At 38.2% G+C, this 502,662-nt stretch overlaps 2 protein-coding genes across 2 annotated transcripts; one reads left to right on the top strand and one right to left on the bottom strand.

Annotated features, from left to right (window-relative positions):
* Positions 1–51,720: 51,720 nt before the first annotated feature.
* ADAMTS2 (ADAM metallopeptidase with thrombospondin type 1 motif 2) lies at positions 51,721–334,059 on the top strand. Its single transcript, XM_070933879.1, has 22 exons — positions 51,721–51,811; positions 52,726–53,087; positions 165,215–165,368; positions 242,178–242,377; positions 257,579–257,662; positions 271,187–271,343; positions 276,323–276,428; positions 281,461–281,604; positions 283,293–283,425; positions 284,996–285,109; positions 305,333–305,478; positions 309,429–309,604; positions 310,589–310,722; positions 312,569–312,692; positions 315,337–315,417; positions 317,631–317,794; positions 318,164–318,320; positions 320,308–320,440; positions 323,655–323,862; positions 324,185–324,314; positions 325,623–325,712; positions 333,614–334,059. Exons 1-22 carry the CDS (start codon positions 51,721–51,723, stop codon positions 334,057–334,059), a joined length of 3,534 nt encoding a protein of 1,177 aa, XP_070789980.1.
* A 54,474-nt stretch (positions 334,060–388,533) lies between these two features.
* On the bottom strand, positions 388,534–443,503 carry CNOT6 (CCR4-NOT transcription complex subunit 6). Its single transcript, XM_070937260.1, has 12 exons — positions 443,354–443,503; positions 423,860–423,973; positions 418,952–419,138; positions 417,016–417,101; positions 416,483–416,587; positions 416,327–416,395; positions 413,239–413,396; positions 404,397–404,551; positions 401,619–401,773; positions 399,751–399,981; positions 395,931–396,133; positions 388,534–392,494 (listed from the first exon to the last, which is right to left on the bottom strand). The coding sequence occupies exons 2-12, from the start codon at positions 423,969–423,971 to the stop codon at positions 392,282–392,284; spliced, it is 1,674 nt and encodes a 557-aa protein (XP_070793361.1). The 5' UTR covers positions 423,972–423,973; positions 443,354–443,503; the 3' UTR covers positions 388,534–392,281.
* Between the last annotated feature and the right edge of the window lie 59,159 nt (positions 443,504–502,662).

A 502,662-nucleotide genomic window follows, 5' to 3' on the forward strand; every position in this document is an offset into this window, starting at 1 on the left:
ACTATCCACCCAGACTAGACTTCAGCCATATACCCTTAGTGTCACTAGAACCCTATTATTACTCACTATTCATGCATATTCATAAACTACCATCCATCTGCCCCACCTGCCAGCCCCTTATAAGTAAGGGCAAATCAACCTCCCTGCTCAAAATGGATGTCTATGAGCCAGCTGGAGTTCATCAAATTGATAAAATTAAGCGGAGTCTCAAATTCAGGAGGAATTATACTTTGAGCTATACGGGTCCTCATATTACAACCACAATTGAGTCCAAAATTTCTGTTGCTAAGTGAGATAGTAGTTCGGTGAATTTTGCCCCATTTTACAACCTTTCTTGGCACAGTTGTTATGTGAATCACTGCATTTGTTAAATTAGTAACATGGTTGTTAAGTGAATCCAGCTTCCCTATTGACTTTGTTTATTAGAAGGTCGCAAAAGGTGATCAGATAACCCTGGGACAGTGCAACTGTCATAAATATGAACCTATTTCAAGCTTCCGAATTTTGATCATTTGACCCTGGGGATGCCGCAATGGTCATAAGTGTTAAAAAACAGTCATGTCACTTTTTCAGTGCCCTTGTAACTTTGAACAGTCACTAAACGAATGGTTGTAAGTCAAGGACTAGTTGTACTAGGAGAGGTCCTAACTCAGAGCATTAGGTAAACTGCTCGTATGGTGTTGCTAGTAGACACTTTCTATATTCAGGTTTAATGTATTCCTCTCTATGCTCCAAGAAGAGGAAATGTAAAGAAGAAACAACATAAAATTCATGGTGTCTTCTGCTATGCATGATGAATAGAGGTCAAGGATAAACATCTTAAAGGCCACCACTTATATTAGTTGAATCAACCAGAGCAAGGAAATGTCAGTGGAAAAATAAAGATTTTTAAACATTAATAATGGATTCTAAATGATCCATTTAAAGATTAACCTCATTCTGAAACAGCAGAAAACAGCTATATGTATGTGAAGGCTGTCTTCATTTGATGAGTTTTCTCAGTATTTGCTCTTTATTATCAGCAAATCTATAATGTATGTTAATTACCATAGGTGATTTCAGCTTGGTAGCTAATCACTACTTTATGTATAAAGCTGTTATAAACATCAGGAGTGAAATGTACATGAATATTCTGAGTCTTTCAGACATTCTCCTAAACAAGACAAAGAAAGTCAAAGAAAAACTGTACTGAGGTACTTTTAGGTGACCCACATTCATATGGAATATGATTCCAGCATATTGTATTTTTCAGAAAAAAAAAACCCACAAGAAAAAAAAAATCACTTTGGAGCATACTAAGTTGGATGCAAGTAATCTCATCAGTTGGAACAAATTGTTGTGATAAAGAAAAATGATAAAATATGCCTTATGTTATCAGTTGCAAGAACCGTTGTGTACTGGTTAAGTGTAGAATTAGGAGTGGGGAAACAGAGTTCCAGTCCAATCTCTGCAACAAAAACCCTCTCCTTAATTGATGGCTGATCGCTTTTTCTTAGCCTAACTTACCACATAAGAAGGTAGTTATTATGGGAAAAAATAGAAAAAAAATAGGAAGACAGAGCAGTATGTAGGCCGGTTCGAGTTCCTGTAAAAGATATGCATCAATAAAATAAAATAAAAATATGCAATCAATAATAAAAAAATTAACCTAATTTTCCGAAGCTTTTTCTCTGGTAACACTGTACTGCTAACTAGGGCATAGAAAACCTTTGCCAGACCAATCCTTGAATACAGTTCATCTGCTTGGAATCCACACTGTATATCGGACATTAATACAATCGAGTGGGTCCAGAGGTATTTCATGAGAAGAGTCCTCTACTCCTCTGCTCACAATAGAATCCCTTATGCCACCAGGCTTGAAATTTTGGGCTTGGACAACCTTGCACTATACCACCTACGGTCTGACCTAAGCATAGTACACAAAATTGTCTGCTACAACTTTCTTTTTTTTTTTTTTTTTTTAAATACTTTATTGAATTTTCCAATTTTTAAAAAGACAATATACAATCACAGTCTTAATCCGAGGTGCAATGTTACACATTTCATTAGATCAAACAATAAATGAAATCCATCCATAGCTATACAATATACAGTTCTATACAGTTCTCTACATTTCTATACAATTAAGTCCATTTCGGGTGTCTAACAGATCGTAGCCTATTATCATATTTTTATTCTATTCTTTAACCAGTTATACCAAATTCCCCATACTTCGTAGTACTTAAAGTTCTCTTCGTTTTTTAGCTCGCTCGTCAATTTGGCCATCTCTGCGCACTCTAGAATTTTATTTATTAATGTTTCTTCAGAGGGGGTAGAGTTGGATTTCCAGAGTTTCGCAAAGGCTAATCTAGCCGCAGTAATAATTTGAATTGCCAGTTGGGTTTTATTGTTGTCGAGACCATCTTCAATCATACCTAAGAGGAAGTATTCCGGGGCCAGGGCTATCTCTTGTCCCATTATTTCCGAGAGCCAGAGTCGGATCTTTAACCAAAACTTTTTGGTCTCAGGGCAAGTCCACCACAGATGATAAAAGGTGCCGACCGTCTTTCCACATTTCCAACATAAAGCAGAAGAATTTGGAAATATTTTGGCCAGCCTGTCCGGGGCTAGGTACCACCTATGCAACATTTTGTAGTGATTTTCCCTGAATGTTACGGATTTCGTTATTTTGAGATTTCTGTTCCAAGCTATCTCCCAATCATTAAAATTAAGGCCATATCCTAAATTTTTCTCCCAAATGCTTAGCTGATTTTTAGCTATCTTCTCGGCTCTATCCTCATCTAATATAAAGTTATAGATTTTCGATAGCATTTTCTTATCTGGTCCCCAAATAATTTTGTCAAAATATCCATATTTCATTTCAATACCACATTTATCTCTATCTTCTTGAAATCTAGACTTAATCTGAAGATATTTCCACCAATCCAGAATATACCCCTGGTCCCTCAGCACTTCCAAGGGTTTGAGCTTCCCTCCTTCATCCAAGATATCCTTATATGTACCCATTTTATAATTCCCTCTTCTATTTGGGGCCACTAGAGCATCCATAATCGACAACCAGCTAGGAACCTTGGTATATATCTTCTGTCTAATTTCCAGCCACGTACGAATCAATGTCTCTCTAATTTTATGTTTATGGAAATGAGTTTTCTTCCTATCCTTTATGTCCCAGAGGTAGGCGTGCCATCCTTCAAGGAGATCGTGTCCTTCTAGTGTCAAAAGTCTACCTTCTTGTAATTTGATCCACTCCTTTATCCAGATTATTTTTGCCGCCTTTTGATATAATTCCCAGTCAGGGAGCCCGAACCCTCCCAAATTTCTTTTCCCTTGAAGTGTCTTGAGAGAAATCCTCGATTTCTTACCCTCCCACAAAAAATTCCTGATATGTTTATTCAAATCCGAAAAAAATTTTTTATCTAGTGATATCGGTATATTTTGAAATAGAAATAAAAATTTCGGTAAAATATTCATTTTGATCGCCGCAATTTTACCAGTCAGGGACAATTTAAGCCTCCTCCACCTATCAAGGTCTTGATTAGTTTTCTGCAATAAAGGGATATAGTTATCATCTTTTAATGAAGAGAGTCTCGCCGTAATCCATATTCCCAGATATTTTATCTTCTTAACTACCTGGAGGCCTAATATATCTTCTAATTCTTTCGTTTGTAGATTTGTCATATTTTTCACAATTATTTTGGTTTTGTTCTTATTAAGTTTAAGGCCCGCGACTTCTCCATAATTCTGAACTTCCTGCATTAATTTTGAGCCTGTATCTAATGGGTCTTCTAATATGAAGGCAACATCGTCCGCGAAAGCCTGCGTTTTAAATATTTCCTTCCTAATCTTCAAGCCTTTGATACTTTCATTAGTTCTAATCCTTCTGAGTAAGACCTCTAATGCTAGGATGTAAAGTAAGGGGGATAGGGGACATCCCTGCCTGACTCCTCTTTGGATCTGAAATGTCTGGGTTCTGCCTCCGTTAACTAATATATTTGCCCTCTGATTTTGGTAAATATTCTCTATCATCCTCCTAAAGTTAGTCCCGAATCCCATTAGATCTATTTGGTTTATCATGAAGGTCCAATTCAGATTGTCGAATGCCTTTTGGGCATCGACAAACATTAAAGCCATCTGTTTTCCAGGGTGTTGTTCATAATATTCAATGGTATTTAAGACTGTTCTCAAATTGTCTCTAATCTGTCTCCCTGGGAGAAAACCATTTTGATCCTTATGTATCCATCGGTTTAAAATTTTCTTGAATCTCTCCGCTATTATAGTCATAAATATTTTGTAGTCTGCGTTAAGCAGTGAGATAGGTCTATAGTTGGAGATCTGTTTCGGGTCGGCACCTTCTTTCAGAATGATCGTCAGGTACGCTTCCCTCCAGGAGTCTGGGATTGTTATGCCAGCAATAGCATCATTTAGAATTTCTAGCAATTCCAGTTTCAGAGCATCATCAAATTTTTGATATAATTCTCCGGGGAGGCCATCCGGGCCTGGGGTTTTATTCTTCTTTATTTTGGATAAGGCGGTTCTTAACTCCCCTATGGTGATCTTTTCATTTAACATTTCCTTTTCTTCTTCCGGAATTTGAGGAAGGTTGGCTTCCAACAAATACTGTTCTACCTTGTTTATCTCAATTCCTTCATTTTTGTACAGACATTCATAAAATTTTCTTATGCTTTCTAATTTGTCTTCTTCTTTCGTCAACAGGGTGCCCTGAGGATCTTCTAAAGCTAGTATTTGGTTTTTTTCCTTCTCTTTTTTTAATTTATATGCCAGCCATCTCCCCGACTTGTTAGCGTTCTCGAAACAATAGTGCTTAGATCTTCTTATTTTTTGAGCTATCTCCTCCTGGTCCAATAGATTCAGTCTATGCCTCGTCATCAACCACTGTTGTTTCGTCACCTCATCTCCCGGTCGTTGCTGTAATTCAGCCTCAGTTTGTAATAATTTTTGAGTAAGTTCTTCTCTACTCTTTCTTTTTTCCTTATTTTTAAAGGCAGTATATGAGATGGCTACTCCTCTGACATAGGCCTTCATAGTGTCCCACACAATTTCTTTGGCTGTCCCTCGATTTCCATTTTCTAAGAAGAAGCGTTTGATTTCTTCATTCAATTTGAGTGTGAACTCTTTTTCATTTAGGAGATTGGTCCTTAAGCTCCATCTCTGTTGTATTTTCTTCATACCATGGGACCAACTGATTTCAAGGAGCTTATGATCTGCCCAAGTATTGATGCCCATGTTAACTTTCTTAATTTCTAATGCCAATTTTCTAGTAACCCAAACCATATCAATTCTGGACCAGGAGTTCTGTGGGATGGAGTAAAATGTATATTGTCTGTCCTGGGGGTGTAAGGTACGCCACATGTCAATTAAATTTATCTCATCCACCAAATCAAAAAAAACCTTTGGTAAGGGGGATCTTTTATTCTTTTTGGTTATATTGCACTTATAATCAAGCTTTGGATCTACAATTCCATTAAAATCCCCTAGCATACATATTTCAAGATGTGCCCAATTTGCCAACTGCTCCTGCAGTTTCCTATAGAATTTCCCTTGTTTTTTATTCGGTGCATAAACCCCTACTAATAGCAGTCTAGAATTACCTCTCATTATTTCAACTATGAGTATTCTCCCTTTTTCATCTTTATATTTACATTCTGCCATTATTCCTTTCTTAACATAGATAGCAACCCCCCTTTTCCTTTTCTCAGCTAGTGAGGAGAATACTTTACCAAATTTACAGTAATTTAAATATTCAGCTTCATCTTTTTTTATATGGACCTCTTGGATGCAGATAATATCGGGATTTTGTTTCACCAATTTCGACAATATTATCCTTCTTTTTTTGTAATCGTTTAATCCATTCACATTTACCGATATGATCTTGGTATCGTTCATTCCTGAAATTAGTTTCTAGTCTCTTGTTCTTATTTACCTTTTAAAGTTACTGCTCTCACTGGTCTTGATTTTTTCCCTCTTTCCTCAGTATCCTCCTTTTTCTTCTCCTCTTCTATGTCTTCCCTAGTAATTTGCTCTTGGGATATCTCTTCTTCCGTATTTACTATCTCGTTATCCTCCTTGCTGGTTTGCTCCTCCTCTCCTCCCCTTAGTTGTTCTAAAAAGTCTTGAGCATCACTTAGACAATCAATTCTTATTTTCCTCCCTTGCCAAGAAATTTGCAGTCCTTCTGGCAAAAGCCACCTAAAAATTATATTTCTCCTGTTTAGATAATTTGTCAAAAACCTATAGTTTCTCCTCCTTTCCCTCACTCTTCTCGGAATTTGTTTCAGAATATTAATTTCTTTTCCCCCATAGGTAATTTTTTCCTCCCGAGCTATGTTATACAGGATATCCCTAACTTTTTTTCTAGCAAAGCGCACATGGACCTCTCTGGGGAGTCTGTTTCTTCTTACGTAATTTGTCTGGACCCTGTACACCTCATCAATCTCACGAATTATTTCCTGCTTGTCTTGCTGCAGAGTTTCTGCAATCAGCTCCGCTATCTTATCACCTAAATCCTCATCTTTATCTTCCAGGATGTTCTGGAAACGCAAGAAAAACGAGGCCTTGTCCATCTCAAGTTGGATCAGCGCGTCTTCCGTTTCTTTATTTTGTGCCGACAAAGTTTGGTCTACTGTGTCCAGTTTTTTCTCGTTTTTTTCAATTCTTTGTTCTGCTTTTAAAATTCTATTTTCGTTACTAGCAATAGCCGTTTGAATCTCATTCATTTTAAAATCAAGAGCATGGATGTCTGATTTTAATTCGGAGTGACTATTCAAAAGTTTTTCTTGCATCGCAAGCATTGTTTCTTGGATTGACTGAAGGGATGTTTGTACCGTTTGCAATGTAGGAGTTATAGGGGGTTTGTCTAGTTTCTGGAGACCTTCTACTGATTTCTGGGTGGCTGGGGAAGACATCGCTAAGGTAGGTATAGATGTCGCTTTTTTAGCAGTTTTTGCAATTGTGGAGGTCAGACTTGCCATTTCTTTCAGAACCGATTTTTGGTCTCTTATTATCTCCTCTATCTTTCTCCAAATTCTCATCCAGTGGCACTTGCCACGTTTTCTCTGAGGAGCTTTCTTAGACCTTTATTTCGCTCCTTTATTGGTCCTCTCTACACTCTCAGTAAGTTAGTTCTCCTCCAAATAGGTAGACAAAATCTCAATACAAATCAATTAATCGCTTAATATAATCTAAATTCAATCTTAGAAAAAGTAAGTAATATATATAAATTGTTAAAGGTTAACAATACAGGTAATTATTTTAAGTTAATAAATTCTAAGTTCAGTTCCTAATAGGTAGTATTGATATAGATAAATACAGCTATATATTCTAAATTGTATAAGTTGACCACAATAAGTTAATGAACTAATAAATTCTAAGTTCAGCTCTTAATAAAGGTTGGATATAAATAGATATAATAGATATAAGTAACTATAAATAGGCATAGATAAATTACAATAAGTATAAATAGATATAATAAATATAAAATCTTATATAATGATTTAATTAGTAAGATACAAATCCAACCCTCTTTTCCCTAAACTAGTACTAATTATAGAAATCTAAATTCTCATATATAATCAACCCCTTTTTTTATATATATATATATATATTTATAAAATGACTTAAGAGATCTAAATAATATTAGTTGTAAAATTATAAAGTTAGAGAGGAAAACAGAGTTCACTTATTAATATCACAGATGCTCAAGAGAAGGATAGGAAAGATATAAACATATAAATATATGAGTATAAGTATATTGTTTTATAGTGTTTATAGTATTTACGGAATTTTAGAGTACAAATAGGAGATCTTCAATTTCCCACTTGCTGGGCTCCAACCAAACTCGATGGTAATAGTCTCTGCCAGAGCGTCTTCTTGTTCAACCGCTGCTGTTCCACTCTTCCGATTCAATGGAAGCACTTCCTGTTTGCTGAAAGCCTCAAACAGCTAGTCACTGTATTTCTTCTGTTTTCTTCCACTCAATCCCAATACCAAAAGCCAGCCACACCGATGGTCTTTCCTTTTTCTTTTACTCTCTCACCACACCGCACTCTCCAAAGCTCCTTACAGACGCAATCCACTCTCCTCGTTTTCTCGCCTGCTCTTCGGCTTGTCGGATCGCCGGGAGTACAAGCTGCTCCACCTTCTCCGTCTCTGCCCCTCGCCGCTCCGAGCACTCCTCTCCCGACACCACCGATCCCCTCTCTGCCGCACGATCGTAGGTATAGGGGAATAGGCTTGAATCTGTCACCGCACCTCCGATCTTCTTCTTAGCTTCCCGTCTTTGTTGGCTATTGCTGCTTCGCGCCCGCCATCAATGGCCGGCTCACCGCGTTGGCTAGGCAGAGCCGCCTGGTCAAGCGAGAGGTGATCGCACCCACTTCCCGCTTGCCTGGCTTCCTCTTTTGCCTGCAGGGCTCTCCGGGTCCCGCGTCCCCCGAGGGGATCCCCAAAACGCGATGTTAAAAGGTGTTGAGGAGCAGCGAGCTCTCACTCAACACCCTGTCGCTGCAAATCACCAACCGGAAGTCGTCTGCTACAACTTTCTACCTCTCAACAACTACTTCAGCTTCAACCGCAATAATACACAAGCAAACAATTGATACAAACTTAAGGTAAAACTCTCCAAATTCAATTGCAGAAAATACGACTTCAGCAATAGAGTGGTCAAAGCCTGGAATGCTCTACCCAACTCCATTGTTACTTCCTCAAACCCCCACAGCTTCAATGTTAAACTGACTACCTTGGACCTCACACCATTCCTAAGAGGTCTGTAAGGGAGTGTGCACCAGCGTGCCTACAGTCCCTGTCCTACTGTCCCCATTTATTTGTACTCATTTCTGTGCTCATGTCCATGTTTATACTTATACCTGTTATCTTGTACACGTTTGACAAACTAAATAAAACAAAATAAACAAAATAAATACATAAATAAAATAGCTGCAAGTTCAAAAGTTATGTGGTTTGACTTAAGACCTGAATGTCTTAGTAGCTCTTAAGATCTTCAGGAATTGTGTTATTGCTGGAAGATTTTTCATTTGAAGGTTATCAGATGTTGTGAAAAGATGTCCTGGTTTTGCAATAAAATCAGAACTGAAGCACATGTTCTGAACTGCCAGGGTGGCAGGTCAAAAGAAAACTGGGAGGCTGAATTGCGGTCAACAACCCCTCAGAAATTGCCCAATTTTGCACTAATCCAAAGACAAATGGTTGCCTTACAGGAATATTATAGTGTGGAATGCAGCTTTTGTGGTTTTGGGGGTCACAGGAGCCCTTGAAATTCATTCTGGTAGTTTCAGTGCAAGTTAATTTAATGTGGAGGGAGACGAAGAAGATGATCATTTGGTCCAGGTAGATGGTGAGAGAAAGAGAATGATGTTGTACCACTAGCCACCTACCTGTCTGCTTTTTACCCATTGAAAACAGCTACCTTGCAGGACCAAGCTTTTGACTGTGTGTTCACAGCAAAGGCCATCAGTTAGGGAAGAGAAAACTAAGTGCTGGAGAACAGTAGGGTTGGAGGCTCAATGCTTTTCAGATTAACCTTCAGCATTGCCAAAAAGGCATTAAGAGTTGTTAACCTAATCTCGCGAAGCTTCTTCTCTGGTAATACTGTACTGCAAACTAGGGCATACAAAACCTTTGCTAAACCAATTCTTGAATACAGCTCATCTGTCTGGTACCCGCACTGCATATCGGACGTTAATGCAATTGAGCGAGTCCAGAGATATTTCACGAGAAGAGTCCTCTACTCCTCTGCTCACAACAGAATACCTTATGCCACCAGGCTTGAAATTTTGGGCTTAGACGACTTAGAACTACGCCGCCCTCTGACCTACAACGTCCTACCTGTCAATGACTACTTCAACTTCAACTGAAATAATACACGATTACACAATAGATACAAAATTAAGGGAAATCGCTCCAAACTTGATTGCAGAAAATATGACTTCAGCAACAGAGTGGTCAATGCCTGGAATGCACTACCTGACTCTGTGGTTTCATCCCATAACTTTAACCTTAGACTGTCTATTGTTGACCTCACCCCATTCCTAAGAGGTCTGTAAGGGGCTTGCATAAGTCCACCAACATGCCTATTGTCCCTGTCCTGCTGTCCCCATTTTTTCGTATCCATTTCCTGTATTCATAACCATGTTTATACTTATATCTGTTATCTTATACATCCTTGACAAACAAACAAACAAACAAACAAACAAACAAACAAACAAACAAACAATAAACCTGACTTCAACAAATAGCACTGGCAGATGAGGTGGAATATTCTCAAAGAATATTCAAAGAGCCTTGGTGGTGCAGCAGACTAAAGCACTGTTAAAGTAACACCAGCTGCCTGCAATTACTGCAAGTTCAAATCTCACCAGGTTCAAGGTTGACTCAGCCTTCTATCCTTTCGAGGTAGGTAAAATGAGGACCCGGTTTGTGGGGGCAATAAGATGACTTTGTATAAAGCCCTACTAAGCAGGTATATACAAAAGTATGAAGGCTATTGCTTAACGCATTGTAAGCTGCCCTGAGTCTCCGGAAAAGGGCGGCATATAAATCGAACCAATAAATAAAGCAAATTCAGGAAATCAGAGTACCCAATGTAGGTTGTCAACCACATCAATAAAGACTAATATTAGTTTTAACTATTAGTCTGCACACTCACATTTATAATGTTCTTTGCCTTTCATCTCTTGGCAGATTCCCAAATTAAAAATAATTTCAAAGGTAGGTGATTAAAATGAAAACCCTCTTATATACATATTTGCATATGTAGATGTGTCTCATACACATGAAAACAGCAGAATCAGCCTGTGAAGAGAGAGCACTGGGGAATATTTTCCTGCTGAGCAGCCAAATCTAGGGAAAGGTTGAGAGTATAAAGCTTTGCCAGTTGAAATCTACAAATTAAAGTAATGTTTTAAACCCAGACTTGATTTCAGTAACCCTCAGAATTTTTTCAAACTTGGCATTCTCATATTACAAAAGAAGGGTAAAAAGATGGAATAGTTTATTTTGCCCACCCAATATATTAATATCTGAGCCAAGATTTGAACTGTTGCATTGCTATCTTCTGAGACTTCATTTTTAAAAAAATATTTCCAGTCATCTATTATTCTGTTGTTAAACAAGGAATATTATTACAGTACTTGGTTAGCTTCAAATATTTTCCCTGCAGAAATATATTATTATTATTTTTTAAAAAAACAATTGTTAAGTGACTTCTTGATGCGAACAAACTAAATGAGCTAGAAGATGTCATCTGCTATATTCATCTGTTGCCATCAGTTAATTTTTAGCAAGAAAATCCATACCTTGCTTGCTTTGGGTGCTGATTGAACCCTTGGTCTCTTGTTTTATGCAAGAATTTCCATTCTTTTCAAAAGAGACTTACTTCTCAAAGCAGCTGTGACTAAAATGTGCACATAGCGATTCTCTGCAGACCCTGGAAATCCCATTGTTTTATTGGCTGTCCCTGGAGAGCCTTCTTGATAACCCAAAACTTCCTCTGCGAACACTTGGAGACAGATTTTGCTTAGTTAGCAGCATCAAGCAAGAATATGCTTCACACACAAGAAAAATAAACTGCACTCTGGCTCTCTCCAGATGAAACGTTTAGGTAATTAATTGAATGTAATCTGCCGAATATGCAGAGGTAAATTAAGGGCTATTTCTTAATTGAGATGTTACTCTTAATTTGCATACATAGAGTTGCTTTTCTCTGGGGTGAATTTTGAGGAAGCCGGAAGATTTTTATGGCCTTTGGAATCTTGCAAATGTTTGGGGAGTTGTGGTACAATCGTTGCCCAAAATTGCAAAATTAAAAGTTCATGAAAAATTAAGTCAGGAAAACTTTTAATCCAGTATTTGCTTCATAGCAAAAGTGTTGCCCTGTTCCTGATTTTAAGGGGATGCATCAGGGGTGAAATGCTCCCGGTTCGGACCGGATCGCCCGATCTGGTAGCGATGGAAGTGGGTGATTCGGAGAACCAGTAACAAAAATCCCTGCCCCCTCCCATGCCCAGCTGAGTCGCACAATCATCAGAGGCTTTTTTTTTTTACTTTTAAAAGCATTTTTTCTACAACCTCTTCGGCCAAAAAAATACTTTTAAAAGTAAAAAAAAAAAAAAAGCTTCTGATGATTGTGCGGCTCAGCTGGGATCGTCAAAGGCTTTTAAAAGAAAAAAACCCTTTTTTTCTTTTAAATGCCTCTGATGATCCCAGATTAGGTCCCTGATCAGCAGAGGCTTTTTTAAAAAGCCTCTGCCGATCAGGCAACTCAGCTGGGATCATCAGAGCCTTTTGAAAGCATTTTTTTACAACCTCTTCGCTGAAAAATATGGTTATTTACTTTTAAAAAATGGTTTTAAAAGTAAAAAAAAAATGGCCACGCCCACCCAGTTCCCCCCCCCACAAGCCACACCCACAGAACCGGTATAACAAATTTTAGATTTCACCACTGGGATGCATTAGGTTGACAGTGGAAAGGGAAAATCCAAAGACTTCTTTTCTGTTCTGCTTGTTTCATAACTTGAGATCTACATATTTAGCATGAAAATTGCAGTGGGGGTTGTATCCTAAGTGTTTTTACTTTAAGGCCCTTAGATCTGCTCTCCAGACTTCCTTATTTAACATAGGGAGGCAAAAACTGACATGGAATGGGGTTTGACCAGCATGTATGAACCTACGTAGAGATGGGGGCTCTCATGGGTGATCTTTGTACTTTAGCCCCTTATTTGTTCACTTGAACAAATATAGACGGGTTTTTGTCATTTTGTAATAAATGATTTGAATATAACAAAGCTTCCTTGATCAGCTCTACTGGCAAAATATTTTGAAGCCACTTTTTCACCTTGCTGAATGATTTGCTGATGATATGAAGAATAGCAACATATTCAGGAAAAAGTTTTAGTACCTTTGGTCAGCCTTGCAATAGGAAGTTCAAATAATTTAAGTGAAAAGAAGAGAATAATAACTTAAGAATAGAAATTAATTTATTTCTTTAGTAACAGGAAGTTCTCCATTACATCTGCCTAATAATCTAAAAACTAAGGAAAATCAAAACATGCCACAAAACAAGATCTGACAAATTTATCATGGAACGGAATATAAAATAAATGATTTAATATATTTAGTTTTTGTTGTTGCTATCATCTCAGAATTCCATATTTTTTCCAATTTATTATTAGTCCAATTTTATAGCACTGGACATGATGTCAGTTCATCAAACAACTCTACGGGTATTCCTCGTCTTATAATCATTCATTTAGTGACTGTTCAAAGTTACAATGAAAAAAAGTGAATTATGACCATTTTTCATACTTATGACCGTTGCAGCATCTCAGTGGTCACATGATCAAAATTTGGATACTTAGCAAGTTGCATGTACCATGTTTTCCCCAAAATAAGACCCTGTCTTATATTTTTTTGAACCCTGAAATAAGCGCTTGGCCTTATTGCCTTGCGCTCAAAAGCCCGATTGGGCTTATTATCAGGGGATGTCTTATTTTGGGGAAAACAGGTACTTATAATGGTTGCAGTGTCCCAGGGACATGTGACCACCTTTTGCAACTTTCTGACAAGCAAAGTGAATGCCAGATTCATTTAAGAATTATGTCACCAACTGAACGACTGCAATGATTCACTTAATATGGTAAGAAAGATCATAAAACAGGACAAAACTGACTTAACAACTGTCTTGTTTAGTGATGGAAATTTTGGGCTGAATTGTGGTTGAAAGTTGAGGACTACTTATATCGACTTTTTTAGATTATTGCTCTGGTTCTTCCTATCCCAAGTTACAGTTACATTTCTGTGTTATAAATGAAGACTCAAGGAGTTTTGCTTGATTGTTATTGGATATATGTAGTTCTTGAGTCTTCATACAGTTCTACATATGTATATGTAGAGCTGTAGTATAAGCATACAGTTTTATTTTGTATTGATATTTATTTGTGGTTTTTTAAATTGTTTTCTTTTTTTGCTGTTGTTAGAAGAGTTCTACAATACAGTAAAATGAAAGGGAAAAAAGTAGGGTTGCCTTGGCTCTTGCTTTTTCCTAAAGGAAGCTGCCATTTAGAAGTCAATACATATTTACATTTCTCAAAGTGATCAACAAAATTGGGAAGATCAAAATTTAATACATACATTGAAGTTGATAGATCTACTTGAGCTGTTAAATAGACTTCTCAGCACCCAGAAGGAGAAATGCAGATGGAAGCTTGGGAGCTTTATTGTATTTAATCAAATTGCACAATGTTATTTGTAGGGTTTCTTATAGGCATATATTCTATCAGAGTTGATCATTGTGGAAAAGGTTCTAAAGGACTTTCCTAAATCCATGGTTAGCTTGAAACATATTTTAGATGTTTAAACTAGTAAATAAGTAAGTAAGTAAGTAAGTAAGTAAGTAAGTAAGTAAGTAAATAAATAAGTAAACACATTCTCAAAGTCCATTAAGAGTTACCAGAAATAATATATATTTTAACCTTAATCAAATAAACCAACTTTATATTTCTCCCCTATTAACTATTGACAATCTTGATCTTTAATCCATTTTATAGTGTCTCAGAACTTGATTTCTTGTAATTTTTTCTTTGTCTCTTCTCAGAAAATCCTTCAAATCTGTAACATGTCTCTTTTGTAAATCCAAAATAATAAAGTGATCCAAATCACTCTTTTGATTTGTTGTTTGTATATTCTTCTTACTTACTAAGACTGTTTTACTAACCAGCCGTTTTCATTTGTACAACTAATGTAACATCTTTCTTCATATCATTCTTCTAACCTAATATTTTTAAACCCACTATTGAATCAACCCCAGCGAAACTTCAGTGGTGGCAATCCATTGGTTCCCAGATCTCTAAACCCACCAGAGACCACTGTTTCTCATGGGAAAGTAGTATTGTCTGGAGTATATGTGGCTGATCCAAAGTCCTGTCCAGAGAAGAATTCTGAGTAACAGGTCCATTTGCTGTCTGCTCGTTCTGCCACAATTGTCAGCTCCGCTCTCAGCAGAACCATCTTCAGTTCAGTTGTTTTCCTGGAAGTCCCCACAAGGACAGGTTCTCACTATATAGGATCCTGCCAGCCTTGTCCACCTTCTAAGAAGGAACTAGCAGACCTTTTGAGCCATTTCCATCATTTTACCATTTGCTCAGCTGCCATAGTTTACTGAATTTTATTTTACTTGGAATGCTGACTAGTAGATTAAAACAGAATATTATAATCCCCTGTGCATGTGCTGTGAACCATTTTCATCTGTTAAGATCATTTTGTTGTCTATCATTATTGTTTTTAATGAAAATGGCAGGATGTAAATTATGCAACCTTACAAGATGGGCTTAAGGGACTAAAACACTGAACATCTGTTGTAAAGGCAAACAGAATGGAAGCTAATCTTGCATTGGCAACAGGATGCTGTGTGTTTGTGTATTCTTAAACTTTTAAATTTGGTACTGTTGTCTAATGCAAGCAACAGAAGTACAGGAATTAATTATCATTCATCTTTTCTACAGCTTATATATGGCATCTGCAAAAATCAGTTGAAGGTGAACTAAGAAGTTAGTAGCATCTAAATATAAAGGGATGAGGAATAAAGCATTCTGGCCCTCTTCTAATCTCTGATGTCAGGCCCAGACATGGAAGAAGGAAAACCAGTTTTTCTACAAATGGTATGGAAACATGGAAGGAGGAAGACCGAGTAACTTTAGCTTCATAGAATATCTAATTGTCTATAGTGACCAGATGAGTGATTTTATTCAAGGTTGAATGTGGTGCTGATTGTGATTTTTATAGATGATCACCTAAGAAAACCCCATTCAACCAATTGTCCAAGAGAATATGTATGGGGCTTGCTAAAGGTAAAGGTAAAGGTTCCCCTTGCACATATGTGTTAGTCGTTCCCGACTCTAGGGGTGGTGCTCATCTCCATTTCAAAGCCAAACAGCCAGTGCTGTCCGAAGACGTCTTCGTGGTCATGTGGCTGGCAAGACTAAATGCCAAAGGCCCTCGGAACGCTGTACCTTCCCACCAAAGGTGGTTCCTATTTTTCTACTTGCATTTCTAATGTGCTTTCGAACTACTAGGTTGGCAGAAGTTGGGACAAGTAATGGGAGCTCACCCCATTACGCGGCACTAGAGATTCGAACCACTGAACTGCTGACCTTTCGATCGACAAGCTCAACATCTTAGCTACTGAGCCACCGCATCCCTTTTGCTTGCTTGCTACCAGACTTGAAATCCATGATGTTTTTCTCCATAATTTGAAGATCTAGACAGTCTTTCTTAACAAGACAATTCTAGACAAAATATGAAAACCAAGGAAATTGCAGCATATGAAAAGTCAATCTCACTAAATTTAATGGTCCTAATTCTGAGCAAACATTCATAGGATTGCACTATAAAGTGCCAGCCTCACTTCTATGGACCTGTGAGACTTGTTAGCACAAAAGAAGTGTGTGATGCCTTAGCAAGCTGAAATAGTCACAAAAGGGATATTGCAAAGGCTCTTCTTCTGAAAAGAATTGGTGCGAATGTTTTATCCATTTATGTAAATCCATGCTTTGTTCTCATTAATCTCTGAATTTGATCCAAAATGCTTTCAATACCTTTGGGGAAATGACGTTCTCTGATTACTAGGGGGAGACTAACTTGGGTCTGTCACTTGCTGAATTAATTTTGCCTTTAACCTCTGGATAAAATCTATCCAGAGAATATTCTGTGATTAATACTCTTAAATAAATGGCTCCATAAACAGGTTATGTGGCTTGGCTGGCCTTTTAACAAACAGAGAAATAGGAATTCCCATACAGCCAATCTTTCTCAAATTTCCTATATGTTTGCGAGTTTCAGAAGTAAAGGTAGGATAATGTTTAAAATTCCGATGGTAGAATTCCTTGTGATTTCAGAACAATATTGCCATGAACCCCCACTTGTTTTCATTTCATGCTAGCATTTATTATTATTGTTACAAAGATGGCTAGTGTTATGAGTAATGCATTCTTTTCATACTGGTGATTGATTATTTTTCCTATGGAATATTTTAAAAGTGCCTCATACTTACTGTTGTTTGTTCTTTCTTTTATTTCAAGAATTTGAATAGCGGCCAGAATAAAGGCATCTCCAGGAAATAAGAATCCAGTCCAGTGACAGGGAAAAAGAAGCGATGCAGCCTCTGTTCAATACAGGAAATGGCACTTTAATGGAACAGAACAATCTTATCTTCAGTTGTGAAGTTTTCTGTCTTCAGAAACTGTGTGCTCTCCAGAGGGTCATTTGTGATAGATTTTGCAGAGATAAACAGTGCCCTGGTTATTTCTATGGAGAACTTTATGTCCTAAATATTGTGCTGTCAGTGACCTCGTATTTTTCAATTTCAGAGTTCACTGACAAAATGCCCTAGCTAGCCTTACACTGTACGGTCTACCCAGGAGGAAGCAGGTTGTAGATGGCCACTGTGATTCTTAGTTTCTCACCTGCTACCATCTCTCTGTCCAGAATAATGGGGGTCATCTGGAGAAGTGTCTTTATATCTCTCCCCTGAGTCATTTTATTGCACTGTGTTATGAGCTTTAAGCACCAATCAGGCAAAATCCAGTACTCTTATGAACCCTATCTACTTTCCCCTTTATTCTTAGCATCATAGTAATAGAGAATACTCATCTGTTTTATTGAAAGGTTGACTTTTCTAATCAGATAACTAATCAAGGAGAATTGAGCTGAAGCTTACAAAGGAGCTACAGGTCTTCCTCTTTGCCTGCCTAAGGTGGATGCCTGCAGAGAAGAATGCAATGTAGCTTGTTCTTCTTCATGGCTTAGCCCAGGGGTCTGCAACCTTAAACATTCAAAGACCCATTTGGACCTGTTTCCCAAAGAAAAGAAAATACAGGGAGCCACAAAACCCTTCCTATCCCTGACTATTTCTTGAGCGGCCACAGAACTAGCATATGTAGTTGAATTAAATATTCTGTTTTCTTCTGAAACTTTTCTTTTCTTGGATTTATCCATGGTTGGCCTACCAGGATTGAAAAGCTCAATAAATTGCATGCCAGTGGCTATCGCACATTGGTGGTTGTGACGCATATTTTGAGTGACAGGGAGCTGCAGCAGAGGGGCGAAAGAGCCACATGCGGCTCCAAGCTACTAAACTCTCCAAAGAGTTAATCATGAGCTTCATTTAAAACTTGGCTGGCTACCTCTTAACAACTAACAAAATCTAGATCTTCTTTTTGTGTCCTCTCCCTTTGCAGGATGATGGATCCCACACTGTGTTGCCTTCCTTGCATAGTGACCTTTATTCTGTTTGGTAGCCTTCAGTCACCTTGGAATTTACATCTGTCCAGAAGCCCAAGATTGCCTAATTCCCATTCTGCATGCTGATCATCCACCTTCTCCAACTTCCTCAATTCCATGAGACCCACTCTCTGCGGAAAACCCTTTTATCTGGTTCTTTTCCCAGATTCAGACTAAGACCTACTGGTACAGTTTGTATATCTGGAGGGTCAGTTAACAGGATGGCAGAAAGTATTTACCTTCTCCATTACATGAATACACTCGTTGCATATGTGGATGAAGCTGGTGCTTCAAAGTGTCAGTTATCAGAGATTTAGAAGGAACTCATCTTCATGCCTGAGATGTGCGTCAGAAAACACAATCGCACAAGGACATTTTTGTCAGATGTAGTTATCCTGAAAATACTCATGCATTGACCAGTGTTCAGGGAGAAAGGGTCATTCTAGCAGTTTTATAGACTGACAAGTGGGAATGCAGCTGGTACCCAGGTTGACTGAAGGGCACAGAACCTGAACATCTGGGCTTGTGCCCAGGACAAATCAGAAAACATCAGTTTTGAAGCCAACAAGGAAAACTCAACCACTAGTTGCCTCCTTGCAAGGGGCAAGATGAGAATGACTTCATCCTTTCAAGCCCGCTCAATTAAACTGCTAAAGTGCCCAGTTGCCATTAATGTGTACAATGGGAAGCAGGAATAACCTTGAGTAAGAGCCATGATCCAGACAATGGTTAGATAAAAGAAAGTTGACTCTGGGGCAGAAATGTAAATTAAAAAAGCATCTCAAACATGACTGTTCCTAGTTCTCATAAAGATAAAGGGAGTGGGGAAGCGCATTTAAGATTTTGCTCTATAATCCTATACTAAAAATAGTAAGATCAAACTTCATATCTTTGGTTTCCTAGTCAGGTCTACCATGATAGACTGACAGTGGATCAAGAGGAAAATCTCATAGAGAGTGAAAGCTCCATATTATCCATGTCTCCAAAGACAGTGTTTCAAATGGCACAGGATTGCAGTGAGAATCTAGAACTGGATTTCTTTCACTGTATCATAACCACATAGAGCAGTGATTGCTAGCCTTTTTGCCATCGTATGCCAGGAGGGGGGGTGTCCTGCACATTCCCACACCCATAATTCTATGCGCCCTGCCCCCGCGCATGTGCATGTGACCCCCCCCGCTCTCCCCGCTCCTAGCACACAATGGTCCAGTAGGCCCGTTTTTCTTTCTCACCTGGCTCCAGGGCCTCTCTAGGAGTCTGGGGAGGGTGGAAACTGCCTTCCCCACTCCCCTGAAGGTCCTCCGGAGGCCAAAAATGGTCTGTTTGACCACTTCTGGTCCCACCAAAAATCAGGTGGCCGGCACGCGCTTGCATGCTGGAGTTGAGCTCGCGTGCCCACTGATATGGCTATGCCATATTCCTCTGAACCTACCTCCTCAGTTCATCCTTTGTCATCATTTTTTCCTCCGTTGGCTTTTGCCTGTTGGTCAAACAAGTGGAAGTATGTGTGGAAATGAAAAATACTCAAATAGAAATATAATAGGAACGATTATGTGAGGATTAGTTATTTATTTATACAATTTATAAAATGCAAACCCAAAGGATCCTGTATGGTATACAAAACTATTTAATGAATGAAGGTGAATATATGTGTCCCAGGATAATGTTGCAGGATCCAATCTGGTCACCAGGACTAGATTAGATTCTTCAAAACAGTTTAAATTGCTGATATCATTGCTTTGAACAAATGCATCTGTTATTTCAGTTTCAATACTGAATACTTTGACAGGGACCCTCAGTATGTATTGGACTATGGATGATTGCCCTGTAGAATGAAAAAGCTTGACTTAAGTGCAAAAGAATAACTCAGCTAAGGATGATTAAAGTGGTGGACTCTCTGAGACAATGGGTGGACAACCTAGCTGAAAGGACTAATCTATACTTGAGTTTTGTTCAGATTAAGTTTTTTGAAAGCACAATTTTTGCTGGGAACCTATTTCTCTTTGTTTTTCAAAGCTGGAATTACTTGTTGATCTCCTGAAAAGAATTCAAGAGTCCACCAGACAATCCCTGCTTGTTTTGGCTCCATCTCTGTTTTATTTGCATGGTTCTAGATCAGGGGTGTCAAACTGGCGGCCCGCAGGCCGGATGCGTCAGGCGCAGGCCATGCCCACCCCAGCTCCCTGAAGAGGGAAATGTCATGAAACATCACGTGACAGCAACATACGCTGCGAGTTTAACCCCTGTGTTCTAGATGGTTCTGTGTTAATTGCAGGATCTTATCAACACCATGTGAAGAGGCTGAGTATTTAATTTTAGCGCAAAAGCCTGGTGTTGATGGTAAACGCTGATTAGGATGGTGAGTTAAAAATGCTCAGGAAAACCTCACATACAGTATAATTGTAGCTAAAAATAGGTTTCCTCAAAGAAGTTATTTGTTTTTGAACTTCTAATTCTCCATAACAATTTATCAGAGAGAGAATGTTTGTGTTCTCAAAGAGTTTTCTTTACTTATCTAACAGCTCAGTATCACATTGTGTTGCAAGCCTTTAGAAATAGCACATCAGCTTACATATTGTCCTGTGGATGTTTTGAGAAAAATCAAGTGCTGTCTTTCTATTGTCACACAAATTCTATATGGCTACTATATATTCAGGACAATAATTATGCTTGAATCCTCACTGAATTGAAGATCATCCTAGCAATTTCATGAACTAGTTCACAATGCTAATGGAAAATCTATAATGATTTATTTATTTATTCGTCAAGAACATATTAGGTAATAAGTATAAACATAGATTGGATACATAAAATAGATACAAATAGAGGAAACATTAGGACAGGGATGGTAGGCACACCGATGCTCTTATGCATGCCCCTTAGTGGTAACAAAACCAGCAAACCACAGCTAGCAGAAACCAGTTTAAGTCAGATACCGGGACCAAAAGAGGGAGGATCTCAGTGGTGGGTTGCCTGCAGTTAAGACCAGTTCACAAGAACCGGTAGTAAAACTGGCGGGAGGCTCCGCCCACTGAACCAGACGTCATCATAGGTGATCTGCGCATGCACAGAAGTTTCTGCGCATGTGCAGAATAGCGTGCGTGCGTGCTCGCTTCGCTCTCATGCGCATGCAGGCACAATGCAAACCGGTAGTAAAGGTAAGTAGAACCCACCCCTGGAGGATATGTGCTGAAATGTCCAATAGGAAGTGGGCAGATTCCAATCCTTGACTTCTGCAGCTGTCATCATTGGTGGAACATGCTGGAATGTGTATCCATATTTAAATTGTAAATTTTGTTGGGAGAAAAGGGGTAATACTGCTTTAAAACTTTAACATTGCCTCAGCTCTGAGTGGGAATGAGGCAAAGGTTATATATCATGAAGCAGTTTTTCTTCTTCTCCTTTAAATGGAGAAACCAAATAGAGCTGCAACAAAAACCCAACAGAAAAAGAAAAAAAGAAAAAAAAAACAACCCAAAACTAGAGCCACAACCCAATTTTTATACACACACAAACACACACAGTTCTCATTCTTTTACATACAATTTCACATTAGGAAAGAATTACCATATTTTATTGTAATAATCCATGCAATTGCTTCCAGATGTGGAATAGGTATGGAAGATTACATCATGACGACAGAAGAAACAATTCATTATGGGGATAGGAAGAATGGCTCTTCCAGGGTGGGTTTCCCCAGGGTGGGAATAATCCCCCCCATTTCCCAATCTTGTCGACAGTCCAGGGATTTCCTACAGCCTCCTCACAAGTGCTATCGCTGTCTTAGATAACTTTGTCAAGATTGGCTAGCTGCTGCCACCCATTCTGAACAGCAAGTTTTACATAGTCTCTCATTATGCTTCCGAGTATACATTAGATTTGTTGAAATCCATATTGAGTATTGTTAGGAAGATACCTCTAGCTTGGTAAAGAAAGTATCCAAATCCAAGAAAAAGGTATAATTTTTCCTTATCCATTCATGTGAAAAGGAGAAAGCTGTGGTTCGAAGATCTATATGTTGTGGCTCCGTTGCCTGAGCCTGGGCTATCGACAGATGCAGACTTTGAGAGTGAGGGAGAGGAGTTGGCAAGGCCTCCCTCTCCAGGATCCTCCTCTCTGGCAATGCCTCCAGAGGACACTGAAGGCCAAACGATAGGCTCAGAGCCAAGCACGTCCTTGCAGCCAGAGGTGGACAGTGATGAAAAAGATAAGTGCTGGCTGGACCCGCGACAGAGGCGCAGGGAGAAGCGTGCACAGCAGAGGGGAAGGCATGCCAGAGATTAGCTGAGTCACTGGACCACACCCCACAGGGTATAAATGTGGGTGTGGTGGCCGGTTCAGTTTGTGACGAGCAAAAACTGGAAATACTCCATGATCTCTGCGTTACTGGACTTTGCCTGCTTTATTGGACTGCATTTGGATTAATCCTTGTATTGTTGACACTCTGCCTGCTTTATCGGAATGCTTGCAGTCTAATCTTTATTTTGTGTGAGTAAAGTCTGAATTGGCAGCTAGCCACTGGGTTGTTGCCAGCTTTATCTTCAGAGTTTTGTCGTGTGGCTTATTAACTCCGGGCCGTCTGTGGGGGTGCGTGTGGGGTACGGGGACAGAACACTATACAATATTCCAGGACAAAGGCATGAATGATCAAGATGAGCAGTTACTTCCATTGGACCCTTCATAAGGCTGTTCCTATAACATTTTTAGTAGGTAGGTCTCTCCAATATAACAGAATAATAGAGTTGGAAGGGACCCCTGCTCAGGTAGGAAACCCTGTATCATTTCAAACAAATGGTTGTCCAATCTCTTCTTAAAAACCTCCCGTGTTGGAGCACCTACAATTTCTGGAAATTCCACAGCCGTTCCACTGATTGATTGTTCTAACTGTCAGGAAATTTCTCCTCAGTTCTAGGTTGGATCTCTCCTTGATTAGTTCACATCCATTGCTTTTTGTCTTGCCTTCAAAGCTTCAGGTGCTTTGGAGAATAGCTTGACCCCCACTTCTTTGTGGCAGCCCTTTAGATATTGGAATTCTGCTATCATATCAGTGGTGGGATTCAATTTTTTTTACTACTGGTTTTGTGGACATGGCTTGGTGGGAATGGCATGGTTTAGTGAGTGTGGCTTGGTGGGCATGGCAGGGGAAGGATACTATAAAATCTTCATTCCCACCCCATTCCAAGGGAAGGATACTGCAAAATTCCCATTTCCTCCCGATCAGCTGGGACTCGGGAGGCAGAGAACAGATGGGGGTGGGGCCAGTCAGAGGTGGTATTTACTGATTCTCTGAACTACTCAAAATTTCCACTACCAGTTTTCCAGAACTGGTCAGGACCTGCTGAATACCACCTCTGTATCATATGTCCGGACTGAACAAGGCTATGCCATGCATGATAAAGAATTCCACTGAATACTGAATACAATGCAATTTACTTCTTAGTAAACACACAAAGAGCTGAGCACTCACAATAGGTGAGTTTTTTTAACCATATTATTTGATCAAATTGGCCAACTATTGGCCAGAGAGACAGAAGAGGCTGGGAGATGGAGATCTGCCTGTACAGATCTCCAATAATATTCCTGTTATGTTTCTATGTCAGGAGTGTCAAACACAATGCCTGTGGGCTGCATCCGACCCGCAGGACTGTCATGGAAAATGTAAGGGGCCAGCCCACATCGTTTCGGCCCAGTCTACCCAATGCAAAGAGGAAACATGCCAGCAGTTTGGGGAGTGGTGTCAAGCTGGTCATGCCCACCCAGTCAGCCATGCCGGTCCAGCCCCCCAAGGTCAACCACAGCCCTCATGTGGCCCTCAATGAAATTGAGTTTGATACCCCTGTTCTATATGCTTATGATGGGAATGGAAAAGAACCAGGGCTCCTGCATGGATATTTCACAATGCTTGAATCTATTGTTATACTAATACTAAGCAGGGATAAGATCTGCTGTTTTTTCAAAGGGCCTCATGGAGATTCCGAAGGTTTTGAAGTATTCAACTATGATAGCAACCCAGGGCAGATTTGGCTCAAACAAGCCCATTTTTCTTTTTCCTTTCTCTTCCCCACCCTGAATTTTTAATCAACTGGTCTTATGAAGTGTTCACAGCAGCTGAACATATATGCAAGTCAGTATTTTGTTTTTAATTGGCCCAATAGTGATATAGCTTTAATACACATTTTGGAAATATTTTCTCATGATCAGTTAGGTTGCCTTTGCTTTTCATACATCCTTTAAAAGTTTCTAACAGTCATTCAATATCATCCACATTTTGAAGATGTCAGGCACAGATCTGAGAGATAATGACTTGCTGGAGAAATTCACCACATGAGGAACTGGAGTAAAGTTCATGGCAAAATGAAAGATCTGACTCAAACAAGGTATGATTGCATTTTTCTCATTATTTGTCCTGCAGGGAAGAAAAGCTTTCCCTCATATATTACCATTTTCATATAGGAGTGGAAAATGGTACCCTGAAAAATACAGAACCATGATAGTACAAGCGAAAGGGGTAGTTTGGAGAAAGGACTGCATTTTATATATTGATTATGACTGTACCTCACCTTATTATGTGATAATCAGCAAGGGTTACTGCTATTTCAGAAGTCCTGCCTACTGCTAATATTGAAATAATAGATGTATGAAGAAGGAGGACAATCAGGTAAAGAGGAAACAGGTAATTTTATTTCTTGAAATAATTTTATGGTACCCATAATGAAGTCACATCACTGAAAAATGGTATTTGCACCTTTTGTCTGAAATAGTATAGGGCTGTGATGGCAAACCTATGGCATGTGTGCCACAGGTGGCACGCATAGCCATATCAGTGGGCATGCCAGCTCAGCTCTGGCGTGCATGCCCGGGCCGGCCAGCTGATTGTTTGCTGTCCCCAGCCTCCAGAGACTCTTAGAGAGGCTCTGGAGGCTGATGACAGCAAAAAACATTATTTCCTGTCCCACCGGGAGTTGGGAAATGGGCCGTTTCAGGCCTCCAGAGGGCCTCCAAGGGAGTGGGAAAGGCTGTTTTCGCCCTTCCCAGATGCATAGAGAGGACCTGAGCCAGGTGAGAAAAACGAGCCTACTGGGCCAGGAGCAGGGGAAAGGGATGGGGGGGGGTTGTGCGTGCAGGTGCAGGGCAGGGCGCATAGAATTATGGGTGTGGGCACATGTGCGTGTGAACCTCCCCCCCTCCTGGCACGCGATGGCAAAAAGGTTAGCCATCACTGGTATAGGGTTTCCTGCTTGAGCAGGCGGTTGGACTAGAAAACCTCCAAGGACCTTTCAACTCTGTTATTCTGATTAATCCACTTTCTGTTCAGGGCAGGTATCCAGATAAAGCATCTCCAAGAGAAAGTTATCCAGCTGGAACACATCTAGTGAAAGTTGTTACCACCTTTCTTGATAACTGATCCCAGGGGTTTTTCTTAACATTTATGTGGTCTGTAATGGCAACATATAAAATGTATTTTTTTAAGAATAGACATTGTTATACATATAAAACGTCAGATAAAAGAACAAGATACAAACTAGCCTTTCCCAAATTAATATTCTCTAAGTATGTGGTGATCCAAACCATCATGGCCAATGTGATTTAAGAACAGCAGTCATACCAGGAATCATCATAGCATTTTGTTCCTCATAATGGCCAAATTGATTTAAGTTAGATCCTTTTTTCTAACTTATTTCCCCTAATATTCTCTTTATTTTATTTCTAGAATAAAAAGATTAAATATTCTAGTCTTTTAGTGTTAAATTCCCTTGATCAATTTGGTTGGCCACTTCTGCTTTATTACTCAATATCCTTTTTCAAATAGGAAACTCAGAGCAATGCCTAGTCTTTTAGATGCAGATACATCAGACACTTGTATGTGGATAATGTAATGTAAATTTCCGTTCCAGTCGGGCTTCAGGCCTGGGTACAGCACGGAAACGGCATTGGTCGCGTTGGTGGATGATCTCTGGAGGGCTCGGGACAGAGGTTGTTCCTCTGTCCTGGTCCTATTAGATCTCTCAGCGGCTTTTGATACCATCGACCATGGTATCATGCTGCACCGGTTGGAAGGGTTGGGGGTGGGAGGCACCGTACTGCGGTGGTTCTCCTCCTTTCTCTCTGACCGGTCGCAGTCTGTGTTGACAGGGGGGCAGAGGTCGACCCCGAGGCCCCTTATATGTGGGGTGCCACAAGGATCGGTCCTCTCGCCCCTTTTGTTCAACATTTATGTGAAGCCGCTGGGCGAGATCATCCGTGGTTTTGGGGTGGAGTACCATCAGTACGCTGACGACACCCAGCTGTACATCTCCACCCCAGACCACCCCAACGATGCCCTTGAAGTAATGTCTCGGTGCCTGGAGGCCGTACGGATCTGGATGGGGAGAAACAGGCTCAGACTCAACCCATCCAAGACCGAGTGGCTGTGGTTTCCGACGTCCCGATATAGTCAGCTGGTGCCATCGCTGACTATTGGGGGCGAAGCATTGGCCCCCACGGAGAGGGCTCGCAACTTGGGTGTCCTCCTGGATTCACGGCTGTCTTTAGAAGAGCATTTGACGGCCGTGACCGGGAGGATTTTTCATCAGGTTCGCCTGATCCGCCAGTTGCGTCCCTTTCTGGATCGGGACTCGTTACGCACGGTCACTCATGCCCTCGTCACCTCCCGTCTGGACTACTGTAACGCTCTCTACATGGGGCTCCCCTTGAGGAGCACTCGGAGGCTCCAACTGGCGCAGAGTGCAGCTGCACGGGTGGTGATGGGAGCGACGTGGCGCTCCCGTGTAACGCCCCTCCTGCGCGAGCTGCACTGGCTCCCGGTGGTCTTCCGAGTGCGCTTCAAGGTTTTGGTTATCACCTTTAGAGCGCTCCATGGCTTAGGACCTGGTTATCTACGGGACCGCCTGCTACCACCAATAGCCTCCCACCGACCAGTACGCTCCCATAGAGAGGGGCTCCTCCGGGTGCCGTCGGCCAAACAATGTCGACTGGCGGCCCCCAGGGGGAGAGCCTTCTCTGTGGGGGCACCTACTATCTGGAACGAGCTCCCCCCCGAGATACGGAGGATTCCGGATCTGCGTACCTTCCGTCGCACGCTTAAAACGTTCCTATTCCAGCAAGCCGGCCTGACCTAAACTTCTCCGCTTTTAAATGGGAATTTTAAATTTGGTTTTAAATTATTGGGGTTTTAAATATGGTTCAGCCAAATTTATTTAATTTGTTTTATCTCTATTTTAAATTTTGTATTTCCATGTTTTATTTTTATGGCTGTTCACCGCCCTGAGTCCTTCGGGAGTAGGGCGGTATATAAATTTAATAAATAAATAAAATAAATAAATAAATAAATAAATGGTTTTATTTTCAATCCACGTTAGTATGCATTTGACTTTTTTTTAGTAGCTGGGACACATTGAATTCATATCTTTATTGAGTATCCTTTATGATGGGTCCCTAACCCTTGGGCCACGGCCCTTTGCTAGGCCACAGCCGGTTTGGAACCAGGCTGCGGAAGTGGTGGGCATGCATGTATGTAGCTGCAATTGTGAAAGCTGTGCGCACATGTGCATGAAACTGTCCTCTTCCCTCCTCCCACTGCTGTCCTCTCTGCCTGTCCTCCAAACTAGAAAGGTTGGGGAACGCTGATTCATGAGACCAAGATCATTTTCTTGGCTAGTTACATACAGTCCATATCAGTGGTGGGTTGCCACCGGTTTGCACCAGTTCTATAGAACCGGTATTAAAACCGGCAAGAGGCTCCGCCCACCGACCCCGACGTCATCAAAATGCTTCTGTGCATGCCCCATTGCAAACCAGTAGTAAAGGTAAGTAGAATCCACCCCTGGTCCATATGTGACGTCATGGTTTTTCATCTAAATGTACATTCCTTTACAACGAACTGCACCTATTTGGTTGAATATCCACCAGTTTAAAGAGATTCTTCAGAAGCTCATTATAATCACTTTTGCTTTTCATTATCTTTTGTATCATCCATAAACCTGGCCAGTTTCCTGCTTACTCCTAAAATCATCTATGAACAGCTTAAGAAGGGCTGGTCCCATCACTCACGCTTAAAAGACTCCTCCACTGAGGAAATTGTCTATTTGTACCTAGTCTCAACCTTCTGCATTTTAAACAGTTAGCATTCCATAAAAGGATGGATCTTCTTATTCCATGACTGTTAATTTTATCCAAGGGCTTTTCCTTGATGAAAAGCTTTTTGAACAGCCAGATATACAGTGTCAAGAGAGTCAACTCTATATGCTTGTTAGTATTGTTAGAAAACCCTAGAAATTTGATGGTGATTTCCTTGGCAAACCCATATGATTTTTCTGTCAGCAAGGCTTATTTCTCTATTTGCTTAGCTATAATTTCTAAAGTCTCCTCTGGGTCCTTTTTAAAATATTGGTATCACTTTGGCTACCTCCCAGTCCTCTGCTACTAAGGCCAACCTGAGGGACAAATCAGATGTCTTTGCTAATTCGTTAGCAATTTAATACCACAAGAACTCTCAGGACTGATCATGGACTAATGATTTGTTTGTGTATAAATATTTGCTTTAGTTGGTTAGATTTGCTCCCCGAGAAGGTCATTTCAGGCCCAAATATCTCTCCTAATTGTTTGCGGCAAGGGCAGATGTACTCAGTTCATCTCAGTTCCTTTGAAATCCTCATGTATTTCTTTTACTTGTCATTTAATGGCTGAACTCTTCTCCTGATTAGTTGTCTGCTTCAGACATATTTGTCTTATATTCCTCAGGTTCTTCTACTATTTGTTTTGCTTTTGCATTCCTTATTATGATTTCTTCTGCCAAAGTTCATTCTTGTTATAAAAGACTTTCCATTTCTTAAATTTATCAGCTTTCTGGATGCTGCAAGAAAGTTATCCTGGCCCCTTCCTGGACTTGGATGACCTTTACTTGCATTGTGGAATGCATTTCAACTGAGCCTCAATTATTGTGATTTTTAAAAAAACCAAAAACCTCCCGGTATTACGAAAATATCATTTTTTGAGGTTTTTCCTTTTGAAGTCAAATGTGGTAGTGTTAGGCCCTGCTGGCTTTGTGTACCCCAATTTTGCAAAATCATGGGCAGCTTTGTCTCAAAGCTGAAGGGCTATTTGAGGGTGATTCTTTTCCCCCAACCAGATCAAAAAGGGTAAATCACATCAGAATACACTGAATATGTTCCAAGTATTAAATAAGTCTGGGTTTGAATGTATATTGTTTCCAAAATTTGAAAAGAGGATTTTTTTTAGATCATAGCATTTTTGGATAGATTATCTTGACTTCTTAAAAAGAATGGTTGACCCATAAATATTTTCTCTTTCTCTTGGTTTCTCAGATAAGCAGAATGGTTGTGCCACTGCAGTGTGTATTATTTTGTGTTGCAGAGACCAAGCATATCAGAATGGCACACAATAAAGCCTATATTGTGATGTCCCAGTGTCTGGAGGCCGTGCGGGTCTGGATGGGGAGGAACAGGCTTCGACTCAACCCTTCCAAGATCGAGTGGCTGTGGATGCTGGCATCCCGATATAGCCAGGTGGTGCCATCGCTGGCTATTGGGGGCGAGTCATTGACCCCTACATAGGGGGCTCGCAACTTGGGCATCCTCCTGGACACACGGCTGTCTTTAGAAGAGCACATGACGGCCGTGGCCAGGGGGGCTTTTTATCAGTTTCGCCTGATATGCCAGTTGTGCCCCTTTCTGAGTTGGGATTCCTTATGCACAGTCACTCATGCTCTCGTCACTTCTTGCCTGGACTACTGCAACGCTCTCTACATGGGGCTCCCCTTGAGGAGCACCCAGAGGCTCCAGCTGGTCCAGAATGCGGCCACGTGGGTGATTATGGGAGCGACATGGCGCTCCCATATAACACCTCTCCTGCATGAGCTGCACTGGCTCCCGGTGGTCTTCCGGGTGCACTTCAAGATGTTGGTTCTCACCTTTAAAGCGCTCCATGGCTTAGGGCCAGGGTATTTACGAGACCGCCTTCTGCTACCGATAACCTCCCACCGGCCAATATGCTCTCACAGAGAGGGCCTCCTCAGGGTGCCATCGGTCAAGCAATGTTGGCTGGCGGCCCCCAGGGGGAGAGCCTTCTCTGTGGGAGCACCCACCCTCTGGAACGAGCTACCTCCCGGAATACAGCTGATCCCGGATCTCCGCACTTTCCGTAAGGCCCTGAAGACGTTTTTATTTCAGCAAGCCGGCCTGGCCTGAATAGGTTTTATGGAATCGTTTTTTAATTGTATAGCTTGGGGTTTTAAATTGGGAGGCCGATTAATTTAATTTAGTTTTAGTTATCTTAACTTTTATATTGTATGTTATTTTAATTTTTGGCTGTTCACCGCCCTGAGTCCCTTCGGGGAGAAGGGCGGGATATAAATTCAATAAATAATAATAATAATAATAATAATAATAATAATAATAATAATAATAATAATATTGAAAAGAGCTTTTTCCCTCTAATGAGAGCATCTGACACCAGCAGCAACAAAGCTTGCAAATTTGACAGCTCTCAGTTAGGTATCCTGTCCCTTTCTATATAGTTTTTTTTTTTACATCACCTTGCAAAATGCACAATGTACAATTTCACCTGTGGGCATGCTTTAGAGAATTGGCACGGAGATAAATCTGTTTCTGTATGTTTCGCGTTTCTTTGTAATTTGATAATCCAAGATGAAAAACAGAGAAGTATAAGGGTTAGAGTCTAATGCACTGCATAGGAAGGATCTTGGTTTTCCTAGTGTAAATAGTAACTAGGAGGACATGTGACTCAGAATGAGCGTTCAACTAGACCAGTGGTTCTCAACCTTCCTAATGCCGCGACCCTTTAATACAGTTCCTCATGTTGTGGTGACCCCCAACCAGGGGTGGGTTCTAAAAAATTTTTACTACCAGTTCTGTGGGCATGGCTTATTTTGTGGGCGTGGCTTGGAGGTCATGTGACTGGGTGGGCATGGCTAGCTGGTCATGTGACTGGGTGGCGATTACTATGTGTATAGGGACTACTCACAGGGCTGAAAAAAGTCATTTCTGACAGGTCCTCATACTTTTGACTGCTCCTCACACTTATGACCATCCTCACATTTATGCCCGTGCAGCATTCTTAACAACCATGTCACTCATTTCACAACTGCTTCTCTTCACCATGGTGATAAGATAGGGCAAAAAACGTAAAATGTGAGGACAGTCGTAAATTTGAGGACTGGTCAAAAGTGCAAGAACCAGTCAAAAATAACTTTTTCAGCCCTCTGAGTAGTCCATGTGCACAAAAGGACTACCCAGAGGGCTGAAAAAAGTGATTTCTGACAGGTCCTTGCACTTTTGACCGGTCTTTGCACTTATGACTGGTCATTATTTATGCCCATTGTAGCATTCTTTTTTTTTTTTTTTTTTTATTGAAAAAGTTTTCAAATACAAATTTTTCCCCCTTTTTCCCCCCCCTCCCCCCCCCTCCCTAACCCCCCCTCCCCACCCTTCCCCCCCTGTGACTTCTTCGTAAAAAAAAAAAAAACCCTAATTCATAACAGATTACTTACTCCCTCCTCAAAATACTGACCTTTACTTACTAAAAGTATTATAAATCCCCCTTTATCCATACATTTCAGAAAAGAAGAAGAGAAAAAAACAAAACAAAAAACAAACACATTATACTATAACTATTATAAAATAACTTCTAATTTAGCATAATAGTATTTTATATCTATACATTATCGCAACAATTCAAAACCACCTTCCACTTTAAAACTATGCGATAAGTCCTACTTTAATAACATTTCAAAGCGGGCTCCCCATAAAATCTAATTTAACATTTATTCCATTCTATCCATTTCCTCCACTCCCCTAAATGTATCACTTAAAAATCCCTTTTCTTAAACTAATCAATCTGTAGCTAGCTTATTCACCCACTGTCTTACAAATTTACCATACACAACAATTCTTGATATCTTTAATTCACTGCCCACACTACTTAAAAATATATATATATATATATTCCATTATATCTAAATAAAGAAAGAAAAGACAATAACTTTAAATTTATAGTCCATATAATATCTTCTTGAAGTCTTTCCACTGGATTGTTAGAACCAACATCCATAATAGGGTAACATAGCTTGCTGATGCAACAGTTTATTCAAGGTCTCCAATCATATCTGCCCCCATCAGTAGTAAACATCTTCTTATATATATAAAAGTAAAAACAACCACCCGAGTGACATTATAATTATATTCCATATAATAATAATTGTGGGTTTCATCAGGATTATTAATTTCCATCATCGTATTGGGTAACAACCCGATCTTCTGCATGTCCCAATGTGATTCTCTTGCCTTATAATTCAAAATAATTATAATATATTTATCAACACAAAAAGAAGTTTCAAAGTAGATAATTCAAAACCATCAATTTGAGGCTCTTTCCATGTCCCAAAATTACGGCAATGCAGAGATCTGCCACTATCCTCAGGATGATATTGACCAATGTGTCGCCTCCTCTATGTTTTCACATAATCATTCATATTTTAATATCACTGGCTTCACTGTTGCTTGGGTTAGAAATTTCTATTTTTGTACAACCTATTTCTTTTTTGTTTTCTTTTTGTGGGTTTGACTTCCATCCTAATTTTTTGTGTCTCGCGTTTCTTTTTTATCCCTTGTATATCCTCTAATTGGTTTCCATGCTTGTCCTTGCCTTGATAAGTCATCACATTAAAATCAGATGGCACTTCTCTCGAATTTGTAGATAATCCAGCTGGGGTATCCGATAAATCCAAAGGCAATTTATCTGGTACAGTCTCTGTCTTTAGTTCCAGCTCCTTCTGCTTATCCTGTATTATATCTGAAGACGTTAAATTCATTTTCAACCTATTTTGATAAAATTCTTCCGCTCTTTCAACAGTATTTAACTGGTATCTTTCTCCTTGATATCTCAATATAATACCAACTGGGACATCCCACCGGAATTGAATATTTCTCCTTTTTAACTCAGACACCAGAAAACCAAATTTCTTCCTTTCCATTAATATCTTAGGTGGGAGTTCCTTGTAAATCCAAATCTTTCTTCCATACAATTGCAAATTAGAATTGAAGGAATTTTGCACAATTTTATTCCTAATTTCTTTATCTGAAAAATAGATTACCACATCTCTAGGCAATTGCCTTTGCTTGGCAGTCCAGGAGTTTATTCGATAAGCTCTGTCAATCCTACAAAACACTTCCTCAGGTTGAATCTTTAAAATCCCAGCTAGAAATTCAGAAGATATTTTCCTTAAGTCATCTCTGTTATTTTCCTGCAAACCTCTAAGTCTTATTGCATATTCTGTAAAATTATATTGTATCTTTAGAACCTCTTTTTCAATCCTCTGTTGCAGAGTTTCTACATTACCAGACTTTTGATCAGCATCCATTTTGAATTTTTCTTCTGAACTATAATCCTGAATATTTAACAAATCATTTTCAGTTTTTTGAATTCTATTGTCCAATTTGTCTTGAATTTCATCCATTTTTGACTCTAGTAAATTAGCATTTATTTCCAACCGAATCATGAATTCTGACATTTTTAAAATTTTTTGCTGCAAAAAGTCAAACTTGGATTTCACCAATTCCTTAGTTTCCTGCTTAAATTTTTCAAGTTGCTGATTCACAATCTCATCCCTTCTTTCAATCTCCTCTAAGAGAAATTCTATTATATTAAAATCAGGTTTCTGGGACTGAAGAGTTAAAACTTGTTCCTTTAAATTCTTAGTGGGGGAATCCCCCCCACCTATTTTTTTGTCTGACTTCACAAGCCTCAGTGCCATGTTTCCGCCTAAGCAGGCTTTGTTAGAAGAAAAAAAAAACAAGACAAAAGACTTCCAGCCAGCAACAATCAGGCCTCCAGGGGAAAAAGAGAAAAGCAAAAACAGGAGCGGAGTTTTGTCTACAAATGTAGCCAGTGGTATTTATTCCGCTACATTGTAATAATAAAAAACGGAAGAACTTTCCCTCTCAAACTCTTCTCCAGCCGCGGCAAACGCCATTTTAAAAAAAACCTTTTTTCCTCTTTCTCTTCCTCTATTCTCTTAAGTAATTTTTAAAAGATAAGTAAAATACTTGCGCTTCAGTATTACAGGTCCAGCTCACATTTTCTTTGAGTAATCTGTCAAGTTCGCAGGCTTGCTTTTGACGCCTAGCTCTGCATTAGCAGAGGTCTCCCAAAGCCCGGAGCAGCGGCTGGGGATATGGGGCATCTCATCCGCTCCATCCCAAAAGTAAAAGAAAAACTTCTGGGACTCTGCAGAGAGTTCTACCCACCCCTGCCGGCTCTATCTCCGTTTCCTCATGGGAACGGAGTTTTTTCGAGCCGCCGTTCCGTTGTGAAGGCGGCTCTGACAGGCTATGGAAGCTGACGATCCCAAAGGAACGTCTGGCGGCGGCCAGCAGCAAACAGGAAGTCCCCATTGTAGCATTCTTAACAACCGTGTCATTCATTTCACAACTGCTTCTCTTCACCATGGTGACAAGATAGGGCAAAAACGTAAAATGTGAGGACAGTCGTAAGTTCAAGGACTGGTCAAAAGTGCGAGGACCAGTCAAAAATAACTTTTTCAGCCCTCTGAGTAGTCCATATGCATAAAAGGATACAGCAATATAGAGGGATGAAGGAAGGGAAGGGAAATTAGAGTAGGAGTGAGGGTAAGAGAGGGAGGAAGAGAGGAGGAGAAGGAGAAAGGAAGAGGAAGTAGGGAGGAGAAGAAGAGAGGGGGAGAGAAAGTAAGAAGGAAAGAAAAGAGAGAGGTGGTAGGTTTGAGGAGAAAGATTGCTGTACAATAAAAAAGATGAAAGGGAAGAAAACCAACCCCAAACAAATATAAAGATATTAAGATAAAGAATGAATTGTTAAACTTTAAAGAATAAAAGAGAACAAATATGAATAAATAACAATAATTAGAAACACACATACAAACATACAATGTATTTTCTTTGAACAGAGTATTTGGCTGGTTCACAAATTTAAACAGTGTTTAGTCATTTCAATTAAATTTACAATTTCTATATTTCCTTTTTGCCATATTTATTCCTCATCTATTTTTTTAAAAAACCAATATTACCCTTCATCCTCATCTCTAATCTTAATCAAATTCAATTTTTCCCTTCTATTCTATATTATAGCCCTTCGCATTGTCATCTATTTTTATAGCCATCCTCACATTGGTTAATTATGTAATTATGTAATACAGTTGTTTAAGACAAATTCAACATTTTAATATAAATCAATTAGTTATATAACTATCTTTTTTGTATATTAATCAATATGAACATGAATTTTCCAATTATTTCCATGCAATCCAATTTCTTACAAATCAATTAATTATATTTACCAATAATAATAAACCAAATAATTTCCCCCATATATTCCTCCAAACCACAAATTAACCATTTCTGCTTTCAACACAATATACAATTAATAGTATCTCAATTATTACAATTCCCTAGTTAAATAGAGCTTTTTTTCTTTTGTATTTTAAAATCTTGAACCTCCTCTTTTGCCCTAAATTTCCCATTGTTTGCAGTTTTGCACCTACCTTTTTTGAGGAAAAAGAAAAAGAAATCTCTCTCTGCCTCATTTTGTCATGTTGTAGCAAAGACCCTGCTTTACTTTCAGTTTCGCTTTTTCAGCATAGCTAGGGGAAAAAAAATCTGCTCCAGCAATTTACCTCTTTGCAGCTACCTAGCAACAGAGCCCTCCCCAAAACAGCTGAGAGCAAATCAGCTGAGAGTCAGGAGGCTGATCAAATCAACTTATGGTAATTAACCTACGCTGAAGCTGAAAGGGGCTGTTTTTTCTATTTTTGCAGGCACCGGTCTACTCATTTGTTTTCTTTTAACACTGATCAGCTGTAGGGCGGCCCTTTGAAGCCCTGCGGCAAGAATTTAAACAGTTTTTTTCCCTCTAGCCATCAGCTGGGACTCAGGAAGCAGCAATAGATTGGGAGTCGGTGGGGTAAGCGACTGGCGACTGGCGATCCAACAGAGGCAGAGGGTGAGGGTGAGTGAAGGCGTAGGGAGGGGGGGCGAGAGAGGGCTTTGGTGACCCCAGTGAAATGGCCGTTTGACCCCCAAAGGGGTTGTGACCCCAGGTTGAGAACCGCTGAACTAGATCCACCATCCAGAGATACCTGCTATTTATGTAAATCAAACAGAGATATGTATCTTTATGCAAGGGTATGCTGCAGTGGTGGGTTTCAAAATTTTTTACTACCGGTTCTGTGGGTATGGCTTGGCGGGCATGGCAGGGGAAGGATACTGTAAAATCTCCATTCTGTCCCCAATCCAGGGGAAGGTTACTGCAAAATCCCCACTTCCTCCCGATCAGCTGGGACTTGGGAGGCAGAGAATAGATGGGGGCAGGGCCAGTCAGAATTTTTACTACCGGTTCTCCAACTACTCAAAATTTCTGCTACCGGTTCTCCAGAACTGGTCAGAACCTGCTGAAACTCACTTCTGGTATGCTGCCCCGGTCACCTGTTCCTGACTTAAAGATTTCACTTCCGAAGTAGAATATTAGAGATCTATTCAACAGCAATGTAGTGCAACATGAGTAATGCTATATTCTACATAATAAAAGTTATTAGAAATTAAACTGGGTGATATGATCCAATTCTGATCTATTTGCTCTCTCCCTTAAAAAAAAACAACAAAGTGCCATTTAAGGACACCGAATCTCTTTTCACTCTGAGAAGTTGTTTGCAGTTAAACTGTGGTTGTCTTCACTTCCACCAACTTATTATTTATTTACTTATGTGCATTTATATGGCTGTCATTGTTCATAAAGCAATCTCCTGGGGGTGGGTGGGTGAACCCAGTTAAAAACACTGATATAACAATGCAAAATGAAAATATAATAAGGGTATTATATATAACAACCAGAATACAATGAAAAAGTAACAGCTGAGAATAGCTATCAAGAATTATTTGCAAACAACTCAGAGTTACCTAACCCCCAGACCTCCTTGCCTGGGAGAATAGCCAAGTTTAAAGGGCTCTCTAAAAAGCTAGAAACGTTGGGCCAATCTAATCTTGGGGAAAATGATATTTCAGAGAGCAGCGGAAAAGGCAAACTTCAGGGTGCCGTCGGCCAAGCAATGTCGACTGATGACCCCCAGGGGGAGAGCCTTCTCTGTGGGGGCACCTGCCCTCTGGAACGAGCTACCCCCAGGAATACTACTGATCCCGGACCTCCGTACTTTCCGTCGAGCTTTGAAGACCTTCCTATTTCAGCAAGCCGGGTTGGCTTAAAATTTTAATGGGTTATTTATGGGCAAAGGGTTTTAAATTTTGGGAAGCCAATTTGATTTAATTCTGTTTTAATTCATCTTAATTTTTATATTGTATGTATTTTAATCTTGGCTGTTCACCGCCCTGAGTCCTTCGCGAGAAGGGCAGTATACAAATTTAATAAACCTAAACCTAAACCTAAACCTGGACCCCACTATATAACATTATTCAATCTGTGACCCTCCTGCCATGCCTGATGTGGCAGGGAGAGACAAAGGCCATTCCTCAAGCAATAGCACTTATATACTGCTTCACAGTGCTTTACAGTCCCCTCCAAGTGGTTTACAGAGTCAGCATATTGCCCCCAACAATCTGGGGGCAATTTTACCGACCTCAGAAGGATGGAAGGCTGAGTCAACCTTGAGCTGGTCAGAATTGATCTGCTGGCAGTGGGAGCCTGCAATACTGCATTCTAACCACTGCACCAACAGGGCTCAAGGTTGACTCAGGATCAAGGATCCTGGCCCCACTGCTATATAGGCTTGAAGGATGACAACCGGAACCTTAAATTGCTCCCAGTAAGATATTTGGATCCAGGGCAGCGAATTTAAAATGAGAAATCACTTCTGTTACATACAGAAAGTAAAGAAAAAGAAAACAGCAGTGTGCCTTTTCCCCTCTCAAGGCAGCTGCTTCTTCTTTGTTAAAGAGAAGGACTAACTGAGCCATTCCATGTTGCACTTTGGAGCAACCATGCTTTTGCCTTTGGAGAATTGATATTTTCTTCTGTCTTAGCTGCTCAGACCCTGAAATATCAAGATTTGGGTTCTGTAATTTGAGACACTCAAACTCTGGGAGGCAGCATTTGCATCCTTCTTTGGCTTGATGTCTCTAGGGCACCTTTTTTCCTTTTGTTTCTTCACCATTTGAGAATTTACCACAGGAATCCAGGCCAAGGCTAGATTGTGGGTTGGAGGGTTAGGGTTAGGTTAGTGAGCTCAGAACAGATCTGACAGTTCTTGCAGTAATGATAGTGAGGATAATTGTGGGCCATCTGAAGAACAGTGCTGAGCACTGGAAGAATATTTGTAAAGTGGTTGTGTGGGAAGCGTCCTGACAAAATTATAACCTGCACTCCTTACTTTGTTGGGGCTATGAGGTGATGTCCAGAGTCACCTTGAACCATGAGGTGGGCGGCATATAAATTTAGTAGGTAAACAAATTGAGGGAGATGCAGAACCATCACGTTAGCATTTCCTTTACAGCAGGGGCCTCCAACCTTGGCAACTTTAAGACTTGTGGACTTCAATTCCCAGAATTCTGGGAGTTGAAGTCTACAAGTCTTAAAGTTGCCAAGTCTGGAGATCCCTGCTTTACAGGACTTGAAATTCAGGAACTGGGAAGAAGAGTTATTCCCTTGATAGAGGAAATGAAGCCACAATGTCTTTGTGTGTGTGTGTGTGTGTGTGTGTGTGTGTGTGCGCGTGTGTGCGTATAATGCTTAGTTTGGGAACAGTTTCAGCTATGCTCCAGTCTGAAGTAAATCAGCTCAGCTCCCAACATCATTAACACTATAGGAACACAATACAAATACTCATCTGGAAGTGTTCTCAAGTTTTCATTATGAGGAGATTTCAGCAAGGTTTTGCAAGATCAGTTAAGGTTTTTAGATATATAAGAATTTGGGCTGGTTATCCAGCAACTTGACCAAAATAATTTTTTCCCATTTATCACCTAGGGAAGCAGTAGGGTTCCAATACTTAGTGCTGCAGCAGATGGAGAAGTGGGCGGTAGGTAACAAGGCTGGATATATTGCAGCGGCAGAAGTTGGAACTCTCAAACATCTTCTCAGTCATGAAAATGACTATTCACAAGTAGAAATTTGGAAAAAGTCCTCTTGAATTTTTAAAATCAGAAATAAAGATATGTTTGAACAGGTGATAGTTTAAACAAATGATGATATTGCGTAATAGGTGTATAAAATCATGTTTGTACAGTAATGAAAAAATACAGGGGGATCTGTGAGATACAGCCGTATCTTATAAAACAGTTTTCTTTACAAATCCCATCAAAAGATACTGAATTTTCCTCAAGGAAAACAGTTTCTAAAATAAATGGAAAGTTACTCCATGAAGTACTGCATTTTATGTTATTATATCTAATGTTCATAAAGTACTTCATTAACCAGCAAGGAGATTAACATCCTTTAAAACTGGGGACATGAAAATAAAGATCGGATACTCCTTTGGTACATATCTGATTTGGACAAAGTGGAGCACAAGGACTGAAAACAGCTCTATAGTCCCCATTTTAATTAGATAAAAAATGAAAGAAGATTTGACAATCAGGTGGATCTCCAGATATCCTGCTCCTGCATTATTTAGAACTTCAAGACTAAAATAAAATCTCTCCCTCCCTCCCTCTCTGTCTCTGTCTCTGTCTCTGTCTCTGTCTCTGTCTCTGTCTCTGTCTCTGTCTCTGTCTCTGTCTCTCTCTCTCTCTCTCTTTCTCCTTTTCTTTCTTTTTTTCCTGGAATGTCCAGCCTTTGGAGGCAAAAATAAAAAGTCCCAGGCATCTCTCTGTGTCAAACATTCGCTTATTCTTCAAGAACAAAAGAGGCTTTTGAAAATGATAATCTGTCTCTGTACCTGGGAGCAATTTATGCATTTCATCTTCCAGATCAGAAAATCAGCTGCTGAAAGACTTTAATAAGCGTCCAGCTCTAGTTGAAGAGATACTTTGATTGTACGGACAGAGAAGCCATTCAACAAAATTAGATCAGGCTTAAATAACTACTAAAATCTTTATTGCACAATTTTATTCTACTCTAAAATTATTTGTTTGGACAGAGTCATATATCTTGTGGTTCAGGTGCTATGGGTGTTAAGTTAAGAGCCAGAGTTTTTCAAGACAGAGATGTCAGTTACATCAACAGTCACTCAGTTTAGAATAGAATAGAAGAATAGAATAGAATAGAATAGAATAGAATAGAATAGAATAGAATAGAATAGAATAGAATAGAATAGAATAGAATAGCAGCTGGAAGGGACCTTGAAGGTCTTCTAGTCCAGCCCCCAGCTCAAGCAGTAGACACTATACCAAGGGTCCTCAAACTTTTAAAACGGGGCCAATTCACGGTCCCTCAGACTGTTGGGGGACCGGATCAGCTGGGTGGCCATGGCTAAGTGGTCATGTGACTGGGTGGCCGTCCTAGGTGGTCATGTGACTGGGTGGTCGTGGCCTATTTAGCAATCTATTTTGCCTATTTAGCAGTCCATTAAACTGGCTCCTGAGAGTGTTTTATTTGCTTTTGTTTGTAGAGTCTAGTGGTCCACTTCAGGAAACTCTGTTTTGCAGCAATTCTCAGCTCCAAGGAGCTTACAATCAATAAGTCTCTCTCTCTCTCTCTCTCTCTTTCCCTCCCTCTCTCTTCCTGGGGGGTGAAGGAACCTCCGAACTGGTGCTGGGTGGTTGGAATCTGATGTCCGGAGGCTGATGAGCAGCATGCTGAAAACCAGCTGGCCAGTGGGGAGGCGGGGCAATCCTGCAGTGTCCCCAAAAGTAACACATCTCTTGATGCTTGAAACTTGAAAACTCAAGGCAGCCCTTGCCTCCTGCTGCTCAGGCTCAGAGCTGTAAGCCACATCTGGAAAGCACTGCAATGGAGAGAAGTGGCTGGGGTCAAGCCCAGCTTTGCTGTCCATTGCAGCTAGGAATCAGCCAGCTAGACCTCCGTGCTGCGCCGGATTGGCAAGGTTGCCTCTCCATTAAAGCACGCCTAGCCAGTCGCCAGCCTCCCCCTTCCCGCTGGGCGTGCGAGCACTTCTGGCGAGGAGGAGGAAGAGAGGAGATTATTAATTATTATACCTGCCAATAATAATTGGAAGGCATAAATAACTGCCATACAAGGTGACTAGATTTCAATCGGCAAAGTGGAGCCAAAGCATACCCCTTTGTCTCCTGATATGCTTTCTTTTAAAGCTGAAAGTAGTCTGAAAAAACACAGCAATTTCTGTATCTATTATTCTTATTATTAAATTAAATTTATTTGCTACCCATCTCGCCATGGGGCTATTCTAGGGGGCTTACAACAATTTTTAAAAAAACCCTAAAACAATAAAATGTAAGTTTAAACCAGGGGTAAAATGTAAAATTTGTTACTACCAGTTCTGTGGGCGTAGCTTGGTGGGGGGCTAATGTGACTGGGTGGGCGGGACCAACTTTTTCTTTTTTTTTAACTTTTCAAAGCATTTTTTCTAATGCTTTGAAAAGCCTCTGCCGATCAGGCAACTCAGTTGGGATCGTCAGAGAGGCTTTAAAAAAAATGCCTCTCTGCCAATCAGGCAACTCAGCTGGGATCGTCAGAGACTTTTCAAAGTATTTTTTTTACCACCTCTTCAGCCAAGAGGTTGCAGAAAAAAATACTTTGAAAAGCCTCTGACAATCCCAGAGCAATCATCAGAGGCTTTTTTTTTTTTTACTTTTAAAAACATTTTTTCATTGGAAGAGGTTGTAGAAAAAATGCTTTTAAAAGTTAAAAAAAAAAGCCTCTGATGATCATGTGGCTCAGCTGGGCAAGGGGGGGGCGCACAGGGATTTTTGCTACCGGCTCTCCGAACCACCCGCCGCCATCGCTACCAGATCGGGTGATCCAGTCTGAACTGGGAGCATTTCACCCCTGGTTTAAACTAAGAGAAAATAAAATAAAAAAATAAAATAGAACGATAAAATAAAAAGAAAATGAAAACAAAGAAAATACATTAATAGGACTAGTTAAAAATAGATGAGTGTGGGGGAGGGGCAGTCTGCTGTCAATCTAGCAGCTGCCTCCAGAGTAGAATCAGACCATTGGTCCCTTTAAGAGTTTAGGCTCTTACCAAAGGATAAGAACTCGGGGGTAGATCTTACCCTGGAATGAAGTGAGCTTGTCAGTGAGAAAAAAGGGTGCCACCAGGCTTAACGATTACTTCAGATTATTTTTTGTCAGTTTTGTAGCCAACACATCTTCCCTGGGCCTTATGGAAATTATACCAGTTTCCAGAGGCAGAAGCTGATCTGGAATACAATTAACAAAAGGGGCTAAATATCCCAAGAAGGAGACTGCTGCTAACTGGTTCTTTGGGCAGAAAGAGAATTATTTGATAACATATTAAGGTTATGGGTGGTGGGGGGGGGGGGGGAGAAGCAGAATTGCTTGGAACTGAATAGCTGCATGTAAGGCATTTTATTAGTTTTTGGAAATAAGAAAAGGTAATTAGAAAGATTCAGCTATTTCCTTTGGCTCCCCAGGGACCCAAAATGTTTTCTGCATATTTTTGCATCCTTCAAGAAGAAAATGCTGAGTCTGGGATGCTGCCTGGGTGTCAATTACTTACGATGCATCTTTGTATATCTTTCCTTAAATTTTAGCTTCCCAACAGCTTGTCTCATCATTCTGGAGAATGCCCCATCTTTCATTTTGCAATGGTTTGCCCATTCAGGGAAGAGCTATTTATTAAAATCCTTAAGTTAAATTCCTTTTAATGTAATCTTTAAATCTTTACTTTTTTTTTTTTAAGAAAATGAAGCATTTCTTCAGTAACATTTTATTAATTTATGAAATTTACTGGGGGATGCGTAGAGATAACCCCAGACTGAGAAGTTTTTAGAAGCAAATTATTGGACCAAATTTCCCATCTTAGTTCTCTCCAGGTGTTCTGGACTATGATTCCTACAGTCCTTGGTGGCTTGACTGGAGAAGATAGGAATGGTTGGATGAGGTTGGATTAGACAAATTCTCAGGGAGAGACCACATCTTGTCTAGGAGCCTTGGTGGAGCAGCGGACTGCTGTTAAGTAGCACTTAGCTGCCAGCTGCCTGCAATTACTGTGAGTTCAAATCTCACCAGGCTCAAGGTTGACTCAGCCTTCCATCCTTCTGAGGTAGGTAAAATGAGGACCCGGATTGTGGGGGCAATAAGCTGATTTTGTATAAAAAAGAACACCGCTTGGGGGGGCCGAAAGCCCTACTAAGCAGGTATATACAAAAGTATGAAGGCTATTGCTTAATGCATTGTAAGCCGCCCTGAGTCTCCGGAGAAAGGGCAGCATATAAATCGAACCAATAAATAAATAAATAGATAAATAAATGAACCAGGATACAGGATTAAAGTTGTATGCCAAGGGTAAAGTAGAAGGGCTGGTGCTTTCAGACAGATTTCTGAGATACAATGTGGATGTGGTTTGCTATTACCTTCTTCCAAGATTTTTTTCTTGAGTTTCTAGTTCAACATACCATCTTGACCTTTCTGCCTGGTTTCCTATCCAATCACTAAAAAGGTTCAATTCATCTTAGGTTTTTGAAATCAGCTGAAGACAGCACTGTACACCAGTGGTGGGTTTCAAATTTTTTTATTACCGGTTCTGTGGGCGTGGCTTGGTGGGTGTGGCATGGCTTGGTGGGCATGGCAGGGGAAGGTTACTGTAAAATCTCCATTCCCACCCCACTCCAGGGGAAGGATACTGTAAAATCTCTATTCTCTTCCCACTCCAGGGGAAGGTTACTGCAAACTTCCCATTTCCTCCCGATCAGCTGGGACTCAGGAGGCAGAGAATAGATGGGGGAGGGGCCAGTCAGAATTTTTACTACTGGCTCTTTGAACTACTCAAAATTTCTGCTACCAGTTCTCTAGAACTGGTCAGAACCTGCTGAAACCCACTTCTGCTATAGACTCCTTGGGTTTTCATTAGGATAGTAGTCTATGGGAAGGAAGTTTGCTATAATTCTTCTATGTCTTGCTGCCATAATGCCTCTTAAAATCGCTCCATCCTCCTCCTTGTGCAGCAATTAGCATACAAACCTAAGCTTCTATTGGCACAAGATCAAAATGATATGTGAAATCTTTAATAACCTATTTTTAGAACTACGCCTAGTTCTCAAACTCTCATCGATCAAATGAAGATATAATTACAAACACAGCGGTACCAAACAGCAGTACCAAACCGATATTGAGGATGATAAGAAAATGTTCCACTGATAATTAGTTAAATTAATCTAACTAGTCACACAAGGAAAACAGGTATTTCTAGAAAATTTCTAAGTTACACCTCGGAATGTATATACCTCATAGCAATAAATCTGATATATAGGTGATACTTTGTGGAAATATACATGTTTGGAAGCTAAACCAGTCACTAAAAAACAATTACACTTATCATTAAACACAGACGGCTAATGAAGAATGAGTAGTCATAACTGTTTTATGAGCTATGATGGGAGAGGAAACCTGGAGGGAGAATTAAGATTAAAGATTTGCCATGGATTGACAAACAGTTTCCAAGCCAGTTATTTTGGAAACAGAAGAGGAAGTGTTTCAAGAGATGATCTTTTGGGAGAGGTGTTGGGAGACAAATAAAGCACTCAAGGAATGTCAACATGTTATAGATTAAGGAAACTGATTAGAGCATAAGCGATTTAGGGATTTATAGTGACAAGCTAGAAGGGTGAAAACAGACACAGAGCAGCTATCATAAGACTAGCAGAGTTAAAACATATGAGCCCACCAGGGCACCTTTGGCCTAATCAATGAGAACTGCTTAAGAACATGCGACAGACCAAATTGTAGCCGGGGATGCTAAAAGTTGCAATTCTTTTATTCTTTTGCAGAATATTCTGAAGATTTAGGGAAGAAACATGAATATGGAGCCCTTGGAAGCATAATGTACATTGATTTGGCTGTGGGTACATATATATCCTTTGAATTTTAAATTGAAATCCAGTGCTGTTTTTCTGCAGAGGTAATACTTGCATCATTGGAAATATTTATTCAGTTCCCCAATAAACTCCTGAGTCAGCTCTGGGGCCGAACAAGAAATCCCATTGCACAAGGGTTGAAGTACCTTAATTTGCAGTTGAAGTTTATTTACCTGTTTTCAGAATGCTGGAAAGCAAAGAGCTTGAATGAGTGTTGTGAAAATTATTCGAATCGACAATAATTGCCAGATGAGATTCATTGACAAATTGGATTAATTGTAAATACAATTAAATACAAAGTACAAGCTGGAACAAAGTGTGTGTCAGGTTTCGTTGCTATCTTAAATAAACTTCATTCTCAAACGCAAGGTCTCTGATGAATCTTTTCTTCATTTAAGAATAGAAAGAACGACATCCCTGAACTCTTTGTGCAGCCAAAACTGGCACCTCCTTCCAAAACCCTCCCTTTCCGTTCTTCAACCCCAATGTCTCATTGGCCATCGTGCAGATCCATCTCTCCGTCCCAAGCACTTTCTGTTCACAGGAATTCCCCCCTCCCTCTATCACCCAGGTAACACTATCTACTAAAGAGCAGGAAACTAGGTAAAAGTTCATCTCAGCATTAAAGCAAAGCTTCTCCCTCTCTCATTCATGTCAGCGCTGGAGGAGATCATAAATTGGAACGCTGACAGTGTGTTAGCTTTACTCACATTCACAAATGGTGCCTGAACTGGCAATGACTAATTAAGCTATAATAAGCACCAGTGACCAGGGACATGGTGGCTCAGTGGCTAAGACACTGAGCTTGTCGATCGAAAGGTCAGCAGTTCAGCAGTTCGAATCCCTAGTGCCACTTAATGGGGTGAGCTCTTGTTACTTGTCCCAGCTTCTGCCAATCTAGCAGTTTGAAAGCACGTAAAAAATGCAAGTAGAAAAATAGGGACCACCTTTGGTGGGAAGGTAACAATGTTCCGTGTGCCTTTGGCGTTTAGTCATGCCAGCCACATGACCACAAAGACGTCTTCGGACAGCGCTGGCTCTTCGGCTTTGAAATGGAGATGAGCACCACCCACTAGAGTCAGGAATGACTAGCACATATGTGCGAGGGGAACCTTTACCTTTAAGCACCAGTGAACTACTGTATATGTGCAGGTGTGCAGGTGTAAGAGAAATTAGGAAATGATTAAAACCCCAAGCAAAGCAAGTGATTTGAAGTGATTGTTTTCTATTTAAAAAAAAAGAATAGGATCTAACTGTAGAAGGCATTTGTACATAAGACATATGTTAAGTACTGAAAGGAGCTGGAACAATAAAGCATAGCAACAGCACCGAAAACTACCACTGCAGCATAGCCATGATATGGCATGATTATTGTTTGAATATTTCTGTGTGTTTCTCTGAGCCTCAACAGTTGTACAGAATAGATATTAGGACAGAAAACTGCAGAGTTGAAGGAAACTGGTCAGGATTATTTAAACACTGACGACCCCTCTAAGCTGAAACCAGATGGAGTAATATATATATAAGGTAATATAATGATGTAAATATTGTTATTTACTTCCTCCCCCTTAGAGGTTTTGTGAAGCAATAGGAATACCAAGCCTTGCCTGTCAGGTTGTCTTTGAGGTATTGTAAAATATCGTCTAGAATGCAGTCTGGATATACTGTATTAATTTCATATGAAACTATTTGAAAACTCTCTATAACAGAGTATGTCCCTCTGAAATTCACTAGGGCGATAGGGCTGGACTTACTGTGCTTTCATTGTTCCTTTAGGACTGGAAGTTTTGCAGAATCACCTCAACCATGCATATTTTTCATTGATGTTGTGCATTGCTCATATAAAAGGGGAAACAGGAGATTCAAAGGGCAAAGGGCTTGGAAATACTAAGGGTAAAGAGAATAGCAAATAATTTATTTTTTTCTTTTTAGTTTTCCAATATTCAATTTTTAAAATTATTTCTAGTAGTAGAAAGCTGCATAAAAAGGAGGTGGATAATTCCAGTTTATATGGATCCATGGTAAGCTTCTTGGTGCCATAAGTGATATTTAAAGAGTGCTGATAAGAGTGCAGATGGAGTTTATTAACTTAAAGAGATTATTATCTACTCACACTTAATGTTTATGGCTCTTTATAACGTGTTTCACTTTTAGGCATGCTGATCTCTGAACTGTTTCCTGCTTGATGTTATTCTTCTTACCCATCTACTCTCTTTCTCTACATTTGTCTTTTTCTTTACAGAGATATTTGTAAAAAACCTTGTCCTTCTCTGGGTTATTAAACTGACTTGTAAATTTACAGTTTTTCTTAATACTCCAAAATATTGCACCACTACTTTCAATGCTTGCTTGCTTGTTTGTGGGATTGAGATGTACAATTGGGTATCATCCACACACTGCTATTTGATCCCAAATGATGGATTACTGCATCATGTAGATGCTAAACGGAAGGGGAGAGAATGCTGAATGCTTCAGATTTGATCGCTTCCTTCCTGTCAATTTTGGCTACACCTGACCGCAGAGAAAGGTGTAGAATCACCACAACATTATGCCTCCCACTCCTAATTCCAGCACACGGGTCAGAAAGATATTATTTTTGATGGAATTGAAAGATTTTGAGAGACCAAGAAGAACCAAGATATTTATATTACCTCTGTTCCAAGACTCCGAACTCTGATAGTCCATCAACATATTGCAGCATCTGTCCTCTGGAACATCTTACCCTCTGAGGTTAAATGACTGTTGGAATGGGCAGCTAGAATAAATTTAATGAAATGAATAAATAGGCCTGGCCCCGATGGCCTTTTGCAAAGGATTGAAGATCTGAATGTGCTCCAGGGATTGAGAATTGGTAGGTTAGATTGTTCTTGAAATGTTATTGTTACTTGTAATAGTATGTGGGAATGACCTTGGGAGACAGCAGGAAGAATTGCAGACCAGACAACTATCATGCAAAAGGTATCTCAGTCCACAGAAGAAAAAGGGCATGGGAAGCTTCTCAGAAGAGACCTTCCCTAATTTTCTGAAAGGTGAAACTAAAGGAGGGGAATAATGCTTTCAAGAGTCTTGTCTGTACTCAATGTATACTGAACTTGTGAGTGTGATATAGGTTTATTGGATATGGATATAGTTGTTTAGGAGGAATTATGTAGTATGTTTGACATGTAATGAAGTAAGATATATGTAAATTTGTATATAGATTAAGGAATATATTATTTATTCATTTGAATTAGATGGAAATGTTAGAAACCAGAGATGTCAAACCATGTCCATTGTTTTAAAATTTGAATTATTAATAAAATTATTTTTTAAAAAGTGTTTGTCTCTACTACCTCAAAGATCTGACATTGCTGTTGAGTGTTTATTGGATTTGTTCCCAGTGACCATTCCAATTTTTTTTTACATATTTGTTGATATTGTTTATGTGTTGTTTCTAAGATTAGCTGTCCAGAATTGCATCTGTAAGATGGGCAGCCATATAAATTGATTAAACAAACCAATAGTATGATTGATGCTGTTTGAGAAATATATCTTGGCTTGAAGTCAGTCTAAAAGGGGTCTAGATAATCAGATATTATTTTGCTAATTTAATTACCAATGATAATATGAGCTTTTGGTCATGTTTGGTTAGATTCCCTCTTTGTCTTTCTCCAACTGTGTTCTAGGTAACTCCCTGGTGTTTCATTTCCTGACTTTCTTCAAAGAGCTAACAGAGATCATAGTAGGAGGCCATCTAGGAGAAATTTGATCTAAAGCCCTCATCTGCCCATTCCAGTCAGCCAACAAGGCTACAGCTGAACTACCCACCAGATCTTCAGGATAACTTCCAGGTGAGCAGTGAGATGTGAGGTGGGCAAGTGGATTCAGGGGATGGTTAATGCTGCTAGAATGTGGGTCAGGAGAGGAGCTGATACAAACACATTCAACCAATAGTTAAACATTGAGAGGTCTTATTCCGGACACCATGATATCTACAATACACTAGTAAAGTAATATGATTTAATATTATATACTTACAAGCTAAAGTACTGTTGTACTATTTGTACTATTTGATAAAGTACTATTTATCAAATCAGAGTATTTTTCTATGTATGTTGTGTAAGAAATATAAGAGATCAAGTTTTACCCTACTTAACTCTCTAGCCTCTTGTGTCCTTTTCCTTTACTTTCTGCTTGTAATTTATTATGGCTTCTTCTCCCCCTCCCCCACTTATCTCAGTTATTGATACTGATATGGCTGTGCTGCCAAACAAACTTTTTCATTCACAAAGTTCCTCTGTCCAGCTGGAGAAGGTAATTAGATTGCAGTTGAGGATTCTGGAGAAAATGGATCATCGGTAATTAGAATTCTGGGTCAGGATGTGGAATGAAAACTGCATTGGTCATTGTTGTTGATTATTTCCACTGGAACCTGCTAGGAAGGAGCGAGACCCTCCTGGTCCTTTTGGATTTCTCAGCAGTGTTTGATACCATCAACCGTGGTATTTACTTATTCATTTATTTCCCACCTTTATTATTTTCATAAATGACTCAAGGAAGCAAATGTACCTAATGCTCCTTTCTTGTACCATTTGCCCCACAGCAATAATCCTGTAAAATTGGTTGGGCTGAAAGAAAGTGACTGGCCCAAAGTCACCCAGCCAGCTTTCATGTTTATGGTGGGACTAGAACTCACAGTTCCCTAGTTCTAGACTAGTGCCTTAATCATCAGACTCTCTGCAAGTACTCTACTGCATCATGCCCACTTTATCCTATTTTCAATTAATATTAGCACGAGAGGTGTTTGAGCCCTATGATTCTCCATTACAGGGCAGTGCAAGTCTTGATGCTCTCCCCCCATGTTATTTAACAATTTTATGACATGCTGGAAGAGTCCATTCATCCATTTGGTGGAAATCGGTTTCTTCCCAGAACTCTTACCCGTCTCAATTCCCATCTCAATTCATACGGATAAGAAGATCTAGTACTTCAGTAGTGTCATGTGTCTGTCACTTTTTCCACTTAAAAGATTTTAATGGCTGTTATTTACATTTTAATGATCTGCTTGTGCTTTATAATTTTATTGTATTTGTATAAACCATTTGGAATGTGGGGGATCAAGGTAGATTTATTTAAAAGATTTATACCTCACCTTTTGTCTACTTAGAAGCAAAAGTGGAATACACATACATATATAGGATTCCTTCCTCCAATTTCTCTCACAACAATACTGTGAAGTAATTTAGATAAGTCACCCGGACTATCCCTGGAGCTGGGGATAAATTTGAACCTGAATCTATCCCGGGGGTTGGATTTGAACCTGTATCTTCCCAATCGTAGTCCAATTCCTTAACCACCTTAACCATCCTTAACCCCCATTAAGAATTACATATAATTGTTAGATGTAACAATATCATATTAAAAATTAATAGGGTCAGGCTGGAAGTGAATTTTTTTTTTTAATAAAAAGTTGTGTTTTGTGGAGTCAAATACAGGGCTGGGATGCAAAAGTCGTTAGTATATGATAACATTTCCATCTAGATTTTATGATAACCAAGATGAGAAAAATCCAGGAATTTTTAGTGCAGCCAGAGGGGAGGCTTAAATATAATCTAGCAATTACATTTTGATCCGGAAGGATCCGATTCTACCTTTCTGGAGTGGATACCATGATATCGGAAAGTGCTACGTGGATATACCACACACAGAAAGCAAAAGCCGTCTCTAATTAGACTTCGGGAGTGTGTGTGTGGGGGGAATAAAATCAGACGACCACTCCCCTTCCTAAGTTAGGAGAGTTCAAGATACGGTACGAGATCTTTTTTTTTTTTGCAGAAGATCCTCGACCGATTCCAAACCAAGGATCTGGAGTGGGGGGGGGGGGCTTCTGTCTGGTGCGATCTTCCCTTCTGGTTCTCTTTCTAAGAAGAGGAGGATTTTGAGCGTTGGGTGGAGGGAAATGGTCAGAATCCCTCAGGAACCGCCTCTTAGCTGGGCTGGGGAAAAGTGTCCCGTAACCGGAGGAGGCTGCAGAGTTTTTTCTCTCGGCCGGCAGCAGGAGGAGGCTGCGAGAGTTCCAGGGAGAGCCGCCGCCAAGCCAAGCCAAGCCAAGCCAAGCCAAGCCGGGCCGGGTGAGGCGAGGCCGTGGCCGTGGCAGGCTCGCAGGCAGCGGCGGCAGCAGCAGCAGCAGCAGCGGCGGCGGCGGCGGCAGTTCTGTCAATCAGGCGGACTTCCCTCCTTGCACGCCCCGTGCTTTCCAGCAAGCCGCCTGCTGGTGTCTCTGCTGCCTTCGTCGAGGCTGAGCGCTGGAGAGGAGCGGATGAGCCAGGGCAAGGAGCCGCGGGGCTGAGGTTGCCTGGTGGTGGGCTAGAGGGCGGTGCCGGCTGCCTTCAATGTGGCCGGAGCCCCCTGGCACCGAAGTTGAAGGCTGGGGTCGGGCTGAGCTACGCCTGCCATGGCTCCTCTGGCCGGGATCGCCTTGCTTCTTCTCGCCTGCTGGATGCTCCTTTTGGCCCCGGGGGCCCCGCAGAGTCCCGGGCAGAAAGGTAAGTGGGCTGCCGGGTTCTTTCGGCTTCAATTGCCCCTAGCCGGCCGGCTGGGATTAGCCAGACGCCCCTTCTTTGCCCGCCTCCCCTTGAGGCTGCCTATCTTAACTTCACCCACGAGCGGAGGACTTTTTGCCCGCTAGACTTCTCCGCGCCACGCTTGGTCCAAGGGGCCGAGGCGTCCTCCCCGCCGCCACGTGTGGCGTTGTTTTCCGGAGGGGTGGGTGCGTGGGTGTACTTTCTTCGATCCTGCTGAGCTGGCGGGGCGCCTTTCAGCTGCAAATTAGGGAAGCTGGGACCTCGGTTGAACTCGGACGCGCGGGGCAAGAGACGCCTGTCGAATCGCCTGCGTCCAACAAAACCACCTGGCAGGGACCAAGTTTTCCTTCCGTCTGTGTTGCTGGAAGGAAGGAAGCGAAGCCAACAGCTCTTTTCATTTTTCTTTTTTTTTCCTTTTTTAAAAAAAAACAAAAAACTTTTCCATCGACATCCCCATCCTTCACGTTCGGGAATGATCGAAAGTTTGAGGAGTATGGCTGGTGGCAGAGTTTGAAAGTTGATGCGAGGTGTTTGCCACGCACACACACCCACACCCAATATCCTCAAGTTGATGGCTTTCAGAAGCTTCATCGCTTAAAATGGATTTATTCAGCTGTGGGATGTTTCTAGTCCCTCTTGCTCAGTTGCAGAGGGGGCAGCATCTTGACCCCTCTTCATCCCTAAATACTTGCCGTCCTTGCCAACTGGGCTTTCTTAATAAAACAACTGGAAAAATAAGGCATGATGCATCTGCCTTAGTATTTTCCCTTCCTTAACCTCACGGACCAATGAAATAGATGACCGGGGCCAGTGGTAGTCTTAGGAGCGAGGTGTTCAGCCCGAGTCTTATTACTCATGATTTTCTCTCTCTCTAGATTCTATTTTGGGAAATCTAGAGGAATACAGGCTGGTCGTCCCAACTAGCACAGACTCAAAAGGCAGGTTCGTCTCCAAAGTCGTGTCGGGAGCATCAAAGAGGCGTTTCCCAAGAGACACCAGGGATCTTCCTCAGGATGCTGCAGGCAAGGAAATTTTTTACAATGTCACTGTTTTTGGACAAGAATTCCACTTCAGTTTAAGACCAAATTCCCGGCTGGTGGCTCCTGGAGCAACTGTCGAATGGCAGGAGGATTCAAACATCACTTACACTGAACCGCTTCATGGGGATTGCCTCTATGTGGGGCATATCACGGACTTGCCTAATGCTTCTGTTGCGATCAGCAATTGTGATGGGCTGGTAAGTCTGTTTCTCTTTCTTTCTTTCTTTCTTTCTTTCTTTCTTTCTTTCTTTCTTTCTTTCTTTCTCTCTCTCTCTCTCTCTCTCTCCCTTTCTCTCTCTCTCTGTCTCTCTCTTTCTTTCTCCTTCCTTCCTTCCTTCCTTCCTTCCTTCCTTCCTTCCTTCCTTTCTGTTTTTTTTCTCTCTCTCTCTCCTCCTCTCCCCTCCTCTTTCTCTCTCTTTTATATTATCATTTCCCCATGGGGAAAGTTTGCATTTTCAGCATTTAAAAAGGACAGCAGCAAATCACACCTAATTTGCTATGTTAATTGTGAAATCAAATAAGGAAACGTTCCCTTACATGATGCCAAGTGTGATGAACCAGTGAGCCTCTTGTATAAAGAGTGGAGAAGCAGATTCACCCTGAACTGGCATATAACCGCTGTGACAAATCACTAATTATCAACATGAAAGTCTCGATCGCCCTCTGGAAGCTTTTCAGCGCATTGAAAAATAGTGACCTACATCAAAAACAGTGACCTAATGCTATCACCTGCATGTTTCCTTTCTTCATAGGATCTTAGCCATCTTCTGGTTAGGAGAGCATCTGGAGACCTAGATGGGTTTTCAAAAAGAGATGGTATTCAAAACTACCATCCCATTGCTGGGAATTAAATGTGCTCAGAATTTTGGGAGAAATTTTTGAGAAAATGTGTCTCACTTATGATGCTCCGCTTCTCGTATCTATGCCAACTTCCTTAACTCTGAATGCACTCCCATCACCCCAGCCACACAGGGATGATGGGAATGATAGGATCTGTAGTCCAACACTTTGGAAATGAGCTCCAGGCAAGGAAAGCTCATTTTAATAGGATAATCTGAATGATAGAAGAGTCATTGTGATTTTCAGGGTAAATACCTAACAAGGTGCTTATTTTAAGAGTTCTTCATCTGGAGATATTTATTATTCTATATCATCCATCCACCTATCTATCTATCTATCTATCTATCTATCTATCTATCTATCTACCTACCTACCTACCTACCTACCTACCTACCTACCTACCTACCTACCTATCCATCCATCCATCCATCCATCCATCCATCCATCCATCCATCCATCATCTATCTATCTATCTATCTATCTATCTATCTATCTATCTATCTATCTATCCTATCAACCATCTATCGTCTATCTCTAATTCAGTATTTCACTCCAGACCATAGCAAGAAAAGTCAAACTATGTCTCTTAAATACTATATTTTAAAGTCTAATTGCTTTGTTGAAGTAAGTTCTCCTTTAGGGGATGAACATCTAATTATATCCAGCATCATCTTATTTATATTGTTTGAGAGAGAAAACAGCTTGCTAACATACAGCTGGTAGCACTTATAAGATAAATGGATTTCAGCTTAGATCGTGACCTTTCTGTTGTCTGAATTCTGTCCAGATTCTGATTAAAAAATAAGAGGCAAGATGTAGTTGCCAACTTTCTCTTTTTTTGGGAAATATTCCAATACCTTTAATAGTAGCTTGGCTTACAAGTATTTAATAGGCAAAATTTTGGATACCATTTCATCTATTGCTATTTTTCTGTATTTTGTGTAGCTATTAACCCAATTTCTGGCAAGCATCTGCAATATTAACTATCCTAGATGGAGATCTTGGTCTTGGTGACGTCCAACAAGATGGCTCTACTTGGACTTGAACTCATTCCTCTATTCTTTCTATGTGCTGGTGGCATTAATCAACCATGTCAAGTTGGTTCGTTATCCAATCATGGGGGAGGGGGAGGTGTTTGGTGCGTGTGTAGGTGCAGAGTACAGACTTATAAGACAACAGAGAAATATTGGGGGCTTTATCCTTTAGAGAAATTCGTCTCTGGTGTTTTTGACTATAATTATCATCCTCCTCAGGCAGTATTATGGAAGTTTTCATCCAAAAGTTCCATCAGAGCACCGAGCTGAGGAAAACTGATATCAAGAATGCACGCACAAGTATTGTATTCTCAAGGGACACTTGGTTCTCTTGACAATGTCCTTGAGGCTGGAAGTTCATTTTGCTATACTCTATGGCTGTGCAGCATTTCAGATTCAAAGACAAAATAGGTGCTCTGGAGTGCCTGGTGTGTGTGTGTTTGCATGTGTGCGGGTGCGTGCATGCGCCTGCATGCATTCATAGCGACTGTCTGCAACCCCTTAAATCAAAACACATCTTTTTCCTAGACTTGTGATTCAGCCAGGGAAGGAAGATGTGTGAGTCCAGAAAAAAATGCAGCTACTTTAAGGAATTTCAGATGGGCTATGGGAGCAGCTTGGCAGGTTCTAAAGCACTTTTTGTCTTTTAAATCCGAAGTATCACAAAAGCACTGGGACCAAAGGTGGTGCCGTGTAGCATGTAATTGTGGATCATGTGACGTGTAACAACCATTCAGGGTTGTTAGGGCCTAGAAACTCTGGGTTGGGCTCTGAAGTTGGTCCTCTTTTGTGAAGGAGTTTTGTGTTTTCCCAAGACACGGGAAAACACTGTCTTTGTAAGCTGCCTTAGGAAGAAAATTTTCTTGAAAGAAGACTAAGAATTTGATTTGGCTGAATAATAAAATAAGTAAATAATGCAATTTTATGGAGTCATAAAGAATTAAAAAAGATTTCCAAGACTATCATATATCAAAAAAAGCTGCAGATAGACAGACGGACAGACAGACAGACAGACAGACAGACAGGGAAAGTTATTGGACATAAGAGGTTGTAGAGCCGTGGTGGTGCAGTGGTTAGAATGCAGTATTGCAGGCTAATGGTGCCGACTGCCAGCAGTTTGATTCTCACCAGCTGAAGGTTGACTCATTCTTCCATCCTTCCAAGGTTGGTAAAAATGAGGACCCAGATTGTTGGGGGCAATATGCTGATTCTGTAAATCACTTGGAGAGGGCTGTAATGCACTATGAAGTGGTATATAAGTCTAAGTGCTATTGCTATGTAGCTTTGAGGTTTTTTTTTTCCCCTCTTAAAAATGCAAAATACCTCCTTCTGGTTTGGTTTAGTGATTAAGGTATCAGGCTAGAAACCAGGAGACTGTGAATTCTAGTCCCATTTTAGGCACAAAACCTGCTGGGCAAGGTTACTCTCTCTGAGCCTTTGGAAGAAGGCAATGGCAAACCACTTCTGAAAACCGTTGAGAAGAAAACTGTATCGACTTCTCATGCATTCTCCAAGAATTAAACAACAATTCAATGGGGAAAAAAATTAGGCTACCCTCCTTATGATGCTCTTCCGGAAGTTACAAGAGCATATGGGGAATGACATTGGCATGGGAAGTTTATTTATTTACTTATTGTGTCTTAATTGCTGATTTGACCTTGATTAAAAAAACTGTACTTGGTAAGTCACCAAGAATTGGCAGGATATCCATTTTAACAACAACAACCAAATCCTTCTGTTTTACCAGCTGTTTGATCCATATTCATTTGTCCTATGTATTTAGTCTCTGCCACTTTCCATGACTTTGGAGCCATTTATTGCTTCATTATATTTGTTTACAAGAAATAAAAGGGAAATGTTTGCACCCTATTTTTTTAAAAAAAACCTCAAGTAACTAAACTGAAGTAAAATCTGAATCTTAGAGATGAAATTGATTTGAAATTCAAAGCAAGTTCTACTTTTCCTACTTTCTCCTCATTTCTATCAATAAAACTTTGAACAAACTAAAGCATCTTCTTATCTGAAATTTGGTGTATTTAATCCCCTCACATAGTAATCTTGAAAACAACAAACAAAAACAGATTTAGTTTGATGATTTGAATATACTATACTTCATATAGCATATATGGATACTCAGTGTATTGAACTAAGCTTTAGACTTTGCTGCCACTCAGATGAGTGGCCTTTAAATCAATTCAAAGTGAAGTGGCTTATGTTTTAAATTGATGAATGTTGCTTGTTTATGTCTGGTATAAATTGGATTTGAGAAACATTCTATTCAAATACAAATAGAATGAAACATGGAGAAAGCATCTTGTGATGCTCACCTAATAGTTAAATAGCACCAGTGCTATAAGTGAACTTAATTGGAATGTATCCCATTGATTTTCCTTTAAATAAAGGAAGTTAATCAAGTATGGGGCTGAAAGCTTGCTGGTTGCCTTTCCTATTCAGGTTGCTTTGCAGATAATCTTGCTTCGCTCCTATCAGCTTGTGAGAGTAAGTCTTCTTTGAATAATAGTAATATTATTAAAGTTTATACTTACAGTGATAAAAAGTAATGCCAACTAAAAGTATTAACAAATGAAAAGAACAGGTAGAAAGTGCAGAAAAGAATATAAAAAAAAATAGAAAAGAAGGAAAAATAGAAATATAATAAAGAAAACTAAGAGAAATATACAAAGAAATGAGTTCCCCTTTTAACAAGCAACAATAAGTTCAGTAACTTATTACCTTTGAGCATGCATCAAAATATCTCTTCTTCCCATATCTCATCTCTTATCTATAAACTACTTCTTTAAACTTCATGTTGATTCTGGTCAGCAAAAGTCCATTAAAGATTACCAGAAATAACAATATATACATTTTAACCTTGATCAAATAAGCAAACTTTATATTCTTTCCCTTTGCTTTTAACAATCTTGATCTTTAATCCCCATAAATAATGTCCTAGATTTCTTTTTCTCTTTCAGAAAATCCTTCAAAACTTTGGCAAGTCTTTTTTTGTAAATCCCAAATTATAAAGTTATCCAACTAACTCTTCTAGTTTGTTATTTGTATATCCTTTTTAATTATTAGGACATCAACCAGTTTCATTTTTATATCCAAAGTAACATCTTTTTCTATATCATTTTATTGCTTATTTTTACATTCAAATCAGCCTCAGTCTCAATCTTGTCCAGTAAATCTTGTTCCTCTTCTATAATGTCTTTTAAATCCAGTTTGTCTATAATAATAGAAGATAATTGTAAGATTAATTTTTGAATGCATTGTCCCTAAATAGCCTTCAATTCTTCCAAAGCTACAGTATTTTGTTTCATTCTATTTTAGTCTGTCAACTTTACTTGTTCTTCTTCTTTAATTATAATATTTGGTCTTTCTGCTTCCCTTTAGTGTTCAACCTTCAAAGTTCTATCTTACTATGGTTTTCCCCTAAACAATAGCATTTTCCCATAAGAAGTTTCCTTTATAATTAATTTCAAAAACTTCATTTTTAAAAATAAAATTCAGAACAATGACATTTTCCCATAGGACGGATTCTTGTAATTAATTTCCTAATCGTCTTTCAAATCCATCTGGATCTTTAGTCTATTTTTTCTCCAGAATCAATCTTCTAATTGCCCTTTTGCCATTTATTTAAACATGTATAAACTGTCATTTTCGAGGGATTGAAGAAGATTCATTTGATGTGATAAAATTGATCAAGAAAGGAAATATGCAAACCTTTTATCTATAAATGTGCAAATTGCAGTTTGGGCAAAGATGGTGATCCGTTGTCTTCCAGAGCTCTAAATCCACTCGAAACCACTGTTTTATTGTCTATTTGTAAAGAGCTACTATCTGGAGAACTTGTTAGTGATCCCAGGTCCTTTTCTTGTCCAAAGAGGAATTCTGAGGAGCCAGTTTCTCATTTGTTGCATTCTCAGCGAAGCTGTCTTCTCCATTGCTTCCCTGAAAGTCCCATGGGAGTAAGTCTGATTATTAATATGCATATCTACAAGTGGTTTGCAATCATGCAGAAAGCCTTCCAAAACCAGCACCACAAGACAGCATTGGTTGTCTTTGGTTTCATTCCAACCAAAGAAAATTTCATGGGATCCATCCAATGAGTCAATAAGGACAGGCCTTGAAGGATCATTCTGGAAACCTTCCTAAATTCCCTCCTCCCCCAGGTTAGGGTTTATGAGAAGTAATGTGCCAGACATCTTGTTCAAGCTGTAGTATCTAGCCGACCATAGCTAATCGTGGGGATCAGGCAGGAGGGAAGCAGATCTTTTTAAAGAACATAATGCAATATAAAATATAAACATTTTAAGCGAACAGTTTATTCTTGGCTAGATTAGGAAGTTGAAAAATATTCTGGAAGAAGGTTTTGGCAAACTACTTTGTAACATTGCCAAAACTCCACATGGCTATACAGTGAGCATATATTAAAACAACTTACCCAGAGCAATTGGACAGCATGACACTTTCTTGGATGTTGGTTGTAGTGAGAAGAGTAATGTAGGAGTGATAGTAATGAGAAGTAATGGTGGCTGTGATTAGGAAAAAGGCCAAGATGTGAGGTTCCAGGACAATTAGATGAGCAATTTGAATATGATGATGACAGACACAAAAAGATATCTGTCCTTCTATATTTTCTGGCCCGAGTCCCCTCAAATCTAGTAGTATCTCTCTCTTTCTGTAATGGACAGAAGGAATAATCTTGAGATAATAAGAAAGGCAATGGTTAGATAAAAGAAATCTGAGTCCGGAGAAGAAATACAATTTGAGAAAGCATCTCTGACATGGCCCTCCTCAGCTCTCATGAAGATAAAGGGAGGGTGGGGGAAACACACTCAGGCCTGCAAGATTCTGTTATCATAACCTTGTAATAAAGTAGTACTAGCATTCATAACTTTGGTCTCCTAGTCTGGTCTTCCTTGAAGGGCTAACACTTTCCATCTCTTTCTTTACGTTCCACAGCTGGTAATGAACACTTTCACCTTTCACATGATCATTTTTTAAATCTAATAATAATGATCTTTGTGCCTGTGACTATAATGAAGTGAAAAGAGCTTGCTAGGTTCTTGTACAGAATGCCCCGCCTTTGTAGCTGAAGAAGTTGAGCAGGAAATAAAGAAGTATATGGATTTAAAAGTATACATGTCTGCCTTTTTTATTCTTTCAGTCTCCATAGCTATTAGTTTTGTGGTTACCACTTATACGTTTTTGGCACCTCCATAAAATGGAATAGATCAGATTTCCATAGCTTAATGAGAGTGGTAAGATTAATCACTACATTAAAAGCTTACAAGGAAGGACAAGAGGAAATTATAGGATGGATTTAATAGATCTCATTAAGGTCCTTCTACATGTGGATGTCCCCTTGTCGCAAGGGAGGGGCTTAATGTAGGTTAGTTTGCTCTATTGTGTTCTCCATAACTACCTATGACTGTGAAAGTTGGATCTTAAAAAAACAAGGCAGGAAAAAAATTGACTGTTTGAGCTGTAGTGCTGAAGAAGGGACCTGCATATTCCTTGGAAAGCAAAGGTGACTAACAAGCAACTACTGGAGTAGATAACACCAGACATGTCACTAAAAGGCAAAATCAGGAAACTGCGTCTTAACTTATTTTGGCCATATCACGTGGGGGAATTCACTGGAGAAAGCAATTATGTTCAAAAGAGTTAATGGTAAAGGAAACCAGGCCATCAGAGAACATGGTGGCTGAACACTTATCAAAGCTGACACTATCAAACCTGGTCCATAGAATTGTCAAGAGTCAGGCTCAACTGAACAGATATCATCATCATCATCATCATCATCATCATCGTCTGTCCTCTGCTAATTTATATTGAGCCAACACATTTTAGGAATGTTCCCAGGGCCTGTTTGGGAACGGAATTTTCTTCAGGAATGACTCTGTCATTTAAGGTTGTTGAAGAAAGCAAGCAGATTGCATCAAATCAGGTAGGGGGGCAATTCATTCTGTAGCAATTGTTGCGCAGCCTCTGACCTTCTTCTTACATGTCTCACATTAGTAGGGCAGGTGGGCAGCAGAGATTTGAAAGCTCCTCTCCAGCATTGTTCCAAATTCAGGGACTATCCAGTAGCAACAATGATCTTAAACAGCTGAAATTTCACAGCAGGAATTACTGTTGCCTGTTTCACTAGCAAGTTGAAGTAGATGGGAAATACTTGATACTTGTCTGGAACAGAAACCAGTATAGTAGTTGCCCTCCTTCACCATAAAATGCATCGCCATAAATTAAAGTAGAAGATGTACACCTGTATATAATTTACATATGCTGTTTTGCAGATACTCCATCTAGTCTTAGACATCTAGTCTTAGACATATCTACTCATGCATTTATTGACTGATTGTGTGCCATTGAGTTGGTATCAACTCTTATTTGATCAGATAGATACCGTATTTTTTGGAGTATAAAATGCACCGGAGTATAAGACGCACCTTAGTTTTTGGGGAGGAAAATAAGAAAAAAGCTGATTGGTGGATGGATTGGCCTCCTGGAATACCCCCAACCAGCTGTTCCCAGAGATGAATTTTAGCAACAGGTTCGTTGGTTGTGAGCTCTGTGCCTTGTTTTTTTTTTCCAGCCTCTGAAACTTCTGAAACTCCCTTTTAGAAAAAACCTTTTTTTTTCTGCCTCTGAAAGCCTCTGAAATAGAGCTTCAGAAAAAAAAGCCTCTGAAACTTCATTTCAGAGGGTTTTTTTCCTGAAGCTCTGTTTCGGAGGCTTTTTTTCTGAAGCTTCATTTCTGAGGCTTTTTTCAGCCTCTGAAACCTCCATTTGAGAGGCTGGGTGGGGCTACATTTGGAATATAAGACACACACAGATTTTCACCCTCTTTTTGGGGAGAAAAGGTGCGTCTTATACTCCGAAAAATACGGTAGTTACTGTAATTTAAATAGGACTAAAAACCTCATATCAAGTAATACTATGCCTCAGTATCTTGTCTGTTTGATCCATCTGTTTGATAGGTACTAATGGTTAATGCTGTTAATAACAATGATTTTCTTTATATGCCTGGCTCTTCTACTTAAGTTAATACAGTAGCCAAAGCTGCTAATAGAAACACATCTCTTAACAATAACATTTGACTGGGCTGTCATTCAGATCAATTTAGTTGAGAAACCTGTGATCTTACAGAGGTTGCTGATAGTAATTTCCATTCCGGATACAAAGGTTCGAATTTGGTGAAATTCACCCAATAATATCCCAGCGCAGATGGAAGATCTTCTGACGCATAGCCCCCAAATAGGCCAAAATTTATTAATGTATTAATGTATTAATGTATTAATTAATTAATTAATTAATTAATTAATGTAATTAATGTACGCCGATGACTTAGTGCTGTTTTCTAGAACCCAAATAGGGATGAGGAGACTTCTCGCCAAGCTCTCATGTTATTGTACTACAAACCATTTGACTATAAATGTAGCTAAATCAAAAGTTTTAGTCTTTGGCAATAAGAATAAAAAGCATAATTGGCATATTAATGTCACAAAGATTGAGCAAGTTACCCAATATACCTATCTTGGAATTGTTTTTTCCAGTGCAGGTGGTTGGACTCCGCACCATCAATACCTTTCTCAAAAGGTCAGAGCTGGGGCAAGCCTTGTATCCAAATTAAGTAAACGTATTCAACCAACCTCGATTTTACCAATTCGTAAAGTCTTTCAGGCTAAACTTGTTCCGATTATGCTCTACGATGCCAAAATCTGGGGTCTTACAGAGGCCCCCATATTGGAGAGAACTCAAAATAATTTGTTAAGGAGGATGCTGGGGGTAAACAATTCCACTTTGGCGGCAGCCATCAGAGCTGAATAGGGACATTTTTCACTGCACACCTACACAATTACTAGGGCAATAGCCTACTGGCTAAAAATGACTCAGATGGAAGCCAGCAGACTTCCCAAAATCTGCCTAGAGGAACAGCAGATTTCAAATCCTCAAAGGTATTCCTGGCTAACTTGGCTGTCAGAAATATTGAATCGATATGGTGTAGGGTTCCCGTTGTGTGACACACTGAAGCAAGTTAAACAACGGATTAAAGATATACATGGGCAAATGGACATGGCAACTCTCTCAACTAATCACTCCCTTAAGCTTCTGACAGCAGTTAAAACAACTTTCACCCTGGAAAAATAGTTACATCTAGAAATGCCATCAGTAGAGAGAGAGCTATTTGTCAAATTTAGATTTGAACTTTTAGATACCAACGTCAAATTCGGCCATTACTGGAAAATCTCGTATGACGAAAGAACATGTATATGTGGTGCAAACATCGTGGAGGATACGGCACATATAATATTTGAATGTAGGTTGTATGAGGAAGTAAGAAAACAATATCTGTCCCCAATTATAAATAAATTTCCCCACTGAAATGTAAGGCATAAATTATCATTTCTATTGAAGGCAGACTCTCCTCCCCTGGTAAGGGCTATCACTCACTATCTTAAAAGGATGACAGCAATATGAGCCAGTTATATCAAAAAGAATTTCATTGATTGTGAGAAAGATGAGCTGAGTTAGAGAGGAGCTATCTTATTTGGGTTATCTAGTTTTGGAAATCTAGTTATTGAACTTCGATATTGTTAAATTTTAAATGTCATATGTATTTTTAGACTGTTATTTCTGTAACTTTGTTACAAGCCTCAGAAATGAAGCTTCAGAAAAAAAGCCTCTGAAATAGAGCTTCAGAAAAAAAAGCCTCTGAAACTTCATTTCAGAGGGTTTTTTTCCTGAAGCTCTGTTTCGGAGGCTTTTTTTCTGAAGCTTCATTTCTGAGGCTTTTTTCAGCCTCTGAAACCTCCATTTGAGAGGCTGGGTGGGGCTACATTTGGAATATAAGACACACACAGATTTTCACCCTCTTTTTGGGGAGAAAAGGTGCGTCTTATACTCTGAAAAATACGGTAGTTACTGTAATTTAAATAGGACTAAAAACCTCATATCAAGTAATACTATGCCTCAGTATCTTGTCTGTTTGATCCATCTGTTTGATAGGTACTAATGGTTAATGCTGTTAATAACAATGATTTTCTTTATATGCCTGGCTCTTCTACTTAAGTTAATACAGTAGTCAAAGCTGCTAATAGAAACACATCTCTTAACAATAACATTTGACTGGGCTGTCATTCAGATCAATTTAGTTGAGAAACCTGTGATCTTACAGAGGTTGCTGATAGTAATTTCCATTCCGGATACAAAGGTTCGAATTTGGTGAAATTCACCCAATAATATCCCAGCGCAGATGGAAGATCTTCTGACGCATAGCCCCCAAATAGGCCAAAATTTATTAATGTATTAATGTATTAATTAAGGGCTATCACTCGCTATCTTAAAAGGATGACAGCAATATGAGCCAGTTATATCGAAAATAATTTCATTGATTGTAAGAAAGATGAGCTGAGTTAGAGAGGAGCTATCTTATTTGGGTTATCTAGTTTTGGAAATCTAGTTATTGAACTTCGATATTGTTAAATTTTAAATGTCATATATATTTTTAGACTGTTATTTCTGTAACTGTTTGTTTTATCTTTTTTTTTTTTTTGAAAAGGCCTTCGGGCTATTCAATAAAAGAACTTACACCCAATAATACTAGTTTGCATTGTGATATTTTAGAAGTTAGAATAAATGTGCCTTGTGCTGTTTTGTATCAGCACCCTTAGATTTTTCCTTTACTTTAAGGGAGTATTTGTCAAAGGCTGTCTGATGATTCTAGTGGGTGTGGGTATTTTATTTCGTACAAACATGTGGTATAAAGAGTACATAGTTGTATCAGTTGACAATCATAAAGTGAATGTATTTCAGCTTGTCAGAACTTCATACATCTCTACTTTCCTCTGTTTGCTCACAACAGTCACTGGAAAGAAGTGGGAGCCTGACTTTTGTTGTCACTCTGGTATAAAGCTTTGAGTCAAGCTGAACTTTGGTAATTCTGTCCATGCAGTTTTCTTGGCAGCATTGTGAAAGTGCTTTGTCACTGGCTTCTTCTGGGGTGGGTTTTTTTCTTTCTTTCCAACTTTCCATTCTAGCCTGAATTAGTAATGGAAAAGCACTGATCTGGAACAGAATTGCGGATGAGGCTTCCCCCCTTCAGGTAGCTCTGTGGTGGATATATTGGTGACATGTGCATGCTTATGTATCTGCTTGGTCTCTGGACATTGATCTGGAAGAAATACAGCTGTCATGCCCCAGATGTCCTGTGACGCAGGATTTAGAGTCTAACTAGGTGGAATAACAATGAACTCAATGCTAGAATGCAACTTACGCAGAATAGATGAAAACTGGAGAAAGTTTTAGGGGTGTGAATGGTGCACTGGACTTCCCTCCTGTCTATAATCAACTCTCCAACTCCTTATTTTTCTTCTTGTACATTTCTTTCTGATCTTTGAGCCTGTCCAGGAGAAAATCCTGTGCCTGTGTGGAGAGATATAGATAGATAGATAGATAGATAGATAGATAGATAGATAGCAATAGCACTTAGACTTATATACCGCGTCACAGTGTTTTACAGCCTTCTCTAAGTGGTTTTACAGAGACAGCATATGGGTCCTCATTTTACTGACCTCAGAAGGATGGAAGGCTGAGTCAACCTTGAGCCTGGTGAGATTTGATCTGCCAAACTGCTGGCAGCCAGTGATCAGCAGAAGTAGCCTGCAGTTCTGCATGCTAACCACTGCGCTACTGCGGCTCATGATAGATAGATAGATAGATAGATAGAAAGATAGATAGATAGATAGATGATTAGATGATAGATAGATAGATGGATAGATAGATAGATAGATAGATAGATGATTAAATGATAGATGATTAGATGATAGATAGATAGATAGATAGATGATTAGATGATAGATAGATGGATAGATAGATAGATAGATAGATAGATAGACAGACAGACAGACGGATGGATAGATGGATAAATGAGAGAGAGAAAGAGAGAGAGAAAAAGAGAGAGAGAGGGAGAGAAAGAGAGAGAAAGGGAGGGAGGGAGGGAGAGAGGGAGATGATGTGAGTTTCCAATTAAAACACTGGGGATGGAACCTTTTAAGAAATCAGGCTTAGCTGTCACAATTTTTTTTGGCAGTGATATAAGTTTCCCCAAAGATATGCCGTTATCACAAGAAATTTGATTTACAGATGTAAAAACAGTTTTAATATTCTGTCAAACATGCTGCTAATGTGATCATTGCTTTTTAAATTAATAAATGATAATTTAGACATAAAACCAAATGTTCAACATAAATTGATGTAAAATAAAAAAGGTGAACAGTTTCTGTTTTCATTCAAGATATTCATTTTTTCTTGGTGTTGGAGATTTTGGAGTTAGCCAAGAAATAAAAAATGTTAAGGTTGAAGTACTGAAAACTTGTTGTTTGAATTAATTCAGCATCACTGCAGATTCTAAAATGTAGCTTATGATTTAAAATCAGCCACTTCTTTATGTTAAATTAACTTAATAGACTCTGTAATTACTATGCTTGATCACGATCATAATTTTTACTTCAGTGCAGAATTGTATGTTGGTATTCCAAAGATGTGCAATTAGATTTGTTACAGGAGACCTGCTTTTCAAATTCATATTACCAGGTATTTCAGGGTGTCAAATCTTCGCTTTAGTCTCTGATTCTGTCAATGAAATATTAAGCATGTTTACTCAGAGGTTAATCCCATTGAATCAATAATCCTTACCCTATTGCAAGAGTAGCTAGGGTAGCATTTTAGAACCAGAAATCTCAGTATTTGTGTTATGCATTTATTAGTAGTAATGCAAGTAGGAAGGAAGCATGTCGACATATAAATAAAATAAAAGCCACATCGAACAATGTAAGTTTGACAACTACATTCTGGCCTTTTGTGTGAAAATAGCTTTGACAGTTAGGGCTTCCTCTGTCTCTAACCAATCTAAACTGCTGAAATGGTCAAGATAGAAGTCATGTGATAGCACAGAAACAGAACCATTTATTCCCATGCTCCATCTATGTTTAAATGGCAAAGGTCTCCAACAGATAAGATTGTTCAACTGAAGAGCAAGGGCAACGCTATTAGATACAGTGTTAGTTTCTTACCTTTCAATATTGGAATTCACCATCCTGGGGCATTTACCAGAAATAGTTGCCGTAATTGGAGTCTCCATGAAATGCTAACTCTCCCTTGGCATCAATGGAGAAGGTGAAGCTGATGGATGAAGCAGGCATCTAAAAGACAATGAACATTGGGAGATTTGCTGAAGGTGCTTCCACAGTTCTCTCTGCCAAAGTAGCGGGAGACTTCCTGGTAACTATTAATGAGAAATCATTCTTACCGTGATTCGTATTGATTAGAAGTGATGGCAGGATATTGCTCCTCCTTCCTTATCCAGCATGATGTTCAGTTTGGAAAAATCTCCTTTTATTGTCTCAGGTTGTGGACAAATTGCTAACAAAAGTGCTTTTCGTGTGGGACTACTGAATGCTTGCTTCTATTTTTAAAGCACAATTGGGTTTGTGCTTTAATTTCAATTTTAGACTGAATTGTAAGATTGGTTCTCAACATGGATAAAGAATCAAATGACTGCTAGATAAGCGACCAGCTGCAGTCTTCCTCAGTTTCATTGAGAAGAGCCTCTTCCTCTTCAGTGCACATAGGATTATGAGAAAAAGATTCAGAAAGTCAAATGTACACAAAGATAGATAGATAGTTCTTCCATTGTTATTCCTTTCATGTTAAGAAATCTTGCTAAAGAGAACTTTAAGAGAATTGTGCTCAGAGGGAAAAAAACATTTTCAGTCCAGGTAGGTAGTTGCCCGCAATCTAATGTGGATTCTCTTCTTGTGACAACATGTTTATATATTGCTTGACACCTGGTGCTTTGATTTATGATGTTTAACCATTTCCCCTGCAACTAACATGAAAAGAATGACGAGCAGATCTACCGGCAGACCTTCTTATACTAGCAATAAGCAGTGAATGGGTAGTAGGACCCATTCCCTTGTTTAGGGAATGTGCATCAGGCCTGAAATTTTAATATTCCATTAATTTGGTAACTCAGCATCCATAGCCATAGGGATTAGTGTTCAGACTGGCTAGAATCCTAGGGATTGTAGTTCTCCCAAAGTTCTCCCAAAGGCAACTGGATTTTCTAGTTTTTCTTTCAAGACGTTTCGCTTCTCATGCAAGAAGCTTCTTCAGCTCTGAAAATCTGAAAATCAAAGCGAAGTGAAGTGAAACGTCTTCAAAGTGAAACGTCTTCAAAGAAAAACCAGAAGTTCAGTTGCCTCTTGAAAAAGCACCTTTGGGACAACCGTGATATGGATGACTGAGAATCTCCATAGACATTTAGGGATTGTAGTGCTATTCCATGTAGAGGGCACCAGATTCTAGAAAGTAAATCTGCATGTTTGCTGAAGGGAGTGGTTGATGCAGCATCACTTTAGCTGTGGTAAATAGCCACATAAACTATCAAGGTATTGTGAATAAAACCTAGAAGGGTTTTATCTAACAGATCCCTAAAAGATATTTGAGGAAAACTAAAGATTTGGCTGCTTTCCCAGATTCTAATTTGCCTAAAAATGCCAGTAACAGTAGTGCTGTTTCAACTTCTCGAATAGGAGAAGTGACTGAATTTCAAGGCACATTGTGCCAATTTAATGACAATCAGTGTTTGCAGCCACTCATTAATCTTTAGAATCTGGGGTGTGGTTCCACTTGCTTTAAGTTTGTATGTCCAGATTCCTAACAAAGCCATTTTCATATGTGGTGCATTTGAGTGCATCTTCCTCTTAGAGAGAAATAATACAGAAATTGAGAAATCAAGAAAAAAGGAAGAAACAACTTTAAGTTGTTTCTGAATGTTTTGAGAAATATCAATGGCATTTTAGTGAGGTCATTGGGGAACTGAATTTGAAATACGCCTTTCCCACTGATGAATTGTGGTCATTGTGTACAATGTTTTGGGGAGACTGTTCTGCTTGCCATCTTGGAGTGATGATGTCCATTCACAACAGTAGATATAGAGCGACATACCTGAGTCAGCCATTGCAATGCAATGATGTAGAAGGCAGCATTTGTGTGATGATATCATTATTTACTTATCATTGTTTTAGTCTGTGTCATCCAGGTCATGGTTATCCCAAAGGTGCTTTTTCAGCAGCTAACTGGACTTTCTTGTTTTTTTCTTTGAAGATGTTTCGCTTCTCATCCAAGAAGCTTCCTCAACTCTGACAGGATAGTAGGGAATCCTTCCATTCCCCACTATCCTGTCAAAGCTGAAGAAGCTTCTTGGATGAGAAGCGAAATATCTTCAAAGAAAAAACAAGAAAGTCCAGTTGCCTCCTGAAAAAGCACCTTTGGGATTGTCATTGTTTTGGTGTCATTGAGGTGTTCTGTAGACCATTGTTTCTCAACCATGGCCACTTTAAGCTTTGTGGACTTCAGTTCTCAGAATTCCTCAGCAAGCCATGCTGGCTGGTGAATTCTGGGAACTGATGTCCACAGAGCTTAAAGCAGCCAAGATTGAGAAACACTATGTTGTAGACTTAAAACTGAACTGAATTCAAGCTGACAAGAATACTCCTAAGATATTAAATAATTTCCTCTTTCAGTCATAGTTCAATGACATGTTGCTATGCTTGGATAGGAATTTACCGTAATTAAGGCTTTTGGAAATGGTCTCAGTTTGTATATGGTTGAGTTATTTCCCAAAAATTAATAGAAATCTTCTAATAAAGAAGAAGCTGGTGTCCTTCTGAAATGGAAATAATCTTTTGTTGCCTTACTTAGAATTCTTGTTGATTTTCAACTTTGCTGCCCTGGGCTGAATCAAGCCAGATTGTAGCCATATTAGTAAACTGCTACCATTTGCTGTTTATATTGTCATCATTTTAATTCGATAGAAAGTCTTTATGGATTATTTTATTAATTTTGTCTTCATTTGTGTAGCTAGCACATACCCATTTCAAGACTTCAACTAAGCTGTTAAAATTTGCATCCGCTTGATGTTTCCCTTGTTCAGCAATGCATCTTTCATGACGTTTATTCATGAAAAAAAAAAGATGACTTTTCTTTTCAGGGTTGCTGTGTTGCATGAAAAAACAACACCGATTGTCTTGATGTTTTAGTTAGCACAAAGAGTCTAAGATGAGCATGGAAACATTGTTTTGAAAATGCATGTCATTGCTTTGTAAAACGCTATAGGTTATTTGAAGGTGGGGATCACATCCTAGGTTTATGACTCGCAGAATGCTAATAAATTGAATTTATGGCTAAAGGAGGAAGTGGGCCTTTAGGATTCTGGAAAAAAATCCTAAATTATTTTGTCTGCATGCATATGTGAGTAGAATAACTAGAGATTATTAAATATTTATTTCTTGATTATGTCTCTTGGAGTATACAGAGAGGTTTTGCTATTGTTATGGATATTTCAAACACCATATCTAAGAATATAAAATATAGAGAAGAATATAAAATATAGAGAAGATGATTTAAGAGCTGTGGTGGCTCAGTGGTTAGAATGCAGCACTGCAGGGCTAACTCACTGCTCACTCCAGGAGTTCGACTCTGAGAGGCTCAAGGTTGACTCAGCCTTCCATCCTTCTGAGGTTGGTAAAATGAGGACCCATGTTCTTGGGGGCAATATGCTGACTCTGGAAACTGCTTAGAGAGGGCTGTAAAGCACTGTGAAGCGGTATATAAGTCTAACTGCATTGCTATTGTATAGCAGCTTCAGAGGACCTTGGTGGAAGTGAATTATCTGGATCCCTTTGATACAGGGTTCAAGCCTGGGAATGGGATGGAAATGGCATTGGTTACACTTTTGGATGACTTCTGGCAAGAATGGGAATAGGTTTCCTTATTATGCCATCTTTGGTGCTGGATGAGTTACATTGCCCCAGACCAGGGGTGGGTTCTAAAATTTTTTAGTACTGGTTTTGTGGGCGTGGCTTATTTTGTGGGCAAAGTTTGGTGGGGGATAATGTCACTGGGTGGACGTGGCCAACTTTTTTTTTTAACTTTTAAAAGCATTTTTTCTACAACCTTAAGAGGTTGCATTAAAAAATGCTTTTAAAAGCCTCTGACGATCAGGCAACTCAGCTGGGATCGCCAGAGGCTTTTAAAGCCTTTTTTTCCCTATAACCTCTTCGGCCGAAGAGGTTGCAGAAAAAAAGGCTTTTAGGAGCCTCTGATGATCAGGCAATTCAGCTGGGATCGCCAGAGGCTTTTAAAGGCATTTTTAAATCTGCCGCACGATCATCAGAGGCTTTTTTTTTTACTTTTAAAAGCATTTTTTCAGCCGAAGAGGTTGTAGAAAAAATGCTTTTAAAAGTAAAAAAAAAAAGCCTCTGATGAGGTGGGTGAGGTAAGCGAGCGGCAACTGGGCCGGGGACCAGTTCGGGGGCATGGCCAGCCAATGTTATTACCGGTTCTCTGAACTACTACAAATTTTTACTACCGGTTCTTGCGAACCGGTGCGAACTGGGAGCAACCCACCACTGCCCCAGACTGACCCAGTGTAATGGGATGTTTCGTGTCTAGTTTATCTAGGAGGGCTGACACCTTGTATGGAACCTGGGAGTCCTCCTAGATGCATGACTCCAGCTAGATGAGCAGGTGACAGATATGGCTAGGAGGACTATTGCACAGTTTCGTCTGTCTGCCAATTGGACCCATTCCTGGATTGGCAGGCCTGCTCATAGTCACTCGTGCCCAATGGACTATTGCAATGTGCTCTGCATGGGACTGTCCTTGAAGAGTATAGAGAAGCTTCAGCTGCTACAGAATATAGCAATGTGGGGAGTTATGGGTGCTCCTACAACAGTGCATTTATATCTCTGCTCGGTGAGCTTCATTGGTTACCATTTTGCTTCTGAGTCTAATTCAAGATGCTGTTTTTTGACCTATAAAGCCCTTCATGGCATGGGACCAGACTATTTGAGGGACTGTCTCCCTAGCTACATCAGCTCACTCCATTACACTTGTCACAAAAGACATGCTATGGGGGGTTTTAGGACAACTAGCTGTGGCCAACTCGCCATGGCCAACTCACCACAGGACAATTCAAAGCTGTATTAATCATTTCATTCAATTTTTTTTTATTCATTGGTGACCACGTTTTTGTTGAAATTATTGCAACTCTTGTAGTTCTGGATTGACTTCCTTTATTTTATTATTATTATTGGTCCTGGTTCCATCAAAATTAATTTAACTTTTGTATTTGTTGAATTGTCCCTGTGGCGAGGTGTCCTGAGATGAGTTGGCTGTGGTGAGTTGTCCCATGGCAAATTGCCTGTGGTTGGTTGGCTGCAGCAAGTTAGTTGTGGCAAGTTGGTTGTGACATGTTGGCTGTGGCAAGTTGTCACATTCCATGCTATGGGTACCATCAGCTAGAGACCTATATTTGGTGAATCCCAGGAGATGTCTTTCTCAGCTGTGGCATGCACCTTACGGAACGTTCTTCTCCCACAAATTAGATTGTCTCCATTCCTTTTGATATTCCAGTTGACCCTTAAAACCTGGTTATGTCATCAGAATATTATGAGATATGGAACAAATTTTATCAGTGGTTGGAATGGAAAGGAGGGACGAAAAATAATGAACTGATTAGAATTCATAGAATGGAGAATTAAGGTTATGTATGTAATTACAATAGAATGAAAGTGGATGTATAAGTAATATAGAAAGAAGAAGAATCTTTATATATGTAAATACCGAATATACCAAAATGCATATAAGTAGTAAGGTACATATGATATTTATCTTTTATTTTAGGATGTATGGCAAAGATAATGCCAGGACAGTTTCACCGTGTCCAAAGTTTTAATAAAATTTTTCAAAAAAAAAAAAAAAAAGGTATAGGGCTCCCAAGGAACAAGAGATATGTTTGGATGGCTATTTTGATTCCAGGGTTTCTCTCTCTTTTTTTATAATTTTATTATTATTTATTTATTATTCAAACTTCTATACCGCCCTTCTCCTTTCGGACTCAGGGCGGTGAACAGCCAAAATAAAAACATTTATACATAACATTGCAATAATACCCACTTTTATTTTTATATCTGTGGTATTTATATGTGGTTTTACCCGTTTGTGGTACGCTGCCTAGATGGGATGGATGACTATGTAAATTTGATAAATAAATGTTATAAACTGCTGTTAGATAAATCATAACTTAATGTAATATGCAAATTCAATCATATTTTAGCATGATACCTGAAAGCCTGGTTAAGGTAATGTGTATGCTACTTAAAATCAGCTGAGATTTGGATGAGGCCCAGGTTTAACTTTCTTAAAGCAAATGTTTATGAAATATGGCAGTAATGGTATATGAGAGAGAGGGGTGGGGGAAGGAGTGGGGGGTGGGAGAGCGAGCGAGCAATGTTCTCAGAACCCAATAAGCTGGCACATGGAATTTCAATTTTATTAAATTAATCTGGTTTAATATCATCCTGTATGAATACACGTTCAGGTTATTAGGCTAACGGTCCCAATATTCTGATCCATCAGATATTCTGAAGTTGTTACCTGCCCGGCATAAACACACAATAATAATTACAGTAGCTATTTAGTTAAGGTTCTGGCTAAAGCATTTTATTCATTGTATAAAAAAAAAATAATAAGTCAACTGCATCTTGTTATTTCTGCCAAGTCGTAGGTTTTTTGTGAGTATGTTCTGAACATATCATATTCCCACTGGCTTTTCATCAGAGAATGGGATGGAATAATTTCCTACATCAAACAGGTGGACACCATCTGGACAGGCTGTTCTTATGCAATCACACTGGATATCTTAGCATTATGCAGCAAGCCTTTGGATAAAACAGTAGGTATTTGCTACTTTGATGTCCTTCTCTTGTGTTATATCACTATGGTATCACGAATTGGCCTCTAAGCTATAGCTATACATTGCAAGAAGTACTTCTCTATAAAATGTTTTGACAATTATCACTGTTTTAAGGGCTCTCCTTATAGCCTACTCATTATCAAACTAGATTCAAGGTCTCCCTAATTCAAATACTTCTAAAGATAAATATTTGTCCTCAGTCAGAAATACCTCAGTAGGTAAACAAAATATTGGCTCCAATCTTCAAACAGCTCCTGCTTTAAATTTTGTTGCATTTATTTTGCTTTGTAGGTTGTATTTTTTGTGTAGCGAATGCATTTATATACTGCTTCACATGCTGGAACACCCTTAAATAGTTAAAATATATGATAAAACAGTATAAATATAAACAATATAAATATAAACAATATAAATATATTGCTTTATAAAAATAGAAAAACAATACCCAAATATCCAGTTTATGTATCTCTATCATGAATAAATTTTTAAAAGGTAAGGCTATAGAAAAAAGAATTAGTATTCCTACCAGGAAGGAAAACCAAGGTGAATAAATTCTTTTTTTAACAGCGATCTAAAAGGTAGTATAGCAGATGCCTCCCAAATTTCAGAGGAAAGAGAATTCTAGAGTTTTCAGAAAGCATTTGGCAGCAGTATCTCTCCAGATGTTCTCTGTGATCAACTATGTGAAAATCATCTGATAGGTATTATTGTTCTCAAGTTGTTTAGTTTCTTATAGGGGTGGGCTTCAAAAATTTTAGCAAGGGGTTTTCTGTCCGGTTGCTGGGTGGGTGTGGCCATGGTGGGCATGGCCTAGTTGGCCTCCTGCATCACGGGGGGGGGGGGCGTTTTTGCCCTCCCTGCGCTCTGGAGGCTTTACTCGAGCCTCTGGGAGGGCGAAAAAAGCTTCTCCAGGCTCCGGAGGCCCTCTCCCGAACTTCTGGTAGACCCATTTTTCGCCCTCCTTGAGCCTCTGCATGCGGCCTGCACTTACCTGCAGCCAAAACGGGCTGCATGGGGACTTCTGGGAGGGGCGGGTCAGGGTGGGCAGGGCCAGCCATGAGTGGGATTTGGGGGTTCTCTGAACTGCACAGAATCTTAGCTAGAGGTTCTCCCGAATCCCTGCAAACCCCCAGCAGCCCACCCCTGGGTTCTTGTATATTATAAGAAAACCCTGAATCTGCTTTAGTAGTTTGTTCACCAATGCAATTACTTTATCAGAGGTATAACCATGTGTGCATGGCCTAAATATTCTGTACCAACTACACCTTTTTGGACCAAGTGCAGGGGTGGCCCCATGGCAGAAGACTAAATGTGGAGACTAAACAGACAGTTGTAATTAGACTGTTCTTGTCTAGGAAAAGGTGTAGCTGAGATACCAACTGAAGCTGGCAATAGGTATTCCCAACCATGAAGGTTATTTGGGTCTTCGGTGACAATAATGAGCTGGAAACAGTTTCAAACCATGTATAGTTCTTTTTAAGGAACTGCAACGCCACTTAGAATGGTGACATTTCTAATTCCTGAACCTGGGATCTATTATCCATAAACTGTATTGGGAACAAGATAAATCCTCAAGGATACAAGAAATTAGCACACAAAAGATTTAGGCAACAGATGGTACAGACTTGACTCTCAGCCATACTTAGGAAGCTGGACTATATGAATAAGATCCTCCTTACCAGGGGTGGGTTCTACTTATCTTTACTACTGGTTCGCATCGTAACTACCTGACCACTGCTCCTTACCAATCACTGTTTTTGATTGTTTGCAAGTAAGCTTTAAACCAGGATTGAAGAATTCTTTTGGTTTCAGGTGCCTTTTTTTCTCTTGCTATGTTTGACTCTTAAGTTTGCAGGTCATCATTTCTTCTGAATTGGTGCAGCTTTCTCTAAAGCAGGACAAGGCTAGATTTTTGGGGCTACTGTCTCTGCACTGTCAAGGTATAGAAGGTAATTGGACGTTTAAAAATTAAACAAGACCCCGTGTTGTGCTCAGAAATGGACTAAGAACCAGCATAACTGTTTTAGTATCTTTGAGATGTAGTCCGACTACCTACTCCAGTTTATACAGGTAGTCCTTGACTTACGACCACAATTGAGCCCATAATTTATGTTGTTAAGTGAGAAATTTGTTAAGTGAGTTTTACCCCATTTTACGAATTTCCTTCCTACATTTGTTAAGTGAATCGCTGCAGTTGTTAAATTAGTATCACAGTTGTTACGTGAAACTGGCTTCTCCATTGACTTTGCTTGTCAGAAGGTCGCAAAAGATGATCATATGACCCTAGGACACTGTAAGTATCAGAAATGTGAACCAGTTGTCAAGCATCCGAATGGTAATCATGTGACCACGGGGATGCTGCAGTGGTCATAAGTATGAAAATTGGTCATAAGTCACTTTTTTTCAGTGCCGTTGTAACTTCAAATGGTCGCTAAAAGAACTGTTGTAAGTTGAGGAATACCTGTAATCTTTCCTACTGTATTCAATCATCATTTATAAATGGCCTTGAAAGGCAATCCTGCATGTACAGCAGTCTAGATAAGAATGCTGACACTGAACACCCTTAAGTAGCTGTGATCCCACATGCTATATTTTAGAAGAGAAAGTGTGGAAATTACTTTCCAGAAAAGACATATAGAATTGGATTTTCCAACCATTCCTGCTATGTAGTTGGCAGATCAATCCAGCTAGCAGGAAAAAAGAAAACTTTAAAGTACTGCCAGTGCCATGAAACCCATTCATCATGATTGCATTTACAGCTATTCAGATGTAAGCCCGCCAAATGTCCAGAAGTTTCCATCTATCCATTTTGACAACCCACTTTTTGTCTTAGTTTGACTATGCATTATAAAGAAGGATACAACTTGTGAATCTTTAGAAGTTGCATACTGCAGTGGTTTACAGATGTTCCTCAGGGGCCGTTTTCCATATCAACTTGTTTAAATCAACACGAATTTCAAGTTAAGTGCTGGCTATTAGATCATTCTCTGTATAAACCAAATGTGCGTTAGAGTATTTCCTTGTAAAATTGGAGGTGTTTTATATTATCAGACCAGGGGTGGCTTCTACTATCTTTACTACCAGTTTGCAATGGGGCCCCCGTGAGTTCTCGCTTTGCTCGTGCGCACGCACGCTCTTCTGCACATGCGCAGAAGCATTCTGATGACATCAGGGTTGGTGGGTGGAGCCTCCCGCCGGTTTTACTACCGGTTCTATAGAACTGGTCCGAACCGGGGCAACCCCCCACTATATCAGACTATTGATAGCAGTTTCTTGCATAGAGATGGAGGTAGCTAAAATGATCCTCCAAGTGAAGAGGAAAGAAAACCTGCTATTCCCTTTATTGTCCTCCTTTTTCCTTTTGGTAGTAGTGCCACCACTTGTCTTCTGCCTATTCCAGTACCTTCCAGCTGAGCTGCAAATATGGCATTACCTTTCGCTGCAACAATTGGAAGATCTATTTCAGAGAGGTACTTTGGGGGCAGCTGACTAATATGGCAAGCCATTGCTAAGAATTGTGTTCCTTAGGTGCAATTTGCATACTTTACTAGGTAGTGGGTCAACAGCAGTGTGTAAAGCTTGTCATAGAGTCCAATCAACTATCAATTGAAAAAGATGTGACATGTCATCTAATCCAACTTCTTGCTTAGTGTAGGAATCCACTTAATCACCTCTGACAGGTGATCCTTTAGCCCTTATTTGAAAATCTTCATTGAATGGGAGTCCACTAGTTCTAGTATTATATTGCTTATTAGGTTTAATAATCAAAACTCCATCTTTTACTATCCTAGCAGTAGGCATCCTTCCTTCCTTCCAGTATATTTTAGTTCTCTTCACCCCTCCCCTATTGAGCATCCTGCTGTCCTATTTTGAGATTTAAACAATTCACTCTCGGATGAATAAGGTTACAACTTTGTTTTTACTGACTACGCCTTCTGCATTTTTATTTAAAAACAATCCACTTCAGCTACGAAGCTGACAGTTCAGGAGAATTTAGTATAACAAGGGTATATTCAAAATTCCCTTTGCTCTTCTCATCAGGAAGCATGGATTATTCACAACAGCGCTTGTGTTTTTGAAAAGATTCAAGTAAAATTTGGCAGCTTCTGTCTGGTGAATTTTTGCCAGTGATTTGTGTTGTTTCCCTTCTTATTATCATCTTCTTGAGCCTCTTTCTTTATCACTTTGTGAAGATGACTTCTAGACTTGTGACCTAGGCTATGTAGGATAGTAGATAATATGGACTAAGAATGGGAACCTTTGCTCAAATATTCATTTACATATTATTAACTCTAAGTCTAGCATACCATAGATAGTTAGCAGTAGAAAACGATGTAATTTCACAATGCCGTCATGCACAACTTACAAAGAAGGATATTTTAAAAAGTAATTCTAGGTTATTTTATCTTGTTCACTGACCCTTTTATGAACGAGGTTTATTGAATTAGTCTTTTGGAAGGAACCAAAGCAGAACTTAGTTGTGTTGTAGCTAGGATCTGTTACAACAAGAAAAAAAATAAACATTCCAAATTGTCCACATCCTTAATAATTAAATAGTGACATACAGAAAAAGTGCATACAGAAGTCAAATTCACATATAAATAAATGAAATCATGAGGAAAAATTCAGAGAACATTGTTATCTCTAGGAATTTTTTATGTTGACTGGCTTTTTTTTTTTTTTTAAAAAAAAATCCTGTTTCATTTAAGAATCTAAGACTGAATGTTTATGAAGTTGAAAATAAACAGGCCAAAAGTTTAAATAATGTTCTTTTTATGAAGACTTTAAGGTTGCCTTAAATGCAAACAGAGACCTATCTGAAGAATATTATTTGAGAAAGAAAATCTTTCTCAAATGATAGGAGACTTTTCAATGTGCAAAAGTAAACAAGGATTCACAAATGTTTGGCTCCATGGTTTTAAGTAAACCTTCCTTAATTGGATGCCCTTAAGACATCTTGTTTAGTTTTGATAATTCTGAGCCTCCAATGCCAAAATTATAATTCCTTGCATTGTAATCAGCTGCTGTCATTTGAAAAAGCCCGTTTTATAAGAGAATGGAAGTTTGAGGCAATTATAAGTGGGCTAAAATGGTCTTCCCCAATCAAATGCTCTTCAGATGTGTTACATGTTATTTGGGAATGATGGTAGATGCAGTTCAGCATATCTAAAGGCATCAATTTGCTGAGGGTTGATTAGGGTTATTACTTATTAGTGTGATGTGTTGAGTGCATATCCTGCATGATATAAATAATGACGTTACATTTTAAAACTGTGTGTATGCTGGTATAAAAGTAAGATCTATTGTAGTGTGAGGATGGATATTTGTGAAATGCAGTAAAACTGTCTACGTATAAGAGTGTTCTTCCACTCACATATGGGAATGAGAGTTGGGTACAGCTGGAAAAACATGAAAGTAAGTAAAATACAATGAGAATGTAATGTGTGTGGTAAAACAAGAAAATAGAATCAGGAATATTGAAGGAGTATAGGTTGAATACAGGTAGTCCTCAACTTAAAACAGTTCATTTAGTGACTTTTTGAAATTACTATGGCACTGAAAAAAGTGACTTATGACTGTTTTTCACACTTGTGGTCACATGATCAAAATTCAGATGCTTGGCAATTGACTCATAATTTATGACGGTTGCAATGTCCTGGGGTCATATGATCACCTTTTGCCTTTTTGACAAGTAAAGTCAATGAGGCAGCCAGATTCACCTAACAACCATGTTACTAATTAACAAATTGCACTGATTCACTTAACAACTGTGGCAAGAAAGGTCATAAAATGGGTCAAAGCTCACTTAACACATGTTTCGCTTAGCAGCAGAAATTTTGGGCTCAATCGTGGTGGTAAGTCGAGGACTGCCTCTACTCATGTGAGAGATTAATATAAAAGAAGAACATTGAGGTGAATTGGTCCTACAGCAAGAATGAATGAGGACTGAATTACAAAATAAAAAAAAAACATACAAAAGAAGAGGGGCAAGAGGAGGACAAAGACTGAAAAAGTCTTGGTTAGATGGAGTTGATGATTGATCCTTAAAAAGCGAGAAATGAAAATTTAAAGCAATGTATAAAGTGATGGAAGGATGCGTTGCAAAATATGGAAAAAGAAATAGCATTGAAGTAAACTAGATTTATTTAGATTTCCTTTTTTTTTTTTAAATCCTTTACCTCCTGTCTTTAAATGATTTTCCTCATTACTTCCAAAATCAATTGGCAGACAAAAGTCTCTGCCATCCAGTCCAGGTAGCCAAGAAGGGGTTCATGTTTGAGCAGATGGATTAAGGGCTGTGATGCTCTCATTCTACAGAGTTGCTGCTGCTGTTTGAATCGGTGTGTGGGTTTCAAGGCAGCCAAATTTTGTGAGAGAAGTACCCACATGGCGAGGTCTGGCTCTGAGATCAGAGCAGCTGCTGCCAGTTTTATCCCTCCCAAAGGGCATGATTTGTCTGAGCTGCTTTTTGTCCCCTCATCCTCCGAACACATCTATTCAGACAAAGCAGACTACAATAAAGCAGCAAGTGGGCCTTCCAGTGGAAAAGAATAAGGTATCCTCAAAGGACCCATAACATAGTAATTTTTCCTTATTCTTTATAGGAGTCAGTTTGATCCGGTCTGCAATTCTGTCACAGGAGCTTTGGCGATAAAGGGTTTTGAAAAACTATCAGGAGAAAACAAAAAGTATCCGTGTGACAAAATGACATGCCCTTTTAAGATCTCTACCATGTTAACTACTGCCTTATGTCAAAGCACTTTAGCGGTTGCCCCATGATGAAAGAATGCTAGGGTTAGTGTCTAGATTCATTTTTAAAAAGATATAATTATTCTCTATCAGTGGGCTTGAATTTTTTTTCCAGGTCATGGCCAATTTTGTAACAGTGAGGGCTCAGGTAGGAGGAGAACTAAATTTAATTTGATTTGATTATTTATCTATTCGATTTGTATGGCCATCCCTCTCACCTAAGTGTCTCTGGGTGGCTCACAACAGTTAAAAACAAAGTCCAATTTTTTAAAAAAGTTAAAAACTAACTGCTTAAAACGCAAAAATAACCTTGGTGAATAGCCAAAGTCCACCGTTGCATCAAGCTCAACAAAACCCTTGTTAGAGCTCCTCACCATTGCTACTCCCCAAGCATGTGGCAGAGCCATATCTTCAAAGCCTTCCTGAAGGCTGACAAGATCAGGGCCAATCTAAGTTCCAGGGGGATGTTCTCCATGTCAGAAGAAGTTCTCTTCTGCCAGGTGACACTCTTTCACAGATACGACCTGCGCCATGCCTCTCCTGCTTGCCCCACTGGAACAGATTAATACAACCAAGGAAAGATGGTCCTTCAAGTAACCCTGTCCCATGCTATGGAGTGCCTTATATAGGTCATTCCATACATTGCAGGAATATCTGAAAAGCTCAGGAGGATCTTCAGCCAACACAACATACACTTTAAATACACTAAGGCAGAAACTTGTCTACCCCAAGAATAAAATGCCCAACATGGTATACGCAGTAGAATGCAATGTGCAGATCTGTACATTGGGGAAACAAAACAACCACTTCATAATCACGTAGCACAACATAGGAGAACAAACCCACCAGGACAAGATTCAGGAGTTCATCTGCATTGAAAAGACAAAGGCTGTCTGAGGTCCACATTTTGGACAGAGAGGACACCTGGTTTGAAAGAGGGGTCAAAGAGCAAAGTCCACATTTTGGACAGAGAGGACCGCTGGTTTGAAGGAGGGGTCAAAGAGGCCATCTATGTCAAAATTGAACAGCCCTCTCTCAACAGAGGGGGAGGGATATGGCTTCATCTATCTCCAGTCTACAACCCAGTCCTTTCAGCAGTTCCAAGAAGGCTCCACACCCATTTGCACTACTCAGGTGACTCTGATGACACAGATAAACCCCCAAGTAGCTTCAATGACTCTCTAAAAGAATGCAAATGGCCAGCTGTCTGCAAAGAATATAAATCCTTCCATTCCCCACCATCCAGTCAGAGTTGAAGAAGTGTCTTGGATGAGAAGCGAAATGTCTTCAAAGAAAAACAAGAAAGTCCAGTTGCCTCTTGAAAAAACACCTTTGGGACAACCATGACTTGGATGATGAGAATCTCCATAAAGGTCATTACCAGCACTTTGAATTGTCTTTATCTGTTTTCTTTCTGACATACAATATTTAAAATTACAATCATGATCAACTTTGAAGGAACAGCTTGAAGAGACTTGCATGATACTGGACTCTGAATGGTAACATCAGTTTACATTACATAAAGGACACGATGATCCAGGAGTTAAAGATACTGAATTCGTCAGGTGGAAAGCTAACAGTTTGGGTTTGAGACCTGAGCATTGGGCACCGGGGTATCTCCCATTATTTGCCCCAGCTCTTGCTCACCTAGCAGTTTGAAAGCATGCAAATGCAAGTAAATAAACAGGTACCACTTCAGTGGGAATGTAGCAATGTTACATGCACCTTGGCATATAGTCATGTTGGCTAGATGACCATGGAAATATTTTTGGACAACACTGGTTCCCTTGGCTAAGAAGTGGAGATGAGCACCACCCCCTAGACTCTAGAGCCTAGAGTGGGACACAACTGGACAGGGGAAACCCTGTCTTATGAAACTTTATCCTGTCTTACCTTGCATCTCTGTTCCTGGTTCAATTTAGCTTCAGAAAAAACTCAGTTGTTGGTCTGAGAGATAATGGCTGACCTCAAAATAGCCTGTGAGCTTCACAAGTGAGAGAACCGATATTGCCTTGGCCCTAGTTTAATTCTCTAACCACTGCACCTGCTAGTGCCATTTGGAAATTGGTTCTCATTCCAACTGACCTCATAAAACCTACCCTGAGTAGGTAGAAGGAAGGTAAAAGTCCGTGTAACCATTCTAGCAGGCAGTGCTTGACTTGATGCAACATTATTTCAGCACAGATAGTCAGAAGTAGCATTCTTTCCCAGTTAACTTCAGCAATTAATCAGGCTTTTTTTCCTGCACTGTGCTTTCATACCAGAAAAGTTTTTTTTCCCCTAGCATCCAATGTGTGGGTAGCTGTAGATTCAAACATTTCTTCCATAACTCATTTGTTTTTGATTAAACACTAAGAGGGTAAGAGTTAGCAACCATTAACCAGCAGGCTTTCCATGAAACTGCTGATGGAGGATATCACCTCTCTGTGGGCAAGAGATCATATGTCAGGCTTCCTTCAGCATCTAAATGGCCAGCAATGCTCTCACCACTGCTGTTAAGTAGGACATGACTTTGGAGGAATCTGAGTCAATTTAAAGTTGAACAGAATGGCTAAAGATGGGCTTGTTGCGCATATGCATGTATGCACTAACTTTGATTTAGTATAAAAGAACAGAATGGATTTTTTTCAGCACTAGAGGTGTAATCTTGAATTTATTTTCCCTGCCCTGCTCCCAATGCATATGAAGGCATATGTAAAAAGGATACTTGTTGAGTCCTATCTGAATGTTTACTCAGGTTTTTTTAGGGTTTGTTATGCCCTCCGCCCATCATAGACATATTTTGCATGAAATTTGAAGATTACTACTTTGAAAATGCAGGTTGATATATTTTCAAATAATTTTTATGGAACAAATACCTAATTATGAAGACTTCTAACTTGGGGTTAGATAGATAATGCCTAAAACATTTTTGAAATGCATATTCACTTTAAAATTAGATATTTAGCTAGGATGGAACAAAGTCAAGTTTTTGCAAAACAACATGGAGCAATATAGCAATAATCAGATTTATGGGATACTCCACAAGATTTGTTTGGAAGCATTAATTTAATGTAGTATTTTATTGCAAAAGCATGAAGCATATTACACTACAGTATTAGATTTGCAAATTGTAAGAATGGATATGTACTGAGGCAGATTAATTGTAAATCGTGTGTGTGTGTATGTGTGATATAAATAGAGAAATATCAATAGACAAACTGGCACCCATTAGATGTTTTGTCTACAACCTCCACAATCGTTTGTCATTGTATATATGCTGGTGGCTGATGGGAATATCCCAAACATCTGGAGGACAACAGCTTGCCTATCCTGGACCAAGTTAGTTATGACTTACTGATCCAGGTAAGTCAGGTATTCTACTCTAGTTGTCTCTAAAATAATGTCATCCAAAAGTTTTGATGACAAAGCCTGGGAATTCAGAAGCAGTAGTTTCTACTCATCTGGGTGTGAGAATGGGAAAAAGTGGGTTACCTGAATATGAATAATTTATACTTTTTGAGATGCTTTGTGTACCATCGGTATTATGTAGCCTGCTTTGGAAGAATAGCATCTTGCATGCTAAAAAGTATCATAAAATAAAACATCTTAAAGATACAGAATCTTCTCTGATTGAAACCACACTACACTTGATGTAGCAAATATTTGCAGTACATACCAGCTATGTAATTAGATAATGACTAACCCTGAAATGTATACAGGGACAAAGCATTGCTTGGGAGCCAGTGATGGCTTAAAGAATGCTGTTCTTTTCCTTAGTGGCAAGTTCCTTTTAAGGAACTAATTAATTGATTTCTGTGTTTAGAAATTTGTTTTTTGTATGTTTTCCCAGCATTTTCTTTTTTAACATTATTATTAATTTCTTTTTATTTATTTTTTTAAATGCCATTTTCACAAGATGGGCTATAGGAATACTATGCAGTAGCCTGCAGAATCTTATTTTTTGAGTGTTTGGTTGGGCTTAGTCTGATTGGCTGGATGCTGAATTATCTCAGGCAAATGAATTCCAAATAATGTGTGAATGCAACTAACTGACCGAGGACAGAAATTTGCTTATTGAAAGACAATGTAATATCAAGTGGAGTTCTCAAAAATTCTCTAATCCCAAAAGGACTACAAAAGGGAATTAGTCCAATTCCGATGAAAACAGTATATTCCTGAATTATATATTTTGCACCTGAGTTAATATTTGGTTGGATTTTATAAGGGTGATCTGTTTTTGCTCACACTTCATGGGCTATAACAAAATTTGTGAGACTGGATAATATATTTCTGTAACATTGAAATATTTTTAAAATTATACTTTGCCCTCATTTCTGTTCTTATATGTTTTCTGTCTACTTGGAAAAATGTAGTCAAATTAATTCATAGAGAAAAATTTGGGCAAGATCAAAGCTAGATGCTAGCAAGAAAAATAATCTCCTGAATTGGTTAAACAAAACAAAACAAAAAAAACAAACCCAAAGCAGACTAAATCCTTGCCATTGCAGGTAGCTCCATGGCTTTTGATAAGTTAAAGACATAACTTCCATCATCCACTGTCATAGCTGATCAAGTTTTGTGATGCTAGGAGTTGCAGTCCAATCATCAAAAGGAAATTAGATTGGAAAAAGAGGATTTAGATCAGTTAATCCTCCCAAGTTCCATAGTAACTTCAATAATTTACAAACTAAAACCAAATATATAGCAAATATGAGCAGGGGAATTGTTATTTATATTATATTGGAGAGATTTCAGTGGAGGCTCTATTCACAGTTAAGGAAAGGTCTAGTTTATAAACAGAATACAATTGGAATCCTTAACTTGCTCACCTTTGAACAATCTTTTAAATAGACCTATGTAGGGAACGATTCTAAAAGAAGCATATAGACATTTGGCTGAACAGAATAGTGTAATAGCCTTGGTTGCATAACTGAAATCTTTCCAGTGCAAATGAAACAAAATGATGCATAACCCTTTATTGTGAGAGTGCTTGCTGAGACTTTCCACCCTTCATGCCCCTCAAGAAGTAGGATGGGAGAGACTCTGAGACAAACATTTTCTGCAAGAGTTTCCTCTTTCTGGAATCCCGTCTGGAAATTGATTCTGTTCAGGGGTGAGTTCCACTTATCTTTGCTACCGATTTGCATCAGGAGCGCATGCGCAGCGTGTCTGTGATGATGTCCACGTGGGTGGGCGGAGCCTCCTACCACCGTTATTACTGGTTTGCAAGATCCAGATTGAACCGATAGCAACCCACCACTGATATTATTAGAATTTTCAAGAGCCCTCAGGTTGATGGAATGAGGAATAATGTATCCAGAATGTAGGATGCCACTATCAGTACAAATGCGATTAACTGCTTGTTATAGTGGAAGAATAAGATTATTCAGAGAGATTATAGATTATGGCATGGATAATATTTTAGGCATTTTTTAATATTATTGTAATTCTGTTTTATACCGCTGAATTTTTTAAATGCAAACCATTTAGAATCAGAAGGATTGAAGCAATACAGAAGCATTTGAAATAAAGTACAGTACAAAGAACATGAAATAAAGTATAATATAAAGTACATGAAATAAAGTACAAATAAAGCAGTACAGAAGCACGTGAAATAAAGGGAAGAAAAAGAAATGGAGAATATTACATTCTATATAATTAGCACTGTATTTTTATTCTTTTTGTTTTGTTTTGAACAAAATATATTAGGTCTCAGCTTCAATAGATATAATTTTACAATATTGACAAAGTTTTAATTTTAAGGCTGTTTGAGGAGGCTAACCCTACCCCCAGAACCTAAAACAAGCCACAGGAAAATATTGGAGGATAGGAATCATATTTATTTGCAGATCTCATAGATACTCATAGAAATTAAATCTCTGCATCTACATCTTTATTATGGTATTTGGCATCATCTGTCAACAGTGCCCCATTGTTGTTTAACTGAACAAATTGTCCAATCTCTTAAAAAAAAATCAGTGGGCACAAATCAGACATCAGTAGTGACAATATTGAGAAATTGTTAGTGTTCTTTATGATATTCCAGTGCTGAACTCCTTGAAATAAAGAAATCAGGAGTAACATCAAAGCTAGAATTGAACACTATCAGGGTACCGGAATGGTCAAACAATTGGCAACTCCAAATCTCAACCAACAAATGCTCTGTTTTACACATTGGCAAAAAGAATCAGAACACTAAATACAAGCTGAGTGGATATGACTTTGTAGATGACCTTCCCTCTGTCAAGGACCTTGGAATACTCATATCAAATGATCTAAGTGCCAAAGCCCACTGCAACAACATCGCCAAAAAGGCATTAAGGGTTGTAAACCTAATCTTACGTATCTTCTTCTCCGGTAATATTACACTACTAACCAGAGCATACAAAACATTTGCTAGACCAATTCTCGAATACAGCTCATCTGTCTGGAACCTGCACTGCATATCGGACATTAATACAATTGAGTGTGTCCAGAAATATTTCACAAGAAGAGTCCTCAACTCCTCTGCTTGTAACAAAATACCCTATATGACCAGACTTGAAATTCTGGGTTTAGAAAATTTAGAACTATGCCGCCTTCGGTATGACCTAAGCATAGCTCATAAAATCATCTGCTACAAGGTCCTACCTGTCAATGACTACTTCAGCTTCAACCACAACAATACACGAGCACACAATAGATACAAACTTAAAGTGAACCGCTCCAAACTCGATAGCAGAAAATATGACTTCAGTAACAGAGTTGTTAATGCCTGGAATGCACTACCAGACTCTGTGGTCTCATCCCCAAACCCCCAAAACTTTAACCTTAGACTGTCTACTGTTGACCTCACCCCATTCCTAAGAGGTCTGTAAGGAGCGTGCATAAGAGCACCAGCGTGCCTACCATCCCTGTCCTAATGTTCCCTTTAATTGTACTCATTTTATGTATTCATTTCATGCTTATATATATTATCCAGTATGTACTCGACAAAATAAATAAATAAAAAATAAATAGATATATTGGTAACTTAAAGTTCTCTATGGAGGACCACAACTAAAGGGCTAATCAACATTAATACAAAAGCATTTCAAGGAGTGCTTGGCACTTGTGCATCCCTCTGCAAAGGTGTACCCAGATACTGAATCTGTCCAATGCAGCTCTCCAGCGGTTACTGAACCACAACAAGCTTCATTACTGACTACAGTGGTTGGGAGTTAGATGTGACTCCACGCTTATCATCTATCACAGACCTTCTTGAAGCAACAACAGCCAGCCAATACTTCCTTCTAAAAAAGTATTACTTAGTAAGAAGTATTAACCCAGCAAGAAGTATTACTGAGCTGGAAATAGTAATTTAAAATTGTGTTTGGATGCTGTTCAGTTGAACAGGACAGTGTTATTTGTAGTTGCTCCTCATTAACAGAAGGTGACCTTGCAATTCTGTCTTGGAAGTTGGGGGAAATGATTGTGTTCAATGTTCAAGGACCTTATTGAACATCTTGTTACGTATCTGTCTGCTTCATTTTAGTGTTGCCCCTTCCAGGCAAGGGGCCAGACCACATCCATTTGTATAAACCTCAAATTAACCAAGCATGAAACTTCAACATCCTTTTATTGCCTGTTGCCTACACTTGTTAGCTTTTGTTTGGCAGAATAAGACGAAAACACATATTCACTAAAGGAGATTCTGTTATCTGCACATTTGCTTGACTGGAATATATAATGAGAAGGAAACAGACTCATCTCTTGCTACAACCTATTGGTAACTGAAACCCCATTCTTAGTTTTATTGGTGCTGAGTGGTGAGTTCTGTGCTTCTGCAAGATGAATGTTGTGCATGCATGCACTGGTGTATGTGTGTATTTGTATACACACACATATTCTATGATCACCTGATTATTCTATATTAATATGTCCATTAGGGCTGCACAATACCATGTGCATAATTCAGAAAATGGTTGATTCTTATGTTTATGTCATTTTCATGATAGCACTGTAGAAGTGATTGACCATTTATTCTTGCAGATGTTCTTCCTGATATTTGCTGTTGGTCTTCTGTGGCAATTAGGCCCAAACTGATTAACTTTTTGAGATCATCTGCTGTCATATAGATGCTGCCATATTGATAAATATAGATCTAGAGCAGGGTGTCAAACTCAATTTCATTGAGGGCCACATCAGGGTTATGTTTGACCTTGGGGGGCCGGCATGGGTGTGGCCAGGCCAGCTCGACATCACTCATGTCAGGGGCGCCTGTCAGTGAAAACGGGCTCCCAATCTCCGTTTTCAGCTGGGACGGCCTTCTGCAACTCTCTGCCACTGAAAACAGAGCTTGGGAGGGCCGTGTGCTCCTTCTTTTAGCATTAGCTGAAAATAATGATATTGAAAAAGAACAAGCCGTGGTTTCTGTAGAACAGGGGCAAGGAAAGAATTTGAGTAATCAAAATATGGTGTTTGCATGAGTGCTTAGAACACAACATATTTGATGTTATTCCTAGTTATGTATACTAGGCTAAAGTGCAGCAGAATTCATCTGTTCCTAACATATGGCAGGACCTTCAAGGCTATTGAGCATAAGTCTCCTCTAGTCTGATGTATTTGTGATTGTAACTTCCAGAATGATCTCTAATCATGCTGAATGGGAATTCTGATAGTGTGCCAACTCATTGGGAAGACTCCAAACTAGGAAGGGCATACCTTTACCTAGTAATCTAAGTTAACAACTTAGTTACATATTTGTACAGCTTACTCTTCTTGGAATGAGCTGCTGCCATTTGAATAAGGTTCGGTGGACATCTCTTTGTAGAGATGTAGGAATAAATGGATGTCTGCAAAGAGGCAGATTCATCCTCTTAAGTGACCCAACAATCAGAACTACTTGAAAATTATTTAAAGGGGCTTTAATATTCCCAAACCTACTGGTATATGGATGACTCCTGTGGGTCTGACTGGTCATTCAAGAGATCCTTCTTCTGCCAGGAACTCAATGGTAGTGATCAAACAGAATGTCTTCTTGATTCTCTCACCCCAACCCAGTTACTCCTCCCATGTACTACCACTACATGTTTCATTCTGAAAACTGAGTGCTTATAATGATACGTCATTGTAGAGGGCAGAAGGCCCAAGAGGACCTTGTAGGACAGGAGGAAGAACTAGCAGGGCAATCAAATAAAAGTTTTTTTTTAAAAAAAAAACTAACAAAAGAAATAAAAGATAAAGGGGAAACGGAATATTATTTGGTATGGAATGAATGGTATAAATGGTTAGAAGATAGGTGCAAAACTAAGAAAATTTCAAAGAAAGAAGACTTAGAAGTTAGAAAATAGTAATAAATCTGTATAAATATATATGACAAAAATGTATGTTTATAAATTAGTACTGTATATTAATATGTTGATATGTATAAAAGATAATGGAACCACATGTATGGATATATAGATGTAAGGGGAAAATGGATATATAGTGGATATATACTGATGTGGAAATGTTGCAAAGAGGAAAACTGTCAAAAACTTTTAAAAACTGTTTAATAAAAATATTTTTAAAAATAAAATAAAAATAATTTGAGTTTGGAGGAAGAAAGTAACTCAGACAAGCCCCTCTTTAATTCACATGGAGATGAAGGGAGGGGAAATATATTCAGACTTGCATGATTCTGCTACTATAACTTTTACAATAAAAGTGGCACTAACCTATATGGCATTGGTTTCTTAATCTGTTCTATTTTGTAAGGCTGACATTAATAATCTTATATACATTATAAATATTCTGATTAACAAGTGGGTACTGTTTGCCAAATTTGTCATGCCCTGTTTAAAAAGGTGATGGTAACAATTTAAATAAATTGGGTACATTGAAATGTGGCTTGAGGGAAAAGGAAAAGGTATCATCAGACAATGAACAAATGTTCTAACAATTATACCTAAAATCAGTGTTACAGTCTTAATTTTTATGCAACCTTGGAAATACTTTATGTCAGCAACTAAATCACTGCGGATTTTGTTCTTGCCATTATTTCTTCTAATTAATTTGTTATTAATTACTGATGATGCTGAAATCTGCTTATATTTGAATGAAATAAACAGCACGTATAAATGTTAGATTCTTTTTCTTTTCATTGGGATCAAGATATCTTCTTCCAGGGGAGCTGTACTAAAGACATTTAATTTAAACATACCTCTGTGGAGTGATTTTCTATAGGTATTAGATCAGGCATGCTACTGTTGGGAAATTACTATGAGTAATTTTCAAATTAGGTTGCACCCAACACACTTCCAATCAATCCCTAGATCCACTTAAAAGCAAGCACACTTGCCCCTCAGTTCAACTATCAAAAATACACCTTGATATTTATTTTCCACTAAATAACATGTAAGAATTTTCTTTTTTTATATTTCTATCTATGTAGGACAAAAGGCATAGCATTTTCCAGGACCATGGGAAACAAGATTATGAGTAATTCTTTCCCATGGGAAGGGCTTCGGTCTTTCCAATTTTAATCCCCTTCCGTATGCAATGGCCACAGAATAAAGAGAGAAAATGGGACACCTGCAGATGTGGGTTTCAGCAGGTTCTGACCAGTTCTGGAAAACCGGTAGCGGAAATTATGAGTAGTTCAGAGAACCGGTTGTAAAAATTCTGACTGGCCCCGACCCCATCTATTTTCTGCTTCCCGAGTCCCAGGAGGAAATGGGGATTTTGCAGTAACCTTCCCCTGGAGTGAGGTGGGAACGGAGATTTTACAGTATTCTTCTCCTGTCTCGCCCACCAAGCCATGCCACGCCCACCAAGCCACACCCACAGAACCGGTAGTAAAAAAATTTGAAACCCACCACTAGTGATGGGTGATCTTTTCTCTATTGTCCATCATTAAAGTAACAATTTGAAGAATGGGGCTGATATAGCCAACAGATACAGATGCAACTGATAATGTAAATATTTTGTGAATAATAAAGCGTAAACTCTGATCTCCACTGGGATTGAAAGAGCAAAAGAGAAGATAACAGGATAACAGCCAAAGAAGCCCTACTTTGTTATCTATTCTCCTTCTGAGATAACAACAGCAAAAACCTTAAAATATTAAAGCATTACACATGCCTCTTGCTTTTCCTTGGCCAGTCTTTCTCAGCTCATTTTAGCACTTACAGTTATCAGCTAAAAGGAAAATGGAAGTGGGTTCAGGGGTGGGCTTCAAAAATTTTAGCAAGGGATTCTCTGCCCAGTTGCTGGGTGGGCATGGCCTAGTCGGCCTTTTGCACAAGGGTGGGGGGGATGTTTTTGCCCTCCCTGGGCTCCGGAGGCTTTTTTTGAGCCTCTGGGAGGGTGAAAACAGCCTCCCCAGGCTCTGGAGGCCCTCTGGATGCCAGAAACGGACCCGTTTTCAGCCTTCCCGAACTTTCAGTAGGCCCTTTTTTTGCCCTCCCTGAGCCTCTGCACATGCCCTGCACTTATCTACATCCAAAACGGGCCGTGTGGGGACTCCTGGGAAAGGCAGGGTGGGCTGGGCGTGGCCAGCCAGGAGTGAGATTTGGGGGGTTCTCCAAACTGCACAGAATCTTAGCTAGAGGTTCTCCCGAACTCCTGCAAACTCCCAGCAGCCCACCCCTGAGTGGGTTTCATAGCACAAAAACAAGCTTTGGGATTTGGGTACTGTATCTTTCAGTTGTAGTACAATAGGAGATCACCCCTGAACCCTTCTTGCCCTTCTGTACCAGGAAGTTAAAAGATATAAAGGGCAAAGTGGGACAATTGATCCCAGAAAGGAGAATTATTTGTTGAAGGAAAAACAAACATAGCCAATTATGCAAAGCTCATAACAAATTTTTCTGTACAAAATAGAAAAATAAAAAAGCATTTAAGTGCCCATGCCAAGCTAGACTACAGTAACTTTTATACAAACCCTTTCCCATGCGTAATTTCCTATTAACTTAGTGGGGATTACTTCTGAGAACACATGTGTAGAATTGTACTATAATTTGACTATTGCTAGTAATAATAGAGTACATCTTCCCAGCTTAGACCATCTAAAAATATAGGTGCATACTGTGGCTAAGTTATTCTGAATTTGATACCTGTGCTTTCAGGATCTAATACACAGAAACACCCCATAATCAGTCATTCTTTTTCTGTGCAACAAAAATTCAAAGAAAAGATCCAAGAAAAATGTTTTTAGTTGAATCTAAGAGAAAAACTGGCACAGCGCAACTGCTCTCTGCTCTTCTCCATAGTATATGGCAGGAAGGGAGGCTGTTCAGATCCAACTGCCAAAAAGTACTGGATGCTGAATGCTAATTGAAATGTAGGTGATTGTTATTTCTGAAGTTCCAATAGGCCTTGAGGGGTCCCACAGTTTGAAGCTGAAAAGGGGTTAGGGATTTTAGCAAGGGAACAGTTCAAAACATACCTCCAAGAACTTATAAGAAAGAGGCAAAGGATTTGGAATTATTTTACAGTTTCCGGACTGGAATGTTAATGAAAATCTATGAGGACACTTCAAACTTGCAGTACATGCAAAGAGGCCTAAGAATATTTCTGAGTGAGAAGACTTGTGCAAAGAAAAGTAGGGGAAAAGTCCAAAACTAAGAACAGAAAGACTCTTAACTGTCCAGAGGAAATATTTGGAAAATGTTATTTCTGCCAAAGGAGGTGTTGTCAAAAACTCACCAGAAAGATGTCCAAAGCTCTGTGCCTGTCATATTCACTGTACAGGTAGTCCTTGACTTACAACAGTTCATATAGTGGCTGTTAGAAGTTACAACTGCATTGAAAAAAGTGACCTATGACCATTTTCCATACTTACGTCCATTGCAGCATCCCTACGGTCATGTGATCAAACTTCAGACATTTGGCCACTGACTCATATTTAGGATGGATTGCAGTGTCCTGGGGTCATGTGATCAACTTTTGTGACCTGACAACAGTCAATGGGGAAACCAGATTCGCTTAACAGCCATGTTAATAACTTAGCAATTGCAGTGATTCATTTAGCAACTGTGGCAAGGAACATCATAAAATGGGGCAAAATTCACTTAACAAATGTCTCACTTAGCAACAGAATTGTTGGGCTCAATTGTGGTCATAAGTCGAGAATTACCTGTACAATAGGTATGCATTCAAATTTCAGAAAGAAATTTCAATATTGAAATTTGTATCATGTCAAGATTGTGTCCTTTCTGCTCACTTAGAGATTCATTGAAACATACAATTTCACCTAAACTTTGCATCCAACTAAGGAGCTGACTAAGGATTCTCTACTATTATTATTATTTTTTTAGTTCCATTGATACAAGTATATCCTAACTGCAAAATCAACCATCAATGCTATGTATTATCATTCTCTAGAACACAGGTCCCCAACCCCTGGTCCATGGATCAGAAACGGGCCACAGCATGCCAGAAACCGGGCTGCACTGCACAAGCAAGAAAAGTTGCATCCGCGGGATACAGGCAGCAAAAAAAAAACAATGCCCCCTTCAGTCTGTGGAAAAATCTCTCTCCACAGAACCGGTCCCTAGTGCTCAAAAGGTTGGGGGCCACTGCTCTAGAAATTTCAGAGGTTCCAGAGGTTGGAGTTTATACTGATCTGTCTACCAGAGCTGCAGTATGCTTACCAGGCAAAGGGTTATTAGAGCTGTGTAACTGATCATCCATTTACATTCATACACAGAGAGATTTTTCCTTTCCTAAATTAACACAATTCTGTGTAACATGATGACACAATCTCAATATAGTCTATCTAACAGGTACCACAATTTATGGTGTTAATATTTTAATAGGAATTTTTCCCTGGTAACCTGAACTTGTAGGTTGAGTTATAATGTAGGTTCTCCTTTTATAAGCATCTTGTGAATTTCATTTAAAATGAACTTTGACGGGAATATACTCAGAGTACAAAGCAGAGTACTAAGGGAGATTGAATAATATTTTGGTATTATGGAATATTTCTGGAATTCAGCGGAATGTGAGCTGCCAAGGAAAACAGTAATGTTTTCTTAGACTATCAACATAATGAATAAAGGAGGCAATCTCTTCTCTTTTGGAAAACTCTCTATGTATCATATGAAGGAGGATGTTTACATTTTTATCCTTGATTTTTTCCTGATAATTCAATATCCCTGAGCCTGACTCTCTGTTACATAGTACCTCATATTATCACTTATGAAAAGAAGAGTAGTTTTACTGTCAATAGGACAGAAATTCCTCATCTTGTTATGTATGTTTTAATAGTTAAAGCATATTAAAAGTAAAAAAGAAAGTTATGCAATGATATGTTTGTTTTTTTAAAAATCTTTTGTTTTAATGATTGCTAGCTTTCCAGGGTCATGTATGAGTGGGTTATTTCATAAATTACAATACAAAAGTAAAACGATGACTCACAGGTATCATTTAATCTTAAAGATATCTAATTCACCAGTTTTGATGATATTGGAGAGAAGCAAAGGGAATTGTGCTTATCCTCCTCTCCATCTTTTCCTGGAACAGGAAAGCATTTTGAAAATATAACTAAAGTAGATCCATGTTTTGAAAAGATTTTTCTGCCTGGATAAGAGAGAGTGATGTTGCTTTTGCTTGGACAGGAGAATCCCAGTTTTGAAAACACAGATCAGTTCAGATCCATCAATGATTTGGTGGTCAGGAGTTGACCAGCCACTGCCAACCTTTCCATCTGATTCACAAGGCAGAGTGAGCACTTTGGGCCACAAACCACTAAGGATTGTTGTTGTTTTTTAAACAAATGGTGATTTACCGTAATACATAGTTCAACTGTCCTCAGATTGTATTCATTCCAACTTTCAACAATGAAACAAAACAGGCTTAATTCTTCACAATTACTATTATCCTATATAAAAGAGACCCATCTAAAATCTCATAATCAGGAATCATTGCTATAAATAGATATTCAGTCTCTAAATTACTTAGTGCTTATTCTACAGAACTACATGTTTAGTCTATTTGAAAGGTTTCTTAAATGTTACCAGATATACCAAGTTCATTTTTAAGTTTTCAATTTTAAGTTCATTTTAGTATTTTTAAAAATGTGAATTCTATTTTAAAAATCCATAGAAGCAGAAGGGTGGTTTTGGGCCAGTCTCTCTCAGCCCAACTCACCTCACAAAGTTGTTGTTGTGGGGAAAATAGGAAGAGAAAGAAATATGTTCATTGCCAGTTATACATAAAAATAATAAAGGTGGGATAAAAATAAATAAATTAATTTCTATAGGTAATCCTTGACTTACAACAGTTTGTTTAGTGACCATTTGAAGTTAAAGATAAAGGTAAAGGTTCCCTTTGCACATATGTGCTAGTTGTTCCCGACTCTAGGGGGTGGTGCTCATCTCCGTTTCAAAGCTGAAGAGCCAGCACTGTCTGAAGACATTCTCCATGGTCATGTGGCCGGCATGACTAAATGCCAAAGGCGCATGGAACGCTGTTACCTTCCCACCGAAGGTGGTCCCTTTTTTCTACTTGCATTTTTATGTACTTTTGAACTGCTAGGTTGGCAGAAGCTGGGGCAAGTAATGGGAGCTCACCCCATTACGCGGCACTAGGGATTCGAACCGCTGAACTGCCGACCTTTTGATCGACAACACTGAAAAAAGTGATTTATGACTGTTTTTCACACTTATGACTGTTATAGCATTCCCATGATCACATGATCAAAATTTGGATGCATGGCAACTGACTTATGACGGTTGCAGTGTCCCAGGATCATGTGATCAGCTTTTGTGACCTTCTGACAAGCAAAATCAATGGAGAAGCCAGATTCACTTAACAACCATTTTACTAACTTGATAACTGCAGTGATTCATTTAACAATTGTGGCAAAAAAGGTCATACAATGGGACAGAATTCACTTAACTGTCTCACTTTAGCAACAGAAATTTTGAGGTCAGTTGTGGTTGTAAGTCAAGGACTAACTGTAATCCACATGATCAGGTTTTCCAAGACATTCAATTATTTGGGAGAGCAAGAGACTCATATTTCAGAACATGACAAATGTTTTTATTTATTTATTTATATCCCTGTTACCTGGTCATGCCTTTTCTCCCCCAGTTAATTTGTTCACTTCTAAATATTGAGGCTAGATATCATAATAAGCATGTCTAAATGAATTTTTCTTTCTTTTTTTTTTTTTTTTACTATGTATCATTTTGTGATATTGCGAATTATTTTCACATTTCTTTTCTGGACTAGATATTTTTCTTAGAGACTTTTGTGCTGTATAGAAAAGGAGATTTCAGCAGGTGAAGCTTGCCGTGGCATTATGATCCCTTTACAATCGACCCATCTCTTTCTAACACTGTATCTATTTCCTTTATCATTGCAAAAAAAAAAAAAAAAAAACACCCTCAAAAACCTAAGGCAAAGGGAAAGAATAGACCAGCAGGTCAATTTTTCAGCAAGTGAGGGATCACTTAGATATGCTGTAACTTTCTCTATCAATTGCGGTGCGTTTTGGGTTCAACAAAGCAAATTCCTTATCTGTTATTTTCTGAATTATTGAAAAAGGAGGTGATCTTACTGAATAGAACAGTGTGCACAATAATTCTGGACAACTGACAGCAAAGAATATGAAGAACAAAAACAAACGATCAAATAGTGCAAGAAAACCACTACAGGCAGTTCTCAACTTATAACAGTTCATTTAATGACCGTTCAAAGTTACAACATCACTGAAAAAAGTGACTTGTGACCGTTTTTCACACATATGACCATTGCAGTATCTCCATGATCATGTGATCAGAATTTAGATGCTTGGCAACTGAATCATATTTATGACAGTTGCAAATGTCCCGGGGTCATGTGATCACCTTTTGCGACCTCCTGACAAGCAAAGTTGATGGGGAAACCAGATTCACTGTACAACTGTACTGCTAAGTTAACAACCGCAGTGGTGTATTTAACAACTCTGGCAAGAAAACTTGTAAAATGGTCCCAATCTCACTTAACAAATGTTTCACTTCAGAACGCACTGACAATATCTCCTCAAATGGTGATGAAACATTTACAACCAAATTACCAAGCTCGGAGCTCAAACCAGCAGTGAGCTACCAACCTGAGCTACTAATATTCAGACACATTTCAACAAATGTTTCACTTAGCAACAGAAATTTTGGGCTCAATCGTAGTCATAAATTGAGGACTACCTGAATAAACATTTACAGTGTTGGGCTTAAAATTTACCTCACACATATTAACATATACTGATGGTTCTCACAACATCCTAGCCCAAGGCCCAATGGGGTGGCTTTTCGATGCCAGAAGAACTGGAGCCGATTGGATCTTTGGATAGGGTGGGCAGGGGGATCTTTCTATCTTTCAGGCAGGTGCACTGTCATAAAAGGCACACATGCTTGGTCATGCCATGTTTCACTATTTTATAAATAGGACCCAGTGTATGCAAATCCTGTTTGATCTTATTAGGAGATAGACTTGTAGCCAAAAGCTGATTGGTAGGTAGGGTAGCTCATGCAATACTTTTACATTGGTGAATGGAGGTGAATTCATAACTAGTTTTAGCTTCTTAGTGTTCTTCAAGGGCAGTCCTATGTAGAACGTATTGAGTAACCTAAAGATTACTAAACTGCGACTGACTTGTGAGTATCACCCACTGATCCAGCAATTGGTGCAACTGGCACATAAGATGAATTTTATGCAAAGGTTTCTCCTAGCTATATTTGCCACCTGCTCCCCAAGCAAAATCTATGACTCCAGGAGAACTCTCAGATTGTGCATTGAGGGATAGATAGTTCATGAAAGGGATAGTCCAACCCTTTCCAGAATTAAAGATGGAAAATCTCCAAAATCCAGTGGCTCCCAAATGTATAGTCACTTGTTCTTGTCATGGTTGAGTCTGAGTCTTTTCTTCCCCATCCAGATCTTTATAATCTCTAGACACTGAGACAAAACTTTGACAGTATGACATTTAGGACTGAGACACTGTATATAGTTGTGCATTATCAGAATGGATCTGAGTGATTTTATTCATTGGATTCCTGGAATACTTTTCACAGGAACATCTTAAATGCTCCTTTGATCATTTCCTCCCTAATAGGGGCTAGGCCATCCTAAACAGGACAGTTGGTGGCAATTTGTGAATGCCATAAGAGAAAAAAAAATGCCACTCTTATTGCCCCAGTGTAGACCTTAATATGTGTCTGAATGGACTTGATTACAGTCTTACTCCATTGGTGCTCCAGTTATCTATTTTGCCATTTCATTTCCTTGAGACCCTCTGAAAATCAGAGGAATCCATGGATCCATGAACAGGGGAAAAGCTGCACTAACCTAATGCAATCTAAGACTAAGGTCCCCCTTTCATTTTAAGGCAACTCAGCTGAATTGTGTATTAAATCCTGAGGGATTTCCCTAATTCTCTCTGAAACTGAATAGCATCCATCAGTTCAAGTCAAGTCCAGCCTTCTTATAGTAGGGAATATCTCCATGCCAATCAGCGGTTATCTGATAATAACAAGGGCAGATATTAATATGCTCCCAATCCAGATCACGTCATCACTGCCCTGAGACAAAAGCCAGATCTAATACACTGCAGTATGTGATTCTGTTGTACTATATGCCAAGTCCTCACTGACCTGATCATGGTTCTGTGGCCATGAACTCTTGAGATGCTTCCGACTTCATGCCTAGGGAAGGAAGGTTATGTTCCCCAATACCATAAGTCTGGGAAATTCCACTGTCAATCCTGATATGTATCAAGTAGCTCTGGGAAAGAAACCAAGGTGTAAAACTGCAATCCTCTTCCCATGGCTAAGTTTCTTTTAACTGGATGATAAGAGCTGTCAATCAGTGGAACAGCTTACCTCTTGGAATTTTTTCTTCTCCTTTTACTGGAGAGTTTCAGACAGTGGCTGGATAATCATATATCAGGGATAGTGTAGTGAATCTAGTAATGTGCAGGAAGTTGGACCTGATGACTTCCTAGAGCCCTTTCAACTCTAATATTCTGCGACGTTACGGGACTAATCACGAATTGTTTTATTTCGTTTATTTGTCAATTTAACTTTCTCCTTAGAGCTGAACTGGCCATTTCAAATATGATCAGAATAGATGACTAGGTTAATACAATTTCTTTTTCATATCATAGCTAAATCAAACGGTATCACAATGGGAGCAGGTTAAAAGCCCATTTAGATACCAAACATGTCAATTACTGGGTTTGTCTTAATGTAAAGCAAAGTGCAGCATTTGCTTCAGGCAACAGAGAACGTTCTAACTCCTAACTTTCAACCTTCTGCCAGGTTTCATTAAAAAATCATTGGGGATGTCTTCTCAATGGTTTGCTTCAGATAGGAATACTTAAAATACTGTATAAGATTAACTAGAAAGCTATTGGATGCTGTTGCCTGACCGTGATGCATGCATAAATGTGCTGTTGGCATGCGTTTCTGGCCTTTATCTTCCTTTCTCCCCATCTGGGGAACATTTTTGGGTGCCCAGTCCACTGTCTGTCTTCCTACCTCTGTCCTGCATTCCATTTGTCCCAAAGACACTGAATATGTCTTTCTTCAATGCAGTGGTTCTCAGATCAACCCCAATTATTCTGAAGGACTCTATTTCTATCTGTTTGTTATATGATAATTACATGAAAATTAGCCTTCACTGATTATTGTATTTATAGTTTCATACCACATGTATGGATTAATTATGTAAAAAGGCAAGATAATATATTGAAATAATACAACGAATTAGTCAAAAATTAGTCAAAAATCCTGCTTTATCCACAGTAGGAATAAAGCTATTAGATTTTGTTTATAATGGCAGTATTGTGCCTTCTGGACCCCTTTAGAGTTCTACTAAAATAAACCTAAATATATTAACAGCATTTTAATACAGCATGAACTGTAAGGTTTTTAATGCGGGAGTTGTTTTTCAGGACTCCGACAACTTTAGGCAGTAAGATTTGAGGCACACATTCTTCTAGAAATGGTTCCAGCTGGGTGTAACAAAACTCCAGTCACATTTGCTGCACATGCATGTCATTGAAGGTAGAGCTGAATTAGAAATCTTAATTTCTAAGCTTGTCAGCAGATTTCTTAGGAAACAGTCATCTCCTCTGAGTTGAAAGAAAGGTTTTCGTATTGCTATTATTTTTCCCCCCCAGGTTGTGGCAGAGGGTGTGAAGGGAAGCACACCAGAATCCAAGTTGCCACTTGCTTTTTTGCTCTGAGCAAAAATTTACCACTCAGACATCTTCATATTCAAACTGACAATGCTGCTTACTTGGATCAATCCATCCCCACTGGCTTTTAAGTCTTGTAGCTAGTTTATGGTATTTTGGGAATGTTTGTGCATAACTGGGTTAATCAGAAATACAGCTCCAAACTTAGATTGGCATTCACTTTCTTAGCTTGTTTATAAGGCTGTACCAGAATAACAACAACAAAAAAAGTTCTGAGCTCAGGACAAAACTTTCATACCCAGAAAATGGTTTTGATGTTACGAAGCTCAGAATGTTCTCGGTGTTTCACCATAGGGAACAACAGGAACTTGTAATTCAGACTGTAGTTCAGACTGCCTGATTTTTGGTTTTAGGGTTACAAAAGTAAGTGGGAATGATAATCATTCTGTGTGCTACCCACCGCCTAACTTGCAGAATATTCTTATAACAAACAGTAGAATTGAAGACCAAGCATACTTTCTACAGCCTTTGCCTGAACAAACCCACCACAAGACTGAACCCAATAAAGAAGCAACGACAATGGATTCATTTCATCACTGACCAGAAACAACCCAGGAATAATAAAAATAAGTCATTTATCTCAGTAGCAATTGCCACAAACCACAACTATTCCAAAGACAAAGCATGCAGTGATATCATTTACAAACGCAACTCTTGGCTACTTGAATCTGACATTTGGCATCACCATATAACTTGCCCCCTTGCAGATCCTCACAGGGATTGGCTTGAGGCTTCTTTGCTCTGCACACATAAAGTGTACATTTGGCAGTCTGTCCACAAGCCTGGCTTTTCTGCCAAATAAGAGCAGCAGACTAAAGCACTGTTAAGTAACACCAGCTGCCTGCAATTACTGCAAGTTCAAATGTCACCAGGCTCAAGGTTGACTCAGCCTTCCATCCTTTCGAGGTAGGTAAAATGAGGACCCAGTTTGTGGGGGCAATAAGCTGACTTTGTATAAAAAAAAAAGAACACCGCTTAGGGTGGGCCGAAAGCCCTACTAAGTAGGTATATACAAAAGTATGAAGGCTATTGCTTAACGCATTGTAAGCCGCCCTGAGTCTCCGGAAAAGGGCGGTATATAAATCGAATCAATAAATAAACAATAAAATAAATCTCTGTCAGTTGAATGTGGGTTCCAGGTAGTGCTCTAGAACTACTTGCTGAAGTGGAAAGCATGTGCTTCTTGCTAAGATTACCAAATGTGTTCCTCATCCTCATTTCTTTCCCTAGAGTCTTTCAGGGAGAGAAGGATGAGTAGAAAAATAAATGCAGTTGGTTCTTCACCCTCATGACTCTAATTACCCTGTCCTTCATGCCTTCATACCCCATCTTGAGTAGAAGAATTCAGGTCATAAAGGGTCTCACCCAAAGCTTTTCAAATAAGTAGTTTTGAAGTAAGAAGGAAAAAAAATCACAGGAGGTGAACTTCAGATTTGTTGTGCTGTTTGTGTAAGTATTATTAACCAATGGAAAGTACCATACCTTATATGGCAGACAATAATACCAGACTACATCATGAACCTTGTGTTTGAACCAGTAAACCTTTTTCTCTTCTTCAAGGCTTCCCTGGTTGATTTGGAAGCTGTTGCCAGGGGTTTTTCACAGGTAGATTCCTCTGGAAAAAGAGGCAAATGCTTTAATGTTTTGAAGAGAGGTGCTTCATATATGTTTCTGCAGGTTGCAAAGCATTTCTTGGGAGGATTTGTACAGTCCTGGTAAAGGATTTCAAGATTGATCATTTAGCATCCTATTCCATTTTGAAAAAGGCATCAAAATCCTGGATATCTCATGGCATTTGTTCCCATGAATTGGTGTCTGGAGGCCGTGCGGATGGGGAGGAACAGGCTCAGGCTCAACCCATTCAAGACCGAGTGGCTGTGGTTTCCGATGTCCCGATATAGTCAGTTGACGCCATCGCTGACTATTGGGGGCGAATCGTTGGCCCCCATGGAGAGGGTTCGCAACTTGGGTGTCCTCCTGGATTCACGGCTATCTTTAGAAGAGCATTTGACGGCCGTGACCGGGAGGATTTTTCATCAGGTTCGCCTGATTCGCCAGTTGCGTCCCTTTCTGGATCGGGACTCCCTACACACAGTCACTCATGCCCTCGTCACTTCCCACCTGGACTACTGTAACGCTCTCTACATGGGGCTTCCGCTTGAGGAGCACCCGGAGGCTCCAACTGGCGCAGAGTGCGGCCGCGCGGGTGGTTATGGGTACAACATGGCGCTCCCGTGTGACACCTCTCCTGCGCGAGCTGCACTGGCTCCCGGTGGTCTTCCGGGTGCGCTTCAAGGTCTTGGTCACCACCTTTAGAGCGCTCCATGGCTATTTACGGGACCGCCTACTACCACAAACAGCCTCCCACCGGCCGGTACGTTCTCATAGAGAGGGTCTCCTCCGGGTGCTGTCAGCCAAACAATGTCAACTGCCCAGGGGGAGGGCCTTCTTTGTGGGGGCACCCACTATCTGGAACGAGCTCCCCCCAGAGATATGGAGGATCCCGGATCTGCGCGCTTTCCGCCGTGCTCTTAAGACCTTCCTATTCCAGCAAGCCGGCCTGGCCTAATTTTCTCCCCTGTTTTAAAATTCTTTTAAATCAAAATTTTAATCTGTTTTAAATTATTGGGATTTTTAATTGTCTTGGGCTAAATTATTTAATCTGGTTTTAATTATGTTTCTAACTTTTGTATCTATGTATTTTATTTTGTGCCTGTTCACCGCCCTGAGTCCTTCGGGAGTAGGACGGTATATAAATTTAATAAAAACAAACAAAACAAACAAACAATTGTTTGCTAATATTTTTCCCAATTGTTTGGAGTGAATGTATTGTTTCTTAACAGTGAGATGCTGTGTGATGATGATGATGATGATCATCATCATCATCCCAGCACCTTCTTTTGTTCCTGTGTTTTTAAAATTAAAGTGACTCCCGCTAAAGCCTATAATTTCTTCTGCAGAAAGCGTATTTGTGTTTCCCAGTCAAGGCTGTCTGCACTTATCTCATTCTTGGCATCATCCCATTTTCAACTAAGACGTGGCAGTAAAGTATTTTGTGGCTTTGCCAAAGAGAGATTGTTGTAGGAAAAAATGTTTCTTGCATGTTAAGTTAAATAACTTAACATGCTTTGAGTTGCTAGCAAATTCAACTATATTTGTGTAAAAAGTTTGCAGAGGGTAGATATTAAGTGTGATCTTGCTGCTGGATGAAATAGAGAAAGTGGTGGAGTTCATACCAGAGAAAATGAACATTTCTTTGATAGGACTGAGTTATCTGCAGTACTCCAAATGTCAATTATTAGAGAAAAGCAAGGCTGGCCTGTAAATTTACAGTTACTTCTTAAATTCTAAAATTATGATTTTCAATTTAACTCAGGGATACATAGCCTTAAAGGTAAAAGCATTATTAGACTGTTATTCTTAGACAAGTAACTAGAGCATAAATAGAATTTTGAATCATCTGATAATCATTCTCATGAAATTAGTCTACCTTGAAATTCTCAAAAAAAATAGTAGTCTTAGTATTTTACAATAAAAATGAAATTACTGTTCATTGCAGTTATAATCTCCCTTCTCTCTGGGAGTTGAAGGTGGCTTGCATATGGTGAGTTCCCCTCCTTTTATTCTTAGGACAACACTCTGAGTTAGGTTGGACCAAGAAAGTCTTATCCAAAATCACCTTGTGAGTTCCATTGTTGAGTGAAGACTAGAAGCTGATTCTTCCCAATCTCAGCTGAGCATTTAACCATTAAAATGTATTTAGCAAATAAATGCTAACTTTATTAAGTATAAATTATATATAATTGATATTAGGTGACATTCCTATTCATTGGATTGCTTTCAACTGAAGGTCAAAAAAACAACTTTACTGACTTGACAGACTAATCAATAACTTTTTAAAATTATCAATATTTCTTATAGTCATTAGATTTCTCCTTTATTTCCCAACTCTATAACTACATTATCTTGTTTTTATTATTGTCTTTCATTGGTTTCACTTGCCAAATGTTGGAATCATTAGCACTAAGCTTACTGTGTTTATGAAAGAAGAATTGAAAGAGTGGAATGGGATATAGGAAACTGGGGCGGCAGAAAAAATTCAGAGAATTGGGAAATAAACACACTTTAAGTCAAAAGCATATGTTTTTGCTCATAAGCAGGCATTTTGTAGAGAAGATTCACCCATTGTCGAATGGGAAAGGATTAAAAGCAGATCTCTGTTTGTCTGTTTGGACTCAATGAAATGTGGGAGAAGGTTCAAACTAGTTGAAACATGATAGAATCTAGTTCAGTCTCTTTAAATATTTGCAGCTGTTGGGGCAAGGATTCTGGACTGGTAACCTGGACCAGTCTCCTTCAACAGGATTTATCATTTTTAAAAAATGAGTTATCATATTCCATCTGAAACTGTAAAACATGTGGTTGCTTGTGCACATGTAATTTTTTCCAAATTAGCCAGACCAAAAGTGACATTACAAGAAAGGATTAATCTCAGTATCATGGCATTGATCTGAGAATTGAAAGCTGAGCATGGAAGAACAAATAAACACATTTCTTTCATATTCTAGAGCTGCTGTTATGGAAACTTACCGAGATGGTGATGCCAGATCTAGGAGCACCCATAGGGTGGAAAACAAAAATGTCAGAATGCTGGCTAGATCATTTTTTAAAAATGTTGCTTAGTTCTAACACTCTCTCTGTACAGATGTATCGGGATCAAAGAATATGATCCATGCTGCCCTCATCATTGCTTTTCTGCTTTTACGGGGGAGAAAAGAATGTGTTTGTGGGAGAGAACAAGAACAATTATAGTGAATTTATATTGCCCTTATACTGTATATGTGGATTTTTTCATGCGTTCTTTGGTTAACCACTTTAAAATCTGTACATATTCCTTTTCCATGTATTGGCTGCTTTACAAAAATTTAAGAGTTTAAGCTCTCTTAATTAAGATCAAGTTGCGAGACTATTGATAGGTAAATATTGGAAGAATGAAGCTTTGCCCACGATTGAGGAATGGACTTTGAAGATGGCCAGTTTTGCAGAGATGGCGAAGATTTCAGCATTTTTAAAAGACTGTTCACAAGAGACTTATGAATGGGAATGGAAAAAGTGGATAGATTATGTTCAGAACAAATATCAAACTAGGAAGTATCAAATAGCTTTTATTTGAAAATGATATTTTAAGATAGAAATATCTTAGTGTAATTAAGATGGAAAAATTATAAGGAGGAGGGAGGGGTTCAAGTTTTATATAAGTTTTATATTAAGGGGTTTTTTTTTTCTTACCTGATATAAGTATATTGTGTGGAAGTCCGGGGGAAGGGGTGGGCTAGGGAGGGTTAGGGAGGATGGGAAGTTTGGGGTGGGGGGGGGAAGGGGTGAAAATGTAATTGTAAAACTTTTGCAATTAAAAAAAAAAAGATCAAGTTTTAAAAATGGAAAAAGGCTCCAATCTCGTTAGTCAGCCAATTCCTAGGGATTTGTGTTGATTATGGGGTCCTTGCAAAGAAACATAGCATTTCAACAATTCCCATATCTCATGAGGTCTAGTGGAAGATTGTCTCTTGTAAGATATCACAAGACCTGGGAATGTTTTCACTCCAATTTCATTAGATTTAGTGAACTTGTGGATTCCATGTACTTTTGGAAGAATGAAAAAGTTGCGCTGTTGTATCCTGGTATCCAGGACCTAAAAGATTACCCAGAATTCTTTAAACCTTGTTTCTTTTTAACAGTCTGTAATAGTCGTTTTTTACAGCTAACTTAGGTAGCATTTCAACTGGCAAATAAAGTATGATTGCAAAACAGGAACAAGAAGAGTTATTTGAAATGTGCTTGTACTTGACTCTGGCAGATAGCAAGAAACCCATTTCATCTCCTCCAGGGTGAGGGATGGGAGGGGGCTTTATACAAACAATCAGCTGTGTGGAGGGCCAGAACTGAGCTTCCCAATGAAAAGGACTCTGATGGGGGAAAAGAAGAGAAGACTTTGAAGTGTTATAGTATTTCCAAACATGTGGATTTTGTTAGATACATATAATGCAATAATCATGTGGAAAATAGGGAAGGACAGAAAGCACGTGGAGGGCAAAGCAGGGAAAATTGGCCTTGAGTTACCAATCACTGCATTTGTGGTTGGGGCTTTTTTTTCTTTTTGAAAGGAGCTTATCCGAGAAGTATTCCTAATGAGTGTTTCCCCATCATACTCTTAAACAAATGCTGAGTTTGGGATAGTCTCTTAGGTTGAACCCTGTAGGAGAAAATGAGCATCCTCATCTCGATATGCAGGATCCAGAGCTAACAACACATACAGGATATGGGATTGGGGTTTATTTAATTACTGAGTTTTACAACACATTTGTAAAACATGAACTTCAAAAGTTTTTTTTAAAAAAACACCAGCAATAACCTATCAGGCAGGCAAGCGGCTGTGAGCAGTCTTATAGCTGTCTATGCTTCAGTACTGTTGTTTCTAGTTACACCATTCCTTCATCACTGCAGCCAGTCTAAACCAGTAGCAGCAGATATGTGACTGATCCATGCTGCTCTGCTAGATAGGCTGGAAGTTTGGGGCAGGGGTGAAATCCAGCAGGTTCTGACAGGTTCTGGAGAATCGGTAGCGGAAATTTTGAGTAGTTTGGAGAACTGGCAAATACCACCTCTGGCTGGCCCCAGAGTGGGGAGGGAATGGAGATTTTGCAATTTCCTTCCCCCAGGAGTGGGGAGGGAATGGGGATTTTGCAGTATCCATCCCCTGGAGTGAGGTGGGAATGAAGATTCTGCAGTATCCTTCCCCTGCCACACCCACCAAGCCACGCCCGCAGTAGTAAAAAATGTTGGATTTCACCACTGGTTTGGTGAAAGCGGGGAAAGCTTAACTCACTCAAAACTACAAAATGAAAGATCTTCGTAGTATTGAAACAACTGAAATATTCATAAGAAACCCACTGAAGGTGGCCATGAATCTGTTGGTTTTTTTTTTTTTAAAAATCATAATACTTGAAAGAAGATGGTTTGACCATGAAATATTTTAAGGTTTCATATCACTAATAAAATGCCTCATACTTTCTAATGAAGAGTTCCCAATATGGCACTCTCGGGGCACATTGGGATTACAGTTCCTGTAATTCCTAGTAGAAGAATTGCAAGAACTTTCCAAGAGTCCTATTCACCTATCTCTAGGAAGGACATGATGTTGCTGGTACCAAATAAACTGAATGAAAGGATGGGATATAACTATTAGGAATTACTAACCTACCAATAGAAATGTTATTGTTGTTCAGTTGCTAAGGCATGTCCTACTGTTCATGATCTCATGGACCATAGCATGCCACGCCCACCCTGTACACCACTCTCTCCTGGAGATTGCCCGAATTCATATGCATTGTGTTGATGATACTATTGGAAGCATTATTGGGCCCATTATGTTGAACTGAGAACATTGTAATATTTATTATTTAATGTGAACATTTCAGTTTGATAAAACTAAATGAAAAAATTTATATTTATTGTGGATGTTTCATTTTGTTGCATGGATGATGGACATTTGTAAGCAACCAAGAGTCAAAAGAAATTGGTAGCATACAGATATGATGAATGAATGAATGAATGAATGAATGAATGAATATTTATTTATTTATTTATTTATTTATTTATTTATTTATTTATTTATTTATTTATTTATTTATTTATTTATTTATTTATATTTGTCCTGTTAAGATGAACACACACTCTAGAAGGTTTCCCCTTACACAGGAAATAACAGTCTTTCAGCTCAGAAAAATGCAAGATTTAGAAGATTTTCCGTTACAAACTGTTAATGTCAAATGGGGCTCTTAACTTCATTTAGGCAGAGGTGTCTTGAGATAAGTAACTTTATCTGTTTAGCTATTACATAAAATTAATTTAAGTTTACTTAAAGAATAACCTTCATGAGGACATCCAGTGCTGATTAAACTTTGGGTGATGGAAAATCCATGGCCTGTGCCAATGCTTAATCATTGCCCCATTAACAAATAATCACTCTTGTTTCTCATTTACATTTTTCCACCCTATCTTTAAGCCAACCATTTTTCTATATTCAACGTGGAACTTGAACTTAAATAGAACCCAGTACTTTAATTCTATAAATATACGTATGCCATATCATTTTCTTTTTCTGAACTCAGTTTAGTCAAAGGCAGAGTTAATTAATACCTTTTTTCCTCCCCAACAGTGGTGCCCAAAATTCCAGGGGTTTTGTATAAAGTAGTGATGAGTGAACTTGCCCAGGCATTGCTTGAAAGAAGGCAAACAGGGAATAGTTACAAACTTATTTTCTCTACCAAGAATTCTAAATTCTGTTATATTAGCTGCTGCGCATGAGCCTTCAAGTCCCCCCTTCTTGAACCAAAGCCCCTGATCATCTGGCAACTGTTACTGAAATTACTGCCACAAATACTTGTATTTGCCTGATGTGGTTGGATGCCTCTTCTTGCATCCTTCCCTTGCAGAGGTTATTTCCTTTTCTCTTTCCCACTTCCCATCATATTCTCTATTTTCTTTTCTTGAAGCTTGAAGGGTTTACAGAAATGTCTCAGGTCTTGTGTCCTGTGAGACACAAATACACACACACACACACACACACACACACACACACACACACACACATATACATATACATATACACATACACATACACACCAGTGGTGGGTTTCAATTTTTTTTTACTATCGGTTCTGTGGGTGTGGCTTGGTGGGTGTGGCATGGCTTGGTGGGCATGGCTTGGTGGGCGTGGCAGGGAAGGATACTGTAAAATCTCCATTCCCAACCTACTCCAGGGGAAGGATACTGCAAAATCCCCATTTCCTCCCGATCAGCTGGGAACTGGGAGGCAAAGAATAGTTGGGGGGGGGGCAGTCAGAATTTTTTACTACAGGTTCTCCGAACTACTCAAAATTTCCACCAGCATCTCTGATACACACATACACATATACACACAGACTCCTGGAACCTGGAATACTATTATAAAGGAAACTTTCATACCATCATTGTTTTCACTCCCCAAACAGGAATATTTTGAAGCTGACCTATATTTGTTCTTTAACCCTTCAGCACTCCCTCTTTAGGCCCAAGTGTTTTTCTTTGGTGGGTAGTTTTTTTTTTTAATACCATGATTGTTTTGAGGACCATTCCTTCCTCCATTCATTGCAAACTACTTTCAAAAACTCTATAAATGCTCATCAAGAGTGGCAGGAACTCAGGAATAGGGAAGTGGAAGTACCTTCTGAAGGGAAAATGTCTTATCCCTTAGTCTGCAGCACTCGCAGTTGTGCTATGCCATAGCTGAGCTGGAAACCAAGCTTCAGAATGGTAAGGATAGAGCGATACAGTGCTAACTTGGGAGCCCCAGGGGGAGAGCCTTCTCTGAGGCAGCACCTGCCCTCTGGAATGACCTGCCCCCTGAGATACGCACGATATCAGACCTCCAGACTTTTCGTTGGGCCCTGAAGACACACTTGTTCCATCTAGCTGGGCTGGCTTGATCCCATCCTCTCAGTTTTTTAATCGAATTTCGGTTTTAATTGGGTTGTTTTAAATTCGAGCAAAAATTTATTTAATTGTTTTTTTAAATGTTTTTAAATTTTATATGCTATATTTTATCCTGCCTGTACACCGCCCTGAGTCCCGCAGGAGAAGGGCGGTATAGAAATATAAATAAATAAATAAATAAATAAATAAATAAATAAATAAATGCTCTCACTGAGTAAGATACCACATTTCCCAATCTTTCCACGTGAACGTTAGCACCTTATTAAAACATGGCTAGCCTTCCTGCAATTAGTTAGGATCAACATCCTAGAATATCTAATTAAATTCTCTTCTCTACAATAAGAATCTCTTCTCCTCCCCCACAAATTACTATGTGTGTCACCGGAATGTCAAGGAAGAACTGCAATCATGCACGTGTTGAAATGCGAGCGACTTGCAAAGCTGATGTGGGTTGTACAGAGGAGATATCTTTAGTCAAAGGAGCAACATTTGTACATCGTATTTCTTTTTTACATGATATTCCAGCAATTTGTCACATAAAGCCAAATAACAATATGCAGATTACTTTTATTTGGAAAGACAAACAGTAAATATTAGCTATATTGCCTCAAAATGTCAGATGTGATATTAAAAGAAATATCACACAAGGGCTTTTGGGGTGTTTAATTTGGTGGAGGGGAAAGAAAGGATGGGTCCTTAATTAGCTACTTGTAATCCTTATGACTCCCTCGATGAGAACTAATCTTCTTAACAAGTGATTTATAATAGTGTTGCTGGGTGGCAACATGGGGTAAAGTACAATAAAAGGGCTAATAATGTCATCTGCTCACTATCAGATTCCTAGTTGCTAATTTTTATTTGAGGTAATATTTTGGTGAACCCTCCTACCACAGGAATGGCTTCCAACAATGTTAGAAGGTGGCAATGGTTTGAGAGAGGAGTGAAGGAATCCATTTATCCAAAGTGGAAAATCCTTCCCTCAATAGAGGTGGAGGCCTCAAACACAACCTGTCCCCCATTTTTTATGCTCTCTTGCATCAGTCCCAGGGAAGATCAAGACCACTTCACAGGTTCACCAGGGAAGCCACACTTAATGATCCACCCCACATAGGAGAAAGCATTCTACTTTAGGAGCAAAGACCCTTAGTGCTCTCTGCCTGTTCACCTAAGGAACTTCTCTATTAGAGGAGAAATGAAACCATCCTAGAGGAGATATGTATGGGCTCACATGCTGAGATTGAAGAAGCTACTTAGATAAGCAACAAAATATTTCAAACCAGAAAGAGAAGAAGTCCAGTTGTCATGACTCAACTTGCAGACATGCAACTGATAATTATTCTAAACTGTTTTAGCTTCCTTGCTAGGAAAGAATGGTATTGCTCACTTATTCATGTTTGATGTGGTATTGGCCAAAAATGAATTTCATGTGTTGAATGCAGAACTAACTGAAAGTACACCCTGCCCTTTAATTCCTTGGGACAACAAAACTTTTGATCATGTTTTTGTTTGCATAAAATGATTACTGATCCATACTTCCATTATACTTACCATGTAAGCAAAAAAAAAAAAAAGAAAGAAAGAAAGAAAACTTTTGATACAAAAAGCAATGAATATGGAAAGTCTGCCTTCTACAGATCTTAGAACTTTTTCTCCTGTGGCCTTTAAAAAAAAAAAATTCCTTCTTGTGCCTAAAGATTAATTTAGGCATGTCTTTATTTGTTTTATACCTGCCCTTCAACAAGATCCAAAAATAACTTTCCAAAGTAAAATAACATGAAAATAAATTACAGCAAGTCTTAAAAAAACATCACAGCATATAAAATAAAAACAGTTAATAAAAGTAAATAAACCCTAGGCTATATTAAAGTAAGGAAATTAAAATGTATAGAAGATTAAATAACTAAGAACGTTAGGCTTTTGTCCATTGATATCAAAGGGATTATCGTTTTCCCCAATTTAGGAATGTGTATCATATCACTGATCTTAATTATCATTTACTCTTATACTTCTAGGAATGCTTACTCTACACTTGGAAATGAATCAAAATGATTTGTATCTCCCGAAGGACAGGAAAGATTAGAATACTTCCTGATGTCACACTTCTTTGAAACTGGATAAAGTTTTTGTTTTTTTTTGTTTTTTTTATTGAAAAAGTTTTCAAATACAAATTTTCCCCCCTTTTTCCCCCCCCTCCCCCTCCCCCTCCCTAACCCCCCCCTCCCCACCCATCCCCCCCTGTGACTTCTTCGTAACAAAAAACCCTAATTCATAACAGATTACTTACTCCCTCCTCAAAATACTGACCTTTACTTACTAAAAATATTATAAATATTATAACATCCCCCTTTATCCATACATTTCAGAAGAGAAGAGAAAAAAAAAACATTATACTATAACTATTATAAAATAACTTCTAATTTAACATAATAGTGTTTTATATCTATATATTATTACAACAATTCAAAACCACCTTCCACTTTAAAACTATACGATAAATCCTACTTTAATATTTAATCTTCTATATATATTACTATAACATTTCAAAGCGGCCTCCCCATAAAATCTAATTTAACATTTATTCCACTCTATCCATTTCCTCCACTCCCCTAAATATATCACTTAAAAATCCCTTTTCTTAAACTAATCAGTCTGTAGCTAGCTTATTCACCCACTATCCTGCAAATTTACCATACACAACAATTCTTAATATCTTTAATTCACTGCCCACACTACTTAAATATATATATATATATATATTCCATTATATCTAAATAAAAAAAAAAAAGGAAAAGACAATAACTTTAAATTTATAGTCCATATAATATCTTCTTTAAGGTCTTTCCACTGGATTGTTAAAACCAACATCCATAATAGGGTAACATAGCTTGCTGATGCAACAGTTTATTCAAAATCTTCAATCATATCTGCCCCCATCAGTAGTAAATATCTTCTTATATGTATAAAAGTAAAAACAACCACCCGAGTGACATTATAATTATATTCCATATAATAATAATTGTGGGTTTCATCAGGATTATTGATTTCCATCATCGTAATGGGTAACAACCGGATCTTCTGCATGCCCCAGCATGATTCTCTTGCCTTATAATTCAAGATAATTATAATATATTTATCAACACAAAAAGAAATTTCATAGTGGATAATTCAAATCCATCAGTTTGAGGCTCTTTCCACGTCCCAAAATTACGGCAATGCAGAGATCTGCCACTATCCTCAGGATGATATTGACCAATATGTCGCCTCCTCTATGTTTTCACATAATCATTCATATTTTAAAGTCACTGGCTTCACTGTTGCTTGAGTTAGAAATTTCTATTTTTATACAACCTATTTCTTTTTTTGTTTTCTTTTTGTGGGTTTGACTTCCATCCTGGTTTCCTTTCTACAGATTGTATGTCAACTGGTCGGTTTTCATTCTGCTTTGTAGATTGGTCGTGTTGATTTTGTTTTTGTGTCTCATGTTTCTTTTTTATCCCTTGTATATCCCCTAATTGGTTTCCATGCTTGTCCTTGCCTTGATAAGTCATCACATTAAAATCAGATGGCACTTCTCTCAAATTTGTAGATAATCCAGCTGGGGTATCCGATAAATCCAAAGGCAATTTATCTGGTACAGTCTCTGTAATTTGATATTTTCCCTTTATTTCCAGCTCCTTCTGCTTATCCTGTATTATACCTGAAGATGTTAAATTCATGTTCAACCTATTTTGATAAAATTCTTCCGCTCTTTCAATAGTATTTAACTGATATCTTTCTCCTTGATGTCTCAGTATAATACCAACTGGGGCGTTCCACCTATATGAGATATTTCTCTTTTTTAACTCAGACACCAGAAAACCAAATTTCTTCCTTTCTGTTAATATCTTAGGTGGGAGTTCCTTGTAGATCCATATCTTTCTTCCATACAATTGCAAATTAGAATTGAAGGAATTTTGCACAATATTATTCCTAATTTCCTTGTCCGTAAAATAAATCACCACATCTCTAGGCAGTTGCCTTTGCTTAGCAATCCAGGAATTTATTCTGAAAACTCTGTCAATCCTACAAAACACTTCCTCAGGTTGAACCTTTAAAATCCCAGCTAGAATTTCAGAAGATATTTTCCTTAAATCATCTCTATTATTTTCCTGCAAACCTCTCAGTCTTATCGCATATTCTGTAAAATTATATTGTACCATTAGAACCTCTTTTTCAATCCTCTGTTGCAGATTTTCTACATTACCAGACTTTTGGTCAGCATCCATTTTAGGTTTTTCTTCTGAGCTATTATCCTGAGTGTTTATCAAATCATTTTCAATTTTTTGAATTCTATTGTCCAATTTATCTTGAATTTCATCCATTTTAGACTCTAGTAAATTAGTATTTGTATCCAACTGTATCATAAATTCTGAAAAACCATTAACCACTTTTAAAATTTTTCGCTCCAAAAAATCAAACTTAGATTTTACCAATTCTTTAATTTCCTGCTTAAATTTTTCAAGATGCTGATTCACAATCTCATCCCTTCTTTCAATCTCCTCTAAGAGAAATTCTATTATATTAAAATCAGGTTTCTGAGACTGAAGAGTTAAAACTTGTTCCTTTAAATTGTTGGTAGGGGAATCCCCCCCCCTTCTTGTTTATCTGACTTTATGAGTCTCAGTGCCATGTTTCCGCCCAGGCAGGCTTTGTTAAAAAGAAAAAAAAAAAACAAGAAAAAAAACTTCTTTCCAGTCAACAACAATATCAAGTCTCCAGGAAAAAAAAGAAAGAAAAACACAGGAGCGAAGTTTTGTCTACAAATGTAGCCAGTGGTATTTATTCCGCTACATTGTAATAATAGAAAACGGAAGGACTTTTCCTTTCTGCCTCTTCTCCAGCTGCTGCAAGCGCCATTTTAAAAGGCTTTTTTCCCCCCCTTTCCTTTCCTCTTTTCTCTTAAGTAATTTTTTTAAAAGATAAGTAAAATACTTGCGGTTCAGTATTACAGATCCAGCTCACATTTTCTTTGAGTAATCTGTTAGATTCACAGGCTTGCTCTTGACGCCTGGCTCTGCATTAGCAGAGGTCTCCCAAAGCCCGGAGCAACGGCTGGGGATATGGGGCATCTCATCCGCTCCGTCCCAAAAGAAAAAGAAAAACTTTTGGGACTCTGCAGAGAGTTCTACCCACCCCTGCCGGCTCTATCTCCGTTTCCTCATGGAAACGGAGTTTTTTCGAGCCGCCGTTCCGTTGTGAAGGCGGCTCTGACAGGCAGTGGATGCTGACGATCCCAAAGGAACGTCTGGCGGCGGCCAGCAGCAAACAGGAAGTCCGATAAAGTTTTTGTTAAATAAAATGTACAGGAAATTGTTCATACCACATAGATTAATGTGGCAATAAAATGAACAAGACTGAGGAACAAATTATGTACAAAAGGAACCTGGCCAAAATTAAAGTGATTTATAAATTTATATTTATAAAGTGAAGTATCTACATCAATAATCAGCATAATTGAATTATGCCTACATTTGCAGTCTTTTTTTGCACAGAAATTAAGATCCTGGGATTTTTTGTACATATTCTTCTATAGGTTTCGAGTAGTATATGCACATGTGGGTTAAGAAAGTACATTTCTCAATGGGAAAGTGAAATACAATACTGATATTTTAAAAAAATATGTATTCATTTTATAAAGTCACAGAGAGTATTAGAGATTTTAAATTTAGAAAACTAATTTTAACCAATGTATTGTTGCTAACTTAATGCAAGTTTAAGTTTCTGTTTCTTTTAAGATCTATTTTTCTTCTGAGCTATTAACTTTATACCTTAAAAATAATTGAATCGTTCCCATTAATGACTCCCTTGAGACTTTTTTTCTGTTTCAGACAATTTTTTTAAAAATGTGGCTAATCAGAACAATTGTCTGGGATGTTGAATGTTTTCCTTTTGGTGGGACAACACAAATCATTTTAACAGGTTCCAATCTTAACAATTTGATTAACCATAAGGACTCATAGGATTCAGCCTTCAAGAGTTTCAACAGCTTTTATTAGAAACAACAGTGACAGATTGCTTCTCCTGTTTAACTGCATTATTTTTCTTTTTCACATGTTTATAGACTGCTTTGTACTATGAAATTCAGGGCTGGTCTTTCCATTTGATAAAGGCTGATGGGGAGGGGAGGGGAGGGGAGGAGGGGATGAAGTGTTAGAAACCAGTTGTTTATCTCTCACACCCTAAGCCTCAACTCAGCAAGTTAACCTGATTCTTCAAGTGTGTCAGAGACAAACCCAGTGTTTATATAGCCAAGTCGCAATTATCATTGCTTACCTTAATCATTGTTTATGTTAATACCACTTTATAATGCCTTGGTAAGACCACACTTGGAATACTGGATCCAGTTTAGCTCACCACAATGTAAAAAAGATGTTGAGATTATAGAAAGCGTGCAGAGAAGAGCAACAAAGATGATTAGGGAATTGGAATTCATAAAACATATAAAGAACAGTTGCTGGAATTTGGTATGTCTAGTTTAATGAAAAGAAGGACTAGGGCTGACATGATAGCAGTGTTCCAATATCTCAGGGGCTGCCATAAAGAAGAGGGGGTCAACCTATTCTCCAAAGCAACTGAAGGCAAGACAAGAAGCAATGGATGGAAACTAATCAAGGAGAGAAGCCACCTAGAACTAAGGAGAAATTTCCTGACAGTTAGAACAATTAATCAGTGGAATGATTTGCCTCCAGAAGTTGTGGGTGCTCCAGCATTGGAGGTTTTAAGAAGAGATTGGACAACCATTTGTCTGAAATGATAGTGTTTCCTGTCTGAGAGGGTGTTGGCCTATAAGACATCCAAGGTCCCTTCCACCTCTGTTATTCGGTTATTTGTTGAGCAACCATAGTGACCTGGTTTACACATAATGCTAAGTCACCAATCATGATTAATACACCATATTTGCTAGGCTCACCGGTTACATTAATTCTCATCCTCTACATTGGAATTGGATGCTCTCTGCTCTAACTCCTACTCAAATAACTGATTATCCTTGTAACTTTGAGCAGCAGAGCTTCTGAAGATGTTCCATTTTCATAGGGAGAATTTACCACAGACCTCATCTACCATTGTCTCCAAATTGAATTTATTTTTATGTGAAATGTCATCTTATTTCAGATTTTTCAGAGGGGTGTCTCTGTTATGTTTATATTGTCTGGATTGGAGCTCAATAGGATCTGCCTTGGCCATAGACCCAATGGTTCTTTGGTATATCTTCAGTGAAGAGGGCTCCAAAACTGAAAGAAAATGTACAATGTCGATAGTACACTATACTATCTATGTATAGTGAAACAGGGCCACACCTGTTTCATAAGAAAATTGTTATTGCCCCAGGAAATTTTCTTCTCAGTCCAAATAGCTGTTTCCACATGTCTTGGTAGAACATGGAACATTTTTAATGATGCAAGCCATCCTGTGAAACTAGTATTGTATGGGATATATCATTTGGCATTAAACAACTCCACTTTTTCATTTCAGAACATTTCCTATTAGAACTCAGTGGCTGTAATCAGTTTTCCCACGAAAGGTTCAAGATTACTGTACAATTGCTTTCTGTCTTACAAAGTTATGAATTCCAGCTGTAATAGTTCTCCTTCCCATACCATTTTGCAATGCTAGATGTTTACATTGCAAATATTCATTTTTAAAGAAATACAAATAAATTTACAAATTAATCTGAAAAAGCCAGCAATTTTCATTTGCACATTTTTGTTCCTTTGTATTGAAAGTTGTTTTAAAATCTCAACAAGGCCATCTGACAACTGTTTGAATGGTAATGGTTTTTGAAAGGCCGACATCCAAACGCAATTTGAAAAATGAAGGAAAGTTAATTCCTAACAGATAACCTAATAATCTGATGATGCAAATTCTAGATCACTGGTTCTTTTCAAGTTCTGCCTAAAGGTTAGATGGAAATGTCTATTGGGTCTTACCCTCAAGGTAAACCATCTGCATTGTGCTTAGTTTCTCTGATAATCACCTCTATAATCAGGCAGGAAATTTTGGCAACATGCATTTATCTTTTCTGCTTTCTTAATATAGTATTTGAAGTCATTGTCTATTTTGTCTACAGATTCCTTAGGCTTTCTCTCAGGAAGATCAGCTTGAATGTTTTGGAATATGTAATTGGCAAAATATCTAATAGAATACAAATGTTTCTTTTGAGATAATGGCCATATATCTCCAAAGAAGAGAATAGCTCTATAGCTCTGGACTGAACTGTGGAGTTCTTGGGGCTCTGTGAGCTTGATTGTTGGTTTGCAGATGTTTCATCTCCCATCTAAGGGGTGGGTTCTACTTACCTTTACTACTGGTTCGCAACAGGAGCACACATGTGAACTTCTGCGCATGCGCAGATCATCCATGATGACGTCCAGGTGGGTGGGTGGAGCCTCCCACGCTTTTACTACCAGTTCGCAAGAACCAGACAGAACCAGGAGTAACCCATCACTGATCTAACGTAACATGATCAGTGTGAGTGAGTGTAGGGTTTGCTGCCTATTTGTAATACAGTATCTTACCCTGCTAGTGAGCCCCTCAGACAACTCCACCACATTTATCCATCAAAAGAGAGCCAGTTTAGTTTAAAGATTAAAACACCAGGCTGAAAACTGGGAGACTGTGAGTTCTAGTCCTGCCTTAGCTATGAAAGCCAGTTGGGTGATCTTGGGCCAGTCATTCTCTGTTAGCTTAACTCACAGGATTGTTGTTTTGGGGGGGAAATAGGAGGCAGAAGGAGTATCAAATGTGTTTGCCACCTTGAGTTTATAAAAAAATAATAATAAAGGTGGGATGTAAATAAAATAAAAATGAAATGAAAAAAGACTAAGGGAGTAATCTGGCCTCACAATGTATAAGAGAAACATGTTTCCCCCCCACCTCCTGATGAAATTGAGGGAATAGATGTAGATTTCTTTGGTGGTCACTTATTATGTCATGAAATTGAATGATAAAAAAGGCGGGTTTTTTATAATCAGAGAAAGAGAGAATTTTGTAAATGTAATATTTCTGTAAAAGAAATTGAAATCTTGGTATTTGTTCTTTTTGATTCTTTCTTTCTTTCTACACTTTCACTTTTTTTTATTCTTTCCTGTTTCTGCATTTTATTAGTTTGTGTTAGTTTTTCATGTTTTGTGAAACTAGTTTCAAAAACTGTATTAAAAAAGCAGAGAGACAAATAAAAAAAAAAAAAGAAAGGGCATTTAGTACATATCTACATCCTGGTGGACTGAGAAGTATTGAGCACTGTTGCAAATAGTTTTTAATCACTGGGAAACGGATTCCTAGGGAAGGGGGCTTCAAGTGATTCTTTCCAGCTGCCAGCTGGATCTGAAAAATTCATAAGCCTAGCTTCCTAAATCTCATCAGTAATCCTACTGAATCAGCTGCTTAGTAATAATCAATTTATATGGAGCAACTCTATTTGTTCCTTATTTAAAGTTGACTGATACTTCTGAATTCTATCTGCTTTCAAATGCTTTTATTTCAGTAGCTAGACACCCTTCCATACAGTTAACAGAATAACAGACATGGAAGGGACCTTGGAAGTTTTCTAGTCCAACCTCTTGCTCAAGCAGGAAACCCTACACCATTTCAGACAAATTATTGTCCAATCTCTTCCTAAAAACATCCAAGTAAAGTAGCAGTGATGTTCCTTGGGATGTTGGGGAGAATCACAGGACTGGCCTGGCTCACACAAAGAAGTATTTAGTACCAAGGTACCCAGAACTTTCTTGTTCTAAGAGCTCAGTGTAACCAATGAGCATTGCCACAACTAATTGTGAATGGAGTTTGGGTTATCAATAGGCATGGCTGTGCTTGGCATCTTGTCATTCCTATCATACTATGAGTATTTTTCTACCCATTTCTATAATTCCTACCTATTTATTTCTCATATGTTGATACCTTTCACGTCTTCTTTTTAACACATACATCCCTCTAAGTCCTGAGCAAATGAGGACAAAATCAGCATAAGAAATTTAGGAGATGGATTAGAAATAAACACACTTGGAAAAGAATATTAAGAATATGCAGATTTCAAGTGAATTCAAAATGGCAAAGCAAAACAATAACAACAGGAAGTGATGATTGCTTGCTAGTGCCCTTTCAGGCTAATTTATATATTTCTTAATTAGGATTCTGTCTCTTGGGTTTCAGAATAATTGGATAATTTAAATAAAGGAACAAGGGAAACAAATGAAAACATTTTTAAAATGTATTCTCTCATTATTAGATACTATGGAAAATAACAGAAAATATATACCGTATTTTTTGGCGTATAAGTGCACTCCCCCCCCAAAAGAGACTGAAAATTTGGGTGCGTCTTATACACCGAATGTAGCTTTTTCTAAGCTTTTTTTCAGCCCTAACGAGGCGCTAGCGAGTGAAGCGATCTCCGTGCTTTGCCTGCTCCCTCTGACTCTCAGCTGTGCTTTAGAAGCTTTTTTTAATCCCCAAGCAGGGGATAAAAAGCGCATGTCTGCACTCAAACCAGCCAACTAATGTGCTGAAGATGAACAGACTAAGGACGCTAGCCAGATGAATACCTGTAGGCAGATTTTTTTTCCTATTTTTCTCACCAAAAACTAAGCTGCATCTTAGTTTTTGGGGAGGAATCTGCATCTGGTGTGTCTTATACTCCGAAAAATATGGTACCTTCCTTCCTGGTATAAACTTCAGTAAAACAGTGATTTGCTTTCAGGTAGGATGGCCATGGTCTAGCTTTCTATTGTCTTGACATATCACCAACTGATATGACTAGCATCTTCAGAGGTAGAGTAAGCTATTTTGTGATTAAATTCTTGCATTTAAATCTGATAAGCTGATCTGCGTTTTCCATATTACAGAAGGTCAAGAAAACTGGTTTCTGATTGGTTCCTTGTCTAAGTAGACTTGTAATTGGTTTATTTTGAAATAATTCTAAGAGAACTGGTTTCTTATTAACCTGTCTTTGAGTCAAGTTGCTGATTAATTCTTTTTATAGGTTGATTTCTAAATGACCTATTTTGGAGAATTCTTTCCTACTGCCACTGAATTTGTTTCTGAATTTGTACACATGGTAGTTTGATGTTGTTACTAGTACATGTATGTCTTTGAACTGAAGAACTTCATAGGAAGAAGGAGAGTTTGAAAATCAAATTGCATTCAGTCAAATCCGGAGTTAAAACAACACCTCAGATTGATTATATGGCTTTACAAAGAGGAGCAGGAATGTCATCAAATGATCAAAACTAAATCTGTATTATTACTAATACATGTAGTTCAATGCTTCTGTATGCTGCAAAAAGGCAGATGTGAAACTGTTATATATAAACATATGCAATGGTGGGATTCAAATAATTTAATAACCGGTTTGCTTAGAGTCAGGTTGGCCATCGTGGGAGGTGTGGCCCATTCCCATCCTCAAGCTCCGCCGCACATGCGTGATGAGCCTCCCGCAATGGCCAACCTGACCCTGGCTGAACCAGTTTTTAAATTACTCCCTCTCCACTGTCAAAATGGATCTGGGGTGCTGCAATGGAGAAACGGGAAACAGAGCGGCCGGCGTGAGGGAAAGAGGAAGCTGCTTTCTTTCTTTCTTTCTTCTTCCTGCTCCTCCTCCTTCCCTTGCGCTGGCTGCTCCATTTCCTGTTTCTCCATTGCAGTGCCATGCTACAGAGTTTGCCCCACCCACCACCGCCCAGATGCTCTCGCTTCCCCCAAACATTTCTTTGCTAATCTGATTTCCAGCTCTGTCGCATTTCTTCATTGCATTTCTTGTTGTTGTGTGCAGGGAAAGAAAACTTTGTGAGACTAAAAAAAACCCTTCAATCAATCAATTCCAACTTCTCATGAAAAAAGAAAAAAATCTCACGAAGTTGGAATTGATTGATTGCACCTTTTTTAGTCCCACAAGTTTTCTTTCCCTGCACACGATGGTTGAGAAACATGATGGAAAAATGCAATGGAGCTGGAAATCAGGTTAGCAAAGAAATGCTTGGAGGAAGTGAGGGCATCTGGCGCCAGGTGCTGAAACAGGCTCGTCTCTCTCCAGCAGCTGCCCAGGCCCACCAGAGGGAAGACCGGCATCTATGGGCACTTAAATGTGGTGACCTTCTGTCTCTGGCCAGGAAGGGGAAACTGGTATGGGCGCTGCAGGCAGGACCCTCCCCGACCCTCTGGTGCTCCGTCGGCGTTTTGACCCTGTGCTGCCACCTTATGCACAGGGCCCACCCTGTCCCTGCCGCCTGCTGTAAAGTAAGACAGTTTCATCTGAGTGACGTGATTGAAGGTGCCATGTGTCTGTTTGGTTTCTGTTGCTCTTCTCTTGGACTTTTGGGAGGGCTCTCACCCCTGCCTGGAAGGAAGTTGAACGTAAACCATACATGTTCCAGAAAACACAGATTTTCCAGAACACATCTAAACAGTGCGTCAAACACAGCAAAAAATTAGGTATCAGTTCTACCATACCGATGCGAACTGGCTGAATCTCACCAATGCACATACATACGTCTCTCTCTCTCTCTCTCTCTCTCTCTCTCTCTCTCTCTCTCTCTCTCTCTGTGTGTGTGTGTGTGTGTGTTTGTTTGTTTGTTTGTGACTGATAAAGTTAACTTTCAGTAATGGAAATATTCATCAACCCTGTAATGATCAAGTTCTCCTTTTCCTACAGTTAAAATAATAAAATTGTACTAAACACACACAAGTTTAACCCCTTTTCTGTAGGTGTTTAAACACCAAATTTGAAAGAAGCTTACCTCCAACTACCCTTCTCCTATCTTTTTGTAATTTGAGAGACATACTTACCAAGGGGAACCTTTATATGTCTTTAGTTTCAGAGAAATTTCCTGTAAAACAATTCTAAGAATTCATATAGGTAGAGAATAGTTTTACTACATCAATTTTTTAAGTGTTCTGAGGTTAGATAGGCTCTCATTTTTTCAGCAGCATCTTCTCTGCTTGTGCAAATTTCATCATAAACTATTAGGCCCAATTGTGTTTTTCTATTCTGGGTACAAATTTCCCTTTGGTTTCAGCTCCAGATCAAGTCGGGTAATAGTCTTCGGTTTGTCTGAGATCGAACTAAGGTATTTTCTCAGATACTCTTATGTGTATGAAGAGTCCTTCCTTTGATTAACAAGTGATGGGGAGACTTTATCTAGTTGTCTGTTTCAGACTAGACAATTCTCTAATGCTGAGTTTTGGAAAAACATCTTAATAATATGGAAGTGCTAAAAAGCCTTCACAGTCATGCACACTACAGCTGTGAGATGGATGTGTCAGTAAGTCTCCTTGTTTCTAGTTCACACTTTACCTGAGAATTGGTTGGAGCTGTCAAATACTTTTTCCAGTCTTTGTTCCTTTGAGACCAGGCCTATCTTAGGCCAGGTAAATTACCTTTGTGGGTGTTCAGACTGTTTTTGATTCAGGCCAGCAAATCTTGACTTAGGATATTCATTCTTCCCAGTTTCTCATCTTTCCTGAACTTAAAATATTCATTTTGTTTCATTCAGTTAGTGATTTTTTAAAAGAAATCAGAGGGGGATGCATTTTACACAAACTATTTCCTCTACACCCTGTACTTTTCTGTGACATTTTCCTTAATAGATGAACTGTGCAAGTGATTTTACCAAATATAATAATTTCTGTGCTCAATCTATCATGTATCTGCATTTACGTGAGCAGAAGTAAGGATTTTGGCACGTAGCAATTTTCCAGCATTTGAATGGTCTGAACATTCCATACTTCATGAGTTTTCACCTCCATTTATCTGTACACACACACACACACACACACACACACACACACACACACACAGAAATGCTGTAGGTTGTGTTATACATCAAAGAACCTTCGCAACTTTTTGTATTAAATATGAACTCTAATAAATACATGCTTCAGATATGTTTACACTGTTCAAGATGGGTTCATGTACATAATCATGCATAAAAGGGGTATCTGCCAGAAAATGTTGCAGTAGATTTTCCATTTCAAAGTTTCAGTCAATCCTCTATTTTCCAGAATATTCCATTTCCTTCTCCTATTCAGCCCTTTTCTCAACATCCATGCTCGGTCGTCATACTGACTCACTGCCATGAGAAAGGTGGCCATAGAGATAGATAGATAGATAGATAGATAGATAGATAGATAGATAGATAGATAGATAGACAGACAGACAGACAGACAGATAGGCTTTTTACAGGGATGTCCTATTACTCTTTTAAAAATTATCACTTCAGCTCAGCTGATTTTTCTCAGAATTGTTTTTGTGTGAAAGTATGCCTTGCAGATTTGCTAAAAAATCAGGAAACAACCTCCCACTCTTTTTAGAAGAGAAAGAAATTAAGGCCAAGGAGCTGTATGACTGTTTTTTAAAAAATGGTAGTTAAGAAACAAAGACAGGCTTATAATGAGAAAAGAAAACTGAGACGCACATGCCGATCAATGTTTTCCTAATTGTTGGGTGCTGTTTTTTTCACTGAATCAAATGGAGGCATTATTAAAGTAAGTTATAAAAGTGAAGAGCTGTAGAAACAAGCAAATCTCTAGATGGGAAAAGAGATTGTTAGGAAGTCCTTATATTCAGAGAACTCACTTGAGGCATCCAGACTATTCCCACTATTTGCTTTCTTGTTCAGAAGATATAATTCATTCAGAAGGTATAATTTGAAGAGCATGGGAGTGTCTTGGAATTCTACATGGTACCATTGGCACCAAATAATAGAGATACTTTATATTGTATATTGTATATATTGTATATTTATAGAAATATAAATCCTTCCAAATAGAAATTTATATAAGGAATATAAATTCTTCCATTCCCCACTATCCTGTCAGAACTTCTTCTTGGATGAGAAGCTAAACGTCTTCAAAAGAAAAAACAAGAAAGTCCAGTTGCCTCCAGAAAAAGCACCTTTGGGACAACCATGACCTGGATGACTGAGAATCTCTACAGACTTACGTCTGATTTACTTTGACCACGTCATTTGTGCAAATTCATTGGAGAAGTCAATGATGTTAGGAATGGCGAGTGGAAGAAGTGGCAAGCAAAGGACTCGTTGACTTCATATCCTCAAAGCTGATACACCTAACAACTAAAAGAAGCTGTGCTTGAGAGGGTAACATGGAGAGCACTTGCTTAAAATATCGCTAAGAGTTGGACACAACTGAATGGTTAAAACTAATTAACTATTTCACATTTACTTGTGTAGGCCTACTTATTTAATGTTGTGTGAAACCTTGGGTTTAGCATCTTAAAGAATTAGCTTCAAAACATACATTATATATTTTGGTGTGTAGTTGCTTTTGTTTTTATAGTTTTGAGGAGCTACAGAATTTAATAAAGTGCAAAAAATTGTCTGGGGAAATACAAATCAGTTTGCATTGGTACATAAATTCAGATGCCTATTGTTTAGGATTGTTTTATGAAACCTCTCCTTTTTATGCATAGATTGATGCTTATTTATACAACTTTAGATTTGCTCTAAGTCTCCACTAATTCACCACTAGTTATCCTTACAAATGAAAATAACTGTGTAATAATTGCTAATGGGAAAAAAAGTCAAAACATTAAAATAGTTTGTACAGGTCATAGAAAGACCTGTACATAGAGTTTTATAGAAAGCCCAGGGAGAGAAACAGATTATTAAAACTATGGGTTATAAAAGTAGACTGTGCAATCACACTTCTGAAATTTTAAAACCTGAAAGAAGTAAAACACAGAGATTGCAAGTAAGGAAATAATATTTTGGATGGTTTCTAAAATGACCTATGTTTCATGACTTAGATGACCTATGTTTCAAATGGTGATTGTAGAGAAAGGAGATTTGGTACAGGAGATACAGTGCATGTGATCTGCAAATAGGTGGTACTGAAAGTTTTGGGATTTAACGAGATCCTTTAGGTTCAAAAGTAATAACTGAAGTTCCAATAGAAAATACATAGATGGAGGAAGCACTCTGGAATCCATTCTTAGAACTCCAAGGATTTACTAATTCATACAGACTTTCAAATGGCTATAATTATTTTATCTGCATCAGGAAAGACATCTGGAAACAATATATTTGCAAATCTCCTGCACCAGTTTATTCTGAAACCACTGCATGTGGACCACACTAAAAGATGGTTTCATACAGTGGTGTGATTCAGCCAGTTGTTAAATTGCTGGCTGGCCCTGCCCCTCCCCTTCCCTTCCAGGAGTCCCCCCCACGGTCCGTTTTTTACTCCCAGGAGGCTTCAGGGAGGCCTATTAGGCCCAAAACAGGGTGCCGGGGAGGGTGCGCCCCCTGTGGCCCATTTTTGCTTCCAGGGGGGTGTAGGAGGTCGAGTGCTGCTTATCACACCCCTGGCCATACCCACCATGGCCATGCCCACCCAGCCGGTCATTAGGGCAGAGAATCGGTTGTTAAATTATTTGAATCCCACCACAGCTTCATATGCATTGAGAAGAAGGGTGGAAGGTTGCTATTTTGAGGATTCAGAATCACTCTTGCCTTCTTCTGTATTTATAACAACAAGGTCTCTGCTTACCTAAATGCAAACTTAAGAAACTATACTTTCAAATGTGATTGTGATGCTATCATTGCAATGTAGAATCTAACAGAGAGAGGATTTCTCTAAAGAATGCAACATCTTGTTCCAGCATTAGAGCTGTTTTGCAGCTTTTGAATCTATGTGCACATTTGTTTATTAAGGAAAAAAACCAGATAGTTTTTCTTAAAGTAAATACTGCCAAACAACTGTGTTCTCTTGTCAAGGCAACTTATTATTGTACAGCCACAGTAAAGCTGCCAACACGTTTCCTAGTGTAAAGGAAGAGGAACATATTTCGGCTGATGCTTTCTTCCCACAACATGCACTTGAAAGCCTGTACAACTCTATGAGTATTAACTGCTATGCTCCATCCAAACTTTAAAGAACATATTTCCCAATATTCATTCCTGAGAATATTAAGTGAGATTTGACTGCTCTTCTTCCAGGAATTCCAATTCTCAAATTTACAGAGAAACTATCAGAAGGATATTATTCTGTCTCTTTTGGGGAGTAACACCACAAAGAGCTGTAATCTCCAATGGCTCTGTTTTGTTCCAGGGACATGTTTGCAATTTCAGACTATCATGATGCCAACCCTAAATGGCTGCTAAGGAGACCTGGCTCATCTCTAAAGGAAACAACTCATCAATTAAGCGCATCTTATTTATTTGTTTATTTGATTTATAGGGCTACTCATCTTACCATATGTTTTGATCCTACAATAAATCACAGAATGTCTGGTTTTAATGCACAATTGCCAGTACACTACATTGCATAACCACATTTTCAATGAAAGAGAATGTTCTCCAGATTACATCTAATTGGTTGTGTTTTCCAGTTGCAATGGATCTAGAAATAATATTGTCCAATTCTATCATACACAGATATACTTCAGTTGTACACCCTCTCCTCCTTTCCCAGTTGTTCACCTCTTGCTCAGTTTCTTCTTGCCCTTAGGCTGGCATTGGAAGTTGAAGTCTTGCTGGCCTCCATGCTGTTTAGATGAGAAAAACTAGACAAGTTAATAATGAAGAAATCCAGGAACATCAAAAGGCACAAGCCATAAATGTAGCAGATCCAAGAGTCAAATTTGATTGCTCTTCTTTTCCCTGTTTGGCTGGAGAATTCCAAAAGTTGAAGTCCATACATCTTAACGTTGCTAAGTATAAAAAAATATTGATTGTACATCCTGTACTCCTTTATGCAGATATTCTTTCTAAATTCATAGGCCGCTGGTAGTCCATTAGTACCTCCTGGGTAACTCCAGAATGGATGGGTCGGGCTTCTTTCCCCCATCCTTTTGCTGGGGTTAAAGTGAAAATAGGGACATAAGGCTCAGTTTTACCTTTCTCCTTCTTAGTTCTGTGAACTCTTAAGCTAACAGAAATTGTGTATTGGTACTCTTGCATTGCAAAACACGTCTGCATACTATGTATAACAAAGCAGAATAAGCACATCTCTCTTTTTCTTCCTCCTCTCCATTCATAACTTCTGCCTGCTCTATGTAAGCCATGTTGTTCTCAGACATTCCTACTCTATATAAGATGTCCACAAACTCTGCCAACCACTTAGATTTCTCCCCCTTTCCAAGGAGAAGTTTCGGCAGCTATAGGAAAGAGGCATTTTTAAAGCTATGTCGTCCTTTAGGCTGAACTTTTAAAGGTCCCTGTCACTATCCTTACAAAACTTACGGGAGTTTTGTAAGTGAGTTCTAAAACCTTAGACTGTCTACTGTTGACCTCACCCCATTCCTAAGAGGTCTTTAAGGGGCGTGCATAAGCACACCAACGTGGGCAATGTGCTAACATTGTAAACCACCCAGAGAGTGTTGCAAAGCATTGTGAAGTGGTATATAAGTCTAAATGGTATGGCTGTTTTGTTGGGTCCCATTCCCTATGGCTTTGTATCTATTCCCCCTTTTGAAAGAAGCAACTATTTATTCTTTCAGGCATATGAACTCAAGTGCACTTTCTTATTGTTATTATATTATGTTAATGTTATGAAAAGAAAATATATTAGCCTATATATGTTCCAACCTTTATCATTTTGTACATAAAGCCTCTTCCATTGGGTTTCCCTTCTTGTAACTCACCTTGCTCATGGACTTTTTGGTGTGATACTTTTGGCTTGCTTTCCTGTTGCATGGCATTAATCTTGTAGGACATCCCATAACATCCTGCCTCTCTTCCCTTTTTGATTCTGCTGTTCTTTCTATGGAAGGTAATTTCCAGCCTTAGCAGCAAATGTAGATAAATGTTGGCAGTTTTGGACCAGGAACAAACAGGAAGTTACTGCAAGCTATTTTTTTTTTTAATTTGATTTATATGCCGCCCTTCTCCGGAGACTCAGGGCGGCTTACAATGCTTTAAGCAATAGCCTTCATTCTTTTGTATATTTTATACAAAGTCAGCTTATTGCCCCCACAAACTGGGTCCTCATTTCACCTACCTTAGAAAGGATGGAAGGCTGAGTCAACCTTGAGCCTTGGAGAGATTCGAACCAGCAGAAATTGCAGGCAGCTGTGTTAATAACAGGGTGCACTAAACCCTTGTACTATCAAGGCTCATTTTTAAATTAAATTAAATCTTTATGCTCTAGACAGACTCTATTTCTCTATTTCTATTTTATATTCTCTGTAGGTAAGGTCTGCTGTAACTAAAACATATACCGATGTGTCAATATTTATTTCACTTATTTATAAACTTTTCTTTCTTCAGGATATAATCTCACAGATTTGGGGATACCATTCACATTTACTCATAAATCTCTTTGACCTCAGTGGAGTTCAGAACCAATATGGATAATTTGCTCTGTGTATTATAGAGTATCTTGGAAAAGATAACAGAGTAACATTAAAAACAGAATTAAGTATTCATCATGTTATACCTAATCCAAAAGTACATTTCATCATGAGTTACTGCTGTGGTAAGGCTAAAATATTTTAAGAGTTGATGCTGTTGTAATAAAGATGGTACTTTTAATTAGTTTTGAAATTGATCCAGTAAATGAAAGTCAAAAGAAGAGGAGGGAGGCACATAATGATTTTATTCTGTAAGAATTTGACATTTGGCAATATTCTTTCCCCCTTCTTTGAATAGAAAGTTGAAATGTCAAAATATTTCATAAAAGAGTGCTTGGAAATGTCTTCATTTGGAAGTATCACCATGGGAAATGTCAGGAATTTCAGTCAATATTCACATTTATTTATTTATTTATTTATTTATTTATTTATTTATTTATTTATTTATTTATTTATTTATTTATTTATTTTATTTCTATATCGCCTTTCTCCCGTAGGACTCAAGGCGGTGTACAGTCAAGAAAAATATAGATACACAAACATCATAAAATTGCTAATTAAAATCATTATTATAACATAGTTTGGCCCAATTAAATAGAACCTAATACACATTGTGTGTGTGTGTATGTGTTTTGTAAAAAGAATTCTGGGTGAGTCAGAATTAACTTTTTTTTTTTATTTTTAGAATTATACCAATAAATACATACATCTCTTTGAAACTTACCCTTTCTAGATTATAAATGTGTTTTCAATGAAACTACTTTTTAAATACAACATCTTCAAATTGCAGATATATCTGGTCTACTTAATTCAAGTTCAGTTTCTCGGTATTGAAATTAGATCATTTAAACTGTTGCACGTCTGCATTAAATTAAGTTTTAAAACAAGAGGCTTTCTTTTATCAGAAGCCAATACATTAGTCAGATGGGGGTAAAAGACAAATAGCACAGAGATGAGCAACTTTCCAATAAAAATGGCATCGCCCAATTTCGCCCAGTAACCAAGTGCACTCTGCAAAATCACGAGAATTTGTAGTGGATTTTTATGAGATTTGGCATAAGAAATCATAAGATATTGTCTGTATATTACAGTTTTGTATGTCTTCAGTTTTCAAAATGGCCCCATGTGGCTTAGTAAGACGCACTGATAACCTTACAGATAAAAATCACATGACAAACTATAGAGAGGTGGGTTTCACATATTGTTACCACCAGTTCGCCACGTGCATGCACGCTCGCTTTACACACACACGCATCTTCCGCGCATGCGTCCGGCCTCAAAAATGTGCCTAAATAGGATGGTATAGTGCCGGGGTGGGGGTGGGGGTGGGGGGAGGGGTGGGGGGCAGGGGCAGGGGCGGGCCCACCCACAATCTCCGCTACTGGTTTACTCAAACCAGTCCAAGTCGGCTGAATACCACCTCTGAAACTATAACAATACAATAAAAGAAAGCACCAATCTCTTAGAAAAAAACCCCATGTCCTATTGTTGACATAATCAAGCACATCTCAAATTCTGAAAAATAAGATAGCTTCTCCTCCTCCCCCACACTTTTGAAAAAGACAAGATAATTATCTAATGATCTCTGGAGGGAGGCTATTGCATGGCACAGGTCTACCATCAAGAAGGACTGCCTCCAAGTATCTCTTCCACCCGCCTCTCTGAAGCATCTTCTGTCTCTATTTGGCTGTCAGAAAATCCTTTTGTAGGCTAGTGATGCTATTATCACTGATGTCTGTATCTATTACAGTTTCATATTTTTTTTTCTTCTATTCAACTGCATACAGGGAAATAAAACAAAACAAAGCATGCAGTTTCCATATAGGAATGACATTGCGTCATTGCTCTATCTATATAATAAATCCACTAAAACAACATTGTACATTTATGTCAGTCTAGAAAACACAATGAATTTTTTAAAAAAGGCTTTGTCTTGTTATATACCTCTGCCCATTTTATCTGCATAGAAAACATCTGGTACAGTACATTCTTTTATCTTCTTGTTTATTGGTGATTCTTAGATAATACCGTGACAGTTTATAGAATAGCCCAGCCAAAACTAATGAATAAATCATTGTTGGATACTCGTGGACACGACGCCTGCGCAACCGGCTCTGTTGCCAGGCGTCGAGGATTGGCTAGGACGCGAGCAGCTGCGGGAGCGGGAGAATGGCTGCCAGGGATTGGTTTGTGTAATCTGACAGCTAACTATTTAAGGAGCTGTCAGACGAGTTGTTGTTGCTTGAGTTACGCGTTCCTGTTAGAACTGTTACGTTTGAATAAAGTTGGTGTTTAGCATATAACCAAGCCTCTCGCCTGTTTACCCACTGGACACAACAATCATCATCATCGTTTTAGCCACTGTCTATCCACTGCAGGATGAAGGCCTCTTCCACATGTATCCAACCTATACGGTCCTGAGCTTTCTTTTGCCAATTGGGCCCATGGGCCCAGTGAATAAATGTATAGCTGAAATACAGGTTGCTTGCCCCGAGGCAATTACAATCTAACTTAATATGACTATATTTAATTTCCATTAGAAGATCCATGGAGAAAGACAGTAGCATTAAAACTGTGCAGGGCCTTGGATATAACTGGTAAGAGATGTTTGGGCATACGTAGGAATGCAGATCTAGCACTTGATGCGATTTGCTAAATAAGCTTCATTTGCAGCTGTATAATCTGAGAAGGTGATGGCCTTCTTTAAAATTTGCAGACCACTGCAGTCTTTCAGCTCCCAAATGGAAGCATCTTTTCCCAACTGAATCCAAAGTTCTACACAACCCTAAATACGATTCCAGCTTTGCTGGAAATGCTAGAAATCAGAAACAAACCAGTGTACAGGTAGCCCTCAATTTACCACCACAACTGAGCTCCAAATTTCTGTTGCTAAGTGAGACAGTTGTTAGCAATAGCAATAGCACTTAGATTGATATACCACTTTACAGTGCTTTACAGCCCTCTCTAAGCAGTTTACAGAGTCAGCATATTGCCCCCAGCAATCTGGGTCCTCATTTTACCAACCTCGGAAGGATGGAAGGCTGAGTCAACCTTGATCCTGGTGAGATATGATCTGCCAAATTGCAGGCAGCCAGCAGTCAGCAGAAGTAGCCTGCAGTACTGCACTCTAACCCCTGCACCACCGTGGCTCTTTTAAGTGAATTTTGCCCAATTTTGCCCAATTTTATGACCTTTCTTACCATAGTTATTAAGTGAATCACTGCAATTGTGAAGTTAGTAACAAGTTAGTTGTTAAATGAATCTGGCTTCCCTGTTGACTTTGCTTGTCAGAAGGTTGCAAAAGCTGATCACGTGACCTCAGGACACAACAACCGTCATAAAAATGGACCAGTTGCTGAGCATCTGAATTTTGACCACATGACCATGGGGATGCTACAGTGATTGTAAGTGTGAAAAACAGTCATTTGTTTCCCAGTGCTGTTGTAACACTGAATGGTGACTAAATGAATGGTTGTAAGTCAAGGACAACCATATTGAGCAGAATGTAAAAAGTGAAAACCTTTTAAAAAGTGAATTTATGGGAAATGGGAAATCTAATGCACTGCATATACAGGCTATTCATATTTGTTGTGCTCTGAAGCTTCTATCTGAATCGTCTCATAGCAAGCATAAAAACAAATCTTAACAACTGCTCTATAATGAATAAACATGCACTTACTTGGAATGACCCTTTTCTTATCTATGGAAAATTTCTAGGGATCACTGGAAGACAAATGCTTTAAACAGTCAAATGTGTTAAACTTTTTAAAGCTATAGTGCATAAAACTGATACAGAGGAACAGGCTTTGTGAAACATATTTTTGTTAATTTCTGGTTTTCCCTTAATGTATCTTCCTCAAAGATTGTAAAATTTTTCTTGATTTATCTGATCAAATTCATAATGTAATATTTACTCTTTCTTTGTCAAAGCTAGATAGATTTAGTTCATATTTAGCAGTGCTCATTCATTAACTCATTTTTTTTCAACTTTCAGACATGCTATCTCATTGAAGAATGGCAATAACTATTTAAAACTATTTAAAATATGTATCCTGGAGATTAGATTCATGGAAACAGACATACTTAGGCAGTAATCCTTTTGTAACAACATGACACTGCTCTGGGTTATTTTATTCTGTGTGCTGTGTGTTTCCCAGAATATTGTCTCTTTATACTACTCAAAAAGTTTCTGATGCTTTACAGCAACTGTACTGGGAAGGCTAGAGCAGAGGTGCAAACTATGTTAAGAAAAGGGGGAGGGGTACTGTTGTAGCGCGGGAATAACGAGAGGAACAAGCAAGCTAGTGACAACAGCTCTTTAATTCAGGGTGAGACTTCAGCAAAGAAACACAGGCAACAGCCCTCTTTATATACAGTTCTGAAATACCCGTTAACCAATCACAAGCATTGCTGCATTTGAATTTCCCGCACAAAATAGATACATACATAACACCCCTCCATTCCCAGAAGGCACTTATCCTATCTATTTACATACTTACATACAAAATCACGCAGGTGACCAGGGCGTGACTTCACTCTGGTTGACCTGCGCAGTTCAGTTGTTGGTGAGCAGTCGAGCCGGTCAGAGGGACCTCCCGTCTCTCCTGGCTCCGCCAATGGAACCTCCTGGATTTCTCCAGAGGTGTGGCCATCCCCGGCTGGGAGTGACGACTCGTTGGGGCGGCGCTGTAACTCAGGCTTACCCGATAAGTAATCCGGTTTACTCGGGCTTGAGATAGCTGTTTCGGGGAAACTTTGGAAGTTAGGTTTAACAATGTCGGAGCTTTCACAGGCTTCACAATTCAAACATTTACGCAATTGATCTATGTGCCTTCTCCAAATTTTACCTTGCCCTACGTCCACTGTGTATGATTTCGGACCGGTGATTCCCACAATAATTCCCCCAATCCACAGTAGACCGCTAGCATAATTTATTGCGAATACCGGGGTCCCGATTTGGAATTGTCTTAATCTTCCCTCTTCCCACTTAAAATTATCTGTGGAATAGTTCGCGTGTAAGCGATCAAGAGTGCACCTGAGCTTACGGCCCATTAAGAGCTCTGCTGGGCTGCGCCCTGTGGCAGTGCACGGGGTTGCATGTTGTATTGCTAAGAATTGATCAATCCTAGCTTGCCAGTCCCCCGCATCGAGTCGGGACAGGGCTTCTTTGGTCGTTCGTACGAATCTCTCTGCAAGGCCATTCGAAGCCGGATGGAACGGAGCAGATAATATGTGTCGTATTCCTAACTCGGCCAGGTAGCTTTCAAATTGAGTTGCCGTGAATTGGGGCCCGTTATCAGAAACCAGGGCGTCTGGCAAACCATGGGTTGCAAATAGTTTCCTGAGGACCTTAATTACGGCCTCGGAAGTGGTTGATGGCATTAAAACTATTTCCAGCCATTTGGAAAAAGTGTTGACAATTATAAGAAAATTCTGGCTGTGGAAGGGCCCTGCAAAATCAATATGAATCCTCCCCCAAGGACCCTTAGGTTTTTCCCACTCTCTAACGGGAGCTACAGGGGGATCCGGGCGGAACTCCTGGCAGGGCCTGCATTTCCCCACCCACTCAGTGACATCTTGGTCGAGATGTGGCCACCACACATAACTCCAAGCCAGACTCTTCATTCTAACTATACCAGCATGCCCTTCGTGTAGCAATTCCAACACCCGATCCCTTAATCGTGAGGGAATAACCACCCTATCGCCCCACAATAAACAGCCCCCCAACATAGACAACTCATTCTTTTTGTTAAAGAACCCTTGAAAATCCCCACTGTCCACCTTAGTTGGCCAACTCCTCATGACCCAGCCCATCACATTTCGTAAAACAGTGTCTTTGGCAGATGCCCTTGCCACCTCGCCAGACGAGAGGGGCCCCAGGGATACAACATCGATCAACAATACAGGGGCTTCCGGAGTCGGGTTTTCCAACAGATCGGGCAAGAGGCATCGGCTGAGGGCATCAGCATGGCCCAGAGTCCGGCCCGGTCGGTGGATTAGTCTGTACGAGTACGCGGACAGGAAAATAGACCATCTGGTCATCTGGGGGGAGAGAGCAGCCGGGGTTGGTTTGTCGCCAGCCAAAAGTCCCAACAATGGCTGATGGTCCGTTACAAGTTCAAAAGTCCGGCCAAACAAATATTCGTGAAATTTTTTGACCCCCGCTACAGCCGCTAAGGCTCCCTGTCCAGCTGGCTGTAATTTCGTTCTGCACTGGACAGAGTGCAAGAGTAATAGGCAATGGGCGCCTCTAACCCATTCGGTAGTCTATGGCTCAACACAGCGCCCACACCAAAAGGGGACGCATCGCAGACAAGTACAAGCAGCAATTCCGAGTTATACTGGATAAGAAAGCTGTCCTCAGACAAAAGTTTTTTAACAGCCTTAAACGCGGCTGCTTCAATCTTGCCCCAAACCCAGGGAACATTTTTTCCTAGTAGTCTATGCAATGGTTCCACAATGGTGGCTTTGTCTTTGAGGAACATGGTATAGAAGTTCAGAAGTCCTAGGAAGGCCTGCAGTTCGGCCTTCGACTTTGGTGTGGGTGCATTTTGGATGGCCCTTACTTTGCTTTCTGTGGGGTGAATGCCTGTGCCGTCGATTCGATAGCCCAAAAATTCTATGGAGGGTACTGCAATTTTACATTTGGACTTTTTGAGTTTAAGTCCCGCTTCTCTAAACCTGGTTGGCACTTGTCTAACTCTATCTCCAAGCTGCGCCTCATTCTGGCCGCTAATAAGGACATCGTCAAAATAGGGAACAACCCCAGGGAGTCCTTGTAGAAGGTGCTCCATAGTGCTTTGGAAAAGCCCTGGGGCAATGCTAACCCCAAACTGCAGTCTAGTGCATTTGAATGCACCTCTGTGCGTTACTATAGTTTGTGATTCTGCTGTAGCGTCATCTACCGACAGCTGCTGGTACGCCTGCACAAGGTCTAACTTAGCGAATATCTTGCCAGGGCCCAGGGAGTGAAGCAGATGGTGGACAATCGGAACTGGACAGGCGCTCTGTTGCAACGTCTTATTGATCGTGCATTTATAATCAGTGCAGATTCTGATTGATCCGTCTGACTTTACTGGTGTGACTATTGGGGTTTCCCACTTAGCATGATCTACAGGAACTAGCACCTCTTGTTTGATCAGTTTGTCAAGTTTTGCGTCTATTTTTGGTTTTAGGGCAAATGGTACTCGTCTTGCCTTTAACCTAATCTGGGCTACATTAGGGTCTAAATTAAAAGAGATAGGGGTCCCCACGTACTTGCCTAGCGTCTCTTCAAAAATGTCCTGAAACTCGTACAGGAGGCTTTCCTTTAGTGACGGTCTACCAAGGCTGTGGACACCCGTGAAGCCCATGCCGAGGGCTCGAAACCAAGCTAGGCCCAGGAGACTTGGCAGCGACTTGCTGACGATGGTCAGGGGAAGCTCTTTCTGGAACTCGCCGTAGATGACCCGGAACGTGCCAGGCCTTCCACAGGAACTCTGTTTCCTTGGTAGTCGAGGAGGCGAACTTGTTGCCGTGAAAGCTGGTTTTTCTGGAACTTCGGTAGAAGCGATTTAAGCGTTGCTCAGGACATGATTGACAGGGCAGACCCGGTGTCGATTTCCATGTCGCATGGTCTCCCTTCAATTTCTACCCTTGTGTAGACCTTTTCCTCTACAGACGTGCTGGCTTGGCCGATTCTCATGCTGTAGGTCTCTCGCTTTTGATTCTCGCGCCGTTTTCTCGCGCCACCATCTCTGGTTGGCTGATTTGAACGTGTCGGTTTTGGTTGGTCGTGATAGTCACGTGACCTGTTGTTTTGAGGGATTTGAGCTCTACAGACTCTAGCCAAATGGCCCTTCTTTTCACAGCATCTGCAAATGGCATCTTGGTATTTGCAGGACTGTCTCTCGTGATTTCCACCGCAACTCGAGCAGATCTCACAGCGGCGACTTTGCTCACACTTCTTTTTGTCTGTATGGAAGACGTCCTTGTCTGACTCTTCCTCTGTACTGGTTCGTGCCTCCTTTCTATGGACAGGGGCTGACTTCGGGCTGTCTTTGCTCAGCTGTGGACGTTGTAGCGCTTCGGAAGCCTTAGTAGATGCTTCGTGCGCTCTAGCTTCATCTAACGTGCCTGCTAATGTCAAATCTGGCTTCGCAAGGAGGCGCCTCTGCAATCGAGTGTCTCTCACACCACAAATCAATTGTTTGAGGAGTGCTTCATCTAAATCCCGGTAGTCGCAATGCGTTGCGGCTTTTCGAAGTGCGGCCACATATGCGCTGACCGTTTCTCCTTCTCTTTGTACTCGTTGCTGGAGCTGGTAGCATTGTACAAACTTCGAAGGAACGGGAGCGTAGTGGGCTCTCAGGTCCTCCCAGGGGACCGTCTGAACCGGAGTTGGCTCGCAGAGGCACTCTGCCATCTCGAAAACGTCTGGCCCACAGTGGCTCAAGAAGAGGGCTCTTTTTCGGTTCGCAGAGAGCACTTGCATCTCACTTGCTTCCAGGGAACACTCGAACCTGGTCAGATACGACCCTCACTTCTCTTGGGTCAGGTCGAAGGGTTTTGGCAGGACGTAGGCAGACATCGCAGTATGTCTCCGTAGTCCGCTCATCACCCTGGCTGAAACTCAGAACTCTTTTTGATTTGCTTCTTGTGGCCTCAATCCCACTTTCATCGCCAATGTTGTAGCACGGGAATAACGAGAGGCACAAGCAAGCTAGTGACAACAGCTCTTTAATTCAAGGTGAGACTTCAGCAAAGAAACACAGGCAACAGCCCTCTTTATATACAGTTCTGAAATACCCATTAACCAATCACAAGCATTGCTGCATTTGAATTTCCCGCACAAAATAGATACATACATAACAGGTACCTATATTTCTAATGTTGTAGATAAAGACTCAATTTCCCCATGACTGCATGGAAGCTGTGGAGTTTTAAATTCGTTCATCTCTCATTATGCTTGGGGCCTGGGGTGGAGTGGGGGAGGAGTTGTAGTTCTGAAATATAAGAAGTTGCACGTTCCATACAAGCATTGGGCACGAGAGAGTATTGGAGTTACTAAAAACTCTTGCACATAGGCAAATAGGGCATAGTGAAAGAACACAAACAGCTCTGATCTCAGATAGCACAGTTTTGAACCAGTATCAGGTTTTCAGACTCTTCCTGTTTCAAACTCTCAGCGCTATATCTAAATTTATGCTTAATTCAGTCTTAGATTCCCACAATCTCTTACTTCTGTATCTCAATTAATAGGTGAAACTGGCTCCCCATATTTTTTTGTTCTCCCTCATTAATAGGAGGGTTCATCCTCCTAAGCAGATGGCTGCCTATATTTCTAATGCTGTAAATAAAGATTCTCAGCGAATAGGAATTGAACAGCTTTCTATATTGTTGGCCAATCACTATATTGTGAAGTTAGTCCAGTATTGTACTTCTGTTTTTAATCTTACCTGTTTGTGAAAACAAATAGGTAAGATTAAAAATGATGATGGTTCTTCTGGTTCTATTGCATCTATAGTTTTAATCTCTAGGTACAATAAATAGTAAACTGGATGTCGGGTGAGCAACATATGAATAGAGTTTTAAAATGGCATTTGATGCTGTTCACATTACAGTTTCAAGCACTATAAAACTTTTATCAGCCTAATAGCAAGTCATAATTTATACAGGTTTCAGTGCCATAGGAATGTTACTGCACGTGTGCTTTTCTATCGTTTTCCTCCATGAGATGTCTGGATTTCCCTGGAACCAAGTCTCAGTTTTGCACGATAGAAGAAATAGAATTGGGTGGCCTACTATTTCCAGCTTGAAATTTGTAATGCTGTATCCGCTTTGTGTATTTGCCATGGATTTGTACATGGACGATGGAACAAACTCGTTATGTAAAAATATGGCATACTGTGTATCTTATTTTTTCCGAAAAAGAGCATGCATACTAAAGAGCATACTTTAGCGCAATCTTTATGGGAAGGATAATTTATGCAGGAAAGAGTGCTTTCATATCTCTACGACTGGTGATACACTGTGTATTGAGCCTGAAAGGGGTTAAGGGACACATAAATTGTCTGCATTCTGGTCTGGACTAATCAGTTTGCATCATTGGGAACATTTTAAGATGCATTCCTTGCATGCAAGCTTTGGAACGTTCTGTTTCCCGAGGTGATTTAGGATGAAGTAATTACAATAATTTTTTGGCAGTTCAGTAAATTCTCTCAAGACTCCATTGGGCACATCTTTAAAGTAGATCTCACCTTTTGAAGCTCTTCAATATTCTTATAAAGTTGGGCCTATAGGAAAATGGGAATAATACAGTTAAGAAATAACTTAGCTTAATTCAGAAGTTGCTTCTAATGGCGTAAAGAAGAATTAAAGAGAAATTAAATTAGGTGACAATACTTGATTGAATTAAAGATTAAGACTGTTAGAAGTAAAAAAGGAAGGAATATAAAACTGATGTGCTTGATCAAGGTTAAAATAAGACATTTTTTGCAAATTTCTGGCAACTCTTTATGGACTTTTTGTTGACCCCAACACTGAAAAGTTGATATTTTATGAATTTGCTTATAGTTAAGGGTGGAATATGGGATGAAGAGATGTCTTTAATTTTATAGAGGATGAAGAGTTGTTAAATTTATTTGTACATATTGTGTAAATAATTTCTTTATATATTTCTTTTATTTATATTATATTTTTCTAATTTGAACTGGCATGGAACCAGAATGGGCTGAGTAATATCACACGAGTCCAATTTAATTGATCACAGGGATAAAGTTATTGAATATCTTTTTTAATTAATATTTTTATTGTGTTTTTACAAATAAACAAATCTTACTCATTTCTTATGCATAACTGTGAAAAGTTATTGAATATCTAAACTCTTGGGGATAAGTGTAAAATATTTCTGTGTATGTCCTTACTGCCAACTGATTAGGCTACACACTCTATGTGAGGCTAAGCTTAAAAACTGTTCAGAAAGAAGGTTCTCAAGATAAACTGTAATTTGGTTTAATCATAATTCATTGAACAAATAACAAGCAGTAGGGCGGGGTTCAGAAGAAGCAAAATGGCAGTTGTGGCATTGGAATCAAAAGTTCCTCTTTTGTGTGAAAATCAAAGGGGTGTTGCCTTGATTGGGGCACTAGGACTACCAGGTTGCCTGCTTTCATCCCCCTATGGATACTGTTGGTTCACCTATATTTTGGAGCAAGCCAGAATCGAACCGACTATACTATGATATAGCATGTGAACCCACTGTATCCATGACATGTCAGTTGCTTACAGATGTTTTATACACTGATGGAATGGAAGAAGAGAAGCAGAACATGCAAAGCGAGATAGTTCAAGCCTTGATTTGTCAAAATTTTGATGATTATGGCTTACAGCTCATGGAAACCCCAAATTCACAATCTCAGAAAATTAGAATATTACATGAATTCAATAAAACAAGGATTGCACATAGAACAATATCGGGCCTCTGAAAAGTATAAGCATGCATATGTACTCAGTACTTGGTTTGGGCCCCTTTTGCATCACTTACTGCCTCAATGCGGCAAGGCATGGATGCTATCAGCCTGTGGCACTGCTGAGGTGTTATGGAAGACCAGGATGCTTCAATAGCCTTCAGCTCTTCTGCATTGTTCAGTCTCATGTCTCTCATCTTTCTCTTGGCAATGCCCCATAGATTCTCTATGGGGTTCAGGTCAGGCGAGTTTCCTGCCAATCAAGCACAGTAATCCCATGGTCATCAAACCAAGTTTTGGTACTTTTGGCAGTGTGGGCAGGTGCCAAGCCCTGCTGGAAAATGAAGTCAGTATAACCATAAAGCTCGTCTGCAGAAGGAAGGATGAAGTGCTCCAAAATCTCCTGGCGTTGACCCTGGATTTAATGAAGCACAGTGGACCAACACCAGCAGATGAAATGGCTCCCCAAATCAACACAGACTGTGGAAACCTCACACTGGACTTCAAGCATCTTGCAGTGTGTGCCTCTCCATTCTTCCTCCAGACTCTGGGTCCTTGGTTTCCAAATGAGATGCAAAAGTTGCTTTCATCAGAAAAGAGGACTTTGGATCACTGAGCAACAGACCAGTTCTTTTTTTCTTTAGCCCAGGTAAGACGCTTCTGACGTTGTTTGTTGTTCAGGAGCAGCTTGACAAGAGGAATACATTTGAAGCCCATGTCCAGGATCCATCCGTGTGTGGTGGCTCTTGATGCACTGACTCCAGCCTCAGTCCACTCCTTGAGAAAGTCCCCAACACTTTTGAATGGCCTTTTCCTGACAATCCTCTCCAGGCTGCGGTCATCCCTGCTGCTTGTGCACCTTTTTCTTCCACACTTTTCCCTTCCACATAACTTTCTATTAATGTGCTTTGATACAGCACTTTGGGAACATCCAACTTCTTTTGCAATTACCTTTTGAGGCTTTCCCTCCTTATGGAGGGTGTCAATGATGGTTTTCTGCACAACTGTCAGGTCAGCAGTCTTTCCCATGATTGTGATTCCTACTGAACCAGACTGAGAGACCATTTAAAGGCTCAGGAACCCTTTGCAGGTGTTATGGCTTAATTAGCTGATTAGAGTGGGACACTTTGAGCCTAGAATATTGAACCTTTTCACAGTATTCTAATTTTCTAAGATTGTGAATTTGGGGTTTTCATGAGCTGTAAGCCATAATAATCAAAATTATGACAAATCAAGGCTTGAACTATCTCGCTTTGCATGTAATGAGTCTATCTCATATATTAGTTTCACCTTTTAAGTTGCATTACTGAAATAAATGAACTTTTGCACAATATTCTAATTTTTCGAGATTCACCTGTAAGTTACTATAGCTAGGTCCCGCTGTCCTTCCCTAGTCAACTCAGTTTCTAAATAGGAAACACATGTCAGTGTTAATGAATGAGACAATCATTTTATCTTGCCCAAGTGTGTCTGTGGCAGATCTGAGACAGTTAAGACATAAATTTAATTTACAATTCAATGTATAATAGTTGAATTACTCAGTTACGTGTAAATCTATAGTAAGTGTACTTAATTAGGGTAAAAGTCTATTATATTGTTCTGTTTTTTTTAATTGTCAGGGATAGAATCAAGATCACATGAAATGTTAATACCACTTTATAATGTATTGGTAAGACCATGCTTGCAATATTGCATCCAGTTTTGGTTGCCACAATATAGAAAAGATGTTGAGACTCTAGAAAGAGCGCAGAGAAGAGCAACAAAGATAATTAGGGGACTGGAAGTTAAACCATATGAAGAATAGTTGCAGGAATTGGGTACTAGTTTAATGAAAAGAAGGACTAGGGGTATATGATAACAATGTTCCAATATCTAAGGGATTGCTACAAAAATAAGGGGATAAATCTATTCTCCAAAGCACATAATGGCAAGACAAGAAGCAATGGATGGAAACTAATCAAGGAGAGAAGCAACCTAGAACTAAGGAGAAATTTCCTGACAGTTAGAACAATTAATCAATGGAATGACTTGCCTCCAGAAGTTGTGGGTGCTCCAACATTGGAGGTTTTAAGAAGCGATTGGGCAACCATTTGTCTGAAATGGCATAGGCTTTCCTTCTTGAGCAGGGGGTTGGACTAGAAGACCTCCAAGATCCCTTCCAACTCTGTTATTCTGTTATTCAGTTTCCTGAAGATTTCCTTTCTAGTTACACAAAGGATACTGATATTTTCACACTTCATGGACTTTATCTGGCTGCACAAGAGTTTTTAACTCCAACACATAATGTGATTCTGGTGTTTCTAGCGGCTGTTAAAAGCAAAGGTGTTGCATGAGACTGAATTGGGCTGCAAACATCTGGTTTAAACAGCTGCCAGAGCTCTGGGTTCTGGAAGCATGCCTGTTTGCCTCCTACAAATGCTGCTGCCATGGTTTAACAAGGTAAAGTTGCTGACAAATTGAGCTTGACTCCTAGTGATTTTATTGATTTATGAATCTATATAGTTTTCTTGGCATCAGTACAGAAATAGCTTGTCATTGTGTTCTTTCTTCATAGTTTAGCTCAGTGTATCTCAACTTTGGCAACTTTATGATGTGTGAACTTCAACTCCCAGAGTTTCTCAGCCAACATGCTGGCTGGGGATTCTGGGAGTTGAAGTCCACACTTCATAAAGTTGCCAAAGTTGAGAAGTACTCATTTAGCTTATAGCCCAAGAATTTCTTAGATAACTTCTATCCAAGTACTTACTGGGTTCAGTCATTCTTAGTTTCAAAGCCCAGACAAAGTTGGCTCTGTACCAAGTGTCTGCTGAACTCAGCTCCATGGCAACTTGTGCTATCTCTGCTGCTATGTTGTCCATTTCCTTTTCTGTGAAAGAGACAAAATAACTTTCCTCCTGTCCCAAGAAGGGCAGAGAAATGGTGGTACAAATCATAGCAAGTTCATGCCAATCAAGACCTGGAAGTCGTAACCATTCTGGCATTCCTGGTCGTATTTTCTTCACCAGGAATGTTGGGAGTTGTAGTCCTAGCCTCATCACTAGTAGGAATCTACGCTGGTACAGTCTGATCTTGCTTCTGTTGCTTTTCTTGTCAGGTGAATTGCTGATGGGTGATTTGCTGGGGAAAGAGGTAGCAAAGGAAAGTGCCAAAGTAGGCATTTTTCAAGTATTTGCAACCTTTTGCGATTTGCTTGAATCATGCCCTTGTCCCGTCCCCCCCCCAAAAAAAACCCCCAAAAAACCCTCATATTTTTGTATTGTCTGCAATACCTTTGTTATTTCCAGCAAATTTTCACTCTGCCAGATTTTGAGTTTTCGGAAGGGTGCCCGCAGACTTCTTTTAAACTTAATTTTTAAATGTGTTTTTGCCTTTGTGTTTCACAATTTGTTTTCAACAATTTGTTACCAATCGTTGTCTTCATGTTTTTATGATACAGGAATTGCTTTCTTGTTTCTGAATTAGTCTCCATCAATTTTCAGAATGATACTACAACCTTTCTCCCAATAAACAAATAACTATGTAGACGCAGCTATTAGTGTTGACCTTCAATCATAAGATTTTTTTTCCCATTTTATTTCCCTGTTCCACTAGGAATATAAAGATGGGAACTGCAAAGAAAATAAAAAAGACTGAGATAAATTAAGATCTTGTAAAAAGATTATACATAATCTGAAGAGGAAAAATCCCTGTAGAGGTTGTTAATTGGAATTAATCCTAATTTATATGTATTGTATTGTTGCCATTTAAAAACATAAATATGTATGCAAGTAATCCTTGACTTACAACAGTTCATTTAGTGACTGTACGAAGTTACAGCAACACTGAAAAAAGTGACTTATGACTGTTCACAGTTCACTTATCACAGTTACAACCTTTGCAGCATCCCCATAATCATATGATCAAAATTTGGATGCTTGGTAACTGACTCATATTTATGACGGTTGCAGTATCCCGGGGTCATGTGATCACTTTTTATAATCTTCCAACAAGCAAAGTCAATGGGGAAGCCAGATTCAGTTAACAATCATGTTACTAACTTAATAACTGTAGTAATTCACTTAACAGGTAACAAATGGGTCAAAATTCACTTAACAAATGTCTCACTTAGCAACAGAAATTTTGGGCTCAATTGTGGTTGTAAGTCGAGGACTACCTGTATTTATACATATATACATTTATGAATCTTACATAGTTTGCTTTTAAAGTAATCTGTGCCCTGCTGGATTTTTTATTTTTATTTTTTTGTTTCCAGATATATATGTATACATTTCTATAATCTTAACATGCTACTTGATATATAGGAAGCAACCTGTTTTCTTTCTTTTTTTTAAAAAAAAGAGATTTGTATTCTTTTTTCTGGGCCAGTAGTTTAGGTTTGGCTCTTTTATTGTTTGGGGTCATCCCAGGACTAAGACTGTATTCAGTTCTTTGTGGCATGGTGACAACAGCACACAAAAAATTGGGTCACTAAGAAAAAGTAGATCGAACCAAAAGAAAAATTAGATGGACGACTTAAATAGCTGAATTAGTCAAATAAATATTCTGGCCTTATTCTAGGTAGAATGCAGAAGAAAGACAGGAAAGCAACTTTTCATTGTACTTTGCTTGAAATGGAAGAGAAATAGTTTCAAACCATGTGTTTAAACACACACACACACACACACACACACTTTAGTAACCACTTCTCCAAAACGTGAATCTGGTTGCATTGACACAACATGCTTGGCCTGCTTACTGAGTTCATCTATTTTATAGGGTTGCAAACTATGTAGAAAAATAAGCTAACAAGATTGATAAACTCACTAAGTCATGGAAGGACTAACCAAGTTTAAAATGAACCCAGATTAGCATGATATTTTAGGGCAACCACTCAGTCTTAAACTGAGTTGCTAAAGTGAATTTTATGAAGATATATGCATCTTGGATTCCTGTACGTGTGTGCTAAAAAGTAAACTCTGTGAGCTTGGTGTGGTTTATACACAGATTGGTCAAAGAAGAGTGTAAATCAGATGTGCTTTCCATTGTCCTTCATTTTCCCCCCTCTCACATTCCTGTGTTCTTTTCTGCTTCTGATACCCAGACTCTGCTGGGACTTGTCTCTGTTTGCCTCTGTGTTTTGTTCCTTCTTCTTGAAGTGTCAAAAACTTCTCATTACGGTTGCCATAGCAGAGATGGCATGCAGAAAGAGCAATCTAACAATGTAAATCCCTTCATTAAAAAATTAAATTAAAAATGGCCTTGTCCTAAGCTACAGTATTAGGACTGTAATTAGCAGAAGAACTACTGCTTTGAAAGAAACCAGGCAATGAAGAACATTAAAAAAGTGGACCCTGCAGTGAGACACTGAAATAATGAATAATCCTGTTTTTAGGTTACTTCCTTATTCTTCCATCCTTTCTTTTCTGTTTCCCACTCTGTTGTGTTTACTGAGCATGCTCAATCATGAATCTACCTGGCTGGGGCTGATTAGAGCTGGAGTCTGACAACTGAAGAGATACAAACTGCTGTTTCTTGGTTTAGTCCAATGGCATACTCAACCTTCAAAGATGAAGGGACATATCATAGAGGAGTGGCATCCTTAGAGAAGGAAAATGCACACACTCACTCTTCATTGATTCTGCAAGTATTTTTTGGCTTCTGAATTGAGATAATGGATATTGTAGTCCTCATGTATTTTGTTAGGGAGGGTTGTCCTGTGATCTTCCTGACTCCAGTAAATAGTTGAGCAGACTCATTTCTTTACTTTTTTTTTTAATAATATACAAAATATATAAATATATAAATAATATATAAAATCCCCATTCCCTCCCACTCCTGGGGGGAAGGATATTGCAAAATCTCCATTCCCAGGGTCAGACAGAGGTGGTATTTACTGGTTCTTTGAACTACTCAAAATTTCCACTGCCGGTTCTCCAAACTGCTCAAATTTTCCGCTACCAGTTCTCCAGAACCTGTCAGAACCTGCTAGATTTCACCCCTGAATCAAAGGTAGTCAAACTTTACAGGCTTCCATAGTTCTTTGAGCAGAAAATTTCTTATATCCATACTCACATCCCTAATAGGGGCAGTTTCTCAGCTGGTTTTGGAGAGTACTTATGAGTAGTATTTCTCAACCTTAGCAAAGATGTGTGAACTTCAACACCCAGATTTCCCCAGTCAGCACATTCCCAAGTCCCTACATCTTAAAGTTGCTACGTTTGAGAAATACTGCTTGTAAGCCATAACAGTTAGTGAAGAAGGCAGAGCAGTAGATGATGAAGCTGGTTAAAAAAAGGATTTAGTTACAGAACTAAGGACAGCTCCTAGTGATGTTTAAGCCTGTACAGATAGTCCTCGATTTACGGACACAGTTGAGCCCAAAATTTCTGTTGCTAAGCGAGACAGTTGTTAAGTGAGTTTTGCCCCACTTTATGATTTTTCTTGCCACAGTTGTTAAGTAAATCACTGCAGTTGTTAATTTAGTGAACACCGTTGTTAAGTGAATCTGGCTTCCCCATTGACTTTACTTGTCGGAAGATGCAAAAGGTGATCAAATGACCCTGGGACATTGCAACCGTCACATATGAGCCAGTTGCCAAGCATCATGAATTTTGATCACGTGACCATGCAGATGCTGCAATGGTCGTAAGTATGAAAAATGATAATAAGTCACTTTTTTCAGTGCCATTGTCACTTTAAACAGTCGCTAAATAAGATGTTGTAAATTGAGGCCTACCTGTATTTCCCATCCACACTTTTTAAGCTGTACCCCATTTCCTGGAAAACAGGAGAGCGATAGTCTTGAGTCTTGACATCATGTGTTGGAAAAGAAAGACAATTCATTAATATATCTTCTAGCCAATCATGGAAGAAATAACAAAGCTTTGTAATTGTTTCTGGTCAATTTGCATAGAGGAAATAAGAAAATGAAATAACCATGGACCCAACACTAACATTTTAAGCGATAGTATTTCCCTGAAAGAATATTCATGTTTTTAAAATACAAAGTAAAGGTTGTACTTAAGTTTCTGATAACATAGTCTACAAATTGAACAAATTGTATACAGGCAAAAGGTAACATTGCAAAGATCATTGGAGCTTATTTGTAGGTAATATTTAGAATTGTTTGTCTAGCCCTTAAAATTTAAGTATAAGATGTCCAATGGTGGTGTACTTATTTTGTCATTGGTCATGGTATCAGTACAGTGATTTCATATCACTATAACAAGATTTTACATTTTAGGATTATGTCATAGTTTACAAAAACTGCAAGGATATAGACATATACCATTTGTCGAAGATGACTTTGCCAAGTATGATTCTGCCCATTTGATCTATATATATTGAGAGAAGGCTCACTGAGAGCCCTTCCCCATATGACACACAGGTGATCTGAACTAGGTATCAGTTTATGTTGGAACATGCTGCCCCTAGATGAAAGCTTGGTCCCAATCATCTTTTCATTCTGAACTGTCCTGAAGACCACTTTCTTTCAGTGGCCCTTTGGGCCAAGAAGAACTTAGGGACTACCATAAGTGCGGGACAAGAGCTCACAGTTTGTCAGTTTCTAGCCCGGTGCCTTAAACCTCTATGGCAAATTGGCTGTTTAATGTAAAATGGTTGATATTTTTCCATATCATAACATAAAGATCATGCAAAAGAGCTACTAATTCTTTGAGGAAATATATATTTATTGAGGGATAAATTTAGGACGTGAGAGAAATCATCTGGTTTTTAAAGTACCACAAGATCCTTTATTTTATGGATCTTTATGGCAGCTCATCTTTCTATGCTTGGGATTTGCTATATGTTGGAGATGCACAAGTTTGTGAGCACAAGCTCACAAATATATAAGAATGCTTGTACAGCAATGTAGAATTATTTGTGTGTTTTTCTTCCTGAATGAGTTCTGGATATATTGAGCTATTAATATTGATATATTTCTATGGTGATCCACATGCTTAAAGACATCACTGAAATCCATACCCTATTTTTCCCTCTTTCTTTTTGAAGTATTTTTTCAGTCCGTAAATGGAGGAACCGAATGTTTGGGATTGCATTGGAACATGTTTGAAAAGAATTTGGGTGGTTTTACTAATAATCGGGTTATGGGGTATTGATAGAGAATAACTTTTTAAATTCCTTTCATTGGCCGTGTCAATTTGTAGTCCACACACAATTAATCCATATTGTCTGAAGCTCTAAATCTTCAGGGCATCTCAAACATTTATAAAATAACTATGCATGTAAACCAGGGATAATCCATTATATATTGCATCCCTAAAGGCAACATGTAGAAGACACACTCCTCTCCCCTTCTCTCAGGATATTTCCAGCTGATTGTCAGCATGCCTCCATAATGGTATAACAACCACAAATTTATCCCATAGAATTTCTAAGTACTGTAGCAGTAGGAGGCAACCTACAAGTCAAGGCCCTTGTGGGGAAGAATTGTTGTATAATTATACAGATTACATGCCTAGATCCCCCTGGAATTAATCTCTCTGATTTATAGATGTGTGATCTAGGGTTGGCAGTGAAAGATTTAGCCTTCGGGTGCATTTGCACATATCTGGATATTATCCTGGATTTCTATAGTTTATTATGACTGCAAGATCTGGGATTCCACAATGCAAAGTTTGGAGTGTGTCTTTCAGTGTAGGATAAGCAGATTCCAAGCTGAGTGCCAAGAGGTTTTGAGACCCACCTTCATTGGAAAGCCTAGTTCTCTTCTCACTTTAATGTGCCAACCATGAGTTATTACTGACTGATCCATGAGACGTGTGCTGGCAGAGAATACTATGGTTTGGATTACAAGCTACTGGGCTATCCTGTCAAACCTCTGTTGCCAAGAGTGAATTTTCCTAAAGACCAAAGACATAACCCAGCTTTAATCATTTACTTAATTTGCTCAGGGTTGTTCCCTATTTTCTGTAGAAAACAGAACAATAGATAATGCAATGTTACTTTGGGAGATACGTTAATAATATGTAATGCTTTATTTCTCAGTCCTAAGGGCACTCTGCAAGTGTAAACATTTGCTTTAAAAGCCTGAAAGACTTTACAGAACTTTAAATGAAATAAAGAAAACACCTTGCTTAAGTTTAAACCTTCCAGCTGAAAGCTGCATAAACGATTATAGCTATAGGGAAATAGTTAATTTATGTATAGTCAGAATGTGGCAGACAGTTGCAAGGTTTTGTGCTTATTTTTCAGTCTTTCTTTTACACAAAAAGAACACAAAGTTGACTATTATCCAGTTTATTCAATTTTTTGGTTGTTGTTTTGGATAGGGCAGGAGTTTGAGAAAAATAAATAATGTGCAGTACTTTCAAAGAATGTTTCGAAATGCATGAAAGGGCATTTTATAAAAATAAGTGTAATGTCATACTTCATTTAACCAGAATGCATGGTTTGTTTACATGACCATGTATAAAAGCGTTAGAACCTTGAACACTAATCCTGCCACCAGCATTCCCCTATTGAATGTGCCTAGAAACCTCTATTCCAGAGTTTCCCAAAGTGGTCTAAAAGCTCAATGTTGTTGTTGCTGTAATTATGATTGTCCAGAGTACTATTAAAGTAATATTTATTAAATTATTTTCCTGTAGCAGAATTCAATCTGAGTCAGTCATTGGCTAAATGTTTATTCTCTCCAGAATGTGCACTGGGTTGTTCCATGCATTGTATTTCTATGGTGCCTGGTTGTATGTAGTTTTTAGTTCTTAATTAGGGTGTTGATGGCTGGCTCTTAGGTCATTGATTGTTGTTTCTTTGTGCCCTAAGTAGCTGATAAGTTGGTGGTTAATCAGCACTCCTGTTGACTGACAAATCAGTAAATTTTCATATGGCAAATGTTTGGGGGTCAGTGAAAAACCTGAAACTTCATAAAAGGGTTAATGCATTGCAGTACTTGGGGATCCCTGAACACGGAATACCGTATTTCCCTGAAAATAAGAGATCCCCTGATAATAAGCCCTCCCCTGAAAATAAGCCCTCCCCAAAAATAAGCTCTCCCCGAAAATATTTAAACGCATGCACAGCCATTTCCTCTGGTTAGGGTTAGGGAGACATAGCTGGAAATCAGGTAAGACAGCAAGAGGAGCCCCTTTTGCTCCACGCGCCCCAAAATAGTAAGACCTCCCTGAAAATAAGGCCAAGCCCTTATTTTGGGTTTCAAAAAAATATAAGACAGGGTCTTATTTTCGGGGAAACACGGTAGCAGCATTTTTCAAGATTCTCACTCATACAGGAGATTCAACTTGTGTTCAAGCCATTACGAGAGAAGCTCTTTTATAGTCCATGTTGCTCAAGACATGAGTGGTGGGGATAATGAAGCTGCTGTTACCAAGGGCATGAAAGAGACAATGCATGCAGCTTTATGCTCGTAGTTATTCCAGAGCACAACTAAGATGTAATGATGTGCCCTGTGTGGGATGCAAGTTTTCCAGTTATTAAGCGTTGCAATTCTAAACTAGTTTCCCAAGAGCATGTCCTTAGGAATTCAATGGAACTTTTTTCTGAGTGGTCATATAAAAGATTGTGTCCGAAATGAATTCAAAACCCAATAATATACAATGTAGTTACATTTAAAACCAACTCCATGGAAAGAGGGATTGCATTATTCTTGAATTAAGATTTACAGGTAATGTGGTGATTGTTTAAATCATAGTGATTATACTTTAATCACTATTTCTTGCAATCTTAACTTTTGATAGGTTCTGTTATAAGAATGGAATACCGGGAAACATCATTATTCTCAGAAATGCTTGTTAGCTGGCATCTATGCCAAGAAAGCCTGTATAAAAACATTGCCCTTAAATCTTGTTTATTACTCAAGGCACATATATTTGACCTATAACTGGCGGGGATGCCATTTTTATGGATAGTGACAGGAACTGTGAGATGTAGGAACAAGACGCTTCAATCTGAAGCATAGCAGACGGTAAGTCCTGTCCAAGGTAAAAGCAGATGGCAAGGCCAAGTTTACATTTATTTCTAAATTTATTTTTGTACTTTGAAAGGATTCATGGCAGTTTGCCATATCAAAGTGAGACTTTTTCATTCAATTTACTTAAATGATTAATATGGCTCCCTATCTTGCAGTGGTGACTCTGGGAAGTGTTCACATTTTTGAAATGCAAGAAACATGGCATACAACCCCCGGCACTCAAGGATAAAACAACCACATTCATCGTGAAACTCATCAAGAGCAGCAGAGTTCACCTAAATTCCTGACATAAACTCAGTGCCTTGAGGAAAGCTAATAGGATTGGGATCCTCTGGATCTACAGGGAAATGATGTTCCCTAAGGCAGCTACTATCACTCAGAAAGCATGACTCTGGATTCAAAAAGATGATTATTTGATAGGAGGGACCCTATCTAGTTGAGTGAGAAGGGACAGCATATATGAACCTGATAAATACCAATCAAACCAGTAGTGGGTTTCAATTTTGGCTGCTACCAGTTCGCTCAGGGGCGCTCGCGCGCTCGTGCGCACACACAACGCTTCTGCACATGAGCAGAGAGATCTGGGCGGGTGAACAGAGCCTCCCGCCACCACCGCTAGCAATGGGTAGCATTCATTGGCATCCTTCAGTCTCAAAAGACTATGGTATCGTGCTCTGGAAAGAGGTCCTAAAACAGCATCTGGTGTGACTAAAAAGGCCAATTTGAGAGTGGCAATCTCTTCTACACTGAGGGCAGATATATTCTGTCCCCTGCCCAGCCCCCAGATTTCGCTGATTCCGGGACTGCCTCTTTGCCTCAGCCTGCTGAACAAGTGTCTCTTCGAATTGGAGAAGGCCATGCTGCGTCTTTAGCCTCCAAGCTGAATGATTGGAGGTCAAGGTTTCACAGTTGTTAATGTCCATTCCCAGGGTCTTTAGGTCCCACTTGCAGATATCCTTATATCGCAGCTGTGGTCTCCCTCTGAGGTGCTTTCCCAGCACTAATTCTCCATACAGGAGATCTTTCGGAATCCAACCATCAGCAATTCTCACGACATGTCCCAGCCAGCATAGACGTCGCTGTTTCAATAGTGTATACATGCTAGAAATTCCAGCACATTCCAAGACTGCGCTATTTGGAACTTTGTCCTGCCAACTGATGTCAAGACTTCGTCGGAGACAGCGCATATGAAAGGTGTTCAACTTTCTCTCCTGCCGTGCAACCCACCACTGAATCAAACCCTAAACTTCTATGGTCCAAATGACAATAATTACTAATAAAAGAGATGCTCAAATTATCTCACTTTGAACACATCAGCTCAATGGAAAAGGCTCTAATGCTGGGGAAAGTGGAAAAAAGAAGAGAAGAAGAGGATTAACAGCAAGTTGGATGGAGTTACAGTGGCAATAAGTGCACTGTTGGAAGACCTGAATGGCCAGATTAGGAATATATCTTCCTGGTGGAAATCTATGTGGTCACTAGGAGTCAAGAGTGACTTGATGGCACCAATGAATCAAACAATAATGTTTTCATTTGAAAAAAAGAATGGCTTCCAATAGAAAAAGATGATAAGAATCTCAAGAATTCTAGTGCATGTCAGTCTGAAAACAGCTTTTCGAGGAATGGCAATCTCTTTATAAATATGGGATCTTTTTTGGCCAACCTACAGATGCCACAGTTCATATTTAATTGACTTCCTTGAACTTTCACTTTATAATATCTTCAGTTTTTGCTGCCTGCCATCCTTCTTCTTGCTTACAGAAGTTTGTAGCAAATTTATCTCTAATGGACCTTCTAACACTGCATGTGTGCTGATTTCAACAGCAGTGATTTTCAATCTCTTTTCAAGAAAGCTGCCATTTTCAGGTTTCAAACAGTGGCTCAAAGCAAAGCTCAACTGGATGCAGTGGGAAATCAAATAATGTCTTCCTTAGACCCAGCACTAAATGCTTAGAAAGGAAATCCAGGACAAATATCTACCATGATTTTACCTAGGATGTTATGGTGCTATAAGCAGTGAACAGAATCAGATAACTTAGACCTAAACATAGTGACTCTCTAGGTCAGCTTCCATCTTTTGACAATGAAGATTTCTGTATGTCCTGAGTTTATATTCTGGTGTTGAAGTGAGTTTGAACCTGGAAATTTGCTATTCAATATTTATTTTGTTGAATTTAGTTCTTTACAGGAAAGTTCATTGTAAAATTTCAAAGGAGTTGTTGTTCATTCACAATTGAATTCCATTCCTCTCTAGTCAATAAATCATGGCCACCTTACTGATTAGCTGATATCATGACTGTTTAGTCAGTACATACACATCTCTACATTGGGAAATGCTTGAAGAAGTTTTCAAAAATAGTGAAATTATGCCATAAATTACTTTATTACTTACCTATAGTTAGTAATATTGGGATCAATCCTTCAGGGAAAATCTGGGGACAATTTTGGTTCGAGCTTTCCAATTTGTTGTTTGATTTCTACGCCAACCGTCATCCGAAGTTGTATGCATAGCAATCCCTCCACCAGACCTTCACAAGAGCCAACCTGTGAGGCAAGAGAATGAGGGGACAAAAATCAATATATTAAACTGAGCATATATTTGTGAGAAGAAAGAAATCCATTAAAAATGGGATTTAAAAGTGAAAGATGCCAAAGGACAAATCCAAAAAGTTAAGTAACATTTATGAATGAAGTTATATGTTCTGTTGGAAAGGATGCACCTCACGCTTCTATCTGCATGGTGGAAATTTTTCCTGTGTGAAATGGGTTGAAGATAAGTCTTTCAATCTGGGGATAGCAGCATAATGATGAGGAGAGGACCAATTGTCTTCTAGTGATCAGAATGATAAAATGTCCAAATATTCAATGCTTCTGGAGTTGCATTATCAACAAATCCTCCAAAATAGAATTTTTTTCTCTTCTAATTACACTCTCCAAAATAGTTTTTCCCTCCTCAAATTAAAATGGAATTACTTATATTTCCTTGCTGTGCTTCTAGTTGTAAAAAAGCAGTGATAAAACTCTGTAGGGTGAAAAGCAATGTATATTCACTTGTACTAATGAGGAGAAAATGAACATCAATTAAAGCTGAAGCTACAGCATGGATCTGAACTCCAGAGCTTTAAGAAGCAGCTGTAGAAGCTAAGCAAGCTGACTTTATTACGGGTCTAGAACATGAAGCTGTGATATGAATGTTAATAAGGAAACAATTAAAGCACTTGCTGAGTGTTCAGCTAGAGGAGACATTTAATTAGTGATAGGACCTCAAGCTGTAAAACCCGGAGATGTCTGTCAATTCCAAATATGCTGGCAAATTAAAACTTTTAAGGAAAGCCACCGAAGACATTCAAAATGACCGGGTTGAGGGGGAAATGTCCTCCTCTTTAATGCAATGAATTGCAGCCCTGATCCTGTTTTAGGATAAATTGGTGGTGGAAAGATGGACTTAGGTTAGTCAAGTGCAAGAATTTCTCTGGACTAAAAAATGGGAAGATGTGCGCCCTTGAGCTAACATCAACAGATCAGGTTTTTTTAATGGAATATATTTATAGATTTGACTATTGGAACTTTAAAACTTATAGAGAGTTTTGAAACTTAAAATAGAAGCGGTGTCAACAATCAGTCCTATCACCAAAAAGAATTAAGTCAGAGGTGAATGGGGAGAGTTGTTAATTATCAGGAGTGTTTACTACACATGGTACCCTTGAGATGTTTTGGCATTGAAGCTCCCAGCATGACTGAAATTTTAAGAGTTGTAGCCCTAATATATTTTGAACACATAAAGTTGAGTATTATCCAACTATCCCAAAGGCACTTTATCAAAAGTCAGCTAGACTTTGTTTTTGCTTGAAGACATTTCACTTCTCATCCAAGAAGCTTCTTCTGTTCTGGATAAATGAATTTATATTCCTTGTAGTCATCTGGTTGTTAGCACTGTTTCTGAGAGCTGTTGAGGCCACTTGGCTGTTATTCTGTGCCTGAAGGACCACTTGAATAGTGCAAATAGTTGTGGAACCTTCTTGGAACTGCTGAAAGGACTGTGTTGTGAACAGGAGATGGTAGTGTCATATCCCTCCCCTTATGTTGAGAGAGGGCTGTTCAATCTTAATGTAGATGGCCTCTTTGACCCATCTTTCAAACCAGCAGTCCTCTCTGTCAAGAATGTAGACTTTGCTGTCTTCAGAAAAGTGATCTTTGTCTTTCAAATGCAGATGGATTGCTGAATCTTGTCCTGATGGGTTTGTTCTCCTATGTTGTGCCCTGCCTTTGTGAAGCGGTTGTTTTGTTTCTCCAATGTACAGATCTGTACATGTCTTACTGCATTGTACTGGTTCCACACCCATTTGCTGAAGTTCTTGGGTGAGAAGCAAAATGTCTTCAAAGAAAAACAAAGTCAAGTTCCCTTTTGAAAAAGCTCCTTTGGGACAACCATGACCTGGATGACTGAAAATCTCCACTGATATCATCCAACTAATTTCTCCAGAAATATTAAAGTACTTTTTCCATTCCATCCCCTTCAATCACCATTTCAAAAAGATTAACCTCTAAACAATATGGCATGAAATTATTCATATCCATAGTTAATTTAAAAAGACCATCAGAGATTACTGAGGTAAATAGCCTTATATACTTGAAGATATGTTGTGGTTTTTCTGTCACGTTGTATGTCTGTACAATCCCTTAATTAAGAGTCTGCTTGGTGAGCGATTAGGGTGTTGGTCCAGCACTTGGGAGATTCTCAGCCATGGAAACTCACAAAATGAGCCAACTAGCCTCAATTCAAAATTCCTCACTGGGTTGTTGTCGTGGAGGAAAATTGGCTGAGACAATGCTAGGTCTGCTGCCTTGAGCGCATGAAAGAAAGAATGGACATCAATCAATCAATCAATCAATCAATCTTACAAACAGAAAAACAACATGCATATTCATGACAATAAAGATGGAATAACTTAACTGAGTTGAAAAATGTGCTGATTGTCAATAAGAATTTCCTAATGCTAAATACTTCTTTAAAGTATTTTAAAAAAATACTTGAATAATCCTAGCCTTCTCATTCGTTGTTTTTTTTTTTACCCTGCAAAACTTTGATTCTTTTCTACAATTTTTCTCCAGTGAATAAAATATTTGCTGTAAAAATTCATAGCTAAGCAGGGAAAACACCATACTATACAAGAGACGACTCCTGAGTTTTAGTTTGAAAATCCATGGAGTAGAATTTCCTATGTTTTTCCCAATTTTCCTCCTAAGGAATGATCACCCAATAATACAAATTGAATGATAACTGTTTCTTAGAAGAAACATAAACTATAGCAAGTCCTTGATTCACTGGAAGCATGCATGTGGATATGCAAGTATTATTTAAAGTGAAAATAAAAAGAGACATTGCCTTTGGTTACCTCCAAGCTAAGTAGCCTTCACTTCCCTGTTTCTGTTTAGTTCCCTTAAATTTGCTTCTTGTATCTTTTTAACTGAGTTAAATTAAAAAGGAGTGAACCCATTAATAAATACAATTTTTGGTAGGCTTTCCTTAGAACCAGATACTAAATTAACTAAATTATCATAAATAAGATAAACATTAAGATAAATCCCAAAAGGACCAAAAATGAATGATGACTCGCAATAGTGGGTTTCAATTTAGTTTGCTACCGGTTCGCTTGTGTGTGCGCATGCGGGGCAGAACTGGTAGCAACCCACCACTGATGCCTAGGATCAGTACTGTTGGTATTTAACACCCAATAAATTGCCAAAGATGCACAAAGATATTTCAAATGTATGCTGAAAATGTAAATGCAAAGAAGGAACTTCTTACCATCTTTAGTGGACTTCTGATAAAGCAAAGAGATACTGGGATAAGGCTCATTTTTTAATACAGAAGATTCTTAAAATGAATATATAAATTAAACTATAGGAGATGACCCGGCTGAGCCCAAGGAAGGAGTCAAGTGCATCATCAGTTTGAAATCCTTTTGTGTCCACAAGAGATCTAAGTCCTCCCTGAATTCCGTTGATTCTTATCTACTGCCAATTTTCTTTGATGATTATAGAGAGCTAGCATGCAATAAACAAGTACTCGTTTGAAAAGCTTGGTTCTGATTGCTTGCGCCTGTCAGAGACTTTTTTAAAGCTTAATGGACAAAGAACTTGGAAAAAAAACCCTGGAACCTTGCTGTTATATATGTTGACATTAGTAAGAATGCTTTAGATACAAAAATGGAAAGATACTCTAATTCCCACAATGGATGAATGGCTGGAAATACTAATGGAACTAGCAGAGATGGCTAAATTAACTGACGTAATTAAAGAAAAGAACACAACCAACTTTGTTTCTATTTAGAAACTGCTTCTGGATTTTGTTTGAAGTGTGGGGGGGAAATAAATTTTGGTTTGGGATTTTGATGATTAGATAAGTTTGTTGTTATAGAAAGTATGTATGTACAGTATGTAAAAGTAAAAAGTTGAGGCTGTAATGTAACATTGCAGCATAAAATGTAATATTTTATTTTATGGCACCAGAAAGATTCGGAAGTCAATGCTATTCTTTCTTTTCCCCCTTTTCTCCTATACTTCTTTCTCTCCCCTTTTCCCTTCCCCCTTTTCCCATTATTTGCATTTGCATTTTAAACTTTGATAAGTTCAATAAAATTATTAAAAAGAGAGAAAGGACAAAAACCTGAAATGAAAATGTTCAGTTAAGTACAACTGAACAATTCACAGACCTGGGGGGGGGGAGATTTAAATTTTAAAGTCAAAATTATCCAGATCCAGATTTGCTAAAACAAAACAAAACATCTTTTCTTTGGAACTGATAACTGGGTTTTTAAAGGAATGTTTACACCACATGTATGTACTTACATTTACAAGTTCTGGTCCACACTTTTAGTGAGGCAAAAAAATTCCTCATGTTTTGAGAGGAAGACAAGTTATTTTGAATTGACTCAGGTTTATCCAGTAGAGACAGAGACATTATATGCGGCAAATGAAAACTAAGTGCTGTGTTATATTGCAATTGTAGATAATTTGTTTTTGTCAGTTGTTGACAAAACAACTATCAGGAAATTCCTCTTTGATCTTTGTAGATTTTCTAGCTGCCATCTTGTCTGGAATTTTAATAATCCAAGTTTCAGTGCTCATTGCAGCCTCATTGAGTTATTCCAGAAGTGTTCATTCCTTTACCAAGGTTGACTTTTTTAGACCTGAAAGCAGAATGAACATCATTCAGTTTTATTCATCTAGAAATCACCACACAGAAACTGCTATAATGTTATAAGGGACAGCAGTAATATTTAATTTATGCACTTAGTAAGGACATTATGTCTTGTACTAATGACACTGTGATAAATATGGAAGAACAAAGGAAGGAATTCCATAATTCATCCATTTTGGGATTCTCTGATTGTTCTATGAGGTGCATTTTTCTGCATCAAAAATATTTTTGTGCAACAGGACTAAAAATATGGTACTGTCTAGCCTTTGCTGCACATTTGCCCCATGGATTTCAAAATTACATCTGCCATTTTGCATGCCATCTTTAAAAAGAGCCTAATTTTTTTGGACTTCCGGGTTGGCTCCACAGCACCATTGACGGTCTTTTTAGACCGCCGCCCCCGTGATTCCGTTGAGCCGTTCTGACAGCGTTAATCAGCTGTCAAACGGCTTGAAAATCTCCCCTTCGGGAAAAGAAGGGGAGGAGAGCAGGTGGGTGAGGGTAGAGCTCCCTGAAAACCCCTGGATTAATTCCAGGGGTTAGGAGGGTGAGAGCTCCCCGTTCAGCCCACTGAAGCTCCGGATCCGGGGGGACTCTGTTTTTTTTTACAGAGCTAGGTGTTGCGTCCAATTTCTGCTGTCAAACAGAAGATTAAATGATTTCAAAAAAGCAGGCGGAACAGAAGCAGGAGGACAAGCTTTTTGCAAGTATAACACTTAACTCCGGGGATACAATGTTTCTAATTGGATTTTCTGAGCTGGAAGTTAAGATGGCGTTTCTTTGTTGCGATTTTAAAAGGGAAAGTTAGAAAAAGTTTTTGCTAATAGACTCGTGCTCAGAGACTGGCTTTAAGTTGCTGGAATAGATTTTGAAGAGCTGTTTGGGAAAAGATTGTTTATAAAGAAATTGCTGAATGCTGCTCAAAAGGATGGCTCTGACTTTATGATTTTATGGTTGTGGGAAGAAAGAAAATTTCTTTAAAATAAAATGGCTTCTAAGAAAGGAGATCTTGAAAGTGCTGGATGCTATTTGGAGGTGTCAGAAACGAAACAGTTGTCTGATTTACAGAGTTGTAAGGATTTTGATGCAGAACTTACAGAATTTATAAAAGAAGCCATGAATAATCATACTGCAGCTATAAGTAACCAAATAGCAATTCTTAAAGGGATAACAACAGAAATGACTGAGGAAATCAAAACAACTACGGAGCATGATGACAACTCAGGAGATATTGCAGCAGAGAGGGTGGAAGAATTTTCTCAAGAATTTTCGAGCTTACTCTCTGCTCTTTTCGGAAAAATTGATAGAATCCTTCAAAATTATGACTTGGTTTGGAAAAAAGTAGTAAATGACCAGACTTTCGAAGTTTCAGAAGATGAAGGAGACTTGTCAGTGGCATCTATACATTTAATAGAAAAGAAACAATTGAACTTTTCTTCACAAACTCTTGACAAACTTTGGTTTTACAGACGAAGGAATGAACTGATTTATATAAGCATGAAGAGGCGATTTGGGGGCTCTAAATCAGAGGAAACTTTTTTAAAAAGGGGACAATTTTTGCAGTTATATCAACCTCAAATTAAAATGAAAAACCTCCTCAAAATAGAAGTAGGAGGGATGCAGAAAGATTGGAAAAAATATAAAAAGAAAGCAAGAATGGAAGATTAACCTTTTCTTTTGGCTTTGTAGTTGTTCTACTCATGGTTAAAAATGATTATGTTGTAGGTATTATAACTACTGAGGGGGGAAAAAGTATAAAGTTAAATATTGATTTTTAAATATGATGTACTAATGGTTGATTAATCCTTTTTGGTTTTTTAGTTTATGTATTAATGGTTAATTATGTTGTTGATTATCTTTTAAATTTTAAAAATTGGAGGGAGGAATAATGAAGGGGGGAAATTTAGAAACTTAAAAAATGTAGAAATTTAATTAGTGAATATCTAAGGTTTATTTTTTGTTATGAGATTTCAAAATAAGAAACCAAGAATGGAAGATTAATTTTTTTTTTTTGGCTTTGTAGTTGTTTTATTCATGGTTTAAATTGATTATGTTTTAGGTGTTATAACTACTGAGGGGGAAAAAGTATAAAGTTGAATATTGATTTTTAAATATGATGTATTAATGGTTGATTAATCTTTTTTGGTTTTCTAGTTAATGTACTAATGGTTAATTATAAAAATGTAGAAATTTAATTAGTGAATATCTAAGGTTTATTTTTTGTTATGAGATTTCAAAATATCTGAACTTTGAGAAAAGTAGGAGGGGGAAAAATGTTTTTAGGTTTGAATGTTTAAGATTTGTTAATGGTTTTAAAATTCTTAGAGTTATTGGATTACATGTTACTTTGTGTTTATATAAAGGGAGGTTGATGAAATTGTAAAAGGGGAGTTAAGGGGTCTTGGGAGTTATTAAATCTTGCAGTTAGCTAGTTTATTTTAGCGAATGTTTGGTGAAATCTATGCCCTGTTTTTGTTCTGGGAAGTCGGGGGTGGGGGGTGGTGAGGAGGGGTTGAAGATTGAGTTTACCAAATTGATTTTTTTTCCTTTTTTTCTGATGATAGTATGAATGATTGTTTATATTGTATACTTGTTTGATCAGAAAATAAAAACTTTTTTATTAAAAAAAAAAAAAGAGCCTAATTTTTGTTTGCAGTGGTCTTTAAATAAATGAGAAAATAAATCAATGCAATTTTCTGGTACTACGTAAACAATGCCCAGATCATAGCTCTGTTCCAACATTAAGCCAGTAGAAAATCTCAACTACGTAGGAGCCAAGAACTGTGCTTGTTGGTCCTACCCATTACAGCTCTCTCATTCCAAACATCTCTGCCGACTCTGGTCTTGGCCTCCCTATGCTGAGATTATCCTACTTAATCCATCTAGACTAGCAATCAAGGTTTTGAATTGGTTAGTTTGCCAACTATCTTCCTATTTTCTCTTGCCTTTGGCACTATTACCGAGCTTCACACAGATAGTTTGGTTCTGTTCCTTTGCTTTCAAAGAAGCCCATGTGATCTCCCATAAATTCCTACAAATAAACATAGCACATCCATAATAACATAAGTGTGATATCAAAGGGCGTGTCTGAATGATTCATGATCTCCTTTTGTATCAGCTGCCTCTTTACATATGGGAAAACATCATAAAGTGCCAAAAGAAATACTTAGGAGAATGAGGAGCCATTTGAGGAATGAGGAACAATATGTTCTGAATGATCTCCTGGGTGGGATTTAAAGAAAGAGATTTTTGCTTGCTTTTATGTGAATATTGAAATTATTCTCAGACTGTGTTTGAATTTTATGCACAGATTTGCAAATTTGTCCCCCCACTTCCTGGTATGGAAATATGATGCCAAATTACGTTCCAAATTGATATTACTTTGCCTAAGTGTTGGGGGGGAAGCTAATTTCCTTTTTCAGTTTACTGCTTGTAAATCATTCTGATTAGTTTTGTTTGGTTTTCTGTTTTCCTGTGTTTAATGTGAAATCTATCTAAATTACAGTAAGAAGTTACATGACAGAGTTTTAAAGTGCAGTTACCTTTATGCCACTCGGGTCCATGGTGAAAGTAAAGTATAAGTACTAGCTTGATATCAACTTTTTTTGTAGCAAAAAGGGGGTGATTGACTGAAGAAAATATTCCCCCCAGACAACCAAAGAAAATAAAATAGCCATACAATTAGAGCAGGGATGTCAAACTTGAGGCCTGGGGGCTGGATCTGGCCTATAGGGTACTTAGATCTGGCCCTTAGGGCCACCCTGGAAACAGCAAGGGACCGGCTCTCAGCAAAAGCAGGCAGCAAAGGACCTGCCAGCAAAAACAGAGATTGGGTGGACCACGTGCATCCATCCCAAGGTCCTTTTCACTTGGAGAGGGTTGCAGGAGGCCATTGCAGCTGACAATGGAGCTTAGGAGCCTGTTTTCACTGGCAGAGCACTCGGGCCACACCCACCCCAGCCATGCCCCCCGGCCCCCCAAGGTCAAACACCGCCCAGATGTGGCCCTCAGTGAAATTGAGATTAACACTCCTGAATTAGAGGTATCTTGGGACAGGATGCAAATTCTTTTTTCTTTTTCTTTTTGTACCCAAAATGACTTACCATAGAAATTATACACTGAGTGAAATAGGGAAATAGCCCTAATATCTCTGGAATCCTGGCACTCCAGCATTATTTCTCTCTACCAGTGCAATTAAGATGTCTCTTAATTCCCAACGCCTATTTCAATGCAACAGAGTTGGCATATGTTGGGTCCTTTCCATTAAACAGTGTGATCTAGCAGACTGAAGAGGCGTGCCTCCTCTGTCATGGTGTCTGCCCTCTGGACTGAGGTCTCACCTGATATCCAAGTGGTTCCCACCCTAATGGCATTCCATAAAGCCCTAAAGACCTAGCTGTTTTCCCAGGCTGAGGTAGGGTGGTTGGGCTCTTGGTCAGATTGATTGATGGGGGAAGGTGTGGTTAGCTGCATTTGCTATTAATTCTTGTTTTTTCCTTTCTTCTTACTCCTTTAATAATTATTGTATCTTACTTAATTTTACTAATGTACACTGCCCAGTGTGGGTTCAGAGTCAGGCAATGTCTAACTCGAATCAGTTGCATAAAATTAATTAAATTTCCATGATGTGAAATCTCAGGGTAGTTGATCAAATTAGTGATGTTGAAATGCAACACTTCTGTTTTTTAGCAGCACTTGGAAGTTCATGCTCAGCTTGGTGTGGTTTCTAATGCCAGAACTAAACCAAAGCCCTTTCTTATAAACTCAGTGATAGAATTTAGTCCCTAACCCAATAGTAATTTTCAATCCAATTAAAGTTTCTTTCTGTATGTAGAATGTAGTTGACTCTTTGATTTTCTTTCATTATTGAGGTGAAGGGTCCAAACTGGGAGTAGGACCACAGTGTGTGCAGGTTGGAAGAAATTAAATCTTCCTGCCACATCTGCTTCATTTCAAAAACCATTTCCCCCTTCTGTGCTCACTAATTGAAAAGAAAAGGAAAAGAAATTTAGTTGCTGACCTTTCTTCCTTCCCTCACTTCTACTTGCCCACATGGGGAGCCGAGGCTCTGAAGTGTGGCAAAGTTATATGGAAAGCTTAAGTGTCTTGAATGCAGACATGCTGGTTCCAATATGGTTCAGAAGTACCTGCCTTCATATTAATATATTTAAAAAATCATGGGTCCAGCATCTCAATCAAATGAAAGATAGGGTCGTAGCCTTGCATTTGTACTCATTCAAACTCTTATGGAGCATATAGGTAGACTTTTTAAAATCACCAACTGGCCCTTCAGGTCTCCCAACAGTACGTTACTATTGAACCTTGTAGTAGGACTATTACGTACTCCTGTTGGTATTTTATGACTATCACTTTGTTCATTGTATCTTATGATTTATGATTGTAGCTGATGATTTGTGATTTATCACTTCATTGTTTGTATGTATATTGAGTGTGTCCAATCACACTTGGCCAAAAAAGAACTATTCTATTCTATTCTATTCTATTCTATTCTATTCTATTCTATTCTATTCTATTCTATTCTATTCTATTCTATTCTATTCTCCACTATAATTTTGTCACAGAAGTGAGTGCTAGAGCAGGATTACAAAACATGGCTTCTCCATAGACTCATCTCTGTTGGGCACTTTGACAAATAAAATGGGGCAGGAAATGGAAGATAAAATTTTATCCACCCCATCTGTAACTGCTGTCAACCCAATCCTCTTCTTCGTCTTCCTCCTCCTTCTCCTTGGATGGCAGCCAAGATGTCTCCACCCAATGTAATTGGGTTGGATTTGCTATTTACTGGTAGACCAAGTCAGTGCGAAGGCAACCAGTGCAGAATTTGTTTCAAGACTTTTCTCTTTCAAAGCCTGTGTGTCATACTTCTGATGCCATTTTAATGCACTTTACCACTATAACTTCATGCAAATGACTATTATAAATTCTTCGACTGTAATGGTGTTTGGATCATGACTCCCTCTCCTCCTATAGCATAATCCCGGCTCTTGTTAATTAGATTCCAGAAGAAATCCCTTTAGTCTAATGCTTTACTATTGCCCTTCCTTGTCAAGCACAGGCACTGATGTTGCTCTAATCAGGAATTCATCTTGCTTACTATCTGCATCCTAACTGCTCCCTGGAGAAGGCTAAAGTGTGCTTGTGCATATTGTAGAGATTTATTCAAAATGTCTGCAGCATGGGCAGTAATTTGAAATGTTCAATCTTTGCCCTGTCACTTCAGGCTGGCATGATTCGCACGGACAAGGACGAGTATTTCATTGAACCTCTGCAGAAGGGGAAACAGGAGGAGGAAGAAGGAAGGACCCATGTGGTATACCGCAGGACAGCTGTCAAGGGAACATTTCACAGAGAGCACCCAGACACCCAGCCTAGAGGTAAGGTTACAGTGATCCTGAAAAGTGATGCCTGAACACTTTCAGTTAAAAGCATGTGTTCAGTAGCACCATAGGTAGAATTCTTCAGCTACCACTGCTTTACCTCCTTGAGGAACGAGATGCCTTCTTTCTGGTTGTTGTGCTCCAACGTTTGTTGCTTAAATGAAATAGAAGACCTAAAAGAAATAGGTTTAGATTAATTAAGCTTCCCAACATCAGTTATTGTCCCAAGTACTTTTTTTGGATTGTTTGCTAAAACAATCTCTTGATTGATAAAACAGGCAGCATAGGCCAATTGTGACAAGTTTGAACTATGGAAAGGAGGTCTTTAAAATGTAGATCCATTGTATATAAATTAACAAAGAATGCTAGATATGACAGAACCAGGAACCTCTGTGAATAATATAGATATGCATTGATTATGTTAGCACTAGTCAGGTATTTAGCTGACCTTGGAAAAATTGCCAAAATGTATAGGAAGACTTGTCTATGGGCTTCTTGTACCCCCAGTGACCCCTTGTGCATCACCCATTCCATCCATTCTCAATATGGAAGTCAGAAAGGAAAACACTGATTATGCATCTACTGTAAGTGCAAAAAAAAAAAAAAATGCAACTAGCACTTGCTTTTAGACCTGCACACTGAATTTGTCAGGATCAAAAGTTGACCTTAACTAGCATAGCCATCTCCAGATCCCTCTGGCCTTGAAGGGTTCCATGCTTAGATTGAATGTTTGAACAGAATTGTGGCAAAAGTTTGTGTGGCTGAAACAATCAGCCTAGCTTGAGCACGCCAGATTGATGTGGTCAGAGACATTATTCAGTGAATGCTGTTCACACCTTTAGATATTGATTGTGAACTGTTTCATAATCAAGTGCTGATAAATCAAGACTCAAATAGTATATTTGAATCGACCCTTAGGGCTTTGTCCAATTTCAGTACTGGTGAATTGTTTCCAGAGTCTTATAATTAACTAGAATTATAAGTATACATTCACTTTCTTCATAATATTATCTTTATTCTTGATTGTGCCGAAGTGTGTGTGTTTGGAAAAAACCTTTTATCTGTTCAGTCTTTCTTTGGATTTGAACATTCTAGAATTCTATCTTGCTGTTAAGAGTTGATTAGAGTTAGACTTGGGAAAGTTGTGTTATAAGAGTTGATTTATTGTGCTCTGAGATTTTTAATAAAATCTATGTTCTCATACATGAGATGGGACTAGAGCCCAATAATCATGCTCATGCATGGCATACTGAAGATACTACTCCCAGATTTGGAACTTCCAATGAATAATTTTGAGTGAAACATGATGGGAAAGTTTTATTGGATTTGATGGGTGAAAGTCTGATATCAATCGTAGTTTCCTATATTCTAGTAGCAAATTCACAAGAACTGTTATAAAGCAGATGTATTATGTTGTTCCTCCACTGTACAATACAGACTCACATGATATTAGGAGCACTTGGGTTTGCTGAATAAAGTGCCAGAGCACAAGTTACAAAGGGTCAAACTTGGCTTTATATCAGACAGAAAATACTGAGGAGTCAGGGGTGGGTTCTACTTACCTTTACTACCGGTTCACAACAGAGCCACGTGCACGTTCTTCTGCGCATGCGCAGAAGCATTTTGGTGACATCGGGGTCAGTGGGCAGGGCCTTCCGCCAGTTTTACTACTGGTTCTATAGAACTGGTGCGAACCGGGAGCAACTCACCACTGCTGAGGAGGCCATGGCATTTCCACACCATTTATCTTGATCTTCCTGTTCATCTTGGCTGAAAGGCAGAGCAATGTGTATCTCAAGGACTGTCCTGCACACCTGGAACTAGAACCTCACTAATGGTGAAGGGCTTTGTCCCATAAAGTAAGATTGGACTACCAATTTAATTTTCTTCTGAATGGGGGTGAGTGGAGGTAATGTCATTTTGTCCTTTAGCTAAAGCAAGTAAACAAGCTAGACAAACATTGAACAATAAAGGTACATTCTCTCTCAAGTCAAACCATGTATCCATTTAGCCTACAGCCCTGGGGCCAACCCTGCCTAGTGTTTTGTTTTCTTGAATCAGCCAAGCAGCTAAGTGCTACTATCTGCTGAGGACAGACAAGGATCGCACATGAAAAATAGTTGTTCCTGATCCCGATAACTTAACTGTATGTAATTTACAATGTGAGAGGGTGAATGGAAGAGCCAAAGCATTGAGTAAGTGTTGGTGTACAAGGTAATTAGTCCTTTGTTGTTGTTTTTAAATGCACTTATTTACTAAAGAATTTTTGGGTGTGACTAGGTGATTTACCTGCTTTATTATTTATTTATCAAATGTATATAGCTGCCCATCTCATTTATATGTACTGGTATAAGAAAATGACTTTGGAAGACTAGACAATAGTCTGATGAATGAAATCTGAGTCTAAAGGAGAGCTGGAGGTGAACAAAGCATCTCAGAAGAGATCTTCCCTAGTTTTGGGGAGAATAAAAATAGGGAAGGGGAGAGATGTTTTCAGACTTGCAAGATTCTATTACTGTAATCTTGTCTGTTTGTTTGTTTGTTTGATTTGAACTCACGGACTCCTACTTTCCAGCCTGGTGCCTTAACCACTGGACCAAACTGGGCATATCTTGCAATTAAGGTGGTGTCACCTTAATACTCATGGTTGATGCTTCTTGTCTGGACTACCTTGAAGGGCTGACAGAATGTGGCTTGGGCAGTGCACACAATTAAAACAAAAGCCTTAAAAATATAAACAAAAACACAGGAGAGTGCATTCAAAATTTTAAGGATTTTCTTAAATTCAATAGGTTTGGGACCATCCCCCCTTGAGGGGGATGATGTTCTACACGACAGGTGTCATGGCAGAGAAGGCTTACCTCCTGGGTCCAGTCAGGTGGAACACCTAAGCAGACTGGGCCCAGTGACATACTCTCTTCTTGGAAATGTTGTGCTGATTGCTGCCGCATCAAGAGCTTACTTTCCGCTTGAACTAAGTTTGATTAGTTGATTAAAAAGCTGCTTAGCAATGATGGGAAATACTCACCTCTACTACGCAGATCAATATCAATCATGAGTTTTACATAAATTTGTCTCGCTTGGAAATGTAGTGAGGAAAAGAGAGACATAGCATTAATTGGGGCTCCTATTTGTCTATTGCTTTCTATCTCATCACTGCAACCCTAGTGAATGCATAGGAATCCACATTGCTGCTGATGAAAAGATACTCATCCTATTCAAGAGTAAGTTTGAATTCAGGAGGGTTTGAAAGTGAGCAGGGGATGGGCATGCATGCTGGCATTGCATTCAGTTAAGTCTGACTATGTTTTTAGATGAAAGACCTAAAGGATAACTGATTATATGATAGCATACTTCTGTGGATGATACAAGGCTTTGCTTCCACAGGATTCCAGATTTCATGGGTTGCAAGCATAGATTACTTTAGACTTTCTGATTAATCCTTGGAGATCGGAGAATGAAAGGGGTGAGGTTGCATGTGCAACCCTGATCCCTACCCATTTTTTAGGCTGTTACACATTGAAGCAAACTTCTGAAGAAGGTTTCTAATCATTTAAATTTGTGCTGAAGCCAAATGATCAAGTTTCCTTTGTAGCACATTTTTTTGTTATTCTTCTATTGCAGATTGTTGGGTTAATAATGTGTTGATGCAAATTATTTCAGTGTTGGAAAAATATTTAACTGCCACATATTTTTCTCTGAAACAAAAGAGCTTGAGCATAATTCATGCCTTATGGCATTACTTTTAAAATTCTTAGTTGTTAAAATAAACAGAAACAGAAACAGCAAACAGAGATTCCACAAAACAGTAAGATTTCCTACTGCAATTGACTGAGTTGGTCAATATAGTCTTTGCCACCAATGTCTCAGAAACAGTAGCTGAAATCCAGGGTATGGAATGTAAATTCTTCCCAAGAGTTATTTGAAATGCTCACCCATTTATTAATGTACCGTTGACCAAATCTAAGTCCTGTTTTCTTTAGGCAAAATAGTCTGAAACCAATGATGCTACAAATCAAGCTGAATACTTTTTCTGTGTACATTTGATGAAAAACATAAGAAGACTAGATCTTTCTGGTAAACAAATAAACAATTAAAACAAATAAAATGCAATGAATGCAATTTCTTCCTGTTTGTGACATGTTTATCTGCAGTTGGTATGCCATAGGAGTTGTGGTAGTCCTCTAATATCAAGTTTACATACTCTGTTTGTTTTGTTGTTCATTCAGTTCTCAACTGGGTTATTCATTTTGATGCTCTTGTATCAGCTAGCATTGTTGGATGGTAATTACCATTAGCTAAGGCTTACCTAAGACATCTGGGAACCAGCAATGGATCTGTGATGTCAGAAATCCAAACATCTGTTTAGCTCTATCTTATTTATTTATTTATTTATTTATTTATTTATTTATTTATTTATTCAACTTGTATGCCGCCTTTCTCTGAAGACTCAAGTCTTGTGCAGGAGGATGAAGTTTAGAGTGCCTCCTGAAGCAAGTTTACTCATAGCATTCTGGGATGCAGATACCTACTAGTTTTTGTATATTTATAATTCTTATAAGAATTAATTATGACGCATTTCAAGAAAAAAGGAACACAGTAACACATTTGTTCAAAAAAGGCACTGGTGAGAACTGGCTTTTCCACCCAAAAGAACAGGCTGGGTAGACCGTAGAGTGAACAGGAGAAGGTTTGACTATTGATTCTAAAAGTAGGGCTTGCTTCTATAAGATAACAGTGAACTGAATTCTTTCATTATGACTTTCTATCTTTTCTTCAATAAATATTACTTATCATAAATTCTTGGAATTTTGTGTCCTTGTCTAATTGATTCCAGTCTGGGATAATTCTTCTATGAGAAGAAAAGTAAAAAAAGGAACACTATATTTACAATATCAGAACAGCCCCTTGAAATTACAGTCTACAACATAATATAGTAAACTAATCTCTTCTGAGCTCTAGTTTTCTATTAATCTTTTCAAATCCTGATAATTAAATAGAAACTTGGTCACCTCTGCAATGCAATACTTTTTCAGTTTTGAGCTTTCTGGCTCCTTGTTTTTATGGTGTTGCTTATCTATTTAATTAGGAATAAAGGAATAGCAGGTAGTCACAACCTTAAATGGAGACATTAGATACTTTCCCTTTTTTAAATTCTACCTTTATTATTCTTATAAACATTTCAAGTCATTGACTATGTCTAATACTCCTTTTTCCTCCTATTTTCCCCACAATAATTCTGTGAGGTAAATTGAGAGAGAGAGAGAGAGAGAGAGAGAGAGAGAGAGAGAGAGAGAGAGAGAGAGACTTGGCTTGGTGCCTTAACTACTAGGCTGAACTGATTCTCTTATTTGTGCTCACTTTGCCCACAGATTGTTACCTAAAACTAATGGTAATGCTACACTTGCTTGCAAAGATTTGTCTATCTGTCCTTCACTGTTCCATACTCTTTTATTAGCCTATGCATAAAGTTGTATTCTATCTTTTCCACAGAACTTCAGTGAAAACGCAAGCAAATCAACAAAGCAATTCTTATTGTTGACTTCCAGACATTTTGTCTTTGAGAGGAATGCTATGTAGTTGAAGAAAACATACACTAATAGAATGGCATAAGATTGTGTCAGTCTGGAAATCATTTTAAGAAATGCATCTTGGCAAAGCAGTCTGGTTTTGGTTTAATGTCAGTAAGAGACTTAAGGTTATAACATTTCAGGATCACTTGATGGTATTTTGCTAGTAGGCTGGGGAATATGAGCATCCCAAACAAGTACCAATATTAATAGTTCAAGTGCAACACTGATATATTTATGCCAAACATAATAATAATATGTGGAAAAATGAAGTGAAAAATGATCTGAAAGCAACAGCTGCATTAATATGTACTATAGCTGTGGTAGTCAAATGCGCTGAACAAACTTTTTTTTTAAAAAAAAGTTTTATTGTTTTATTACTACACATTATGACAAACACATCACATACAACATATAAATATATTCTCTTTTTAACAAGTGTTTCTTCGTGGTCTGCTTTCCACTGTGATCACCCCCCCATGTCTCTCATATTGTTTCATTTCCTTCATTGTCCCCTTTTTGATTGATTACAATGTATTTTCTAATCCTAATAGCCTTAATTTTATACATTTCTATATATTTGTTTCAGATGCCTGAAAAACCCATTAGTGCTTAACTTTTTCCCCCTTTAAAACAATTAGCTAAGATACATATTTTATATATATATATAAATATATATTTGTTACATACATACTTTACATTTTATCTTCTCCCCTATTTGTGTTGTTCTTTATTTCTTTATTTCTGCTCTCGAGCCATTCATACATTTATTCCAAATTATATAATAATCTGTCTCTTCATTTTCTTTAATTTCTTTTGTTAACTTGTCCATCTTAGCACATTCTAAAACTTTTTTTATCACATCTGAACAATTGCGCTGAACAAACTTAATATATTTCTCGTAGGTTCTGGTATGAGAACCACTCCAAAACGTGTCTCTGCTAGGGACAGGCAGCAGTGAGATAAGAGTGGCATTTCTAATTCTTGCTTCTTCTTTTTTTTTTTTTAAAGGAAGGCTTATTTTGCACTGCAAGTAATAAGTTTGTTTCATGCAGTGCCTATGCCTTCTAATTGGTGGGATGCATGCTACACTATTTTGGCTTGCATGTAGTCAATTGTTCAGAGTTCTAGCTTGCATAGACTAGTGTGATCCTACATAGAGCAAAACTGCACTTAATTTGTGCTTATGGCATACTAGCTAAAATGTGCCAATGCTGTGATTGTCAGGAGGGTCCATGTGCTATAGGTGTGACTAAGATGGCAATGCAGTCTGCATCAGTGGTGGGTTTCACTTATCTTTGCTATCGGTTCGCTCGTGCGTGTGCGCTTGCTTCGCTCATGTGCGTGCCACTTCTGCACATGTGCAGAAGCTTTGATGATGTCCAGGTGGGTGGGCGGAACCTCCCGCCGCATCTGCTACCGGGTCACCCGAACTGGTGTGAACCAGTAGCAACCCACCACTGGTCTGCACTGTATCCTGCTAAAAGGTATTATATGAATGGCTGGATTGAGTATTGATTGGATTGAGGAAGTCCATATATAATATAACAGAAGCAAATACAAATTTAGGGGAAAATTGTAGAACTTTCTAAGTGACTAAATAGCAATAGCATTTAGACTTATATACCGCTTCACAGTGCTTTACAGCCCACTCTAAGCGGTTTACAGAGTCAGCATATTACCCCCAACAATCTGGGTCCTTATTTTATTGACCTTGGAAGGATGGAAGGGTTATTCAACATTGAGCCGGTGGGAATTGAACTGCTAGCAGTCAGCAGAATTGGCCTGCAATACTCCATTCTAACCACTGCGCCACCAGGGCTCAATAAATCATTCAGAGATTCAAGTATTAATGAGAAAAGTGACTGCTTGATGAACAGCTTTGTAAAAAAGTGTTAATATTAGATACTTGGTTAAAAAGATAAGTCAATGATATGTCCATGTAGTATAGCAAATGAATGAATACAATCAAAATAAATGATTGATTTTACTTTTTATGATCTATAACTGAGACAATTTGGGCTATATGGGTGACAAAAGATTCGGAATGTGAGATTGATTGTTCAACACTGAACAGGATATTTGATGTCTCCCTGGATAATTGTGTAAGAAAAGCAGTGTGGTGATATCAGGGATATTTTGATTGGATATGTGAATGTGTGTGTACTTTTATGTAGATCAGGGGTGAAATGTAAAATTTGTTACTACCAGTTCTGTGGGCATGGCTTGGTGGTGGTGGTGGGTAATGTGACTGGGTGGGCGTGGCCAACTTTTTTTTTTAAACTTTTCAAAGCATTTTTTCTAATGCTTTGAAAAGCCTCTCTGATGATCAGGCAACTCAGCTGGGATCGTCAGAGACTTTTCAAAGCATTTTTAACCATCTCTTCAGCCAAGAGGTTGCAGAAAAAAATGCTTTGAAAAGCCTCTGATGATCCCAGCTGAGCCGCGCAATCATCAGAGGCTTTTTTTTTTTTACTCTTAAAAGCATTTTTTCATCGGAAGAGGTGGTAGAAAAAATGCTTTTAAAAGTAAAAAACAAAAAAGCCTCTGATGATCATGCGGCTCAGCTGGGCATGGTGAGGGGGGGCAGGGATTTTTGCTACCGGTTCTCCGAACCACCCGCCGCCATCGCTTCCAAATAGGGCTATCTGGTCTGAACCGGGAGCATTTCAACCCTGATGTAGATAGTATCAAGTTGGCTGAGAATCAAATTATTTTCAGCAAATTTTATGTAGATTGTATAATGCCATAAGGAGAATTGATCTGACAATTAATGCATGAATTAATTTGACTAGTGGTTGACATGGAAAATGAACTAGACAGTTGCAAATTGCACACGAAAGGCAAAAACTGAAGCAAGTCGATGAATTCGTGTACCTTGCGAAAAGTATACAAATGAACAAAGATGAGAAAATGATGGAGAAATTTTCAGAGGCACAAATGCTAGTGGAAAGGTGGTGTAGTCTCTTGTGAAGGATGAAGATTTATTGGAAAAAGTAAAAATGGCTTCTGTTCACTTTGTTGATCAACAAAGAGTTGGGTATGTCAAGCAAACCATTTCAATGCAGACGGAATGGGATAGTTAAGAATTGTGTGAGATTAAAAAAAAGAAAACATAGGATCAAGAATGAATGGGTGCTGAATGAATGTAGATTGAATATAAAAATGAGGGATCAGTTATGGAAGAAGTATGTTGAGGCCATCTGCTCATCAAAAGAGAATAATGAAAAACAAATTTCAAAAAAAAAACTACATGAAGAAAGAGTACATGGATTATATCTTCTCGAGGAAAAAAGATTTCAGAGTTTTCTGCGAACAATTTGACTCTTACGCTGTCATCCTGTGCAATATTCTTACAGATTAACAGAGTTGGAAGGGGTCTTGTAGGTCATCTAGTCCAACCCCCCGCCCAAGCTACACCATCTCTGACAAATGGCTGTCCAATCTCTTCTTGAAAGCCTCCAGTAATGAAGCTTCCACAACTTCCAAAGATAACTTCTGTTCCATTGGTTGATTGTTCTCACTGTCAGAAAATTTCTCCTTATTTCTAGTTTGAATCGCTCCTTGATCAGTTTCCACCCATTATTTACATTACTTTTTGGGAAACAAATGCATCTATTTTTTCCTTTGTTCCTTCGGAATTCCTGAAATGACTCAAACTGGCTGCTAGGCATTCTAATTTAAAGAAACTCTGGCGGTTACCTTTAAAAAGGAATTACTCCATTAGAAAACTGATGTTTCTTCAAATCCAGTCAATATTTCCCTTTCAGTGTATGGTCCCAATGATTAATGAGAATTCTCTTATTCTGCAGTCAGGAAAGCAGCAATGACTTTTTTTTTTTTTTTTTTTTGGTTTCCTGGTATGGTATGTGCATGATAAATACATCTGTCTTTTCCCTGATGTCCCGTCTCCTTTTCGCAGAATCATATAGATTTTCCAAGATGTGATGGATGTGAATTTTATTGTGAATCAGCTCCCTCAAATAAGAAGCATAGATGTGCCCTTCTGAGGACATGAATCTCATCTGAATGTTAAGACTATTGCTAACCACACAGATGGGTGACAAAGCTTCTTTTCCTAAAAAAAGAAAAGAAATAAAGAAATAAAAATTATATCTCACTAGACATTAGATCTATCACAGGAGTTTTCTTTTCAATTCATATGGTGGGTGAGTTGATCCTTATTGTCTACCGTATTTTTCAGAGTATAAGATGCTCCGGACTATAAGATGCACCTACCTTTTTTGGTGAGGAAAACAAGAAAAAGAAATCTGCCTCTGCCTCCCAGCAATTTTGCCTCCTTGCAGCAAATAGCCTGCTTTACTTTCATTTTCGTTTTCAGCATAGCTTGATTAGCACAAGGAAAAAAAATCTGCTCCCAGCAATTTACCTCCTTGCAGCAAGCAGCAGAGGCCCGCGCAAAACAGCTGAGAGTCGGGAGGCCGATCCAACAGACAATCAACTGGTGCTAATTAAGCTGTGCTGAAGCTGAAATGGGCTGTTTCTTCTTGCTGCTTGCTGCAAGAAGGTAAATTGCTGGGAGGCAGAGGCCAAAGGGTGGGGGCCAGTAGGTGGGCAGGGCTACATTTGGTGTATAAGATGCACCTAAATTTTCACCCTCTTTTAGTGGGGGGAAAGGTGCATCTTATACTCCGAAAAATATGGTATTTATTTCCTCCTCCTGAGCAAAAGAAAATAGAAACTTTTGATAGATCTTCCCTATTATTTTTACTACATTTAAGAGGTGAGATCCATGATCAAAGCTAATGGCCAGATTTGCACATTATATTAAACATTTCACAGATACTGCTGAGCAAAAAGAGCACCCCAAAAAGATTTATAAAACTCAACGACTGGGTTCACACAAATGCAGAGACAAAAGCAAACACATCTTTTCATATGGCAGGTGAACTCAGCCAATGAAGCGACTCACAGGAAATGAAATGGGGTCTTGCATGAGTCAATGGTACTCAAACATTTTAGAGGTTGTAGAAATTATTTTATGGGCTGATGTAGTTGCTTATAAATAAAGGGGAAAAAACAGAAAAAGGGTTTCATTTTCTCTGGACCATAAGAAAGCATAAGGGAAATAAAAAACCACGTGTATAAGCTGTTTACTGCAATTTATGCTTTTAAACTCATCTTTGGCTTTTTTTGGTCAGTTTGTAAAGTTTCTTAGAATTACTGTATTTTTCAAGAGTATAAGACGTATTTTTTAGAGTATTTTTCAGTATTTTAGAGTATTTTTAGAGTATTTTTCAGAGTATAAGACATACCTTTTTACAGGGGGGAAATCTAAATTTTTTTGCTACTGGTTCTGTGGGCGTGGCTTAATTAGTGGGCGGGGCTTGGTGATAAGGTGACTGGGAGGGAGTGGCTTGTTGGTCAGGTGGGCGTGGCCAAGTCAATGTCACTTCTTTGCCCTTTTTTAACCTACAAAACACAACACAACACAACTGGCTCACCCACAATATAAAAGCAGCTGTGCTAGACCCAAAATGGCCCCTGCAACAAGCAGGAACCTCACCCAGCCACAAAAAGCCCAAACAATCAACTTTCACACTTTACACACACAAAATACCACATACAGCTTTGTGCGATTTTGTGTATTTGTGTAGTTAGAGTGAAACACTACAGAAACACATTAAATCTCAGAAAGCTGCACAAACATTATTTTATTTTATTTTATTTTTATTTTTATATAAAAGCAGCTAAATTTAAAACTTCCTAAACTTTAAATGGCTAGGTCTAAAAAAAGAACAACTAAAAAAACCCCAATTAACTATTTTTTTTAAAGCTCCCAAAGGGGAAAAAAACTTACCCAATAGAACAGGGGTCTCCAACCTTGGCAACTTTAAGACTTGTAGACTTCAATTCCCAGAATTCCTCAGCCAGCTTTATTTTGCTGGCTGAGGAATTCTGGGAGTTGAAGTCCACAACTCCCTGCCTGCTTGATTGCAGGCAGGGAGATTCAGTTGCTTGCTGAAGCAATGGATTGCAGGGATTACAGCAAGGTGTTGCGACCAGCAGCTAAGGTAAGCAAGCTGAGGGGGGGAGGGGGAGGGATTTTTGCTACCGATTAGCAGGCAACTCAGCTGGGATCGTCAGAGCTTGGATCGTCAGAGCCATTTAAAAGGAAAAAAGTTTTTTCTTTTACATGGCTCTGGCAATCCAAGCTGAGTTGCCTGATTAGCAGGCAACTCAGCTGGGATCGTCAGAGCTTGGCTTGTCAGAGCCATTTAAAAGAAAAAAAAGGCTCCGATGATTGCGCGGCTCAGCTGGGCATGGGGGGCGGGGGCACGGATTTTTGCTACCGGTTCTCTGAACTGCCCCCACCATCGCTACCTACTTGCCTGAGCCGGTCCAAACCGGGAGCATTTCACCCCTGCCTTTTTACCCCAAAAAGAGGGTGAAAATCTGGGTGCATCTTCTAGTCCAAATGTAGCCCCACCCAGAGCTGAAAAATGCCTCTGAAACCTCAATTTGAGAGGCTGGAAAAAAAGCCTCTGAAATGGAGGTTTCAGAGGCTGAAAAAAAGCAAGGCACAGGGCTCACAACCAAGGAACCTGTTGCTAAAATTCACCTCTGGGAATAGCTGATTGGGGGTATTCCGGGAGGCTGATCCACCCCCAATCAGCTTTTTTCTTATTTTCCTCCCCAAAAACTAAGGTGCGTCTTATACTTCGAAAAATATGATACATTGACATCTAAGCTTAAATTAGCTTATATTTTAGAAATCTATAATTATAATTTCCAAAAAAGAAACCTCCCCAGGTAAAATGGTAAGACCCGTGTTCCCAATGGCTAAATTTACTTTAGAAGATTTCTGCCTCCCATGATCAATTCATCCACTTTCTCCCATCAGTATGAAAGAGACAAGTGTGTGTGTGTGTGTGTGTGTGTGTGTGTGTGTGTGTGTGTATGCGTCTGTGCGTATGTATGTAATCCTACCAGTGGTGGGTTCTAAATTTTTTACTACTGATTCGGTGGGCATAGCTAGGTGGGGGGGGGTGACTGATTGGGCATGGCCAATGTGACATCACTCACGCACACAGTCACATGACCCCCCCCCAAGCCATGCCCACTGAAAAGGTGGCTAAAATTTTTGGAACTTTTTAAAACTTTTTTTTGACACTCTGGCCCCATTTCCAGGTCAGGACATGTGGGGTGGCATCGGTTGTCTCGGCTTTCCCTCCATTGCCCTTTCTGGCTGAAAAGTGCCCCTTCTCGCCTCTGACGGGCCTTCCTTGTGGTTGCAGCTGGAGCAATCCACTCCGCCAGCTCAGGGCAGTGGACTTAGCTGCAGCCCAGACAAGCCAAGGAACTGCAGGGAGCCTCCCGCGTGTTGCACCTCCTCCCAGCCTTCCCCCCATGCCATTTTTAGGCACCCATCTTACTGGGCACTCAGCTTACTGGGCTGCCCCCATCCTTGTCGCGGCTTCAACGGCGGCAGCTTCGGGAGACTGTGGCTTTGCTTCTTGTTTGCAAAGCGGCTCTCAAAGAGAAAGAAGCGGGTGTGGCGCACCCAGAGCTACCGCTTCTTTGCAACAGCCAAGGACTTCTTCTGCTTGGAGCTCCAAGCTGCGGGGTGGGGTGGGGTGGCTGCAATGCTGGCAGCTTTGGTGGGCTCCTTCCCTCAGCGGTTTGTTTTCTTTTACCTTGTCTAGGCATCATTAAAGGCTGCTCCACGCCTTTTGATCTTTCTCGGGCACGGAGAAAAGCCATCCTGTGTGAAGGGACTGAGCCTGCTGTTGAACTTGGAAGCTGAGAGGCTTCTTTTCCACCCAGCCACTGGCACACAGTGTCAGAAAGACCTCTGGTCACTGCCGCCATCTTCGTGCATGCACAGCTTTCTTTTCACCAGCTGAAGGACTTTTCGGCACGCTGTAGCCAGGCGGCTGAGAGGCTTCTTTGCTCCGGTTAGCTTCGGGTGGGTGAGCAAGCAGTGACCGGGGAACTGGTTCGGGGACGTGGCCTTGCTGCTGTTACTATTGGTTCGGAGAACTACTTCCAAAAGTTACTACCTATTCGGTAGAACTGGGCAGAACCGGGAGCAACCCACCACTGAATGGTAATCTATCTAGGTGTCTGCCCTTGAGCATTTAGCTGCTGTCCTTCCTGTAGGGGCCCTCATGAAACATTGTGCTCCATATGGTGAAGACTGGATGAACTTTCACCATGGCTTGTATGACTGAATGAGCTTTGCTTAGCAGAGGTGTAATCAAGATAGAAGGCAAGAAAACAGGATTTGTGTAGCTCTTCTGTAATTACATGGTGACACTGAAAGATCATAGCTTTGAATTCTGCAATGTAATATTTATTTATTTGCATTTATATGGCCACCCTGCTTGCCAAAATGATCTGGGCAGCAAATAGAGTATAAGAATTATAAATCACCATTTTAAAAAAAACCCACCACACATAATCTAAACAAAAAAGAAGAAATTGCAGCCAAGAATAAAACCTCAGAGTAATAACTAACTACCTTAGCTTCACAAATTTGCCAACCCCCAAGCCTGGTAAACAGTCAGGTTTTTGATGCTTTCCTGAAGGCCAGCAGGTATACCAATATGATATTTGTAAAATGGGTCATAGGATGATATTTCATATTGTGGTCCATACCAAGGAGCTTTTGTGGTGTGTCTGAAGAGGTTCCAGCCATAATACTATGTATCTCTTCTGGTTCTTAGTGCCTCGAGGAAGATTGGTTGTTGAGCTGATGAATAGATTGTTAGCTCACCTCATCATCCTGAGGGACCTAGGAAGTCTTGTCCTCATATTGCGCAGCTTATTACCTGCTCCCACAGCCAAGCCCATTTGATGATGAAACGTTCAGTCACCTGAAAACAAAATCCTTAGTCTTCTCTATGCGAGCAAAGCTTGATCGGAGATGCCATCTCTCTATAAATACTGGTGGGGAGGTGTGGAGTGCTGGCTTTGTTGTTGTAAGGGGGTTGGTTGGCTGTGTTGTTACATCTTGATTAGTTGATGGAGTTGATGTTTGCAGATTAGTTGGCTGTTTCGTAACATCCTGTGTGGGTGAGGTCCTAGCTGTGTGCCCATTAGTCTTTTGTGTTGTAACGACCTGGGTAATGGGTTGTGTGGTAGCATCCTGAGCTCTAGTGTTGTGACATCCTGAGTCCTGTGCTGCAACATCCTGGGTAGTTGGCTGTGTCGTAACATCCTGAACTTTAATGTTGTAACATCCTGAGTTCTGTGATGTATTGTCTTGAGCAGATGTCTGTGATGCAACATCCCAGGCTTTGGTTTGGCTCCGAGTCTGAGCTCTTGTTATGTGCTCATGGTGTGTGTTAGTTTGGTTTGTGTGGGGATTGGAGGGGGGCGCAGCAGCTGGCGATGTTGCTGTGGTCCGGCCCCTGGACCGTGGTTGCATTTTGTCTATTGGATGGGATTTTGTTTGAATTTGCCAGCTGCTGCACCCCCCTCCGATCCCCACACAGGATGTTATGAAACAGCCGACTAATCTGCAAACATCAACTCCATCAACTAATCAAGATGTAACAACACAGCCAACCAACCCGCTTACAACAACAAACACACACACACACACACACATATATATGCAAAAAATTAAAATCTCAGGTGTTTTCCCGCGTCATGTTAAATAAGTTAGTTAAAATGTTTAAAATTCTGGTTAAAATCCTAGCTTAAAATCTTCCAAAAATCCTTACAGCTCTGTACAAACAGAGCTTAAGACCCTCACAGAAGTATTAATAGAAAATGGGTTCCACGAAAATAGAATTAGAACTATAATCCAGCAAGGGACAGTAGGACAGAGCAAAACCCAAGAAGAAGAACAGAATATGGGAACTGCCATCCTGCCCTATATAAAAGGGACCACCAACAAAATTAGTAAGATATTACGGAAACAAAAAATCTGTTCCGTACAGATAGAAAAATATCGATGATGGTGAGAAACCCTAAGGATAAAATTGAGTTGGAAAACCAGGGGATATACGAAGTGCCATGTGCCTCCTGTCAGTCATCTTATATTGGACAGACAAATAGACGAATAAATGTACATTTAGAAGAACATAAAAATGCAGTGAGGAAAGAAGAGCAAACTTCTTCTTTGGTACAACACATTTTATTTTATTTTATTCATTTTATATACATACATACATACATACATACATACATACATATTTGTTTTCTCAGGTTTTCGCGGGTGTTTGTATGTAGATCTTTGGTTATTCGGGTCTTCTCCCACGTAAAATTAGAAGTGTCTTGGCGACGTTTCGACGAGCAATGCTCCTGGAAGCACGAAGCCGAGAACACCAGCCTGAAGATGACGAATGAGACTTCGTCAAAACGTCGCCAAGACACTTCCAATTTTACGTAGGAGAAGACCCGAATAACCAAAGACCTACATATATATATTTCATAAGCACGGGGAAGATCTTACATATATATATGTAAGAATTATGAGGATGAATTATGTGAATACAATACAGCAGCAGAGGCTGGCTGTTGGAAGGGACAGACTATTATAACCAAAATCCCCCATGCTAACATGGCTAATCTCTGAGAAGGGGATGCCATCTGCTCCTGCCTGCAGAGTTGACTTAGGAATTCTGCTTGCATGCCTGGCATAGATGATGGTGGAAGATCTAATCTGGTCAATGAGTATTATTTGATGGCTCATGCCAATCCTGACTGTGTGCCCTGGATGACAGAAAGTTTCATGTCAGCATTCTGTTATGGTCCCTCTTCCTGGACTGCTTTAATTTAATTTAACTGTTGAGTTAGGAGTGACTTGGAAATGTCTTTCATTTCCTGTCCCTTTGCTCCTTCTTTAAAGGCTTTGCAAGTGAGTGGGCTTTTTCTATGGACAGGTTTGGTATCTAGGCAGGGATCAGAGTCACAAAGAATGTGGAGTGGAGAGGTACTTCAGTGGACACCATCCAGTGGTTGGGAAGTTGCTGCTATGGGAGGTGAGATGGGACTTTTAATGGGTTTTTATTAGGTGGTGGATCTTAAACAATTTTGTAAGTTGCTTGGAGTCACCGATATGTGAGTTGGACAGCTATATAAATTAGAGATAGGTAGATGATAGAGATTGATCAATAGATAGATAGATGATATAGATGATAGATAGATAGATAGATAGATAGATAGATAGATAGATAGATAGATAGATAGATAGAGATAATTTGATAGAAATAGATAGGTAGGTTGGTAGGTAGGTAGGTAGGTAGGTAGGTAGGTAGGTAGGTAGGTAGGTAGATAATAGATAGATGATAGATAGATGATAGATAGATAATAACTTTATTGCCATTGTACGTGTATACACAGTTTACCCATACAACGAAATTCACTTAACACCCAAAGATAGATAGATAGATGATAGATAGATAGATAGATAGATAGATAGATAGATAGATAGATAGATTATACATTGAAAGCCTGAATGGGATGTGTGCTTGGAGTTCTGCTGCTTTTGGGGATTTTTTTTCTTAGCATGAAACCTTGCCAGTATTCTTCTGGTCCAAGACAGTCCAAGGCAGTGTTATCATGCATGGCTGCAAAAATCCATACAAGATGGCATCAGAATTAGACTTTTCCTTACTCTTTATTGCTATCTAGTTATTTCTAGATTTTTTTTTAAAGCTGAGAGATAGATTTTGCCTTTATGCACAGAATAGCATCTCTGACTTCTGGTACTCATCCTCATCCTCTGGGCTTGCTTCTGCGATTCTCTTCCTTAGGGAGTTGATTCTTCTGCCAGTTTGTTACTGTGCTCATTTTTTAATTCAATAATTAAATGAGCATTCTTGCTCATCAGCTGAAGTGTGGCTACCTGCTTCTCCAAATCTTTGACTTTTTCTTGAAACGCCTGTATATTCTCTCCTTCCTGCCAGACTCTTCTCAAGCAGAATCACAAATAAGTCATTAGTATTGCAGGTCACAACTGCAGGCTTCTGTCCTTCTTTACTTTTGTTTCTTAAAGATCTACAGCAAAAGGCTTTCTTTTTCTTTTTATACTTTTTATACAGTTATTAGGAACATTCTCTTTAAATTCCCTCATCCAAAAAAAATCCCCAGAAGCACTCTTAAGCCTCTGCTTGCTCTCTCGAATCTTTTGACCAGATTGTAATTGCAATTATTCTAATGATGGTGATGATGATGAAGATGATGATGATGAAAAAGATGATAACCATAAATAAATGTTGGTGGTCCTGATGAAAATTGTATACCAGGTGTCTATTTTTAATCTCAGAAAATTAGTTTTTATTGTGCCAAAGGAGCTTCTTCCTAAGATTAATGGTAAGTAGATCAGGAATGCACTTTCATTATTATTATATACACAATAAGTGAGAGGGATCACAGCTGCCAGTTCATTACAGTTGGTGTTGGCCTTCATATGCATCAAGTGCTTGCCAAGAACATAGGATGTCATAATATATTCGGCATAATATATGTGCAGATCCAAGCAAATGGCCTTTTGTAATTGACAGATGGAAATTTGTGTTATTATTGTGGTTCATCACATTGTCAGCCAGATGTTTAGACTGGATTAGGCATTTTTATCCACAGAACGTGTCCTTCCTAAGGACCTGGGATAGGCAGATGTTGTTTGATGGTGTTAAAGGTATCATTGCAAGATATAAGCTGTTCCAAGTAAAGCAGTAGTGGATTTCAATTTAGTTTGCTACCAGTTCGCTTGTGCGCATGTGTGACGCTTCTGCGCATGCGCAGAAGCATCCAGGTCAGTGGTGGGTTGCCCCTGGTTCACACCGGTTCTATAGAACTGGTAGTAAAACTGGTGGGAAGCTCCGCCCACCGACCCTGAGGTCATCAAAATGTTCCTGCGCATGTAGAGAAGAGCATACGCGCAAGCAAAGCAAGCGCGCGCATGCAGCCCCGCTGCGAACCGGTAGTAAAGGTAAGTAGAACCCACCCCTGGTCCAGGTGGGTGGGCGGAGCCTCCAGCCGCTGCTGCTACCGGTTCGCCCAATCTGGGGCGAACCGGTAACAACCCGCCACTGAAGTAAAGGTGCTTTTTGTAATTGACTGATGGTGATTTGTCAATGCCGATAGTGTTCAAGTGGTATTCCAAATGTTCTGGGATTGCACCCAAGGTGCCTATCGTATTGGTTAGTTAGTTTAGTTTATTGATTAGCCCATAGGCCATAACAAAATATCACTATTGGTATTATTTTCACTTTTTTGACTCAGCTTTTTTTTTTTTACTTTTATTGGCAGGTCTTTGTATTTTATGATTTTCTCCATTTCTTTCTCTTCTATTCTGCTGACTCCAGGTATCACCTTGTATTCTATCCAGACTTAAGACTGCTTGGTGACTTTGGGCCAGCCATGTTCGCCACCCTGAGTTACTTATAACCTAATGAATAGTTTTCTTTCTGGAGTTTTGGGTGCTCTATCATTGGAGGTTTACAAAAACAGACTGAACAACCATTTGATGGGATGGTATAAAGCAGTGGTGAAATGTAAAATTTGTTACTACCGGTTCTGTGGGCGTGGCTTGGTGGTGGTGGTAATATGACTGAGTGGGCGTGGCCAACTTTTATTTTTTTACTTTTAAAACCATTTCTTCTATAACCTCTTCAGCCGAAGAGGTTGTAAAAAAATGCTTTTAAAGCCTCTAAGATCCCAGTGGACTTGCCTGATCGGCAGAGGCTTTCTTTCTTTCTTTTTTTAAAGCCTCTGAAGATCCCAGCTGACTTGCCTGATCAGCAGAGGCTTTTTTTTCCTTTTAAAAACATTTTTTCTATAACCTCTTCGGCTGAAGAGATTGTAGAAAAAATGCTTTTAAAAGCCTCTGATGATCCCAGCTGAGCCGCGTGATCATCAGAGGCTTTTTTTTAACTTTTAAAAGCATTTTTTCTGCCAAAGAGGTTGTAGAAAAAATGCTTTTAAAAATTAAAACAAAAGCCTCTGATGATTGTGCTGCTCAGCTGGGCAATGGGGGGGGGGGGGGCAGGGATTTTTGCTACCAGTTCTCCGAACCACCGATCCAGTCCAAATCGGGAGCATTTCACCCCTGGTATAAGGCCTCCTACAGAGGATTGGACTAGAAGACTTCTGAGGACCCTTCCAGCTCTATGGTTCTATACAGTCCTATGCTGTATAGACCCATTGTGATCAGTATAGATATTTTGGCTTTAATGTCAAGTGAGCTTCCTCTTCCCAGCTATGCTTATTTTAATACCAGTAGCACTTAGACTTATATACTGCTTCACAGTGCTTTTACAGCCCTCTCTAAGTGGTTTACAGAGTCCGCATTTTGTCCCCCAACAATTTGGATCCTCATTTTACCCACCTTGGAAAGATGGAAGGCTGAGTCAACCTTGAGCCTGGTGAGATTCAATGTGCCAAATTGCAGGCAGCCGGCAGTCAGCAAAAGTAGCCTGCAGTACTGCACTCTAACCACTGCACCACCCTAGCTCATATAATTATATTTAGTATTAAGAACTTAAAACCACACTCGGAGCATAAGTCCAAATACAGTAAATTACAAGGAAGGAAGCAGTAAGAAAGAGGGGATGCTCAGGAATATGCAGCAGGATGCAGGAGACAAATTTAAGAAGGACAATGTTAAAAAGCCATAATGCTAAAGGGAGAACCTGAAGTCCTAAAACAGGAAGGGCAGGAGATATCTTACATTGCTGGTATTACATGGTGAAAGTGGAAGTACTATGTCCAGTATTGATTATCACAATACAAGAAAGATTTTGAGAGGCTAGAAGGAATACACAGAAGAACAACAAAAATGACAAGGGGCCTGGGGATCAATTCCTATGCATAGTTCAAGGAACTGAATATCCAATTGCAGGGAATATATGTAGCTCAGGTTCTTGCTGTTCTCTGACGTTGGTTGTTTCCCTGCAGACATTTCATTATAGTACTAGGCTAGGTAGTTATTGGTGCACATTATCAGTGCATCATCAGGTACTGATGATGTTATTTAACCTGGTAACAAAAGGTGCCCAGGAAAACAACTAAGCTCAGAGAATACCAAGCCCCTAATTGAATTTGGTATGCTTGACTGGAAGAAGTGAAAGCAAAAGGGAGACATAATAGAAGTGTTACAATACTTGGAGTGCTGTCATAGAAAATAGGATGTCTGTTTATTCTCCGTTCATTGATTTTCAGAGTGAGCTGATATGGGCATATGAAAGGAAGGAAGGAAGGAAGGAAGGAAGGAAGGAAGGAAGGAAGGAAGGAAGGAAGGAAGGAAGGAAAGAGTAGGGCAAGAACTACTGGGTAAAACTTTATAGAGAAAGATCCAAACTCAAAGTGAGGAATTTCCTGACCACGGGAGCTATTAAGCTGCGGACCAACCTACCTCTTGGAATTATCACTGAAGGTTTCAAGCAAAAATTGGACAATCATTTGTCTGGAATGATCTGAGGATTCCAATTTCCAATTCTGGGAAAGCAGTTGAACTAGATGATCTCTTCTTACCCTTTAATTCTTTGATATGTTCTTGTCGGCAGAAGGATTGGGTGAAGATTTATGCTGGTTTGATTGGTTCTAATGAGTACAATTGTGATTTCACGTCAAAGAAAATACTTCAGTGCATAAATTAATTGGTGGAATTTAATTTCACAAGTCATGCTGATGACTGTTAGCTGAAGTGGCAATCTGTCAGAAGCCCCCAATTATACTTCGATTTGATCTTCCCCATGCTTATGAAATGGATCTTCTACTTAAAACCTGTATGTTACAACTCAAGTATCAGTTCTTATGAGGTAACAGTAGGGAAAGCCTATTGAATGTATAACTTGCCTGTGGCTAGTTGCTGATAAATGGGTCATTTGTGTACTTGTGTTATATTCTCTTTATTATCCTGTCTTGAGTTGCTTCATTCTCCTCTGTATCCATTTTCTCTAGATTCTTTTCTTGCTATAAATGTGGCAACATTTTACAGTTCTTTAAGAACTTTGCAGGAGCTACCTGCCGACTTTGAATGTCATGAAATGCTAAGAGATGGTTTATGCCTGCAGCAGCTACATCCTAATAACTCTGTTCAAAATACATCCTCTCTGCTGAACCATTCAAGAAGAAAAAGAAGCTAGGTCCTAGCTTCTGTCTAGCCTGCCAGTCCTCATCTTCTTTTTGTGAGAGCTCTGGTTTTTAAAACAGTAACATTGTTTTTTTTTTTATCTTTGCCAGATTACTTATTGCTTTAAGCATTCGGAGCAGTAGAAGGGCATGGCTGCATTTCAGACTTTTAAGGAACAAAAGCCCCCCACCCTTCTTAAGCCCTAAAGCAATGAGATCTCTTTTACCTGCATTATAAAATCAAAACAGAATTGCACATTAGACATGCTGGCAATGGTACATTGCATGCAGGCATGGATCTAAATAATCTATAGTATTTATGAACTGAGGTTGTGAAGCCATTACCTTCAATTATTTTTTATTTGTAATCTTCAGGTGTTTTTTTTTCCTCTCCCCTTGACGAGTAAGATTTCCGGTGTTCAGAGAGCCAGATTGCATTGATATTTCCATGGCAACTCTGTATGACATTTCAGAGGCTGACATGGAGCCCTTAATATAATTTAAATATCAAGTCAATATTTTTTTTTAAAAAAACTGTTAGTTCTCATGTAAAGTTTTTGAAAAGCAGTAAAATGCTCTTAAAACGTAATAGAAAGAAGTGAACAGCTTTAATATCAAATTAACTTAAATTAAAAGCTGTTTAATGAAACAGTAATGAATGTTGTAGGATAAAACTGAGTTTCGATTATGCTTTCTCTGATTTTTACATCACCTGAAATTTGATCATCCAGTTCAATTACTGAAGGGTCTTGTGCATCTCCTCAAAATGCTAAAGTCAATATAGATCTATAAAAGCAGGTGAGAAATGTCTGACCGTATGAATCTTTAAAAGCTGGGTGACTTCTCTTGTTTGTGAATAAGTTAAAGTTTATTTAAATCAACTTTTCCTAATACAGTCTCCCCCAGATGTGTTGGAACTGCAAATCCCAACATTCCAAATAGATTCTGTCTCAGTATTCTAGGAGTTACACGCACAACCCAGGTTAGGGAAGATGTCTGTAGAAATTCTTGTGTGCAACAGCAGCAAGATAGTGATTTTTTCCCCTTCTTTTTTGCTGGAAAAATGAATGGTGTTGTGTGTGATAACGATTGGTGGATGGAGTAAAGAGAACGGTTGGCACATGTAGACAGGGGTCAATTAATTTTGCAAATGAGATAGCAAATGTATTTTTCCTAGCCTTGATCTTTTTTGGAATGTACACAAGCACCCATACATACACCACACAAGTGGCTTAAATGCATACATACTGCATATTGAGTGGAAGGAGAGCTCTATACTTTTGCTTGAAGCATTTGTGTGCACGCGCATACACAAACACACACACACACCAGCTCTAGTCAAGAAGTAGTCATAGAGCAGGGATGTCAAACTTGCAGTCCAAGGGCCAGATGCGTCACACACTGGCCACGGCCACCTTGTTGTGGCCTGCCAGCGGCCTGCATGGATTGTTGCTGATCCCGACGATGTGGAGGCTGGTGTGGTGTTGCGTCAGCAGCCTGTGCAGCCGGTGCTCAAGTCGGACAGTGAGGAGGCTGAAGAAGATGTGGTGCCAGAAGCAGAGATTCAGCCAGGGCCTTCAGAACCTCCAGAGGCTCCTTCAAGTGAAGAGGATGAAGTGGAGGAGCCTCTTCTCAATGCACGAGCACGCAAAGCTGCCAAAAGGCAGGAGTGGTTACTCAGGAGGAGGTCATCTCGATAGTAAGGCTTGGGGTTAATTGGCCACTCCCTTAGTCTATTTAAGTTTGCACACAGCTTGTAAACGTTGCAGGAAACAACGCATGTTCGCTCGCTGGTCATTGAATATGGATTTTCTTTGCAAACCTTGCTTCTGGGCTTTCTGCCAACTCTCGTAAGACTTTATCTTATCTGTGGACTTTCTGGCAGGTTGTTAAGGACGTTTTAATTAACAGCCTGCATTTGCAAAAGACTGTGTTTGTAGTAAACTGAGTTGTTCGGAGTTTTGTGTGTGCTACATTCCTTGGAATCCATAGCTGGGGCAGAACACACCTCTGGTTTAGCGAAGAGGAAAAAAATTGTGATATGTCATGTGATGACGTGTCATCGCAAGTTTGGCACCCCTGTCACTGAGTCTCAGTATCTCTCTCTCTCTCTCTCTCTCTCTCTCTCTCTCTCTCTCTCTCTCTCTCTCTCTCTCTCTCTCTCTCTCTCTCCCTCCCTCCTCCCTCCCCCCCTGTATATATACATACTTTGCATTTGCTATCTGATCATCAAATGACTGGTGCTGTAGAGAGGAAGTTAAAAACACACTATAACAGTAAAATAAATATCATAAAGCAAATAAACACCCAGACAATTAAATCAAGATTAAGTGCTAGCATACTTCTGGGCTAATATGGACCTTCTGGACACAATAGGTCATTGTGACCTTCTGAAAGACAGCTGGATGGGACCCTGTGGACCTCAGGGAAGCACTGGCAATAGAGAAGTCCAGCTTCTCAGGTACTTATGACATTTTTTGGCAGGAATTATGTTAAATCGTTACCTTTAGGTAACAAGAGTAGATTGGAAATATAAGATGGGAAGAAGAGTGACACCAATTTTGTCTTCTTTTGCCATGCATTGCTTTATTATAGAGATATGAAACATGCTACAACAGGTTTTAACAATCGGAAACCAGATAGGATGCTTAGAGTTCAAAGTTATCTTATAAGAGTGTGACAAATTTTCAGATCCTGCAAGGCTTTTTCACAACTTGGAAAAACTATCTTGTTTCGGGGCAGCTTTGTGTCCTCCAGACTAATCTCAGTTCTCAAAAGGCAAGAAGGATAGTTGAGAAAATGTAATCAAACTTGGGGCATCAATAAAATGCAATAAAATGTATGGGTATTCCTCAACTTATGACCACAAAGGAGCCCAAAAGTTCTGTTGCTAAGAGAGAGGTTGCTAAATGAATTTTGCCTTATTTTATGACATTTCTTGCCACAGTTGTTAACTGAATCATTACAACTGAATCAGTTGTTAACATTACAACTGAATCAGTTGTTAAGTTAGTAACCCAGTTGTAAAATGAAACTGGCTCCCCTATTGGCTTTGCTTGTCAGAAGGTGATTACATGATCTGGGACATTGTAGCCATCATAAATATGAGCCAATAAAGATTGCCAAGCATCTGAATTTTGATCATATGTCCATAGGAATGCTGCAATAGTCATAAGTGTGAAAAAATGGTCATGTCATTTTTTTTCAATGCCGTTGTAACTTTGAATGATCACTAAATGAGTGGTTGTAAGTTGAGAACAACATGTAGTAGGGTTAGAAAAGATACAGTGGAATTCCATATCAGGAGGACTTGTTTAACGCCTCTCTCAAGGTTTTCTATTCTCTTGTGAAAATTTCCTTTTTTTTAACCTATTATACTGAATTTTTTTTTATCCTTTTGTTTTATCTTATGTACTCTTATTTTGATATTTTAAAATGTAAAATGTAATTTAGTCTTTTAAATTGTTGACAGATTGTTATTATATCCTTTAAAAAACATGTTATTATGTGCCAGCATAATAACTCCTAGTGACCACATCAATAGATTTTCTCCCTGATGATCTATCTAACTTGGTCTTTCAGGTCTTCCAATGGTGCACTCACCTTGCAGCAGGTCATTCTCTTCTTCTCTTTCCTTTTATCTTTCCCAGAATTAGAGCTTTTTCCAGTGAGCTAGCTCTTTGCATAATACATTGATATTTTGCATAAAATAGGGTATTTTAAACTTGTTCAAAAATCCAATGACCATAATAATTGAATAATTTTGTATGGATATCCGTTCAGAAATGAATACCATAAAACTGCAATCTGAACATTTCTCTGGATAAGCAAATTACTGTAACACTGATATGGGTCCTTTGTATAATTTACCTCAGAGTCACCGTATTGCATATAATCAAATATTTGTAGATCCTTTTCCCACATTTTTCTAACCATGACAGCTTCAGTTTATCTAGAGAAAATTGCTATATTATTATTATTACATTCCTGACTTATTTTTTGTCTTTTGTGTGAATTTTGTTACATATTTTCTCATCATACTTTCATTCATCAGGTTTGTCTACAATCCTGCAATTTCATTTTCCTTCTATGTAGATGCTTTCAGTTTTTTTTAAAAAAATATTGCCACTATGTTTTGGTTCAGAATGCTTATATGTACCAAGAGGTTTCTTGGAGGTTCCAGGATTTGGTAGATTTGCTTGAAATCTCTGCATACGTTGGTCAATGTTTTCTCCCTTGCAGACTGTGGGGATCAGGTTAATTTTCTTAACCTTGGTCAATATTTTTAAAGACATGTGTGGCTGGACACCAACTGTTGGACAGACGGTTCTGTAGAGAACAGGAGTTCTGCTTATAGTCCTAGTTTGCTATTTGGGCATTACAAGCTGGCAAAACCACTGTGGAAAATATATGTTTTGTGTTAAAACTAACTCTGTCTAAGCCTGATTGGTTCAGCTATCTACACATAAATTCATAACACTCTTTAGAGAAAGCACATTAAACTGCTGACTGACCTCTGTCGATGTGAAGATGCAATTCTTCCTTACATTCACATCAATGTAAACATGTTGCTCTTTCTTTTTTTAAAAAAATTTTTTATTTATTTCTTTACAACAAAATATTTATTCGCACACAGATCGCGACGGGAGCTTTACAGAATATATTAACTTCAGTCAAGATATACAAATAAAAAAAAAACTACACTAACCTTATCCTTTTTTTATTCTATTATTCAACCAAGTATACCATTGGTCCCAGCACTGAAAATATACGGAGTCCTTTTGATCTCTCAAAATTTTTGTTAACCTGTCAGCTTCCGCATATTCGATAATTTTCCCCAGAATCAGGTCTTCAGCCGGTAGGTCTTTCCCCTTCCAATGTTGAGCAAAACATATTCTTGCTGCGGTTGTGATATATGTAGTCAAACACCATATATTCGTGCCTATCTTATCTGGCCTAATATTTAATAGATAGTATTCAGGTTTCAATTGTAATTTATATCCCGTGATTTCTAATATCCACCTCTGTATAGATCTCCAAAATTCGATTGCCTTAGGACAGGTCCACCATACATGATAATAAGTATCTATCTCCCCACACTTCCAACAATTTGGGGAGAGTCCTGGAAACATTTTGGCTAATCGAGCGGGAAGGAGATGCCATCTATACACCATTTTTTACAAGTTTTCTTTATAAGTAGTTGCCATCAGAAATTTCAATTGTTTCGTCCAAATTTCTTCCCATTTTATCAGTTCAATTGAGTAACCAATATTTCTCCCCCAGGCAATCATTGAGTCTTTAACAATCTCATCCCCTATCCAATAAGTTATTAAGAATTTATAGATCTTAGATAATATTCTTTCCTCCTTTCCTAATATAATACTATCTATTTCTTTCTGGGTCATGTCTATACCACTTTTTTCCTTGTCTTTCTTATATTTAGAGCTAATCTGGGCATAAGACCACCAATCCAGTTTTATTCCTTGAAGCTCTAACTCAGTTCTTGTTTTTAAGCAGCCTTGGGCATCCAACAATTCCCGATAGGATAGGTGTTTTTCTCTATTATAAAGTGAACTATATGTTGTAGCTTCTAACGGGACCAACCAAGAAGGAGTTGAAAAGTAGAGTTTACATGTTGCTCTTTCTTTTCACCTCTCTTACCTTTCAGTAGTGTTGTGGCCTGCCAGCGGCCAGCGGAGCTGGCAGCAGATTCAGACAGTGAGGAGGTTGGGGAGGAACATGGGCCAGTCCTGGAGTCTGGGGAAGGCTCTGATGAGGGCTCTGCATCAGAGGCAGAGAAGAAGCCAGGGCCGGATGCCAGTTTCAGCTGCCTTCAGAGGCAGACATCAGTGAGGCAGACAAACAGCTGGAGCCTGTTCCCAGTGTGTGCATGCACAGAGTTGCCAGACAAAGAGAACAGCTAAAGAACAAGGGTAGACTTGGGAGTAAGGCCACAGGTGGACGATGAATGGTCCCTCCCAGAGGGAATAAAAGAGGAGTGAAAGGGGAGTGGAGTTTGCAGGTAGACAATTGGTTTGTGACTCTCCGAGACTCTTTGCCAAGTTTTGAAGATATTGGCCTGGCAGCTCTCCAAGCCAGATAAGGTCTGTGACTGTAAATTCTCCCTTGAAAGACTTTGCTGAAGGTGAATGAGAGAAATTCACTGTTTAATAAAAGGGGTTTTGTCGGGACCAGGATTCTGCTTCATGCTTTTTGGGGAAGCCTAGGTCAGAACAAGTAGATACTTTTGTTCTTTGTTTCACAGCCTTGAAGGTAAGTGGTTGTTGGTTGTCATCAACTGGCATCTGTCCTGAAAACAGCTGACCCTGAGCTTAATTTTCACACATGTAGAGTTTGAAGTTTATCAGTTATCTGCAGTGGTTAAAACCTGTGGGTCTGTTATGCTCTGGGCAATGGTCATGCTTGACTTCACCTTTGTGAAACATACATATTGACAGGGTGGATGAAAAGTTAGCATAGAGACTGATTTTCAACAGGAAAAACCAGAGTGGCATGTATGCTATATAAAATAAAATCTAGGAGGATGACCGTAACCAGAGAAACCCAGGACAACCTGTTTTCCAAGAAAGGTGGTGGGTGACTTTATTCATACAGACTAGGAATTGTCAACCTTTTCCACGAGTCATTCTAAGAAATAACACTGCCATAAAAACAGATGCTGACATGACCTGTATTATATCATGCTCAATGCTTGAAAAATGCTTTATGCTTAATAATTCAAGTCAGAAATAGTGTCTGGATTTTCAGCTCAGAGGATTGGCTTTTGTAAAATCTCAGGGTTCATTATCATAAAACCCTTTGTTGTTGATGATGAAGAAAAATGTGACAGAAATGATGAAAGCTTTCCAAATAGATATTTGGTCTTCATCATAAACTTCAAACTCTACATCTGCCTTTCGCAGACAAGCTCATAAATCTATCCTTTTTGTCCACTTTCTGGAAGATTATAGACTGATGGGACTTATTCCCAGTGAATAAATAGCCATAGTATCGCATCCCAAATGATATAAATTTAGATTATGTGTTTCACTGTAGAGTTCCAATTTTGATGGCCATGAAATCTCTTTCCCTGTGAATATGCAGAATATATATTCCCTCTCTCTCTCTCTCTCTCCCTCCCTCCCTCTCTCTCTCTCTCTCTCGTGTGTGTGTGTGTGTGTGTGTGTGTGTGTGTGTGAGAGAGAGAGAGAGAGAGAGAGAGAGAGAGAGAGAGAGGGAGAGGGAGAGGGAGAGGGAGAGAGAGAGAGACCTAATAATATTTGAGTCCAGTAGTTTCTGATGGCTTTTACCTTTTTTATAATTTATCTTTTGTATAACTTCTATTCATATAAACATCATATGTGCAGGAAGCCTTCCCAATGTTCCCATTACATTATGTACATTTTAAATTTATTTATAAAGCTCGTTCTTCACCCTGGAATAAAGGTCCTTTCAACTTTCTTTCACAAATATAAATCTACTTGCTATAATCTAAAGCTTGCTTCCAAATTGTTGGCATAGGAACTGCATTATATAAGGGCAAATCTATAGTATATATGCCCTGAAATACTGTGTATCTTACCAGTGTCAACAAGGCTTATCCTCAGGTAAATGGATATAGGGTTATTGCATTTATGACTATCCCATGTGAGAAAATTGGATGAAGATATGATATGATATTGAGAAAGAGCAAAAGATGATAGAACCCTATCTCCATTCTGAAAATTGTATCCCGAATCTCACCAGTATTAGGAGATATTATTCAGAACTTGCAATGAGGTGCCATCAGAAACTTCAAGGAACTAATTGATTCCTTTCACCTATGTTTGGTAATGAGCAGGATAAGAATGAATAAATTGCAATTAAATCCAGAAAAACCTAGGTATTGTTTGTCAATAGAAACCTCAATTTCCCACATACTAACAATATTGGGATTCTGAAAGATAGTATCCTGTTGGTTTCAGGCATATACATTCACGCAGAGTTTCTTAGGTCATTTCAGTTTACTACTTAGAAGTAGTAAAGAAAAACTTAGAGAGAAACAAGGAAAGTAAATGAAGCACAGAATGTAAACAAAGCTGAGGCTTGCCTGCAAGTTTTGCTTTGAGAAGAAGGAACATGCCGAAGAATCATCCAGAATAAGTCAGAGCCGGATCAAAATTGTCAGCCAGTCCAAAGGTCAGAAGTCCAAGAATCAGAATCCACATATGAAGGTCACACACCAACCAGATGTTAAATGTTGTCTCCAGCAAAGAAAAAATATGTATAATGTTACGTACAAGCTTAAGTTGCAGGAGGTGGTATCAAGGAAGAACTTCTTGTTTCTAGTTGACATTTTATGCCTTGCATTGATGGCCTAGTGGTGAAGACACTTGCCTTCCACTTGAGAGGTTGAGAGTTCAATCCTAGGTACCAGATGGTGCAAAGAAAAAAAAACTGCTGTGAACTCCGCATGGCAACAGGAAGGGCATCCAACCAGTAAACGTTCAGCTTCATCCAGTTGCCCTGACTCTATGCTGAATTAAGGGATTACAGGATTGTAAAAGGGAATTTTGGGAGAGTAACAGAACTGTGTCCACATGCTGATTAAGGGCTTTAAATTCATGCATGCTGTTAGAGAAATACTAGCATGTAAGATGATGATTATAGGTATCAGAAGGAAGGCCAGAGGTGCTGTGAGAAGGTATTGCAGAATGGTAGGCAGTGATGTTGACTTTACAGCTCAGCTTGGATATTCTGTCCTGACATTTATCAGTGACTGGATAGTCTAATTCAGAAGTTACCAACCCACGATCTGTGGACTGGCACTGGGCTGCGGCATGACAGCAACCGGGCATGTAAACAAGAGAATCCGTGGGATGCAGGCAGCAAGCAAAAGCACACCCCCTCCAGTCCACAGTAAAACCTTTCTCCATAGAACCAGTCCCTGGTGCTCAAAGGTTTGGGGGCTGGTCCATTCCTGAAACTTAATAAGATCAGAGCAGAGATTATTTACAGGCTGACATTCCTTTTAATCCATTAGTCTCATAAAGCATCAAACCACATTTTAAAACTACTGCCAGAATAAAGGGAAAGGGATATTCGATGGATTTTAATATCAGTTGCAAATGCTTGTTAACCAAATATCCTCCAGTGGTCCTTTTAGCATTCCAAATAATTTTCCATTGTTTCGTTCATACATTTGGGGTTCCAAACTGAAGTCTTCAGAGCTTCAAAATTCACAGTTTGTCTAAAAAGTAGAGGCTTGGCTCCAGTTTTCTCTCAGTCTTGTCTTTTCCTAGGTTTCATACATGATGCAATAATAAACACAAATAATGAATTTAAAAACACATTAGAGTGATTAGGTAAAAGAGGAAAGCTTCTCTTTGTATTCCAGCCTATAATTTGCAACCATTATTCTTCACTGAAATGTTTTTTTTTTAAGTTCAGCAATGGGTTCATTCTTTCTCTTTTTAATTTCTTGTGTGGCTGAAGCTGTATAATTGATCCATATGTTGATAAAATGAAACAAAGTTACTTTCTTTATCATTTTAGTTGTCTCCCACATTTTCCTTATTAAGTCCTCCTCAGATTAAAGCATAAACTTTTACTGCTTCAATTTGTTTTTTATATAAGCCAGGATCTCTGTGTCTCATAATATTATTACAGTTGCTGTTTAGAAGATCTATTGATTGGTAGCTAAAGCTTTTTGAGTGAAATAAGCAGGCATTTAAGCAGACATTACCCATTGATGTGTTTTTGTTGTTTTAAAAATACAGCATGTGTTGCAAATTATTTAATGATAGCAATTATAATTTGAGTTATGTATCATTGAATAATAACAATGTGAACACTGTGAAGATTTGTTAAAAATAGTGTCTCCTATTATGCGCTTTGTAATTATTCCAGTGGCCTCATCTACTAGACAAAATACACATAAACATATGTATACAATAAATATACGTAAACATGTGTATCTAAATATATAATAGATGATGGTGGACTGATATTTCAATCATGTTTTTCCCCCCTAAAATTTTAAGATGATGATAATGTTAGTAATAATTTATTAAATTATTTTTTTTTTCATTTTCATTTGAATTTAATTTAAAATGAAAATGAAAATTTACTAAATTTATAATAGCAATAACACTTAAACTTATATACCACTTCATAGTGCTTTTCGGCACTCTCTATGCTGTTTACAATGTCAGCATATTCCCTCCAACAATCTGGGTCTTCATTTTACCAACCCCGGAAGGATGGAAGGCTGAGTCAACTTTGAGGTGGTCAGGATCAAACTCCTGGCTATGGACAGAACCAGGCTGCATTCTAACCCTTGCAGCACCACGGCTTCTGCTACCCAACTTTCATTCAGGTATTCTAATTTATTATAAATATGGAAATTATGAAGAAAAATGTATACATTGTACTAGAGTGTATCAGTTTTATCTGTTGACAACTTGGAAATGCAGTAAAGCCATCTGCTATAAATGAATGGTATTATTTGAGAGAAAGACTGGATGCATAAATCTGTCTCTGTCTGCCTTTTATTTCCACTGGAGAAAAAAAAAGAGAGAGAAAGAAAATGTTCCCCTTGTAATAAGCCAAATATAAATCATTGTGTTATGGTGTATGCTAACTACAACATAGTAAATGATGCCAGTCACATATATCCAGTTTATTGCTTTAAATGGATGGTTCAGCAAATCCCAGCCCGTTAAATCATTTCAGTAAGAACTGGTGAGAAGATAAATTAACAGAAGAAAAGTCAAATGTGTTGCATAATGGAAAAAAAATCTAAGATTTTTACTAATCTTAGTAAATATTCATATGCTTACTAATATTCATATGCATTTTCTTCTCTTTTAGTAGTAAGGTGAGGTAAGGAAGGACAAGAGGACCAGATGATATTTTTTTTCCCTTCCAAAATAGCCCTTGCATTTATCTCTTTTCCTTCAAGAGGGAATACCCTCTTTGGAAATCCGTAAATCTTTTGTTCTCAAAGACCCAAGACGTTAGCCTACCAATGAATGATTCAGTCTAGTACTGGATATAGTAAAAGTCTAACCCACTTGTTATTACATATGCTATAGGAAGCGGAAACAGAAAAATTAATTTAAAAAAAACCAGCCTTTTCAGAAAATTAGGTATCTTTTGGGTCCAAGAACATCCTGGTTTTTGATATTTGTCTCTGCAATCTTGACTTATCCTTGATTTAGATCATGTATCCCTCTGACAGATGGTTTTTCAAAGTCTTGAGTTATCTTGAGTTTCCAGAAACAACGCATTCGTGGCACCTGAAAAATAAGAATGTATCGTGGTATAAATTTCCTTAAACTGTGGTTTTAGTCCTCAGATGAATAAAGTACATCTGCCCAGAAGCATACTGTTTGAGTTGAGTGACCTTACGCATCTTCTTAATCATACACAAATAGATGATCACATTTAATTACAAATACATTTGATGATTGTTTGAAGTTATGACCGTGTGAAAAAATGACTTATGATCAGTCCTCACACTTATGACTATTGTCGCACCCCATGGTCATGTGATAAAATTTGGGCACTTGGCAATCAACAACCATTGCAGCATCCCAGATCACTTGATCTCCATTTATAATCTTCTCAGAGAACTTCCAAAAAGCAAAGCCAATGGGGGAAGCCAGATTCATTTAACATTCATTTAATGACTCACTTAATGGCGGTGGCAAAAAGGGTCATAAAATCAGGTACAAATCACTTAACAACCACATCCTTTAGTGGTGGAAATTCTACTCTCAATTGTAGTAAATCAGAGACCACCTGTATATGTCGCCACCTTAAGTTCATCTTGGAAAATGTGGTAGGCTTGGTTCTCTCATCTTGGAAAGCTACATTGTTCTGGCCATTTTTTTAAAAATACTGCTATTTTATAACTATTTTTTGATGTTTATGTGAAATTCTCCAGGCAGCCTTCTATGATCTCACACCTCCAAATGTTTGGGGCTATCGCACCTTACTGGCAAAAGAATGGTATATATTAAATTTGCAAGATAAGATGGTAGATGACATTATGAAGTCATATCATAGCATCGTCAGAGTAAATAAGGAGTCAGATTCAGATAAGGAGTATTTCCATTTCGCAGGGCAGATGTCATTCTTGAATGAAGATGTGTTACAAAGGTTGCAACATGAAACAATTGGATTACAATTTCTAAAGAAGTTGTTAAGGTGCTGCATTCCTTATGTAATTCAACATGCAAATGGAAGTGTATATTATCATCTGTCCTTTTAAAAGTTATCCCGGGGACATAACTGAAGAGCTGTTCTCTATAAGTAAAGCACAATTAGCTGCAGACTTTGCATACATACAAATACTGGCACATTTGTTGGAACCCTGATAATTCAACACATGTAAAAACCTTCACATATATACACAGGTTCCCCAGAGCAGGCAGTTAGAGGGTACCCATAGAAACTAGATCTTGAGTGACATGTCCAAGATGCTCACTGCTCCTCATATATTGAACATTATATGGGAAAATATAAACTGAACAAGTTTCTCTCTTCTGTGAAGATAGGCTTGTTACTATTTTTAAAATCACACTATTGTATAATGTTAATCAGAATGTTATCCTCCAACAACAATTTTGCAAATGGCCACATTTAATAAACTATTCTGAGTTTACCTCTAGAAATCCAGTATTCAAATATGCTGTATTTCCAAATATGGATTGGGGTGTTCCATTGGACTAAATGTTATCTGTTTCAAGGTATTAACTGATGTTAATTATAATGTGCTGTATTTATTAATGCATCCATAATAATATACACACATAGTATATGTGCATCCCCTGGCAGTCACCAGAGTCTAGTCTTTTTCTATTTCATCCTATGTGAGGTATGGTAAATTCAACACCCCTTAAAGTTTTATAGATATTGTGAACGAAATTATAATATCAACTCCTAGTCCAAATCAGAGATTCTAATCACCAACCTTAAGGCATTTTCTGATCCCACTTTTTGTTAAGTGATGATCTTTAAGTGTGTTGCATCAATTCTTGACCTGCTATTCCTTCTTATGATCATCATGGTCCAGAGGTGATGGGATTCTGTAATCAACATTTCTCTTCTCTGCAGATCTTAAATGTATGTAGGTCCTATCCAACTCTGGACTCTTGTGCTGGTAACTTCAGCTTCCTCACTTACAATCTCTGAATTTCACTTGTTTACTTACACACAGTAGTCCAAAATATGTTTTGTGGGATTTTGGAGTGAATGGTTTTCTCTCTCCTAGTAGAAATAAATACACACAAACACAAATACACCCAAGTTGTTCTAATGCCATACACCTATAAAGATCTTCTAATCAGGGGTTCTGATTAGCAGGTTCTGACAGGTTCTGGAGAACCGGTAGTGGAAATTTTGAGCAGTTCGAAGAACCGGTAGAGGAAATTTTTAGTAGTTCAGAGAGCCAGCAAATATGACTTCTGGCTGGCCCCCAGGAGTGGGAATGGAGATTTTGCAATATCCTTCCTCCAGGAGTGGGGAGGGAATGGAGATTTTGCAGTATCCTTCCCCTGGAGTGGGGTGGGAATGGAGATTTTGCAGTATCCTTCCCCTGCCACACCCACCAAGCCATGCCCACCAAGCCACACCATACCTACCAAGCCACGCCCACAGAAGTTCTAATGTTTGCTATTCTTCCACGATGCCTAAAAGTAACCTGCCAAATGGTAGGGCAGAACAAGCAGTTTTTAACTAAAATGGAATCTGAGCTCTAATGAGAGCAGTTTATTTTTTAGTTGAACCTCTGGAGTGACAGAGGTCTAGGAGAAGACGATTAATCAGAAGCCATAGAAGGAGCTCATCCTTCCTTATTGTCACACAAGGAGCAGGACTGAAGCCATTGGTTAGAAATTTTGTCCGGATTAACTCTGTCTTGTTATTAATATTATTCTTGAATATTTCCTCTGTTTGATGTCAAACAGCTGTATATTGAGTTAATTGAAAGCACAGAATTGTCTCTATGATGCATAAGAATTCAGATTCAAATAATCTGAAAAAACTTCTCCTAGCCACGGTGAAATGGAAAATAAAGCAAAAAAAGTTTTATTTATTACCCATTTAAACGTAATTATAATAAATCATAAGGGTAGCTCAGGAGGGAGTTAGATTAATCCTTTAAAAAAAGTTAATAAAATTCCTGTTGTCTTAAATCAAAGTTCGCTAAGCCTATTGTTATTCACAATTACTCCATTAGTTGGCTGTTGTTTGTTTTGGAAACATTTGATTAGAGGAGAAACTTTGAATTGTCTAATGTGATTTGTGACTTATTCAAGGGAGAAGATGTAATCTTAGCTCATTCAGTGACTGGAAATGGCACTTTAATTGGCTACAAAATATTAAAGTTTGGCGCTTTCAGGAGCATTTAAATGAATGAATATTTCAAAGTTTTGGCGGTGATTTATTGAACAATTCAAGCAAAAGCTTTACTCCACAAAATGACAGTTTTGACCAGAGGGCTGGATTCAGCCATCACAACCGTCACCCTTCAGGTACCAAGTGAAGCTTCTCTTTTCTCCAAGCTTCCTCTTCAAGCCTAGGGAATAGAGCCATGCCAGCTGATTTGGAACATAAATTGGGAATGGATCGAGTCAATTCAGATTAATTACTAAGAGATTTCTAGGTGACCACTGTTTCTGAGCCTTGTGATTCCCAGATAATGTGCAGCCCAAATTGATCCAGACAGTTGATTGCTTGAAGCTCAGCTGTTCATTTGTTTTAAGAATGAATGAAAATATATTATTTTAAAAGTCCTTCAAAATGAAAAAAAAACAATAGATTTTCTAAAAACAACATAATGTATTCATCTTTGTGTTTTGGTCCTTTCGTTTTTTTCTTTTTGTATTATTATTTTAAAAGGAATAAAAATATTTTTTAAAAAAAGATGAAATTGACCATCATTAAGTAGCAAAGGGTCTCCTTTTCCCCCCTCAAGGCTTGTTGTTTGGTTGGAGGAAACAACTTCCATTAAATGGAAGTGTACTGCACAAGAAAGGGGTTGCCACAAAGAAGAAGGGGTTAACCTATTCTCCAAAGCACCTGAAGGCAGGACAAGAAGCAATGGATGGAAGCTAATCAAGGAGAGAAGCAGCCTAGAACTAGTGAGAAATTTCCTGACAGAACAATTGATCGGTGGAACAACTTGCCTTCAAGAAGTTGTGGGTGCTCCATCACTGGAGGTTTTTAAGAAGAGATTGGACAATCGTTTGTCTGAAATGGTATAGAGCAGTGATGGCTAACCTTTTTGCCATCGCGTGCCAAAAGCGGGGAGAGTGTGGAGTGGTTGCGTGCATGCGTGCCACACTCATAATGCTATGTGCCCTGCCCCCCCCCATGCATGCACATGCAACCACCCTGTGCTCACCCCGTGATGGTGCGGTGGGCTTGGTAGGCCCATTTTTTGCCCTCCCCAGGCTCCAGAGGCTTTCTAGAAGCCTGGGGAGGGCAAAAACAGCCTTCCCCACCATCACCACCCTGGAGGCCCTCCAGAGGCCGGAAACAGCCCATTTGCTGACTTCCGGTGGGCCCAGAAGGCCCAAAAATCAGCTGGCCAGCACGTGCACGCGTGCTGGAGCTCAGCTAGGGCAACACTCAAGTGCTCACCAATATGGCTCCACGTGCCACCTGTGGCATGCATGCCATAGGTTTGCCATCACGGGTATAGAGTTTCCTGCTTGAGCAGGGGGTTGGACTAGAAAGGTCCTTTCCATTCTATTGAAAGAAACAATGGGCATTGATCAAGATTTTATGCAACTGCAAACCCCTGATTGCAGCACTATTTAATCACTAAAGTATCCCAAACAAGATTATGTCTTTGTCCAATAAGGTTTTTATGTTTTAAAAATTGAGACATGCAGATTTGATTATTGAGCATATAACTGGAATATAACTGAGTTTACTAAAAATGCCTCTGTGGATAAAATCAATTTATTCACTAAAATGCTAATGGATTATTTTTGGATATTTTAATAACTTACAAAGCAAATTATTTCTAATGTTAGCATGCTGCTGAATGAATGTTTCGTGATAATATTTTTTCATCCTGAGTAAATCTTGCAACTGTATAGATAAGCCTATTAGAGCTAATGTTACTATATTTAATGGAGCTTACTGTTAGGTAAGTGAGAATAGGACTGTAGCCTTAATTATATAAAATTTCAACTGAGATTAGGTGTGAGTAAAAAAAAAAAGGAATATATCACACGGTTAATTTCTCAGGAAAATTGTGAATTTAAATAATGCCCAAATAATAAGGCACTGTCTAGAGAAAGCAGATAAACATTGGTTAGAAAGTGTTTGCAAGTATTTCCTTCATCCTTTTCACATCTCCCTCCCTCTGCTTCTCTCTCTTTCTTGCAATAAATCAACTGGAAATTTCTCAAAAAAGAGGGTGGTGCCCATGGAAATATTACTTTTGGAAATGTTAATGTATGATTTTTTCCCCACATGGATGCATTTTTATAATTTCCTATATTTACTGATTCCTGTGTTATCTCAAGCCAATTTCCCTTATATAACCAAGTCTTTATATAATCATGCAAGTTATTTAAACATATACATAATATAATAAGATCACAATAGGAAAACAATAAGAAAGGAAGCTCCTTATTGTATTATGCTTTTTTTTTAAATTAAAGATATAGCTGCTTTATAGAAGGCAAATTTTTGTTCTTTCTACATTGTCCCCTTTGACTGGCAGTTTCCCAGTGTGACTATTCCCTCCTTTGCTTATCTTCATTAGAGATACCAGGAACTGAAGTTGAATTGAATCTGACTTTCTGAGCTTAATGAGCTGACAAGCTCATTATGTCAGCTATGATTTGAGGTACTTTTTAAGAAAATAAACTATAGCAATAGGAAGAAAAATAAGTGTTTAATTTATTAATTCTCTTTCTCTGTATTTATATGCTAAAATGGCACTTGAAAAAGTTGCTGATCCATATGCATATCCAGTCACAACTATATGTGTGTATCTAATATACACATCTAATGATGAGCCATGGTGGCGCAGTGGTTAGAGTGCAGAACTGCAGGCTACTTCTGCTGACTGCCGGCTGCCTGCAATTTGGCAGTTTGAATCTCACCAGACTCAAGCTTGACTCAGCCTTCCATACTTCCGAGGTGGGTAAAATGAGGACCCAAATTGTTGGGTGCAATATGCTGACTATTTAAATCACTTAGAGAGGGCTGTAAAGCACTGTAAAGCAGTATATAAGTCTAAGTGCTATTGCTATTGCTAATCTATACCCAATAATTGGAAAATATCAAATTCTTTAAAAAGGCTAACCTTGGTTGATTTGGCTATCCAGACAGCCCTCTAAAGCTTGTGAGTGTGTGTGTGTGTGTGTGTGTGTGTGTGTGTGTGTGTGTGTGTGTGTAACAATGTCAAAGTTTTGAAAGTGATATGAAACTGAAAGAATCATACTTTCACTAATCAGCTAGCCTTTCTGGATTGGTGATGAGAAACTTTAATCAAAAAAACTGTTTTATCTGTCAGAATGTAATTGGTTCAGATGATTACTTCATCTCATGTGCAGTTTCTTTGAAACTCTATTGATTATGTTATCTATCAAACCCTAATAAATCTTGGCTCAATATGCCATGGAAACATTCATCTTGACATGAAACACAAAGGACATAATGTAATAATTTCTACCTATTTTATGATGGAAACGTTATTTTGTTTTCTATCACATATGATGAGGGACTTCACACATAACATCTTCCAACATGAGAGGTGGTGTTTTAACTGTTTATAAAGCATTGTTAAAGAATAAAATCCTTTTTATCCTTGTTCAGCCTTTGCTAAAATGTCTGAGGCTACCTTCAGACAGTCTGTACTAATAAATGAGTTTCTTTAAATGAGTTTCTGTTCCGATTAAGTAAGGAGGGGAAAAAAAAGAATTCCAGTATTGTAGCATGTTGCTGAAACAACTATGGGAAAGTATATGTACACTTTTGAAATGAGATAAAGATATATGAGGAGACATTTCATGATGCGCCCTCATATCTTGAAAATAAGTCTATTTAGAAGATGGCACGGGTGTAAGTCCTCATAGTCAGCACCCCTTGATCCAAGAAAGGTCGAAGAGAGCAATGTAGAACTAAGGAGAAATTTCCTGACAGTTAGAACAATTAATCAGTGGAACAACTTCCCTCCAGAAGTTGTAAATGCTCCAACACTGGAAGTTTTTAAGAAGAGATTAGATAACCATTTGTCTGAAGTGGTGTAGGGTTTCCTGCCTAAGCAGGGGGTTGGACTAGAAGACCTCCAAGGTCCCTTCGAACTCTGTTCTATTCTATTTTAAATCAGTAGCACTTGATCAAAATCACCCCTGACCACAACTTTCATCTGCTGGTCTAGCAGGACAGAGCCTCATGTCCAAGAGTACCCCAGATACTATACTCACTCCTTCAGACAGTGCCATCCCATCCAAAGCTAACGTTGGCTTCCTTTCAACTCTTTACCAGTTATTTCCTTCCCATTTTAAGGAGCAAGTCTGAAACCGTTATTTAAACTTACAATGAAAAACTGGACATACTGGTTTCATTGCATCTGCATTCTACCCAAGCTAGACTTTTTTTTAAGTAGATACTAAAATATCAACAATGATTAATAGATGATCCATAAACTTACTCTGTTCTTCTAAAGGTATGATCAAATTAATAAGTATTGATTAGCTGACTGTGACTCTTAGTGAAAAAAAGGATTTGGTCTAGAGGGCATGTTGCTTTTTTATTAGTTTTGTGACAGGATTTGTGCTCTCTCTCTCCCTCACACAGTCACACACACATCTCACCATCCAGTTATTTATGAAAATCAAAGCAATCAGACTCTCTACACTTATTCTATTTCATCTCAATGGTTTTATGAACAATTATCAAGAGATGACAAATCAATAGCTTACTTAGCGATCAAATTCTAAAGTAATTCATTCTGACCAGTACATAACCTCATTTATGAGAGTTATTATGGTAAGGGAAAAGTTATTTTTGTTTTCCAAATACTGCAAATTATGTAAGCAGTATTTTAAATGTTAAAATATTATTTTTAAAAAGCATGTGCTTGTCAGGACCAAAACAAAGAGCTATGCATCAGCATGACAATAATTTCTCTCTAAAGCTCAGTAATTTTCAGCAGAAGATGAACTAAGTATCAAACATCAGAAGAAGAATTAAAACATTTCGATGGGGAAGGAAGTGAAATATTCATGGTTAGATCAGCCAAAGTAATATAGAAAGAGGCTTAATCATATGTTGGAAGTGTGTTTAAATCTCAGGCCAAATTTGGGGATTTTGCCTAGCTTGAAAATAAGCTGCAATTACATTTTTAAATTTGGATGTTATGAAGTAGATGAAGATGCATTTGTGGATTTAAAAATGCACATTCAGATGATGAAAAAAAGGCCAGATAATATGATTTTTATATCTTAGTGCTCTGCAGGTTACTAGACAGATGGAGCCACAATGAGGATCACCTCTCCATCTGTCTTTGATCATTTGTAGTTTCTCATTTGGTTTTTCTACAGGTTGCTAAAATTGTTTTTCTGCCTACGCTATGTCCATTCTGCAGTTGATAATGAATACTTATTCTAGCACTGCTATTCCCCAAGAAGCATTCTTGGGACACATCAAGAAGCTTTTAGCATCTCTTTTTTTGCCATAATTAATTAAGAGCGTCCAGTTCTTTTTCAGAAAAGGTAACGTTCATGGGCTGCACAGTTCTATAAGGATGAAAGCTTGAGATAGAGATAGAAGGGATGAGAGAGGTCACATTATGGATAAATCTTTTCAGTCTCCAAGGAAAGAAAGAAAAGGAAGAACCAAAAGCAAAGTCAGAGTATGGCTAATGAAGCCTGACTGGCTTTGAAAGACTCCTGAGACCATGAATGTCATAGTCTTGTCATCAGGAACTTTGCACACTGGAGAGTTAATTCCAAATTCAGTACAAGATTGAGCCCCATGTTCTTCTTTCTTTACGTCAGAAGCAACAGGTTCTGCAAACCCACATCTTGCCAGTCTGCTTTTCTAATTACCGTATTTTTTGGAATATAAGACACACTTCCCACAGAGAAGGGGCTCCTCAGGGTGCCGTCGGTCAAACAGTGTCGACTGGTGGCCCCCAGGGGGAGAGCCTTCTCTGTGGGGGCACCTGCCCTTTGGAACGAGCTCTCCCCGGAGATATGGAGGATCCTGGATTTACGCACTTTCCGCTGTGCCCTCAAGACTTTTTTATTCCAACAAGCGGGGCTGGCCTAACTGTTTTTTAATTGCTTAATTTTAATTTGTTTTTAAAAAATGGGGGGTTTTAATTAGTATGGGCCAAATTTGTTTAATATGTTTTAAATTGTTTTTAAATTTTATATTGTATGTGTTTTATTTTGGCTGTTCACTGCCCTGAGTCCTTCGGGAGAAGGGCGGTATATAAATCCAAATAAACTAAACTAAACTAAACTAAACTTCCTTCCCCCCCTTAAAAGTGGGTGGAAATGTCTGTGCATCTTATACAACGAATGTTGCTGAAGCCCTGCCCACCCACCAGCCCACATCCTTTGGCCGTTTTCAGCTTCCATGTATTGCATTTTCGGCCTCTGCATGCCCCATTTCAGACCCATTTCAGGCTGCAGGGATTGCCACAGCACATTGCCGCCGATCGCCAGCTCCATGTGTCGTGTTTTCGGTCTCTGCATGTCATACTTTCGGCCTCCGCATGCTATGTTTTTGGCCTCTGCACGTTACATTTTCAGCCAGTTCCAGACAATGGGGATCGCTGCTGCTAATCCCCGCTGCCTGGAACCAGCCGGAAGTGCGGAGGCCAAAAATGGGGGTGTGTGGAAGCTGAAAACACAACACGCTGAGGCCGAAAACATGAAGCAGAGAGGCAGTGATTGGCAGCAATGTGCTGTGGTAATCCCCACAGCCTGGAACAGGTCTAAAACGGAGTATGCGGAGGCCAAAAACGTGATGCGTGGAGGCAGTGATGGGCTGTGGCTATCCACATAGCCTGAAACAGCTGATTGGCAGTATTCCAGAAGGTCAATCTAACTGCCAATCAGCTGCTTGTGCTGAATCAGGCTGCAATAATGTGCTGAAGCTGACTAGGCTGTTTGCTGTTTGCTGCAAGGACGCTAGCCAGATGAATACTGATGGATGCTGGTAGGCAGAGGCAGATTTCCCCCCCCCCTTGTTTTCTTTCACAAAAACTAATGTGCTTTTTATACTCTGGAGTGTTTTATACTCCGAAAAATACGGTAGGTTTTTTTCAGTCTGTCTGTCTGTCTGTCTGTATTTATATCGTGGTTGATTTTTATTTGTAGGTTTCCCAGAGTTGTCAAGGAGTCAGGAAGCTTCTAAATGTATAAGTAAACCAATACATCATCACTTACACAGTATTTGCAAATCTATATCCTTCTTGAGGGTGGGCCTTTTCTTGTTTTTGTCTTTTTTGTCAAGGCCTAAATAACCATTTTAAATAATGCTTCCTCTTTGCCTATTCATCAGGTTCAGACTGTGGGAAGCCACTCCCCTCTTAGAAGAATGAAAAATATTGAGGAATATTAAAACACAGAATATTATATTTCCCTGGATGAGAAATTGAGAAACATGTTTTTAGAGGGAGAAAGCAGCCCGCACCTTTCTTAATAGAGCCTGAGTGGCGCAGCAGACTAATGCTACTGTTAAAGGTAGTATTTAGCTTCCAGCTGCCTGCAATTACTGCGAGTTCAATTCTCACCAGGCTCAAGGTTGACTCAGCCTTCCATCCTTTCTAAGGTAGGTAAAATGAGGACCCGGTTTGTGGGGGCAATAAGCTGCCTTTGTATAAAATATACAAAAGTGTGAAGGTTATTGCTTAACGCCTTGTAAGCTGCCCTGAGTCTCCGGAGAAGGGCGGCATATAAATAAATAAATAAAAAAAATAGCCCACAGCAGATGTCAGCACTTAAGAGAGAAAAAGATAGGTAGCTTTATTCATAGGCAAAGTAAATACTTCAGGCAGAAATCCATTCAAGACAGGATATTTTGAAATTCCTTGCAGTAAGGACTGGAGGTAGGATTAGCCCTCAGCCACAATAGGAATTGCCCATTGCCCCTTCATTGCATCAGCAGTCTAAACGTCAACCAAACGTAGCTCAGAAAAACACCTAGGATTTGTACTTTGTATAGAGCCAGATATGACCCCTACATAACCCCTACATGGCACCATGGGAGTCTGACAATAGCCAATAGAATACATGTTCTTGCCCAGGAATAGGAAGCTCAAGTGCAAAGCCCAAGAGAAGGTATAAAAAACCTCACTCTCAACTTCATGTGATCAGCTGCCCAGAATCACACCTGTTTGGTGGTCCTGTTCATCAATAAATGAACCCTCTTTCCAATCAGCCTCCAGCCTCCATTTTATCTCCAGTGCCTTTCTGCCTGTGTATTACTGAACCAGATGGCTATTTCTTCCAACAAGACTTAGGCTTAAGCCTTTCCTCTAGAAAATGGTTCTAAGCATGGTCATACTCTGCCAGTCTGAATTTTGATCATGTGACGATGAGGATGCTGCAATGGTCGTAAGTGTGAAAAATGGTCATAAGTCACTTCTTCTTTTAGTACCGTTGTAACTTTGAACAGTCACTAACGAATTGTTGTAAGTTGAAGACTACCTGTGCACAGAAGAGAATTCTAAACTGAATAAATTAATTAAATAATAAAGGAAGTTGTGCTGCATAGAGGAAATTTGGAATACTTCCTGCAAATCTTTAGCTTACCCAAAGTTTGCAATATGGAGCCACAACCAACTTTTATCAGATATCCAAGTGTTTTTTTTTAAAGCAATCTTAAGTGGTCTACAGATTTGTTTTGAATTGTCTTCCATGGTCAATACTTACAGATGTTCTTCCTTAGCGGCCCCCAAGAGCAATATACCATATGCTTACCCTGAACTTTATGAACTGAAGCAGAACTATGTAGAAAGGGAGACTTGGATATGGAAGGGCTACATAGTGTATACTGAGGGTGTCCAAAGCAAATAACTCACATTTGTGTTGAAAAAGTGTTTCTTGCAGCTGAGATTTATGTTGAAGCCATCTAATGTCACTTCTTTGTTGCATTTCATTATGATCCTTTCTCTTTGAGTATTTTCAGTAATTGGGAAATATTGCAATCATCATTCCCCAATCTTAGATACGGGAGTCTGTCTGCTCTGCAAAAACATTTAATTGCAGTCTTTAAAAAGAAAGGCTAGAAAAATTATTTTTCTATTTTTATTTTTATTGAAATAAACAAGGTACAAACTAAAAAAAAGTAGAATTAAAAAAAATCACAAAGTATTTGGAAGGCATGAGTGTGTACTAATAGTCTTATAGATAAATACTGCTAATTTAGAAAAAGATTATGTTACAATTTTGATCAGTCCCAAGAACATCCTACCTACTAGTCTCTTTGTACTTCCCAGGACATTATTTCAGGCTTTCCAGATGGTGGCTATGGACCAGGGGTGAAATCCAGCAGGTTCTGACAGGTTCTGGAGAACCGGTAGTGGAAATTTTGAGTGTTCGTAGAACCGGCAAATACCACCTCTGGCTGGTCCCAGAGTGGGGTGGAAATGGGGATTTTGCAGTATCTTTTCCCTGGAGTGGGGTGGAAATGGACATTTTGCAATATCCTTCCCCTGCCATGCCCACCAAGCTATGCCCACCAAGCCACACCCATAGAACCGATATATTTCACCACTGCTATGGACACTAAGGATTCTCAGTAATGTGATGGTCATGTAGGATTCCAGGCTGATCTAGTGGTAGAAAAAAAATCATCCAGAAAAAGGAAACATTTCTTCCCAAGCATTCGGTGAATGCAGTGGGTGGTTGTAATGTTGTAATGGGACAAGAGATAACTGTGGGTGCATAGAAAGAAAATGGGTGTGGATGGGAGACTGTAGGACCAAAAGAGCGGAACGTAAGGCTTTTTGTGAGTATGTATATGAGATGGATGGATGAGGTGCTTGTTTGCATTGATGTGCAGATGATGGGTGTGTAGAAAGATGTATAAAATTTATATCAGAAATAACAAGATATGACCTTGAGAGAAAGGGATGCATATTTTGGGGGTGAATTGTAGGGGAAAAGGTGTAATCCTTGGTTGGATGTTGGTTAATCTGAGGAAGAGAGAGATATTCAAAGTAGGTTTTTTGTTTTGCATCTCTGACTCTACTTATATGTTAATATATATAATAATATTTCTCATTTGTTGTTTCCCATTTCGAAGATGTGCCTTTTGTCATGTAGAGTCAAATATACAGTCTGGTTGTTTGGTTCAGAAAGTTGGAGAGTCTCCTTTAAACAGATAGTGAGCAATTTAGAATCTATGGATTTTGCAACCTATCATTGATTTTACTATTTGGTTTCCAAAGCAGTAACTATAGCAACATCAAGTTTGCACAGTACAGTTTGACTTTCAAAGAAATGGCTCTTAACCATTGCTTTCCAGAACACTTAGTAAATTGAGTTTCTTCTTCTTCTTCTTCTTCTTCTTCTTCTTCTTCTTCTTCTTCTTCTTCTTCTTCTTCTTCTTCTTCTTCTTCTTCTTCTTCTTCTTCTTCTTCTTCTCCTTCTCCTTCTCCTTCTCCTTCTCCTTCTCCTTCTCCTTCTCCTTCTTCTTCTTCTTCTTCTTTTTCCTGCCCAGGGCTCTGGATTCACCAAATGAGCAATCACTTGGGCTAAACTAGCAGTTGTTGCAGTTCAGTAGTTAGAGAAGTCATCTTACTGGATCCGGAGATTTGCCACCCTTAAGACATTTCCCCAATCAGAGTTAGTATGCAGCTTGGGGTTTTTCCTGTACTTGAAGAGCAAGTGGCAGCCATGGTTGGGAGGACTTTTGCATAGATTCTTCTTAAGCACCAACAGCACCTGTTCCTAGACTGGAGGTCCTGCTCACAGTAATTCATGCCTTAGAGTGCTCCTGTTTGGATTATTGTAATGTGCTCTGTGTGGGGCTGCCCTTGAAGAAGCTGCTGGTAATTGTCACCTATAAAGTCCTACAAGGCACAGGTCCAGATTATATGTGGAACTGTCTGTCTCCCATCCTTTCTACTTGCCCCACCAAGTCTAGTAGAGAGGATATGATTTGAATTCCTTTCATTAAATAGCATCATCTTCTTAAATCCTAGAGTGGTATCTTCTCTACAATAGTGCACTCTCTGGGGAATATTTCTGTGGAGCTTTTAACCCTTATATGCCATTCAGAATCACTTTTGGAAGATGGGTGGACTTACATCTTACAGACTGTTTAAACAAACAAATAAACACATCTACAATATTCCTATGTTAGAGCCCCCATGCTAATGCCCATGGAAAATAGAGGTGGAAGAGAAGGATCACTATAACAGCCTGAGTGTGAGTTTTCTGGAAGTATCTAGTTGTTAATTGTGTGATAGACTCTTGGGCTGATCCAGCATGGCTCTTATAATCTGGCAGAAAATATTATTTCTGTTGAAAATCAATCTATTCATTTTTTTTTCATTTTCCTGAGTAGATATCTCTATATTCATTTGAATTATGAGAATTTTTTTTAGAAATCTTCCCTTCCTAACTCTTGCTCTGTTGTTAACCCCTCTAATATGAACAGGAAAGATAAAAATGCAAATATTTAACATCAACACAGAGAAAGTATGAAGAAAAATAATTATGGGGAAATCAGGAAAAGTTCATCAAATATATTCTGCTTTTGATACTAGTTGCTTAACTTAAGTTTAACAAAAGTTTCAGTTAGAAATGAAATAACAATTATCTTTTATATTTTCAGAACACCCTTTAGTTGTAATAATATGAATAATACACTATGTTGACAAGAAGTTTCTTGAATTGTTTCCACAGTCAGTGTAGAATTGATTTTTCTTTCTTTTCCATTACTCGAATTGTCTCACTTCTTAGAGAGTTCAGTTCTTCTTATCATCAAATCAAAAAGATGGTGGGCTATAGGAATTCTTATCCTCTTAATTCATTGAATAACTGTTGATGCTTTCTGTTCCTGAGACATAGAGCAAAGGTTAACTAATCACTGATTCTCCTCCCCCCACCCCTTACCCCCTTCTTCCCCTTCCTATTATTTATTTTATTTTATTTTATTTTATTTTATTTTATTATTTTTTATTTTATTTTATTTTAAATTTATATACCGCCCTTCTCCCTGAGGACTCAGGGCAGTGTACAGCCAGAATTAAAAAACATAAAATACAAATATTAAAAACAATTAAAATATATATAAATTTGGCCCAAAATTAAAAATACAAACCAATTAAAACATTTAAAATTTCTTCTTAAACCAGCCCGGCTTGCTGGAAAAAGTGGGTTTTAAGGGCACGGCGGAAGGCGCTAAGGTCTTGGATTCTCCTTATCTCTGGGGGCAACTGATTCCAGAGGGTAGGTGCCCCCACAGAGAAGGCCCTCCCCCTGGGGGTCACCAGCCTGCATTGATTGGCTGATGGCACCCTGAGGAGGCCCTCTCTGTGGGAGCGCACGGGACGATGGGAGGTCGTTGGTAGCAGCAGGCGGTCTCGAAGATAGCTAGGCCCGATGCCATGGAGCGCTTTAAAGGTGATAACCAGCACCTTGAAGCGCACCCGGAAGACCACTGGGAGCCAGTGCAGCTCGCGCAGGAGCGGTGTTACATGGGAGCGCCAAGCTGCTCCCATCACTACTCGCGCTGCTGCATTCTGGACCAGTTGGAGCCTCCGGGTGCTCTTCAAGGGGAGCCCCATGTAGAGAGCGTTGCAGTAGTCAAGGCGAGAAGTGATGAGGGCATGAGTGACTGTGCACAGGGAATCCCGATCAAGAAAGGGCCACAACTGGTGAATCAGGCGAACCTGACAAAAGGTTCCCCTGGTTACAGCTGTCAGATGTTCCTCCAAGGACAGCTGCCTATCCAGGAGGACTCCCAGATTGCAAGCCCCTTCTGTGGGGGCCAAAGACTCTTCCCCAATAGTCAGTGATGGAGTCAACTGACTATATCGGGATGCCGGGAGCCACAGCCACTCAGTCTTGGAAGGGTTGAGCTTGAGCCTGTTCCTCCCCATCCAGATCCACACAGCCTCCAGGCACTGGGACATCACTTCAAGGGCATCATTGGGGTGGCCTGGGGTGGAGATGTACAGCTGGGTGTCATCAGCGTACTGGTGGTATCTCACCCCAAAGCCACGGATGATCTCGCCCAGCGGCTTTACATAAATGTTGAACAGAAGGGGCGAGAGGACCGATCCCTGCGGCACTCCACAGATAAGAGGCCTTGAGGTCGACCTCTGCCCCCCTGCCAACACAAACTGTGATCGGTCGGAGAGAAAGGAGGAGAACCACTGCAACACGGTGCCTCCCACCCCCAACTCTTCCAGCCGGTGCAGCATGATACCATGGTCGATGGTATCAAAAGCCTCTGAGAGATCTAACAGGACCAGAACAGAGGAGCAACCCCTGTCCCGAGCCCTCCAGAGATCATCAACCAACGCGACCAATGCCGTTTCCGTGCTGTGCCCAGACCTGAAACCCGACTGGAACGGATCTAGATAAGATATTTCCTCCAGGAATTGTGGGAACTGTCGCGCGACCACACTCTCAACAACCTTCGCCATAAAGCGAAGGTTGGAGACAGGACGATAGTTGGCCAATATTGCTGGATCCAGGGACAGCTTCTTGAGGAGAGGCCTCACCACCGCCTCTTTCAAGGCAGCGGGAAAGTAGCCCTCACTCAGCGAAGCATTGATAACACCCTGGAGCCAGCCTCGTGTAACCTCCCGGGAAGCCAGTACCAACCAGGAGGGACACGGGTCCAGTAAACATGTGGCCGCACTAAGTCTCCCCAAAATCCTGTCCACATCATCGGGAGTCACAGCGTCAAACTCCTCCCAGATAACATTCTCAAGACTATTCCTCGTCACTCTGCCCTGATCTACCCAGTCAGAGTCCAAATCCCGCCGGATCTGAGCGATTTTGTCATACAGGTATTGTCCAAAATCCTCCGCCCTGCCTTATTATTTTATTTTATTTTATTTTATTTTATTTTATTTTATTTTATTTTATTTTATTTTATTTTATTTTATTTTATTTTATTTTATTATTTTATTTTATTTTATTTTATTTTATTTTATTTCTTCATTCAGAACTTGTGAATGAGATTTCACAGAACCTAGGGCTGAAGAACAACTAAGTTTACATAGGTAAAACCTGGCTAGAAAGAATATGCACATAAAAGCCTATGAAAAAAGAAAAAAGATACATTATGCCTTTTACAGGGAGGATAATTGGGAAGTGGGTGTGGCCCACTGATGACGCCTTAAGAGGTAGAAATAGCTATCTGGGTCTCCCAGGAAGCAACACAGAGTTGCAGTTTGTCAGCAGAAAAAGGGCCCAAGAACTTGTGAATGAGATTTCACAGAACTTAGGGCTGAAGAACAACTAAGTTTACATAGGTAAAACCTGGCTAGAAAGAATATGCATATATATATATATATATATATATATATATATATATATATATATATATATTATTATTATTATTATTATTATTATTATTATTATTATTATTATTATTATTATTATTATTATTATACTAAAAAAATAAAATGGCCAAGATCTTATGTGAAAACACTTTTTTTTTTTTTAGATTTAACCAGTTCTTAAAATTTGGACAATTTTAGAACTGCCTGGGGATATTGGTGAGGTTATAAGTATCATGATGCTCATGGACTCTGCCTTGCTAACATCTGGAATAATTACTTTGGTTGGAATACAACATTCAGAAATTCAATTATAAGAACTAACAATGAAAATCCATTAAGCTGATGGCCCTCGTAGAAGGGAAATGGTTTCTACATTGCTTTTTTCTCAAGGAAAGGAAAGTTTAGACTTCAGAAATTTTAATAAGTTATTATCTTTTTAATCTAATCTTGAATATTATCAAGAATAATATTTTTATATTCTTCTTTTTTGTACAAACAAGTATGTGATAATACATTTTCTAAATTCATCTTAACATATATACCAAGCCTGCTCTGTTTCTTAAGATTTTTAACTTGCCTTTCCTCCCTTTTCCTGTGACTGGAAAAGATTACTGTGGATTGATTTTGAACATGTGTTTGAAACGGTTCATGAAAATGTAAGACCATTGAAAGAATTACTGTTTGCTGTTAGAGGCAGCTAAAACTGTGAGGTGTGAAGCCCAAATGAATTTAATTGGAATCATCTTGTTGCCATAGTTTCAAGTATAAAGTTCATGGTTTCAGAGTAATGGAAAGACAAGTTCCACCTAATGATAGTTTTAAAAGATGTCATAACGTTTGGCCAGCAGGAATTCTCAGGTCTTTGAGAGATGATCACAGGCATTGCTGGCTGCATTCAGGAAGTATCTCCTTCCTTCTGTTTTTCATCCAGGCCTCTGCAATTAATTTAGTCAAAGTCTGGATCTGAACTAAAGAGAGAGGGTGGGTGGGAAGTTGCAGATTCTGGGGCATTTTCTCATATCCCCAGCCCATTCCAGGCTCCAGGAATATTTTTGCACTAGGATAAATTATTTAGAAGCAATTAAGTTAAAAACTACATGTGGACTAGGATGATTTGAAAGCACTCACTCACGGGAATGGTTCTATAAAATGATGCCAAGGGAATGATCATCAATTAAGATTTTAAAATGTGATCTAATTTCTTAAATAACAAGAAACTTATCCTACCTGGAGACTGGGAAGGGAATTCTCTAGCTGGGAATTCAATAAACCAAACACAACTTTGGATTCAGTATCCAAAACTGCTTTGTATTATATCATTCTACAGATGCATTTGATACCCAGTATTCTCTGATTGGCAAAGGAAAGTATCAGGCATGGGATATTTCAAATTTTGATACTTGAGATGTTGAACATAGAACCTTCTGTAGGGATTAATTCTAATCAACACATTGAAAAGATTGTGATGCCTATAATCAGTGGTGGGATTCAAATAATTTAACAACCAGTTCTCTGCCCTAATGATTTCTTCCAACAACCAGTTCATCAAACTGCTCAGAAATTTAACAACCGGTTCTCCTGAAGTGGTGTGAACTGGCTGAATCCCACCACTGCCTATAATATACACTAAATACAGTATAGGATTGCCAACATGATCACCAATGTCCAATGATGGATATGGCACAACAACAAGAAGAAATATAGTATATATAGACAATGGATTTGTACAATAACCAATTTATAACAGACAGTATTATCTAGCTGCAGGTGAACCAGATTAGATTTCAATGTTATTTAGCAAATGCTTGTAAAAGATAGGCAAATAATCAGGTTAAAAAAATATGGTGATTTGATAATCTTAAAGTTGCAATGTAATGATTTTTATAGGGATTCTAAAGCACCTAGCAATTTAAAACCTGCAGTTTAAAATAAAATCCGCATAGAACATTAGATACTCTAGAACATTAGCAACACTGGTGAATATTAAAGCAATATAAAACATTTGCGCCAATAAGACAATGAAAATTAATATTTCTAAAAAACATTTGGGTCAATAAACTAGTTTTCAGCATGTGGAAATAATGAAAAAAGAACACCAAACAATAATTTTAGCAAAAGCAATTCTGACGGTAAATTGTTTAATTTCTTAATTCTTAATTTCTTGATTATACACTTAGTCATTTATACATTTATAGTCTGTGACATTATTATTCCCCATTACTCTGGTCTGGATTTGCCAGTTGCCCTTAGGAATACCTAGGCAGTTAACACTTGGATATGTTCTACATTTGAGTTAATGGTTTTGTAGAATATCTCATTGCTTTGCTAATGTACTACTGCACTATAATATACTATAGATATAACTGGATACAGTATATAGCCTGGATTTGTTTGAGAACTTTACACTGTGTTTATAACCTGGTTGGTTTCAGAATTGTGTTAGTTCATCTGTATCAGTTTAAGTAGAAATGCATGACTTTTCAGCAGGCAACCCTATTTCCTTAATGAGTATGAGAAAATGAACTATTCAACTTCAGCCTGCAGTTTATCAGTTAGTCCCCAGTTACTGGAGAACACTTCCTTGATTCATTTCTCTTAAGCACTGCCTCACAGTTTCATCCCAATTAAATCACCCATCCAAACCCACACTCACCCACATACCCATGCACATACAGAAATACACAAAAATTGACAAAGACATCCTCAAATGAGCTCAGCTCCTTGTGAGTGCATCCATGTTTTCTTCACGATGAAATGGGAGAGATTTATCTTTGACTTTTATAGGATTTTTAAAAATTACTTCTCATTTTAGCCAATAGCACATTAGTTTTATCTTTAAATTTGCTTTAGAAAAAGTGAGGCCAACTTTTCTTTGATATTCTAGAATCAATTTATTCTTTGATAGCCTAGAATCACTTTCATTGTCATTAGGTCTAAGAAAGTGGTTCTTTAATACCCATGTATCTTAAGATATTGATAAGTAAGAAATGAAGTAATCATTTTATTCCATATATATTAATGTATTCAGACAACAAAACAGAAGGTATTGAATTGAAATAATTTATGCTAAAATATCCGAGTGATTTGATTTTTTTTTCTTTGAAAATGACTTTGTCAAGTTTTGTTTCTAGTTCTGTTCCCAAGTTAATCCTAGCACTGCTTCAATATGATTGACAAGGTATTCACAACTCACAGGTCTTAGTTGGATTAATTTTTTATAATGGTTTCTGTAGCACATAGAATTCCCAAGAACTTTGAAAGATGGGAAGTGATAGCTAGAACAATAATGACAGGACACCTGTGCTTCTTGCATATATTATTTGAAAACATCATTTTTCACAGTATATTAAAATCTCCCTGTGATAGTTAGTGTATCTGTAACATATTAGTGAAAATAGTTAGTAAATAACCTTGGAAATGCAGATGATATGAAGTAGACAAAGAATTATGGGAACTTATGCATCAATAGTTCCTTTCAAGCTCATAATGTTGGAATAATTGGTTTCTAAAGAGTAGAAAAGAGAAGACAACTAGTAGATTCCAGATGTTTGGGACTTTAGGTGCCATAAGACTCAGCCTGCAAGGCCAATTAACTGGAAGTTGAAGCAAAACATCTGGAGATGACCATGTTGTCTATCCCTGGGTTAAATCATGCGGCATTGTCAAATATTTTATGCAGTAAAAATAAATGTTTTGCAGTATAAACATATACTGCTATGATCTATGATGCAGTCCTAGGCCAAGAAACACTTAGCAAACCACAGTCAGATTTATTGGGCAATATTATTGAGTTATTCAGAATATTAGATCTCTATTATTAAGATAGCCATATTATTTATCATCGAAACTAGGATACTTTTAAGAAAGAAAGTGGTACTAAAAATAATTAAAATTTCACATATTTTGAACTATTTATTGGTAGACAAGTGGTTTTATATTGATAAACCAATAAAATATTTCTGTTCAAAAACTTGGAAAAATTTGATTGGTTTTCTTTCTTCTTAAAAAAATAATATTTCAATGATGTGAAACCATCTTTATATTGATTAAATAAACATTAAAAAATAGCATCTGCAGAATAATTATTATTGGTATGTAGCCACATACTTTAAGCAGCATATCTGTTTAATATTATGCCACTGGTATTTTTCTGAAAAATGCTTCTTTTTATTTTGCCCATTACTTGAAATCTTCTTCAATGTTGACATTTAGGATTAATACATTTGAAGTTGTTGATGCCTTCAACAAATTTTTTCTATCGAGCATACTATTTTTAATTGAAAAATATCTTTGCTAAAGATGTTGAATTACCTGCTAAACTCAAAGTAAATTCTGCTAAATGTCAGATGGTCTTATTTTTTTTAATTGCAGACCTTCTCACTTCCATTCCATTACAGCCCAGATTATATATTTATCCATCAAAATATTCTTCCAATTTATAAAATTTAAACATTCAATCTTATTTGACTCTCATTCTTTATTTCTTTTTTATTCTTCTCTTGATTTGTAAGGATAAATGTAAATGACTTTCTGTTTGAAGCTTTGTTTCCAATAACTGCAATTCACTAAAAGCTTCGAAATAGGAAATGTTTTGACATGAATTTACAAAACAAATTCAGTACCTCTACAGGAAGTTAATATTATAGCTCTTCAGCTCATTTCAAACATTTCTAAAATCTGATTGATGATGGGTAGCAAAGACAGAAAGCATGCATTACAATGCTGAAGTATTTTTTTAAATTCAAAATCAATCTTTCTTTCTTTCTTTCTTTCTTCTTTCTTTCTTTATTATTTAAATTTGTATACCGCCCTTCTCCCGAAGGACTCAGGGCGGTGAACAGCCAAAATTAAAATACATACAATATAAAATTTAAAATAATTTAAAAGCAGAATTAAATCAAATTGGCTTCCCAAAAATTAAAACCCATTACCCTTAAAATAACCCATTAAAATGTTAAGCCAGCCCAGCTTGCTGAAATAGGAAGCTCTTCAAAGCTCGACGGAAGGTCCGGAGGTCCAGGATTAGTCGTATTCCTGGGGGTAGCTCGTTCCAGAGGGCGGGTGCCCCCACAGAGAAGGCTCTCCCCCTGGGGGTTATCAGTCGACATTGCTTGACCGACGGCACCCTAAGGAGGCCCTCTCTGTGGGACCGAGTTGGCCGGTGGGAGGTTATCGGTGGCAGAAGGTGGTCTCGTAAATAACCGGGCCCTAAGCCATGGAGCGCTTTAAAGGTGAGAACCAATACCTTGAAGCGCACCCGGAAGACCACCGGAAGCCAGTGCAGCTCGCGCAGACAAGGTGTCACATGGGAGCGCCATGTTGCCCCCATAATTACCCGCGCGGCCGCATTCTGGACCAGCTGGAGCTTCCGAGTGCTCCTCAAGGGGAGCCCCATGTAGAGAGCATTGCAGTAGTCCAGGCGAGAGGTGACGAGGGCATGAGTGACCGTGCATAGGGAGTCCCGATCCAGAAAGGGACGCAACTGGCGTATCAGGCAAACCTGATAGAAAGCCCCCCTGGCCACGGCCATCATATGCTCTTCTAAAGACAGCCGTGCATCCAGGAGGATGCACATAACCTTTATAAAAAGGTTAGTTACTCTACAGCTTCTATTTTGATTGGTATAATATCAAAGCTTGTTTGTATATTATTATGCATTAGGTGTGCATTTCAACCAGTTCTAAGCATATTTCTGCTCTATAGCTTCTGTTCTACGTAGCAAGAACATTATTTTTACTATGATGCTGTGCTCCACTCAAAATATGTGTTCATATAATCACCATAAAAATATTTTTGATCTTCAAACTTTATCTTATAATAGCATTTGCCATAATGTCAGATGTTCTAACTCTGACAGAATGAAGTTCTGAAAGCCTTACTCTGAGTTCATGAATTAGATGCAAAAAATGAACCATTATTAGAATTATGTTTGTTTCTATTGAAAGTATATGATGTCACTAATTTAAAATTGGTATCTTTTAATTATTTGTAAAATTATTTTTCTGTTAATGGAGCTACACATTAATAGCTGAGATTTGACTTTTCATACATGCACAAGAAAACTTTAGCAAAATGAGCAAAATTAATCTAGTAGAACAATTGTTTGATCTGTTGCTCCCATCTGGGAGAAGGTTTCGAAATATTTCTAGCAGGACTACCAGATTCTATAACAGCTTTGTTCCCTATGCCATCCGTCTGGTAAACTCACAAGATTCATTTTTCTCGCCATGTACATGTATACCTCCAAACTAGATTGTGTTGTTTCTCTGGGTCATATATGTGTGTGTATCTGGGTATATGCATAATTTTTTGTCAAGTTTATGTAGTGTATATTGGAGGTGGTTACAGTTTGAGAGCTGTATGCTCTCAACCAACCTGTTTGAGGTTGTTGAGAGTGTGGTTGCACGACAGTTTCCACAATTCCTGGAGGAAACATCTTATCTAGATCCGTTCCAGTCGGGTTTCAGGTCTGGGCACAGCACGGAAACGGCATTGGTCACGTTGGTTGATGATCTCTGGAGGGCTCGGGACAGGGGTTGCTCCTCTGTTCTGATCCTGTTAGATCTCTCAGCAGCTTTTGATACCATCGACCATGGTATCATGCTTCACCGGCTGGAAGAGTTGGGGGTGGGAGGCACCATATTGTGGTGGTTCTCCTTTCTCTCCGACCGGTCGCAGTTTGTGTCGGCAGGGGGGCAGAGGTTGACCTCGAGGCCTCTCATCTGTGGAGTGCCTCAGGGATTGGTCCTCTCGCCCCTTCTGTTCAACATTTATGTGAAGCTGCTGGGCGAGATCATCCGTGGCTTCGGGGTGAGATACCACCAGTACGCTGATGACACCAAGCTGTACATCTCCACCCCAGGCCACCCCAACGATGCCCTTGAAGTGATGTCCCAGTGCCTGGAGGCTGTGCAGATCTGGATGGGGAGGAACAGGCTCAAGCTCAACCCTTCCAAGACTGAGTGGCTGTGGCTCCCGGCATCCCGATATAGTCAGATGACTCCATCACTGACTATTGGGGGCCAGTCTTTGGCCCCCACAGAAAGGGCTCGCAATCTGGGAGTCCTCCTGGATATGCAGCTGTCCTTGGAGGAACATCTGACGGCTGTAACCAGGGGGACCTTTTGTCAGGTTCGCCTGATTCTCCAGTTGCGGCCCTTTCTTGATTGGGATTCCCTGTGCACAGTCACTCACGCCCTCGTCACTTCTCGCCTTGACTACTGCAATGCTCTCTACATGGGGCTCCCCTTGAAGAGCACCTGGAGGCTCCAACTGGTCCAGAACGCCGCAGCGCGGGTAGTGACAGGAGCAGCATGGCGCTCCCATGTAACACTGCTCCTGCGCGAGCTGCACTGGCTCCCGGTGGTCTTCCGAGTGCGCTTCAAGGTGTTGGTCATCACCTTTAAAGCACTCCATGGCATAGGGCCTAGCTATCTTCGAGACTGCCTGCTGCTACTGACGACCTCCCATCGACCCGTGCGCTCCCACAGAGAGGGCCTCCTCAGGGTGCCATCAGCCAAACAATATAGGCTGGTGACCCCCAGGGGGAGGGCCTTCTCTGTGGGGGCACCTACCCTTTGGAATCAGCTGCCCCCAGTGATAAGGAGAATCCAAGACCTCAGTGCCTTCCGCCATGCCCTTAAAACCCACTTTTTCCAGCAAGCCGGGCTGGTTTAAGAAGAAATTTTTAAATGTTTTAATTTATATTATTTTAATTGTTTTTTAATATTTGTATTTCATGTTCTTAATTCTGGCTGTACACCGCACTGGGTTCTCAGGGAGAAGGGCGGTATATAAATTGGAAATAAAATAAAATAAATAATAAAATAAAATAAATAAAATAAAATAAAATAAAATAAAATAAAATAAAATAAAATAAAATAAAATAAAATAAAATAAAATAAAATAAAATAAAATAAAATAAAATAAAATAAAATAAAATAAAATAAAATAAAAATGCAACAGAATCTCATTTTAATTTATGCTGATTAGTGTACATTTAAAGTGACAATAAATGTTTCATTAACCATGACTTTTATTTTTTTGAGTTTATTGCTGCCAAAAGTGTTACTACAAAATTAAAAAGTCCTGTCAACAATTAAGTAAATAATTTTAGAAGTACACCATATCTGACATTAAATACATCATAAATGACAAAAGCACATTAGCAAAAGTGTTCAGCTTGCTTTCTCTATATGACAGGACCCTGTATTTGATTTTCCAATTATATTTTCTCCATGTTTTCCATTGACCTCATTTTTCGTTCCCGAAGCACTTCTGGCTTTCATTCTTCAGTGGATGGATAATCTAGCTGGGATTGATGGCTCAGAGGAAGCAGGAGTTCAAAATGCTGTGTTCCTTTTCTCTAGATATTATTCCTTGATGGGCAACTCCTTCCTTCTGCTTTTAGCATTCAGAACATTATTTGTAGACATGTACACATAGGTCTGCACCCAATGATGACTTTTATGGAAAACCATTCCATCAATACATAGTGGGCATCAGTTCTTTATTTATCACCTTGCCAGTTATTCTCAGTGCACTTCACAGAGTCTTTATTTAGATTGCAGGACATTTTTCTTTTCAAATTACTCCTTGGCAGTAGTTTTCTTGGGTCTTCTAAAACTATGGAGATTGCTGGTAAGTTGCCCTAGCCATATCTGAAAGCTTATGAACATTTGCCTTCAGGAGTTGTGGGTGCTCCATCACAGGAGGTTTTTAAGAAAGGACTGGACAGCCATTTGCCCAGAATGGTATAGGATAGCGGTCCCCACCCTTACCCAGTTTCGTGGACCAGCAGCGGTGGTGGCGGGGGAGGAGAGGAGATGGATTTGTGTGTGCGCCTGCCATTTGTGCAAATGGAGCTTTGTGCACTTGCGTGCTTGTCTGTCACTTGCACAATCTGGTTCCCATGGGATGTGGACCAGTACCGGGCTGCAGACTGCGGGGGTTGGGGACCCTGGTATAGGGCATCCTGCTTGAGTTGGGGATTAGACTAGACAACCTCTAAGGTCTTTTCCAACTCTTGTTATTCCGTTATTCTAAAAGACTAACATTGTCCTGCCTACAATGCATAAGAGGGCTCAGTGGTAGAAATACATCATGGCTTGGTGATTTTCAGGTATCTTATAATAGCAACTGTGATATAGTTTTTCACTATAATTGAGAGATGTCATTTGGAGCAATTTGATTACTGATCTTTTGCCTTCTGGCAAAGTATGTCTCCGAAGGATGAATGATCACTATGAAATGTATTCCTGTTTGATATGCGTGGGCTTTTTAAAATGAAATAAAGAAATTTCCAATAAATAGCTTAAGTGCAAGTAATTACAATGGCTCAGTATTCTGTACAGGAAGAAATTAATGTATGAGGTGAAAATGTCAAAATAAAAGGTCAGAGAAATGAATTGAGAAAGAAAGTTGAATGTTAGCTAAAAGAACTTGTTTGCTGCTAGAAGCTCCCAGCAGTATTTAAAAAAAAAAAAAAAAAGGTTAGGAGGGAATATAAAAATGGCTGAGTATTTCACACTTCATTAAAATTTTACATAAGATAGCCAAAATGTCCTGTTTCGTGTTAAAAAATGGGACAATTAATATCATGAAATACTCATTGCCATAGGATTTTTCATGAAATAATTTATACGCCAAGAATTTTTCAGCAAAGATAATTTCAGGAGACGGACATGAAATAGATTCTTAGAGAAAATCTATTCAAATATATATAAAATATGGAACAAAATATATGGAAGCTTTGGACAATACTGCTGGGGCATAGAATTAACCATTGTGCAGATATGGGAAGGGAAAGGATGATTAATACATATACCATTTTCAATAATTTGTAACATTATTCAGAAAATGAATGTGTCTGAAGAAACAGGAGCAATTTTGGGCTGTATCACACAAGAGGAGAACCTTTGACAATCTTGGCCACAAATCAAGCCCTGACCCTGACCTTCTCAAGAATCTGCTTCTTTTTTCCCTCTCCTATGTTTTATTTTCTGATTGGAAGAATACCAGATCTTCCTTCAACCTTATATCCCTGGGGGAGGGCAAGATCCTTTCAAGGGATCTGCAAAATTAAATGAATAAATGTTGACGTTTCTCAGGTTTTTAATTTTTAATACAGTACACAATTCTTAAAAATGATTGAGGATCTCAGAGAGTTTTGATTTCTGTAGGACACATCCTGCAGAAATCAAAACTCTTTGGGGTCCCCAGTCATTTTGAAGAATAGCTGTAACAATATCACTTAGATTTATATATCACCCCTTAATGCTTAACAGCACTCTCTGGGCTGTTTACAATGTCAGCATATTGCCCTTAACAATGTGAATCCTCATTTCATTGACCTTGAAACGATGGAAGACTGAGTGAACCTTGAGCTCCATTTGGATTGAACTTCAGAGTATGGGCAGAGTTAGCCTGTATCAAGAAGGTAAAGGGATCCTGAGACTAATTTTTTGAGAACTGCTGTCCTATAAGAAAGTGGGCTAGAACAACTCACAACAGTTTGCTGGTTATAAGAGCAGGCAATGTGATAGATTTGGTAGTCTGTTTTTTGACAGATTATTAACATTGTTACTGTCAGATTGTATAATATATGTATTTGGAACTGGCAGACAGGTGCAACCTAGGGATCCTCCTTGGCTCATAGTTTCTTCTTGATGAGCAGTTGTAAGGAATGTCCAGGAAAGCATTTGTACAGCTTCATCTTGTATGCCAGTTGTGCCCTTTCCCAGATCAGGAGGCACTTTAAGACAGTCACTCATGCCCTAGCCACCTCACAGTTTGACTGCTCCACTTCATGGAGTTGTCTTTAAAGATTCCATCTGGAATCTTCAAGTGGTCCAGAATGCAGTGACACAGGCAGGCTGCGTATGGGATGGGAATTCTGAGCGCTGAAGTCCAACGTATCTGCAAAGCACCAGTCTGGCAAAAAGGCAAACAAGAATCCAATATCAAGCCTTTTAAGCTGAATAAGGATCCATGCTCGGTTATAATGCTGTTATTATAAAAGAAATGCTAGTATTATAAAAAAAATAATGCAAAACTTTCAATGAAGTGCCACATTGGAAAGATTTATATATAGATTTTTATATCTGAAAAGGCAGATATAAACAGATCAATCCTTCAAGTATAGAGCTTAATTGGAAGTTTTGCATCTCATTTTTTTTTTCTGGTAATAAATATAGGACTGATCTGTCCAATCCTTTTAGCAAGGCTAAAATATTTTCCTCCTCCTCCTCCTCCTTTTTCTTTAAATAAACAGGCTTTGCTATAGAACTGGACGTTTCAGTGAGTAGGTGTGTTTAGGAATTCTTTCCCCTGCTTGCAAGGCCTCTGAAGGTCTGGCTCTGCCATATTAAAAATACATTGTGATTTCCTGACTGGAGAATTTAACAAAAACCCAACAAGATTATTGGTTTCTCTGGCAGGCTCCAGATTTCTAGCTTTTTATGCTTGGCAAAGCCAAGCAGGACTCTTCTGTTTTATGATGGTTTGGGATTACAAAGCAAATTGCAGACCAGTGTGTTCTCTGGCGCTGGGGAAGTTTCAAAGTCGTATTTTTTCCCCCTTCTTCCAAATTTCAATGACCCAGTTCCAACTGTTTTCTCATTCCTGCTCATTTTCAAATGGTTGACAGGTTTTTCAACTTGTTATCATTCTGATTCAGTATCTGGCATCAAGCCATGGACTTTAACTAGATTAAGATTTTAAATTCAAGTTTTAGCAGGGTTTTTTTCTGTGCATCAATTAATTTCCACTAATTCATAAAAAACTACGTTGTTATAGAGAGGAAGGCTTAATCTGGAAGGAGCCAATATAGAAATAATATGAACAAGCAGAGAGAGAATGTATTTGAAATGAAAATGTCTTACTAAAAGCCAGATCCTCTTTGTGAAGTTTTGCTCTCTTGCTCTTTAAATCTTTTTTTCCATAATAAAAGACTACTTACTAATAAAGAGTTGAAAAATTAAACCTCTCATGCTAAGGCAGATGAATTCTGACATTTTGTGATATTCATATATATATATTTCTGCAGTTGAAATCACTGACCTATTCTCAATGGTGTAGAAGAAAGCAGTTTGACAAGTTGAGCATAGCTGTGGTGCTGGTTTTATACTCCAGTGCCAACATTAAATTCATGTATTCTGTTAAATGGTGAGTCAGGCTTGGAGGCTTCAATAAAGGATTAATACAAATACTGCAATTTTAATTAGTTATACCATGATTGTCCAACAGCTTGGCTGATCTGTATTGAGTGAAGAGGAATTGTCTTGGGCCACATATAAGATATATAATATAGTCAATGTATATAAATAACAAACTTATTTGATTTTAAAAAAATATTTTTAATTTTCTTACGGAGCCACATTACTAGCTGTCTAGGGGCACATGTGGCCTCTGGGCTGCAGGTTAAACGCACCTGAGTTATACTCAACTCTTCCATACATTTGGCAAAACTCTGCAGGCAAAATACCAACAAGAATGATGAGGATTTCAGCCTTGTTCAGACATAATTAAAATCAGGGTACCATGCCCCTCCCTTTCCTTCTGAAAGAAATAAGTCTTTATACAGTAAGTGCAATGTTAAAGAAGACCTGGGAATTTCATGTTGTAGTTAATTTGACACATTCTTTTCATTCTTAGCAAGTAAGCTATTGTTTTCTTAGCATTAAAATTGACTGTGATGGTATATGTAAGATACATCTGAGTGGAATGTTCAACAAGATTGTGGAAGATCTTGGCTTGGGAAGAATTAATTGTGGGCCTGTTCATGCAGTTCACTCATGCTTGTTTGGTTCCTCCACTATAATCATCTATATGTGTACCCAACCTATTACCCCGTTCCCTTTTGCAATAAACAATATTGTGCAGAGTGCAGAAAAGGAGTGACGAATCATAAACTAAGGAAATTGAAAGCATGCAATAAGAAAAAGAAAACACCTAGTGATGATTTATACCAGTACCAATTATTATAATTACGCTACTACATAGATTGCCTTTGTTCTTTAAATTTCATGATTTCATCAGCCTTAATTTAGGAATTTCTCAGTCTTTCCTCTCCTCTTAATGCATTCAGTCTTTCTTCATTTATTTGTTATGTAATTCATTCAAATGAACCCTTATTCATTTTTACTGATATAACCAAACAGTTTCAACATTCTTCTTTCATGTTGTTTATTAATTTTGATATTAATTTTGATTAAGAGTGGTTACTGAATTAACCACTCTTGACTCTATATGTTCTTCTTTCACCAAACACCATTCTTAAGTTCCCCATTCTAACCTGATGCAGCCTTTCCTTCCTTCTTGTTCAACACTGAACCATTCACATTTCTTTTCTCAGAGATATGCTAGGGAACAAAACTATAATCCTGGCACAAAACTGCACTTTACTTCCCATAGTTTAATCCTTGTCATTTCTCATATTCTTTTGATCAGGATTTGATCAACACATTTCAAAGTACATTTAACAAATTAATCTTTATGTATTAAAAATGCATTCTGGTTAATGTGGGTTTGCTTTTTTATTGTTGCCTGTTTTGTGTTATTTTTGTTCCTTGTTTTTATTACTATTGGATTATTGGATTATTTTATTGTTTATGAACTGCCCAGAATCATTGGCATTAGGCAGTTAAATAAATAAATAAATAAATACTGCATTAGGAAAAATCTCTTTTGTTTACAGCAATATCAAACAAAAGACATTCTGCGATTCCATTTTCTCCATTAATGAGTTATTAGTTTAAGAAGGTGATTTCCCACCCACCTTTTTAAAAAAAATTCAAAAGTAAAAGTGATTGTAAAACAACCGATTGCTTTCCTGGAAATTCAGCAAATTCATAGTTTAGTGAGGCTTATTTATGCTTAAAATCTTGCAAAATTTTAGAATTTCTATAAAAGTGCAGTTGGTTATTTTCTATATGTTGTTTTTGTTACTAAATTGTTTACAAGGACTTGTATTGCTTGCATGCTTATTTTACAATAGTGAAATATAATTTAGTTTTTCTAGGAAAGAGATGGTTTACTTAAAAATACAAGGATGACATACCATACCTTTCTGTTGTCATCGAAATCTTATACTGAGCTTTGGCATTTCATTCTTCTCAAATTGAAAATGAGATTGTTAGAGGTGTCACTCACAATGCCAAAAGGTTGCCTTTCATTGTCATTAAATGGGCTAATTTTCTGTAATTTAATCATCTTTGACTGGTGAGTAGATGCAGCATTGGCAGAGGTTAATGAAAATAGCCCTGAACACATTCACCTTATAAAGCTGGCATAAGAAAGTGCCTTTCCCCAAATCCTCATCAAGTAATAAGATAAGGCATTAAGACTCTTGTAAAATTGACAGGGAGAGACAATAACTTTCCACTTTTAAGCAGCTTTCCCTCTATAGCAGGGGTGTCAAACTCGATTTCATTAAGAGCTGCATCAGGGTTGTGTTTGACCTTGGGGGGCTGTGGGGGGCATGGCCAGAGTGGGCATGACCAGCTTGACATCACTCATCAAGGCTCTGTTTTTGGCTGCCATGGCCTCCTTCAGCCCTTGCCAGTGAAAATGGAGCATGGGCGGGCCGCACGGGGCCTCCCCAAGTTCCATTTTTGCTGGCAGAGGGCTGCAGAAGGCCTTCACGTCGTGGCCAAAGACAGAGGCCGGAAGGGCTGCATGCAGCCCTCCTGAGCTCTATTTTTACTGGCAGAGGCACCATGGTCCGGTCCTTCGCTATTTCCAGGGCATGCCCGCAGGCCAGATCTAAGCACCCTGCAGGCCGGATTCGGCCTGCAAGCCTTCAGTTTGACATCCCTGCTCTATAGTAATCTTCTGTCTGCCTACTGCTTGCTAGCATGACTTCCACTTTTTCTAATCAGTTTAACCAAAAGTATCTAGGAATTCTGGGAGTTGTAGTTTCAACCTATCTGAACAACATCATATTTGGAAAACTGCTTTGATTATTCATTGCCTATTGATTTCACTGAACAGGTAGTTCAGTCAAATAGAGAAATAAATAGAAACAAATAGAGGAGTTATGAAAAGCTGACACAAAAGCAAAACAACATAATACTACTGATTGTCATCTACACTTCCAGCTCAAGTCACTGAAATGCATTGTCAGTAAGCCACAACCTGTACTAGGCAACAACACTGCACTTTCCTGGGTGTCAGTCCCACACTTGCATACAAACTGATAATACAATGATGATGCTAACCTAGAAATGAAAGGTGAAACAACCCAAATGTCTTTACAATTTGATTTGTTCTAAACTTGCAAGCTTCATAACAATATACAGAAATGACATGAAAAGATGCACCTCAACCTCTTTATTTTGCAGAGATGAAATGATATTTTGGTGGTGTGGAACATATTGTACTCCAAAGATTCTGGCAACATTGTTGCTAGAACAATGGTAGAAAACCTAACATAATCCTCAGACAATCAAAATGATGTAAAAGGAAGAAGCAATGTTTTCTCACGTCTCTGATTATTTTAAAAAATAACATTTAAGGATTTTCAGGTCAGTGGTAGCTATGTCATAGAACAAGATAAACTCTAAACAAGTCTGAAATATTAGGTTTATAAGGCAGAGATATCATATAGAAGTGGACTTATTTGTGACAAACTAACTTAGGTGCCATCTAAACATGGTCAGCGAATTGCCCCAGGTCTTCTTTGAACTTGGTCATGCAAAATGACCAGGTTAACTTTAAATGATTGAGAAAATTAAGACAAAGTCTGAGATTAATGGCAAAGGAAGGTCTAGCAGCTAGAGAATAGATCTGTTCTGAAAATTAGAAATATAAATAAGCTCAAGAAGTATAGCTAAGTGGTCATATATATAATTTTGGACTATGATTCTGAAAACACATAAACTTTTTTTCAGTTTTCATAAGCCTAACATCCCGCCGAAGAAGCTGGAATAACATATAGGTTGTTATGTATGGATTGGCTAGAATCTACATAAGTTTTCATGCTCGCCACGGATTGGCTAGAATCTGCATAAGGTTTCATGCTCACCGCTGATTGGCTGTCCAGACCATGGGAGATTTAACTTGCTGTCATTGGCCGGCTGGTCTGCCTGGAGCTCCTTAAAAAGGCGAGCTCTGGCAGCCCAGCTGGCAGAGTGCAGTCAAATTTTGCTGGAAATAAAGAGGTGCTGAATTCACTAACGACTCTTGCCTGCTGCCTTTGTGCCGATCTAACACTGGTGATGAAGGACAAAAGGGACCTGAGAACCTCCTCGTGAACCATGCAGCTGTCTTGAAACGAGGACCTCCGGCCACCTGCATGAATGGCATTGCAAGTATCGCCGGCCCCAGTGATCTTTGACCCGCAGACGGAAGACTGTCACACGAACATGGGCCATTTCAGAATGTTCCTGGAGGCCAACGATTACCAGGACAGACCGGACAACAGGAAACGAGCATTACTCCTGACCTACTGTGGCACCAAGATCTACAAAATGGCACAGATGCTGATCACCCCAGCAGATGTGGAGACCGTTGCCTGGGCCACCCTGCAATGTGCCCTGGAAGACCACTATGCACCATCTGCCGCCCCCATGGTCAGCCAAACTGAGTTTTACCACCGGCACCAATGAGAGGGAGAAACCGTCAATGATTTTGTGGCCAGCCTCCGGGAGATCACTACCAGATACGAGTTCATAAATCCCAAAGAAATGATGAAGGACCGGATCATCCTGGGGATGAGGGACCTCACTCTACAAAAGAAACTGTTGATAAGGAGAGGGATCTCATTCAAGGACGTTGTCAAGGAGGCCAAGGCTGCGGAATCATCAGACAACTTGGCAGCAAATGTAAGGAAGACTAGCGGGATGCACCACACATACCGGGAGCCCGAATGGTCAACCAAAGTCCCTGAGTACGATGACGACTGGGATGACACAGACAACACCATCCACCACGTGTATCCAGAAAAGTGGCAGAATCCCAGGGACGCGGAGAGCAGGCAGCCATGTTGCCTGGGCTGCATGGGTTTCCACACAAGGGCACCTTGCCATTTCCAGGATGCAACTTTGCAGGGCTAGTAGAAGGACAGACGTTTCTGATTGTCATGGACGCATACTCCAAGTGGCTAGAAGTGATCATCATGCAGACAACCATGACAGAAGCCACCATCCGAGCCCTCCGATGGCTGTTCGCCACCCACGGTCTACCCGATGTCCTGGTTTCCGATAATGGCCCACAACTGACAGCCAAGACCATGGAGTCATTCCTTGCAGAGCAAGGGATCTGGCACATACTCATCTCCCAGCAAGCAACGGGCAGGTCGAGCGAATGGTGAGACTAACCAAGGAAACCCTCACCCGAATAGGCCCAGGGAATTGGCAGGAAAAAAATTGACCAGTTCCTCCTTGCTCAACACATCACCCCCCCATGCGACCACCAACAAGAGCCCAGGGGAGTTACTGATTGGAAGAAGGCTGAGGTCACAACTTAACCAATACCACCCGGACTACCTTCCTGAGACCCCCTTGGACTCCACATGGCCCACGCGGGCATTCAATGTACAGGACTGGATGTTCGCACACAACTATGCAGGGTACCCAACCTGGCTGGTGGGCCGAATCGTGGCTGTCACTGGCCCCAAGTCATACTGCATTGAGCTGGAGGACAGGTGGATCTGGAGGAGGCATATTGACCAACTCAGACACCGCCAGGGGGACACCGAGCTGAGGAACCAGGGTGACTGGACCGTGACCGGAGGGCCAGAGCAACAATCGCAGAACCTGAGGTCTCCACCCCGAGGGGCACGCTCCGCTGCCAGCTGGGAAGCAGACGAGCAGAAACCAGGCTTACCCGGTGGCCCAACAGGGGGACTACTCGCCAACCAGAGCCGTGACCATTCCTCTGGGATCGAGGGCGTCCAGCGGGAAGCAATGGTTTCAGAAGCCGAAGGAACCAGGCCGGAACTTGACTCGCGGGCTGAGGAGCACCAGAAGGTTCCTTCCCAGGCAGCCGGAGGAACACCAGACTCGACCGCTACAGCCAAGATCCTGGGGACAAGTGAACTGCGCAGGTCCAGTAGGAAGCTGGCACACCCTGCCTATCTAGAGGTCTTATGTATGGATTGGCTAGAATCTACATAAGTTTTCATGCTCGTCACGGATTGGCTAGAATCTGCATAAGGTTTCATGCTCACCACTGATTGGCTGTCCGGACCGTGAGAGATTTAACCTGCTGTCATTGGCCGGCTGGTCTGTCTGGAGCCCTTTAAAAAGCCAAGTTCTGCAAGCCCAGCAGCAGAGCACAGTCACATTTTGCTGGAAATAAAGAAGTGCTGAATTCACTAACGACTCTCGCCTGCTGCCTTTGCGCCGATCTAACACAGGTCATCCTGATTGTTTTATACTTTTATGATGTAATGGAGTCCATTTTTTTTTAATATAACAATTTTCTCTGCATATTTTGTCTCCAAATTTAGTGATAGGCAAAACTGCTAGCTGTAAAAACACTCATGTCCCATAGCAGAACATTTGTAGTTTATCAGTGAGAATTTACAGAATAGCTTTATTCACCCTGCCTCACTCTTTTCTTCTCATTTCTACACTCTTGCAATGTCTTTATAAGGTCTATATTTGTGCCAAATTGGGCCTCAGAGGAACCTACTATCTGATTTGCATGAAAGACAGACATGAATATTTAACTGCCTTTGATTCTCGTTATCAGAAGTTTGATTATAGTGTAATAGTCTTTGGACTGGTTAAAGCCCCATTAGATTTCATGTGATTTATGAGACAGAGTTTCCAGTTTGGAGACAAATTTTTGATTGTGCATGTCATAGATCCTTCCAATAAGGGATATTGGCAACGGGGCAAGAAATAAGGCCTCAAGTACAAAAAATGGCTTTGTTGTGTAGTTAAGTACAACATATACAAAACACTTCTTTTTTTGAATCAAATACTTTCAAGTAAAATAGGAAGGAACAAATTCTGAAAAATTGAAAAGGTTATGGTTTACAATGATACTGTTAGATTTTGTTTTAGCTTTTAATCTCTTCCTGTACTTAATCGCCTCTTTCTGTACCTGGACATCTAATCCTTTATTGTTTCACAGTTTAACTCTGCGGGTTTTTTTCTATGATACAATCTCTTCTCTCTCTTTCTGCTTCCTGTTTTCCAGAAACATTTGTTATGCTGCCCTCAGCTTCTTCTGAGACCTGGGTCAGAGGTTGGTTGCCCTCAATAGGACAGGATTTGCTTGTCTTCTGCTGTTATATAATATCACTCATCTCTCTCTGAGCCTTCACCTTTCTTTCAATGGCCTCTGCGGAAATTATTCTCCGGTTGAATGGCAGAGGAATTTCTTTTGGCAGCTCTCTTCTTGTTCTGGCCTTTGCAGATCCATTCATTTGCCTTCCATCCCTTCTTTAATAAAGTTTGCCCCAGCTGGCCTTCATTCTTCATTCTGTTCACAAGTGAACAATGGACCTTTATCCATCACTCTGTCCTTATTTAAGATACATCTTGTATATGCATAAACTTCTTTTGACTTCAACAATAACCAAACACATGTTTTTAGAACATGTTCATACCAAAGTGTTTTCTGAACCAGGATGGAATAAAGGAACATTTGTTAGCAAGCAGTGTATAAATATTAAGCTGAAACTTCAATTTGGCTTCACCTCACAGAACCTCCCTTGCAGTTGAGTCTGCCTAATTTTCTGATGCATGATATATAGTGTAAGATTCCAAATGCGATGTTGCTGTGAAAAGAGAATTTATAAATTATGAAAAGGCTTAATATCTTAGAAGGAAAAGCACTGGATAAGATAAAAGACAAGTCGAGGTCTCTTGGATATAATAAGAAAAGGTACAGATGAACAATGTAGTAAAATTATAATTAACAAGACAGAGAAGGAGATGGAGTTAATGACTATAAAGACTTCTAGCATTGCAATGCTAGCAACAGGTCAAAGCAGATATGCAGTTGGGTTACATGAACTTTGATGATGAACTTTGACTATAGATATGAGGAAATAAAGAATAGTTGAGGAGTTCTGAAGTCTTCACCTGTCACAATCATTTCACTGGTTGAGTTCATTTCTGGTCTTGGAGACCATGGGTTGACAAAGGGTTGGTACAGAGGATGGCAAAAATAGATTCAGCATTTCCTTCTTCCTGTGGTGTTTCAGCCAAGGATTATTTTCTAGTTCTCTCTTGCCATTTTATTGTTATTTGATGCTGCTTGCCATTGAAATTAATCAATTATTAAGACATGTATGTCCCATTGTGTAAGCAGCTTCCAAAAAATATGGTACAAACAAGAATAATAACAAAAATAGAGTCTTCAGTCAAACCAATAAATCAGTAAAGTATCCATGATAACACATAGTGTTAGGATCTTTCTCACTGTTACCAGGAAAAATGTCTGTCTGCTACCATTACGTTCAATTCTACCTTAAAACTAGACGATAGTACTATATCAGATGTAAATCTAGAAAAAAAAAGCAGCTCCTTTTGTCTCTGGTTTTATAGATTACATCTTATTTGATGTAAATTGTATTTATTTATTTACAAGCAAGAAGATGATCCAGGTTAGAACCAGGAAACTATAGGCCTTTAGATATGGTTGGATTTTGGCTTCTTTTCTCTTAACAAACAACATCTGAAGAATCAAATATTTCTTCGTCTTGCAACTATTATTTGAAATAATAATAATAATAATTATTATTATTATTATTATTATTATTATTATTATTATTATTATTATTATTATTATCATTATCATTATCATCATCATCATCATCATCATTATCATTATTATTATTATTATTATTATTATTATTATTTTATTTCTATATCGCCCTTCTCCCGGAGGACTCAGGGTGGTGTACAGCCTATTAAAAGCACAAAGACAAACATAAAAATAGCTTTGGCTCAAATTTAAAACCCCCAAAATTTAAAACACCTAATTTAAAATCATTACATTGATAGCCCGGCCTGGCGGAACAGCAGGGTCTTGAGGGCACAGCAAAATAAATGGAGGTCGGAGATCTTATGCATTTCCGGGGGCAGTTCATTCCACAGGGCAGGGGCTCCCACAGAGAAGGCCCTCCCCTGGGTGTTGCCAGCCGACATAACTTGGCTGATGGCGCCCTGAGGAGACCCTCTCTGTGGGAGTGGACTGGCCGGTGGGAGGCTATTGGTGGCAGAAGTCGGTCTCGAAGGTACCCAGGTCCTATGCCATGGAGCGCTTTAAAGGTGGTAACCAGCACCTTGAATCGCACCCAGAAGACCACTGGAAGCCAGTGCAGCTCACGCAGGAGGGGTGTCACGTGGGCACAACGAGTTGCGCCCATAACCACCCGTGCGGCCGCATTCTTGACCAGTTGGAGCCTCCAAGTGCTCTTCAAGGGGAGCCCCATGTACAGAGCATTACAATAGTCCAGCCGGGAGGTGACAAGGGCATGAGTGACCGTGCACAAGGCGTCCTGGTCCAGAAATGGCTGCAACTGGCGAATCAGGCGAACCTGATAAAAAGCCCCCCTGGCCACGGCCATCATATGCTCTTCTAAAGACAGCCGTGCATCCAGGAAGACGCCCAGATTGCGAGCCCTCTCTGTGGGGGGCAGAGATTCACCCCCAATAGTCAGCGAAGGCACCAGCTGACTATATCGGGACGCCGGAAGCCACAGCCACTCAGTGTTGGAAGGGTTGAGTCTGAGCCTACTTCTCCCCATCCAGAACCACACGGCCTCCAGGCAGCGAGACATCATATCAAGGGCATCGTTGGGGTGGTCTGGGGTGGAGATGTACAGCTGATGGACTCTCACCCCAAAACCACGGATGATCTCACCCAGCGGCTTCACATAAATGTTGAACAGAAGGGGCGAGAGAACCGACCCTTGCGGCACTCCCCATGCGAGGCGCCTCGAAGTCGACCTCTGCCCCCCTGCCAACAAAAACTGCGAATGGTCGGAGAGGAAGGAGGAGAACCACCACAGTATGGTGCCCCCTATTCCTAACCCCCTCAACTGCTGCAGCATGATACCATGGTCGATGGTATCAAAAGCCGCTGAGAGATCTAATAGGACCAGGACAGAGGAACAACCCCTGTCCCGAGCCCTCCAGAGATCATCCACCAACGCGACCAATGCCGTTTCTGTGCTGTACCCCTGCCTGAAGCCCGACTGGTACGGGTCCAGATAGATAGCTTCATCCAGGTGCCGGGGAAGCTGTTGTGCCACCACACTCTCAACAACCTTCGCCACAAAACGAAGGTTGGAGACCGGATGGTAGTTAGCTAATTCAGCCGGGTCCAGGGAAGGCTTCTTGAGAAGGGGCCTCACCACCGCCTCTTTCAAGGTGGCAGGAAAGGCACCCTCACTCAAGGAAGCACTAATGATGAATTGTTAAAAATATGAGCTTCTTTAGTATTAACTGCATGATTTTTTTTTTTTTAGATATGTCAAATTGGCAACTAGTGGGTCATGGAAATCTTTAATGATTAATAGTTGGAGTTGTCATCAGGTTTATCAAAAAAAAAAAAAGCAAACACAAATTAGTTCAAATGTTCTGGCCCTTGTTCTAAGGAATCAGACCATTTATTTATAACTTCTTAATATTATACATCATAATCAAAGGGGTGGAAGGGACCTTGGAGGAGTCAATATGTAAGGCTAAGAGTCATACTGTTACAAATCTGTATGATACAATCCTCTTGCATGTTTAATATGCTCAGGGTGATTTACTCATTAAGGATATATTCTGTGTCTTCCCACGGAGTCAAGGCAGCTGACATGGAAACTTCATTCATTTTATTTCTACAATCTTATGAGATAAAAGGGATGAGAGAAAGTCAGTTTTTGTGGCTGAGGTCAGTTTTTGTGGCTTTAGTATGCCACTCATTAATGCATGGGTGTGAGAGTTGGATACTAGGAATGGCTGATCGAAGAAGAATTGGTGCTTTTGAACTGTGGTGCTGCCATAAATTACTGCAGAGTTACTAACAGAGAGGTGTTAAATTGTATAAAACCAGACACATCATTGGAAGCTAAAATCATAAGTCTATGACTGATTTTCTTTGGCCATGTTATGTTCGTGAATTCATTGGAGAAGGCAATGATGCCAGGAATGGTTAGTGGACAAAGAAGAAAGGGCAAGGAAAGAGCATGCTGGTTTGACAACATCAAATCTGATGCAAAGCTGAAAATACAACAATTAAAAGAAGCTGTGCTTGACAGGGTAGCATAGAGAGCACTCCCCTATAAAGTCACCAAGAGTCGGACATGGCTAAATGGTTAAAAACAAACAAACAATACCTGCTCATAATCCAACATCTTGAGCACTGTAGCATATGGGTTATCAGAATTTTTTTATTTTAGAAAATACTGTTTTTAGAAATCATTCTTCATTGAACTTTCAATTTAAAAAGCCTCCTCCCCCCTCCTCCGGTTTGTCCTTCAATATATTAGATATAAAAACTTATGTATCCAAGCCAGTGGTGAAATCAATTTTTTTTACTATTGGTTCTGTGGGTGTGGCTTGGTGGGCATGGTGTGGCTTGGTGGGCGTGGCTTGGTGGGCGTGGCTTGGTGGGCATGGCTTGGTAGGTGTGGCAGGGGAAGGATACTGCAATGTCGTATCTAGATCCATTCCAGTCGGGTTTCAGGCCTGGGTACAGCACAGAAACGGCATTGGTCGTGTTGGTTGATGATCTCTGGAGGGCTCGGGACAGGGGTTGCTCCTCTGTCTTGGTCCTGTTAGATCTCTCAGTGGCTTTTGATACCATCGACCATGGTATCATGCTGCACCGGTTGGAAGAGTTGGGGGTGGGAGGCACCGTACTACGGTGGTTCTCCTCCTTTCTCTCTGACCAGTCGCAGTCTGTGTTGACAGGGGGGCAGAGGTCGACCCTGAGGCCCCTCATATGTGGGGTGCCGCAGGGATTGGTCCTCTCACCCCTTTTGTTCAACATTTATGTAAAGCCGCTGGGCGAGATCATCCGTGGTTTCAGGGTGAAGTACCATCAGTATGCTGACGACACCCAGCTGTACATCTCCACCCCGGACCACCCCAACGATGCCCTTGAAGTGATGTCCCAGTGCCTGGAGGCCGTACGGATCTGGATGGGGAGGAACAGGCTCAGGCTCAACCCATCCAAGACTGAGTGGCTGTGGTTTGCGACCTCCCGATATAGTCAGCTGGTGCCATTGCTGACTATTGGGGGCGAATCATTGGCCCCCACGGAAAGGGCTTGCAACTTGGGCGTCCTCCTGGATTCATGGCTGTCTTTAGAAGAGCACTTGATGGCCGTGACTAGGATAATTTTTCATCAGGTTCGCCTGATCCGCCAGTTGTGTCCCTTTCTAGATCGGGACTCCCTACACACAGTCACTCATGCCCTCGTCACCTCTCGTCTGGACTATTGTAACGCTCTCTACATGGGGCTCCCCTTGAGGTGCACTCGGAGACTCCAACTGGTGCAGAGTGCAGCCGCGCAGGTGGTTATGGGAGCAACGTGGAGTTCCCATTTAACACCTCTCCTGCGCGAGCTGCACTGGCTCCCGGTGGTCTTCCGAGTGCGCTTCAAGGTTCTGGTTATCACCTTTAAAGTGCTCCATGGCTTAGGACCTGGTTATCTACGGGACCGCCTGCTACCACCAATAGCCTCCCACCAGTCAGTACGCTCCCGTAGAGAGGGGCTCCTCCGGGTGCCGTCGGCCAAACAATGTCGACTGGCAGCCCCTAGGGGGAGAGCCTTCTCTGTGGGGGCACCTACGATCTGGAACGAGCTCCCCCTGGAGATATGGAGGATCCCGGATCTACGCACCTTCTGTCGCACGCTCAAGACTTTTTTATTTCATCAAGCTGGCCTGGCCTAAATCTTCTCCCCTTTTAAATATAAATTTTAAATATAAATTTTAATTTGTTTTAAATTATGGGGTATTTTAAATTCAGCCAAATTATTTAATTCGTTTTTAATCTATTTTAAATTTTTGTATTTATGTGTTTTATCTTGTGGCTGTTCACCGCCCTGAGTCCTTCGGGAGAAGGGCAGTATAGAAATTCAATAAAATAAAATAAATAAATAATAAAATAAATCCCCAACCCCACCTCATTCTGGGGCCAGCCAGAGGTGGTATTTGCCGGTTCTCCGAACTATTCAAAATTTCCACTACCAGTTCTCCAGAACCTGTCAGAACCTGCCGGATTTCACCCCTGATCCAAGCCACATGGCCAAAAAGTCTTTGAAATCCTGGTTACAATTTCTTATTATTCCAAGTTATATTATTTATCTCGCTTTCCTATATTTTTTACATCTGATTGTAGAGCAAGGCAGTAATGGCACTTTAAAAAGTTAATCAAATTTATTAGCATAGTGGTTTGATTGTTAAATCAATTAGTAATATTTTCCCATTCTACTTCATATAGCAGTGTGCACTATCTTCTAACTGCCTGTCAATATGTACATACATATTAATATAGAATGTGCTTTTTAAAATACACACATACACACACATGCTGCCACTAGTTATTTGGCAATATTTCTCATAAGGAAATCATGCCAAATTATTCTCCTTTTAGTGTGAAATATAAGAACATTATATATTTGGATTACAATTCACAATCCGTATCTACTATACATAATGTAATATAACTATAATTGTACAACTCCAAATTATCCAATTGTTATAGATATAGCTTAGACATTGGAGAAGAAAATTTATTTAATTTTACCATTTCTGCTGTTTGTTTAATTTTCATCTTAAATGTTTACATCCATGTTTAATGTACTCCTGTTCTGATATCCTATGACTTCCTGTATGTTGAGATGCGTTGGCTAAAAAAATATTTATTTTATGAAACTCTATGGTTATTTGTGTACAAATATATAAAATCCGAACAAATAATTCCAGAAAGCAAAATCATAATCAAATGATATTCACTATTAAAATATTAAACCCTAACTATTAGTTGAAACAGCAATAAGAACTATTAAAACATCACTAAAAGCTACTTTGAAAAGATTCAAGTGGCTACTTTTCTGAAAATAGAATATTACAACTCCCAAGAGAATCTATACTGAACTTTTGGAACAACTCAAAGAAAACTGATTCATACATATAACAGGTGGAACTTCAAATGTGAATGGCCTCAGTAGTACATCCCCAGCAGTTTCCACATTACATGGAAAAAAGTGCTTTAGATAGCCATGCTGTTTTGTCTATAAAGGTCAAGTCTTGAACTAAGAGACCATTAAAGCATCTGACAATATATAGCTTTTGCAATATCAGTATCATATGACCCTGTAGCTGTAGTTGTATGTAAAGTATATCACAACATCTAAATGTTATATAACCAAGACAGGGACAGCTGCTATTAAATAGTATGTATTGAAAAATTAAAAAAAGGAAAATGAGCCAATCTAAGGTTGCTAATATGTGCTGGGCTCACTGAAGATAGAGTATTTGTGTAAGAACCTCTTGGGTCTTACTTATTTGGTCATGACACGATCTATAGCAGCCTTCTCCAAATTGTCCCTTCCAGATATGTAGGGACTGTATCTCTCAGAATTACCAGCTGCTATAATCAAAGAATATTACAAGCAGACTGGATGTTTTGGTTTCATAACATCTGGAAAGTGCTGCATTATGAAAGAATAAGAAATTAAATCTAAAATTCAAACACAATTTTTTTTTATTTTAATTTCTTCTAGAGGCTGATTTGAGCAATCTAGACAGCATGCTGTATCTATTGAAAGATGAAATCAGTTCCTCGAGGAAGAGGAGGAGATATCCAAGACATGCAGCTGACGATGACTACAACATTGAAGTGCTTCTTGGAGTTGATGACTCAGTTGTACAGTTCCATGGGAAAGAACATGTTCAGAAGTATCTTCTGACTCTGATGAACATTGTGAGTTACTTATCATTTTTTAGTGCCAGAGATTTAATTGAGCCCAGTTGGATTACTTAATGGGTCTTGTAAATCTCTATTGTATTTATTTATTTTTAGATCAAGGTTGTCCGACCCTTGGTGATTCTGTGGGACTTAAAAATAAATGTGAAATAATGCATAGAAAAAGAGAATGCAGCTTAACCAAAAGAACAAACACCCAATCTTATGCTAGACAAAACTAAAAAAGGGGCTTCACAACCATCCTATCCCAAGGCCTGGCAGAAGAAATATCTCAAACATTCAGATCATTATCTCTTTATCCAACTGTGAAGGCTACTTTAGCATTTAAGTAATGCTTCATCTACTTCAAGCGCTAGAGTATAAACCAAATTGAGACCCGTTCAGACTATAGTTCTTTTATATTCAACAACATAAATTCTTTACAATTAAACATTTTCTACTGCTTCAAGTAGAAAGAGAGGGACCTTGCACATTGTAGAGCACTTCACTATATCCAAGAAAGAAATAGAATAAGCAAGCAATAGCTTGCTCTTGAAATCTTGAAGAGTTCTCACCAGTTAATGACAAAACTAGATAGACCCAATGTTCTATCTCAGTACAGTGCAGCATTCTATATATCTAAGGTTATTTGATCATATAATTCACTGAGGTTCCAATCCTATAAGCACATAACAATGAATTAGATTAACTAAATACATCCAGTTTACTTCTGAAAGTGGCTTACCGGTATCGTTTTGTATTAATAGGAAACAGATTGATAATTAGCTCTAAAATGTCTACATAAGAACATTTTAAACATAGATGCAAAACACAATGGAAGCTCTTACTTTTGGAGTTCAAGTGGAGCTCATTTGCTTCAGCCTCACAGCTTTCCATGCTAGTGATTTCAAATAGACTTTCCATGGAAGAATTAGGGAAACTCTTGCACACACTGGAACAGAGCAGAATAAGTAACCTCTCTGTGTCTTGCTTTTCGTGTTACACAGTCATACTTCACAGTATCCTCTGATGACTCCCTTGTTCAAGCCAGAACTATGGATACTTTAAGAAAGATGCAGTCTGGATCAGAAGGAATATATTTGGGGTTTAGTAGGAAAGAATCAATTCAATACAAAACTGAAAAGCTTATGATTGATATATTCCAAATTAGACTGTTAAAAAATAAAAAGAAAGATGCAGGTCTTTCCAAGTAAATAGTTCTTCTGAAGTCCTAGTGAGAGCCAGTTTGGTGATTAAGACACCAGACTGAAAATGGGAGACTGTGAGTTCTAGTTTCTCCCTTTAAGCACAAAGTCATCTGGGTGACCTTAGGCCAGTCCCTCAGCTTAGAAAGAAGAAAACAAGAGCAAGCCACTTTTGAAATCTTGCCAAGAAAACTGCAAGGCCTTGTCCAGGCAGCTGCCAGAAGTCAGCAGTGGCTTGAACCCAAAAGTCCTAGCAGAATAACTGTCTAATATGTTTAATTTCACAAAAGAAGGATAATGGTGGTCCATTCAGACCAGTTATAAACAGGAGCATTAATGAAGGGTGGCAGGACTTCAGCATGAGCAACACCAGTGACACATGTGGAAGTGCCTTAGCTTTTTCCTTCACCCATTCTTAGATGGGTCCATTACTAGATTCAGACAGGATTCGATAATCAGAAACTTATTTCTGTGTCTCTCAGTCAATCCCATGCCTATCTTCCTTAACCACTGTCATTTTATCCAGCAGTGAGCTCTGGAAAACCCAGGAGCTTGCAAGTATTTTGAAATGCTCCATTTGATTTAACCTGAATCATTCTGGATTTGGTTTCCTCATCACCCTTATTGTTTTTAAAAGTATTAAATTTGCAAACTTCACCTGTCAGACTCGGGATTGATAGGTGTTTATAATACTGAAGCCAGTAAGATTGAATAGGACCATGTAGGAACTGATCATTACATATCTATACATCATAAAAGAAAGAGAAAGCTTTCAAAAGGGAAACATTAAGAGAGATGTGAACATTTTTTAGAATCACTTCCTACTGCACTACTGCACTGCATGTGTTAAGCATTTTTTGTTTCTCAATTATTAGTAACAGAACCATTAATTTGCAATCTGAAGTACAGAATTATTGATCTCTGGATTCCCCCCCTCCCCTTAATCTGTCAAAACTTCAGGTGCTGAGGTTAATTCTCTATTCTGATTGTAATATAAGTATTAAGCCAGTTTTCTGGGTTCTTCCCTCATTAACTCAATACATTTTTTCCCAATTTACTATGATGATATTGTGGATACTTGATTAGTGTATCCAGTGCACTGATGGACAGAACTTGGAGTAAGAATAAATTAGGAGGAGAGACTCTTTGTTTAATAAAATTTTAATATTTTAACATTTATCTTTGTTGCATTTGAAGACTGCACTAATGTTATTAAAGATATTTTACTTGGTTGTGGGATTGAATGTATGTTTATGATTGTCTTCATATTTTTCTTTATATTAGTTCAGTGATGGCTAACCTTTTTGCCCTCACATGCCAAAAGCGAGGGGCGCGCAGGGATATCGTGTGCATGCAAGAGCAAAAAGGTTAGCTATCACTGAACTAATATAAAGACCCATAATATGCCCACACCCATAATTCAATGTCCCCCCCCCCACATACACGTGTGATCCCCCATATGCAACCCTTGTTTTTGGCACGCGATGGCACGGTGGGCCCGATAGGCCTGTTTTTCGCCCTCCCCAGGCTCCATAGGCTTTCTTAGACCCTGGTGAGGGTGAAAACGGCCTTCCCCATCCCCCCGGAGGCCTCCAGAGACCGGAAACAGCCCATTTCCCGACTTCCGGTGGGCCCCCGAAGGCCCAAAAATCAGCTGGCCAGTGTGTACATGTGCGCTGGAGCTGAGCTAGGGCAACGCTCACGTGCCCACAGATATGGCTCCCCATGCCGCCTGTGGCACTTGTGCCATAGGTTCGCCATCACGGTATTAGTTATTCCCTTGAAAAAGAATCTGCAAATAACTTGAGATGCAGATAGATGAAATCAAGAAAATCCTTGCAGTTACATGTGCAGTTGAAACAGATGGTTTTTTTAACATGTTCAATTTAAAAGTAGCTATATAAATTCTACACAGAAAAAATAGATTTTGAAAAGAAACATTTTCTTATCATGCCACTTAAATCTATTTTAAGGAATATAAATCCTGTAAGGAAGTCATACATTTTCAGTAAACTAACCAATGTTTTCATTAAGGAAATCATAATCTAATTTTAATTTTAAATCTGAGCTTTTGCAGAAATGCAAAATATTACTTTGTCTGCCTTTTTTTTCTACCTCAACAAGAATTTCTAGAAGTCCCTAGCACAATGAATATTTATTCTCTCAAATGATTTGACGGATTATTCCTAATCTTTGATAACTCAGGGAATCCTTTACCCTAAGTATATTTTGAAGACTGGGTCACAGTTTGCCAAGCCTTTGGTCACCATGGGCAACAGGTACCCATACCTCTCTTATTCCTACCCAGAATTCATATTTCACTGATATTTATCATCTATCAGTCTCTATTTCTCTCTCTCTCTCTCTCTCTCTCTCTCTCTCTCTCTCTCTCTCTCTCTCTTCCATCTGCGTTCATCTAATTTGAAAAAGAATAAAGCAGAAAATAAGATGCCAATCTTATCCAAGTGCCAATCTGTAATGTAATCTTTACTGCTAAAAATGCTTCCAGCCTTGGAGATACTTTAGAGGGTTGTTAGAAAAGAAAAGTAAATAATAGGGCAATATAGAAACTGTTCTATTTAGAAGTGTGTCCACTTACTCAGAAGAGAGGTAAGCTGAGATGGTTGAGTTTTGCAAGGCTAGAAGGCATACATTTTGTCCATGACATCTTGTGGCAGCCAATTTGAGAGACTATGTTCCTCTGTAAAATTTGTCAAATATCCAGATATCTTTAGCAGCCCAAGAGGTTGGGGAGAACTCAATTAAGGTATCATGAAGATTGCTGTTTGTGGCTTTGTACAATTTGTAAAGTCCCTTTAGAATTAATCAAATCCCTCAATATTTATTGAGATCATTGTTAAAGCTGGTTTTGACAAGGACCTTTTTGGTGAATTCATTCCTTGGGTTTCCCAGCTTTGATTTAGTGTGAGAAGGATTAGCCGGCAAACAAAGTTGCCGTTGCCCAGGTATGCCTGATTGTTGTTTGAAATATTGAACTACAATATTTCTCTGAATAGGTTGAGGGTTGGAGTGCCTAAACCAATATACTCAAATGGAGGCTCTTAGCAGATAACAGCACGCTATGTGAATATGGAGAGATGCAGAGTCCAGCCCATCTGGCTACTGCCAGAAACATGTTGTCAGCCTTTTTCATTGGATCTTCAGGGCTGCCACACTTAGTGCTGTGGGAAAACGGGAGGGGGTTTGCATGGAGTTGGTGGAGATATATAGCCATAATAACATTCCTTTCTCTGGGAGTCAAGGACGTTCAACCTGCACCTGGAGAGGCATGACTGGGAGATCATCTCCAGTCGGGATGGTGGATTGATTGGACCATGTGTTGGACATGTGGGTGCAGGGGAAGGGACTTTGACTTTTCTTTAGGTGTGGAAAACCCAGGGGCTTTCAGATTTGGGTTTTCCCAAATGTGCCAATATGACATCTCTAATAAAATGGAACTTTGAGGAATTGATGGCCTTGGAGTCTTCATTGGTTGGGAATGTTACTTGGAACTCTCACACATGTACTGATAATGACTTATTTTTAGCTAACGACAAAGACAAGAAGGTGGCTTCATCCTGGCATTTTAAAGTTTGATCTATACATGGAAAAAGAAGAAGAATATTAACCAAATCATGGCTCATGTAACCCTCCCCCCTCTCACTTGGAGGCAAGCAGTGATGTCTCCACATGCCTCATATATTAGTGAGCCCAGTTATCATTGACATAAATAATACAATATTTCACAATGCTTAATAAAAGTGTATTGTGTGTTTCTAAAAAGAGAATATAGTTATATAAAAAGAGTACAGTTATATAAATATAAAAGGATAGTCACAGTGGAAAAGTACAAAGTATAAAATTTTTAAAAATAGTTTTGAAAAGGTTGCTTGGCAAATTATATTAATATCTAAAGTATTAGGGGACCCTGTCTGCAAAAGCAATAGAAATCACAACCAGATCATTCTAAATGTATTTCTAGCCAAATGACCTTCTCTTTAATTTTTTTCAGCAAAGGGATGGAGTCTGAAAAAAAAGTTGAGGAACTGAAGGTTCACATAGCATCAACTATTTCTCAGAACAAGTTACCTCTTTCCTTGAATTTATTTAGGATTCCAAAGGATTTTTCTCTGACTGGTCTCTTTCTCTTCCTTGGAATCATTCCAAATATTGTGAACTAAAGTCATCATCTCCAAATCAATGCATCTGGAGGAGGTCTGGGTTTTGACTTTCAGGTGGATGTCTCTTGCCTGTCAATCCATCCCTCAACTAATTAATCCAGACCATTGCCTATTTGTCAATAGTATCCAGATCTATCCTTGTAGAAAGGATGAATCTCAAAATCTGCATGAGGAGATTTACACGGAACTCAATAATTTAACAGTTCATTCATTCTTTGACAAAGGTGCAAAGGTGCAAAGATAATTATTTCCTGGGTTTCAAAAAGTCATCTTGGAATGAAGAAATGAAATCCAGCTTTATAATTTTTAAATGGCATTTAAGCAAACTGCCTGCATCAGTCCATTAAAATAAAATCTGAAGCCAACTGTGTGGTTTATCTTTATTTAATGCATGTGTTTTATATTGCATGACCAGAATCTATCATAAAAACATGTGTATGTCTAGGCATGCATGAGCAAGACAGAAAGAAAACTTGATTTATGGTTGAAGCCTATCTTTTAATTTTGGAATGAAGTCACCCTCTCAGAGAGAGTAGTGACCCCAAAAGATACGAGCAGCTTCCAGAAGGATTTCAAGAAAGAAAAGCAAACTCACTGGGGTTTTAGCTTCTGTTTTGAACCATTTCTTCCAAGGCCAGATTTCATGCTTCCATTGCTTTTTAAATTATTGTATTGAATAATACAAGTTGCCTATTATTCAGATTTTTCAGTTTTCTTTGCTAAGGAATAAAATGTTTCCAGAATTGAGATGGAATGAAGGTTTGTGCACCTCATAAGGGCTGAAGTGCATTTTGGGTCCAAATGATTGTGTTATTCAGGACACATTAGAATTTTGTTTTGCTGTTATATTGTCCCCAAGGAGATGGTTTTACTGACTCCCGTAGTAATGAAGGTGATCCTTATTGAATGTCCTCATTTAGCAACCACAATTGGGAGTGGCAACTCAGTCATTAAGTGAAGCAGGTTGCTTACTGTTTGCTAAGTGAAATTACAGTAAGTGAAACAACTCTGCTAGGATCTTACTTCAGCTTTCCTTTGCATTGCGGACCTGCAAGGTTTGGCCATAAAGTTATTTTGTCATCCCTGTTGTTATTGTGAACGGTTGCTAAATGAGGCAATTGCTAAACGAGGATTACTAGTATTACCAAAATCTTTTTGCAATGTAAATCTTCTGGAAATTAGAGTAATATGTTTGCAATAGACTTTAATAAAAAAAAGTAAACATGACCTCAAACAGAGCTTAGTTCATGGTTCTTTCATCCATGACTTGGCAAGGTCATGGAACTGGTTTGGGCCTAAACATTTGCTTCTGCTGCTGTGGCACATCTCTTTCCTCAAATAGGCAAGTACAAAATGTTTCTCTTTTGAACTAAAGCTGGCAATATAAGTAGCAGAAATGTCCCAGGCTGAACAGCATGTTAGAACTGCTCTCTATCATATCATAGACAAGTCCCAGTTCCTCTCACATCTTCCAGCTGTCAGAGTCATGCACTCAAAGATATTTGCTACTTGTGGTCCCTCAGATCAAGATAGGGGTGGAATAAACTAATAAATCTCTTGCAGAATCAAGTTATTTGGAAACAATTTTCTTTCTTCATCTTTTCCCCCCTTTTGATATATCAGTTCAAGGCACGATATGTGAGAATGTTTCTTTCTCTGGATGCTTTAAGACAGTGGGTTTTCTGAAAGAGAGGAAGGAAGGAACAGCAGGTCCCAGTTGATAACAAAAGACAGAAATGCTGGCTTTTCTGACAGTTTCTCTAAATTCATAAAATAAAATCTAAGCTGCTTTGAGGAAAAGAAGATTATGAATGATACATATTTTCATTTTATTTTTTTTGGCAGAGTCACAGTTGAAAACCTTTCCCCTGAATTCTGAAACCATAGAAATATTATCAATAATATTTGAAAGAAGAGATTATCTCCACTCCTTTAAAATGTTAAGGCAACTTGCTGATTAAGGGGACCCAAATGGTGCATTCAGCTATTAACAGCAGTGCAGGAAGATGGGAGAACTGCACAAATCTCTCCTTGGCTGCCCAGTTTGTCCCCAGAATGAATGGTGAGCTCCTTGCAGAGTTGTAGGATCATGCTGAGTCAGCATTCTTGATTCTCTTTAGCTTCTCCCTCCCTCCCTTTCTCTCTCTCTCGCTCCCTGTCCACAATTCAGATTTTAAAGCAACTTATTTACACTCGGATAGGCAGTTGTTTGAGATGACTCCTGTCACAGTGAATGATGAAGAGTCTAAGGAAACCTTTCTTAACTTGGGTCTCTCCAAACATGTGGGACAACAAATGTGTTGTTGCTATCCAGTCTTCTGTTGAATAAATTTAAAAAAATTAAACCTACCTAGTGATGAAGTACTTATTCACTGGAGATTTTTAAAGGAGAGATTGGACAACAATTTGTCTGAAATAGTATTGGGTCTCCTGCTTGAGCAAGGGGTTGCACTAAAAGACCTCCAAATTCCCTGACATTATTCTGGTGTTGTTTTTTTTTAAATTATTACTATTCTGCTGGTGAAGTGCCTCAAAACTAGCCTTATACTCTTTATAGAGCCCTTATTTAATCCAGTTTGTAATCTCCTCCAATTTACCCTATTACCTTTCCACCCTGAATTTTCCCAGTCAGGCAATTATGTTATGTTTCTCATGGGAGTATACCAGGGGTGAAATGCTGCCAGTTCGGACTGGATCTCCCAATCCAGTAGCGATGGAGGCGGTGGTTCGGAGAACCAGTAGCAAAAATCCCTGCCCCCCCCCCATGCCCAGCTGAGCCGCACAATCATCAGAGGCTATTTTTTTACTTTTAAAAGCATTTTTTCTACAACCTCTTTAGCCGAAAAAATGCTTTTAAAAATAATTTTAAAAAAAGCCTCTGATGATCGTGTGGTTCAGCTGGGATCATCAAAGACCTTTTTTTTAAAAAAGCCCTTTTTTTCTTTTAAATGCCTCTGACAATCCAAGCTGAGTTGCCTGATTGGCAGAGTCTTTTTTAAAAAGCCTCTGCCAATCAGGCAACTCAGCTGGGATCGTCAGAGCCTTGTGAAAGCATTTTTTACAACCTCTTCGCTGAAGAGGTTGTAGAAAAAATGATTTTAAAAGTAAAAAAAAAAATTGGCCACGCCCACCCAGTCACATTACCCCCACCACCAAGCCATGCCCACAGAACCGGTAGTAACAAATTTTAGATTTCACCACTGGAGTATACGGTAGGTGGGGAAACCTCACAGATCTTGTATAATCTATTGATCATCAAGATAGCACTCATGGTTTTCCAACCATGACTGGAAATTTGGAGAATTACAGTCTTAATCTGTAGTACTGTAGGATAGTAGGTCAGGGCTACCTCATGCTGGCTCTCCATATGCTTCCTAATTAGCCCATTAGCCCATACATTGTAAACAGTCATTTACTAATCGTGATATCCTTCTATCAACAGATTACATGATCTGGAGACTGCAGGGGAGGCTAATGGAAACAGTGTTTATACATACTTTTAGGGTTGTTGTTTTTTTGGGGGGGTTTGGTGCTGTAGCTCATAAGCAAAAGTTGAGAAGGCCAAATAGCCTGAGGGAGGAACTCAATAAATTATAAATTGGTCATGAATCCAGAAGAGAGTCTGTAGCCTCTGACAGCCAATATTGCTGTCACAGAGGAGACAAAGAATTCCAGATTAGCTGCTTTTGCCAAGGCATCTAGTTTGTGGATTTTTTTTAACAAAGTTTGACTAGCAGCTGATAGGATGATTTGTTAGAATGTTTACAGAACAGTCATGAAAGCAAAAGTAATATAGTCCACTGAGATTTTGAGACTTACGTATACTGTGCAGTGGTTTCTGTTGAGAACTGTTATGTCCTTCCATACCCTTCCTGCAGTCTTACCTTCCAACTGAAAACAGAAATTAATCTGCCCATGAAAAATCTGCTTTCTATTAGGACAAACTAACTCACTTTGTCCTTCCAGATTGGCCAGGGCTCTCCAAAGCCTGAAGCACATTGCTTTCCTTAACTGGAGATGTTAGGGATTGAACCTGCAAAGCCAATGTTCTCTTCCAAGAGCAATGGGGTTCTCATATATGATTTAACTCTCCTTTTCTCCCATCATTTACAAATGTGTAGCAGAGTCCGGTGAGTTGCTACCATTTCGCCCCGGATCGGGTGAACTGGTAGCGGCGGGAGGCTCCGCCCACCTGCCTGGATGCTTCTGAACATGCGCAGAAACATCACGCTCATGCAAGCATGCCCACACCCGCAAGCGAACCGGTAACGATGGGTTTTGAAACCCGCCCCTGAACAGAGTGTATGGGGTTGCGTGTAGAGGGTTGAAATCTGGATGCCAACTTTTCCCCCGAAGTCTTAAGTAGATAATGTTAGGAAGAATCTTTTTGAAAGAACTGGGGATGCTGTTTGAAGACAGTGCCAGGCAAGAGGGTCAAATTCTCTAACAAGATAGGTGATAACTTCCTCATATTCATATGATTCGCAGTCAGGATCCAGCATGGTTTAAAATATTTGTAATTGACTTGCCTCTGTTCTGCCTGTTTGTTAATGAATTCACTGGTTATGAATCTGAATTGAAAAGTTGCATTTTATAGCCCACCTTGAGGGGAATGCTGGAACCTGTCTGTGGAGCATAGGTTCAGGCATATTTGAGCAGGTAATGATAACAATAATCAGGGATGAAATTCAGCTGGTTCTGACAGGTTCTGGAGAACCGGTAGTGGAAATTTTGAGTAGTTTGGAGAACCAGCAAATACCACCTCTGGCTGGCCCCAGAGTGGGGTGGGAATGGAGGTTTTGCAGTATCCTTCCTCCAGGAGTAGGAAGGGAATGGGGATTTTGCAGTATCCTTCTCCTGCCACGCCCACCAAGCCACACCCACAGAACCGGTAGCAAAAAAAATTGAATTCCACCACTGACAATAATGTAATCTTATCTCTCCCATTTTAACTGCAATCATGTTTCTTCTGTGGTATCTGGGGAGTTGTAGATTGCTAAGTCTACTGAGGATTATCTGTTTATAAATCCACAGCCATCCTCAACGAATTGCAGCTTTCTTAATTCTCAGGAGAGATTGAATAAATATTAAAGGTGTTTAAATCAACAGGGTAATTATGCTCCCCTTGGGAAAGCACACATTAAAACAACTATCAAAATATTCTTCTGCAGCAGCCTGAAATTAGCTAATCACTTTAAATATAAGTACTTCAGTATTATTGTCTGTATGTCCTGATGTCAGGTGAAAGCAACCCAATCCACATTTGTAGAATTCAAACTACTTTATTGTATCCTGCCTATAATACAGGAATTGCCCCAAACTGCTTGCCTTCCCTTGGGAGCAGATAGATAAGGTTCGGGGAGAGGGGTGTTAGCAGTGCATCTCTTGTGTCTGTACAAGGATTCAAGGCTAATTCCCTGCTTGAGTCCTTTCCCAACATATGCCTTGGTTTGAAGGGAGGGAGGGAGGGAGGAGGGAGGGAGGGAGAGGGGCGGACACTATAATTTTCATTCAAATAAATTTCATGGCCAAACATTATTTCTTGATCTTTCTAACCTGGCATCAAGCTGCACATCGTTCTATTGGAATGAACACCATATATTTGCAAAATTATTGTAAATTTACTGATTTCTAAATTGAACCCAAAGGAGAAATGAGATCTGTTGCATTAGTCTTCTAGAAAAGATGATGTGTGGTATTGAGTTGCAGTTTAACACAGCCAGGGGGCATCAGATTCAAGAACAGGGATGCAAAAGATTATTAGTGAGCATGGTGAATACTGGAGCAAACCTACACACACACACACACACACACACACACACACAAACACACACACACACACACGCTGAAGCAGGGGAAAAGGAATTTTCCCAATCATTTCTGTTTATTGTAAATTTGTTTGCTTCTGGAATCCCTGTGGAGAAATTTCTCACTGTTTCTGGACAAAAACTCTTGTTACATAATATTATTCTCAGTCTAGCAGGGAATGGACTTTTTCTTTTTATTCAGAGTAATTTATCTAGTAGCCATATATCATACATCTAAGACCGCTAAGTTATTCAAGGACAATCTAATGGAAGCCCTCTATATTTTTAGGTCAATTCAAGACTCTTGCATTTACAACACACCATAAACTATGTTTAATTTGTATTTTGCACTAAGGCATGATTTATTTAAACACCGTTATCTATTTTTCCAGTATCCTTGAACTGAGTTTTACCTCAAAGCTTATTACCTGTTATCTGATTTATTCCCTATTCTCTAATGTTGCTTTTACACTGCATAACTTTGACCTGCAGAATTGATCTCCCTAACTGTATAATTTGAACCACCAACTGGGAGCTGGAACGTTGCAGACAGTACTCTTCTGTGTCTCCCTTTAGCTCAACTCTTTCAACTAGATTGTTGCTCCTTCCGTGCAGAGAATCAAATTGTACGTAGAGGGGAATCGCTATCATCACGATGATCACAACCATCACCTTTGTGATTATAGTGAAATGGTATCAATGACATTCTTTTCAAAGCTGTCTGTAGGGGAGAGAGAGAGGGAGGGAGGGAGAGGGAGGAAGAAAGAAAGAGAAAAAGAAAAGAAGGAAGAAAAAGAAAGAAGGAAGGAAGGAAGGGAAAGAAAGAAAGAAAGAAAGAAAGAAAGAAAGAAAGAAAGAAAGAGAAAGAAAGAAAGAAAGAAAGAAAGAAAGAAAGAAAGAAAGAAAGAAAGAAGAAAGAAAGAAAGAAAGAAAGAAAGAAAGAAAGAAAGAAAGAAAGAAAGAAAGAAAACTGTAATCCATCCATTGGGAATAAGCCTGTGGATAACTTCCACAGGCGTATTCATAGTTGGAATTGGGGCAAATTTCTCTTCTAATCCAACAGAGACGGATGCTGTATCTGTTTAGCCTGCTTTACAAAGTGATGAGCCTATTTATTAGCTATGTTATTCTCTCAATGCCATAACAATGCTTTTCTGTCCAGTATAAATAATGATTGGCAGAATATCTAATTTTCTAAAACAGCTACGTGTCTATTATCCCGACTGCCGGCATAGTATCTAAAGTGACTATTAAATATAGTATTTTTTTTTAACTGAGCCCTGCTAAACTGCTGTCCTCAGTACTGCTGTTGTGAAAAGTTCATGCTTTCATTTCATTGTCTCAATGTTTTTGGTGGGGTTGAATTTCATTTCCCTCTGACCTGCTGTTTATAGTTTCTTTCTCTCTCCACTCTGTGTTTGTTCATAGGAATGGGCATGTGCAATTGTGTGAGGATAATTCTTTCCAAATCTGATGTAGAAAATTCTAGTTCATGGGTATTTGTCCCAGCCTCTCGCAGCCTGATCCCCTTTTGACTCAGGAACTGTATAACTTCTGAACCAAAGATGCTTTTTCAAGAGGCAACTGGGCTTTCTGGTTTTTCTTTGAAGACATTTTGCTTCTCATCATCTATCTCCAATCTACAACACAGCCCCTTCAACAGTTCCAAGAAGGCGCCACACCAATTTGCACCACTCAGGTTTCCCTGATGACATAGATAAACCTCCAGGTGACTTTAATGACCCGCTAAAAGAATGCAAATGACCAGCTGTCTGCAAGGAATATAAATCCTTCCATTCCCCACCATCCAGTCAGAGCTGAAGGAGTTTCTTGGATGAAAAGCGAAACATCTTCAAAGAAAAACCAGAAAGTCCAGTTGCCTCTTAAAAAGCACCTTTGGGACGACCGTGACCTGGATGACTGAGAATTTCCATAGACACATAACTTCTGAAATGAAGCAAGCTATGTGAAACCAGGTTTATAATTTTATGAGCCTTGAACATGCCAGAAGACTGTTGTCTTTGTTACAATCCACTCTAATCCTTCTGGAAACTATTGGGAAATATTTTAATTGTGTAAGTTACCCTATCAAGCTTCGTTTTTGTAAGTTGCCTGTAAGGTTTCTAATGGGTGAATAAAACTAATAATTACTTGAAATAAAATTAAACTTAAAATCTTGCCATTCATTTCTTCATTTTCATGCATTTAGCTATGCATGGCTCCAAATATTATGATCAGTTTAATAGTTATTATTGTTATTATTGAATAAACCACAATTTTATTCACCGGTTCTAAAGCCATAAAGCACTCTAAGCTATAAGGTGTGATTTACAAACCATGGTTTGGTTTGCATCACACTCAGCCAGAGTTATTATCATTAAGATCAACTGCATGAACTCAAGTTTATTTGTATATATTTAGAACTGATAATCAAATAGGTAGATAACTTCTGCCTTTTTAGGATCAACCATCAACAATTAAGGAAGCAAGCAGTCAAAAAATATGCCACAGGTCATAGCTATCGCTTGGTTGGGCAATCATGAAGTCCTTGGAAAATATATTCAGATGTCATCATGTGTCTGTACCTACAAAGATCAGAATAGTGCAAGCTATGGTATTCCCTGTGACAATCTATGGAAGTGAAAGTTAGACTTTGAAGAATCTGGATAGGAAGAGTATTTATGCTTTTGAACTTTGATGTTAGAGAAGACTTCTGATAATACTTTATATAGTCAAAAAAACAAACCAATGGATTGTCAAACAAATCAACCCAGAGTTCTCATTTGAGGTACAAATGAGAATTTTTTCTACTTGGATGCATTTTGCAAAGACCTAGCTCTCTAGAGAAGGCTGTAATAGTGAGAAAGGAGGAAAGGAGGAGAAGAAAATGATCAGCACAAATTGGTTGGATCCCAGTTTACAGTATTGATTAGTGTACCGTTGGAAGACCTAAAAGACATGTTAGGGATAGGCTGTCTTAGAGACAATCTATCTATGTGGTCAATAAGAGCCAACACTGATCTGATGGCACATAATCAATCAATGTATACATCATTTTCCACTGTAATATGGAGCCTTGTTTGTGAGGATTTGTGAAGACTTGGCAACTCTCAGAGATATTTTCATCTTAAAAAGTAATAAACAAACAAACACATCCCACAGCTATGTTAACAAAAGCATGAGAGAGTCACAGAATGGTTTATCTCTTTGTTCACTAAGATAAAGCATACTTCTAGGTTTATTCAAACATTTCATAGTATGCACGTGATGCTAAAAACTGTAGGATGAGAGGCAAAGGCAGTCAAAGGCAAGGCACCCATTCAGTCTGAGTCTTCTAAGAAAGCTGGTGCTAAGCAAGAATGGTTGTATCCCTGCTCTTATACCATTGATGACACAGTCGTGGTGGCTCAGTGGTTAGAATGCAAGCTATTTCACTGCTCACTCCAGGAGTTCGATTCTGAGCTGCTCAAGATTGACTCAGCCTTCCATCCTTCTGAGGTCAATAAAAAGAGGACCCAGATTGTTGTGGGCAATAGGCTATCTCTGTAAACTGCCTAGAAAGGGCTGTAAAGCACTATGTAGCAGTATATAAGTCCAAGTGCTATTGCTATTCAGAAACTTGACAAGGTACAATGTCTTTACAATCCATACACTTATGAGGCAGATAAGTCTTACGCATCATTATCACCTTTTTTATAGTTTTATAACTTCAACTCTAATTGACTAGGAAAGTTTTCTTAACTAATAAGTAAATACAAATTATAATTTAAGCATAACAAATGTTCTTTTTTCTTTTCTGCCTTAGCAATAATCCTTCATGTTCTTTTCTGGTGTTGGGGAAATAAAACAATATTTCAAAATGTCACAGCTAGCATTTTATTTCCAGTTTTAATTTAATACAGTGTTGCAGTTTGATTGTTAGGTAAATATGTTATTATTAAGTAGATTTTGAATTAAAAGATTGTAACAAATGGCTTCATCCAAACTATTGTCATGTTACATGAATATTTTCATGTTCTGTTGTAGGTTAATGAAATCTATCACGATGAGTCTTTAGGTGCCCATATTAACGTTGTCCTGGTAAGAATCATCTTGCTGAGCTATGGAAAAGTAAGTATAATTTTAGTACCAATTTTAAACAGTGAATGATTTTCATCATTTGCATTGTTTTCTTTGTAAGACTATGTCTGATAGTGTGATAAAACAATCTGCGAGTAGACAGTAGTTTGGAAAATGATGCTTTCATGGGCTTCCCAATCCAGAAGGCCAGAGAAGATCTCCCAAAAACTTTCTGGAGTGTATTTCAGGTTTCCAAAGACTTCTGGCCACAGTTTGCTTTTTTACTTTTCTTCAGCCTCAGGTGACCAAAAGCACCATTGCCAATAGCATCACTTTTCAGGGTGATGATGGCAGTGATGCTCATTATTACTGTAAGAATATATCACATATATTGTTCAACATAATCCGGACATTCCATAGTTGCATAGCAACTAGTTTCTCTATGTTTAGGGAATTTGTTAATGCAGTGAATTAGCTTTCAACAGAGTAAATAATTGTCAGTTAATTCAAGCTAGGAATTTTAACCAATGTCATTCATTGAAATTTTTTATGACATATTTTTATGACAAAGAAAATGGACAAAGTGCATGTTAATTAGGCCTGACTTCCAGCATTATTAATAGTGGCTTTTTGAAATATTCAGTGACTTGAAAATAAACCAAAAGTGCTTGTCTTAATGCTTCTAAAAATCAGTTGCATTCATCCACTGTATACTTAATAATGGTAAGAGGTGAAGCTGACAAGGTGGGAACTCGTGTTATGTAGACCAGAAATTCATTATGTAAATATTAAGCAGATGTATTCTATTCTCAAGGCTTGATGGTTATTTGTACTATTGCTGCAAGATGATGCAAAATTTGTTTAAGTTTCCTTGACTAAGGAATACTTTGAATTATGCAGCAAATTAAAATTTAAGACCCTGAAAAATCAAAATAACTGTCTTGGTTTGCAATGGTTCACCAACTTTCTCTCTCCATTAATTTCTAGAATAGTTTGATCAGATTTAGTCTTAAGTGGTAGCTTCAGTTCACAAAGAACATGGAAAGAGTTGGTTTCAATTTCTTAAATCCCTCACAAAATTTTACACGTAGTCTCGGTGAACCTTATTTCATAATTCACATTGTATAATCTTGGGATATTTTGCCAAAACAGACAAATCAAATTTTGAGATTTCTACAGAGTTCCAAATAAGGCAGGTGTACATTTTCTAAAGTTATTTTTAATGTACTTTTGAATAGTTTCCAAAACTTTTCCCATCCTTTAACCACATTGTTTCAAAACATATATAATATATAATATGCTGTTCTCTTTTGGAGTAAATGTTTACAGAACACAGAAACAGAGTAAGACAATGGAAAGGATGACATTAGGGGGAAAAAAGGAAATATAACTAAAACTATATTGTACACATTCCATTTGCTGTAACTCCCCATAACATTCTATTTTTCTAAGCAAAGCTTATTTACACTACACCCATATGTAAATTCATACTGTATGGTGAGGTTTTTACTTTAATTTTTTTTGTCCTTTATTTCTCCCTCTGAAGATCTCATCAATTCCAGAATAATAGAGTAACAGAGTTGGAAGGCACATTGAAGGTCTTCTACTCCAACCCCCTGCTTAAGCAGGAAAGCCTATAACATTTTAGACAAATTGTTGTCCAATCTCTTCTTTAAAAACTCCAGTGAATAAGTAATGTCATCCTCAGGACTGAAGACAGGTTTTTTTTTTCTAGTTGCCCCTTTTTCTATGCAATAGCATTCCCCAGGAGTTTGGGATGGCCACTAATCTGGGTTTTAAAAAGTCATTGAAAACTGGCTTTTTCACTAGGCCTTAGAGATGGGAATGTTGTGAGTAGCTGTGAACTCTTAGATCAATCATGCTTTTATGCTTATTACTTTGTATGTACACATTTGAGTAGACATATGTTTAAACCATATATTTAAAGAGAAATTCATAGAACAGTTATTCTCATACATTCATGAGTATCCATATGATTCAATCACATTTTTGGTACTATCCCATCACTCGAGGTTTTTACATAACATTTTTTATTAAGATAGAGAAGATATCAACTAGGTGACCAGTGTTAGCTATATCCATGTCATAATAATAGCATTCCTTACTGAGAATAAGACTAGAATTGGTAACTTTGGACAATTTTGATTGTCCAACTGGAGTATTTGATTTAAATACTCCAAGTGCAATTAAACCCCACTTTTATATGAAATGTGCTTATGCTATTTTATGTAGCCTATGACCTCTAATCTATAAAGGATTCTGGACATAAAGGAATAAATGACTGCATTTAATAATTGCATTTAGAATCACAAGGGTTCAGTGAATATTACTGAGAGGAAGTAAAATATTATTGTTATAAGTTTCTCTCTATCATTCCTTTTCACCTCTGTTCTATATAATTACTCAGTTTTATGAAATAGGGAAAAAGCAATTTTTTAAAAAAAACAAAATCTAAATTACACATTTCTTTTCAGATGTTCCTTTGGCTTATATTTACTCTGGATGTACTATTTCTTCTACGCATATATAATACAGTGTTATTAGAGAGAAAAATCTAATAAAATATTGCCATGAGATATTGCTCACAGTGCTTTGAAAGCAAAATGCCAATTTGCTGGTTGAGTTTATTGATGTTGGTATTGTTGATTCTGTTACCATGGTACCAATAATTGTTTTTCTTTTCTTGTTTTTCTCCCCCTAACCCCCCCCCCCGCCCCACTTTTCACAATAACTTGCCTAGCTCATATGACAGCGGGAAATAATCTAATCTAAGTAAATAGTTTGAAGGAAAATATTTTGAAATGCATTTTTGGTTGCAGTCACTTTTGACAGCAAATGAACATACAGTATTTCAGATTGCCTCATACAGGCATTACTGTTACTTTTAAATTTGTGAACTTAATAATGTCCATTTATAAATCTAACAAGATAACCATTTCATTCCCAGTAGGTATAGATGTGTAGAATTGTCAGAAGTTACAGCTGGAGCACCATCTAATGGATGTCTCTTGAAAGGTTTCTTTTTCGAGCGTATATAAAAATGTTACTTCTTGGCCTTTTGGTTAAGATCAAGTGCAGCATTCATCAGACAAAATATTTAATTTATTTTCTGACATTAACCAATACTGAATAATCTGTTAGTACTATTCTCTATCAGTAAATCCAATCTCTGGTTGTGAATCTTTATTTAGCCAAGCAGTGTCATCAATGCCCCCCATTTTGACATTCTTTCATAAGACCCTGAAGACCTGGTTTTGGGGAATCCAGAGTGGGATGGAGCCCATCAAGTGGCTTGTTTCATTGCTTGTTGTCACCAGGGATGGGGTGGGGGTTATTGTTTTTATTATTTTTATATTGGGGTTTTTAATTGAGCGGACTGTTGGTATGTAGAAAATGCAATTGGTCAAATTAATATTGAAAAAGGAAGTAATTATGGGAAGGCAGCTGCTTTTAAAGATGAAAGGAGGGGGACATTTTTGCAGGGATTGTCTTCTGAATAAAATGACTGGTTAGTCAAAATTTTGCTAGCCATAGAGTTGATTCCATATAAATCTTATAAACAAACAAGCAAGCAAGCAAGCAAACAAACAAACAAACAAATAAATAAATCCAGAAACACTATCAGTAAACTTAAGCTCAAAGGCATTTCTGCAAATATATTTAGGGAAGAAGGGAAGTAATGCAGATCAACTCATTGATGACTAGACGTACTTTGAACATGAAACATTGACTATAAAAGAGGTGAGAGAGAAAAGGTAAATGACAGAAATGGAGCCTCCTACAAAAGGGGCATGATTGCCTGGAATTATGAACAGAAACAGCAGAGTCATATTTTTTTGAAACTCTCAGCAAAGTATGAATTCTTACTTTTTAGCAATACTCCCTTAAATGGTTCATGAACAAAGTCTATAAAATGATACAATCCAACCACATTAAAAGAACAACATTAAAAGTACCATCAAGCATAATAAATAGAAGAGACACATGAAAGCAGTTTTTTTCATCAGTACAAAGATAACTGGACTCAGGAAGGAAGACGAACAGGAGAGACGATTTTTTCTAAACAATTATCCCCCCCGAAATGATAGCAGGGCATTTAACTGAAAGGGATTTCAAAATATCTTCTCTTGCTAAACTCGCACCATATTTTAGTGGTTTTTTTATGAATTTTGAAAACAGATGTTTCAAGTTAGAGATTGTAAAGATGAGATGTGCTCCTTCAGGCAACCATTTCAGAACATCCAAAATCTCCGTTATGGATCAATACACTTTCTTAAAGACTGGGGATAACGTGGCCCTTTAGTTATTTTTGTCAACTGCCTGACCACAGCAATCAAGATCTGGTGGAAGTTTTCTGCTAGATTTTAAAGGCAGGCCAACCCGAAGTACTGTAATCTAAGCTGGAGGTCACCACAGCATGTTTGGCAGGCTCTTTCTTAACTCAGATGCTGCAGCTGTTTCGCCAAGCAACTTATAAATCAAGCAACAGTGCCAAATTCATGGGCAAGTCTTCTCTTAGAAAGATATAATAGATTGGACAAATCTACTTGTGCCAAATTGATTGGTTAACCATTGCTTCTCCGAGTCTCCCCCCCTTCTTTTCCTTTTCTATTATCTCCAGGACTTATTAAGCAACAGCCAAGAATTCAATTTGAAATGTGTTTACTATAGAGGGAGATACCCATCTGCATTATGTCTGTGTCACTTTACCTGTCTTCGGTCAAAATTCCACTTTATCTACTTTTAATATTATTTTACAAACTGAGACCCTAAGAGTTGGATGCCAATCAGAACGGGTGGCACAGCCTAAATAAGCAAATAAATTTTTAAATGTATGTTGATACATGTTAAAAGCGATTAGTTTTTTCCTGAATAATATCCATGTTGTTTTGTTTCACTCCCTCGTTCCTTTCAGCCTGATCATAATGATTAGTTTCATAGCATAATAAACATTTTAAAATTAATTTTAGGAATCTCTTGGAACGCAAAGAGGGATGTGATCCTGTTAAAATGTGTGGATCTATCCAGATTTGTTTATGTTACAGTTTCTCTAGGTTAGTCACTCAGAGACATGTTTTAATTTTATCTGAAATTCTTAGTAGTAATTGGTAACAACAACATAGAGTGCTAACAATTCCATCACTAGCTATTCAGATTTGATGCACTAGAATCTAATGTCTCTTTCACTTCATATTATTTCTCAGGCATGAATTTATTATCACTTTCAAGTGGAGCTTGTCTGGCTGGGAGATCATGTAAGATGGCTATATCATTCTGTCACAGGATCCTTCCTTTACATCAAATGAGAATAAGCTGTTATCAAATTATAATTTTAGTATAAAAGGATGAAATTGTTACATGCATGACTAAAGATTTATTATTTAGTTTGAATGAACTGTAAATGTAAACTAAAACAAATTTACTTTTTATCCTACTTTCCTTCTCATTAATTCTGAGAGTGTTGCTCTTGGCAAACTACACCACTAAAAAACAACTGAAACTTTTAATTTTAGAAAAACTTCTTGAAAAAATTAGGTGCTCCAGCTTTACATTTATAACATCTGAAAGTTATTTGTTATGGAAAACATAAATATGATTCTAGACCTACCTATTTATGTTCTATTGTTACTTCATACAAAGTTATGAATCATAATTGTGTAGTTTGTGTAGTTTACTTTTTTTAAAAAAAAAAGTAAACTACACAAAGTCTGTGATATCAAAACAGATGTGATTCTCAATAAGACCATATTTTCAAATCCAAAACATCCACGACAATATGAAATTCATACTGTAAACTATAATAAAATACATTTTAAAGTATATTTTTCACTGCTAAATCCTTATATCTAAATTATAGGACTGTGTAGATCATTGAAGATGCTTCACTTCCGAACAGAATTGCTTGACCTTCTCTTCTGGTTCTGTTTGAAATTTTGATTTGAAGTGGCCATGCCACATTGATTTAGGCATTAAACGGGGATTTTCAACATGTGCCAATACCAATTTCTCCAATTTTTATTAGGCCAGGTTGGCTGATCAGATCCAGTTGACCCATTTCGATGGTTGGATCTGAAATGTTGAAGCAAATCAATGATTTTTTTTTTTTACTTGTGGCATTACTTTGAAGCAGATGCCACAAAAGGACATAAGTCATTTGTACCATAATTGTTTTGACATCTTCACCTTTTGGGTGAAATCTAGTATCTGTTCTTATCAGACATATAAATAATATTGTGATTTTTGCTATGATAACATTGTTGTTCTATTAATATGGTTTTCATAGGTAGAAGATTAGAGTTCACATTTTTTTAAAAAAAGCTGGAAGGTGTTTTTATGCTGCTATTAGGCATTCAGTTATAACATTTCATGTGTAGTAAGGCTTGAAGTAATAAATATTTGTTTTTTTTTGGGGGGGAATATGACATGTTTGAAGAAGCAGGAGTGAAGGTTAGAATCCTTTCATTTGCCTGATTTTCTTTGACTGTAGATTTTATTTTCATTTTTTTCAGCACGTAACCCTGAAATGTACAGTTTTGCAGGCATCCCCGTAAGGAGTCTGCTTTCTGCATTCTTTTACTAAGTTTAGAGGGAGGGAGAAATATTATATAGATATATGTGTTTTAGTGTGGGTGGGTGTATATGCATGCACAGAGACTGTGAGTGTCAAAGATACAGCCATTTAAATCAATGAGACAAATTATATCTTGACAAGTTCCACTAGTTGGGCCTACTACAAACAGTGATTAAGTGTGCTGGCTAATTCTTGGACTGAGTATATTTGGTTATTTTATTTTCTGAAGATTATTCCAAAATCTTAAAAATCTACTTGAAAATGTATACCTTTATCCCTACATCCTTTGTTTTTTGGGCGGAGGAAGCAGGGTGTCAGTAGTTATTGCACTGCATGTATTCCAAAAATTTTTTTGCTTTCCTTCTGTACAATCATGTCTGATTCTTTCGGACAGTTTCTTAGTTTCTAGCCAAATGCCTCAAACACTGCACTAAACTGGATCTCAATGTCACAAAGTAAAACAGGTATATTCCATAGGTTTATATACAGGGGTGCAATTTAAAAATTTCAACAACAGGTTTGCTGCCCAGTTGCTGGGTGGGCGTGGCCTACTCAGCCGCCAGCAATACGGTAGGGGGATTTTTTCAAGCCTCCAGGAGGGCAAAAATGGCCTCCCCAGGGCAGTGGTGGGATTCAGCCAGTTCGCACCACTTCGGGAGAACCGGTTGTTAACTTTCTGAGCAGTTTGGTGAACTGGTTGTTGGAAGAAATCATTAGTGCAGAGAACCGGTTGTTAAATTATTTGAATCCCACCACTGCCCCAGGGCACTGGAGTCCAGAAATGGGCCCATTTCTGGACTTCCGGTACTTCTGGTAGGCCCATTTTTCACCCTTCCCAGCAGCGGTGGGTTCTACTTACCTTTACTATCATTGCTTGCACGCACGCCTGCTCTTCTGAACATGCGCAGAAGCATTTTGATGACATCAGAGTCAGTGTGCGGAGCCTCCCACCAATTTTACTACTGGTTCTATAGAACCGGTGTGAACTGGAGGCAACCCACCACTGCTTCCCAGGCTACAGAGCCTTTCCTGGAGCTTCCAGGAGGGTGAAAACTGCGTCCCCCGGGCACCGGAGGCCCTCTGGAGGCTGGAAACAGGCCCATTTCTGGATTTCCAGTAGGCCCGTTTTTTCCCCTCCTGGAGCCTCTGCATGTGCCCTGTACTTACCTGGCATCCAAAACGGGCTGCGTGGAGACTCCTGGGAGGGGCGGGGTGGGATGGGAAGGGTCAGTAAGTCCTTGGAACAACTGGTTCAGTGAACCAGAGTAAAATTAACATTCGGTTAGCCCAAACCGATCCGAACTGGTTGAATCCCACTCCTGTTTACATATTACACTCTAGTGAATGGTGATAATGGAATCACAGATGAGTTTGGGGAAAATTGTGCAACACTCTAAACGAATGCAGTCAGGGAGGGCGACTCTGTTAGATGGAATGGATGGATGGGAAGGAGATGAATCAGTAGAGAGAAGGTGACTGGCACATTCAAAATCCAAAAGTGAAGGAAAGTGGGAACTGGTGAATTGAATATGTGGCTCAAGCATCTCTTTTCATATGTGCTTCTGGCAAAGAAATATAAATGATTGAAACATGAATGATGTGGTATCAATGATGCACAAATCCAATTGTATACAAGGGAAACAAGACATCCAGAATGTAAAGATCAGCATTTTGATAAAGATAAAAGTGGCCCTTGAAACAAATGGATATGAGGGGGGGAATGATTGCAGAAAAAAAGTTTTGTATAAATAAGTATTAGAATAATTTTACATAGGAAAAGAGAATAGCAATAGCACTTAGATTTATATACCACTTCATAGTGCTTTCCAGCCCTCTCTAAGTGGTTTACAAAGTCAGCATATTGCCCCCAACAATCTGGGTCCTCATTTTACCAACCTCGGAAGGATGGAAGGCTGAATCAACCTTGAACCTGGTGAGATTTGATCTGCCAAACTGTTGGCAGCAGGTGATTAGCAGAAGTAGCCTGCAGTACTGCACTCTAACCACTGCACCTCTGCAGCTCTTATATAGAAGTTGTATAGTTATATAGAAGTTATATAGAAGTTGCTTTAAATAGAGTGAAGAATAATAGTTTACAGAGTACCACAGAAATGTGTGGAATTACACTAGTTGAAGCATGAAAAAGGATGCCATGTGGAATGATAAAGCTTCCAAAATGTGAATGGAAATTAAAACAAAAGTTATGAAATTATTTGAAATTAAATTATAGAGAAGAAATGCTAGAGCAAGTATTTTGGAGTTTGATATGGCAATGAAATGACATGTCAAAGGCAAAATTGAAACATATGCTACAAATGTTAAATAGCCAAGAAAAAATTATGAAAAGGAAGTCATAAATTATTTTCTAAAATTGGAAAACAGTAATGTGAAAAAAAATTGTTACATATGAAGAAGAAAAGAAGAAATCCAATGATATGTCAGAAAAAATAATGGAAATTGTCAAGAAGAATAATGAAGACAAAGCCAAGAAAGATGAAAGAAGTCGGGAAAGATTTTAATAAAGAATTAACAAACAGTTGCTAGAAAAGACAAAACACAGTATTATAACATTTGTAGACACAAAAGATGAAACAAATATGGAAAAACAACAGAAGTCTTCCAAACAATCTCCAGTTTGGAAGGTCTCCAACTCAGAAGGGGATTTCAAACTTTCGGTATGCTAAAGGACACCAGTGGATTGATGGTAACTGATGCAAAGGAGATCAAACAAAGATGAAAAGGATATTCTGGAATTCCAAGAAATAGACCTTCTTAGAAGATATTCCCCACCTACAATAACCTCTAGTACTGAAAATAGATCAGCACTATGATAATTATCAAATGAGAAGGCTACAGGAATTAATGGAATACTGTATCTACAGAAATATAGCAAGTAACAGAAATGTCTGTAAATGTTTTCATCTATTTATGCCATCAAATTTGAAGGACAATGCAGTGCCCAATATATTGGAGTGGATAAACAACTGTACAGTATCTTTAACTTCATGTGCTAGCAAAATAATACTTAGGATCATCCAATGCAGATTAGAGCTGTACAAAGGTTATTTAAGGAGACGGCAAAAGTTCAATCTGGCTTTAGAAAAAGCTAAGAAACATCGGAATTATTGTTATGGCACTAATAGTAATTAACAGTAATTTAATAAACAGTAATTTTAAAACAGTAAATTTTAAAAAACAAGAATAAAAGAAATTAAGTGTTGATTAAAGAAAGACTTCAGCTTGTAGCGATCCTGTCAAACTGATGAATGTGCTTAGTAAAACAGGAATTCCCAAAACATGTCATTGTCCTCAGGTAAAGTGTATACACGTGGGAAGCCAGACAGAACTCTGCTCCAATGCAGAGGTTGATTGTTTAATGCCATGTTAATTCCATAACATGGAAGTAAAGCATATGTGAGAATACATGGACAAATGACTAAACAAATCAGTACTAAGCAGGAAGCAAGATAACAACAGTACATGATGTCTCCTTAGGTGTTGTGCAATGCTTATATGGGTACATACAAGGAATGCTTTTGATGAATTTAAGAATTTGGATGATGCGGCTAATGGGTATATGTACACTTTTGTAAACAGATAGTACCTTTTTGTTAGCTGAGAACTTAAATGATTTGCAGCAAACGCTAGATAGATTGCATGATGCCATGAGGAGTATGTACCTGAAAAATTAATCAAAGATTGTTGTTCATGCTTATTTCTGGAATATATCTCAAACTATAGACCTAGTACATGAGCGTAACTTCCCAGCCTTCCACCCTCAAACCTTTGTCTCTAAACTACAGACATTAGCATTATTGTGTCCATTACAGTGAGGGAATGAATGAGATATACATACCAGTTAGGATGTCTACTATGGATTATTTAATTGATTACCTTCTTTCAGGAGTGGGTTTTACTTAACTTTTCTACCGGTTCGCAATGGGACCATGCGTGCGCGTGCACACTTCTGCACATGCGCAGAAGCTTCTGCACATGCGCAGATCACCCATGATGATGTTGTGGCGGGTGGGCAGAGCCTCCCACCAGTTTTACTACCGATTCTATAGAACCGGACCGAACCGGGAGCAACCCACCACTGCCTTCTTTTCTATCAAGTTTCCCTACCCAACTCTGCACCTCTGTGCAACAGTATAATTTTTGCTAGATATTTCACACAATGTCAAAAGGCTGTGAGTCCAAGTGAGGGGGGGGAGGTTAATGAGAGAGAAACTGGACGTGCAGCCAGCTGATAGTGATTTGGCTGGAGTGCAGCTGCAGCAGGACAGCCCTGAGGCTTCAGGTGGGGAAAGCACGCAGCTGCAGCCAGTCAGTTATGAAGAGGAGGAACTGCCTTCTGCACCTGATCCGAGACCATGAAGGGAAGTTTTTCTTCCACATTCAGACAACTTGGAAATGGAATTGCTTATGTTGTGTAACAGTAGAAAACAGCACTTAGCTTTATTGTGTAAGGGTGTTTGTAATCAATTACATAATGTGATATGTTTCCAGGGCATGTGATATAGCTTTCGGTATCACAAGAATTCGCAAGTATTAAATTATTACTGTCTACCAACTTTAGATCAGTTCTCAATTTTTTTTCCTCTTCTCTACAGTTACCTACAAAAGTGAAATGTATCGCTTTACTTTAAATAAGTAGATATACAATTGAAAGTGAATAGGTCAGCATGTAACTTATAAAGCCATTTTAAAATATATCATAAAAGTCCAAAATGCAATAACAAGATACATTGCTACAGGAAACAAAAATAGCTGAAAATAATCAGAGTCAGTCCACATTAAAAAAACAACAACCCAAAACATCCATTTGACAATAAAATTACTTTAATAAGCAATAAAAAGAGGATTTGCTTAGTTATTGTTTATTTGGCTTTGTTTCTTTTTTATTTGTTCATTTTAATTTCTTCCAAGCTAATATGGAATATCATAAATGTGACATTTTTAGAATGTCATAAATAAATCTTTCTTGACAGAGAATTCCATTCTCACACTGCAGAGAAGGCTTTCTATTGCATTTGGGTCAGTTTTGTGTCTGTCACTTCTGAGTCACAGAAAAATTTCTGGAGCTTGAACAACAAAAAAAGGAAGCTGAGCTTGATTACATCAACTAAGCAGTGCATTTGGAGAATTAAAATAGATTGAATGTCACAATTAGCACCTTTAATGGCAAAAGGAAGCGAAAGCCTATTTTTCTTTTAAACTTGTAAACATGACATGACCAAGCCTGGTTCCCCACATTATCTTGTTAGGAACTATATTCCTGCCTATAACAAAGTTCCTTTCAGCCTTTTGTGACAAATAGAAAGAAATATTACTTATCTCAATACAAATGGGATGAAATTGACAAAAGGAAATGGAGATTGAGCCCATGAAATTGGTGGAGGCAGACCTGAAAAGCAACAGTCACTCAGGAAAACTGCAGAGGCTCCAGTCCATAGCCTAATCTCATCAAAGTTCCACCCTTTGGTCTGAAGAACCATACCAAGTGCTATTTCCTGTGCTGCTGCTGCTTCAAAAAAAAAAAATGGCTTCTCTTACATAGACAAAGAATAACCTGGTTCCCTTCCTATGGTTTCAACATCCTAACAGAAAGTTAGAATCCTAGAATTTCCAGCTCCACAATTCAAAATTCCTAGGAAGAACTTACATTTTTATTGTATTCTGTCCCTCTTTTCTGTAAAATGGAACCCAACAATTTTTATTTCAAAAAAATGTATGCTCTTTCCTTAGATCAGCGGTGTCAAACTCGTGACGACATGTCATCACGTGATGTATCGCACCTTTTCCCCCCTTCGCTAAAATGGGGGTGGGGGTGGCCAGCACATGATGCATTTGGCCCATGGGCCACGAGTTTGACAACACTGCCTTAGATCCTTAGAATTATGATCCTTAAAATTATGCTCCAATTTCCACAATACCTCTTCCACAAATCACGGTAGTATTTTAGCAACATTTGATCATATAACTTATTTTTAATCATAGACTGCAGAAGAATATAGAGCTATTTCAACTAATCACAAGAGTGTTTGATCAGTTTGGCTTTCAGATTAATAATCTATCCATGCAAATGTCATCTTTCAAACAGGAAACACTGCTCCTTTTGTGAAACTGCCATTACTCCTAGTACTATAGTCCTTGTATCAGTTTTCTTGACTACTAATATATTAAGGCAAATTTATATAATTTTATAGTGTTTATTTCCATATGACTACATAAATTAGGGTGGATACTTCTATGGATAAGAAGGGAGGAAAATATTGTAGCGTAATTATTCTTCCACTTTGATATGTGAGCTAGAAAACACAGATGATATTCTTTTACCTAATTGGTTTAGAATAGCTACTCATATAGTAATAGACAATTGAGGCATGCTTGCTACATCATTTGTACAAAAGTCATAATACAAGTCTTATTTAAAACCTGTTCCTTCAAAAAAATCACCAAAATAGCAGTCCTTCCCATTCCCAATTTTTTAAAATGTAAAAAATAAAATAAACAATTGAGGTGGTATGTATGTACTATAATTGTTTACTGTGTTAGGCATGTCAGAACATAACTCTGTCTAAGAAGCTGCTCTTTGTCTCATGTCTCATTATTTTTTAAAAAGCAAAAATGCTCTCATATTTATGTTGTTTCAGAATTCACATTTTTTTAAAAAAAATGCTACTAAATGTATATATAATTCTGGTGATGCTATAGAACTGGGATTCCTATATCAATATACAACTGAGTGGAAAAATAAATTTTCTTTGGTTTAATATCATCTGTAATTCTATTTCCTGTGGAATTCCTCATTCAGAGAATAACAAATTACTTGTACCCACCAGGTATCTCAATCTGGATGCAGCATTTCCATAACAGAATAGTAACTCTATGGTGGAACAAATTTACATCTGAATCTTCTGTATATTACTGAAAAAGTTAGTTAAAATCAATCTAACTTCTTTCTTTTCTTTTCTTTCTAGTCCATGAGTTTAATTGAGATTGGCAATCCTTCTCAAAGTTTAGAGAATGTGTGTCGTTGGGCCTATCTACAACAAAAACCTGATACTGGACATGCAGAATATCACGACCATGCAATTTTTCTCACAAGGCAGGACTTTGGACCTTCTGGAATGCAAGGTGAGTAACTTTCTACCAATCACCCTATCTAACTTGTACTGTTAACCAGGCCATTCAGTGAAAAACAAATCTAAATTATTAATGCTTTGCTACTGAGCACAGATGGATAAATGACATTCTATAGATCCTATGCAGGTCTCCACTATTTTCTCACTGAGCCCCTGGATTTTCTATGCTGAACCCACTCAACCATTCAGCCAAAGAGCCATGCATTGACTCTCTGAGACATACTATGGTTTGTCCTTCTCCACACCAGCAGCTAAAACCTTTGAAGGCTAAAATACTATTGGCTGTCACCAACATAATCTGATCTTTTAAATGGCCTCTCTTTCCTAGGTCTCATGTTTAGGGAGAAAGAATAGAATAGAATAACAGAGTTTAATAGAGTTAAACAAGAACTACTTGAAGAAGACTTCCCTAATTAATATTATAAAGACTATGACATTTTAGCTTTTTCTTAATCTGTTGGTAGCAGTTGAACAGAATAGAATAACAGAGTTGGAAGGGACCTTGGAGGTCTTCTAGTCCAACCCTCTGCTTAGGCAGGAAACCCTACACCACTTCAGACAAATGGTTATCCAACATCTTCTTAAAAACTTCCAGTGTTGGGGCATTCACAACTTCTGGAGGCAAGTTGTTCCACTGATTAATTGTTCTAACTGTCAGGAAATTTCTCCTTAGTTCTAAGTTGCTTCTCTCCTTGATTAGTTTCCATCCATTGCTTCTTGTCCTACCCTCAGGTGCTTTGGAGAATAGCTTGACTCCCTCTTCTTTGTGGCAGCCCCTGAGATATTGGAACACTGCTATCATGTCTCCCCTAGTCTTTCTCTTCATTAAACTAGAGATACCCAGTTCCTACAACCGTTCTTCATATGTTTTAGCCTCCAGGCCCCTAATCATCTTTGTTGCTCTTCTCTGCACTCTTTCTAGAGTCTCCGCATCTTTTTTACATCATGGTGACCAAAACTGGATGCAGTATTCCAAGTGTGGCCTTACCAAGGCATTATAAAGTGGTATTAACCAGGGGTGAAATCCTACCGGTTCTGACTAGTTCGGCCGAACCAGTTGCGGCAGTGGCGGGTGGTTCAGAAAACTGATAGCGGCAGCAGTATGAGGCTCCGCCTACCCCACCTGGACATTGTTACTTCCTGGTTTTAACCAGGAAGTAACCTGTTTTTTACCCTCTGTGCATGTGCAGAAGGCATTGCACATGCGCAGTGGGTCCAAAATCGCATGTGAGGCACACTTCCAAATCGGTAGGGAAGGTAAATAGATTTCACCCCTGGTATTAGCACTTCACGTGATCTTGATTCTATCCCTCTGTTTATGCAGCCTAGAACTGTGTTGGCTTTTTTGGCAGCTGCTACACACTGCTGGCTCATATTTAAATGGTTGTCCACTAGGATTCCAAGATCCCTCTCACAGTTACTACTATTGAGCAAGGTACTACATATAGTGTGCCTGTGCATTTTGTTTTTCTTGCCTAAATGTAGAACCTTACTTTTTTCATCATTGAATTTCATTTTGTTAGATAGCGCCCAATGTTCAAGTCTGTCAAGATCCTTCTGTATCTTGAGCCTATCTTCTGGAGTGTTGGCTATTCCTGCCAGCTTGGTGTCATCTGCAAATTTGATGAGTTCCCCATCTATCCCCTCGTCCAAGTCATTGATGAAGATGTTGAAGAGTACTGGGCCTAAAACAGAGCCTTGGGGTACCCCACTGCATACTTCCCCCCAGTTCCATTGAGGACTACACATTGAGTGCAGTTGGTCAGCCACTTACGAATCCATCTGGTGGTGTTGCTGCCTAATAGTTTAAACAGAGATAGTTTAATAGATAGTTTAAACAGCTAAAGAATGGTTTGCCTACCTCAGCCATTTTAACATGGGCACCCTCTCAATTTTTTGCAGTGAGCATGCTGAGTGGGGAATTCTCGGAGTTGACTTCTGCATCCAAACGATGCCAAGTTGGAGGGGGGTGTCTTATGTGAATATGCTATGAAGGCCCACTAACTAATCTATCAGCTCAGACAGTACTAGAAGGCAGGATAATATGTGTTCCTCCCCACTCCTTAGAAGGAATATTCAGCCCATATCTGTTTCTCTGTAATTGGCCTGTGTCACGTTGTTTCAGATTTATTCTTCAGTGTTCAGGGATTTCTGAACATTTTTCTTCTTAACAAAGCCAAAGTAATCTTGCAAGTTAACATCCTTGCCAAATGCAGTGCAACTACTTTGGGACACAGATCTTAAATGTTTTAGTTGGAAAGCATAGTAATTTCTTAAAATGTATTTCTGAACTGAAGAACATATTTCATTTACAAGATTTTTTTTTAGCAGTGCTATGATGCCCACATATTTCACAAGGAATATAAAAACAAAAGGAAATAAAACACCATGACTGAAAACTACAATTCAATCCTTTCTTCTTCAGTTAAATTCATGGTCGGTTCAGTTGGTTAAAAGTTAGCAGGGAATTCATTCATAATTAAGTGCTGGGCAATCTGCTGTTTCAATTTCAGTTACCTTTTTTAAATACTTAATTTATATGAAAGTTTTTAAGAACAATAATAAGAACAAGAACTGCAAAAAAAAAAAAATGAACAGAAAGAGTGAAAAGGAAATAAAGAAATAATAGAAAAAACAAGATATAAAGGCATAAAGAGGCTTCTGATTCTTCACAGCAGCTATAAATATAATTAGATAATTAGATCTGGCCCACGGGCCGCCCTGGGAAAATGAAAGGACAACACGCACCCCCGCTGAACTCCATTGTTGCTGGCAGAGGGCTGCAGGAGGAAGAAGAAAAGAAAAGGAAAAGGGAAGGAAAAAGAGAAAAGGAAGGAAGGAAGGAAGGAAGGAAGGAAGGAAGGAAGGAAGGAAGGAAGGAAGGAAGGAAGGAAGGAAATTATGTTTATAATGAGAGTGAGGGAGGGTCTGAGGGAAGTCCTGCCTTAGCACTTGGCCACTACAGATGCCCCCGACATGAGTGACTTCGAACTGGCCATGCCCACCCTGGCCACACCCAGCTTGGCCCCCCGAGGTCAAGCACAACCTGGATATGGCCCTCAATGAAATTGAGTTTGACACCCCTGCTCTAAAGCTATAACTCTCTTCTTTATATAATCTATCTAATTACGAATTCATTTCTTTTCCTTTTTTTGCAAAAAAAATCTAGGGTTTTCAGTCACAAATAAATGTGGATATTGCCTTTTCTCTGTTGTTGTTTCAGTTACCTAAGTTGTGTTCAAAATTGTGTGTATTTCCCTGAATGCATATTGCACTCACCTAGTACTGTAAAGTCTACAGATTTAATTTTTGTTTTCTTGGAAGTGATTGTGTAACTTAGTTGCATAAGGATGATTAGATCACTCGATTCTCGTAAAGGTCTGCAGCATCTACAGGTTTTATTTTATTCCTGAAAATAAGGAATTCGCTTCATTCTGCTGATTTACATAAGTGGGTGGTTGCTTGAGTGATGTAAAGTTTATACTCTGGTTGCTGAACAGTGCTGGAGTTGGAAGCAAATTAACAATCATCATGATAATAGTAGTAATAGTAACTGCTGAAGAAAAGATTGGGATTATAGTAATGAGTAATTTAGTACTGATGCACATCTTTAGGTGAGGAACCGAATTATTATTATTCAATTAATAAGATTTCTTTGGAAGAATGTGGATTAGTTGGAAGGACAACAGATTAGGAAGGTTTTCTAGCTACACAGAGATCCTTCAGTCCATAGATGCTCTTCAGTATTATTCCTGTTCAGATAAGCAGGAACTAAAGAGATCATAGAACAGAATATTCCAAATTCTGTTTGGAACAGAATATTCCAAAGAAGACTTCCCTGTAGTGACTGAAATGTCAGTCATTAAATTCTGTTTTTTGTCCATGTCTTGGTCCCACCTTGGCATTTTCCATATTTTTTTTAAAATTTGATTTATATGCCGCCCTTCTCTGGAGACTCAGGGCGGTTTACAATGCGTTAAGCAATATTAGGATGGTGAAGCTTTTTAAGGTGCTTTTTATGACATTTATGTATATCACTGGTACAACTTTCTATTGTTTATTCTGAATAGGGTCCTGATACACTTCAGCAGTGAACCTCTCCAAAAAAGTTTTGATTTGGGAAAATCTGATGAACGTTCCTAATTGTTGATTAGGTGCCATTTTGTACACACTCATTTTATAGCCATTGCATCTTATTTCCTATTACATTTCAACCGTACACATTTCTTCCTAAAATATTTGTTTTGGAAGACAATTTTCTTTTTTGGAAGACAGTTTTGGAAGTTTTGGAAGACAATTTTCTTTTTTGCTTCTTAACTGCCACATATTTTAGCTGGGGAAGTTGGGAGGGGGTTGTTGTTGGAGTGGTAGAAAGTTAGTAATAACAACATTCCGTATTCAAGGACTTTTGCCTGCATCTGATGAAGACTGCCGGAAGATTGTACCCACTTGAGTGTGAAGAGTTGATTGGACAATGTGATGAACTTGTGGGTATGGGGCAGGGCTGTGAACTGTTAGCTGGGTGGAGAAAATCTGGAAGCTTTCTGATTCGGGTTTTCCCAGATGTGCCAACATGACATCTCTAATAAATTGGAACTTTGAGGAATCTCAGGCCTCAGAGCTTTATTTCGTTGGGGTTATTCCTTGGAACCCTGACATGTGGTTTTATCATGTGTGGTAAAATACTTTTATATAAACGCTCTCTAAAACATATCCTTGGTAAAGATTTTTCATAAAAAGCTCATTTTATTTACGTGTTGGTATTTTTTAAAAAAGCATAGCTTTCTACATTTTCTCTCCATTTAAGAGCACAGCACCATTCATTGTAATGAATTTCATTTTTCCTTTTGCTTTCCTTTTTATTTAGGTAAGACTTCTGTTGCAAGATCACTTGGAGACTGGTGCTCTTAAATAGTTATTTGAGCTTAATTTTCTTTTTCTTCATTACAGTCTTAATCTTCTCCTTAACAGGCTATGCTCCAGTTACTGGCATGTGTCACCCAGTCCGAAGCTGTACACTTAATCACGAAGATGGCTTTTCCTCAGCATTTGTTGTAGCCCATGAAACTGGACATGTGTAAGTAGCACTTCCATATAGTTGTCATGGTACTGCATGTTATATGTTTGGTGGGATATGATTTCAGTCATTTCAGTGGAGAGAGCTTACAAGCAAAAGGATGCAGTTGCAGATTAGTTTATTTCATTTATTCAGGGAGTCTTCTTCAGGAATAAAAAAAATGATTCACAGAATCTTAGAATATATGAATTGGAATGGAACTTAAATATTATCAAGGCCCAACCCCTGCTCAGTGCAGGAATTCACTAAATTATCTACAACAGGTGACCATCTCTCCCTTGTTTGAAAACCCCCACTATTAAAGAGTCCATAATTCCTGCCCTCACTGTGTTATAATTTAGGTATAGAATACCTAATTATAAGATAATTATAAAATGTTGTTGTTGTTAGTTGTGAAGTCATGTCCAACCCATTGTGACCCCGTGGACAATGTTCCTCTAGGCTTTCTTGTCCTCTACCATCCTCTGGAGTCAATTTAAGCTCACACCGACTGCTTCAGTGACTCCATCCAGCCACCTTGTTCTCTATCGTCCTCTTCTTCTTTTGCCCTCAATCTTTCCCAGCATTAGGCTCTTCTCCAGTGAGTCCTTCCTTCTCATTAGGTGGCCAAAGTATTTGAGTTTCATCTTCAGAATCTGGCCTTCTAAAGAGCAGTCAGGGTTGCTCTCTAGGACTGACCGGTTTGATTGCCTTGCAGTCCAAAGGATTCGCAGGAATCTTCTCCAGCACCATAGTTCAAAGGCCTCAATTTTTTGGTACTCAGCCTTTCTTATGGTGCAGCTTTCACAGCCCTACATTGCAACTGGGAACACCATGTTCTGAATTATAAATACCAAATTATAAATACCTAATTTTATAACCTGCCACTTTTCTTCATTTCTTCATTATTTATGTATTCAGTTTAATCCCATTACATTTTAGTAAATTGATTTTTAAATAGCCTCTCTAATCAGATCACGGTCATTATCCATGGCAGTACAGCTTGCGTTTGAAACAGGGCTTAGAACCCTTATTGCTCTTCTTTTTACTTCTGAGTATATCTAAGGTAGGGAGAGGCCTATACATCAGATTTGAATAGATTCTTATATAGATGCAAATTATTTCCTCTCTGAAGTTCAGTAACTTTGCCCAGCCACATGGATAAGTTGATGATAGGATTCCCTTGGGGACCCTCCTCATGTGCACTGAGGGCGAATGAAGGAACTCTTTTCCACGGTCTTATGAAATAACTGCCCAGCCTTTGCAGACTTTTTCATGTTTTGAATTCTTCTCTAGCCAACAGTAGCATCATAAAATATTTTATGTTGAGAAAGGAAGAGAGTGGAGATAAACCCTGCATTGCTGGGACAAATATGTAGAAAATAGTTGTAATTGTTTTTCTCTTTCCCAGAAAGACACAGAGTCACCAGTGCACAAGGGAAAAAGGAGGGGAATGACTCCATCTCCTCCGTCATATTCCTGATGTTTGTTTTCTGTTTGGGAAGATGAAGATTTGCAGCAGGGCATAGTCTCTCTCCCTGTGAAGGCTCCCAAGCTATTTTTTTTTATTGTTATTATTCTGGAAAAGAAGGGATCTAAATCAGTGTTTTCAAACTTGACAACTTATGATGTGTGGACTTTAATTCCCAGAGATTCCCAACTAACTTTTAAGAGCTGTCAAATTGGAAAAACATTGATCTAAATAGAGATGGAAGCCTCCACAAACTGACCCTTGCTGCAGAAATTGACTTCTGGTCGTCATTGGTTGCCATGAAAGAAAACTGGCAACTCCCAGGGGGAGGGCCTTCTCTGTGGGGGCTCCAACCCTTTGGAATGAACTGCTCCCGGAGATACGGAATATCCCTGATCTCCGTGCTTTCCGCCGTGCCCTCAAGACCCTGATGTTCCAACAGACGGGGCTAAACATACGAACATGTGAACAATTTTTTAAATGTTATCTAATTCTGGGTTTTATTTAATTGACCAAACTAAGTAATAATTTTAATTAGCAATTTTATGATGTTTGTGTGTCTATATTTTTCTTGACTGTACACCGCCTTGAGTCCTACGGGAGAAAGGCGGTATAGAAATATAATAAATAAATAAATAAATAAATAAATAAATAAATAAATAAATAAATAAATAAATGAGAGCCACTGACTCAACCTATTTTCCCTCTTGTTTAAAAATAAGGAGAGTAGACTGCCTAGTAGCAGTGGTGCTATTCAGCTAGTTCTATCCAGTTCGGGCGAATCGGTAGCAGCGGCTGTGGGTGGCTTCTCCTACCGGATGTAATCAAGTCCCATTTATCCACATTTTTGACACTCTGCGCATGCGTGGAAGGCCCTGTGCATGCATAGAGGTGGCATGTGTGAGTGAAGCAAGCGTGCACACGCTCACATTTGCGAACCAGTAGCGAAGGTAAGCGAATACCACCCCTGCCTAGTAGGATACTAGTAAAGCTGCCAAGCTTCCCTCCACACACTGATGCTGTTCTCATGTAAAGGGTAGACCGCAATGGTCAGAGAGTTGTCTTTAAAACAGGCCTGTACTTGTATGCATAAGATTAACCCCAATTTGTGGCAAAGTGGCAGGATTTTTAAAGCTTTGTAATTATTCTTTATGCAAAAAAAGGGGAAGTTTAAGCACTAAGAGGTAAGGAGTTGACTCACTCTGGTAGATCAGATGTTTTGCAAGAATTGTATACAGGTAGTCCTCGACTTACAACAGTTCATTTACTGACTATTCAAAGTTACAACAGCACTGAAAAATGTGACTTATGACTGTTTTCCATAGTTACAAACTTTGCAGCATCCCCATGATCACGTGATCAAAAATCAGGTTCATATTTATGACCTTTGCTGTGCCCCATGTCATGTGACCCCCTTTTGCGACCTTCTGACAAGCAAAGTCAATGGGGAAGCCAGATTCACTTAACAACCAGGTTACTAACTTATCAACTGCAGGGATTCACTTAACAACTGTGGCAAGGAAAATCATAAAATGGGGCAAAGCTCACTTAACAAATGTCTCACTTAACAACAACAAAATTGGGCTCAGTTGTGGTCGTAAGTCAAGGACTACCTGTATTTTGTTTGCTTGATATGGGAATAACTCATGGTCACAGGTTACAAAATTGCTTAACTTGCACAGTGTTTATCTGCACCATTCTTAAAAATTTGAACCTGATGTTCTCAGGCAGGATTTTAGTGTACTTTAGGAGTTGCTTTTTTGTTTCCTGAATTGAAAAACCTTTAGTTTAGTTTAGTTTAGTTTAGTTTAGTTTAGTTTAGTTTAGTTTAGTTTAGTTTAGTTTAGTTTAGTTTAGTTTAATGCGATTTATATGCCGCCCTATCTCCAATGGACTCAGGGCGGCTTACAACAGTAAAATGCACAATTGCACATTAAAACAATATAAAATTAAAAGTCCATTTTAAAACAATTTAAAATCAATTAGGAAACCCCCCCCCCATCAGTCCAGGCTGCGAAACAGCCAGGTCTTCAAATCACGAGCGAAGGTCAGGGGCCATCCGGAGCTCCAAAGGAAGTTGGTTCCAAAAGGTTCCAAAGTAGTGTCTCAAGAGGGTAAAAACTCCCAGAAATATATTTCTCCCAACACATTATATTTAGTGGATAGTTGATGCTGTTTTTTATATTAAGCACTGATTGCTTCCTGTCCTTTTAAAAATCCTGATTTATTAGGATTCTTAAGATTGTACCTGTGCATGATTTGTTCCCTTTCTCCTCTAGCATTTGTAATTATTTATGACTGAAAAGTGAAGTAAACAGAACAAGGTCAAAAGGGAAATGTTATTTCCTGCATTACCACAGATGTCAGCAATGTTAGGGTGCAAGAATTTATCCCAAGGAATCTCCATTAGAATTCACATTAAACTCTTAGTGCATGAGCCTCAACAAGGAATAAAATAGGCAGTGTTGGCACGTTATTAGATAAAGTTCTCTGCCAGTTGGTCAAATGAGGTAGTGCCCCACACACATGAATGACAAGCAGCCAGGGCCGGATTTTCCTATAGGCTAACTAGGCTTCAGCCTAGGGCCTCAAGATCAAGAGGGGCCTCAAGATCAAGAGGGGCCTACATTCAAATTGTTAGCAAAATTAAAATTACACTTTCACTATAGGTGAAAGGGCCTCATAAGTGGAATAGCCTAGGGCCTCTTTTCATCTAAATCCGGCCCTGCAAGCAGCTGAAGCATTCACACTCTGATTACAGGATGCATAATAAAGGCGTTGACCTTATTGACCAGCTGGCCAACAGAGCATTTTTAAGGCTGCCCAACAAGCAAGAGAAAAGGCTACCATCGCAATACTGTATAAAGGCAGAACAATAGTGGAGTAGATTGACTGATAGTAGCAGTAAAAATAAATGGAGCACTAGAAGGCATAAGGGAATTCTAAGGGGTTGCCAAAAAAAAAGAGGGGGTCAACATATTCTCCAAAGCGCCTAAAAGCAGGACAAGAAGCAATAGATGGAAACTAATCAAGGAGAGAAGCAACCTAGAACTAAGGAGAAATTTCCTGACAGTTAGAACAATTAATCAATGGAATGACTTGCCTCCAGAAGTTGTGGGTGCTCCAACATTGGAGGTTTTAAGAAGAGATTGGACCATCTTTTGTCTGAAATGGCATAGGCTTTCCTTCTTGAGCAGGGGGTTGGACTAGAAGACCTCCAAGGTCCCTTCCAACTCTGTTATTATGTTATTCTGACATCTTCAAGCAACTCCTGCTTCAGGAGCCAGGATATCATAATACCATTGAAACTAATATTCAAGGTGTAGACCTGGATGGGAGACCAGTGGGAACTCCCATCTTTGACCTGGATCAAAGTAAATTAAGCCACTTTTCAACAGTGTCCTGATGTACAGACTTCACAGCAGAAGCCATACTGGCAACAGTAGGCAGGGGGTGATTGGGTGGTCCATATTTGGCAAAATCAGACTAAACCATGAACAAATGCATTGCAAGAAGAATAAACAGCTGCTTTTATTAATTCTTTTAAAGCACTCCCCTTTGTTCTGACTTGTCTTCTTCTAGATTAGGCATGGAACATGATGGCCAAGGGAACCGATGTGGGGATGAAGTGCGGATGGGAAGTATAATGGCGCCGCTGGTCCAGGCCGCATTCCATCGCTTCCATTGGTCTCGCTGCAGCCAACAGGAACTGAACCGATACCTGCAGTGAGTACAACGATGGAGAAGGATCAATTCTCAAGAGTCGTATGGCACCATTTCATTAGCTAGAAAGCGTGGTGCTGAATCAGAAAATTTTCCTGCTAGAAAAAGTTAAACAAATTAAATGAAATTTGTTGTCCCAGACTAATTTATTATGCTACGGTGGCGCAGTGGTTAGAGTGCAGTACTGCAGGCTACTTCTGCTGACTGCTGGCTGTCTGCAATTTGGCAGATCAAATCTCACCAGGCTCAAGGTTGACTCAGCCTTCCATTCTTCCAAGGTGGGTAAAATGAGGAGCCAAATTGTTGAGGGCAATATGCTGATTCTGTAAACTGCTTAGAGAGGGCTGTAAAGCACTGTGAAGTGGTATATAAGTCTAAGTGCTATTGCTATTGCTATTTGCTCTGAATTAAGTAAGATTCACTTCTAAATAACCATTGGATTTCTTTGTAAGGAAGTACCAAGGTTATTTTGTAAGCAGTTACATCTTCTATTTTTTCAGAATAAGCTTCTTCTCAGTTCTGATATTTTTAATCATTTTTTTTATTAGTTAAAACACATAGGAATAAATACATGTTTGTAAAATCTCTCCAGTCCCTTTAAAGTTACATTTATTAAATAAAAAAAACTCTGTTTGGGGTTTATGTTTTTAAGAAAGAACATTGGCAAAGAAAAGGGTCATTGATGAATAAAACTTTTCTCTGTGACAGCATGGTACCCATGAATGGTGTGAATGAGTTTTTAATGTTTTTAATGTTTTTAATTTTTAAATGTTTTTTTATAATGATTTTTTGGATTGTATTGTGAGCCGCCCTGAGTCTTCGGAGAGGAACGGCATATAAATTGAATTAATTAAACTAAATTAATTAAATTTCAAAGATAAAATAGGGATATGCCCTGAATACTATGAGTGGTAACGGATTCTTATAATTGCCATCTCTGTTTTTGTGATTTTAAGGAGGGGGTATCACTTTTGAGTTTACTTATCCAAGATTTGGATAATTCATCTTCTTAGATAACCAGATTGGTCCTTGTTACTAAACTCTTGTTTAAGTAACACATGTTAGCATAATTTGTGAAGCGAAAATGCAATTAGAATTATTTTTGTGGCATCAGATATGCTCCATTTGCCAAGCTTTTATCCTTATGTTTATCTTTTTCACTCTTATATTTCTGTTAGCAACATGTAAAAAAAAGAAAAGAAATGAGAATCACACCATAAAACTGAAAAAAGGTTACAGACATAATGAAATTATTATAGCAATCATTTTTATTTAATTTAAACTGCTTCCATTAAATGCCAGTCATTTTTCACCAAACAGATGAATCTAATAACAGCCAATAAATCAATTATTATACATATGGAAATAGTTTCATCTCTATTTATAGCAACTTCTTTTTTAATTATTATTCTCCTCTCCAGATGACTCTCCTAAGGTGTTTATTATAGAGAGAGAATTTCCTTGCAAATGAGGGTTATAACTGAGGGTTATAATAAAAGTTCTCTTGTTTCAGATGCTAATTTACTAAAGTGAATGCTGGGTTTGATATACCTAAGTATGAAGTGTACTTTCTGAACTCATTTCTGAGAAACCATGTCCTTGATTATGCTTGGAACAACCATGGACTGAAACTCACAATGCTTAAAACCTCCCACAATCCATTTGCGTGACTGTGACTTTGTCCATTGTAGTTCCTACGATTGCTTGCGTGATGATCCCTTTGACCATGACTGGCCTTCCCTTCCTCAACTGCCAGGACTCCACTACTCCATGAATGAGCAGTGCCGCTTTGATTTTGGTTTGGGCTACATGATGTGCACAGCTGTGAGTATTTAATCGAACTCTGCTGGCCCTTATCCAGGGCCTTTGAAAAGCATCCCCAAATAACTTTAAAAGGGAGCATCAGAAGATGGACAAAATGGCTGACGGGTATAGAACAAAGCTTACTGGCAATCTATGAGGTGTCTCGGAAAGTTGTGTAAATATCCTGTTTTCAAAAAACTGGAATGGTAATAATTATGATGCTATAATTTTATTAAAGGGTTTTGGAAATAGAAGATCTATGGAAAGAAGAGGCTTTGATTAGAATTAACTCCCAGAGTTCTGGGGATTGGTTGCATAAGGGTTTCTCTTCTGCCTTATGAAGGAGGGGATTAGATGCATGTACTCAATGACCTATCATGGTTATTTAGTGAGTGCAGCTGTCAATCCGTACATGTACTATCCAGCTTTTCCAAAAGCAGAAGACTTGATTTATCTATGTCCAGACTTCTTTGCCCCAAATCCTAAGAAATTTACAAAACAATAATTGGATAATTAAAGAGCCCCCCTCCCCCTTTAAAACAATCTGGAAGCTGCAATGCAAAAAGTGTCATAAATTTAAAACGTTTTTGAAATAACAGCCAGAAACTGAATAAAAAACAGCAAACTAAAATTATTACTAAAAAGAAAGACCCTTCAGATTCTGAAAGGTTATTAAATCCAAAGCAAGAAGGACTTCCATGGAAAGGCTGCCTAAGGCAAAGCTGGCCACCAAAGTCTTTTGCTAGAATGACTTAAATTTAGCACTATAGTATTTTCTTCTGGTTCAGGGGCTCTCTGAGGCTCTCTGTGGTATGTAAATAATTGAAACAGAGCTTCTTGTCCCCAACCCAATTCTGACCAACCAGGAAGACAACCTCTCCCAATTCTGGCATAGAATTAATCTGATTTTCCAGATTTTCCACTCTCCACAAAACATATGGCATGTGTGTGTACACAGACACAGAGAGACAGAGAGTATAATGTCTTCTGCTGAGAGAAAGTGACTAGCCATGGATTTTCCATGATCTGAGCAAAAGATCCTGTGTGATAAATAATCTTTGTTCCATTTGATCTTCTTCTTCTTTTTTGGATGGTCTAGATATTTGTATAATGCTACTATAACAGTCATGTCCAGTTTAAGCCTGTAATTATCAGTAAAAAATTCTGTATCTTCAAAGCCATCAGTGTCTTCTTATCCTGATAAGGGTGATAAGTAGATAGATAAGTAGGTACCGGTAGATAAGAAACATTTTCTAGACTGTTCAGCTCAAATTAGATAATGCATTTACAAAACTCATAAAACAAACTGATAGTAGAAACGAACTACAAAATTCACATGGAGTCCAACTAAAGAAGAGTTAGATGGGAAAGTCCAACTCAAATAACAGCAAAATGGGAGCTGCTATCAGGATAATTGTAGATCTACGTTCCTTCCAGCATCCACTCTTTTCTCTGTTATAGTCATATACAGTCATAACTGTCCTCTATATTCAAGGGTAGTCTCTTAGTAATGTATTCTACTTTCCAACAGAAATTTAATTGCATAGAAGCTTTGAAAAAGCCATTTAGTAATATAAATACTTTTTTCTAGTTCCGCACCTTTGATCCTTGCAAGCAGCTGTGGTGCAGTCATCCTGATAATCCCTACTTCTGCAAAACAAAGAAAGGACCTCCATTGGATGGAACTATGTGTGCTCCTGGAAAGGTAAGAATCTTTGCCTCATGTCTCAGATAGAAAAAGAAGAGAGAGAGAGAAAGTTTATTATCGTCTTCAGGTTTAATGGGAAGCTGTTTCCATCAGAAAGAGTTAAAAGATCAGGGAGTAAAAGGACAGAAGAGTTTTAAAATATTTGCCATAACTAAAGACCATAACTAAAAATATGGAGTGCAGGAAATTAGGAATTTAACTATTTAAAATGAATGTTATGAATTCCCAGAAAAATTGGAAGAACATTTTTAAAAAGGGTTTGACCTTAGTTTACCAACCAACTCTGTATGTAGCAGACAAAAATCTGTCTCTTGGTATGTCTAAAGCCCCATTCACCACTTTATAGATGCATAAAATCCTATCTGCTATGTTTTGCCTTATGCATAAAATATCAAAAATCCCATTCAGCTTTATCAGCCATTTTGCTTTTATGAATAGCCTTTCCTCATCATTAGTGCATTAAACCAAAGGAATTAAAGGGATGGTACTTGATCATTTCCCCAGTTTGCAACTCAGGTTGCATACTCCAGGTTGTACAGGCATTGAAGAATCTGTTGCTAGATCTGTTAGCCTTGCCAGGTAGACCAGACAGGAAAAAGGACCAGATATGCTAATTCTGCCTTATTGTAAAGTTACATTAACAAGATTTTGCATGTCTGAAAGTTCAATTTTCCCACTGTCTCCTTTATAGCCCAAAAAACTAGGGTGGATTCCTTCTTGAGCCTCTTGCCTCACCCACTGTCCGGCTGGGTACTATGTTTTTCTCTTATTTGACCATTTGTTAGACAGCAACTTTTCAACCCCTTTCCCAAGTTTTTTCTCACAATGTCATTATACTCCTGACTCAATGGGTAGATCTTATCTGGTTTTGCTTTCATCCAAATTCCTATCAGTTGAATTGCCTGCAAGTAAAGCAAGGATGAAATCCAGAAATCTGAGGATCTTCGGCTTTGAGGCAAATTTGGGGTTCCACTGGGGACAGCAAAAATGGAAATGATCCTTTTATTAAATAATTTAATAAGAGTATTCCAAATGCTTCTGAGCTCTATAGCAAAGCTTTATTCTTATTTTTTCCACAATACACCCATTAGCAGTCATGCAGATTAATAAAAGAGTCTCATGGTTTATTAAGATCCTCAAGAAGAAGAAATAAATAGAAGTAATGAGGGTAATAAAAGCAAAAATAGCAATGCAGCGGTTCCTTTTGAGGGGAAATGTATTTATTGCTATTGTAGAGCACAAAATTGTTATTTCAGATAACAAGATTATGGCCATTTTCAAAAATATGCTGAAGACGAAACTATGAACATGCCAAAGAGAAAAATATACAGGAACAAATTTAAATTATCAGTATAAGATTACCAATCTCATCTTGGAGAGCTTTTTAACATTTCACACATATGTCATTTCTTACATGCCTGAGTGTTTGCATTTTTAATGATGTTATTAGCTGGTGAGTAAATGGAGGGATGGGAAGGAGAAAAGGGAAAACAAGAGAAGGAAGGATCCTTCAAGATGGAAAATGGTGCTCTCCTTGCAAGTGTACCTTTCATTTGATCCAAAGCACCTGTAAGTTGGAAATATGTGTTGATAGATAAGCTTCATTCATTCCCTAGCTCAGTCAGAATGGTCTGGGGGAAAAGATCAAGCTACCTTTTGGAAAACAACACAGCCAACTTTGTTTTCCCTCTAGAGTAGGGGTGTCAAACTGGCAACCCATGGGCCAAATGCATTACATGCAGGCCATGCCCTTCCTGGCTCCGCAAAGGCAAAAAAGTCACGATATGTCATGTAACGCAATCGAGTTTGCCACCCATGTTCTGGAGGTAAACTTGCATTCATCTGGCTCCCCAGCTAATTCTTCCTACATGACTGTTTCCTAATATTATTTGATTGCTTATTGTACTCTATGACTATCATTCAGTGTTGTACCTTATGATTCTTGATGAATGTATCTTTTCTTTTATGTAAACTGAGAGCATATGCACCAAGACAAATTCCTTGTGTGTCCAATCACACTTGGCCAACAAAGAATTCAAGTCTAGTCTAGTCTAGTCTAGTCTAGTCTAGTCTAGTCTAGTCTAGTCTAGTCTAGTCTAGTCTAGTCTACATTTATTCATCATTCTTTTCCTTCTCATTTATCGGATTCTGGCATTCTGGTTCCAGGAATAGCAAGAGTGGGAGAATCTGCCCTTTTTCTTATCTTGATTAATTCAGAGGGATCACCTTAAAAGTCCCATAGACATATAATAGATTAACTGAGTAAATCAAGCACTGCTTTATCCAAATGGAATCCACCTGTCTGATCTGAACATCTCCCAATGAGAATTCCTCATTCCCTCCCACCCAACTCTCTTTAAAAACAAAATGTGCATGTGACATTGCATAGGCAACAAGCCTTGTCTGCGGAAATCCTGACATTGTGGAACATACTTTTCCCACAAACACATTTGATCTCCGCCTTCCTTACATTTCTCATACTGGAAAAATCTATATTTATCCCAACATGATTTAGTTGATGGTAAATTTTTATGATTTGTTCTGGGTTAATTATATGAATTGTTCTCGGTTGTTATATGATTTATAAATCATATCAATGATTTAGTGGATTGTAGAATTTTTATGATTTGTTCTGGGTTGGAACCGAGTCTGTAATGACTGGGGCAGTCAGAAAATACTACTTATATAATACAAAATTACTGCTCAATATCAATATCAGTGCATTTTTCACATGTATCAGTTAAATAAATCCTGATGGAAATTAAATTATTCCGTATTTTTTAAGAGAAAGATTCCAACAATTGACATATAGTATGATATTTTCAGTGATGGTTTCTCCAGCCTTACCATTAGGCAGAAGGAAAGATAAATTGGGTATAGGCCCTGATCTTTGACCCTCTTGATTTGGATTTTCTGCTAGGAACAGGTCCTTTACTAAAGCAAAACACGCAGCTTTCTTAAGCAGCTTGTTACCTACTGAGAGCTCTGTATGATAATCATCACTTCAGTTTAAAGGTGGCTGCTGCAAACCCTGGTTATTGCTGACACTTTTCAATGCATCTCTCTGAGGGTGCTCTCAGAATGATCACTACAGGACCCCTAGTTGGATGTCTGTCAGGTGAAAGGAAGTTCCCCGTGCTGCAGTTATTAGGGAAAGTGCACATGTATGGATGGAAACTGATCAAGGAGAGAAGCAACCTGGAATTAAGGAGAAACTTCCTAACAGTGAGCACCATTAACCAGTGGAATCACTTGCCATCAGAAGTTGTGGGTGCTTCATCACTGGAGGTTTTTAAGAAGAGACTGGGCAGTCACTTTTCTCAAATGGTATAGGGTCTCCTGCTTGAGCAGGGGGTTGGACTAGAAGACCTCAAAGGTCTATTCTGATTGATTGACATAAAAAAGAATGTTGGATAGAAAGTGTTTATGAAAACGATGGAACCTTCTCTGTCCTCAGATGGAGGTCATCTTCAACCACTACAGAATGAAGGCTGTAGAGTCTGATAAGCTGGTACTTACTGGTATGCTTATGGAAGATGAACATATTTGTTTCTTTTGATGGTCCTATATCACTTTATGATCAGAAAAAAAAATTGCTTCTCAATAGCAATTCATGGAGAAAATGAATGTTGTATTCATATCTTGCTTTTGGATGTCGCATTGGCCCAGTCACTTTAGAAAGACCATGCTAGACTCCGAGGGCTTTCTAGTTTTTAAGTCTTACCAAATGATAAATTGCTACCCAGTAAATGGCTCTTTGCATCTATTGGTGCTCAGGAATCAAAATGCATTTTAATGTGGGATGTGTTCAAGGCCTTTAATCAATTCCATTCTATGTAATAAAAAATATTTTATTAATAATGTAATAAATAATAATTATTATTATTATTATTATTATTATTATTATTATTATTATTATTATTATTATTTATTGGTTAATCTTTAGTGAGATTCACAGCCTTTGAGGCTGGTTAATAGCTCAGCAGCTCGAGTCCTAACCAAGGACCTAGGAACTGTTAAGGTATCGTCGGAGGATGTAAGCTGTTCCGAGTAAGGTGGTTTTTTGTAGAGTCAAAATGTTCAAGTCCGGCAAATTTAGAATTTCTAAATAGCGGGGTAGCCCTTTGGGTATTGCTCCGAGGGCTCCAATTACAATCGGGACAACACACGATTTCTTTTTCCACAGTTGCTCAACTTCAATTTGTAAGTCCCGGTACTTTGTGATTTTTTCTTGCTGCTTATCTTCAATTCGTGCATCACCAGGTATTGCAATGTCAATGAACCATACTTTTTTCTTTTCAACTATTGTTATGTCAGGTGTGTTGTGGACCAAGTGCCTGTCAGTCTGATTATTATTATTATTATTATTATTATTATTATTATTATTATTATTATTATTTATTGGTTAATCTTTAGTGAGATTCACAGCCTTTGAGGCTGGTTAATAGCTCAGCAGCTCAAGTCCTAACCAAGGACCTAGGAACTGTTAAGGTATCGTCGGAGGATGTAAGCTGTTCCGAGTAAGGTGGTTTTTTGTAGAGTCAAAATGTTCAAGTCCGGCAAATTTAGGATTTCTAAATAGCGGGGTAGCCCTTTGGGTATTGCTCCCAGGGCTCCAATTACAATCGGGACAACACACGATTTCTTTTATTATTATTATTATTATTATTATTATTATTATTATTATTATTATGTAGATGCCTTCAGATAAACGTTTCAATTTTTGTTATAATGTTATAACAATATTTTGTTATAATGGCTTAGATCAAAATTCTTAAGAAAAATCTAAATAAACTGAGCAGTAATATTGCCTCTTCCTTTTGCATTTCTGGTGTCCTTTCCTTTTTTAAAAAGTTCTTTATGTTTCCACAGATTTTTAAATATTTAAGGTGATGCCTTCATCCTATTCAATTTCAGTTTCTCTGAGTTTTTTTGTGTTATCTGCTGCAATTTATTTGCAGGTGTTCCTATCTTTTACATATTTACTTTTTAATGCCTTTTCACCCTTTATTTATATTTAAGACATATGAATAAACTTTATTTCTACCCTTAAACTTATATATTAAATCATCAGCCTATTAGTAAATATTTAAACATTTTGCTGTCAGGTGTATAGGGCACTATTAGCCCTAATGCACTACTATGTATTAGGCTTCCTGCTATCTCTCGATCACACCAGCCTCCAGGAAAACATTATCCCACATTATCTTTTATCTTAAAAGAATGGAGTCTCTTGACTCAATTTACTTCTACTCAGTTATTGTAAATACTTAAGTAAATTTCATGGGATTACTTATGCTTTTATTAGTCTGTAGTCTCATAGAGATCTATGCTTCACTATCAATCCAATTCTTCCTGAAAATTTTCTAGGTAGAAGGAATACAAAAGATAGGTAAAGGTAAAGGTTCCCCTCGCACATATGTGCTAGTCGTTCCCAACTCTAGGGGGCAGTGCTCATCTCCGTTACGGAAAGCTAAAGAGCCAGCGCTGTCCGAAGACGTCTCCGTGGTCATGTGGCCGGCATGACTAAATGCCAAAGGTGCATGGAACGCTGTTACCTTTCCACCAAAGGTGGTTCCTATTTTTCTACTTGCATTTTTTTTACATGCTTTCGAACTGCTAGGTTGGCAGAAGCTGGGACAAGTAACGGTAACACCCCGTTACGCAGCACTAGGGATTCGAACCGCTGAACTGCCGACCTTTCGATCAACAAGCTCAGCATCTTAGCCACTGAGCCACTGCGTCCCCTATAATATTTGCAGTTTCATATAATGTGATAAGCTAAGCTTGTAATGCACTAAATTGCATGTTAATTGTAATGGCTTCTTTGATATTAGAGCTACATATGAAATCATGTAAATTAGTAACAAACAAGGATTACCTTACTTTATGGCAAATGGCAAATGGCAACAACAAGGTTGTTTCTAGTTTTGCTTGTAGATCTGTATCAGAGCTCTTGGCAAAGATCTACTTCTTGTAATATGTAATATTACAAAGTAATATGTAATTTATGTAATGTAGAAAAGTAATTATTCTCCAAATTATATCATTTCAGATTGATTTACCTAGTTTTGAGTGAGCTTCCATGTGAAATATTTCCTTGCATACCAAAAACTATCATGTCAGGACAAATGTTTAAATTAGATTTGCTTTCTATCTGACTTCTGGTCTCTTTGTAGTAAACTTAACTTTTATTTGGTATAACATGAATCACAGTTTTTTTCCACTGAGAAATAGTCCAAGTAAGCTATTTTGACCAACTAATTTGAATAGTTTCCTGAGAAAAAGTTTTAATATTCCATAGAAATGAGAGCCCAGTTACAGAACAGTGGAAGCAGATGGGAAATTGCAATGGAAAGAAACATAATCAGATTTGATGTGGAAAAGAAGAAAAGTAATTGATTGCTTTTAACAAAAAAACAATCCTTTAAACTCCCTCCCTCACATCATCAAGTGATTTGCCTTTGAACTCGTATCTCAATCAATGGGAGGCAAATATCAAAAGCCAATACTGTATTGACTCTGGGTATACAATTGAGAAATGTTCTTCTAAAGGATTTTTCAGACATTAACAGGATCCTCTTTTTTTTTTTTTTTTTGCTTTAATTTATATGCCGCCCTTCTCCGGAGACTCAGGGCGGCTTACAATGCGTTAAGCAATTTGGAGGATTGAATGACAAAATTTTAATCGGAGAGCCCATTTGGCATAGTGGTGTTGGCCTAGAAACAAGGAGACAGTGAGTTCTAGTCTCCATTAGGCATGAAAGCATGAATGACTTAGCATGACTTTGGGCTACATACATACATACACACAGATGCTGTAATCTTATGTAAACTTTCTATCCTAGACAGTAATCCAAAAGCATATTATTGCTTTAAAAAAGTCTATTGCTAGACTCTCAGAGATAGGGAGACCATCATATTTCCAGAGCTATATGAGAATTGTTTTGATTTGAACAGGATTCCATCATACAATAAGTAACAAATATGCTTTTGACACAGTTGCCAGACCCAAACATTAACTCTCTTTTTACTGTGCATTTCTTACTAATGTTAAGTGCTCCTTCAGCTATTAATTCAGTCATGGTAAATAGTGATCATTCATTTTATAGTATTCTGAAAGTTTATAAAAGCAGGTTCAATCTCCCTCTGTTAAGGTCATAAAAAAAAACTGTATAGCTCTCTGCTTCAACATTGTCAGATGTGTTGCTTGGAACACTGTTAGTGAAACAGAAAAGAATGATAATCAATTAAATATGTGAGTTCAGAAAAGCAACAATTCATCCTCTCCCATCCACAAGCATGTAGTTATTGTGATTTCATATCCCTGTTCCCAGTGCCCTTTAGTAAAACACACGCCAATCTGAGCATGGCTGGCGTGTTAAGAAAATACCTTGGCTTAGCAACAGCTGAGGAAATTAAGTGCCAGAAAAGCTTTTTTGGGTGTCGGTTTTGTTTAGTTTGCTTTAGTAAGCAGAAGCCTTCACTGAATGCTTCCCACCCATAAATTCTGGAATGGGGTAACTGAATTCCATATTTATCAGCAGTCAAGTTTGGTAAATAATGGAGATAAAATTACCCCTGAAAGAATGGAGTATTTCGCCCAAAGAATTCCCTAATTCTTATGGGACAGGGAGATTTGTTTATCTGCTTTGACTGCTCTTCTCCATCATCATGCTGAAACTGTGGCAACAGCTAGATCATCTTGACTGACCAGAGGATTCTGTAATGTAGCTTCAGGATAACATCTGGCCAGAAAATCTTTTGGATATTTCTGGAGAGGCTGATTGTAGAAGAATTAATATACTGTATGCTTGAAATATGGGAGAAATTCATACAATGTTTTTGTCCTGAACTGAGGCCAGCAGTCTATTTCTAAAGGACAAGTCCACATGCCACTACCTGCATCTAAGTTAATAATTCTAATAATTTCCAGAGAATTCTGCTGGGGGCAGCTTTTCAGTTGGGATAGTTGACGCTTCTTTCCTTATGATGCATTGAGTTGAGCTGCACAGTTGACACAATCATTCTGAAGACGTTTTAATCTTTGCCAGAGTAAAATTTGCCTTTTGTAATTGAAGGCAACAATGCAAACAGGATGACTGTAGAAATTCAGCTAGTGTAGAATCTCATCAGATGGAAAATAAAGTTTATTATTGACACTGTTACCACAGAGAGCTACTGCAGTTGCTGAAGGAATCAATATATATTGTATTCTGATCCTGAATGGTAATGCGTTATGACTTTGATGGCTTGTTGTCACCAATTTTCGAGACCCTTTGAAAATAAAATTGCTTACATCTAGCCATGATGTGTACTTAGTTGTGCAGTTCCATTAATGGACGTATCGAAAGCAGAGTTGGAATTATTGAGGCGAGATTGCTAAAACCTGAAGATGAAGACAAAGACCTTCAACTGCTTTCATGTTTGTTTGTTCACCATCTTAGCTTGTAATATCTAAGAAGAGTGATTTCCCCACTAGTTATTTATAGCACTTGGAAGGGTGATTGACTCACACCACCACCGTTATGTTGATCTAAAGTCCATCTTCATGTCTGATATGTTAGCAAAGCAATAGCTAGATGCTGCTGCAAATCACCAATGATGAAATGGTCAAGAAGAAATAACTGGTTGAGTCAAGGACATTATATTTTGTTCCTTGAGAAACAGGTAGCAATCAGGCTCTAAGTAGAGAAATGTAATCTTAATCCAGAAATGCAGGATAATTACTGGCTGGTTTTTTGCATTTCTTCATGGGCAAAATGCTTAGCTAGATAATTACCAACTAACAGTGTGATTAATTTGATTTCCTAAATCCATTTCATTCTGCTAAAGACCTGATTTTGGGATGACATTTTCTTCCCTTTCTTCTCAGAAAGTAAGCTGTTTTCTTCACTTCTTTCTGAAACTGAGCTTTGCCATTAGCAAAATGGAGAAAAAAAGTTTTGATTTTCTAAGACCTCTGAATTTTCTCAGATAAAGATACTCCTTTTAATAGCTTTACTGGATAAAGTACAAGCATCTGGTCTGTGATGGATGATATTACATGTACTGGTCTCCTTTTACATATTTTTTCTGTTATTTTTTAATTTGCCAATTATATTTCGCAAAATAAGTGTTTCCTAAGAATTGTGCCTTTCAAAATTGGTCTTTAATCTGTTCCTATACATTTACCCAATGAGATACTACCACATTCAATTTTCATAAATCTTATGACAATGTTTCTTTAAACAGCAGAAAGTTATGATGCCTTTTGCATCAGCTTAAATAACTTTCTGTGCTTTTACACAAACTTCTGTGCAGCCAATGGCTGTTTAAAACCCTAACTGTGCAGTCTTACATCTCTATTCTTTGGAGCTAGCACAGTGTTGAATTCAGTTGGACTTTTGGTATAAAATTCAGCCTTCCTGAAACGTTATCTTCATTGGCATGTTTTTCTCAAAAAGAAAGAGAACATTTCTTTTGCAAGTAAAGGAACAATTTGACTGTTGTATGTCTCAGTTACTCTCAGAATAGACAGCTCTGTGCCTCCAGTTTTGGACCATTTCACACATTGCAGTGAAATTAAGACTGAGGCAAAAAGATTCTGGAGTTATCTTCTTAAAAATGAGGATCTTCCAAAATACCTGAATTAATCTAAATCCTCCTGAAGCATTGCTAGCAATTTTTAAATTCAGAGGATTGTCCAGAGCCTTACATATTTCTCATTATGCTCTTTGTATAAATATAAACCACTGGACATAGTTTTGCAACTGGCATTTCTACTATTAAATTGCAGAGAATTATTTTACCATCACTCTCAGTGATAATGCTTTTTAGAGGATGGACTCAGAGACTACTACATCACTGAATCCCCTCAGTATTGAATTACTCTTTGCTATTCTATAACCTGTATGAATTTGCCAAAACCCATAGAAGTTTTTGCTTGTACGGAACATTTTTTGCTTGTGTGTTTTTCCTAAACACACAATCTGTTTTCTATTTTTTTTCTCCTCCATTTCTTTTATTCAAATATATGGCAGTTATCAAACAGGGGAAAAGACTGGGAAAGAAGAAATAAGGAAAATATTAGTTGTGAATTTCACAACTGAAATCAAGCTCATGATCATAAAAAGGAAACACACTTTAAGTTCAATATCTAAAATTACCTTGCTTTCACCCCTGCAGGAACTATTTTGAGTTGTGTTGGGAGCAATAACATTAAGGGTGTTTCTATGTAGATTCCCTTCTACCCTTTTAGTCTAATTTCTCCTCACAATACTTACAGAAATACATATAAGCATTCCATAAAGGAAATTAAACAGGAGATATTTATTTTGCCAAAGACAATCTTCACAGTCCAGATGATTTCCCTCTGAGAAAGCTGACCTCAGCTTCTCCCAGACATGAAACAGATGGATAAATATGTGCTGTGTTAGTCACCACAGAGACAGATTTTGGAATATTAGAGATAACTTTTATGGGTTCCACAGTCTTTTTTGACAGGTTTCACGTAAGATCATTCTTTGCACATTAGCACATGCAATGAGATAGACAAGACTAGTCATAGCAAAGCTATGTCATGAAGAGACAGAGAAATAATACCTCTTTGCAAACAGGATTTGACTACAAAATCAAACATCTGAAAATGTTAAAATCTGGAATTGAGAAGAACTTCAGATATTTCCTGACAGAGTCTAATTACATTAGGTAGGCTGGAATTTATTTCAGTAAGATAAACCATTTAAACTCCTGTCCTCATACAGTATGTATTTCTAGTGCAACAGCATTCTCAGATCAGCCCATTATATAAATGGAGCTGTTTATGTTAAATAATTTGGGAGAGCCCAGTTTATATTAACCATAATGTGATATCATTTAAGGACTATTCAGGAATCTTGGCTACCTATTACCTAGTGCTGTCAAAGCAACAGAAAGATCTAGTGTATAATTATTAATCAACTGAAGTCTAATTTACACAATTCTCAGTGATTGCATGATAATTTTGTCATATCTGTAATTGCCATTCATTATATATGAGTGATTCTGATGTAAAAAAAAAAAAAGAGGAATTGCAACAATATGATTTTACTGTATTTTAATTTAATTCAATTCACTTGATAGATTATCCAAACTATGCATTATAAACATGTCTTCATTGAAGGTAAATATTGCCTTCAAGTTGTTTTCCTTGTTATATGATAGCTTCAAAAGTTGAGACCCTATTGACAACCTGGTGAAGCAATTCAAATAGGAAACATTTTCACCCAATAACATCATCTTTCCTTTTTTCATTCTAAGGTTTGGGAAACTGAATGGATATTTTTGTAAATAGGAAACCTGGGAACATTTTTTTTTCTTTTCCTTTGTTGTATGAAATCAGGATCCCATGAAGATTTTGTATGGCATTATCTCTAGTACAAGTCATAGGACATTATTTTCTGTTCCCTTATCTATTCTGATGCCCTACTGCAAATTGAGCTGCATGCACATACATGTGTGCACCCGCCCACCACTCACGTGGCCCGGTTGCAAATAGGCCATGGCCCCCAACCATGGTTCCCCAACCCCCAGGAAAAAGGAAGGTGTATCTCCATAGCATTTAATGATCAGTTCACCTTCAGAAGTATAACACATCACTTTTGTAAGTACAAAATAAGAAAGTTGTCCAAGTTATTCTTCTGAGATGAAATCCATATATCCAAGGCACTCTTCTGATTTATTATTTGTGTGTCCCTTTTAGCTATTAAACATCAGCCAGTTTCATTTTTAGGCCCTGTGTATCATCTTTGTCAATATCATTCTTATAGATTGTCTTTTTAAAATTCATATCCAAAAAAAGCCTGATTGTCAACTGTATCCTCTTCTATAGCCTTTTTAAAATAGTAGCAGACAATCTTAAGAGAAACCTCTGAATACATAGTTGCCTTGAATTCTTCCAAAGTTCAAATACTTTTTCCCATTCAGTATTAGAGGGTCCTATCTCTCCTTTAATCATAATCTTTAGTTCATTCTGGTTACCTCTAGCAACCAGCCTTCAAGTTCTCCTCTTACAATGTTTTTCTCTAATCTATAGCATTTTCCCATATAAATATTTTTTACACTTAGATTCAAAATCTTTTTATTTTTAATAGAATTTAAAACAAATCACAGGGAGGGGTCTCATTTCTTATTTTGAGTCAATCTGATTAATCTGTTTATAACTTTCCAAAATCAACATTCTAATCTTTTCCTCCTTATTTCTTATTTTCTTTTAAAAAAAAAATCTTTAAGTTGTTAAACGTAGATGAAACTTCTTTTGCTGAGGATTGAAGGAGAATCACCCAGTGTAATAAAACTTGTCCTTCTAAAGATTCATACTATTCAAAAAGTAATTTACAAGCCACTTCCAGAAGTGATTAAGAGAGGAAGTGGGCAAACCCAGTGTCCATTTAAAGTCTTCAAACTCCAGCTTGGGCAAAGCTGACCTTCCCAGCTCCCAAAATTCTAAAACCTGCCAGAGAACATTGTAGGGAGCATCTGTATGGAGCACTAATCTCAGGCCTTTCCCTGTATATGGAGAGGAATTTAAGGGGCCAATTCATTTGTCAGCTGCTTGTTCTTCTACAGTCATCAGCTCTACTAAAAGCAAATACATCTTCAGTCCATCATTCCTTGAAAGTCGAGTATTGGGGGAAAACAATTCAGAAGAGGGTTTTTTTTCTCTGTCAAACAGTATTTTATTTAAAGCTAATATAAACTTTAAAGGGAAAAGATTCAGAAAGATGGGGAGAGGAAGTTTATTTTTACAAGCTAGAACTTTTTTTTTTTTTTACAAAGCTTTAACTTTGGTATGTACCTCGTTTCCCGCAAAATAAGACCTAACCAGAAAATAAGCCCTAGCATGAGTTTTCAGTATGCTTGTAATATAAGCCCTACCCACAAAATAAGCCCCCAGTTTAGATTGTCAGCCAGATGGATGCATATACTAGCGTATTTCCCCCAAAATAAGACCTAACCAGAAAATAAGCCCTGATGTGTCTTTTGGAGCAAAAAATAATATACAATCCGGTCTTATTTTCGGGAAAACATGCACCAAATCAAAACCAAATTGGATATATGAAGAAGATAATAAAAGCTTGGAATATATTTGGCTGGGAAAAACTAATTCTAGGGGATAATTTAAATACTGATGCAGGTACACCAGGGGATAAAATAGCTTTTCATAAAAAATAAAAGGCAACTTTTACTACCTGAGACATTGCAGACATTAATGCAAATATATGTGCTCATGTTTTTGGTATTGGGGGTATTATGAATCCTTCAAAAAAAGGATTTACATATTACTCAAGTAGGGACCAATTTCATTTAAGGATAGATTATATTGTAGTTTCAAAAACATTTTTAATCGATTGGGGTGAGCAGAAATTTCACCAACTGAATTCCAGATCATGTCTTAGTTATTATCGGATATAACTTAGAAAGCTCCCATTTGCTCATTTTGAGCATTTGAATCCTAGATTGCTTTATAACCTACAAGCAAAGCAACATCTGTTCAAGTTTTGATAAGCTTTTAAAATAAAAATTGTGTGGAGCAAAGAACAAGACGGGATGCCATGAAGGCAGTAATAACAGGCAAATGTATAAGCCAAATGAACAGGATCAGAAAGAAAATTACATACATGATAAATGTATTACATTCAGAAGAAGAATGTAGACTATATAAATAAAATATAATAGAGCAAGATTATGCATTAGAAAGAAAAAAAGCTGGATATTTCAGATATCAACACAATGTTTTATTCTTCAAGCCAAAATATTAGGAAACCTCAGAAGGTAGTAAGCAGGGCTGCCCACTATCCCCTTTCTTATTTAATCTTGTGATAGAAACATTAGTAGAAGCACTTTGTGGTAACATTAAGATAATAACGGCAGATAAAAATAGGAGCTGAAGTTAATGCACTGGCAGGCTGAGCTACCGCCAATGTTAACAATGGGGCTAACCGGGTCAGAACAACAGGAGAGAACAAAGATCTCCAGAGTTATGGCCCTTTGTGTGAGGTTTTCTAGTTTCCCAGGGATCCCTAGGACTGGAGGTGAAGTAGAATGAAATGCAAATCTGCAATGAAGAGTGCGGTGGTTAGAGTACAGGAACAACATGAAGATGTTATTCTGGATGATATTTTTCTATGGGCCAGATAAGGAAGAGGGAAGTAGCGAGTGGTGAAGGAAGAGAGGAAAGCAGAGCAGATTTGAAGTAGTTTCCTTGAGTACAAAAGGAATAGCCTGGGGATGCCCTCATTAACAAAGAAGGGATAAATGGGGGGATGTGGATTCTCTGGTTTAGATGTAATAGTGGGAGAATGTACTCTTACCAATACTCTGTTGGTTTGTTTTACTTTTTTGAGATAGTCTCTCTCTCTCTCTCCCTCTCTCCCTCCCTCTCTCTCTCTCTCTCTCTCTCTCTCTCTCTCTCTCTCTCTCCCTCCCTCCCTCCCTCCCTCCCTCCCTCCCTCTCTCTCATTTATCTAGCTGTCAAATATATTGGCTGCCCATCCTACTATAGGGTAACTCTGGGCAGCTTACAGAGACACATTTAAAACATAAAAAGTTAAAAAGTACACCCCCAATACTAGGTCTATTACAGGTAGTCTTCAACTTACAACCATAATTGGGACCAGAATTTCCATGGCTAAACAAGGTGGTGCAACAAGGAATTGCACCCAATTTTAAAGCCTTGTCAAGGTTGGTAAATAAATCAATGCAGTTGTGAAATGAATTATGTGATCATTAATCGAATCCAGCTTCTCCCAATGACTTTGTTGGAAGCTGGCTGGGAAAATTGCAAATGGTGCTCACATGACCCTGAGATTCTGCAACCATTGTAAATAGAGACCAGTTGCCAAACTCCCAAATTTTGATCAAATAACTATGGGCATGCTGTGGCATATGTGTGAGGACTGGATTTAAGCCAGACAGTTGCCAGACTGCAAATGGTTAATAAATAAATAAATGTTTGTAAGTTGAAGACTACCTGTACACTATCAGAATCTTGCAAGTACAACTCTTCCTCCCTAACTTTTACAGTCCAAGAAACTAAAGATGTCTTTTCTGAGACCTTTGCCAGGCCCATATTCATTCTGTGGGCTCAATTACTGCTTGTCTGATTGTTGTCTAGTCTGCAGCTCTTTTCTCCCAAGGTCATTCTTGTATATCATTACAATTTCTAAGGTGGATAATTTTTGGGTGGATAATTGGGAGAATATGAGTAATTTGCCTTCATTTGTAATGGTTGATCCCAATTGGGATCTTGATTTACTGAGGATCTCAAGGAATCAAAGGAGGTAACAGCTCTAGGGCCAATGGAGTAAAATAAAAAAGAAATCTTACGGAGTCTAGCTACATGTGCAAGCGTGAGTTTACATGGCGGCATTTGGGAGGCAAAGTGTCATTACATCAACTCCTTAATTGTGTCAGTGAACTGTTGTCCAACAACTTCGTTTAGAACCAGGTTGGCTATTGTGATAGATTAGCATAGCACATTGTCAAAGAAATATTTTAACAGAATAACAGACTTAGAAGGGATCTTGGAGGTTTTCTAGTCCAACCCCATGCCCAAGCAGGAGCCTCTATACCATTTCAGACAAATAGCTGTCTAATCTTTTCTTAAAAATCTCCAGTAATGCAGCACCTGCAACTTCTGAAGGCAAGCCACTGGTTAATTGTTCTCCTTACTTTTACCTTACTTCTGTCGTTGATTAGTGCTTCTTGTCCTGCCTTCAGGTGCTTTGGAGAATAGATTGATCCCCTTTTCCTTGTGGCAATCCTCAAGTATTAGAACACTGAAAATCAAGTATTGACTTTTCATGGCCAGTGTTGGGTTTATTTTGAATTTATAGCTTGCCATAATCCCATGACTTTCAGTGATTTGCAAGAAAAAAAATTAAAACATCTATATGTATTTCCAGTGAGTGGAGGTAGGGAAAAGCAGGAGGAGTTGGAGCCATTGGTTTTGATAGTTTATGTGATTTTTATAACTGTTAATGTGTTATGTCTATTTGTTGGCTGTTTTTGCATTTTGTGGATATTTTGTTGTTATTTTTACAGATGTATGTAAACTGATAGAAGTCTATTTTGACTGTAACAGCTACAAATCATATATATATATATTCATTATCAGTAATGAATAAACTCATTTGGAAATATTATTAAATGTTCCAATAACATATAATCCCATAAAACTTTGTGGCTGAAGCATTCAACCAAGGGTTGAATGCAGCTGGTTCTATCTGGCTCGGGCGAACCGGTAGTGGTAGCTGCGGTAGGCTCTGTCCACCTGCGCAAACATCATGACGTCGCTTTTTTGTGACATTTTAAGCCGCTGCGCAAGGGGTGGGGTCTACTTACCTTTACTACTGGTTCTCAGTGGGCCCGCGTGCCTGCTCTTCTGCGCATGCGCAGAAGCGTTTTGATGACGTCGGGGTCGGTGGGTGGAGCTTCCCGCCGGTTTTACTATTGGGTCTCTAGAACCGGTGCGAACCAGGGGCAACCCACTACTGCTCTGCACATGTGCAGAAGGCTTTGTGCATTGCGGATGTATGTGCGAGTGAAGTGAATGTCCGTGTGGCGCATGCACATTTGTGAACCAGAAGGGAAGGTAACTGAATTTCACCCCTACATTCAACCTTATCCAAGACAGTACTAGTTTCAGTGAGAGAAGCAAGCACATGTTGGACTGCTGTTCTGAAGCTGTTCTGATTCAACTGTAACAAATATTTAAATATATGCAACTTCTCCTCAATAAATTCAGAGTCATGATGCAAATTAGTAATTGTTAGAAAAAATGAACTCACTAAGCACACAACCTAGAGCAGATTTAACCCATAGCAGATTTATTTTCAGATTCCTCTTCAATTACCCACTTCTGGTTTTCATACTTTAAAGTCATGTGATAATACAAACATATCTTGACCTAGGCTATTACATTGAAGAGATTCTTGACTTTAGTTATCTGCTGATCATCCAAATCATCAATAATGTTTTCTGTGTAGCAGGTCTACAAATTATGGTCTTTTCTCCTGCTTTTATGAGGTATTCAGGACGTTTTTACTTGATTCCTTGCTAAAGTAGTCTTCATTCTCTGTTTAAAACACATTTTGTATTATGCATCCTTCTCTGTTTTTGCTGGTGGTGGGTGTTTGTTTAGCCATGTGTTTCACATACAGTTCCTGCCAAATGCCTAGAATTGAAGGCTGATCGAGTGGCACAACATTTGTTATGGAAATGATTATTAAAAAAAGTTAGGGAATGATTGTGTATAACCATCTGTGCGTGTGTCTTTATGCCCAGATTCTTATACTGACAAACCATTCATGCCCAGGACCTACAATTACATCCGGGTATAAAGCAGTGATAGTATATTATGAAAGTATTTCTAGCTTCATATTTTCTTAGAGAAGGTTCATGTAGATGGGTTTGTAACACAGTAAGCCTTCCCCAATATCATAGTGCCAAAGGGATTGGGATACAATTTTGATCAATCCTAGCCATATAAACTATGGCCAGGAAGGAGGAAGCTTGCAGACAACTGGAGACTTAACATATTAGGTGTAGCTTTTGTTGCTGTTGTTAGTTGCAAAGATGTGTCTGACCCATCGCAACCCCATGGACAACGTTCCTCCAGGCCTTCCTGTCCTCTACCATCCTCTGGAGTCCATTTAACCTCATGCCTACTGCTTCAGTGACTCCATCCAGTCACCTCCTTCTCTGTCATCTCCTTCTTCTTTTGCCTTAATCGTTCCCAGCATTAGACTCTTCTTTGGTATATATTTAAAAGACTTACATAGCTACTACTATTTTATTATTAATAATAAAAACATAAAAATTATATATAATTTTAAAAATTATAAAAGTGGTTGTATGGTGGCTATATACATTTGAGGTAGAGAGAGGGAGGGAGGGACAGAGAGAGAGAGGGACAGAGAGAGAGAGAGAGAGAAAGATAAAAGATAGACAGACAGACAGACAGAGATAAAGATACAGATAGATACAGATACAAATATACTGTAGGTAGATTCACTTTCCTAGGTTTCTGAATTTTGTTCCACAAGCCAAAAGGAATCTTGATTGTTTTTTTCTTTTCTCCTTTTTCTCAGGCAAAGGGGGCACATTTTTCTTTGGAAACCCATTCTAGAACCCCTTTCTAGAAATTCACTTTAATGGAGCTATGGTCAAAGAAAGCAGCTTCAGAAAAACAATCAATCAATATAGGGCTTCCTGCCATAGCAAAAAAAAAAAAAAAGCAAGGGATTTAAAGATGTAGCACTCAAAACACACATAGATGTAAATAGAGCATATGATGAGGGGACTACTTAGCATTGGCCTTACTGTATTTTTCTCTTTACCAAAATGTTGAGTTCAGGTAGCTATTGAGGTTCATTTTGTTTGTGTTTTTTAAACTACTGTTTCTATATGTTCACATACTTCATAGAACTATCAAAATAATTATTGCTTCTAATGTTTTCTGAGGCCATCAGTGTTACCATACAAAGAAATATTCCTTCCCTGCTGCTTACTATAAGCACATGTTAGCTAAAGCCCTTTTTCTTACTTGCTGTTGTAAAAGCTTTTCTTCAGTCCTGCAATTAAATTGTTCAGAATTTCGTTTATAAATCATAACTGAGAAAGAACTGTAGATTTCAGCTGTTGAAACATTACCACTCTGATTTTAATTAAATAAAATCCATTTGTGTAGGGTGGGGAGCAACATTGTATTCTACTGATGTAATGTGGGTTTAGCTGTCTCTGTTTGATATTATTGTGAATACAATGGACCACATCAATTTTGGGTGTTTCTCCAAAAACTTGCCTATTGCGTGTAGAAAAACAATAAATACCTGTCTTGTGTAACAATTATAGTGATATATTAATTTTGGCTTTTCTCAGATTCTTATTTTTGTTAATCTGTCAGGTTAGGGTCATCAATATTTAGTTTCAATTTTTGTTGCCATTAAACTTGGGAATTATTTATCTTATGTTTCTCCAAAGAGAAATATTTACATTTGTGATTTTGGTTGTTAGATTCAATTTTTAATTGATTGTAAAACAAATAATGCATTTTAACATTATTTTTGAAGGAGAACATGAGTTCTATTCCTACCTTAGACATGAAAATTAACTGGATGACTTTGGGTCAGTCATTCTCTCTCAGCCCAGCTCACCTCAGAGGGTGGTTTTTGTGGGGAAAATAGGAGGAGGAAAGTGTGTTGGATATGTTAGCTACCTTCGTATTTATAAAAATAATAAAGGCAGAAAACAAACAAACAAACAAATAAATAAATGTAATCCATGATTTACAACAGTCAGTTTAGTGACCATTAGAAGTTGTAAGGGCACTGAAAAAACTGATTTATGACCATTTTTCACACTTATGACCGTTGCAGCATCCCCATGGTTACATGACCAAAATTCAGATCCTTGGCAATTGACTCACATTCATTATGGTTGCAGTGTCCTGGGGTCATGTGATCCCCTTTTGTGACCTTCTGACAAGTCAATGTTGAAGGTCGCAAAATTTACATCCGTGTTTTGATTCACTTAACAACTGTGGCAAGAAAAGTCATAAAATGAGAAAAAACTCATAACAAATTTTATGACAAACAAAACACTTAACAAATTTTCCCCTTAGCAGCATAAATTTTAGGCTCAATTGTGGTTGTAAGTCAAGGACTACCTGTACTACACTTTTCACATGTTTCCCTAGGATGTGCTTTTGAACTGGCAACCTGCTTTGAAAATTTGGGAAAAGAAAGTGTGAATTTTGAATAAGAAGATCACTTTCTTCTGTCTCCATTTTATTGTTGCTCCATTAGCACATTTGTCTCCCTGCAGTCCTCTAGGTCTACCCAGGGAACTGACATAGTACAATAGGGGCAGGTTTTATTTTATTTTTCCTTCTGGAGATTCAGCTACATAACTGAGGAAGCTATATCTGGGTTACAGATGGGTAGGTATGAACTGACGTGCAATGGACCAAATCAAAAGCAAAGTATCAAACTCTAGCAGCATTTTTTTTCAATGGCAGCAGTTCAAACATCTGAATTTTAATAATATATGAAAAATGCATATATGAGAAACTAGTGGTTTCTTTTGGAGTAGTATTTCTTTTTAAACAACAATTCCTTTCAACCTAGGCCCAATTGCCAAGAAAACAAAGTTGATGAATTTCAAAAATATGCATACCTGTATATTTTTCTCTTTTAGCATTGTTTTAAAGGTCACTGTATCTGGTTAACTCCAGATATCTTGAAGCAAGATGGAAACTGGGGAGCATGGAGTAAATTTGGTTCCTGTTCCCGAACTTGCGGAACAGGAGTGAAATTCCGGACACGCCAATGTGACAATCCACAGTAAGTTGAATTTAATCAAATTATGCCCTTTGATAATGGATTTTAGTTTAGATGTCTTCAATGGATTTGCAATAATGTTGTTAAACTAACACAAATTATTTTTTAAAATTGCTTAGTTCTGACTAAGGATTAAGCTAAATTATAAATAGTTTATAGCCATTGCCTTGCTCTTGTATTTGTTTCACTGCGAAACTACTGGAAAGATAAAATAGAACAGAGCACACAATATTGTGGCAGATTGTGTTAGGACTGTACTATAATATCCATAGTATCCTATCCTATCCTATAATATCCATATACTAGTCCCGTGATGGCGAATCTCTGGCACGCGTGCCACAGGTGGCACGCGTAGCCATATCAGTGGACACGCCAGCTCAGCTCTGGGGTACATGCGCCTGCCGGCCAGCTGATTTTCAGGCCTTCTGGGCCCACCAGAAGTAGGGAAACAGGCTGTTTCCTGCCTCCAGAGGGCCTGGGGGGCATGGGGAAGGCCCGTTTTTTTTCTTACCTGGCTCCAGATCCTCTCTATTTATCTGGGAAGGGGAAAAACAGCCTTTTCCACTCCCTCGGAGGCTCTCCAAAGGCCTGAAACGGCCCATATCCCAACTCCGGGTGGGACAGGAAGTGACATTTTTTGCTGTCCCCAGCCTCCAGAGACTCCTAAAGAGGCTCCTAGAGAGGCTCCTAGAGATTTCTAGAGAGGCTGTGGAGACTGGGGACAGCAAAAAATGTCACTTCCTGTCCCACCGGGAGTTGGGAAATGGGTCGTTTCAGGCCTTTGGAGAGCCTCCGAGGGAGTGGGAAAGGCTGTTTTCGCCTTTCCCAGATAAATAGAGAGGGTCTGGAACCAGATAAGAAAGAAAAACGGGCCTACCAGGCCATCGCATGCCAGGAGCGGGGTTGCGCGTGCATGTGCAGGGCAGGGCGCATAGAATTATGGGTGTGGGCACGCGCACGCACGACCCTCCCCCCCCTACTGGCATGCAATGGCAAAAAGGTTAGCCATCACTGTACTAGTCCATAGTATATAATACTATTTCATTTTCTTATTGTCATTCCTTTTAAAAGAATTAATTTGATGAGTTTAAGGTATGTAATTTAATAGATTTCAATCTGTTGTGCGTCCTGCTTGGGAATTCTAATGAATGAAAGTAATAGTAATGCAATACATTTTATAAATGAATATTAACTATGATCAAAGATAACCCTGCTGTTGTTTCCCCAGTCGCTGCCTTTTTTTAATAGGCAACCTGCATCCAAATTTCTAAACTGCAGAATACTTTAAGATGCAAGTTATCTATTCACTTTGTAGTAAAACCAAAAGAGACTCAACTGGATTTTGTCTGTGTGTAAGATGTCCCTTTCTAATATAAGAAACATATATGTGAAAGTCTGTTGTGGTGTTTAACTGAAATAATGAAAAATTAAGTACTTTTATTTTCACTAAAATGTCCTGTTAACTTTAAGATCAGTGCGCCTCTACATCAGTGGTGAAATTCAAATTTTTTTTACTACCGGTTCTGTGGGCATGGCTTGGTGGGTGTGACAGAGGAAGGATACTGCAATATCTCCATTCCCACCCCACTCTGGGGCCAGCCAGAGGTGGTATTTGCCGGTTCTCCGAACCACCCAAAATTTCCGCTACTGGTTCTCCGAACTACTCAAAATTTCTGCTACTGGTTCTCCGAACCACTCAAAATTTCTGCTACCGATTCTCCAGAACCTGTAAGAAATTGCTGGATTTCACCCCTGCTTCAGATTCACGCTTATTTCACGTTTTGCAAGGCAATTCCATTGATTTTACTTGGAAGAAACAAATTTATGCTCAATAGATTTCTTCGTGCCTTATCTGATCACAAATCTGTCATCAATTGTTCGAAATGAACCACAAAATCATTTTATAAGCAGTGGTGGGATTCAGCCAGTTTGCACCTATTCAGGAGAACCGGTTGTTAATTTTCTAAGCAGTTTGGAGAACCAATTGTTGGAAGAAATCTCCTTTTGTTTTTTTCTACTTTACAGGGCTAGGTAAGGAAGGCAGGTAGGAAACATTCTGGTGTTCTTTCTAGCCTAATCTTTATTGCCCTGCTTACAGATACTGCCTCTCTTGTTAACCCTTATTACATTGTAATAGCTAAGGCGAAGCACCCATCGACGTGAGTGACGTTGAGTTGGCCATGCCCACACAGTCACATGACCACCAAGCCACACCTACCCAGCTGGTCATTAGGGCAGAGAACCGGTTGTTAAATTATTTGAATCCCACCACTGTTTATAAGTATCATGTTTTTGTGTTTATTACTGAAACCAGAGAAGATATAAGAGAAGTTTATTTTTGCCAGACAGCAAATTGAGCATTCAGGGACTTAAAAGAAATCAGTACCACTTCTGGTGCTATTAAATAAAAAAAAAATCATTATTATGTATTCTTCATGTAAAGTAACAAAATCTAAAAATAGCACAAAAGGCAACATGAGAAAATACAGTGGTAAGTTAAAAAGTAATAAGATAAATATTTGATGCATAATCTCTTTAATAAATTACAGCAAGATTTAGGAAGTTCAATTATCCAAGCAATAAATGAAAAATTTGGACTGGGTTCTTAACCTGTCAGACAAATATCATAATCACTTTGAGTGCTGCATTAAAGGTTTCATAGTTAATGTGTGCGTGTGTATTCAGGTGTTTCTTCTATTCTACAAGATGATTATGAATGAAACCCAGCTATTCTTAAGTGAGTCATACTTAATCTCTTTTAACTGCTGAAAACTGCCACGAGTTGGGTTGACTGCAATGGATACACTTAAACTTACATACCACTTCACAGTGCTTTACAGCCCTCTGTAAGTGGTTTGCAGAGTAAGCATATTGCCCCTGACAATCTGGGTCCTCATTTTACTAACCTTGGAAGGATGGAAGACTGAGTCAACCGGCAGCCTGTCAGGATCAAACTCCTGGCTGTGGGCAGAGTCAGCCTGCACTACATACTTAAGAAATAATCTTTTCTTCTTTTTGTTTACTTGATTCCCCACATTCCCACTGAGAAGTCCCTTCTGTCTACTCCCCAAATTTCCAGTGTGTCTTTTAAGGTTATGTAGAGGCTGCAGAAGGGAAAGGATAATCTCCCCTAGCTTTGCTTGCAGGATCTCTTTCTTAAGCATACAATCAACATTGTATCTCACCCACAACTATTTCAGCATAGTGCATGCTCAGGGTTTCATATTTATCCATATATCCCATTAGGTCATATTGTAGATATTGAGACTAAGAATATATTGTAGATATTGAGACTAAGAATGTGCCTTCCTACCTCATACGTGTTCAGATTTTGGAAACCATTGGAAATTAATATTGGAAATGAACAATAAATAAGTACAGGTAGTCCTCGACTTACAATACTTCACTTAGTGACTGTTCAAAGTTATGACTGCACTGAAAAAAGTGACTTACGATGATTTTTCACACTTATGATCATTGCAGCACTCCCATGGTCATGTGATTTACATTCGGATGCTTGACAAGTGATTCACATTTATGACTGTTGCAGTGTCCCATGGTCATGTGATTCCCCTCTTACGACCTTTTGACAAGCAAAGTCAAGGGGGAAACCAGATTCACTTGCTACTAATTCAGCGATTCACTTAACAAATGTGGAAATAAAAATCATCAAATGGGGCAAAACTCACTTAACAAATTTCTCACTTAGCAACATGAATTTTGGGCTCAGTTATGGTCGTACGTTGACGACTACCTATAATAAAGAATCTGTAGCATTCCAGACATTGTTGGACTGCAGTTCTTTAAATTCTTGAACTTTTCTGAGCGGAGTTCCTGGGAATTTAAATCCAATATCTGGTGAGATACCACTTTTCCAGTTCCAATAAAATGCAACAGTCTATTATATTATTGATCTAGAATCATTCATTAGTATTACTTGTTCTTTTCCCTAGCCCTGCTAATGGAGGCCGCACATGTTTTGGGCCAAGCTATGAGTTTCAGCTATGCAATAGTGAAGATTGTCCTGATGGTGATGAAGACTTCAGAGAGGAGCAGTGCAGGCAGTGGGATCCCGTTTTTGAATATCAGAATATGAAGCATCACTGGCTTCCATATGAACATACTGATGGTTCGCACAATTTATCTTTTTCATTTCATCCTTAGCAGAGCAGACCAGGATAACTCTGCCCAGTTTTAAAAACTGGAATGTCCTGTATGCAGAAATACTGCAGTTCATTAGCATTAACCCTCAGATCAGGGATGGACAACTAGGCCCCCTTCACAACCTATGGGCTTCAACTCCCAGAATTCCTAGCCAGCCATGCTGACTTAGGAATTCTGGGAGTTAAAAGCCACAGATTCAGTGGTGGGTTGCCCCCGGTTCAGACCGGTTCGCAAGAACCGATAGTAAAATGGGCAGGAGGCCCCACCCACCGCCCCGGATGTCATCATTGGCGATCTGCGCACACGCAGAAGCTTCTTCCTGTTGCGAACCAGTAGTAAAGGTAAGTAGAACCCACCCCTGCACAGATTGCAAAGGGGCCATAGTTGCCCATCCTTATCTCCTATCATACTGTCAAGTGTTTCTAGTTTCTCTTCAGAGGAGAGCATATTTTCAGACAGATGAGTATGCACTTCATAGTAGGAATTATTTAGGCTGCAGAATCACTCAATTTATCCATTGTACTTTAATTGAATTAAGGTATATGTTATGCATGATTGACTGTAATAGCAAATGAAACATTTTTATAGAATTGTATTTTAAGGGTCGATTCATTAAGATGGTAGAATCGCTTTCTCTCACTTCATGCCATGCAGGGATATTCAATTCCCAAATCTATCCCCAAGATGGTTTTGTGATTCTGCTAACTAGGAACTCTGAAATAGAAGCTACACTGATGAGGATGAAGTGGGGAAACTCATACAATCTACAAATATTCCCTATTAAATATTTGGTTCGAAGTATAATTCCAGTTTCTAGAATATGGCTCTAAATTTCTCTCTTTGGACAAGTTGCTTAAAATTTTTGACCTCACCACAAAACCTCCATTGAATCAACATTTACAAAATTCCATAATAAGAAGATAAATTACCCAAATATTTTCCCTTATAGCTAAAGAAAGATGCCATCTCTACTGCGAGTCCAAGGAGACTAATGATGTGGTGTATATGAAAAGATTGGTACATGATGGAACACGGTGCTCCTATAAGGATTTGCACAGTATCTGTATGCGAGGAGAATGCCTGGTAGGTTATATCTGTTTCAGATATATCTTTTTCCATTTTTCTATCTGTAAGAATAATATTAAAATTACAATGAGCTGTGGCAGTGCAGTGGTTAGAATGCAGTATTGCAGGCTAATTCTGTTGATTGCCAACTGCCAGCAGTTTGGCAGTTCGATACTCGCTGGCTCAGGGTTGACTCAGCCTTCTATCCTTCTGAGGTAAAACGAGGACCCAGATTGTTGGGGAAAATATGCTGACACTGTAAATTGCTTAGAGAGGGCTGTAAAGCACTGTGAAGCGGTATATAAGTCTAAGTGCTATTGCTATAATGGGCTAGTTTTTCCCCTTCCCTGACTAATTTATAAAAAATTCTATAAACTATAGAAATTATATTGAATGATATTTTAAAAGAAATCAGATGTGTAGTACTTTACTGTTTTATTAGAGGTGGCAGAATATTTTTCAAATCATAATATTTACTAATAGTGAACTTAATCCTCGGGAGGGGATTATAATATGTGAAAACAAGTATTTAAAAGGAAAGTATTTGTTGAAGTGCAACAGTTTTTAAAGGGGAAAAAGTCATTATGTGGAGAGAAAATTCTCCAAAGCATCCCAAGAAAAATAACTGTGTTCCACAACTGTAGAATGCTTTAAAAGTTAGAGATTTAAGATGGAAAGAAATTAAGTGATATGGTTAGAGACACATTGATGTGTTGTGACTGTGTTACGTACTTAGCTTAGAATGGCTTTTGAGCACGCTTCTAAATTTGTTTTTGTTAACAAATTGTTAAACAAATTGTTAAATTTGTTTTTATTCAAGGAAATAGTGATTGCTATCTATAAGCACATGCAGTAGATGACCACATAGATCCAGTCAACTAGACAATCCTTAAACTCTTCTTTTAAAACTCTTCTTTTAGTTCCTAGTGCATGTTGGAATAGCAATAGATCTTAGACTTATATACCGCTTCACAGTGCTTTACAGCCCAGTCTAAGCAGTTTACAGAGTCAGCATATTGCCCCCAACAATCTAGGTCCTCATTTGACTGATCTCGGAAGGATGGAAGGCTGAGTCAACCTTGAGTTTGGTAAGATTTGAACTGCCAAATTGCTGGCAGCCGGCAGTCAGCAGAAATAGCCTGCACTACTGCACTCTAACATGGTGGGATGTCATATCCCACCATGGCTCTTATGAAATTATGGAATGTTCCATAAGGACAGTGTTTAGAAAGAATATCTGTTAGTTAATGAATTGTTCATGTCTTTCTAGTGTTACTTTGAGCCACCACATACATGATTTTTATAGCACTTTAGCAATTTCCAAAGTTTTACCTATAACCCCAAAAAAGTGACCCTGATATAGATAAAGATAGCTATTTATTGTTTGTCATGTGATACAGTCATTCTAGATATGCTTGGGTACAATTTTCAGCAATTCTTAACCAAAACCATACCTACCATTCAGTCTTCAAGTTATCTGCTTTAAATAAACCTTGTGTTCAGCTCATTTCCATGATATGTAACTTGAGGACAGACTTACTAAAGTGTGATGTCTTTAAACTGAGAAAGAGAAACATATGGGTTTTTTGGGTGTTATTTTCTAAGGGATTATAGATATGAAACTCTAGCTCTATGATTTTCACTATTTAAAATAGATGTGGGGGAAAAAATCAAATATCTACTTAAACTGAAAAGAGTTCTTCTGTTCTTGAAATAAGGCCCCGTGGGACTGTCAATATATTATTTCAGGAACATACTTATATTTTAGTTCTGAATATCCTGCTTAAATATCTCGATCTTGTTATCATTAAAAAAAAATTCTCTTACAAACAAAATGAATGGATTATTTTTTTCTTGGTTTCAGAAAGTCGGCTGTGACAAAGTAATAGGCTCATCAAAGCAAGAAGATAAATGTGGTGTGTGCGGTGGAGACAACACCCATTGCAAAGTGGTTAAAGGAACATTCTCCAGGGCACCAAAGAAACAAGGTTGTTCTTATTTAAATATAATATACTTGCCCCAGAAAAGTATGTTTTAATTTTAAAAGGAGTTCAAGAATTTCTTTAACAGCATATTTCCTTTGCTGCATCAAATGCTGGTCTTGAACAGGTTCTGATGGAAACATGTTTTCTTAAATAAAATCAATATAAAAAGAAAACCCTAATTTATGTGACTGAGACATGTTGTCATGTGATGATGTCTTGGTCTATTCAAACCATGAAACAGAATTCTATGTTAGTCTACTCAGAAAGAGTCTTTTGAATCTGACTCCAATAAGTGAGTTTAATTTAACGCAGACATTGTCATCTGTATCCCCCATTTCTCAACATCTTTGAGGAGCATCTATCAATTGTCCCACTACCATCTTAAAGTGAACCAAAGAAAAATACATACCCCCCAAACTGGGGGAAATAGATATTTTCAGACCTGCTTATATCTTTGTCCCTTTTCAGGGCTTCTGTCCTTCCATTCTGACCACTGTTGCAACTCTTTAAACAAGGTCTTAAAAGAAAGCAAATCAGCACTGCATTCAGACCACCACTGGCCCCTGCTGAAATATTTGTCTGTCTTAATACCTCATCCTTAAAACCAGAGTGTTGGATACATTCAGACTTTCTGCTTTCTTGGTTGTTCATTCTAAACTAGGTTATTGTCTGACTTGCAAAAATCTTTCCATTTTGCATCATGTCTATTTGTCAGGGAGGGCAAAAAATCTTGTCAAAAAGTTGAGTTCTTCAACTTGGACAACAGCGAAAAGACGGAATTGAACAAATAAGCTGAGATCTATGCATAAAAGGTTCTTTTCTCTAGGAGGAAAAATAGTGGTTTTCTTTCCCTATCCAACCCTGCGTGTTTAGGAATAAAGAGGATAGTGAGCCTTTAAAATACAGTAGATAAAATGACTAAGATTGTGCAGTGATCTTGATTCAAAAAGGAAAAGTTAATTGGGAGCAAACAGGGATGTGTACGCCACAGCTTTTGGTTCCTTGTTGTCTTAAAAGAGTTGCCAACAGATGTGATGTGAACATCAGTGTGCACTCTAAATCACCTTTCCCTTTTGAGTCTGGCTCAAAGGCTCCATCCTGTATTTATAATCATTACTTTTGTTTCCTGCTTTTATTCTTCCAGGAATGCAAGATGATTTCTATGGAGCTACCCCATTTTATTTTTACAAAAGCCTTATGACTAGGTCAGAATGAATTGTATGTTATGCATTGGCACCCTATCTCTCTCTTTATTCTCTTGTTCAGTTTCTCCACATTATCAGTATGCCATGTTTTACAAAGAGGAGAAGGGGAAAACCAGATATCAGAGGAAATAAAGTCATTTTGTTTAATTAATTGAAATTTCTCGATAATAAATATGGAACACCACTTCCACATTCTTTTTATAGCTCTTTTATACTCTTGTGCTGTTAGGCTGCAGAGTAAAAATGACATGGCAACAGGGGTTTAAGGAGGTTAAGGGGATTTAAAGGAGGAGTTCCAGGATGACCAGGGTTCAGAGAACTAAATCTTTTGGTTGAAGGAGCCGCAAATGTTTAGCTACAAATATAGGCTGTTGATATACTGAGTCATGGTGGCACAATAGTTAGAATGTAGTATTGTAGGCTAACTCTGCCCACTGCCAGGAGTTCGATATTGACTGGTTCAAGATTGACTCAGCCTTTCTTTCCATGGTCAGTCAAATGGGGACCCAGATTGTTGGGGGCAATATGCGGACTCTGTAAACTACTCAGAGAGGGCTGTAAAGCACTATGAAGCAGAATATATCTTTAAGTGCTATTGCTGTTGCTACAAATATCTAAAAAAGCAGTCATCTGGAAATGTGCTGAAACTGGCTGTAGGATAAAGACCAGTGGGCTGAAATAAGAGATTCAGGCTGCATATTAGGAATCTCCTGATGGTAAAAGTCATAAAGCAGTGGGCGAGTAGTGGGTTCCCCCATGCTGGAGGTTTTCAGGTGGAGTCTGCATCAAGTTGTCAAGGATGATATAGTTGATTCCAGCACTGAATAACGGAAAGGACTAGGTCAGGGGTGGGCAATTGTCTCAGGAATTCTGGGAGTTGAAGTCCACAGGTTGTAAAAGAGCCACAATTGCCCACTCCTGGACTAGGTTTATCTGTAAAGTCCCTTTTAAATATATTGTACTGATTTTATTCTTGATGTTTTAATTTGAAGAGTATATTACGATTTTAAAATGTTGTAAACTCAGATGAACACACCTGGGTTTGAGAGGAAGCATCTACATTCCTTAGAAAAGAAACAAAAGGTGGCTTAGAACTCACAAGTTAAAATGGGCAAATTTCTTCATGGCTACAGGTTGCTTGGAATATTTGCAGGCAAGACTGAGAGAAATTTCTCAGTGGACAACGTGATGGTGCGAAGATATGTGCACTATATGAAACCAGTCTTAGAGCAAAGATTGCCATGTTTATGCATTTTCTGATAGTAAACTACGCTACCAATCTTTGGCAATTATGGTTTAAGTCAGTTCTGGAGCTGCAAAAATGTTTTTTAAAAGGAGTTAGATGGCATCTACTATATAAAATAAAATACAGCAGATATTCATGATTTTTTTTTCTTTTGCTTATAAAAGTTATTGTTAATAGTTTTGATGCTTTCTTGCAGGATACCTCAAGATGTTTGACATTCCAGCTGGTGCCAGGCATTTACTTATACAAGAATCCGATCCTACTGTTCATAATCTCGGTACGTATCATATTGCATCATAGTCAGCATTTGCTCATGGATATGCTTTTTCTGACTAGCTGAAATACTATTCTGGTTATAAAATATATTTTAATTGAGTCGGGGAACCTTTTTGTAGAACTAAAATAGCACTAATGCAACGATATAGAAGCTGGGCAGAGCAATTTTAATCAGTTTTGAGGTTGAAAACCAAACTAGTAGCAAATATGGATAACTCCATGTTTGCATGTTACATTCATTGCTGGAATTCTCTGAGTTTATTTGGTTTTGCAGTGAAATTGTTTCTATATGTCCCAAACTCATGCTTGGAGAACTCCAAGCATGCAATATTTTACATTGTATTCTCTTAATCAAAGCAACCTACAAATGTATTTGTTTCCAGCCAGATCCTTTTTTGTTGTAGAAGTGGTGGTGAAATAAGTTCTATTGTGTAGAGAGGAATTTAAGAAACAAAATCTCTACACAAATATATAGAAGTTTAAAAATTCACAGATCCTATTTGGATCATAATTTGAACTTTACCGTACTAAATAACTTAGTACATGCTCTTTGAAATAGTATGTCTAACTTTCCTAAAATTTGGCTTTGAAATAATAAATGCCCAGAATCACTTGGAGTCTGGCAGCATACACATTTAATAAATAAATAAACAAATCATATGTCATTTCTACTCAATGTAATTGTGCAATGTATTCTGCAGAGCCCACATTTCCTGTGCATCAGATTTACCAGATGTGTTTTTGCTTACATCTCCAGCATCTATCCTCTTGGTCCTTCTTTCTAGTTCTAAGCCAGCTGCAGCAAGAACGTTCAATCAAGCAAAGTTTCAATAATTATTGAAGCTCTCAATCTTTACAGCTCAGTGGATCAATAAGAAGCATTGTCTTGTAGGCTGTAATTAATTAGAAGCAGATTCATGTCCACTGACCTAGTAACTTTTCTATGAATCATCCAAGCTTTGTTTTAAGAGATATGTTTCGTGAATTGCTGTTCTCTGCAGCTGTCTGCGATTAATAATGTTCATTGCACAGACATATTCCTTACGTTAGGCAAACCATTTCTGAAAAACCATGAGCAAGATAAAAACCTTCTGTTTTTGTAAATCTGATGAACGTATGGGTGCTGACAACACAAATGACTCTTGAAGCAGTTGGGAAAAAGGGCAGTAAATGTACAAGGCTGTCATGTCTGACTATTATTTTGAAAGAGAAAATATTCCTTACGTGTTTTAATGTAGACGTGGGCCAGCAAATTTAGCAGTGACAAGAAGAGAGATATAAAAGCTGTGGCAGAGTTGTATATGAAAAGAGGGAAGATTGTGTAAAATTCTCAAGTTCGAAGAAGCTTGGTACAATGAAATCGCCTTTCATGGAGAAAAGTTTTTTCATATTTAACATACATGGTTTTCGGTCATTGACTCTATTTGAGGATTTCTGTCTGTCAAATTAAACTATTTTCCTTTTTTTTGAAATCAGCCAATAATGAAACCTACAAATTTGCGCCCATACAACTGCAATCAATATATAGCTATGTATTATCCAAGAATAGTAGCCAGTTTGAAACTCATTAAACTACAGTTTGGAGGAGGTGGGAGAATCTGCCATGTCCTTGTTAGGTTCCAAGAAATATAACAAGCCTTAGGTTTCAATAGTACAACAAGCCTTGTACTATTGTCTAAGGTGAATTATAATATAATTCATAGTCTACCACATTTAGAACACATAGTACACTGCCTTGAGAAATTTGACAGTTAGGCAGCCAGATAAAAATAAAGAAATCCTCATTTTTCCAAAACTCTGGGTAGGACATTAGGAACTACCGTTGCTTTTTTCTCAAGGTAGAGAAGAAAGAATGCAAACAATTTCTGACTATAGAAACTTGAATACAGACTTAGAACCAGAGGGTTCTCAGTTTTGTCATAGATAAGAAACAAGGTTTCCCAATTTTTTATTTTGGGGTGAGGGTGGTGGGTAGGAATAACTAGATAGGATATTTTGGTTGCTTTGTAGTAAATTTTATTTTGTTAATACTAAAATGTTTATAGAAATTTTTCTGGTGATATTTTTTGATGAATTCTCCAAGTAAAGTAAATAAAGCAAGAAGTCACTTCTGTGACTTCTAGTTTCTTTGCACGCTGGAAAAAAAATAAAAATGAGAAGGAAGGGGAAGCCACTGGACATCTCTTGACTTCATATTTCTTATTTTGTTTTTAGCGATCAAGAACCGAGAAACAGGGAAATTTATTCTAAATGAAAACAACTATGTGCCAGACTCCAAAACTTTCATCCACATGGGTGCAGAATGGGAATATCGGAATGATGAGGACAGGGAAATGGTCCAAACGATGGGTCCTTTACATCATGGCATCACCATTTTGGTAAGTTCTTCGAAGACGAGGGTGCCATGTGACAGTGAGTCATGCACCCTTTATTTGATATATAGTATCAGTTGATTTTAAGGATGAAAGCCAAATCTAGATTGTGCCTCCCAATTATATATGTTGCCTCTTTCATTCGTGAGAATTCTAGGGATATGGATTTCCCTTTTTTCAGAAAACAAGATTGGGGATCTTGTGGGGGAATGTGGTTGGCAGAGTGGCAGAGGTGAAATGAAGAGCTCATGGACCTGGAACAAGACCAGAGAATCACGGAAGCCTAAATCTTGGTTGAAATCTGGTTTTGAAGAGATTTTAAAAGTGATGTTAAAATGATCTTCCTGAAAAGATATACATTATTTGTCTAACTAGGTAATTCCTCATGGTAATGGGAAGATTTCATTGACATACAAATTTATGATCCATGAAGATTCTTTAAATGTTGATGATAACAATGTCTTGAAAGATCCTGTACCATATGAATGGGCTCTGAAAAAATGGACCCAGTGCTCAAAACCTTGTGGAGGAGGTAAAGAAGCTGATGACTGCATTGACTTTTCTGTCTGTTATGAAAAACTGTGATTCTAATTATGCTTTTAAGTATGCTTGATGGTTTAATTTGGCTCATAGCTGAATTTGAGACAGGAATACATGAAGTTAAAATGACTTAACAGGCTTACCTGTAATTTCTTATCTGTGGTATTGTAATTAATTCATTCAGTGCAGCACATTTGATTTCTCCAAACAATCATCCGTCAAGTCTTTGTGAGATTATCCAAGGTGTAATTATTTATTATGAATCATTAGATATTGACATCTTCAGTTACATTTTAATAGGGAAAAGTTTAGGTCATAAGTAGAAAAATACATTCCATGGGAATTATTTATTGCTGTCTATTACACAAAAACATGCTGCACATCTAGAAAATGGACAGTAGTTTAAAAAGTAAACTGATGAAATAAACAAATGGCAGGAGACAAAATGCTGCGCTGTAAATTTTCACTGGAGAATATACCTTGCATTTCACATCTAGAGTAAACTGAACCAACCAGTAATATGTCAGCTGTTTGTTTTTACACAAACATGCAAAATTGTTCCACATTATCTCATTTCCCAGCTTCCAGAATTCCACCTGCTCTGAAATTTGTAATCCTCCTTGATCATTAGAAGGATATGAACATACATTTCAGTCCTTTGAGGTCATATTGGGAGACTGACCAATGAAATCAAACTTTATGAGAGGGAGGGAGGGAGAGAGACAGAGAGGAGAGGGAGGGAGGGAGGGAGTGGGACTTTCTAAATGTAAATACTACAACGTAAAGAGTCAATAGAGAAGGAAAATGGTTACAGAGTTGTTCAAAGTATGTGGGAAAGGCAGATTTTAAGAGTTTATAAAATATGTAATGCTCCTGACAGACCACAAGATGCCACTGATTTGCTATAAATGAATGTTCTGCCAGGCTATTTAGATTTGGATTAATTATTATAAATCAAAAAATATTCTAAAATGATGCACAGCATGAGGATATGTATAATAGGCAGAAGTACACACAGTTACTTGAATTAAGAAAAATCTTTTAAAAAGGTAATTACTCTAACACGAAAAAATATATTAATGCTAGTGCAAATTCTGGAGTAAACTTATCAACTAGATTTCTCTTGAAACAGTTATTTCCTTTGTCCATTTTGCCTGAACATTACCTCAGGTAAATTCTCACTTTATTAGAAGTTTCCCAAACTCAGCTCATACATCCTTCCTATGTTTCTTTCTCGTGTTCTGCTTTTGTCTTTTTAAGAAGATTCATTTTCTGCTTCTCAGTATTGCCTACACATCTGGGATTTCCAGATGGCTGGATCTTAGTTTTTTTGACTAACTTACAACTAAGTGTAAGAACTGGGGAGGGGAGCATGATCCTATTTTAACCATTTTGTGATTGTCCTGTTTTTTGCAACCTCTATCTGACAGCCCAAGTGTGTTGATTTCTCTGTATAATTGAAACTTGATGTTGTCTGATCTGGAAAACTAAGCAAAGTCAATCCTGGTTTGATGGAAGAGCACCTTTTAGGAAGCACAGGTAGTTGGACTACATTGAGAAGTCAAACTTAAAGGAAGAAGGCAATTACCAAGTGACAGGAATGTACCTGTGTAAATTATCAAGCTTGACTACAATAAGATTTTACTTAACTTTTATATAATCGGAGTCGGTCACCGGGACCAGAGGTTTTGTCTTCTGAGATTTCAGACTTGTGCTGGAGCCCATCTTCAGGGAATTTCTCTCTAGAAAGAAGATGGGCTCCAGCACGAGTCTGAAAGCTCGGAAGACAAAACTTGTGGTCCCAGTGACTGACCCAGATTGGATCCTTCAACAGATACGTGATCCTGGGACATGTATATTTGCCTTCATTCATAAAATAGTGGCCAGAGTATTTTTAGTAGGGGGAAAATGAAAATATTTGAATTATGTAAAAGTTCTTGGAAATGTTGAAGATAAAGTAAGGTTTTCCCCCCCTCAAGGCTACCAGTTTACAAAATATGGTTGCCGGAGGAAGAATGATCTGAAGATGATCCGTCGCAGTTACTGTGAGTCTATCTCAAAGCCCAGGCCCATTCGTAGAATGTGCAATCTCCAGGAATGTTCCCAGCCAATGTAAGTGGGTCTTTCTGAATTTTCACTGCCATTAAATACTTATCTCCTAATGCAACATTGCCTTGCTTCAGATGACTTTGTCTTAATTTTAATGTTCTTCCCTTTCTGATGCTTTCTTTTTTCATCAAAGCTGCTCTGATACATTTATAAAGTTACCACTTTAGGAATTACATACAATGATATAATGATATAATATGAAATTATGAAATTAGCAATATTAAGAGACTTAAGTTTAAAAATCACATACATTGAGGATGCCCCCCAATTGCAAAATGAATTTTGAAGAAGATAAACTTTTTTTAAGAAAAACAACTTAGTAAATATAATAGAATAAGTCATTATTGAACATGTGTAAGTGCCTGAATTTTTGAAGGGGAAGCAGATAGAATTTATATAAATTGATTTTCAGTTCTTTAAAAAGGCCATTATTGAAAAATATTCCATTTGCTAATCCTAATCTAAACAGCAATAAAAACTGTAGTGTAACTTTTAGAAATTTTGGGTTGTTGAAAAATTGTGGAAAATGAGGATTTTCTGCTTACAAAACATTTATATGTAAGCAGTGGTGGGATTCAAGTAATTTAACAACCGATTCTCTGCCCTAATGATTTCTTCCAACAATCAGTTTGCCAAACTACTCAGAAAGTTAACTACCAGTTCTCCTGAAGTGGTGCGAACTGGCTGAATCCCACCACTGGATGTAAGCATTTATGGTATTTTTCACTTAAATACTTACTTCTGGTAATTTTAAACAGATATTTACACTCCATGATTTGGATTAGCAGACATTGTAAAGATAGAGGTTATGCCTTTGTTCCTAGTTTAACTAGAGATTAACAATTTAAAAAATGTAAATGGGATTAACACTTTTTGGATTGAGAATCTCATACATGTCTGCAAGAAAACAAGCAAGCTCAGAAAGCACCAAGGATCCTTGATCTCATACATGCTCATTCTTGATAAATCAGGATTTTGGTTATTTAGCATCATATCTGAACTAAATTAGTTGATGTGTCTATAATAATGTCCCAATGCTATGCATTCCATTACCACTTAGCTCACATCATTGGATGTTAGCAGAAGCAGACCTTCCGTGTAGTAAAACAAACATTTGTTTGTTTATTCCTTCCTAAAAGGAAGGAATACCATAGAGCAAGCTTTATGTATGCACATTAATTTGAAAATTCTAAAATCATAGATGACTTGGGAATAGTGTCCTCTCTATAATTTGTTTGCCTTCACATTCCATAGTTCACTGTGTCCTAACTAAAAACTGAAATGGACATTTAGGTATTTCTTGGAAAGAGCAACTATTTAGTTCTGCCCTGATTTTAAAGAGGAGTTTCTCTATGGAGGTTGTTTCTATTTCACTTACTGTAGATCAGAGGGTATCACTGCCTGAGCAAACTGTCCTCTGATGCTATTTGTGAAGCATCTTGAGCAATTCACTGCTGGGAAATGGAACTGGTATTAGATGGAATATTGCAAAAGAGAAGAGTTCAGAGTTTTGCAACGCTTACGTTTTTAATATTTATATGATTATCATACACTCTATGGTTATCACAGATGCAGAAATAGTTAAACATTGTTCCCGAGAAAAATGGCTCTATTGCTTTGAAATATTTACAATGGAACAACAAACCATGACGGCTTTCATTCTCTTTAGTATGGTACTATTGAATTGTTGGCAAAGTAGCAAATTTATTTCTAAGAATTATGCTGCTTCTGTGCCAGCTTTTGCTAACAACACTTGTTTTAATAGTGACTCTCCCTGCTGGTTTTCATGTTGATTGTTTAGAGTATTACGAATAGATGATCTTATTTGTCAGAAAAACTAGAAGGAAATTTTGTTCTCTTAAGTCTGGCATCTGGCATCTACATTAGGATAGTTCAATAGCAGAATTATTTTAGGTGTTATATTTTTTAGAATTATGTAAAGTCCAGCTCTGATTTCTAAGTACAGGTTGTCCTCAACTTATAACCGCAATTCAACCCAAAATTTCTGCTGCTAAGCAAGGCAATTTTTAAGTAAATTTTGCCCCATTTTATGACCTTTCTTGCTATAGTTGATAGTGAGTCACTGCAGTTGTTAATTTAATAACACGATTGGTAAGCGAATCTGGCTTCCGCATTAACTTTGCTTGATGGAAGGTCGCAAAAGGTGATCTCATGACTCTGGGACTCTGAAACCATCATAAATATGAGTCAGTCACAAAGCATCTGAATTTTGATCACATGACCATGGGGATGCTGAAGTGGCCAAAAGTGTGAAAAATGATTGTAAATCACTTTTTTCACTGCTTTTGTAACTTTGAACAAATGAATGGTTGTAAGTTAAGGACTACTTACATTATATATTGGTATTTTAGATATTTATAAATTTGTCAAGTTTATTCATTCTTCTCCTTTAACTGAAATCTTTAGTTTTCTCTTTGTCCTATTATTTTTAAAAAAAAATCAGAGAAAGCATTTTTTCCAAGGGAAGAATTCTTTATAATTAATTCCAAAATCTTATTTCAAACTTAATTGAACCCTTAGTACATTTGTAGCTTTCTAAAATTGAAGCGTTAACTAATCTTCTGCTGTTTATCTTAAGATCTTAAGCTTGTAGCTAAAACTTTCTTTTGTTAAAGCAGGGGTGTCAAACTCGTGTCATCATGAAGTCGTCACGTGACATATCATGACTTTCCCTCCCTTCACTAAACTGGGCATGGGTGTGTCCAGCGCATGATGCATCCAGCCTGCGGGCACGAGTTTTATACCCCTGTGTTAAAGCATTGAAGACAAACTTACTTGATGCTTTCAAACTTGCTGATCCAAAGATTTCTAATAGCTGATAAGTAGTTAACAAGCAATTCCTTCTGTGACTTAGTATCTCCTTTCCATGGGGCCAACTGTAGTTTGAGCAAGATGACTATTCCCTCATCTCTCACGACTCAGAACCTGCTGGAGACCACTATTTTGCAGCCCCTTATGTGGAGCACTTGTGGACAATCTTTCCCTGACAGAGAGGTTTTAAGAGCTGGTCTACTCATCAGCTCTTTGTTCTTAATCACAATTGTCAGCTCTGCTTTTCATGGAGCTGTCTTCAGTCCCCTATTCTTCCTCTGCAAGTCACAGACTGAACAATACTCATTCTCAAAATACTCATACTAGATAGGAGGATATAGTGGTGCCATTATATATTTGACTTAATTGTTTTTCATTGAAACAGATGGGTGATAGGTGACTGGGAACCTTGCAGCAAAAGTTGTGGGAAAACAGGATATCAGGTGCGTTCAGTACGATGTATCCAAACATTGCACGACAACACAAACCGTTCTGTCCATACCAAATACTGCAGCAGTGATCGTCCGGAGGGCAAGAGGGTTTGCAATCGGGAACTTTGCCCTGCACAGTGGTGGATTGGACCCTGGTCACAGGTAAGCGGACATTTGAATCACGGTTCAATTTATACATTGATTTCAACTGAAATAAATGGGGAAAGTCTGGGTGGCCTTTCAGTTCCTTTATCTTGGAAGTACAAAGTGGAATGTATAGATGTTATGTTTCTATAAACAACATGACTCCATGTTGGCCTTAGAGTCATCCGGAAGTTTAGAAAGTTGGAAGAAGAGTAGCAATAGTGCGATTGTTAGCATTAAGTAATTGTGCATGTGTGTGTGTATAAAGATGAAAGATATAAACCAAAAATGCATTTACAAAAGAGAATTGGAAGCCCATTTTTCTTTGTTTGCTCTCCAGTGTTCTGTAACCTGTGGTAATGGCACACAAGAAAGGCCAGTTCTCTGCAGGACAAGAGAAAACATTACTGGCTTTTGTAAAGAAGATAGGCCAGAAACAACAAGACCCTGCAGGCTACCTTCATGTCCCAGTGAGTCTACACATTTTAAAAACTCTTTGTTAGATTCGATGATGGAAGAGATGGACATAGCTCTTTCAGTGACAACAGCTCTTTATTAGTAGACCAGTACAACCCAACAAACTGCTTGTCTGGCAGTGTCCCTTTTTTTATAGAGGGCTGCCAGACAGCTTAGCCAATGAGCTTCAAGTATTTTCCCGCCATTTTGGAGGATCTGAGTGAAGCCTATAGCTCACTCCTTATATGGGTACATAACACTTTTCTTGAGTCCTCTGGAGAGGGAAGAGGGAGGGCTGAAGTTGGGAGGACTCCTTTGTGAAATGCCAACAAACCATAGAGATACTATAGTCACACTTGCCATTTAACTTCTGTATTGTCAGAGTAGTCTGTCCCATATTCCCAGTGTTAACGGCTTTACCTTTATTGCACCTGGAGAAGAAATTTGAACTTAAAGAAGTTTGATTTGGGGGAGGGGGGCTCACTGCAGATGATTTTGGGGGGTGGGAATCCTAGCAGGCTAGTATGAAATAATAAAGAAAGCCAAAGTGTTGAGAATCATTTCTTGGCAAGAATCTAAAAGCATTGTTTCTTCTTTGTCGATTATAATATTTTTCAATCTTGACAGACTAGAGAAGTGTGAACTTCAACTCCCAGAATTCCCCAGCCAGCCGTGGCAATTAAAGTCCACACATTTTCAAGCTGCCAAGGTTAAGAAACATTGGTCTATGAATTATCAGAGGACCACACACCATTTTGGAAACTTTGATAGTGGAGACTAGATACTGAGATTAGTCGATTATCACATTTTTATTTTTCCTCACTGCTTTTTGTGTGTGTGTTTGTGTTCTCTAGCTCCTCGACTTCTATATCTTCCAGTGTAGACCCATAATGGTCCACAGTTGCCCTCCCTATAGTTGTGGCAAGCCTTAGTCAACCCCTGTCCCTGTCCTACTTGTTCAAAAGTACACAAAGTTTTAATTGCTTACCTAGCAGCCAGAATATGTGAAGATATCCTAAATTGGAAGTAAACTTCTCTTAAAAACATTTATTCACTATCTACATTTGTACTGGTAGCCTTTCTGAAAGCATGCCACGTTGTGATACATCTGAACAGAAGGGCTTAAATGATTAACTTCATCAAAACTAAAAACACTGGTGTTTTTCTAAGTATAGTTTTGGCTTTTAAAATGTTTTCCTTTTTGTGATTAGAAAGGGGGGCTATTAATTCAGCTTTTGGATTGTAAAATGTTCCTTAAAAGCTACAAAAAGTGCTCATATTTTTTTCCCCTTTTCCACCCCAAATCTTTCTTTCTCCTTTAGAAAATTCATCAGATACATCCAAGAAGACCTATATGATACAGTGGCTGTCAAGACCGGACACAGATTATCCTATCCAGAAAATATCTTCAAGTAAAAGACCCATTTATAATTCTGCCTTTGCTTTTAGCTGCATGCCACGTCAAATGTGGACTTTGCCTTCTGCTCTATTCTTTTTCCTATATGGAACATTTTCTTGAATCTTCAGAGTTTTATCTTGAGAGGAATCTTTTTTCCCCCTGCACTGGGTTGCAGTGTCCAATGTCTTACTTCTCTGGAGATTGAGCAGCCCTTCATTGCTGCAGTGGAGGTCGTCAAGGGGTTGGGTGTATGAAGCAGAATATCTGCAGTTTGTTGTAAGTCCTCTAAAAAGTGAGCTGATGTCGGTTTGCTTGTTGGTTAGTGATGGTGAAAAAAGGCTCTTAACTGGCTCATGATTTGAGTTTGATGGTGAAACTGACAACTTATTGTGAATGTGATCGCATCACAATAATGACAACTTGTAGTGCTAAGGTTTTCCTTTCATCTAAAGGTCCTCTAATTCATGGCAGATTAGGTAGATCAATGTTTTTGCAGGGTATTCAAACAGGACGAAAGCACCCATTCCATCTTTCTATCTCATTGCTTCTCAATCCATGTGTCACGATGGCTTTAAAATGTGTGTTTGTTACCATGAGAAAAACTTATTCTTCAGGAAGATGAGACTTCTTTTTATATATAGTCCATCAAATGCTGCTGCTACTACATACTATGCTTCAAAGGAATCTTCGTTTGGTTTATATTTATTTTCAAAAGTGGAAAAACACAATTTTATCAGAGCGTACCTTATGTTCTTTTTTTTCCTTTGAAAAAGCAATTAGAAAAAAAACATGGCAGAACATGTACTTATGCTACAAGTTGTGATGTGCAGTATTGTAATATTGTTGAGACAATATGGCATTGACACACAGTGTAATGTCAAAAGTTGTTCGGCAATTAATTCTTTATTCATCATTACATTCATCAGTCTTTTTTCACCATATGCATATTTGGCTTGACTGTTCAGTTTTTCTATTTGTGTGTGTGCGTGCGTGCGTGTGTGCGTGTATGATCTATAGATGTGTGTCAACTGGCAAGCATAATAGTGTGAACTACAGAATTACCTCAATTTTTATTGATTTGTTTTATTTTGCTTAGGGAAGAAGAAACTATGTTTAGAAAAATGCCTTAAACTTTAATTGCATTGGCATTAATCTCCAGTTCCAGCTTTAAATACAGTGTACTGGTATCATGAATTGATATTCACGTACAGAGTGTTTTACTTGAATGATTAAACTCTGGAAGGAAATTTGCACAGTCCATGTATGAGAAAGAAAAAGGATCATTACCAAATTGGATGAAGAAAAGTATTTTGAAACACTTAATTTATTTAATTGAAATTTATTCCTTTAACAGGCTTTGTGTTGAAGAACTAAAATATATTCTCCATGGACCATTCATGTAATATCAAAGAATAGAAAGGCATTAGTCCTGGGGTATCATAACAATTTTCTTGCTCTCTTTCCGCTAACATTTGAGATACCTTACAAAGGTGACCCTGTGGATTTTGGCAATGTAGCACTTCAAAATGGTCATTATCATGTGATCACATATTTAAATTTTGCTGTTATTATTATTTCCCGCTGCAACATGTTAGTAATTACACATGGCAACATAAAAGGCAAAGACGTGTTATCTGGCTCTAAATACTGTTATGTAAAATAATTGGTGTATAACTGTTATCAACTTACTTATGACTGTTAGTTACCTTTCAATAGACAACTGTTAAGTGATGTTTGACAATATGGGTGGCTCTAGAGAATGGTGCAATAAGATACCTGGGCATCGTGCGCAGTTCTATATGCACTTTGGTTTATCAGGGATATTTTATCAGTGTTTTGTATGTATTTAACACAATATTAAACATGTGCCAATTCAGTTTGCTGTTCAATATTTTCTATCAGGCCAGTTGAAATGTGTACCAAAGTGATTGTACAAATAACTATTTTTTTCTTACTGCTGAGTTAAAAGAGATAACTTCCAGTCTGTCATGCGTATTACAAAATAAAAGATTAAAGTTCAGCAGGTCTGGGAGTTTTGTTGGAAGAATAACCACCTATATTTATTCTGATATATATACAAATCACAAGCTTAAGACAAACAGCTTAAAGACTTTTGTACCTTAGAACCAAGAAGGTTAATGGTCGACTTTGTGCATGCAAATGGCTTGCAATCCAGGAAGCAATTGATGCCAAAATGAATTTGTTACATCTTTAAGCTGTCACAAATCTTGTTGATGCTCCATGGCTAACTGCCCCCTCCCCATTGCCCCCCACTAAGGAAGTAAAGAAGATGTTTTTCTATAAACTCTTAATTATAAATGAAATGCATCTTAATAGCATCGTAGGAGTCATTTCACCTGACTCTGTATTTAATCTACACATTTCACATATTTTACTATGGAAAATAAGGCATTTTTCTAAAGCTGTTTCAACAGGCACCTTGAAGCTAAATGTTTCTTGAATTAGTTTGAAAATTATGCTTAGTTGAAAAATTAGTTTTAAATATATTTGAAAAAAAAAATCAAATATGGGTCATTATTTTGCCATTTTTAAATATCTAGACATATTTAACTCTACAGTTGTTAAATTAATAGTTCTATATATAAAACATGTGATCTCTAACCTAAAGAGTTCAGGCAATTATTTCCTTTGTGAAACTGAACTGGAATTATATTTTATAAAATCAGCACAAAATCAAATAACAGGAACAAAAGGTATTTATTTATTTATTTCCCATTTATTTATTTATCTGGGAACTTTAATTTTGTTTCATAATGCTGCTGTACAGTTAAATTAGTAAAAGTATTAACATATGTTAGACTGATACGTTTGCCAATTAAACACACTCATGCCCAATTAAACACACTCATGCCCTAACTATTATATATCTTTTCTCAAATCAACAAATATTTCTGAATTAGAGTAGGCTGTAATTTGCAATGCAGTTGAAAGGCTATCGCCCCCTAACACAGAGGTCCCCAACCTTTTGGTCACCAGGGACCAGTTCCTTGGAGAAAGGTTTTTTCATGGACTGGAGGGGGCGTGGTTTTGTGTGCTGCCTGCATCCCGCGGTTTGGGATTTTGCTTGTACAGCCTGGTTTCTGGCATGCCATGGACCGGGGTGAGTTCCTACCAGTCCATGGATCAGGGGTTGGGGACCCCTGCTCTAACCCCTGTGCTGCCATATCTGCATGCAGCTTCCTTCTAAGTGGCCTGATGATGCTGTCATACCAACCTGATTGTTATACATTTCCAAAGATGCATTTGAAATTTCTTTCTTCTGGAGCACAGAAAGATGGTGAAGCGTTAGCTTGTAGCCAGACACACATACATACACACAGCACAGCACAGCACAGCACCGCACAAACTATACTCCACCACAACTTTAACCAGAAAGCATTTGTAGCGTGTATATAGGAGCCTGGTGGCGTAGCTGATTAAGCACTGTTACAGTGCACCAGCTGCCTGCAATTACTGCAAGTTCAAATCTCACCAGGCTCAAGGTTGACTCAGCCTTCCATCCTTTCTAAGGTAGGTAAATTGAGGACCCAGTTTGTGGGGGCAATAAGCTGACTTTGTATAAATATACAAAAGTATGAAGGCTATTGCTTAACGCATTGTAAACCGCCCTGAGTCTCCGGAGAAGGGCAGCATATAAATCAAAATAAAAATAAATAAAATAAAATAAAATATCACAGATTGTTTAAGCATCAAGAAATTCACATGGTATGTTGCTCCCAGAAATTAAAGTATGTATATCTGATTGGACATTTTCTTATGCCGACTATAGTGAAATGATTGGTATTAGATCAGCATATTGCTCTATGCTTCATAGCTCCTATAGTTTTTACTGAGGCAACTTTTGAAAACTTTCTTGTTGTGTTCTATCATATGAGAAATTTCAGTCCTCCTTTAAAATATGCTTCCTGCAACCTGCATTTACTTCTACTTAACTTAGTTTTCAGATTGCTCATCCTTTCTCTTTCTGCAATGCATACTTAGAAACCTAGTTTGAATGTCAATATTGATTTCTTATGTAAACAAGGGCGTTTAAGATTTTTTTTCCCCCATGCTTTATAATCACTGACATTTCTTCAGTGTATATGATCCCTGGAGATATCCTGTTCTTATTTACACTGGGGTAGCAACAAATGAATTAATAATTAAAGCAGGAAGGCCATGTTGCAACCAGATGTAGTATGAAATTAAATACCATGTTAACTGTGCATCCAAATTAAGATTATCACTAGATGGCAATATGGGTTCCTTCCATTTGGACAGATAATGCTGCAAAACTCAGAGTTGATTTTGCTGCATGCACAAGGACTTGATCTCTATATTCATCTAGCATTTCATGCTAATCTCTCTCTTCCTCAGCATGTCTCTTCATACAAAGAGATGTCCTTAGCACATCTCTCCCTTGTTTTCTTTTTTAAAACTTTCCACATTTTGAAGGCCTGATTAGGCACACATAGATGTTGAGATAAGTGCATGAACCCTGCAAGAAAAGCAATACTAATTTTCAGAAGAAGTGAAGTTTTTGAACTTGTTTGGGAGTTTTTGTAAACGTTCAATTCTTCATGACAAGGAAAATATGTACAGGTATTATGACCAGTTACTTAACAGCTGGTCAAAGTTATGACAGACCTCTACAAGTCTGTCTCCCAAGTTCTTAAAATTTACAACTCAGATTTGAACTTCGAATGGCCTCTAGCCCTTCCATGACCATATGACAGTTTGTGATGGATTTTTATTTTTATATTTTAGCTGGAAACGGGGGTTTACTTCTGGTTTCTGGCAAAAATGCCCATTGTGGACAATGGATTCACTTAACAGTTGTCATGTTCACTTACAACCATAGTGATTCATAGTAATTCACCACTGCAAAGAACATTGTCAAATTGGGTGCAGTCACAGGGTGGCATGCTTAACAACTAGCATGGCTTTCATCTTAATTCCGAACTCAGTTACAGTCATAAATTGAGGATTACCTGTATTACCTTCTCTTGATGCATCAGTTCCTACAATGAATTATTCATGAATTATCTAAATTAGTGTTAAGTGCTTTTTTTAAAAAATGATGGGATCTCAGTTATATAGTGGACAACCCTTTTCAGAAAGTGAGACAATCAGTTTAGAGAACTGCCTTGGTTCTTACCTTTAAGTAGTTACTGACTGAAGGCTACCTGGTAACATTCTAGCAATGTATAGAAACTCAGAAAATGGTGCACTCCTTATAGACAAAAGATTCTGTACATATGCCATTTGGTTACAAATAGAAATAGAATAACAAGAGTTGGAAGGGATTTTGGAGGTCTTCTTGTCCAACCCCCTGCTTAGGCAGGAAACCCTACATCACTTCAGACAAATGGTTATCTAAGCTCTTCTTAAAAACTTCCAGTGCTGGAGCATTTATAACTTCTGGAAGCAAGTTGTTCCATTGATTAATTGTTCTAACTGTCAAGAGATTTCTCCTTAGTTCTAAATTGCTTCTCTCCTTGATTAGTTTCCACCTATTGCTTCTTGTCCTGCCCTCAGGTGCTTTGGAGAATAGTCTGACTCCGTCTTCTTTGTGGCAACCCCTAAGATATCGGAACACTATATCGGTATATTATGGGGCGGGGCAGTGACTCAGTGGTTAAGATGCTGGCCTTATCAGCTGGAAAGCTGGGCAGCCCAGGATCGAGACCCAAGCACCATGCAATGGGGTGAGTCCCTGTCCTCACCCTGGCTCCTGCCAACCTAGCAGTTTGAAAGCATGTAAATGTGAGTAGATTAATAGGTACCACTTTGGTGGGAATGTAACAGTGCTCTATGATGTTATGCTGGCCACATAACTGCGGAAATGTCTTGGACAGTGCTGGCTCAATGGCCTTGAAATTGAGATGAACACCACCCACTACAGTCGACGACTAGGGAACTAAAATCCGCAGAGATTCCTTTAGGAATATATTATTATTATAAAATAATAGACACAAAAATGATGAAGCCTAATGAATTGGCTTCTGTGATAGCAATTTATCATGATGTCAGAGTGAAAAAGAAAAAAGAGAATACTTTCAGCTCAGTGCCTGTTATTATATAGCCAAAGGAGCCTGGTGGGTAGCTGATTAAGCACTGTTATAGTGCACCAGCTGCCTGCAATTACTGCAAGTTCAAATCTCACCAGGCTCAAGGTTGACTCAGCCTTCCATCCTTTCTAAGGTAGGTAAAATGAGAACCCAGTTTGTGGGGGCAATAAGCTGACTTTGTATAAATATACAAAAGTATGAAGACTATTGCTTAACGCACTGTAAACCACCCTAAGTCTCCTGAGAAGGGCGGCATATAAATTAAAAAAAAAAAACCAATGCCCAAGAAACCTGTAGAAAAACAGTAAACTCTACCTTCCCCATCAAAGACCAATGGAGATTTAGCATGCACAGTGATTGTATAATTCTTAGTGACTTGTGAAGGTACTAGCTGAAACTTTTATGACAAGTAGTATAGTGAATGGAGTCTTTCAATATCATCATTGACAATGTATATTTTGCTCCAGTTGTTAGTAATAAAACAATGAAATAATAAGTCAAACAAGTGCTGGTATGCTGGCCGTGTGATCTGTGCTAGGCCAAATATAGTAAGTAACTTCCTGTGGTCAGATTAACATAATGCTTGAAAGTCAATGAGAAAGCTGCTTCTTATATAAATAATTTTCATTCCACTGATGTACCATAGTCAAGACACGTTGTTGACATGAGCTTAGGAAAACCCAGCATGTAACTAGGGTGATCCAGATGACCAATGGTTCTAACAATATAGTCACTATCATGCAGTGGTTAAATTCAATTTTTTTTACCAGTTCAATGGGTGTGGCTTGGTGGGCGTGGCAAGGGAAGGATACTGCAAAATCTCCATTCCCTTTCCACTCCTGGGGGAAGGATATTGCAAAATCTCCATTCCCACCCCACTCTGGGATCAGCCAGAGGTGGTATTGGCCGGTTCTCCGAACTACTCAAAATTTCCGCTACCGGTTCTCCAGAACCTGTCAGAATCTGCTGGATTTCACCCTTGCTATCATGCCTAAACATATCCTGTATAGTAGGTTTGTCAAACTCGATTTGAGGGCCACATCCGGGTTGTGTTTGACCTTGGGGGCTGGAGTGGGTGTAGCCAGGGTGGGTGTGGCCAGCTCAATGTCACTCGTGTTGGGGGTGCCTGTGGTGGCCCAAGTGCTTTGCCAGAAAAAACGGGCTCCCAAGCTCCATTTTCAGCTGCAACCCTCTGCCTCTGTTTTTGCTGGCAGAGGCATCGCAGGCCAGTCCTTTGCTGTTTACCTGGGTGGCCCCAGGGGCCAGATCTAAGCACCCGTGGGCCAGATTGAGCCCCCGAGCCTTGAGTTTGACACCCCTGCTGTATAATTTTAATGTGTACATTTGGGGACACACAAATGTACATCACTCAGAAATTGTCACTGCATTCCCAGTTGAAAGTTGAATCAATGCATAAAATTTGTTTTATAGCTTTAGATCACTATAAAAAACATGAGAGAGGTTGTTAATTTTTTTTGTTTGTTTTTTAAATTTGATTTATATGCCGCCCTTCTCCGGAGACTCAGGGCGGCTTACAATGCGTTAAGCAATAGCCTTCATACTTTTGTATATTTATACAAAGTCAGCTTATTGCCCCCACAATCTGGGTCCTCATTTTACCTATCTTAGAAAGGATGGAAGGCTGAGTCAACCTTGAGCCTGGTGAGATTCGAACTTACAGTAATTGCAGACATCTGGTGTTAATCACAATGCTTTTAGTCTGCTGAACCACCAGTTAAGAACACATATAATACCTTATTTATGCAAGGCCCCTTAAGACCCAAGTTTACTTGATTCTGTTTCAGATGTATAGCATACACTTAAATTTATTTTTCTCTTCCAGCAGAACATTGCAAAGAAGACAGATCAATGTTTTGTCGCATGGAAGTTCTCCACCGGTACTGTACTATTCCTGGATATAATAAACTGTGTTGCAAGTCTTGTGGTATGTATGCTAATGAAACAGGGCATGGCAACTCAACAGTTAATGATATTGAAGAGGACATCACTCCCACCCTTGCAACATCTGTTGAAGATCACACACCACATAGAGCAACAGGTCCACCAGATGTTGCCAAGGTAAATATCTCCAGTTCTAATGTGACCATAGAGCAGCCAGAAGGCAACACGCTGGATGCGCCCTATAAAATTCATGAGACGGAAAATGAAGTGCTACAACACAACATCATCTGGAGGAGGAGACCACCATATGAAAGGACAAAGAACCAAAGAATTCAGCAGCTGATTGCAGAAAAAAGGAAAAAAGGAATGCTCAGGGAATTGCGTTAAATTGGAAATATAACTCTATATACAGATATATATATTTTCTCTCTTATAGAGATGTTACAGTACTGCAGTATTGCCCATGCCACCCTAGAGACTAATTTTTTTAATAGTGGTGCTATGGCAGAAATGCCTAATGCTACAGCTTGCAATACATAGACATGTAGGCTTATTTAATTAAAGAAAAGATAAACAGCATAACAAATGTTAAGTTACAAATATCCACTGAAAATGATACAATGGCATCATAGCTTAACAGCTATGCAACAATGCTACATACAGGTAGTCCTTGTTTAAAGTCTGCCTTGATTAGCAACCATTTGCAGTCATGACCATGATTAAAAAATGTTACTTTACAACAAGTCCTCATATTTATGACCTTCACAGTTCTGTAAAGCAAGAGAAATTGAAGTAAGATCATAAGCATGGTTGCAGTTTCACTTAGCAACCACTTTACTTAATGAGTTGCTGATCCCAATTGTGCCCACTTAAACAAGGACTACTTGTAATAAATGTCAGCAGGGTTATTTCTTTTTATTTACCATCTTGCTCCATCTCTGTGTATGTTTGAATCCAATGGAATCTACCTGGGTAATACTATATAAAGTCTTATCAATTGATCCAAAATACTTAATAAGCCTACAAAACAGCCTATAGAATTTCAGTAGCAATGAAGTATGTGTCTGTTTTTTAAAAAACGATTGTCATTTATTTGGACAGGTCAAATTGTTCCATGTACTACAACTTTGATATCCATTGCGAACCCAAATATACTAATCTTTTCATTGAATTCAAAGGTGCTACTTCCACACTCAGGGATGACAAAAAGTCTAACTGAAGTGTTGAGGAATTAATTCAATCTGATTTTGGGAGCCAAACCCAATTAATTGCAATAACCACTTGAAAAGCGCACTTGGTGATGTTACTGTACAAAATCCAGCTGGAAAATAATGTTCTTCAGAAATAGTAAAAGAACATTAAAGAAAGAGTTCTAAGGCTATCTCTGTACAACTATCAAGTTTTCCATCTCATTCATGAAGAAGGAATGTTATAGCCATAGGTGCACAAGACGTTTGAGTATGAGGTCCACATTTCATCTTTAAAGATTATGCTGAAGAGCCCGCACTCCAGAATGATGATGGGGCCAGGACAAAAGAATGGGCAAAGCCAGGACAAAAATCCAAAATTAAATTAATTTAATGTATATATATATATATATATATATATATAATCAAACTGCAAGACAAGATAATTCCCAATATATTTAACAGTTTCCCTTTCATTAGCTTAAAAGTGACATGCTGGAGGCCCTTTTGTAAGGAACTGTACCTAACCTTTCACAGATGTCATGAGGCTGTGGACCTCAAGATCTATACCTCTGACCTTAAGGATTGCAAGACCCTTCCAATCTCTGTGTGACTTTTCAACTTCTCAGACACCAAAAAAACCCAAAACCCCTTATTTATGATATACCAACTCCTGAATCATCTTCAGCAAATTGTGATGCATCATCTTCATGCAAATTGTGTTGAAGAAGCCTGAAGGAGATACTTGGTGGCATCATCCACCAAATGCCATGCTTACACACTTGAATCCAATCTCTGATTCAAATATATAAATGGCAATAATTGTGTTGCTGTTGCACCAGTCTTGTCATTTCTCCCCTTCCCATGAATGCCCACACTAAGCCCATCAACTTTAGGTAGATGACCCATGTACTAAATCTAACTCCACTATAAAAATATGGTTTGTATTGTATATTTAAAGAACTAAGTTGTCTTGTACATGCTTTTAATGTACAAATTTGTCTTCTAAAAGTGTGCTTAGGCCACAAATGTTGATTTGAGATTTCATTCAATACTTCAGACAATAATCATTCTGACTCAAAATGAAAAGAGACTAGCTTATTCTAAAGCTAGAACAAGCCTGCATCAAACCGTATAACTGCAGCAAAAATGAAGATCAATGTTTTGTTACTTTTTGCAAGAAGTGATGAACTTTATAGGCACAATAGGACCCTCTAAGAGTGAAGCCTATTCAGTTACAAAAAGAGATGCAGTGATGCTCTTTTGTTTGTTTTTAGTGTCAAAATTGGCAAGCAATATCTAACATTCATTCTTGTTCTGTTGGGATTCTTACATAAAATACAAGCTTAAGGTACTTGTTTAAACAAGTACTTTGGTTAGATGATATTTCATTAAAACAACTAATGTTCTCCTTTGGCAAATATTTTGATTCTGAGATCTCTTTAAAAGCTTAAAATGAGCACTCAGTGGTCTCCAAAGTGCTGTATGCAAGGATTCCTACTTGGAAGTCTCCCTTATGAAGTCATTCAGTGATTAGAGGGTGATGGGTCAGTCTCTTGACTCTGCTCTCCTTTCATTCTCTTCCACAATTTGGTGGTTATGGAAACAAAACAGTAGATTTTGCAAACAGCCTCTGTCTCCAGCAACATGAGGCACTCATAAATACTCTTGCTCAAATCGACATTTCCTTGCATGGATCTTCTTTGACCTTAATCGCAGATTTGGCCATGATTTGCAATTTATTTGAATCACATGTGCAATCCTCCTGACCCCATGAATCACATTTTCAAAAACTATTTGAAATTAAATTGTATACATTAACTCACTGGAAAGATATCTTAAATAATCCTAATGTCACTATTCTCCTCCCTCCCTGCCCCCCAAATATCCGCATATCATACTCTTAAAAGCTTGTGGTAAAATGATTGCTTTTATTCAAATCTTAATGATTTAAATGACTGGATTTTCTTTTTTATTTCAGTTGGTGCTTTTTGTTTGAAGAAAGTGTAGCTTTTGTTTATTGTCTACATATTGCACATATCTACTGGGGTAGTGAACAATTTGTGCTATCAACAGGTAATTAGGTCTACTGTATTGTTGCAGAAGGGAACAGATGTCATTAGGCATATAAATGCATAACGATACTGAATCTGCTTAGATTTTAACAACCTCTGTTTGTCAGCCCTTTGAGTCCCGGTTTCCTCTTGCACAGCACTTTCTGAAAGCATGCATGGATATCAGCAGCATCACGGGTACGTTACCGCTCACTTGGTTTAAAGAGAGAGCTGCATTTATTCATGGGTAACATCCCCCCTCCCCCAGAATTTTTTTCTTTTTAGTAAATGCGCTTGTGAATATAGCTTTGCTTTGATTATGGACCTTTTCACCTGTAAACAAAAGCAAGCAAGCAAAAACAGTTAAAGCCATCTTGATGGCTAGAGAGTAGGTATCAGCATAAACTGGTGGCAGGTTTAAAAACAGCTTACCTCAATGGTTGGTGAGAAAACCCAAGGCTAGGCAAATAGTTTGCATGCTATTCTCAACAACTGATGATTCTTTCATTACATTCCTGGATTCCTGGACACTTCCCCTGTTGATTGAACTGATATATTTGTTGTCTTTATCTGAGCAATGCATGTAAAAGAAATCCTTTGCTGTCCTTACCCTCAAAATCTAACTGAAGAAGCACCTGTATTACTGCAGGTTTTAAATAAATAATCACTGAAATCTGCTCTTTTTGTTTCTTTGTTTCTTTATTTTATTTCTTTGGTTGGCTGATATTCTGCCTTTCTTCTAGTAGCTGAAGGCCGCTCACTCAGGAGTCTCCATTTTATTCCCTCTATAATAAAGTTGTGAAGACGACCAGGCTGAGAGAAAATGATTGGTTAGGGTTAAGGTCTGCTTAAACAGACCAAAGTTTTTGTATAGCATACCACCTGTATATAGGGATTCACGTTATAGCCTATTGAACAAGATCGATCTGGAGGCATCTGATAGCCAGGTCAGACAGGTGGAGATAAAAAATAGTGAATGCTGGATATAGGCAGAATCTGAAAGTCATTAACTTGAGGGAGTTAACAGACAACATAGGATTGATTCCACATTTGAGCAACATAATGGCCCTTTATAATGTTTATTTGTCATGTTCCAATTCTAGTCGTTTGCCACACATCCTGGCATTTGGATATGCATTCTCTTAAACATCAAAAGACATTTAATCATTTGAATGGTACTCAAGTAAATATGGCTGCACTCTTGCTCATGCTTCTGCATGTATATTTGGTGCTTATTTATAGAGCAGCTTCTGCACAAACACCATCTTTGTTGGATTATGAGGAATGTCCAATGAATAAAGATGGTGAGATTATCCTTGCAGAACATGAGAAAATGCAGTAAATCATTACATATCTCAGTTAGAGGGGTTCGTATTTATGTCTTCCATTCATATGTTCTTAATTTAAAAACATATACCCAACCACTCCAAATTATTACTGCCCCTGATAATTTTTCCCTGTCTATGGTAATTTGGAAAAGAGCCTTTGTCACCATTTAATAATTACTGGTAATTAATAAACTAGCAAGGACAATTGCAATACAGATTCATCTATGAGAGTATTTTCGGACTGAGCTCCTGAGGAGATTTGAACATATTAATTTAAAACCTGAGCGTCATTACAACAGGCACTTAAAAGGCTTGTTTGTAGTGCCTTTCAGTATGTCATGAATGTTTCTCATTAATGAATGTTTGTCATGAATGTTTCTCATTAAATGAAATACTTGACTCTCAATACACATCAATACACATCAGGAAACCCTACACAAGTATCTTTGTGACCAGACAAAAGCTGTAGCTACCTTTCGACTGCCAGCATATGCAACCAATTTTCCACGAAGAGAAAGTCAGTCTGAGTAGAACATTTAGTTGCAGATGCAATATGGCCAACAGTTGTGTGAATTGGTCCACAGAAAAGTTTTGAAAAAAACCTAAGTATTTTTTTTGAAGTATCTTTTTCAAGGATTTTTGTCATTGACTTTTGTTGTACAATGTATTTACTACTTTATTTACTCACCTACAATGCACAGTATTAGCTGTCTTTGAAAGATACAGCCAGTTACATAAAATGGCTTAATGTCAGTTGCAATGCATTCCATGAATTGTTTATTCAAATGTATATACAAATTCGAACCTTTAATTTTATAATTTATTAAAATCAAAATATTTGGGCTCTTTACCAAGGAGTATGACTTTGTAACTTTGTTGACTCTGTTTGGGCTGTTGACCATATGCAGTAGTATGCACTCAGTGAGTAAAATGTAGATATTTTTCTATACCAAGTATTCCTGAGCATTCCTAAGGCATCCTTCTTTGGCAAAGACATGAAAATAGATTCAGACTGAGATTCCACGTGGCTTTTCATGTGAGATTATGTTTCCTTTTACAATTCCATAAAATCCATCATCAGAAGTAATAAGATACATTTGCTCAGAAATGCAGTTTTTCAAGAAAAGATCCTACTTAACAGGATTTTTCGAATTGTTTCCCACAGAGCCCACAAGAACTTGACGAAGTTCCACAAGGCACTAAGGGCTAAACAATTTTTTTAAAAAAAAACATTAACTCAAAATGCAGCCAATTTTTCATTACTAGAGTTTTGCCTCTTGAACACTGGTTCTGCAGGCTTTATTTCAAAGAAACAGATTCCATGAACAGAAAATATTGGGAAACCTTGGTATTTAACATATTTTTCCTCTTTTTCATGCTTGATTTTTTTTTTAGTGGAGTCCATTTCTGACCACTTGTGTGAAAAAAACAAAAAAATACAACAGAACACAAAAAATAAACAATTCTATATTGTTACAATATTATAATTATAATTTTCTTTTATTTATAATAAATATTAAAGTACATATATACTTATTTCTAATATATGCATATAATTATCATTCCTCTTTAACTTACTATATTTTGCATAAATGAATTCCATATTTTATTATAGTTGTCCATACAAAGTTTATATTTATAGTTAATCCGCTCATAGGTGGCAGGTAAAATCAGGTCCTCAATCCATTGAGTGAAAGGGACCATACATTTATTTTTCCAAAGCTCCAAAACCAGTCTTTTAGCCATAGTAATAGCACAAATAATCCATTTGCATTGTCCAGTTCTCAGTTTCTTTCTCATATGTATATAATTCAAAATAATATTTTCCTCTGAAAAACTTAATTTTTGTCCCACTTCTATATAATTCACTATTTTCTCTGAGAATTTAGTAAGTATAGCATATTGTAAAAACATGTTTTTAAAAAAGAATTATCCTTATTACATCTTCAACCATAAAAAAGACCTTTTCTATACAAAAGTAGTGAGGACCAATCAATCCTAAATAGTATTTTGTGTTGTACCAGTCATAATTTAAGGTCCACTAAATTGCTATAGAAGTTAAGACACTCTCCCACAAGCAAAAGAGGAACCTCTAGTTCCTTATTCCATTCATGTCTTAATATGTATTAAATTGGTTTATTGATTACACATACAGACTAAGGGTTTTTTGTTTTTTTTTTAGTTTTAAAGGATTATCAAGTTGTTCTAGTATCTTGTGTATCTACAAAGGTGAAAATTCTGCTGGTTCAAATAATGTTATGAACAAATGTTGTAGCTGTAAATATTACCACAGGGTTACATCTGATAGATGATATTTCTTAACACGGCATATGTTAAACATTCATCTTCATCATCTATCAGTTCGTCCAAAGTCAATATCCACACTTGTATCTAATTTTTCCATGTTCCATGTCACCATATTTTCTCCAAAATGGAAGTTGGGGAAGTTGAGCACAAATTATTGGCAAAATGACATTGGGAAAGCCAAATCCTTCCTCATTAGTTGGTAGCTGCATTTTCTGTAACCATATTCTCAGAACCAATAGATGCATACCATTTTGTGAATGACAAGTCTCTTGAGAAAGACAGAACCAAGCATTTATTCTCAAATTTTGGTACATCTCCTTGCACACAGTGACTATGGATTCTTATCTATCAAGCCATACCTAGGAATTGTGGCACACTGGAGAAGAATAATTCAGGAGTAAAAAATGTTATACTAACATCCTAAGAAAAGCTTCAATGTTGCTGGTTATCTTCACAAAAATACTGAAATAATTTGTTTAGAAATATGCTTAGGTAATATTTTTAGATTCCAAATTTTTTCAGAAATATATCTTCCCATTCTTTGGAGGTGCTACAGAAGCATTACTTAAGGAGCTGTGGTGGCGCAGTGGTTAGAATGCAGTATTGCAGGCTAACTCACTGCTCACTGCCAGGAATTCAATTCTGACCAGCTCAAAGTTGATTCAGCCTTCCATCCTTCCGAGGCTGGTAAAACGAGGACCCAGATTGTTGGAGGCAATATGCTGACTCTGTAAACTACTTAGAGAGGGTTGTAAAGCACTGTGAAGCGGTATATAAGTCTAAGTGCTACTGCTATTAATTGCCATTTCTTTCTAAACCTTGAAAGACTATGATCTAGCCTACCATACAAATATTTGTTACTGCCTTGTCTACTGATTTTCTTCCATGCATACCCTGAGTTGTGAATCAGCACCGTAAAGGATGCACCTTCAGATTTAAATTGAGATAAAGTTAAGTATCCTTTGATGCAAAATAAAAGCAAATAATTCTGAGCAAATAAAATGTGTATTTGTAGGGCTATAAAACTGCAAATCTGGGGCTTATTATATTAGTCTCCAGTGTTTTAAAATATCTTTCTAAATATTAAGTGGTATTTGAGAAATGGAAAGAACAAACCCACTCATGTTGTACTTAAAATAGCTAACATTAAAATATAAAAATTGAACACAGATGCAACTCAATTTGCCTAATTAAAAGCAAAGCCTGGGCAAAAAGCTGAAGAATGCTTCACTGTCTCCTCTTCAACCGCATAGACGCCAAGGAAAGATGGTTCTTTGTTTTACTATTACATTTTAAATTAAAAATTGGGCTTTGCTCTTAAGTAGAAGGAACCCAGTTTGTGGCCTTCTTTCTGATCTGTATGACAGGCCTGAGAATATGTCAAGAATCACTCACTGGAGGACAGAAATATAAATAACAGAATTAACCATCTGTGAAAAATGAGGATGTCGGTTCACTTCAGATTGTTACAGGGGAACTGAAAAAGAAAACGTTTCGTTTTTATTTAGTTTTTATTCCTAAAGCAAAAACATCTCTTCACGACTCTCAAGTCATGAGTGACAAGTCAAGCTCAATGAACTATAAGTCATGCTCAAGACTTGGTTTTTATTTAGGTCAGTTTGGTTATGCTTCTGAATATCTCTTCAAATCTGACAGGAACAGGTAGCATCTTTCTGCTTCCTCCAGATCAACAGACTTCCAAAAGAGATCTGGATTATTTATTACTTTGTGATTAGGATACTTTGGCAGCTGTTTTCCTATAATAATGGACAGTTTAAAAATTGGGCACCTATTTGTCAAACTGTCTTCTTGTTATAAACATTATTCAATTAGTTCTATACATCTCTGTCTGAATGCAGCACCCTACTCTGAGTTTTGCTGAGACAGTAGTGAAACAGTGTCACCATCTGGAAAATATGGGCAAATTCTTATATGGCAATAATTAAAATAAAGTAGGGAAGAAAGCTGCTGCTGATCTCAGGCTTTTGTACAATATCTGTTCTGACAAGAAGACCAAAAAATGTCTTCTCATGTGGTTGTACCCATGTTTAGCATATTCATACTTGTCACACTCTCTTGCCAGCATTTTTAATCAAGGGGTCAAGGAAAGGAATGTCCTTAGCTGGAAACTACAGAAAACGGCTACAAGCATAGTTGGGTTAGACAGATTAACAGGCTGCTGCGTCCCTAATAAGTTTTTCTTAATAATTTTACTAAATTTTCATAATATAAAATACAAATGGAAATAAAGATAGCATGGAAATGGGGAAGGGAAAAAGAAAAGTGTGGGGTGGTTAGAAAATAAGAAAAAAGTGTTAACTTCCAACTTTTTTCAATAGTTGAATAAAAACCTTAGACACAGCTTCAACATTTTGCTTTTACATATTTAGTATACTAGTCATTTCTAAAACCACAAATTTATCTATTCAGCAAATCCCAAAATCTCAATTTCTTTCTTTTTTTTCTTTTTTTGTCTTGAGCACAAACTCTAGAAGTTTCCAAGTAGAAACAAAACTGGATATATTCTTTTTATTATGATTAAAACAGTTAATTTGGCTGTCTCTCCTAACTCCATCAGTTTTTCCATCTACTCTTACGTTGTGGGGTTTGATATATCTTTCCAGTCTTGCTGCAATAACAAAGATCCAGATTTGTTTTTTCAATTTCCTTGTCCAGTAATCCTAAAAAAAAAGCCTCTGGTTTCAATTTTATATTCTGTCTCTAGATACTGTATGTCGATAAGAAGGAAAGTGGATTATTCTTTTATACAAGATATAAATAGTGGAAAGCTTCTAGTTTAAGTTTTTCAGGATGTGGCAACAGGAAATTTATACATATATAAATTTATAAATGTGTGATAAAATGGAAAACCAGCATTTGGCATCTAAACTCTACATAAATTGACACTTATATTATACCAATAGCACTTGGACTTATAGACTGCTCCATAGGCTTTACAGCACTCTCTGAGAGGTTTACAGTCAAAATGTTGCCATGAACAATTTTTTTTTTTAATTTGATTTATATGTCGCCCTTCTCTGGAGACTCAGGACATCTTACAATGCGTTAAGCAATAGCCTTCATACTTTTGTATATTTATACAAAGTCAGCTTATTGCCCCCACAAACTGGGTCCTCATTTAACCTACCTTAGAAAGGATGGAAGGCTGAGTCAACCTTGAGCCTGGTGAGATTTGAATTTACAGTAATTGCAGACAGCTGGTGTTAATCACAATGCTTTTAATCTGCTGAGCTACCAGGCCCGGAACTCAACAGCTGACCTCGGAAGGATGGAAGGCTTGACCTTGAGCCCCATCAGGATCGAACTCCTGGCTGTGGGCAGAGTTTGCCTGCAATACTGCATTCTAACCATTGCACCATGATTCTTGACTTTTCATGATTTAATTTCATGGATGTTTATTTATGAGGAATCACTTTGAAATGTTGCTTTCAATGCAGATAATTTTCATATAAATGTGCATAAGGTTTCAGCTTTTGAAAAGGATCTTAAAAGCCTCAACCACCTGCCCATTTCTTAGGTAGATCTACTATGTTCATTGAAGTTATTTTGCCAGTGTGGATTTCTGCAAATCCATCTGAGTCACATAAGAGCTCAGCCAGAAAATGAAGGTAATAAATATTTCAATGAGATTTCTTAATACAAAGCTCAACTCCCAGAAGATTATCCAATTGGTCACTTAATGCAATAAATCTGCTGCTTCATTCTTTTGCATTAAGATAAATAGAATTGCCTGCCCAATGTCTTTCATTTCCAAAGAGTGAAAATGAGGCAATCAGATCTGGGCTGCAAAATTCTGAATAATGACTATATATTTGCCATCTGGTGAATGTCCAGATTTTTTCCTCTCTTATCTGATATGCTTATTGACAATAGACATATCCCACAATATGAGTAGCATCCCCAATAGGTTCAATAACACTGACTGAGAAATAAAGAAATCACATATATGGAGGGGGGGAAATGGATGCTAGATATAAAAGGAAAAATCAGAATGTATAAAGGACATATTTAGTCAGTGGTCAAAATAGCTATTTAATGCGTCTCTGCAGGTCATGCCCCCCAAAAATAAGAACTCCAGGATACCTTGGCTTTCTGCCTAGGCCATGGGTCGGCAACTTTAAACACTCAAAGAGCCACTTGGACCAAAAAAACACACCAGGAGCCACAAAACCTGGGTGGGCATGTCCAACTCAATGTCACTCTCACCCAGTCACATGACCACCTAGCCACACCTACCCAGCCACAAAACTATTCTCTCTCTCCCCCTGTATCTCTCCCTCGCTCACCCCCCCTCTCTCTCTCTTTCCCCCCTCCCTTTGGGCCACCGTCCTCCTCCCCCCCTCCTCTCGTAACTCCCTGGCCAGCTGTGGCTGAGCCGGGAGTGTTCGCACATGAAGGGAGACTCCAGCCTGAAGTAGCAGGAAGCGAATGTGCAAATGTGGTGCGAAGACAGGTACAGGGCAGCTTCGTTCCTGCACTCTCCAGCGACCCTCTTCCCCCTCCTCCTCTCAGGATGCCCGGGACAGCTCTGGCTGAGCCGGGAGCTGTACATGGGTGGGGAGACCCTCCTCAAGCGAGCACCAAAGCTTAGGAAAAGCATGCGCGGGGCGGGCAGCGGCTCACTTAAGGAGGGTCTCTCCATGTGTGCGCACACTCCCGGCTCAGCCACAGCTAGCCAGGGGGTTATGAGAGGAGGGGGGGTGGACAGTGCAGGAGCGAAGCTGTCCTATACCTGCTTTCACATAAGGCAGCCTTCACTTCCTGCCGCTTTGGGCTGGAGTCCAAAAAAGAAATAAGAGGGGCGGGGCAAAACAGTGATGGGACAGGGAGCTACGGCAGAGAGCCTGAAGAGCCACTTGTGGCTCCGGAGCCGCGGTTTGCCAACCCCTGGCCTAGGCCAATAAAAGTATCTTTCTCTTGGAATTATAATGTTAAAAGAAACCACCTAACAGGACTGTGGAATACCTCCTTTACAAAGTATGTTAACAAAACTATGGACTACAACAGCCTTGATCTTACTAAAGCAGTATATAGTGGTATTAATATTTCACGTGATCTTAATATTATTCCTTTGTTGATGCTGCTTAGGACTGTTTTTTTTTTCCCCCTGGCAGCTGCAGCACATTGTTGACACTTTCTTTCTCTGACTGTTTAAGCCACTGGGGGTTCCTGTCTCTCTTGTCTTATAGTTTCCTAGGCAGTATCTTTCCCCAAGATCATCCATATACTACATCAGGGGTCCCCAACCCCTGGTTCATGGACCGGCACTGATCCGTGATATGCCAGGCCGTACAAACAAATGAAGCCCTATCTGCGGGATGCAGGCTGCATGCAAAACTATACCCCCTCCAGTCCTCGGAAAAATCTTTCTCCGTTGGGGGCCACTGTACTCCATTGCAATTATGTCATACGTCACACATCATACTTTCAATTTCATGAAAAAATTTTCTCATACACTTTTTAAGTCACCCATTCCTGTTTATTTCATTTAGTCATATCAACAAACATCCTTCTCTATACTCCATTAGCATAATTCCATATCTTGGGGGCCAAAGGGAATGGGTAGGTTACAAGAGCCAAGATAGTGATTGAATTATAATGAAAGCCCCACGTTTTTGTATTTACATTCATTGCCAGTGCATATGAAAAATGGGCTTGAATTGCAATACTGCAGCCACAGCCTGTGATTATTCTAGGAATGCTGACACTAAGTAGAGTGAGGAAAAAGGGCATTTTTAAGACAGAAGTGTCAGCAACATCCTGCAAAACTATTTCTTTGCCATGACAGGACAGAAAAATTAGGCCATATGGAATAGCTTCAACACATGAAAAACACCCCCAGGGGCTCCAGTTAAGGGCAATTATATTATTTTGAACCAGACGTGTAAAAGATCTGATAGCTGAAGGATATTGTTTACTGTCTGTCAGTAGAAGAGAGCAAAAATTTCATCTGATCAATGAAAATAAGCTTTAGGAAATGTCAGGAAGTGTTCATACTTCAGAACCGAGCAATGTTTCTTGCTGAGGTTTAGGACTAGGACTAGGAAATTTCGAGATTCCCTTTGGAGTTCTGCTGAGGCTTCTCAAAAGTATCGGAGAAGTTATGCATTTCTTCAGGAAGATATAATGAATAAAAATCCTCCATTCTTATATATTAAAGAATTATTTATATTCTGTAGAATATAAATCCTTCCATTCAGGTGACCCTAGGACACAGATAAACCTCCAAGTGCTTCAATGACCCACTAAAAGGATGCAGATTACCAGCTGTCTGCAAGGAGTATAAATCCTTCCATTCCCCACCATACAGTCAGAGCTGAAGAAGCATCTTGGATGAGAAGCGAAACGACTTCAAAAGAAAAAACAAGAAAGTCCACTAGCATCCTGAAAAAGCACCTTTGGGATTCTTATATATTGTTGTCCTGGTTCTTTCATAGAAGCAGGTTCTGCTTTGATTCTTTTCTTGAGCAAGAATGTCGGAGCAATGCCCAGACATGATACAGAAGCTTCAAGAAACAAAATAATGCTAACCATAGATAGTCCTTGACTTAAGACTGTTTGAAGTTCTGACGGACTTACCTGGGAGGATACTTATGAACATGATTTCAAGTTCCAATGGTCAGCCCTTCCCTTCAGTCATGTGACTGCACTTCAGGTGCTCAGCAATAGGGCTGCATTTAGGCCATTTGCAACACCCTGCGGTCATGTGACTGTGTTTTATGATGTTTTGGTTGAAACCATGCATTTACTTCAGTTTTTGGCGAAACCACAACCATAGCAGACCATTGGTTAGCTTAACACTTAATGTCTGTGGAGTTGCTTTATGGCTGCCACAAAAAGGTCATAAAAATCAGGCCAGTCATGGAACTGACCATCACAAGTTATGACCATGATGGGAGGTTCCATTATGGTTGTAACTTGAGGACTATCTGTAAATAAGAATCTAAACTGAACATTTATATTTATTTTAATATCTAGATCTGCTTAGGGCTGTGCTGTAAAACATTAAAACCAACAAATAAAAAGCTGTATCCACATGTTTACAGTCAATACAGTTAATAAAGAAATCATGATGAAAAACCCAAAATAGCATTTTGGTTTGCACTTCCTGTAGCATTTTAATACATAAAATATTCTGGGCTTGAGCAGCTGGTTCAAACTCAGCATCTCTAAATCTAAATCAAATTTATTATAGCCCTGAGGAGAGAGATACAGGATATTGAATTTAAAAAGTATTATATCTTTCTATATATATACATGTATAAGAGAAAAACAATAAATATAATGGGAATCTAAAAATAATTAAGAACATAGTTACTAAAATAAATTCAAATAAAATACTATTATAAGAAATGCCAGTCCTAAGTAATGGTACACTGTATTATATAAACAGCAACACAGAACCGGGCGATTTGAGAGGTTATTTTCAAGGCCTTATCTTAGAGGAGTACCATTAAATAGAAATCACACTCCCTACCTGGAAATTTCTGCAAGATAGGATAAATAAGGGTCTGTATATAGCAGTAGTGGGTTTCACTTACCTTCGCTACCAGTTCGGAACTGTGAGCACGCATGTCCACTTGCTTCACTCACGTGCAGCGCTTCTGCGCATGCGCAGAACTTTCTGCACACGTACAGAGTATCTGTGATGATATCCGGGTGGGTGGGCGAAGCCTCCCGCCACCGCTACCGGTTTGCCCAAACCGGGGCGAACCGGTAGAAACCCACCACCGGGAATAGCATAATAGCATATGGCCTAGAATTTCTATTGAACAATCACCACATGAACATAACTAAAGATGCATAGAAGCACCCTTAAAATATCCAAGAAGGAAAAATCTATTGAAAATACATATCCCAGATTTGTTGCTTAAGAGCAGTTCTAGCAATATCAAAGTCTTCCTCTCTATGGAAACAGACTTTCCACAGAGAAGCCCAGCAGCTGAATTTCATCAGGGCTTTTTTTAAAGCCCTGATGATGTAAAGCGATTTCTAAATATTAATGAGGCAACTCAGCACCGCCAAAGCACAATCCAAACTGCTACCATGCCATTTGCTTTAAATTGCCTTGCTAAATTTTCAACCAGCCAAAAAAGGGGGGACATTAAATGTGATTTCCCCCTCCCTTTAGGAGCATCCAGTAAGAAGCATGTCCATCATTTTGTTTTCAACTGTCAAAAATAACTTTGCTATTTGCTCTAAAAATATAATAATTGTACTGACAGAATTGCACTTGTATAAACTTAAACAACACTAGACAATGGTACTCAGTGGATGAATCTCCTGTTCTACAAGCAGAAATCTGGGAGTTGAAGTCCACAAGTCTTAAAAGTTGCCAAGGCTGGAGAACCTTGTCCTACAGAATGAACAGTTGATACATAACCAAGTCAACTCCCTAAAGCTGCAAAAAGTTTCAAAATATAGCTAAATATAAGCTGCTTATTGGACATGAATACAATTGAGTGAGTCCAGAGATATTTCATGAGAAGAGTCCTCGACTCCTCTACTCGCAATAGAATACCTTATGCCACCAGACTCGAAATTTTGGGCTTAGACAACTTAGAACTATGCCACCTTCGGTCTGACCTAAGCATAGCACATAAAATTATCTGCTACAATGTCCTACCTGTCAATGACTACTTCAGCTTCAACCGCAACAATACATGAGCACACAATAGATACAAACTTAAGGTAAACTGGTCCAAACTCGATTGCAGAAAATATGACTTCAGCAACAGAGTGGTCAATGCCTGGAATGCACTACCTGACTCTGTGGTTATTTCCCCAAACCCCCAAAACTTTAACCTTAGACTGTCTACTGTTGACCTCGCCCCATTCCTAAGAGGTCTGTAAGGGGCGTGCATAAGCGCACCAGCGTGCCTATCATTCCTGTCCCACTGTCCCCATTTATCCATATCCATTTCCTGCATTCATAATCGTGTTTATACTTATATCTATTATCTTATACATGCTTGACAAATAAATAAATAAAATAAATAAATAAATAAAAAGCAGAGGAGCAACAAACTGTTCACAGCAAAAACTGTCTCACCCTCCAAGACTAGCATCTTCTCTTATTAGATGGAGGAAATGAAATTCCAGCTAGACAAAATGCTATCAAGAGAAAAGTCTCAGACGTTCTTTCATTTCCTGCTTTCTCACAAGTATTTTTTCTCCTTTAAGTTATAGGTTTGATTCTTATTCCTTCTATTTTCCTTGGCTGCCCCTTTCTTGATTTCCTTCTCTCTGCCCTTTGTTGCTTAGCCATGCTCCCAAATTAAATCCACTTGCAACCAGTCTTTAGCATTAGTAAATAATTTCCTTGCATGTCTTGGCAACCCTATGTCAGTTTCACCAGCTTTTAATCCCTCTATTTCTTTCTCAGTTCTACTGTAGCTGGGTTACACATAATTACAAGTTTCTTCCGCAGTAAAATTTGTACTCCATGAAATAACACGCATTTCATATCAGAAAAATCACCATAAATAGGGAAGAACTGGGTGTACGTATCTGAAAAGTTTCTGTCTTCTTTTCCCATCCTCCAACATGAAAATAGTACAATTTAAGCAGTTTAACTGCATTCATAATTGTGGTTTAAACTGTTCTCCTGCAGGCAGAGATGATGACTCTTTTACATAGCAGGGCAAGCAACCAGTTTGATTAAAAGGTCATTTGCCAAGTCCTGTTTCAAAAAAATGTGACCAGTCATTAATCTGAACACTCATGTCGCCATGCTATCCAAACCAAATTTAAAAGAAATCCTCAAACTATCAAACAAAACTAGGCATCAGATCTCTGCTTTAATGCTGAATTTGGGGGATGGAAGCTTTGCAATCAAACAGCCACTAGATGGTAGTACCTGAATTTAAATGATGCCATAGAAAGTACAGAATTGCTTTTTATTCAAACTAACATTCAAACTGGAACTAAGAAGAAACTTCCTGACCGTCAGAACAAGTAGTCAATGGGACAGTTTGTCTCCTGGAATTGCTGGAAATTTTCAAGAAAAGATTGGACAACCATTTGTTTGAGAGGGAATAAGGATTCCTACCTAGGACAGGGGGTTGGACTAGAAGGCCTCCAAGTTCCCTTCCAGCCCTATAATTCCAGCCCTATGTAAAAGAGAAAATCAACCAGCCCAAAAGAGAACAAAAAAACTCCAGCACCTCTCCACCAGTAATCAGCAATCAGATCAGCATAGATTAACTCTAAGGTTAACTTCAGACCAACAATCAAGTAAACAATACCCCAATTAAGAAACTGACAAAGAGCCATCAGTAAACAGCCAAAGAATCTCTAAAACCACCCCCACCCACACAGATAAGCAAGTCAGCAGAATATAAACTGACAGCAAACAGCATTCCTTACTAGCATTGATGATGTTACCTAGTTAGGGTAATGAAATGTCTACAAGAAAACAAGGAAGCCCAGAGCGTACCAACCCTAACCCTAACCCTCAGCCCTATAATTCTATGGTTCTATGTTCTGCTTTCTGTTATCTTACTACTAAGAGAGGCATAAGTTAAAGTCTTTGTTTAAACTATTTAAGGAAAGTGTCAAGCTCAAAGCACGTTCATGCTGTTGCAACAATTATCACTTCTCTAGTTGCCAACAGACGGGGGAGGGAAAGGTAAGAAGGAATGCAGATTCCAGACTTCAAGGAGAAGAGCCGTGAGAGCCAAGGACACATCTGCAGGTGTTGGCCAAAACCAGAGACTCTTTCTCATAACAATACAATGACACTCAATTGGACGATGTGAGCTGGAGTAATAGGAGGGAGCGGGAACTAAGTTGCAACTATGTGGGTTTGCATGGGAATGAACTAGAGCTGGTTTTGTCTTCAATAGTGCCCAAATGATATACTCAATAAAGTTTTGCATAGAGACGTTGGCAGATCTCGAATGCACTGCTTTAGTTGGGATCGTCAGTTGGGATGTTGACAGAAAGGTTTTGAGCAGTGTTATGAGTGAGTGGATATACAGTCACATTCATATGTGTAATCTAAAGAATGACAACATAGGAATTCAAAGTTAAGTTGGAAGACTGTCTCTGTGGTCAGGGAATATCAGAGTTTAATTGGTTAGATCTTCTATTGAAAGTCTATAACAAGCAACCTTGTTATACCTACAGAGAAATTAATAAGGAATTCTCCAATTATCTTTCTTGAAAAAGAATGACTTCCTGATACTGGTCTGTGTCCCTAGTGATCTTTCAAGCATACTATTTCTGAAATTAGCAGCATGTTTTGAAGCCTGATAAATTTCTGCCCAAATATATACTAATAAACAGCTACTGATTCAATAATCCTTCATAGCAATCGCAATCACTCCTGCACTTGTGACCTTTAGAGTTAATGTAGCATATAATTTATAAATCCACAAACTCTATGTTCTTTTAATACACAGTATTAACCTGAAAAAAGCCACTCCATTTTCATTTTGTTTCAGTCATATTGATTTCTAAAGGATTAGTCAATTTATTAGTTTATTTAAAAGGATTTTAAAAACACATTAAATATATATAGAAATAAATAATAAGAAATATTTGGGCAAAGGTTGACATTTTAATTTAAAAGCAATGCTAGAATTATTTCTTTCTGCAACAAGAGAGAGAAATAAAGTCATTTTCACATGCAGGAATGTATCTTGAAGAAATATTCTGAGCTTGGAATAATTTATCTGAGAAAGAGGCTTCCTGCTTACCCCATCTTCTCTCCTCATGCTTGACTTGGGTAATATGTAGGCATGTCTGAGCATGCATCAGTGCAAAATGAGATTCTGTCAGCTTAGCAACGTTTTCACTGAAAGGCTCGGAAGCTAATGAAATCTGGGGTCACATTAGTGCAATCAGTTCTATATGCACTGTCGAAACCCATGTATCCTGTTCTGCCTTTATCACTTGGCATAATTTAGGGACCCCTAATGAGCGTACTCTGCTGATAAAAACACCTTGGAAATAACTGAAAGCAGTAGTGCGCTTGTGAGTTTCACCATGTTCAGTTTCATGCCTCTGAATGTTGAATTCACACAAGCCTATCAAAGGATTTGAGCGACACCAAACTATGAATTTAGGTCAGATTGGGAGTCAATTTGGGCCCAGTTTGTGGGGGCAATAAGCTGACTTTGTATAAATATACAAAGGTATGAAGGCTATTGCTTAACGCATTGTAAGCCGCCCTGAGTCTCTGGAGAAGGGCGGCATATAAATCAAATTTAAAAAAAAAAATTCATTGGGGCAGCTGATCATAATGTTGGAAAGGGCCATTTCTGCCATTGAATCTAATCCCCTCTCAGCTCAGTGCAGGGATCGCAATTAAGATGCCTGTCCATTCTGTGCTTGAACCCACACAGTAAAGGGGAGTCAACTATCTTTGTTAGTAATTGACTCTCCTGTGAAATTGTTTGCAGCATTAGAAAAATTTTCCTGACAAGATTCATTTTCAATCCTGTGGCCTAAAACTAATATTTCTGAACTTTCACTCTGAGAGAACAGAAATTAATTTTCAGTGTAATACTAATGCATTTACTTGAAAAAATTTTGTCCTATCCCCTCAATCATCTTTTCTCTGAGCTAAACATACATACCTTCCCCCCTATCATTTTTGTTGTCCTCCTTTGAATTTAGTGTCCAAAGTGAACAGATAAGATGGACTCTAACCAGAATTTAATCTACCATATTTTTCTGAGTATAAGACGCACCGGACTATAAGATGCACCTAAATTTACAGGAGGAAAAAAGAAAAAAATAGTTTTTGGCCTCTGCGTGTCAGATTTCTCCCAGGCCCCCAGAAGCACTCTGCATTGCTCCTTATGGCCTGTTTTTGCCAAAATGAAAATGGGCCATAAGGAGCACTGCAGAGTGCTTCTGGGGGCCGGGAAGGCCAAAAACGCAACACACTGAGGGTTCAGGAGGCCAAAAATGCCCATATTCGGTCTATAAAGCCCACCTAAATTTTCACCCACTTTTTGGGGGGGGGAAGGTGCATGTTATACTTCAAAAAGTATGGTACTTCTATTACTGCAGCCAAAAATTGTATTTCACTTCTTAAGCAGCCATTTCATTCTACCGAATTACATTCTGCTCAATTACAGTTTCAAGATCCTTTTCACATGTATCCTCTTCATCCTGTCCGTTTGTTCACTTTTCCCTCACTGAAAAGCTTGTCACTTGTTTTTCTCTATTCAATTTCATTTTATTATTTTCAACTGCCTGCTCTAACCTCTCAGATCACAGCTATCACCTTCAGCTGTGTCATTTGCAAATTTGAAAAGATCAGTGTTCCTTCTATTTCTTCACCTAATCATAAGGAAAAGGTTGACTGGTCATGCCTGAGAACTGTGGCATTCTACTGAACACTCAGTCCTGTTTGATGAGGGACATCTGATTGCCATTCCTTGAAAAAAAAAAATGCCAGTCAGCCCATATTTAATTATCTTACTGATTCCAATGTCTTGGTGGTATCTGGTCAAATGTTTTACTAAAGTTGACATTAATTATATATCCCCAGTATTGACAAGGTTTTTCTCAGGAAAAACTCTAGACAAATATAACCTAAGATTAATCTGGCAAGACTATGCAGTATGTGAGAAATCACGAAATTATTTTCAAGGTGATTATAGACAAATAGTTTTGTGTGCTGCTTTTTTCCCCCAGGTATTGTTGGCAGACTGCAGTTTTCTGGGTTCTCTTTCCCACCTCTTTTTTTGAAAACAGATACCAAATTTGCCCTCCTGCAGACAATTGTTTGTTATTTTAAAAGTTCAAAATCCTAGGATGCAATCTATCTGGTCTTGGAAAGTGGAATTGATTAAAACTCCTTCCACCTGCTCTTCAAAGTTTCTTGAAGCTCAGATTTTGCGTCTCAAGAGAGTGATGTCTTAAAAATCAAAGATAGTATAGGAAAAAGAAGAGACCAATGCTATCATTTATTCTCATCTATAATAACAGAGTAACAGAGTTGAAAAGGTCTTTGGAGGTCTTCTACTCCAACCCGCCCACCCCCAACTCAAGCAGGAGACACTATACAATTCTGTCTCTATACAATTCCGACACTATACAATTCCGTCTCAACTACTGCAACGCTCTCTACCTAGGGCTGCCCATGAAAACCACTCGAAGGCTTCAATTGATGCAGAATGTGGCCGCGATGTTACACCCCTCCTGCGTGGCCTGCATTGGCTACCAGTTGCCCTTTGGGTGAGGTTCAAGGTGCTGGTTATCACCTATAAAGCCCTTCATGGCTTAGGTCCGGGATATTTGTCAGACTCCATGCAGCCAGCAACAATTTCCAATCGCCCGGTGCGTTCCCACAGACAGGGCCTCCCCAGGGTGCCGTCGGCCAGACAATGTCAGCTGGCGATCCCCAGGGGGAGAGCTTTCTCTGTGGGTGCACCCACCCTTTGGAACCAACTTCCTTTGGAGCTCCAGATGGCCCCTGACCTTCACTCATTTCGCCGTGATTTGAAGACCTGGTTATTTCGTAGCCTAGACTGATGAAGGGGATTTTTCTTAATAGTTTTTAAACTGATTTTAAATTGTTTTAATTCGGACTTTTTAATTTTATTGTATTAATGTTATTGTGTATTTTACTGTTGTGAGCCGCCCTGAGTCCATTGGAGATAGGGCGGCATATAAATCGCATTAAACTTAAACTTAAACAATTCTGGACAAATGGCTGTCCAATCTCTTTTTAATAATAATAATAATAATAATAATAATAATAATAATAATAATAATAATAATTATTATTATTATTATTATTATTATTATTATTATTATTATTATTTTATTTCTATACCGCCCTTCTCCCGAAGGACTCAGGGCGATGTACAGCCTATTTAAAAACACAGACAAAACAACAATATAAAATTTAAAATAATTAAATAAAGTGGCTCAAATTTAAAACCCCAATAAATTTAAATACCCCAATTTAAAACTATCATGTTGATAGTCCGGCCTGGCGGAACAACAGGGTCTTCAATGCGCAGCGAAACACCCGGAGGTCGGAGATCTTACGAATTTCCGGGGGCAGTTCGTTCCACAGGGCTGGGGCTCCCACAGAGAAGGCCCTCCCCCTGGGCGTCGCCAGCCGACATAACTTGGCTGATGGCACCCTGAGGAGACCCTCTCTGTGGGAACGGACTGGTCGGTGGGAGGCTATTGGTGGCAGAAGACGGTCTCGGAGGTACCCGGGTCCTATGCCATGGAGCGCTTTAAAGGTGGTAACCAACACCTTGAATCGCAGTGGAAGACCACTGGGAGCCAGTGCAGCTCGCGCAGGAGGGGTGTCACATGGGCACAACGGGTTGCGTCCATAACCACCCGCGCGGCCGCATTCTGGACCAGTTGGAGCCTCCGAGTGCTCTTCAAGGGGAGCCCCATGTAGAGAGCATTACAATAGTCCAACCGGGAGGTGACAAGGGCATGAGTGACCGTGCGCAAGGCGTCCCGGTCCAGAAAGGGCTGCAACTGGCGAATCAGGCGAACCTGATAAAAGGCCCCCCTGGCCACGGCCGTCATGTGCTCTTCTAATGACAGCCGTGCGTCCAGGAGGACACCCAGATTGCGAGCCCTCTCCGTGGGGGGCAAAGATTCACCCCCAATAGTCAGCGAAGGCACCTGCTGACTATATCGGGGCGCCGGAAGCCACAGCCACTCGGTCTTGGAGGGGTTGAGTCTGAGCCTGTTCCTTCCCATCCAGACCCGCACGGCCTCCAGGCAGCGAGACATCACATCAAGGGCATCGTTGGGGTGGTCTGGGGTGGAGATGTACAGCTGAGTATCATCAGCGTACAGATGGCACTTCACCCCAAAACCACTTTAAGAAAATCTTTAAGAAAAGATTGGAGAGTCATAGTTTTAATTTACCATTAATATGAGATAACTTCCTTCCTATTTTCTTTCAAAATACTGTATATTGATAATGATGTGTTCATATTTTGCTCACTCTTCCATCCAGAGAGCCGGGTGGATAATGAAATCTCTGTAAAACTGTCTGCTATTTGCTCTCTCTCCTCTTAGGATGAGAGTTCCTGACAAGAAGGCTAAAGCTGAAATCTTAAATCAAGCTTTCAGAACAAGCTATTAAGTTGGATCCCAATTCAGAGTATGTTTTAAAAAAATATTGCATGAGACTTTGAGAGATAATAGGAATATTTGTTCTCAGTGGCACTCAGTCTCCACGGCCCTCTAAGCCCAGAAGGGTTCTATTCTCTATGTTCTTCAGCTGATTGAGTGCTACAAGAGGTCATCTTGTTTCAGGTTCTATTTGATAGCCACGTGAAACTGCCAGATGAGATTATTTAGAGATCTCCAAGTCCTTTCTATTACTCTATGTACCATTTGGAACATGGAGCAAAGATTGATGTATGGTTGCCATTGGATTTCAATAAGGAGATAGAACCTGAAGTTGAAGATGGATCTAAATCAAATGAGGATATTATTCAGTAACCAATCTGATAACTGTCTGGTTTGGTTCTGCAACCCAACAAGACAGACGCAGACTTCAGATAATTAGAACTGCAGAAAAAACAATTGCTACCAACCTGTCTTCCATTGAGGACATGTATACTGCAGGAGTCAAAAAGAGGGCTGTGAAAATATTTACAGGCCCCTCACATCCTGGACATAAACTCTTTCAACTCCTACCCTCAAAACGATGCTATAGAGCACTGCACACCAGAACAACTAGACACAAGAACAGTTTTTTCCCGAATGCCATCACTCTGCTAACAAATAATTCCCTCAACACTGTCAAACTATTTACTAAGTCTGCACTACTATTAATCTTCTCATTGTTCCCATCACCCATCTCCTTCCACTTATGACTGTATGACTGTAATTTTGTTGCTTGTATCCTTACGATTGATATTGATATTGTTTCCGGATTGCTTATTTGTACCCTATGACTATCATTAAGTGTTGTACCTTATGATTCTTGATGAACGTATCTTTTCTTTTATGTACACTGAGAGCATATGCACCAAGACAAATTCCTTGCGTGTCCAATTACACTTGGCCAATAAAAATTCTATTCTATTCTATTCTATTCTATTCTATTCTATTCTATTCTATTCTATTCTATTCTATTCTATTCTAATGTCACAGAAATTTGGGAATTTGCAGGATTTAACCCTAATTTTGGATGCCCAGGAAATTGCAGGAGTGAACACTACCTTTTACCATCTTGGTCTGGTTTTTGCTGCACTCAGTGTACAAATACACACTTATACAATCAACTATTGGATAGACGTATTGAATTCTGTCATTGGATTATTGTATTTGATGCTTATGTTATGAAAAAACCTCGCTATTAAAGAAGGCAATTGATTAGATTTGGATCAAAATACATAAATTGTATTTACATTAAAGCTCTGGCATTAATACAAAATCCAGAAGTAATTTGATATTTCAATTAAGCTTGGACTAATAACTATCTAAAATCGGTAAGCAGAAAAAGAAAAGGAAATATGGATGCAAGGAAATTATTGTTTGATCACAATAAACCAATTACAGATGTACTACATGAGTTTCAATTTCCAGAATTTTCCAGTTTGCATGGCCCCTGAAGAGCGTTCTGAGAGTTGAAAGTTGAAAAGCTTCCAGGATGAGAAAGTCTGAGGGAATCAAGGGAGAAAAGAGTCAATATAGAAAAAAATATTGAAGAATTACCATTATTGAATAAATACTTAGAAATTCCCAACCCACAACTAAAATTTAGAGCACAGTTGAATAATTTCATTAAGAATCAAATGAGAATCTTCAAAAAAAAAATAGAATATATTATTGAAATATCTTGTTTTTAACAAGTCAATGGGATAAAGATATGAAAGAAAATTAAACGTGCATGGTATCCGGGGTGAAATGTAAAATTTGTTACTACCGGTTCTGTGGGTGTGGCTTGGTGTGGGGGGGTAATGTGACTGGGTGGGCATGGCCAACTTTTTTTTTTTTTAATTTTTCAAAGCATTTTTTCTAATGCTTTGAAAAGCCTCTGCCGATCATGTAGCTCAGCTGTGGATCGTCAGAGACTTTTCAAAGCATTTTTTTTACCACCTCTTCAGCCAAGAGGTTGCAGAAAAAAATGCTTTGAAAAGCCTCTGACAATCCCAGCTGAGCCGCATGATCATCAGAGGCTTTTTTTTTTTTTTTACTTTTAAAAGCATTTTTTTCGTCGGAAGAGGTTGTAGAAAACCAGTTGCTACCGGCTCTCCGAACCACCTGCCGCCATCGCTACTGGACTGGGCGATCCGATCTGAACCGGAAGCATTTCACCCCTGATCCTATCTGAAGATTTAATGAACACAACAAAAGATTATTGTTTGTGTCTGTTGGACACCTCAGATGTCTGGTAATAGAGAATTGGTTTCTATTCCTGGATATGTAATAGTTTAGACTCACAGCGGGGTGTCAAACTGGCGGCCTGTGGGCCAGATGCATCATGCGCAGGCCACGCCCATCCCAGCTCTGAAAATGGGAAAAAAGATCATGTGACAGCAACGTGACACAGCAGGTTTAACACCCGTGCTTTAGAGTAAACACTTTTCATATGTTTTAGACTTCTTCTAAAGTGACATAGTTTGGGTTTCTTATTCATAAGGTTATTAATTAATATTAATTAATTCCTTGCATTTTTGAGAGTTTTCAATACCCTTGGCCATTATATCATTATGAGTTGGCTCTGTGGGGTGCCACAAGGCTCTATGCTCTCTCCCCTCCTTTTCAACATCTACATGAACAATATTCAACATCTGCTAGATGAGATCATCTGCTGGTTTGGGATTTGATATCATCAGAATGCTGGTGATACCTAATTACATCTCTCAAGTCTGGGCCAGCCAAATGAGGCTGTTGAGATTCTGCCCCAATACCTGGAGGCTGTGTGGGTTTAGATAATGAGAAACTGTCTCTGATTTGACATTTCAAACAATCATACATTCCCTAGTCATCTCATAGCTTGATTACTGCAGTCCACTCTGCACAAGTCTGTCCTTGAAGATCACTAAGAAGTTTCAGCTAGTCCAAAATACAGCAGCATGGGCAGGAATGGGCATGCCTTGGTATGCCCATGTAATATCTCTGCTTTGTGAACTGCATCGGTTGCTGGTTTGCTTCCAGGTCTGATTCAAGGTGTTGGTAACTACCTATAAAGCCCTATAGGGCATCGGGCCTAATGGTTGAAGAACAATCTATCTCCTATAATCTCTGCCTGACCTATTCCATCAGGAGAGGTTGGCACAATATGGGTTCCTTCAATTAAACAATATAACGTATAGTGACCACTGCAGCATGGCTTCTCAGTTATACTGCCTGCCCTTTAGAATAAGGATCATCCCAAGATTCAAAGAGTCCCCACCCTACTAGTATTTCTAAGCTTCCAGAGAACCTTTGACAGGGATGACTGACACTCTTTGTCTTCGTTTGCCTTGTTTTCCTCTTAGTTTGTCCATCATTGCTCTTTTGTCTTCTGTTTTTTGTCTTGTTCTTTGTTTTTAAATCTTTTTAACAAGTTGTAAACTGTCCAGAATCTCTGGGTGTCAGGTGGCCCATAAAATTTAACAATAAGAGCCTTGGTAGTACAGTGGTTTAAAGCACCCTGTTATTAACACAGCTGCCTGCAATTACTGCAGGTTCAAATCTTACCAGGCTCAAGGTTGACTCAGCCTTCCATCCTTTCTAAGGTAGGTTAAATGAGGACCCAGTTTGTGGGGGCAATAAGCTGACTTTGTATAAATATACAAAAGTATGAAGGCTATTGCTTAACGCATTGTAAGCCGCCCTGAGTCTCCGGAGAAGGGCGGCATATAAATCAAATTAAAAAAAAAAAAAAAAAAAACCAAGAATAATAAACTTATTCTAAATTGCCTTTCTTTATAATATTTTAATCTATATGTTTTTTTCTCTTTCTTTTTAATATCTGGCCTAGAACAGCATGGGTGAGTTTTGAGACCGCTGGTCTAGAACCATTTGGGGAAAGGTTTGGGGAAAGAAATGGGTGTTTGAGGCACCACAGATGCAGGGGTGAAATCTAAATTTTTTTGCTACCGGTTCTGTGGGCGTGGCTTAATTAATGGGCAGGGCTTGATGGTAAGGTGACTGGGTGGGCGTGGCCAAGTCAATGTCACTTCTTTGCCCTTTTTTAACCTACAAAACAGAACACAACACAACTGGCTCAGCCACAATGTAAAAGCAGCTGTGCTAGACTCAAAATGGCCCCGCAACAAGCAGGAACCTCACATAGCCACAAAAGGCCCCAAAAAACCAACTTTCACACTTTACACACACAAAAATTCCACATACAGCTTTGTGAGATTTTGTGTGTTTGTGTAGTTAGAATGAAACACTACAGAAACACACTAAATCTCAGAAAGCTGCACAAATATTACTTTATTTTTATTTATTTTTATATAAAAGCAGCTCAATTTAAAACTTCCTAAACTTTAAATGGCTAGGTCTAAAAAAAGAACAACTAAAAAAAAACCCCAATTAACTATTTTTTTTAAAGCTCCCAAAGGGGGAAAAAACTTGCCCAATAGAACAGGGGTCTCCAACCTTGGCAACTTTAAGACTTGTGGACTTCAACTCCCAGAATTCCTCAGCCAGCTTTGCTGGGAGTTGAAGTCCACAAGTCTAGGCAGGAAGGCAGGCAGAAAGAGCTGTTCACCGATGAGCTTGATTGCAGGCAGGGAGATTCAGTTGCTTGCTGATGCATGGATTGCGATCGTCATGCGATACGCAGCTAAGGTAAGCAAGCTGGAGGCTGTGGGGGGGAGAGAAAAAAAGAAACTTTTTTTCTTTTACATGGCTCTGGCGATCCAAGCTGAGTTGCCTGGTTAGCAGGCAACTCAGCTGGGATGTCAGAGCTTGGCTGGTCAGAGCCATTTAAAAGAAAAAAAATGCTCTGATGATCGCGGGGTTCAGCTGGGCATGGGGGGCGGGGGCAGGGATTTTTGCTACCGGTTCTCCGAACTGCCCGCCACCATTGCTACCTACTCGCCCGAGCCGGTCCAAACTGGGAGCATTTCACCCCTGCACAGATGTAAAGCTCTCATTCTCATACTCAAACTCTCCCAAATGCAAAAGAAGGCCAAATTTGAATCCAGTTGATCTGGAATGTGGTGGGAGTGGAAGGGGAGCAACAAGACAATCATGACAGGCTCTACCCGAGCTAAATTGTCTCCTGATGCTAATGGTATACAGTATACATATTTTCTATTCAAACTAAAGGATACGGTGTGCATCTTAAGAATGTATCCTTTATTCATTTACCAAAGTGGCACTCAGAAATTAAAGCAAATACCTGCAAAATTACAAGTTAAAGGATAGCCCTGTTGTTCCAGGTCTCTTAACTAGTTATCTGCTTGTCTGAACCAGCATAGCTCAGGCAGTTGCATTCCTGCCATTAGTACTCAGGCTGATTTATTGTATTTGAAAAAGGTATAAATACTGATACATTCTTCATCTTCAGGCATTAAGACAAGGACTTTTTCAGAGGTTCAATCAACTACTTTGATGATCATTTAAAGAAACCAGGGGGAAAAGCCGAGGTAAATAAAAGCCCCTTTTATTCTAGCTGGAAAAAAAATGCTTTGGATGAAAACAGAATGCCTTTTTAAATATGCATGTGACTCTAACATTTAAAAATGCTTTTAGTCCATCAATAATTAAAAGAAACAAAGATATATAGAGAAAATGTTTCATTATTTTATATGTAATACATTACTTCTGAATGCAGATCAATAAAAATTATATCTAGGGCAGTTATTCCATCCTTTAATCAATTAATGCCCATTCGTATACTCACTTAGTGGACATAAACCCTATTGAACTAATTTGAATTTACTTCTGAATAGACATATGTAATACTATGCTGAAATTATGTTGCGTATAAAATTGCATATTACCAAAGTCATCTTAAACATTTTTAATGAGAAAAAACCTTTCCCCCCCCAGTTTAGGAATCTCGAAATCACGAAACGTCAGGAAAACACAAAATGTTCAGACATGTTCAAAGTCATCTGTATTGTGGGAAATTCATAGGGTGGCATGTGTGTGCACATGTCATTGGGTAAATCCTGTGATTATGTACTTATATCCCATCATCTGGCATGGAAGTTATAGTCTATAGCATAGATGTTATAGATGTTATAGATGTTATAGATGTTATAGATCCGGATCTGCGCACCTTCCGCCGCGAGTTGAAGACGCTTTTATTTCATCAAGCTGGCCTCGCCTAAATCTTCTCCCTTTTAAGTGTAAATTCTAAATTTTTAATGGATTTTAAAATATGGGTATTTTAAATTATGGGTATTAATTCAGCCAAATTTATTTAATTCATTTTATTCGATTTTAAATTTTGTATATCTCTGTGTTTTATTTCATGGCTGTGCACCGCCCTGAGTCCTTCGGGAGTAGGGCGGTATAGAAATTCAATAAAATAAATAAATAAAATAAAGATGTCATCACAGATATTTTATCATCTGCCCCAACCTTGCTCCCTTTCCATTGTCCATGAATTTGGATTAAGGACGTATTTCAAATAGAACAAAACTAATTTGATGTAGTTTACAGCCCTTAGTGCCTAAAGAAAGTCAAAGTGATTTCACCTTGAGACTGAAAGTAATTGCTAACAAATAGGAAGACTATGTCCAATCCCACAATATTGTACAGGGAAAGCTGTTTCAGAATATAACTAATTCTTGGTTTTGGGTTTGTGTCAAAAAAAATGAAAATGTAGACACTAGCTCACCCACCATTTTGTAGCAGTTAATTCATGTCACGAATTTACCTGTTTGAGGCTAAATCCTAAATGAAGAGATCCAGGCATACAATAAGTTGACTTCCCAATATTTTCCAAAGCTTGGAAAAGGACAGAGACAACAGAAAGTGAAAATTGGGAAATGGGGATAGTCAGAATATTGGGAAACAAAAAAGGGGGGGATAATTGAGCAGAGAATAGCTGGGACTTTGAAGACTAGAGACCAGTTTCATCCCAAACCCCTCATTCATGACATTCTGCCTGTATAATATTTCATATCTGAATGGTGAGATTAATTTATATGAATAAATATTTATACTCTTTTTACAGATTAGGAAATACAGTGACTTTAGTCCTATCCTATTATTTAATCATAGAAACAGAACACCTGTTAATTACATTTTTTTTTAGCAAGGATGCTGCCCTACATCTGCTGATGGAGCAGCCTGGAATTTAGCTTGATGCATTACTAACTGCTTCCCACGGATGCAAATGCAGTGCACATAAAATCATTCCCTTTCTGGTGCACCAGACCTCTTGAATAATTCAGAGCATAAAGCATAACCTAATGCTTTTATTGTGCCAGGAGACAATGATTTATTTTCATGGAGATTATCTGAAAGTTGTCTCCCCAATTTGCTGCTTCGAGTCTTTCCAGTAATACAAGGCACTTATCAAATTAGAATTCTTAGGGAATAGAATGACATATACCAATCTATATTTAGCAACAACAACCAAAAAGCAGCTGAATCAGCTGACTGGAAGCCACTACCCTAATGTTCAGTCTTGGTTTAGACAGCACATATTCAGTACTGAAGTGAAGGAGAACAGACAGTGCAGGAGAGACACTGAATCTGGAGATTTGCAAACAGCCAAGCTGTATTTGAAACAAACACATCCAGGTAAGAGAGAGGGCATATCAGTGGAATCTGTGCTCAAATTCTCGTAAATGCAGGGATTGAAATGGAGAGCTGAAGGAGGAGAAGTACCAAGTCAAGGTATGGACACTAATGCCACTTGGATGTACTGGCTATTTGTGTGGCCAAGGCAGGAGGAGACCCAAGGGAACTGTCACTGAGCAGACTATTTGAGGAGCTCCAATGCTTGCGTGTCTTTGCTCTGTTTGCCCTATTTGTCGTTCTGTGGATTTCAGAATGGGTTATGATTATGCTCTGTGCTTAATACAGGATGTGGAAAGACCAAGTAAGACCAGGTTAGAGCAATCACAGTGAATGAATGGAAGGGGGGTAAAATAAAGCGATTCAGTTTATTTTGAATTCAATTTTTTTCACTGCCAATATTATTAGTAGATACCAATGAACATTTTTAAAAATTGGCATTTCTAGTGAAAATTTCATGTCTGTGTTCTGTCGTAGTTTTGTGTTCTACAGACTCTTGGACCAGAGCAGGTGGATGAGAAAATGCCACTGATATAATAGTCGTGATAAGCCAGGTCTGCCTTTTCTCCAACTCAGCTGGAGAGTCTAAATGGCAAGGACCAAGAGTCATCTCAGTGAATGAATTCTGAAGGTTTCCTAAAGAAAAAATTGTAGTTTTCCTTATAAAATAACCTCCCCCCCCCTCCATCAAAGAAAGAAAGAACGTTTGATAGCATTGGGTTAAGATGCTTCAAAATATCCCTGGACCAATGGGTTTGTGTTTACCTTTGAAGAGTTGGGAGGGGGTTTCTTCCTCACAGCATGAACATCCTTTGGTAACTGCATTTTCTCCCTTTTCTTTGTGGCATTTCCTTCTTCTCTTCCCCACTCCCCATCTGAGGCCTTATTAAAGCTGTTTTCCTTAGTTTTGTCATGGCTTCCTTCATTAATAATGCAGACAAGGATTGGGAATCTGCCCAGCATGTCCTGAATATCTATCTGTCTTTCTCCTTACTAGAATTTATATCCTGTCCGTTGCTGGAGACTTTGAGTGATTTATTGGCCCTAAGGCCAATTTAGGCTCCTGCTGACATAGACCTATCCACCCTCTCCATGGTCATTTTTGACTTGGGCTACCAAGACAAAACACCTGGTATCCACAGGTACATTTGCTCATAGAATACCTGATCTTCCAAAGTACTTGATGGTTCTTCCCCAAGCTCCTTAGAAACATCACTTCACTACCTCTTCAAAGAGCTGTAGGTCTGCTGTATAGAAGAGCTGATTTAAACAATTCAAGAGAACTGGGTTGCTAGTTCTGTCACCCTTGGTGCATTATTTCCATTGCTTTCACTAAGAGAGGCTATTAAATGGCTGTACCTCTTTGTTGTTTTCATTACTTTGTGAGGGGGCATCATCGGGGTGGGTTCTACTTACCTTTACTACCAGTTTGCAGCGGGGCCGCGCACGCATGCTTCGCTCGTGCGCGCGCACTCTTCTGCACATGCGCAGAAGCATTTTGATGACGTTGGAGTCAGTGGGCGGAGCCTCCCGCCGGTTTTACTACCAGTACTATAGAACCGGTGCGAACCGGGGACAACCCATTGGGCATCATGTTGTCTATAACATTTTATGTTATTTTAATGACTTGTTATTAGACAAAGATCAATCCCGATTGCCTGCTGACCACTTCTGTCACTTTGTGCCAGCACTGCCATTCTCTTGAGGCAGGATGTGTCAAGGACAGAAGTTTCTTATAATCATGATCTCCCACTGCATTTCACATAATTCCCAGTTTATGGTCCCATACTTCCCAGCTACTCTTTCCACATTAAAGAAGGATAATAGATACTCAAAATGAATTCAAATATCCAAGTATTACTTCTAGATAAACAGACAGATAGATTATATGCTAACAAGTTGCTTTTTACTCCTAGCAACCACATGCATAGATTTTCTCCCTGACAATCTATCCCTAAGCTGGTCTTCCAGATCTTGCAAGAATGCACTCGTTGCAATTGTCACTGCATCAGGGATGGGTTCTGCTTACCTTTACTACCGGTTTGCAGCGGGGCCGCCCGCACGTGCATGTTTCGCTTGTGCACGTGCACTCTTCTGCACATGCGCAGAAGCATTTTCATGATGTCAGGGTCAGTGGGCGGGGCCTCCTGCCAGTTTTACTACCAGTTCTATAGAACCGGTGCGAACCAGGGGCAACCCACCACTGCACTGCACTGCATCCATCCAACTTGCTTCCTGTCATCCTCTTTTCTCAGCATTACATCCTTTTCCAGGGAGTTAGATCTTCATATAATATGTTCAAAGTAGGATCTTTAGAACAAAAAAAAAGTGTTTGATAGAAGTAATACCCACTGCCCTATGAATGCCTTTTGACTTTAACTTGAAAATGGAAGAGTAGTTAGAAGGAATATATATATATATATATATATATATATATATATATATATATATATATATATATATATATATATATATATATATATATATATATTATGATATGGGTACTGTAGTTAGCTGAAATATAAACAAAGATTCTTGATAAGCAGTATCTGGTTTCTTGCTTTTATCTTTTAATTATTAATATTTAAAATATTCTTCACCCTACCTACATGATTGTTTCTTAGCGTAATCCTAAGGAATGAACTCAATTCTATGAAGCCAGAATTAGTTTATCAGTAGGTTAAGAACAATACTGTTAGGGGGGAAGGAAGGAAAGAAGGAAGGAAGGAAGGAAGGAAGGAAGGAAGGAAGGAAGGAAGGAAGGAAGGGAGGGAGGGAGGGAGGGAGGGAGGGAGGAAAGGAAGGAATAGTTTGTGTATTAGGGCACTGAAGGGTATTATGGTCAAATCAGGAATGCTCCCTTAAACATGAGGGATTTCAAGTTTTAAAGAATGCATGTAGAACAGAAGCAGGTTGTAGGGTACATGCCAGAAACATGGATGAAACAATTTCTTTTTTATATGCAAAAATATCTTCAACTCTAATGTTTTTTATAGTACCCCCTAATAATAAAATTGTTAATAAATAAAGCTTGATAAATCAGTTTCAGTCAGTGGCATCACACAATTGTATAATGGGACTCTGGTTTGTTCGCAGTTGTTAGATGGGAATGTTCTTCAGAAACCTGGGTATCATGGCATATTGTCCTGAACCACACATCTGCTGAAAAACGTACAAAAATGTTATCTTTTCTCCATTGTAATAAAATTGCCTACCCAGTTTTAAGAGAAATGTTCCTGGAAAAGGGGGAAAACATGATGAAAGAAATGCATATATTCACCTACGGTAAAATATATATATAGGCTTTATAGGTAGCCTATAAAAAGTTGTCTGTAATAAGCAAAAAAAAAAAGGACTTAATACTGAATTAATTTGTGTTAAAAAAGAGTTAAAATAACAAGACAAAGTCTTATTCTAAATAAAATGTATTTATGCTTGCTGCTTCCATAAGAAGGTTTACATTAATGTAATATATTGCTTACAAAATATAATAATTTCAGTAAATCTTTGTGATACATTCACATTGGTTAATGATATCCTATATATTATTTTCAGTAATGGCTCCTTGGATAAGACTGAGCTTAGCAAAGCCCCTCCCAACCATCAGTGAAGCTTTTGAAGATATTCTAGAAGACATAACAAGCAACACAAATAGTTTTGGAAATGTTTACATGAATCCAGGTTCTTGTTCAGTTGAAGATCACTGTCAATCAAACTTCCAACTAGCAAGATCTGCTTTTATGGGACCTCTGGAGAGCAAGCATCATTTCCAAGACAAAGAGAGATGCGGAATGCTGCCCAACCGACAAACAATCTTAAACCTGTCTGAGTCACCACAAATGGTTTCTAGATGCACTCTTCCTAAAGTGTTGTCATTACAACAGAACAGTTTCATTCATGATTATATCAAAACCTACTCCGCTTCGGGCAGGAACGCATTAGAAGACCTGTATGAAGGAGCCCAGAAGACTTGTGGATGGAAATGTCCTATTGGCAGTGAGAACACAGGAACTGACTGCACACAGCTCAACTTTCACAGCACCTATGCAGTCACACCTCAAGAAAAAATGAGCAAAAAACAACATGTGACTAGCTTACCAAGATACCCTTCTCCAAGACCATCGCAAAGAGAAAATGGTTGCCAGGAACAAAAATATAGTTACAATCAAGACAAGGTGCCAGCTTTGGAAAGCAGCTCCAATCCAAACCCTCTTCCTGTTAACGGTAAATCAATCTGGCTGCCCATCAGAGAAGCACCCCTGAGTGCCAGGGATTGGCGATCTTCACAAAGAGGGCAGCATGGTTTGAAGACAACTGGATCTCCTGAAAAAGAGTCTCTGAAGTCTTCTACTCATAAACAATCTCTGAAGGGAGAGACAGATAACAGAAATAGCTGGGTGGAATATTTCCATATTGATAAGAAAATCACAGGTCGTGATTGGATTGCAGAATACCAAAGTGCTTGGAAAGAAGCCAAGGTTAGAGCATGCCTACTCCCTGCCATAGAAGAGTCATAGTTTTCTTTTTTATTTAATGGCAACAAAAATACATATATATAAATCTTTACGTCCCTATTGTGAAGAGCATCTGTAGCATTCCTCCTGTTAATGGCACAGAAATGCTTTATTATGTGCAAATGACCAGGAAGATGTGTGGATCTTCAGACAATCAAGAGGAACAAGCAGCAGTGCACCATAGAAGACATAATGAGGGTTCTGTACCTTAGGCATTCAGATAATAAGCCATAATTGTTAAACATGTTTCTAATCTCTTGTAATTTTGACTGTCGGAACAGTCATGAGACATTCCAAGCACATCCAGCTTGAACGTGCTGGAACTGAAGTCTATTTGAATCTAGCTAAAGAGCACTCCAAAACATACAACAGAAAAAAAAAACATTTAATATATTAATAGTAGGATAGGATTTATTCTGTTAGATTTTTTATCATAATCAAAAAGAGAGCCTGGAAGAACTCAGAAGCAAAGATCTACTACTTCAGAGGAGCACAATGGCTCAGCAAAAGCTCAAAATCAGGGCAGCAATGTCCCTCCCATCCTGTTGCTTCCTCCCCAGCATCTATATTCAGAGTAACTAAATCTCAAGACTGCAAAGAGCCGCTGATCACAGTATCGCTGATCACAGTATCTACCCTGATTTATCTGCTTCCATTTTAATTCTATTAATTGGAAAGCCATCAGTGTACCTTGCTTATCAACACATCCCATATGCTATCTATTGCAAGAGGATTTTGTTTGCCTTGATCTCTGGGTTCACCAGAACACTATCGTGGAACATTAGACTATACGCCGACTCTTATTAGCTTTTATCATCTTTATACAGAACTTAAATCTCTTTCCCCAGCTGTAATTTCACAAGAGAAAGTAAGCCCTCATTTGTTTTCTAGGTAGCAACCAAACCATTTTTTTAGCAGAGTCTTCTGCCTATTAGGTCACATTGCTTAATCAAATTACAAAATACTGTTTTTTGTTTGACTTTTATTACTGTCCTATTTTCATAATGGTGAAAATTTCATTGTTTTGGCTTGTGTGTGTGTGTGTGTTCATTTGCTTTCCTTTTGTGTATTCAGAAATACACAAGTTGCTTGTGCTTATCTAAGAAGTAACAGAGGGATTTTAGCTCCTCTTATAGGAAGACTACTCATAGGTGGTCGCTTCCTGGCTGAAACAAGTATATTAAAAATGTTAAAGGTCATCAATAGCTACTGAAAAATACAGTGCCTTTCAATTAGAGCATTCCATTTTTGTCATGAATTTACATTGTTTTTTTCTCATGAGTTTTTTGTTACATCATTGCATTGTGAATAGATTTTTGTTTTTAGGCCTCTTTGTTTCTGAATCTAGCATGAATAGGTTAAAATACTTCTACTAAATGAAAAAGACATTTGAAATCAAACTGTGGTGTGTTTGTAAATTAGCTGCCCAGAGAAGGAAGGAAGGAAGGAAGGAAGGAAGGAAGGAAGGAAGGAAGGAAGGAAGGAAGGAAGGAAGGAAGGGTTGATTGGTGCATAAGGCCTGACTAGTCAGATCTGCTCTCAGCTGGCTTGCAAAATTCTAGAAACTTTTGCAATGGTCTCTTGCAAACTGGTATAATCCAGCTCCAGTACATGGTGTAGTAAACCATAATTCTCTTCTAATTTGGTAGAGTTAATTTTATTTTTTCCTGATATAAATTGAAATCCAACTGTCTATACTTGGTGGATATTTTTGGTTTGCTGCATTTTTGCTGGTCAGATGGCGGCGTGTCATTTTTTTCCCCCCAAAGCAAATTGCATTGTTTTCTTGAAATTCACAATAATAAAAATCACAATATTTAATCATTAGTGTACATATGATATCAAGAGACTGCTTTACATATCATTATATTAAATAGCAATTGTGTCTCAATTCAGTTGTGATAGTCTCCTACTTGCGACTGTGGTATACCACTCTTCTTATTGTAGGTAAATATAATATAGGCTGAGAAGTTGCATGAAATGTATACATACACAACAAATTGTGTATCACTTTAATTAATTGCTGAACATAGTTTGTGGTGTATTATAGTGGTAAAGGAGATGGATTAAGAATGGTGAAATCCAGGTCTAAGTCCATTCTTAGCCATGGAAATTTACTGAGGAGTCTCACCTAATTTTCCTCACAGATTTTTCTTGTGGGGAAGAAATGAAAGGAGTTCCATTTCAAAGCCACTTTGAGCTCCTGGAGTAAAGGCAACATACATATATAGCAAATAAACAATTAAATATATCCACTAACTTTCTAAGGATTGAAGTGGACATGAGGGGAACCATATGCTTTTCATGTTATTCTATATAAATTAGGTATTGCATGCTGTATGCTAAAGTTATTCCTTCATGGACCTCCACAAATTTCCATTTTGAGCTTTATTCAGGATCCACTCATCCTTACTAAGCTCTTTGTGTTGGTAGTCAGGAAATATCAAAGAGACAGTAGCACAATTCTCTTTCATATTCACCCAACAACCCATCTTCCTCAGCTAAATTAATTGGGAGAAAAACCGTGATACCTATAGTGGTCCACAAAGAAATATCAGCTCACAGCATATCCTGTAAAAACAGTAGAGGCATTGTTCCTGATGTATTACTTCAGAAAATCTTTGCAAAAGAATTTGACCACTCAGTATGAATGGTGTGAGCTCTACCAGATGGGGAAATTAATTCTTTCTGGAAAGTTTGAGTTACATGAAGGAGTGATTAGCAATGCATAGAATTTCTTTCTTCTGCCTCCAGCTAGTCATCACATCGGTTCTGGAAAGTTGGGGAACGTTCAACAATGTGAGTTAGAGAATTAACTGTTTATTAAATATTTATTTTTAAAAGAGTCTTGTTTTGGTTTTTAACTGAGAACTGTATGCAACAAAATTTCATTTTAATGTGTACATTAAAATGATTACATACCGATTAGTGTACATTCAAAGTGACAATAAAATTATTCTAGGTCTAAGTTCTAAGTCTTAACTCCTTGGAATAGAAATAGAAAGCCAGCCAGAAATAAAGGGAAAGGATCAAACTTTTCTCCTTCACGTTCTGGTTTGCTATAACTCTAGATTTAAACTGCATGAAAAGTAAGGAAAGTAGACAAATTTACCATCTTTTCATCTTGGATCTGGGCAAATATTTTGTTACATTTTAAAAGCTTCTTAATTCAATTAATAGCTTATTTATTGTACACATTTGTGGTAAATCAGAGATGATTACATGAGAATGGGAATATTTGTTTTTACCCATACTTTCATACATTAAAAAATACATGAAGGAATAAATGTTCATTCAAGCTTTTGCTTTAATCAAAAATTAAAGGGAAATGCAAAGTCTGTTCCAACTCATTAAAGTTTGAGAACCTATAGTGAATACCCAGCACTTATATTGCCGTCATTTATGTGTTTCAACTGCTGCAAGAGTCCCTAACAAAGCCTATATCTTCTCATTTGCAATGCTGTGAATTGTCCAGTGAGGATTTTATCACAAACTGAATGGAGGGGAAAATGCAGATCAATGTTATGTTTTAAACATAACAATGTTATGTTTTAAAGCTTCAGCCTAGGGAAGAAAAAATGCCATCATAATTAATATAAGATACTTCCAAGTAAGCTTGCCTAGGATTACTGAGAACTAAGCTATATCAGAAATCCGAATAGATTCTTTTAGGAGAATGATGTAAATCTCAGGATAAAGATGTTTGGAAAACAACATTGTTATGAAAAAGCAGCTAGAATCTATGGCAGCAGCAGAAGGATCACCAACTCACCCATAACCTAATGAAAAGGGGGTTTTTTAAGTGTGTTTGGAATATTTTTCTGCTGGTGTCAACATCAGATGGATAGATAACCATCTTAATGTCTTTTTTTCCCTGGACCTGTGATGCACACTTATTGTGAAATATATTCTATGGAGTCTATTGGGCAGCATTCATAAAGAGTGGAGTATAAATTTGACATGAGAAAGATACTGGAGTATTGCTAATCCAAACTGGCCTTTAGCGCCTTAGAATGGCTTTGCAACAAGGCAGAACATTCTGGTATTCAAATGAACTAAGACGCTATTGACAGAGAAACCCTTCAGAATGATTTATTGTTAAATTCCTGTTATTTCAAAAGGACTTTTCTGCCGTGTAAAAGCCACTGAACCATCACAGCGTCTCATAGCATCACAGCCTGTGAACCATTATAGCATCTCATGGAACTCATGCTGACGTATGATGAAAATTAAAGAACTGTTTCAAGCACACTTACCTACCACAGTTAAATTAGTATCAAATATCAAAAGTGGCTTGTTATGTGATATGAAGTTTGGATGTGTTTTTTTTAAAGAAATACCCCATTCTCCTTTGGATACATGGAAGAAGTTGGAGGGTCTCTGGTGCTTGGCTTTACTTTTTCCTGGAGGTTTTTTCCAGTCGGAGATTCCTCCATAAGCTTTTTGCTGTGTAATGGTACCTTGTAATGCTGAAAAGAATGGTTTATAGAATTGCTTGTAAAACAAGAAGCTCTTGTTTTATCATACCTTGAAATATTTTGGAACAGTTAATAGCTAATAAGTTTGATATGTAAGTCTAAGAACGATACATATATATGCGTTGAAAAATTATGCAAATAAACATTGAAAAATTGCATTTATTGTCTTGATTAAAATTATGTTTTCCTATCATAGTACATAAAGCACAGATCAAAAACTGGGAAGTCAGTCTTACAAGCCTTGCTGGTACCTATGACAAAAAACATTAAGTGGTAGCTACCGCTAAACACAAATTCATTTTGCCAATGTGTCCTTTGTTGTATATGTAAAATCCAGATTACAAAAATGCTAAAAAGTGAATTGCATGACATTTCTGTTCTATATACAAATAAACTTTCATTTTGTGAAACTATTTAAAGGGTCATAGAATATGGTGCATACATAACTGCATCACATATAAAACATTTAGGGCTACTCTTAGAATAATAGAATTCAATTAAAATTATTAGGGGAAGCCCTTTTGTGTTTTATTAAATTCAGTGGAACATCATCACATTAATTGCACAGAAATATGGCGTCAGTCTTGGCTAATCTTGGAAAAGCTATAGTTGAATAGGGCAGACATGCAAGTAGACTAGGGTAGGAGGCTGGAAAAAGAGGGCGAGAAGAGGGAAGGGAGAGAGAGGGAAAGAAAAACAGGAAGGAAGGGGGAGGAGGGAGGGAGAGAGAGAGAGAGAGAGAGAGAAAGAAAGAAAGAAAGAAAGAAAGAAAGAAAGAAAGAAAGAAAGAAAGAAAGAAAGAAAGAAAGAAAGAAAGAAAGAAAGAGAGAAGCTCAATGGCAAACTATGCTGTATTTCAAAGAAAACAACATGAACTGGTCCATGTAATCACCAGGAGTTAAACTTAACTCAAGGGACAATTGAATTTTTTAAAAACTCATTTATTTTTAATTCTGTTTTCTGTTGTCTCAGAACTTTGTTTCTCTTGTCTGTGTCATCCCATATCTCCTGGGAAACCTTCTTTTCTCTAAGCTTCTATCTTCTATTTTTCAATTTATTTTTTTATATGTCTTTTAAGTTCTCCCTCTCAAGCCTTTAGCAGTCATGAGGAAAATGTGGCTATGCTTCAGGTCTAAATTAAACTAAAAATTCAAATCATAAACATATAATTCATTGGGAATAAAGGAACACCCTTACCAATAAGCAACTTATGGAAAATGTGTGTGTGTGTTTGGGGGAGGGAATAGAAAAAAGGAAATGAATTAAAAGTGTATCTGCTAAAAATGGTTTATTCAAGCCTGTTAACAAAACCACTTACAAAAAACCCTAAAAGCAAACTATTAAAAGTATAAAAATAATGAACAAATAAAAAATAAAATTAAATCTACCTATGAAAATCAGGATTACCAGATGAAACCTGGCAATTAACCAGATTCCTCTTTCTCTGCCTGTCTACCAAAGCTGTAAACAAAATGAAAACTGGGAGAAAAAAAGGAGACAAAGAAAAATTATGGTATATTTAATTGATAGGCCCATAGATCCTGCAAACCAACATAGCTTTCTGCTATGGAGCGCCTACAGCTAGATGGGAAAGCTGCTTCTTTTTGTAATAATTTACAGGCTTTTCAAAACTATAAAATATCCTCATGCCAGTTTCCAAGGTAAGAACTGTAAGCCATCCAGAGTTATTTGGTTTAGATGGGTGGCCATAGAAATTAAATAAATAATAAGGCCAATTTTACAGGATATAGAAAGAAATGTGTAATTCTTGGTTGTAACCATAGGAAAAGGTTGGAGAAATTTTCTGTATGAGTCTGAAAGATAAATCTGACAAGATTATCATCATATTACTCTCCTATTCCAAATGTGTTGTCAGTCTAGTTATTTGCAATATAATATCTCAATCAGCTCTTTGACACAATTCAAAAGATCAGAAAATTCTGAAGCTCGCTTCTTTCTAGATGACACCCAATAGGCTGCAGTCTGAAACAGATAAAAAACATTTTTTTGAACATCTTTATGCTACACAGAAGAAACTCCAAGCATTTTTTTTTCCTCCTCTGATTTGATCCAAATCTTCTTTGCCAAATACTAACTCTTTTTTGTTAGGTCTTGAACAGTTGTAGCTGCAATTAATTTTTCACTTGCTGGAACTTTGCTTATGTGTACTTTTAACTGTTTATTGATATTGCTCTATTTCCTGTCAATCTTACCAGGCTTATCAGCAAATTCTTCTTGGGCCTGGTGGCTCAGCAGACTGATAGCATTGTGATTAACACCAGCTGTCTGCAATTACTGTAAGTTCAAATCTCACCAGGCTCAAGGTTGACTCAGCCATCCATCCTTTCTAAGGTAGGTAAATTGAGGACCCAGTTTGTGGGGGCAATAAGCTGACTTTGTATAAATATAGAAAAGTATGAAGGCTATTGCTTAATGCATTGTAAGCCGCCCTGAGTCTCTGGAGAAGGGCGGCATATAAATCAAATTAAAAAAAAAAATTCCAAGAAGTATAAATGTAATGAAGTGCAAAGCATCTCAAAATGCCTACTTCTGAAGGGATAAAAGCAGATGCAATTTCTGGAAATCTGTCACTTGGAATATCTCCCAAATGAATAGTAATGTCAATCAGAGGTCTCACCTGGGCATATTTTCTGACTTGAAGCCTTAGTTCCTCGCTCTGTAACAGTCTCTCTAGAAACTAAGAGATGGCTGTGCCACAGGAGAAAGGAGGGGGAACTCCTTTTTAGGGGGGATGAGATATTATCTTCCTCAAATGCCAAAATTAGCAGAATTCATTTTACCCTCTCTCTTCAAATACAGACTACAAACTATATCTTTGCAACCATTGAGGGAACAGCGAAATATACATGTCCTTCCAATTCTTCACTTTTTGCATTCCTTTCTTTCTCTGTATTTCATAGTATTCTTAGCTAGTTAAGTTTTTGTGGTAAGGTCTGTTTTCAAGCCTTCAGCGCTTCAAAAAAAAAGTAAATTATAGCAGCATTGCTATGCTTCAAGTAATAAGTTTACAAAGCAGCCCTGTTCAAACCGGGTTGTTCTAAGTTTACCAGAATGTGTTCTGACACTGTTTCAAATATTCTGGAAGTATCTTGACTCAAAGCAATTCTGATTTAAATATGAAAGACTTTCTGAATCCAAAATAAGTCTCTCTTTGAACATTTATGGAAAGGGCAGATGAACACTTTGAGCAAAGACTGATCAGCCAGTTTTATACTTGAAAAAATTTATAGTCAATATGTTTTATATACCCATGTCTTTAATTCAGAGAGCCAATTTGATGTATAGTGGTTACGACAACAGGCTAGAAACTGGGAGACCCTGAGTTATAGTCCCTTAGGAACAAGGCCAGTTGGGTGACCTTGGGCCAGCCACTCCCACAGTCCTAGGAGGGCAAACCACTTCCAAAATCTTGCCAAGAAAATTGCAGGGACAATCCAGGTAGAGGTCAGGCATCAAGACTGACTCAAAAGCAATTCTCTATCTTTCTTTCTCTCTCACCCACACACACACCCACACACACACCCTCTACTTCAGTCACATTTTACAATCTAGATGTTTTAACCACTGTCCAGTGTTCCTTCTGTGTTTACCCAGTGTTTTGTTCCCTAAATTTGTTTTGTGGGGTAAGAGCTAACATAGCAACACAATTTCCCTGTGACATGAGTAGGAAAGCATACAGTGAAAAATCTGGTGGAAAGAATTGTATTAAGTCGCTGAGTGTCGCTTGACAGTGAGACAGGTGGCATATAAATTAAATAAATAAATAAAAATCTCAACTTTGGGGAAGGACCAGACTGAAAAAATAAACTGTAATTCTTCTTGTAGCTACTGTACTTTCTATATTAGCTTTCAAAAGAAGAGCAACGTCTGAAAAACATTAGGGTACCATCTGGAAGCACATTAGGGTTTTGCATCTTGCCAACCATACTATTTTTACCACCACAATCTTCTTAATTGACTATTTTCACATTTAATTAAACCATGTTTTATTGAATTAACCTAAGCTCTTCTCACGACATGCTGAACTATAAAATAATGCTATGGGTTGGATTTGCACAATAAGCTAGAGCTAGGCTAATTACAACTGGATCACTGTGCCTTGATGTACTCTGTAAACTGAGTGGTGATGACAGCACCAAAGCTCGCAACTCCTGAAATTGATGCACTAATCCTGTGACAACAAGCATTAATAAACAGAGACCTATGCATCAGGGGTGACATGCTTCCGGTTCGGACTGGATCGCCCGATCTGGTAGTGATGGCGCCGGGTGGTTCGGAGAACCGGTAGCAAAAATCCCTGCCCCCCCCCACATGCCCAGCTGAGCCGCACGATCATCAGAGGCTGTTTTTTTTACTTTTAAAAGCATTTTTTCTACAACCTCTTTGGCCGAAAAAATGCTTTTAAAAGTTTAAAAAAAAAACCTCTGATGATCGCGTGGCTCAGCTGGGATCGTCAGAGCCTTTTAAAAGTATTTTTTCTACAACCTCTTCAGCTGAAGAGGTTGTAGAAAAAATGCTTTCAAAGGTTTTTTTTTTTTTAAAAAGTTGGCCACCCCCACCCAGTCACATTACCCCCACCAAGCCACGCCCACAGAACTGGGAGTAACAAATTTTACATTTCACCACTGCTTCAGTCCTATGCAATGTTCATTATCAGTGAAAGATAAAGAAGCTATTGGAAATGTTATGTCCTGGTTTTTCCACTCTGCTCAATTCCACGGTGTAACTGAGCCTCATGTCAAAAAGGGAGCCTCTGTCTCGCCTTCACTGCTGCTATGCCTTACCTACAAATCCTGGCTTAAGCAATGGGTAAATCAGGGAATTGCTCTGGACCAGTCCTTGATGAGGCCTTCGATTGTCGCATAATTTCAATAAATAAAAATGGAAACCTAGAATGAACCATATACTAGTCACCTAACCTTCACAGGCAGAATAAGAGTTGGAGGTCTTCTAATCCAACCTTCTGCTCAAGCAGGAAATGCTATACCATTTCAAACAAATAGCTGTCCAGTCTCTTCTTGAACACCTCCAGTATTGGAGCACCCACAATTTCTGATTAATTGTTCTGTCAAGAAATTTCTCCTTATTTCTAAACTGGTTCTCTCCTTGATTATTTCCATCCATTGTTTCTTGTCCTGCCTCCAGGTGCTTTGGAGAACAGATTGACCCCCTCTTCCTTGAAATATTGGAACACTGCTATAATGTCATCCCTAGTCCTTCTTTCATTAAACTAGCCATACCCAATTCCCGCAACTGTTCTCCAAGTATTTTAGCCTCCAGTCCTCTAATCATCTTTGCACTTTGCACATTCTCTGCACTCTTTCTAAAGTCTCAACATTTTTCTTTTTTTCTTTTTCTTTCTCTTTCTTTCTTTCTTTCTTTCTTTCTTTTCTTTCTTTCTTTCTTATTTATTTTTAGGCAGGGTTATATCACCTGATACAGTTTGTTTATAGCATGCAAATTTTCAATTCATTCATGTGTCTTGGCAACAATAGGGGAGCCATTTGCTATGGGTTTCTTCATTCTTACAGTTCTATGACTTTGTGGTGGTTGCTTATTTTTGGTATAGTTTTGTTATATGTTTATAATAATTTTAAATTAAGAATTGGCAAAAAAAAATTTAGGTAGTGCCATTTTATAAAACAAAAGGGCTGATTCCTGCCATTATAAATAAGTGAGTACATCACATAGCAAAACTTGTATAAAGGAAGACATACATGGGAAAGACAAAATGCCCATTTATATACACATTGTGGTTAGGATATGGTTTGAGCCTAACAAGTTGTCCAGGCAATATATGTGTTCTGTGACTTTAATATGAATATGTATTGTGTGACTTTAAAGTTTTCCTGCTGATTCATTGTAATGCTGAGTCATGCTGTAATTAGTTGTGAACGTATTTAAGGAAGGTACTATAAAGTATTCAGTTGATAATAAGCTACCATTGTGTGAGAAGTGCTATCCATTGTGCTATCATCGTTGGATGGATCTGCTACCATCGTGGTTTGTGAACCAGAGTGAGTTTGTTATTCTAACCAACTACTGTTTGTGTGGTAAGAAGATTTTTGTATCACTAGACTGATTTAACTGGCAAAGACTTGGATTGATTTAAAGACTATGAGATTGTTTTTTCACTATAAAATAAACTTTTGATAAACCAGTTTGCACATCTCTTATTTGCAAATCTCAGCAACGTTTCTCTGTGCTCTACACTCTGCTGGTTGGTAACACAACAACAATATACTTAACAGTGGTTAACTAGAGATAAGGAAACATCTGTTTTAACAGAATATGAAAGGAAGGAAAGATTGCAGAGAAGGAGAAATAAGTTAATGCATTCCATTCTATTGATAATGATTTTTCTAAATCTTTAGACTAAAAGCCTATAAGAAGGGAAACAGAGGAGCAGGCTCTTCATGCTCACTAACCAATGTTACTTGACAATCTTGGGTTGAATAAGTATTATTTTCTTTGGCCTGAACAGTTTGGCATGTTTTATTGGATTCCTGGCTTCAGCATGAACCTTGGAAAAAGGTGTCTGATCCTTCTGACACCATTAAAGTACTAACTGGGCCTGATTCTTCTTCCCTCCCTCCCTTTTCCCTCATTCTCCAGCACAACATGAATATGAAAGAAAAATCTGTTGAGATCTTCTGGCATACCTTATCCTCTGAGATGACAAAAAGACAAGGCAGTCTTTATCAGGCATTACTAGTTGGTTGCCTCTTTTTACTGCTTTCTTCTTTAGGATGTTCCTTTCTCTCCTCCATGTTGTGGATGACTACCTGACAAGAAGCAGCTGAGCCTGCAGAAGAAATGGGGGCACGACAAATATCTCAGAAGAAACGCCCCCAATTTCTTGGACTGTAAAGGTGAGGGGAAGGGAGATGGACTTGCAACATTCTGTTAACATAATCATACAATAAAGTTAAGAGTTCATACTTCTGGATATGCTTCTTGTCTCGACTACTACAGAAGGCTGACATCACTCTCCAAACAAAATAAAATAGACAAAGCAATTTAGGCCCAGGAGTACTTAGAAGGCCTTCCACTTTCTATCAAAAGAAATCCTGAGTCCATAAACCAGATTGTTGACTTTGGTGCTGGTTTAACATGTTAGAGAAGCCCATCAATATAAACCATAGTTTAGGGTTTAGTATGGCATAAGTAGCAACTTTTGCTTGGTTCATTAAATCACGATTAAGCAAATACAGAATGAGTTATCTGAAAAGGTAGTAATTCAGACAGCGGCATGGAACATATGGGAATGGGATTTGAGTCTTCCTTTATGATATTTACTTATCCATTTAATTATACTTCTCCAGAATTTTTATAATCTCACATAACTCCAAAAAATATGAATGAATCATTTTGCTCTTCGCACCTTTTATTAGTAGAAATTTCAGATATTTTGCTAATTGCATTTTACACATTTTTACATTTCATTAAATCATTTTGAACAGCCTAATTCTGTTTTAAAAAGTGTCCCTAATAGGAGTAGTTGGCTTCTATTTTTGTGATACCCCGAATCTCTGAAATGTGTTGTGTTGTGTTGTACTGTACTGTACTGTATTGTTATCAACCCTACTAGTCTTTAGAAAACCTGCCAAGTTTTGAATTTTTCTCTGGGTCTTTTGTGATGTGTCTGATTGGATGAGGGAATATTGTTGTTTGATTTGCCATGTAATCAACCCTTCCTTCCTTACTGCCTGCCTTTTTATAGGAAAAGGCATACTGATTTTGTATTCTTTTCATTAGGTTTTGATAATTTGTTTCTGTAAGCTAGTCAGCTGGACATCCATATATATGTCTTAAGTAAAACAAATTAATAAATGTGTGAAGTAAAATGGAATAAGGATGCAAAGCAATAATTTGCAGCTACTAGTCTTTAAGAGTAGAATATTAGCCTCACAAGTGGAAAATATCTCAAAATATGTCTTATTGCTCAGGCGAAAGTAATAGGGGTTTTGTGTGTAATTCTGAATAAAAAGTAGTACTAAAGCAATCAAAATTCATATTATGAATCCATTATGTCTGGATTTGCAAGCATTGCTAGCTTTAAAAAAGCCATTGGGGTAATGTGATGTGCACATAATGATTACAGACTCCTATAATGAATGCAAAGAGATTCTCCAGAGTGACATTTGACTCTTCTTAGTTTAACAAACTCTCTGAGGATAAAAAATAGGCATAAATAATTTCTCAGAAATAATCAAATTAAGATCCAGTCTGTTCTCTTACTCTGCATACCATCACCTCCTTTCTTTAGCAAAGAGGAATATCAAAGATAGGAAGCTAATGTTATGGTAGAAACAGGAGAGATTTTCCTGCATTTACTCTTAGTAGATTTCCTTTTCACTAGGGGAACTATAATAGTCTTTTTCCAGTTATCACAGATGTAGTCTTCCACGTACAATCACATTTGTAGCATTTGGTTCAATTCCACTCTTGGAGATTTTAGCAATCTTCTCATCCAATCTTTAATATCTTTCTTTCAGCATTCTCTCCCTCAGTTTCATCCCAAATCACATCATCGCTTTTATTCTTAATTCCACCCACTGCTGAAAGCTCTTTATTTAGCATACTTCATCTGCTTACATTTTTTCCCCATCAGAATTGCTCTATATCTTCTCTGTTCTTTTTAACCATTTCTTGCTTTCATTTGGCTACATTCTTTTGCAGCTATCTTTTTCTCTATGTGCACTTTATACATATTATCTTTCTTTAATCCTCATTTATTGCAGGAATCAGTCTTTTCTAGCATTTTATTCCTGTTCCATGTTTCACAGAGTATCCTTTCTCACATAACATTACTTACTAGTAACATTAAAAAAAATTATAGTATAAATGATATAATTTTTCCATCAACCAAATTCGTTTCCACCAAAATAACAAAGTTGTTTAAACTCTGGTGCCAATGTTGTCAACACCTCTAGCACCCATTAAAGTTTTCACATTTTTTTTTTATTTAGGTGGAGAATATACCCTAGACCTAGTCATACCTCTGCCAGCTGCAGTATTCCCAGCTAGCCTGAAGGACAATCACAATTTTAGCCTGTTTGGGCGAGGTGTGCTAAAAGCATAAACAAAACTCAGTTTACTGAAAGTATATTCCCCCTATTTTATGCAAGGTAGAATCTCTGATCTAAGGTCTATTTTGTAAATTAACGTAGGCTTCCCCACATCCCACCAACTTCCAGATATATGCAGGAATACCTATACTCACTCTGGTTACCAGAGCAGAAGAGACATCTTGAAAGCAGTGGAGCTTGTTATATCTTCCCATTTAATTAAAATGAAGAAAGGGCTATAAAGTTCCCATTATCATAAAGTTGGGAAATACTTGCAAGCACAATGTCCTCGGAAGCTGAAGCCATACAGATTTCAGATGGATTCCCAGAGAGGTTTGGGAGCAAAAGAGGTTAAAATTCAAATGAAAGGGATTTCTGTGTAAATTTTTAAATCAAAATAGCACATAAAATGATGGAGAGATTGCTATGCCAATAACCTGTCAAATTTCAGGAAAAAAAACTGATTCAACATTTGGGAAGTTAGGATGCATGAAAAAATGTTTCAACTTTGCCTTCTTCTTATTTGGCACCAAATGGGAAATTCCCCCAGCATAAAACAGCTATGATTCACAGTGAAATAGTGAAATACAGTGAAATAAATACCCCTGATAAGATTGTTCCCATCCATTACATACTCCCACTTATTTTTTAAATGGAGCGTTTGAAGGGAAAGTGCTAATAGGAGCCCTGGTTGTTGAACACCTTCTGCCTCTTCCTAATAGACGTGGCATTTGAAGCTGCAGATGTTTCACCCTACAATAGAATCTTTTACTTCAAAAAGGTTGAACAGTTCTGAAAAATCCACTTTAGTGATGAAATCGGGTCTTTCTCTGAGAAGATGCACTCCCTTCTCCTGTATGCAATGTATCTCTGAACAATAGTACAATTTCCTTTGCAACTGAACAATTTTCTGGTAACAAACTTTATTCTGTGACAGCTAATAAACATTCCAATGTTTCTGATGATGGATTACAGGGCATGCATTTTGACAGGGATGGCACTATTTATTAGCCCAATGCTTTAGACTATTTTCCCTTAGTTAAAAATGGTTAATGTCCTCCCATTATGCATATACACATCAATTCTGCCACCTTGTGGTAATGTAGCATTTTGCACAAGGCTATATGTAATGTACATTTTGGTGAAAAAAATAATTTGCCTCTTTCAGATTTTCTGAAGGCTTGCATACTTTTAATGCTGATCAGAACTTCATGTGGTATCTGCTGATATCTAAAGGGAGACAACTAAATATAATACTGAATCTTATGTTTTCAAACTTAATAAGACATCCTTATGTCTTTATTTATTAATATATTTATTTCTTTATTCATTAATAAATTTTATTTGTATCCCACTTTTATTTTTTATAAACAACTCAATATGTAACACAAACTTCTATCTTATTAATTATGGTTTGCATGTTATATGAAATTCAAACTCCTAATATGATTTTTAGAAAACAATGCAGAAATATAAAATATGAACAAACTGAATCTCACAGACAAATCACTATCTTAGATATCAATATCTTAAACAGTTTCTTAAGTCCATACAAAATATTGTCTTATCCATGCATAGAGAGCTTCTAAAACATTTCCACTCATCAATTTTGGGTGGGTAATGGGTAGGACGTGATGCCTATAAAACTGAGTTTCAAGAAGATTCAAAGTTTGGTGAAAATGTTTGCAGTGCAGATAGTTCTATAAATGATAGTAATATCACAGTTGAGTTAGAAATTAAATTATGATGCTTATTGGTTTTATATCAAGATTATAAAAAATAGAGTGCAAAAATACAAAGAATAATGAAATACCAAATGACTAATAAATGACCTTCATCACCTTTATGATGGATAACATTTTAATATGATGGATAACTAACCATGGTTGGAAAATAGAAATAAAATATTAATATTCTCTTATCTTTCTATTGATAAGAGGATTGAATACGTTTTGATTTTCTTGATGTGAAAAAGCATGAGGTTTTGCTAACTATTTTAAAGATTTAGGCTCCATTTTTAGATCAAGCTTGGATAAGTAAGAATGATATGTTTATCAAGTTGCTAGTAGATTGATTTGATAGTTCTGACACAAATCTCGGAAGCATGATATTCCAAATTGAAGAAAATAAATATGCATATCTTTAAAATGCCAAGCATTTTCATAACTGTTAATCTGCAGATACTTAATGCTGTGAAAGCTAGCCCAGTTATTAATTAGGAAGTGAAGCAGTCTTTATATTGTTGCTGTTGTTACGAACAATTAAACAAATACAAAAAGAACCCAATACAATTTAAAAACAAGAAACAATATAAAAGCCTACTGTATTTAAAAAGCATCATAAGATACACAAAACTCACAGCTCATATTCCCATTCATCAAATTCAATATAGCCACAACACTGGCATAACCACACTCCTGTTTTCATGTCTTCAGGGCTCTGCAAAAAGCCAGGAGAGTCAGGGCCCATTGAATCCAGGGGGAAGATGTTCCACTTGGTGGATGTTAAGAGCAGAAAAGGCTCTCTTTTGTACATTCTCTGGCTGATGGGACCCTGCATTATGCTCCTCCTGCAAAGATCTGATGAGATGGGTAGATGTAACTGGAGAGAGGTGGTCCTTCAAATACAGTAATTCAAATGTATACTTGCTACATTCAGGTGAAGCAAAAACTCTTGATTTGTAAGCTGAACTCTGCCCCTAATAGATTTGTTTTCTAATAATAGAACTGTTGAAATGCTATTTCATCACATCTGGGATTGAAATCTGTAGTGTACAAAGCATTTTCTGTGTGCCTGAAGTTGGCCCCAAGTCTAATTTTTTCATGAGTTAAATGTGCTGTGATTTGCTTTGATTTTTAAATAATGTATTCCTAGGAACAGACAATAATCTTGGCAGATTATGAATGAAATGGCTGTCCTGGATGACCTGTCAGGACCTGGATGGGGATTGCACACTTCCCTAGGTACTTTAATATCATATTGGATCACCTATAAGGGTTGCTTTAAAAAAAGGGGGGGTTGGAGATTGAATAGATTAGTTCCCCTTCTTCATCAGTAGATGGTTCCAGCCTATTGTAATGGGGAATGAGACAGGCCAGATAGTCTATGACATATTGGATGCCATATGTAGTCCTCAGTCCTTCTTTTAACATGTATAGTATATGTCTTTGGAGATTCTCAATCATCCAGGTCATAGGTGGTTTTTCAAAAGGCAACAGAACTTTCTTGTTTTTTCTTTGAAGATGTTTCACTTCTCATCCAAGAAGCTTCTTCAACTCTGACTGGACGGTAGGAAATGAAAGGATTTATACTCCTTGCAGACAACTGGTCATTTACATTTTCTTAGCGAGTCATTTAGCGAGGGGCAGGATACCACATCATCTATCTCCAATCTACAACACAGTCCTTTCAGCAGTTCCAAGAAGGCTCCCCACCCATTTGCACCATTCAGGTGACCCTGATGACACAGATAGACCTCAACAACTAGCTAAAAGAATGCAAATGACCAGCTGTCTGCAAGGAAAATAAATCCTTCCTAAGATTTGACCTAAAGTAAATGCAAAATACTTCACTTTCAAAAATAGTACAATGACAAATGGAATATTTCTGAAGAAAAAAGAGCAGTTACTCTACATGGAAGATATTTAGAGCACCTTTCTCTCATGGGGGGTGTACCAGAGAAAAGGCATGAATACATCTTTTCATTTGTCAGAAAAATTAAGTAGGTAATATTTCCCCTTTTAGGTTTAACTTTTAAAATACAGTACTCTTAAAGTGTTCTCAAAGCCATTAAAATTCCAGTCCTTGTTTTAAAATCATTTTTAATATACCCACACAGATTCAATGAATATTTTTAAGGTATTTAATGCAATTTAGATCACTAGCTCGTAGCTTTTTATATCTATGTCACAGATATGTCACACAGCTACTATGTAACTGTAGCTCTCTAGAACCAGGATCCTTTTATTACAGAAATACTCCCGTTATTTCTTGAAAAAGACAGGCACATATTTATACGCATTCTGTTATTCTATTTTTTATTCATAGTAAGTTTTTAAGCTCCTTAATATTTCATTGACTTGTGTTTCATTGTAGTAGAGTATATACATTTAGACACCTCTGCACCAAAGTGTAGCAAGTTGGCCCTTCTGGAATAGATTAATCTTTCTCACAATCGCTGCTGTTGGAATCACCACAATTTTGAAGTGTTGCTACTGTTTTCACACAGAAAATTTTTTTCCACACTCTGGAAGGGAGTGGAAAGTCCTCCTGTTTATTATTCCTTTCATTCTCTTCTGTAGCATCAGAAGTGCACAGGGTTTTAGCTTTCTTCTTTGGTAGAAGAGATGTCAGGATAATAAGATACTTTAAGATTTATTATGTGTTAACTGTTAAGGAACCAATTTAGAATTAAAAAGACAAAGGGAAACAAGGAAATGAGGATTCCTGTCCACATGAGGATTCCTGTATATAGCAAGTACACAAAGAAGAGTTCAGTTCAATCTATAATACACATTGTATTATATCTAATCCCATTTTTTTTGCAGAGAATAAATTTCTTCTGATTTTCCAATCCTCGTTCCAGGACTCGGACAATTAGTTTTCCCTTGGAAGGAGCAAGCCAACAATGGTTTCCTCTTCCTGTTGGGAAGATATAATATAGAACGAACATCCAACAGGGTCCATTTTCCATCTTTCAAAATTAATCTGTGAAGAGCTTTCTTGCTCCTAATTGATTACTTACAGTTCGAGTTTCCTGGGCTTTGCTGGACTCCATCCTCTATCTAGATTGATAAATTAGGTTTAATTCTTTTGTATCTGAACATTTAGGAGTATTTTTTCCCCCTCTTCACTACATCATCTAGAGTTACATCTACTAAGGTTTCAGAATCACTGATTTAAATCCCAGCAATGTAAACAAAATGCAATTATTTTATCAGAACTTTGACCAGTATCACTAATAAGAGAAAGGAAACAAGATCGCCACGGCAAACCCATTACCAAACAATCATAAAACAATAGAACAATGCATCTAAGTCAGAGTTTTACAAAACGGTATGGCTCAGTAAAGGTATTTGGCAACTTGGAATATGAGTGAAAACATGGTTTAAAAATAATGAATATAAAATTTATCTGTATGTCCCTTAAATTTGGATATAATTGGGGAGAGCAAAACATGTGTCAGCATATCATACACACACAAGGGAGACAGTAAAAAGAGACGGGCAAGAGTTTAACCTCCCTAGAGCCACAAAAGCTATGTCTCTGAGGATGTGGTCTCATGAAATCTACCCACCTAGAGGGAGGAAGGAAGAGCATTAAAACCAGTTATAGAAAAAGACCATCTATATTTACTCAGGATTAGATGTGCAAATACCACACAATAAAGGGCTTGCAGTGGTTTAACATAAGGGTCCTCAACCCCTGGGCTGTGCAAGAAGCGGGCGAGCGGGCTCATGCGCACAGCTCCACTTGTGCAAGTGGCACAAGTGGATTTGCTCTCCCCCCCCTCCGCCAGTCCACAAAGGTGGAAAGGTTGGAGTCTGTTGGTCTAACATTTGGCTAGAAATTGTAGGAAGAGCGGTGAGATCATTCTCATGATCTATGTCTCCAATTTGCTCCTTTACTAGTGACCATATTCAGAAGAGAGGCTGAGACGACAAAATTCATTCATACAAGTTTGATACCAACAGCATCAACTATCACAGCAGAGGTAACAATCCTGTAGGATCAAACATGATTCCAAAGCATGAAGTTCTCAGAAATGTAAATTCTAGATCTTGCAAGTTCCTCACCATAAGACCCTTGAAAGAAACTTGTTCTTCAGACTGAATGAGAGCTCTGACAATATTTCACTGTTCCTGTTCTTGAAAAATATATGCCATTCTATTTGTAGTCAAATAATCAGGTCAACATTTATACTCCTTTTATCAGAGGCACCATAGATATTAAAAAAATGTAATTCCTGGTTTAAGTGGCAAAAATGAAAGGCAAAAAGCAAACAAAATAGAAATGCCATTTCTTTCCGATAGAAATCCAAGGATTCAAAATGTATCTACTTGCATTTTCAGTCTCAATTGCTCTGGTCAATTAAACGGAATTATGGTCTGTCAAAACAGAGATCTTCCTTAAGACAAGATTCACCCTTACTGTAAAAACAACCGAATAATCTAATGAAATTAGATATATTCATACACAGATGAAATATGAAAATTAGACTTCAAGGAGATTTGAAACAGATATTGAATTTATTGGTCAGCTATGAGTAGGAAAATACATTGGTAAAGAAAAAAAAGACAACCCTGTATATAAATATAATACTAGCTAGTTAAAATTTGACCAAGAAGAAAGTTCCACTGAAGAGAACAGTAAAAGCCCTTGTTTACCATCAGACCATATTCAATTTCCCATTTATCATATTGAAGAGCTGCCTATGGACAAATGCAACATTCTTTGAGCTTAGTGCAGATGATGTGCTGGTTTTTTTTTTGTTTGTTTTTTTGTTACACATATGGTAAACAAGAGTTAGTCCAGTGCATTACACGTTATACAGAAGTACTGTGAATAGAGACTATCTAAAATTTAGACACTACTTAAACATACCAAGATTACCTACATTTTAAAGAAGCTTACACAACTGAAAAGTATATCAGGAGTTAACATATATGAAAATACTGTGTCAGGCTGGATGGGAAAATAAAACAGACTCACTACTTAAGCAGTAAATTTGACTTGGAAATTTGCAGTGATTAACTCTGTTGAAAAATGGTAGTGCAATTATTTTGTCTTTGAGTTCTTTGTCCTATGGATGAAGTGAGAACTTGACATCTGAACCTACTATTCTATATTTAAGCCACAGCAAAATTCATATAATTTTATCAGAGATTTACATAAGTGGGTGCAAGTCTGCATTTTGAATGGTTAGTTTTACAATGGAGACTTTGTATGTTTTAAACCCACAAATAAACAGGGACAAAATAATTACACACATACCCTTGATATTTTTCTCGGTGATCTTAACATTTCAAAATCCCTAACGTTGATATTTTCCATTTAAGTTTTGTTAACAACTGAATGTATGCACATTTCAGAACCAAACAGATATATGTAGTTCTTTTCTTAAATTAGGGGACAGGGACAGGACACTTCATGCCCAGCGATGCTCTACGCTTTTGACTTAATATATGTGATTACATTAATAAGAAATACTGAACATATATTATGGCAACATCCAAAGCCACCTTAAGAAAATAAAGTGTTAAAGTTACTGGAAATTAGCATTTTGTGAAGACATCGTTTATTGCATTTTATTTATTAAATATCTGAATTTGTTTGATGCAGAAAATTATTTAAAAATAGTATTACACCTGGTGCAATTAATGTTATTCAGTAAAATTGCAGAATATTTCCTCAAAGTGAGCTTCAATTCATTGCTGCAGGATTTGACCAAAGGTCCACTGATGCCAAAGGGGCTCTATTGTTTCTGAGGAGATTTTATTCTTCATCTTCTTATCCAAACATAGAAAATTAATTTGAGCAGTTTGGAGACTGCAATATGCCCAGGCAAGAATAGAAGAGCACCTGAATAGGCTTCTAAGCACTGAATATGCTACCACAAATTCATACAGATATGTATTTAAGACGAAACAATTAAAGGTGAAAATGGATTTGTAAAGCTTAAACCTTTAAGATTTACCAAGTGCACTCAAGCTCCAAATTAAATGGAAAAAAAAAATCAACTCCTTCCAAGAAATATAAAATGTATAAGTGCTTCCCTTCTATAAAGCTTTCTGGACATACTACTAAATAATCCAGATGATCAGGAAACAAAAGAGTTGCAAAATATGACAAGCTAAATTGGTTCCACTGTCAGAGAAAATTGTCATGACATATATTACCAACACATTGTTAAGGAAAGATGAGTAAAACACCTTTTATTCACACTTTTACAAAATAACCCCAACCAAAAAAAGAACAAAAGAACAAAAAAACCATCACTACTCATTGGATCTACTACATCAATTGTTACCAGCATTCCGATGTACTGATTATAAACTGGACATGTTTGGTATTTGAATAACTAAAAAAAAAAACCCAAACAAACAAAAAACAAAAAAAACCCACAACAACAACGACAAACAGAAAAAAAATCAGGTCCTAGACAAGGATTCAAGATCTCCCCTTTTTCTACTAAAACTTTAAAATGTTTTAAACATGAATTCATTGCAAATTTATTGTTCTCTTCAAAACAAAATGGTTAAGCACTTCTAAGTGCAGATAATTTCCTCTTTATAAAATATTCAATTATTAAGATCCATTTTTATTTTTTAAAAAGTCATTATTTTCAGAATCTCAATACAAGAGCGAGCTTTTATTTCTCTGCCTGCAGTTGAAACAAAAGCAGTTTGACCAAGTTCTTTCTTTATATAAGGTAATATTGAATGTATGCCTACTAAGGATTCGATAAAATTCCCCTTTAGAACAAATTGTGTATGTGTGTGTGTATACAAATACATACACACACGGCTTTCAAATACTAATGGCACTATGTGGGTACACAATTTTATTTTTGTTGACACTTTACAGAAAAGGACTTGGTCACTTTAATGATTGATCTGAAATGTTGTCTAGGGAACCTGTACTGAAAAAGCATTTCTAATTACACTGCTTCATAAAATAGAAGACGGCATACTTAATCTTCAAGGAATGGCGACTGAGGAATACAGTTAAATTGAAAAAGGAATTCACATGATGGTATTTAGTGGGGGAGTGAGGCTAGGAAAGAAACAGCATTATGCAATAACATTGAAAGAAGCAGTGCAGGGGTATCAGAAGCTTAGAATTTGTGTACCCACCATCTGAGCATGTTCATAAAAGTGATATTCCAACGCTTCACAAAAGGAAAACAAAATAGATGCCACAGCTTATACAAAAGTATCTTCATAAAATTTTCACAAAATGTTAACATTATTTTTTAAAAATAAAAGAGGATGCCCAGGTTCCCTCTGCATGCACAGGCAGTGCTAATTGAGAACAAAATCAAGCAGGCACAGTGGAGATAGGAAATTGGTGACTCAACACAGAAACTAAAGAGCTGTACACAATGTTCTGCCCAACCCACTTCTGACAGGAAAAATGCTAGAGTGATCAAACTGATGAGTGCTATCCATCCACAAAAGCCTAATCAGACACTGCTTAGCTTATCTGTTCCAAAAACAAGTGAAAGTTGCCACTTTAAGTTAAAAGAAAGAAAGAAACGGATGCATGTTAACTATGAATTTACCAAATTCAGATTTAAAAGCGGTGTTCTCAATTTTAAAAAATGAAGTAGTACATATGGGCTAAAAGCCCTAACAGTGCAAATCATTAGCAGAGAAAATCTGGTGCAACTTCTTTTACAAGCTGGCCTTTATAACACATGAAACAGATAAAAATTTAGCCTTAGTTTACAATACAATCATTTTCCAAATCTGATTTTTTTTAAAGTACAAAATCTCATAAATCAGGTTTTCTGTTGTTCATATACAATCAATAAAGGCTAAATTCAAATTCTATATTTTACAAACAAACAAGTCTGAAAAAGAAGGGAGTGAAGTATGGAAGAATGGTCTTTTGATTTTTAACTACTGGCCTCAAAAAGTAGTGCTACAGATATCTGTGCAAAAGAGAATTTATTATAGTAATTCCCTATTTTCAAGGCATGAAATATTACATTGGATAAAACAAACAGATTATTGGTAACAAATCTAAGAAAGGTGCCCATGCACCAATCCCTGTCTAACAGTATATAAAGCATGTTGGGCTCAGAATTGTGTGTCTGATAGCACCTGGCTTTTACTATTTCTTTAACAAATTATTAGATTTAAAATTAAGATCATTAAGAAAGATCCCTGTTGGCCATACCTCACTCCTCTATATTCAGATTTTACAATTTTACAAATTACATCGAGGTTGTCCTCTAAAATGTACTTGACTACCTCCTGCTAGGCAGATGGATTCCATTTACCGGGGGCAGGAAAGGCAGCACCAGCTCCAGTTGTGCAAAAAGTGAGAAGTGGTCAGAAGGAATGAGCGGGTGTGGACAGCCACTTATATTGTTCTCTATTAGCCAATGATGATCCAAAGGTCCTAAGATGCCAAGAATATTCAGCTGAGGTTTAGAATAGAAGATGTAATCAATAATACCCTAAAAAAGAGAGAAAGGAACTGCATAAATATCTTTACATTAATAAACTATAGGTTTGTATGAACACATTAATTTCATGTTAAAATATCCACTGGTGTATTTTTAGATGGCTGGCCTATGCAGAGTTCTCAGACATACCTACTCCAATATACATTTTCCTATAGTTTGAAATCAGATGTGGCATTACTACTTCAGTTTCCACTGCTTGTAGCTATCAGGTTGTCACTCCAATCCCCGCTGCCTGTAACATTTAATTTACAGTTCTCTCTATCCACAGCTGATGTGTGCAATAAATCAGCTCACATAACTACCGAATAGGAGAGGTATAAAAATGTAAAAACCATTTAAATATCTGGAACCATGAGCCAGGGAAGATGGCTTTTGCCATGCTTTCTTAGCTACCTGGTGTAACATATGCAGCATCAGAATGACTACCACTACATGTGTGAGTGGGCTGAAATACAGGACTTTGATAGGGGACATTTTAAAATGATCTATTGTCTCATATTTGTGATATTAAGAAATGGCCCCTGGTCCCAACTTCAGGAGATGAATTTGATTAATTACCTTCTGATCAAAAGATAGATCCACAATGAGAGAAAAACTGTTGTTTGCAGGAAAACAAGATCAGGTTTATGGCACCATAAAATATGGTGTGATATTTTGGTGTGAAGAGAAGAAAATAAGCTATAGTTACCACAGATGATACTGAAGTTACATAAACTCAGTTGTGAAACTAGTGGGATAGCTATCTATAGCGATGGCAATGGTTACGATATCCTTTTTCAAAAAGATAAAAAAACACAATGTCTAGACAAAAAAGGAGAGGTGATGTAAGAGTAGCCATAGAATCTGAATTGGTTTGACACATTCACGTAATCTCAAAAGATGGCGTGTGAGATCCATAACTAAGGCCTTCAGAATTAGTGAGGCTTATTGTTCCCAGAGGCAGAACAGAAATCTTCATTCTACTGGTTTAGAAGAAGTCCAATTCTACTTCTTAGGACAGAATATGACATTTTCAAAATGCTTAGAACTAAAATGTACACAATCCCATAGCCCTGGCTATGCTGGTTGGGGCCTAAACATCTGGAGAACACCAGATTGCTTAGCTACGGAAAATTCTAGACTCTAGGTGAGACAATGGAGGCTAAATTAATTCCCCATTTGCCAGACATCTTTCATAGTATACTAGTACCAGTAGTTCTTGGAAATACCAATAATTTAGCCAATGTACATAATAAGAATATTGCCTTGAACTAATACAACAGAAAAAACGTTCATCTTATTCAGAATCCAGTATCTGAACCTTGCTGAGCCAAGGTTTTTTTTTTCCAAAATCAGTATAGGAAAGGAGAAGAGACATGAGAGAAGCAATGATGAGATAATATGAAGTAAGAGTATTAGCTATAAATAGATTTCCTAATCTGGAGTTTATATATTCAAAAAATTAATATACTCTCATCCACTTAATGGCTTTGGGCAGCTTACAAAGGTGTGCTTAAAAACAAAAATATTAAACAAACTCCTAACATTAGAATACTGGTGGTCTGGCTAGCTATCTGTTTTAGAAGAGTAAAATAGATAACAGGACACTAAATCATATGATCTGGTTCCGATCCATTGTCATCAAATTTTGGTTTAATATTCATTAAATTTGTAATTGTACTGTTACAAACTTCAATGTAATTTAAAACTGGAAATATATTCTTGAATTGTACATACACACAAAATGTAAGTTCTCCCTGTATGAAGAATTACTGATTTTGAGCTTTGGAGTGGAGCAGCAACAAACAATATCTCTTCATGTTGTAAAAACAATGTGACCTCCGATTTGCAACTTTGGATTGTCAATATGTGTTTGTTGTGTGATTGCGAGCTGGCTATTTATCAATGCAATGAAAATCCTGATATTATTCCATGGGGTCAAATTTTAATGACATATTTAAAAATTGGGCTAATTGTCCTGGCTGATTTGGCAGGGCAGGACATTCTCTAGATCAGTGGTCTCCAACCTTTTGGGCTCCAGGGACTAGTTCCGTGGAGAGAGGTTTTTCCGCAGACTGGAAGGGTTTCATGTGTTGTCTGCATCCCATAGATGGGGCTTTGTTTGCACAGCCTTGTTTCTGATGTGCCCGGTTTGGTGCCGGTCCACAGACCTGGGGTTGGGGACCCCTCCTCTAAGTACCTTCAACTAAGGAGTATTGGCTAGAGGAGCCCAAGACAGCCTTTTTTGCTGTGGCACCCACTGTTTGGAACATCATTCTCACATATTAGATTGGCTCTGGCTTTTTGTAAAACCTTGAAATCTTGGCTTTGGAGCCTAGCCTGGTGCCCTGGGCATGTATTACGACCTATCGCTTGGCTGTGTGAATGATTGGTTAGATTATGCTGGCTGCTGTGAATTTTATTTATTTATTATATTGAATATTTTATGCATTTTATTTGTTTTATTGCAACCTGCCTAGAATCACATAAAAGTGAGATTCACAGCTATATAAATTGAAGAAATAAAAGGTTTTAAATGTACATAACATGTTTTGGTCATTTCCTTACTTGTGGGGTATTTTCACCCAATTCCCCCCCTTTTTAACATTATACCCTGTTTTTAAAAGCAAATAAAAACTCAGGTATTTTCTGAGCCCCCTCTAAGCTGTAATAAGAAAGGAGCTTGCTTCATCTCCTGAGGCCATCTGTTATATCTACAGAAAGCAGAATTAATCGCTAGTGTCAAATGTATCTCTGGCAAGATAAGCAGTAAGTGCTTCTTTGAGGTCAATAGGAGATGAGTCACCAAAGCCAAGTCTCTCTCGCCAGGCAGGGACAGGTCTGATTTATCAGATGAAAATGATAAAAGATCCACATGGTCACTGATGTTATATGATTGTTTCTTCATCAATGATGAATCAAATAGGATAATCTCAAGCCGTCCCTGATCCTTAAGAATAAATGCCATCCCACTCCACTCATAGTAAGTGTTTCTTCAAAATTGTAAATCCATCTCCCACATTCAGTAACAAATATGTCTTGTCCTGGTTTAGTTTCAGTTTGTTCTCCCAAACAACCTGGAAATGCTCAAGATTTTCTGAGATGTCCTGAATTTACAGAACAATAAAAATAAACCAATGTTACCAACAACTAGATCTAATCCTATGATGATCATTTCCAGAAACTTTATATACATATGAAATAACAGAACCTTAGGGGACACTTCTAGATAATTACAACAGAAAATTATTTCTTTCTTTCTTTTCAATTTCCAAAGCCCTGCACATTCTCAGCCTGTACATCCCTAATTCCTACCATAATTGACTTCACATTTCATAATGTTTCTGGATTCGGTTTTCCACGCTAAACTACATAAACCTTAAAGCAACATTAGTGCAATGGGAATTTGTTTTAAGGAGTCATAATCTCTGTATAAAATCAATCTTACCTTGAAATCAAATGTGTAATTTGTGTAAGGCATTAAACCATTCTCATAGGCACTCTTCAACTTGAAACCATGAGTAATCCTTCCATTAGTAGTTCCATTTTTCCCATTATAACTGAAGTTAGTGAGACTCTCATTATATCTCAGTTCCTTGAAATCTTTATGATTTGTTTCTACGCCACCAGTGCTCAAATATTCAACCACACCTATTACAATGTAAATTAACAAAAGAACTATTAATAAAAAAGCAAATTTGTTCATTTCAGTACTATTGCTCCATTGTGGCCAAAGGAAAATATTACCATGTATTTCATTTTTATGCTGCTTTTATTTTACCAGCTTATCATATTTTTTGTTTTCTATACGACAATAAGGATTAAGTATATGATTTGGACCAAATCAACTAAATTAAAGACACAATGATGTTCTACGTGTTTGTGAGCCAAAGGTTAATAAAACGAGCCTAACTGCACCACTGGTAGTCATTGACTTACAACCATTCATTTATTAACCGTTTGTAGTTACAAAGGTATTGAAAAAGTAATTTATACTTAAAAAAATGTAGCATCTCCATGGACATATAATCAAAATTCAGACGATTGGCAACTGGCATGTATTTGTGACAATTGCAGTGAACCAGGATTATGTGATCACCTTTTGCAACTTTCTGACAAGCAAAATCAATAGAGAAGCCAGACTGACAGTTGTTAAGTTACCATGTTACTAACTTAACTGTAGTGATTCACTTAACAGCTGTGACAAAAAAGGTTGTAAAATGGAGCAAAACTCACTTAACAACTGCCTTGTTTAGCAATGGAAATGTTGGGCTCAATTGTAGACATAAATCAAGTACTACCTGTACTTAGCATTCATATCGAATTTCAGTTTTCAAAATTCTTTCACTTCACCAATACTGTAATGCTTTACTGAAGGTCAGTATTATTCTATTCTATTCTATTCTATTCTATTCTATTCTATTCTATTCTATTCTATTCTATTCATTTATTCATTTATTCATTTATTTATTTATTTATTTATTTAATTTATATCCCGCCCCTCTCCCCGAAGGGACTCAGGGCGGTGAACAGCCAAGAATTAAAATAACATACAATATAAAAGTTAAAATAATTAAAAATAAATTAAATTAAATGGCCGCCCCAATTTAAAACCCCTAGCAATACAATTAAAAAACTAACCCATAAAACCTATTCAGGCCAGGCCGGCTTGCTGAAATAAAAACGTCTTCAAGGCCTTACAAAAAGTGCGGAGATCTGGGAGCAGCCGTATTCCGGGAGGTAGCTCGTTCCAGAGGGCGGGTGCTCCCACAGAGAAGGCTCTCCCCCTGGGGGCCGCCAGCCGACATTGCTTGACCAACGGCACCTTGAGGAGGTCCTCTCTGTGAGAGCGTATTGGCCGGTGGGAGGTTATCGGTAGCAGAAGGCGGTCTCGTAAATACCCTAGCCCTAAACCATGGAGCTCTTTAAAGGTGAGAACCAACACCTTGAAGCGCACCCGGAAGACCACCAGGAGCCAGTGCAGCATGCGCAGGAGAGGTGTTATATGGGAGTGCCTTGTCGCTCCCGTGATCACCCGCGCGGCTGCATTCTGGACCAGTTGGAGCCTCCGGGTGCTCCTCAAGGGGAGCCCCATGTAGAGAGCATTAGCGTAGTCCAGGCGAGAAGTGACGGGAGCATGAGTGACTGTGCATAAGGAATCCCGACTCAGAAAGGGGAGCAACTGGCGTATCAGGCGAACCTGATAAAAAGCCCCCCTGGCCACAGCCGTCATATGCTCTTCTAAAGACAGCCGTGTGTCCAGGAGGACGCCCAAGTTGCGAGCCCCCTCTGTGGGGGTTAATGACTCGCCCCCAATAGCCAGCGATGGCGCCAGCTGGCTATATCGGGATGCCGGTATCCACAGCTACTCGGTCTTGGAAGGGTTGAGTCGAAGCCTGTTCTTCCCCATCCAGACCCGCACGGCCTCCAGACACTGGGACATCACTTCAAGGGCATCGTTGGAGTGGTTTGGGGTGGAGATGTACAGCTGAGTGTCATCAGCGTACAGATGGCATCGCACTCTAAATCCACGGATGATCTCACCCAGCGGCTTCACATAAATGTTGAACAGGAGTGGCGAGAAGACCGACCCTTGTGGCATCCCACAAACAAGGCGCCTCGAGGTCGACCTCTGCCCCCCTGCCAACACAGACTGCGACCGGTCGGAGAGATAGGAGACAACACGGTGCCTCCCACCCCCAATCCCTCCAGCCGGTGCAGCATGATACCATGGTCGATGGTATCAAAAGCCGCTGAGAGATCTAATAGGACCAGAACAGAGGAGCAACCCCTGTCCCGAGCCCTCCAGAGATCATCAACCAACGCGACCAATGCTGTTTCCGTGCTATACCCAGGCCTGAAGCCAGACTGGCACGGATCTAGATAGACGGTTTCATCCAGGTACTGGGGGAGCTGTTGTGCAATCACACTCTCAACAACCTTCGGAATAAAGCGAAGGTTGGAGACAGGACGGTAGTTAGCCATAACAGCCGGATCCAGAGAAGGCTTCTTAAGGAGGGGCCTCACCACCGCCTCTTTCAAAGCAGGCGGCAGGAAACCCTCTCCCAAAGAAGCATTTATAATCCTCTGGAGCCAGCCTCGCTTAGCCTCCCGTGTAGCCAGTACCAGCCAGGAGGGACACGGGTCCAATAAACATGTGGTTGCGTTTAACCTCCCCAGAATCCTGTCCACGTCCTCAGGAGTCACAGGATCAAACTCGTCCCAGATAACATTCTCAAGACCCGCCTCAGCCACCCCGCCGGAATCTACCCAGTCAGAGTCCAAGCCTTCCCGAATCTGAGTGATTTTATCATGCAGATACTGTGCAAAATCCTCAGCCTGCCCTTGCAAGGGGTCCTCCCGCGCTCCCTGATGTAGGAGGGAGCGGGTCACTCTAAACAAGGCAGCTGGGCGATTATCTGCCGATGCAATAAGAGCGGAAAAGTAATCACACTTTGCCGCTTTTATTGCCACTAAATAGGTCTTAATATGAGACCTAATTAGTGTTCGACTGGATTCGGAGCGACTGGCCCTCCAACCACTCTCTAGGCTACATATGGGAGATTAGAAAAATTTCCAGCAGGTGTAGTGAGATTGAATTGAAACTAAATTTATTACATGTATTAGTTAAGGTGCTGGACTCGGACTAGAGAGACCTAGATTCAAGTCACCCTTGGCCATGGAAGCTCATTATGCCACTTTGGGAGAGTCATTTGGGGTCACCAAGTTAACTGACAATATTATTACTGTGGGGAAAACTGAAGGAGGAATAGTTATGTATGTCACCTTGAATATCTGTGGAGGAAAAGTGGAACAAAAATCTAATACAAAATGCTAAATCCATAAAAAGCTTTACACACCCATCCTCAATTAAATGCCCTCTTAACTCAGAACCTGAACAAGTGATGGTCAAGCAAAGACTTTAGAGTGCTTTGGATCTTTGCGACACATAATTTTGAATTTTGAACCATGTACAGTACAACTATTAGGGCACCTCTTACATTTTAATTTTGTACTCCATCCTCTGCCTTTTTTTATTCTTTAGAAGTAATTGAACCTGAATTCAGAACTGATCATTTCTGCACAACAGTGTGCTCAAGAAGAGCTTAGCAGCTTGAAGTTTCTGAAGTCCTAATTAACAGCAAGGAATCCATCCTACACTTTCAGAGGTATTTCAGTAAATAAAATCTAAACTCTTTTAGACTGTACAAAAAATTAATGAGTAATATCATTATTCTAATAATTAATTAGAATATGTATCTGCTTACCAGAATCTGGCAAGGAATTCAAATCTGCACACAGTACAAGTGGAATTGTTGCATGTTCCCCCGAAGCACTAGGTCTGAGATTCCGTGAGGCTTTGTCAATTATGTTCTTTACTTCAGAAAGGAACATCATGGTCTGAACCAACTTCACATCAGAATATTCTGGGTCCCAGTGCATGTGTGCATTTGCTACCAGAATCAGCTGTTTATCCATTACAGAGTGTGGCTTGCCAGCTAAAAACAAACAAACAAACAAACATATACAATGTGGCAAGAATGGAATTGCACTGTATGAATCTCAATGGTTAATTCACTGTAGCCTACTTCTGGGCAACTAAATTAGAGATTGTCAATGGAAATTAACCAGGATTCATTAGCCTAGCTAGCCATTTTACCATTTAAAAAGAAAAATTAGCTCAATATCATTTTTGTTGGCATTATTACATTACTAACACAAAAACAAAAAGCCACGAAGATAGTCTACACACAAATTGTGTTACTTTAAAACAACTACTGCTGCTATCTATAACTATGTAGCCAAGATGATCCTTTAGTCTTTGTACTGTCTGCTCAGAAAATTAGAAGCAACATGTAATAATTTTGTAAATGGAAAAAACCCAAAGAAACTTAGGCCTAACCAGTAATTATACACCCTCTAAGGGCCCGTAGCAATAGAAAAGGACCGCAGCATATCTTTAACCTGACCCTCATTGTTGCTTGAACTCTCTATCTTCTAATGTAACTTCTACATTTTCTCTTCATAGAGGCTCCCTACATGAACAGAAATATGAGAATATCAGATCTCTAAGTCACACAGCGACTCCCATGAATAGACAATGGTCTCCCTTGCAGAAGAGATACCTTCACAATTAAAAAAGAAAGTGCCATGTTACTTAGAGGCAGGGCTAAATGCTAATAAACTGTTCTACAACTGTTTTTATTCAAGTTGCCCCTTTGTGTGAATAACTAAAGAATCTGTTGTAGTACTATCAAAGAAATCTGTTCTCCTGTAACAGTACAAGGGATCAGCGTTTTTTATAAAGCAATTCAAAAGTGGCCTCCTTACATAGTTACATGAAATACTGTATATAAGTCCATTTTTAGTGTTTAACATATGATCTAATTTTCATTAGACATTAACAAAACATACACAGAAATATGAAAAGATGACATGAAAAGCAAGCTGTAATAACTCACAGAAATATTCATATTACATTTTTATTTTCAATTTTGACATCAAAGGGTCTTTTGTACTGCAAAAATCAGATGTAGAGCCACCTCTTGTGTACTAAGTAAGATTGTCAGTTGTAGCTGGGTCAGATAAAATATTTTTCTTTGGTACAAGAACTGAAGGTTTGCTCTTTTAGTAATATTGAAAGCTAGGAAATTCTGATATGTAAAGAACAGGGGTTTTTTTCACTTCCAACTAGCCATGTTGAAAATAGGAGTACAGGTAGTCCTCATTTAGTGACTGCCTTGTTTAGTGACTGTTCACAATTGCAATCATAATTGCAAACAAAAAAAAAGTTTCTAGACATTTACAGGCCTAGAAAGGGGAGGGGGAGCAAAAGATTGTAAACACAGTTGCAGTTTCACTTAAAAACTGTGTTACTGAACAACTGATTTGCCAGTCACAATTGTGGTTGTCAAATGAGGACTGCCTGAAAGGGCTAGAACTAGAAAAGTATTATAAAATAAATTTTCATTCTTAAATCAATCACAACATAGAAAGCTTTTAAGTGTCACTGATTAGTCATCCATCTTTGTTTTTTTTACAGCCCTTCTGAATGATTTTTCCCTCCCAAAGTAGGTGTGTGTGTGTATATGAAATGAGTCAATCCAATCTACTACTGGATTAACAACAAACTTACATGACATTTCTATTAACTCCTTTCGCAGTTCTAACAGCACAGCAACCCCAATGTTGTCTTTTGTCATGACTCTGTTCAGCATTGCTTCAGATCCTTCGGAGTTTGCCATAGCCAATTGGTTAAATTCAACAGTATGTTTTTGAACCAAGGTGAACCTTAAAAGAACATGGCAGAAACAAAGACGTCATTTCCCATTTTTTAAAAAAATTATACTTGACGCATCTTATTTACTTAAGAACAGGCTTTTTAAAATATAGAAATGATATATTGAAACGTAGTATCTATTTAATACAGACAATGCAATGGCGTAATAGTTAAATGTATTTAATGTAGACAGAGCAATGAAGTGATAGCTTATGCCATATATAAGTAAAGGTCACTCAGGCCAAATTTCTGAGTAGGCAAAAAAGAGCAATTCATTGGCAGAATGAAACAAATAACAAGGTTAACAACATATGTACTGAGATGTCAGCATTTGGCTGCTAGCATTCATTTCCAATCTATATAATTTTTTAAAGGAGCTTTATGCCAATGTATGCTGTAAATAGCCTCTCTAACAAGGAAGTCTGGGGTTTTGCTCAAATTTAATAAAGTTAATAAAGTAAAAAACAAAAACAAGTAGTGTACTGGCAAACCAGTTCCATATTATTGCCAAGAAAACAACTTGGTATATCCATGAAATCATTAAGAGTTGAAGAAGACGCTACTTTACTTATTCCTACTAAAAGAAGACCAAACTAAATTGTAGTCTAGTCCAAACTAAAAAAATGCTACGTTTATAATTGTTATAATTGTAACAGCTGATGTATATATAGTCTTCTTTAAAAATAGAAGCACTTCATTTTGCAAATAATGTTATCTTGAATTCATCGTTTGAGAACCAAGTGAATTTTAAAATGTTACAGAATTATTTTAGTGAATCCTTCAAAATAATACTTAGTGAATGCTAGTGCTTCAGTACTATATAATGCAGCGGGATGAACTCAATATATTAATTCACTTAAGATTCAGTATATTGATAGCTTCAGAATCAAGGTAAAATATAATTTAGTGATTTGGAAATTTATTGGTGGCAGCAATTACACCAAAAGTTCTTTTTAAAATCAGTTGCATTTTGCCAAAACAGATAATACCCTTTAAATATAAAGGGTATTTCATACAGCTTATTTATTTATTAGATTTATAGGCTGCCTTTTGACCTCAAATAGCAAATACAACATTTCCTCACATCATTTTTCCAACAACAATCACAACCTTCCAATAGAATGGATTGAGACAATGTGAGTGGCCCAAAGACACCCAAAGAATCTCCAGGGCTAAGGATGGGCTTCACTGGATCTTCCAGATCCTGATGTGGTATACTTTAACCAGTACACGTAGTCCTTGACTTACAACAGTTTGTTTAGTGACCATTCAAAGTTACAATGGCACTTAAAAAGTGTCTTATGACCATTTTTCACACCTATGACTTTTACTGCTTCCCCATGGTCACATGATCAAAAGTGAACTGCTTGGCAACTGGCATGTATTTATGATGGTTGCAGTATCCAGGAGTCATGTGATCACCTTTTAAGACCTTCTGACAAGCAAAGGGGGAAGCCAGATTCACTTAACAATAATTTCACTAACTTAACAAGTGCAGTGATTCACTTAAATATGGCAAGTAAGCTCGTAAAACGGGGCAAAATTCACTTAACAAATGTCTCACTTAGCAACAGAAATTTTGGGCTCAATTGTGGTCATAAGTCAAGGACTACCTGTATACCACACTGATTTTTATTAAAATTGACAGTAAGTTAAAAACCTGTAACTGTTTAAGCATCATGTCTCATATTGTGCATTGAGAGAGTGAGATAAGTGAAAGAGAAGACAATTGCTTAAGATTGTCTGGCAATCTTATCGTGATGGTTTTTTATATTTATTTGTTTGTATCCCACCCTTTATTAATTTTACAAATAAATTTACAAATAATTCAAGGTGACAAACAAAGATGCCTCAATTCATAGCTCAGTCAAAGTTTTTATGCTACACCAGGACTATGTTGTAACTTCAACATAGGATATCTAAGATAAATATTCATATTCTTTCACTTACAAATACACATTTATGTCAAGCACAAACTACAAAGAAAACAAAAAAACTGCTTTCAACCAGTATACTAAACAATTCTAAACATCTGAATCTACATGGAAAAAAAATCAATACTGATTCTTCAATAGCAATCAAATCCCCTTGCTATTATGAAAATAATGCTGAAGAAACTGGTGTGCAAAATATTTGACGCCAACAGTTTCAAGTGCCAAACACCTCATTAAAATATGAAGTGCTCCATCTTGAATGGAGAGCAGGCTGTTTTGTATTGCTCTGAAGTATTTTGAGCTCAAATTAATTCTGTTCTCTTGTTTGCAACAGTCCCCAAACACTTTGAAACACTTCAGGTATGCCCATCTCATACCTGAAACAGGTATTTCACAATCTTGTGTGGGGCCATTTTGCACTCAACATGGGTGTTTCAGATTTGAGGTAACTCAGATTGAAATGTATTTTACATTCTTACTTTAAAATCCACAGCCCCCTTTCTTCATACCACATTAATGAACAGTTTTGCTGTTAACGGCTGAGGTATTACAAGATTCTTAAATCAGTAACTTATAAAAAGACCTTTTAATGCAAAGTAACTAAAGCTAAAGCTAAAGAAATAGCTTTTGTTGCAAGGGGAAAACTTGATTTTGTTATGCAAGTTAATGCATGTGATCCAGGGAAAAAGCGTTTGCTTACTTTTCTGTCTTAAAAAATATTGCACAACCATCAACATGTTTTCTTTCTTGTTCAGACATTGTCCTAGCTCTGGATTTTGGACTAAAGAATCCATTGTACCCACGTTCTTTCAATTCTGCTAGGAAAAAACTGTAGTACTGCTCGGTTTCAACCTCCTAAAATATAAGAAAGCAAATAATTAGTTAAATACAATATATTCATTTGTAATTATTACAAAGATTTGAATATCATCCAATTCCGAAAAAACTCCAGGTAGTTTACAAAGTAATAATGAAAACATCACATTCAAAAACACCCACAAAACAAAAATCACATTAACTGAAAACTGTTGACTGAAAACCAGCAAAACATTAAAATATACCCTTCTCCCAAAAGGCAGTCCAATACCAACATGAATGGCTTTGTGAAAGTAAGCTGTTCCATAACCTTGGGACTGCCATGATCAAGAAGAACTACTTGTCAAATGCAGGAAATGAGGAATCCAGGCAGTTCAAATCGTTTATTATATGTTAATGGGGTCTACAAGAATCTGAATTACTAACAGTCAAAGCAAACTAGTGGTAGATAAGAGTCAATGGACTGGATTTAGATCACTTGTGGGCATGAAGGGACTCGAGATTGATGACGTTTGACCTCTCCTTTGGGCTCAACCTGGTCATCTCCTACATCACCTCTCTTTACTTCTTGTAGACTGTATGCATGTATTCCTGGAATGAATAGACAGAATGGTTTGATTCTTACTATAATAGATGGCTGTGAAAATACATGAGAACTGAATCATGAATGATTTTATAGGCTGAAGACTGCAGTATGCATTGGAACTAGAAATCTACTAGTAACCACTGAATTTATGGAAGCATCAGATGTTATAGTCCTAAAGTTGCTAGATTTTGCCAAAAGCTATGTTTTCAGCCAACTGCAGTTTCTGAATTATCTTCAAACACAGACCCATTGTAATAGTGTAAATACAGCATTATGGGAGCAGAAGGCACAGCTTAAGGGCTTCGTAACTCAGAAGCTACCATAACAGAAGTGCCAGACAAAGCTGGGCAAAGACTCCCATGGTCATGGCCTCTTTTTTTTTAACTCAAGCAGAAGTTGCAAGTTTAGGAAACCGCTCAAGTCGTAGACCTGTTCCTTCAGATCTAAACCAATTACTTATAGTATCTGATGATAACCAGACCAACTGAAAGAGCGGGACCAAGTTGTGTCAGTCAGCAAAATGTTTGCACATTTCCTTGTCTGATCCTTAAACACCTGAACCTTAAGCACTTGAACTTCCAGTTGTGTAGATTCAAAGGCTGGCTCTTATGATTTAAAGTAGGCAAATGATAAAAAAGTAGTTTAGCCAGTTTGCAAAATAAGATGTTATTCCTGTGGATGTATGCTATATTTACATTTGTAGCCCATAGAATTTTATATTGTTAATAGCAAAGTAGTTTATGCATGGCTGCAGCTTTTTTACCATATAGAAGATTTTGGGTTAATGGCACAAAATAAGGCTTGACTTAAGCACTGGTATAAAAACTTGGCATGGAACAAGCACTCTTTCTAGCCTTCTAGCACTGAAAGAGTGACCAGTTGCCCAGATTATGCCTGAGGCAGGCCTGGAGCATAGAATCTCCTGCATGTCTAGTCCAGTGCCTTTAACCATTACATCAAACTGGTTCTCATGTGAATGGGATTTCATGTTCCAAAATAAAATGTTTGTGCAATGCATAAAGCTGGGGATGTGGTTCAGGACAAATGAGTTAATTTGTTGGCAAGCATGAGGAAGGTATAAAGTGTACCATTTTAGAAAAAAGTATCAACACTTTTGTTCAACAACTTTGGATTTGATAAGTCAATAATGAAGAACAGATACACTTTTCCGGGGTCTAGGTAGTAGAAATAAAAGCTTTGTGCATTTCCTTGGTTGGTCTCTGACAAGAGCTAATAGCACTTCTGAGCTGCTTGTAAGTATTCCAGGTTACAATGACCTGTTCCAACTTCAACAAGGTTTTGAGCTTCTTCCAGTAAATGCCTCCAAGTTTCAAAGGCTACATAATAGCCAAGAGTTTCTTGTCCCAGACAATATAGTGCGATTTTGATAAATTTAATTTTATCTAGTTACAGGCTAGATACAGGGAAGTAAGGTCTGTATTTTTGCTGTAGCTCGTAACCAAATAACCTTTGGAGTCCTTGGAGCTCTCTCAGCTTGGTCGTCTGCTTGCTTGCAAATGTTTCATTACCCATCTAGATAACATCATCAGTTCTTAGTGACATTACCTAGTCAGGTAATAAAATGTCTGCCAGTAAACAACCAAGCTCAGAGAGCACTAAGGACTCCACAGTTCTACCCTGAGCTACATATATTATCTTGTAGTTGAAATAACATTTATTATGATATCAGAATCATTAGTTTCTATTGCAAATGGTTCAGCAGAGTTAGGATGTTGGAAGATATGCTGGGTGGAGAAGGATTCATTTAGTTCTTGGAAACCTTACTGCATGGGGTGTACCATCTGGATGGTGCACTTTTTCAGAGATGGTAGGTTGAAGAAGTCGAGAGTTCTGAAAAGTTCAAAATGAAGGTTTCAGCAAATGTGAGGTCAATGAAATTCCTGAAGGATCCAGAATCAATCATGGCTTTAGTCTGAAACTTTACAGACAGGATCAAATGGACCTAGCTGAATGGCCCCAATTTCCTGATCTAGTCAGCTATACTCAAACATGGTAGAATGTGATTTCTTTGGCTGTACATATGGCATATAGACATGTTCTTGCATATTGTTTATTTTCCAGATATAAATGAGACCAGCTTCTGATTATTTGAATGAATTTTTCAAACAGATCTTTGGGATCTAAAAGGAGAATGTATCCAAGGGAGAGCTGGATGGGATAATCCTCTGTATTGTTGGAAGCATCCATCAATAGACAGGTATAAATGAATCAGGTCTTGCAGAGAGATCGGGCACTTTACTCTGGCCAACCCAGCCAGATCCCAGTCAATCTTTTCTGCAACTGGTCCATTCCAGCTATTTCATTCCACTTCAATTTTTGTGAGAGGAAGCTCCAGTCATTTGCATAATGACTGACCAGCTTCCCTGTCAGTGTCAATTTCAATTTGAAATGATTGATAATCTCACTATAATTAAACAATGAAGCTATGGAGGTATAACCCATTTTGTTACTGAACTAGATACCCTGTTTCCCCAAAAATAAGACATCCCTTAATAATAAGCCCAGTCGGGCTTTTGAGTGCGTGTGCTAAAATAAGCTCCCCTTCCCAAAAATAAGTGCTCCCCCGAAAATAAGTCCTCCCTGAAAATATTTACTGCATGTGCAGCCGGTCCCCACCATTTCCTCTGGTTAGGGTTAGGGAGACAGATCTGGAAATCAGGTAAGACAGCAAGAGGAGCCCTGTCTTGCTCCATGTTCCCCAAAATAAGACCTCTCTGAAAATAAGGTCAAGCTCTTATTTCAGGGTTCAAAAAAATAATAAAAAGACAGGGTCTTATTTTCAGGGAAACATCAGCTTGAAAATGGTGCATGGGAGGTTTTCAAGGCACAAACTCATATATAAATTGCACTGGGCTAAAAAGGCTAAAGCATTCTCAGGCACTACTGCAGGGCATTTTTAAAATGGTGCTGGTACATTCTATATTGTACAGCTTGTATGATCAGATGAAATGCTTTGTTTTCAATTGTCAACGATTAAAGGAGTTACTTTCAATCTGTCTTGTGCTGCCAACTGCACATTTATAGCCAGCTTTGATACAAACTCAAGGTCTTTATTGTAGTCATAAATCCTTAACTACGGTGGCATAAACGCATTGCAAACAGCAGACTTTCTACTTAGAGAACGAAAACATGACAACTAACTGTAGTCCAGAGAGCGGAAAAAAGGCCAAGTCAGAAGTGTTCCTAGAATGATCCGGTTTTATAATTCATCCAGATAATCCAAAGAAGCATTAATATATGATCACATGCGTGCAGATTGACAGGGGGCCGTGGGTGTGGGTGGGTGGGTGTAATTGTCAAGTTTCCTTTCCATAGCCCTTACTATCATCTTGATTAATTTGCTGAGCCATACTTCTTTCTTTCAGTGTGATGTGACTTCATTTGGTCTTCTCTTCGTAATTTCGGATGCATTGCTGGGTTTGAGGAGTTTGCCTAACTCAGGCTCTGGATCAGCTGATTCAGCTGCACTGTGTCTTCTTAGAAATCTCTTCAGCTAATTCCTGTACGTAGTATAGCCTCAGGGTCAGTGGTTTAGCTCTTCAGCTTCTGAAACTGAAGACTCAGACTAATTCCTAACACTAAAAGATCTATCTAATAGGAGTTAGGCAGGTGTGCTCTCTTCATTGAAGTCTGTAGAAGTCCATCAGCCAGAACAGTCTTAGTCTCCAGTCCAAGTCTGAATCTTGATTCTAAGGGATCCAGTCAGTCCACTTTAGAACAATTTGCAACTGAAGCCCCATCAAAATCTTCTCCTAAAAGAAGTTGAGTAATATGACCGGTTGAGAGTCATCTTAAGAACAGGCAACCCAACCCCTCTTTCACTTACTTCCTCTATCAAAGAGGCATTAATAATATCCTGAATCCATTCCCCTTCACCCCCCTCCTGGTTGCCTAAAGTACCTAAGGGGGTGTGGATTCATCCCACAAGTTTCACCACAAAGTATCTTTTACACTTTCTTGTGGTCCATAAGGTCAGAAGATAATATTGCCAAGACATTGCTGCAATATCATCTGCATATGGTCTGGGAAATACTGAAAGACTAAAAATTCTTAGATCAAATACTCCTGTTGGATAGTACACCAGCAACAGCCCTAAAGTGTGCCCAACTTCAGATATAGAAACTGACACTCAAGTTACTGCCAAATTGGAATAAAATCCTTAGCAGCACGAGTCTTCTATTTTTAAGTATTCTGACCATATGAAATAATGAAACTTTGGGGCTTGTGTCTGTTCCCTCATGGTTCCAGAGTAGATGGAACAGATTTATGTGCTGAATGCTACCTACTATTAAAACTGCAGAAAACTGGGCCTATTCAATATTATTAATAGCATAAATTCCTGCGGGAAACAATGGAAATATTTCTCTTATCTAACTGAAAAATTAGATTAAATTAGAATGTACTATCAAACCTGACAGTTGTCTTTTCAAGTTCTTTAAATAAACCTTTTCAGTTAATAGAGTACTGAAAGTGCACAACTCTTTAAAATGTCTTTCAATTAATTAATCCGCACTTTGATTTGGGTTTTTTTTTTTAAATAATCCCTTTATCTGATTTTAGCAGTTACTGTTCCTTCCTCCTTCCTTTCCTTCCATAGCCTTATACCACACGCAAGCATAACAAAAGCAACTTTGTTATTCCCATTGCTGGCTGCAGAAATAATTGAACACATATCATTAACTTTACAAGATATCAAAGTACACACACACACACCCATATACATCAAGATTCAACAAACCAAAGCACTGTCTATATGTCAAGACAACTAATGTGAACATTTCTATATAAAGTATAGGCACGCATATACCTTTGCAATACTTATCTGCAAAACACATCAGAGCTCTCTCTCTCCTACATGAACTCTATTTCCCCATAGTAAAGTCGCTGTGTTTTTTTTTAATGGCAGGAACTTGGTAGGCTGCCAGGCATGAAGCTTTGAGCAGGTTTCTTCTGTCTGATCATGTGTTTAATTGTATTCCCAGCCCCCACCCTGAGTCTAAAGCATTAATAGCTAGGGCATGACTGGCTAGACTGGAAAATGGCTGGAGAAAAGAACGCAATTACAACACAAAACTATTGCCCAATTATACTGCTCCGAACAGACAAAACCCTCAAAACTAGCTCTTGAAACCAGTGTTCTATTACATGAAGTTTGCAATTGAATAATTTTGCTCCTCTCTAGTGACAGCCTCTGTAAGGAAAATAAAGTTATACAGGACTCGTCCATTAGACTTTATTTCCTAATTTTAGACAAATTCTTCAGCAAATTACTTGGTATTTTTTGATGTTTTGGCACTATTCAAATAACTTGAGAGCCGAAGAATGTAGAAATATTTAAATTTCACATAAATTGCTATAAGGAAATGCTATATAACTGTCCCAAAATTAAGTTATGACACTATGGTTTAAACCAGAGGCATCCACAGGATCCAGAACTTTCATCAAAATGACAAAAGCTGTCGCACTGTTTGCATTAATACTTTCATGCAGCTTACGTACAAAAGGTCAGAGCTTATTTTATATCAGTGCATCATCCCTTTCCCCAGTCCCCTCTGGATGCTTTTAGTTTAAACCAAACACGAGCCCTAAGAGTGATAGATAATTGAATTACATATAGACCAGGAGTATCAAACTCGATTTCATTGAAGGCCTCATCAGGGTTGTGTTTGACCTCAGGGGGGAGGGGGGGCAGGGGGGCGTGGCCAGCATATCACTTGTGTTGGTGCCTGTGCTGGCCCGAGCACTCTGCCAGTGAAAGCAGGCTCCCAAGCTCCACTTTCGGCTGCAATGGCCTCCTACAACCCTCTGTCAGTGAAAACGGAGCTTGGGAGCCCATTTTCACTGGCAGAGGCACCGTGGGCTGGTCCTTCATTGTTTCCACGGCAGCCTCGCAGGCCAGACCTAAGCACCCCATGGGCTGGATCTGGCCCACGGGCTTTGAGTTTGACACCCCGATATAGATTGACCGAATAAGCCTAACCATTGCTGTGTCTTTCTTTGCATGAAGGTAACTCAAATACATGTACAGTACTACTAGTACTGTATACTGTGTTGGTTTGTTAAGCTTTGGTACATTTGAGCAACCTGTGCATGCTCTTTTGCCTTCATGTTGCATCGGGGTTCCAAAATATTTAAAAATGTCAGAACAGAGACAATGTTGTTTTGCGGTTTTCAGTGAGCTCTTCTTATCTTTTTGTATTGCTAGGCTTCTTCTTGGTTTAATTTTTCTTGACTTGAGCCCTGTATATGTGTGACTGTTTCTTTGTCTGTTGTGAGCTTTTCATTATTTCTTTCTGGCAAAAGAACAGCTTATTTTATGGTACTGTACAATCTCTCTTTCCGAATCAACGCACCATAGTAAGAGAATTATTAAATGCAATGCTAAGTTGCAGTGCAATAATGTCAAAGTAATTTTTGTAATAACAAAACAATGCTTCATAGTGAACACAGGACGTTCCCATACTGGGTAACCAGGCTTCTTCTGGTCTTTCCAGAGGAACAGTAGGCCTGCTCTGTTAAAGAACTAAATGTTTGTTAACTGCTAAAACTAGGTGCTGATAGAAAGACTGTCAATGAGCTATTAGCTCCCTTTGTTCTCTGCATGCTGGCTGTATGTCTCATGGGTTTATTTAACAATACAAAGATGACACTCTCTGCCGTGAAGAGGAGGTTCCAATTCAATCTGCTTTAGTATGTAGCCTCTTTTGTACTGAGCTTGAAATGAAGCACATTATCTATCTAAAGCACATAGGTGCAGATCTAATTAAACTAATTGCAATAGTAATTGACTGAATAGTCTAAAGCTTCAAAAAGGTAAGGGTATCAGTCAGCAATAAAAAAAATTAGAAAAATAAAATTAGAAGATAAGTACATCGGAGAAGGAAGAACAATACAAAATACAAAACAATTAGTAGGATTTGTAAGATCTCATAGTAGGCACTAACTAAACTATCATTACAAAAAAATTATTTCATTACTTCAGCCAATCAAGAATTTAGTTTAGAGTCCACTGAAATTACAAAAGATCAAGTTGAATGGCAGTTAGACCCTAAAATTCAGGAGCTCAATTCTAAGCAATTCTTTTCGCACATTAGCATCTGCAATAATCTTTTATTTGTTCACTGTTAGAGATGCATCAAGTACTTGAATATACAAAATATGCAGCTATAAAAGCTTCTACATTTATGGAGCAAAATATTTCCCTTTGACAATGAGCATTTTTCAAGATCAGAAAAATCCAGACCAATAAAGAATAGCTCTTAAGAAACTTGGGACCTATAATATGTAGTTTCCTCAATAAACTAGGAGATAAAGAAGTATCATAAAGGAGAGCTATTATTTATGCCAGAATTCTAGTGGTAAGTGCATCACATAAAAGGTAAGATTAAAAATACTAGATTACCTATTCAAAAATATGTCCATAACAGGAAAAAAAAACTAGGTCACAATGAAATAACTATACATTTGAAGAACAGAAGATAAATGAAACTCCAAAAGGCAGGGTTGGGAATCTGGACAATTTTTGCCCATTTAATTGCTATTTAGAAAACATCCAATTTATATCTATTGATGGACACTTTAAACTCATGAGATGACAAGCTATAATATAATATAAACTCATGAGATGACAAGCTACATTTAACACAAAAAACAAATTAGCATTTCTCTGGCTCAGTGAAGTATGCACTAGCCAGTGGGGTTGACCCTAATTCCTGTTTTCTGCTTCAAGGCCCATGTAATCCCTAGCAGAGAAGCTCTGCAACTTTATTTTTTTCAATACATCTGTTAGTTTGGCACATCATCTGTGACCATGTAGCCCATCCTTAAAACAGATGGGAAAGCAACTGAATCACAAACAGATGAATGATAAATCTGGAAATGACTTTCAATGCCTCACTATGGGGTGGGGTAGAAAATACTTAAGCTTCATTGTACTTGTTTACTATTGCCTCTATTCATTTATCTGTGATTACCTTCAAATAGTTCACAAGCAGAAGCTAAGGGCTCACTTTAGTGATAAAGGCAGTGATGGATACTACAGATGACAAAAATGCATTATAACTTATGTATTAACAGCTTTAAAAAGTGATCATCGTATTACAAAAGGAAATACACTTACCTGAAGACTTATGATGTCAGCATTACAACTCAGAATTTCCTGCATTATAGCTTTTTTCCTGTATTCCCAGTTCAGTGCCCATGATGGGCAATATCCATATAGCTGCCGAGTAGCATATTTATCACATAGAACATTGTAACACATGACAGAGAACAGAGCTGGAAAGAAAAAAGTTTCCCTCAGACCATTTTAATAAATAAATAAACATTCTAATAAATTTCATAATTTTAAATATTTTGTCTAAATTGTACTCCAATTTATATTTTAAAAGCAACTATCCATGCATATCAGATAGCAAACCTCACCTCCACCTCACATTGCTGCTTCTCACCCCCATCTTTAAATCTCACATTACGGTATTTACATTGTTTCATTATTTTGCTACTGTTATGTTTACACTTGTTTTTATTTCTGTTTTTATTATTGTAAACTGCCCAGAGTAGTTGCTTGGTGAGATAGGCAGGAGATAAATTGAACAAATAAATAAATAAATACTAAATTATGGAATGTAATTCATATTCTGCTTTAGTTTAACTGTTTACCAAATCTTGTAAATTAACTAATTTAAGCCCTACCCCAAAAATAAGCCCTAGTGAAGGGGGTGAGCGTGGCCAGCACAGGAGGCAGCCCTTCCCTTCCCCGGTCACCTCATGGCTGCTGGGCCCCTTGATCACGGATCAGCTGATCCAGTGAAGGCTGGAAATTCTGTCTCTCCAGGTGCCTGGAGATGTTTCCACAGCACTCGTGCTAGCCCCAGCCCTGCCCACAGCGCCAGGCAACCTTGCAGCCAAGGGCCCCTCTGGTCCACAGTTTACCTTGTGGCTATGGAGCAGATGGCGATCACAGTTTATACTCCACCAGGCCTGGAGTTTGGGTGTTGCTTAGGCTGCTGCCACAATGAGGCAGAAAGCCATGAGGCCGTCAGAATTGCCCCCCACCCGCCTCTATCCAGCTGCCACTGCTTGAGAAAAGGACAGGCAATTGTGGAAAATTTGTGGGAAGTGCATGCTTACGATACAAGCAAAGCCCTGGAGGCCATCTTTTTATTTGGATCTTCAGGGCTGCCACACTTAGTGCTGTGGGAAACTGGGAGGGGGGATAGAATAGAGTTGTGGAGATACTTAGACATAACAACATTCCTTTCTCTGAGAGTCAAGGACGTTCGGGCCTGCATCTGGAGTAGCATGACTGGGAGGCATCTCCAGTTGGGACGGTGCATTGATTGGACTATATGATGGACATGTGGATGCTGGGGAAGGGACTTGGACTTTCTTTTGGGTGGGGAAAACCTGGAAGCTTTCAGATTTGGGTTTTCCCAGATGTGCCAATATGATATCTCTAATAAAATGAAACTTTGACAAATTTCTAGCCTCAGAATCTTCTTTTGTTGGGGGTGTTACTTGTAACCCTGACATTAACCCAAATCTCCCTTAAAAGTTCAACCAGCTCCCCGATCACTGGGGTGCTGTCCAGGATCCTAAGCCCCAAGCGCTGACCCAACATCAGGTGGTGTGAAGATTCAGGGAAGATGAAAGTGAGCAAGGCGACCACAGAGGGAACCACTGGGACTGGTTCAATGGTCCACATGGAGACCATCTATTCTCCTTCTGAATCTGTGTTGAAGGCAGCAGAGGCCGCTGAAGCGGAATGGCGACAAAGAGCCGGCGCCCTGGCAAGCTACTCAACCCGATCCCTCACTGTGGGGCAAAGCTGCAGGAGCCGTGCCGCCCCAGGAGCTGCTGACCAGGGCAATGCTGCGGGAACAATAGATGGGAGTAAGCAGAGTGGAGCAGACCCAAGCCCTCGAACAGAGAGCACCTGGAAGGGCCGATCTCAGCAATTCCCGAGAGTGGGGTTTTCCACTGCCAACGCGAAACCAGTTGCTGGCGAGTCTACCAGAGCAGTTTGACCAGCTCAGCATAGGCAGTATCGCACAACCTCCTAGCACCAGCCCACCTGGGTGAGAGAGAGAGCATCACCACCAGCCTTCCGAGGTTGAATCAGATCTATCCCCCCACCCCACCCCCAGCAGCAGCAGTGGCAGAGCTTCAGTGCCTGGCCAGCAGGGAGCTTCTCACCCACCCTGCCTGCTGCCCCAGCTGCTGCTGGGACACTTCTCGGCTGCAGCAGGCCCCATGCTGCTGGCATCATGGATGGAGCCATGCTGTCTGTGCTGCCTCGCCGCTGCCGCCTTTGGGCTACTGAGCGCTGGTCTGCATGCCTATTCAGTGCTGTGGGCATCGGGCTTACAGCTACGCTGAGCCTGGCACTCTTCGGGCCCTGGTGGGCACTGCAGCTCTCTTATTGGCTCTGTGTGGGGCAGCATAGACTGAGAAAAAGAGGACAGGCAGGAGAAAGCCCAACCCGGCGCAAAGGTTGGCTCCAGCCACCTCTTCATCGTGGTGAAACTCCTCTTTGAAAGGACAATCTGCAGGTGGGGGGGAGATTACCATATTTGCTAAAGACGGCAGCCTGAGTGGCACCCATGAAGCAGCTGTTTCGTGGATGATGGGATGGTCTGCTGCAACCCTTCGGGAAGCTGGCGCAAAGGGCCGCTTGTGTCCCCCCCGGCCTCCATACCGGTACAAGGGTATGGAAATAAAACCCTCCCCCAAAAAAGCCTTAGCTGTTTTTTCGGGGGTCAAAAGAAAATAAGACCCGGTCTTATTTTCGGAGAAACACGGTACCTTATATCATAGCTTTTGTGAAATTGTTATTTTTAAACATCACCAATTTTTGAATCAGAAGAGAATATGTATTTTTTTAAATCTAAGTAAAACTCATATAAAAAATACACCAACCCCCATTTGGGGTTTAAATTTGTACTACCACACAACCGTATTTAGAATAAATTGCAAAACAGCCAACCCAACACTACTTTACCTTAAGAACTAAAGTAATTTTTTCTAGAAAAAAGATAATGTTTATACTACTAAATTAATCTTACTCCATTTCAGACTTAAAATAATTGAAGTTTTGTTTCATGATTAGCCTCAAGCTACCATACGCACATGCACCTCTAAAATGGAATAACATGGTTGAAGAAATTGGTCAAGCAAATCTATTAAAAAGATCGCTTCACCATTACCTGTTGGTCTTGTCCTATCTGGTTCTTGCAGCATAATCCAAGATCTGGGAGGAGGCTGTTCTGTTGAAACTAGTGAGGAAAACAAAAATACCTCAATAATAAAAGAGTATTTATGATATGTGATACACACATATGTATTTGGAAAGCACTACTTACTTCTTTTTGCAGTACCTGCCAGATTATCAAGCAAATAATTCAGTAGCCTTCTTGTTCCATCTGGTTCCTGATAAAGATTCAGAATGTCCTGTGTAAGTGGGTTTCCTGTAGAAATGTTTAGACAAAAGGAAGAATGAAAGCTCAAGAACATAGATTTAAGTGTTTTATTATTACGGCTAGTATCTGGGAAATTCAGTTCAAAATACCAGAAGTCAAGTCATTACTGAAAACCTGAGGTTCTCACTTCATAAAATTATCAGTAAACCAGATTGGATTCAGCAAAGGGGGGCGGGGGGGGGGGAGAAGAAATTCAAACACTACTTTTGTTCAGGCATGACAAAAAAAATGAAGACTGATTTAGTGCCTTAAAAAGGGAAAAGAGAAATAGAATGCAGTACAAAGATATTTATGAAAATAATTTAAAGCTGCTTAAATCTAACCTTGTTTATTTAATATCAGAAAGAAAGTGATGGTTACTGAAAGTAAAACAAAATGAAAAATGGAGGAAAAGTACAAAAGTGAAAATGCATTACCTTTCAAACCCAAGGTCTGTAACTGGAACAGTTTTCCCAGCTCAAATGGTAGAACTCGTAACAGGTTGTTATTTAAATGGAGTTCCCTGAGTCACATAAAGAAAAAAGGTAGTAAGATGACATACTGTATTTAATTAAACTAAACCTTTCAGTGAAAAATAGAAACAATATTAAAGCACCCACCAAAAAGACAAGCAGCTTGAACCATAAAGATTAGGAATATTGGACAGAATATAATGATTAATAAAATAATATTAAACACGATGAATTAAAACAAACCTGCTAAACATAATCCTATTACACTATTAAGAAAGTAAAACAATGAAGCAATGATTCCTAATCCAGCATTACTAATGAAAATGATTTAAGGAGCTAATACAGTAAATACTTTTTAAATGGCAGCCAAAAGACAATGACTGGTTTAAGGTCACTCAGAGGATTTCATGACTGAGTGGGACTTTGAACCCGGATCTCCTAGTGCTAATCCAATGAACACATATTACAACTCAAAAATGCTTATTCAAAACTATATAAAATTCATAAATATTTCTTACTTCAAAAGCAGTAAATCAGATCTTTATACAAAACCAGAATATTTTAAGTCCGGACTTTTACCCATTGCTCTTCTTGAAGGAACAGCACCATTTGTATCCATTTATATACTACTAAAAATCTCGTTTCATTCATCTGTTTGTAACCTCGAGTTAGCCGAAAAAGTGCAGGATATCGCAACAATTTTTGAATCAAGGTACCTAAAATCCTTTAAGTTAAAGAATGCTCTAAAAATCTAAGACCCATTACTCCTGTAGAATTCAAATGTCTGAATGTTCAGATCAATCTTATTTGCAAAACTGTGACCATTGCAGGGTTTCTGTGGTCATATGATTTGTGTTTTCCAATAATCCCTGTCAGCTTCTCACATGCAAAGTCAATGGGGAAGCCAGCAAGAAATTGGACATCACTCTAATTCCCACTGTTTGCCTACCTGTAGCCATTCTGTTTACCTGTTAGGACTTATTATTAAAGTTTGTTTTCAATGCAATTATTTTTGTATTTATGATATATACTCTTTTTAGATGATCATGGGATCGTCCAGCACTGAGATAAAAAAAAAATTGGTCAGCCTATAATTTAATGTCATTCTGGTCACATCGCCCTACTTCATCTCAAAGGATTAGCCCAGTGGATCACAGAATTATCTAGTATTGTTTGAAAAAGGGAAACATTTTTATCACAGGTATTCCAAATAAATTCATTCCAAGCAACAATAAAATTGTAAGTGATTTAATATATATATGCTCAGTATTGATGTTGCATTCAGAGTTTTATTATAGAAATAACTGAAATCAAGTAAGACTATTTACTACTGCACTGCTCATAGTGCAACCTACAACACAGCTCCAAAGATAAAACAGGAAAACAAAACAAAACTAGGTATTATGTGGATAGATAATGGATAGAACTATATTTGTGGACATGTGCATCAATAAAGATAACTAACTGGGAAAGTACAGATAATTTGAAGAGGTTTTCACAAGAAAACATTGAAGCAATGCATAATCCAAAGTGCCCAAAAGGGGTGGATAAAGTGGGAGAAGAGGTCAATATGCAGAGTATTTATCTCTTATTACCTCTCGCCACTCAAATATGTTAACTGTTTCTAATAATTACAAAATGTACTATTCGTCATATTAATGAAACACACATAGCACATTTCAGTCTGCAACTAATAAGGAGTCAGATCCACTAAGTTTAACATGGATTAGGAAGCACAGGGAAAACTGAAATCTCAAAAAAAAAAAAAAATACAAATGCTTTAGCTTTGATTCGGTGTATATTTTCACAGCAACTGAACTGGAAGCTTTCTGCCAAATCACAATGCCAAAGGACACAGAACACTGAAATGCATTCACAACGGTCTAAACTATCGTGTTACCTGAGTGACACCATGTTTCCGAGCTCAGCTGGTAAACTGCGAATCTTATTAGATGACAGATCCAAATAAATCAGGTTATGAAGCTTGGCAATATCTGAAGGAATACGGGATAAGGAATTGTCACTGAGATGCAAAGCTGTCAAGTGGGTCAGTGACCATAAGGATGAACTCAGGCTTCTGACTTTCCCTAAAAAACAAAAAGGATACGGCTATTTTAGATCACTTCCACTTCTAATATGTTGAGGCAAAGTGGACACTAGATGTTACTAAGTTCTAGCTTCCTTTACCGCTGGCCATGCCTGGAGCAATCAAATGGTTCTTCAAAGCAACATTACAAAGGAAAGCAAATTTGAGCATAAAATTTAAAGCAGGCATATCAAACCTGGGTAATACAGCCCCAAAAGATAATAAAAAATAGTAAAAAAAAAATAGTAAAGAAAAAAAAAGTATAGATAGTCCTCAACTTACAACAGTTCATTTAGCGACTGTTCAAAGTTACAATGGCACTGAAAAAAGTTACTTATGACCATTTCCCACTATTATGACCTTAGTAGCATCCCCAGGAACATGTGATCAAAATTGAGATGCTTGGCAATGGGTTCAACCGGGTTACTAACTTATCAACTGCAGTGATTCACTTAACAACTAGGGCAAGAAAGGTCATAAAATGGGGCAAAACTCACTTAACAAATGTCTCACTTAACAACAGAAATTTGGGGCTCAATTGTGGTCGTAGGTCGAGAACTCCCTATAAAGAATGTTTGTTTAAATACAGGTAGTCTTCAATTTGCAACCACAATTGAGCCCAACATTTCTGTTGCCAAGTGAGACTTTTGTTATGCGAGGTTTACTCCATTTTACAACTTTACTTGTCACAGTTGTTAAGTGAATCACTGCAGTTGTTAAATTAGTAACACATTTGTTAAGTAAATCTGACTTCTCCATTGAGTTCTCTTTGTTGGTCAGAAGGTGACAAAAAGAGATCACATGACCCCAGGACACTGCCACTGTCATAAATATGCCAAGCATCTGAATTTTGATCACGAGAGTGGGGATGCTCTCTTTTTTTAGTGCCATTGTAACTTAAGTCATGAAACAAACTGTTGTAAGTTGAGAACTACCTGTATTAGCCACCCAGAGTTGCCCTGTCTCACTTAGTAACAGAACTGTTGGGCTCAATTGTGGTTGTAAGTCAAGGACTACCTGTATTACAAATAAGTATATCACATATTCACTGGTACAGCACCCAACATGGATAGATTAAAGAATGTTTACTCCAGTCCCCAAAGGAATGTATATTGAATAATTTGCTAATAACAAGTATGTGCCTATACTTTGACATTGTCATGTCTATATTCCATATTAGAATTTCAGGTTCACTGGATAACAACTAGTAGCTAACATCAAAAAGGTCACTGAGCTTTTCAAATTGATTTCTCTGAAACATCCAAAAAGAACTGGAAACGCTTGGCTTAAAATGACACTGTAGTCAAGAGATAATGGTATAACGGTACTTTGGTTCATCACACTACAGGTAAGTAAGGAAAACATTAGAAATGAGTGTAAAGAGTTCAATTACAACCACTTAGATAAACTAATGAGTCCCAAAGAAATGGTACAAAAAGAACATATAAACCCAATACTCCATGGATGGAAGGCGACAGCGGCAATTGCCAGCTGGAGATATTGGCTAGAGGTGATCCTCCTAATGGAAAGGGGGTGAGCTATACCATTACTATTTCTCCTGTTGCTGGCTGATAAAAGGGCCAGCACTAACTAGAGAGGTAATCAAGAGAAACAGATACAGGTAGTCCTCAACTTCATGGTTCATTTAATGACCATTTGAAGTTACAACAGCACTGAAAAAAGGGACTTATGACCATTTTTCACACTTAGGATCCTTGCAGTATCCCCATGCTCACGTGATTTATAATCAGATGCTTGCTAACTGGTTCATAGTTATGACGGTTGTAGATCACGGGGACTTTCTGACAAGCAAAGTCAATGGGGGAAGCCAGATTCACTTAACAACTGTGTAATTAATTTAACAACTGCAGTGATTCATTTAACAGATGTGACAAGAAAAGTTGTAAAATGAGGCAAAACTCATTTAACAAATTTCTCACTTAGCAACATAAATTCCTGGGTTCAATTGTGGTCATAAGTCGAGGATTACCTATAATTAGCAAAAATCATCACTCTGCCTTCCTCAAGCAGAGAGTTCTGCTAAATGCTGTTTTCCCCTGGCAAAATGAGCCCTTCTACAGTACTCCTCAATTTACAACCATTCATTTAGTGACCGTTTGAAATTACAATGGCACTGAAAAAACTGATCTATGACCATTTTTCACATTTATGGCAGTTGTAGCATCCCTTGGTCATATGATCGAAATCCAGATGCTTGGCATCTGGCATGTATTTAGGATGGTTGCAGTGTTCCGGGGTCATGTAATCACTAGTTGTTGTTTTCTGACAAGCAAAGTCAATGGGGGAAGCTAGATTCATTTAACAACTGTGTAACTAGCTTAACAACTGCAGTGATTCATTTAACAACTGTGGCAAGTAAGCTCCTAAAATGGGGCAAAACTCACTTAACAACTGTCTTGCTTAGCAATGGGTATTTTGGTCTCAACTGTGGTCATAAGTCGAGAGCCACTTGTATTTGGAAAGGGTCTGCAAATAAAATTACTGGCCAATCTCCCTCAAAAGGCAGGCGGTTTATTAGAAAAGTATGAAAGCATGAATAAAGAAGAATAAATAGAATGCAAATGAGATAATAAAATATTAAATGTTAAATCTTTAAGGAGGAAGTTTTAATATCTAAACTGAAAATCAAAACATTCAGTACATATAGCACATTCTTTAAAATTCTTGAAGAATATGAATGCAAAAATTACTGTGATACTAAAATAAATAATTAAGATTACCCTTCTTACCAGAAGATAAAAGTACTGTGAATGTAAGAAATACAGATTATTTAATATTTAATCCAGAAAACTAGTGGGAACGATTTTTATATTAAGTAGAAATATTAAACATATGCAAAACCAACCAATAGCTCAAGAACATCCAACATGATTTCTGCAAGAGAAGTTTCCTTGACACACTTTTCTAATTTTGTGGCTAAAATCTTGTGAATAAAAGGAATCCAGCAAATATTAAGAGCCAAATCCAGAGATTACATGAAAACAAAGAATCCAAAGAAATAAATTCAAAGAAATAAACAGAGCGAGAAACACTACAATTCATTTAAGAAACATTTTTTTAAAAAAAAATATTTTTTAAAACATTTTAGAATAAATTGAAGCAAAATAGCGGCATAGGAAATAACTTGTGACATTCCAGAAGTTACTCATCAGTAACCTCCATGATTCCTATGAAGGCTAGGGAAGATGGATGCTAGGAATTGTGTTTAAACAATATCTGGAATGGTACAAGCTTTGTATAAAAACACAGTATATGGAAGGCATTTCTGCAAAGGTGAGAAAAAATTAGGCTATAGTAAGATACAGAAGATCAGAAGAAACCTAACCCCCTTCTGCAAAAAAAAAAAAAAAAAAAGCATTCTTCACTAACTTGGTTGCTTTTTAAAAGGAATTAAATTCTTGGATGAAAGATGTATAAAAGAAAATGGAAAATCTACGTTCAGAAACGTAAACCTTGGAATACTGTAGGCTTAATATCCTGTAGAGAGACAGATGGGTCATTGCTAGATAACCTATTTATCTGATTGAACAGGGCTGTCACTGATGTATATTAGGGAAGGTCAACATAAAGTATCAAAGATGGGACGCCTTTTTCTGCTCTCTTTGTCCTCTAGCTAAGACACTGAACAAAAGCACTTCTGATTCAGAATTTTCTAGAAGCAATGTCAAAGACTGTCAGTACGAAACCATTTCCACAGCACACACTTCTCTCTTATCCTCCTCCAATTTTCCACTTTCATTCAATACAAGTTATTTTTATTCTTGCTTTAGCATATAAGTAACAGAAGACTACAATGGAAGCATTCATTAATATCTATTTTGTTCCCCCTGTGAAAGGGAACAAAGCAGGACTGGATCAGACCTATAGTTTTTTTTTATAGTAATACCATATGCAAGCCCCAATAAGATTTATTTATAAATAATGTTTGGCATCATAAAGATAGTTCTCGACTTAGAAAAATTGGAACCAGAATTCCCATTGAGTGATGAGCTCATAATATGTGACATGATGTGACTCCATCGCTTATGTGACAATCTCAGAAGTCCCAGTTGCCGTTGCAGCTCTGGACATGTGGGTCATTAAGCAGGAAGCAAAGGGACTCCCAGGTAAGGAGGGAGGGAATGTGCAAGGCATGCATGACCTGGGAGGTGGTGCAGTGCGAGCCCAGGGAAGCCAGCAAAAAAGTATGCAGAGGTATGCACTATTATTATTATTATTATTATTATTATTATTATTATTATTATTATTATTATGTCATTGTACGTGTATACACAGTATACCCATACAACGAAATTCACTTAACACCCAAAGACCAGGTCCAACACACATAAAAATCCCCAAACACACCCCCACCCACCACAAATTCCCTGTCCCTAAACCACCCAAACATCCACACAACAGACCAAGTAATGCTGTCCAACAGCTCACTGATGGTGGCCCTTTATGCAAGTGAGAGAGGCTGGGGAAAGGATACAGTGTGGCTTTTGAGGATTACCTGTATTATTTATTTAAGTACAGTAGCTGATTTTAATCCAAGTGAAGAATCTAGTTCCAAATTTAATCAGCATATTACATTCATTTTGAACTAGATTAAATTTTAATAGAATGTTTACTATAACTGAAGTTATAATGAAGAGGTGAAACTTGTCAATAATTAATCCAAAGTCACTTTTTTGCCATGGACAATTTTTTTTCTCTTACCGCTTATTTCCAACTCTGCCCAGTGTGATTTTTTCCCATTGGCTGCTTCTTCTGAGGACATAATTGTGTACATCCTCCGTGGATCAGGTGGTTCGTACTTTTCTTTGGGCATTCCTGGGGGAAAAAATTGCATAGTGTTGAGTCCAAACTGTTTACAGAAAAACAAACCTTGTATTTCAGAAGCATGTGGCATGTGACAGGGTCATTCCATGTTGTTTTCATTAAGGCAATGATCACTATTATTTTCAGTCAGGAAATCAATCATCAGTCATGACAATGTACAGATAACAACTAATGTTCCATATAATTAGTTATAAAAGTTACATTGAAAATTACCATCAGACCTACTAATTTAATAACTTGACATATTTTCCAGTACAATATATTCCAAATTTATCTGTTTCTTCCCAGCCCATTGACTAACGGTTTTCTTGTTGCTGAAAGTTGCAAAAAACAGAGTCATCACACATCAAAATCATAATATAATGATTTCTAGTGTACAATGAAAAATAAAAGTTCTTGGTCTTTTAAAATTTTAGGCTTTAAAAAGACCTAAGAAATAAAGTAATGAAGATAAACTCGACAACAAAGTTAAAAATCTTGTAAGACACATGCAACCCCCGCCTCCCCCGCTAGATATCAGTGTGTATACAGTATTTTACATTAGTTTGTGCTATTTAATGCTATTGTTTTCATTAGTTCACTTTTCAAATGTTTTTATTTTGCTTTCTTTAATTTGTCAAAATGTGGGTTTGAGGTGAAATAGAACTTTAATAACAGTGAACAATCTTATTTAGTTTCATGAATGTATTCCTACTAACAGTCTAAGTACCAGTACATGGTAACAAATATTTCTGCAAATTGTTTGTAAGAAACTTTCAGAGACCAAGATTCCAACAATAAAACCAGTCATGGAGAGTCAAGAGGATGAACAGTTCTGACCTTTGCATTTTATAAACCAAATTAAACATTTTTTTGCTAAGGCTTATAATTAATTAATGTTTCCAAATCACTATGTTATGTTTTTCACAAATGGAAAACTGTAAGGTATTTTCTTAGATGTCTGGGACACCTTCTAAGAAATACAGACTCAGGCTGTTCTTTCCGAGTCTACACAGAAAGAAAATATATACTGTATTATGTCTTTCAAGTCACATACAAACACTTGTATTTCAAAGTACCTACTAGATTTAGTGGCCACTTTGAAGCTGGTCTCATGAATTCTAACAGAAGAATCTGTTTCTATGAAAGAACACCACCTATGTAACTAAAAATGTTTTTAAACATACCTTTATAAATCAATGACAGTAAGTCTTTTTACCAAGGCTACATGGCTGAGAGCATTCAGTTTAGACAGAAAATGAAACACTCTCATATATTACATAAGTGCTAAAAGAATTCAAGGTAGGGGCTGCTCTTAAATCCTTTAGCACTATGTGGCACCACAACAAGGAAAGATTTCAGAAATCCATGAATGAAAGACAATTTTCACTGAAATGACAAAAGATCTGATACAGAATGGACAAAATCATTGGCAAAATAAATGATATTAAGTTATTTCTAGTGCTGCCTATGTAGCTCTATTTCTTTTGTTAATTAATGCATTCTGCTTCAGAGTTAACACCAATGTTAAATTGCTCGGTTTCATTTCCTTAATCCTGCTAGTTTTAATGTCATTCTTAACATAGGCCTGCTGTGATGCATCAAACAGAACACAGACTCCCAGACATATCCTGTGCCTCATCAGGGGCTTGCTAAACCTATTACCATTGGCTGCCTGGGATTGCAAAAAATAGGAGCTGACACTACCAGGCCTTAATATTTGACTGGGGATTTATGAATTACAGATTATGAAGAATTTCTGCCCTATAGATAATTTATGATAGGTTGTTCCTTCATTTCGGTAAGAAAAAAATTGTTCCAAAATTCAAATGCATATTGAAGGTTATCAAAACCCCAAGGTAATGTATTGATTCATTTTTCTAATTTGCAATTCTACTTACATTTTATGATTCCGGGAGTCAATTTGGTCTACTGGTTAAGGCACCAGGCTAAAAAACAGGAGACTGTTGAGTTCTAGTCCTGCCTTAGGCAAGGAAGCTGCCTGGGTGACTTTGGCCCAGTCATTATCTCCCAGCCCATGACATCAGACTCAGGCGACAAGCTGGTTGGTCAATTCCAGTTGCAACCAATGAATCAACAGTTAGTTGGTCTGAAAAAAAAAGTGGTCTTTCTACTTGTGGGGAAAAACTAGGAAGAAAAATAAATTTTGTGATTCTATACTTTCTGTATTTGTGTTTTTTTTATCTTTCTTTGCCCTTTCTTCCAACTGTGCTGCCAACCCTTAGCACTACTTCTGAATTCTTTATAGCTCAAACTGTGAAAACATTCTGAAAATGGGAATTTCCTTAAAAAGAGTTTGTCTTCTTTTGTTTCTATTTTACAACTGCCTTAACAAATAAAAATAAAGGGTTGTAGCAGAATGACTGAAGGTCTCCTTAGGTAAAAACCTCTTGCATTAGGCAACCTAGAAAAAAACTCTTGACGTATTCATATTATTGCTGCAATATATAAATAGCAAACATAAATCAGTCCCTATTTGTTTCCTTCAATTTAAATTTTGTGTGTGTGTGTGTGAGGAGGGAGGGAGGGAAGGAGAGACAGAGACAGAGAGAGACAGAGACTTTCCAGGTACACTTTGCTGGCTTACTTTTTCTGAAGCAGGATAAAAAATTCACAAAGAATGCTAGGGTGTGGTATGAGACCAAGCCTGCTGCTATTTAAATTTATTACCTAAGAGTGCTTTGTAGATAATATTAAATTTTAATTCGAAGATCTTACAGATTTGCACATTTGCTTCTTTGACTTCTGCTCAAACTAAATGGAGTATAGATAAGAAAAAGCTATGAATGATAATTGATGTTATCCACACATGATTGAGAAATATGTGGTTTACTTTTCATTGCTATCATCAGCAGAAATTTAAATCCATTTGACATGGATTTAAATTATCAAACTGTGCTTTCAATGAAACTGCCAAATGTGACAGCATATTAAGCAATTTATTCCATAGACAAAATTTATAACATAAATTGCCATTTGCAAGCCATTGCAATGCATTTATTTCAAACAATTCTATACCACCAACCATTAAAATAAGCTCTGAAGCAATAAACTTATAATATTTAATAGTTTATATGTTGGAACCTCTGAGGTTAGAAACATAAAACAACATCATGTAGTATCACTGCAGAGCCAGGAAGGGATGATTGAAAATGTCAGTATGAAATTTTATTGACAATATGACGTTCCCTTTACCAATTGGCAGAGAATATTTTTCTACTTTCTTATCTTGGGGTGTCTGTTATATGCTTTACAATTTCTTTCCTAAGCTATATATTATATATACTATATTAATTATATAATTAATATAGTATATATTATCAATAACAATAGTAGTTTGCATTCCTAGAGAGATTTTAGATAAGGGCTTCCTTCTAAAAGGCTCAGATAATTTTAAAAAATTAGTCAAGTTAAAAATCCATCCTAATATATTCAATGACCTTATTTACAGCAGTTATGTAAAATGTTGCTGCATAAATCAGAATGTATTCTCTAGGGTATTCTCAACTTCTTTTTCAGATATCAAGTCCATGTGGAATGCAGTTATCCTTACATTCTAGAAGATGCCTACATTCTCAGATGCAAATTGATCTAATCTGGGTCAATCTAAATTATGGGACAAATATAAATCTCAGCACAGTTGGGTAAAAAAAAGGAAAAGGCTTTCGTTCTGGTGGGTGAAACTTGTATCCATCAGTAAAACAAGTGACAGAATAAAATCTAAATTCTTGTATTCATCAATTTATCCCCTTTTTCAGCTAACTGACTAAATCTGATACATATTCTGACAGGCCCAATATTATATTTCTTTTTTAAAAAATGCAAATGAAGTTAAAGCTCTATACCAGTGATGGCTAACCTTTTTGCCATCGCGTGCCAGGAGAGGGGGGAGGATTGTGCGCGCACATGCCCACGCGTATGCACGTGCAACACCCCCCCCGGCTCTTGGCACATGATAGCCTGGCAGACCCGTTTTTCTTTATTACCTGGTTCCAGATCCTCTCTATTTATCTGGGAAGGGCAAAAACAGCCTTTCTCACTCTCTCAGAGGCCCTCCAAAGGCCTGAACCGGCCATTTCCCAACTCCCGGTGGGACAGGAAGTGACATTTTTTGCTGTCCACAGCCTCCAGAGCCTCTCTAGGAGTCTCTAGGAGCCTCTCTAGGAGTTTCTGGATGCTGGGGACAGCAAAAAATGTCATTTCCTGTCCCACCGGGAGTCAGGAAATGGGCCCTTTCAGCCTCTGTAGGGTCTCCAAGGGAGTGGGAAAGGCTATTTTCAGCCTTCTCAGATAAATAGAGAGGATCTGGAGACAGGTAAGAAAGAAAAACGGGCCTTCCCCACCCCCCAGGCCCTCCAGAGGCAGGAAACAGCCTGTTTCCCTACTTCTGGTGGGCCAGAAGGCCCGAAAATCAGCTGGCCAGTGCGCACATGTGCCCCAGAGGTGAGCTGGCATGCCCACTAATATGGCTCCGCGTACCACTTGTGGCACGCGTGCCATAGGTTCGCCATCACGGCTCTATACTTTTAATTAGATAAAAAAGTAATAGCAATTATTCTGTTAAATTTAATTTTCTGTACACAGGAAAAGCTATAGAAGCCTGCCTTGTACTGCTTCTAGTTGGTCGCTTTTTCCAGTTAACCTTTTTTAAAAAAAAATAAAAGAAGGGGGGGTGTTATAGCTCTTAGTCATTCTCTACTATCCATATCACACTGCATGACACATGGATCCTGAAAACTACTGAAATGGGGAAAGACACTGATTGTACGCTCTCTTTGTATACTAGAATTGTACTTTTATAACTTTTTCATATTCCATTTTTTCAGGCATATAAAGTAAGAGATAAATCAACTGTGTCAACAGATTAAAGAGCTATGAATCAGTTCAAATATTCTTAAATGAAAGAGGAAAGAATTTCCCCCCAATTTTCTCTTTTTCTTTAGCCCCTGTATTCATATGAATTTGCTCCAGAGCATTTAAAAACCCTATGGAAGAACTTCAGAGATAAAGAAAGGGGTCATAAACAAAAAGGAGAAATTGTAAATGTGAACTCAGGGAAGCCGCCACAAAATCAAAAGCCTTCTGCATTAACATGTAGTCAACTTACGACCACAATTGAGCCCAACATTTCTGCTCTTAAATGAGACACTTGCTAAGTGAGGTTTGCCCCATGTTATGACTTTTCTTGCCACAGTTAAGAGATTCACCATAGTTGTTAAATTAATAACACGGTTAAGATTGTAAAAGAGGATCACATGATCTTGGGGTACAGCAAGGGTCATAAGTATGAACCAGTTGCCAAGCATCCAAATTTTGATCACAGGATCAAGGGGATTCTGGAAAAGTCATGACTGTGAAAAACCGTCATAAGTCACTTTTTTCAGTGCTGTTGTAACTTTGAAGGGTCAGTAAATGAACTGTTATATGTCGAGGATTACCTATATTTGATAAAAATACATGGTGTAAAATGGTGAGCAAACTATGAAAACACAGCTATATCTATTTTAAATCCAGAAAAGCAAATGTATTGTACTTCTAGCACCGTATACCTGCCCAACATATAATCAATGCTTTCAACCTCAAGAAATCACTACAGTAAGCATAGAGAGTATAACCTGCCCTGGGAGGCTTCACAGCAAGAATTATAGGCCATTCTCCTATGCCTATGATTAACTGGATTAGGGAAAGCTTAACAAACAAGGCTTAATTTGAGTATCTGAGGCTCAACAATAGAAGGTTGTCCATGCCAAAAAAAAACAAAAACAAAAAACATACACATAGATTGAAAAGTTGTCTCTTAAGCACCTAGCATTTATGCAATTAGTAGACTCTGTTTTAAATTTAATAAATATGAAGACAGGTTTATCTAGATTGGATGCAAAATACCACATAATATAGAAGCAGTAAAAATAGCTGCAGTAGATTCCTTTTTACAAGATTTTAATTTTTAAGGCAAGAAATCAAAACAGGAGACCATTTAGATTTCATTAGCTAAAATGTGGTCAGAGCAGCTGATGTTTCTTTAATTAGTCTATATTTGCATAGTCCACAATTATTTGATACATAGTGAAATCATGCAACATCATTTTGATTCTGATTTTATCAATTTGCATGTTTACTGCTGTAATATTTCACTAATATTGACTGGTTAAGCAATGTGATTTGGAAACGATATGGAATGTAACATTAGTGATAAGATTCCTTTGTACAGAACAATGTTGTTTCAAAGAAACAAAAAGCAACTTTAATTAAATCCAAGACTACATGAATCTCTAATTTCCTCACAACTCCCTTACTTTCCATCCTAAGAGGAAACAAAATAGACTGATTAGTTCACTTGTAGGACTTCCTGTACAAATCTGTAGTTTGTAGTGTCTGTTGCAGGTTTGACTTTTGAGCATTGAACAACATTAGTTATCTATATATTTATGTATTTCTTTAACTGTATCATCTTGGGGGGAGGGAAATCATGAAGCTATACATTTCAGACATTAAGTCTGGCTTAAAACTCTACAGGTTATTGAAGACTGATAGACATTGGTGGATTATTTGTTGCAAGATATAAGCAATTTCCCTTTTCCATTTCATTTCAGACTTTATAAATCATGTATCCGTAAACATGATTAAACAGCCATATTAATGTAGCCGAATAAGTTTTGTATTTTTCATTTTCTGCCTAATTTTAATCTTTTTCTTCTTTTACTCAATTTTGTAACTTACTGAATGATTCCAGGTCATCATGATTTCTAGATATGTTCTACTACCAAGATTCCTCTATATACTCAGGTGAAGTTTTTTTAACACGATTCCACATTTCTGATTTACAAAATATATAGGAAAGTTCACAAAATGTGGTTAAACGAATACTTCCCTTCAGGTATTGAGCTACTGAAAACTCAAGTACTTGTATCTTCAATTATGTTTTAGGTTTACATATTTACACATTACATTACTATTTATTCAGTTGTTTGTATATTCTAAACAATCAACAATTCCTGTTAAATACAAAAAAATCTCACTATAAAGTTAATATTATTAATGAACTATGTTTCATGAATTCAGTCAATTTAATGAAGTCTCAGCCATAACTATATATTCAGTAAGCAATGAGATGAATTTAACTCTAATTGCCTAATTATATTTGTCTTATTTTGTATACACAAACTAAAATGGATGAGAAAATTCAAAAATAACAGAAAAAAACAAGTCATACCATATTAGCTTTTGGAAGCTCACTAGCCAGGATTACCCCAAAAAGCAAATCATATTGCAATTCACAGTATCAAAAGCATAAAAAAGATTAATAGATACTAGGGTACATGTAATTCAAAGCACCAAAAAATATTTTACATTATAATAAATCATGATTGATTAAAAATACTCTTAATTCTGGGCACTATAGTTACAAGAGTATGATAATTCCAGTTTGGTAAAAGTTGCATTTGGAAGTATCTCCAAAATATGCAACCACTGTATTTTAAATAAATTAGTTCTATGTCAGCAAAAACTAGATTTCAGATGTAAATACTAAATTCCAAACTACAGTATAGAGAATTCAATATAGCTTGCTAAGAGAAACAAAGAGCTCATTCAAACAGCTCAGCAAATTCCTAGCTATCTTCAATTTTAAAAATAGATACAACTGATTGAGACATTAGATGTTTAGCACCCATTAACTTTTTATGAAAGTGATGCTTATGTGCTATCATAAAGCTCTTATTATTTTTTCACTTCAGTAAGTCCAAACAGAATCCTATTAGAGCACTAGCTTCCCGAAAAGAAATTCTCTTTCTATATATCATACGGACACTGGAAATGTTATATCATATAATAGCCTGGAATGTTTTAAAAGATATTTTTGCAAAATAATTATTTGTTTTGAATAAAAAGAATGAGAAGCATCAAGTCTCTAAAGTGCAGGCCTAGCTTCTTGGTACCTTAGGAATATTTACAGTATCTTATGATTTTTTTAAACAAAGATTTTCCCACTGAAGTCCTATCTTCCAATTGATGTGAAGCTTCCAAATTTACACAATATTTGCCAGTAAAAGTGCACCAGAATATTAAAGAAATTTTACACTTCTCTGAATTTTACACCCCCTGATGTTAGACTTGCAGTACTCCCAGCTTAATTCACACTGGAAACCGCAGATGGCTGATCACTAGAAGAGTTGCAAACCACATTAAGAAAAACAAGAGAAAATCCAGTTAGAGTAATGTTCTTATTTGGTATAAAAGGAATTTGGGCAAATATGCTAAAAATTGGAAATCTTAAGAGCTTATTTGCACTGTTTTACCTACTTAAGGCAGAATATTTCAATTCCTACCATTTTTACTACTATACACCAAAGATTTTCAAATAATTCATATTTATTGCTGAAGTAAGTTAAGCCTTTTTAGAAAAAAAATAAATAAATATTTGAAAGTCAAAGTCACCATCTCTAACATTTTCCAGAACTGGAGCTCAGTTGCTGGAGTAAACTAGTTTTACAATAAAGCCTGTTAATGTAATATAATTTAAAATTATGTAATATGTCATTTTCTTTTTAGTCCTTAAATCAGAGTTAAAATCCAGTTAATTGTTATGAACCTTATAATTAATTCACTTAATGATCTCACTTGTGAGGAGGAGATTGCATTATTCCAGATAAAATACTTAACACAATGTGGATATTGATATTAGTAATGAATAAAGAAAAATAAATTGGATCACTGAGATGTGGAAGAAGAATAGGACCATGAGCTGGATCCAAGGCAAGCAAAATAAGGAAATGGAGGCCTAAAACAGCAATCTGATTTGTACAACATGTTCAGCTATAGGTTTTCCTGGTTTAGCATGATATGTGGACCTCACTGTTGGTAAAATGTAATTTATGGCTTAACAATAACCTACACAACTATGGCTTATACATTAAATCATAGTTAGGCAAAGTATGTTTTGCATATGTAAATCTAGTCAGAAGCTTCACACAATAACAGAAGCCAAAAACTAGCAAACCACCTTATAACTTAACATTATGCATGAACTCAGCATGATGCATCAGGCAGCCTGTCTAGAGGAAGAGGTAGTGATAAAAGAAAAACAATGATTCCTCTAGGAACCATAAAGCTCCTTCTGTCATTTTTAATTTTAAATTTCACCAGGTGACTTGTGAGAAGAGTCAACAAGAAAGGTGGAAATAACAAACAAGTGATCAATTGAATTGATCTATTACACATTAGATTAAGCATATCATTTTACATACACTGACTGCATTCTTAGTCATTAAAAGTGTTAATATATAAGAAATTCTTCCAATCAAAACAGGGTTGTTGTTTTTCTTAGTGTGTTTCTTGCTTGGTTGCACAGATTGCTTGACTTGCATTGTGCCCATCTAGTTCTTTCAGTGAAGCTTATCCATGCATGGTGCAGTGAGGAATTTTGATTCAGCCAGCTTAATGCAGTGCCTGACATTGATTGGGATGAGAGGGAGTGACTATGCCAAGGTCATCCAGCTGGCTTCCATGCCTAAGGGAAGACTAGAACCTGTGTCTCTATACTCTTCATCCAGCACATTAATCATTATGCCATGCTAAGTCTCATGTTTCCAATCAAAATATGAAGAGGAACTGGTCTGCAAAACCAAAGAAATTTTCTTAACAGAGTTACTCACTGAAAAAGCCCAGGGAATATGTCTATATAGGAGATTCTAAAAAGAAAAAACTTTTCTATTGCATTTGACATATAAAGTTTGTGCTTTTATTTCTATGGGTACGAACTCATAGACCCAAGCTTTCATCCCCACCCAGAATTGCACATGTGAATATCCCTTTATTACTTCATTATTTCCCCACTGCAGCTGGTCTTAACCACACTCTTAACACCTTAGTGTACTACTGCAGGGAATACCAACTTGTGATTAACTGTTAAAAGACCAAAATAACAGTCTTTGCTGAAATAATTTAGGAGTCTCCACTGGATAACAGATGGCTAAGAGACTGAGCAGGATAATGTTTTTTGAATACTTAGGTTTGATCTTCAAGACATGGAGTGGGGTCATGGAGTAAATATTTAGCCATTCTAAAGTTCTTTCACACTAAAGAAAAAGGAGGTATCCCTGTGACTTTAAAACTAAATCTCTGGCTCAGCTGCTTTATGGTTCCCATCTAAGTCCTTACCCAAATTATAGATAAATGGAAATGGTGCAAATTAAGTTGATCAGAATTCTGTTCCATGTCTCAAAATGCATATCCAAAAGTAGGTTAAAACTTGGTTATTAATTATTAATTACTGGGTCAAGTGCCACTATATTCCAGTGGCTTCCATTGATTCCACCCTTACTATCTGATAAACTACATGGTTAAAAAACCCTCCCTTCCTGTGGATTTTCTTTTGAGTTCTCATAGCTTTTTTGAATTTATTCAGACTAAGAAAGTAATTAGAGAATAGGCTCCTGGACATTGATTATCAGAATAAGAAAGGTCTTATTCCTAAATCTATATAAATTCAGTTTAATTATTCCAGAGGGAAACCAGCCAATTATATAAATTCATTAATCTCCCCATCACAATTAAAGTTCTTTTTAAGAGCCAGATTCAACAGCCTTCCCTCACCAGCTCTATATGGCAAATTTAATAAAATTATATGCCTAGCTGAACCTACCCTTTGATGAGAGTTCAACTGAACCCATCCTGCATGTGCTGTTACACTGTGATATTCAAAGAGGTCTAATCTTTCCTCTGTCATTCTATGTTCCAGGTTGGCCTGAGGAATTTTAAGACGATTTTCTTCTGTTAGATATGAAAATTCCGTTACAGTAAAATAAGGCATTAACATCAAATCACAACTTTTTGCTTTTTCATAATAATATGAACAAGCCATTTCTATAAAGATCTATCAGTCTAATTGGTAAAACCCAAAGTCAGAGTTTCATTCTTCTCCACATCAAGCACGAAGTTCAGAAGCGGTCTTCATGTGAAAACAAAAGTAGAGAGAAAGTAACCGAGAGTTGGAAGTCGATGCTTCTTTTTCTTTCTTTTTTCTTATCTTTCCCCACTACTTCTTCCCCTTTCCCTCCCCCACTGATTTCCTATTTATTTTGTATTTTGTACTTTACATTACTTTATAACTCAATAAAAATGTTAATGATGAAGATTAAACTAAGAACTGGGGGAAAAAATATACATATGAAAATTTCAACCAAAGTGGACTTGTAACTAGGTTTTGTGTTATAGCCCTGCATGTGCATAAGCAATTGGTCTCAAGCTTATGTTAGTAATCACTTCTATATTTGTATCTTTTAATTCTTGTAGATGCTGTGATTTATATTCAATTTTTAAATTTTAATAGGATGATTTATGCCTTTTGGTCAAATTATTTTATAAATTGAATATTTACTTCATCTTTTTGATTAAAATACAATTTTTATTCAAGAATTTTAGTTGCACTGTTATATCACTTATTTGTTTAATCATAACATATTTGTACACTTGGTTTTATTGCACCCTTTCTCTCTACCATTTTTTAAAATATGGATTGATCATTGACTGAAATAAATAAATTAATCGTATAGAAAAATACTTGGTCTTTACTAAGAAAACTTTGCCAAAATGCAAGCATTCTTGGATAAACTACAATATTACTTTTAACAATACCTTTTGATACAATGGTAGCTAGAAATATCATTTATGTCTGCAAGACCTGGTCTATTATAGTTTAAGATGGTAAAACACTAAAATAAATTTACTATTGTGGTTTACATTGAGTCTTTGACATTATATTTCCAATAATTAGCTGAAATAAAGAATCTAGAAAAGCGTAAAGTAATAACAATCTTGGATATAATGAAAACTAGATAATGGAAATAGATCAGTCATGTGTTAAGAAGACATGACATCCAACAAGCTTCAATGAACCTATATAAAAATGGTCCCATGGTAAAGATCATGTAACTCTAAAAAGATTCTTTCAAAAAGAAGCAGAAAATATTATATTGAAGGCACTAAACCTTAGTAGGAAAGAACACATATACAAGCAAATAATAATTTCCAATCATAAGTAGTAGAAATAAATGATAGAAAAATGAGGAACTGATATTCAAGTAAACAGATGTTGTAGTAATAAACAAGAAAGCTATTTTCAGTGCACAACATAAATGAATTTAGTTTTCTAGCAAAATACAGCCCCAGTTAAGCTTCTTTCCAGACCTAATTATGTTATAAGTAGACTGTGCTTCAAGCAATTAAGAGAGACAAATAGTATTGGTAGGTAAGCGGATGCTGGACAGGAGATTGTCCACATGGGCATTTGTGTTTGTACACCTATTACAAAAACAAAACTGGGTAAGTGAAATTAATATTCGGCATATTAATATTCATGTAAAAGTTTAAATTCTTTTCAGAGTAATTAAGAAACTTCATATTGTACCATGCAATTTCTCTCTTACACAAAGAACAGAATATTTCCCCCATTCAAATTCTATGTTATCAAATACAGTTTATTATACCTTGATTCTGAAACTTTGTTACACATATTATATAATATCCTAATCATACAACTTATTAATGGTGTCTATACACAATATAGAAAAGCAAGGATGAGTTATTGACTTCTCAGTTAATTTGCCAGCAACCTCCTGCAGCAAAAACCAGTGTTGCACATTTTTTTGCCATTTGTGTAAATATAGCAAAACATAACAGCTACTGTATTAGAGTTCTGAGGTTCAGCAAGCTTCATGTCATGCAATAATTTTAATAACTGACCACTACAATATAAAAATACTTATATTGCATAAAAAGATGCAATTCCACTAATCTAATGTTTGTAGACTGCTACCAAGGATTATGATATTTAAAACAGAGTTCTATGCTATCCATTACTTTTACTTTCATTTTACAGTGGGAAAATCTTGTTTCTCAAATGTTAGTTATATCAGACCATGATTCATTTTGCTAAAGAAAAATCTTTTTTACTTATTTGTAGTTTTACATTTCTGCAGATTCAGCAAGACTTCTCAATAAAAATGCAAGCTGTTTTCTATTGGTCTTAGCATAAGCGATTCCCTAAACTTTACACAAACTTTGCTATATCTGTTTAAATGAGAAAATAATTCCTGCTCTGCATGTGTCATCCTACGCCCAATTTTCAATCCAGCTCCCAAAGCAGGTAAGTGAACACTTATCATTTTTTTTCATTTGCACTCTTTCCATCTAACACAGGGGAAAGCATCCACTGAAAAAAAAAAGGGATTCAAATGACTAATTTCATATCCTATATTATATTCTATGATATGAAATGATCCTATCATATCATATTCATATGCAAATATATGAGGAAAACTGATTTAGAATTCCAGTTTTGAATTCAAAGCCCAAGTTGTCCAGTAAGCATGTAACAAGAACTGTTCTCATAAAAAATACTAGTTCAACAGTGGTTGTTTAAACTTATCAAAATGTTTGCTTTTTTAAAAAAACAACAACTAAGCATTAACCTATTTTCAGCTCTTTCAGGAAATATGTTTAGCTCGCCAAGACTAAATTGTCAAATGTATTTTTAAGCCAGACATTTTGGGGAATTCTTAATGCTTTTTCTCTGAATAGTCATTTTGAATCATAAGTGCTTTAAGAATAGAAATACACAAGTTTTAATATACAGGTAGTCCTCAACTTACAATAGTTCATTTAATGATTGTTCAAAGTTAAAACAGCACTGAAAACAGTGACTATTGACCAGTTTTCACACTTATGACCATTTGCAGTATCCCCATAGTTACATGATTAAAATTCAGGCCCTTGGCAACAGGCTCATATTTATGATGGCCGCCATGCCCCATTTGTGACATTTTCAGAAGCAAAGCCAATGGGGAAGCCAGATTCACTTAACGTAAGTTCTTCTAACGTAAGAACTACAGATTCACTTAACCACCTTGGCAAGAAAGGTCATAAAATGGGCAACATTCACTTAACAAAAGTTTGCTTGGGCTCAATTGTAGTCGTAAGCTGAGGACTACCTATACTGACTTCCAAATATTTCCACAGTTTAACCTAATTTACACTGCAGGATGCTAGTTGTTTAGCCAATCAAGATTAAAATTTTTAAACTCATTGTAAATTAATCTAGTTTAAAATTACCTCACTGCTCCACTAAATTACTGCATGTTTTGTAATATTTGCTTAGAATCATACTTCAGTCTGAAGTAACCAGATTGTCTAGAGCCGTGATGGCGAACCTGTGGCACGCGAAGCCATATTAGTGGGCACGCCAGCTCAGCTCTGGGGCGCATGCGCACGCTGGCCAGCTGATTTTCGGGCCTTCTGGGCCCACCAGAAGTAGGGAAACAGGCTGTTTCCTGCCTCTGGAGGGCCTGGGGTGGGGTGGGGAAGGCCCGTTTTTCTTTCTTACCTGGTTCCAGATCCCCTCTGTGTATCTGGGAACAGCAAAAACAGCTTTTCCCACTCCCTTGGAGGCCCTACGGAGGCTGAAAGGGCCCATTTCCCCACTCCCGGTGGGACAGGAAGTGACGTTTTTTCCTGTCCCCAGCCTCCAGAGACTCCTAGAGAGGCTCCTAGAGACTCCTAGAGAGGTTCTGGAGGCTGGGGACAGCAAAAAATGTCACTTCCAGTCCCACCGGGAGTTGGGAAATGGGCCCTTTCAGCCTCCGTAGGGCCTCCAAGGGAGTGGGAAAGGCTGTTTTCGCCGTTCCCAGATACACAGAGAAGATTTGGAACCAGGTAAGAAAGAAAAACGGGCCTACCAGGCCATCATGTGCCAGGAGCGGGGGAGAGGGGGGAGGGGGTTGCACACACATGCACGTAGGCACATGCGTGCGCGACCCTCCCCCGCCCCCCTCTCCTGGCACGCGATGGCAAAAAGGTTAGCCATCACTGGTCTAGAGTATTTTAAGCAGAATACTCTCACAATATAAGCTAATATATCTTATTGCACTAAGAAATTGTGTGGCTGTTAGATCTGTGTTATATGTGAATCACATCACTATAAATGTGTAAACTATGGATTAATGCAACATATGACTCACACTCCTGGCTGCAATAAATGTTTCATCTAGGTGAGCAAGATTACTAAAAGAGGACTGGAATGCTTTGCCCTCGACGGTTCATTAGGTTTCTATTTGAAGACAGAAATCTCATTCATCACAGAAAATAGAAGAGTTCAGGCAATAGTATGAAGGATTTCATCCATCCTCATCTACCAATCTGCTGTTTCCATTTTGGGCATAGATGATGCAAAGTCCTTTTTATTTGTCTAATGTAAGACCCAAGGAGTTGGTAGCAAAGCTTATAAAGGATTATGCTTTTCCTCTGCTACCAGCATGAGGTATTGCTACGTTAAACACACAGATAGTGAATTTTTGGACATATTATAAATACAATAATTGTTGGTCTTGCATGAACAAACTTCACTTTCTAAATAAATCTGTGATAAAGGGAAGATGCGGCCTTCCTTCCATCTTGCTTTGTAATTTATGATGCATGAATAAGATAGTACTTAAAATCATAGGTTAATTGAGGAAGGACCAAAGGAAGGAGGCCTGGTTTTTATGCTTCATGAAGAAAAATGGCTCTTTCAGTAAATATATTATAAATAGCAAGAAAAAGACCTGCAAAAGAAGTGTGATCACTTCAACTCATCACCACCAGCGAAAGCCTCTTCCAGGTACTCAGAATACAAGTGTAAATCGCAAGATACTGTTCCTTCCTGTCCTGTGGGATGATTCACTAGACCCGTGATGGCGAACCTCTGGCACGCAGAGCCCTCTCTGTGGGCACGCACGCCGTCACCAGCTGTTCTTCTGGTTTCCAGTGTGTGCACGCACGCTGGCCAGCTGATCTTCACGAGCACCAGAGTGCCGGAAACCCAAAGACCCATTGTTCTAGCGTGTACGAAGACCAGGTGGCCAGTGCGCATGTGTGCAGCGGAAACTCAAAGACCAGGTGGCCGGTGTGTGCATGCACACACACGCATATTCCGGTTTGGGCACTTGGATGTCGTAAAGGTTCATCATCACTGCACTAGACTAATTTTTATTGATAAATGTTGACAAAGAACAGATAAAAAGTTCCATATGTCTCATTACCGTAAGAAAATAAGAGTCTTATAGTTTGAAGGCCAGTAACTTCATAAAATTGAACTTCAAAACATCCTATTGTTCTGCCACTTAGTTCAAGTGTTACAACTGGAGTTCATAACATCATGCCTCATACTTATCTCAGCTAAAATAATATTTTGCACATAAACCTATAGATTTCATGAACAAATGTACACCCCATCACTCCAGCATCTACAAAACAAAAATTAAAATATACAAAATCACACAACTTATATTAGACACATAGTAATTGGAATATGATCCCCCAAATCCTCACAGAGGATCCTGCATTCGGAAACTAAATAAACTCAACATATGGCTACGCATTTAAACTATATTTATTTCACATGCAATGAACACAATTTAATATATACAAATTCATTTCCTTTAGAAACATTCTCTATAGCCCTGAATTAACTTTTCCACTAAAGAAAAATTATCATACAATAGTATCTATAAAACTATAGTGTCTAGAGAACTATAAAAGTTTATCATTATGTAAAATCATAATCTCAAGAAATCAAAAGAGAAAAAATGAAGACATAAAATCCTAAAAAAGATTATCTATTCATGTATTTATTTTAATATGTCCTTCTTTCTCAATGATTCAGATACATTTAACAGACTGAACATGAGTATGTTCAAAAGTTCAACAACGTGATACATATCAGTCACCTTTATAAAAATGAACTGATCCAAGAGATTCAGGTGAAAAAGGAATAAAGCTTTAATCCACATGTGAATGATTTCAAGAATATTGTGAATAAATCTCCAGAGAGGGCTTCATTCCTAGCATCACACTCCAGAGTCCACTCAAATCAGTAGGGAGAACACAAGGCGGATAGGTAATTCTGTAAAATTACCCTAGTGAAAATGTTGATAAATCCCCAATTATGACACCTGCTCTAGGATAAAAACAAATGCAAAATACAATACAATCACCAGTTAATATTTGCAAACCTTTCACACAAAACATTAATCCTCTTGAATTTTAAATGTTATCAACCTGATAATATAAATTTGAAATGCCAAAATTTATAACTATTTAGAACAGAGTCCACATCTTCATTGAAATTTGTTTAACATAATCACAAGATTATGTTAAGAGTTTATCTCATTATCTCATCATATTATTATCTAGTTTATTAAGATATTGAAAAATCCTGAAATGATCAGGATAACATTTATAATATTTTGGAAAATGTTATCAACTCTTTTGCCACATACTATGCAAGATTAATAATTACACTGTTGCAACAGACAACAGGTAAGTTACTGATAAGTTAACACAAAAGTTTATTAGCAAGTATCTACAGGTTAAATGCTTACATATTCAAAATGGCCAATATGAAAATAACACTGCATATGGAAATATCACATAAAACATGGCTTCCAAAAGTGCAATTTACCATTTTTGTTGCCCAAGTAGGCTTTTCCTTTATTCTCAACCATAAGAAAGTTCAGGTTTCTCATCAACATATTAGCCTTTACTGAATAATTCTCTACTCAAAAAACAGGAAACAGTCTTATTTTTATACCCTAGCCTCAAACATTTGCATTTCAATTCTCCAGTTTACACCTATATGTGGAGTTTGCGGTCTCCATGGGCCAGCTGTCTTTCTACACATACACTCAACTCCTGCCCTTGTTTTATTACATTGGCTAGCACAGCTGCCAATCATTTCAGCTAATGCTCTTTCCTTTCTATTTCAGACACAGACCTTCTATTGTCACATCCGTATTACCAACTAGGCCTTTCAGCACCACAAAGTGCAAAGCAAGCTTCAATTTATCACCAACTATGGATCCTGTTCCCAGCAATCAGGCTTATTAGTCTGCAGATTTCCTTAAAGTCCTCCTCTATTTTTCTTTCAGATGGCAGAGAGGAAGAGACACTGTTTTAGTGGTGGAGTCCCTTTTTTTTCCTTTATTTATTCCTAAATAGCCCTGAAGAGTTGCAGCAGCCTTGTTTTGGTTAAATCAGTTTCATCTCATGTCATTATTCCCTCAATTGTTTTTTGTTAGTTTTGGGTGTTTTTTTTTTTGTTTGTTTTAGTGTAAACAGATACTAAAAGGATATCTGTGCACGGAGCCAAACGTCATTTTGTGTGTGTGTGTTACTTAATTAAGTTAAGACCAAGTTACTTAATAAGCTTCTACAGAACGCTAACAGAACGTCAAGGAAAAGCTTCTCTCCCGCCCCCCCCCGCCCCTTCCTCCCCTCCTCGCCCCTGCCACCCCAGCTCTTGTCAACAAGGACTGAGCACACGTCACTTCCTCCAGAACCTTCCCATAGCTTCCAGGAAGGCTCACCCGCCCCTTTCAGTGCAAAACATCCATCCTCTTTCGCAGACTCAAAAACTTTTTCTTCTTAGGGACTCGGACCGTTCCTGCCAGCCCTCAAGAAGGCTCCTTGCCTTCCCTTTAAAAAAAGCCCCGCTTTCTGGATGCATTCCGTCAGCTCTAAAGCTCCCCAGATCGTCATCCCCAACACCATATTTCTCCCTCTCTCTCTCTCTCTCTCACACACACACACACACACACACGCCCCCCCCATAAAGATTTAAGAGACCTTGTACACAACCCTCCCCCGACGGCAATAGATCCCTTTCGAGCGAATGCTCGCCAACCCCCGTTTCCTTCCGGTAGTGCTGGCAGATTCCCCCCCCCCCCACGAAGCTCCCCCTCCCCCCCCCCCGCATCCCCTTCAGAATTCCTCACCAACCGCTCCACCCAATTCATGCCTCCCGGCTAGCTGGGTCTCGCGCTCGTCCCCATTCCCGTCCCTCCCACCCCCTGAGAACAACCCCTCTCTTACTCTCCAGAGTAGTAAATCTCGCTTCCTCTTCTTCCCCAACCCGCGCCGACTACTACGCTGGCTCTCCCGGCCCTCGAATACAGCTCCCAGCCTCCGCTCCGCTCACCATCTGCTCCCCTGACCTCCACAGCACCCACCATCTCCCGCCCCCCACACACATACACGACATCCCGACCCAACGGTCGGGTTTCCCCGCTTCCTCCCCAGCTCCGGGGTATCTTCCCCCCCCCCAATCCCCCCCGCCGCCGCCGACCTCTCTGCCTCACAGCAGACTCACTTCGGCAGTCATTAACCCCGAGGAGCCCCGACCGTTTCCCTCCTCGGTTGCCCACCTCCGCCCCCTCCCGTCTGCCCCAGGCCAGCCGCCCCCCCCTCCCGATCGATCTCCAGAGGGGGGGGGGGAACGGAGGACAGGAGCGGAGCAGCCCCGCCCGCGCCTCCCCCTCCCTCGCCCCCCCCTCCCCGTACCTGTAACTGCAGCATCCCCGTCTCTGAGCTGCCGGCCTGGCTCTTTGTTTCCTGCCGCGGGCCGGACAGGAGAACTGGCTCCCCCCGCCTCCTTCTTCGCCTCCTCCTCCTTTTCCTCCTCCGCCTCCTTCTCACACTCATTGAAAGCAAACAAGCATCATGGCGGCGGCAGCGGCGACGACGGCACGGGGAGCGCCTAGGCCCGGCCCACATCGCTCGGCTCGGCCGCCCACTCCTCGCCGCGATTGGACGGCCAGCGCGGGGCAGTTCTCGGCGGGCGGCTATGGCTGCGCAGAGCCAGAGGGACGCGGGCGGAGACGGGGAGGACGGGCCTTTCGAAGGAGGCGGCGGCGCCGCCGCCGAAGAAGGAGAAGCCGCGTCCGCAGCCCCGCCAAAGAAGAGCGGTTGCAAGTCGAGGGAGAGAACTCCCCGGGATGGGGTGGGGGAGGGTGTCAGTAGGACCCGAATGGTTGGAGAGACTGCTTATCAAGAAATCTCAGGGCTGTGTTGAGTAGACTTGAAACTATCGGCCCATAGATGCAGGGGCAATAATATTTACCTATTCTAAGCGAGCAGGAATCGTGGACAGGTAGTCCTCGACTTACAGCAATTCATTTAGTGACAGTTCAAAGTTACAACAGCACTGAAAAAAGTGACTCATGACCGTTTTTCACAGTTAATGCCCATTGCAGCGTCCCCATGATCACATGGTCAAAATTCGAATGCTGGGCAACTGGTTCATACTTACGACCGTTGCAGTCTCCCGAGGTCGTGGGATCCCCTTTTGCGACCTTCTGACAAACCAAAAGTCAATGGGGGAAACCAGATTGATTTAATAACCGGGTTATTGACTTATCAATTGCAGTGATTCACTTAACAGCTCTGGCAAGAAAAGTTGTAAAATGGGGCAAAACTCACTTAACAAATGTCTCGCTTAACAACAGAAAAATTTGGGCTCAATTGTGGTCGTAAGTCAAGGGCTACCTTTACTACGGTTGTGGTAATGGGAGCCAGATTGCATGGTTTTAAAAACACTGGATAGGAGGATCAGTGAGCATAGTTCATGCGTTCACTCATTGGCAGCATGCCTTAAAACAGTAGGAAGTGAAGTGCCAGTTGTCTGTCACTCCTGCACCAAATCAGCTTAATCATGTAAAGGACTCCCTAGATATTAAGGAAGAAAACCATGAAAAAATAATTACTGCACAGTAAATCAAAAAAATCAAAACCAACAAAAGTACAGGTAGCCTTCAACTTACAACACTTCATTTACTGACTGTTCAAAGTTACAGCAATGAAAAAAGTGATTTATGATGGTTTTTTCATACTTATGACCATTGCAGTATCCCCATGGTCATATGTTCAAAAGTCAGATGCTTGGCAACTGACACATATTTACGACGGTTGCAGAGACCTGAATCATCCCCTTTTGTGATCTTCTGGCAAGCAGAGTCATATGGGGAAGTCACATTCACTTAACAACTGCTATTAACATCTGCAATGATTCACTTAACAACTATTCCAAGGTAGATTGTAAAATGGGGCAAAATTCACATAAATGTCTGCAACAGAAATTTTGGGTTCAATTGTGGTCGTAAGTTGACGACTACCTGCATTTACTTATTTAAGTTGGAAAATATTAAACCATTAACTTGTTTTAATGTTAACAGATGATTTTGTCTCAATGTTTATATCTTTTGTTTTAATATTTTGCTAAGATTTTTTAAAGTGAAAATGAATTTAAGAAGACTAAAAATTTAAATTTTGTAAATGTTTGGGGAATTGTTTTAAAAACCATGATTGCTGCAACTTTTCATAAATAAATGGAACTAATTTTTTATTGTATTTTTAAAAATTACAGAAATATAGGTATTTCATAATTTACTGAATTACATGAAAATGATCAGGTCTTTTTTTTTTTTTTTTTTTTTATTTGATTTATATGCTGCCCTTCTCCGGAGACTCAGGGCGGCTTACAATGTGTTAAGCAATAGCCTTCATTCTTTTGTATATTTTATACAAAGTCAGCTTATTGCCCCCACAAACTGGGTCCTCATTTCACCTACCTTAGAAAGGATGGAAGGCTGAGTCAACCTTGAGCCTTGGAGAGATTCGAACCAGCAGAAATTGCAGGCAGCTGTGTTAATGACAGGGTGCACTAAACCACTGTACTATCAAGGCTCTTAATTTGAATATTGCAAATAAATTGCATGCTACTTATTTAAGCCAGTAACAAAAAAATAGGTCTGTGTAATTGTTTACATTATGCTACAAGTAAATTCAATGGTAAGATCAATGGTATGCAACATAATTTCTATTTTTCTGAATTTACAGGTTGTACTATTCAGAATTTTGAAAATATTGAATTTATTTCATTAATGCATTTTAGCAGAATCTTGCTATTAGAAAATGTCATAAATTTAAGGTAATACTAGAAGGTTTTTTAATTGAAAAGTACATGGTGCCTGAGAATCTGTTTTGTTGCATATATGTATATGAAATAATGTCAAGTGAGAATGTAATTAGTGGAAAGAATAGGTCTCTGGTTTGTACACTGAATAGAATCTTTGACTAATTGCCTTTTCAAGTATATTATGTAAAATTAATATTGTCAAAGCTTACCAGTTTTTATTCAAAAGAATAATCATTACTGATCTTGTGACCTTGCTTGGTAATGTATTCATGCACTTATTGATTACATATTAGTAATCTGGATGGCCATTAGAGGTGGTAAAACATAGAGAAAAACCTAACCCTTTGATATTATCTAGTGGTTGTCTAGGCTTTTACCACCAACCTATTGAAGCCGCTATCATCAGGAAACTAATTATCAAAGGAAAAAGTATGCATACAGTATTAGAAATATAATGTAACCTCAAATTTAGTTATCAGCAAAAGAAAATAATAAAGGACAAGGTATGAAAAATTATGGTGATTATGTTATAAATAGAAAACCCGAAAAGAATTGACTACCATGTTTTTCAGAGTATAAGACGCACCTTAGCTTTTGGGGAGGAAAATGGGGGAGGGGATTCTGACTACCAGGTATTCATCTGGCTAGTCCCAGCACATTAGTTCGCTCGCTGGTTTTGAGATTGGAGCTGGTTGGGGCATCAGCTTCAGCACATTAGTTTGCTCGCTGGTTTTGAGGTTGGGGCTGTGCTTCTAAAGCACAGCTGATTGTCAGAGGGAGCAGCAATTAGAAAAGCAGGCAAAGCACAGAAGATCACTTTGCTCACCTTGAGGCTGAAAAACAGCTTCAAAAGCACAGCTGATCCTCGGAGGGAGCTCCAGTGACTAAAGCAGGCAAAGCGCGGAAGGGGTAAGAGAAGGCAGCAGCTGTTCTGGGTAGCCATTTTGGGCACTGCGCGGGGTTACATTCGGAGTATAAGATGCACCCAAATTTTCAGCCTCTTTTAGGAGGGAAAAAAGTGTTTCTTATACTCCGAAAAATACGATATATTTAAACATCCTGATCCTTTCTTGAAAACCCTTAATTCAACTGTTGACAATTACATGTATCAACAATTCTTTACTGCAAATCTATCTTTATAATATTGCATAATCATTCTTTTAGCCAGTCCTCTTCCCTAAAAATCCATAATTTTTTATTCCAAATCAAGTGTCAATTCTTCCCATGAAGAGCATATACATATTTAATACACAGTGGTTTTTCTTGAGTCTTGTCTTGTTTATTTCCACTAAAAATATAGCAAAGTGATAGTTTTTCTGTACCAATTCCTTAATTTCACCTCCAATAGTAAGAAAATGGCAAATAATCCTTCCAGTATTATATATGTTTTGAGATAACAAATATACAAAAAACATTCTTTGCTGTAATAGCTTCCTATTAAGATCAGAGGAAGCTAATTTCAATTGCTTAAAGCAACCTCCACTGACATTTAACCTCATTCTTCTAGAGAACATGTAAATAATGTTAGAACTATTTCCTGTAAAAAAGGTTACCGATTTATTTACTTCCTTGATTTAAAAATGTTTTATCTGTTCGAATTTTTCTTTCTGCTGTTTTGAACTTCTATGATTTTTCCTTTTCAGTCAAATGATTATTAGTAGTACTACTAGTCCTCTCTTTTATTCTTATGTATTATAATTATATTTAATTTGCTATAGTGTTATTTAAAAGCAAACAAAAAAGAAGAGAAAAGTAAGAAATAATATGGTCATCTCTACATGTTAATCAATGATCAAACTACACTTAAGGAAAACCAACCTTTTTTCTTAAGTAACTGATAGAAAATTAGATCACAGTTGATAGTCTCAAGCTCTTTCTTTCCAGATCCTCTTACATGAAACCTCTTTCTCCCTGCAACAGAAGGAGGACCTGGATTTGTGAAAGGGTTAAGATCATAAAGCCACCAGAGAGATGAAGATAATTTAACACAAGCATGTCCAATCCACGACCTATGGGGCTGCATGCAGCCTGACAGCTAGTAGTGCAGCCCCACAAGATTATTAAAAAATATTTAAAAATAGAGGAAATTTGTTATTTACATTAACTATATTATATATTTTATTCATAGCCCAAGACAATTCTTTTTCACTCAATGTGGTACAGGCAAGCCAAAAGGTTAGACAACCATGATTTAACCTTTGATATGGGTTTTATTCTTCTCCTTGGCATAAATCTAAAATATTTTGGGTCTTGGTGTATTGCTTTCACATTTTCACCACCATGAAACAATTATTACATCATATACTAATTCAATATAATCTTAATTCTGGCCCTCACTTATAGATGTATGTTTTATAAGTGTATTTTGAACTTTATTTTGTTTATCATTTATTAAGATAGAACATATATATTCATATTCATTCATAGAAGTTCTCTTATACTGGTCTGTCATCACAATCAGTTGAATTGATCGACCAACATGAAAAAATCAGTATTTAAATGTTATTGTTTTCATGTTAGGGATGAAAGAATGCATGTATATACTTATTTAGAAAAATTATATAATTGCCTATCTTACAGTATATCTTATATGATAACGTAAGACATGAAATTCTAGGCAGCTCGCATTGTAGTCCAATAAAACAATAAATAAGACCAAACAAACCATACAGCAACATCATATATCCTACCACAGCACCACAACTTTCCAACAACTCAATATACATTTGCTGGACTCAATTCCATACTAATACGTTTCTTTTAGAACATATCCTCTACCAATTGGGGATAGCATGTTTGGGACTACTGAAATATGCCAATCAGAAATGTGAAAGAAGAAGAAAAGCTGTTGTAGTGCTTGTTATTGGTCACCTCTTCCTTCCCCAATGCTGAAGCTTGCAATTAAAACCAATTATGAGTCTAGAGAAAGAAAATTGAAGAGTGATGAAAGGTTCTAAATGTGTGACACAATTTAATATCAAGAGTGTAATTTGGGAAGAAATGGATTGGAAGAAAAGGAAACGAGTACAAATCCTGTATGAAGATTATAAGAGGATCTATTAATTTCCACATAGGAAAGAGAATATGAAAGCTCTTTAAAACAGAGTAGAAATAATAATGTACTATAGAAGTCGATGCGGTTACAATAATCAAAAGTATGAAAAAGGTTTGATAAAATGAAAAAGGCTGTGGAAGAGAAAAAATGTATATAATAGAATGATTGTAGCAAAAGATGAAATTGAGAGAAAGCTAGTACAAACTACACAGAAAAGGTGTGTATAGAATGCAATCAAGGAAAAGAAAAAGAAAGGAAAAGAAAATTGTTAAAATTAAAAGTAAGAAAATGCAGATATTTTCATATAAATTAAAAATAAATTGGGAAGTATGAAAAAGGTTCATTCATTTTCATTTCATTTATTAAATTTTTATACCGGTACGGAGGTTCGGGATCAGTTGTATCCCTGGGGGTAGCTCATTCCAGAGGGCGGATGCCCCCACAGAGAAGGCTCTTCCCCTGGGGGTCGCCAGCCGACATTGCCTGACCGACGGCACCCTGAGGAGACTCTCTCTGTGAGAGTGTATTGGCCAGTGGGAGGTTATCGGTGGCAGAAGGTGGTCTCGTAAATAACCGGGCCCTAAGCCATGGAGCGCTTTGAAAATGAGAACCAATACCTTGAAGCGCACCCGAAAGACCACAGGAAGCCAATGCAGCTCCCCATGGCGTGGGAGCGCCATGTCGCCCCCATAAGTACCCGCGCGGCTGCATTCTGCACCAGCTGGAGCCTCCAGGTGCTCCTCAAGGGGAGCCCCATGTAGAGAGCATTGCAGTAGTCCAGGCGGGAAGTGACGAGGGCATGAGTGACCGTGCATAAGGAGTCCCGATCCAGAAAGGGGCGCAATTGGCGTATCAGGCAAACCTGATATAAAGCCCCCCTGGCCACAGCCGTCATATGCTCTTCTAAAGACAGCCGTGCATCTAGGAGGACGCCCAAGTTACGCCCCCTCTTCGTGGGGGCCAATGTCTTGCCCCCAATAGTCAGCGATGGCACCAGCTGGCTATATCGAGACGCCGGCAACCACAGCCACTCAGTCTTGGAAGGGTTGAGTCGGAGCCTGAGTCAGAGTCAGAGGTTAAAGTGGATTATTCTCTGCAATATCTGGATCCTACCTAATTAAAATGAAATCTGAACAAAATGATACAGATTTAGGAATTAATAACGCAATGAGCACTTGATATGATTCGTACACAGCACTTTTTCACACAGTTCTCATGGGGGCTCTAGGTTGGGGAAGGGGAAAAAAATTCTGAAATGTACAATTGGAATACTGCACTTGCTTTATTATTAAAATGTTGGAGAAACCTATTTGGATTGAATGTAATAACATTTTTTACACAGGAGAACATTGCTGGGGGAATTCTATCCATTTTAAATGTTAAATGTAAAAAAACTATCCAAAATAGTGTCGATAATTATATTTTTGTTTAATCTTATTAATACAGTAATGACTTGTTTAGTGTATCACAGGGTCTGTTGAATGTCTTGCTCAATGTTCCCTAAAATATGGAACCTAAATAGTTCCAGATGTTTTGATTACTTCATTTCAAAGCTCATTAGAAAAATTTGTATACAGTATATGTTACATGAAACTAGAACTAGAAAATATTGATCTACATATAACTGTAAATACCTATAAGCCACTTCTTGTTTATCTTGATAATATGTTCTGCTGAATCCATTGCCTCTTTTGTTAAAAATTGCATGTTCTGATTTTTTTTCATATAAAATTATTGCTCAAGTTTTGTCACCAAGAGGGTCTTGGCTGCTACTTTCAAAGTTAAACCTATGAGGATTTGCATCTTCTGAAGATTCTCATCTCAAAGGTATATATCCCTAAAATTACTCCCAACCCAGTACCTCACATATGTTGTTCTGCAACTCCTACCACTGTAGTTAGTTTGGAATACCAAATTACAATGTGTGTGTATGTAGACAAAGTAACTGAGATCAAAGTTCACCACTACACAGAAGATGATTGGCGTTATTAATGAAGTAGCTTTATATAGCAACCCCATAAGTTTTGTGGGAGGTTAAAAAAAAAGATACAGCCTTAAAGATAACAGCATAGAATAATTGGGGGGGGGGGTTCAAAATAAGACATAACATATTCTAGGACATATTTGTTAGTCAAAAACAAAATCTCACGTCATTTTATCTTGTATCTTATTTTTCATCTTTTACCAAAATTGTGCAGCTTGTGTATGAGTAAACATACATAGGATGCAATAAGCAGAAAAAAGCTGGTGTAATAATAATGTGAGAATGAATGAGAGAGAAAAATCTTAACAAGAACAGATACATAAGATTAGAGAGTCTGCTGGTTTCACTTCAGTGTTGTGTTTGCTCTCTTACATTCTGATTACTGTCTAGCGTTCCCAACCTCAAGGCTAGATTTAGAGATGAGGAAGCCCTAGGTTTAAGTGAAGCTGTAGAAGCTTTATTGGCAAATACTAACAGAAAATAAAATTATGTAACATCTGAACTTGGCAAGAATGTCCTGAAGATTCATAACAACTCTGATAAAGTGGGGAGCCCTCTTTGAACAGAAAGTGTGAATGCGCACAGAAACCAAGTATATCGTAATCTAGTAACAAGAATCGTGAGTCATACAGGAGTGCTTAATTTATGGAGATACTTGTATACTGTATGAAATTATAATGAAAGGATAACAAATAAAAACAACGGACATTTTAAGAGGCTCCTTCAGATTGTGAGACTCTAGGCTACAGTGTAGTCCTTAGTTTATGCCTAAATCCAGACAATCCAGTTTTCTTTAGCTTTGCTTGGATTACCATTTCTACCCAGCTCAGAGAAGAGGTCCCTGTTTTCTACATGTATGAGATCTATAGTTTCACTAGGAGTAGAGTATGAGTTTTGACTCTCCTAAAACAGCAACGTTGCTCCTTCCACCATTTTCTGCTTTTTGCTGTAGATTTGAAGATGTATATTTAAAGCTTCGCATGCTATTATGAGTGATCTGAAAGCTGTCATACCTCTTCCCTTTCTAGTGGCAGAATTTTCAGTTTCAGTTTGCATTATATAATTAAGTATAGAATTGAAATTGTTTATTGAAGTAGCACAATATACTTTACACTTTTTCTGTTGCATTTTTTCACTTTTTTTTTTAAGCACTTGCTGTGTATTTTTTAAATTAAAGGTTTATACCAAGGACTAAATATTAGGATGATAGACACTGTAATAACCAATAACCACATACATTATTGCTAAAGGTTAAATGCTGGACTCTCAAAAGGTAAAGGCCTATTAACTGGTGGGTTAGGAGCAATTATTGGTTCACAAATAAATGGTCTCTCAACTCCAAAATTAATTAAGCTAATTGCGCTAGATTTGAAATCTAAAGATATCTGAAGTACATATCACAATACTCAATTAAATATATTTTTGCATAACTTCATAGATATATGTAGTTGACCAGATTAGAAAAGGAAAACACAATTGGGAGGGGTTGGGGATGTGGATGTCTTAAAGAAACTATTTTCTCCTGGATTCACTTAACAACAGAAACAGACTGAATGAATTTAAGGAGGTACAAACAAGAGTGTACATCCCAAATGTTTTTTCTATAAATCTGGATCATTGTTGAACTCCACACTGTATTTTGTATATATCACCTCACAGTAAAGATGTACTATATATTTGTCTAGTTCCATGAATAGAGGTAAACATCCAAATGCCATCTTTTGTAACACTTCATCAGAGAGATTCCAGTGTGTGCCACTAGAGGCTACTGTTTTCCTTTTCACAAAAACAAGCATCTTTGCTCACTTCATTATTTATTGTTAAACCAGTCAATACAGAAAAAAACTGTAACAGATTTTGTTTCATTGTAAAAGAAATCCAAGGGTGAGAAATGTGAATTTAAATTAAGAACTTATCCTGATTTTTATTTTCTGACTGATGAGCCGTAGTCATTGTAAAGTTTGATAATAATGTTTTCCTAAGATTGTTCTCATGCAGTATTTTAAAAATGTCTTTAAAATGTGAAAGTTGTCATTTCACTTCATTTTCAGCTACTGGACCCTGCAGGTCATTGTAGTGTATTAGAATATGTAAAATAGAAAAATTAATTAGGGCATTAAAATAAAGAGTTAAGTTTAGATTGGATACTTTCTACAAAAGGATGTTTAACACTGCACAGTGGTTAAGCAGAGTTCTATTATGGTTTAAAGATGTAGAAAGTCTCCAATCTGGTCCTGAAAGGCTGCCTCGTAAGTAGAGAATAGCTTGAATTACATAAACAAATGAACTGACAATATAAAAAAGTATATTTTCACATGAAATACAAAACAAACTGTTTGCCACAATAAAGCTTAATGTAATGACAGTGGAGCCATTGGTTACTTGACTAAGTAAAATCATCAGTGCACTGTTGCATGCTGATGATGTTACCTAGTTGGGTAATAAAACAGCAACATACATTTTATTCTACTGACAATTGAATATAATAATAACAGTTTGTTAGCCTGGTGATAATGTTTTTGCTAAAGTTTATATGGAAATGATATTTTTCATGGTACAGTATTTTGATTATATGTTGATGCAGTGCCTTGAATAGAGATAAATCTGGAAGTCCTCTAGGGTAATGATAAAATATCTGCATTTATGGGCTATTAACTTCAATCAGATCAGATCAAGTCTATGTGATATCGAGGCTTATTCACAGAAGATCAAGACTGTATTCTGTTAAAAAAAATTGGACTGCTTTTGCTTCTGAACTTTGGAAATATTTTGGAGGAGACTGCAGAGCACAAAACCAAAACTGCGTCATGATTTGTGAATAAGACAAGAACTGTCGCAATTGCATTATTTCCATAGCAACCTGGCTATAATAAAGCAAACAGATTTTAAGAAAACTAACAAAGTTAACTGTTTAGAAACAATTGCATCAATGAAAGATAGTAATGATTAATAATAAAAGAAAGAATATCTGTTAACCTGCCGATGATTCCTATTTGCTGGGAATGTTAAATATGTAGTGTTAAGAACAAATTAATGAGTTTCCAGGATTTATACTCTGCACAACTAGGACAGAAATGAAATTATGAAATTCAGCAGTTACATTAGTGAAAACTTTAAAAACCTCCAAATGTCTAGGCAAATGTTGTTAGTAGCAAAGTCGTGTCCGATCCATCGCGACCCCATGGACAACGTTCTTCCAGGCCTTCCTATCCTCTACCATCCTCTGGAGTCCATTTAAACTCACGTCTACTGCTTCAGTGACTATCCAGCCACCTCATTCTCTGTCGTCCCCTTCTTCTTTTGCCCTCAGTCTTTCCCAGCATTAGGCTCTTCTCCAGTGAGTCTAGGCAAATAGTAACCTTTAATTTGAAGCCAAAGATATTATGAGAGCAAAGCCTCAACTCTCACAATGACATAGTATATATTTCCCAAAAATTCTATGTACAGAGGAGGAGGAGGAGGAAGATGGTCCAGCTTTGAAATTCAGATAGAACACATGCATATCTGGAAGAAGCAGAGAATAACTTAAGTATAGTCATATTTACTTTATTCAGATAGTTTTTAGTAAACAACTTCTATTATTTTTTTCCAAATTTATAACAAATTAAATCCTAACCAGTGTTGTTTTTACATTTCAGGTTATTGTGCTTCATAAAATCTGGTTGGTACAAAAGCATGTGGAGCATATAGTAAAACTAAGGATCCCTCAGCTCCAAATATAGGTAGTCCTTGATTTACGACCACAATTGAGCCCAAAATTTCAGGTGAGACATTTGTTAAGTGGGTTTTGCCCCATTTTATGACCTTTTTTGCCACAGTTGTGAAGTGAATCACTGCAGTTGTTAGGTTAGTAACATGATTGTTAAGTGAATCTGGTTTTCCCGTTGACTTTGCTTGTCGGAAGGTCACAAAAGATGATCACATGAGGGCACAGCAGTGGTCATAAATATGAACCAGTTGCCAAGCATCTGAATTTTTATCAGGAGACGCTGCAAAGGTCATAACTCTAAAAAACAGTCATAAGTCACTTTTTCAATGCTGTTGAAACATTGAACGGTCACTAAATGAACAGTTGTAAGTCAAGGACTATCTGTATGCTCAGATTGAATTGGCCAACATTGGCTTAATCATAAGAATCATTCTGATCCTCTACCTGCTTCCACTTTGGGAGAAATCGTGGAATTCAATACTTAACTTCCTTCTTTAGGTTTATGTAAATATTCAATCCCCACCACCACCTCTCCTGCCTCTGCCCACTGTGCCTCTGAAAAAACAGAATTTGGGCTAGAAACTTTTTTAAGGTCATGTATCAAAACAGTAATTCTATCTGCCCTGCCTTGGAGAATGAAAATCTGTTCTGAATTACACACTTTACCTCAGGATCCAAGACTCAACTAAATCCAAAACACAGCTGTAATTCAAATGTTTTTTGACCTGAGTAGTAATAAAAAATTGGGAGATATTTAGCAAAAAAGCATTTCCCTCAGCTAAATAGCAAGAACAAAATATGTTTGTTTTGAAAGCAATCTTCCTCTTTTTCCTTGCAATTAATTTCCATGCAATTTGTAATAAAATTTGTTCCTTGAGAAAATCATATTTAAAACCTATAGTTGGTAGTATCCTTTAGAATACATATGTAATGTTTCTTGGGCAATAGCCAGTGATGGGATTCAGCCAGTTCGCACCACTTCGGGAGAGCTGGTTGTTAACTTTCTGAACAGTTTGACAAACTGGTTGTTGGAAGAAATCATTAGGGCAGAGAACTGGTTGTTAAATTACTTGAATCCCACCACTGGCAATAGCTATATGGTATTTTAGATGAGACCTATTTGTACTAGGGCTGTGCAGTATTTCAGATGGAATGAGATTGTGGAATGAGATTGAAAAATGCATATAGGGATCTAAAAATAGGTTTAATTATGAATAAAAGGCTGAGTTTTATGTCAGAGATGATAACCACTGTCATCTAAGTTGTGGGTACTTACGAAAATAGAATATGTATGTTGCATATTACACTACAGTAAATAGTGATAATGGGAATAAATTTGGGGAAAACTACACCATTCTGAGTATGATCTGGGGGAGAATTTATTCAGCTAAATGACAGGAATTGATCCATTAATGCAAACAAGTAGAGTTTTTAAAAAACGATTGAGCTATTTGGAGACCTGACAATGAATGAGAATAGTGTCTGACAAGATTTCTATTCTATTCTATTCTATTCTATTCTATTCTATTCTATTCTATTCTATTCTATTCTAAGAATTTATCTCACAATAGTACCTCTAGGTAGTGTACTATTCAATGGCAATAGAAATTTAAAATAGCTGATTGTGATTTTATGGTTTTTCATGAAAAACTGAAAAGAATTCTGAGAGAATTGGGGAGAAATACATGATTTATGAGGTTTGATAGAGTCAAGGGAAATCTTTGAAAAAGGTGGACAGGCAAGAAAATGATAGTGAAGAAAAACTAGATAAAATTAAAATGCCACCTAGAAGAGAAAATAGATTCCATTTCTACAAAATGAATGAAAAATAAGTATAAGTAAAAGTCATGTGGAAGCTGCTTAAAACAGTAAAATGTGTTAAAGAGTAACACAGAAGTATATGGAGTTTCACTAATGGTACAAAATTTATTTTTGGTGAAATGATGGGATTGTAGAATGGTTCAGATTTTTAAAAATGCATTTAAAAGTGGTAAAAAAAATTAAGATACTGTGTATAGAAGAATGTTAAAGAATGTCGTCGAACAGCAAGAAATATTTAAGATTAAAAGATGCAGAAAAAATACAGAGTGACTTTGAGTTTTAAATTTAAATAAAAAAATATTTGGAAGTGGTAAAGTGGGCTAACCATGAAGTCTCCAGCAGAGTGAGCTTAATTAGAAACAAAAGTGATGAAATTATTTGGAAAGAAAAAGGAGCTAGAAAGAACGGTTTGGAGATTTGTATGGGAATGACATTGATACATAGAAGAATATAATTCTGGCAAATGTTATAAATGTTAAAGAGGCCAAGAAAAAAATGTGAAAAAGAAATAAAAGTGCTGTCAGAATGATACAGCTGCAGAAGTAGATTTCTCACAGTATTTGTGTATTCTCTTTTGCCTTGGCATCATGTTGCTTTCTTTGCCTTGGCATCACTATTCCAAATGGGAATAGTGTGATCTGACTGTATGTATGGGTACAGTTACATAGTTTAAATATATTTGCCAATTATAGCAGTTAATTAGTTTAATTTCTCACATTGTCTTGAAAAAAAACCATATAACTCTAAGATTCTGAATGACTCCTTCATTTCTTAAAGTGACGGGTGCACAACAGGCAACCCTCCAGATATTGCTAAAACTTCTGAATTGGCATTCAGAAATAGTTGGAGGGCTGCATATTATTTATGGATCCAATAAACACAAAAATCAGCAATACCAGTAATTTCATCTGACATAGCTATTTTCTATGTGTATTAAGCTTTTTTTTTTTTTTAAATTAAGGTTGCTGTCTGATTTTCTGGGATTTCAGGACTCATATCTATAAGCTCAACTGAGGATAAAAATAACAATAAAGGAATGGCAAATCACTTACATATTCATGCCACAAATCTACATGTCCCTGTGATCACTAGAACTGAGTTCAATTCAGGGAGACTTTATTTACATATATATTTAAAACTAGACATGCTTTGTGGGAGTTTGTAGCTTTTACTTTTTTGTTGGGGGGTTGAGTTAGTCTTTTTCAAACTGAAACTCTGAGGAGAGAGAAAAGAATTAATTTGATTTAAGATGTTCACTATCAAATATTGGGAAAACAATTTCCAGCCCTGAAGAAAGCAGGAGAGGAGATCCTGGAAACGGAGCAGAAAGTATTCCTAAATAATGCCTAAGAAACTATTTGTAAGAATCTAACATGTATGGTGGTGGAGGATATGGCGTGGCTTGGAAAGACTTGTTTCAGAAACAGAAGTGGCTGTGACTGAAAGATCTCAAATTTCTCCACCAAAGGAAGGCTGGTGTGGGGAAAGGGGGAAATAGATGAGACTCCACTGACTTTCCTCCTATTAAGGGAGGGTAATGTTGTTTCAGAATGTTATGGGTCTGTTTTATATAAAATGACAGTGTAAAGCAAAAATTGAAAAATAGGCAAGCTTCCACATAGAGTTGTATGTGTTGGGAAAGTGAATTCTGAGGAATCATGGCAGTGAAAAGACAAGATTAATTGCTTTTTTAAAAAATATATTCTAAGATCTGTGGGCCAAACATGTGTCCTTAGTCACAGGGGTGTTCCTTATTTCAAGGAGGAACACATTTTGTCATTACAAATTGCTGTCTGACAGAAAGAAGCATCTGTCTCATATTACTGTATACGTTTTACTGTTTACTAAACACATAATCCTAAATAGTATTCTACATGTTAAATGATTCACAGGATTATATGCCAAGCCTCACCTGATGCTAGTCTCAGGACTCAACCCAGGAAGCAGTCGGGATCTTGTTCTCTCTTCTATAGAATTCCACTCTTTCATTATTTTTTATTTTTATTTTATTTTATTTTGAATTTGTATACCGCCCTTCTCCCTGAGGACTCAGGGCGGTGAACAGCCAAGTAAAAACATCAAGTACAAATATTAAAATACAGTTAAAATATACATATATAAATTTGGCCCCATTAATTAAAAACAATAAACAAAACACTTAAAAACACTTAAAAAATTAGGCCAGCCCGGCTTGCTGGAAAAGGAAGGTTTTAAGGGCACGGCGGAAGGCACCGAGGTCTTGGATTCTCCTTATCTCTGGAGGCAATTGATTCCAGAGGGTAGGTGCCCCCACAGAGAAGGCCCTCCCCCTGGGGGTCACCAGCCTGCACTGTTTGGCTGATGGCACCCCGAGGAGGCCCTCTCTGTGGGAGCGCACGGGTCGATGGGAGATTGTCGGTGGCAGCAGGCGGTCTCGAAGATAGCTAGGCCCTATGCCATGGAGCGCTTTAAAGGTGATAACCAGCACCTTGAAGCGCACCCGGAAGACCACTGGGAACCAGTGCAGCTCGCGCAGGAGCGGTGTTACATGGGAGCGCCAGGCTGCTCCCGTCACTACCCGCGCTGCTGCATTCTGGACCAGTTGGAGCCTCCGGGTGCTCCTCAAGGGGAGCCCCATGTAGAGAGCGTTGCAGTAGTCAAGGCGAGAGGTGACGAGGGCATGAGTGACTATGCACAGGGAATCCCGATCAAGAAAGGGCCGCAACTGGCGGATCAGGCGAACCTGACAAAAGGTCCCCCTGGTTACAGCCGTCAGATGTTCCTCCAAGGACAGCTGCCTATCCAGGAGGACTCCCAGATTGCGAGCCCTCTCTGTGGGGGCCAACGACTCGCCCCCAATAGTCAGTGATGGAGTCAACTGACTATATCGGGATGCCGGGAGCCACAGCCACTCAGTCTTGGAAGGGTTGAGCCTGAGCCTGTTCCTCCCCATCCAGATCCGCACAGCCTCCAGGCACTGGGACATCACTTCAAGGGCATCGTTGGGGTGGCCTGGGGTGGAGATGTACAGCTGGGTGTCATCAGCGTACTGGTGGTATCTCACCCCAAAGCCACGGATGATCTCGCCCAGCGGCTTCACATAAATGTTGAACAGGAGGGGCGAGAGGACCGACCCCTGAGGCACTCCACATATAAGAGGCCTTGAGGTCGACCTCTGCCCACCTGCCAACACGAACTGCGACCGGTCGGAGAGAAAGGAGGAGAACCACCGTAATACGGTGCCCCCCATCCCCAACTCTTCCAGCCGGTGCAGCATGATACCATGGTCGATGGTATCAAAAGCCGCTGAGAGGTCTAACAGGACCAGAACAGAGGAACAACCCCTGTCCCGAGCCCTCCAGAGATCATCAACCAACGCGACCAATGCCGTTTCCGTGCTGTGTCCAGGCCTGAAACCCGACTGGAACGGATCTAGATAGGATGTTTCCTCCAAGAATCGTGGAAACTGTCGCGCGACCACACTCTCAACAACCTTCGCCAGGAAGCGAAGGTTGGAGACAGGACGATAGTTGGCCAATATTGCCGGATCCAGGGACGGCTTCTTGAGGAGAGGCCTCACCACCGCTTCTTTCAAGGCGGCGGGGAAGTGACCCTCACTCAACGAAGCGTTGATAACACCCTGGAGCCAGCCTCGTGTAACCTCCCGGGAGGCCAGTACCAACCAGGAGGGACACGGGTCCAGTAAACATGTGGCCGCACTAAGTCTCCCCAAAATCCTGTCCACATCATCCGGAGTCACAGCATCAAACTCCTCCCAGATAACATTCTCAAGACTATTCCTCGTCACCCTGCCCTGATCTACCCAGTCAGAGTCCAAATCCCCCCGGATCTGAGCGATTTTGTCATACAGGTATTGTCCGAAATCCTCCGCCCTGCCTTCCAAGGGATCCTCCCGCGCTCCCGGATGGAGCAGGGAGCGGGTTACCCTGAACAGGGCGGCCGGACGATTCCCTGATGACGCAATAGAGGCGGAAAAGTAGTTAAACTTTGCCGTCTTTATCGCCACTAGGTAGGTCTTAATTAGCCACAACAATTTGCATTGCATTGGAAAATGTACTTAGATAACAATATAGTACAAATAGGAAATTCCTGGTAAAATATTGTATTATTCAAAAGCTAACTAGGTGTTCTCAATTAGGTGTTATGTGGAATATACAGTATGTGAAGTTGCCTTAGCTGATTTTTTTTTAAATGCGCTGTTCATAGGCGATGCTGCTCTTAATTTATTAATTGAGAATATGGTTTTGGAAATGTCAACAAAAACTAGGCTCTCTGTAGGCATAGTTCAAAGAACCCATTATTCCTGGAAAGCCTTATGATTGGGTTCCTGGAAGGTTAGCTTCTTGCTCAGATCTTGTGGCCGATGTCTTTTTCCATCAAAAGCTATGGAAGAAAAGTGTCTCAGCTGTGACAGTACCTGTGAAAGCCTTTCCCATAAGTTATTTCAGGGTGCCAATTGGTCAAAGATATTTTTATTTATTAAACTGTAATCTAGATATTTTGACCATTCTCTTGAAAATTGCTTTGAATTGGTGCTTTCTACTGCTTTACCAATTGATCTCTGTTGGATTTTATTTTCTGTACTATTTGGTATTAAATTTCCCTGGTAGTTTTACTGAAACAGTAAATAAAGTTTTTCTCACATTTTATAATTCCATTTATTCATTTCTTCTCATCAAAGGTTTAAGTAATAAGCCATTATTTAGTGATCAAAAGTCTTCTAGCAAACTAGAGAGCTGAACTGGGATTAAAATTTCAGCCTCTCCATCTTAATCCCAGTATTTCCAATGTGAATATAGGGTTACACCCAAGACATTTGTGTGATTTCTCCTCATAAAATTTGATTTTTGAAAGAAACATTTCGTTCAGAATTTATCTCTATATACTGCCCTAAGACTCTGGTTGATGGGCCAGTTGAATTCATTGCAAACTTCTGGGATTTATCCCTAGGGCCCAGGGTTCAAACTCTCACTGAAGGATTATCTGCACTGATGTGATGCTTGGCACAATCCTGACTGCGTTGTGTGTACCTTGGCTACATTTGAATGGACAAACATATTAAAAACAAAAAATCATGGTTGTCAGCTGCTGACTTCATCCTTGCAGCTTTCACCACACCCCTTTTTTCCTCCCAACACTCAGATAGAATGCTGCTGCTAAAAGGCTTTAGATGAAATCTGTCACATTCATAACAAACTATGCACCATTTGCTTTTGTACATAATAGTTATTCAGCAATAATAGTATCATTTATATTATGCAGTAAAAGTAAAGCCTGCTTCAAATACATGACATGATCATTTTTCACTTACAAACATTGCAACATCCCCATGGTCATGTGATTAAAGTTCAGACGCTTGGCAACTAACTCACGCTCATGATGGTTGCAGTGTCCTGGGGTCATGTGATCATCTTTTGTAACCTGACAAGCTATCAATGCAGGTGGGTGGGCTTCAGATCCTTTAGCAATGGGTTCACTGCCCTGTTGCTGGGTGGGCGTGGCCATGGTGGGTGTGGCCTAGTCAAACACCTGCACCATGGGGGGGGCATTTTTCACCCTCCCCAGGCTCCGGAGGCTTTCCTTGAGCCTCTGGGAGGGCGAAAACGTCTTCCCCCAGGCTCCAGAGGCATCCTGGAGACCGGAAACAGGCGTGTTTCCGGACTTCCAGAACCTCAGGTAGGCCCGTTTTTTGGCCTCCCAGACCCTCCACACGGCCCCTGCATTTACCTGGAATGATGAACTGGCCACATGGAGACTCATGGGAGGGGTGGGGTAGGCGTGGTCAGCTGGGGTTGCATTTGGGGGTTCACCAAACCCCAGTGATCCTTGGCTAGAGGATTGTCCAAACCCTCCCAAACCCCCAGGAGCCCACCCTGAATGAGGAAGCCATATTCACTTAACAACTGTCTTAGTAATTTAACAATTATCTCAGTAACAGATATTTTGGGTTGAATTGTGGTCGTAAGTCAAGGATTACCTGTTTATATTCAGCATATAAATTGAATGAATAAGAGTATGAAACTTGCTACTTTACTAATGTGGACCCTGTCTGTTTGCCCAGGTTCTGTCCAGACTGTCACTTCCTGTCTATTTTGCTTTTTACAAGAACAAAACCAGATATTCTGAAATTGACATTTTCCTGAAGAGATTCCATAGCTTGATGTTATCAAAGACCTTTCTTTGACTCAGTAAACCACATATTGATTTATTTTAGTGGTCTTTGGTTTATCCATCGTGTATCAGAAATAATGCATCTTGTTCCTCAACTAAATAGATATAAGCATGTTTGTCAATTTAGGGATTAGAAACAGCATCACCAACCAGTCTAATTTCTGAAGCCATTAATGCTGTTACCATTAATTAAATATGAGGCCAGTATGGTGATTTTTCTTTTTTATCGGGATATTTGAGTTAATCACTACCTGGCTTTCTATTCTTTATAACATTACATCTTCCCCTTCCTTAAATACCCTTATACATCATTTCCTCTTGCTTCCTGCTGATGTATTTGTGTCTTGTCATTACATTATTAGGAAAATGTGAATATAATCATGTATTTATAGATGTCCTGAATAGCCTATGTAATTAGAACACTTATTGAAAAGTGATAATGACTATAATTGGGATTTCATATTGTTGTAAGTAAAAATGAGAATTTTGTAGCCACAAAAATAATCCAATTTTTTCCTGTGTTTTTGAGAGAGGATACACTTGAAATATCCATGTTAGTTTTAACACATTTTACAATAGAAAGTCATTTTATTATTTTATAAAATGGATTGTGTATAGTATAGTTATAAAAATGTTTGAAGCTGTACATTTAAAATATTTATTAGTTTATTCTGATTATAATTATGAAACTATCAATTTAATTTCTTTTTACATTATTTTTATAGATAGAGCTATTGAACTTTAAAGAATACAACATATCTTAATTTTGACCTTTTCAGGAGAAGTAAAACAATGACAGCCAAAGAAATATTCAATATTGTAATACAACAAAAAAGTTATGAATTCTAGGATTTTGTCTTACTGTGCATCAGACTGATACAGAAAATGTACAAACAACCCTAATAAAAAGTAGGGAGATGGGTACCAAAGTTCATGTGCATATTTTGTCACATAGGACATTCTGAATTTATCACCAGTATCTGATGATAATATGATTCCGTTTCAATTTTGTAGACCTATGAAAATTGAACTGTTATTTGCTTATTATGTAGTCCTTGACTTATAGCACAATTGAGCCCCAATTTTCTGTTGCTGATAAAGACAGTTGAGTTTTGCCCCATCTTATGATCTTGCCACAGTTGTTAAATGCACTGCAGTTAAGTTAGTAACATGGTTGTTAAGTAAATCTGGCTTCCCCATTGACCTTGCTTGTCAGAAAATGATCCCAGGATACCACAACCTTCAAAAATTCATGCCAGTTGCCAAGTGTCCAAATTTTGATCATGTGACCCAGTTGTGGGATTCAATTTTTTTAACAACCGGTTCTGTGGGCGTGGCTTAGTTGGGAGTGTGGCTTGGTGATCATGTGATTGGGTGGGTGTGGCTAGCTGGTCATGTGACTGGGTGGGCATGGCTAGCTGGTCATGTGACCGGATGGGCGTGGCTATGTGCATAGGGACTACTCAGAGGGCTGAAAAAAGTCATTTCTGACTGGTCCTCGCACTTTTGACCGGTCCTCGCACTTATGACCATCCTCACATTTATGCCCGTTGCGACATTCTTAACAACCGTGTCAGTCATTTCATCACTACTTCTCTTCCCCACGGTGACAAGATAGGGCGCAAAATGTAAAATGTGAGGATAGTCGTAAGTTCAAGGACTGGTCAAAAGTGCGAGGACCGGTCAAAAATAACTTTTTCAGCCTTCTGACTAGTCCATAAGGACATAGGGACTACTCAGAGGGCTGAAAAAAGTCATTTCTGACTGGTCCTCGCATTTTTGACCAGTCCTCACACTTATGACCATCCTCACATTTATGCCCGTTGCGCATTCTTAACAACTGTGTCAGTCATTTTACCACTACTTCTCTTCACCACGGTGACAAGATAGGGCGCAAAACGTAAAATGTGAGGACAGTCGCAAGTTCAAGGACTGGTCAAAAGTGCGGGGACTGGTCAAAAATAACTTTTTCAGCCCTCTGAGTAGTCCATTTACTACCGGTTCTGTGGGTAATGTGACTGGGAGGGCGTGACCAACTTTTTTTTTAACTTTTACTTTTAAAAGCATTTTTTCTACAACCTTAAGAGGTTGCAGAAAACAATGCTTTTAGAAGCTTCTGACAATCAGGCAAATCTGCTGGGATTGCCAGAAGCTTTTAAAGGGATTTTTTTTTCCTACAACCTCCTCGGCTGAGGAGGTTGCAGGAAAACATGCCTTTAGAAGCTTCTGCCGATCACTCAAATCTGCTGGGATCGTCAGAAGCTTTTAAGGGGATTTTTTTCCCTACAACCTCTTCAAAAAAATCCCTTTAAAAACCTCTGACGATCTAAGCTGAGTTGCCTGATCCTCAGAAGCTTCTAAGAGCATTTTTTTTCTGCAACCTCTTCAAGCTTCTGCCTTTTCAAGGCAAAAAAGGGCGAGGGGTGGGACACACATGTGTGGCAGTGAGATATTCCACAGCTCAAACCTCCCCCCACCAGAAACCTTGGAAGGTTTCCTGTCTCTAAACAAACAACTCCTGAAAATTGAGTGGCAGGGGCAAGAAAGTCTCTCCCAGCGAGGAAACAGATTGGATTTCGGAGGAAACACAGCTCGGTTTAAGGTTAAGGCAGGGCAGAGGGGCTGAGATGGCTATGGGAGGTGGAGGGGGCAGCCTTTCCAACAAGCAAAGGCAATGGGGGGGGAGCCGGATTCACTTAAGTTAACAACCATGTGAATCACACCTCCCTGCCTAGCCTAACACAACACACACATACATATCCAAGAGACCCTCTCCCCAGGCGAGAGAGACCCAACCCTGCAGAGCCAAGACAGGCAGGGAAGCCAGCAGCAGAAACGTTTGGACAACCCATCCTTTTTTTGGGAGGGGGGGATCTTTACAAAGAAAAGGAACGCAGATAAGGCAGGTTTAAAGACCCCTCCACTGCAAAGCCAGGAGCATCCCCTAGAAGTCCCAGTCATTGGAGATCCTGGCCCCCCACCCCAAACAAGCCAATCCACAGGCTCAGATTCCCGCCCACCCACCCCTCTCCCCGCGAGCCACACAAAACGCGCGTTGAGCATCAGAATCCCCAACTCGCGCCTGTTTTGCAAAAGCCCAGTTGGATAGGACCCCCCCCATGCCCACCCTCCCCACTCCCTCCGCCAATTCCCTGGCGGCATAGGTGCAGCAGCCCCGGCTGGGGAAAGGAGGTGCCGGCCATGAGGCCGCTTTGCAAAGACGCACCTGCGCTGTGCGGCGCCTCCTGCGCTCTCACCTGTTGGATCTGCCCGGACGCCATCGCCACCGTTGCCGCTGCAGCCACTGGAACCCGTCCGGCGCCAGTGGGGAACTACGTGGCAGCCCACGTGGATCCCAGGCAGCGGAACTCAGGCTAGGGAAGGGGTGGGCAATTGTTGCTCTTTTACAATCTGTGGCCTTCAACTCCCAGAATTCCTGAGACAGCCAAGCTGTCTCAGGAATTCTGGAAGTTGAAGTCCACAGGTTGTAAAAGAGCCACAATTGCCTACTCCTGGCTAGGGTAGGCTGGCACCGTGCGGGTGGGAGGCGGGGCGGGGCAAGGCGCGGGCAGCCAGCAATTTAACAAACGGTTCGGTGTGCTGCGAGGCCAATAAAATTACAAAAAAACACTGAACCGTTTGTTAAATTGCTGGCTCGCCGACCCATTGCCCATCACTATATATTGGCAATAAATAGTGGTGTGGAGGGGTGGGGCAATGGGCAGGGCGAGCCAGCAATTTAACAAACGGTTCCGCCGAACCCCCTAGAACCGGCAGAATCCCACCACTGACATGACCATTGGTATGCTGCAACTGTCATGTGAAAAACAGTCCTAAGTGACTTTTTTCAGTGCTATTGTAACATTAAATGATCACTAAATTAATGGTTGTAAGCAGTGGTGGGATTCAGCCAGTTCGCACCACTTCGGGAGAACCGGTTGTTAACTTTCTGAGCAGTTTGGTGAACTGATTGTTGGAAGAAATGATTAAGGCACAGAACCGGTTGTTAAATTATTTGAATCCCACCATTGGTTGTAAGTCGAAGATTAGCTGTATGTGTATTTCTAAACAGCATCTTCCATATTTTACTCATTTTAATTATACTTAATTATCATTTTAAATTTTTTAAAAAACTTGTAATCCATTTTTTCAAAAGATTCAAGAAAATTCAACGGTAGTGATATGTAAATTTTAACCTGCATTGCATAAAACAGAAATAAGAATTGAGAGTGCATTTAGCCCTTGGTGAGGAGTAGGCATATTAGTTTATTCTGATAAACTAATTTTATGTTTTTATGGACATATTTGATATTTTTAAAGGATGGTATATGCACTTTCTCGAAAGGGCTACAACAAAGTGGATCCACTAAAAATAATAATAATATTTTTTTAAAAGTTATGTGGGAGGGAAATCCTGATGGTAAGATCAATGGCATTTGGCAGTCCTATACACAGGGGTAGGTTCTACTTACCTTTACTACCAATTCGCAACAGGGCGCATGCACAGAAGTGGTTTTTTTAAAAAACACTTTATTAAACTTTTAATACATTAAAAACATAAAAAAATATATCACTCAATAACAGCTATTTGTGATGTTTTTCTTGTGACAGTAGTTTGTGCATTATTTACAAAAATTAAATTGTGCATATTTACATTCTCATTTTATCTATTACTTATACTTAATAACTATCTTTCATATAGATATATATAGTTAGGCACAGAAGCGTTTTTATGACGTCAGGGTCAGGGGACAGAGCTCCCACTGGTTTTACTACCGTTCTATAGAACCGGTGCGAACCAGGGACAACCCACCACTGCTTATACAGGTAGCTCTCCACTTACAACAGTTCACTTAGTTACAATGGCACTGAAAAAAGTGATTTATGTCCATTTTTCACATGTATGACCATGGCAGCATCTCCATAGTCATGCGATTTACATTTGGACGCTTGACAACGGACTCATCATTTATGATGGATGCAGTGTCCTGGGGCCATGTGATTACCTTTTGCAACTTTCTGACAAGCAAAGTCAATGAGGAAGCCAGATTCACTTTACCACCGTGTGACTGATTTGAAAAGTAGAGTAATCCACTTAACAAATGTGGCAAGAAAAGTCGTAAAATGGGGCAAAATTCACTTAACCAATTTCTCACTTAGCAACATAAATTCTGGTCCTAATTTGAGGACTACCTGTATTGTCTATCTTACGCTATATAGTCCAAGATTACAGGATGAAGGAAGGAGGTATTGACAATGCATTATGAACCCTAATTGTACTTATTTGTGGTTGACTCTTTTTCTGCGTGCAGGAGAGTTCATCTCAAAGCTATTCTAATCTGGTTTTGCTTCTGCCCTTCACATCTATTGTGTTTTGTTTCCTCATTCACAGACTCTTTCATGTGGAACATTTCGCAATAGGCTTTGCATCCATAATACCAGCTAAATGCCAGAATTAATGATGTAGGTTTCCCAAACAAGCGCTTTTCTGCCAACTATTCATAGTGTCCCAACAAAACCACAAATAGAGTTTCCTTAAAGGATGGATACATTTACAAGCATACTCGATGACACAGTGTTTAGTCAAGGATTTGAACTAACCATGTCTGTCTATTCATGCAGCATAATGTCTCGTTCTAGTACTGTGTGATCACATCCAAAATAAAGAATGTATTTTATATATTCCAATTTGGACAGTGTCTACTTAACTGATTTTTATTAACTGTTTTTTAACCTTAAAGGCACATTTTTAAAATGTATATCTTATCTGAAGCTAGCAGTAATTATCCACTGCAAAACAAGATCCAGGTTTGGTTCAGATGTACAATCTGGTTGAATAAATAAAATATTTATTTTTAAAAAAGAAATTAAATGTTTAATCAAATATTTAAATGAGTTGCCATTTTTTTAAAAATCCTTCTAGTTTCCTGCAACTTTATTCATTCACTGTGCTTCTGAGCTATTGCTCTTAGTATAGGTTTCTGGTCCTTCTGTTACTCATTGTGGGAGAAGGTTGCTGGATTAAATATACATTTCTTTGATCCAGTATAAGGCTCTTTTTACATTCTTTGGAATCTTGGTGCGTCTGGCCAATTGAACGATAGTTTCTGTAAGACGTTTGTTGCCAATTATGTAGAACTGCGTAAACCAGAAATGATTTAATTTTAAAGTTATCTGGTCTATTTCACTCCCATTCACCTCCCTCTTCCCAATGAAATTCTCACTGTTTTAAATTTGCAGAGCATACGCACTTGGAATGGTGTCCAGAGTTATAACTTATACCCCATACCATTATGAATTTCCATTCTCTCCTCAGGCAAAGGATGCAGGGGGACAGAAAGAGGTGCTAAGGATTTGATGATAGAAAATTTGGCATGTGGTTGACCTGTACTTTCAAGTTTGAAATTCTTCAGTCACTTCTAACTCTTTATGACCATGTAGACATCATAATGCCAGGAATGTCATTAACTGAGTTTTTGAGTTATTGTTAACTCTCGTGTGTGTTATTAGTGATAGTAATCATCTTGTCTTCTGCTGACTACTTTTTCAGTTGCCTTCATTTTTTCCAACCATCAGGGTCTTCCCCCGTGATTCTTGTCCAACTTTAGCTGCCAGTGAGCAGTCTGGTTTCACTTTATCTAATATTGAACAATTAATTTGGAGAAATGAGGTGGGATTCCAGGGTATTCTGAATAATTTTATCCAACATCAAAATGCATAGGTTTTTTTTCTTTATTCAATCTTTCTTCTATGAAGATAAAGTCTTACTTTCTCAATTTTTTTCTTGGCCTATTTGCATTTGAGTGACATTATCTCTTGACATATCATTACTATATTTTTAATATTGAGCAACAAACTGGCTTTTGCAGTCTCAACTTAAATCTTACATACTTCTAAACATTGAACTATTATCACTAGCATTATGAGATTAGTGTTTCCCCCAACAATTTGAATTCCACTTTCTAATACTTCTAGTGCATTTCTTATTATATATTCAGCATATATGTTTAATAAAAGGGATAATTTGCAACTTTGGCATGCTCTTTTTCCAGTTTTAAACAATTTAATTATTCCATATACCATTCTAACTGCTGTTTTCTTAAATAGATAACTCAGTATACCTAGGCTTTAAGGGATATCCACTTAAAAATTAATTGCAATCTATATAGCTAACAAGCTTAATAAAAGCAAACATAGACATCTTTTTGGAACTGTCTTGGCTTTTCTGTGGTCCATCAGATGCTTGTATGAAGTTAGGTATCCCGTTCTCTGCTGTATCCACCTTGTATATCTAGCAGTTTGCATATCATGTATTGCTGAAGTCTGTATTGTAAAATCTTGAGCATTATCTTGCTAGCATGTGAGAAAAATGTCATTTCATTTAAAATTTATTTATTTATATATTTATTTAGATTTATATGGTTCTCACCTCACAAATGCAACTCTGGGTGGTTAACAACATATTAAAAACCATATATCAAAGGATACAAACTTAGAAGGGTGGATGAAACCCCTCACTTCATACAAGATGTCCACAAGAGCTAGCAGTAAGCAAACACAGCTGTACAGAAATCTTTTCTCTTTTATTTTAATGATGCCCATTTTTTTCTTCTAATGGTGAAGGATTAACTAAGAGACTTAATATCCCAGCCTGAGATTCATAAACATTATGTTAAATATTCTTCGATTCTAGATATGGTTATGGTAATAAACTATGGAGTGAGTGAAAGGAGAACATGGACTAGTTACTTATGGGCTACAGTTTCCTCTCTAGTTTTCCCTTTCAGATGATGGAGAACAGATGATACTTGCTCCTAGGAATTTGTCCTTCAGCCTTTCCTCACTAGTGCTCTTAAGTGTCATGCTGGCTGGGAAATGTAGACCCAACACATCTGGAATGAATTGGATCGGGGAAGAATTGAATATAGTCAGTAAAAGGAACAATTCTGATAACCCGAAACAGATCTTGAGTGGATTTATAATAATGAAAATGTTTACATTTGTCTTAGTTTTACCCCTTATGCACCCTTCATTAAGTGAAGGGCTGCAGTTGACCCTAGACATGGAATAATGCTTCTCATAGGCCCTGGGTTTATTAACATCTGTAGGCATTTATAATAATCTGTGATTATGGTTAGACATTTATTACTGAGCAATTTCCAAGTGTGTGCAAGAGAGTAAAGGGAAGAGAGAAGGAGAGAGAGAGAGAGAGAGAGAGAGAGAGAGAGAGAGAGAGAGAGAGAGGGAGGAAGGCTTCAGGAAGTTCAGCATCTGGAAGCAATTGTTGTCTCATTATAGAGTCACTCCATAGTGACATGAATTTGACACGGCAAAAAGTTTTAGAACTGACTCCTCTAAATATTTTATTCCTGTTTCAAAATATCTCTGAAAAGAAACCTTTTGACAATCTTGCCTCAATCATTGGACATAAAATGTCAATTGGCCACACTAATGAAGGTGCTGGCCTTAATATAAGAATATAAAGTTCAGACTGCTCTTCATCATGGTTATTTTTTCTAAAGCATCATTTTGTATATTGTGAGGAATAGGATTACCCCTCCATTCAATGAATCCTTGAGAAGTACAAATAAATGAACAAAAAGAATTAAAAAATAAAAATTGCAAAATAATAAATAGCTTCAGATTTTTCTTCCCACATTGACTTTATGGAAAAATTAATTGCAAACAGCAGCATTGATCATGAAACAATATTATCTGAAAGAAGGCTTACTGAGAACTGAGCTATTACTACATAAATTAGACTATGGCCTGAACACTCATCAACCCCACCCTGTGCCTCAGATGCTAAAGAATAACATTAAACAGAAGACAGATTTTCAAATGCTCAGTTAATTTTATAGGATCTCCTTGATTTAGGCTTAAAAGAAATTTGAAGTGCAGTATTTCAAGTGACATAATAGATAACCTGGCCGCCATATCTGGACTTGTGTTTTTGAATGCTCTTCAAGGGCCGACCCTTTATTCCAGTAATGTAAATGTAATAGAATTGGGCCAGATCTTAATTTCATAGGCAGGGATGCAGCTAGTGCAAAAATTGAAGCTGAGCATAGTCTGGTCTGCTTCTCATTGTCATCTGACCATTCCATATCAGAACTGAGTTCCACAAACTGCTTGATTCCTCAGGAAAAAAAAAATTGACTTTCTGGATCCAGTCTCAACTTCCAATCCTGGGTAGGCCTATCCAGAAAGACATCTTGGTCCTCCACACTGTATTGATCTATCTCTAATTGTTTGCTATATCCAGACAATGGCTAAGGACCTCAAAAGACCTTGAATGATGCATCTTCCCCCTAAAATGCAGTTCTATAACACTGGATGACATTTCCTAGCAGTTTCATGTAATTTTATTAAAACCATAAGAATTGAAAGCCCCAAGAATGCTACTAACCAATGGGGTCAAGCAATACTATCCCATTATCACTTTTGGGGAATGGCCACTTAGTTATAAATTTGACATCTTGAACACCACCAATCTTCCTCTATAAAACAAAATGAGTTAGGACCAATCTGCATACCAGACAGAATAAATTCTCTACCTTAGAAAGGATATAGGAAAAAGGCTAGGCCCAATTATTTGATTCTTCTGACTTTCCAGCTAGACTAGCTAGTTAATAAAATGTTTTGCACGGAGACCTGACACATAAGGATAGCAGCTACTCTGAAAACTGCATCAAAAATTTGAATACTTCATAGAAAGGTATCTAAGAAGTGGCCAAATTCCCCAGTAGCTCATTCTAAGAAGACCTTAAAGAAAGTCACTCTTAGAGGCAAATGAGAGAGTCACGTATACTGGTATCTTGCTATAAGGCAGTGATGGTGAACCTTTTAGACACTGACTGCCCAAACAGCATGTGCATGCAAACTGTGCATGAAAGGTGTGTGCGCAAGAGAATGTGCGCATATGCGCAGGCATGAGCCAATGTACGCATATGTATGGGCACATGTACAGACATGTGCATGCGCAGCAGAGATCCGAAGACCAGCTGGCCGGCAGGAGGCGGGGCATCCCAACACCGGCAGTGCGGCAAGAGGTAAGATTTTTTTCTTTTGTGAGCTTCTGTTTTGTTGTTTGTAGGGAAACAGAAGCTCACAAAAGAAACGCCACAGAGACCTGGGGCGATGGCGTGCCACCTCTGGCACTCTTGCCATAGGTTTGCCATCACGGCTGTAAGGGCTTCCAATATGAGGCAATGAGATTGGGCATGTTCTGAAAAGCTCAGGAGGGCTCTTTTCCTGGTGTAGAATATACACCAGATTTCAACTGGGTCTTCACTATGCATGCCATTCAGGTATCTGTATGTATAGACAGACATAAAGACATAAAGCATACATGGAAAGATTACCTCAGTTGTTATCAGTGGTTAACGGATTTGTTCATTCATATCTAAGTTAGGTTATGCCACCATAGCATGTGCACTGGCAACTTTTTTTTTCTATATGAGAGCAAAATATTTATCATCAGGTTGAAGATTTCTAATTTTACCAAAAAAACAAACAAACCCAAATCCTTTTTCTAAATTTATATCAAAGATGCCACTCAGAACTTTGCCATATTCCATGTCCTAAAATATGTGAGGGTTCCAAATTTTTTCAGGTCTAAATGATTTGTTAAGCAATAGAGTATGATTCATCTCCATTCCCAAAACCCTGAATTCTCATTTCCCAGCCACAAACGCCACCCATTTTGTCTGGCAAGGAAGTCGTCCAGAAACCATAATATTTATTTTCAACAAAAATCTACTAAGGAAAAATATGTACAACAGGTTCCTCTTGTTTTTTGATAACAAAAGAAGACCTGTCCTAGGTGCCCCCCCCCCGCCCTCCCTGTGGTAACATCTACCTTTCTTAAAATCATGCTTAGGAGATTCAGGGTGCTACTCCAACTGAAAAGATCTGACCAGACTTCAGACTGTAATGCCATTTGGAACCATATTTATACTTATCCTTGAGCCTGAACTTTTCTAAAACAACCAGATGGCTAGTTGCTGTCTATTCAATTGGGAGGGATTAAATTTGGCATGACTAAATTCCACTCTACCATCAATAGGTAACACCAAAAACAAAAGAAAAACTCAAATTATATAAGGCTAAGATAAAAATGTAGTCAGTTTTTGTCTATCTCCTATTTTCTCAACACAAGTCCCACTTACCCCATTTCTGATGCTAGTCTACCTGTTACTATGAAAGAAAATGTTCACAAAATTTGGAACTGATGAAAACATATATTTATATTGCTTCACTGCAACTGAATTCAGGTTTCGGGGAATATAATTCTAATGAATTCAGGTTTCATTGAATAGGATTCTAATGAAAATCTGTTTCGTTCATTTATTCATTAAGTTATGAATGAAAGCCACTTTTTAAAAAAGTCTTTTAACTTCTTGATTTGAAGAAAAGTTTCCAAAATTACCAAATGGTATCTGTGTACTATGAATGATATCTGAATAGTAATTGTATCAGTATGACTGAATGAAGTCTGCAGCTTTTAAAAATTTAATTATGGGGGATGGGGGGGAAATCAGAAATTAGAATCCACTACAGTATTTAGTTAAAATATATTCAGTGGTGGGTTGCCCCCAGTTTGGACCAGTTCTATAGACATCATCAGGCAGCTTCTGCGCATGCGCGCGAGCAGCCCCATTGCGAACCAGTAGTAAAGGCAAGTAGAACCCACCCCTGAATATATTGTATCTTCAAGCAACATTGAAGGATAAGTGGGTTAATAAAATAGAAATGTATTTTTAAATGCTTTGCTTCCATCACCCAAACTCATTCTGGTTCTTCACCCCGTATCTCTGCCTTCTGTTTTGCAGTAGATGCCTCATCTGACATTGAACCTCTAGCCCTGACCTACTAGCAATAAAAAGATCAAAAATCATATACTGAAATAATTTACGTACCATCCGTTGGCTTTCTTATATCCTCCTCCCAACAATTTATGTTTGCTGGATATATTTTTGGGGGAGGCACCAAATTCTCTCAGAATTTCTCCTAAATATTTTCTGTATTCCTGAATCTCCTTTGAATGAATAGCTAAGTAAGAGCTGTTGCTGTAAGAAGCGACTTTACTATAAAATATATACCAGGAGTTGACAAACAGTGTAATTTTATGATCTTGGTGCCATGGACATCTGCAGGCAGGGAAATGAAGCATGCATTGTGACATTGCAACACAAATTCTATTTTGTATTTGCATTGTAATATTGTAACAAGTATGGCATTTGAATTGTAATGCCCCACTGCACATTTTCCCCCATTTTTACAAAATTTTGCTAAAGATAACTGAAATATAAGAATTCAACAATCTCATCTTGAGGTCTTTTGATCTGATGTGAAACTTCAGTTAGTGTTTATGTACAGTGTATGACCAATGTATCCATCCATCCATCCATCCATGATGTATATAAATGAATACTGCAATTAAATGTTGCAAAGCAAAGATGTTTGTGGGCTTGTTTCCAGCCACTCCATCTTTCCTCTTTTCATTTTTATGTTCAGTATTTCTGTTCAGTATTTAATGTCAACATTATACTGAACTGTTCTATGAGATTCTTTCATTCCAGAGTTTTTTGGAAATACTTTTGTACTTCAGCAAATGACAGAATTTTTGCAAGTTAGTTGATCTTTGTCAAATGTCTGCATTATGATATTTGGCTACATACGTATTGTAGCTAAGTTAATTAAATTGATAATACTATAATTTATGGAAAAATATATTATAAGGGTTTTAGAATCTTAGGAAATTAGCAATAATTGTTACCAGGAAAATTTCTGCTTTTGCAACAGTGAATTATTATATACTCATTAAGTACATTTTTAATTTATCTTGTTTAAAAGCTTTTAGTTAATATTTTTTATTGTTGTGCCAGAAAGTTGAAATAATGTAATACTAACTTAAATTGACCCACCATGGAAGTTCCTAATCAGGCTTTGTAGTTTTAAGCAACTGTCTAGATTTCTTGATGGAAAGACTACAAAATTGAGCAATATTAAACCACATAGAGAATTTCCACATGAGCAACTTCAGCACTTCTTTTTTCTTTTGCATTTATGTGGCACAGTGCCTCTCTTCTTTCTAATGCATTAAATCTGTCGATTTGCAATTTACTGGTTTAGAGAGGTTTACCACCGTGTGCATGAACCATGATTTCTTTGGTGTTAGTGTTAGGCGAGAATAAATATATAACTAATTGTTAGCCTACATATCAGATAATATGATATAATCTTGCAGGTTTGTATAATGAAACATTTTCACTGGAAATAATAAAGTTATCATTTTAAATAATTTTTTAATAGAAAGGATGAACTTGCTTTCTTCTGCCTATTTCCTGAAATCTGGGTTTCATTTTTGAGATAGTCACTGTTTTTCATTCACCCTTTAGTTAGGATTGTTATTTACTCTTTTAGAATAAGGTAAAAGTAAAGATTCCTCTCGCACATATGTGCTAGTCATTCCAGATTCTAGGGGCCGGTGCTCATCTCTGTTTCAGAGCCGAAGAGCCAGCACTCTCCGAAGACGTCTCCGTGGTCATGTGGCCAGCATGACTAAACGGCAAAGGTGCATGGAATGCTGTTACCTTCCCACCAAAGATGGTCCCTATTTTTCTACTTGCATTTTTTACGTGCTTTCATACTGCTAGGTTGGCAGAAGCTAGGACAAATAATGGGAGCTCACCCCGTTACGCAGCATTAGGGATTCGAACTGCTGAACTGCCAACCTTTCGATTGACAAGCTCAGCATCTTACCCACTGAGTCACCGTGTCCCTTCTTTTACAATAGTAACTGGAAAACTCTTGACTTTGCTATGGGCACTTCCAGATGGAATGGAGCTGAGATTTCCTATCTATCCAGCTTTGGATATGCAAGCCATGAAAAAGCCAAACTATTATCTTTCTACTTCCTTTCAGGGCGGAGGCGGGGGGAGAAGAACTTTAACATTTTCAATTTGTGTTGGTGTCTATATTTGTGCATACTGTGTGTGTCTCTCTGTGTGTTTGTGTTTGTGTAACTGGAGACCGTCCTTGCTGCCTTTTCCTAAAGGACAGCACAACTTGGATCTACAACATGAAGGGCTGTCTCCCCCATTTCCTAAGTTAGACATTGTTAACAGCCTAATTGCCAAAAGAAATAAATTTCAATTTGTTGGAAGAAAAAGAAAACATTAAAATGAGATAAAAACTAGGGAAAGGAAAGAGGGTGAGAGCTGACTAGTGTAATTAAAACTATATAAAGAATCTGACCTGGATTTACATGAGAATCAGAGTTTTGTTTTTATTTTTGCTGGCATCTAGGTTGGCTATAAATATATTAGCCAAAGCAAAGCTAAATGTTAAAAATCAAACTGTGTCATATTGTGATGGAATAAAAATTGTTGCAATTGTACGAATAGCAACTCTGATCATTTTTATTCTGTTATTGAATCACCAGGCAATTAAACTGTAGGAATGTTTGATTGACTCTATTGTTATGCTTTGTTAATGAGAATACATAGATGCACCTGTGCAAAAACACATGTACTTACACAAATATAAACACAAGATTCACTGAACTGTTGCTCAGAGTAAGTTTATATAATAATTTTGAAGTGTCATTGAAATTGTTTTTTTATAGTTACAGGCTTCTGGATAAACAAAAATGGAGTAGTAATCTCAAGATTCAATCACATCAAAAGCAAGCATTTGACTTTTGATACATTATGACTCAGTGGCTCTGGTGTACTGTAAATTCTTCAGTGTTTTGGACTTTATGTTCCATAACAAGATGATATTCTTTTTTTTAAAAAAAGATATTATATTTTATATGAATTTGTCTAATATTTCTGAATAGGCATTGGCCCACTTTGGAATGGGTTTGGTTTGAACTGAATTAAGGTCACTAAATTTAAGCCTACTGGTTTCTGTAAGGAAGATTTGCCAGGCATATGGCAGCATGAATGTAAATTAAAAAGAAAAAGGGGATTGGGTGAGAGAATTAGACTTTTTCTTCCCAAAGATTGCTAGTTGTAGTTAAGGAAGGAACAAAATTAGGTTAATTGTGTCTCCATCATTAACAAAAATCAGGTAGGCAGTATTAGGGAAAAATGGCAGCTTGGGTTAGGGAAGGGATCTTTCCTCACTTCTCTCTACTGAATTTCATACAATGCATGATTGACGTTAAAAACGTCTTGTCCTAAATTCCCTGTGGCAGAGCCAGTGATAAGGAATAGAAGGAAGATGCATGGAACATAATTTATTCAGTAATTAAATAGCTTTCCATAACCAAAAGAATATTGTTGGTTTATGACAGTAATTATTATGAAGAATTAAGAAAGACTGTATATATTGGGACTTTTCGGAACATATATCCATGGTTTCATGCTATTAATGTGATATATTTTATGAAGTTGTTATTAAAAATGGTAACAGCCATAATAGCTGACAATTATAGGATTTATAATCTGAGACCGACACCATATTTGTTGCTGGCACACCATAAAAACTGTGTGAAAACATTTTAGTTTACCATTACCACACAGTCTAGAGATACTCTACAATATTAATCTGATAAACAGAGTGTAGCTCAATCCAGTACTACAATTAACAGAAATGGCTGAATTAAACTCATTGGGTCTAGCAAGAGTTCTTCAATTTTTATTGATGTAGAAATAGACTGGAGGCCCATCAGTTTATTTAGAAGCTGGGTAGAAAGAGTATTGATACTTTTGAACTTTGGTGTTGGAGAAAACTGAGAGTATGATGGACTGCCAAGAAAACAAATGGATCATCAAGGAAATCAACCTTGAATTCTCTTTCAAGACAAAAGTGACTAGGCTCAAATTGTCCTGTGCTGGGAAAATAGAAGGAAAGAAGAAAAGATGAAGACCAACAACTGAGTTGGTGGACTTAGTTACAGTAGCAGTGAGTAGGAAGACTTGAAAGGAAAAAATCTATCCATGCCAATACTTCTCAAACCTAGGAAAATTACACAAAATTGAGTAAAAGTGTTTTTTCTTTACACACATTAACCCATTACTTAGTCACACCATATGTACATTGACTTAAAGCGCTTTAAATATATTGTGTAAAAAGGACTTTATGGTAAGTAGTAATGTAAGTAGTAAGGTAATGAAGGAAGAAATTTGGGGAGCACTCATCTATTGTGGCTGCTCGAATCAACACCAAGTTGATGGTACATATCAAAGGCTAAAATATCTGGGTTACAAACATTTAGAAAACAACTTGGAAATGATATATAGAAAACCTGCTGCTGTCTAGTACTCATCTGCATTTTTGCAATCTAAATATGATAGCCCTATTTCAGCAGAAGAAAAATATTGCTAACCTCTCTGTATATAGGGCAAATAGCAAACTTGCCTCACTCCCTTTGTTGCTAGGAAACAAATGTACTCAGAACAGTTAATCATCACTGAACTCTGAGGAAAGCCCACTATTGTCTTTTAAAACTCTCACTATATATTATAATCCTTTATTTTGGTCTTGCATCTTCACAGTTTGAGAGGCAAAGAGGCACCATGAACAATACCATATCTGTTTTCCATGTTAATGTGAGTTAACCCATCAGTTTGTCAGCAAGTTTATATCCAATCCCTTTCTTGATAAGGATTGATTAGATCACCTCAAAATATCCTATTGTTCAAAATATGACAATTCCAAGATTGGGTGCACATTGAGTGGTAGTTCTTACTTAACAAACTTACCAATTAGTAAGTTTGTTAGTTCTTACTTAACAAACTTACTAATTGGACAGACTGGCAGCTCTGTCACAAAAAATATGGTTGTTAAGTGAAACTTCATGTTTCACTTGCACACTGGACTTGCATCAATCCCACCCAGGGGTGAAATCCAGCAGGTTCTGACAGGTTCTGGAGAATCAGTAGCAGAAATTTTGAGTAGTTCGGAGAACCAGCAAATACCACCTCTGGCTGGTCCCATTGTGGGGTGAGAATGGAGATTTTGTAATAGCTTTCCCCCAGGAGGGGGGATTTTGCCGTATCCTTCCCCTGGAGTGGGGTGGGAATGGAGATTTTGCAGTATCCTTTCCCTGCCACGCCCACCAAGCCACGCCCACAGAACCGGTAATAAAAAAAGTTGAATTTCACCACTGATTCCACCACTTGCAAAATTCTATTACTGTAACCCTTTAATAAACTTAATATATTTAAATTGAATATGTAGTACCATTCATATCTTTGCTTTCTTTGTCTGGTCTACCTCAAAGGCCTAACGTTAAGATGACCAGCAGTAGTACAGAATAACAGAGTTGTAAGGGACCTTGAAGGTCTTCTAGTCCAACCCCATGCTCAAACAGGAGACCCTGTATTAGTGATGGCGAACTTTTTAGTGCCCAAATTGAAAAGTGTGTATGCGTGCAGGAATGCACAAATGTGCACATATGCATGGGCATGCATGAACGTGCACATGCGCTGGCATGCGCACATATGCAGCAGAGACATGAAGACCAGCTGGCCGGCAGGAGGCAGGGCATCCCAACACTGGCAGCTTAGGAAGAGGTAAGATCTTTTTCTTTCATGAGCTTCTGTTTCATCAATTGTAGGAAAACAGAAGCTCACGAAAGAAACGCCATGGAGATCTGACGTGGGGTGACGGCGGGCGTGTCAGTAGAGAGGGCTCTGTGTGCCACCTCTGGCACGCATGCCATAGATTCACTATCACGGCACTATATCATTCCAGACAAGGTGGATAGATTCCATTATGGCAGCCATAAATATATTGTTGGGAGACTAGAGAACAGATTGGCGACATATCATCCTAAAGAAATCTCTCTCTTGTCACTAAATTGATGGGCATATAATCATCCTAATCATTTTACCTTTCACTTCCTTTACCTTCACATTCTGTTGTGAATGTCAACTTCACTTGAAGCTCCCAATATTCAGAAAAGTGAAGAGGAAAGCAGATCTCCATTGTTTCATTTGGGGAGGAAGAAGCGGCATTTTAATGTTTGTCAGTGTCTCTGTACTTGTCCACCATTTGTTTCTTCTTCTGTCCAAAGGAAGAGAATAATTTTCTGTAGGGTTCAGCTAATTACATATGTTGGCAAGGTGTTTTCCCCTCTCTGGAGCTATTTTTGCTTTTGTCATCTTCTCTACAATGGAAGTAAAGACAAAATATTATTTGTTTCTATTGTGAAACTTTAACAATTATCTATTCCTTTTATATAAAGGCTTAGCATATTCAATAACATTATTTTCAGAAATTTGGGGAAAAAAACATTCTTGTGGATATAAATCTGGATAGATCTATAACATAGAATGTTTATATTAAGAGACTGGGCCTGCAGGAGAGTCAAAATATATGGAAATATCCTAGGTTTACATATCTAGTGATACTATCTGGCAAAAGGAATCCATGAAATCTGCAAATTTTATACTTCTGTTCATGAAAAATATTTCCTTTATGCAAATATTTTATTTTTGCTAGCCAAGAAATACTTGTTTTGCATGCACGAAGATGCATATGATGGTGAAATAAATGTACGCTATTCCGCCCATAATATGAAGACATTCTATGGACCATGTTAATATAGGAACCCTGGTGGCGCAGCAGACTAAAGCACTGTTATTAACATCAGCTGCCTGCAGTTACCCCAAGTTCAAATCTCACCAGGCTCAAGATTGACTCAGCCTTCCATCCTTTCAAAGGTAGGTAAAATGAGGACCCAGATTGTGGGGGCAATAAGCTGACTTTGTATAAATATATACAAAAAGTATGAAGGCTATTGCTTAATGCATTGTAAGCCACCCTGAGTCTCCGGAGAAGGGCGGCATATAAATTAAATCCAAAAAAAAAAAAAAAATGTGCCCATGAAAGTTCGAAAACAATGCTAAAGTCTATTTCATCAAACCACAGTTTAATTATCTATATATTGATTAATTGAATTTAGATCCAGCTTTTCTTCCATAAATTCTAAATAATTGACTTGTGTTTTAAAAAGCTTCCAATTCTATAATTTTTATAGGGATGGTTTCAGGTTAGCTCCACTGAAATAAATTAGATTTAAGCCAGTAATGTTTAATTTGTGCTATTGATTTAAGGGTGCTTCTCCATGCATTACTAGGTTTGAATCCAAATGTTCTAAGGTGAGTCGTTTTAAATATAGTTGATCATTCTTTATAAGAGATACATTGCACATTTTTTTCTTATTCACTATTCTACTGTATTTTTATTAGCATTCATTCTAACTAATACATTTTTAATATGTACTAATGAATGTTGTAGCATTATTAATAATAATCAATAGAATCATGATTTTAATTTGTTTAATTGATATACATTTGAGGGGGGGAATGCAGTTGTCACAATTAATTTGTATTATGAGAAGAAGAAATATTTCTGACACAAACCAGTCTTATCAAGTATTTAATTTATGGTATATTTCTTAGTTTCCAGAATTATTGTTTGTATTTTATTTTTATTATTCTAGTCTATGACCATAATAAAGATCTTGGTTTAATTACCTCTTACGCATTCTCATTAGATCACTTTAGATCACTTCAAATGTGGCATTTGTCACTTTATACATGTACATTATAAACTGAATAAGCATACCGTAATCATAGTTGTGTCCGTATTATTTTATTCATGTAGCTGGATTCCATTTGCAAGACAGCCTTTAGAAAATACAGCTGTTTGAAGAGTTCAAGGCTCTGGAGTCCATTAGCAGACTTTTTTATTTTTTTAATCCTTCAGTTTACTTGGAAGAAATAGTTGAAGCAAATGATGAAGTAGTTGAAGCAAATGTGGAGGAGGTTCACAGACCTCATTTACTGAAAATGAACAGGCATTAAAATAGTACATCGGGAAGTTTTTCTTCTATGAATGTTAATTCTGTATTTTCAGAGAAGATCTCCTGATATAATAATTCAAGATAATAACATTTGGGACCCAGTGAATGTTACAGAACATTCTGTTATAAGGAGGAATCATTCAACTATTACTACATTCTTACAGTGTCCCAGGGGATTGTTCCAGAAACACAGCTTCCTTGACAAACTTTTAAAGTGTGTTGCTTGATAATTGAATTGAGTTTTCAACTCAAATGTCCAATAAATGCCTTGCTGCTTACTGGTTTTTAAGTAACTTTTGAAGAAACCTATATTACTAGGCTATCATACTAAAATCATGGGATAGAAGAGACCCTTGAGTTCAACTCTTCATGTGGTAATATGGCCACTCAACTCACTAAGCAACTCTGAGCAACTTATAGTTCACAGAAACATGAAGACAAGGAATTCCAAATAGAATAAAGATAAAATACAATGTAATAAATATTCTAGACATAAAAATCTAGGTCTTTAATTCTACACATGGCCATCCCATAATCTGTTTTGAACCAATCCCCTGGGGAAGAACCAGATTTTTAAAGTCTTCACCAGTGAACAGAAGGGGGAGGATCTTATAATTGAGCCAATTATTTAATAATTTTAATTATTTTTAAATTTTGTCTGTCTTTGTGCTTTTAATCAGGCTGTACATCGCCCTGAGTCCTTCGGGAGAAGGGCGGTATAGAAATAAAATTAATAAATAAATAATAAATAAATAAATTCCAAACCTTTGGGGAATAATATCCCACAGGGTAGACACAACAGCAGAAAAGGCAGACAAAGAACCTTTGAATTAAGCAAGAGATTTTGGTCTGTGGATGTCTGTCATTCATCAAGATAATTTGCTGTTAAGCATTACAAATTTTTTCAAGGTAAACTAAAGTGGGGCAGCAGGCTGCAAGTATAAGGGAGAGAATATAGAAAGAGGTGTTTGGTGTTATGGCTGAATGCTGCTAGTGGAAAAAGATACATTTGTCAGAACTCCTGTCTTAAAAACAGGCATATCAGATTGACAACCAGGCCTATCTTTTAAAAAAAAGAAAAGAAAAGAACATGGCCCCAAATGGCTTTTTTGCTGTTTGTTTTTCTTGGGTTTGGGGGAGGGTTTTATTTTGGAAGGAATCTTGCTTTTATTTACTTTAGCACTACACTGGAGAAAATTTGGCATTCAAAATTGACACACTCTAAAAGAAATTGATTTAATAAGATGAGGGAGAAGCAATTCTGGCATGTAAAATTACAGCTGGGCTTGATGTTAGGAATTCTGTTGATGAAAATGTAGATTGGGAAACGGTCTCTGAAGTATTCCCCCAATTGCGTAATACTGTTACTAGTCTGTCAGTGAGGGCAGCATAATGTCATTAGAACAAGGGCTCAACTAATATCAGAGACAATGTTTAACAATTTATATTTTCATATAATGCTGAGATAAAGCAATGCTTTTGTGTGTCAGCATGACTTCCTTTTTACTCACTTGGAAGTTACTTTTGCAGGCAGTACAGCATTTTTCATCAAGAGAATATTTGACATTTTGTTAATTAATAAAATATACTGCGTAATTTTCAGAGTAATACAAGGATTAGGAAGAAAAAGAAAAGATAATAGTATGCTATATTATTTATAAAACATAATTCATACGCTTATTAACTTTATACATTTCAAAATTCTGTGGGAAAGGAGTAAAAGAGGTTCACAAGCTCAATTAGCAAGTATTCATGTTTGTGTAAAGACCTTACCAATGGTCAAAATTTTTTATTACCGGTTCTGTGGTTGTGGCTTGGTGCCATGGCATGGCATGGCTTGGTGGGTGTGGCTTGGTGGGCATGGCAGGAGAAAGATACTGCAAAATCCCCATTTCCTCCCAATCAGCTGGGACTTGGGAGGCAGAGAATAGATGGGGCAGGGGCAGTCTGAATTCTTATTACCAGTTCTCCAAACTATTCAAAATTTCCGCTACCGGTTCTCCAGAACTGGTCAGAACCTGCTGAAACCCACCTCTGGACCTTACATATAAAAGAGTAAAATCAACATCCATGTGTCTATACTAATGCTAGCCTTCAAGCTGGCACAGTCTCTAACCAAACATTCTATTTATAAATCGGTTAAAACAAAAACTAATAGTGGTTTCTCTATTTATACCAAGATAACTTCTACAAAGAAGAATATTTCAAGAAGGCTTAGGAGAATTATCTGATGAGCACCTTCAGTGCTAGGTGTATGTATGAATGTAACTTGGATTCAGTGATAGGAATCCAAGTTATATTCCAGTTATTCCACCTGTTAATCTTGTCTGACTCTCCCCACAAATCCTTTTGATCTCCTTTTTCCTGCCCCTTGAAGGCTGCCTTTATTTGATTTGGAGGAAGGAAGGCAAATAGATAGTTGGCAATGAAAGTTTCCATCTACACTGGATTTTACTCTTCAGTGATACTTTCTGTTGCCGTTCCAGAAGGTTACTGGATGGAATTCATTCAGGTGGGAAAGTAACTTTCTGTATATATTGCTCAGTGATTCCTGTGTGTTTTCCATCCTCTCATTTGGATATTGGACAGTTAATGAAGCTGAGAAGAAGATGAGCTTATACTTATCTGCTCTATCTGCTCCCTCCCCTCTTCCTGGTGTGGTAATGAAACATCAGATTTCCTTGATTAATTAGACATACTTTCTCAATACATCTTGAAATCTATAGTAGGGTTCCCCAACCACCAAGTTGAGGCCCACTACCAGGCCTTGAGCTGATTGGAAGTTGTGAGTGAGAGCACTCACTTGCCCACTGCTCGTCCCTGAACCATCCCCTCTCCCGCCCCATCCCTACTCCGCCAGTCTGCAAAAGAAGAAAGTTTGGGGAACTCTGATCTATAGTTCTAGGTTAATAATGTAATAAATCAGAAACTGAAACTTGATCCAGGATTTAGATAGCCATAGTGTCTTAGAGTTGTTAGTTACTTTAGTATTTTGCCTGTTGCATATTTTATTAATTGACCTTATGCATTTAATTTTTAAATATAGGCAGTCCTTGATTTTTTAAATATTATTATTTTATCATAAAAAGTAAAATACAAAACGGAAAAACAAATAAAAGAAAACAAAAGAATACATTCAACCCTAACAACAACCAAAAAGAAAAATGTAGTGTACAAAAAAAGAGGAAATAGTGATCAAATAAATTTCACATTTAACATATAGGATCCACCCTGGCTGGGTACTGAAAAAAAAAAAAAAGAAAAATCAGCAAATTCTCTTCCCCTTTTACACACATAAACAGTGGTGGGATTCAGCCGGTTCGGACCAGTTCGGGCAAACCGGTAGTTGCGACCTGCGGGTGGCCCCCCGCTGCCCCGGCGCTATGCCGTCCTATTTAGCCACGGTTTTTAAGCCGCACGCAGGCGTGCAAGCCACGTGCGAGAGCCAAGTGCATGCGCAGAAGGCCGCATGCATGCATGGAAGGTGTGCATGAGAGTGAAGTGAATGTGTGTGTGTACGCGCTCACATATTCAATTCTGGGCAAACCAGTTGTTAAATTATGTGAAACCCACCTCTGTACATAAATATACACATACATATGCATACACACACACCAGGGGTGGGTTCTACTTACCTTTACTACAGGTTTGCAGTGGGGCCGCATGCATGTGTGAGCAAAGTGAGCACGTGCGCTCTTCTGCGCAAGCGCAGAAGCGTTTTGATGATGTCAGGGTTGGTGGGCGGAGCCTCCCACCGGTTTTACTACTGGTTCTATAGAACCCACCACTGACGCACACACACACACATACACATGAAGAAGAAAAAGCAGTCAACAGGTTAAGCTATACATTAAACTAATCTTCGAATCCCTCTGTTAACCATCTGTTATTGTATTTAACATGTAGAAAGTCTTATAAAGCTGTCTCAGTCCATTACTACTAATCAAAGCAATTAATTTTTCCACCTCTGCTAATTCAGTCGATTTCAAAATCCATTCTTCAACAGTCCATTTATCTTCAATTCATTTAGTGACTGTTTCGAAGTTATAATAGCTTTGAAAAAAGTGACTTATGACCATTTTTCATACTTATATCCGTTGCAGTATCCCTGTGATCATATGATCAAAATTCCGATGCTTAATAAGTGGCATGCATTTATAACAGTTGCAGTGTCCCAGGGTCATGTAATCACCTTCTGTGACCTTCTGACAAGCAGAGTCAATGGGGAAGCCAGAATCACCTAAGAACCATGTTACTAACTTAACAACTGCAATGATTCACTTAACTATGGAGCAATCATAAAACGGAGCAAAATTCATTTAACAACTGTCTTGCTTAGCCATAGAAATTTTGGGCTCCTTTGTGGTCATAGGTCAATGACTAGCTGTATGTATTATTGTCTGTAAGGTGCTTTAAGGGCCATCATTTAACTTCCTTCTGTTAAGATGAACAGGACCTAAAATGTACTCAATCCAAGTTGTTGAAGCCGTTTTATATCACATCTTTTGTGTTGTGCTTCTGTTTTGTGTTAATTTCTACAGCATATATAATAAATAATAGTATTTCCCTTTGAATATAAGTGAGTATAGGTGGACTTCACTTAATGACTGTCCTGAAAAAGTAATTTTATGAGCAGTCATTGTATTTATGACTGCCACCGCATCTCTGCAATTACATAATTGACAGCCAGGCTCTATGCAAATTGTAGGCGTTTACAATTATCACAGCGTTCCTGTGGTTACATGATTGCCATTTCCATGATTCACAACCGGCTCCTGACAACCCAAGTTAATGTAGAAGCTGTCAGCAAAATTGCAATTCATGGCTATGTGATGTCTCACTAAATAAAAACCCGTAGTGACTCACTTAACCACTAAACGATCAGAGACCTGGTGAGTCTGTCATGATCGTGCAATGTCTCACTTAGCAACCATGGTGCTTAGCAATGGAGTTACCAGTCCCAGTTGTGGTCGCTAAGTGAGGACTATATGTTGTTGCAAAAGAACTTGATCCCTACAACTATGATTCGGAAAGTAAATTACATGATCTATATACTGTATATATATATATATATATATATATATATATATATATATATATATATATATATATATATAGAGAGAGAGAGAGAGAGAGAGAGAGAGAGAGAGAGATACATTCATTTACAAGCATTAATCTGTGGGGATGGAATAATCAGAGTATTTCCTCCAGAGCGAGTTTTTTTTTAAGGACATTTTAGAAACCAATTTCACGGGAAAAAAGATGATAAAAGCATGTTGTTTTTCATACTTCTCAAACAAAGCAGGCCGTTGAAAGACAAACAACAAGCTTGACATTTTGGAAGGGCAGCAGCTGGAGCAACTTCTTCTTCATGTTCCCATTACCTCCACCCTCTTCTATCATCTGCCCTTCCCATTCCCTGGTGTATATTGACCGAATTAAATGGCAGAAGCTTAGGCGGAAATGTGCTAAGGAATAGCTATATACCATCTTTGGCCCTCAAAGGGGATGCTGATGTTCTGGCAGTAGTATTGATGGGGAGGAGGAAGAGGTTTAATTATTAGTCTTGTTTAATCCTAGAGAGATTAGCTAATATATGAACCTTCTCCCCTCCCCCTCTGCAAATAATTAGGCTATCATTCCGTCGGTTGTATGATGGAAGGTCTGGCAAATCGGTTTGGGTTGGAAGGAATGTATACTTGCCTCATCCCACATTTCATGGCATTTAGTGCCAGTGATAAAAAGTTACTGTTGGCAATTTATACCATTACCAAACATTTCCTAATAAATGTTGTTTTGATTGAATCTTTAGCAGATGACACCCGTCACTGTTTGTTTTGCCTCTTTTGCTCGAAGAAAATTGTCTCATTTAACATATTCTGCAAAGTACACAAGTGTTATCATGTACAAGGAAATGTGTGAATCCTTATAAGTGAAGTCACTGGAAAAGAACTTAGCACATAGATGACTGCCTGACACCTTTAACCATGGCATTTTGGCAGATTGTTCTTAAATCTGTTTTATCTTAATTTGTTTTACATATGTGATAGTCAGGCAGACTAGCTGGGTATCTTCCAATGCCTATTTGCTACCATAGTCTTTTCCAATTAATCCTGCAGTTGTATACATGCATGCACCGCACACAACACACAGACACACACATACATATACAGTCTTACTTAGGTAAACTATTTTACACTATACACTAATTTCTAGTGTATCATATGTATATTTGAGAACAACATTACGTTAAGTTAGTTGTGCTTTATGTTATGGTACATTGTGTGTTATGCTGCATTGTGTGTTGTGTTATGTTTATGTCATGTCATGTCATGTCATGTCATGTCATGTCATGTCATGTTGCTATTTCTGAATGAATAAAATATGAGAACAATAATACATGTTCTGTTTACAACCTAAGATCATTGGTGCAAAATGTAGCAACTACATAATGCAAGGTACTATGAACTCATCTGTGCCTTTTTTCTTTTTTGAGAAAGATGTAAAAAGTTCACCAATTTTGGAACAGGATGCAGTAAAAAAATGCCATAGCAGTTTGCTCTTCCTTTAGACCAGTGGTTCCCAATGTGGGGCCCACGCCCCAAAGGGGGGCAATTTGATTTGTAATGGGGGCAATTTGAACCTTGTTTAAACCAAGTTAATGGCCTTTTGGGCTTCCTCCGTGTAAGTAGAGTTCACTTTTTGAGTAAAATAAGAATTATATGTCACAGGAGGAGCATCAGGATTTTAGAGATGCTTAGGTGGGGCATTGCCAAAAATGGTCAGGAACCACTGCTATATCAAATCTCCTAACCATGACAGTTCAGTGACAGTCTGACAATTTCCAGAAGCAATTTATCAGAACTAGAAGCATTTCAAGGTGTCCTGGAACTGCTATTTTCCTCAGAGGTGCAACAGAGCATTGCTGAATCAGTGAGTGTTGCCTATCTATGCTTTCTGAGTTCAATTGAAAATGTTGGAGTTAAAATTTAAACACATTTGACAGCTGAAGACTTAACTATCAGAGACACTGTCTGATATATTATAGAATTCTTTTTACCTTAAGATGATTTCACTTTCAGAGGATTGCTTTTAGTGAGCAAAAAAGGACTTCTCTTATGTTGTTTCCAAGAAAAAATCATCAATATATTTATTTCCAGTTTAGCTTTTAGAATTTTTCATACGTTTTATGATTATTTTGTGTGCAAGTAATGTATTATGTTATTTATCCTTTAAATATGTTTAAATTTATCTTTTTATTGTTTACTTCTTTGAATACTGTTTTTATTTCAGGCAAAGATAAATTATAAACCAAACTTAGTATAATTCTTCAGCCATCTTCAAAATCTGTTTCTTTTATCTATGATTACGGTACTTGTAAGACCAACAATAAAACAGTTTTGTAGAGTAATGGCAATAAAAATTAGTATTTAATTTTAAATAAAAGCATGCAGTATTGTATTGCTTCTGCATAATCCAGATTTATTTATTTATTTATTTATTTATTTATTTATTTATTTATTTATTTATTTATTTATTTATTCATTCATTCATTCATTCATTCATTTCCTTCCCACCTTTATTGTTTTTATAAATAATTTAAGGTGGTGAACACACAAAATATTTTTTCCTCCTCCTATTTTTTCCACAACAACATTCCTATGAGGTGAATTGGGCTCAGAGAGAGTAATTGGCTCAAAGTGACCCCCCTGGCTGTCATGGTAAGGTGGGACTAGAATTCATAGTCTCCTGGCTTCTAGCCTTATCCACTAGACCAAAGTGATTCTCATATTATGTTTGTTGCAATATTTTCAGGATCAGACTCAATAAATCTAGTAAGAGTTAAAAGTTCAAATATATCTCTCTTTATTTACACTAGGCATTCTATATTCACTGAATATTCACAGATAGAAGCAAGGAATGGGTGCGTGCAGCTCCTTATATATACAATGGGTGGAGCTAGGTATGGGAGTGGTAAAGTATGAATACATTAAGAAGTGAAGAATAAATTAACCCCTGATATCCCGTTCATATACTATTTACATATTAGAGAATAAGGCATTTACATGTGACAAATCCCCCTCTAAATGTCGATTCGGTATGCTACACCAATTACATTCAGATTCAGGACAATACAAAACATATAACTTGGAAGTCAAGTATTTATGCTGCTTAAATGGCAAAGGCTTTGTCAATATGTCAGCTAATTGTTCTGATGTCTCACAATGCACCGCTTTAATAAATCCATCCTGAGATAATTGTCTCACATGTTTAAATTTTATGTCTATATGTCTGGACCTTTGTCCAATGGCGTCAGATCTAGATATTTCGATAGCCGCTTTATTATCTTCATGCATGACAAAAGGTAAGGCAGGTTTTTTCCAAACATCAGAAATTAAATCATTAAACCATACAAGGTTATTTGCTGCTTTAGATAAACAAACATATTCTGCTTCTGTCGTTGAAGTGGCCACTAAATCTTGTTTGCCAGTGTACCAGTAAACTGGACAATCATTTAGGAGGAATACATAACCAGATGTACTTTTTCTGCATGAAGTGTCTCCAGCCCAATCTGCATCTGCGTAACATGTGAGGTTTGGCTCCTTAACATTATTAGGCTCTAATATCAAACAAAAATCTAAGGTATTCTTTAAATATCTTAATATCCTTTTAACAGCTTCCCAATGGTACATTGTTGGTTTGCTGACATGTCTGGACAATAAATTGAGGGGTAAAGCGATATCAGGTCTAGTCCAATTGGAAATGTAAAGAAGGGAACCTATGATAGACCTATAGAATGTATTATCTTTGAATTCAGGGGATGATTCATCTGCATTTCTTAGGAAGTCTGTCTGCATAGGAGTGTCATAGGGTTTGACATCGCTTAGATTGCATTTGTTCAAGAGTTCTATGATCTTATCTCTCTGAGTAAGTTTGAATCCTCTTTTAGTTTTATTAATTTGAACGCCAAGATACTTATTTACTTTGCCTAAAGATTTCAATGAGAAATGTTCATTTAGCTTAGTTACAAATGTTTCTCTTCTTTCTTTATGTTTACCTATGTACAAAATGTCATCCACATAGATCAATACAAATTCTATGTAATCATCACCCTTTTTAACAAAGAAACAGTTATCAGCAGTAGTAGCATTGAAATCCATAATTTTAAGTACTTTTACTAAACAATCATACCATCGTTTACCAGATTGTTTTAACCCGTATAAACTCTTGTTTAATAACCAAGTCTCATTCTTGTTTGTGTATTGACTGTGAGGTGCTCTTACATATATTTCCTTATCTAGTTTTGCGTGTAAATACGCAGTCTGTATGTCATATTGGAATACATCGAGATTGAGTGCTGATGCTACAACTAGAGCTGTTTTGACACTCTCAGTTCTTACTGTGGGGGAGTATGTGTCAGTATAGTCCTCCGGATATTTCTGTGCATAACCCTGTGCAACTAATCTAGCCTTGTATAGAGTATTGCCTCCCTCTAAATTTTTAATTTTATATATCCACCTAGTGCCAATAATGGTTTTGTCCTTTGGTGCAACTGCAGGTGTAAATACATTTAATCCTTGTAAACTTTCCATCTCTTTTTTCATTGCTAATTCCCATTTTTCTTTTTCTTTACGAGGAAGTTTTAACACTTCCTCATACGTATTAGGTGTCGTTGATTCTCCATCCATATGCATTATATAATCCTTGTATTTATTTGGCATTTGGTTTCTGGTGTTTCTAATTGTTTTTTCAGGTTTACTATTATTATCATGCAAATATCTTGCTTCCTTTTTTGTTAGTGTATCTGTCTTTATTTTGTGTTGACTATTTGTCCATGTTTTGGTTTTGTTTCTATGTTTGTTGTCATTTTGCTTTTCTATAGTCCCTTTCTCTTGGGATTTTGTATCTTTGTTGTTACTTGGGAATATTTCATTAAGATGTATTTTAGACCAGTTGGCCTGTTCATGGAACACAGCTGTTCTGGAAACTATAAATTTGTTATTATTATCAATGAATCTGTATCCTTTTGTGCCTGTCTCATATCCCATAAATCTGAGTCTTCTAGACACATTTTCTCCCTTTCTTCTTAATTGTTTAGGTATGTGTACGTCTGCAGGGACTCCAAATATGTGCATGTGTGCTAATTTTGGTTTCCTATTATACATCACTTCATATGGTGTCTTATTTACAATGCTGGACCAGGTTCTATTCTGTGTGTAATTGGAATAATGTAGGGCTTCTGACCAGAATTGTTTGCTTAAGCCAGCATCTTCCAATGTGCATCTAATCATGGTTTGTAATGTTGAGTTCTTCCTCTCTACAATTCCGTTCTGGAACGCAGAAAATGGGCTAGATGTGTAATGTAACATTCCTTTGTCCTTCAGCCATTGGGAGAATTCCTTAGACATGAATTCACATCCCCTATCTGTCATGATTTGTTTTATTTTGATATTGTGTTGTGTTTCTACGCGTTTATAAAATTCTTTAAATTTCTGAAAAGTTTCATCTTTGTGTTTTAATGTATAAACAAATCCATAGCGACTATAATCGTCCACTATAGTTAAGAAGTAACGTTTTCTATAAGTGATTGATGGAGTTAGTGGACCAACCAGGTCCATGTGTACTAAATCAAAAATTTTGTTGGTTGACCTTGTTGATTTTCTAGGCCTGGGACTAGTTTTTAGTTTTGTAGATTTACATACTGAGCATTCCAAATAGTTTTCACAATTTTTTATTTTAACACCTTCTGCTGTTCAGTCATTTTTTGTACTACAGGAAAACTGGCATGTCCTAACTTCCTATGCAAAACATGAGCACACTCATCATGAATTGGCTTACCTATTTTTGGTTTTTTTTTCATTATGTGCATCCTTGTGATCATGAGCTACTTTACATTCATCATTGTCACTGTTGCTAATGTTTCCATCATCTAGTTCAATACAATCTTCCATATTTGAATCAATGTTGTGTAACCATTTCTCCTTTGTTATTAAATAAGGTAGGTCTCCTTTAATTATTACTGTACCTATATCTATTTTATTTTTCTCCAAGGTCGCTTTTCCTTTTGAAAAAACAATATTAATATCAGAGTCTCTGCTTAGTTTTATGGCACTTAGTATGTTATGAGGTATTTCAGGTATTAGTAATACCCCCTCTATTTTTCCTAGGCCAGGTAAGGTTACATTCCCTCTACCTAATACGTGAACCTTTTCTTGGTTAGCTACCTTTATTACAAATTTATCTTCTACAAATGAAGATAATATACTTTTGTTATTAGTGGTGTGATTAGTTGCTCCAGAATCAATAAGCCAATTATTGTTCTCAGTTTGCTGTATATTAGTGTTGTCTTGTTTGTTTAGTCCATTCAGTGAACCAGATTTTCTATCCTTTGAATTATCTCTGCCCCCTCTATGCTCTTTGTAATTTGGTGGGCTTCTATATCTATGTCTATCAATGGAAGACTGTCTATAATTGTATTTATTTCTGTGTTCTGACCTATGTCTTTCTTTTGAGATTTTGGGACAATCTCTTCTATTGTGTTCCCTGGATCCACAGTTGTGGCATCTAAATGTTTCATTATATCTTTCTTGAAAAGCTACTTTTCTATATGGTTTGTGTTCTATGTGGTTGTTAGAGCGACTCCTCCTTGAATTGTCTTCAGCTATTAACTTATTGGATAGACTTTCTATGGATAAGTATCCTAGATTGATTGTGTCTAAATGTGACATATAATTATCCCATGATGGGTCAAGTGAGTTGATGATAACACTTTTCATCGTTTGATCTGAAATCACCTCCCCCCTTAAATGCAGTTCAGCTCTTATTTTGTTTAAAGATATTAAATGTTCACTTATGGAAACCCCTGGTTTTATCCTAGAGGAAAAGAAATCTTTAGACATTCTTGTGGTAGTAGCTACACTGTCACTGTGAAATAAATTGAACATGCATTGAATAATTTCTGAAACAGTCAGATTTTGCTTAATGCTGTGATACATAGCAGGAGATACACTAGAAATTAATAAGAAAAATGCTCTATGGTGTAAGCAGTCTAATTTTAGAGTCCAAGGTCTTTTTGGGGGATTAGTGATAAAAAACAGTAAGTTTTCTTTCATAAAGACAACCTGAAGCTGCTGATACCATTCTTGTAAATTAATGCCATCTATCCTCAGCTTTGGGAAGTCACTGGGCAAGTTTCCGACATTATTGGGTCCATTACTTACAACCGGAGGTAGTCCGTGGTCTCGTAAATGCTGGAAATTACAAAATGGCGTGGGAATGCTCGCAACGAGCCTGCACAATCCTCTCAGCAACTCATGTCTTCCTGGGCCGTCTGCGTAGTCTTGCGCATGCGCGTTGTTTATTTCATCCCTGGAGTCGTCGTGAGAGGTTCTCGTCATTGCGGCTCGCTCGTTCTGCTCCTCCTCAGATGAATCGGTCTCTGGCTCGATCTTGGGAGTCCTGACGATGGCGGTTGTTCTTTTTCTTCTCTTGAGAGCGTTGGTGCTTGCATCGGTCTGCGGCGTGGGGCGATATCTGCAGGGCTCTCTGGGTTCAGGCGTCGGTGCTCTCGTCATCAGGATGGGAGCGGGTAGATTTTGAGGCGTTGGCTTGCTCGCTTGCTTTCTAGTTGACTTTTTGGTAATTTTTAGTTTCGGTCCAAATGCAGCAAAAAGCATTTTCATTGCTGATTTTATCTGAGTATCTGTTGAATCACCTTCACTTTCCGATTCTGATTCTTCTGAGGTGTTTGACTTTTCTTTTTCATTTTCATTATCTAGTAATGTCTTTCGCGCCAGAAATTTTGAATCGAGTTTTCTGATTGGCTCTGCTTCGCTCACCCTGGAGGTCTGTTGAAACCAAGATGGCTGCCATTCAAAATTTTGCGCGGGATCACCGTTTTTCTTCTTCATAGTGTTTTTTTCTGTAATCGTATCACTCACTATTTTTGAATCTTTTGGCTTTTCAGTAGCGATGTGCTTCTCTCTCGCTGCTCCGCTGTTTTTCAGCATATCTTGGAGGTTCGCGATGAGGCTTTCATCGTTCTTCTGGCTTTTTAATAGTTTTAATATCTCTGACCTGAGTTCGTTGTTTTCTATTTTGATTTCCTCTCGGTCATCGTTTTCATTTATTATTTCTTCGTCTTCAGTGGTGTATTCTTCGGATTCTCTCGAAATCGCGTTTGTGGATTCATCGATTATTTCTTGATCCGTTTCCATTTCTTTGCTGTATGCCCTGGTGTTGGGCCTATCTCTCTTAGACATATTTAAATTTTTTATTGAGTCAATTAACCATCCTCTGCTACCAGCTTGTTGCAATATTTTCAGGATCAGACTCAATAAATCTAGTAAGAGTTAAAAGTTCAAATATATCTCTCTTTATTTACACTAGGCATTCTATATTCACTGAATATTCACAGATAGAAGCAAGGAATGGGTGCGTGCAGCTCCTTATATATACAATGGGTGGAGCTAGGTATGGGAGTGGTAAAGTATGAATACATTAAGAAGTGAAGAATAAATTAACCCCTGATATCCCGTTCATATACTATTTACATATTAGAGAATAAGGCATTTACATGTGACAATGTTATTATATTTTGGTAATGAAATCACCATTTTGGTTGCTTTCTTTTAGAAGGTATTGAAACAAAATGTTTAAAATTTATTTTAACATTAACATGTTGTTTCCATTATATTACCTATTTATCAAACACAATCTTACCAAGACTGTAATTAAGAAAATAAACTATTTGCAAGGTAATTCCTTAATCCAATGTAATTTTAAATGTTTTAAATAATGAACATTTAAATAATTACCGGTACTTGCTTTTATAAGACATCATGATCAGATGGGTCAGTTTTTACTGTGCTTAAAAAACTATATAATAAAAAAGTACTAAATGTTTCATTAAGACTTTATCTATATGTAATTGATGTTTTAGTAGGCAAAAACTTTGAAATCAGGTAAATCCATTCCTCAAATCAGGGACAGGTAAAAACTGTCCCTCTCTCCTATCTAAAAGTGATTTTCAAGCCTTTTGCACCATTCATGAGAGAACAAAAATTAGCCAAAACTGAATCTTGATTTCATTATTAATAGGGCTCATTTTTAATAGATAGCAGTTGCTAGAATTCTTTCATAATAGCTTCATTAGTTTTGTTATCATAAACCTTATAAGGCATTTGCATCCTTGAATGCCTGATAGTGCTTGCTTCTGTTTTTAATGTTGAGAGAAGCCTGATAGCTTCCAACATTTTGATCATAGCCATCTTTTTTACCCTTTCAATCAGAATTTGATTGAATTTCTGTGCACATAACCCCTTTTCATTTTTTGTGCTTGTCCTTTTGTACAGAGGAAGAATAATGTTTATTCAATTGTCAGGCCCAGAGGCAATCTTCACATTCATTTTAAATAAATTGCACAGCCACCCATAAGCATATGACAGCCTATATTTTAATAATTCTTCAGTAACATCATCTACAATGCATACTCACAATTTTTCAATATTATAACAGAATTTATTACTTCCTTTTCATCTCTTTTTTTTGGGGGGGAGGGCACCAGCATTTATAACATTCATTTCAGTTCTACTTTTCAACGTATCACTATCATTCCCATATCAATCACCAAAATGCTCGTTTCAGCATTCCCTCACTTCACTTTCATTCCAAATAATTTCATCACTGTTATTTTTCATTTCCATTTGCTCTGCTGGGTGCTACTTGGTTAACCTTTTTCACCCCTCTCCTCAGCAACTGTTTATTTCCATCATAAGAATTCATTTTCTCTCCCTTTTTTAATCTAACTGTTCCTTGTTCTCTTTGACTATATTCTTCTCAGCTTTTTTTCTTCCTATGCCTATGATACAATATCTCAGCCTTCCTTTCTGCAGTAATCATTCCTTTGAAAGCCTTCCCCCCCTTATACATAGATTCTGTAGCTTCATCATTCCAGTAAGCTTTCTTTTTATATTTCATTAGAGTAACTATATGCACTTCTCTAGTATTCTATCTATATACTTCAAAAACTGTTGTGTCTGTTTAATACTTTGTAGCCTTCAATTGTGTGAAATAGTGCATCATTGACCAATAATTCTTGAATCAACACACCTCAAATGGGTTGACTGACAGAATGCATCCAAAATCTGGGCCCCACAAATCCTGTTGGATTAAATGTTTGCAAAGTTGTGGCCGTCTCAAGACCACCACACTTCCCAGAAACTTATACATTGTGTGGTGAAAGGGAAGATTGGAGGTGTTAAGGATATTGGTGTGTTAACCAACCAGCAGAGCAAGTGCACAGAGAAATGGTACTGAGAGCAATGAATAAATACATACAAACTGGTTTAACAAAGCTTTTACTTTGTAGTGAAAAACAATTGCATAGTCTTATAGTCAGTCCAAGTCTTTAGCCATTCAAATCAGTCTGAAGTTACAGATATCTTCTTACCATACAAACAGCAGTAGGTAATAAACAGCAATTCAACGCTGGTAACAAATCACGATGGTAGCAGATCCATCCACTTCTTCACACAGTAACAGTTTCAACCAACAAGTCAAGCAAGAAGTCAAGCAATGACTCATCAGTACAATTACTCAGCATTACATCTTAAAGTTACAGAATACATTTAAAGTTATAGCACACATATATTGCCTGGACAACTTGTTAGGTTTACACCATATCCTAACAGGAGGGGCATATCACTATCCCCTTTCCCACTTCCCTCTGGCTTCTGTTCCCAATTGGGTAAGGTAATTTTGGAACTGAGGCCAAAATTTGAAATTTCTTAATGCCAGTGACTTGTGAGGGAAGAATGAGAAAGGGGTTCTGATGCCTGCTGGCAAGTTTGGGGTAGCTGGGGTTTTCTTCTTCCCTGGAGGGTGGGAGTCCTTGGGAATAGCTCATCAGACTAATGCATTGTAATTTAACTCCAGCTGTCTGCAATTAGTAAGTTCGACTCTTGCCAGGCTCAAGGTTGACTCAGCCTTCCATCCTTTCTAAGGTAGGTAAATTGAGGACCCAGTTTGTGGGGGCAATAAGCTGACTTTGTATAAATATACAAAAGTATGAAAGCTATTGCTTAATGCATTGTAAGACGCCCTGAATCTCCGGAGAAGGGCGGCATATAAATCAAATTAAAAAATAAAAAAAAATATGCTAAAATGGGAAGCAGTCATACTCTTTTCCTTGAAGTCTACAGCCCTCTTTGTTCCCCCTCCCCACAACAAGTGGCAGGCAGTTCTGCGAATCCCCTGAATAGAAAAAGGAGGCAACTTCATGGGCATCTCCAGAGGGTTATGAGGGGAGGGGAAATGGCATAAGCCTATATTAGATGTGGAAAAAGAGAGGCAAAAGAGTGACTGGATGCCTGCTAAAGAGCCAGGGGCATTGGCAGTTGAAGGGTGAGCTCTCCTCCTCTTTGGAGAGAGGGCACCTTTGAGGAAATGACAGAATGCAGAATTTTTCCTTGGATCCCCCTGCTCCTAGCAAAATGGCAGGAAGTTCCACAAGTCAGAGGAGGAAGTGGAGGAGGATAAAACTTCCCCAGGGCTCTCCTGAGAGTCGGGGGAGCAGAAACAGTGCAAGCTTATATGTGGAAAGTAGGATGATTTAACAGGTCACTAGTAACATAATATTTTTCACCCTATTCCAAGCAGCTTGTACATCCTTTTTTCCTATATGAGCCTCAGATCAGTCTGTTATCAAATTATTCCACCTTCTAATAGTTTTTAATATAGCACTTAAACTTTGTTTACCTTCTCGTATTTTTGCCTCTCATGCATTTGTGCCATAAATTCTTTTTTTTTCCCTTGTGAATTGCCAATTGATTGTACCATTTTACCTAAAATGCACCTCTGGTCTTTTGATTACCACTATTACCTGGAGCATAACATGCAGTTAGAATCAACTTATGGATTTCTATTTTCATACATATCCCTGACAATGTATATGTTCCCAGTTCCTATTGTCTAACATCCGAAATAACGTTCATTGTCATTTTTATTACTATTTTAGTATAATAGCCATGCAATTAGAAGAAATGAAAGAAAGAAAAAGGAAAAAAAGAAAAAGGCACTGTTTCTACAATGTTAAAAATATGTTTAAAAAATGCAAACAAACAAAAAAAAATCAACTATAAAGACATGGCTCTGGACAATTGAGGCTTTCATACATCCGTCTTTAGTTAAATAGATACTAGCCCTAGTCATACCAATGCCAGATGCAACATCTCCTGCTACTGTAACAGTAAGAACAACATCTCCAGTTTTGTCAAATTTTGACCATATGCTATAAGCCCAGCCAAAGCCGTCATTCACTTGCAAAAGTCTCTGCAAGATAGGATCTCTAATCTAGAGACTGCCAACATACTGTTGCTTGCATCCCACTAGTTAAGAGGTATCTGCAATGTACTGACGCACACACCGGATGTTCTTTCATTGAAATCTATTCAGAGAATGCAAGATGAATAAAGCTGGATCAGGACAAAAAGCCCATTGAGCCAAACATCCTGACTGGATCTACAATGGTCAGCCAGATGCATATGCAAAATCCATTAGCAACTCATATTGTCTCCAAACATGATATTATACTGGTCTTGTTCTCTCTTACAATTTATTACAGGATAGTCATGCGTTGAGAATCCCAAATTTATCCCACAAGGCATCATTAAATATACTGATAATAAAAACAGTATTTTCACTCTTAATAGAATAGAATAGAATTCTTTATTGACCAAATGTGATTGGACACACAAGAAATTTTTCTCAGTGTACATAAAAAAAAAAAAATTAAAAATCATAAGATACAAACACTTAGTGACAGATAAGCAATCAAATCATACTAGGAAACAAATAAAACAATATAAATCATAAAGATATAAGCAACAAGGTTACAGTCATAAGTGGGAGGAGATAGGTAATAAGAAGAATGAGAAGAATAGTAGTAATACAGTCTTAGTAAATATTTATTTATTTTATTTATTTATTTGTTTCAATTTCTATACCGCCCTTCTCCAAATAGGACTCAGGGCGGTGAACAGCCAAAGTAAAAAACAAGACATACAAAATTTAAAAACAATTTAAAATAATTAGATATTTTGGCCATAAATTAAAACAACCCAATTTAAAATCAATTTAAAAATTAACTCAAGCCAGCCCAGCTAGTTGAAATAAATAGGTTTTCAGGGCCCGACGAAAAATCCGGAGGTCTGTTATTGTACGTATCTCTGGGGGGAGGTTGTTCCAGAGGGTGGGCGCCACCACAGAGAAGGCTCTCCCCCTGGGGGTCGCCAGCCGACATTGTCTGGCAGACGGCACCCTGAAGAGGCCCACTCTGTGCGAGCGTACTGGCCAGTGGGAGGCTATTGGTGGCAGAAGGCGGTCTCGTAGGTACCCCGGCCCTAAGCCATGGAGCGCTTTAAAGGTGGTTACCAACAGCTGGATCCAGAGAGGGCTTCTTGAGGAGGGGCCTCACAACCGCTTCTTTCAAAGCGGCCGGCAGGACCCCCTCACTCAAAGAAGCGTTAACAATCTTCTGGAGCCAGCCTCGTGTCACCTCCCGGAAAGCCAGTACCAAGCAGGAGGGACATGGGTCCGATAAACATGTGGTCGCGTTCAGCTGCCCCAGGACCCTGTCCATGTCCTCGGGAGCCACAGGATCGAACTCCCCCCAGATAACACCCTCAAGACCTGCCTCAGTCATCCTGTCCGGACATACCCAGTCAGAAGCCAGCCCTTCCCGAATCTGAGCGATTTTGTCATACAGATACTGCACAAAATCCTCAGCTCGGCCCTGCAAGTTTGACAGTGTTGTGGGAATTAGCAGAGTAATGGCATTCGGGGAAAAACTGTCCTTGTGTCTAGTTGTTCTGATGTGTAGTGCCCTATAACATGGTTTTGAGGGTAGAAGTTGAAACAATTTATGTCCAGGATGTGAGGGGTCTGTAAATATTTTCACAGCCCTCTTTTTCGACTTATGCAATATACAGGTCCTCAATGGAAGGCAGGTTGTTAGCAAATGTTTTTTCTGCAGTTCTAATTATTCTCTGAAGTCTGTGTCTGTCTTGTTTGGTTGCAGAGCCAAACCAGTTATAGAGGTGCAGATGACAGACTCAATAATTCCTCTGCAGAACCTGCACCCATGATGGCAAACCTATGGCTCGCGTGCCAAAAGCAGAACACGGATAGGGTTGCCAGGTGTCCACTATTTGAGCGGACAGTCCATTTTTTTCACATTATGTTCACTATTTTTTTTCACAAAATAGTGGACTTTTTTTTATTCAAAAGCTTTATGATGAAATGGTACGTAATCTAAAGCTGTACAGTCTAAGAGAATAAGGATAGGAGAATCGTGTTTTGTCTTTTTTTTCATAAGTTAGAATGAGACAAAGATCGAATGCTCATTGCAATAATCACATTTTACACAACAGCGCAAAAAATGCATTAAAGCAGTTATCTTTTGATATCAAAAATGTAGTGCTGAAGGTTTTTGCCAAATTTTCGAATTCTGCGAAGAAACGAGAAGAGTTGAAATCATTTTTTGAGTTTTGCGAGTCAGAATTCCATGAAGTTTTGCACCATTTTGCACCAAGTTTGTTTAAAGTGGTTGAAAGACTTATTTTAAACTGGATACCTCTAAAATCGTATTTTATTTCTCTTGGATGTGATGAGTGCCATAAGGTTATCTGGAACCTTATTTTGGATCAGGAAAATGAACTCGCAAAGGACGATGAACCAACAATTTCAGAATTGTATTTATATTTCACGCACATCATGTCAATAATGCAAGACACCCTACTGAAGCTGGAAAGCAAGAAAATTCTTGCATGTAATCTTCACATTATCATGTGTAAGCTGCGTGATTCTTTGCAAAAAAAATACGATGAGCAGTTTTTTGGAATGAAAGTTTTATTTGCCTTACATAAAAAAACATTTGCCTGAGAATGCCGTGCAAAAGTTCAAGAAAGAAGCCATCGTGTATCAAAGAGCCATTGCGTACCTAGAAAAGTGGTATAATTTCACCGATTCAGTATATGAGACGCTAAGTTGTTTCACTCTAATTGATCACAATAATCCTCCAACTTTAGAAGAAATGACGAACATCTGGTTATTATCACCATGGCGAGAAGAACTTCCAACCAATATTCTCTTCGATGAAATTTCTGTCTTAGAAGAAGTTTATGTTCATCTTCAGGGCGATTCATCCCTTGATAAGTGGATGTACTTTTTCAAGAAAGAGCCAGCTCTGAGTTTACTGAAACTGTTCCAGTATTGTGCATCAATTCCGGTATCAAATGCAAACGTTGAACGAATTTTCAGCGTCATGGG

This window comes from Pituophis catenifer, unplaced genomic scaffold (genome assembly GCF_029215685.1).
Source record: "Pituophis catenifer annectens isolate HBS135680 unplaced genomic scaffold, rPitCat1.0.hap2 SCAF_2, whole genome shotgun sequence".
In the NCBI taxonomy this organism is placed as follows: domain Eukaryota; kingdom Metazoa; phylum Chordata; class Lepidosauria; order Squamata; family Colubridae; genus Pituophis; species Pituophis catenifer.

What these genes read in the sequence shown, in the direction of transcription:
- CNOT6 (XM_070937260.1), bottom strand. Translation starts at nt 423,971, where the DNA reads ATGCCCAAAGAAAAGTACGAACCACCTGATCCACGGAGGATGTACACA. An exon ending in GGCAGGTACTGCAAAAAGAA is followed by an intron (nt 416,396 to 416,482) that starts GTAAGTAGTGCT and finishes TTTCCTCACTAG; the next exon opens with TTTCAACAGAACAGCCTCCT. An exon ending in GAATTCCTTGCCAGATTCTG is followed by an intron (nt 396,134 to 399,750) that starts GTAAGCAGATAC and finishes ACATTGTAATAG; the next exon opens with GTGTGGTTGAATATTTGAGC.
- ADAMTS2 (XM_070933879.1), top strand. Translation starts at nt 51,721, where the DNA reads ATGGCTCCTCTGGCCGGGATCGCCTTGCTTCTTCTCGCCTGCTGGATG. An exon ending in CCCAGACACCCAGCCTAGAG is followed by an intron (nt 165,369 to 242,177) that starts GTAAGGTTACAG and finishes AATTTCTTCTAG; the next exon opens with AGGCTGATTTGAGCAATCTA. An exon ending in TCCTACTGTTCATAATCTCG is followed by an intron (nt 315,418 to 317,630) that starts GTACGTATCATA and finishes TTTTGTTTTTAG; the next exon opens with CGATCAAGAACCGAGAAACA.